The sequence below is a fragment of the Bubalus kerabau genome, chromosome 8, assembly GCF_029407905.1.
Source record: "Bubalus kerabau isolate K-KA32 ecotype Philippines breed swamp buffalo chromosome 8, PCC_UOA_SB_1v2, whole genome shotgun sequence".
In the NCBI taxonomy this organism is placed as follows: domain Eukaryota; kingdom Metazoa; phylum Chordata; class Mammalia; order Artiodactyla; family Bovidae; genus Bubalus; species Bubalus kerabau.
In genome coordinates this window covers 97335649-97912364 of record NC_073631.1, presented here as the reverse complement: position 1 = coordinate 97912364, position 576716 = coordinate 97335649, and the positions used below count along the sequence as shown (strand labels likewise).

Genomic DNA, 576716 nt, shown 5'->3' with positions numbered 1-576716 from the left:
TTAGTTCCTCTTCACTTTCTGCCATAAGGGTGGTGTCATCTGCATATCTGAGGTTATTGCTATTTCTCCCGGCAATCTTGATTCCAGCTTGTGCTTCTTCCAGCCCAGCGTTTCTCATGATGTACTCTGCATATAAGTTAAATAAGCAGGGTGACAATATACAGCCTTGACACATTCCTTTTCCTATTTGGAACCAGTCTGTTGTTTCATGTCCAGTTCTAACTGTTGCTTCCTGACCTGCATACAGATTTCTCAAGAGGCAGGTCAGGTGGTCTGGTATTCCCATCTCTTGAAGAATTTTCCACAGTTTATTGTGATCCACACAGTCAAAGGCTTTGGCATAGTCAATAAAGCAGAAATAGATGTTTTTCTTGAACTCTCTTGCTTTTTCCATGATCCAGCGGATGTTGGCAGCGGATTTGGTCTCTGGTTCCTCTGCCTTTTCTAAATCCAGCTTGAACATCTGGAAGTTCATGGTTCATGTACTGTGGAAGCCTGGCTTGGAGAATTTTGAGCATTACTTTACTAGCATGTGAGATGAGTGCAATTGTGCGGTAGTTTGAGCATTCTTTGGCATTGCCTTTCTTTGGGATTGGAATGAAAACTGACCTTTTCCATTCCTGTGGCCACTGCTGAGTTTTTCAAATTTGGTGGCATATTGAGTGCAGCACTTTCACAGCATCATCTTTCAGGATTTGAAAGAGCCCAACTGGAATTCCATCACCTCCACTAGCTTTGTTCGTAGTGATGCTTTCTAAGGCCCACTTGACTTCACATTCCAGGATGTCTGGCTCTAGGTGAGCGATCACACCATTGTGGTTATCTGGGTCATGAAGATCTTTTTTGTACAGTTCTTCTGTGTATTCTCGCCACCTCTTCTTAATATCTTCTGCTTCTGTTAGGTCCATACCATTTCTGTCCTTTACTGTGCCCATCTTTGCATGAAAATTTCCCTTGGTATCTCTAATTCTCTTGAAGAGATCTCTAGTCTTTCCCATTCTATTGTTTTCCTCTATTTCTTTGCATTGATCACTGAGGAAGGCTTTCTTATCTCTCCTTGTTATTCTTTGGGACTCTGCACTCAAATGGGTATATCTTTCCTTTTCTCCTTTGTCTTTCACTTCTCTTTTTTTCATAGCTATCTGTAAGGCCTCTTCAGACAACCATTTTGCCTTTTTCCATTTCTTTTTCTGCCTATGTAATCTGTTAAAAGTGCTGCACTCAACGTGCCAGCAAATTTGGAAAACTTAGCAGTGGCCACAGGACCAGAAAAGGTCAGTTTTCATTCTAATCCTAAAGAAGGGCAAAGCCAAAGAATGTTCGAAGTACCGCACAGTTGCACTTGTTTCACATGCTAGCAAAGTAATGCTCAAAATTCTCCAAGCCAGGCTTCAACAGTATGTGAACCAAGAACTTCTAGATGTTCAAGCTGGATTTAGAAAAGGCAGAGGAACCAGAGATCAAATTGCCAATATCCGCTGGATCATAGGAAAAGCAAGAGAGTTCCAGGAAAACATTTGCTTTGTTGACTACACTAAAATCTGACTATGTGGATCACAACAAACTGTGGAAAATTCTTCAACAGATGGGAATACTAGACCACCTTACCTGCCTCTGGCAAAACCTATACGAAGGTCAAGAAGCAACAGTTAGAACCGGACATGGAACAATGGACTGGTTCCAAATTGCGGAAGGAGTATATCAAGTCTGTATATTGTCATCCTGCTTATTTATCTTATATGCAGAGTGTATCATGTGAAATGCCAGGCTAGATTAAGCACAAGCTGGAATCAAGATTGTAGGGAGAAATATCAATAACTTCAGATTCGCAGATGACACCACCTTAATAGCAGAAAGTGAAGAGCCTCTTGATGGAGGTGAAAGAGGAGAGTGAAAAAGCTGACTTAAAACTCAACATTCAAAAAACAAAGATCTTAAAACTCAATAATCAAAAAATGAAGATAATGGCATCTTGTCCCATCACTTCATGGCAAATAGATGGGGAGACAATGGAAACAATGACAGACTATTTTATTGGGCTCCAAAATCACTGCAGATGGTCACTGCAGTCATGAAATTAAAAGATGCTTGCTCCTTGGAAGAAAAGCTATGACCAACCTAGACAGCATATTAAAAAGCAAAGACATTACTGACAAAGGTCCATCTAATCAAAGTTATGGTTTTTCCAGTAGTTATGTATGGATGTGAGAGTTGGACTATATAGAAAGCTGGGCACCAAAGAATTGATGCTTTTGAACTGTGGTGTTAGAGAAGACTCTTGAGCATCCCTTAGACTGCAAGGAGATCCAACCAGTCAATCCTAAAGCAAATCAGTCCTGAATATTCATTGGTAGGACTGATACTGAAGGTGAAGCTCCAATACTTTGGACACCTGATGTGAAGAGCTGACTCATTAGAAAAGATCTTGATAGCTTTCTAGGTGGTGCTAGTGGTAAAGAACCCGCCTGCCAATGCAGGAGACATAAGAGACGTCGGTTCAATCCCTGGGTTGGGAAGATCCCCTGGAGAAGGGCATGGTAACCAACTCCAGTATTCTTGCCTGGAGAATCCCATGGACAGAGGAGCCTAGCTTGCTACAGTCCACAGGGTTGCAAAGAGTTGAACACGACTGAGTGACTGAGCACCGATGCTGGGAAAAATTGAAAACAGGAGGCGAAGGGGATGACAGAGGACGAGATGGTTGGATGATATCACCAACTCGATGGACATGAGTTTGAGCAAGCTCCAGGAGACAGCAAAGGACAGGGAAGCCTGGAGTGCTGCAGTCCATGGGGTTGCAAAGAGTTGGACACAATGAGCGGCAGACAAACGAAAAACGCGATTCCCATTTGAAAACATTTATTCTACATTAAAGTCTTTGTTTGGGGTGACAACCTGGAAGTCCCCACCTCATACACCAGTTGGTGTTTGCATTGTTGTAGGGGAGACACCTCTGTCCAGGCCTTCAGGGTCACTCTGCTCTAGGCCTTTAAACTCTCCAGCCCAGTGAGAGGAGGCCTCCTGCAGGATACTGGCTCCCCTCCAGTCTGCCCAGCAGTAGGGCTGTGCCAGCTCTGAGCCCTTCTCCTCTGAGCAAGCACCCCTCTCTGGCACGCAGGCACAGGCTCCTTCTCACCAACCTTCTCCTGTTTCCTGATTCCAGGGATGCTTGTAGCTTGCCTGGGCCTCTCCAGGCACCTGGTGACTGAGGTCCTGATTTTGCTCATTTCACTAATATGTATTTTTTTTTTTCTTTGCTTAGTATCATCCTTTTCCCTTCTCCTCACACACTCCTTTTACTAAAGGAAGGAGGTGAAGTTCAGCTCACCCCTCCCCCACTCTCAGCTCTATATAAGCTCTATAGAAGCTATATAAGCCATGGACACCAGCCAAGATCCCAAATTAATCTAAACCATAAATTTTTTCCCTAATACTTGAACCCTTGGCAAGTTCTGGGCAGAATGCCAGATGCTTTCTATCTCAGGCTATGAAGGCCATCATTACCTAAATAAAATTGTGCCTGAAACAGAAAAATCAGCTAAGCAAGCTCTTTAACCCTTTAGTGACATTTCTTTATGCCATTAGAATGTACTGTCAAGGATAGGGCAGAGCACCCTGATAACGATGACGCTTCTGTTCTTATTTGTACTTTCTTACGTGTATGTAACCCAAATACTACTCTGCTTCAGACTTACATAGCAGGCATTTAGAAGTTTAAAGAATAAACTACTTTCTGTACACTTGACCAAGAGAGGGTCTCTCTGGGTAGATATGAGCAATGGCCCACTTTCTCTGCAAGTTAGTTTCCTCATGTGCAAAATGAGAAACACAGGGTGCCCACCCAGTGAGGCTCAGATAAGACCCGAAATACAGCTTGCACAAAGTGAGCATCCAAACATTTTTTATCATCCTCATTATTATTGTTCATATGAAAGTCCATCTGTCTCCTTGCACCTAAATTTTAACTTAGTTTGAGGACACAGGATCTTTCTGAGTTCAAAAAAGAACAGCAGGGCTTCCCTGGCAGTCCAGTGGTCAGAGCTCCAAGTTCTCATTGCCGAGGGCCCAGGTTTGATCCCTGGTTGTGGAACCAGGATTCCACAATACACACAGCCAAAAAATATATAAATTAAAAAAATCAAAATAGAATTCAATTACTCAAAAACTGCAGAAATTCAATGCTTTTTAATTTTTCTGTTTAGAATAGTTTGAGGGTTTTATTGTTTGGTTTGGTTTTATTTTGTGAAGAGGGATGCTATAAAAGGGCAACACGATAATTAAAAGTAATTTTCTGACTATTGTTTGGTAAAGGCCTCAGTTCAGTTCAGTCGCTCAGTCGTGTCCGACTCTTTGCAGTCTCATGGACTGCAGCATGCCTAGCATGAATATAAAAGTTGTTTTGGGATGCTATCTCGAGCTTCCCAGGTGGCACTAGTGGTAAAGAACCCGCCTTCCATTGTAGGAGATGTAAGAGACTGCCTGAGTCAGGAAGATGCCCTGCAGAAGGGAATGGCACCCCACTCCAGTGTTCTCGCCTGGAGAATTTCAGGGACAGAGGAGCTTTGCAGGCTACAGTCCACAGGATCACAAACAGTGGGTCATGACTGAGGCGACTCGGCACACACACGGGACATTATCCAGACAGCTTTCTGAAGTAGAGTTCTAAACACAGTGAAGAAATTGCAATCTGAAAAACAGAGTTGAATCATGAGTTTAAGGTGGAGCAGAGAGAAACAGCCACGGAAAGAGTTTTATAATGAGACGAAATTTATCACTCTTGATTCGGTTCTTGCCCTCCCTCTGTAGAATTCTCTCCTTTTCTCATAGCAGAATAATGTCAGTGGTTTGGTGCAATCAGAGAAAGCTTTCAAAGCAGGATATACAGAGGCGGGAGGAGGGAGGGATGCACTTTCTTGGCAGTGCTTTATCTAATATCCATTTTATTATCTTGCAAAATCTAGCGTAATATGTTGTCAACATTAAAAATTCCTCGAAGGATTCATGCACTTAACGAGAAATAAAAAAACAAATAAATATATAAAAAACCAAGAGTTCCCCGGACATTTAAATGTTGATTGCAATGTAAACTTTTCAATGTCTAATATATCAGATTCTCATAAATGCGTTAAAGCCCTGTAAGAACAGCTGTAGAGCAACACAATAATTATAAAATAGACACATTCGCTTACACTGTCACTGGTTATCCAAGTGTTAGTACCACGATTTGGAATTTTCTTTATCTTTTTACTCCAATAAGGAGATTCCTACTATAAAAGCTTGGAAGGTTACTCACCTGCATTCTTTTCTTCTTAGATCTAAAACCTTGGCATCCATCAAGTCTCACTTGCTGGATAAGGATTCTTAATCATTTAAGACCTTTTTGTGTTTTAAAGCTGAAATGAGGATTACTAGTTCATCTACATTTTTATTATAAGTGATGCATTTAGTTACAGAATAATTGAAGGTTTGTGCCTCCTAAGCTTTTCAGGTAGAAGCAGATTTGCCTGAATTTATAATCTAGGGAAAGGGAATCATCATTTAGAATTATCCAGGATAAGGAAATACCAATTAGCCAAGTGTAAATTGCTGGTGTGACTGTGCCAGTGTCGCACACTCAGGGCTCTTCTTTACTCTTTTTTCTTAATCTTTCTTCCCCCCAAGTCAAGCTCTACCAAGAGTATGATTCTTGACTATAAGCAAGATGAGAATATAAAGGTATAGGATGTGCTCCTTTATTTGGGGGCTTGACACGTATTTTATTATTAGACAAATTAACTATTTTTAGATGTTTATTAGGCATTTCTGTTAACTTTTTAAAATTTTTTATTGGACTATATAGTTTCTTTACAATGTCGTGTTAGTTTCTGCTGTACAGCAAAGTGGAATCAGCCATGTTAGTCGCTCAGTCATGTTGACTCTTTGTGACCCCATGGACTGTAGTCCACCAGGTTCCTCTGTCCATGGAATTCTCCACACTGGAGTGGTAGCCATTCCTTTCTCCGGGAGATCTTTCTGATCTAGGGATCGAGCCCAGGTTTCCTGCACTGCAGGCAGATTCTTTACCATCTGAGTAAGACACTAGACCTCCTACATGTACATGTATCCCCTCTTTTTTGAATTTCCTTTCCATCTAGGTCACCACAGAGCACTGAGTAGAGTTCCCTGTGCTATATGGTAGGTTCTCATTAGTTATATATTTTGTGCTTAGCATCTATAGTGTATATACATCAATCCCAAACTTCCAATTCCTCTCCCACCCCTTCCCCCTTGGTATCCATATGTTTGTTCTCTACGTCTTTGTCTCTAGAAGATGTGCTTTGGAGCAATTTCTTCCCTTCACCATAAAGACAGACGGCACACTTTGAACATGCTACAGTTCCTGTTCCCAGAAAGGACAGTCCCTCTTTGGAGATTTGGGCTTATACATACCTATCTTTAGCTTATAAAAATCATCCTGCCAGGCTCCTAATGAAATGGTTATGTGAAGCAGAGGGAACTACTACCCAGGATGCTAATGAGCCAGGTGTATTTTTCAAGAACTCCCAGAACTTAAGTGACCAGGATCACAGGGTCTGGATAGATGCTGCTGCAGGGCAACTCTCTCTGGCAGGTGGACTCACACAGAGCTTTTAACTGCCGACCATGAGTGGGTAAGGAGCCGCTCCTCACCCACTGTGCCAGCTTATGCAGAATCCAGACTGTACTTGAACATGCAGATGAGTGTATCATCTGGGGGTCATTTACAAGAGCAAAAGAAGGCCCTCCTTTGGTGAGAGGATTCCAAAGAGGTACTCAACACATCACCTTCAGTAATGAAAGAACAGTGTGCTTTAAGGGGGAAGAACCCATACAAACAGTTTTGACTATCAATGAAGATTGAAGGGCTTCCCAGGAGGCGCTAGAGATAAAGAACCCGCCTGCCAATGCAGGAGACATAAGAGATGTGGGTTCAATCCCTGGGTCGTGAAGATTCCCTGAAGGAGGGCATGACAACCCATTCCAGTTCTTGCCTGGAGAATCCCATGGACAGAGGAGCCTGGCAGGCTACAGTCCATAGGGTCGCAGAGTGGGACACGACCAAAGTGACTTAGCACAAAGATGCGAAGAGTTTTAACTTTTAGATGGGAACTACTGGCACAGAAAATTTCAGGACAAAAGGGAATACCAGGCAAGGATCACCAACTTGGAGGAAAATCTGCAACAAAGAAGAAAAAGACCAGAATTAAGAGGAAAGGAGTCCCCAGAAGAAACAATGAAGTGAACAGTCTAGAACTGGAAAAGCACATCTGGCATTTCGGAGAGAGTGGGGGGATATATTTAATAAAACACAAAGAGCACCCCATAAAAAAGAGATATCAGAGACCATGAAGGAACATTCAGTGAATAAAAGTGTGATCGTCAACAAAAAAGGAGTGGACATATGTATAACTGATTCATTTTGCTGTACACTTTAGAATTCTATATGTAGATGCAGAATTTAAAATACATATTTAACCCTAAAGTGCCTTGAAAAGACATGTGCAGGATAATGGGAAGAGAACTGAGGGCCTGTGGGGCTGAAATTCAGAGACACCTTTCCTGAATGACCCATGGCACAGGAAGCACCATGGAAAACCCATTACTTACCAACAGACCAACTGCTGGAGTACAGGCTCGAGAGCTAGATATTTCTGAAATAAAGTCTACAGCTGCTTTTACACTTTAAGAGCAGAAAACACACTCTTATAACTCCTCCACGATGTTCTCAAAAGTTGCAAGTATTAAAAGTCATCCTCCTCCTTTGACACCACATAGAAATTGTCTCTCTGACACTTCCTTGTTTATTGCTTTCTTCTTTGTGTATCGCAGGTTCCACAAAAGCTGAGGCTTTACATGCCTTGTCCATCTCTCTATCCCTACTGCCTAAAACTGGGCCTGGCACACAGTAGGTGTGATCTTAATGATGAATGAATGAATGAATGAGCAAGCCTTCCTGGAATGCAGTTTTCTCTGCGCCTCAGGAGACTGTTAGAGTCCAGCCTGTCGTAGCTGGCATTGATAATGAAGGTTCTCCTGAATGCTCACCCTGAGTCCCAATTCAAGGAGTTCTAACGAGAGCATCTTTCAAAAGATGTCTTTCCTGTTGTTGTCAACGCCAGTAGCATAGGTATAAAAAGAAAATTTGGAAAAGGCAATATCTGCTGTGACAAAATAGCATAAATGTCTATTAGTGGGGAATGCAGGAACGTTGAGATTTGAGGTGGACAAAAAATAATACTGCTCTCTCCTTCTTGAGAGAGAATGTTCTTTTGTTTGTTTTTTTAAGGAAAAGTCATACTTCAAAGTCCACACTGAGCTTCACTGGAGAGTGTGACAGAAATATGAGGCCACAGGCGGGTCTTCTCATCTCTGCTCTCCAAGAGCCCACCTAGGGCTTCAGACTCCTGCCTGCAGGAGCAGAGCCCCCTGCAAGGTTCACCTGGGAGGGAGGAGGCGGGTCACTTGCGAGGATCTCCCACGCCAGCCACCCTGACCAAAGCACAGAAAGGGTGAGGCTACCTACAGCACGGGAGGTAAATCACGCTGAGTCTCATCAGCGAGATCAGTCTCTCCTACCTGCGGCATGGAATCATTCACAGTGTTACACCCTGGGAGTGGAAATCCCCTCGTGAAGCACGAGGGAGGGGAATAAAATTTCCCACCAGGTAAATCGGTGGTAGGCCACGCAGTGTTACAGTATGCATCTGTTTATAAGAATAGAACTAGATCTGTATATACTGACACAGAAATGCTCCAAAGGCTATTGAAAGTGAAGCAAAAATTGCAGTGCTATGCACGACTTCATTTTTTCTAAAGATATATGAATCATCGTAATAGAGTTCCATATGAGTACATAAGGAGAAAAAAGAGGACTGCGTGTCAAACTTACGGATGGTTATCTCAGGAGGAGGAATTATAAGGGAGGTTTATTATTGTAATGATATCTGAGGTTTATATAATGGAAAAGCATTTATTCTGTAATTTAAAAAAAGAGTAGAAAAAGGGAATTAAATTGAGAGAGTAGAGGGGAATTCCTGGTGGTCCAGTGATTAGGGCTCCATGCTTCCACAGCAGAGGGGAATGGGTTTGATCCCTGGTCAGGGAACTAAGATCCCACATGCCATGTGGCATGGCCAATAAATAAATAAGGGAGTAGCAGACTTTTTTCCTCCCTAAAATTACCTAGAGTACATGAGTAAGAGCCAAACCAAATCGATGTCTCTTGAATAACTAAGCGTGCAATGGGCTTTGCCCATTGGTGAGCACACACGGTGAGCGTGGGGAGGCCCAGGCACCCCGTGCCCTCAAGGCCTCTCCATGCTGTGGTCCCAGGGTGGGCTTCCTGCTACCTAGTGCCCGCTTCCTCCTGACACACTGGGACAGGAAACCCCCGTGCGGGACCCGCAGCCTCTGAGGGCACAGAGAAGCAAGCAGGGCCTTTGGCAGTCGATGGGCCAAGGCCCAAATGCTAGTGTTGCCATATCTGCAGCGTTTGGATGTGGGCAACTTACATAACCACTGAGCTTGACCAAAACTCATCAAACTTCACAGTTAAAATGAGTGCCTTTTAGTGTGTAAATTCTACCTAAAATTGATTTTATGAAAAAAAGAAAAAAGTCAGATCACATCGCTCTTCTGCTCAAAACCTTGCCATGATCTGGCCTTTGCTTTGACTCTGGCCTTTCTCTGGCCTCCAGTACCCTTTACAGTTGGTACCATCTCTTCTACAGTCCAACCTCATCTCCTCTCCTCTCCAGTGCGCCCCAGACAAGCCACCACACTCCACCTCAGAGCCTTTGCACTGCTGTTCCATCTGCCTGGAATGCTCCCCCCCAGTGGCCACATAACACCTTCTTCTCCTGAGGTCTATGCTCAAGTTCCATTTTCTCAGGAAGAACCATCCTGACAATCCTACTTAAAACTGCACCATCTCTCTCCATCCTGAACATCTTCTATTCATTCTCTTCAATGTGCTGATCCTTCCCTACCTGCTGGTGGTATTATAAACTGGGATAGCCACTTGGAGGGACAATTTGGCATTGCATATTGAAATATAAGGTGGGCTTATCCTACAACTCAGTAATTACACAACTCCATTTCTATCCCAGATAAACACCTGGAGGCAAGTATTAGCATAGTCACTGCTGCTGCTGCTGCTGCTGCTGCTGCTGCGTCGCTTCAGTCGTGTCCAACTCTGTGCGACCCCAGAGACGGCAGCCCACCAGGCTCCCCCCTCCCTGGGATTCTACAGGCAAGAACATTGGAGTGGGTTGCCATTTCTTTTTCCAATAGTCACTGCAATGGAGTCTAAAATAGTGACAAAATGAAAATAACTGAGAAGTCTATCAGTAGGAGGGTGGTTAAATACTAAGGTATATTTGTATTATGAAGTTATATGCAGCATTTAAACAGAATTAGGTATATGTACTAACATAGGTAGATCTCCATGACATATTGTTGAGTGAAGGAAATTAAGATTTTTCATCAAAAAAATCAAAGAATGGGTGTGACCATAAAGAGTAGCATCAGGAATCTTCGAGGCAATGGAACAGTTCTGTATCTTGATTGTGGTGGTAATTAGAAAATCTACATGTGATACAATTACACAGAACTACAGGCAATGACACCCCACTCCAGTACTCTTGCCTGGAAAATCCCATGGACGGAGGAGCCTGGTAGGCTGCAGTCCATGGGGTTGCTAAGAGTCAGACACGACTAAACGACTTCACTTTCACTTTTCACTTTCATGCACTGGAGAAGGAAATGGCAACCCACTCTAGTGTTCTTGCCTGGAGAATCGCAGGGACGGCAGAGCCTGATGGGCTGCCGTCTATGGGGTCCCACAGAGTCGGACACGACTTAGCAGCAGCAGCAGCAGACATACACAGGACTTCCCAGGTGGCTCAGTGGTAAAGAACTTGCCTGCCAGTGCAGGAGACATGGGTTTGATCCCCAGTTGGGAAGATCACCCGGAGAAGGATATAGCAACCCACTCCAGTATTCTTGCCTGGAAAATCACAAAAGAGTTGGACACGATTTAATGAGTAAACAATATGAATAATACATACACAACTGAGTGCATGTAAATCTGGTGAACTCTGGATAAGTTCTATGGATTGCACCAATGTCAACATCCTGTTTTTGGTGTGTTTTTTAAAAAATTATCCTCCTGTTTGTGGGTCACCTACCTGGGGGTATGGGTCTTTTTTTTTTTTTTAACTGAAGTATAGCTGCTTTATAATGGTGTGTTAGTTTCTACTGTACAGCAAAGTGAATCAGCCATAAATATACATATATACCCTCTTTTTTGGATTTCCCTCTCATTTAAGTCACCACAGAGCACTGAGTAGAGTTCCCTGTGCTATGAAGCAGGTTCTCATTAGATATCTATGTTACACGTAATATTAACAATGTATACCCAATTTCCTAATTCTCCCACCCCTACCTCTTCTCCTTGGTATCCATACATTTGTTCTCTTAGTCTGTGTCTTTATTTCTACTTTGCAAATAAAATCATCTATACCAATTTTTTTTCAGATTCCACACATATACGTTAATATAGGATGTTTGTTTTTCTCACTATAGTTATGTACAATGTTACTTTTGGGGGAGGCTGGGTGAATATATATTGGGTCTCCTGTACTATATTTGCAACTTCCCAAGAATCTATAATTATTTCAGTAAAAAGTGAAAAAAGAATAAAAAATAAAGATTGATATATGAGAAGATGATTTGATGACATCAGGCCTTGATAACTGGCTAGAGTCAATGCAATCTCAAAACTTTTAAAAAATAACTTGACAAACTGGTTCCAAGATATATATGGAAATACAAAGAATCAAGAATCACAAAAACAATCTTGAAGAACAAAGGAAGATAACTGGTTCTATAAGACATGAAAATTTATGGTATAACTATGGTAATAAGGAAGTAATAATATGGTAATAAGCAAATTGATCAATGGAACAGAATAGAGAATCTGAATATGGGGATGTGGAACCATGAATGTAAGAATACTTGGTAGAGGACTAAGCTGGAACTCTAAAATAGAGGGAAAGGATATACTTTTCAATTAAAAGTGCAGGGAAATTTGGGTATTTGTATATAGGAAATAAAACTAGATCCTTAACTCACACCTAACACAAAAATCAACTGAGCCATCATATAACTGCTTCAATGAGAAGGTAATGCAAATGAAAAAAATGTATATTCAGAAAACACATAGAAAGAAGAATTCAACAGCAGTTTTATGACAGAAAAATACAATAACCTAACTTTTAGAACTCAGCAGATGGTTGTAATAGCAGAATGAAGAGGATAGAGGAAACAATCAGTGAACCTGAAACAGAATTCTGCTAGTTGTTTAAAGAAGAGTTAATACCACGTATAGAGAAGGAAATGGCAACCCACTCCAGTGTTCTTGCCTGGAGAACCCCAGGGACAGAGGAGCCTGGCGGGCTGCTGTTCCACAGGGTCGCACAGAGTCGGACACGACTGAAGTGCCTTAGCATGCATACAAGCATTGGAGAAGGAAATGGCAACCCACACCAGTGTTCTTGCCTGGAGAATCCCAGGGACAGAGGAGCCTGGCGGGCTACAGTTCATGGGATCACAGAGTCAGACACAATTGAAGCGACTTAGCATGCAAGCATGTGCCATATTAACAGCGTAAAGAATAAAATTCATATATCAATTTATAAAAAAAAATTTTTTTATAAAACTCAACACCCACCCATAGTGAAAAACTGTAAGAAAGCTTCCTCAATTTGATAAACAGCATATTTAACAGTGGAAGACTGAATGCTTTCTCACTTAGGTCGGGAACAAGGTAAGAAGTCCACTCTTACTAGTATCATTCAACATCGTACTGGAAATCCTGGCCAGTGCAATGAAGAGAGAAAAGGAAATAAAAAGTGATAGGGATTGGAAAGGAAGAAATAAAGCTGTTCCTATTTGCAGCTGACATAATGATGTATGTAGAAAATCCCAAGGAGTCTTTAAAAAAAACAAAACAAAACCCTAGAACTAGTAAATGAGTTCAGCAGACTTTAACAAAGACCGTAACAAGAGACAACGGAGGACATTACATGATGAGAAAGGCACTATTCACAACAGCTAGGACATGGAAGCAATCTAGATGTCCATCAATAGATGAACAGATAAAGTTGTGGTACATACATACATGGAGAAGGCAATGGCACCCCACTCCAGTACTCTTGCCTGGAAAATCCCATGGACGGAGGAGCCTGGTAGGCTGCAGTCCATGGGGTCGATAAACTGAGCAACTTCACTTTCACTTTTCACTTGCTTGCATTGGAGGAGGAAATGGCAACCCACTCCAGTGTTCTTGCCTGGAGAATTCCAGGGACGGCGGGAATTGATGGGCTGCCATCTTGGGGTCACACAGAGTTGGACACGACTCAAGTGACTTAGCAGCAGCAGCAGCAACATACATACAATGGAATATTACTCAGCCATAAAAAAGAATGCATTTGAGTCAGTTTTAATGAGATGGATGAACCTGCCTGCTTGGCTGCCTGCTAAGTCGCTTCAGTCATGTCCGACTCTGTGTGACCCCAGAGATGGCAGCCCACCAGGCTCCCCCGTCCCTGGGATTCTCCAGGCAAGAACACTGGAGTGGGTTGCCATTTCCTTCTCCAAAGCATGAAAGTAAAAAGTGAAAGTGAAGTCGCTCAGTCGTGTCTGACTCTAGTGACCCCACGGACTGCAGCCTACCAGGCCCCTCCGTCCATGGGATTTTCCAGGCAAGAGTACTGGAGTGGGGTGCCATCGCCTTCTCCTGGATGAACCTAGACCCTCTTATATAGAAGGAGAAAAACAAATATCATATACTAATGCATATACATGAAAGCTAAAAAGATGGTACTGTTGAACCATTGTTGCAGGGCAACAATGGAGATGCAGACATAGAAAACAGACTTGCGGACACAGTAGGGGAAGAAGAGAGTGTGATGAACTGAGAAAGTAACACATACATTATACAGTAACACATACACATACATTGAAACACATATATTACCATATGTAAAAGAGCCAGTAGGAATTTGCTGTATGTTGCAGGGAGCTCAAACCCAGTGCTCTGTGAAATCTATAGGGGTGGGAGGGAGGTTAATCTTTCTCACCTATTTCTTCCTCACCCCTGCCAATGCAGGGGACACAGGTTCAATCCCTGATCCAGGAAGATTCCACATGCCTCAGAGCAATTAAGCCCATGCCCCACAACTACTAAGCCTGTGCTCTAGAGCCCACGAGCCGCAACTGCTGAGCCCGCATGCTGCCACCACTGAAGCCCGTGTGCCTTGAGTCTGTGCACCACAGCAAGAGAAGCCACAGCGAGAGGAGCCTGTGCGCTGCAATGAAGAGTAGCCCTGCAACTAGAGAAAGCCCGCATGCAGCAATGAAGGCCTGCTGCTGCTGCTAAGTCACTTCAGTCATGTCCGACTCTGTGCGACCCCACAGACGGCAGCCCACCAGGCTCCGCTGTCCCTGGGATTCTCCAGGCAAGAACACTGGAGTGGGTTGCCATTTCCTTCTCCAATGCATGAAAACGAAAAGTGAAAGTGAAGTCGCTCAGTCGCGTCTGACTCTTAGTGACCCCATGAACAGCAGCCTACCAGGCTCCTCCGTCCATGGGATTTTCCAGGCAAGAGTACTGGAGTGGGGTGCCATTGCCTTCTCTAATGAAGGCCTAGAACAACCAAAAAAAAAAAAAATTCTTTGGTACAGTGAAGGAAACTATCAACAGAACAAAAATGCAGATGACTGAATTAGAGATGATATCTGCAGATGATATATCCAATAAAGAGTTGATATCCAAAATATATGAAGAAGTCATACAGTTCAACATCAAAAAACAACAACAACAACAACAACAAACCAAGCAGCTTGATTAAAAAATGGGCAGACCTGAATACACATTTTTATAAGGAAGATATACAGATGGTAAACAGACGCGTTAAAAGATGCTCAACATCACTGATCACCAGAGAAATGCAAAAGTCACAATAGGATATCACCTCCCACTTGTCAGAATGACTACTATCAGAAAGAGAACTGTAACAACTACAGAGAAGGATGTGGAGAAAAGGAAACCCTCACACACTGCTGGCAGAAATATAAATTGGAACCGCCACGATGGAAAATAGTATGAAGGGTCCTCAAAAAAATTAAAAAAGAACTACTATATGATCGAGCAATTCCACTTCTGGGTATTTATCTGAAAAAAACCCCACTACTTGGAAAAGATATATTCACTCACTATGTTCACTGCAGCATTATTTACAGTATAGCCAAGATACGGAAGCAACCTAAGTGTCCACTGATGGACGAATGGAAAACAAGAAGTGGTATAAAAAAGAATGAAATCTTGCCATTTGCAACAGCACGGATGGATCTAGAGGGTATTATGCTAAAGTCAGATGGAAAAAAACAAAATACTGTATGATTTCATTTATATGTGGAATGTAAAAAATCAAAAAAAATGGATGAACAAAACAGAAATAGACTCGCAGATGCAGAGAACAAACAGGTGGTTAGCAGAGAGGTGGGGGGAGGGAGATGAGTGAAGTAGGTGAGGAAGATTAAGAGGTATAAACTTCCAATTACAAAATCAATGAGTCATGGGGATAAAATGTACAGCACAGGGAATATAATCAACGACATTGTAATAACTCTGTACGGGGACAGATGGGAACTAGACTTATGGCGATCATTTTGTAAAGTATAAAAAGATCAAATTACTGTGTTGTGCACCTGGAACTAACATAGTGTTGTAAGTCTATATTTCTATTTTAAAAAAATGAATAAAGTAAATAAAACAGACAAGGGTCCCTGTATTATTGAATATAGTTATGATGTTCCTCCCAATGCAATAAGAAATATGAAAGAGGATTAGTTACTGGGAAAGTGGTGGCAAAAAATAGTCATTATTTCTGGTGCTGTGATTGTCCACATGGAAATGCACAGCAATTATCTTTAAAAAATTAAAATTCAAACATCAGTAAAATTGAAAAATATTTAAAAATCAGCTGCATTTCCATGCCTACCTCCCTAATAATTAGTTAGAAAAATAATGAGTTGAGAAAGATCCAAATGGTAATGCAATAAAAATATAATATGCCTACAAATAAACCTTCAAATTGAGATGTTAGACCCTAGTGATGAAAATTATAGCATTTAATTGAGAGAAAATAAAAGAAAATCCAAACAAATAGATTTACAATATTTTTAGATCAAATACTTCAAATTCAATACTATAAAGATATAATCTCCCCACATAAATCTCTATATTTCCCACAAGCTAAATACCAATGGGATTTTAAAAACTGAACAAAAGTGTTCTAAAGGACATCTAAAAAAATAAAAGTAGAAAAATAACCAGTACTATTTTGAAAAAGAGTAATACAATTGCATTAGTATACATAGTAAGAAAAATTTCAAAATATATTAACTTGTTTATGGCAATGGCAATTACATCTGCATTGTGGCAGATTACAAAATGTTATGAGTATAGTCTGTTAAAAAATAAATAATGCATAAAGTAGACATAGCAAAATATTGTTAGTGGTCTCTGGGTGACAGAATAATGTGCAAGTATTTTTTAGATCATTTGCATTTCCTAAGTTTTCTATAACAAACATATAGATACCATAAAGAAGAAAATGTAACGTTTACTTTAGCAAAGCTCAGATCACATCTTTACTCTTATTTAACCCCAGCTCTCCTGATCTCTGCTAGGCAGCTTCACATTGTTATTTTTATTTATAGATACAGTGTATCATGGGCTTCCCTGGTGGCTCCCCCATAAAGAATGTGTCTGCAAGGCAGGAGCCTCAGGAGACTTGGGTTCGATCTCTGGGTCAAGAAGATCCCCTGGAAAAGGGAAGGGGGATCCAGTATTCTTGCCTGGAGAATTCCCACGGACAGGGGAGCCTGGCAGGCTACAGTCCATACGGTCAGACACAACTGAAGTGACTCAGAGCACGCAAGCACACACAGTGTGTGTAAGTGTGTATCCTAATACTTTGGCTTTCTGTCCTCCACCCTTGTGAGATTTTTAGAAATGAAACTGTCCTTAGTTTGTTCATCCCTAACACAGAACCTAATATATAGCAGATCCTCATTAAGGATTTGTTGACTGAATGAGTAAATGACGGGAAAAAAAGAAATATACAGTAAAGAAAATTTGCAACTCCCTCTACCACCACTAGAGGGAACCACATCCCCGTCAAGATTATTCCTGGAGCTAATGGATTTTTTTTTTTTTCTTTAATAAACAAAGCTGTTCAAATCTGAGAAATCTTCCAGACCGCATTATCGAACCCACCCAAGGGGACTGAATTTAAACCATTCCTAACAGTGAAATGTGTCTTCTGTGATTAGACAGTCCCAAGATACCCCATCTTATTCAAATTCACTGTACTTAATATCTGCTCCATTCAATCTGACACTGATCAAAAGCAGGCTTATTTGTTATCAAATTGTATCCTGTGTCTGTGTCTTGCCTCCACAACAGGCAAGTAAGCTCATGTTTAAGCTCATTTCTCTCTAATTAGCCAGCTCAGTTCTAATCAGTAAAGGAGTGTGAAAATATTTAATTGAATGAAAAGGTTGACATTCTCCCTTGAATCATGCTATGCTAAGGAAATCTAATATGCAAAAATTCAAATATATAAAACACAAAAGTTATGTGCTTATAAGAATGTTCTCAGATTTATAGACGATTTCAACACAAACGTACAATAGAAAGCCTCTCCTGATACACTTAAGATACGATCTTGTTTGTAGAATTAAGGGCGCAGCCACTTTTACAAGGGACAGTTATGATTTAAATAGTGACAGGCTTTTGCAAATGAGACCAAAGGGGCAGACAAGCCCACTCAAGATGCACAGAGTTGCTTCCAGAGGAAGGCGTGACTGGAATGTGTTTGATGTTTAAAATAAAAAAAGGAAGGAAGAAAAAACAACAATGGTGAGAGAGCTACTTAGTTGCAGAGCTGCTATGTCATAGGGGCTGTGATACAGAAGAAAGAAAGTCAGGAATGGCACTTCTCAGCCTCCAGCGGTACCCACGAGAGGCACAGTGGCTGCTAGAACCCAAATCTCAGTTCTGCCGCTCGCGGTGTGACCTTGAATAAGTTATGCAACCTCTCAATGCCTCTACTGCTCCATGTGCAAAGTGGGGATGCTAATTAGGACCACCTGCTAATGAGACAATACATGAAAAGTGGCTGAAATAGTACCTGGCACACGGAAAAGAAACAAAACAGTCACCATTACTCATAAGCTCATTCAACAAATTACACCGAAAATTGTCAACAAATTGCGAGCACAGAGTAGATACTAGGGAAGCGTAGGCTGTTACCATATGAGAGTAGGGCCCCCGACAGCCCATTAGTGTTCTGATCCTCATGGAAAGTGTGTTCCCATTACACGTAAGTGGTCATGATCTACACTACAGCTTGAAAACACCAGCTGGGATGATTACACTGGTTCCTCTATTCTGATTCGTTTCAGTGAGTAACCTTTTGATAGTAAGTTGGCATCCTATGTAAACATTTTGCTAAGGAGAAAATGCACTGGTGAGCTGATACCAATGTAACTAACGTGCCACCCCTTATCAGTTTAGGCTGGAGAAGGAAACAGCGACCCACTCCAGTACTCTTGCCTGAAAAATCCCATGGACGGAGGAGCCTGGCAGGCTACAGTCCATGGAGGGGCAAAGAGTTGGACACGACTGAGCGACTAACACTATCAGTTTAGGATACAGAATAAGGGTATATTTCCTTTAATGTTCAATTTGGGACCCAAGTCCCTACCTGACCAAATTAACAGGAATTAAGCCCTTCCAGGGATCTTTTCCCATAAATATTTGTGATGAAACAGAGTTCTTTCAGTTCAATCAATAAGTATTTATTAAGCACCTTCTATGTGGTAGGCACCGCTGGACACGAGTTGAATACTGAAGTGAACAAAACAGCCCTTCAGAAACCCTGCATTCATGAGGCTCACATTCTGGTGGAGGAGACAAATGATAATTAGGGCATGAGTTAAATAACATCATAGCTGGATAGGGATGTACCAAGGAGGAAAAAGAAAGCAAGAGGGATCTGTGGGGGAGGGGGGGCGATGTAAATTTCGGTAGAGAAGGAAAGTCTGGACCCGAAGGAGCTGAGGGTGGCATCCGTTGGTCTAAGAGCCAGTTGACCTTACCCACTGAGAGTTTTAGGAATTCAGATGTTCCCCAGTCTGGGTCTCCACAACTGCTCACCCCAAGCCATCACTCCTGCTGAACTCACAGGCATCGGAGTACCCCATGACTGCCAGGACCACGTCCCCCATGCACAGGTACATCCTCCTCATCCCAGAGCTCCTCATGCCCTGTATCCCCCGCTGCTACTACCTGTGACAAAGATGAAGGCTGGTGGGCCTGTCTTCCATGTCCTCCACCCACACCTTTCTTCCTCCCCATCTCTCTCAGTTGGTCCCAACAACCACAGAGCATCCCTCCCTCTCCTGCTTTTGATCACAGAATCAGCCACCTCCTAAGATGACTGGCAGAAAGGCAGAAAGAGATAACCTCCAAATCAAATACTTTGACACTGATCTGATGCCTATGGTCTGGGGCAGTCCATCTCAGCCACAGGCCCCTTCTTATAAAACAATTCTGATTTGGAGGTCAGTCAACATTTTCTGTAAAGGGCCAGATAGGAGACTTCCCTGGTAGTCCAGTGGTTAAGATTTTGCCTTCCAATACAGGGGGTTCAGTCCCTGATTGGGGAGCTAAGATCCCTCCCACATGCCTTGTGGACAAAAAACAAAACATAAATCATACTATAGCAAATTCAATAAAGACTTTAAAAATCTTCCACACCAAAAAAGAAAAAAAAAACTTAGAAAAAAAAATAAAGGGCCAGGTAGTAAATTAAATATTTTAGGTCTGTGAGTCACATAGGTTTCTATCCCATATTCTTACTTTTGTTTTACAAATCCATTAAAAACAATTTAAGGGTTCTAGCTCATGGATTGTACACAGATCACAGGTCTTTGTTTTGCAATCCTTGTTCCAATCTCTTTGTTGGTTATCAACAATAACAGATTTTCCCCTTGCTTTATAAGTCAGTCTTTCGTTGATTTATTTTTGTTGGTTTAACATTAACAATGTTAATTAACATTAACAATGATCTGCTGCATCAGATAATGTATCAGGTGTAAAACCTGACACATAATAGGCATTTACTTTGTTGCAGGGTGAAAAAAAAATGTGTTATTTGAATGTCAGGTACCAAGGTTCCTCTTGAGGAGGCAATGGTCTTCTTTGAAAAGACCTTGATAGACCGATCGCCTTGGATGTGGAGGGTGATACTCCACGGGCATGGCTGGGATACAGAGTTACACTGTAGGAGACATCAGTGAGCAAATGAACACTGCGGGGGAAAGCAGATGGGCGGAGAGGGGAAGGGGAAGATGGATGTTGGACAACATGGGAGGTAACTGAAGCCCATGAAGAAACGTGGACAGAGACACAGTCCTGTGGCCGAGTGGCCAAAAGACTGTTTTATTTCAAGGCTGAATGAATAACATCTCATCTCAAGCTATTTGTATTGCTGAAATACAAACTCTTTCCAGATCCCAGACCTCCAGTTTGTGTTTTTTCTTCACCAGTAGGAATGTGGGTAGCTTCAAAACAGGATTTATGTAAAGATATAGAACAAGATCAAAGATCTGGGCTTAGAAGGCAGCTCTGCGGAGCTGGCCGGCCTGCCCCTCCTGAGATCAGCTGCAGCTGCTCCACTCGATTGGAAGGCCAGGGAGCCAGCTTCTGCCTGGCCGGCTCAACAGGACACCGACACAGCCTCATGGTATCTGCTTCCACTAGGGGAGGGGTAATTCCCCCCAAGCAGATGAGGGTACTCTGACCAGGAAGATGGGGACGCAAAACAACAGATGCCTCCTACACCCACATCTCCCGTGAGTGGTATCTGAAGAACGAGGGAAAGAAGCAGGGACCCACATTCTGGTCGTGTGCAGTGAGAAGGAAACAGCCGCCAAAGATGAGAGTTCAGAGGAGATAGGACCTCAAGAACCAGAGGTGGCCCTGAGAAATGAGTCCCTAAAATGTACATAAGTCCTAGGAGAGGTCACTGGGATTTCCCCAGGATGTTGAAGGGGCTTGGTAGCCAATTTTACGAAAATTCTAGATTGTCTATTATTTCCCCTCACCCACTAATCCCTTAATTTGTGGCTTTACTGATCCTGGCAGATTAGGGAACAGGCTTGAGCACAGTGGTAAAGAATCTGCCTGCCATGCAGGAGATGCAGGTTCGATCCCTGAGTCAGGAAGATCCCCTGGAGAAGGAAATGGCAACCCACTCCAGTACTCTTGCCTGGAAGATGGACAGAGGAGCCTGGTGGGCTACAGTCCACAGGGTCGCAAAGAGTCGGACACGACTGTGCAGCTGAGCACGAGTACACTTGATATATCCCTCAGGGTCAGGAACAGCACCTCTGAGGTCACTGCCTGAGCAGCCAACCAGCTTCTCCCGCTTAAATGTAAAAAAGGAGTCCATTATTTAATAACTCTTGTATCAGAAAGTCCTTCAATACACGAATCCTAGAATTTTGGAATTAAGAAAGGGTCTTTTCAGATCTTCCATTCACCCACTTAATTTGCCTGCCCATTGGGATTCTAAACCAGAGTTTCCGTTTAGAGTGTGATTCTCAGAGCAGCAGGAGCAGCATCAACCTGGGAACTTGTTAACAATGCCAATTCTAAGGCCCATCCCTGATCTACTGAGTCAGAAATCTGAAGGGGAAGAGAAGCAGCCTGTATTTTCACAAGCCTTCCAGACACTTCTTGTGCACGCTTAACTCTGAAAACCACCAGTCTATGGGATTTGTCCAAAGTTATGGAATTCGTGAAAGCGCCAGGAGAAGATTTTCAGCTCTTGTATCTTTTATGTCTCATTCAAATCTCTCCACTGAAATCTGGTCATTTCCTTGCTTTCTGCACAAGTAGTAATATTTTGTTTCAGTCAACCCTGTATCTGTGCCCCCAGAGTTAGCAGATTTCCACACTCCACCCCCAGAATTTTATCACCATTGCAAAGATTTGTTTTTCCTTGTTTCCACAAAGTCAACCATGACTTATTTCCTCTGAGGTTATGAGGGAGGACACAGTCAGTGTCCAGTTTCTTCCCCAAACATTTTCTTCCAAGTAACTTCAATTACCCTGTCCCAAGTGGCTAGAGTTCTAAGACACCTCTTAAATTTCAGTGCTTCAGGATCATTCAGCAAAGGACCTAGGGACATTTTCTGGCCTCACAATGCTGCCCAGAATCATGGAAGAGGCAATGTACCACCTCGAGCTTAGCCCAAAGAAGTGCACACTCACTTAGGCTTATATCAATTGAGTCATTTCTTCCATTGCAATATCTTCTCAATTTTCTCTGAGTTTATTCCCTTCCCAGCATCATAACACCCAATTCCTATGAGCAGCTGTGGAGATGTTATAGGAGGTAGAGAGAATAAGCATTCCAACAAGACCTCTGGTACTAACATAGATACTTGTCCTCAAAGGAACCCACAGTCATCTTGTTCTTGTTGTTGGATTTGGCCACCTTGTGACATACAGCACTTTCCTATGACCATTTAAATGTTTCCGCTGAAGCGGAATCTTAATCTGGCCTCTCCTAATATCTTGGCACCCCTCAGGGGATATCCCACCACATCAATAATGGAGTTAAATATCAAAGTCACACAAGTCACAGGGGAAGAGTGATGGCTCACTATGGTAGCTACCAGTTTCAGGAAAAGTGATTACAAGCTATCACCAGGCACCGCTGTTAAGGGCCTTAATTAAGAAATCCAGGCTGCTGGAAAGCTGAGAAACAAAGGGAAGAGACTATCGGCTAAAGCTGATTTAAAGACAGAGCCGTGCAACCCCAGGCAGAACACCGGCTCACATCCTTCGAATGGTCAAGCGTCCTGTTTCAGGACGGCTTCACAGCTTGTTTGCCCCTCCTCCACACCACATTTGCGAGGGACAGCCCTGACGCTGTGACGCCAGTCCTTTTCCTCCTTTTTACAAAAGTTTAAACAAATCTGAGCCCATACAGTATTTACAGAATATCTTCTTCCCTTCACAGTGTATCTATAACATATTTTGGGGTCATCGTGTATTTTTTATTATTGTCCATGTAGAGTCTCATGGTAAATAAATAGGTATCATAATGTAACCAACCTGTTCTCTATTTGGAGGCATTTACATTCTTGACTGTATCGCCTTTGCAGCGCATTCAATCATTTATCAGTATAAAATTAATTACGTTTGATGCATTTAATATTCTGGTCCTGAATCCTACTTTGTATGGTTTTAATCTTAGTACATATGGATGTGTTCCCTTTGATTGCATTTGTCTCTGACATTTCTGCCCATCCCATTACTTCTCAAGTTTCTCTGTCATCTTCACTTTCTGTTTATTCATTTATTCATATTCATTATATGATATCTAGCTGATATATTCAATTTATAAACAGCTAAGGGCCCAAACTTCTTTTTATCCCCACTTCATCTGAGCGTCTTCTGTCTCCTGATCGAGATCTTAAAGCCATTCTTATCTATCACATCGTGACAACAGTTTCACCTGATTTTTGTTCTGCCGATTTATTTTAGAATTTTATTTGTAATGCTTCCTGGTTTTTTCCCTTTTGTTTCTCACTTCAGTAAATAAGTTTACTCTTTTTTCCCCACTCATGACTCAGAAACTGCATACTTCTGTGTTTTTCATTTGAATTTAATTTAAAATGTATAGATAGAGTTGAATTATACCTTTTTCATTAATTTAAAAAACTATATAAGTAAAACATAAATATATTTGCATTTAAAAGTTCAAGTAAGACCAAAGTATGTTCATAATGGAAAGGAATATTTTTTAAAAGCATGTATATATAACTGAATCACTTTGCTGTACACACTGTAAATCAACTATGCTTCAATTAAAATAAATAAACAAAAAAGGAAAAAGACCAAAGTATGTAAAGTAAAAAGCGAGTTCCCCAGTCTCATGGCTCTTCCTACAGAGAATTTGATGCATAATTCTCCAGTTTCTCTGTGCGTGTGTGAGTGTGTTTATGTGAACAGATTTGCAGACTTTTAAAACACACAAATAGGAACAACATACATTGATTACTACTTGCTTTTTTCATTTAATACTGTATTTCTTTGTAAATAAATTTACAGTGCTATGCCAGTACTTACATATGTGTCATTTGTCATAAAAGTCCATTATACAAAATTTTTTTTTTTAACTTTCAAAGGCCATATTTTAAAAAAAATCTTTATTTGGCTGAACTAGGTCTTAGTTGCAGCTCACGGGATCTTCAATCTTTGCTGCATAGTTGGAACATGTGAACTCTTAATGGTGGTATGTGGGATCTAGTTCCCTGACTGGGGATTGAACCTAGGCTCTCTGTATTGGGAGCCTGGAATCTAAACCACTGGACCACCAGGGGAAGTCCCATTCTATGGACCACTCTCATTTATTTAACCATTTTCTACCCATAGACATTGATATTGATTCCTATTTTTCACTACTACAAACAAGGCACTAATAAAGAAATTCTTTTATATACATCTCTGTGCACCTGTGGAAGTATTACTATAGTGTTGATACCTAGAAGTGAAATTACTTAGTCAAAAAGTATACACATTGAAGTTTTTAATATGTGTGTGTGTTAGTTGCTCAGTTGTGTCCGACTCTTTGCAACCCCATGGACTGTAGCCCACCAGGCTCCTTTGTCCATGAAATTCTCCAGGCAAGAATACTGCAGTGGGTTGCCATTTCCTTCTCCAGAGGATCTTCCCGACTCAGGGATCGAACCCCGGTCTCCTGCACTGCAGGCGGATGGTTTACTGTCTGAACTACTAGAGAAGTTTTTGATAGCTATGACCAAATCATCCTTCAAACTGTACCATTATATATTCTTAAAAACTCCATGGAATTACCTGTAGCCTCACATCCTTACTAATTCTGGGTTTTAACAATCTTTAAAAGATCTGCTTATCTGATGTCTAAAAATGCTATTACAGCATTGCTTTAATTCCTAGCTCACCGAGTGACAGTGAGGTATGACTCTTTTCATGTTTACTGACCATTTGGTTCTTTCTATGAACTCTCTGTACTTTGAACTCCATGTACTTTGCCCACTTGTTACGATATTCATCTTTTTTTCATATTAATCTGTAGGTATTAAACCTTGGTCTGCTATATGTGTGGAAAATATATATTCTCAAAGTCTGTGGCTTGACTTTTAACTTTGTTTATGACGATGTTTGTCCTACAGAAGTTTAATATTTTGTAGTAATCATATCTGTGAGTCTTCTTTCAAAGCTTGCCTCCCTATTGCACAGAAGTTTAAACAGATTCATACAGCCAAGTAACCACCACCAGAAAAAATGATATGGAATGGTTCTATAAACCCTCGAATTCATTCATTCCCTTCTTCCCACACCCAGCCCCATGGCAACCATGGATGCGTTTTCAAACATTTTTCATATAAACAGAATCATAACTTCTGTAGCCTCTTACCTGACTTCATTCATTGAGCATAGTGCACATGGAATTCATCCATGTTCTGTGTATTAGCTATTTGTTCTGGGGTTTTGTTTTTTTACTGAATAGTACTCTCTTGTATGGAATCATCCCTCAGTAACAGTGGGGGATTGGTTCCAGGATGGTCCCCCATACCAAAATCCAGGGATGCTCAAGAACCTCATAAAATGCTGCACTATTTGCATATAATCTACATACACCCTCTCCAACACTTTAAATATCTCTAGATTGCACATAATACCTAATACAATGTAAATGCTGTGTATATAGTTACCAGCACATGGCAATTCAGGCTTCACTTTTTGAAATTTTCTGGAATCTTTTTCTCGAATGTTTTTGATCCTCAGTTGAATCTGCCAGTGTAGAACTCCACAGATACACAGGGCCAACTGTACTACAGTTTATTGATCCATTCACCAGCCAAAGGATATGTGAGTTGTTTCTGGGTTTGGGCCATTATGAATAAAAACATTATGAACATTATGAAAGGTTCTGAAGTCAATATAAGTTTTCATCTCTCTTGGCTAAATACCAGGAAATGGACTGCTGGATCATATGATATGTATGGGCTTTCTTGGTGCCTCAGTGATAAAAATCTGCCTGCAATGCAGGAGCCTCAGGAGATGTGGGTTCGATCTCTGGGCTGGGAAGAAGCCCTGGAGGAGAGCATGGCAACCCACTCCAGTATTCTTGCCTGGAGAATCCCATAGACAAAGGAGCCTGGTGGGCTACAGTCCATAGGGGCACAAAGAGTCGGACACAACTGAAGTGACTCAGCACACATGCACTCATGGTATGTGTAGGCTTAACTTTGTAAGTTATCAAACTGTCTTCCAAAATGACTATTTTGCACTCTCACCTGCAGTGTATGAGGAGAGTTCCAGTTGCTCTGCCCTTAGTATTGTCAGGTTTTTAAAAAAACATTCTAATAAATATATAGGGGCTTCCCTGGTGGCTCAGACAGTAAAGCGTCTGCCTGCAATGCGGGAGACCCGGGTTCGATTCCTGGGTCGGGATGATCCCCTGGAGAAGGGAAATGGCAATCCACTCCAGCACTCTTGCCTGGAAAATCCCATGGACAGAGGAGCCTGATAGGCTACAGTCCATGGGGTCGCAAAGAGTCGGACACAACTGAGCAACTTCTTTCTTTTTATTTCAATAAATATATAATGGTACCTCATTGTAGCTTAATTTGCATTTCCCTAACAATGACGCTGAGCATCTTTGTTATATTTGTCTTCTTTGGTGAAATGTCTCCTTAAATCTTTTGTCTATTTAAAATACTCAGTTGCTTATTTTTTAGTATTGAATTTCAAAAGTTCTTTATATTTTTTCAATACAGGTCCTTTGTGAGATATGTAATATGCAAATATTTCTCCCAGTCTGTGGCTTGCTTTCTCATTCTTTTCATTGTGTCTTCTGCAAAGATTTCATTTTGATGAAGTCTAATTTACAATTTTTTTCCTCATGGCTTATGCTTTTGGTTATTGATTGTATCTAAGAAATCTTTGCCTAACCCAAAGTTCACAAAGATTTTGCTTTTCCAGAAATCTTATGGTGTTGAATTTTACACTTGGGTCTATAATCCATTTTTTATTAATTTTGTATCAAGTGAAAGGTCTGGATTGAGTTTTTGTATATGGATTTTAATTGTCTGATCACCAACCATCGAAAATACTATTATTTCTCTATTGTTTTGTGTTTGCTGCTGCTGCTACTGCTAAGTCACTTCAGTCGTGTCCAACTCTATGCGACCCCATAGACGGCAGCCCACCAGACTCCCCCGTCCCTGGGATTCTCCAGGCAAGAACACTGGAGTGGGTTGCCATTTCTTTTTCCAATGCAGGAAAGTGAAAAATGAAAGTGAAGTCACTCAGTCGTGTCCAACTCTTTGCAACCCCATGGACTGCAGCCTACCAGGCTCCTCCATCCATGGGATTTTCCAGGCAAGAGTACTGGAGTGGGGTGCCATTGCACGCCTGTCAAAAACTCAATTGGCCAATTTGATCTACTTCTTGAATCTCTCTTTTGTTCCATTAATCCTGGATCTATCTTTTCATCACATTCTCCCAATCACTGTAGTTTTATAACTCTTGGAATCAGATAGTGTGAACCCTCCCACTTTGCTCTTCTTTACCAAAACCATCTTGGTTATTTTAGTTTCTTTGTCTTTCTGTAACAGTTTTAGATATAGTATCTAACAAAAATAATAATCCTACTAGGATTTTGATTAGGCTTGTATTAAATCTATTAATCAGTTTTGGAAGAATTAACATCCTCCCAATATTGAGTTCCCCAATCCATGTAGAAAGTATGTCTCTCTCTTTATGTATTTTCTGTCTTTCTATAAACTAAAAACTAAAAACTATAAACTATTTTATAGTTTTAAGTATACAGAAAATTCATATTTTTTAAATGTATACTAAATATTTCACTGGGGGATACTAAAATGGTAATTTTTGGTGGTAAATAATAATTTTTAAATTTTTTATTTTTAATTGTTGATTGTTAGTATATAAAACTATTGATTTTTGTGTCCTGCAACCTTACCAAAATTACTCATTAGTTCAAGTGACTTTTCGGTAGATTCCTTTGATTTTTCTAAATAGACAATCATGTCTGAAAATAGTTTTATTTCTTCCTTCCCAAGCTGTATGGCTTTTCCTTGCCTTATTACACTAAGTCCTCCAGTATAATGCTGAATAGAAGTAAGAGAGTAAACATCCTTGGCTTGTTTTCAATCTCAGGAAAATCATTTGGTCTTTCATCATCAAGTCCAATGTAGGGTTTTTTGTTAGGTATCCTTTATCAAATTAAGGACATTCCTTTCTATTGCCAGTTTTTAAAGAGTTTTTAATCACCAGTGGATTTTTACTTTTGTTAAGAATTTATTCTACATCTATTGAGATGTTTATCCCAGCAACTTAAATTTTATTTTTATGCTGCGATCTCTAATCCACCTAGTATTTATTTTTTATACTGTATGTGGAAGTGACTGAACTTTATTTTGCTCCAAACGACTAATTATTGAAACAATTATTGAAATTGCCTATAATTTCCCCACTCATTTGAAATGTCACTTTTATCATACATTGAACTCTCATAAATACCTCTGGACCATCTCTTTTGTTTCATCAATTTATTGGTCTATGCTTATGCCAGTCTACACTGAATTAATTACTAAATTTGATACATTTTCATATCTGCTAGAAAAATGTTATTCCTGCCATTTTATTTTACTCTTCCAATGAATCTCAATCAGTCTGCCAAATTACGTCAGAAACTTGTTGATATATTGTTTGGGATAGCATTAAATTTATAAATTTGGTGGAATAATTACCTTATAGCACTGAGATTTTCTGATAAGAAACAGATGTATTTCTCCATTTATTCAGGCCTTCATTTGTGAACTTTATTCTTTTATATACTTTCCTTCATGAAGATCTTTATATATTCACCTTACCGATATCTTACTATTTGTTGTTTCTGACATTTTTTGATTTTTCCAAGTAGATGGAAATATTTGCCCAAAGTAACAGTTTTGTATCTTCCTTTCCAATATTTATATATCTTATTTCTGGCCCCATCTCTTTTTCATTACTGCATTGAATGGGGACCTCAAGTTCAATGCTACATAGTAATGGCAGGGGCTACACTTGGATTCTTCTTCATTTTGATGGGCATGCTTCTATTATTTCATGAATGAAGCATTATGTTTGTTGTAGATTTTTAGTAGAGACACCTTTTCAAATATAGGACATTTTCCTCTATGACCTGTTTACTAAGATCTCCATTTTAAACTATATGTATTCCATTTTATCAACCACTCTTTTTTTGGGCACTTGTTGAGATAGTCATCTTCTTTTTCTCCTCATCGAATACAATGAATTCTATTAATGTAGTTTTTACTTTCTAACTATTCTTCCTCCCCGGTGGTGCTCAGTCACTCAGTCGGGTCCGACTCTTTGCAGCCCCATGGACTATAGCCTGCCTGGTTCCTCCGTTCATGGAATTTTCCAGGCAAGAATACTGGAGTGGGTTGCCATTTCCTACTCCAGGGGATCTTCCCAACCAGGATCAAACCCGAGTCTCCTGCACTGGCATACAGATTCTTTACCGCTAGTGCCACCTGGGAAGCTCTCGTTCTCTCCTGGGGTAGCTCAATTTGAACAAGATGCAATGTTGGTCACTCAGTTATGTCTGACTCTTTGTGATCCCATGGAGTGTAGCCTGCCAGGCTCCTCTGTCCATGGAATTCTCCAGGCAAGAATACTGGAGTGGGTAGCCATTCCCTTCCCCAGGGGATCTTCCTGACCCAGGGATCAAACCCAGGTCTCTCACATTGCAAGCAGATTCTTTACTATCTGAGCCACGAGGGAAGCAGTACTAGAAAAGACACAGTAGACAGTAAATCTGTCTATGTCTACCCTGCTAGATTTGAAATGCTAACAATTTATTTAGAAAAGTTATATTTATGTTCATAAGTGAGATCAACTTTTTTTAGAGCTATGTTCATCTGATTTGAGAACTGGGATAGTACCCCTCTCTTAAATAAACTGGAAAGCTTCCAATCTGTTCAATGGGCTAGAATCATATACATATAACATGGGAAATATCTGCTTTTTCGTTTTAGTGGCTCTAGACTGCAAAACTGCTTGGGTCTGGTGCTTTTTTGGTGGAGGAAGGGGTAAATTTTAAATTTACTTTTCTATTTATTTTAGGTGATAGTCCACAAATTTTCTCTTTCTTGTTGAACCAGCTTTAGTGATTTGTACTTTCATGGATCAAAAATGTCATCTTAATTTTACATTGTATTTGTTTAAAATTATACATAGCAATTAGTTTTTTCCACATTTCTTGTTCCTTACATTATTTATATCTGTCTTCACAAAGAGTAGTAATGGGCTTTAGTAGTGAAGTCCAATTATTAAAAAATTCCATTAATTTCTATTTCTATTCTTATTCTCTTTTGTTTTACTTCTTGGGGTTTATTTTTCCTGTTCTTTTTCTAGCTCTTGAGTTAAATGCTTAGTTTGTTTATTTTCACAATTTCTTTTTTCTACAAACACTTGAAGCTGTAAATCTTTCCATTTGGACCACTTTGGCAGCACTCACAGATCTCGAAATGTAATGTGCTCATTTGTTCATTTCCAAGTAGTCTGTAATTTCAATTTTAATTCCTCTTTAATCCAAGTTAATTAGAAGTGCGCTTTCTCATTTTTACGAGGATCGTGTTTTGTCTGTCATTTTTACTATTTTTGTTGTTGTTGTTAAACAATAATTTTATATATATGTTTAAGTCTGAATGCTTAACATAAAATGTTAAGCTGAATGACTTCTACTTTTTTGAATCTACTGCAATTTTCTTTGTAAATATTCCATGAAGTTTTTAAAATGTGTATATCTCCCCATTATTTCTTAAGTATAAAGCTGCTTAAAAATTGAGCCTCCCAATTCTTTTTTTTTCATACTTGAAATGTAAATTTGGTTTTCTTTGTTGCATCTATTACTCAATCTAAATTCTTGGGTCATTTTGTTTTAGGTGTTTTAGGTAGGCAGCATATAGGTCTTTATGGCTTGAGGTCTTTTCTTTCTTTTCTAATCTGAGGGACTCCGTCTTTTCACATGGTTACTAAATCCATTCACATTGTGATTATGGACTAATTTGTGCATCTTCTGTGTATTCTGTTTATAATACTTTGTTATTATTTCTCCTTTTTTCTCATTTCCCCTTCTGTTGAAAGGATGATGTTTTCCTATTTAATATTTTTTAATGGCTAGGAAGTTAGACATCCTGTTTCAACTTTTCCAGTGGTTACTCTATTTTTGAAGCATATATTAAACTTATTTTATAAAATCAATATTTTCAATTACTGGGTATAACTAGCTTCTCTGCAAACAAGTCAAGAGCCTCTTCATGCTTTTACTTCTCTTCTTTGCCCTGCTACCTCCCAAGTAAAGGTTATTAAGGATTTTAATTCCAGATTATGCACTCATTCTCTTTCCTCACTCTCCTCGATCAACAGTGATTTTAAACAAGTTTTGCCGTATTTTGTCACCAGATTTTGTGTTCACCACACCTTCCCCTTTGACTTGTTTTTCATTTTCCCAGAAATACACTCTATTTAACTATTTTTCCAGAGAGGGTGCTTGAATGGCATATTTTCTGAACCCTTCCATTCCTGAAAGTGTTTTTATTGTGCTCTCACACTTGAATGGTAGGTTTACCCGCATACAGAATTCTCAGTTGAAAACCATTTTCCCTCAGAACCTTGAAAGCTTTGCTCTACTGTCTCACTGTTGCTGGAGAGAAGCTTTGACGCGGTGGCCACATACCCACTGTCCTCCTCCTCAGGGACTGGAAAGCAGACCACAAGGGGAGTTCACCTGAGTGCTCTCCAGCCGCTTCGCCGCCACTTCTCAACCACTCACTCGTTCAGCTAGAAGCTTTTGTGCATGTCATGTCCCAGGCTCTCTACTGGGAATTTTTGAAATGGAATATTTCATGCACATAGAAAAGTACAGAGGATAAACAACACAGCAAACACAATTGTACCCACCATCCATACTGACAGATCTTACCATTTTGCCTTACTTAAGTTTCTTAAAAAGTAAATAAAACACTAAAGAATCTGTTGAAATCTCATTCCCTTTCCTCTCACACCAGAGATGATTACTGCCTAAAATGTGTTTATCATACCCATTCACGGATTTTATTTTTGATATATGGATATATATGATGGGTAATACATGAATTAAAAAATTAATAACTCATATAGTGCTTACTATCTGCCTATGGATGGTCTGATCACCTTACATATAATAACTTGTCACTACAGCCCAAGGTAGTAGGTACTATTATTATCTCCTTTTTATAAATGAGAAGTAATTTAATTAAGTCTCGTAGCTGATCAGCTAAGCAACAGCAACCAATGCCTGAGAGCCTGGCCGCAGAGTTTGTGCTATTAACAGCTGTAATCTGCTAATTTAATAATAAGTCCCATGTACTTAATCTTCACACGTGTGTCAATTGCTCAGTTGTGTCTGACTCTGTAACCCCATGGGCTGTAGCCCCCAGGCCACATACATGCTATCATATTAGACAAATTCTTCTAAAATCTTGGGGTTTTTTTTCCTGCCCTATTTACTGAGCATAAAACATTATCTGTGAGCTAGCTGGGGTTTTTTTTTGTTGTTCATCATTTATTTTTACTAGTGTATAGTATTGCCTTGCATTTTTATCAATATTTAGATTGCTTCAAAAATTTGTGGCAAATGTTTCACTGAATATATCTGTAGCCATCTTCTAGGGCTAACAATCAGAGTTTCTCTAAATATCTACCAAGGCATGATATTTCTAAGTTACAGGGTTTGTACAGTGTCATCTTTACAAATTATTGTTAAATAGCTGCACCAACTTATATTCCTCCATGTGAAAAGGGAAGGTCCCATGTCCTGTGCTGAGATTTGAATCTGACTTGTTCGACCCTACACATATTGCTGAACTGTTGGGCCATCATATTATAAAACCTTCACCTACTTTTTTCTGTCTCAATATAGACAACTCAGTCAAGCCTTTGCTCTCAGTCTCATTATGTAAAAATATTTACTGATAATTTACCATGTGCTAACTCTTCCTGTCAATGATTATTTTTGAAAGCTCGTAACAGTACAGGCACTGAAAAGTATTTGAAATTAGTCAAATAAAGGCTCACTCGATTTTCATAAGGTCATGAATACTTTGCTTAGGCTTGTAAATTAACATGAGCCTGAATGTAGCATGAGAGAAGTTCAGCTGGATCTAAAAGAAACTGACAGCTAGGAACATAGGAGTTTTATTCAGAATTGAAATTGAATCTAAAGAATTATATTTAAATTATTAGATTATATGAAATAGAAAGTATTCAATGTTTATAGATTAATATAAACTGTAATTTTAAAAATATTTAGATAATGAATTATTATCATTATACTAAAATATTAAACAAAAGAATTATATATGGCATTTGAGAAACTCTACCAAAAGTTAGAATCCCTATCCTCCAAAAACATACACATAAAAATATATGCTTGCATGCATAAGTTGCTTCAGTCGTGTCCAATTCTCAGTGACCCCATGGACTGTAGCCCAGCAGGCTCCTCTGTCCATGAAATTCTCCAGGCAAAAATACTGGAGTGGGTAGCCATTCCCTTCTCTGGGGGAATCTTCCTGACTCAGTGATTGAACCCAGGTCTCCTGCATTTCAGGAGGATTCTTTGCCATCTGAGCCACCAGGGAAGCCCATAAAAAATCTGTAGCACTTACAAAAAGACCCTTTTATCCTGTTGCCCAGTCAGGCATGCAGAACAAACTGCAAACTGCAAAAGCATCAGACTCATAGATCCAAATGCCTGCTCAGTATCCCCAGCATGTCTACAAGGCACGTCAAAGTCTCCAAATACAAACTCCCTTTCCACCTCCTACATCTTGCTTCCTCTCAAGTCTTTCTCATCTCAAAATACAAAGTATATTCTTCCCGCTGCTGGACTGAAATCTTAAGAGTCGTTTGTGAGTCCTCAGCGTCTCTCCTGCCCTATATCCAGCAGGTCAGCAAGCACACATCTTGCACTGTTCTGCAGAAGACATCTACACTCAGGCCACATCTCACCACCTTCACTGCCCCACTCTGGTGGCACGTCACCTTTGGCTTGGGTTTCCATAGTGGCTAACGAACCCATCACCTGCTTCCACTCTAGTCTGTTCTCCACATAGCAAACAGGGTAAACCTCTAAAGAGTAATTCAAATTATATCACTACTCAAAATCCTCCCTAAAACTTTCCATATCATTCTTTATATTGGTTTTCAAGGTTCTACATGATCAGCCTTCCAACTCACCCAGATCTCTGAACTCATTTAACTCTTCCAATGCTCTTACCATCTCTTCCTCTTTATTTACTCTGCAACAGCCTTGTGTTGGCAGGATAAGCGCACCCCTAACCCCCAGAACCCACGAATATGTTACACTATTACAGTAATTAGACCAAAAGATGACAGTGGTTTGGATTAGGACACTGGCAGGGAAAACAGAAAAGTGAATGGTCAAGATACATTTTGAAGACAGAATTAACTAAACATGAAGATGAATTAAATGGGGGAGAGGTGATGGAGAGGGAGGTGTCAAGAATGACATCCAGTTTCTGGCTCGAGGCACAGGATGTATGAAATGCCTATTTGCTGAGACAGGGAAAAACACAGAAAGATTAGATTTAGGGGTAAGAAGAAGTCGGCTTTTGAATATATTAAGTCTGAGACATCTATGAGACATCACAGGAGGGTTGGGGCGTTATCAAGTAGTCACATGGATATAAAACTACCTGACATCTCTGGAAAATATATCTGGTGTAAAGATTATAATTTCATAAACTGTCAGTATACAGGTGTACTTAAGTCATGGAAAATGTTAACAAGTACCTAGAGAATGTGTAGAATTAATAGAAGAGGGATTTGTATAGAATTCCGTAGAAATTTAAATTTTAAAGCTTAAGTAAAGGAAGATAAATGAATAATTAACACTGGAAAGGAACAGTTAGAAAGGCAGAAGAAAGCCCCAAAAAATGAAGTGCCACAGAAGCCGAACAAGACTGTCTCCAGGGTGACTCAACTGCTCTGAAAGATCTGTTAACCTGACGATTCATTCGATTTAGCAATGTGGAGGTCAATGTTGATCTTGTTTTCTCTTTGAGAAAAGCACTTTTTATTGTGGTAAAATAAACATAACAGGAAATGTACCATTTTTAACCACTCTTAGGTGTTCAGCTCCATGGCATGAAGTACATTCACACCATCATGCATCAGTATTGATCTTAACAAGAAGAATTTCTATGGCAAAGTAAGGGCTAAATATTGGAGTGATTTGAATAATAACACATGAGGGTGTGGAAATGGTGCAAGAGAACAGATAAGCTATCCATCTCTTGAGAAATTTGGCTTTAGAGGGGAATGTGGCTTTGTGACAGCAGCTAGAGGAGATGGAGAGTTGAGGGGGGAGTTTTTTTTAATTGGAGCTATTATAATGGCTCATTATTAAATGTTGATTGAAATTATTTGGCAGAGAAGGAGAGAGAGAATGTGATGGAGAGAGAGAAGGTACGTTGTGGATTGCAGACCTCGAGAAACAAGAAGTCATGGGGCTAGAATTAATGAGAATGGACTGGACTTTGCCAAAAGGCGGGAAGGAGACTAGCACAGATGCAAGTGGGTTTGCAATATTTCTGGGAATGTTAAATGTCTACTTGAGACTGGTAAGCATGAATGAATAGTGATAGTAATCTGTCAGTTTATATATTCCTATTCATTTGTTCCATGTATATTTAGAGGATGCCTACTATATGCCTCCTTTGAACCACTTATCACCAAAGGGGTGGGCAGGTCACTCTCTCTAGGCTTTCAGGAACATCTTTTTGATGTTGCTCTTTGAAGCTTCTGAATAAGCTTGGGAGAGAGATCATTTGTGTAACATTTATTTCAAGTCACAGTAAACACTACATTGAGAAATTACTCTTATTCTCCTTTCCATTTCAAATAATCCTCCATTATGCATCCAGAGCGAATTCTTAAGAGGCTACACAAGATGCACTGGTTACAGATTAGCTCAAGTGATAGAACACCAGTTACACCAAAACCCCAAAGTCTTCTCATCAACTTAAACAACTGATGCCCTGTCCATTATTCACAGGAACAACCAGAGTCAATCAATCCCAAGAAACAAACTCAAACAACTCAGTCCCAAGAAACAACCAGAAAACTCCCCTCTCTATCCAGAGAAACTATCTACGTATAAAGCGTCTCTTCCCTGTAATTTCCTCCAATTCTGCTTCTTTTCATACAAAGAAATCTTTTAGGAGACCCTTCCCAGCAGTTGAAGACTGTGTGTCTTCCACTGGAACTGGAAGAGCTCCTTCAGCAACCTCTAAACCAGTACTGGCGCCCCAGCCCCAAGACCCTCGTTTGCACCGCTTTTCCAAAATCCAAGAGCGCCATCTAGACAAACTGCAATATCAGCACCACATCCACAAATGAAGGAAAAACATGAGCAAATACTTACCTTCAACACAGAGGCACCTCCTTTTTGTTCCAGAAAGAGCTTCCCTTAGGTGATCACCTACACAAAAGTAAATGTTACTTTTTCTGCACTGTTGGTAGGAAAGATCCTGTCATCTACAGAAAGCACCCTTCTGAAAATTCAACAGCTAAGAAATCACAACAGAATTATGATGTAAAACTGAATGTCAATGAAAGCACTATTTTGAAACCTGTGGAGTAAAGACAAGACATAAGAAACTTCTCTTCAATGGGAATTTATAGCCATAAGTTATGTTTTTGAAAATAAGAAAGATTGGAAATTAATGTGTTAGGTATTTCAGTTGAAACACTTTTTATTTTTTTAAAAAAGATGTAATATGCTAAACTAGACAAAAAGAATGAGAGATTAATTAAAATAAATACAGCAATTAAACAAATATATATTTTAAAAGAAACAGATATGATCAGCAAAAGCTGGCTATTTTTTAAAAGACTACAGACAAACTTGTACAGGTTTGTCTTAAAGTGTAGACAAACCCTCTGCTGAGACAAAAAAGAACAGAGAATTCATAAATATATATCAGGAATGAAAAGGAGGCTATAACTACAGATACCATAGAGAATTTTTCAATAACAAGGGAATGTTATGAATCACATACCAAAATTTTAGAGGCTTGATTGTAATATCTAATTTTTAAAGAAAAGATATGAATTTCTAAAGTTGACTCAAGAAGATACAGAAAATCCAAATAAACTAATAATCATGAGAGAAACTTAACCAAATTTTCAAAATATCATGGTTTCACAGATGAGATGTACCAAACATTCAAGAAACAAATAGAATTGTTACAGATAACAGAAAAACATCTAAATGCATTTCATGAGAGTAGTATAAACATGGACAAAGGTAGCACAGGAAAAGAAAATTATAAGCCAGTATCAGTTATGAACATAGATGCTAAAATAAAAAAGCACGTGCAAACTGCATAAGTAGTATATTAAAAAATAATAGTACATCATGGCAAAGCAAGATTTATATCAATGAATGCAAGGATAAATCCATGGTAGAAAAACCTATCAAAGTTATCCACTACTTTAATATATCAGACAAAACCAATTATCATCTTAAAAGTTTTAGAAAAAGCACTTAATAACATTCAATATTCATTTCATTGTTTAAAAATATTCCTTCTTTAAACTCAACTGGGAAAGAAAAGGACTCCTTAACCTGATAAAGAGTTTCTATTCCAAACTTATAGCAACTATCATAAATAACAATGGCACACTAGAAACAGTCTCAATGAGATAGAAATAGGAAAATCCTGCCTACTATTTGATATTATATTGGAGGTCGCCGTCTATTCAATGAGATAAGAAAAGGAGAAAGTATTAAGAGTATTATTTAGAGATAATATTACCTACATAAAAATAGAAGAGAATTTGCAAATAAACTTTAATAAGAAACTTAAGCATATTTGCTGAAACAATCCAGAGATTAGGATGCCACCCTCTCACTGCCAAGGGCTGGGGTTCAATCCCTGGTTGGAGAATTAAGATCCCACCAGCCACGCAGCATGGCAAAAAAAAAAAAAAAAAGGATTATTCTAAAATCAGTAACAATTCCCAGTAGCAGCACTAACCCATTAAAAAAATTTTAAAGGATCCCACTTCTAAAAGCAACAAAATAGTAAGATACCTAGGAATAAATCTAACAAGTACAAGAGTTTTAAGTATAAAATGTTACAGAAGGATATGAGGAAATCAGAATAATATTAATATACTGAATGACTCAATTTTATAAAAATGTCATATCTCTCAAAATTTAACCTGAAAATTTAACTGACAAAAATACCAGAAAGGTTTGTCAACAGAAATTGACCAACTGATACTAAAGTTAGTATAGGAAAGCAGAGGTCCAAAAATAGCTGTTACAGCTTTTTTTAATGAACAAATAGGGAAATGTGCTTCTATAGGTGAAGATTTATTATAAAACCATAATAATTAAAAATATGTGGTACTGGCTCAGAATTGGTTTGGCCAATAGAAAAGGACCAAGTAGAAATCTATCCATGAATATACAGAAATTTAATTTATAATCACAGTGGCATTACCCATCAGGGAAGGAATGAAAGACTGTTTAGTAAATCAAGTCATGATAACAGTTCTCCATATGGAAACAGGGAGAAGAAATTAAATTCCTACTTTACACCATTCAAAAAATAAATCCCTGATGGATCCATTTTACAAGTGTGGAAAACAAAACTTAAAACATTAAGGGAAAAAACTTAGGAGGGTATCTTTGTGGCATCACATGTGGAGAGGTGTCTTTAACACGACACAAATGACACAAACTCTAAAGATCAGTGACTATGACCACATTTTAAATTTTCTATAGTTCAAAAGTTATCAAATGTTAAAAGAGTCACAGAAGGAGGCAATATAATGTTGTATATGTGAACTGCTACAAACCAAGAGGGGGGAAGATGAAAACATTCACAGCCCACTGGATAAATAGATGAGGACTGTGAAAAAACAAACCACACACTCAGAAACCTTAATAGCCAGTAAATATCTGAAAAAATACTCAGCCTCATTGGCAGTGAGGGAAATTTAAATTAACAATAAGATTCTGAGTTTTAAAAAAAATATCTAATTGTCAGAAATAAGAAAAGTCTGAATTTAAAAAGTGTTGAAGGTCATGTGAGGGAAACAGGAACTCTCATAGACTGCTGATAGTTGTGTAAATTGAAAAAATATTTGGCAGTCTCTAATAAACTGAAAATGTGTGTGTAACCTAGCAATTCCCCATTAGAAAGACACAGAAATTCTCGCATGTATGCAAGGGACACAGGAACATATGTTCATAAGAGCATTGCTGTTAATACCAAAATATTTGCAGCAGTTTCAATATTCATTAATAGGGGAATGAATAAACCCAACATATTCATATACACGGATCTATAATATAGCAACTAAAATGAATTAACAGGATTTATATTTATCAACATGGTGAGAAAGGATGAAAACATACCACGAAGGAAAAACAAAACAAGTCACAGAATATGTACACTCTAACACCACACATGTGCATTTTAAAAATCAAAGCAATACTCTGTGCTTGTATGGGTTCATATATAGTGAAAGTATAAACCTAGAGGAAAGTTACCAAATTCATGGTAGTACTTGCCTTGGAGAAAAGGGTGTAGAATGGTTTTGGGGAAGAGTACAAAGGGACTTCAATTTTATCAGAAATGATGAACAGCTCAATTAAAAACAGACCTGAAGCAGGTATGGCAAAATGCTGACATATACTAGTTATATGAGACAGGTACATGGGTGCCTGTAATAGTCTCTCTGCATTTTAAAAAAGTTTTAGATTTTTTTCTAAATAATAATATTTTTTTAAAAACAGCTAGTGAAGAATTCTATCTGATACAATCTTAATATGTGTAGAGTGAGAGTTAATTGTCTAAAATTTTAAAGCAAGCAGCTTTATAATAATTATCTGTTTTAGAACAGAATCTCCATAAAAATAATAAAGCTGACAGGATCATAAAACTACTGAAATGAATAAAGTAGATTCTGTAAGTGTCAACATGGATAGTTTTCAAAATCATATTGAGGGGGAAAAGTAAGTTGCAAAATAATATGTACATTTTGCTGTACCATTTATAAAGAAAACTTAAAACATATAAGCATAGACAAATATATTTACATGTAGATATATAGAGGTAATTAGGTAATAAAGAAGAATAACAGTACTGCAAGCATACACACTTTATGACACTGATTACCTAGGCAAGTTAAGAAGAGAGAAAGGTGAATGAAACTGGGGAGGGAAATAAGGTGACAGTCAGCTCTATCTGGAATCTTTAATCTAAATAAAAAGCCTGAAGCAAATGTGACAAATATTTCACGTTTGATTATCCTTAGGAAGTATATACATTAATGTTTGTTATTCTTGAGGTATCTGCATTTTTAATTTTCAAAAGAAAAAGAAAAGTATTAAAGAACTGCAAATAAACTGCACATAATTCAAATATATATAAGTAAAGCTTGTATACATCAAAAACCACGCTATGGCTATTTTTAGAAATTATCCTGTTTGCTTTTCTGTGTGTTTTTAATTTTTATTTAAGTCAAAGGAGGAAAAAAATGAAAGCAGCGAAGAAATGTAAACATATACACACACATATATCTGACTATATAAAAAGAAAAAGATCTACAATCACAAAACACCATATGAGCAATTCTATATAATTTGCTGCGTTTTCTTATTTTTAATTTTTGTCAAGAGAAAAATAAAAGACGCTGCCTAATTGGAAACGTGACTTTCTATTATTAAAATTGTGGGAGTCCATTTTAATGTGTTTATCTCGCTGCTAGTCTATAATTTATATTTCAGCGTGGAAATTTGTTTGTATGCCTGTGACAGGTTAATGCAGTTTAAACATGCATTTTTCTTTCGTTGGCTGAATGGTTAAATCGTTACTCAAAGGATTTTAAGTTTCAATTTCAACCATGAGAGGATTCTTTGCTTTTTTCAAGGTTAAAAATGTTTCTGGTTCGAAAATTAATTAATGGCTACGTAGCGGCTCTATTTAGGGAATTGGTACGGACCCTGGGTTGACAGCGGGACTGTTAGATGAGAAAACTTTTTTTTTTTTGGTGAAGACTCGGGGATATTTTAAATCTGATCGGAGAGCGGTAACAGAAGTGAAACGTAATCCCAGCCCGCTTTACTAACAATCGTAATTATGAATCGAAAGACATGTCAGGTATAAGCATTTTTTCCCCTTAAAAAAAAAGTTTCGCGGACTCCGCCGGACACCCAGCTGGCGGAGGACCAGCGGGCGAAGGGGGGGCGAAGCCGGCAGGCTGCCCAGAAGTTACGATCGGGGAGTTTTCTCTTTATTAAAATTACCTGGCTCGCCGGCAGAGGCAAGAATGCGAAGACAAGATAATTTCTTAGGCTGTTAGGAATGACTTAGCCCCGGTGGGTCGCGCGTTCCGAGGGGTGTCCTGCCGGCCGGGGCGGGTCCCGCCACCCCCGCGGGCTCCGGTGCGTCAGGGGCGCGTCAGGCGGGGCGGGCTCCGCGCGGGCGGCCGCGGCGGCTGCTGCTGCGGCGGCGGCGGCGGCGGCGGCGGCGGCGGCGGCGGCAGCGGCGGCTGCGGCGGGTGGCGGGCGGCGCGCACCGGGCCTCCTGCTTCTCGCTCCGAGGCAGCGGGGACGGACGCTCCCGAGAACTCTCTCGCCCGCGGCCGGCCGCGCTCGGACGGCGCGCGCCGGCGGCCCGGCGGTGTCAGCATGTCGGCTGCCGTGGCGTGCCTGGACTACTTCGCCGCCGAGTGCTTGGTGTCCATGTCCGCGGGTGCTGTGGTTCACCGCCGCCCGCCGGACCCCGAGGGCGCGGGCGGAGCGGCCAGCTCGGAGGTGGGTGCGGCGCCGCCGGAGTCCTCTCTGCCGGGTCCGGGGCCACCGGGGCCCGCGTCGGTCCCCCCGCTCCCCCAGGTCCCCGCCCCTAGCCCCGGCGCGGGCGGCGCCGCGCCCCACCTGCTGGCTGCAAGCGTCTTGGCTGACTTGCGCGGCGGCTCTGGTGGGGGCTTCGGAGAGTACTCCGGGGAAGTTCTGCGCGACTCGTCCGGCTCCTCCGACCCGACCCCGTGCTCCGGCCCGACCCTGGGTTCCCAGCCAGCCCCGGCCTCCAGCGCAGCCGAGGTCTCGGGACCCATGCACTCCTCCGGCGCGCTCGAGGTCCCTGGCGCGCCAGCCGTCCCGGGAGCGCCTGCCCACCCTGGCGCGGTGTCTGGCGTGGCCCCTGGGGCCGGCCCCGCCCCCGCCACGGGTCCAGGCCCCCGTCGGAGGCCAGTAACACCTGCTGCCAAGCGCCATCGCTGCCCCTTCCCGGGCTGCAACAAAGCCTATTACAAGTCATCACATCTGAAGTCCCACCAGCGCACCCACACGGGTGAGCGCCCGTTCTCCTGCGACTGGCTCGACTGCGACAAGAAGTTTACGCGCTCCGACGAGCTGGCCCGCCACTACAGGACGCACACGGGCGAGAAACGCTTCTCCTGCCCACTCTGCCCCAAGCAGTTCTCTCGCAGCGACCACCTGACCAAGCACGCCCGCCGCCACCCATCCTATCATCCTGATATGATCGAGTACCGGGGGCGCCGTCGCACGCCCCGCGTCGACCCGCAACCCGCCAACCTGGTGGACAGCTCCGGCTCCGTCCCCGGGCAGGTGCCCAGCTTCACCACCTGCTTGTCTGACAGTCACTGCTGTTAGTCGTTCCCTCAAGGATGATCCCCCAGGCCACTGTCCTTGCTTTTTCTCTGCCCATCCCTCTTTCCCTGAGTGATTATACCAAGGCACAGACTGGCTTCTCCGCTCTGGCGGGTGGGGGTTGGGGGGTCAAGGCAGGCATGTTGGACTCTGGGGAGGGACTGGGGGCCCGAAAATAGCAGGAATTCTTACAACACGTATATCATCCAAAAGGGGGGGATTGCCTCAAGACAGACCCCCGGAACTGATAAGAAGGGATGAACCCCCGTACTCTCCAGAGTCCTGAAGATTCTCCCTTCCATGGGAACCAGAGATGTGAAACTGGAATTCTCAGGTGCCTGAGGAGCTCTCAGTCTCAAAAGACTCTGGTGTCTTACCCACCCTCCAGGGCGGACCTTGGAGAGGGTGTCAGGGGTGGCAGTCTTGGGAATGTCCAGGACTGGGATCGTGAGAGGCCTTTGGAAACAGAAATGATTTCTATTTCTGTAAACAGTGATGTTTACTAATGTATTTTTAGTATCTTTTAAACAGGGATCCCAGGTTGATAGGAGGTCGATGTCCTCCGCACCCCAGTTGCCCCAGCTACCTCTGCTAGGAGAGGCCATGTAAGAATCCATGTGGATGGATGGCTGGGAGATGCTTCTTGGTGTTTGGGGAGTGGCACGCGTCTGTTTGCAGGTCCTGTTGCAAGGGCTGAAACCCTGCACTTGCGTCGTTGTCCTAGCTTTTCCTGTCATTTGGAGTCCTACTTGGGGAGGTAACTTCCTGGCTCACTCACAATGAGGTTGGTCTAAAAATTTGGAAACAATCATAAATGCACCAGAAATAAAAGGGTGGTCCAGGTGAGTTCCCACTTCACCAAGAGGGCAAACCCAAGTGACTGTGGTTGGGACAGGTCCAAATGAAGACCTTTCAGAGTCATTGTTAACGTTCAGGGAAATAAGGGCTTTTGGTCCCAGCTGCCACTCCCAGGTAACCTTAGGTGTGGTAGATTCTATTCTTTTCTAGCTGGCTAGTGGGTTATTTCCCTTGGGATCTGTGCATTTTTGTTTCTGCAATAGGTGAGTTGGTGATTTTAAGGAAGGGACGTGGGAGTGGCTTCTTTCAAAAAGTCAGCTGCTCTGGATTTGGGGAAGGGACAGAAAGGTGAAAGTTATTGTCATATGGAAGGACCCTTCTCCCCTGACCTTGGAGCCCCTCTGTGTTGCTCCCTTAGTGCAGGAATTGAGCTTCACCAGTATGTATTTTTCTCTGTGTTTCTGCTGCTATGATGAAATTGTCGGCCACTCTGCTTATGTATGTGTGAATGTGACCCTTTCATTAGAGATGAGGCTGAAAGGCATTTCCTGCTCTGGTAAAGTCCCCTTTGGCCCCCGCTCCTGAATATCTTGTAATAGTCCATCAATCACACCTGTGAAGGATGCCATACTATCAGAGGACCATAAAAGGCATCTAGTTAGATTGCTTTCCCCTGTTTTGCAGATGAAGATACTGAAGGCTAGATAAGCTCAAAGTCACATGCTGAGTTGCTGGCAAAAGTCATAACTAAAATTTGGTTATCTGGCCTTCTATCTGACTCTTTCCATCATGCTTAGTTACCCAATCTGGGCTCTTAGTCAAAGGGCACCACTCTTACTTACTGCCACCAGAATCCCCTTCTTCCCTATTCACTATCACTTCTATGTTCCTTCAGCTGTCCAGTTCCCGCTAAACCCTTTGCCTGTTGTATTTAACCCGAAAGCTGTTTTCTAAGCAGGTTGAGTACATTCCCTCCTTCCATACAATATGGACTTAAAGTGGGAATGCCTTTATCTTTTAATCTGGTAGATTATTTTTCAATGCTGGTTTCTCGTCCTGGGCACTCTAGCTTCCTTGAGAGAGTAAGTGATATGAACGCAGGGACTCTACTAAGTGCTCACTACACTAAGTGAAGGAAAGGTATTTAGGAAGGACCCAAAGGGTATAAAGAAGTACAATGTTTCCCTGTTGAGGACTAAGCAGGGTGAGTGGAGCTCTCCTTGAGTTACATGTGGGAAGAGGAGGCCCCCAGTTGTGAAGGCGGTTTTGGTGGTGGGAAGTTCTTCGTTTGCTTGTTTTGTCTCCTCAGCTGGGACTTGATAAGAAGGGCACTCTGGGGGCCCCTTGAGGACTATGATTTCTCCTTTGTCCCCTTCAGTAGAAGAGCTGCCATTGGGTAGGTGGACCAATGAAGTTAACGTGAAAGAAACTCCCACTGACCATTCTGGAATTGGGCTCAAGAAAGCGTGATGTTTCCTATCACCATCTGATAAATAATGTTTGATTTTCAATCTCCCCAGTAGTGTCCTTATTTGAGTTCTTGTACCTTGGGGACTTTTGTCTGGGATTGGCTTCTGACAGTCTAAATGCGGCGTGTCTTTCACTGACTTCTCCAAGGACTTGGGGTGGTGGGAAGGGAGACAGATAATGGGAGCAATATTTGTAGGCTGGTCTTTCTTGGCCTTGGGTATTGTTTTACCCTTTTCACTCCAGCAGCCAGAGAGCTCTTGAGGACTTTATTAGTGAAATGCCTTGAAAGGAAGGGCCTTCCTAGTTTTATTAGTGTTTCTTTTGCTTCTTTTTGCTAGTCAGATGGACCTTAGCAAGTGAATATGTCTGGAGTTTGGTGGAGTCAATCTGAACCTCTGGCCCTTGCCCTACTCCCACCATCCTGAGTTTTGATATAGGAATGACCTAGTAACAGAACCTATTTATCAAATATAGGTTGGGGGCTGGGTGTGAATTCCATGTCAGCCCTTGGGTATGAGGGAATGGGATCCCCTGTCCCTGCTGGAAGGGAATGAAGAGTACAGGCTTTGTCCCACCTATGGGGACAGGAATCTTTATTTGTCCTTATTTTCCTATTATCCTCCAAGTAGACAATTGTATTGGAATTCACTCTTGGCCCCTGTCCACACCTCTTACTCACTTGTCTCCAAAGGAAGATTGTATTCTCTGATCAAGACATAAAGAAGAGGGTCATCATGAACACGTACTCACTCACTCACTCTAAGCTGTCTTCTCTTTTTTGAACTTCCTGGCTTGCTATATGTACCCACACCACTCAGATTCCAGCTTTCATATGGTAAGCACACCTTCTGTGGGCCAGGCCTGCCTCCTGTACTTCTTTGCCTGCTATCTGTACCCACACCACTCAAATCCCAGCTTTCATATGGTAAGCACACCTGCTGAGGCCCAGCCCTGCCTTCCAGAGGCAAGTCTGAAGAGTACTTCTCTCTGTCTCCACTTTTGGAACAGCCATGCCCCCTTGCAATTCCCCAGGTAAGTGTTTCCTTTGTATATTCTTTGGGTGAATAATCCCAGTAGAGGAATCAGGAAGGATGTGAAAGGCAGTGGAGGGGTGGCTTTGGAAAGCCCAATTTGGCTATAGGTACAGCCTTCTCAACAAAATACTGATATTTTGATCTTCATTGGTCTGATTCTTATATCTATTACCTAGTTGGTTGAGAACTCAGAAAGGAAATGGATGCAATTGTTCTCCTTAAGCCCTAACACATGTAAATATGCATCGGCTACTAAGTCGTGAGAAATAGGTGATCTGACTGGAACTAGGGGACCAAAATAAGATGGAAATGGAACATCTGGTTTGCCAGGGCACAGACTTAGTGCTGTAGTGATTTGGGGCCTTTTAGTTCTTTGACCTTTTCAAGTTCTAGCAGCTTATGGTAGCTAGTGTCCACAGGCAAGTCATTATTTTTTTAGAGGTACTAGATGTAGGGCTTTGCAAAAGTAGGCTGTACAGGTCACTGTGTCTGATCTTGATTCACATAGATATAGTTGAGGCTTCACATAGATATTCACAAGAATAGGCTTGCTACAGAAGAGAGAGGCACTATTGAATAGAAAAATCTGTGCTGCCTTTTATTCTCTGCCAGAATTCCAGATGAGGAATTTAAGAAACTTAATGGCAGAAGTTCCATGTGTACTCCAAACAAACTTGGGAGAGTCTAGCCCTTCAGTTTTACTGGGGATTAATAGGTGGCATTAGAATAGTTTCACCCAATTTGGGCTAATCTTGATTTGCATTGCATCCTTTTATAGGGTCTATGGAGAGACTCCTGGAAGGGGTAACGTTCTTTAAGTCATATGGGTATTCAGAGCCACCTTCCATTTATGTCCCAAGTTGGTGCCTCATGTGTTGACTATATGAGCCCTGATGGGAGTTTCAAGGACTCAAGTTGTATGTTCAATCACAGAGGAATGGTGGATTTTAATCATAAATATAAAAAGAAATGCATATGTTTGTTATATGGGGATTTAGCGTAGAGAGAAGCAATGCTATTTAATTCCAAAGGCTAGGAAGAGTATTAAAAAGGGTTGTGCCTGGATTCTTCTCTCCCTAGGAAGCAGGTCTATTTAGGATATCAAGTAGGAACTATATTTGTTTCAAGTATATGTTCAGGCCTGGAAGTCAAAATGGAAGCACTGGGAGGGTGAAAAGTGAATAAAGGAAGAGAGACCAATTGATCTGGAGAAAGAAAAGGATTTCTTTAAAACAAATGTTGTGTTCTTAAAGGACACAAAAACATTGATAATACAAATTGGAAAATAAAAATGGCAAAGAGCCAAATGATCTTAAGATGAGACTATAGAAGAGGGTGGTAATTTATTCATTATCAAAGTAGAGGAGGTAATTGGAGCCCAAAGAGATATAACAGAAGAATGGAAGTAAGTTCTCAGAGAGGAAACAGAAATGTGCATTTCCACCAGGGATCTCAGATCCAGGGAAATACTGAGAGGTACCTACCTGAATCTGCAGAGGAAGCAATAGGAAATCATCCCATTAACAGTGAGATAAGTATATTAGAAGCTTACAGAAAATATAGATGTACCATCAACATTTTTAGCTTAGTCTTAGTGATATTACCATTGTAAATAGGATCACAAATGTGTACATTCTCCATTCTCTATATGGAGAATGTACAGAGTTAGGCCTTTAAGGGAAAGCATAGGGTAGATGAGACACATGAAATGTATTAAAGTAGTTAAATTAATAGAAATTAAGAAGGAAAAAGCAAAATCATCTCTGGTTCCAATGTAAATATTTGTTAAAACTCAATACCAGGATTTCCCTGGTGGTTCAGTAGTTAAGATCCTGTGCTTCCAATGTAGCGGGCATGGGTTGGATCCCTGGTTAGGAAAGATCCCACATGCCACATGGCACTGTCAAAAAAGATAAAAACAAAAAACAGACAAAAGAAACTCAACACCAATTTGTAATTTAATATAAAAACACCTTAGCATGCTATGTAGCAGTAATTAACACAATACTGTTAATAACTATACTTCAATTTAAAAAATAAAAATTTTTAAATAAAAAGTAAAAACACCTTAGCAAACTAGTAACAAAAATAATTTTTAAATTGATGAAAAGTATCTACAAAAAGTCTACAGAAAACATCAAGCTTTGAAAGATTGTAGGAATTTTAGTTGACCATATGGTAAGATAGCATGTCTCAACAAACTCCAGATAGGGAGTCACATAAAAATATGATAGAAACCTAACCCCAAATCCACATATTGGGAAATGTAAAAGCAAGCTTCTACATAACTCAGGTAAAAGTGGCAATTACAAAAATTTAGATCTGAATGGAAACAAAAAATACAAAATAGCAAAACTTCAGTAATGTAAGCAAACAGCACTGGGGGAAAAAGTACAGATTATAGCCTTAAATTTCTTATTTTAAAAAAATGGAAGTAAATGAACTAAGCTTTTAACTCCAGAAGAAAAGGAAAATAAGCCCAAAGAAAATAGAAAAAGACATTACAATGGGTAATGCATTCTCAATAGGGAAAATATTGCCACTTAGGAAGTAAAAATTAGTTCTTGAGGGCTGAAAAAATAATAGATATTGCAGTGATTATGACTTTTCACAAGACTATACTATAGAAACACATATATACTGTATGTGTGGTCTAATATTGGGAGTATGAAGAAAGTAGTGATTAAGGGGAAAAAAGGTCCCAAAAGTTCCCTAGTGGGGTAATAATGAAAAAAAGTTGAAAAAACACTGCAATAGATAAAAGCAGAAATTAGTGAAACAAGAAAAAAAAATGAGAATAAAGTTGTCCAAAACTCTGTTTTTAAGAGCCTAATAAAAACAGATTTCTTTGGCAAATATTAAGACAGAGGTGAGAAGGCATAAAAAATTATCAGGTATAACAAGGGATATAAAATCATAATACATGAGCAGATTTTTTAATTATAAGATAATACAAATAACTTTATATCAATAGAGTTGAAAAATATATGGATCATTTTACAGGAAAATATAAAATTTCAAAATAGTTGAAGAAAATGTAGAAAATCTGAAACCAAAATAGTAGTAAAAGATTTATTTCCAAAAAAGGCACTTGGTCCAGGCAGTTATATAGGCAAGTTCTCTAAACCTTCAAGAAGCAGATAACTTCCATATTTTATAAATCATTTTAAATCATAGGAAGAGAAAGTTATCCAGTTTATTTCATGTTATATAGTTAAGCTGACCTTGATGCCAAAACAAGATATATAAAAGATGAGGGAAGAAAGTACACCACTATTGATTTGTAAAGATTATGCAAAAATCCCAAATAAAATATCGTAAATTGTTTTTCAGCAGCAGTGAAAATAATAATGCAACATGATAATGTTAAATTTATCTCAGAAATGCAAGATGAATTCACTAATTGAGCTCTATTGATATCATTTATATAAACAAATTTTAGGGCTTCCCAGGTGGCTCAGTGGTAAAGAATCTGCCTGCCAATGCAGTAGACACAACAGACATGGATTCAGTCCCTGGGTCAGGAAGATGCCCTGGAGAAGGAAATGGCAACCCATTTCAGTATTCTTGCTGGGAAATCCCATGGACAGAGGATCCTGGTGGGCTACAGTTCATGGGGCTACAAAAGAGTCAGACACGACTTAGTGACTAAACAACAGTAACAACATTGATATAATTTACTACATTAATTGAATAAAAGAGAAAACCATTGACTTTTCTATATGTCAACAATCATTAATCAGAAAATACAATAAACTAATTGATTCCATATGCAGTAGCAATGAATAACATAAAAAATCTTTTGTAGACAAGACTATAAAACTTTTACTGAATGATGTAAAAGAAAATATGACTAAATAGGGATAATGTTCCTAAAATTCAATACTATAAAGATATCTGCCCTTTCCTCAAATTTATATATTTAATGCAATTTCAGTTAAAACCCCCAATAGATTTTTCATGAAGCTTTTTCAAGGAAATATTACAGAAGAACATGGGAGGTGAGAGGGAGAGTTGATTTATCAGATATCAAAATATTACAAAGCTATGGTCATTAAAACAGTGTGGTATAGTACAGGAATAGACATTAGTGGGCTGAATAAAGAACTCATTGAGACTATAGAATTTGGCATAGAGCAGATGTATTACTTCACATCAGTGTGGAAAAGACAAACTAAATAAATTTCATTGAGAAACTGGCTATTCATGAGAAAATAAAACAACAAAATAAAACATAACATTACATTCTATCCCAAATCTTTCAGAAAAATAAATCCCAGATGTTAGATGGTAAAGATCTAAACATTTTTAAGCCATAAAATTTATTTAAAAACTTGAAGATATCATCATTGTGTTAAAGACCTTCTAGTTAAGGATACAAAAATTTTAAAAACAAAAATGTAAAGAAGGAGACGACAGGTTTGACTGCATCCAAATTCTAAAATGATTTACATCTGAAAACATGTTGTTCAGTTGCCAGGTTGTGTCCAACTCTTTGCGACCCCATGGACTGCAGCAGGCCAGGCCTCCCTGTCCCTCACCATTTTCCAGAGTTTGCCCAAGTTCATGTCCATTGAGTTGCTGATGCCATCCAACCATCTCACCCTCTGTCACCCTCTTCTCCTTCCTTCATTCTTTCCAAGCATTAGGGTCTTTTCCAGTGTGTTGGCTGTTCACAACAGGTAGCCAAAGTATTGGAACTTTAGCTTCAGCATCAGTCCTTCAATGAGTATTCAGAGTTGTTTTCCTTTAGGATTCACTGGATTGATCTCCTTGCTGTCTGAGGGACTCTCGAGTCTTCTCCAGCACCATAGTTTGAAAGCATCAATTCTTTAGCACTCTGCCTTCTTCTGAAAACATAATCAAAATTAAATAGCATGCTACACTCTGAAAAAAAATTAACAGGCACAATATTAATGTCCAGAAAATATAAAGAATCCACAATTTAAGATATACAGACCAAAAAAAAAGTGGTCAAAGGATAGTAGTAGGCAGTTAAAGAAAGAACCAGGATTGAGAGACAATAATATAATGTTTTTGCTCTTTTAAAATGTGAATATCTCCATGTATTGCTTGCATGCATTTTTTAAAAATTGAAAAATATTTTAAAGGAGGGGGAAAATGCTATTGATTAAAAAACAAAAGCAGATGGTAAGGTAGGATAGGATATACCAGGCAAATGTTAATAAAAGCAAGCAGGTATGACAAGATTAATATCAGAGTCAAAATAAAATTCAAAGTATAAAACATTAGTGGGGCAAAAATAGATCATTTTATACTGGGAAAGTATAGTACTTCAAGAATCTAAAGGAATCAACATCCTTTTTGCCCATATATTAATGTTAGAGATGTCAGCTCAGAAGTGCTAATGTCTATTCTAGAATTTGAACAGGGGTTTCTTTGTTCATTCATCCTTTTCTAGAAACTCAGAGACTCATTCCCATTTTCTAAGCTCATTGCGGGAGTAGGCACGTAAGGAGGGGAGTGCCAACAAAAGTTAAATCACATAGAAACTGAGCCCAATCTAAGCTCCCTCAGGAAAATCTCTCCCCTTTTCTAGGTCTTCCTTCCTTTCTCCTTCTCTAGAATACTCGTTGTCCCTCTCATTTTATTTTTTACAAAAACTCTTGATGATTCAGAGCTTGACCCATTTCTCATTTCTCTGCTGGAGCTAATGGTCCTGCTGTAGCATTTATTTACGAGGTCTCTGTGGAATGTAACTTTCTCATCCCAGTTGGGAGACTTCTGGGTGTTGAGTTCTCTCAGCATTTTGGCACCCTCTTGCCAAGACATGAAAAATGTCACACCATATCACACCAAGGGGATAGGAAACTGGGGTACAAGGTCCATCTGTCTAGATATCTCAGCCACTGCAGAATTACTTCTTGACAGCACCATGTTCTCATTGCACCACATTGAACTTGCAGTGGAAGTGAAAGGCTAGCCCAGAAGACCAGATTCTACCTCATCTTATTTGAGTTCCTGACGTTATGTCCTCCTTCCTTTTTCTGGGCCAACACCCAGGTGATGAGAGGGTTGATGGGTTCCCTCTCAGGGATCTAAGCACCAGGTAAGTTTTGTCTCAACCCCACTGACCCTCCGCTTAGCCTAGGCTCTTTTGGCTGGAAGAACACTGCACTTCCCCCTCAGTAGGTGACAACTTCCTACTGTCGTTCTCCAAGTTTACTTTGCCTTCTGATTTATGGTAAGACTTCTTGTCCAGGCTTCATGCTTTGCTCAGTATTTAAGGATGTCTGAAATTTGGAGCTTCTTTTACTTTCCCAACAAAGCTTTAAAGATTAGTATTTAGTTATAGGCTTCAAAAGCTGAACTAGAGTCATTATTTACCTTTTCATTCCTGCTATAATTATCTTTTTTTTTTTTTTTTTTTTTGAGGCAAATAGATGCCTTTGGTTACAAAGGTAATGGTCACATGGAAGAAAAGCATATCTCCCTCCCACCAAGTTTTAGTCTGGTTAAAGATAAAGTTATTAGTTCTTGGGAATTCCCTAGCAGTTCAGTGGTTAGGACTCTGCACTTACACAGCCAAGGACCTGAGTTCAATCTCTGGTTGGGGACCAAGATCCCACAAGCCCCCAGGCACAGCCAAAAGAAGAGAAAGAAAAAAAGGATTAAGTTGCTAGTTCTGAAGGTAAAACTAAGAGCAGCCTCCCCATCCCCAACTAATGGAGTCCTTACTAAAGAACAAACATCAAATATAAATAAAACAAAAGCAAACTTTAAGTCTATCTTCTTCAGACCCCTAGAATCAGGAAAAATCCAAGGAAAAGGAAAGATTATAGTTATTACTGCTGTGAATGTATGTGTACAACACAGTAGGTGGCAGAAAAGAGTATCCGCAGCATCCTGTGACCCATGAAATTTTGGGTCCATTCCTGCAGTCAAGGGTAGGATAGCAACTTGCTCAGTGGGTTCCAGCAGGGGTCAGCAATAGACTAGAATGCATCTAGCAGCCCCAGAGACAGTGCCAGAGGCTTTCCTTCTGGGGCTGTGTGTGGCTTTTACTAAAAGAACCAGGCTTTCATGGGCTGGGACATACATGTCAACAAATATTTATTGAGCACTTAGAATGTGTCCGGTACTGTTACAGGCCCTTAGGATACAAAGTGACTAAAACAGATTCCTGCCCTTATGCTCTCATATTTTAGAGGAAGGGATATAGAACATAGGGATTTCTCTGGTGGTCCAGTGGTTAAGACTCTGTGCTTCCAATGCAGGGGGCACGTGTTCGATCCCTGGTGGAGGAACTAAGATTCCACATGCTGTGTGGTGTGGCCAAAAAGAGAAAATAAAGCAATAAGTATGTAGTATTTTAAGTAATAAAAGATAATGAGTTAATAAAAAGTACAGCAGGCTAAGTGAGATTAGGAGTGCTGGGTGGGAATACAGGTTAGACTGAGGTTATAAACAGGGTGATCTGGATAGGCTTCATTGTACATTAAAATATGAGCAAAGACTTGAAGGAGGTGAAAGAATTAGCCAGGAACTACCTGGCAAGATATTGTTCAGGCAGAGGGAACAGTTATACAAACAACCATAGAGGATTAGATCAAGAAAGAGAAAGGAGACCAGGGTGGCTGGAGAATTTTGATTAGAAGGAAGAGGAGATGCCATATCATATAGGTCTTATAGCCTACAATTTACCTTTTTCTCTGGATAAAATGTTGAGTTAATGAGGACCTTGAGCAGAAGCATGATATGATCTGCCTTATGCTTCAGTTCAGTTCAATTTAGTTCAGTTGCTCAATCGTGTCTGACTCTTTGCGACCCCATGAATCGCAGCACGCCAGGCCTCCCTGTCCATCACCAACTCCTGGAGTTCACTCAGACTCACGTCCATTGAGTTAGTGATGCCATCCAGCCATCTCATCCTCTGTCGTTCCCTTCTCCTCCTGCCCCCAATCCCTCCCAGCATCAGAGTCTTTTCCAATGAGTCAACTCTTCACATGAGGTGGCCAAAGTACTGGAGTTTCAGCTTTTGCATCATTCCTTCCAAAGAACACCCAGGACTGATCTCCTGTAGAATGTACTGATTAGATCTCCTTGCAGTCCAAGGGACTCTCAAGAGTCTTCTCCAACACCACAGTTCAAAAGCATCAATTCTTTGGCACTCAGCTTTCTTCACAGTCCAACTCTCACATCCATACATGACCACAGGAAAAACCATAGCCTTGACTAGACGGACCTTTGTTGGCAAAGTAATGTCTCTGCTTTTGAATATGCTATCTAGCTTGGTCATAACTTTCCTTCCAAGCAGTAAGCGTCTTTTAATTTCATGGCTGCAGTCACCATCTGCAGTGATTATGGAGCCCCAAAAAATAAAGTCTGCCACTGTTTCCACTGTTTCCCCATCTATTTCCCATGAAGTGATGGGACCAGATGCCATGATCTTCGTTTTCTGAATGTTGAGCTTTAAGCCAACTTTTTCACTCTCCACTTTCACTTTCATCAAGAGGCTTTTTAGTTCCTCTTCACTTTCTGCCATAAGGGTGGTGTCATCTGCATATCTGAGGTTATTGATACTTCTCCTGGCAATCTTGATTCCAGCTTGTGCTTCTTCCAGCCCAGCGTTTCTCATGATGTACTCTGCATATAAGTTAAATAAGCAGGGTGACAATATACAGCCTTGATGTACTCCTTTTCCTATTTGGAACCAGTCTGTTGTTCCATGTCCAGTTCTAACTGTTGCTTCCTGACCTGCATATAGGTTTCTTGAGAGGCAGGTCAGGTGGTCTGGTGTTCCCATCTCTTTCAGAATTGTCCACAGTTTATTGTGATACACACAGTCAAAGGCTTTGGTATAGTCAATAAAGCAGAAATAGATGTTTTTCTGGAACTCTCTTGCTTTTCCCATGATCCAGCAGATGTTGGCAATTTGATCTCTGGTTCTTCTGCCTTTTCTAAAACCAGCTTGAACATCTGGAAGTTCACAGTTCACGTATTGCTGAAGCCTGGCTTGGAGAATTTTGAGCATTACTTTACTAGCGTGTGAGATGAGTGCAGTTGTGCGGTAGTTTGAGCATTCTTTGGCATTGCCTTTCTTTGGGATTGGAATGAAAACACCTTTTCCAGTCCTGTGGCCACTGCTGAGTTTTCCCTATTTGCTGGCATATTGAGTGCAGCACTTTCACAGCATCATCTTTCAGGGTTTGAAGTAGCTCAACTGGAATTCCATCACCTCCACTAGCTTTGTTCGTAGTGGTGCTTTCTAAGGCCCACTTGACTTCACATTCCAGGATATCTGGCTCTAGGTGAGTGATCACACCATCGTGATTATCTTGGTTGTGAATATCTTTTTTGTACAGTTCTGTGTATTCTTGCCACCTCTTCTTAATATCTTCTGCTTCTGTTAGGTCCATACCATTTCTGTCCTTTATTGAGCCCATCTTTGCATGAAATGTTGCCTTGGTATCTCTAATTTTCTTGAAGAGATCTCTAGTTTATCCCATTCTGTTGCTTAGATCATTCTAGTGTGTTGTGCTGTGCTTAGTAGCTCAGTCATGTCTGACTCATTGCAACCCCGTGGACTGTAGCCCTCCAGGCTCCTCTGTTCATGGAGATTCTCCAGGCAAGAATATTAGAGTAGATTGCCATGCCCTCCTCCAGGGGATCTTCCCAACCCAGGGATCAAACTCTGGTCTTTGACACTGTAGGCAGATTCTTTACCATCTGAGCCACCAGGGAAGCCACCAGGAAGACTGTTATGTTAAAGGGACTTAAATAAGATGATATGTCAGGAGGCAGTTTCATTAATCTAGATGATGATGGCTTGGACCAGAGTGATGGTGGAGGAGGTAGTGAGAAGTGATCGGATTCTAATACATTTTAGAGGAAAAACCAATAGACTTTACTAAAGATTGGTTATAGTGAGTGAGAGAATGAGAAGAGTCAGAATGATTCAAAGTGTGTAGGCCTGAGCAGCTGGGAGGTTGGAGTCATCATCAGTTAAGTTGAGGAAGTCTAGAAGTAGGGTCTGAAAAAGGAAATAGCAACCCACTTCAGTACTCTTAATTAAAGAACCCCATAGACATTATGAAATGGCATAAAGATATGACACTGAAAGATGAATTCCCCCAGGTCAGAAAGTGTGGGGAAGAATGGAGGGCAATTACTGATAGTTCAGAAAGAATGAAGCAACTGGGCCAAAGCAGAAACTACACTCAGTTGTAGATATGCCTGGTGCTGAAAGTAAAGTCAGATGCTATAAAGAACAATGTTGCATAGGAACCTGGAATGTCAGATCCATGAATCAAGGTAAATTGGATGTGGTCAAGCAGGAGATGACAAGATTGAACATCAACATCTGAGGAGTCAGTGAACTAAAATGGATGGGAATGGGTAAATTTAACTCAGATGACCTTTATATCTACTACTGTAGGCAAGAATCCCTTAGAAGAAATGGAGTAGCCCTCATAATCAACATGAGTCTGAAGTGCAGTACTTGGGTGCAGTCTCAAAAATGACAGTGAACTTGGTTCATTTCTAAGACGAACCATTCAGTACTAGAGTAATCCAAGTCTGTGCCCCAACCACTGATGCCAAAGAAGCTGAAGTTGACCAGTTCTATGAAGACCTACAAAACCTTCTAGAACTAACACCAAAAAAAAAAAAAGATGTTCTTTTCATCATAGGGGACAGAAATACAAAAGTAGGAAGTCAAAAGATAGCCAGAATAACAGGCAAGTTTGTCCTTGGAGTACAAAATGAAGCAGAGCAAAGGCTAACAGAGTTTTGTCAAGAGAACATGCTATTCATAGAAAACACCCTTTTGCAACAACCCAAGAGACAGCTGTACACATAGATATCATCAGATCATCAATACTGAAATCAGATTGATTATGCTCTTTGCAACCAAAGATAGAGAAGCTCTATACAGTCAATAAAAGCAAGACCCGAAGCTGATTGTGGCTCAGCTCCATATTGCAAAATTCAGAAAAGTTGAAGTAGAGAAAACCGCTAGGCCATTCAGGTAGGACCTAAATCAAATCCCTTATGATTATGCAGTAGAGGTTATGAATAGATTCAAGGGATTAGATCTGGTAGACACTGCCTGAAGAACTAAGGATGGAGTTTCACAACATTGTACAAGAGGCAGTGACCAAAACCATCCCCAAGAAAAAGAAATCCAAGAAGGCAAAGTGCTAGTCTGAGGAGGCCTTACAAATAGCTGAGGAAAGAAGAGAAGCAAAAGGCAAGGGAGAAAGGGAAATATATACCCAACTGAATGCAGAGTTCCAGAGAATAGCAAGGAAAGATAAGAAAGTCTTCTTAAGCAAACAATGCAAAGAAATAGAGGAAAACAATAGAATGAGAAAGATTAGGGAGCTCTTCAAGGAAATTAGACATACCAAGGAAACATTTCATGCAAAGATGGGCACAATTAAGGACAGAAATGGTAAGGACCTAACAGAAGAAGAGATTAAGAAGAGGTGTCAAGAAATCACAGAAGAATTGTACCCCCCCCCAAAAAAAGGTCTTAATGAACCAAATAACCATGATAGTGTGGTCACTCACCCAGATCAGGATTTCCTGGAGTGTGAAGTCAAGTGGGCCTTAGGAACCAGGACTATGAACAAAGCTAGTAGAGGTGACAGAATTCCAGCTGAGCTATTTCAAATTCTAAAAGATGGTGGTGTTAAAGTGCTACACTCAACATGCCAGCAAATTTGGAAACCTCAGGAGTCACCACAGGATGGGAAAAAGTCAGTTTACATTCCAATCCCAAAGAAGGGCAATACCAAAGAATGTTCAAACTACCACACAGTTACACTCATTTCACATGCTAGCAATCTTGTGATTGCTAGCGTAAATCCTTCACAAAATCCAATGCATAAAATCCTTCAAGCTAAGCTTCAAAAGTATTTGAACAGAGAACTTCCAGATGTGCAAGGTGGATATAGAAAAGGCAGAGGAATCAGAGATCAAATTGCCAACATCTGTTGGATCGTAGAGAAAGCAAAGGAATTCCAGAAAAACATCTGCTTCATTGACTACACTAAAGCCTTTGACTGTATGGATCACAACAAAGTGGAAAATTCTTAAAGATATGGGACTACCCAAACACTTTAGTCTCCTGAGAAACCTATACGCAGGTCAAGAAGCAACAGTTAGAACTGGACATGGAACAACTGACTGGTTCAGAATTGGGAAAGGAGTTTGTCAAGGCTGTATATTATCACCATGCTTATTACATCATGCAAAATGCCGGGCTGGATGAATCACCAGCTGGAATCAAGATTGCAGGGAGAAATATCAGTAACCTCAGATATGCAGATGATGCCACTCTAATGGCAGAAAGTGAAGAGAAACTAAAGAGTCTCTTGGTTAAACTGTAAGAGGAGAGGGAAAAGCTGGCTCAAAACTCAACATTCAAAAAACTAAGATCATGGCATCCAGTCCCATCACTTTATGGCAAAAAGAAGGGGAAAAAATGGAAACATTGACAGATTTCTTGGACTCCAAAATCACTGAGGACTGTGACTGCAGCCATGATATTAAATGACGCTTGCTCCCTGGAAGGAAAGCTATGACAAACCTAGACAGTATATTAAAAAACAGAGACGTCCTTTTGCCAACAAAGGTCCATATAGTCAAAGCTGTGGTTTTTCCAGTAATCATGTACAGATGTGAGAATTGGACCATAAAGAAGTCTGAGTGCCAAAGAATTGATGCTTTTGAACTGTTGTGCTGGAGAAGACTCTTGAGAGTCCCTTGGGCAACAAGGAGATTAAACCAGTCAATCCTAAAGGAAATCAACCCTGAATATTCACTGAAAGGACTGATGCTGAAGCTCCAATAATTTGGCCACCTGATGTGAAGACCTGACTCATTGGAAAAGACTCTGAAGCTAGGAAAGATTGAGAGCAGGAAGAGAAGTGGGTAGCAGAGGATGAGGTGGTTAGATAGCATCACCAACTCAGTGGGCATGAATTGGAGCAAACTCCAGGAGACAGTGGAGGACAGAGGAGCCTGGTGTACTATATCCCATGGAGTCACAAAAAGTCAGATGCAAGTTAGCAACTGAACATAACAACAACAAGTTGAGGCATATGTGTAGGGGAAGAACAAGTGTTCAGTTTTGGACAAGTTGAGTTTGAATTGTATGTTATAAAAACAGTGGAAATTGTGCATAGGCAATTAAAGAAGTCTGGAGAAAGGACGTGGGAGAAAGGTCTTGGACTGGAGGTTAAAAACTTAGGAGTTAATAGCATATTTTAAGCTCGTAATCTGAATCAGATCAATGAGAGCGAGTGTACAGGGAGAAGAGAAGAAAGGCTAAGAGTGATTCCTGGGACCTATGTGAAGAACTGAGGGACTTGAGGAGGAACCAGAAAAGGAACTGAGAACGTGTGACCAGTGAGTAGGAAAAAAGTCAACAGCATGATGTTCTAATAAATAGCATGAAGCCTAATGAATAAAGTATCCAGAAATGGAGTGGTCCACTTTATCAGACGATTGTGCTAAGTAGAATGAAGACTGGGGAGCTGGACATTGGCTCTCACCATTCAGCAGTCATTGGTGATCTTGATAAGAGCAGTCATTATAGAGTGGTAGGAGTCAATGCCAGATTGCCATGGATTTAGGCAAGAACAGGAGGAAAGAACCTGGAGACTATGAGTACAGGGCACTACACATTTTTCTGTAACTGGGAGTGAAGAAATGGTGTGGAAGTTGGTAGGGAAAAATGAGCTCAAGAGAACTGATTTTTTTTTAAAGATGGGGGAGGGGGGGACCCAGTCATTTATATACTAATAAAAATGATCCAAGAAGGAATGAAAAATTGTTAATGCAAGACAGAGGTTGGGGAGAATTGCCGGAGTGATATCCTTGAGGAGGCAAGGGCAGCGGGATTTAGTGCACAAGTACAGGGACTGATTTTAGCTAGGAACATGAATATGTCATCTGTGAAGTAGTTGGATATTCAGATCTCTTCCCTAGTAAGGCGTGATCCACATTATAGTGACCCTTTAATTACTCAATTACTGGTACAAAATCCATGATGAGGCATTTGCTTCCCTGATGAATTGTCAGGTTGCACAGCAAAGGAAAAGGATCCACCAAGAGTTACGAGGTGTTAAATTCTTAGTTTCAAATCATACATACCTTTTCACTTAGATTGCTAATATCTCATAATTTTTTTATCTCAGCACCATTTTTAAGGCTGACGGGGGCATCCTGATCTCCTCTATAACTAGAATGACTGAGATAGATGAGGTCTTCTAGTCCATTTTTGTGACATGTTGGCCATTAGCTATTATTGGGTTAGCCAAGAAGTTCACTCAGGCTTTTCAATAAGATGGTACGGAAAAACCTGAATGAACTTTTTGGCCAACCAAATATATTAATGTTTTTGCAATAGGGAATCTTGCGTTATTGTCCAGGAGGCCCTGAACATGTATTCAATCCCATTCAGAGGACCACCGTGATTGTGCTCAGCATCTGGCCTATCCTGATGTAGTTCCTATGGGAAAGAGGTATTGTTCTGGAGTCCTAGAAAATATTAATAGACCTACATTCCCATCTTCACAGGTATTTGCATAGCTAATACAAAACACTTTTCTCAGACAACCAGCAGCTTAATGGATTTGGAGTCATAGACAATGTCACAGTGGTATTCTCCTGTTATATAAGATTTTCCCTAGCCCCTCACTGTGGTGTTTCAGGTCTAGGATTAAAGAGTCTTAGGATCCACTCTTAAAACTTAGGTAGAGATATAAGGCACTTTGTTGAGTAGGGAATGGTATGTCACCTTCCTTATATTGCCTAGAATATCAAATTCAGTTTAATAAGAACCAAAAGTTGCTTTTCTCCAGGGCTTTAATAGGAACTGGTGGTGGCAATATGTATGTCTAGAAGTTCAGAGACTCTTTTTCAAGACTCCACATTCTGCTAGAGTTCTTGGAGGCACATCATCCAACAAGGAAGCCTCAAGAAAAAGTAACAGTCACTCCAATTAGAGTAACAGAGACCTCAAGGCCAGAATGACTGTCCTCTCCTGTGTACTGATTTGAACCCCTCCTGCTTCTTGGGTTTTCCATTCAAGAGAGCCCTGGGGTAAAAGACTAATAGGTGACTCTGTACATAAATTGGAATAAGATGCAAGTCACTAGACAAGTTGACAAGACACTGAGTCTCCTTGGAAAAAGACACCTTCGGGGGAAAATATGTGACAACAGACTTTTAATGCTCAGAAGTCAGGCACTGACATTCTAGACCTTGTTGTTGTTTAGTCACTAAGTCAGTTCTGACTCTTGGCAGCCCCCATGGACCACAGCACGCCAGGCTTCCCTGTCCTTCACTATCTCCCGGAGTTTGCTCAAACTCATGTTCATTGATGCCATCAGCCATCTCATCCTCTGTCTCCCCCTTCTCTTCCTGCCCTCCATCTTTCCCAACATCAGGATCTTTTCCAATGAGTCAGCTCTTGACATCCAGTGGCTGGCCAAAGTATTGAATCTTCAACTTCAGGATCAGTCCTTCCAATGAATATTTGGACTGATTTCCTTTAGGATGACCTGGTTGCATCTCCTGGCAGTCCAAGGGACTCTCAAGAGTCTTCTCCAGCACAACAGTTCAAAAGCATCAGTTCTTTGGCACTGTGCCTTCTTTACATCCAACTCTTATATCTGTACAGAACTACTGGAAAAATCATAGCTTTGACTATATGGACCTTTGTTGGCAAAGTGACGTCTCTGCTTTTTACACACTGTCTAGGTTTGTCATAGCTTTTCTTCCAGGGAGCAAGCTTCTTTTAATTTAAAGTCACTCTCGACAATGCTTTTGGAGCCCAAGAAAATAAAATCTGCTACTGTTTCCATTTTGTCTCCTATTTGCTGTGAAGTGATGGGACCAGATGCTATGATCTTAGTTTTTTGAATGTTGAGTTTTAAGCCAGGTTTTACACTCTTCTCTTTCACCTTCATCAAGAGGCCCTTTAGTTCCTCTTCACTGAGGTTGTTATTTCTCCCAACAATCCTGATTCCAGCTTGTGAGTCATCCAGCCCAGCATTTTACATGATGTACACTACACATAAGTTAAATAAGCAGAGTGATAATATACAGCCTTGTTATACTCCTTTCCCAATTTTGAACTAGTCCATTTTTCCATGTCTGGTTCTAACTGTTGCTTCTTCACCTGCATACAGATTTCTCAGAAGGAAAAAGTAAGGTGGTCTGGTGTTCCCATCTCTTTAAGAATTTTCCAGTTTGTTGTGATCCATGCAGTCAAAGGTTTTAGCATAGTCAATGAAGAAGCTGCTGCTGCTACTAAGTCGCTTCAGTCATGTCCGACTCTGTGCGACCCTCTGGACTGCAGTCTGCCAGGCTCCTCTGTCCATGGGATTCTCTAGGCAAGAGTACTAGTGGGTTTCCATGCCCTCCTCCAGGGGATCTTCTGACCTAGGGATCGAACCCAGGTTTCCTGCATTGCAGGCAGATTCTTTATTGCTGAGGCACGAGGGAAGCCCCCAGTGAACCTGAAGTAGATGTTTTTCTGGAATTCCATTGCTTTCTCTATGATTCAACGGATGTTGGCAATTTGGTCTTTGGTTCCTTTGCCTTTTCTAAATCCAACCCGTACGTCTCAAAGTTCTCAGCTCACATACTGTTGAAGCCTAGCTTGAAGGATTTTGAACATTACCTTACTAGCATGTGAAATTAGTGCAATTCTGTGGTAGTTTGAACATCCTTTGGCATTGCCCTTCTTTGGGATTAGAATGAAAACTGACCTTTTCCAATCCTGTGACCACTGCTGAGGTTTTCCGAATTTGCTGACATGTTGATTACAGCACTTTAATAGCTGTAATCATCTTTCACGATTTGAAATAGCTCAGCTGGAATTCTGTCACCTCCACTAGCTTTGTTTGCAGTAATGCTTCCTAAGGCCCACTTGAGTTCACACTCCAAGAAATCCCACTCTGGGTGAGTGACCACACCATCATGGTTATCCAGGTCATTAAAACCTTATTTGTATAATTCTTCTGTGTATGCTTGCCACCTTCTCTTAATCTCTTCTGCTTCTGTTATGTCCATACTGTTTCTGTCCTTTATAGTGCCCATCTTTGCATGAAATATTCCCTTGGTATCTCTAATTATTTTGAAAAGATCTCTAGTCTTTCCCATTCTATTGTTTTCCTCTATTTCTTTGCATTGCTCATTTAAGAAGGCTCTCTTATCTCTCTTTGCTATTCTTTGGAACTCTGAATTCAGTTGGTTATGTCTTTCCCTTTCTCCTTTGCCTTTTGCTTCTCTTCTTTCTCAGCTGTTTCTCAGACAATCATTGTGCCTTCTTGCATTTCTTTTTCCTTAAGATGGCTTTGGAGCTTGGATATGTTCATATATCTCTAAATGGACTCTAGATAAGGACATCATTGATGAAATCCTATCAAAAAATTCATAGGGATAAGTGAACACTAAGAAAATGGTATTGCCACACCACAGAGTAAAACCAGTCAAGAGAATTAATGGAACCATAGTTAAATATGCTGAGAGTGTGTCACTGAATATCACAAGTGAAGGGAATGCTGCTGGCTGGAGTGGATAGAGATCTAAAGTAAAGCATGGTCTGTATCAATGGCAACAAATAATTGTGGTAGATGTTATATCTGAGTCAAGCTAAAGACCTATGCAACAATTCTATGACTCGTCTGTGGCCAGTCTTTTAAGAGTCTATATGAGAGAATCTGGAGAAGGCAATGGCACCCCACCCCAGTACTCTTGCCTGGAAAATCCCATGGACAGAGGAACCTGGTGTGCTGCGGTCCGTGGGGTCGCTATGAGTCCGGCACGACTGAGCGACTTCACTTTCACTTTTCACTTTCCTGCATTGGAAAAGGAAATGGCAACCCACTCCAGTGTTCTTGCCTGGAGAATCCCAGGGACGGGGGAGCCTGGTGGGCTTCCATCTATGGGGTCGCACAGAGTCGGACACGACTGAAGTGACTTAGCAGCAGCAGCTGCTGCTGCTAACATTATCGGATATGTTTCTTAAGTTTCTTAATCATACCTTGCATATATGTTTGCAAATTTTTTTAGCTCTTTTATGTTTTATTTTTAATTGAGATATGGTTGCTTTACAAGCAGTGTTAGTTTCTGCTGTACAATAAAGTGAATCAGCTATGTATATACATTTTACATTGACATAATTTTAGACAAAGAAGTTGCAGTAACAATACATAAAATTGTCATATACCCTTCACTGCTGCTGCTGCTAAGTCACTTCAGTTGTGTCCGACTCTGTGCAACCCCATAGACGGCAGCCCACTAGGCTCCTCTGTCCCTGAGATTCTCCAGGCAAGAACACTGGAGTGGGTTGCCATTTCCTTCTCCAATGCATAAAAGTGAAAAGTGAAAGGGAAGTCGCTCAGTCGTGCCCAACTCTTAGTGACCCCATGGACTGCAGCCTACCAGGCTCCTCTGTCAATGGGATTTTCCAGGCAAGAGTACTGGAGTGGGGTGCCATACCCTTCACATTGATTATTTAAATGTTAACTTTTAACCACATTTGCTTCATTCATCTCTCTTTCTGTGTGTGCATGTTATATATATATATATATATAGAGAGAGAGAGAGAGAGAGTTTATACACACATACATTTTTCCTGATTATTTGATAGTAATCAAATGTAAAATCAAACAGAGACAAGTTATGCCAATAACCTCTAAACCATCAGTATCCCCAAGTATAATGGGAAATCCTCAAAATTAAATAAAAGGATAATAATGGTAGCAGAACCCTTATCAAGGAATTTCCATCAGATCAGAATAGACTTATCCAGTAGTTGAACACCCTCAGACATTTGTAAATACTCTGGGGACAGGCTGTGAAGGGTCCTGTGTGACAGATACCCAGCCATGATCCTACTTATGGGGCTGAGACTCTAAATCAGTAAACCAAAGAAATATTAGAGGGCTCAGAGAGGGACCTGAGAAAGTCACCTTTGAGCTAGATCATGGACAGTCAGGCAAATGATGCTTCAGTTCCAACAATCTGGTTGCTGGAATTCCATCTCATTTAGGGTGAAACATATCATTGTGGAGAAGTCAGTTCCAGGTGTCCAGTTTAAACGTTTAGTATAGAAGACAGAGAAATCAGTCATTTCTGCCAGGACATAAACAACCTCCCCAACAGTGGAACCACTCAGGAAAGAAGAGAAATTACCTTCTGTTTCCGTTCAGGTGCTTATTTAAGCAGGATAATATGTTGGGACTTGGTGAAATAATTTTTTCCCAGCATAGCACATCACCTTGAGAATTGGCATAAAACAGCTCCAGATGCTAAAATGCCTTCCTGGGTTGTTTTCTAGACTTGAGTCTATTCCCCTGAGGTATACAGTTGAGGATATCAGATGGTCCAGCCTTCTAAAAACCAAACAGCAGGAAACTTAGCAACAGGGTCAAAGCCCAGAATGTCAGAACAGCACTGAACTGGACATCAGTTGACAGGAGCCAAGAGTGTCCATCTTAGGCTTATCAAGGAGCAGCACCTTCCTATCTGGTCCCAGACTTTACCTTGATTTAGAAAGAAATTGCTTTGTTTTCCTTGTAAACCAACACAAGTTTCAACTAATTTAGGAAACTGTTTCTTGACCAAAAAAGAAAAAGATGATATAAACATAGTAATTCCTTGCAGAGTGACTTTCCTGAGGATACCTGCCAGTGTCCTGTAAGGGAGGCTGGCAATTGGTAATACAGGTGAATGTCTTCTTAGCCGAAGGACTGGCAAGGGTCCAGCCCTATTTTTTGATATCAGGAGGGGAAAATGGAGGAGAGATGGCATGAAAGGGTTAACAAGGAAAAGAGAAATCCAGGACTACTCCCTCACCAAGTTCTCAATTCCTAAAAAGAACAGCACCTGAATCCCCCAAATGCCTGTGGGCCCAAGAGTTAGCTGCAGAGGGTGAATGAGATTGGCTGCTACACTTTTCAGTGGGACAAAGATTCACACGTATAAAGTGAATGTGATGGAAGGACTCCAATTGGAAGGTAGCCAAGGGGAGAGCTTGAGAACAAATCTCTCAGTGGAGCCTGTTGAAACTACAGCCTTATCCATACTGTACCCATAGACAGTCAGCCAAAGAGAGACATAAACAACTTCTTTGTGAGCAACCCACCTTTGTTACCCTTACTCCCCACTCCATCATCAGAAGGACATGTGTCAGGGAGAGAGGGGTGAGGGTCACACCTCCCTCCAATCTAAGCCATTAGAAACTAGGGTGAATAAGGGGTTTAGAGAAGACCTTAAAATCACATAGAAGGTTGAAGTTATGAAATGAACAGCAAGGAGTCATAAGAACTGGAAATGACTGTTCTAAAAATGAATAGCTGGGAATCAATAGGAAAGGAAGTTTCTGAAAAGTGATTATAGCACCTGCTAGGAGGAAAATTAATTCTATACCCTTTTCTCTAAGACAGCTCCATTAAGCATTCAGACACTACACCCTCCCTCTCCTATGACCCCTAGATTCTACCACACTCCTCATTCATATTTGCCCTCTTGTGACAGCAGTAATCTCATCAAGGATCAGAGGCACAGTAACCAACATCATAACCTTCCTTTTAATCTATTTTCCCAGTGAAATGAAGAGCCCCAGATGGTCAAGAGGTAGCCTCAGTTTCTAATTCAATGGGACCATTCTGAGACCCTTGGTATTAGGAGCTTTAAGCAAGCAAAGCCCAAAGCAGTGGAGAAGGGAAATAAAAACCTTGTAAGTGATATGAGAATCCTACTCCAACATTTGGCCTGATCCATGTGTTCTGCGCTTGGGAGAAACAGCCCCATATATAGTCCTGGCTCTGAATATATGCCCTGACAAGCATCCCAATCCTATAAGTGCACCCAGTTTTATATGTTCTCCCTGCTGACAACAAAAACGAATCTCCAAAAGCCTTTCCACCCAGTGACTCATGATGATGGTAAAACCAGGAGATCCCAGGGGCATAATCAAACTTTTGCTCTATTACTTTGATGAAAGAGTGAATTTCTTGGTCCAAAACAAAGTGATACAAAATATTGTGTTAGCAAATCAACACTAAGTCCAAAAATGATGTTAATGGGAGAGAAAGGGCAGGCATGGAAAACAGAATTCTTATCCAGAATGAGTGATTATTTCAATACAGGGAAAGAGAAAGTCCTTTCCATGACTGAAGGAATTCAGTGTAACTCATTCATCACCACTACCCTGAGTGTGAAGTTTCAGGGATCATTACTGTTCACAGGTTGATAACCTGAAAAGAAAGAAGTAATCAAGTTATTGAGTCTATGTAAAAACTTGAAATCTGCCACTATTTCACTCTTTTCATGAGCTGTAAAGAAACTGATTGATATCTACAGGAGGTCATTTTATCTATCTGATAATTCAGCCTTCTCTGCAGTAAGAGTCTTTCGTTGACTATGCCAAAGCCTTTGACTGTGTGGATCACAACAAATTGTGGAAAATTCTTAAAGAGGTGAGAATTCCAGACCACCTGACCTGCCTCCAAAGAAATCTGTATGCAAGTCAAGAAGCAACAGTTAGAACTGGACATGGAACAACAGACTGATTCCAAATCGGGAAAGGAGTACATCAAGGCTGTATATTGTCACCCTGCTTATTTAACTTATATGCAGAGTACATCATGAGAAATGCTGGACTGGATGAAGCACAAGCTGGAATCAAGATTGCTGAGAGAGATATCAATAACCTCAGATATGTAGATGATACCACACTTGTGGCAGAAAGCAAAGAAGAACTAAAGAGCCTCTTGATGAAAGTGAAAGAGAAGAGTGAAAAAGTTGGCTTAAAGCTCAACATTCAGAAACTAAGATCATGGCATCTGGTTCCTTCACTTATGGCAAATAGATGGGGAAACAATGGAAACAGTGACAGACTTTATTTTGGGGGGGCTCCAAAATCACTGCAGATGGTGACTGCAGCCATGAAATTAAAAGATGCTCCTTGGAACAAAAGTTATGAGCAACCTAGACAGCATATTCAAAAGCAGAGACATTACTTTGCCAACAAAGGTCCATCTAGTCAAAGCTATGGTTTTTTCAGTAGTCATGTATGGATGTGAAAGTTGGACTATAAAGAAAGCTGAGGGCCGAAGAATTGGTGCTTTTGAACTGTGGTGTTGGAGAAGACTCTTGAGAGTCCCTTGGACTGGCAAGGAAATCCAACCAGTCCATCCTAAAGGAAATCAGTCCTGAATATTCATTGGAAAGACTGATGCTGAAGCTGAAGCTCCAATACTTTGGCCACCTGATGCGAAAAACTGACTCATTGGAAAAGTCCCTGATGCTGGGAAAGATGAACGTAGGAGGAGAAGGGGACGACAGAGGATGAGATGGCTGGATGGCATCACTAACTCAATGGACATGTGTTTGAGCAAGCTCCAGGGGTTGATGATGGACAAAGAAGCTTGGCGTACTGCAGTCCATGGAGTTGCAGAGTCGGACATGACTGAGCGACTGAACTGAACTGAACACTCTGGGTTCATTCTGAGCTGTTCTTTCATTCATTCTCTATAACTCAGGGTCCCAGTAGGAACAAAGGGTACATGCAAATTAAGGTATTTCAAGGAGGTAACGAGGGTTGTTTACAAATGCTTAGGCAGCATGTAGCACAAAGAATAGCATAGTGCCCTAGTGCCATTACCACTGCTGCTGCTAAGTCGCTTCAGTCGTGTCCGACTCTGTGCGACCCCATAGACGGCAGCCCACCAGGCTCCGCTATCCCTGGGATTCTCCAGGCAAGAACACTGGAGTGGGTTGCCATTTCCTTAGACCCAAAAGCCAAGGGGAAAAGGAAAACCCAGAAGTCATACAGAGAGGTCTACCTGAAGGAAAGCTGGGACATTTGTTTGTGATAATCCAGTAGGCAGAGAGTCAAGGAACCATATCATTTGATTTAAATGACCTTCCCTTTCAACTCTGCTAGGGTTCCTGTTTACCGAACCTAACCAGAAGCCAGAAGTCAAAGGATGTAGACCAAACAGGTCAGCCTCCTAGGTCAGAGAATAAGAACTAGGCAGAGAGGTGGAAAAGAGTGAAGAGTGGATCTAGAAAGGCACACAGGAGATATCCAGCACACATCAGTTCAAAAATTATTTATCAAGGTCACCTACTATGTGCCAAGTGTTATTCCAGATGTTGGGAATAGAATAGTCAAAAAAGCTCTTAACCTCATGGAGCTCATAAAGTACGTACATAAATATATGTAGTATATAAAATATGCACAAGTAATAATAAGAAAATAAAGCAAAGAAAGGATATACAGAATAATGGCTAGGGAGGATTATCACAATCTTAAATAAGATGATAGAGAGGGCTTCAAGGAAAATCCGAAGGAGGTCAGGAATTCAAATCCATAGATATCTTGAAAAGCAGACCATACATAGGGAATACCAAATGGAAAGTCTCTGCGATGTGAGTAATATGCAGCGTATCTGAGGAACAGAGAGAAGTCTACTAGGTGAGGTAGACTTGAGCAAGAGGGATACACTATTAAGAGACAATATCAGAGAGCAGGATAGAGAACATACCAGGTCAGTAAGGCTTTGTAGGACATTGACAGAAACTTGGCTTTTACTCTGAGTGAGATGGGAAACCACTGGAGGGTTTTGAACAGAGGAACAGTGTGATCTGACATGGGCTTACATCATCATTCTGGCTACTATGTTGAGATAGATTGATGTGGAGAGTTGGATCCAGGCTAAAAGAACAGGAGGCCAGTTAGGATAGGAGGATATTGCAATAATGCAGTCAAGGGACAATGGTGGCTTAGATCACGATGGTAGTAGGCATAGTGGATGGCAAAGGTAACAGGATTTGCTGAAGGATTGGATATGCATGTAGGAGAAAAGGAGGAGATTGACTCCAGGGTTTTAGGTTACTGGGGGAAAAAAGCAATTGCTATTTACTGAGATAGAGGTTACAAGAAGTCCAAGTTTGGTGTATTTTGCTCTGGGTGGATTTTAGGAGCTCAGTTTTGGACATGTGAAATAGAATAGAGAACTTAGAAACAAATACTTGTCAGAATCAAGTGTATAGTAAAGAAAGCACAAAAAACTCATTGAGAAATGAAGATTGCTCACTCGCTCGCTTGCTTGATTGATTTGTAGGTGATTTTGAGGAAACTGGCTCACTCTGTGGAGCAATATAAACTGAATTCTTCCTTAACATCATCACTATGTGGAGAAATAAAAATTGGATACTTACCTAACATCAAATACAAAGGGAGATTCTAGATGGGTTAAAGACAAATGTGTGATGGGGAGCATGGGGAGAGTCCTAGAAGAAAAATTCAGCGAATACATTTATGTCCTAGGAGCAGGGACAGACTTTTAAACAAAATTTAGAAAACTCAAACCATGATGCAAAAATGTTGATTACATCCAAATAAAAGTTTTCCAAAACTATGATGAGGTACCATTTCACATCTACTAGAAAGACTGCAGTGTTAAAAAGTGGAAAATAACAAGCAAAGAGGTGAAGAAATTGAAACTCTGATACATTGCTGTTGAGGATGTAAAATGGTTCAGTCATCATGGAAAATAGTGGTTCTTCAAAAAGTTAAACACAGAATTGCCATATGCCCCCACAGTTCTACTCCTAGCTATATACTCCAAAGAATTAAAAACAAGTACTCAGACAAGTACATGGACATGAATGTTCATAGTAGCCCTCTTCTTAATGGCTAAAAGGTAGAAATAGCACAAATGTCTATCAATGGGAGAATGAATAGACACAGTGTGGTCTATCCATACAATGGAATATTATTCAGCCATTAAAAATGAAATAATAATACATGCTGTAACATTTATGACCCTCCAAAACATTATGCTAAGCAAAATAAATCAGACACAAAATCACATATTGTATGGTTCCATTTAAATTACCTATCAAGAATAGAAACATTCATAGAGATTGAACAGATTGGTGATTGCCAGGGCTGTTGGGGAGGCAGGGTTGGGGGAAACTGCTTAATGCCTCAGGGTTTTACTTTGGAGTGATGCTTCAGAACTAAACAGAAGTGGTGGTTGCACAACATTGTGAATGAACATGTCACTGAACTGTTCACTTTAAAATGGTTAATAAAAGTCTTGGTTGAAGTACTAAAAAAATAAAAGCTTTCTATCCAGGGGAAAAATTAATAGACAAATAATAGAATTAAGGGAGATTACTTGTACTCGTTAAAACTGACAATGGATTGAAATCTAGAATACATCAAAAAAATCTTCAAAATGAACAAGAAAAAGACAGAAATCCAGGGACTTCCCTGGTGGTCCAGTGGCTAAGACTGAGTTTCCAGTGTAGGGGGCCCAGGTTTGATCCCTGTTGAGGGAACTAGATCCCACATGCTGCAACAAAGATCAAAGATCCCACGTGCCACAGCTAAGACCTGGTGTAGACAAAGAAAATAAAAAACAGCAATCTCAATAAGACAATGGGCAGAAGAAACCAAAAATTGATAAAGATATGAAGAAATGTTCACACTAGTGAATAATCAGAGAAATGAAAATTCAAACAATGAGATATTAATTTACATCGATTAGGAAAAAATTAGAAAGTGGAATAGTACTAAATATATATGTGGAGAGGAGGGAGATACATCTTAGATCATGTTCTTCAAAAGCCGACCTTGAGATATGGATTTACTTGCTGGTGATTTACTAAAGAAGTCATCACAGGATAAACTGATAAGGGAATAAGGGATGCAGGACAGAAAAACAGAAGAAACTTAAAAATGATGTATATCGGACAGAGTCCTAGCCTCAACACAATCCTGTGGGGGAGTTCTGGAGAGGAAATTACACCCTCAGTCTGAGCCATTTTATGGCAAAGGAGCTGGGCTTTAATACTTAATACTACAGTTACCCATTGCCTACAGGATACCCTGGGGTGACCCAAACTGCCAGGCATTTCCTATTCTCTGGAGTAAGTGGCTCCAACAGCCCAAGGGTAATCCTCTAAAGATTTTGACTGGCTAGAAGCAAATCACAAGGGAGATAAGCCAACAGAGGTAGAAAAAGGGATCCATGAGGGGCTTCCCTAGTGGCCTAGTGGTTAACAATCTGCCTTGGAATGTAGGGGATGCAGGTTGGGTCCCTGGACTGGGAAGATCCCACATGCCTTGGAGCATTAAAGCCTGTAAGCCACAATCAGAGAGCCCATGCAATGCAACAAAAAGATTCCACATAATGCAAGGAAGATCTGATGTCTTAGCTGTAGCACTCAGATCTTCATTGCAACTAAGACCCGATGTAGCCAAATAAATATTAATAAATATCATAAAAAAGAAAAAGGGATCCATGAGTTTCTGAGCATTGCAGGAAAAAATGTCTGCAGTAAGATGTGATAATATAAGAACCTCCAGGACTACGGGTGGAAAAATAGACTGGAAGCCATTGTGGAGAGCAATCTAGCCTTTCTTAGATAAACTATATTATTAGATAGATATGTGTATCATATGACACAGTGTTTTTATTTTGGATACATATTCCAAAGAAACTATAACTTGGGTTCATAAGGAGAATAGTTACTTGGACATGTCCAAAAGGACACTGCTTTTTTTTTTTTCCCAAAGCCCTAGGAGTCACTAATGTGATCTTATTACCAACACATCACACGGGCACCTTTCATCATCCTGACCTTTTAGTATCCTGAGATCTAATGAATCGTAAGAGCCAAGTGACAGAACTGCTTGTCTGCGGCATGAGCCAGCTGAAGAAACTTTTCTTGCTCCACTCAAATTTGGCAGTTTTTCAAGAGTCATCTGTTTTGTCAATGCAACACATCCAGATGTGTTTTTTTTTTGCCTCCAAGCATTGTGCCTTTTTCTTAGTGTAAGGCAGGTTAAAAGCCCTCAAATTTCCCCACTTCCTGGCATACATGTGTGTTACCAAGGCTTTTAGAGTACTTCCTGAGCAAGCACGATTTTCTTTGAGATGATAAGAAGATCGATGTTATTACCTCAGTTAGGGTCCAGTGAAAACAGTGGAAACTATCTTCAATGTTTCAAATGAGGCGTGTTTAATAAAAGGAATTGCTTACACAGTTGTTGGAACACCAAACATGTAAAAGAGAGGTTGGGGTAACTCAGAGATTAATATCTGTAGGAAGAAGCTACAATTCCTAGAGCTGGGTAACAGAAGGGAAGATACGATGTTACCAGAACCTAGGGAAGAAGACAATTTACTACTGCAGTGTGTAGACTGCTAAGGGAGTACAGCCCAGATCACTTAATGAGACACGGCCAAATGCATAAAAGAGTATGGTGGACTTGGCTGCTACTGGTATCTTGATTGGGCATGGTAAGGTTATTACTGGAAATTCTTGAAGAAGCTGGAGGCTAGACCTGGAGGGTATGTAGACTCAAACTGGAAACTAGAAAAGACTGCTTCCTTCCTCCACTTTCCAGTTTCTGAAAGTGTCTCCAGTTGACAGTACCTCCTAGCTTGCAAGGGAATCTGGAAAATGAAATTTGTAGAATCCAGTCCCAGCATCATAGATACATGTCTGACACACTTATAGCAAGATGGTAAAAGTGTACTGCTGGCCCTGCCAGATGAAATCAAACAGTTTCCAGTTGTTTTTTTTTTTTTAATCCTAGCCAGGATCACACAATACCCGCCTAAATTCACCAGTGAAAGTCGCTCAGTCCTGTCCGACTCTTTGCGAACCCATGGACTATACAGTCCATGGAATTCTCTAGGCCAGAATACTGGAGTGGGTAGCCTTTCCCTTCTCCAGGGGATCTTCCCAACCCAGGGATCAAACCCAGGTCTCCTGCATTGCAGGCGGATTCTTTACCAGCTGAGCCACAAGGGAAGCCCAAGAATACTGGAGCGGGTAGCCTATCCCTTCTCCAGTAGATCTTTGCAACCCAGGAATTGAACCTGGGTTCTCCTGCTCTTTCTCCTGCATTGGAGGTGGATTATTTACCAACTGAGCTATTCACCAGGGCTACTGTTATTGGTCACTAAGCTGCCATTATTGGTTCTGTTCCAGGGGAGACTCTCGGACACCACCTGTGACATAGAGATATGATGGCATAGAAGACAAAGTAGATAGAGGTGGAGGAGACCTAAAAAGACAGTGAAGAATATTCTGTCCACACACTACATTCCATTGTTTACAGCCATTCTGTGTTGCTATATTTTAGATGTGTCTAGGTAAACAGTATATGACTGGATTTTTAAAATCCAATCTGAAAATGTCCATCTCACAGGTAACCTTAATCCACTTTGTTTATTGTGATTATTGATTTATTTGGACTTATTTCTACTAACCCATTTTTTTAACTTTTAATTTTATTTTGGAGTAGAGTTGAACAGTTTTGTGATAGTTTCAGGTGTATAGCAAAGTGATTTAGTTACACATGTACATGTATCTCTTCTTTTGCACATTCTCTGTCAACATTTTTTGTGTTTTTCCAATTTACCATATTTGTCTTTGCTTTTATTCCTTTTCTTTTCCTGATTTATATTGCATCGGTTTTTCTTTATTCCCTTCCACTCATCTAAAGATTATAAATTTGTTTTCAGACATCTCCTACTTAAGTGAATAATTCTTTCCTGAAAATCAGATGTTCTGTATAAAAATGTTAAGCAGGAGTGTATTTCCTATCATTTTAAGTGGAAATATTATAATGGATTATATGTCAATAAAAAATCTCCCAATCAGGTCTTAAAACATGACTAAAACAACTATCTATCATTAACAAATCATCAGTTTAAGAAGAAAAATACTTTCTTCTTAAAAGTATTGCCTTCTGATTAGAAGCAATTAATATATTTGTAAAGCAGTTGATGTGATGTAAAACTTGGTTTCTCAGTACCAGCAATATCTGAAACGCATGTTCCTTTGTCAATATGTGTGTTTTATAAGATCGCTACATAGGATTTTGACATTCTGCTAATTGTATTTGAAATGTAAATCAAATCATTAGTTGCACAATTTTTTTTTAAAGCAATGGGCTTCCCTAGTGGCTCAGAGGTTAAAGTGCTTGCCTGCAATGCGAGAGACCTGGGTTCGATCCCTGGGTTGGGAAGATCCCCTGGAGAAGGAAATGGCAACCTACTCCAGTATTCTTGCCTAGAGAATCCCATGGATGGAGGAGCCTGGTGGCCTACAGTCCATGGGGTGGCAAAGAGTCGGACATGACTGAGCGAGTTAACTTTCACTTTCACTTTCAGACATGAAAGTGGCCATGCTGTGCTCCAGTAAGATTTTTGGTAAACAGTAGGCTGGATTAGGCCTAGAAGCTATAGTTCACTCACCTTTTAAATATCTATAGCATCTCTTGTGGTTATCTGCTTTTTCATTACTGTTAAAATATTTGTATATACTGATCTTTTCAAAGAAATGGTTTTTGGTTTCATTGATTACTGTTTTTATTTTGTTGGTTGTTGCTTCCATTTAATTTATTTCCTTCTGTTCACTTAGTGTTTAGTTTGCTCTGCATATTTTAGTTTTTTAGGGTTGAAGTTTACATCATTGTTTTGGAATCTTTCTTCTTTTCTAACACAATCACCTAATAATACAAGTATTCCTGTAAGAACTGCCTTACCTGCATCTCAGAAGTCTTAATGCATACATTTTAATTTATTTCAGAACATTTAAAAATGTTTCCTTTATTTCCTTTATGACCAATGAATCCTTTAGAAGTACACTGTTACTTCCCACTGTTTGGTGACTTTGTGTCTTTCTATTGATTTCTCATTTAATGTCAAAATGGTTAGGAGACATACTCATTTTTTTAATACTTTAGAAATTGAGACTTATTTTGTGACCTAGAATGTGATCTTGATCAATGTCCTGTGGGCATTTGAGATTTTTTTTGCTGTTTTGCACATGATTCCATGATTATTATATGGGTGTTGTTGCTTGCTTGTGTCCCTCACAAGTTCTGTCATTATCTGTAAAATTATGAAGATGCTGTAATTGAGTTATTTTGTTCTCCTTATACTTCAACTAGATTTTCTATGCACGTTTAACCTTATTTTGCATATATTAGTAGGATCTTTGTAACTGACTAGTTTATGACATATTCCTCCTTATCCTTGCTAATATTTCTCCTTCTGAAATCTACTTAATCTGATAAAAAGTGATTGGTATGACTATGTTATATTTAAACTTTTCTATTTAACCAATCTGTATCTTTATAAGATAAGTATGTAGGAGATAGCACATAATTGGTTCTTGCTTTTTAATCCAGTTTAACATCTGTCTTTCAGTTGGTCTGATAGGTTATTTAAATATTTAATTTATATAGTTGTCTTTAAAACAATCTTGCTTGTTCTGTATTTTTTACCACTATTTTTTGTACATCTTTCTCTTTTCCACCTTCTTGTAGACTGTAATTTTAATTTAGTTTTGTTTTATTTTGGCCGTGTTGTGCAGCTTGTGGGATCTTAGTTCCCTGACCAGGGATTAATCCTGGGCCCTGGACTGCCAGGGAATTCCCTAGATGAAGTAATTTTAGAATTTTTTTAATATCCACTAGAACAGTGGCAAAAGGGACTGGTTTTGTGGAAGACAATTTTTCAGTGGATTGAGGGGTTAGGGGAGCCATGGTTCCAGGATGATTCAAGCACCTGACATTTCTTGTGCACTTTACTTCTGTTAGTGTAAACTAGACCACTAGACCATTCAGGGATGGCCTTAATCAAATCCCTTATGATTACACAGTGGAAGTGAGAAATAGATTTAGGGGCCTAGATCTGATAGATAGAGTGCCTGATGAAACTATGGACTGAGGTTCATGACATTGTACAGGAGACAGGGATCAAAACCATCCCCATGGAAAAGAAATGCAAAAAAAGCAAAATGGCTGTCTGCGGAGGCCTTACAAATAGCTGTGAAAAGAAGAGACGCGAAAAGCAAAGGAGAAAAGGAAAGATATAAGCATCTGAATGCAGAGTTCCAAAGAATAGCAAGAAGAAATAAGAAAGCCTTCCTCAGTGATCAATGCAAAGAAATAGAGGAAAACAACAGAATGGGAAAGACTAGAGATCTCTTCAAGAAAATTAGAGATACCAAGGCAACATTTCATGCAAAGATGGGCTCGATAAAGGACAGAAATGGTATGGACCTAACAGAAGCAGAAGATATTAAGAAGAGGTGGCAAGAATACACAGAAGAACTGTACAAAAAAGATATTCACAACCAAGATAATCACGATGGTGTGATCACTCACCTAGAGCCAGATATCCTGGAATGTGAAGTCAAGTGGGCCTTAGAAAGCATCACTATGAACAAAGCTAGTGGAGGTGATGGAATTCCAGTTGAGCTATTTCAAATCCTGAAAGATGATGCTGTGAAAGTGCTGCACTCAATATGCCAGCAAATAGGGAAAACTCAGCAGTGGCCACAGGACTGGAAAAGGTCAGTTTTCATTCCAATCCCAAAGAAAGGCAATGCCAAAGAATGCTCAAACTACCGCACAATTGCACTCATCTCACACGCTAGTAAAGTAATGCTCAAAATTCTCCAAGCCAGGCTTCAGCAATACATGAACTGTTAACTTCCTGATGTTCAAGCTGGTTTTAGAAAAGGCAGAGGAACCAGAGACCAAATTGCCAACATCCGCTGGATCATCGAAAAAGCAAGAGAGTTCCAGAAAAACATCTATTTCTCCTTTACTGACTATGCCAAAGCCTTTGACTGTGTGGATCACAATAAACTGTGGAAAATTCTGAAAGAGATGGGAATACCAGACCACCTGACCTGCCTCTTGAGAAATCTGTATGCAGGTCAGGAAGCAACAGTTAGAACTGGACATGGAAAAACAGGCTGGTTCCAAATAGGAAAAGGAGTACGTCTAGGCTGTATATTGTCACCCTGCTTATTTAACTTATATGCAGAGTACATCATGAGAAACGCTGGGCTGGAAGAAGCACAAGCTGGAATCAAGATTGCAGGGAGAAATATCAATAACCTCAAATATGCAGATGACACCACCCTTATGGCAGAAAGTGAAGAGGAACTTAAAAGCCTCTTGATGAAGGTGAAAGAGGAGAGTGAAAAAGTTGGCTTAAAACTCAACATTCAGAAAACAAAGATCATGGCATCTGGTCCCATCACTTCATGAGAAATAGATGGGGAAACAGTGGAAACAGTGTCAGACTTTATTTTGGGGGGCTCCAAAATCACTGCAGATGGTGATTGCAGCCATGAAATTAAAAGACGCTTGCTCCTTGGAAGAAAAGTTATGACCAACCTAGACAGCATATTGAAAAGCAGAGACGTTACTTTGCCAACAAAGGTCCATCTAGTCAAGGCTATGGTTTTTCCAGTGGTCATGTATGTATGTGAGAGTTGGACTGTGAAGAAAGCTGAGCGCCGAAGAATTAATGCTTTTGAACTGTGGTGTTGGAAAAGACTCTTAAGAGTCCCATGGGCTGCAAGGAGATCCAACCAGCCCATTCTGAAGGAGATCAGCCCTGGGTGTTCTTTGGAAGGAATGATGCTAAAGCTTAAACTCCAGTACTTTGGCCACCTCATGCGAAGAGTTGACTCATTGGAAAAGACCCTGATGCTGGGAGGGATTGGGGGCAGGAGGAGAAGGGGATGACAGAGGATGAGATGGCTGGATGGCATCACTGACTCAATGGATGTGAGTCTGAGTGAGCTCCAGGAGTTGGTGATGGACAGGGAGGCCTGGCGTGCTGCGATTCATGGGGTTGCAAAGAGTCGGACACGACTGAGTGACTAAACTGAACTGAAGAGCACTATTGAGCATCTTTTCATATGCTTTTTGGCTATCTGTATGTCTTCTTTGAAAAAACTATACAACTTTAATACACATATTTTTAAAGTTAACTCAAGAGGTGAAAGATCTGTACTCTGAAAACTATAAAACATTGATGAAGGAAATTGAACATAATACAAAGAAATGGGAAGGTACCCATGCTCTTGGTTTGGAAGAATTAATATTGTACAAATGGCCATACTACCCAAAGCAATCTACACATTTAATACAATCCTTATAAAAATATTTATGATATTTTCCACAGAACTAGAACAAATAATCTTAAAATTCATTTGGAACCACAAAAGACCCAAAACTACCAAAGTAATATTGAGAAAAAAGAACAAAGCTGGAGGTATCACCCTCCTAGGCTTCAGACTAAACTACAGGGCTACGGTAATCAAAAGCAGCATGGAACTGGCACAAAAGCAGACACGTAGCTCAATGGAATAGAACAGAGAGCCCAGAAATAAGCCCACACACTTACAGCTGACTAATCTACAACAAAGGAGGCAAGAATATACAATGGAGATGGGACAATATCTTCAATGAGTGATGCTGGGGAAACGGAACAGCTACATGTAAAATAATGAGATTAGAGCATTTCCTAATACCATACACAAAAAAGAAACTCAAAATGGATTAAAGACCTAGGTGTAAGACCAGAAACCATAAAACTCTTAGAAGAGAACATAGGTAGAACATTCTTTGACATAAATTGTAGCAATATTTTTGGGTAAATCTCCTAAAGCAATAGAAATAAAAACAAAAATAAAGAAATGGGACTTAATTATCAATAAAAACTTTTTGCATAGTAAAGGAAACCAGTGACAAAATGAAAAGGCAACTTATGAAATGGGAGAAAATATTTTCAAATGCCATGACTGTTAAGGGGTTAATATCCAAAATATATAAACAGCTGATAGAATTCAGCAGCAACAAACAGCCCAATCAAAAAATAGGCAGAATATCTGAATAGATATGTTTCCAAAGAAGGCACAGCGATGGCAAACAGGCACATGAAAAGATGCTCAACATCACAGAGAAATAACAAATAAAAACAACAATGAGATATCGCCTCACATCTGTTGGAATGGCTATCATCAAAAAGTCTACAAATAAGAAATGTTGGAGAGGATGTGGAGAAAAGGGAACTCTCGTACAACTGTTGGTGGGAATGTAAATTGGTACAGCCACTATGGAGGGTCATCAAAAACCTAAAATCAGATTTGCCATATGATCCAGCAATCCCACTCCTGGGTATATATCCAAAAAAAAAAGGGGAAACACTAATTCAAAAAGATACATGCATCCTAGTGTTCATAGCAGCACTATTTACAATAGTTAAGATACAGAAACAACCTGAGTGTACATCAGTAGATAAATAAAGAAGATGTGGTTTATACATACAATGAACTAATACTCAACTATGAAAAAGAATGAAATTCTTTGCAACAATGTAGATGGACTTAGAGATTATTACGCTTAGTAAAACAGAGAGAAAGATAAATATTATGATATTACTTATAAGTGGAATCTAAAATATAATACAAATGAATGTATATGCAAAATAGATTCAGAAATATAGAAAACAAATTAGTGGTTATCAAAGGGGAGGGAGAAGGGAGGGGACACATTAGGGGTAGGGCATTAAGAAATACAAACTACTACATATAAAATTGATAAACTATAAGGATATATTGTATAGCACAGGAAATTATATTCTTTATCTTGTAAGAACTTTTTTGTTTTTGGCAATGCCATGCACAGGATTTTAGTTCCCTTGCAGGATCATAGTTCCCTCACTAGGGCTTTAACATGGGCACTGGCAGTGAAAGCCCTGAGTCCTAACCACTGGACTGCCAGCAAAGTCTCAGATTTTAATGGAATATAATCTGTAAAAATACTGAATCATTAGCCTGTATAGCTGAAACTAATATGATATTGTAAATAAACTATACTTCAATTAAAAAATAAAAGAGACCATTATTAATAAATTACAACACCTTAAAAATAATAAAAAGACATTTTTAAGTTGTGTTGAGTTTTATGAAATGAATGTAAGTTTTTTCTTAGGTTGGAAAATACTTTTTCTCTCTTTTGTATTTTTAAATTATGGAAGTATTATAACACATTTACAGGAGACTTGGAAAATATGGAACAAAGTTACATACAGTTTCACTATATATTGCAATATTTTTAAGTAGCTAAATTAAGAGTTTTTTTAGTTGGAGTTTCAATACCACACTCTCAAAATTAATAGAATAAATATACAGAAAAGTAGAGGATATAGTAGATATGAAAAGCACCTTCAACCAATTCAACATAATTAAGATTTATACACTTTTCACATATCAGTAGGATACAAATTCTATTCAAATTCCCATAGACTCTAAACTAGGAGACACTGGAACATATCCAGGGACATAAAACAAGGTGCAAAAATTTTATGGTCTAAAGGTAATTACAATTGCAAGCCATAATGGAAACATGATTAACCTAACAATATAAAATAATTACATAAAATTTGAGGTGTTAGAGTGATGTGGTGAGTGGAAATGCATACATGCACATGTTTCCATCCACCCAGCCAGTCTATGTCTTTTGGTTGCTGTATTTAATCCATTTACATTTAAGATATTAATTGATATATATGATCCTACCAATATCTTAAATGTTTTGGCTTTATTTTCTGTAGGTCTTTTCCTTCTCTTGTGTTTCCTGCCTAGAGAAGTTCCTTTAGCATTTGTTGTAAAGCCAATTTGGTGATGCTAAATTCTCTTAACTTTTACTTGTCTGGAAAGATTTTGATTTCTCTGTCAAATCTGAATGAGAGTCTTGCTTGGTATTCTTAGTTGTAGATTCTTTGCTTTCATCACTTACAAATTTAAGAAATATATCCTCTTCCTGAACAGATGAAGTTAAAAAGGAAGACTGCTTACCTCTGAATTCTTCCCTACGACTTTTCCTACTAGCAACCAGTATTTTTGTTATATCTTGTTTTCTTGGTAACTATTCATTTTGATAGAATTTAAAACTTAAAAAAATTTTTTTAACTTAGAAAAAAACTAAAAAATTAGAAAAAAAATTTAAAGCTTAGAATTAAAAAAAAAATTTAAACTTAGACGAAAAAAAGTTGTTAGAATGGTATATACCCTTAACCCAGACCAAACAATTATGTACCTTTTCCCCCCTTTGCTTTATTACAGGTTTTCATAAATTTGAGCATACGGTGCCTCAGTGTCATTTTCTTTTTGTTTATTCTTTAGGTTTGCCAAGCTTCTTCAACCCACTGATTGAAATTTTTCTTCAAATTTGAAACTTTTTGGCTATCATGTCTTAAAATATTTGCCCTCCCCCACTTACCAGGCCCTCCGAGTGCACATAAGTTAGACCACTTGATACTGTGGTAGATCCCCTAAGGGTTGTCTCATTGGCCAATTCTAGCATCCCGTCTATGGGGTTGCACAGAGTTGGACACGACTAGAGTGACTTAGCAGCAGCAGCATCCCATTTAATAGCGTCTCTTCCCTGAAGGCAAAGGCTTAGGTCATGTGACTTTGTTTATTTTTCTTATGTATTTCATCTGCTCTCTATATGCTTCAGTTTGGATAGTTTCTCTTGTTAGTTATCAGATTTACTGAGATTTTCTTCTTTAGTATCTAATTTGCTGGTAAGCCCTTTATGTAATTAGATTTCATATTTTTTCCTATGGAACCTGTTAGACTAATGACATTCAGTCATGAAAAGCTATACAAGCATATTTAATATACCAAATATTCATAAAGTAGTGTTGTTAAATGTTTTAATTGTGTGAATTGAAGTACCGGACCAAATAGTTTTTGAATTGGATAATGTGTTTCTCTTCTATATGTGGATATTTTCCCCTATATTAATTGAGGTTTTGATTAGATTATGTTTTAATCTCATATTGTATGTCTATGTGTGTGGTTTTTTTTTTTTTAATAAATGGAGTTATGAAACTTCCTGGCTTCTGAGGTGGCATTAGTGGTAAAGAACCCACCTGCCAATGCAGGAGACCCAAGAGATGCAGGTTCGGTCCCTGGGTCAGGACGGTCCCCTGGAGGAGGGCATGACAACCCACTTCAATTTTCTTGCCTGGACAATCCTCATGGACAGAGGAGCCTGGCAGGCTACAGTCCACAGGACTAAGAAGAGTTGGACACGACTGAAGCAACTTAGCATGCACACATGAAACTTCCCAAGAGAATTTCCAAAAGTGCTCATAGACCAACATAGAATCTTCTAGATCCTGCAAGGGTTATCTATTGGCCAACTCTAGCATCCCATCAGTGTCTCTCCCCTGAAGGCAAAGGCTTAGGTAAAAGTTAGAGTCTGTATGCATTGAAGAGTTACCTTAGACTATGCAATAAGAAAGAAGGAAGACTATTCTTTGCTCTGACCTCCACCATATTGGTAACCACTCAAAGATTTCTGGACATATAAGAAGTAGAGAGGGCAGGTACTGGGGAAATAGATTGGCTTCCTTGCATGTCCAATTATATAAAGTTCAAACATTGCTTTAGTCACTACTCAGAGGCTATACTCACATTCCAAATTATGAATTTGAATACCTGAAATGCATGTAACAATGTAATAAATATTAATTTGATCAGCTTTCTGATTACTATTTAGCTACATTGGTTTTCTCAAATCCAAACCAATATCTTTTCCCCTTGGCTTATATTTAAACTGGCCCTAAAGCCCCAGATCCTCTGTATCTGCTTATGGATTCCTAATTATTCTTTCCCAAAAATTTCTATTCCCAGGAATCATCAAAGTTCCCCAGTTGTTCTCACTAAGGACTTCCCATTTGTTACCATCAGAGGGCGACTTTCAATAATTTCCTGGATCCAGGCTCCCTCTTGGGGTATAATTCTAAATTGCTCCCTGATGTCATTCCTTTACTCTTCCATTAAATCTCTCTAGAACACGGTCATCTCCCCAAACCTATTATCATCAAAAACTTCCCCCCCAGCCCTTTCCTAACCTAGTCCCCAAGTGTAAAAGCAGTTACAGTTATAAAATCAGAGAGACACTCTTGTTTTCTTCTGTATAAGACTAGTTTTGATATTTCAGATCTCAGGTCTTCCCCTGAGTATCAATCTCTCTTCATTCATCCATCAATATACCACTAGTTTGCCTTCTATCATATCTAAAACTAACATTTTCAAGCCATAGTTCTCTCTTCATTTAAAGCATGCAGTAGGTTGGCCCTGCCTGCTGATCTCCCACTGTTTCTGAACCGGCCTGTCTCCATAAGTAAAGGCATAGCAGATGCAGGCTCCCTATAGTGAACTCTCAGCCTATTCAATGCTGTTGTTTCATTCTTCTTGTAAGAATAGGCCTCTTCTTCTTCATCTAGTCATGGCTATGTGAAAGTTGATCAGTCGTGTCTGACTCTTTGTGACCTCACGGATTGTAGCCCGCCAGACTCCTCTGTCCTTGCAGTTTTTTAGGCAAGAATACTGGAATGGATTGCCATTCCCTTCTCTAGGGGATCCTTCTGACCCAGAGATCAAATCCAGGTCTCTCGCATTGCAGGCAGATTCTTTACTGTCTGAGACACCAGGGAAGCCCAGTCATGGCTATCCTGCTATGTATTCACAAATGTGACCAGTTCAAAACTAATAGACATATCAGAGCTAAACTAAGAGCACAGAACAGAGGTGTGTAGAGAGGTAAATGCCTCAAAGAGTCTTGGATAAGCCACATAAACCCGTGATTCTGGTTCCATGATGTTTTTCCTTATAACTACTTCTTCTTTAAGAAAAAGATAAAAAGGAAGAAAAGTTGAGGATGGCTATTTTGTACCACCAACACTGCATTGTTGTTGTTCAGTCGCTGATTGATGTCGAGCTCTTTTTGCATCCCCATGGACTGAAGCATGCCAGGCTTCCCTGTCCTTCACCATCTCCCTGAGCTTGCTCAAACTCATGTCCATTGAGTCAGTGATGCCATCCAACTATCTCCTCCTCCCTTCAATCTTTCCCAGCATTAGAGTCTTTTCCAATGTGTCAGCTCTTCACATTAGGTGGCCAAAGTACTGGAGCTTCAGCCTCAGCATCAGTCCTTCCAATGATTGTTCAGGACTGATTTCCTTTAGGATAGACTGGCTTGATCTCCTTGTAGTCCAAGGGACTCCTCTCAAGAGTATTCTCTAACACCACAGTTCAAAAGCATCAATTCTTCAGCGCTCAGCTTTCTTTACAGTTCAACTCTCACATCCATCCATGCTTTGACTATATAGACCTTTGTCAGCAGAGTAATGTCTCTGCTTTTTAATAAGCTGTCTAGGTTTGTCATAGCTTTTCTTCCAAGGAGCAAGTGTCTTTTAATTTCATGGCTACAATGAAACATGGCAACAATGCATAGCAGTTATAAATCAAGCCCCAAATCTCACATAGCCTATTTGTGATTTTTCAACTAGGCATTCAATTACTCATTTAACCTATTGATATAAATATTTGTGTCTGCTTTGTACCAAATACTACTGCTCCAGGCACTGGGGAGATAATAGTGAACTAAGCATGCATAATCCATGCCACATTACAGTGTATGTTTTCCTAAAGGAGATGGATAAAAATTTTAAAGTATATAGATTCAGGTAAATCTAAGGGCTTTGAAGAATAATAAAGCACAACAAAGAGATAGAATTTCAGTGGAAGAGGGTACCTATTTGGAAGGAAGACCTGCCTTATGAGGTGACACTTACCCAGAAAAATGAATGGAGTGAGAGTATAAGCCATTGGAAGTTTTTGGTGAAGAGTGTTCTAGAGACTAGAATTAACAAACCTTGAAAGGAAATGAACTTAGCCTGTTTAAGGAATAGCAAGAAGTCTAAGATGGCAAGAATTGCTGCTGCAGTGGAGAGACTAACAGGAGATGAAGTTAGGGAGAAGGGTGATCTTGCATAACATAGTAAAGAGTTTGGATTTTATTTTTTTCATTTATTTATTTTAAAATTATCTACCTACAATTCAGGAGACCTGGGTTCAGTTCCTGGGTTGGGAAGACCCCCTGAGATGGGAATTTATTTGGCTGCATTGGGTCTTAGTTGCAGCCCTCGGGATCTTTTTTTGTGGCACACAGACTCTCTAGATGTAGCGTGCAGGCTCAGCAGTTGGAGCACACTGGCTTAGTTGCTCCACAGCATCTGGGATCTTAGTTCCCTAACCAGGGATTGAACTCATGTCCCCTGCATTGCAAGGCAGATTCTCAACCAGACAGGATTACCACCTCTCTCAGCCTTGCCCATCAGAGGAAAGCAAACAAACAAACAAAAAAATCAGCACAAATCTCACCCTATACAAGCTTACACAAACCACTGGATCAACCTTAGGAGGGCAGAAACCAAAAGGAAGAAAGAATTCAATCTTGAAGGCTTGGAAAAGGAGACCTCAAACACAATAGATTAAAAAAAAAATAATGAAAAGGCAGAGAAACACTACACAAATGAAGGAACAAACTAGAAACACAGAAGTCCAAATAAATGAAGAGGAAATATGCAACCTACCTGAAAAAGAATTCAGAATAATAATAGTAAAGATGATAAAAAAAAAACCTTGAAAACAAAATGGGGAAAATGCTAGAATCAATTAACAATGACCTAGAAGAACTAAAGAATAAACATACAGAGACAAACAATACAATTACTGAAATTAAAAATACTCTAGGAGGAATCAATAGTGGAATATCTGAAGCAGAAGAATGAATCAGTGAGCTGGAAGATAAAATGGTGGAAATAACTTCTGAAGAGCAGAATAAAGTAAAAATACTGAAGAGAACTGAGGATAGTCTTAGAGACCCCTGGAACAATATCAGATGCACCAACATTTGAATTCAAATGTTCAAATAGGGATCCCAGAAGAAGAAGAGGAAAAGAAGGGGTTTGAGAAAATTTCTGAAGATATTATAGTTGAAAATTTCCCCAACATGGAAAAGGAAAAGTCAGTCAAGTCCAAGAGGCATAAAGAGTCCCATACAGGATAAACCAAAGGAGAAACACACCAAGACACATACTAATCAAACTAATAAAGACTAAACACAAAGAAAGAATATTAAAAGCAGCAAGGGATGAGCAACAAGTAGCATACAAGGGAAACCCCATACTCTTAACAACCAATCTTTCAGCAGAAACTCTGCAGGCCAGAAGGGAATGCAGGATATATTTAAAGTACTGAAAGGAAAAAATCTACAACCAAGATTACTGTATCCGACAAGGATCTCATTCAAAATTGAGAAATAAAAAGATTTTTAGACAAGCAAAAGTTAAGAGAATTCAGTACCACCAAACTAGCTTTACAACAAATGTTAAACTGACTTATGTAGTCAAGAAATACAACAGAAGAAAAAAGATCTACAAAATCAACCCCAAACAATTAAGAAAATGGCAATAGGAACATATATATCAATAATTACTTTAAATGTAAATGGATTAAATTCTCCAACCAAAAGACACAGACTGGCTGAATGGATACAAAAACAAGACCCATATATATGCTGTCTACAAGAAACCCACTTCAGACCTAAAGACACATATAGGCTGAAAGTGAGAGGATGGAAAAGTATATTCCATGCAAATGGGAAGCAAAAGAAAGCAGGAGTAGCAATCCTCATATCAGACCAAATAGACCTTAAAACAAAGAAGATTACAAGAGATAAGGAAGGACATTACATAATGATCGAGGGATCAATTCAAGAGGAAGACATAACAATTGTAAATATCTATGTACTCAACATAGGAGCACCTCAATACATAAGACAAACACTAACAGACATAAAAGGAGAAATTGACAGTAACACAATAACAGTAGGAGAATTTAACACCCCATTGATACCAATGGACAGATCATCAAAACAGAAAATTAATAAGGAAGCACAAGTCTTAAATGATGCATTAGATGAGATGGATCTCATTGATATCTTCAGAACATTCCATCCAGATGCAGAAGAATGCAACTCCTTCTCAAGTGCACATGGAACATTCTCCAGGATAGACCACATCTTGGGTCACAAATCAAACCTCAGTAAATTTAAGAAAATTGAAATCATATATAGCACCTTCTCTGACCACAATGCTATGAGACTAGATATCAATTACAAGAAAAAAACTGTAAGAAACACAAACACATGGAGATTGAACAACAAATTTCTAAATAACCAACAGGTTACTGAAGAATTCAAAAGGGAAATCAAAAAATTTCTAGAAACAAATGACAATGAAAATATGACAACTCAAAACCTATGGGATGCAGCGAAATCAGTCCTAAGAGGGAAGTTTATAGCAATACAATCCTACCTTAAGAAAAAAGAAAAACATTGAATAGACAGCCTAACTTTACACCTAAAATAACTGGAGAAAGAACAACAACAACAAAAGCCTAAAATTAGTAGAAGGAAAGAAATCATAAAGATCTGAGCAGAAATAAATGAAAAAGAAATGAAAGAAACAATAGTAAAGATGAATAAAACTAAAAGTTGGTTCTTTGAGAAGATAAACAAAATTGACAACCCTTTAGCCAGACTCATCAAGAAAAAAAGAGACAAGAATCAAATCAGCAAAATTAGAAATGAAAAAGGAGAGGTTACAACAGACAATGCAGAAATACAAAGGATTATAAGAGACTGTTATGAACAACTATATGGCAATAAAATAGATAACCTGGAAGAAATGGACAGATTCTTAGAAAAGTTCAATCTTCCAAGACTGAACCAGGAAGAAATAGAAATTATGAACAACCCAATTACAAGAGCTGAAATTGAAGCTGTGATCAAAAATCTCCCAAAAAACAAAATCCCAGGACCATATGGCTTCACAGGAGAATTCTATCAAGCATTTAGAGAAGAGCTAATGCCTATCCTTCTAAAACTCTTTCAAAAAACTGCAGAGGAAGGAACATTTCCAAATTCATTCTGAGAGGCCATCATCACTCTGATACCAAAACCAGACAAAGACAACAGAAAAAAGGAAAATTACGGGCCAATATCACTAATGAACATAGATGAAAAAATCCTCAACAAAATTTTTAGCAAATTTTAGAATTCAGCAACACATCCAAAAGCTCATACACCATGATCAAGTTGAGTTTATTCCAGGAATGCAAGGATTCTTCAAGATATGCAAATCAATCAATGTGATACACTATATTAACAAATTGAAAGATAAAAGCCATCTGATAATCTCAATAGATGCAGAAAAAGCCTTTGACAAAATTCAGCACCCATTTATGATTAAAACTCTTCAAAAAATGGGCATAGAAGGAACCTACCTCAACATAGTAAAGGCCATGTATGGTAAGTGTATAGCAAACATTATTCTCCTTGGTTAAAAACTGAAAGCATTATCCCTAAGATCAGGAACAAGACAAGGGTGTCCAATTTCACCACTATTATTCAACATCGTTCTGGAAGTCCTAGCTACAGCAATCAAAGAAGAAAAAGAAATAAAAGGAATATAGATTGGAAAAGAAGTAAAGCCCTCACTGTTTGCAGGTGACATGATACTGTACATAGAAAATCCTAAAGATAGTATGAGAAAATTACTAGAGAAAGTTATGACCAACCTAGATAGCATATTCAAAAGCAGAGACATTACTTTGCCAACAAAAGTCCGTCTAATCAAGGCTATGGTTTTTCCTGTGGTCATGTATGGATGTGAGAGTTGGACTGTGAAGAAGGCTGAGTGCTGAAAAATTAATGCTTTTGAACTTTGGTGTTGGAGAAGATTCTTGAGAGTTCCTTGGACTGCAAGGAGATCCAATCAGTACATTCTGAAGGAGATCAGCCCTGGGATTTCTTTGGAAGGAATGATGCTAAAGCTGAAACTCCAGTACTTTGGCCACCTCATGTGAAGAGTTGACTCATTGGAAAAGACTGATGCTGGGAGGGATTTGGGGCAGGAGGAGAAGGAGACGACAGAGGATGAGATGGCTGGATGGCATCACTGACTCAATGGACGTGAGTCTGAGTGAACTCTGGGAGTTGGTGATGGACAGGGAGGCCTGGCGTGCTGCGATTAATGGGGTCGCAAAGAGTCGGACACGACTGAGCGACTGAACTGAACTGAATCAGTGAATTTAGCAAAGTTGCAGAATACAAAATCAATACACAGAAATCACTTGCATTTCTATATATTAACAATGAAAAATCAGAAAGAGAAAAGGAATCAATCCCATTCACCATTGCAACAAAAAGAATTAAATATCTAGGAATAAACTTACCTAAGGAGACAAAAGAACTGCACATAGAAAATTATAAGACACTGATGAAAAAAATCAAAGATGACATGAACAGATGGAGAGATATTCCATGTTCCTGGGTAGAAAGAATCAGTACTGTGAAAATGACTATACTACTAAATGCAATCTACAGATTTGATGTGATCCCTATCAAATTACCAGTGGCATTTTTCACAGAACTAGAACAAAAAATTTCACAATTCATATCGAAACACAAAAGACCCTGAATAGCCAAAGCACTCTTGAGAAAAAAGAATGGAGCTGGAGGAATCAATCTTCCTGACTTCAGATTATACTACAAAGCTACAGTCATCAAGACACTATGGTACTGGCACAAAAACAGAAATATAAACTAATGGAACAATATAGAAAGCCCAGAAATAAACCCATGCACCTATGGATACCTTATTTTTGACCAAGGAGGCAAGAATATACAAAGGGGCAAAGGCAGACTTTTCAATAAATGGTGCTGGGAAAACTGAACAGCTACATGTTAAAGAATGAAATTAGAACACTTCCTAACACCATACACAAAGATAAACTCAAAATAGATTAAAGATGTAAATGTAAGACCAGAAACTATAAAACTCTTAGAGAAAAACATAGGCAGAACATTCCATGACATAAATCAAAGCAAGATCCTCTATGACCCACCTCCTAGAGTAATGGAAATAAAAACAAAAGTAAACAAGTGGGACCTGATTAAACTTAAATGCTTTTGCACAGCAAAGGAAACTATAAGCAAGGTGAAAAGACAACCCTCAGAATAGGAGAAAATAATAGCAAATGAAAAAACTGACAAAGGATTAATTTCCAAAATATACAAGCAGCTCATACAATTCAATGCCAGAAAAGCAAACAACCCAATCAAAAAGTGGGGGAAAGACCTAAAAGACATTTCTCCAAAGAAGACATACAGATGGCTAACCAACTCATGAAAGATGCTCAACATCACTCATTATTAAAGAAATGCAAGTCAAAATCACAATGAGATATCACCTCACACCAGTCAGAATGGCCATCATCAAAAAGTCTACAAACAATACATGCTGGAGAGGGTGTAAAGAAAAGGGAACACTCTTGCACTGTTGGTAGGAAGTAAATTGATACAGCCACTATGGTAGATGATATGGAGAGTCCTTAAAAAACTAGGAATAAAACCACCATATGACCCAGCAATCCCACTCCTAGGCGTATACCCTGAGGAAACCCCATTGTTCATTGCAGCACTATATAAAATAGCTGGAACATGGAAGCAATGTAGATGTCCATTGACAGATGAATGGATAAAGAAGTGTGGTACATATACACAATGGAATATTACTCAGCCATAAAAAGGAACACATTTGAGTCAGTTCTAATGAGGTGGATGAACCTAGAAGCTATTATACAGAGTGAAGTGAATCAGAAAGAGAAAGATAAATATCATATTTTAACACACATATATAGAATCTAGAAAAATGATACTGAAGAATTTATTTATAGGGCAGCAATGGAGAAACAGACATAGAGAATAGACTTATGGACATGGGAAGAGGGGAGGAGGGGGTGAGATGTATGGAAAGAGTAACATGGAAAGTTACATTACCATGTGTGAAATAGATAGCCAACGGGAATTTGCTGTATGGCTCAGGAAACTCAAACAGGGGCTCTGTATCAACCTAGAGGGGTGGGGTGGGGAGGGAGATGGGAAGGAGGTTCAAAAGGGAGAGGATATATGTATACCTATGGCTGATTCATGTTGAGGTTTGACAGAAAACAACAAAATTCTGTAAAGCAATTATCCTTCAATAAAAATATAAACTGAAAAAAAAACAAAAGACTAAGAGAGGAATGACAGGGAGGGAGGATCAAGAATTGTTTTGAACTTGTCAGTCTGAAATGCCTGTTATCATCCAAGAGCAGATGTAAACTGCTATTACATCTGGTCCCCAACCAGAATGTAAGCTCCAAGAGAATAGGGATTTCTGTCTGTTTTGTTTACTACCATATTCTTGAAACCTAGATGAGGCCCTGGCACATAGCAGGTGCTTGATAAATATTTGCTGAGTGACTGGACAAATAAATGAATAAATATGAGTCTGAGACCTTTTAGTTTGAAGTCCTGACCTATAGCCCTTGCTGAACAAAATGATGAAAAGCAAATTGTGGCAACAAATACCATATATTAATATCTAAATTGGTGAGAGAAAGCCAAGTCCAAGGGGCCTCTTCCATCTATCTGAACTCAAATTCAGATTTCGGGATTGGCCTGCCACATGGAGAAAAGGCGGGCAAGGAGAATGGAGGGCTAGAGTCCACACAGAAGAGTGAGCCAATCCATTTATGTGATCTTCTTAAAGATTATTTTATTTTATCTAATTTTGGCTGCCATGGGTCTTTGTTGCCGCAGTCTTTCCCTAGTTGCAGCGAGTGGGAGCTAGTCTCTAGTTGTGGTGTACCAGCCTCTCATTGCAGTGGCTTCTCTTGTCACAGAGCACCAGCACTGTGTGCACAAGCTTCCATAGTTTGGGCGCATGGGCTCAGTTGTCATGCTGCACGGGCTCAGCTGCCCTGCAGCATATGGATCTTCCCAGACCAGGGGTCAAACCTGTGTCCCCTGCCTTGGCAGGCGGATTCTTTACCACTGGACCACGAGGGAAATGCTATGTGATCTTCTAATGTGTAAGACCTCTCCAAAAACAAAGAAAGCCTCCACAGTGGTTTTAATTTCCTTCGTTGAGGGAAAACAATGTGGGAATATGAAAAAGAAGAGACTCCCTCCCCATTTCCAACCCCCTCACCCTAAGTCTACAATATAAAATATTGTTGTTTTTAAAGCTCTTGCCAGTATTGAAATTTGATACATGGTTTGGTGTGAAAAATGTACTATAGAGGAAGTATGTATATATACATATAGTTTGGCATGATTATGTATCATCCTATACCACTGTTGCTAGCTATTACATTATGAAAAGCCTGGTGTTATTTGAAATAACTGGAAGGATCAAGAATATAAAAAAGTAAGAGTGTGAGGGGGAAGCTTCTTAGTTTCAGCCTCCTGAGATGCCAATAAACCAGTGCTGATTACCAAGAGTCTACCTTTTGTGGGTGAACTCAATCTTGACTCAATTGTGATACTCTGTCTCCCATGTTGTGTGTGTGTGTGTGTGCATATGTGTGTGTGTGTTAGTTGCTCAATCATGTCCAACTCTTTGTGACCTCATGGTCTATAGCCTGCCAGGCTTCTCTGTTCATGGAATTCTCCAGGCAAGAATATTGGAGTGGGATACCATTTCCTTCTCCAGGGAACCTTCCTGACCCAGGGATTGAATACGTACTTCCCGCATTGCAGGGGGATTCTTTACTGTCTGAGCTACCAGGGAAGCCCTATATCTCCCATATCAGGGCAGAATTCTAGAATACTGTCAAATACTCTTCTCTCATGGAGAGAGGCATCTGAATTTATCACATCTATTTCCTGAACTGTTCTGTTTTACAGTTGGGTCTTTGATGTTTGGACTGACAAGCTAAGAATCTGCAACCTTGTTTTCTGGTGCCATTGAAATAGATCAGGAGAAAGGCTCTAAAGAGACAAGAAAATGAAGTGTGTCAGTGGGGTTGGGAAGGTGCCATGAGTGGGAAAGCATGTGTTCTGCTTCTCCAAATAGCATCCTATCAAAACATTTAGAAACTTGCCATGGCGGGCAGCTCTCATCCCAAGATTTTTCCTGAGACCACCTTCTGTCCCAAACTGTCCATCTTGTATATTAAAAAAAAATTCCCCTTTTGTTTCTCCGTTGGTGCCCATATCCCTGACATGTCGATGCTAAATTAAGTGCAAGCTCTGTGTAAGAAAAAAGCATCCACTCTGTCTTGTGAGTAGATATCCCCATATTTTAAATAGACAGACCTACAAACAAATCTTATGGCCTCTAATTTCTCAGGTTCCCAGTCTCCTGCTTGCATTCATGTGTCTCTATTTCTGGCAGTCTTTCATAGCTCTGTATTTATTTCACAATGACTATTACATTCCTCTCCTCCTCCTGCTACATTCTCCTCCTCATAGAATTCATTAACTCTGAAAGTCATTTTCCATTCATTCATCACTGAATAATGCTAGTTCTATTCAGATTTGGTATTGATCAACAGATGACATGAATGAATGTTTCAACCCTGCTCCCACTCTGCCCACGAATGGAAGGCAGGTTGCTAAGCAAGGCTTTCTTTCCAGGCTCCAGTTTCTAGCAGGCTTTCATTTTTGCTTTACTATGGGGATAATTTCTTAAAACCCCTATTTCCTTGTTCACTAGTATTTGAACTAATATAGAACGTTCAAACTCAGCCTCAGCATTCACAGAAGCCAGCATGTTGAAGTATTTAAGGTACCAAACATATCTCCGCCCCTCACGGGTTCTAAAGCAAAAGGGTAGGGGGTGGCGGGAGGGGGGCGGGGGTTAGGAGCAAGAATCAAATAAGTTCAAAGTATCTGTTTTGGCTGGACGCTAATTTTGAGTCTGTGGTTGGGACCTGAATATAAATTTGGCTTTTTAATACATCCCTCTAGTCCCCAGGTAACTTACCACCTGTTGCCAGCAGGCTGTTTGAGAAAGCAAGAGCCAAAACTGAGAAACCTATCCTTGCTCTGCACTATATGCCACTACTTTTTCTTTGCAGAAAAGGAGGGAGGGTGCTACCATACTAATACTTTTAAAAGCATAGAAGTTTCTGTTTTATAACAGTTATTTTATTATTTTATTTTTGGCCATGCTGCAAGACATGTGGGATCTTGGTTCCCCAACTAGGGACCAAACCTGTGCCCCCTGCAGTGGAAGAGCAGAATCTTAATTACTAGACTGCCAGAGAAGTCCCTTATAAGCAGTTAGAAATAGGAAGAGAGGAAGAAAGTGGTTCCACAAAGAGTTCTCCCTGCCTGGTGCCCTCACCTAAACCTCTTTGTACTGAGGTGACATCTCCCAGAATGCACTTTGCCACCCCCAAGCACCCCATCCTTACCACCCAGCATTTACCTGGACTGTGAGGTCTCTGTCTAGACATGGAAAGCTGTGGAGGCAAGAGGGCTGAGGAGGAACCATTCTTAGTTCTCATCAGAGAGCAACAGCCAAGGGGTAATCAAAGGGATGACCAACTTGAGTTTTGGTTGACACAGTCCCTGTGTTTGGAAAGAAGACAGTCAGTGGGGAGTGTGTGATGCACTCACATTATCTTCTCTCAGATGGTCTCCGTTCAAGGACATCCTGGCTTTGCTGTGAATTCCAGTTTAGTAGGTTTTTTTCGATCTGACTGATCTGCCTTGTAATTGGCCGCATGGGCTTGTTTATTAAGCTTTGATACTTTTCATGAGTTCTTAATCTTTTTCTGTACCTTCAGAAGTTGCAGTTTAGGTACTTTAAGGTAGAATCTCTTTTCTCTTTTCTCATCTCTTCCCCTGATTTCTGGTGCTCCTTTCTCCTGTTTCTCCAGCCTCTGGTTGGCAAATCACTCCTGTTCAGCCTTTTTGTTTGTTTGTTTTTTAACTCCATCCACTTTTTGTGCTCTTCCTTTGGTGTTTGCTTGGTCTGAGGTTCTGTCTTGTGCCTTAGCATCATTTCAGCCCACCATTTTCCTCTTGAGCTTATTTACTCCAGTATCTTCAACTAGCACATGTACTTGAGGCTGATCCCCAAATGTGTAATTCTTTCCCAAACCTCTCTTTTGAGCCCCAGACCCATATTTTAAGCCATTTACTAGACAGTCCCCACCTGCACCTTGTACTCAATTGACCAAAACCAAAATTCATCATTTATCCCCCAAACTGACTCCATTTCCTTTATTTTACATTTTGGTAAATTACACCTACATCACTCAGGCTAGCAATGTGACTATAATATTCATGAGAGCATGGATCCAATTGTTACCAAGTCCTATTGATATCACCTTTCTAACGTGTTTCAGATCTTCTTTTATCCTTCTTCATTGATACTACCTTTCAGTTCAATCGCTCAGTTGTATCCAACTCTGAGATCCCATGGACTGCAGCACGCCAGGCTTCCCTGTCTATCACCAACTCCCAGAGCTTTCTCAAACTCACGTTCATAGAATCGGTGATGCCATCCAACCATCTTATCCTCTATCGTCCCCTTCTCCTCCTGCCTTCAATCCTGCCTTTAGAACTTATATAAGTTCAGGGTTTTCTTGTTTGTTTCAAACAACAGAAATGAACTGATTAAGCAAAACAAGGGATTTATTTGAAAAGACATTGGGAAGGCTGACAGAGTTGAAGGGAGAACTGAATAACCCCACTTCAGGGAGCATAGATCTGGGGCATCTCCGGGGGCCTTGGCAGGTGGAGTTCAGACTTTCTGTCTGTGACACTGCGTTGGGTAACTCAGCTGCAATCATCTTTCATCTCTCTGTCTTTATCAAATGTTCAGATTCCTAGTAGAGAAAACCTGGTGGGCAATCTTTGAGTAAGTCAACCAGGGTTAGGCACAAGTGAGTGGCACAAGCTTGTGACTACTATAGACTCTTATAACTTCTCAACCCTTCCTCAGTACTGCCACAGCCCTCTTAAAGTCCTCTTCATCTTTCCAATCTATAGTTCACACCTCCATCCTTTTCATATTTTAAAAATATATCTTGTTCAAAGTATCCCTACTTAACATCCTTCTGTAGCGCTTCATTATTCAGAGAATAACCTGTAAGTTTCTTCTAGAGACTTCACTCTAGGATTTGGATCCTGGCTTTCTCTCCAGTCTCATCTCTTGCTACCTTTTCACGAAATCTCACCTTCCAGGAATACTGCGGTTACTGGCAATGCTCCTAAACGAGTTGTGCCTTGTTCTGTGTTCATGATTTGTGTGTGGTCCTCCCTCTTCTTTTCACCTGGTCAATACATTCATCTTTCCAGACTCAGTTTAGACATTAATTCCAAACCTCTTCCTGTCTCTTATCATCCAGGTTAAGTCCTCTTCCCCTCTACTCCACTAGCATCCTGAATCTATCTCTAACATACACACTGCAATATGTTGCATTCAGCCCTCTCCTTGTCTTCTTCTTGGTTAAAATGTGAGCTCCTTGAGGTTGAAGAGTACATCTAATTTATATTTGGTTTCCATCACCTAGGACAGTGCCTAACATGTCACAGATATTTGATAAGTATATTGAAATAAATAAAACTGATTTTGAATGCCTGATGTATAAAGCAGAGCTTACTGCCTAAGGGGCAAACACCCTACATATAAGAAAAGCATGCTTACTTCACTCTGTATGAGGTGGATGAAACTGGAACCTATTATACAGAGTGAAGTAAGCCAGAAAGAAAAACACCAATACAGTATACTAACGCATATATATGGAATTTAGAAAGATGGTAACAATAACCCTGTGTACGAGACAGCAAAAGAGACACTGATGTATAGATCAGTCTTATGGACTCTGTGGGAGAGGGAGAGGGTGGGGAGATTTGGGAGAATGGCATTGAAACATGTAAAATATCATGTATGAAACGAGTCGCCAGTCCAGGTTTGATGCACGATACTGGATGCTTGGGGCTGGTGCACTGGGACGACCCAGAGGGAGGGTATGGGGAGGGAGGAGGGAGGAGGGTTCAGGATGGGGAGCACAGGTATACCTCTGGCGGATTCATTTCGATGTTTGGCAAAACTAATACAATATTGTAAAGTTTAAAAATAAAATAAAATTAAAAAAAAAAAGAAAAGCATGCGCAGAACAACAATTTACTATGTAATTGCATGCACAAAAAAACCAGAACCTGCAGGCTAGAGTGTGAGATTGGATTGATATGAAAACTCTTCTCCCAAGAATAAAGGTCTGAGAAGTAACATAATGAGGAAGACTCAAATGGATTGAAGAGGTTGGGAAGAGAGTTTGGAGTTTGGAGAATGAGAGAAATAAATGCTTACTTTATAAATGTGTTTGAGGGATAGGCTAAAACCATTGGCTAGGCAGAGGCTGATTAAGATACAGTGAAAATATATCCTTACTGTATTGCACAGGGATATTGCACAGGATATTCAGTATCTTCCAAAATGGAATAGAATATGAAAAAGAATATATATGTATAACTGAATCACTTAGCTATACAGTAGAAATTAGCACAACATTATAAATCTATGATATTTCAATAAAATTTTTCTAAAGATACAGCGAAAAAATCAGTATGTGGTATGTTGGGGAGTCATAGGTTAGAAAAACAAGTCAGAGCAGATTGTAGCAGATTTTGTTAAAAATCTCTGGGTTTTCCATTCTCTGACTCCAACATAGAACACCTCAGTGTTCTAGACTGCCTTTTCATCACAAAACCCTGTGTCTCCTCTAGAATATTTTGAAAATGGACAGTTTCCAGGTCAAGGAATCCCCCCTTCCGCCCTGAACTAAGATTTCCCTATGCCCTTCAAGGTATTGTACACTAGATCTTTCTATTCTTATTTTAGATGAAGTGTTTGTGTTTGTGTGATGTTTTTCCCCACCCTGGGCTGCAGACAAGCAGCACAAGCCTTGCACCCCCACCCCACTCCCCAATTTGCTGGCTTCCTTTATTTTAGTTTCAATCTAAACATGAGCTAGATCCACAATTCCAGAAAAACTAGACGTGAGAAAAGGATGAAAATCTTACTAGTCTATTTTCCTTAAAGGGGATTTGCACAGTTTAGCTCAGTTTAGTTATCAACTCTGGACAGTATATTTAGTGTTTATGTCTAGACAAACTGCAAACAATCACCTATGGACACTACTAATACAATCTTTCCTCCAAACTCATAGGCTTTATTGGAGCTTTGGCTAATAGGCCTTACCGCAAAGAGTCAGGCACGACTGAGCAACTGAACTGAACTGAACTGAAACCTCTACTTAATTGTCAGAAGGAAGTGAAGCCACTCTGTCGTGTCTGACTCTTTGCGACCCTTTGGACTGTAGCCCATCAGGCTTCTCCATCCATGGGATTTTCCAGGCAAGAGTACTGGAGTGGGTTGCCATTTCCTTCTCCAACTTAATTGTCTGGGTCTCCTTAATTTGACCTCATTCTACCTCTCCACTTTTATATGTTATTACTTCAAACAACAATAGCAAAAAACAAACAAACAAACAAACCCAGAGCAAAAACAAAATAACCTTCCAGTCAGGCCTAATAACTGAAAAAATATCATATTGAGAGGGGAGGTATATAGTACAGAACAACTACTCCTCCAAATTTCACCCACAACTGACACATGAATTTTTTATTAGGGTCTTTATGTAGGTAAATTTCACCACTATCATGGAATTGGAATGTCGCCTTTAAATCATTTTGTTAACTCCATTTTTCACAGATGAGGAAATTGAGGCCCCAAGAAATGAGTTGATTTACCTAATATGTTAGCATGTAGTTGTCATTATTTTTTCATACGTAACAATCACTTCCTCTTCCTTCCCTGCATTTACCAACTAAAGTTAAGTTCTTGAGGGCAAGGATCATCACATCTCATGTATTTTCTGCACTCACAAGGGCACTGCTGTCTCCTCTTGTTTCCCATCCAGGATCAAGAAAGGGGCTGAGCACACAGAATGTGCTAAGAAGAGAATGTTTGCATTGAACTGAACCCCCTGCAGAACGTGGATGATTTAGAGGCACTGAGTTTGGCCTCTGGGTGACTACTTGCCTCAGCTGGCCTGCTTAGCAGTGAACAGCAATGGGCCAAAGGAGACAGACCAAGTGTGTAGTCTTGTTTGCCCAGCTAAGTCATAAATACCTTCTTATACAGACTTATTTTGTAGCCCATATCACTTTGAACAGTACTAATCACAGAGTAGATACTCAATTAACAACATTTTAGAGACCTCTTTGGTGATCCAGTGGTTAAAACTCTGTGCTTCCATTGCAGGGAGCACAAGTTTCATCCCTAATCAGGGAACTAAGATCTTGCATGCTACGTGGCACGGTCAAAAAATAGAAAAATTTACAGTTCTCAGATCTTGGGCTGGCCTTCATGCAGCAACTAGAGTAGCTTTACCAAAAAGAAAGCTCCAGGCTGTCAAAGATGGACACTGCTGGGTTGAAGGAGCATTTTTCACGTTGATCTATGCTTTAAATTGGCCTTGAACAAGAGCATCTGGGATCCTCTGCTGCCTTTTAGATACCAAAGAATCATTTTGAAAAGTGCTACAATAAAGCTGATAATATAGTGGGGTTTTTGTTTTTCTAATTTTAGTTTTAATTGGAGAATAATTGCCTTACAAAGTTGTATTGGTTTTGCTGTATAACAATGTGAATCAGCCATAAGTGTATATATATATATACACATACATACATATATGTATATATCCACTCTCTCTTAAGCCTCCTTCCCACCACACCCCAAAGCTTATAATATAGTGTTAATTATTGGTTAATTAAGTTAATAACTTCAAGCAATAGGACACATCAAAAGGGTACCAACTCTACAACGATAAGGGGATGAATTTATTTTGGTCTGTCCACAGGGTGTCACCTGCTCCCCTGGGGACTGTTTTTAAGACCTTTGGCCTGAGTTGATGATGCAGCTTCTGGCCAACAATAGATGGAAATGAGCCATCCTTGGATGGATTTGATCCTGGACTGGGGATTATTTGTACCATGCTATAGCCAGGTGACCTAGCAACAATATAGCTTGGCTTTTTCTACTTTTTTTATTTTGGTCCTTACTCTGCCACCCTCATTTTTAAAGGGGAGAGGTTTAGTTGAGGTAGTTCCAGGATCCTACTTAATTTAAGCTAGTTTAAACTCCAAACAGAAACCAGGTTATTTATTTTCATCACTAACCCAATCTTATTGATGTGCATCTTTCACTATATTTGAACAGTAAATGGACTTCCTAAGAATTAGTCAAGGAATCCAAAATACTTTGTTACTAAATATTGCAACTTTTGCACCCCCTCCCTTTTCCCCAGAGGGAACTGGTATCTGGGGGAGGGGAGGTGGGAAAGTAAGTGAAAGCATAGATTATGAGAATATTTGTAACTGATGATTATTTTTATTATCTTAATTCTAGGTAGGGAAACTTAGCTATGCTTAGGTACATGAGGGAACCAGTAATCCAAGCAGTCATTAAGAATTGGAAATTCAGTTGTGACGTTTCACTAACTATATCCCTTCTGGTGGAATTATTGGCTAATTATTGGCAAAGGCAGAATTGTTTCCATGTAGAGAAGAGTAGGCAAGTAGGTCTATAAAACAGTATTTATAATTTAAGGATATTATCATGGTCCAGTTGCACAAAAGCATTTGCTTAAACAGTCAACTAGACCAGTTCCTTGAGTGGTCTAAAATCTCTATTTTTTTATTGAGGTATAGTTAATGTACAATATCATATATGTTTCCAGTGCACAACATGGTAATTCACAATTTTTTAATGTTATAATCCATTTAAAGTTATTATAAAATATTGGCTGTATTCCCTGCATTGTACAATATATCCCTGTATTTTACTTATCTTACACATAGCAGTTTGTACCTCTTAATCTCCTTCTCCTGTCTTGCCCCTCCCCCTCCTCACTCCCCACTGGTGACCACTAGTTTGCTCACCATATCTGTATGGATGCTTCTTTTTTGTTACAGTCAGAGTTTTTTGGTTTTTTTTAGATTCCATCTATAAGTGATATCATATAATATTTGTCTTTCTCTGTCTGACTTACTTCACTTTAACATAATACCCTCCCAGTCCATTCATGCTGTTGAAAATGCACCAATTTACATCCCCATAAACAATATATGAGGGCTTCCTTTTTTCCACATCCTCTCCAGTAATTGTTATTTGTGTTCTTTTTGATTATAACCATTCTGACAGATGTGAGGTGATAGCCTATTGTGGTTTTAATTTTCATTTATTAAAACTGCTACTTTAGGAGAAATCAACTTATCAATTGTCACCATGTCTCTAAGATATCCTGCTTGCTAAACTCTTCAAAATGAAGTTTGGTTTTCCCCTAGCATGCAGGCTGAATAATGAATCCTTTTCTTTGCTACCCATACATGTGCAATTCAGTTCAGTTTGGTGACTCAGTCGTGTCTGACTCTTTGTGTCCCCCATGGACTGCAGCATACCAGGCCTCCCTATCCATCACCAACTCCCAGAGATTACACAAACTCATGTCCATTGAGTTGGTGATTCCATCCAACCATCTCATCCTCTGTCATCCCTTTCTCCTCCCACCTTCAAACATATGCAATTAATGATCACCTAAATTGGCTCCTTTAAGTCACGTCCCCAAACTTCATTGAGGGAGGTCAAGAACATGTAGAAGACCACACGTTTGAGTAAGAAAATATAACTGGGTATTCTGCCTCTTTTTTAGGTCTCAACATGCCAAACCAAGGACTTTCAGAACTAGCCCAGTTACATTTGAGAAAGAAATATTTTTTGATAGTGATGAGGTAAGAAAGAACATTAGCAATGTTCATTTATAATCTTTCTTTGGAGTCGCTTAGAGTACTTTATAAGCTGGGTCTCACAAACTTCCTGTTGAAAAGCAAAAAGTAGTTAAGATTTATATAGAAAGCAGGTTAATTTATCTAATTTAATGAAAGAGAAACAGAGACATAGAAAAGGGAAAAAAGAAAGTGAAGTCGCTCAGTCGTGTCCAACTCTTTGCGACCTTGTGGATTGTAGGCTACCAGGCTCCCCCGTCCATGGGATTTTCCAGGCAAGAATATTGGAGTGGGTTGCCATTTCGTTCTCCAGGGGATCTTCCTGACCCAGGGATTGAACCCAGGTCCCCTGCATTTTAGGCAGATGCTTTACCATCTGAGCCACCAGGGAAGTGGAAAAAGAAAAGGGAAGAGAAAGGGACATATCAACAAAGAATCACGGCTCAAAACCAAGGGACCAGAAATCTATGTTAGGGCATGAGTGAGCATTAAACCCTGACTTAAACTAGATATTGTGATCACTTCTTAAAACAAAACTCCATTGGATAGCTTGGTTACTTCCCTAGGTTTATCATATTCAGGTAAATTTTCTGGGTCAACTTTTATTTCATCAGCCAGAGATTGTGCAATTCAACATAAAACTAAAAACATACTTCAATTTAGACATTCTTACGTGTGTGTGTGTGTGTGTGTGTGTGTGTATGTGTGTGTGTGCGCTTAGTTGCTCAGTCATGACTGACCCTGTAGTCCCATGGACTGTAGCCTGCCAGTCTCCTCTGCCCATGGAATTTTCCACGCAAGAATACTGGAGTGGGGTACCATTTCCTACTCCAGGGGATCTTAGTTAACTGCTGGAGTAATTTGGAAAAATATATAATACCTCATAAAAATTCCCAGGGGCTTTCCCCCCCAAAATTAATTTTAAATATACTGTAAAAGAAGTCTTTGCATCTTCTCCCCCCCAATTTTTTCCAAGATGTTTATGATTCTAAATATTATATATCACATCTGTGAAGCAGGATTTTCAAAAGTATTTTTGTTTTGAACCCAGGGACTTCAGTTTTACAAAAAGTAGTATAAATTAAATCAGTACATCTTTGGATTTGTCCCCTATTGATTCCCACCATCCCTAAAGGAATGCATGGCATGGCTCTGCTAGTCCTTCTCCTAGTCCTCCTCCAACACCTGAAAATTGCCAACTCCTGGCATTTTCCTCCTGGAGCATAAGACCTCCCCTCACCACACAGTTTTGTTGCTCCTTACTATCTCCCTCTTTTTCATTCACCTTCTTACTCTATTCGCCTGTGCAGTTCCCTTTCTTCTGAATCTCATCTTACCCTATCACCTTCTTGAGAACAGGCGATCTTTAGAAATGCTGATCCACACACAAGACTGTGCTCTTTATCTAATTTCTCATTAGACCAAGCCCAAAGGAGGTAACTCAGAGTTTTTTTTAATCTCCTTGTGCTCACATCCCTTTGACTCATTCTTAGATTATCTAGGGCCAGACAACAACCCTGGAGTCAGCAGGAGTTGGAGCAGGCCCAGCGACTCTACCACCAGGCATGACACTCAGACAATCCACCAGCACCACCACTGGCAGATAAATGCAAAGTGGCAGACAGAAGGGTTGGGGCTTCCCTGGTGGCTCAGACGGTAAAGAATCTGCCTGCAATGCGGTACATGTTGGGTTTGGTTCCTGGGTCAGGAAGATCCCCTGGAGAAGGGAATGACTTCCCACTCCAGTATTCTCGCTTGGAGAATTTCATGGCCCGAGGAGCCTAGCAGGCTACAGTCCATGGGATTGCAAACAGTCAGACACAGCTGAACAACTAACACTTCCACACTTTTCAGACAGAAGAGTTACCAAAATTCAATTACTCTTTGCTACATTTCTAGAAGAATCATAAATCGCAAAAATATTTTTTAAAAAATGCAAAGCGCACCGCTGTTCCTCCCTTCCTGTGTGCCACCCCCCAGCCCAGCAAGCAGTTATCCCCAAGACTTCCTTCCACTCAAAACCCTTAAGTTATTGGCCTTCTGTAACTTGCTTTTCTCCTTAAAGATTGTCCTTCATTTTTTTTCTTCTTTTTATCTGATTTCCTTCCTATAGAAATGGAAAAGGCAGAGGAAAGAAGTGTAACCCCTTGGGGTGATTTGTCTAAACTTTGATGCCGTCCTTGTCTATTTCACCACTTCACCTCCTAAGGACCCCTAACATTTCACACAGCTGGTCCACGTTTCCATGTACAAGCTGCCCTGTCAGGACGCCTTAGAACTTAGCTCTACACGCTATGGCTCTCAATTCCAGCAGCCCAGGGTGCAGAACATGAAGTTCTTCTCACTTAATTTGAGTTAGAGACCAGATTTTAGCTGGATTAAGGTGAAGTAAGGAATGGAATATTGTTTAGGATAGGCGCAACTTGAAACACTAATATTTTGTTTATTGTCTCTAGATTATTGATGCAGTCGGGCAATCAAAATTTGTTCTAAAGAACCTGCACCATTACACAGTCCATCCAAATTTGGTAGGTGATAAAAAGCATTCCCCCATTATCTCCAAGAGCAAGTTTCAGCTGTGGCGCCGAGGCCCAGTGCAGAGAATAACCCAAGTGCTTCCAAGTGCCAGCAGCTACTGTGACTGTGCATCCTCCTGGGACCTGGAAGCAGAGCTGCCGTCTCAGGGCGCTGATGGGAATGGTGGAGAGGGAGGCGGGTGGGGCTGGGAACAAAGTGGGCCCTGCAGCTGACTTTTTTTTCTTACTTTGAGAAAACATGTCTAATCAGGAAGTGTCCTGTTTTCTCCCCCTCCTTTTCTCCCTCTCTAGTCCCCTGCCTTCCCCCTACTGATGGAAAAGGAAATTTCGTGGGCCTCCCCCTTCCCCCACCACATCTAAAGTGACATGCTCTTTTTGTGACTGTTTTTCCTTTTTGACATTGTGCTTATTCTGCCTTTAATGTGGTTGTGCCTGGAAAAACGTTGGTGGCTGGGAAGAGGTGGATGAGAGCTGTGTTGGCCTCCTCAGGGCTCCCTGGGCTCAGAGATTTGGTACCTTCTGGTCCACTGTGCCTCAGTGTTGTAGAGAAGGCCGTTTAGGTTTAACATAGAAACTTCTGCTGGCCCATCGTGTTGGACACAATGGTACACTTTTTCACAAGAATTAAGTCTTCTCTGTTCCTTTTTTTTTTTCTAGTCTTTTTTTTTTTTTTTTTTAAACCTCAAACACTGTATTAGTTTTGCCAAACATCAAAACGAATCCGCCACAGGTATACATGTAACTTGCCCATCTCATTTCCTCGGCCCCTTGGTGGATTTGCAGGGAAGTGTTCTGAGAGGAGAAAGGGACTGAAAGCTTCAGACATTTTCTGTAAAACAAGTTTTTGAGCAGATTTAGCCAGGCCCCGTCCAGCTTCTCTGTCCCTAACCCATAGAGGCAAAAGATTAGCTAACCAATCAGTTAATCTGCCCTTGATCTAATCCCTTTGTCTCTCTGGAAACCTTTCTGTCTGCTCAGGCCCAGTACTATGAGCCTTTGAAGCCCACTGCACTGCAGAAATTTCTGGCTCGAAACAGGAAAATTCGAAGCTTCATGTTAAAAGTAATAGAGTATGATCAGGATAAGACCTTACTGATTCTGACCAACAACCCACTTCCCTGCCCGATAGATCATCAAGGAAAGGACGTCACACCAAAATACTTTTCCAAGGAGTTACTGCTCAAGGTAAGAACACCTGGGGAAGTTTCCTGGCATCATGAGTAAGGATCCTGAGGAATTTAGCAGTTAGCTTGAAGAAGGGAGCTAACTTAACATGGAAGATGGTACTCAGGACCAACCACTTCCTTCTTATTCTTTGCCACATGCTTCACCAAATAGAATCTGAGAGCCTGGGAAATACTCAAAATTAGAGCAGTATAAACTTGGGTCATGAAACTTCATTCATTGCACAGAGAAAAGAAGGTCTTAATTAAAAAATCATTCTTCCTTGATCAAAGATATTTAATTTGTAATTAACAAAAGGTAAACTAGCCACTGGCTTTATAATTGAGTATAAAGTGCTGTGCTTAGTTGCTCAATTGTGTCTGACTCTTTGTGACCCCACGGACTGTAGCCCACCAGGCTCCTCTATCAATGGGATTCTCCACGCAAGAATACTGGAGTGGGTTGCCATGCCCTCCTCCAGGGAATTTTCCCAACCCAGGGACTGAACCCAGGTCTCCCACATTGCAGGCAGATTCTTTGAGTATAAAGTAGCAACAGATAAATCTGGAAATGACAAGTAAGGAACAGAAACGAATCTAAAGGGGAAAGAGTTATGCTCTCCACCCATAGCTCTTGAGTATCAAGAGGGAAGAGGAACAGAAAATTTACTATCACAGCAGCCAGATATTTGGGACTCTGTTATAAACTGTTGTTGTTGTTTAGTCACTAGGTCGAGTCTAACTCTTTGCAACCTCATGGACTGTAGCCCGAACGTGCCTCTGTCCATAGGATTTCCCAGGCAAGAATACTGGAATGGGTTGCCATTTCCTTCTTCAGGGAGTCTTCCTGACCCAAGTATTGAACCCACGTCTCCTGTATTGGCAGGTGGATTCTTTACTAGTGAGCCACCAAGCAAGCCCAAGACAATTGCTAGATATATACTAAGCTAAGAACTAAAATGTAAAGGTGATTACAAGACAGTCTCTATGTTGAAGGAATTTGGAGTCTAACGGAGAGACAAATCAATAAATGAGATATACAAACTAATTATTAATATAATATACTAAGATATGTGAGTAATAAAAGAATATACAAGATATACTAATATAAAGTAGGGAACAATATCTTTGTTGGAGGAAAGGAAATAATCAGGATGGTTTGGCAAAGAAGGTGAACCCTGACCAAAAATAAAAGAAGATATTCCAATCAACGGGAAAAGCAAAGGCATAGATTCATGAGAAAGTGAGGTGCATTTAGGGGAATGTAAGAGAGTAAATAGTGGTAGTGGAGAAGACTCTTGAGAGTCCCTTGGACTGCAAGGAGATCAAACCAATAAATCCTAAAGGAAATCAAGCCTGAATATTTGCTGGAAGGACTGATGATGCTAAGGCTGAAGCTCCAATACTTTGGCTACCTGATGTGAACCAAAGAGCTGACTCAGTGGAAAATACCCTAATGCTAGGAAAGATTGAAGGCAAAGGAGAAGAGGGTGGCAGAGGATGAGGTGGTTAGATAGCATTACGGACTCAATGGACATGAGTTTGAGCAAACTCTGGAAGATGGTAGAGGATAGGGAAGACTGGCATGCTGCAGTCCATGGGGTCGCAAAGAGTTAGACACGATTTACCAACTGAACAACAAGAAGAAGAGAGTAAATGGCAGGAGTTTAAAAGTATAACCAAATCTGCAGTTTAGAAAGAACTTTTTTGGAAGTTAAGCAAAAAGTATATTAGTTTCAGAGGAGATAAAAATCAGAAAGATTGACTACCACTCAACATTCAAAAACTAAGATCATGGCATCTGGTTTCATCATTTCATGGCAAGCAGATGGGGAAACAATGGAAACAGTGATAGACTTTATTTTCTTGGGCTCCAAAATCACTGCAGATGGTGACTGAAGCCATGAAATTAAAAGACACTTGCTCCTTGGAAGAAAAGCTATGACAAACCTAGACAGTATAGTAAAAAGCAGAGACATTACTTTGCCAACAAAGATCCATCCAGTCAAAGCTATGATCTTTCCTGTAGTCATGTACAGATGTGAGAGCTGGACCATAGAAAAGGCTGAGCACCGAAGAATTGAAGCTTTTGAACTGTGGTGCTAGAGAAGACTCTTGAGAGTCTGCTGGACTACAAGGAGATCAAACCAGTCAATCCTAAAGGAAATCAACTCTGAATATTCATTGGAAAGACTGATACTGAAGCTGAAGCTCCAATATTTGGCCACCTGATCGAAGAGCTGACTCATTAGAAAATACCCTGATGCTGGGAAAGATTGAAGGCAGGAGGAGAAGGGGAGGACAGAGGATGAGACGTTGGATGACATCACCGACTCAATGGACATGAGTTTGAGCAAGCTTCAGGAGATGGTGAAGGACAAAGAAGCCTGGTGGGCTGCAGTCCCTGGGACTGCAGAGTCGGACACGACTGAACAACAACTATATTGTTGCTACAATTGTCAATGTGAGACATGCTGAAGAATTTAATTGTCAGCTAAAAAAGATACACATGAGAGTTGTGAGTTAAGTTTTATTTGGGACAAAATAAGGACTTCAGCCCAGGAGACAGAACCTCAGATAGCTCCAAGAGACTGCTCCAAAGAGGTTTTGGAGGGAGGTCAATATAAAAGATTTTGGTGAAAGGGGAGTTCAGTGCAATCAAACACTTATTTTACAAAAGGTTTTCTGCTAGTCATGAGGGGCTAATGTCACCATGAAGGGATTTAGTTCTTTTCTAGATATGAGGAGAGGCAAGGCTTGGGATGTATAGTCAAAGCTTTGGTTGTTCCAGTACTCATGTATGGATTGAAGAACTGACTCATTAGAAAAGACCCTGATGCTGGGAAGATTGAAGGGAGGAGGAGAAGGGGACGACAGAGGATGAGATGGTTGGATGGCATCACCAACTCAATGGACATGAGCTTGAGCAAGCTCCAGGAGTTGGTGATGGACAGGGAAGCCTGGCATGCTACAGTCCATGGGGTCGCAAAGAGTCAGGGACATGATTGATAGACTGAACTGAACTGAACTGAAGGAATGGAATAATGAAATCGGTTCCTGAAAATATCTATCTAAAGACCTGTTCCGCCAGTTTCCCTGGAGCACACAGTGGCTCTCCACCCTGATTTCTCTTCAGAGTGTGGAAAATCGGAAGCTGCAGTAGCACAGGATTCAGTCTCTGCAGCTGCTGCTGCTGCTAAGTCACTTCAGTCGTGTCCGACTCTGTGCAACCCCATAGACGGCAGCCCACCAGTCTCCCCCGTCCCTGGGATTCTCCAGGCAAGAACACTGGAGTGGGTTGCCATTTCCTTCACCAACGCGTGAAAGTGAAAAGTGAAAGTGAAGTCGCTCAGTCATGTCTGACTCTTAGTGACCCCATGGACTGCAGCCTACCAGGCTCCTCTGTCCATGGGATTTTCCAGGCAAGAGTACTGGAGTGGGGTGCCATTGCCTTCTCCGAGTCTCTGCAGAAGCAGATGCAAATGCCCTTGTTGTTGTTCAGTCACTGGCACATGCTCTTGGCAAGTGCCAATTTGCACTTGACAGGCCAGTGCCAATTTGTAGTTGACAGAACTGAATCAATAGCAGAGAAAATGAAGAAAACCAATTTAAGATATATTTAGGAATCATGATCTAGAAAAGATCTTGAATTCCCTGGCAACCCATTGGTTAAGACTCCAGGGTTTCATTGCTGGAGGCCCTAGTTCAATCCCTAGTCAGAGAACCAAGATCCCACAAGCCTTGTGGTGTGGCCACAAATGTGTGTGTGTGTGTGTATGTCTTTCTTGTAAAAAAGATCTTGACAGCCATAAGAGTGGGCCTAATATAACTAGAAGAAATTAAATAAGTGAAAGTGTTAACAAAAAATCTAATTATAACAGAAATATGATGCCAGGAGTGGAATTTAATTTAGAGTTAATATTTCCTCCATTGCTAGATGGATGGCAGTGAAAGATTCCTTTCCAAACAGAGGATAACATGCTAACATCCAACAGTATATGCTGACAAAGGAGTTAATTGATTCATGGCCTATGATTTCTTGGGTCTCAGAATTTGTGCCATTTGAGCATAAGCTCAGTGATTGTTCTCCTGGTAGTGGGTAATATACACCGAGAGGAACAAATGCCAGGCCAAGGTTGCCTTGCTCAAGGTAGAGAAGGAAATACAAGACTATCATGTAACCTTGGGGCAAAAAGAGCTTCCAACAACTGCCACTTTGTGAGCCTTGCAGGTCACATGCAGGACCTGATCCTATTCATGAGTAAATTGCAGTACAGCCAAATTGTATTAATAGACAGTGGTAAGGCTTTGATTGTTGAAGACTGGCAGCATGGTAATTTTATGGGGTTATCTGGAACAAGTCCAAGAAGATGGAAATGTCCAATATCTAGAATGCCTCTTGAATATTCATGCTGCATCCCTCTTGTCTTACTAGACAAATGTGGCACTCTTTTATGAGCCTAAGATTATACACAAAAGAAGCATTCTTTTGCTACATCCAGACATGTGTATAAGAAGAGTGTGGGTTTTAGCAATCAAGCGGAAGAATGGACCAGACATGTCTATCACAGTGGTTGTTATACTCACAGCCCTTTCTAAGTAACATGGCCCTACCAGTTTGTGAAGAAAGGCCATATTATGAGTACTTCCCTGGTGGCGCAGAGGTTAAAGCATTTGCCTGCAATGTGGGAGACCTGGGTTCGATCCCTGGGTTGGGAAGATCCCCTGGTGAAGGAAATGGCAACCCACTCCAGTATTCTTGCCTGGAGAATCCCATGGACGGAGGAGCTTGGTGGGCTACAGTCCATGGGTCGCAAAGAGTTGGACACGACTGAGCAACTTCACTTTCACTTTCAGACTCAGTTTTCTATGCCTACCTAGAGCCAGAGGAGGACACCAGACCCAGGGAAGCCAATCTCATAGGCTGCTTAGTGACCTGTGCTGTAGATTGGTGCTGTCAAACCAAACCAACCAAACAAAAACTGAAACCAAACCAAAACCAACTGAGGCCAAAAGCTTGGCATTAGTACACCAGTACCGAAGCAAATCTCAGAGACAGAATTTTCGGTGAAATAGAAAAGAATAGATTTATTGCCCTTGACTAAATAAGATTATAACTTGAGAGTTGTGAGTTAAGTTTTACTGGGGGCAAAATGAGGACTGCAGCCTGGGAGGCAGCATCTCAGATAGCTCTGAGAGACTGCTCCAAAGAAGGAGCAGAGGAAGGTCAATATATATAAAATTTTGGTGAAGGGGGAGTTCAGTGCAATCAGGCACTTGCTTTACAAAAGGTTTTCTGCTAGTCATGAAGAGGTGATGTCACCATGAAAGGATTTAGTGCTTTTTTAGATATGAGGAGATACAAGGATTGAGATCATAAATTCTGTTCCTAAAAACACCCACAGCCTTGTCTAACTCCATGCAAATATGAGCCACGCCATGTAGGACAACCCAAGATGGACAGGTCATGGTGCAGAGTTCTGACAAAACGTGGTCCACTGGAGAAGGGAATGGCAAGCCACTTCAATATTCTTGCCTTGAGAACCTCATGAACAGTATGAAAAGGCAAAAAAGAAATGACACTGAAAGATGAACTCCCCAGGTCAGTAGGTGCCCAATATGCTACTGGAGAAGAGTAGAATAACAACTCCAGAAAGAAGGAAGAGATGAAGCCAAAGCAAAAACAATGCCCTGCTGTGGATGTGACTGGTGATGGAAGTGAAGTCCGATGTATAAAGAACAATATTGCATAGGAACCTGGAATGTTAGGTCCATGAATCAAGGTAAATTGGAAGTGGTCAAACAGGAGATGGTAAGATTGAACATTTTAGGAATCAGTGAACTAAAATGGACTGGAATGGGTGACTTTAATTCAGATGACCATTATATCTACTACTGTAGGTAAGAATCCCTTAGAAGAAATGAAGTAGCCCTCATAGTCAACAAAAGAGTCTTAAATGCAGTACTTGGATGCAATCTCACAAACAATAGAATGATTTCTGTTCATTTCCAAGGCAAACCATTCAATATCACAGTACTCCAAGTCTGTGCCCCAACTACTAATACCAAAGAAGCTGAAGTTGAACAGTTCTATGATGACCTACAAGGCCTTCTAGAACTAACACCAAAAAAAGATGTCCTTTTCATCATAGGGGACTGGAATGCAAAAGTAGGAAGTAAACAGATACCTGGAGTAACAGGCAAGTTTGACCTTGAAGTACAAAATGAAGCAGGGCAAAGGCTAACCAAGTTTTTCCAAGAGAACACACTGGTCATAGCAACATCCTCTTCCAACAACACAAGAGAAGACTCTATACATGGACATCACCAGATGGTCAATAATGAAATCACATTGATTATATTCTTTGCAGCCAAAATGGAGACGTTTTACACAGTCAGCAAAAAAAAAAAAAAAAAAAGACTGGGAGGTGACTGTGGCTCACATCATGAAATCCTTATTGCAAAATTCAGACTAAATTGAAGAAAGTAAAGAAAACCACTAGACCCTTGAGGTATGACCTAAATCACATCCATTAGGATTATACAGTGGAAGTGACAAATAGATTCAAGGGATTAGCCTCCATGCAGGCTGGAATCCCTACAAATAGAGTATGTGAAGAACTATGGACAGAGGTCCATGACACTGTAGAGTTGGTGGTGATCAAAACCATCCCCAATAAAAAAAATGCAAAAAGGCAAAATGGTTGTCTGAGGAGGCCTTACAAATAGCTGAGAAAAGAAAAGAAGTGAAAGGCAAAGGAGAAAAGGAAAGATATATCCATTTGAATGCACATTTCCAAAGAATAGCAAGGAGAGATAAGAAAGCCTTCCTCAGTGATCAGTGCAAAGAAAAAGGGGAACACAAATAGAATGACAAAGACTTGAGATGTCTTCAAGAAAACTAGAGATACCAAGGGAACATTTCATGCAAAGGTGGGCACAATAAAGAACAGAAATGGTATGGACCTAACAGAAGCAGAAGATATTAAGAAGAGGTGGCAAGAATACACAGAAGAACTATACAAAAAAAATCTTAATGACCCAGATAACCACAGTGTTGTGATCACTCACCTAGAGTCAGACATTCCGGAATGTGAAGTCAAGTGGGCCCCAGAAAGCATGACTATGAACAAAGCCAGTGGAGGTAATGGAATTCCAGTTGAGCTATTCCAAATCCTAAAAGATGATGCTGTTAAAGTGCTGAAGTCAATATGTCAGCAAATTTGGAAAACTCAGCAGTGGCCACAGGACTGGAAAAGGTCAGTTTTCATTCCAATCCCAAAGAAAGGCAATGCCAAAGAATGTTTAAACTACTATACAATTGCACTCATCTCAAACCTTAACAAAGTAATGCTCAAAATTCTCCAAGCTAGGCTTCACCAGTACGTGAACTGTGAACTTCCAAATGTTCAAGATGGATTTAATAAAGGCAGAGATCAAATTGCCAACATTGGTTGGATCATAGAGAAAGCAAAAGAATTCCAGAAAAACAACTACTTTTCCTTTATTGACCATGCCAAAGCCTTTGAGTGTGTGTATCACAACAAACTGTGGAAAATTCTTAAAGTGATGGGAATATCAGACCACCTTACCTTCCTCCTGAGAAATCTGTATGCAGGTCAAGAAGCAACAATTAGAACCAGACATGGAACAATGGACTGGTTCCAAATTGAGAAAGAAATACATCAAGGCTGTATATTGTCATCCTGCTTATTTAACATACATGCAGAGACGTACATATGTACATGATGTACATACATCATGAGAAATGCTGGGCTGGATGAATCACAAGCTGGAATCAAGATTGCCAGGAGAAATACCAATAACCTCAGATATGCAGATGACACCACCCTTATGGCAAAAAGTGAAGAGGAACTAAAGAGCCTCTTGGTTAAAATGAAAGAGAGAGTGAAAAGCTGGCTAAAACTCAACATTCAAAAAAGTAAGATCATGGCATCCAGTCCCATCACTTCTTGGCAAATAGATGGGGAAACAATGGAAACAGTGACAGAATTTATTTTGGCTCCAAAATCACCACAGATGGTGACTCTAGCCTTGAAATTAAAGGATGCTTGCTCCTTGGAAGAAAAGCTATGAGAAACCTAGACAGCATATTAAAAAGCAGAGACATTACTTTGCTGACAAAGGTCCATCTAGTCAAAGCTATGGTTTTTCCAGTAGTTGCATATGAGTGTGAGAGTTGCACCATAAAAAAGACTGTGCACCAAAGAATTGATGCTGTTGGACTGTGGTGTTGGAGAAGACTCTTGAGAGTCCCTTGGACTGTAAGGAGATCCAACCAGTCCATCCTAAAGGAAATCAGTCCTGAATATTCATTGGATGGACTGATGCTGAAGCTGAAACTCCAATACTTTGGCCACCTGATGCAAAGAACTGACTCATTAGAAAAGGCCCTGATGCTGGGAAAGATTGAAGGCAGGAGGGGAAGGGGAGGACAGAGGATGAGATGGTTGGATGGCATCACTGACTAAATGGACATGAGTTTGAGCAAGTTCTGGGAGCTGGCTATGGACAGGGAAGCCTGGCGTGCTGCAGTCCATGGGGTCACACAGAGTCGGGCATGATTGAGTGAATGAACTGACTGAAAAACACCCAACTATCCAAAGACCTGTCCCACCAGATTCCCTGGAGCACAGAGTGCTTCACTCCAAACTGAATTCCCTCAGGAAGTGTTGAAAGTCAGCAGCTGCTGTGGCACAGTGTTCAATCTCTGCAGAAGCAGATGGCAAATGCCCTTGTTGTTCAGTCACTGGCAATGCAATTGGTAAGTGACAATTTGTGGCTGACATTGCTTTGCCAGGCAAAGGGGGCATACAGTGGGCTCCTACGCTGAGAAACTATGTGTCCCAACCTAGGAGGATTTGATGAGGAGTTTTATAAGAATAGTTCATGAGTGGGGTTGCTGATAAAATTAGGCTGTGTGCAGGGCCTGAACGCTTTTAATCTTGTCTCAGGTGGTCTTGATGAACTTCTCCGGTTCCTTTAATCTTGCTTCAGGTGGTTTCTTGACTACTCTTCCTTTGATTAGCAACTGTTTGCTAATCCAGGAAGGTCATGGAGGCTGGAGTCCCTACAAATGAGAAATAGGCGACAGAAAGATTTCTGTGCCCAGGAGCTCCCAGGAGCTTAGTTTGGTAACCTACCAACAACCAAAATCCTTGGGCCAATCAGATTCTTGCTTCCAGGCCTCTGAATTGGGAAAGGAAAAGATTGAGAGTGTGTGAGGAGGAGGAGAGTGTTGAGATTGGAGGAGGGCATGGTGACCCACTCCAGGATTCTTGCCTGGAGAATCCCATGTATAGAAGAGACTGGTGGGCGACAGTCCATAGGGTCGCAGAGTCAGGTATGACTGAAGTGACTTAGCACACATGTGCATGTGGGAATAAAAACTGAAAGGACATGGAGAGGAGGGACAGAGAAAAGTCAAATCATGAGTAAGAAGGTAGTAGGTAAGTAGGGGCAGATTGAAGCAAAAGTTGTAGGTTAAAAAAAATGATATTCAGGGCAAAAGTAAGGAAGGAATGCTAGAGCGAGAAGGAAGCAGACAGGAAGAAAGTAGGAAACATGTTAATGGATAATGCTAAATGATATGAGACAAGATAGACAAGCTCATGCAGTTGGGGTCCTTAGCTCGTGCTGCTTTGGATTCCAAATAATGGTTTTATTCTTGTTTTTTTTTTTTTTTTTTTGCTCTAAAATCTAGCTCTGCTAAGGTTTCTGCTCTTTTGTGGTCAGATTATTAGCTATGACAGGTTCTAGCCATAAATGGAGGTAACTTAAATGAATACCCCTATTAATGGAGGTAATGTCAATGAATCCTGTTCCTCAAAATGAAATAGTTTCAAGAGCAGGAGAATCAAAAGGACATGGTTCAACCACAGGATTTTTATAAGAATTTATGAGATTTTTATGAGAATTAAACAATAAATGTAACAGATATAGCAAATAAATACAACAAAATAACCAATTAATGTAATAACAAATACAAAAAAAGACATGGTTAATTCAGCAGCAAGTATTTTAAAAATAGGTTTGAAAATTCTGAGCAAAAAGGTTCAGTACAGGTCAACTAATTAGTTTGGTTATTCATTTATTCTGTCATTGTTTTATTCGTTCAATAACATTTATTGAGCACTTACTATTTGCCAGGCAATGTTATGTGGTAGGGATCTATCAGTGACTAAGTCAAAGTTTAATTCCAGTGGAGCAGACAGACAATATGCAAGTCAACAATTGCACAGAAAGTACCTAATGTAATAAGTGCCCCCAAAAGTAGGATAAAGGAATGGAGAATGATGGGTGTGGTTTTAGACAGGGTAGCTAGAGAAGGTTCTCAGAAGCAGTGATGACATTTGAATAGGGACTTTAATGAGATATATCCTGCAGCTGTCTACACCTAGAAAATTGTTCCCATTTCAGATTGCCACACATTAGGAAGAATCTAGTTTGTAACTCAAATGAGTTAAAATGAGAGAAATCAGGAGAACAGGAAATAACCCAAAGCCATGTTATATGAAAAAATGTTGGCAATGTTAAGTCTGGAAGAGAGAGGGAACTCAGGGGAAATGTGACAGATTTCTTTACGTTATTTAATGTCTCTATGAAAGAGACACTAGATTTGTTCTGTTTGGAGTTGTTGCTGTTGTTCAGTCACTCAGTCATGTCTGACTCTTTGTGACCCCATGGACTGCAGCATGCCAGGCGTCCCCGTCCTTCACTATCTCCTGGAGTTTGCTCAAACTCATGTCTATTGAGTTAATGATACCAACCAACCATCTCATCCTCTGTCACCTGCTTCTCTTCCTGCCTTTCAACTTTCCAAGCATCAGGGACTTTTCCAATAAGTCAGCTCGTCGCATCAGGTGGCCAAAGTATTGGACCCTCAATTTCAGCATCAGTCCTTCCAATGAATATTTAAGGTTGATTTCCTTTAGGACTGACTGGTTTGATCTCCTTGCTGTCCTCTTGGGAAGACTCTCAAGAGTCTTCTCCAGCACCACAGTTCAAAAGCATCAATTCTTTGGTGCTCAGCCTTCTTTACAGTCCAACTCTCTCATTTGTACATGACTATTGGAAAAACCATAGTTTTGACTATACGGATCTTTGTCAGCAAAGTGTTGTCTCTGCTTTTTAATACTCTGTCTAGGTTTGTCGTAGTTTCTTTTCCAATGAGCAAGTGTCTTTCTATTTCATGGTTGCAATTTGGACTGTAGGGTAGAAGTTACAGCGTGTTAGCAATCAGCTATTAATTAAGTAGGTTAGGTTTTTAGAGATAGGAAGATTGACCACTTGATAATGATATGGAGGGGATAAGATGATTGGTTAGACTTGATGGCCTTTAAGATCCTTTGAAAGTCTTTGATTCTATGACTTTAATAATGACAAAATTATTACGTCACAAAACATCCCATTCTGTGGCCTTTTCACTGCAGAGAATAGGATGTGAATGAGACAGCCATCTCTAAGAAAGGTGGGTAGCATCTCATGGATCAACAATATTTTCCAATTTATTACCAAATGTTTGGTTTCCTAAGCAATTCACTAAGTGAATCCTCAAAACCCAGGGAATTCTTCCACTTACACAAAGGGCTCGTGTGCAAGCTTAATCGATGACTTTGGAATCTGACCAAAATTTGGACAAATCATCTGGCTGTGAAATGAATATGTGTCAGCCCACTTAGGGAATTGCTTTTCTCTTCTTTGGGTTTCTGTACCCCTACTTCCCTCTTTGGCAGGTCTTGTTGCATGAGTTTAGGGGAACTGGAGCTTAGTCCAGGAACCTAGCTCTGCCTTTAAGCCCAGGGGACTCAGCTTACTTCCTCACTTTCTATTCTTCCCATTGCTGCAGGAAAGTCATCAGCACAAGCCCACTGAGAACTTCTTTCTACCCTTGATGCCTCAGAAAAAAAACTTAAGATCTGGACTGAAACCAGTATTCCCTTTGATGCTGTTGGAGGACACCAAATCCAAGCGAGAACAATGGTTTAGGTGAAGTCCTGGGTCTTTCTTTCCTTTTCCTTATTCATGTCACTCTCTCTCTTCAATACAATTTAACAAATACTTTTTGGTTATAGGGAATGTGGAAAACTGTATAACAATAAGACAGCTTTCCTATGTGACCCCCAAGCACATTTCCACCTTAGCGACAGAGAAACAGTAATGCAAACTAAGGTTTTTCACAAGAGATGTAGTCAAAGGTCTATGATTTGAGGAACTGACAACAAAAAATCTCCCTCAGTGCATGTTAAGGATTGTGATATAGGAACAATCTGATTTGAAACTGGTTATAGGAGCAGCCTCTATCTAGTTTGGAGAGGAGAGAGGAGATTCTGGAGTTCCTTCATAGACTTGCAATGCTAGGTTCTAGAAGCATCCCTTCCACTGAACAATACTGCCACTCTGTACCAATGAACACCCTCTAATTGTGTCCTTTCTTCTTCCCTAGAATCTGAGGATGTAGTTCCTGGTTCCAGTAACCCCCTACCCCTACCTCACCCCCACACTAGGACCTACTAAGTCAACTTTCTTTGTTAAGGTTTTCCACTTGCAATGATTTCAAGAGTGAAGGGAAGTATTCAAAGGTCTACGCTCTGAGGCAACAGAAGAAAATGTACCCTCAGCTCACCTTTGCTTCAGTCTGTAAAAAATATATGAAGAATGATGGTAAGGTCCTCTCTTTCAAAGCAATGCTTTACAAGACAGCGACATGGGCAGGAGGGACAACCTATGGGGATGAGTGATGAGGGCAAATCAACATCTCTTTTGGAGGTTCCGGAGACTGTTTTTCTGTGTAGCATGGAAGCCAAGAACAGATAGAGGCCTGAGTGGTTCTAGGCTTTTGACCTTGTGTAAATCCTCAAATTTCAAGAAAGTTCCAGCATAGTGTTTCCCAAACTACATCACCCACCACGTTACTAGTTTTGGTCAATGTGTTAATTGCCCTATAATTTACTTAATGTTTTTTCTTTAAAAGTATTATTATTTTTTGGTTTCATCCTAATTATTGTCCTATGTTATTGTTCTATGTCCTATGTCCTAATAATGTCCTATGTTATTGACATCATGGGTTTGACATACTAACATATGGGGTTTTTTCTCCTCTTATACATTTAATTGAGGTTTCCCTGGTGGCTCAGATGGTAAAGAATCTGCCTGCAACGCAGGAGACTTGGGTTGGGAAGATTCCCTTGAGGACATGGCAACCCACTCCAGTATTCGTGCCACCATGGACAGAGGAGCATGGTGGGCTACAGTTCATGGGGTTGCAAAGAGTTGGAAATGACTGAAGGACAAAGCACAGCATACATTTAATCAAATTCATAATAATTAAAATTTAAAATGTTTACGTATCTCCCAAAACTACCCGGTGGTGTGCCTATCACACTTTGAGGAAAACTGTTCTAGAAGGGCCAGAGGATAAGCTGTGAGTCTCAAAGGTCCATGAGTCTCCTTGGGGCTGAGGCAGGACAGTGTGGAATAAGGGATAAGGTAGGGGTGCAAGGTAGGGGATGGCTTCTGGTGGCTCAGAGGTTAAAGTGTCTGCCTGCAATGCAGGAGACCCGGGTTCGATCTCTGGGTCGGGAAGATCCCCTGGAGAAGGAAATGGCACCCCACTCTTGCCTGGAGATTCCAAGGTAGGGGATGAGGTAGGGGTGCAAGAAGAATGCTTCTCACAAACTGTCATTGATTTAGCAACATTTATCAGGCACTTACTAAGTGTTGGATATTTATCAAGCACCAGTAATAGCACTTTCAGTACATAGGATAGATGGATGGCCAGGTCACTAAGGGCTTTGTCTATTAGTATAAATAAAGGCTTAGGTTTTATCCAGCAAGTGTTTATGACCCACTGAAGAATTTCAGAGCACTGAAGTCACCTTTGTGTATTAGTTTAATCGGTGAGTCCCCAGACTTCCCTATCCTATGGCTCCAAAATAAGGTTCATTTCTCCTCTGGGGTTTCTCTCCTTGAGCAATTTCTGAAACTCCCAAAGGTATGCTTCCCTGTTCTCCAAGGCCATTCTAGTGACAGCCAACCACCCTCAGTTCCAACAGTCACAGCTCCAGAGGTGTGAGGGCATATTTTACCATCCCTTATCTGGCTTCTTCAAGCATCTCTGCTTCTCCTGAACCTATGTGCCACCTCACCCAAGATCCACCTACTGCCTCTCTTAACTCCCTGTGCTTGAGCATTCAGTTGTGTCTGACTCTTTGTGACCCTATGGACTGTAGCCCACCAGGCTCCTCTGTCCATAGGATTTTCCAGGCCAGAGTATTGGAGTGGGTTGCCATTTCCTTCTCCAGGAGATCTTCTGACCCTGGGATTGAACCCATGTCTCTCACATCTCCTGCATTGCAGGTGGATTCTTTACCACTTAAGCCATCAGGGAAGCACCCTCTTAACTCCCCATATACAGCTAAACCCAAACTGTGGCATTAAATAACACTTCATAGAGACTTCCCTGGCAGTCCAGTGGTTAAGCCTCTGCACTTCCAATGCAGGGGGTGTGGGTTTGATCCCTGATCAGGGAACTAGATCCCACATGCTGCAGCAAACACCCAAAACAGAACAAACAAACAAAACTAAAACCCAAAACACTTCACAGATGTGGACACAAGTTCAAAGATGGCAGAGTCATTTATCTTGTTTTAAAAGGGGCCACTCTGGGACTTCCCTGGTGGTCCAGTGGCTAAGATTTCACACTCCCAATGCAGGGGGCTCAGGTTCAATCCCGGGTCAGAGAACTAGATCCTACATGCTGCAACTAAGACCCAGGGCAGCCAAACAAATAAATATTTAAAAATAAATAAATAAAAAGGGCCACTCTTAGGCTCAGCCTCAACCCTCCCCTCCATCCTCCAAGTTCCTTCACACTTACCAGCAGGCCCCCAGCATATTATCCATTCTTGGGAGTCTCTTGGTTTAAGTGCACCATCTCTGCCTAGGCTCCCAATACTTTGGCCCACGAGAAGGGCCTTAGGCCTTCCCCTAAGCCTTTTTATTTTCAGGCCCAGAATAAATAAGTAGGAACACCTATCTCCTTCAAGGGAAACTCTACATGGAAAGCAAGGTTTGAGCTTTATAATCCAGAAAAGGCAAGCATAATAGTATATTTTGTAAAATTGGAGTTAAATCTCAGTTGATACCATATGCAGGATATCAGCAGTTTAGCTTAAATCCATATTAGAAGAAAGAATTTCTCCAGGGTCTAGACTCTAATCTGGATTAGAATTTTTCTGATTTTTCAAGGCCATGATTCTGTTAAGGTAACTCAGTTTACACTTCTAAACAGAACACTTAATAGCTCAGTCTGAAGAATTTCTTAGAATTATGGTAACTTTACAATTTCCCTCAAGAAAAATGAATGGCTATTTACCTAGGTATCTAAAGGGCCATTACTGTGCTTTTCCTAAACAATCTATTGTGAAGTTGATGCAGTGTCTCTACTTCAAGCAAAAGAGAAGTTAGCAAGCCCTCCTTCCATCCATAATGTTCCATGTTTACCAGGCATCCAAACAAAAGGTTACATAGAAAACTGTTTTGATGGGGGCCATGAAGGCTGATTAGAAGGCTGTCCAAAAAACAGACAGGACCTGAATTAAGGCAATAGCAGTAGGAATAAGAAAACAGATTTAAGGGATATGGCATAATGCTTCAGAATAGAGGGGAGGGATGGGAACAGGACAAGCCCACAACAGAGGCGTCCAAGAAGGGCTGAAATTGAAAGAGAATCTGGAAAAAGTGATACTGAAGCCAAAGGTAGAAACAGCTTCTTAGTTACACTCTCAGACAGGAGAACTAAAAATCAACATACATTTAGGAAAGGGCTAAGAGGAGAGGAATATGAACGCACAAGTGAAAGTACCCTAACTTAGTAAGAGTTATGTAAGTGTCAAGCCCCTGGAGAAGAGAATGGCAACCCACTCCAGTACTCTTGCCTGGAGAATTCTGTGGACAGAGGAGCCTGGTGGGCTATTGTTCATGGGGCCGCAAAGAGTTGGACACGACTGAGCAACTAACACACACATAAACACACAAGTGTCAAAATGGTCACAGATGGAATCATTTGAAAGGGGTGGGATTAGATAGGGAAGATCCTAAACTGGTAGTGTTTTAAAGTGTGTCTTGATGAAGGGAAGAATTATAAACAGAGTTGGGAATGGTGGTCAGTCGTCCGAAACCTACCCTTCTTGCTCTGAGTAAAGACCAGCTTTCTCACCCCTCCAAATGGGTCTCTTTTCATTTCTCACATTATGTGTCCTCCCTCGGGAAGTCCATTTTCACGAAGGTGCCCTGTGCTTTGTTGCAGTCTCCAAGAAGTCAGGGAGCGACTCGCCAACTTCCCAGATGATTTGGGAACCATTAACCCTTTCATCACTCCTGGAGAAGAAGCCCACCAGAACCGCACCAGGAGAGAGCGAGTTCCGCAATGGAAGGGCCCAGCAGTGGTTTATAAAAAGCGCCACTGTCATTAAGTGAAACAAACCCTACATGGCCCCCGCTTCTTCTCCAAAGACTGAGGGGCCTGCAGAAGTCGCCACCTAGGGCGTGCCAACCAAATAAAATTTCATCCTGCCCGGTCCGGGCGTGGGCTGCCGGTGGCTTGTAGGGTGGGCCGGGGCTAGCCCACAGCTGCGACTGGTCGCTGTAGGGGGCGGAGACGCGCTCCGGTGGGACCCACCGCTGGCCCCGCCTCCGCCCGGCTTGGGAAGGAGGAGAGGGCGTGGCCACGCCCCCAAGGGGGCGGTGAGAGCGGCCAGCGCCGGGCAGGGAGGGCGGGCCTTCTTGCCGAGTGACGGGACCGCGGCCCAACCGGCGCCAGAGCACCGGGCCGGCCTTCCTGCAGCCTCTTCCGCTTGCCGGCTGCGGCGCCTGGGACGGTTGCGGTGGGTCTGGGCGCTGGGAAGTCGTCCAAGATGATTAAAAAATTCGACAAGAAGGACGAGGAGTCTGGTACGCCCGGGGCTCAGCCGCGAGGGCCCCTTCCCCTTCTCCCGCCCCGCCGCCACCTGCTCTCGGGGACTGCGGACCTGGGGGCGTTGTCGCCGGTGTGCCAGGGGGCTGGAGTTGGAGCCCGGCCCCTCCTCCGACCCCGCTTCGCTTCAGCCGGGGGCCTGCCCCTAGCCCCTCCCCCCGGGCTCCGGAGCCTCCCTTCAGGTCGGCGCGCTAGCGCGTGGCCGCCCGCGCACCGCCTCGGGCTGCTCGGCGACCCCGCCCCCAGCCCCCCTCCTCCGGCGCCGCCGCTCCTCGGAGCCGCCTTCTCCTCCGCCGGTTCGCCTGGGGTGGGCTTGCCCACCAAAGAGGCGGGCCCACGACAGGTGGCGGAGGGAGTGAGTGTGCGCTTGCGAGAGGAGGGGGTTGGATGGGGTGGGGTGGGGGCGGGGTACTGGTAGTGTACGGCCCGGAGTGGGTCTGGGGTCGACCGGACTGTGTGTGTGTGTATGAACTTTGTGGTGCTTGTACCTTACAGTCTCCCTGGGGACCTCTGCGCTGTCCGCTTCCCTGGGGGCAAGGCTGTTCCGTGGTACCTAGCTCATTTAATACTCAAGCATCCAAAAGTGAGTTGCATCCTGATACCCATCTTTGGTCCAGAGTAAATGAGGCAGATAGCTAAGTCCCCTCAGAAAAAAAAAAAAGGTCTCAGTGATTGATAGCTGCTCTCACAAAGCGTGGTCGAGGGTTGGGTTAGTAAACCTCTATGGCCCCTTCAAAGCTTGAAGCGTGTCTAATTCTCTGATAAACTCTTTTGCCTCCCAGCAAAATGTTAGAAATACATAAAATAGTGCTTTCCTGTAGGGAAATCCAAAGGGCCTTACCACAATCTAAATCTTAATTGTGTGGACATGGCAGGTATTTGTAACAATCATATAAAAAGAAGGCAGGCCAAGAAGACACTCATTTCAGGTAGAGTTTCTGTAAAAGAGAAGTACAGGATCTTACAGGATAGCAGACAGAGCTAGTGTCAGAGTCAAAAAGATTTTAATCAATTTGTATGCATATTAGTAATGATTATCACTTGTAATATCCAAGTGGACACCTCACTTAGGTGAGATTTCTCAAGCATTTAAAACCCTTCTATAGAAAGTAAATACATCTGTGTATGCCAGCTATTAAAGACATTTTTTCCCCCATAATATAGGTAGTGGCTCCAATCCTTTTCGGCATCTGGAGAAGAGTGCTGTCTTACAAGAGGTATGGCTTGGAAGTATGATGTGTTTTTTCTTTCCTGTTCCATTTTAGAATGGGGACAGAGCACTTGGAATTCTATGATCCAAAATAAGAATTAAGGAGTGTAACTGAGTTCAGAGAATATATACTGGAGGGAAAAAAAAGAGGGGTTACTTGTCATAGGAAAGTCTAGAGTTTATAGAAATGCAAACATTTGTAGACTGTCACATGTTGAGAATTTTAAGTAAAATAAGGTAGGAGGTGTTTAGTGCAAGGTTTTTGAAGGAAGTTATAGATACTAAGCTCATTGTATTCAAATGATGTAGGTAAATATTGAGATTCTTAGATAAAGTCCACAAGTTGAAGTGGGAGACCTAAGGGAGTGAGTATAGAATGGAAAATCAGGGTCACATCTAATAATTTATTATATACCATAATATATTGAAAACTATAAGCTACATTATTTGGATACTATGATTAAAATATGTAATAGTCCTAAAAACATATATAAAATAGTCTTCCATTTTATTTAAGTTGATTGTCTATAATCTGTAATAGAAAATATATATAGCAGTGTTTTTTGTTTCCACAGGCTCGTATATTCAATGAAACACCCATCAATCCAAGAAGATGTTTGCATATTCTTACAAAGATTCTTTACTTACTGAACCAGGTAAATTACTGTGATTTTCCTCAGATTTGTGTCTTAGAATAGAAATACATAATGTGCAGTGAAGTTTTTTCTAGAAAGTAATTATTAATTTTTTAATAATTCACTTAATTTTAGAATTTGCAGTGTTTCATTAATGTAGCAATATGTAAAATTTCTTGTGGACAAGGAGTATGACATATACTTCTTTCTTATTCATAAGGTACCAAGTCAACTAAGCACACAATAGAATCTCAACATTGATTTAAATTTAACAAGTATTAGTTAATATTCAAACATGTTGCTTAGGTATGTTCAGAGGTCTTTATGTCCCTCCAAAAATATTTTTAAAAAGCTTAGACAAATTCTGAAAGAAAGTGAAAGTGAAGTCACTCAGTCGTGTCCGACTCTTTGCGACCCCATGGACTGCAGCCTGCCAGGCTCCTCTGTCCATGGAATTTTCCAGGCAACAATACTGGAGTGGGCTGCCATTTCCTTCTCTAGGGGATCTTCCCAACCCAGGGATTAAACCCAGGTCTCCCACATTGTAGGCAGATGCTTTTACCATCTGAGCCACCAGGGAAGTCAAAATCTAGATAGGTATTTTATCCTTTTGTGAGGGTATATTAATGTTTTAAAGCTTTCATTTTAATATTCAAATTAAGAAATATTAGCAGGAATATCAGAGAAGGCAATGGCACCCCACTCCAGTACTCTTGCCTGGAAAATCCCATAGATGGATCCTGGAAGGCTGCAGTCCATGGGGTCACTGAGGGACGGACACGACTGAGCGACTTCACTTTCACTTTTCACTTTCATGCATTGGAGAAGGAAATGGCAACCCACTCCAGTGTTCTTGCCTGGAGAATCCCAGGGATGGGGAAGCCTGGTAGGCTGCCGTCTATGGGGTCACACAGAGTTGGACACGACTGAAGTGACTTAGCAATAGCAACAAAAAGCAGGAATATTGTTTTATTGTACTTCACGTTATTGCATTTTTTTTTTTTTTTTACAAATTGAATGTGGCAACCCTGTATTATTAAATGATGGTTAGCATTTTTTAGCAATAAAGTATTTTTAAGTTAAAGTTTGTACATTGTCTTTATTTAGACATAATGCTATTGCACAAAATAGACTACAATGTAGTGTAAACATTTATATGCAACATTTATATGTATAAATGTATAAATTTATATGTATAGATAGTGTAACATTTATATGCACTGGGAAACCAAAAAATTCCTGTGATGTGCTTTATTGTAATATTTATTTTATTGCCATGGTCTGGAACTGAACCTACAGTATCTGCAAGGTATGCCTGTATTTGTTTATTTATGATTTTCTTAGTATGGTTCTGGGCTTAACTGTTTTGTGCTTTATGTCTTTTTCTCTAAACGGGGATTATGATACAGCTGTTTTAGACAATGGTAATGATTAAATGATACAGTAAATGTGAAGCACTGAAAATAGTCCTGGACACATAGCATTCAGGAATAGTATTCATTCAGTCATTCAGCATATATATTTATTATGCACCTGCTGTGTCCTATGCACAGGGGATATAGCAGACAAAACCAACAAAAATATTTGCCCTCATGAAACATAGATCCTACTACTTCTTCTTTTTTCTTCTTTTTTTTCTTGTATGTGTGTTTTTTGTTTTTGTTTTTGCTTTTTATTGCTTCAGACTAAAAAATCTCATGAAATGTCTAGGACCTTAGAAAATGTGATTTTGTTTGTTAGATTCATATACACACACATGTGTACATGCACACATACACACACCTATATATACCTCAGGTGGTTTACATATGGTGCAAAGAACACTGTGGTTTCCAACTTGAATTCCGTGAGAATGTTTTTACTTGACTGTGTTTCATGACCGATGACTTCATCCACAGAGATAAAGTTTTGTGGTTTGCAAATGAAGGCTGAACAACAAGTCCATGCTTTTAAATAAAATATATCTATTCACAAACATATATCCTCTTGTGGTATTATTGGAAACATTTAAGGCAAAGTCAGTTTGATTTAACTTTTCATGGTACACATTGTGTTCAAGTTGGCTAACTCCAGTCAGCAAGCATAGCTTTGAGTACAGTTGGCCTGGAGTAGCATATATTTTTATGTTGACCAATACTGCTTTGATGGGCAGCCCATGTTGAAACATAACTATCTTGATGAGGAAGTTACCCACATAGTCTGACAAACACTGACAACTAGGTGAACAGATTTCGTAACCTTAAGCTTATCTTTTGCCTAATTCATGGTAGTTCTTTATGGAGAATTACTTTTAAATTTCTACCAGAGTTGACACATCCATATATTTTTGAGTTTCAAGTCAGAAAGTAGGGACTTAAGGTGTCTTTCATCCTAAACTTTCAAAGTTTTTCATCAAAATTTGGGTTTATTCTTACATCTATGACAAATAGATTGAAGACTAGTTGTATTTTTTGTGAAAGCTGAAGCCCTGAAAAATGATGGAGCCTAACATATTATATAGGATTGCTTTTAATGAAGAAATTAAATATTGAAATGGTAATGTCTCAGGTGGTCTGTGGTCTGCAGTGTTTTGACTATTAATAATATATGTTATCTAACACCTTACTACTGAAAAGTATGTGGTTCTCAGATCCAGTGGCATTCACATCACTGGGAGCTAATTTGAAATGGAAAATTTTAGGTTTCACACCAGAGCCAGTGAATCAAAATCTGTATTTTGGAAAGATCCTCAGATGATCTATTAAACGCATTAAAGTTCTGATCCAAAGAATGTTTTTAGGGGCTTGAGCCAGTATCTTGAGATGTATTGGCAGCCCTACAAGCCTTTTGTATTAGTAGCCCTCTAAGCCTTTTTGTATAATCTGATTCCTGCCCTTTTGGTTGGTCCCTTCTTACCATGTTTTCTGTGATTCCTATAGTTCATTACAGTTTAGTATTTATTATGCCCCTATGATAGGTCAGGCTTTGCACTGGACATTGGATTATAGAAAATGAAGGAGGTATGATATCTGTTCTTAGGCTGTAACAATAACATCTTGTTCTGATTAAGAACTCAACTTCATTTTCTATCTCTTGTAAATCTCAGTTGTTCAGAGAATTTAAAATAGTTCCTGCTAAAAGGTTAGAGACCACTGTTCTAGAACTTTTATAGCATAGTGTGTGATAATGAATTATTTTAAATAAGGAATGGATAATGGCCATGTGGGTTTACAAATTAAAAGTCAGAATAATAACAAAGAGGTACAGTGTTTATAAAGAGAATTTTTTTTCTGGGTTCTAAAAGATCTTTGCAGAAATAATGGGAAAAATCCTTTTTGTTTGTTTGTTTAAGAAATTGTTTTAATTTAAATTTACTTTAAATTACTTAGGGTGAACACTTTGGAACTACAGAAGCCACAGAAGCCTTCTTTGCAATGACTCGACTGTTTCAGTCTAATGATGTAAGTCTTTTTTTTTTTTTAAATAAAAGAATTCTTTTAGGCTAAAAATGCTCTTTTTATTTGTTTTCCTTGGGGGAACTTAGAGTGGTCCAAATGAGGGAAGGTTGCTTGAAATGTTTAAAACTATTTAAAAATTGTTTATCTTCCTAAAACTTATAAATGCTTATTAAAGAACACAAGAAAATGAAAGAATGAAAGTATATTGTTTAAAGCTGCTCACTCACAGATCTGCCATGCAGTCATGAAAACTGCTAATATCCAGCCTCTCTCATGACACTGCACAGATGGACTGGTATAGAAATCAGTGGACATAGCTATCTCATCTCTTAAATTCTCAGTCAAGTTTCTGGTGGGCCTGGGGTTTCTGTTGGCAGTTGGGAAGAGTTAGATGCAGAGTGGGGAAGAGGATGAGGAGTAGGGACAAGAAGAATGAGGACAGACTGAGGCCGCCAGCACTGCCGCGTCTGTCTCTCATTCCTTTCGACCCCCTAACTTTCAAGCCTAACAACTGTGCTTCATTTCCATCCTCCATTGCAGCACATATTTCCTTTTTGCCCAGCTCTGACTCAAACCCATCCAGAGAAGGGGATTATGGGATCTGTATTTCTGTTTTCTGTTAACATAGATTGGTCAACCTGTGCAGTCCTTCTGGTATGTTTTGCATATCAACACAGGCCACATTTGTGTCTAGGACTTCATGGGATTTGAGTCTGGTTATGTGTCTAGATAATGAGCAGCTTGGGGATTAGGTCCTCAGGAACATCAGCAGTCCCTTTTAAGGCAAGTGTCTCAGGGGAAGTCGCTGTACATTCTTCAGGCAAAGGAGTCTGATTTCCTCAGACAGAGTATGGAGGACTGCTTTCACTTGCCATGGAAGCCTGGAGGAATTTAGAGGTTCAGGGTGGTCAGATTCATCAGAATCCGCCCCTGTGTCCCCATTCCAGTTTTCAGGGCCCCACTCCTTCTTTCTCAATTAGGGTGCTAACTTTAACATAAAATGTCCCACAGAAGGTGAATTGAATTTGCATTGTTATTCAGTCACCTGCAGGATATGCTTTTTAGAAATCTCAGGCCTGTGCCCACATGACATGAGGCGTTCTGTTAAGGTATTATGGACGTTTTCTAGTCCCTGACATAGACCTTAGGCTATGTCTATGTTCTAGGGTGATTTTAATGTTCTGAGCTTAGCATTTTCTTTTACCAAGTTCACCAGCGTACTTAGAAGGAAGTAGCCCACTATCCAGCTCATTTTTACAGCAGTCTTCTGTGGTGGCAGCTAGTTGATGACCCAAAGCTTTGTCTTCTGTAGGTCCTTGATCATACTTGTCTGCATTGATGATTTAAGTGTTTTGCCACTGCATGCCAAGGACGCCTAGGGTCCTCTTTATCACTGGAGACAGAATCAGTAATGCCTTTAATCAAATCAGAAAGAATTTTATTTAAATTTAATCATAGAGTATATAGTCTTTTATGACTTTTCTGTCTTGTTTCTTTTACTTTTGAGATTGATCCAAGTTCTTGTGTGTATTAGTAGTTTATTCATTTTTATTGCTGAGTATAACAAGTAAATGGATATTTGGCTTATTTCTAGTTTATAAATATAAACAAAGCTGCTAAAACTACTCAAGTACAAGTCTTTGTGTGGACCTGTTAATATGTTTTCATTTTCTTTAGTTAATATCTAGAAGTGGCATTCTTGAGTTTGCATTTCCTGAATAATGAATATGTTAATCATGTATTAAGCAAAATATATGCTGATTTGCCATCTTCTGTTTACATCTTTTACCTTTTTTTTTTTTTAATCAGGTTGTTTATCTTCTGCTTATTGAGTTGTAGGTGCTCTTTGTATTTTCTGAATACAAGACCTTCATCAGATAGGTATTTTGTAAATATTTCCTCCCAACCTGTGGCTTGACTTCTCATTTACTCACTAGTGTATTTTTTAAAAATATACTTTACAAATAGTAAAATCCACCCTTTTTAGGGTATAGTTTTATGAGTTTTGAAAAATTTATACAGTAGTATTAATCAAGATTTAGAATATTTCCATCACTCCAAAAGGTTTTCTATTATATGATTTATTCCTACCATCCTCAGGCCTAGGAAACCAGTAATCTCTTTTCTTTCCTTATAGTTTTGCTTTCCAGGAAGTCATAAGAATGATATTATACTTTGAATATCATACTTCATCATACGTCTCCTTTTCAGGCACTTAGCATAACTCATTTAAGATTTGTCCATGTTTTTGTTTGTTGATTCCTTTTTATTTCATTGTGGATATTTGTTGTATAGATGTACCTCAGTTTGTTTATTTTTTCACCAGCTATAGAATATTTGGTTTGTCACCATTTTTTGATGGCTAGGAATAACATTGCTATAAACATTCATGTATAAGTTTTTAAATATAGTTTTTATTTCTTTGGGGTACATACCTAGGAGTGGAATTACTGGGTCATATGGTAGGTATAGAGGCTTCCCTGGTGGCTCAGATAGTAAAGAATCTGCCTGCAATGCAGTAGACAGGTGTTTGATCCTTGGGTGGGGAAGATCCCCTGGAGAAGGGGGTGGTTGGCTACCCACTCCAGTATTCTTGCCCAGAAAATCACATAGACAGAGGAGCCTGGCAGGCTACAGTCCATGGGATCACAAAGAGTCAGACACAACTGAGCAACTTCACTTTGACTTTCATATATCTTCTATGATGAAGGATCTGATCATATTTTTTGCTCATTTTTAATAATTTGGTTGTATATTTTCTTTCTACTGAATTTTGAAAGGTCTTTCTGTATTCTGGATACAAGTCCTTTATCAGATGTTTTCCAAATATTTTCTCCCAGCCTATATCTTATTTTTCATTTTCTTAATCTTTAAAAGAACAGAAGTTTTAAATTTTGGTGAAGTCCAATTTATCAGGTTTTTCTTCTTCCTGTTATGGATTGTGCTTTTGATGTGTATTGTAGAAATCTTTGTCTAAGTCAAAGTCACAGAGATTTTCTGCTATGCTTTTTTCTTAGGTATTATGTAGTTTTTGTGTCTTAAAATTGCTGTTTGATCATTTTAAGTTAATTTTTGCACATGATATGAAGTGAGGGTTGAATTTCTTTTCATCTCCTTCTTCTTCCTTCACCCCTTCCTCCATTTCCTCCTCCTCTCTTTTTCTCAACAAATTCTACTGGAATAATTGCTTATCAATATGAAGGGAGAAGGATGAGGAGGAATAATAATGATTGTGTTAGACTGGCACTTTCCTTTTTTTTTCTATATGTCTATTCTTATTCCAGAATCACACTGTTACTGTAGTTTTTTAGAAAAATAATTTTATTTATTTATTTATTTCTGCTGCACTGGGTCTCTTTGTGCGAACTTTCTCTAGTTGTGCCAGGCGGGGGCTGCTCTTCGTTGTGGTGCACGGGCTTCTTATTGTGGTGGCTTCCTCTTGTGGAATACAGCTCTAGGACATGCGGCTTCAGTAGTTGCGGCTCATGGACCCTAGAGTGCACGGGCTTCAGTAGTTGTGGCTTTTGGGCTCTAGAGCATGGGCTTCAGTAGTTGTGGCTCATGAGCTTAGTTGCTCCAAGGCATATGGAATCTTCCTGGACCAGGGATCAAACCTGTGTGCCCTGCTTTGGAATCTGCTTTGCAGATTCTTACCGCTGAGCCACCAGGGAAGTCCTACTGTAGCTTTATAGTTCGTCTTAAATCAGGTAGTGCATGTTTTCCTATTTTATTATTTTTTTCTTTTTCAAATTTTTTTAACTTAAATTTTTTTTTTATTTTTAATTGGAGGAAAATTGCTTTATGATGTTGTGATGGTTTCTGCCATACAACAGTGCAGATGAGCTATAATTTACATATATATCACCTCCCTCTTGAGCCTCCCTCCCCTCTTCCCATTTTACCCCTCTAGATCATCACAGAATGCCTGGCTGGATTCTGTGTGTTACAGAGCAACTTCTTACCAGCTATCTATTTTACACATGGTGATGTATATATGTCTATGCTACTTTCTCCATTTGTCCCACTTTCCCCTTCCCCCACTGTGTCCACAAGCTGCTTTTCTACATCTGTGTCTCCATTCCTTCTCTGCAAATAGGTTCATTGATACCATTTTTCTATATTCCATCTATATGCATTTAGTTCAGTCAGTTTAGTCGCTCAGTCATGTCCGACTCTTTGCAACCCCATGAACTGCAGCACGCCAGGCCTCCCTGTCCATCAACAACTCCTGGAGTCCACCCAGACCCATGTCCATTGAGTCAGTGATGTCATCCAACCATCTTATCTTCTGTTGTCCCCTTCTCCTCCTGCCCTCAATCTTTCCCAGCATCAGGGTCCTTTCCAATGAGTCAGCTCTTCGCATCAGGTGGCCAAAGTATTGGAGTTTCAGCTTCAATGTCAGTCCTTCCAGTGAACACCCAGGACTGATCTCCTTTAAGATGGACTGGTTGGATCTCTTTGCAGTCCAAGGGACTCTCAAGAGTCTTCTCCAACACCATAATTCGAAAGTATTAATTCTTTCCAGTGAACACCCAGGACCGATCTCCTTTAGGATGGACTGGTTGGATCTCCTTGCAGTCCAAGGAACTCTCAAGAATCTTCTTTAATACTACAGTTCAAAAGCATTAATGCATTTTTAGCATTATATGCATTAATATATGTTATTTGTTTTTCTGACTTACTTCACTCTGTATAAACAGGCTCTGGGTTCATTCATCTCACTGGGACTTACTCAGATCTCAAATTCATTCTTTTTTATGACTGAGTAGTATTCCATTGGGCTGTGTGTGTGTGTGTGTGTGTGTATACACCACATCTTCCTTATCCATTCATCTGTTGATGGACATCTAGGTTGCTTCCATATCCTAGCTGTTGTAATAGTGCTGCTGTGAACATTGGGATATGTGTCTTTTTCAGTTATGGTTTTCTTAGGGTATATGTCCAGTAGTGGGACTGCTGGGTCATATGGTAGCCGACTGAGCGACTGATCTGATCTGATCTGATCTGATTTTTAGTTTTTAAAGGAATCTGTATACTGTTGTCCGTAGTGGCTATATAAATTTACATTCCCACCAACAGTGCAAAAAGGTTCCCTTTGATCCACATTCTCTTCAGTATTTTGGGGCTTCCCTGGTGGCTCAGAGGGTAAAGCGTCTGCCTGCAATGCAGGAGGATCCCCTGGAGAAGGAAATGGCAATCCACTTCAGTATTCTTGCCTGGAGAATCCCATGGACAGAGGAGCCTGGTAGGCTACAGTCCATGGGGTCCCACGACTTCACTTTCGCTTTCTCCAGCATTTATTGTTTGTAGGTTTTTTTATGATGGCCATCCTGATTGATGTGAGGTGATACCTCATTGTAGTTTTGATTTGCATTTCTCTAGTAATTAATGCTGTTGAGCAACTTTTCATGTGCCTCTTGGCCATCAGTCACTTTCTTTTAAAGAATTGTTTTGGCTCTTGTAAGTTCTTTGCATTCTATATTCATTTTAAATCAGCTTTGTATATGTATGTGAAAGCCGCTCAGTCATGTCCAACTCTTTGTGACCCCATGGATGGTAGCCTGCCAGCCTCCTCTGTCCATGGGATTTTTCCAGGCAAGAATACTGGAGTGGGTAGCCATTTCCTTCTCCAAGGGTTCTTCCTGACTCAGGGGTCAAATCTGGGTCTCTTGCATTGCAGGCAGACTCCTTACCATCTGAGTCACCAGAATCAGCTTATCTACTTCTATTAAAAAAAAAAAAGGCCTGTTAGAATGTTGATGGTGATTGCATTGACTCTAAAGATCACTTTGCTAAACTATTTTAATAGAATTTTACAAAAAGATCAGTTTGAGGAGAATTCACATTATATTATTGAGTTTTCTATTCCATAGCCATGGTATATATTTCCCTTTATACAAGCCTCTAATTTCTGTCAGCAGGATTATAGCTTTCAGCACAGAAGTCTTAAACATATTTTGTGAAATTTATCCCTGAAGTAGTTAATGTTTTTATACTATTGCATTTGTATTGTTTTAGGTACTCCATAGAAATTAAATAGATTTTTGTATATTGATCTGTTTCCTGTGATTTTGTTAAATTTATTCCTTCTAGCAGTATTTTGGGAGATTCCTTAGGATTTACTCTTTTCAGTCTGAATGATTTTTATTTGTTTTTCTTACCTTAATATCTTCTTGCACTATGATACAGTGTGAAATGGAAGTGGTGGTAGAGGATATCCTTGCTTGGTTCCTGATCTTAGAGGGAAGGTATTTAATCTTTCAGCACTAAATGCGATGCTAGCTCTTAAGTTTTTCCTGTGTGTGTGTGCTTAGTTGCTCAGTCTTCTCTGATTCTTTGCGACCCCATGGACTGTAACCCACCAGGCTCCTCTGTCCATGGAGTTTTCCAGGCAAGAATACTGGAGCAGGTTTTCATTTCCTACTCCAAGAGACCTTCCCAAACCAGGGGATCAAACCCACGTCTCCTGCATCTCCTGCTTTGGCAGGCAGATTCTTTACCACTGCACCACCTGGGAGGCCCCTAAGTTTTTCATGGGTGACCTTCATCAGGTTGAAGAAGTCGTTTTCTCTTCTTAGTTTGCTAGGAGGGTTTTTTTTGTTTTTTTTGTAGATGGGTGTTGAATTTTGTCAAATGTTTTTTCTGTATCTATTGAATTATTATGGTCTTTCTTTTTTAGTTTATTAATATAGTAAGATGCATTTATTTGTTTTCCTGGAAAATATAAAATCTTTGATTTCTGTTAAAACTCAAAATTTGGAATTAATTTTGAGTATGTGGTCGTGCAATAATATTTATTTGTAATTTTTTCTTATGTTTTTGTTTGGATTTTGTATTTGGGTAATGCTGGCTTCATAAAATGAATGGATAAGTATTACTTCCTCTTCTCCTGTCTTGCAGAGTTTTGTAGAATCATTATTATTCTTTTATATATATATATTTATTTATTTTTGGTTGCGCTGGGTCTTCATTCTGTGCTCAGGCTTTCTCTAGTTGTGGTAAGCGGGGATTACTCCTCGTTGCAGTGCACAGGCTCCTCATCACAGTGGCTTCTCTTATTGCAGAGCGCAGGCTCTAGGTGAAGACGCTTCAGTAGTCGCAGCACTCGGGTTCAGTAGTTGTGGCTCACAGACTTAGTTGTCCCAAGGCATGTGGAATCCTCCCAGACCAGAGACTGAACCCGCATCCTCTGCATTGGCAGGCGGACTCCTTAACACTGGCTGGACCACCAGGGAAGTTCTGTAGAATCATTATTAATTTTTCCTGAAATGTTTGTTGGAATTCACTATTGAAAGCATCTGCACTGTGGTAAGGTTTTTGATAATAATTTTAAAAGGAAACAGATGGTATTTTTCAGATTATTTGTCTTCTTGAGTGATCTCTGGTAGTTTGTGTCTTTCAAGGAATTTCTCCATTTTGTTAACATTGTTGAACTTCACTGGCTAAAAATGTTCTTAATATTTTCTTATTCTTTTAAGGGTTTGTAGAATCTGTTGATACTTCTTTTTTCACTTTGATATTGTAATAGGTAAAGCAGAACAAACAGAAAGTATATAATAAGATGGTAGATGTAGACCCAAATATATCATTATTGCATTAAATGTAAATGAATAACACAAAGAACATTTACAGAAATTGACTGTACACTGAGCCATAAAATAAGACAAAACAAATTCCAAATGAATGAAATTATGTATCTTGTGTTCTCATTACCTTGGATTAATGTTGGAAATAAATAATAAAAGAGTAACTGGATAGGTCTTCCCTGGTGGTCCAATGGTTAAGAATCTACCTACCAGTGCAGGGGACATGGGTTTGATCCCTGGTCCAGGAAGTTCCTACATGCTGTGAGGCAACTAAGCCCACTTGGCACAACTACTTAAGCCTGCATGCCTTAGAGCCCCTGCTCCACAAGAAGAGGAACCACCAAAATGAGAAGGTGGTGCACTGCACCCGAAGAGTAGTCCCTGCTGCCCGTGCCTGGAGAAAGCCTATGTGCAGCAGCAAAGACCCAGCGCAGCCAAATACATACATAGTTTTTCAAAACAGTAACTCAATGATTCACCATATGTTTTTGATATTAATAACACTTTTCTGGGAATCCTTTGGTGGTCCAGTGGTTAGTACTCTGCGTTTTCATGCCTGAGGATGCAAGTTTAATCCCTGGTTGGGGAACTAAGATCCTGTCAGGCACATGACTTTAAAAAAAAAAAAGTACATGTCTGTTCTGTTTCTAGCCATGATGAAGGGGCTAGATTTTCCCTGCTACCAAAAATGCCTAGAAAAAAGTATATATATATGTGTGTGTGTGTATGTATGTGTATATATATATATGTGTGTGTGTGTGTGTGTGTGTGTGTGTGTGTGTGTATATCCCTCACAGTAGTTTTCCAGATATTAGATTAACAAAAATTCCAGGATTATGATATGAAGAAAAACCAATGCTTGTACTAGTTCATTTCCTTGGGGCAGATTACAGGTCTCAGATTAGGGGTTGTTAGTTGTTCAGCAGCTCAGTCATCTCCAACTCTGCAACCCCATGGACTTCAGCATGCCAGGCTTCCTGTGCTTCACTGTCTCCCAGAGTTTGTTCAAAGCCATGTCCATTGAGTTAGTGATGCCATCCAACCATATCATCCTCTGTCATCCCCTCTGCTCCTGTCCTGAATCTTACATAGCATCAGGGTCTTTTCCAGTGAGTTGGCTCTTTACATCATGTGACCTAAGTATTGGAGCTTCAGCTTCAGCATCAGTCCTTCCAATGAAATTTTAGGGTTGATTTCCTTTAGGATTGACTGATTTGATCTCCATGCTATCAAAGAGACTCTGAAGAGTCTTCTCTGGCACCATAGTTTGGAAGCATCAGTGTTTTGGTGCTCAGCCTTCTTTATGGTCCTACTCTCACATCCATACATGACGACTGGAAAAACCATAGCTTTGAATATATGAAACTTTTCGGCAGAGCGAGGTCTCTGCTTTTTTAACACACTAAGTTTGTCATAGCTTTTCTTTCAAGGAACAAGTATTTTTTAATTTTGTGGCTACAGTAACTGTCCACAGTGATTCTGGAGACCAAGAAAATAAAATCTGCCACGGTTTCCCCATCTATTTGCCATGAAGTGATAGAACCAGATGCCATATTCTTAAGTTTTCATATGTTGAGTTTTTAAGCCAGCTTTTTCACTTTCCTCTTTCACCCTTATCAAGAGGCTCTTTAGTTCCTCTTTGCTTTCCACTATGAAAATGGTATCGTTTGTATATCTGAAGTTGTTGATATTTCTCCTAGCAGTCTTGATTCCAGCTTACAATTCATCCAGCCCAACATTTCACATGATGTACTCAGCAGAATACACAGAAGAACTATACAAAATAGATCTTAATAACCCAGATAACCATGATGGTGTGATCACTCACCTAAAGCCAGACATCTTAGAGTGTGAAGTCAACTGGGCCTTAGGAAGCATCACTATGAACAAAGCTAGTGGAGATGATGGAATTCCAGCTTAGCTGTTTCAAATCCTAAAAGATGTTGCTGTTAAAGTGCTACACTCAATATGCCAACAAATAGGGAAAACTCAGCAGTGGCCACAGGACTGAAAAGATCAGTTTATATTTCAATCCCAAAGAAGGGCAATGCCAGAGAATGTTCAAACTACCACACAATTGCACTTATTTCACATGCTAGCAGGGTCTTTTCAAACGAGTCAGCTCTTCGCATCAGGTGGCCAAAGTATTGGAGTTTCAGCTTCAACATCAGTCCTTCCAATGAATATTGAGGACTGATTTCCTTTAGGATTGACTGGTTGGATCTCCTTGCAGTCCAAGGGACTCTGAAGAGTCTTCTCCAACACCACAGTTCAAAAACATCAATTCTTTGGCACTCAGCTTTCTTTAGAGTCCAACTCTCACATCCATACATGACTACTGGAGAAACCATAGCCTTGACTAGATGGACCTTTGTTGGCAGAGTAATGTCTCTGCTTTTTAATATGCTATCTAGGTTGGTCATAACTTTTCTTCCAAGAAGTAAGCATCTTTTAATTTCATGGCTGCAGTCACCATCTGCAGTGATTTTGGAACCCCCCAAAATAAAGTCTGCCACTGTTTCCACTGTTTCTCCTATTTGCTGTGAAGTGATGGGACCGGATGCCATGATCTTTTGTTTTCAGAATGTTGAACTTTAAGCCAACTTTTTCACTCTCTTCTTTCACCTTCATCAAGAGTCTCTTTAGTTCTTCTTTGCTTTCTGCCATAAGGGTGGTATCATCTGCATATCTGAGGTTATTGATATTTCTCCCGGAAATCTTGATTCCAGCTTGTGCTTCATCCAACCAAGCGTTTCTCATGATGTACTCTGAATATAAGTTAAATAAGTGGGGGACAATATACAGCCTTGATGTACTCCTTTTCCTATTTGGAACCAGTCTGTTGTTCCATGTCCATTTCTAGCTGTTGCTTCCAAACCTGCATACAGATTTCTCAGGAGGCAGGTCAGGTGCTCTGGTATTCCCATCTCTTTCAGAATTTTCCACAGTTGATTACGATCCACAGAGTAAAAGGCTTTGGCATAGTCAGTAAAGGAGAAATAGATGTTTTTCTGGAACTCTCTTGCTCTTTTGATAATCCAGCAGATGTTGGCAATTTGATCTCTGGTTCCTTTGCCTTTTCTAAAACCAGCTTGAACATCTGGAAGTTCACAGTTCACGTATTGTTGAAGCCTGGCTTGGAGAATTTAGAGCATTATTTTACTAGCTTGTGAGGTGAGTGCAATTGTGCAGTAGTTTGAGCATTCTGTGGCATTGCCTTTCTTTGGGCTTGGAATACAAACTGACCTTTTCCATTCCTGTGGCCACTGCTGAGGTTTCCAAATTTGCTGGCATATTGAGTGCAGCACTTTCACAGCAGCATCTTTTAGGATTTGAAATAGCTCAGCTGGAATTCCATCACCTCCACCAGCTTTGTTCGTAGTGATGCTTTCTAAGGCTCACTTGACTTAGCATTCCAGGATGACTGGCTCTAGGTGAGTGATTATACCATCGTGATTATCTGGATCATGAAGATCTTTTTGTACAGTTCTCCTATGTATTCTTGCCACCTCTTCTTAATATCTTGTTTCTGTTAGGTCCATACCATTTCTGCCCCTTATTGAGCCCATCTTTGCATGAAATGTTCCCTTGGTATCTCTGATTTTTTTGAAGAGGTCTTTAGTCTTTCCCATTCTGCTGTTCTCCTCTATTTCTTTGCATTGATCACTGAGGAAGGCTTTCTTGTCTCTCCTTGCTATTCTTGGAACTCTGCATTCAAATGGGTATATCTTTCCTTTTCTCCTTTGCTTTTTGCTTCTCTTCTTTTCACAGCTATTTGTAAGGCCTCCTCAGACAGCCATTTTGCTTTTTTGCTTTTTTTTTTCTTGGGGATGGTCTTGCTCCATGTCTCCTGTACAATGTCACAAACTTCGATCCATAGTTCATCAGGCACTCTGTCTTTCAGATTTAGTCTCTTAAATCTATTTCTCACTTCCACTGTATAATCGTTAGGGATTTGATTTAGGTCACACCTGAATGGTCTAGTAGTTTTTCCTGCTTTCTTCCATTTAAGTCTGAATTTAGCAATTAGGAGTTCATGATCTGAGGCACAGTCGGCTCCCAGTCTTGTTTTTGCTGACTTTATAGAGCTTCTCCATCTTTGGCTGCAAAAAATATAATCAATCTGATTTCAGTATTGACCATCTGGTGATGTCCAGGTGTAGAGTGTTCTCTCGTGTTCTTGGAAGAGAGTGTTTGCTATGACCAATGCGTTCTCTTGGGAAGACTATTAACCTTTGCCCTGCTTCATTCTATACGCCAAGGCCAAATTCGCATGTTACTCCAGGTGTTTCTTGACTCCCACTTTTGCATTCCAGTCCCCTATAATGAAAAGGACATCTTTTTTGGATGTTAGTTCTAGAAGGTATTGTAGGTCTTCTTAGAACTGTTCAGCTTCAGCTTCTTCAGCATTACTGGTTGGGACATGGACTTGAAATACCGTGATATTGAATGGTTTGCCTTGGAAACAAAGAGAGATCATTCTGTCGTTTTTGAGATTACATCCAAATACTACATTTCGGACTCTCTTGTTGACTATGATGGCTACTCCATTTCTTCTAAGGGATTCTTGCCCACAGTAGTAGATCTGAGTTAAATTCACGCATTCCAGTTCATTTTAGTTTGCTGAGTCCTAAAATGTCAACGTTCACTCTTGCCATCTCCTGTTTGACCACTTCCAATTTGCCTTGATTCATGGACCTGACATTCCAGGTTCCTATGCAATATTGCTCTTTTCAGCATTGGACCTTGCTTCCATCACCAGTCATATCCACAGCTGGGTGGTGTTTTTGCTTTGGCTCCATCTCTTCATTTTTTCTGGACTTATTTCTCCAGACCTGGGGAGTTCCTCTTTTAGTGTCCTATCTTTTTGCCTTTTCATGGGGTTCTCAAGGCAAGAATACTGAAGTAGTTTGTCATTCCCTTCTCCAGTGGACCACATTTTGTCAGAGCTCTCCACCATGACCCGTCCATCTTGGGTGACCCTACATGGCATGGCTCATAGTTTCATTGAGTTAAACAAGGCTGTGGTCCATGTGATTAGATTAGTTTTCTGTGATTGTGGTTTTCAGTCTGCCCTCTGATGGAGAAGGATAAGAGGCTTATGAAAGCTTCCTGATGGGAGAGACTGACTGAGGGGGCCGCTCAGTAAATCTTTAATCCAATTTTCTGTTGATGGGTCGAGCTGTGTTCCCTCCCTGCTGTTTACCTGGGGCCAAACTATGGTGGTGGTAATGAAGATAATGGTGACCTCCCTTGAAAGATCCCAGGCATGTAGTGCTACACTTAGTGCCCCCAACCCTGCAGCAGGCCACCATCAACCCACGCCTCCACCAGAGACTCCCAGACACCCACAGGCAAGTCTGGACAGTCTCCTGTGGGGTCATTGCTCTTTTCTCCTGGGTCCTGGTGCATAAGGTTCTGTTGTGCCCTCTAAGAGTCTATTTCCCAGTCCTGTGTAAGTTCTGGCAGCTCTGTGGTGGGGTTAATGGCGACCTCCTCCAGGAGGGCTTATGCTATACCCAAGTCTGCTGCACCCAGAGCCCCTCTCCCTGCGGCAGACCACCGATGACCCGTACCTCCACAGGAGACACTCAAACACAGTTCTGTCTCAGTCTCTGTTGTGTTCCTGGGCCCTGGTGTGCACAAGGTTTGTTTGAGACTTCTGAGCATCTCTGGAGGAAATGAGGTTTGATTCTAAATGCAGATTCACCCCTTCTACCATCTTGCTGGGCCTTCTTTGCCCTTAGATGTGGGGTTATCTCACAGCCGCTCCAGCGCCTACCATCTTACTGGGATTTTTCTGACCTTGGATGTGGAGTATCTCCACACTGCTGGTCCAGTGAAGTGCAGCTGCTGCTCCTGGCTTTGGTCCTGGGGTATCTCCTCACGGCCACCGCTTCTGACCTTGGACGTGGAGTGTCTCCTCTTGGTAGGCTGCCGCTCCTGCGCCACACAACTGCTTGGTAAAAGCTATGGTTTTTCCAGTGGTCATGTATGGATGTGAGAGTTGGACTGTGAAGAAGGCTGAGCGCCGAAGAATTGATGCTTTTGAACTGTGGTGTTGGAGAAGACTCTTGAGAGTCCCTTGGACTGCAAGGAGATCCAACCAGTCCATTCTGAAGGAGATCAGCCCTGGGATTTCTTTGGAAGGAATGATGCTAAAGCTGAAACTCCAGTACTTTGGCCACCTCATGTGAAGAGTTGACTCATTGGAAAAGACTGATGCTGGGAGGGATTGGGGGCAGGAGGAGAAGGGGACGACAGAGGATGAGATGGCTGGATGGCATCACTGACTCGATGGACGTGAGTCTGGGTGAACTCCAGGAGTTGGTGATGGACAGGGAGGCCTGGCGTGCTGCAGTTCATGGGGTCACAAAGAGTCGGACACAACTGAGCGACTGAACTGAACTGAAGCTGGAATTCTGTCACCTCTACTAGCTTAGTTCATAGTAGCACTTCTAAGGCCCACTTGACTTTACAATCCAGACTGTCTGGCTCTAGGTGAGTGACCACACCATCGTGGTTATCCAGGTCATTAAGTCCTTTTTTGTATAGTTCTTCTGTGTGTTCTTGCCACCTCTTCTTAATCTCTTTTGCTTTTGTTAGGTCCTTGCCATTTATGTCTTTTATTGAGCCCATCTTTGCATGAAATGTTCCCTTGGTATCTCCAATTTTCTTGAAGTGATCTCTAGTCTTCCCCATTCTGTTGTTTTTCTTCTATTTCTTTGTACTGTTCACTTAAGAAGGTGTCCTTGTCTCTCCTTGTTATTCTCTGAAACTCTACATTCAGTTGTGTATATCTTTCCCTTTCTCCTTTGCCTTTCACTTCTCTTTTCTTAGCTATTTATCATATAATTGGAATCATAACAGCATATAGCATTTTCATATTGTTTCTTTTACTTCATAATATGTATTTAAGTTTCCTTTTTATTTTTCATGGCTTGCTACTCATTTCCTTTTAGCCCTGAATCACTTTCTGTTGTTTGGATGTCCCATAGTTTATCCATTCACCTACTAAAGCACATCTTGATTACTTCCAATTTTGGCAATTATGAATAAAGCTGGTATAACGTCAGGTTTCTGTGTGGACATAAGTTTTCGACTCCTGTGAATAAATGTCAAAGTGAGCAGTTGCTGGATCACATGTTACGTGTATGTTTGTTTTTGTAAGAAACTGTCAAACTGTCTTCCAAAGAGGCTGTGCAGTGTTGATTCACCAGCAGTGAATGAGGGATCCTGTGACTCCCCGTCCTCCTCAGCACTTGGTGGTGTTGATGCTCCTGATTTTGACCATTCTGTCAGTGGTGTAGTCATACCTTGTCTTACTAATAATTTAACTTTCCCTGATGAATACAGCAGTCAGCATCCTTTCATATACTTATTTGCCATCTGTTTTATCTTCTTAAGTGTAGTTATCTGCTAAAATCTTCGGCCCATTTTAATATGATGTTTTCTTATTTTGATTCTAAAGAGGATTTTTTGGGTGTATTTTGGGTCTTTTCTCAGTTATGTGTTCTGTAAATATTTTTCCCAGTCTGTGTTATCTTCTCATCCTCTTGACACTGTCTTTTGCAGAGCAGAAGTGTTGAATTGTATTAAAGGCTGACCTATCGATTATTTCTTTCATGGATCTTGCCTTTGGGGTTGTATCTCACAAACCATCACCATACTAAATAAACATCATCTAGGTTTCCTTCTGTGTGTTCTACTAGGAACTTGATTGTTCTGCATTTTACATTTAGGTTTGTGATTGATTTTGAGGTAATTTTGTGAAGAGAGTGTAAGGCTTGCATCTAGATTCAACTTCTTGGCTTGTGGTATCCAGTTCTGGCACCATTTGTTGAAGAGACTGTTTTCACTCCATTGTGTTGCCTTTGCTTCTTTGTCAAATATGAGTTGGCTGTATTTATGTGAGTATGTTTCTTGGTTGTCTCTTCTGTTGCATTGATGTATTTGTCCATTCTTTTGCCAATATCACACTGTCTTGTTACTGTTTACCACTTTTTTTTTAACTCTTCACTCCTTGCTGTATTTCTGAGTTATTACCTAGAATAGTTTCCCTGTGCCTGAAAAATATACCTTTTAGAATCCCAACCATTGTAGACTGTAGATACTTTATCCTATGCAAGACCCTGAGCTTGTACTTCTGTGGCTGTGAGTTACTTATTTTTCCATCTTTGGCACCTGTGAATGTCCCTTCACTTTGCTTTTGGCTTCATATTAAAATCTTTTTGTTTCCATTTTATTCAGCATTTTTGTATTTGTTTAGGTCATATATTTTACTTGTTAAAAACACATCTTTGTCAACACTGTATTATCACTCTTTTTAAGTTTCAGCCATTTTGGTAGGTGTGAGGTGATATCTGAAATGTGGCTATAATTTGTATTTCCCCAATGACTAACAGTGGTGAGCCTCAATTTTTTGTGCTTTAGCTACTTTTTTAATATCTCTAGTTTTATTCTGCTTCATGGTAGATTTTTATTACAAGGGAGTGTAAATTTTCTTTTGCTCTGAAATTTTGATTCTCATTTTTTGCTTTCTTCTCATAGTAGCTTCAGATGGATGTGGTATGCCTCATTCATTTGCCGCATGCTGCCTTTCTCTTTCTGGGGTGATTTTTTTCTGTGTTTAATCACCGTGAAGATCCTCACTCTGTTCTGTCTGTTCCTTCACGGGCTCAGTAGTCTCCAGCAGATCCTTTGTACCACTCGGACTCAAGCTGGGTCCGAGGTATTTGAGTTTCACTAATCATAAGAAATTTGAAGTTACTTGATAAATAAGGAGGCAAGACAGGCGAGAGGAACCACTCCTTCTAGCATTGAGTATGAATGTTTATAAATAAAATTGGAGATCCAGGTGAGGAGACAGGGTGGGCAAAACTTCATTATTGTCAGTTTAACACTGATTTTGGATCCAGGTATCCATGTAGAAATCTTGATAATTGAAAATAGAAGTTAGTTATACAACTACAAATGCCTTAAGGAAAAATATGCTAAACTGAGGAAAACACAGAGTCCACATGTCTGTGTATATATTTTTAAAGAATGAAAAAATATTTTTTAGGGCACGCCTTTAGCTCTCTGAAAAACCTCTCTTTGGACTCACTGTCAGAGTCACGGTGTGGGTGTTTCTGTATAAAGACCCATATAATGAATTGAATGTTTGTATTTTCATCTAGATGTTTTCCACTCTTAGTGCATCAGTTACTTGTGTTTAGGAAATAGTAGAATTCTGAACATTTTCTCATCTGGGCATTTCTCTGTCTCTCTCTTTTGTGGCTACACCCTGTAGCATTCAGGATCTTAGTTACCTGACTAGGGATTAAACCCAGGCCCCCAGCATTGGGAATGTGGTGTTTTAACCACTGGAATGCCACAGAAGTCCCCTCATCCAGACATTTTTAAAAGGACTTTTAGGGTAGATGATAATCTTGTTAAGAATAGTTTTGTAAATATATCTATTTGGGGTCCTCATTTCAAACAGTTTAAAAAACCATTTCCTTATGAATAACCTGTTGCCTTTTATAAATAATTTTTTAGCAAACATTGAGAAGAATGTGCTACCTTACCATCAAAGAAATGGCTACCATCTCTGAGGATGTGATAATTGTTACAAGCAGGTATGTGAATAGTTAAAACCTGGGATGGGATACTTAAATATTTAGTGGAGTATTTGTTGTCCTCTTTCTATTAATTTTACATTTTGACTGTAAGAAAGCCAATAAGAATTTAAAAAAGAATATAATGTCAAAGAGCATTCTTTTCTAAAATGTGGTTGTCATCCTATGAAAACCATCCCTGTCTGATAAAGCAAAAAAGGAAGTTATGAAGGCTAATGCTAATAGATTGATTACATTTAGAATCATAGTATGTCATCAAACAAAACCAAAAAGTAAATGATGCACTGAAATAAAATATTATTTAAAAATTTAAAATTTTATATTATAGTTGCTTTATGAAATAAAATATAAGTACATCAAAAGACTAATATCTATAATATATAAAGAACTCTTCTATTTCAAAAGTTATCTCCATGTGATAATTAATAAAATAACTAATATAAAGAATCTAAATATCTTTAGTCATTCTCACTAGTAACCAAAAAATATAAATTAAAAATTCAAGAATGAGTTACAATATTTTTTATGCTTTTAAATTCAAATTATTTAAACTAAAAAAAAAAAAAAACACCCCAAAAACCCGAGCAGCTCACCTATTTCACCCCTAGTCCCTGCCTCTGGCATCCACTAACCTGTTCTCTGTATCTATGAGCTTGGTTTTATATATGTATATTTATTTACTTATTTAAATTCCACATATAAGAACTATTATATGGTATTTGTCTCTGTCTGACTTATTTCACTTAATGTAAGGCTCTCTCAGGGTCCATAAATATTGTCACAAATGGCAGGATTTCATTCTTTTTAATGACTGAATAATATTCCAGTGCATATATGTACCTCAGTTTCTTTATCCATTCATCTATTGGTGGATACTTAGCTTGTTTCCATATCTTGGCAATTGTAAGTAATGCTGCAGTGAACATGGGAATGCATATATATTTTTGAATTAGTGTTATTGTTTTCTTCAGATGAATACCCAGAAATAGAATTGCTATATGGTAGTTCTATTTTCAGCTTTTTGAGGAATCTCCATACTGTTTTCCCTAATGGCTGTACCAGTTTACATTCCCACCAGCAGTGCAGAGGGTTCGCTTTTCTTCATGTCCTCAACGCTTGCTATTTCTGTGTTTTTGTTAATAGCCATTCTAATAGGTGTGAGGTGATAATCTTTTTGTGGTTTTGATTTACATTCTCCTGATAACTAATGAAGTAGAGCATCTTTTCATGTACTTGTTGGCCATCTGTATATCTTCTTTGGAAAAATGTCTATTCACATCTGCCCATTTTAAATCTTTTTTTGTTTTTGCACTGAGTTTATGAGTTCTGTGTAAATTTTGGGAAATTACAATATTTTTGCCAATCACATTGGCAAAAAAGAAAAAAGTCAGTCAGTACTTGTAAGGGATATTGATTTTCTCGTAAACAGGAGGTAGAATAATGAATTGGTTCAGTTTTTCTAGAAAGCAGTGTGGCAGCATTTGTTGAATGTTTGAAAGGGTTTATCCCTTTAATCCAGTAATTCCACATCTATGAAATTATCCTCAGAAAACAATCAGAGATAGCATTCATTATTGATGAAATATTTTAATTTTTTGGATATATTTTTGAAACATCTTTAATGATATGGAAAAGTCCTCAGTACAGTGCTGAATGAGAGTTGGATTCAAGTCTGTATATTCCTTATAGTCTTAAAAATATTCTAAGTATATTTATAAAAATTTATGGCTGAAAATACACTGATTCATTACCAGTAAGTTACCTCTGGGTGTTTGGAATTGTGGCTATTTATATTCTTTAAACTTTTGATAATTTTCAAATTTTCTAGAATGAGAATGTGTAATTTAGAGTCCCAAGACATTTAACAAATGTTATGTAGAAAAATAGTTTTTAATAGTTATAGTTAATAGTTATTAATTATAACTCATTCAATTGAATCTGATATTTGTATAGCAAAATAAATTTTGGAGGAGGATACTTATGCTTAACCAGCAGTTGTGTTGAAGTTTCAATTAGTAAAGCTTTCAGCTGAAAAGAACAGAGCCAGATGTAAATAGTAACACGTAAAATAGGCAGAGAAACTGGTGTTGCTTCAGTGGCTCAGCAGTGTCAGGGCTGACATGTCTTAAATTCTTTGGGACATCCTCACATTATTGCAAAATAGATGCCTGAATTACTGGCAGTGCACCATTCAAGATGGGATGGGTACCGGGAAGGGGTCCAGAGAAAGCCAGCACCATCTGCCTCTTTCATCAGGTATGCAAAAGCTTTTCCCAAGGCAATTTTTAGATTTCATTTGGCACAACTGTGTTATGACTAACCTTAGGAGGCCAGGAAAGTGAGTATTTAGCTTTTATAGCCCAAGGGGCAAGCTTGAGAGAAGGGATTGAAAATGGGTACTTAAGTAAGATTAGTTAACTCACCACAAGTGGCACAAATAAAAAACAAAAAGAAAATCTTCACCAAGATTGCTGCTGCTGCTAAATCGCTTCACTTGTGTCCGACCCTGTGCGACCCCATAGACGGCAGCCCACCAGGCTCCCCCGTCCCTGGGATTCTCCAGGCAAGAACACTGGAGTGGGTTGCCATTTCCTTCTTCAATGCATGAAGAGTGAAAGTGAAGTCGCTCAGTCGTGTCCGACTCTTGGCAACCCCATGTACTGCAGCCTACCAGGCTCCTCCGTCCATGGGATTTTCCAGGCAAGAGTACTGGAGTGGGGTGCCATTGCCTTCTCTGACCGAGATTGCTAGTCTCCCTGAATAGTGGAAAAGTTAAAAATAAGAGTATCAACTGTTGATTGAGGATTTTCGTTCCTCGTGTAGCTGGTAGGTAGTACTTCCACCTGAGTCCTGTTAGGCCGCTTTACATTGTGGTTTGCTTCTTGTTTGTTTGAGGTGCTTAGTAGATGTTGTGGGCAGAATAATATACCTTCCACCCGCAAGGCCTCCCTGTCCTAATTCCTAGGACCTGTCAGTATGGTCCATGGCAAAGGGGAATTCCAGTTGCTAATCAGCAGATGGGGAGTGTATCCTGGGTTATCCACGTGGGCCCAATACAAGGCTAAGTGTCCTTACGTAGAAGAGAGAGGCTGAAGAAAAGCCTCAGTAAAGGGATGTGATGGTGGAAGCAGGGCCACAGAGTTGCACTGTTTTTGCTGGATTTGGAGATGGAGGAGGGGACCACAAACCAAGGAAATATGGGTAACCTCAGAAGTTGGAAAAGGCAGGGAAATGGATGAACCCCAACAGCCCCCAGAAAGAATGCCTTCTTGCTCATACCTTGATCCTAGCCTACTGAGGCCTGTGTTGGACCTCACCTTAAAGAACTGCAAGGTAAAGAAATGAATGTTGTCTTAAGCCTCTTAAGTTTGTGATAATTTGTTACAGCAACAATTGAAATCTACTGGATTTTGCAGTATACTAGTGTATCAGATCAGTACCTTGTACACTTTAAAGTTAGACAGTGTTATATGTCACTCACGTCTCAAAACTGGAAAAAAGAAAACTAGTAAGAGCCTTTGATACCTGAAAGTGGGGGGCTGCTGTAACAAATACCTAAGAATGTGGAAATGGCTTTGTAATTGGGTAGTGAGCAGGTGCTGGCAGAGTTTGGGGAGCATGATAGAAAAATTCTGCACTGCCTTGAACAAACTGTTGGTAGAAATATGACCATTAATGCCTCTTCTAGACTAAGAAGGAAGTGAGCAGCAGGATAGAGAAAACGTTTATCAGGTATCATTGTAAACATGGACATTAAAGGTGCTGGTGGTGAGGGCTCAGGAGAAAATGAGGAAGAAGTTTCTATTATTAATAGAAACTGGGGGACAGGGATCCTTGTTATAGTGTGGCAGGAAGCTTAGTCGCACTGTATCCTGCCCTAGGTGGAAAGAGGGGCTTGCAAACATGAATTTGGATATTTAACTGAGATTTCTAAGCAGAATGTTGAGGTGTGACTTGATTTCTCTCTTTGTCATTTAGTGAAATTTGAGAGTACAGTAAAAATTGAGGAGAGACCTGTTAAATGTGAACCAGGAGATCTTGATAAATACCGAATCGTTATGTTGTACACCTGAAACTAATATAATGTTGTCTGATCAATTACACCTCAAAAACATAACAAAAATAAAGCAGAAGTTGCTGATTTTGGAAATTCTCAGCCTACAAAAATGGCAGAGGATGCTCAAATCTAGAGATGTGTGTTTGGAAAGCATTCTTTAGAGGAAAAAAATCAGTTACTGTATAGCCTTTTGCTCAAACCTCAGATTAAAAGGTCAGAGTATTCACTCACACAAACCACTCTGAGAGATCAAGGGTGTGACTCATAGATTCCCTCAGCATCTAAGCAGAAGCTGAAAATAGAGATGGGATTATCTAGGCAAGATCTGTGGAGGAACCTCTTGACTAGTGGAGTAAGTCTGTACAAATATGGTAGTCCCACAAGGCGCTTGAGAACCTTACACCAGCAGAAACACTGCCAGCGTGGACTGAAAGGACCAGAGACGAAGTGAAAGAGAGCTGTCAGAGCCCCAAAATTCTGCAGGCAGGAGACAGGCTGGTAAGACTCCTCAGCTTTAAACACAGGCTGCCCTTTATAAAAAGGAAGGATGGCTCAGAGGGCAGAGCTGCAGGCCCATAGGGTAGAGCTGAGAACCTAGTGAATTCTGCTTAGGACTTGAACCCTCTTCCTGTTTGCCTGGATGGATTTCAGAATCGTCAGGGGCCAGTAACTCTTTTTTAGCCTTCCATTTTCTCTTTTTGAATAGAAATGTTTGTGTGTGTTCTGCGATGCCAGGTCCCATCTTTGTGTTTCAGAGCATGGAACTTTTTAAAGTTTAGCATGTCCACGGGTAGAGAGGAATTTTGCCTCAGGATAAATTATACCCTTTCTCACCCATCCCTTATGATTTTTGATAATAAGATTGGTGCTTTGAGTTGGGTGAGATTTAAGTGAGATTTTGGACTTTGAGCTAATGTTGTAATGTGTTGATTTGGGGGAATCTTGGGATGGGGTGAATGTATTTTGCCTATTAGATGGATGCAGGCCTGCTGACATGATTTTAGCCCAGTGAGACCAAGTTGGAATTCTAGCCCATAGAACTAACTATAAGATAATGTACTTTTATTATTTTAAGCCTCTTAATTGTGGTCATTTGTTGTAGCAGGAATAGAAAACGAATGTATTAGATGACCATTCTGTATCCATAGGCAATTATGTTAGCATGGATATTGAGAAGATCTGAAGGCATACACTTCACTAAAGAATATATATAAAGAGCCAATAAGCACATGGCAATGTTCTCAATATTATTAGTCATCAGGGAAATGAAAAACTTCAGTAAGGTATCTTTCACATTCACTAAAATGGTTAAACCAGCAAAGGCTGACAGTACTAAATCAACAACCCTACTCCAGTATCCAGTGTATGGAGCAGTTGAAGCTGTCATAGATTGTAGATGGGAATGTAGAATGGTACAGCAACCTCAGAAAAGGTTTGGCAGTTGCTTATGAAGTTAAACATATACCTACCCTGTGACCAGTGATTTTACTGCTATATATTTACCCAAGAAAATGAAAATCTTTGACCACAGAAAAAGACTGTACAAGAATTTGATTACAGCTTTGTGATAGCCCTAAACTAGAAACAACCCAAAGGTTCATCAACAGGAGGATGGCTAAACAAATTGTGTTTTATTAATATAGTGGATCACTACTCAGCAATAAAAAAGAACAAATTGCTGATTCAAGCAACAACACAGACACACTCCTAAAATAGTATGTTGGAACAAAAGAAGACACACAAAAAGAATGCTTGGATGACTCTTTTTATATAAATTCAAAGACCAGCCAAAACTCAGCTGTGGTGATAGAAACCAGAAGTCTGGTAGATTCGAGGAAACTGACTAGATGTGGGAATGAGGGAGCTTTCCGAGATGAAGGAAGTATACAGTATTTATTTTGGGTAGAGCTTACATGAGTGACTCCAAATGCCATCTAACCAAACACTTAAGCTGACATTTTTAAATTGTATATAAATTAAAACTCATTTAAAGAAAAAACACAGATTTAGTTAGTGGCTTAAGGATGGTCAAGTATATGGACAGTCTGGTCACACTGTTCTACCCCTGTCTGATGAGACTCACCAGTGAAAGTCTGCATCTGAAGATTGCTTAGAATTCTGGGATTGAGTCCTGAGGACTGACCCATGGCTCACATGGCAAGTACCGTGGGGGAGTGGATATCAGTATGTGATTAGTTATATCCCTAGTCTCAGGAAATTTCACAGTCTCAGTTTAGAGACTGTGGTTTAGGAAGAAATAAGGGGGCTAAGGGCTATGGGAATGACTGTCTGGGCAGGCAGTTTTGATATCAGTTGTGGGAATAATGTGAGGATGTGGGCAAGAGGAAGATAGTACTTTAGTTTCTGAAGGAAGCAAGAAGCTAAGACCATCCACAGACTTGGTAAGAAATATTCAAGCCTGAAACAGCCTTTCGATTTGAATGGTGGTGCTGTCCCTGACATTATGTCTACCAGGACTTGGTGTAGAATAAGAAAGGAAGTGAGATACTATTCTAATTTGACTTAGCCATCACTCTAGTGAAACTTCTCTCTCAAAGATTTCTAGTAATCTCTTAATTGCAGAATCCCAAAAGCTGAGTTTTCAGTCCATATTTTACTTGGCCACTCTCTTAGCTTTAATATAGTTAAACACTCCATGAAGTTCTACCATCTTTGGCTTTCAGAACCGTAGAACTGAATTTTCTTGCATATCTGATACTCCATTTTATTTTTTCCACAGAAGTGGCTGTTCTGTTCTTTATTCAGCTTACTGATTCAAATGCCAGTCTCTTCTGGAAAAAGCTCTCCTAGTCGGAGAAGGCAATGGCATCCCACTCCAGTACTCTTGCCTGGAAAATCCCATGGATGGAGGAGCCTGGTGGGCTGCAGTCCATGGGGTCGCTGAGGGTCAGACACGACTGAGCGACTTCACTTTCACTTTTCACTTTCATGCATTGGAGAAGGAAATGGCAGCCCATTCCAGTGTTCTTGCCTGGAGAATCCCAGGGACGGGGGAGTCTGGTGGGCTGCCGTCTATGGGGTTGCACAGAGTCGGACACGACTGAAGCGACTTAGCAGCAGCAGCAGCAGACACACCCAGAAGTAATATTTTACCAGTTATCTGGGCATCCCTTAACTCAGTGAAGTTGACACAGAAAATTAACTGTCTCAGTGGGTTTAATGGGTGTTGTGAAACCTTTCTATATGCTGCTTTTCTTCCCTCTCTCTTGCCCAGTTGACACGCACACTGCCCCAGTTTATTTCAATTCTTATTCTCTATTAAAATGAAATTGTGGAAGACTTTTGAGAGAAAATGATGAAAATGATGCCAAGTCATAAAATTCCCTTCTCTTCTTTAATGAACACCAGTGAGTAAAAGGGAAGGTCAGGGGACTTCTAATTCTAGCCAAGATGAAGTAAGGTCATGACAGGTCATCTATTCCAATAATTACAACAAAAACCTCTGGACAGAGGTATAGAAAGGTATACAGGTATACCTGAGGCCTTTGAATAATAACAGTGAATTAGATCATGGCATCCAGTCCCATCACTTCATTGCAAATAGATGGGGAAACAGTGGAAACAGTGAGAGACTTAATTATTTTGGGCTCCAAAATTACTACAGATGGTGACTGCAGCCATTAAACTAAAAGACACTTGCTCATTGAAAGAAAAGCTGTGACCAACCTAGACAGCAGATTAAAAAGCAGAGACATTACTTTGCCAACAAAGGTCTGTCTAGTCAAATCTATAGTTTTTCCAGTAGTCATGTATAGCTGTGAGAGTTGGGCCATAAAGAAAGCTGAGTGCCAAAGAATTGCTGCTTTTGAACTGTGGTGTTGAAAAAGACTCTTGAGAGTCCTTTGCACTGCAAGGAGATCAAACCAGTCCATCCTAAAGGAAATTAGTCCTGAATATTCATTGGAGGGACTGATGCTGAAGCTGAAACTCCAATACTTTGGCCACCTGATGCAGAGAACTGACTCACTGGAAAAGACCCTGGTGCTGGGAAGGATTGAAGGCAGGAGGAGAAGGGGACAACAGAGGATTGAGATGGTTGGATGGCATCACCAACTTGATGGACATGAGTTTGAGCAAGCTCCAGGAGTTGGTGATGGACAGGGAAGCCTGGTGTGCCGCAATCCACGGGGTCGCAAAGAGTCGGACATGATTGAGTGACTGAACTGAATGAATAACAATATGGTGAGTTTCATGGTTATTTTGGACCAAGAATGGACTAATCCAAGAACTGTATGGTGGGAGGAGTCAACAAAGACTGAAGCCTGTCTCAATCCTGAGCACAGGTTAAAGACAAGACCTCTGCAAGCTGGAGAGCATGGGGGCAGAGTCCTTGTTTGTTCTTGTTTTTCTCTTTACTTTCTGGTCTTGCTTGAGGCCAGCCCTAGTTCTGGAACATTACTGTGATGTGACAGCAGTATTTCAGACACCTGAAACCCTGAGATGTGCCATTTAAAACCACAATGAGATACCACTATACATCTTTGAATCAACTAAAAATTAAATAGACTCACTTTACCAAATATTACCAAGGATGTAGAGGAGTTGGATTTCCCATATGCTTCTGGTAGGAGTCAGTACCATAGACAAAGAGACCAGTGGAAACTATCACTATGGCTAGTAAAGCTTCACCTCGGCTGTACTGATCCACATTTTTTGGACTTCTCTGATACAAATGGAAAGTGCAGAATTAGACCCAAGTATATGTGAAAATTTAGTGTATAATGAAGGTGGCATCTCTAATCACTGGGGTAAACATGTACTTTATTTTTTTTTCTGTTTATTTATTTACTTTTATTTACAATATTGTATTGGTTTTGCCATACATTGACTTGAATCCGCCGTGGGTGTACATGTGTTCCCCATCCTGAACCCCCCTCCCACCTCCCTCCCCATCCCATCCCTCTGGGTTATCCCAGTACACCAGCCCCGAGCACCCTGTATCATGCATCAAACCTGGACTGGATTCACATATTCACATATGATAATTTACATGTTTCAGTGCCATTCTTCCATATCATCCTGCCCTCGCCCTCTCCCACAGAGTCCAAAAGACTGTTCTATACATCTGTGTCTCTTTTGCTGTCTCACATACAGGGTTATCGTTACCATCTTTCTAAATTCCATATATATGCATTAGTATACTGTATTAGTGTTTTTCTTTTTGGCTTACTTCACTCTGTATAATAGGCTCCAATTTCAAACATGTACTTTAGAAAAAGTAATTTATTTGGCTGTGCTGGGTTTTAGTTGCGGCATGCAGGATCTTTTTTTTTTTTTTTTTGTAATTTATTTTTTAATTGAAGTATAACATTGCTTTACAATGTTGTGTAAGTTTCTGCTATACAACAGTGTATATCAGCTGTAAATATACATATATCCCCTTCCTCCTGAGCCTCCTCCCCACCTCCCTTTCATTCCACCCCTGTACATCATCACAGAGCGTGGAGCTGAGCTCCCTGTGCTCTACAGCATCTTCCCACTAGCTGTTTCTTCTGTACATGGTAGTGTATATATGTCCATGCTGCTTTTTCAGTTTGTCCCACCCTTTCCTTCACCTGCTGTGGACACAAGTCTGTTCTCTACATCTGTGTCTCTATTGCTGCCCTACAAATAGGTTCGTCAGTACCATTTTTCTAGATTTCATCTATTTGTATTAATATACAATATTTTTCTCTTTCCAGCTTAACGTGTACTTTTTTATACATGATGCTGGGACAACTGAGTAGCCACTTATAAAAAGATAAAATTTGATCTGTATTTCACAACATATAAATAAGTAAACTCTGAAAAGATAAGGAATATAAATTTTAAAAGATGAAGCTATGTAAGTACTAAAGGAAAACTTTGCTGTGGGGAAAAGGTTTGTAATTACCACTAAAATCCAGAGGCAGTGAAAGAAAGGGTTGATAAATTTGACTATATAATTTTTTTTTAATTGCATGACCCAAACACCATAAAATAGAGAATAAACGAGAGGTTTGCAGTAGGTGCAAGTTGTTGTATAAACAGTTATTCTTGATTTATTGTCATGGTATCCTACATGACACTGCCACTCATTTTATGGCAAAAATGGAGTGACGTGGGTTCATGACTAGGGAGGAGGGCAGTAGTTCTGCTACATTGTGTGTCACCTAGAAGGAGACAGCCAGCTGCCATGACGACACGGCCTGTTGACTACTCAGCTGAAGTAGTAGGTTGGAGGTAGACCCTGTGAGGTTGGGAATTCTCCTCCAAGATGCCATGTATGCACTGGATCAGTTGCCAGTGTATGGTACTGTTGCCAGTAAATAGACCAGGTGGGTCCAGAAATCCATAGTTAGAAAGAGGACCAGCCCCTCTCCCTCACTCCCAGTGACCCACTTGGAGAATTTATTCTTCCACTTCTCACTCTAAGTATGGATTAGAGGTCCCAGTTCCCAGGGGACAATGTTTTCAAGGGATGAAAAAGGGGAAGCACTTAACCCATTGATCCCTGGTTCCCGTTGGTTATGGATTATCTTCAGCTCAGAGTTGTCCCACACTTCTGGATACTACATGTCTGAGTAACAGGTTGGCAAACCTAAGGCATCACACACTCCAGAGTCAGAACAGCCCTGGAGCAGCAAGTGAACCAGTTAAACATTCAAAATAATGACTATTATTGGGTCACTTTGTGTTCTTCATGCCTAGTGGACCAGCGGGCAATGGGAGGCGGTGATGTACTCATAGAGGTAATTGACCTTGATTCCTACCAGGATCTAGGGTTGTTCATATAAAGGTGACAGAGAGGACTGTATCCAGAATTCAGAGTATTCACTCAAGTATATTTTGGTGCATTCATGCATGGGAAAGTGATGATTAGAGAACAACCAATGGTCCAACCAGGGTAAAACCAACAAAAGGTGTGGATCCCTTGGGATAAAGGTTTGAGTCACCTACTAGAGGCATAACCAAGATAAGATGAAGTGCTGGCCAAGAGTGAGGGAAATACAGAATGGATGGTTATATGAAGGAGATGATGAGTATCGGTTATGGCTTTGAAATGAGCTGTAGCAGCAAGGATTCTACCATGTTCTACTCATCTTCCTGTGTCTTGTAGAAATAGTGAACGGTACCATCCTGAAGACTCAGTGATAGAGTAGATTCAATGGAAGACATGTTCCAATTTGAGGGGTACAAAGGATGAGCCATACTGGGTGCCGCTTTCAAGCCACTTCACGTTTCTTCAGCCTCATCTTTGGTTCCAGTCGTGGCTGTGGTCAGCATTTCCATGAGGGTCCAGCTTACTTGCATCGATAGTGCTTCACTTGAAGCATGTGGTGAACATTTTGCTTTCTGCCCTGAGATTTCTTGTACATACTGTGAAATCATATTTGTGAGTTAACATGTGAATGTTAAGAGAATGGGGAGTTAACTCTGGGGTTAACTCTCTACCAGGGGCAAAGAGCTTGTGGATAAATTCTTTTTCATTCCTTGAATGTGTGGTTGCTGAGATATATTTCATTAGGTTCCTCAGTAGGTTGCTCATTAAATAACCAGGTGCTTGTGGCAGTAATTCACTAGAGAAAACTTGTCTGGGTTGATTTTCCCTCCTCCTTTGTTTACTTCCTTATCTTTTACTTCTCCCTCAGAACACATTCCCAAATAAACTTAACTGTAGGTAAGCCTTTACTGTCAGGGCAGCCTAAGCTAAACAGAAGTTCAGAGCAGCTGTTGGCAAACTGTGGCCAGTGGCCAAAGCTGTTGCACCATTTTGTAAGTAAAGTTTTTTTGGAATGTAGCCATGCCTTTTTAAAAAAATAATTAATTTACTTTTCTTTACAATATTGTATTGGTTTTGCCATACATTTACTTGAGTCCACCATGGGTATACATGTGTTCCCCATCCTGAACCCCCTCCCACCTCCCTCCCCATACCATCCCTCTGGGTCATCCCAGTGCACCAGCCCGGAGCATCCTGTATCATGCATCGAACCTGGACTGGCGATTCGTTTCACATATGATATTTTACATGTTTCAATGCCATTCTCCCATATCATCCCACCCTTACCCTCTCCCACAGAGTCCAAAAGACTGTTCAGTACATCTGTGTCTCTTTTGCTGTCTCTCATACAGGGTTATTGTTACCTTCCTTCTAAATTCCATATATATGTATTAGTATACTGTACTGGTGTTTTTCTTTTTGGCTTACTTCACTCTGTATAATAGGCTCCAGTTTCATCCACCTCATTAGAACTAGTTCAAATGTATTCTTTTTAATGGCTGAGTAATATTCCATTGTGTATATGTACCACAGCTTTCTTATCCATTCATCTGCTGATGGACATCTAGGTTGCTTCCATGTCTTGGCTATTATAAACAGTGCTCGGATGAACATTGGGGTACCCGTGTCTGTTTCAGTTATGGTTTCCTCATTGTGTATGCCCAGCAGTGGGATTGCTGGGTCGTATGGCAGTTCTGTTTCCAGTTTTTTAAGGAATCTCCACACTGTTCTCCATAGTGGCTGTACTAGTTTGCATTCCCACCAACAGTGTAAGAGGGTTCCCTTTTCTCCACACCCTCTGCAGCATTTATTGCTTGTAGACTTTTTGATAGCAGCCATTCTGACTGGCATGAAATGGTACCTCATTGTGGTTTTGATTTGCATGTCTCTGATAATGAGTGATGTTGAGCATCTTTTCATGTGTTTGTTAGCCATCTGTATGTCTTCTTCGGAGAAATGTCTATTTAGTTCTTTGGCCCATTTTTTTGGTTGGGTCTTTTATTTTTCTGGAATTGAGCTGCAGGAGTTGCTTGTATATTTTTGAGATTAATTCTTTTTCCGTTGCTTCGTTTGCTATTATTTTCTCCCAGTCTTAAGGCTGTCTTTTCACCTTGCTTGTAGTTTCCTTTGTTGTGCAGAAGCTTTTAATTTTAATTAGGTCCCATTTGTTTATTTTTGCTTTTATTTCCAATATTCTGGGAGGTGGGTCATAGAGGATCCTCCTGTGGTTTATGTTGGAGAGTGTTTTGCCTATTTTCCTCTTAGAGTTTAATGGTTTCTGGTCTTACATTTAGATCTTTAATCCATTTTGAGTTTATTTTTGTGTATGGTGTTAGAAAGTGTTCTGGTTTCATTCTTTTACATGCCTTTTTGTTTATACATTATTATGACTACTTCCATGCTATCAACAGGCAAAGGAAAGAAGCCTTAGAAGAACTAATCCTGCCAAACCTCAGTTTTTATCTAATTGGAAAAATGCAAATATTTGTGAAAAAGACTGGTTGATAAATTATTTGTACCAAACAATGAAAATCTGTGCTGCCATTAACAAGATTTTAGATATACATTTATATATTTTTTAAAACATAAATATCTAAAAATTTTTTTAAAATCTGCCTGTATGGAAAGATTCTCAGATTATGTCATTAACTATATTTGAAGGTACCAGAGGAGTGGATATCTGCATTTTAATAAACCCCTGTGGTTGTAAATATGTATTTTAAGAGCTTCCTTAAGGAAACATAAGGGACTATTCATAATGACTGTTTCTGGTTCAGTGGCACTACAGGCTAGGGTGTATGAGGACAGACTTAGACTTTATATTTTATACCTTTCTGAATATATTGAGAATGGATTGTTACCAGAGTAAAATACTTTAATAATTGAAAAATGAAGGAAACTGAAGGACTGTCAATTATTCAGCCTTTCTCCTCTTGGTGCCCTGATGAAGTGAGTTGGAGGCCATTCTGGATTATGTGAGGGGAACTGAGTGAGAGAGGAGATGGAGAGTCAATTTGAGGGTACTGTAAGTGCACAGAAGACAGGAGAAGGAAAGACAAAAGAATGAATAGTCTAAAGATTAGAAACCTTTTAAAATTAGGGACAAGAAATTTTGTACCTCAGTCCACACTCCCCTGCCTGCTTTTGCAGCTCCATAGAAGGGTCTGAAATCATTGACAGTTGTCATTTTAGAAAGCCATTCCTGAGAAAGAGACATCTTGAAGTAATCATTTTAGTCAATTTCTTTCTTTTGTTTAAAGAAAAAAAATTTTATTTTATTGTGGTAAAAGTCTTTCTCCATAACTCAGCAGGAAAAGAATCTGCCTCCAGTGCAAGAGACACAGGTATAAGTGGGCTCTATCCCTGGGTCTGGAAGATTCCCTGGAGGGGAGGGCATGGCAACCCACTCCAGTATTCTTGCCTGGAGAATCCTATGCACAGAAGAGCTTGGTGGGCTACAGTCCATGGAGATGTAAAAAATTGGACATGACTGAGCAGCCAAGCATGCACACAGTCACATAATATAAAGCATACTATTTTAACCATACTTAACTGTACAGGTCAGTAGCACAGAGTACATTCACATTGTTGTGCAACTCTCATCATCCATCTCCCAAATTTTTCACCTTCCTAAACTACAACTCTGTCCCCATTAAACTCTTAACTCCCCATTTCCCCTCTCCACCCCCACCTCCAGCCCCTGGCACATACCAGTGTATTTTTGGACTCTATGAATTTGACTCAGTAAATCTTTAATCCAGTTTTCTGTTGATGGGTGGAGCTGTGTTCCCTCCCTGCTCTTTACCTGGGTCCAAAATATGGTGGAGCTAATGAAGATAATGGTGACCTCCCTCAAAAGATCCCAGGCATGTACTGCTATACTCAGTGCCCCCAACCCTGCAGCAGGCCACCACCGACCCACACCTCTGCCAGAGACTCCCAGACACCCACAGGCAAGTCCAGGACAGTCTCTTGTGGGGTCACAGCCTTGTCTAACTCAGTGAAACAACGAGCCATGCCGTGTAGGGCCACCCAAGACGGACGGGTCATGGTGGAGAGTTCTGACAAACTGTGGTCCGCTGGAGAAGGGAATGACAAACCACTTCAGTATTCTTGCCTTGAGAACCCCATGAACAGTATGAAAAGGCAAAAAGATAGGACACTGAAACACGAACTCCCCAGGTCAGTAGGTGCCCAGTATGCTACTAGAGATCAGTGGAGAAACAACTCCAGAAAGAATAAAGAGATGGAGCCAAAGCAAAAACAACACCCAGTTGTGGATGTGACTGGTGATGGAAGCAAGATCTGATGCTGTAAAGAGCAATATTGCATAGGAACTGGGAATGTTAGGTCCATGAATCAAGGCAGATTGGAAGTGATCAAACAGGAGATGGTAAGAGTGAAGAGATGGCTGTGGTCCATGTGATTGGATTGGTTAGTTTCCTGTGATTGTGGTTTTCAGTCTGTCTGCCCTCTGATGTAGAAAGATAAGAGGCTTATGGAGCTTCCCGATGGGATAGACTGACTGAGGGGGAAACTGGGTCTTGTTCTCATTCTGGGTATCTCATATAATTGGAATCAAACAATATTTGTCTGCACCTAATGTATATTGAAATGCATTCACAAAGTTACTTTAACAAATGTCCTAAAAGCAAATGTTCTACAATAAAGAAGATTGTACCTTCTTTATTTTTCCCTGTGCTATACAGTAGGTTCTCATTAGTGACCTGTTTTTACATAGGAGTGTATATATGTCAATCCCAAGCTTTCAGTTTATCCTCACAGTCTACCCGCCTTGGTGTCCATATGTATGTTCTTTATATCTGTGTCTCTGTTTCTGCTTTGCAAACAGGTTCATCTGTACTATTTTTCTAGATTCTACATATATGCATTAATATGCAATATTTGTTTTTCTCTTTCTGACTTACTTATCTCTGAATGACAGTCTCTAGGTCTATCCATGTCTCTGCAGTCTCATTCCTTTTTATGGCTGAGTAATGTTCCATTGTATATATGTATCATGTCTTCCCTGGGACTTCCCTGGTGGCTGAGATGGTAAAGCGTCTGCCTGCAATGTGGGAGACCCAGGTTCAATCCCTGGGTTGGGAAGATCCTCTGGAGGAGGAAATGGCAACCCACTCCAGTACTCTTGCCAAGGATGGAGTAGCCTGGTAGGCTACAGTCCATGGGGTTGCAAAGACTTGGACATGACTGAGCAACTTCACTTTACATCATATCTTATTTATTCATTCCTCTGTTGATGGCCATCTAGGTTGCTTCAGTGTCCTGGCTATTGTAAATAGTGCTGCAGTGAGCATTGGGGTGCATGTATCTTTTTGAGTTATGGTTTTCTCTCAGTATATGCCCAGGAGGGGATTGCTGGGTCATATAGTAGTTCTATTTTTAGTTTTTTAAGGAACCTCCTTAGGCTTCCCTGGTGGCTCAGATGCTATAGAGTCCCATGTGCAATGCAGGAGACCCAGGTTCAATTCCTGAGTTGGGAAGATCCCCTGGAAAAGGGAATGGCAACTCACTGCAGTATGCTTGCCTGGAGAATCCCATGGACAGAGGAGTCTGGCGGGCTACAGTCCGTGGGGTTGTCAAGAGGTGGACACGACTGAGCAAATAACACTTGCACTTTCACAGAATCTCTGTACTGTTCTCTATAGTGACTATATCAATTTACATTCCCACCAGCAGTGTAATAGAGTTCCTTTTTCTCCACACCCTCTACAGCATTTATCGTTCGTTGATTTTCTTGATGATATCCATTCCAACTGGTGTGAGTTTTGATTTGTAGTTCTTTAATAATTAGTAATGTTGAGCATCTTTTCGTGTGCCTTTTGGCTATCAGTCAGTTTCTTTTAAAGAGTTAGGTTTGGGGAACTTGGGATTTGAGCATGAGGCTCTCTGTCATTGTCTGTTTTTTATGCCAGTAATCAGTATACAATGGAATGTTACTTAGTCATAAAAAGGAATGAGATTGCAGAGTCATGGATAGACCTAAAATTATGTATGTACTTAGTGTATGTGACTAATGTCTGTTTTCCCTCTAGAATGTAAGCTCCATGAAGGCAAATACTTGGTTTTGCTCCCTGCTGTGTTCTTTAGATTTAAAATGGTCTTCTATCCAATAATTTTTATGTTTATCCAAAGAAGATACTCAATAAATATTTGTTAAATCAACAGTTTCATTAAGATAATTATGGGGACAAGTGGAATTAAGTATGGGTGGACTCCACAAAAGAGAAAACTTTAATCTTATGGTAATAATTTGATTTTTCTCAGTCTGACTAAGGACATGACTGGAAAGGAAGATGTGTACCGAGGCCCAGCCATCAGGGCTCTCTGCAGAATCACTGATGTAAGTTCTTTGCTTTACTGAGGCATCAAAGGGGACCTGTGTTTATCTGCAGGTGGCCATGTAAATTGACTAGGATTCCTTGTCTGACTTTGTGATTCAGCAGCAGCAGAGAAACATGACTACCAGAAAGGCTTTTGTGGCTCCAGGCTTTTTTTCTTCTAGATTTTTTTTTTCTTTTGTTTATTTAGATTAGTCTATTTCTCTCCATATTTACTCTCATGAATTTTTGTCATAGGGCACGTTGCTTGTAGGAAACAAAAGCCATTTGAATTTAGCTTTTTTATTTTTATAAAAATTTTTTGATGTCGACCATTTTCAAAGTGTCTATTATGTTTGTTACAACATTGCTTCTGTTGTTTATGTTCTGGTTTTTTTGGCCAAGAGGCATGTGGAATCTCAACCCCTTGACCAAGGAATTGACCCTCCCACCTACTGGAAGGTGAAGTCTCAACCACTGGACCACTGGGGAAGTCCCAAATTTAGCTTAAAAAAAAAACTTTATTACAAAATACAAATCTCTCAGAATTTGAGGTAAAACTTACAACCAGATATCAGAACTAGAAATAGGACAGCTGTAAGGATCTCAACAGCAAGATCTCCAGGTATTTACTATTATGATCCATTATTTATGAGGCTCAAGCCTCCTCATTTAAATATTTAGGAGAAAGTCTGACTAGCTGTCAGCTAGCCAGTGGCTTGTGTCCACCTGGATCTAAGTCAGGTGTTTAACCTTGACTTAGTCTATTGTATTAGAAGGAATGAGGTTATAGAGTATGTAAGACTGTCCCATTCTTGGAACTCTGCAGGAAGGGTTAAAATAAAGGGCAGACTGGGCATTGCCAAGCAAATTGAATACGATTTTGGCTATATTCATGATCGGGTATATTTTATGTATACATTTGCATTCAAGTTTCAAAGGTTGAGCAGGATTAAATGGTAAATCTGGATCCTAGAAGGAGTAATAGAAATAGTTTAATGTTTTTCAGTGCATTACTTTGTTGTGGTTGCTTTTGTTTTTACCATTAAATTGATAGCATAAGACTTGACCATGCCAGGGCTAGCAATAAGATTCTCTTCATCTAAGTAATTGAGCTTGGTGTGTGTACCATCCTTATTTAACACCACCTTGCCGGGGCTAAACTTTCTTCCAGGTAAGTTAAAAAGAACTTTATTTTCAGAGGATTTCATGTTGAGGATGCAATATAATTAGCATATTCCACATGTAATTTCTTATGTATTTGAAATAATCAGAGTTTACAATTCATTTATAGAACTTTCTGAGATCCATATGAAAAATATTAGGTTGGCCAAAAAGTTTGTTTGGGTTTTTCTGTAAGATGTGCAAAAGCTCAAATGACCTTTTTGACCAGCCAATATATGCGCTACACATAGAGGTATCTAAATGACTTCAAAAGCATCCCCATTTAGGAATTCCTTTTATAATACCTCTGGTAGGTTCAGCCTTTACTTGTATATTTCCAAACTGGGATTCTCCACTTTGAGACCATTTATTTCATTGTGGAGCAGTTATTCCTTTTCCTTATGTATACTCTAAAATGTTCCTTCTTGAAGCTGCCACTTGGTTGTTTGGGTCCTGTCCTCTGGGATCTGATTATTATATGATAAGCCTTTTAATACATTCTGAATATTTGCGCAGAAACAAATGTGTGACTTGTGTTTGTAGATTATTTTGAAGTGGTAATTTTGCATGAAAATGTCTTACTTCAGCCTTTTTCTTTATGAATGTTCTTAGGGAACAATGTTGCAGGCCATTGAGAGATACATGAAGCAGGCCATTGTGGATAAAGTCTCCAGTGTATCGAGTTCAGCATTGGTATCTTCCTTAGTAAGTGAACAAGTAGCTGATTCTCATGCATGGTACAGTTTCTAGTTGCAAAAACAAAATATCACTATGATTCTCTCACAAATGAAACATTAAAAAATGTGTATACATTTCTGTTACTTTATACGAATGCCTTATCTGACAAAGGAACATTGAACAATTAAAGTGGGCAGTTAAAAGCATGAAATTTTCATGTGTTTGAAAGGTTTTGGTCATCAGAAAGTTATGTTGTACATATAATACAGATGGGGGATAAGGGTGGGATGAAGGTCAGGAAAGAAACTGAGAGTCAGTCTCTTTCTTTGACTCTTCCTTTATGACCTGCCCTTGTGCCTCTTGTCTCTTCGTCCTCTGTTTTTGTTGGTGCCTTGTGTCTGCAAGTGTCCTTCAATCCAAAGTCGACTGTCCCGCTACTAAATTTTCTCCCAGGAAGTGCTCTTTGTTTTAGTAATGTCTTTTCTTTCTCTTTTTCACCAAAACAAAATTTATTCATGACAGCCTATCACATTGTATTTGATTAAAATTGGTTACTAATGTGTGAATGGATTAGATCATCTGAATCACGAGAGTTGCTGGTTCTGGAGTATAATTGGTCAAGTTTTACAGCAGGTACTCTACTTTTTTACAGCACTCTGTTTTTTCTTCCAGGTGAGTTTCCTGGAAGTAAAACCTCTGATGTTGACATTATTTAAGTACCATCTTATTAATTATCCATTCCCTTCCCGTCCTTTCCCTCTCATCACTTCCCTTTATGCACCTCTCCCAGCCCACAGACACACGCCGCCTTTGCACAGGGGTCTTGAACAAGTGTGTCAGGTTTACTCGTTGTCTCAGAGACTGAAATAGACACGTAACACTGTAAAGTTGTTTCTTTTTTTTTTTTTTTTCTGGAAATGTCTGTTAGTGATTTTCCAAGAAAACTAACTCACGTTTCTAAACTTCTAGTGACTGTGCATGATCTGTTGTCAATTTTTTCTGTATTTAGCACATGATGAAGATAAGCTATGATGTGGTTAAGCGCTGGGTCAACGAAGCCCAAGAAGCTGCTTCAAGTGATAATATTATGGTCCAGGTACTGTCACTGAATCACCTTAGCTTATATCTCTAGATCAGCTTTCTGTAACCCTACGTTTTAGGGACAATTTATTGATTCTTCAGATGAGTATTAGCTAAAGACTAATATTAAGAATTTAATATTCAGTAGCTTATTTGTGCATATTCTCAAGTAAGTATCCCCTAATTATGATTTACTCTGCTAGTGTTGAGTAGAAGCTGTCAGAATGTTTGAGAAAGATTCTTATATTCAGTGATATTTAAGATGCTTATTCCAAAGGTCATAATTCATTTTAGTCCTTTGTTTGAAAATTAATTTGTGAAGGTGGATGTTCAATTCCAAGCTTTTCAGGCCTTGATTATACTGTTTGAGTTGCGTGCTCAGTTGCTTAGTCAAGTCATACTCTTTGTGACCCTATGGACTGTAGCCTACCAGGCTCCTCTGTCCATGGAATTTTCCAGGAAAGAATACTGAAGCATGTTGCCATGCCTTCCTCCAGGGAATCTTCCTGACCCAGGGGTCGAACCCATGTCTCCTGCGTCTCCTGCATTGGCAGGTGGATTCTTTACCACTGAGCCACCCGGGAAGCCCAAAACCCATGACCCAAAACCCATGATTATATTAGACATAAAACTGTTTTGTTGGAAGGATCTACTTTTGATATTCACTAGGCTATTCTTAATTAAAAGGAACAAGATTAAATTCTTAACTGGCAATTTTTGTATAAAATACCCCATTTGTGTTTGAGAGAGTACTTATTTATTCCATTTCAGCATTTACTTCTCATCTTAGCATATTCAGTTATGAGGAAATAAAGTAGTCATTTTTACCCTTGGGAAACATTCTCACCCTCCTAACTCTGATCATTGTGTTTTTACACAAAGTGCCATGATAATTACATGCCTTAAACCTACTTTAGGAGATGAATCTATTAACCACTAACATAACCACAGATGATTTAAAGCCACTAAGCAAGACCTGTAACACTGGTTAAAGCCTTGGACCTGAGAGCCTTTGTCCTAAGGATGGATGGGGCAACGCTGAATCTGCTAGAGCCGTCTTCAGATTGTATGTCATCCCCTTAATACTTACCTAATCTGAATTAACAGGGTAAATTAAAAACTCATCCTTTCAATCATGCCTTTGTTTGATTCAGCATGGAAAAGATAATTCCCTTTGTATACATTAGAGTTGGGTATATTTTTATTAAAAACCTAGCTCTGTATGATTGCATTTTTATGTCAGTTTTATCCTCTTCCTATTCAGCCTTCTTTCTGTCTTACATTCTTTTTCTTGTTCTTTAGTACCATGCATTGGGAGTTTTGTATCACCTTAAAAAGAATGATCGCCTTGCTGTTTCTAAGATGTTGAATAAATTTACTAAATCTGGTCTCAAATCACAGTTTGCTTACTGCATGTTGATCCGAATTGCCAGTCGCTTACTAAAAGAAAATGAAGAGGGGTAAGTGTTTTCATCTAAACCTAAGTAATTTTCCATTTGCTGGTTAACATGCCTCAGAGTTTATTTCCTTTATGAATATTTTTTGGGCAGTGCTGACTTTTCAGAGGGATTTGGTGTTTTCCAAATTAAGAAAAAAAATCATGGAATTCCTAGTAACACAACTTTTATTTTTACCTTAATGTATGCTCTGGTATGGGCTTCCCTATTGGCTCAGTGGTAAATAATCTGCCTGCAATGCAGGTTCAATCCTTGAGTCAGGAAGATCTCCCAGAGGAGGATATGGCAACTCATTCTAGTACTCTTGCCTGAAAAGCCCCATGGGCAGAGGAGCCTGGTGGGCTATAGTCCATGGGGTTACAAAGAGTTGGATGTTGCTGAGCACACACATGCTCCAGTATATGCACTTAATAGGGTATGACCACTAATAATACAATAAATAACAAACTGATATTGAACAAAAAAATACTTAGCCTAGGTTATATAATAATTAAATGTGAAAGCTAGACGTGACCTTAAGAATCTTTTCTTTTTTATTTTTATAAAAGAGAATGTTGAAGTATTGCATTTAATGATTTATTTAAATAATTTATTCATTTAAAGCACATGAGGGAGACTAGTAGAATTACACATTGGACTTCCCTGGTGGCTCAGATGGTAAAGCGTCTGTCTGCAATGCAGGAGACCCGGGTTCAATCCCTGGGTTGGGAAGATCCCCTGGAGAAGGAAATGGCAGCCCACTCTAATATTCTTGCCTGGAAAATCCCATGGACGTTGGAGCCTGATAGGCTACTGTCCATGGGGTCTCAAAGACTCGGACACCACTGAGCCACTTCACTTCACTTTACTTCAAGGTTCTTATATTGTTCATGAAGTAGTGTTATACTATCTGATGGTAGATAGTGATAATATAAGGATAAGTATTGTAATCTCTTGAGTAATCACTAAAAAAACTAGGAGATGTAAATGTCAACAGAGAACATAAAATGGAATGTTAGAAAAAATATTCTGTTGAGCTTCCTGCTCTCAGTAATGGTAGAGTAGCTTGGTTATATTAGCCCTCATGCAAATAATGATTATATCATTAGGTGGCTTAATGGTAAAGAACCTGCATGTCAACCAGGAGATGCAGGTTTGATCCTTGGATTGGGAAGATCCCATGGAGAAGGAAATGGCAACCCACTCCAGTATTCTTGCCTGGGAATATGGATGGAGGAGCCTGGTGCCTGTAACTAAAGAGACGGACTCAACTTAGTGACTAAACAGGAGCAGCAGCATGCTTCCCTGAAACAAAAACCCCACACTATTTGAAACTACTGGTGAGTGGTGAAAAGCAGGTAAAAACTGAAGGGAAATGGATGCCTGAAAGACAGAAACAATACGGGGTACAATTTGCATATATCTGGCTGGTCTCTGAGGGCATGCCACAATTTTTATATGTGGGAACCCAGAAAGCCATAGTATTTACTAAGTAGACAGTGGGGTCAGAACAGCTTGAAATTAGAAGAATGATGGAAATTTAGGGTGGAAATCCTGGGGAAAAGGGGGCCATAGATACAGTGAGTCTCAAAATAAATTTTCAACTCTGTACAAATCATTGTGTATAGGAGAAATACAGGAGAACTATGTACAGTTCCTCTGATTATGCATGTACAGGAGAAGACTAGTAGACCTGGCATAAAGCAGTAGCTATCAGCTGAAAGAACTGAATGGAGAATTCAGTTGCAACACACTGTGGAGGAGATGATGTTTAGAGTTTTCTCCCAGCTAAGTTAACTGCCTGCTCCAGAAACATCTTAGATTAAAAGTCTTTGCATTTTATCATTCACAATTGTCTGTATATAGTAATAAATTTGAAAGTAAATAAAATTACTAGAAGTGCAAGGATTTTGGAAAATGTGAGTAGCTGAGAAAAAGCAATCAATAGAAATTGGGCCTGATGTGGCCCAGATATTACAATTAGCAGATAAAATTAAAGCATCAATTGTAAATTTGTTATTAAAGACTTTAGTGCAAAATAATTACAGTGAATGAATAGAGGACATGGAAACTAAAAAAGCTAAAAAAATTTTTTTAAGAACTTAAAAGTTCTATATCAGAGTTCAACCAGAGAAGCAGAACTGATAGGAGTTAAAAATATCAAGAGGTTTCTGTTTTTTTTTTCCTTTTTTTTTAAACACTTTTTTTTTTTTTTAACATGGAATAAACAGCATAAACAGTTTTAGACCTTGCTAAGCAAGTCCAAAAACCAGTAGGATAGACTGTAGAAAAGGAAGTCCATAGGCAGTCTACAGGTCATGGGTACAAGTCAAGGCTGCTGTTCACTGGTTAAATTGGTCATCTCACATTTTACTGTAAGCAAGAGGAAACCAGGTCATACCTTCACCAGTTTCCTTGGACATTTCCTCAAGTCAGTATCCAAGTTTGTTTATAAATTCTGCTTTCCACAGAACTTGCAGGACACAGTTTCACTAAGCTCTCTGTAAGTACATAACAAGGATCCATCTTACTCCAGTTTATAATAACAAGTTTCTTCTGATCCTCCAGGACCAGCTTTCTACAAGCAGTTTATGAACCTTCACTGGCTCTTCTTTGAGACCACATTTCTGTTAATAGTTTGTTCAAGGCATTTAGATTTTCTTCATTATGTTCACTAGAATTCTTGTAGCCTCTACCCATTATCTGGTTCCAGAAACAGTCCCACAATTTTAGGTATTTGTTGTTGCAGCACCTCACTTCCAGGTACCAAAATCTGTATTAGTGTTTTATTGCTGCCATAACAGATTACCACAGGTGTGATCACAACACCCATAATTTCATAGTTCTGTAGGTTAGACATCAGTCTCATGGGTTAAAGTTAAAATGTTGGCAGGGTGCTGTTGCTTACTGAAGAATCCACTTTCAATCTCATTAAGGTTGTTGGCCAGATTCATTTCTTTGCAGTCGTAGATTATAGGTCTCTCTTTCCTTGCTGGCTGTCAGCCAGGGGTTGGTCTCTGTTGTGTAAGGTAATATATTCACAGATTCCATGGAGGAAAGCATGGACATCTTTGGGAAACCGTTCTGCCCGCTACAAGTACAATAACTGAAAGGGATAATTTGCGGGGTGGCCTAACACAAAGCTAGAGATCACTGAGAAGAGTGAAAGTATTAGAGTTAGTGAACTGGAAGATACTGCTGTAAAAAGTAATTTGGAGCCTAGAAAGAAAACAGATTAAAGAAAAATAAACAGAGCTTCAGAGAACAATAGAATAGTATCAGGTGGCCTACCACTTGATACATAATTGGAATTCTAGAGGGAGATATGAGAGAATGGAGCAAAACAGATGCTTGAAGAAATAATGAACAAGTATTTGCCAGTATGCATTTCTTCTGGAAGTACAAGATTGATCTAACAGTCAATAATTGACATAATATTCCTCATCTAAAGAATAAAGGGTAAAAATCTTTACATCTTAACAGATGCTAAAAAAGCAGTTGATAAAATTCAATGGCAATTTGTAATTAAATCTCTCTTTTCAAGAATTTCCTGACAGTTCCATGGTTAGGACTTGGCACTTTCACTGCTGAGGCATGGGTTCAATACCTGATCAGGGAACTGAGATCCTGCGGAGGAGGAACTGAGGTCTGACGGCTTCCCTGATGGCTCAGACTGTAAAGAAGCCTCCTGCAATGCAGGAGACATGCGTTCTATCCCTGGGTTGGGAAGATCCCCTGGGGAAGGGCATGGCAACCCACTCCAGTATTCTTGCCTGGAGAATTCTATGGACAGGGGAGCCTGGCTGGCAGCAGTCCATAGGGTTGCAAAAAGGCGGATAGGACTGTGTGACTAAGCACAGCGCAAGGTGTGGCCAAAAAAAAATCTCTTTTCAAAGCAAATAATAGGAACATTATTATTATGATAAACATACCCTCCAAAAGTCTCCAATACACTAGTATTTATTGGTGAAATATGAAAGACTTTCCCCTTAAGATTATGAATGAGACTAGGATGCCTGCTTATCCTGTTTTTTAAGTAACATTTTACTGGAAAGTCCTACTTGGTACAATAAGTTAAGAAAAATATATAAAGATTTGAAAGGGGACATGAAATTATCTTTGTTTACAACATGATTGTGCATATAGAAAATGTGAAATAATCTATATATTATCTGTTAGAATTGATATGAGTTTACCAGAATTACTGGATAGGCTAATATCCAAAATCAGTTTTGTTTCTACATACCAGCAGCTAGTCAATATGAAACAATTTTGAAAAGATGGTAGGTATCATTTTAGTAAAAATCAGATCCTTAGGAATAAATGTACCAAAAACTTTGTGTATTTCTACACAAGATTATAAAATGTTATTTAACAAGTATGACTTGAATAAGTAGAGGGATATATCAAGTCTTAGAATATTCAATACTGTGAAGATACCACATCTTCTTTGATCCACTGATTCACTGAATCCTTGATCAGAATTTCAATTGACTTCTTTTAAATACCAAACAGAAATGCATGCATTTTTGTATCAAAAGACATCCCAAATGTGCTTTTTCATAATAGCCCCCAAATGGAAGTAAGTCAAACATTCATTAATGCTTTAATCAAAAAATAAAATTTGGTATATTTATAAAATCATCCCCAAGAAAAAGAAATGCAAAAAAGCAAAATGGTTGTCTGAGAAGTCCTTACAAATAGCTAAGAAAGGAAGAGAAGCAAAAGGCAAAGGAGAAAAAGTGATACCCAGCTGAATGCAGAGTTTCAGAGAATAGCATGGAGAGATAAGAAAGCCTTCCAAAGTGAACAATGCAGAGAAATAGAGGAAAACAATAGAACAGAAAAGACTAGAGATCTCTTCAAGAAAATTAGAGGTACCAAGGGAACATTTCATGCAAAGATGGGCACAATAAAGGACAGAAATTATATTAACCTAACAAGCAGAAGATATTAAGAAGAGATGGCAAGAATACACAAAATAACTATACAAAATAATCTTTATGACCCAGATAACCATGATGGTGTGATCACTCACCTAGAAACAGACTTCCTGGAGTGCGAAGTCAAGTAGGCCTTAGGAAGCATCACTACAAACAAAGCTAGTGGAGGTGATGGAATTCCAGTTGAGCTATTTCAAATCCTAAAAGATGATGCTATTAATGTGCTGCACTCAATATGTTAGCAAATTTGGAAACCTCAGGAGTCGCCACAGGACTGGAAAAGATCAATTTTCATTCCAATCCCAAAGAAGGGCAATGCCAAAGAATGTTCAAACTACTGCACAATTGCTCTCACTTCACATTCTAGCAAGTTCATGCTCAAAATTCTCCAAGCTAGGCTTCAGCAGTACATGAACGGAGAACCTCCGTTCATGTATCTGGAGAACCTCCAGATGTACAAGCTGGATTTAGAAAAGGCAGAGGAACCAGAGATCAAGTTGTCAGCATTGGTTGGATCATAGAGAGAGCTGGGGAAATCTAGAAAACATCTACTTCTGCTTCACTGACTATATTAAAGTCTTTGATTGTGTGGGTCACAACAAAATGTGGAAAATTATTAAAGAGATGGGAATACAAGCTTACCTGCCTCCTGAGAAACCTGTATGTAGGTCAAGAAGGAACAGTTAGAACTGGACTGGTTCCAGATTGGGAAAGGAGTACATCAAAGCTGTATATTGTCACCCTGCTTATTTAACATATATGCAGAGTACATCATGCAAAATCCTGGGCTGGATGATTCTCAAGCTGGAATCAAGATTGTCAGGAAAAATATCAATAACTTCAGATGTGCAGATGACATCACCCTTATGGCAGAAAGCGAAGAGGAACTAAAGAGCCTCTTGATGAAGGAGAAAGAGGAGAATGAAGAAGCTGGCTTAAAACTCAGCATTCAAAAAACTACGATCATGACATCTGGTTCTATCACTTCATGACAAATAGATGAGGAAACGATGGAAACAGTGAGAGACTTTATTTTCTTGGGCTCCAAAATCACTATAGATGATGACTGCCGCCGTGAAATTAAGACACTTGTTTCTTGGAGGAAAAGCTATGACCAACCTAGACAGCATATTAAAAAGCAGAGACATTACTTTGCCAACAAAGGTCCGTCTAGTCAAAGCTATGGTCTTTCCAGTAGTCATGTACAGATGTGAAAGCTGGACCATAAAAAAGGCTGAGCACTAAAGAATTGAAGCTTTGAACCGTGGTGTTGGAGAAGACTCTTGAGAGTCCATTGGACTACAAGATCAAACCAGTCAATCCTAAAGGAAATCAACCCTGAATATTCATTTGAAGGACTGATGATGAAGCTCCAGTACTTTGGCCACCTGATGTGAAGAGCTGACTCACTGGGGAAAAAACCCTGATGCTGGGAAAGTCGAAGGCAGGAGGAGAAGGGGACGACAGAAGACAAGATGGTTGGATGGCATCACCAACCAGTGGACATGAATTTGAGCAAGCTCCAGGAGATGGCAAAGCTCAGGGAAGCCTGGTGTGCTGCAGTCCGTGGGGTCGCAAAGAGTTGAACATCACTGACTGAAGAACAACAACATATAGTCAATAGTATATGTACAATAATAGAGATGAAAAAATTGTCATGGTTATTCAGTGGACATGAGTTTGAGCAAACTCTGGGAGATAGTGAAAGTCAGGGAAGCCCACCATGCTGCAGTCCATGGGGTTGCAAAGAGTCGGACATGACTGACTGAACAACAGCAACAACCATTGATAAATGTGACCACATGGATAAATCTCAAAGAAGTCACATACAAACAAATACATTCTGTAGAGTTCTATATAAGTTAATTTCAGATTTAGCTGGCACAACTAATCTATGGTATTACAAGGTAAGATAGTGTTTATCTTTAGGGCATCAGCATAGTACTGCTTGGAAGGTGGCAAGTAGGTGGCTTCTGAAGTGTTTGAAATAATGTAACAAATTAATAGATTTGTTATAATTCATTTATGACCTGCAGATAGTTTTTTAATAATTTACCTATGATTTAATTATGTGTCAGGTGTAACAGATTACTATAAAACTTAATCAGATTAAAAGGATAAGAAACAATTATTTTCCCCACACAATTTCTGTAGGCCAGGGATTTGGGAGTATTTTAGCTGAGTGGTTTCTGCTTGAGGTCTTTTGTGAGGATGCATTTAAGATATTGGCGAGAGTTGCAGTCATTTGAAGGCTTGACAGAAGCTGAAAAATCTGCTTTCAGGTATCTCACACACATGACTGGTACCTTCAAGCAGACTGTTGGCAGAACGCCTCAGTTCCTTGTTGGGTAGACATCTCCATATTGCTGCTTGAATGTCCTCATAATATTAAGGATTGCTTCCCTCAGAGCAGGTGGTACAAGAGAGTGCAAAGTGGAAGTCACAATCATTTTTATGACCTTGTCTTTGAAAACACATCCCAACATTTCTGCAGCATTTTGTTGGATAAAAAAGGTCAGCTCTATTCAATGTGAGTGGGGACAACACAAGGGATTGAACCCCAGGAAACATTCACTGGGGCATCTTCAAGGTGGATACTGTGTTGGGTTTTCTAGGGCTGCCAAACAAAATACCACAGACTAGGAGACTAACACAGCAGAAAGTTATTTTCTCACAGCCCTGGGGGCTAGGAAATCAAAGATCAGAATACCAGTACCAGTAGGGTTGATGTCCAGTGGGAGCTTTCACTTGGGTTGTAGCTGGCTACCTTCTCAGTGTGTGCTCACATGATCTTCCTTTGGTGCCTGTGGAGGGAGAGAGCGAGTGAGCGAGAGAGCAGGAGTGGGAGCTGAAGTGCTCTCTGTTGTCTCTTTAAAGATTTTAATCCTGCCAGATCAGGACCCCACACTTATGACCTCATTTAACGTTAATTATTTCTTGGAGGCCCCTTCTCCAGATAGGTCACACTGTAGGTTAGGGCTTCAATATATGAATTTGGTGGGAGGGATAGGGGAATGCAAGCATTCAGTCCACAATAGTTACTTCATGTATTTTTCTATATTTTTGTTATAATAAAATACAAAATTAACTTTTAAAAATGGGTAATAATTTCTCAGGCCTGTACAAAGAAATAGTCTTTAGAGTTAAAAAACAAAATAAAAAAAAGCACCAAATGTTGGTAGAATGACAGACAAAGATAAACACAGGCAAGTACATTCTAACTGAATTTTTTTTAGCATCAAGAATAAAGAAAAGGTTCTAAATTTTATGTAAAGATAATTTGACCCATAGTTGTACTTCAGGTTTCTCTCAGCTGGATTGCATGCAGGGCAGCAGTGGAGCAGTGTCTTAATAGTGCTGTTCATTTTAATTATATTTTATATTTCCTTGATTGAATACTTCCCAATTTATTTATATTCATTCTTCTATTAATGGGCATTTGGATTGTTTTCTGTTTTGAGCACTTATTAATAATGAAATGGCTATAAACAGCATCTCTGTACCTAATACCACACTATGGTTTCATTACCATAGTTTTATCTCTTTGTATGTAAGCATGCATTTCTATAGGGTATACATCTAGGAATAGAATTGCTAGATCATTGGGTATACATCTCTTTACTAGGTAAGTTGGGCTTTTTTCAAAGTGATTGTACCGATTTATATTCTAGCCAGCAGTGTGAGATTTCTGGAGGCTTGATACTGTCAAATTTTTTTAATTTTCCTAATATAATTTTACTAATCTATATATTTTTTTATTGACATATAACGCACATGTCATAAAATTCACCTTTTTAAAGTATATAATTCAGTGGTCTTTATAGTATGTTCACAAAGTTGTATAACCACTACCACTAACTCCAGAACACATTTACCACCTTAAAAAGAAACCCACAACCCATTAACAGTCCCATTCCCTATACTGCCCTCCGCTCAAGCCCTGGAAAACATTAATCTGCTTCCCATCTCGATGGATTTGCCTGTTCTGGACATTTCATATAAATGCAATCAAACAGTATGTGGTCTTTAGTTGTTGGTTTCTTTGGCTCAGCAGTAAAGAATACGCTTGCAATTCAGGTGATTTGGGAGATGTGGGTTCAATCCCTGGGCCCGGAAGATCCCTGGAGGAAATGGCAGCCCACTCCAGTATTCTTTCTTGCCTGGAAAATCCCATGGACAGAGGAGCCTGGAAGGCTATACAGTTCATGGGGTTGTAAAGAGTTGGATACCACTGAGTGACTGAACACACAATAATGTTTTCAGGGTTCATTTATGTTGTAGAGGTATCAGTACTTCATTCTTTTTATGACTGACTAGTATTCCACTGGGTGGCTCTACCATATTTTATTTTCATTCATCTGTTGATGGACATTTGGGTTGTTTCCACTCTTTGACTTTTATGAATAATACCACTATTAGCAGTTATTCATAATTTTTTTATGTGGACATGTTTTCAGTTCTTTGGACATTTACCTGTGAGTAGAATCCCCAGGTCTTAATGGAACTATGTTTAACTTTTTGAGGAATGCCAAACTGTTTTACAAAGTGGTTGCACCATTTGCATTCTTGACAGCAATGTGTGAAGACTCTTGACTTCACATCCTAACCAACACTTATTATCATCTGTCTTTTGAAATTATACATGCCATAGTAGGTATGAAGAGGTATATCAGTGTGGGATTTTTTTTCCCCCATTGGAAAAGTTTTATTGAAAAAAACTGTATGAAGAAATTCTTGGTTTGATGGCAAGAAAGGCTTTATTTCCCTAACAAGTTTGAGCATCTTTTCATGTGGCTTTTTGGGCATTTCTGTATCTTTTCTGGAGAAAGGTCTTTTCAAATCCTTTTCTTATTATAAGAATGGGTTATTTATCTTTTATTTGTGGTAGTTGTTAAATATATTTTGGATACTAGAACTTTATTACACACATAATTTGCAAGTGTTTCCTCCCATTCTGTGGTCTTTTCAATTTCCTGATAGTGTCCTTTGATCAAGACTAATGTGTGTGGTGTTTTGGTTGCTTGTGCTTTTGTTATTTTACCTAAACCATTGTCTAATCCAAGGTCACAAAGATTCACACTTTTGCTTCTTTCTTCTGAGAGTTTTATCTTGTACACATTTTGATCTTTGATCCATTTTGAGATATTTTTTGTGTGATGTGAAGTAGGGGCTCAGTTTCATCATTTTCATGTGGATATCCAATTGCAGTATGAGTTTGCAGTTGTCTCAGCACCATTTTGGAGAAGGAAGTGGCAGTCCATGCCAGTGTTCTTGCCTTGGAAATCCCATGGACTGAGGAGCCTGGCAGGCTGCTGTCCATGGAGTTGCAAACAGCTGGACACCACTGAGCATGAGCACACAACACCATTTGGTGAAAGACTGTTCCTTTTCCATTAAATTGTCTTGGCATCCTTGACAAATCATTGTAGTTTTAAGTTGTAATTTCCTAATTACTAATGAGTTTGAAAACCTTTTTCTGTATTAATTAGCCATTTGGATATTCTTTCTATTTAAATACCTTTTGGTATTTTGCCCCAATTTTGGGGGAAGGAATTTGGGTTATCCACTTTATCCTTATTGATTTCTCGGTCTTCTGCATTCTAGATGTGAATCCTTTGTTGGTTTTATATGTTGCAAATAGTTTTTCGCACTCAAGTTTGTCTGTTCCTTTCTTGATATCTTAATGAACAGAATGTTCTTAAATATAATGTCACTCTTTTACTTTTGGAGTGATATTTTGGGTGTCTTAATCAAGAAATGTTTTCTACCCCAAGTTCTGAACTGTATCATCTGTACTGTTTTCTATAAGCATTATAGTTTTAACTTTCATATTTTAGGTCTGTAATCTACCTGAAATTGTTTTTTGGATATGGTATGAGATTGTTGTTGTTTAGTAGGTCATGGACTGCAGCATGCCAGGCTTCCCTGTCCTTCGCCAGCTCCCGGAGCTTGCTTAAACTCATGTCCATTGAGTCAGTGATGCCATCCAACCATCTTGTCCTCTGTTATCCCCTTCTCCTCCTGCTTCAATCTGTCCCAGCATCAGGGTCTTTTCTAATGAGTTTCAGCTCTTTGCCTCAAGTAGCCAAAGTATTGGAGCTTCAGCATCAGACCTTCCAATGAATATTTAGGATTGATTTCCTTTAGGATTGACTCGTATAAGATAGCAGTCTTTTTTCCCCATATAGATACCCAGTAGTTCCAGCACCATTTGTTGAAATACCTGTCTATACTCACTGCTATGCAATATCAGCTTTGCCATGAAATAGGCATCCTTGTATGCATTGGTCTGTTTCTCAGTTCCTGTTCTCCACTGCTCTATATTTGTGTCCCTGTACCAGCAAACATTGCCTTATCATCACAGCTTTCTAATAGTGTAGGTATATGGTAGAACAAATCCCCTTTTTGTATTCATTTGCAGTAGTGTTTCCAGCTCTAGTTTTGTATCCTTATTTATATTTTCTGTGTGTGTGTGTATAATTTTATCAGGGATTGTTTAGCTTTCCCCTCAGTTGAGTTTTCCTCTTCCTGGAACACTCCCACCAAGACCATTAATAACAATCAGGTTCTAACCTGGGCAATCTTATTCCTCAGATTTTTCATTTATTGGGACTTTTCTCTAAGGAGACCAGCCATGCCAATGACTGGTCATGCTGCCAAAACGAGTCTTTGACCTCTCATCCTTTGATCCACTTCCAGAAAGCCACAGTAGATATCGGACTTGATGCCCACTTTGCTATAACAATTTTTATGCAGGTGAGTACGAATTTCCAAGCAAAACTCATACCTGACCTACTGGAGTAAAATTTATTGGGCAAAACTCATGCGCTGGAGCAGTACTAGTGCTCTGAGCTCCACGTTGCCCTTTTATTCTAGAACAATGTACAGACATCTATCAGGACCATTTTTCTCATCCCAAGAGAGGGATTATGACCCTTGAGATGTGAGATTTTCAAACGTTAGGTACCAAAGCACCTACCACTCACTGTTGTGATCAGGGGTGAGATGCAGAAAAAATAAGTGGCAGACATTACATCTCATGCCACAGAAATAAAAAAAGGTCAAAACAGACTACCCATTTGATCTTGGAGAAGGCAGTGGCACCCCACTCCAGTACTCCTGCCTGGAAAATCCCATGGATGGAGGAGCCTGGTGGGCTGCAGTCCATGGGGTCGCAAGGAGTCGGACACGACTGAGCGACTTCCCTTTCACTTTTCACTTTCCTGCATTGGAGAAGGAAATAGCAGCCCACTCCAGTGTTCTTGCCTGGAGAATCCCAGGGACGGGGGAGCCTGGTGGGCTGCCGTCTATGGGGTCGCACACAGTTGGACACGACTGAAGCAACGCAGCAGCAGCAGCAGCAGCAACCTTGCTATGGTCATTTATTAATTCCACTTGTGTATTTGTGTGTGTGTGTGTGTGTGTGTGTGTGTGATATTCCTTGGGATTTTCATGTACAGGATTGTGTCATCTGAGAACAAAGACAGTTTTCTTTCTTTCCAAACTAGATGTTTTTAATTTTTTCCTAATTATATCATCTTGAACCTTCAGTACAATGTTGAGTAGAAGTGGTGAAAGCAGGTAAGCTTGCCTTGTCCCTAATCTTAAGGAGAAAGCATTAAGCATGATGTTAACCATAGCTTTTTTGAAGATGCCTTTTATCAGCTTGTGGGCATTCTCTTCAATCTTTAGTTTTCTTCAGAGTATTTATCATGAGTGGATATTAGATTTTGTTGATTTTTTTTAAATCTATGAAGATGATCAGTGGTTTCTGTCCCTTTCATTATTAATTTGGTATGTAACATAAATTAGATTTTCTGATGTTAAATCAATTTTTGTTCTTGATTATGGTTTATAATTCTTTTAAAATATTGGTGGATTCAGTTAGCTGATATTTTATTAAAGAGCTATATGTCTGTGTCAGGAGGGATATTGGTCTGTTGTTTTCTTGTGAGAATTTGTCAGGCTTTGTTAATCAGGTAATACTGGCATCACATCATTTGTTGGGAAATATTTTACCCTCACTTATGTTCTAAAAGAGTTTGTGAAAGATTGATATTATTTCTTTAAATATTTGATAGAATTAGCCAGTGAAGCTGTTGTGACCTCTGCTCTTTTTGAGGGAAGATTTTAAATAACTAACTCATAGTTCTGTTTAGATTCTATATTTTCTTTGTAAGTCAGGTTTTGTAGTTTGGTATATTTAGGTATTTTGGCATTTCATCTAAGTTTGTTGGCATATAGTTGTTCATAATATTCTCTTACAATCATTTAAATTTCTTTAGGGTCAGTAGTATTGTTCTCTACTTCATTCCTGATTTTGGTAATTTGTATACCTTCTGTTTTATTTTGTTCTTTAGTCTAGCTAAAAGTTTGTCAATTTTTTTGAATTTTTACAAAGAACTAACTTTGTGTTTCATTGATTATTTTTTATTACTATATTTTTGCATTCTTGTCCATTGATCTCTGCTCTGATCTTTATTATTTACTTTCTTTCTCCTTACTCTGTACTTGGTTTACTCTTCTTTTTCTAATTTCTTTATTGTAGATACTTAGGTTATTGATTTGAGAGCTGCTTCTTTTCTGGTACAGATGTTTGCAGCTATAAATTTCCCTTGAAGCATTGTTTTAGCTACATCTTATACATTTTGGTTTGTTATGTTTTTGTTGTCATTCTGTTTCAGATGTTTTCTTGTTTTTCATTTGATTTATTCTTGACCCATGGGTTAGTTAGAAATGGGTTTTTTAATTCTAAATATTGAGTATTTCCTTGATTGATTTTCTGATCATGTATTATTTAATTCAGTTGTTTTGGAGGAATATATTTTGATGATTTCTGTCCTTTTAAATGTATTCAGACTTGTTTTATGACTGGCATTTAAAGTCTTTGAGAACTGTCCATATGCACTCGAAAAGAATGTATATATTACAGTCACTGGGTTGAATGTTGTGGGTTGAGTTGAGTGATTAAATTGTTCAAGTCTTTTATATCCTTAATGATTTTATTTAGGTGTTCTATCAACTATCAGGTAGGTTTAGACATCTCTGCTGGCTGCTGCTGCTAAGTCGCTTCAGTCGTGTCCGACTCTGTGTGACCCCATAGACGGCAGCCCACCAGGCTCCACCGTCCCTGGGATTCTCCAGGCAAGAACACTGGAGTGGGTTGCCATTTCCTTCTCCAATGCATGAAAGTGAAAAAATAAAGTGAAGTCGCTCAGTCGTATCTGACTCCTAGCGACCCCATGGACTGCAGCCTACCAGGCTCCTCCATCCATGGGATTTTCCAGGCAAGACTACTGGAGTGGGGTGCCATTGACTTCTCCTAGACAACTCTAGCTATTGTTAAATGATATATTTCTCCTTTTGTGTTAAGCTTTGCTTCGTATATTTTGAGGCTTTGTTGTTAAGTTTGTATATGTTTATCATTGTTTTATCAATCTACTGTAATGAGCAGTTTCTCATTATGAAATACCTCTTTTTATCTCTTGTAATATTTTTTCTTAAATTCTGCTTGTCTGATTTTAATATAGCCACCCTTGATCTTGTATGATTAGTTTGCATAGCATATCGTTTCCCATCATTTTACTTTCATCTCATTTGTGTCTTTGAACCTGATGCATGTCTCTTGTAAGCAACACATAGTTTGAGTCTGCTTTTTTTTCATCATATCTGGCAATCTTTGTCTTGTTGGAATGTTTAGACCATTCACATTTAATATAATTATTGATATGATTGTATTTAAGCTTTGCTATTTTGCTGTTTGTTCTATAGAAGTCTCCTTTTTTGTTCCTCTCTTCTTCTTTTCCTTCTTTTGTGTTAATATTTTCAGTATCCTTTAATTCCTCTGTCAGTATTTTTACTTTTTTAAAAGTTGTTTCTCTTGGAATTAAAATATGCATTTTAATTTTCCACAATCTACTTCAGATTAGGACTAATTTAATTTTAGTAAGATATAGAATCTTAGCTCCAGTGTAGTTCTGTTCTCTCCTTGCTCCTATTTGCTATTATTGTCATGTATATTACTTGTATATACATTATAAATCCAACATACAGTGTTATAATTGTTTTATACAATTTTATGTCCTTTAGTTAAGAAAAATTAAAAAAAATTTACAGAATCATTTATATTAACTCACATATTTATCATTTCTAGTGCTCTTTATATCTCCTTGATTATTCATGTCATTGTTTGGAGTCAGTCTTTCAGTTTAACAGACTTCATTTAGTATTTTTTTTATAACATCAGATATGTTAGCAATGCATTGTCTTAGGCATGATTATCTGAGAATGTCCTTTTTTAATCTTCATTTTTAGATCATAGTTCTGCTGGATAGAGAATTTTTATTTTTTTACTTCAGCACTTTGAATATGGATTTTCTATTCCATTGTTTAAGGTGAAAAGCCAGTAATTATATTGTAGCTCTTCTCTACAGTGTGATGAGTAGCTTTTATCTTGCTGCTGTCCTTATTTTGTCTTATGTCTTTGGCACTTTGACTGTTGTGTGTCTGTGTGTAGATCTTTTTGTATTTTTCCTACTTGGGATTTGTTGAGCTTCTCAAGTGTGTACATTAATATTTTAAACAAATATTGGGTGTTTTTGGTCATTATTTCTCAGGATATTCCTTTTGCTCCTTTGTCTCTCCCCTTTCCTTCTGGCATTTCTATCATGAAAATGTTGATACACGTGATCATATTCCACAGGTTTCTAAGGCTCTGTTTTTTTGTTTGTTTGTTTTTTGTTCCTTCATTCTTTATTTTCCTTAGCTGGATTATCTCAGTTTAACCTGTCTTCAAGTTTACTTTTTCTACTGTAGGTACAAATCAGCTGTTGGAGTGCAGGTTTTAATTTTTTTTAAATTGTTTCTGAACTCTTTTTTTTAATTGAGTATTGTTGATTTACAGTACTGTGTGAGTTTCAGGTGTACAGTACATTATTCACTCTTTTTTTATGGCTGAGTTATATAGTTCATTGTGTGTGTGTGTGTGTGTGTAGTCCATTGTGTGTGTGTATTAATATATATGTATGTTTATATACACATTCTTTATCCATCATCTGTTGTTGAACATTCACGTTGCTCCCATGTTTTGGTTGTTGTATTGTGCTGCTGTGAACACTGGGCTGCATGTGTCTTTTCAAGTTAGAGTTTTTGTCTTTTCTGGTTGTGTGCCCAAAAGTAAGATTGCCAAATCAATTGGTAGCTCTATTTTTAGTTCTTAAGGAGCCTCCGTACTGTTTTCCCTAGAGATTGCACCAGTTTACATTCTCACCAACAGTGTTAGAGGGTTCCCTTTTCTCCACATTCTCTCCAGCACTTACTATTTATAGACTTTTGGATGATAGCCATTCTGATTTTTTTTAATTTCAGCACTTTGAATATGGATTCTCTATTCCATTGTTTAAGATGAAAAGCCAATAATTATATTGTACCGCAACTCTGCAAGGTGTTGAGTAGCTTTTATCTTGCTTCTGTCATTCTTCTGTCTTATGCCTTTCGCACTTTGACTGTGGTGTGTCTGTGTAGATCTTTGGTGTAAGTCGATACCTCATTGTGTTTTTTTAATAAAAGTATTTATTTGGTCACATCCAGTCTTAGTTGTAGCACGTGGGATCTATGTTGTATCATGTGAGATCTTTCGTTGCGGTGGTCTAGTTGTGGTCTGCAGGCTCTCTAGTTGAGGCAAGTGGGCTGTGGAGTGCACAGGCTCAGTAGTTGCAGCACATGGGCTCTCTAGCTGTGGTGCTCAGGCTCTGGAGTGCACAGGCTCAGTAGCTGCAGTGCACAAGCTTAGTTGCCCTAAAAGGCATGTGGGATCTTAGTTCCCTAACCAGGATCAAGCCTGCGTCCTCTGCAATGCAGGGTGGATTCTTAAAACCACTGGACCACCAGGGAAGTCCCCCTCACTGTGATTTTTATTTGCATTTCTCTAATTACTGATTTTGACCATCTTTTCATATGCATGTTGTTCATCTGTATGTTTTCTTTAGAGAAATGTTTATTTAGGTCTTATGTCCATTTTTAAATTTTTCTATTTTTTTTGATATTGAGTTGTATGAGCTCTTTGTATATTTTGGAAATTAACCTGTTGTCAGTCACGTTGTTTGCAAATATTTTCTCACATTCTGTAAGTTGTCCTTTTGTTTGTTTTAATAGCTTTTTTTTTTTTTTTTTTGGGACTGTGCTGGGTCTTCATTTCAGTGCATGGGCTCTCTAGTTGTGGTCCGTGGGCTCTCTAGCTGTGGCATTGTAAGCTTAGTTGTCCTGTGGCATGTGGGTTCTAAGTTCCCTGACCAGAGTTTGAACCTGTGTCTCCTGCATTGGAAGGTATATTCTTAACCACTGGACAGCCAGGGAAGACCCCTATAGGTTGTCTTTTCATTTTGTGGGCTTCTTTGCTGTGCAGAATCTGTTAAGTTTGATTAGGTCCCATTTGTTTGTTTTTGCTTTTATTTCTTTTACCTTGGGAGACAGGTCTAAGAAAATATTGCTACGCTACATGTCAGAGAATGTTTTCTTGTCTTCTGGGAACTTTATGGTATTCTTATGTGTCTTTAAACCATTTTGAGTTTATTTTTGTATGTTGTGTGAAAGAGTGTTCTGATTTCATTGATTTACATGTAGCTGTCCAGCTTTCCCAGCACCACTTGCTGAAGAGACTGTCTTTTCTCCATTGTATATTCTTGCCTCCTTTGCTGAAGATTAATTGTATGGGTTTATTTCTATTCTCTCTATTCTGTTCTCTTGATCTGTATGTCTGTTTTTATGCAGATCCCACACTATTTTGATTACTGTAGCTTTGTAGTATTGTCTGAAGTCTGGGAAGATTATACCTCCAACTTTGTTCTTTTTTTTCAGAATTGCTTTGCCAATTCTGGACCTTTTGTGGTGCCTTATAAATTTTAGGATTATTATTCTAGTTCTGTGAAAAATGTCATGGAGAATTTGATAGAGATTGCCTTAAATCTGTAGATTGCTTTGGGTAGTATGGTCATTTTAATAATATTAATTCTTCCAATCCAACAGTATGGAATATCTTTCCAATTCTGTGAGTCATCTTCAGTTTTCTTTATCAGTGTTTTAGAGTTATCAGCACATAGTTCTTTTACCTCCTTGGTTAGGTTTATTCCCAGGTGTTTCTTTTTTTAATGTGATTTTAAACAATTTTTTTTTAACTTTCTGATATTTCATTGTTACTGTAAAGAAATGCAGCCGTTTTCTGTGTATTAATCTTGTACTCTGCTACCTTGATGAATTCATTTATTCTAATGGTTTTTGTGTGGAGTCTTTAGGGTTTTTTATATAGAATATCATGTCATCTGCATAGAATGACAGTTTTACCTCTTTCAAATTTGGTTACTTTTTCTTTTTCTTGTCTGATTGCTGTGGCTAGGATTTCCAATATTATGTTGAATAGTGGTGGTGAGAGTGGGCATCCTTATCTTGTTTTAGAATTTAGCAGGAAGACTTTCAGCTTTTCACTGTTGAGTATTATGTTGGCTGTGGGTTTGTCATAAATGATTTTTATGTTGAAATGTATCCCCTCTCTACCCACTTTAGTGAGAGTTTTTATCGTGGATTGATGCTGAATTTTATCAAATGCCTTTTTTACTTCTGTTGAGATGATCATGTGGTTTTCGTCTTTTTCTTTGTTGATGTGGTATATCACATTGATTTGCATGTGTTGAACCATCTTTGTGACTCTGGAATGAATCCAACTTGACTATGGTATATGCTCTTTTATATGTATTATTGGGTTGCTTAAATTTTATTGAGGATTTTTCCATCTTTATTTGTCAAAGATGTTGGCTTGTAATTTTCTTTTTTGTAGTGTTTTTGTTTGTTTTTGGTATCAGGGTGAATCATCATAGAATGACTTTGGGAATGTTCCCTCCTCTTAAATCTTTTGGAATAATTTGAGAAGGATAGATAAATTCCTCTTTGTATGTTTGGTAGAATTCCCCAGTGAAGCCATCCAGTTCTGGACTTTTTTTTTGCAGGGAGTTTTTTGGTTTGTTTTTTTATTACAGATTTGATTTCACTTCTAATGATTGGTCTGTTCAAATTATGTTTCTTCTTGATTCAATTTTGGCTGACTGTGTGTTTCTAAAACCTATTTCATCTTGGTTGTTCAAACTGTTGGTTTGTTCATAGTATTTTCTTATGTTTTTTTGCATATCTGTGATATTGGTTGTTATTGCTCATTTCTTATTTTGTTTATTTGGATCATCTCTTTTTCTTGGTTATCTTGGCTAGAGGCTTATTTATTTTGTTTGTCTTTTCAAAAAACCGACTCTTGGTTTAATCAATACTTCCTATATTGTTTTAATCTCTGTTTTATTTATTTCCTCTCTAATCTTTATTATTTCCTTCCTTCTGATGACTTTGGGTTTTGTTTATTCTTTTTTCCCCAAGTTCTTTTAGGTGGTAGGGTAGATTATTTGAGGTTTTACTTATTTCTTGAGAAAGGCCTGTATCATGAATTTCCCTCTTTGAACTACTCTTGCTGCATCCTGTAGATTTTTGTAAGGTTGTGTTTTTCACTGTCATTTGTCTTGAAATATTTTCTGATTTCCTCGTTGACTTATTGGTTTTTCTAGTAGGATGCTGTTTAGTCTTCATGTAATTGTTCTTTTTCCCCCTTTTTCTTTCTGTGGTTGATTTCTAGTTTCATCCTGTTGTGGGCAGAAAAGATGCTTAAAATAATTTCTGTTGTCTTAAATAAGTTGAGACTTGTTTTCTGTTCTAGTATATAGTCTATCCTAGAGAATGTTCCATGACCACTTGAAAAGAGTGTGTATTTCTTTGTTTTTTCTTTTTTTTTTTTTTTTTTTTGAAGGGGGATGAAATATCCTGTAGATATCAATTAAGTACATCCATTCTCTTGTGCCATTTAGGATCTCTCTTGCCTTATTACTTTTCTGTCTTGAAAGATCTGTTAATTGATGTCAGTGGGATGGTAAAGTCTCCTGCTCTTACTGTATTCCTGTTAATTTCTCCCTTTATGTCTGTTGTATTAATCCCTTTATCATTTTATAGTGTCCTCCTTTGTCTTCCTTTATAGAGTTTGTTTTAAAGTCCATTTTGTCTGATATGAATATTGCTACCCCTACTTTTGATGCTTTTGAACTGTGGTGTTGGAGAAGATTCTTGAGAGTCCCTTGGACTGCAAGGAGATCCAACCAGTGCATTCTGAAGGAGATCAGCCCTGGGATTTCTTTGGAAGGAATGATGCTAAAGCTGAAACTCCAGTACTTTGGCCACCTCATGTGAAGAGTTGACTCACTGGAAAAGACTCTGATGCTGGGAGGGATTGGGGGCAGGAGGAGAAGGGGACGACAGGGATGAGATGGCTGGATGGCATCACTGACTCGATGGACGTGAATCTCAGTGAACTCCGGGAGTTGGTGATAGACAGGGAGGCCTGGCATGCTGCGATTCATGGGGTCGCAAAGAGTCGGACACAACTGAGCAACTGAACTAACTAACCCCTACTTTCCTGTTGTTTCCATTTGCATGAAATCTTTTTTCATGCCTCACTTTCAGTCTGTGTGTGTCTTTCATCCTAAAGTGAATGTCTTGTAGGCATTATGTTGTAGGTTCTTATTTTTTTATCCAAGCAGATTTGAATTTTTTATTCTAGTTATACACTGTTCTAAATCCAGAGTTTCTATCTGGCACTTTTTTTTTTTTCCTTTTTTGATAATCTCCTTTGGGTGAAGCATGACTGTCATGCCTGTAATTGTTAAATTCCTTTTAATTCTTTAGATATGGTTTCCTTTGCTTCTTTGAACATATTTATATTAGTTGACTTAGGGTTTTTGCCTAGTAAATCCAACATCTGGGCTCCCTTGAGTAATTTCTACTGCTTTTTTCCTGTATATATGGGCCATATCTCACTATTTCTTTGTGTGTGTCATAACATTTTTGTCAAAAACTGGATATTTAATATACTGTGGTAACTGGCAATCTTACTTCCCCCTTCTCCGTCCTTGGGGTTTGCTTGTTGTTGTTGTTTAGTGACTTTCCAGAAGTAATTCTGTGGTCCTTACTCTCTGTCATTCTTTATCCCTACTGAAGTCTCTACTTGATTAACTGAGTGTTAGGATAATAATTTCACAGATTTTTTTTTAAATGCTTTTGACCAACATATCTCCCATCTTTTTATCAGTGGGCACTTTGTGTGTTGGAGCATGCCTTCCATGATCTGGCAGTTCATAACTCTGTCTTAGCCTTCCCTTCCTAATTGTGCAGAAACAAAGTCAAGTATGAGTGAGAGGCTCAAGCTCTGTCAGAAATTTCCTGGGTATTTGCACAGCCTTCTAGATCCTAGGAGTATGTCAGAAGCGGGTGTCTCCTTTCTTACACTTTCTTTTTGTGTTTTTTGGGCCAATTTCTTGTTTGCCCCACTAGAGTCACTGCCTGTGGCACTGCAGTGTTCAGCAATTGCTGCTGATTTTGGGGAGACAGATCTCCTGGGGATAGGACCTCCCTCACTGAATGACATCTGAGTGAGATGAGATAAAAATTAGCTTTGGGGAGTTCCTTGGCAGTCCAGTGGTTAGGACTCCATGCTACTACTACAGATGACATGGGTTCAGTCCCTGTTTGGTGAACTGAGATCCCAATGCTGTGTGGCATGTTCCCCCACTAGGGGGGGAGGGGAAGATTAGCTTCATGAATGGGGCTATTTTAGGGAGCATCAGGTCAAGTTGTGACTGTGGTCTAGGGACAGGTCTTTTGATGGTGCTCCAGATTCATCTGCCCCATTCAGTGGCTATTAGGCTGCTGGCTTTCAGAGCTAGTATGGTTCTGAGGCCCTGCTTTTCAAGGCTACCATGAAGCTGGGAAGAGTGCATGAAGTAGAGCAAGTTAAAATACCAGAATACAAGGGCCTCCCAGGTGGCGCTAGTGGTAAAGAACCATCCTGCCAATGCTAGGAGACATAAGAGATGCAGATTCAATCCCTAGTTTGGGAAGATCCCCTGGAGGAGGACATGGCAACCCACTCCAGTATTCTTGCCTGGAGAATTGCATGGACAGAGGAGCCTGGCAGGCTACGGTCCATAGGGTGGCAAAGAGTTGGGCACGACTGAAGTGACTGAGCACAGATAGCAAACAAAATACTGGAAAGCTTACTGTTCTCATGAAAATCCAGCAATTCATCTTGAATAAATATTTCTAGGATTGTTGCAAGCCTTTGGCTATTTTCTAAAGTGCTGAAAAAGTTTTGTTTGTTTGTTTTTTTTAATTTTATTTTATTTTTAAACTTTACGTAATTGTATTAGTTTTGCCAAATATCAAAATGAATCTGCCACAGGTATACATGTGTTCCCCATCCTGAACCCTCCTCCCTCCTCCCTCCCCATTCCATCCCTCTGGGTCGTCCCAGTGCACCAGCCCCAATCATCCAGTATCGTGCATCGAACCTGGACTGTTGAAATTTACACTAGTATTCTCATTGATTTTATGGAGTGGTGGATTTTCAGAGGTCCTTTGTTCATATTTCCAAAGTGCTTCTCATTCTGTCTGTGCTTTTAACCACTGTGCACATTGCCTCTGTTCTTTATGATGTCTAATTATGGCCCATGTCTATTTATTGTTAGCCATGAAAGTCCAATCTTTGATTTCATTGAGAGCTGCTTGCGAAATAAACATGAAATGGTCATTTATGAAGCTGCTTCAGCTATCATCCATCTTCCTAACTGTACTGCAAGGGAGTTGGCACCTGCTGTTTCAGGTTGGTTGTATATTTGATAACTGGCTTTAGTTTATAGTCTTATTTTTTTTAAGTTCCATAGGTCTGCAGAATAGGTATTTTTGAACCTTAGCTCTGTATATATATATAGCCTTTCCATTCTGATATGTAGATTATTTATTTTGGTACTTTAATTATAGTTGTACTTTCATATCCTTGGTTCTACATCCTATTGATTCAACCAGATTGATTCATGGTTGATTGAATCCTTAGATGTGGAACCTGCAGATACCAAGGGCTGAATGTACTACACGATTTTCTATAAGGTTCTTTAGCATCCCCAGATTTGGGTATCTGCCAGGGGTCCCAGCAGATGTGGAAGGGTGACTATACTTCTCTTTCTGAAGTTATTTCCTAATATTCAGAACATTTAAGATTTTACTTAGAAAAAAGTAAAAAAAACAAGTAAATTAAGTTTTCTTTCATGTTTAAAAAGCCCATTTTCTCTTATAACTATAAATATTCCTATTCTTTAAGTTCAGATATTAATGGGTATATTAATTTTTTAGGAAAAAGAATAAACTTTGTTTCCTATATTTAAAGTTTTTATAACTCAACAAAAAGTACTTTTTCTAGTTTTGACGGTATATTTTTATGTGAATTTTTGATGCTATGATCTAATTTCCTTATGTGTATTTTTAATATGATTCTTCATGTGCTATATTTTCAGAAATATGCTAAATGTTGAAATGAGCTATATTAACAGTGACCCTTTTTCTTTCCTAGTTCTTCAGCTTTTCTGTAGTTCTCCTAAGCCAGCTTTGAGATATGCAGCTGTGAGGACCTTGAACAAGGTAGGGGTTCCTTTTCTAACTACTGTTTTCTATCAGTGTTTCATTCAGAAACATTAAATTGAAGCATTTGGCTTTCTGTCCAAAGTGAGTAGATATGATTTATGGGCTTCACTTCGTAGCACCTCACCTGCATTTGTGGCCTTACATATATGGCCATAGGTAGTATTATTCAATTAAGGATTATAATTCATTTCTGACTTTAAGCATTTTACATTCAAGAGCCATACCATCCAATATGACAGACATTAGCCATAAGTGGCTGTTTCCATTTAAGTTAATTATAATTAAATAAAAATTTAAAAATTCAGTTCCTCAGTCATTGTAGTCGCACTTCACGTGCTCAATACCCATGTGTTGTTATTGACTATCATATTAGACACTGCATATATAAAATATTTCCATCACTGCAGAAAGTTTTCTTGGACAAGACTGGTCTATAGCAACACTATCCAGTAGAAACATTTATATGAGTCACTTGTGTAATTTTACATTTTATTGTAGCCACATTAAGTTTTTTTATGATGAGATTGATTTTAATAATACATCTTATTTACCATCATGTTTAAAAAATATAATTTTATACTGACTGTGTATTGATACATTTTTACCTTCTAGCTTTTCATACTAAGTCTTTGCCATTTAGTTTATTTTGTATTTACAGCATACCTCAATTTGGAATAGTCATATTTCAAATGCTTAGTAGTCACGTGTGGTTATTGGCTACCATATTGGACAGCGTAAATCTGGAGGATACAGTGCAAAGCACAGAATGAATTAAATAACTATAAAAATTTTAAATGAAAGTTTAATATTATAGAAGACTGATCTAATGTAGTTACATACATTATTACACTAGATTACAGTAGATTATAAATTAATTGTATGAACAATTGGAGAAGAGAGAAATTAGAGCAGCCAAGGAAGAAGCTTTTATAGAACAATATGAATTGTATTTTGAAGAGTTGATATAGGTGTACATTTCTTCATCTATAATCTTGCAGCCAAATGTATCTGAGAACTCACCAATTTTTGAATTTTAGAGAGGTAATATCATGCCCTCTCTTAAATTAATACTAACTAACCCCTTTGTGCCTGGAGCAATTAGACACAGACACGTTAATATTTCTGCTTTATATATATGACTGTCCTCAATAACTGGAATAAATTAATACTTCAGTTCAGTTCAGTTGCTCAGTCGTGTCCGACTCTTTGCGACCTCATGAACTGCAGCACGCCAGGCCTCCCTGTCCATCACCAACTCCCGGAGTTCACTCAAACTCACGTCCATCGAGTCGGTGATGCCATCCAGCCATCTCATCCCTGTCGTCCCCTTCTCCTCCTGCCCCCAATCCCTCCCAGTATCAGAGTCTTTTCCAGTGAGTCAGCTCTTCGCATGAGGTGGCCAAAGTATTGGAGTTTCAGCTTTAGCATCATTCCTTCCAAAGAACACCCAGGACTGATCTCCTTTAGAATGGACTGGTTGGATCTCCTTGTAGTCCAAGGGACTCTCAAGAGTCTTCTCCAACACCACAGTTCAAAAGCATCAGTTCTTCAGCGCTCAGCCTTCTTCACAGTCCAACTCTCACAGCCATACATGACCACTGGAAAAACCATAGCCTTGACTAGACGGACCTTTGTTGGCAAAGTAATGTCTCTGCTTTTGAATATGCTATCTAGGTTAGTCTTACATTAGTTTGGGTCATGTTTTGCTGTGAAGTGAATTTTGATGCCAGTACTTTGCTGAGTTTTCAGAATTTTAGCATTGTATGGTAAAGGATTCTATACCAGTACTGGGTTAGGCAGAGAGGTGAACATCATCAGTAAAAAGCAAAGAATCAGGTCAATGACAGACATGTTTTAGTGACCATGTCCAATCCAATTTGGCTGGAGTTTGCTTGCTTAAATACCACAAGTGTTGTAAGTGATACTAAGTTTAAATATCTTTGAGCAATGTTTATCATTCTAGTTCCTACTCTCAGAGATCCTAACATCTAGTAGAATAGATAACTATAAACACATGTACTATGAGGAGAAACAGTCCAACTGTAGTAAAAGACAGACTATGATATTGTTATAAAGGTTATAGAAACCTGTGAAGATAAAGTGCTATGCAGTACTATAACTAGCAGTTAATCATTTATCAAATAATATAGCATACTTTATTAATCTGAAGCATTCATCTTGAAATAATTATTTTTTAATTATGCTGTTTCATTTAGATTTTTAAAAGCCATTTACATTAAATAAAATTCATATTTTCCTTTTATTTTTTAAAATTCTGGTCTTTATTAGTAGCAGTTTGCTTAATTTTTTTTCTTGCCGTTCGACAAGGTGGCAATGAAGCACCCCTCTGCTGTTACTGCCTGCAATCTGGACCTAGAAAACTTGATCACAGACTCAAACAGAAGCATTGCTACCCTGGCCATTACTACGCTTCTCAAAACAGGAAGTGAGAGCAGTGTGGACAGGCTTATGAAGCAGATATCATCCTTTGTGTCTGAAATCTCAGATGAGTTCAAGGTAGGAGTTTAAATATGACCATGTTTTCTCCAAGTCTCTGGCTCACCATAACATTTCTGTTCTTTTTTTTTTTTTTTTTAATTTTATTTTATTTTTAAACTTTACATAACTGTATTAGATTTGCCAAATATCAAAATGAATCCGCCACAGGTATACATGTGTTCCCCATCCTGAACCCTCCTCCCTCCTCCCTCCCCATTCCATCCCTCTGGGTCGTCCCAGTGCACCAGCCCCAAGCATCCAGTATCGTGCATCGAACCTGGACTGGCAACTCATTTCATACATGATATTTACATGTTTCAATGCCATTCTCCCAAATCTTCCCACCCTCTCCCTCTCCCACAGAGTCCATAAGACTGTTCTATACATCAGTGTCTCTTTTGCTGTCTCGTACACAGGGTTATTGTTACCATCTTTCTAAATTCCATATATATGTGTTAGTATACTGTATTGGTGTTTTTCTTTCTGGCTTACTTCACTCTGTATAATAGGCTCCAGTTTCATCCACCTCATTAGAACTGATTCAAATGTATTCTTTTTAATGGCTGAATAATACTCCATTGTGTATATGTACCACAGCTTTCTTATCCATTCATCTGCTGATGGACATCTAGGTTGCTTCCATGTCCTGGCTATTATAAACAGTGCTGCGATGAACATTGGGGTACTCGTGTCTCTTTCCCTTCTGGTTTTCTCAGTGTGTATGCCCAGCAGTGGGATTGCTGGATCATAAGGCATGTCTATTTCCAGTTTTTTAAGGAATCTCCACACTGTTCTCCATAGTGGCTGCACTTTTCTGTTCTTAATAGTGTCTTTTGATGAACAAAAGCTTTAAGTTTCATGAAGTCTCATTTATTATTTTTTTTCTTTCCCAGTTATTGCTTTCTGTGTCCTCAAAAACGTTTGTCTAAGTCTTCAAGATACTTTGCCATTTTTTATTGTGAATGTTTTACAGTTTTAGCTTTTACATTTTGGTCTGTGATCCAACTTGAATTAATATTTGTGTGTAAGTTCAGGTTTTTTTCCATTGTGATTTCCAGTTATTCCAGCATAATTTAAAACATTTCTTTCCCCACTGGAGTGCTTGACATCTTTGTCTAAAAAGCAGATACACATATAATTGCAGGTATGTTTCTGGGATGCTTATCACATTCTGTGGAGCTATTTGTTGGTCCTATGCCAGTATCAGACTATATCAATTAATGTAGCTTCATGGTACCTCTTAAATGTGTGGTCTGCCAACTTTTTCATTTTTTGTAATATTTTATTCCTTTGCTTTCCATATAAAATTTACAATCAGATTATAATTTCTGTAAAACAAAGCCTTCCAAGATTACGATTGGAGTTGTGTTAAATCTATAATCAATTTGGGGAAAGCTAACAGCTTAATAATTATTCTTCAGTTCATGAATATGGCAAATCGCTCCCTTTATTTAGGTCTTCTTTAATTTATCTGAGCAATGTTTCATAGCATTTACTCTAGAGGTATTGCACGTCTTTTGTTAAATTAATATCTAAATATTTTATGCTTTTAAAAATCCATTTTATTAACATTTCTATTTCATTGTTTCTACTAGTATTATATTAAAAATACTTTTTTTTTTTAACTTTCCCATAACTCAATATTCTTGCTAAGTTCCCTTTTTTTTGAGTTCCCTTATTAGTTCTAGTAGTTGTTATATACATCCCTTAGGATTGTTTTATGTAAATAATCATGTTATTGTGAATAGATACTTCATTTCCAGTTCAAATACCTTTCCTTTTTTTCCTTGTCTTATTAAAATGGCTAGGACTTCCAATACAGTGTTGAGTAGAACTGGTGAGAATGTGTCAAAGAAAATCAAAGTAGCAATAAATTTTAGTTAGATGAATTAAAGTTAAAAGATTTTATTCCTTCATTTTTATTTAATTCTCAGTCAAGAGGTATAACTGACCCTATTTACTCTCTTCTAGTATTTACCTACTTTTAAAAAACCAACTTAGCCTGTGTATTCAAGTAGACATTTTGAATCTTTGGGAAACCTTGGGAGGTTATGAAGTTCATTTTGTACTGTAGTTTATTGAATGCATCTCCTATGTGTGAACGTTTGGATACTTTGCAATATTCTGTGATTACAGATAATGCTGCAGTGGACAAACTTATATCTATGTTGTCTTGAAATTTGGTGGTGTGTCCTGAGGGTAGATTTCTAGAAGTTCATATGCTAGGCTGAAGAGTAGATAAGTATGTAGTTTTAGAGAATGTTAAATTCTACCAGCCTGTTTCCCCATACCCTCACTAGTAGAGTACATATATTGTATTTTGAAGTTTTTCCAACCAGATGGACTAGAAAGGGTATCTCAGTGTAGTTTTAACTTGAATTTCTCTTATTATGAGGGAAGATAAACATCCTTTCATATTTTTAAAGATCATTTAATTTCTTTTTGAATATTGTCTGCTCGTGTCTTTTTCTAATTTTCTGTAGGGTTTTTGGTCTTTTGTTTCCTTTATTAAAGTTTTTTGTATGTTAGGGATATTAGTTCTTTAACTGTGAAATGTGTTATGATGTTTTATCCCAATTTGTCATTTGTCCTTTGATTATTCTCATGATACTTCGGTCATGCACAAGTTTTTAATTTTTATGCAAATTTGTTGATCTTTTCTTTTACTGCATTGGGCTTTTGAGTAATAACAGTTCACCCGTGGAGGGGGGGGAAGAATTCACCCATGTTTTCTTCTAGTATATGTATAATTTCATATTAAATATATGATCTATTAGGTTTTATTATTATATTTATGTAGAATGAGAAATGGATCTTACAGTTTTCCAATGACTATCCAGTTGTCCACCACCCCCCAATTTTATTTAAAGGGCTGTCTTTGCCCAGTATCTGAGATATCACTTTTACCATATACTAAAGTTCCATATGTATTAATACTTGTGTCTGTTTGGAGGCTTTCTGTTCTATTCTGTTGTTCTCTTTATCTATTCATACATCAGTACCACACACTGTTTTAAATATTTGAATTAAATATTTTAAAAATTTGTATTAAATATTTAAAAAATTTGTAAGGATGTTTTAATATCTGTTAGTCTTCTGTCATGATGAAAGTGAAAGAGGAGAGTGAAAAAGTTGGCTTAAAGCTCAACATTCAGAAAACTAAGTGGGGAAACAGTGGAAACAATGTCAGACTTTATTTTTTGGGGCTCCAAAATAACTGCAGATGGTGATTGCAGCCATGAAATTAAAAGACACTTACTCTTTGGAAGGAAAGTTATGACCAACCTAGATAGCATATTCAAAAGCAGAGACATTACTTTGCCAACAAAGGTCCGTCTAGTCAAGGCTATGGTTTTTCCAGTGGTCATGTACGGATGTGAGAGTTGGACTGTGAAGAAGGCTGAGAGTTGAAGAATTGATGCTTTTGAACTGTGGTGTTGGAGAAGACTCTTGGGAGTCCCTTAGACTGCAAGGAGATCCAACCAGTCCATTCTAAAGGAGATCAGTCCTGGGTGTTCTTTGGAAGGAATGATGCTAAAGCTGAAACTCCAATACTTTGGCCACCTCATGCGAAGAGTTGACTCATTGGAAAAGACACTGATCCTGGGAGGGATTGGGGGCAGGAGGAGAAGGGGACGACAGAGGATGAGATGGCTGGATGGCATCACCAACTCTATGGACGTGAGTTTGAGTGAATGCCTGGAGTTGGTGATGGACAGGGAGGCCTGGCGTGCTGCAGTTCATAGGGTCGCAAAGGGTCGGACACGACTGAGGGACTGAACTGAACTGAGTCTCCTCTCATAGCTCTTTATTTTCCTTAGCTGTTTTTACATGCTTATATTTCTTTTGAACTTTAGTATTAGCTCATCTAGTGGCTTCGTTTAAAAAATCTCATTGGCATTTTTATTGAGATCACATTAAATTTATAAGTTTTCTTAGGGGAGAATAAATAATAATGTTGAGATATCCTAACCAAGAACAAAGGATATTTTAAAATTTAAATCTACTTTTGTGCGTTTCATGAATATTTTATGGTATTTTTATATTAGATTTGAATGTTTTAAAAATTCCTTTCTTATGTCCTTTATTGTTGTTTCTATTATAAATCTTCTTTTATTCTTTATATCTTCTAAAGTAGTTATTATTCATGTGTATGAGTAGTATTATTTTTGCATGTTAACTTTACAACCTGCTACCTTGCTGAATTATTTTATTGAGTTAGTTTTATCATCAACTCTCTGAAGTTTTCCACATTATTTTGTTATATCATCTGTAAATAAAGATGATTTTGTCTTTTATTTTCTAATTTTTATTCCTCAATTGTTTTCTCCTGTCTACTCACATTGGCTAATTAGTGCCAGAATAATGTCAAATAATAGTCAAGATAGTAGCACTGTTTTCTTGTTTCTGATCTTAAAGCAAATGAGTCTTGGGGTTCTCTATTAAGTAATATGCTGCCAACAGGATTGAGGGAGTGTGTGTGTGTGTGTGTGTGTGTGTGTGCATAACATGAAAGTTTCCATCCATTCCTATCTTATATTTTAAAGAATTTTTAAGGGACTTTCCTGGTCCATTGGTTAAGAATCCACCTGCCAATGCAGGGGACATCCAGTTCCCTGGTCCAGGAACTAAGATCCCATGTGCCATGGAACAACTAAGCCCATGTACCAAAAATACTGATGCCCATGTATTCTAGAGCCTGTGCTTTGCAGTAAGAGAAGCCACCACCACAAGAAGCCTGCTCACTGCAACTAGCCCACACACAGCAGTGAAGAGCCCATGTGCCACAACAAAGACCCAGCACAGCCAAAAATAAAGAAAAAAAAAGAATTTTTATTAGAAATAAGTGTTGGATTTTATCAAAGGCTTTTCAGCATCTGTGGATGTAGCTATATTCTGCCATATTCTTTTTCTTCTTAGACTCATTAATATTGATGAATTATATTAATTTTCTAATGTCAAACCATTCTTGCATGCTTGGTATACATTCCATTTCATCATGGGATATTATTTTCTTACTGTAGGATTGGAGTCTGTTAGCCAATTATCACTTGGAATTTTTGTATCAATATTCACAAATGATTTCCATCTATAATTTTTTTTTTAGCATATATACTGTGTTTATTAGGTTTATATGTCATTGCTTCATAACAGTTGTAGTTATTTCCCTTCATATTCTATGCTCTGAAACAACATATATAGATTTGGGACTGTCTGGTTATTGGGAGACAATTCTCCAGTCTCCATAAATTTCTTGCATTTCTGCACACCCAGCAAATTACACACTAACTGCCTTTTGTTTCCTACTTTATCAGTTGTGTTCCCTTTGTATAGTACAGAGTTTCTTCCAATCTCAAAAGATGGAAGCATCTCCCTTAAGTAGTAAAGGGCAGATTTCCATATAGCCCTAGAAGAGACAGGCAGTCCTCCCTATAGAGCAAAAAGCAAACATGCTTATTGCCCAGTGTAATAAAGATGATGTTTCCCTTCTGAATAAATGACTGGCATGCTTACTGCCCACTGTCAAATATTCAAGTTCCATATCTCAGATTCTCCTGTAATGCTGCCTACTGTGGGCTCAAGTGTTATCTGGTCCTTTTTGCCTCATCCTGTGGGTATTGGGGCTCAGAAAACTGAGCCCCAAATGCCGATACACTCGCTACTGCTTTTGCTGTGAGTAAATAACTGTCTTTCATCTCTCATTCGGGATCCTTGTGTTCTTTTCCAGAATCCATGAAATTATGGTAGTCTATAAAGTTTGCAAGTAGAATAAAAGTCTCACATCCTTTTTACTTCTTGACACTGGTCTTTAAAATTGTGGTAAAAATTTCCTAGAAACCATTTTGTGAAGTAGTTCCTTGGTGACTTTCTCTGTTTCTTCTCTGGAAAGCAGTCTGTTTAAGTTTTTTTTATCTTTACTGTTTACTTTAAAATTTTTTTTTTTTTAATTTTTATTTTATTTTTAAACTTTACATAACTGTATTAGATTTGCCAAATATCAAAATGAATCTTTTGTGAAAATTTTAAATGTAAAATTTTAAAATATGCTCGAAGCTTATTTTGCTTTGGAGCAAAGGGAGGGATCTCTTGAATGCACCTCACTTTTACTCTTCTTTCTATTTTACTTTCCTCTTTGACCTTCTTTCACAAAGAACCATTATTGTCATTTTAGTTAATTATGGTGCCTTCTTGGCTTGTGGTAAATAAGAGGGAATGTATGCTTAAGTAGCTAAAGTTCTGAAGACGAACGCCCTTTCTGTGTTTTTCTCTAGGTGGTAGCTGTACAGCCATTATACAAGGGGCATGTCCTTTTTGTTTGTTTTTCTACAGGTCGTGGTTGTACAGGCAATTAGCGCTCTCTGTCAGAAATACCCTCGAAAGCACAGCGTCATGATGACTTTCCTCTCCAACATGCTCCGAGACGATGTAGGTGGACTGCTTTGTAATTGTGGGAAGTTGCTCGCTTCAGTTCTTATACCCTAGTGTTTAAAGCAGCTTTCCTTATCATCTCAGCCTGCCTATCAAATAATATTCTCAATTCTAGCTTCTGTCTTATTGCTAAACATAGTATTGCTTTTGACTTTCCCACTTGGAGGGAAAAGACATTTTTGTTTCTTTCAGAAGGGAAGGGAAATGAAATTTGAATGTTACATCATAAGCCTTGGAGTAAAATAATTTTTCCAAAAAGTGCCCTCAGAGTGAATGGCAGTTTTTCTTCTTTTGCCAGGGAGGCTTTGAATATAAACGGGCCATCGTGGACTGCATAATCCACATTGTAGAAGAGAACCCTGAGAGTAAAGAGGCAGGTCTAGCCCACCTCTGTGAATTCATCGAGGACTGTGAACACACTGTTCTGGCTACAAAGATCCTACACTTGTTGGGCAAAGAGGGCCCCAGAACACCTGTCCCCTCCAAGTATATCCGCTTTATTTTTAATAGGGTTGTCCTGGAGAATGAGGCTGTCAGAGCTGGTGAGTAATTGGAGCACTGATAATGAGCATAACTGGTAATATTGGGAAATACTTAACTCAAGGGGGTGGTAATGAAATTGGAAAATGACATTGCAATGTCTGTTTGGTGGTGGGATCTTGGAGCATACTTAGGCCTCAGATATACAGCTTTCTCTTTGTATTCCAATTTCCATCCTGATTTCAGCCTTGTATCAGAGACAAATAACCCTTGACCTTCAGATTGACAGAAGACTTTGATGGTGTCATCCTTTTTTTTCAGCTAAGGCCTCAAGTATGAATGTCTTTGAAATTTGTCTCCCACTGTAGCTTGTAAGTGACTTTTTGAACAGATCTTAGGAATTTTTTTACTTTCTTCTCTCTAATTGTTCCTTCTCCTTATCATGTGAACTGGTCCAAATCTCTCCTGTTAAAACTACAGGCCTTCATTTGATTCATTGTCTCTCACTAGGTACTGACCATATTTCCTGTTACAGAACCTTGAAGCAGCCATTACCAGCTGCCTCTCTGAACTTACTTTCCATTTTCTATTCAGTTCCCTATAATCTTGCTCTCTGCCTTAAAAATCTTCTGAAGCAATTTTTTTTTTTTTAATCCTTAAAAGCTAGCTGGAAAATCAAGTTAGACACTTTAATGTTCTTATCCTTATTCACCTCAGTCAATTTGATGGGCTGTTGACTAAACACTTCATGAAACTCTCTTCCCTTGGTTTCCACAAATAGCCTGCATCTTTCCACCATTCCTCAATCTTCTTTACAGAGCTTCTCTTCCATTCCTTAAAATGTTAGTTTTCTTTAGGGGGTTGTTGTCTCAGCATCCACATTCTTGTGATCATTTTCAGAGTTCTGCTGATATGCTGTGGCGTTGTAGTCATGTCTCTCTCCTGAACTTGTATGTTTAGCTGTCCCAGGCACTTCAAATTCACCTTGAAATTCAAACTATCCCAAAAGAAATCCTTATCTATACTGTCCACTCAGTTGCAAGACTAGAACCTTATTCCATTGTTTTTTAACTCTCATCTACCTTCTGGCAAAGTTCTGTCCGTTCTGTCCCCTCAATATGTATTTCTTCACTCTCTTTTATTCTCAGTTTTCCTGAGGGCTTTGCTAGGCTCCCATCCATTTCAGATGCCCGGTTAGTCCAGCTGCTTGTACGCTCACCCACATCCAGTATATTCTCCACTCTGCTACCAGAATGGACGTTGCATACAAAATCTGCTCACAAATTTAGTGTAGCACACACCCTGCTGCAGATACACAGATTCATCCTGCATTTAACTTCTGTTCATAATAATTTTGAGGTTATACTGGAACCTATTTTTGTTTTGTGTCTAATCTCTCACTTGTCTCCTCCTGCTCTCCAGTGCAGGTCCAGTGCTTCAGCCTTACTCAGCTGCATCCAGTCCCAGAATCATTCCATGCTTCATTCTCCGTCCTGAGGGCCTTGCTACTTTTTACTTCTCTTTCCCTCAAATACTCTTTTCCTGCCTTTTCCTCTGGCTAACTCTATTTGTTCTGCAAGCTTTAGTACAGGTAGTAAGTGTGAGCTCTTTGTCTGTCTTCTCCATTTTTGACTTAATGTTCCTTTCTCTGCTCATATAGTATCCAGGATATGGTTCTACTATGGATTTACTATGTTGTAACTATCTATTTACACCTGTCTTTCCCACTAAACTACAACTCCTTGAGGTCAGGGGCTACATCTTTTATCTTGATACCTTTAGCACTTAGCACAACTCCTGACAAAAGTTAAGTAAGGAATAAATCTTTGTTGATACAGTGAATTTTAATAATAGAGTTTTGGGTGTTTTTCCCCTGTGTGCGGGGCTGGTTGTTTGAGGTTTGTTTTGTTGTTCTTTAGTCACTAAGTTGTGTCCCACTCTTTTGCAACCCCATGGACTGTAATCCACCAGGCTCCTTGTAAGGAGTCAGACTGAAGAATAGCTCGTATAAAAAATACATGTGATCCTTTTTCCTCAATGCATAGAGAGTTTTCTTATTCAGAGCTCTCTTGGACCCACTTTCTATTTCTATTTATGCTTCAATGGATCAAGGAAATAAGAACAAGAAGTTCACGATTAAACAGTGAAAGTTTATTTCAACCGAACATGGGGAAACTCCTCTAATTTTTTTCTTAATAATTATTGCTTATCTCTGTGAAGTCAATATTCATGTTGTTTTATTTTATGCTCAATTATAGCTGCTGTGAGTGCTTTGGCAAAATTTGGGGCTCAGAATGAAAATCTTCTCCCAAGCATCCTAGTACTCCTACAAAGGTAACTAAAAGAAAAAAAAAAAAAAAAAAAATGCCGTGTGACTGAATAGATAATTCCTCATTGTACCATATCAAATGCCTATAGGGCCTAAGAGTAGAGCTGATGGAGTAAGTCAGGGGCAAATGGTGTTTTCCGTACTCTTGGTAATTTTGCGCGTGCTAAGTGCATAAAAAATTTGACTTCTAATTTCTCATGCATGATTTTGAGAAAGTGACTTAAATACATGTGCCTCAATTAGTATAGCAGAGGCCAACTTCAAAGAACTTCACTGTGTAGAGTTGAAAATACCAGCTTTTTCACGGTCTCCTTAACTCCCTATTTGATGAGGAAAAGACTTGCTTTAGCAAACACTCCGTGATTACATCTTGTAATTGAAGCAGAAAAATTATAAGCCAAAAGCTGGCTGGTTTAAATAAAACAAATTGCCATTTGAGTAATATCAGTGCCTGGGTTCGGAATCCTTTTTAGTATCCTTGGAAAGTCTAATATTGCCAGTTTTTAGTTTGTAGAAGTCTAAATCTTTACCAAAGTCATGTGGTTGCAGATCAAAGAACAGACTCCAAACTGCTATCTTATGCTACTGTGTTCTTCATCATTTTAATGCCTACTTATGTAGTGCTTCTGATTCATAATGACACCATTTCTTTACCAATTCAGAACAATACCCAGGATGTATGGAGATTTTAGAAGCCACTGTTGGCTGTGGTTGAGCTCTTGTATTACGGTGGTATCAGATGGCCTGGATTGTGTCTGTCAGGCATAGTGGTAAAGCTCTGGATATCTTTTAGAGTGCCATGACATGCCTATTCTGTATCCCCTGGACAGGTGTATGATGGATACTGATGATGAGGTACGGGATAGAGCTACCTTCTATCTGAATGTGCTGCAGCAGAGGCAGATGGCTCTGAATGCTACATATATCTTCAATGGTTAGTGAGAGCCAAGAATGGAGACAAATATACTTTTGTTCTACAAGTGGTGTCTTGGAAGCATATCTCATGATTTGCATATGAGCTGGCTTCACTAGGCAGAATGCTTGGTTTCTGTCTCAGAATGCACTTCCATTTCTAGAGAAACCTAAAAGTATGTAAAAGTCCAAAGAATATTGCTTGTTCCTGGTTCTCTCTGAGCTCCCTCTTGGATGGGTTTACCTTTTTCCCTTTTCTTATGCTATCTTTGTTTCCACATGGCTCTGTTGCTTTGTTTTCTGGAAGATACTTCCATTTTGTTGCAAATATGTATGCTCAGCTCCTCTGCTTCCTCAGATGGAATTATAAGTGCCTATATTCTTTAATAATTTAGCTTATAAACCTGTGGTTATAGTTTTCTTTAGAAAGCTTAAATAAATATTACAAATCTGGGCCTGTCTGGGTCCTAGGATTGGCAAGAAGTTCTAGTGCTGAGAGTGTTCTGTTTCATAGGTCTAACAGTCTCTGTAGCAGGGATGGAAAAAGCCTTACACCAGTACACGCTGGAGCCTTCAGAAAAGCCCTTTGATATGAAATCTATTCCTCTTGCTACGGCTCCTGTCTTTGAACAGAAAGCAGGTAATGAGAACACTTTGTTTTTAAACTGTTTATAGTTTCACACCAATAAAATACACTGTTGGCATATTTTTTCTAATATTTCTTTTAATGGTCACTCCTTCTAAATCTTATAGAACTAAGATGAATGATATTTTTAAAGTTAGGGTTTTAAACTTTTTTCCATGTTTTCCCATGAAAGCAAGAATATGCAGTGTGACCTAGAATGAAAGCTTCTTTTGATGCTGCGTGTCGGAGCTTCTGAAGTCAGGTGTCATTGTTTCACAGCTGTACTGGTATTGTCGCCTCCTGTGTTGTTTTGTGATCTTGATTAACTTCTTAGTTAATTTTTCTTTTGGAGGCTTAAAAAATAAATGGACAAAGCGTATAGTGGTTCGAACCAAAAATGAAAGATCTTACGCCCTCAACATTTTCAGTTTGTTGTTGTTGATACTACATAAGTAGTTTTTCCTATCTGAATAACGAGATTTGTTTTTATAAACCATTCCTTCTTTTAAGAGTAATTTTTAAAAATATTCTGGTCCATAAAAGCAAATTCTGTATTTTTAGAACTTGCTTTATTTCATGAAGTACGTTCACTAAATACACCTTGCGTGTCTCTCCAAAAAGGGTGACAAAGAACCTCCTGGTATGATTTAGCAGTAGCTCCTTGTGTACCTGCTGCAAGTTTTTGTCGTCATCTCCTGTATGCATGTTTGACTTGATGGTGGGAGGGAAAGCTCACTTAACTGCTCATCTCTGTCTCTGTAGAAATCACACTGGTGTCCACTAAGCCTGAGAAGCTGGCTCCTTCCAGGCAAGACATTTTCCAAGGTATGATGATTTGATGTGTAGAGGAAGTAGCCCAGCTCCCTAGGCATTGTAACTATAATGAAGGCCCCCACTTTTTATTCAATTTTACTAGTTCTCAGTATGGGAAATCTTTATATGACTGAATATAATTTATTGTCATCGCTTCCTGTTGTTAGGACTACTGGAATCTGTGGGACTTGGCAATTTCCAGTTGTCAGCTTACTGAGAATGTTGTTCTTACCCTGTATCTTGGTTAACGGGACTCAAATCAGATGAAATTAGGAATTGAGTTTCTTTTTTATTTTTTGCTTTTAGTAATTAACTGTGAAGTGAAGTGAGAGTCGCTCAGTTGTGTCTGACTCTTTGCGACCCCCTGGACTATACAGTCCATGTTATTTTCCAGGCCAGGATACTGGAGTGGATGGCCTTTGCCTTCTTCAGGGGATCGTCCCAACCCAGGGATTGAACCCACGTCTTCCAAATTGCAGGCAGATTCTTTAGCAGCTGAGCCACCAGGGAAGCCCAATTAACAGTATAAACTCTTAAAAGATTACTTCACTAAAGCTTGGGGACACATTATTAATTGAGTGTTCTTAAAACATTTTAGCTACCCAGAGTAATATCTTCCCTTGTCTTATTTTGCTTCCTTCTTTTCTTTCCTTTTTTCTTGATAGAGCAACTGGCTGCCATTCCTGAGTTTATGAATCTAGGACCCTTGTTCAAGTCTTCTGAGCCTGTTCAACTTACAGAAGCAGAGACAGAATATTTTGTTCGTTGTGTCAAGCACATGTTTACCAATCACATTGTGTTCCAGGTGAGAGAAGTGTCATAACTGGCTCTGGTAAGGGATTTAGTATTAATTCTCCTTTAGTTTAGAATACACAGAAGAACTGTACAAAAAAGATCTTAATGACCCAGTTAATCACGATGGTGCGATCACTCACCTAGAGCCAGTCATCCTGGAATGTGAAGTCAAGTGGGCCTTAGGAAGCATCACTACGAACAAAGCTAATGAAGGTGATGGAATTCCAGTTGAGCTATTTCAAATCCTGAAAGATGATGCTGTGAAAGTGCTGCACTCAATATACCAGCAAATTTGGAAAACTCAGCAGTGGCCACAGGACTGGAAAAGGTCAGTTTTCATTCCAGTCCCTAAGAAAGGCAATGAATGCCAAAGAATGCTCAAACTACCGCACAATTGCACCCATCTCACATGCTAGTAAAGTAATACTCAAAATTCTCCAAGCCAGGCTTCAGCAATATGTGAACCATGAATTTCCAGATGTTCAAGCTGGTTTTAGAAAAGGCAGAGGAACCAGAGATCAAATTGCCAACATCCGCTGGATCATAAAAAGCAAGAGAGTTCCAGAAAAACATCTGCTTTATTGTCTGTGCCAAAGCCTTTGACTCTGTGGATCACAATAAACTGTGGAAAATTCTTCAAGAGATGGGAATACCAGACCACCTGACCTGCCTCTTGAGAAACCTGTATGCAGGTCAGGAAGCAACAGTTAGAACTGGACATGGAACAACAGACTGGTTCCAAATAGGAAAAGGAGTACGTAAAGGCTGTATATTGTCACCCTGCTTATTTAACTTATATGCAGAGTACATCATGAGAAACACTGGGCTGGATGAAGCACAAGCTGGAATCAAGATTGCCAGGAGAAATATCAATAATCTCAGATATGCAGATGACATCAACCTTATGGCACAAAGTGAAAAAGAACTAAAGAGCCTCTTGATGAAAGTGAAAGAGGAGAGTGAAAAAGTTGGCTTGAAGCTCAACATTCAGAAAACTAAGATCATGGCATCTGGTCCCATCACTTCATGGCAAATAGATGGGGAAACAGTAGCTGACTTTATATTTTTGGCTCCAAAATCACTGCAGATGGTGAAATTAAATTTAATTTAAGTAAATAACTGCAGCCATGAAATTAAAAGATGTTTGCTCCTTGGAAGGAAAGTTATGATCAACCTAGACAGCATATTAAAAAGCAGAGACATTACTTTGCCAACAAAGGTCCATCTAGTCAAGGCTATGGTTTTTTCAGTGGTCATGTATAGATGTGAGAATTGGACTATAAAGAAAGCTGAATGCTAAAGAATTTATGCTTTTGAACTGTGGTGTTGGAGAAGACCCTTGAGAGTCCCCTGGACTGCAAGGAGATCCAGCCAGTCCATCCTGAAGGAGATCAGTCCTGAATATTCATTGGAAGGACTGATGTTAAAGCTGAAACTCCAATACTTTGGCCACCTGATATGAAGAACTGACTCATTGGAAAAGACCCTGATGCTGGGAAAGATTGAAGGCAGGAGGAGAAGGGGACGACAGAGGATGAGATGGTTGAATGGCATCACCGACTCAATGGACATGAGTTTGGGTAAACTCCAGGAGTTGGTGAAGGACAGGGAGTTCTGGCGTGCTGCGGTTCATGGGTTGCAAAGAGTGACTGAACTGAACTGACTGAATTCCTTTAGTCTTTGATTCTGGTTCCTTTTACAGAGAACCAACTTGCCAGCATTTTTCTGGTTTTCTTTCCTAACTCCATAGCTAGAGAGATGCCTTTGATGGGAAACTTTTGATGATTTAAACTTAAAAGGACATAAAAGTGAAATGTCTGAAAAAGTTGGCCAGCATAAAGTATAACCTGTGAAAAAATGATCATCACTTAATATCAGGGTAAATTAAGTGTGTTGTTCCAAAAACTTGGATTTCAATTTGATTCTCAACCAGCTGTCAGACTTCTACCATCTTGTTTGGTAGAACTCAACCTCAGGAAAGAGGAAAACACTGGTGAATAATATAAACAAGAAAGACCTCAAGAATAAGCTTATCCTTGTTGTCTCAAGAAAAATCTTAGGGGGAGACATGCATGGTGTTTAGAGAGAGAAGGTTTAATGGATTCCAGAAGTGACTCGGGGGTTATGGGGAGGAAGAAGCAATTTACTTGAAAACCGTTTTTTTTTTTTTCATAACTTTCCCATTTGATGACTTTTCAGTTTGACTGTACCAATACTCTCAACGACCAACTCCTGGAGAAAGTGACAGTGCAGGTGGAGCCGTCGGAGGCCTATGAAGTGCTGTGTTGTGTCCCAGCCCCCAGCCTGCCTTACAATCAACCGGGAGTATGCTATACTCTGGTTCGTTTACCCGAAGATGACTCAATAGCAGGTACTAATATGCAGAATATAGGAAATGTGATTAAGAGTGCATTACCACTTGAACTCTGAAGTGTCTGGGCAGATACTTGGGGTCCAAGAATTTGTTTCTTTTCTGGGATTAATAAATGTAGTGATAATGAATGGTAAATTTATAAAGTTAGTTACTGCTACAGAAATACTAATTTTATAACCAAGTTTCTGAGTAAAATATGATGGACATTTAATCTTAAAAGAGAAACTGAATGTATACAGTGGTAGCCCAAAACAGAACTGAGACTTCCTGTTGAAACAGCATCACCACTAGTGAGGGTGCACATACCTGACGTCCCCTGTGAAGGATCAGGGCCTCCCTGGTGTTTCTTTAGGGCAGCCTCAGGACTTTTTAGTTAGTAGACCCATGGCATCATAAAATATATTGTTTTTAAGGGTCCTATAACACAAGGCAAGTGTCTGAGAGTATGTCTCAGCCTAGTGACTGGTTTAACCAACATTTGTGTATCCACAGTTGAGAAAGGCTCTGTGATCCGCTTGACCTGTTGTGCACCTGGGGATTGGGTTGGGAGCGTGGTTGGGGGGAGGGGGCAGTGCGCGTTGGAAGGAGAGCCAACTGCTAGCGTTAACAGTGGTTACAGATTTGGGTTCTGAGATATTATGACCTACCTCCTGTGAATGTCAAGTATTGTACTTGATTTCTTTTCTCCGTTTTCCCACCTGAGTTCTTTTCTTCCCATATTTGCTGCAGAGTATTCACAACTGTTACCCAGTTTGTACCGAAATAAGCACACACATTGCACTTAGATTTTGAACAGTTTTTATTACTAGTACAGGAAAGAACAATTCTTACTACTAATACAGGAAAAAACATATAGCTAACAAATATTGGGAAAATTACAGAGTTACAAGAAATCGTAAAAGTACTAGTAAATAGTTATCCCTGGTCATCATTCAGTTACATTTGGGGCTTAACCTGTCTTCCTTTAGCCCCTCTCCCAACTCCCTTTTTAGATATTGGTTCCGGGAGCGCCTGCCCAATCTTAACCTGTGTTGGATGATAGACCAGGCTACTCAACTCTAGCACGAGGTAGATTCAAGTTGGCACCATTGCTGGGTCTGAACCCCAGGTTGTTCCCTCGGGCCCTGGGTGGACCTGCAGTTGCAGCCACCCTGGATCCATAACCCCCTGGGTAGGAAGGCACTTTCTATCTGGCCTCCACTATTTCTCCTTTGAACATTAGGCCATCCAACTTTAACCTTTAATTATCTCCTTTACCCCTTTTTATGAGGTTTCTCTTATTCCATTCCCTTTTAACTTCACTTTCTTTCCTGGTCTGTTTCCTTCTGGTTAGATTTGTCTAATGTCCACCAGCCCAGTAATGAAGCTGGCTGTAGTCTTATGTAGCTAGTTTCATTTAACCTTATTCTAAACCAATATCTGGGCCCAGTCTTAATGTAGCCCTGTGGCTTTTGCCATCATCCTGGGGTACTCTGTCCTTTTTCTAGTAGCCACCTCTCCATATTTCAAAATTCTAACCCCATTTTTTACTTCCCACAAACTTTCTGTTTTTTAAGGAATGCCATTACTTTGTCACTTAATTTTAGAGGGAACCAAAATGCTAAACTCATTGAAGAACCAAGCTCTTCCCAATTGAGAATACTAGCTCCTCCCATGTCCCCAGGTTCACTTGGATAACTGATAACTCAGGTGCCTCACATCCCAGGGAGTGGTTCTAACAGAATACAATAAATACAGTTTTACAATATCAAAAATACATAAAACAACAATATTGAAATTACAGAAGTTACATACAGTATAGGAGAAAACAACAACAACAGAAAACATTTCTACCAACACAGAAAGCATAAGGGAGGTTTTATTCCTCCTTACTAAGGAGTTAATTTCTTTTTAAAACATATATCTTACAAATTAGCCCAGAGGTTTCAGCTTTTGGTCTGCTGGCTATGGACTCTTTTGGTTGATGGTTGTTATTGGGGTTTTTTTTTTTGGTTGTTAGTATTTTGTTTACAAAAATTTGGCATTTGGAGAATTTTCTAAATTCAAAAGGGTTTGCTGATTGGTGTTCAAACTCAGTTATAAACTCTTGTGATTGTATCTTGGATAAAAGAAATGAAATTTAGTCTCAACATTTGGACTTTTAAAACTTTGAAAGTTTTAAAAAATAAGTAGGTTGACTTACTGATTTTACCAATGATTTTACCCATCAGTTACCTGCTTAGGAAAAAAAAAAAACAAAAAAAAAACTCCTTTCTATTCTTTAGTCTGTGTTAGAAATTATGAAATTTTGAGCCTATGGCCAATCCAAAGTCTTTGCTGTGCAGTGAATAGAAGAGAAATACCAGGGCACAGGTGATAATACAAGTCTTTTTTCCCTATTCCTTCCTTTCAGCATTTTCCTGTTGCAGATATTCTGAATCTCAGCCAATCACATAAAGATCTATCTATCACTTCTGCCTGTCTCATCTCAGAAAAGATATTTTCCACATAGTTACAGGAAAAAAAATAGAAATTCTATAGATTGTGATTTCCTTCCTTCAACCTGAAAACTACACAGAATAGGAAGGAAAATAGGTTTTGGAGACAGAATAATTAGGATTTGAATTCTGACTCTGCTACAGACTGAGTGCTTAATTGTAGGCAAATGTTTTGGTCTCTGTATACCTTTTAGAATTATTGTAAGGATAAAATGAAATTAAGTGATGAGTATGGTGCCAGACACATAGTAAATACTTAATAGATAGAAGGTATTCTGAAACTATCCACTTTCTCCCTTTACCTAACTCTTTAAAAATCAAGCCGTTCACAGTTCAAAAGATAGAGACCCACCAGTTTCCTCAGAAAGTTATTCTGTCAGTTGTTCTTATCTTTTCTTTATCTTTAAACCTTCCCATTTCTCCTTACTGTGAAAGTGTACAAAAAAATCTGTGCCATCTGAAAAAAATTTAAACTCAAAATCAGGTATTACCATAACTCCTTCCTTGAAATATTGGGAAATTATAAAAAGGGTAATCAACATCTTAAGTCTCAATTAGTCCTACTGATCTGTCCTCCAGCAACTACCCTTTACTTAAAAACTGTCAGAAAAGCCTTCAAGGCAGCATACTTTCCTAGTGTCCTTTCTCACACGGCAACTTTCTTTCCTCTTCATGTTTTTTACACCAGTAACAACACATATATGCAACATTCTATGAATTTTTTCCCTCCTTGGGACCTCTGTAATGACCATACCCTTTTGTTTGATTACTTACTCAGAATCATTCTAATCCCTATATTTCTTTTATTATTGAACTCTCAGTTCTTATAGAATCATATTTCTTAACTCAAACCATCTGAGCAAATTTAAATGGCCCTCAACAGAAAATGTCCATACCAAGGTCACATTTAACAGTACATGTCTGAATCTTTTTCTGGTTTTCACCAGGGATGCTGCCTCCCACTTAACAGCTCACAATTCTTTCACATGATGCATACCTATATTCATACTGTAGTTCTCAACTTTCTGCCCACACCTCCTTAAACCTTTATATTAACTGGAGCTACCCCAGGATTCTGATGGACTCCAAACTCTTCTCTGAAGCTGCTGTTTCCATTCCATTATTTGCTGTTCAGTATTGATCATATTAACTCCTGACATTCCGAATTAAAGCCACAATTTCAGTTAAGTAAAATTTATCTCAGTTTCTTTTTACTCTGACTCACCTCCAACCACTCACTGGGATTCATATTACTGATCCTTAATGAAACCTTGCATTCTTCCAAGCTAAGCTCATAATCTGCAATCTTTGTTCAAACACTGAAAAAAGCAGGCAGGATAAGTTGAACATTACTATTTAGCCACAATATATCCATTCCCTTTATCACCAGAATTTTATGAGTCTAGCTAGAGAGTCCATATTCCTCCAAGTTTGACCTGTTAAAGAGACTGGCCAAGGTTCAAGCCTGAGACACTCATTCACTTGTTCATTCATCTCATAACCAATTTCCCCTTCTCCAAACACTGAAGTTTTTAACGTTTCCCCTGTGCTGACTTTGAACCTTTCTTCCTGTCCTATTTCACGTTCGCCACCATCACTGACAGCTGTCGTCTTTATTGCTGCCTTTCTTGAAGGATAACCCCTCTCCAGAGTGCAGTGTGACCAAGGGACATCCACTCGTTTCTTCTTCCCTCTCTTGTAGCCTTAGAAAAAGCCTCTGCTGGTTGGTACCCCCCAGGTTTGGTTCAGTCTGGCCTTTAAATGCCTTCAGTATGTGAAAATGTGAACCTACTCTGTATTGTTCAAACACCCCCATCCTCTGGCATGCGTTACCATCTCTGACGTCCGGAGTACTGATGGCACGAGGACTGCTGCTCATGCTCTCCCTTCAGATTTTGTTTTTTGACTTTCTCTCTATATGACCATTTATTCTCTTGAATCCACCCACTCTGACATAATTACCTGATAGATTTTTTTCAGGCAGCCACCAGTTCCTTGTGACGATTTCTTTTTATGTTTTCTCCCATTTTTCCTTATTTCATTAATTGTGATCAAATTGAACAGGTAGCACTCTGCATCAAAACTGTAATAATGTTCCTTAATAATTGCAAGAATGATTTATATGTATACTGTCAACTAAGTTCCCACTTTAACCACTTCTTTCCATTTTTCCTTTGCTCACTTTCATTAGAAAAACAACAAACATAAGAACACTTTATCAAGTATGTGTAGGAGGCATATTTTCTCAGTGCTAAATACAGTTCTTTAAAAATCCAGTTGATTGCACCGTACCACTTTTGCTTTGTACTTGACCATGTTGTAGCCTCTCCCTCCATAAGCATTCTGCATTGTCTCTCTTCCCATAAAACAGTGCTTGCTCCTGGTTGTGACAGACGGCACCTCTGCTTTCTTATAGTCTCTAGTCTGCACCTACTGTCTGGCCTCCATACCACATATGGTACCCCTCCTGCCCGTGAGATCTGCTGGATTCCAGATTGGGAGCTCTTGAAGCTGTCTTCCCCTTTTCTGTGGAGCCCCCTTTAACTACCCTGACCCTTTACACAGCCATGAGGTCCTCCCTGCCCTCCATGCTGCCTGTCCCTTTCTTTTCCCATTGACTCTCCTCACCCATCTCAACACTGGCCCACCACCTTCACAGCCTCTCCAGAACCCGAAGTCTCTCTCTCTGCATGCTGAGTGCGAGTGAGCCTTGCTCAACCATCCTCTGCCTTTTCTCCGCTCTTGTGTTCCAGCCCCTCTGCTTTGTCCTCAGCACGCCATCCTGCTTCCCCAACCACCTGCCCACAGGGGCAGTGGGCTTTTCCTTGATATCTGCTCTCTCGTTGAGCCTCCCTCATGCTCCCCTGTAGCCAGCTCTTGGTCTGCAACATACTGCAGTGACTCTGTATGCTGTTCCCAGTCATCCCTAAGTACCTGTCTTGTCAGGTCCCTCAGGCTTCTTTCAGACCTTCTATCATTTCATCTAGTCACACTCTGCACTGACAGCCTTGTTTCAGACACTTTCTACAGCCCACTGCCTCTACCAGCTCATCCTCCTCTGCCTCATCCACTTCTCCCATGTTCCACCATGGCCTCAACCGTGCTGTCCTCTGACTCCTGTGCAGGCTTGCTCACTGCCTTGCCCACTCATGGGGGCAGAGCTCTTGGATGGACATCCGGCTCCATCCTTTTGCCACTTTGCTGTCACACTTCATGCACTGTGTTCCCTGACCCTCTCAACTACCCTCTCCCACACTAGATAATGGGTGCCATCGCCTCACCTTCCTCACTCTTCTTAACCATTAGACCTCCTCTCCTCTACCACCTGTTTCAGAATGCTCACCTGATCCCTCCTACCCCTGGGGCCTGATTTCATCATCTCTCCTGACTTCCTTCTCTACTGCACAAATGCAAAAGAAACTATCCAACCTTAGTCATGTGACATTCTTTAAAGAGGCTACTGTCTGACTCTTCCAGCTCATTCTTCTCTGTCCTGTGCATCCTTCTTGATCCTCACCATCTGCTCAAACCAGTTCAGTCCTCTCTGCTTCAGCACTGATACACTGCTGAATCCACACGCTGTACCTTCCAACCCACCCTCACGTACCAGGCTGAGCTCACCTCCTGGGCGCCATGACGCCATGTTGCCCCTCCCTGTAACCTTTCGTTTCCATCCACACCCTTGTCTCACAGTCTTCTGATCAGGTCTCGGGGAGCCTCGGCCTTTGATTCTCCTACTTTTCCTTTCAGCACAGCGCTCTCACCTTCTTCTCACCCTCTTGCCCCACACCTGCCAGCCCCCTTCCTGACACCTCCACACTCTGTCCAGACCTGCACAGAGCCCTGGGCCTGCTGTCCGCCCTCCTCCTCCTCCCCGCTCCTGGCAGTCACCTCTCCCAGACGCCCCGACCTCTCCCACCCCCGCCGCCCCTTCCATCGTGTGGGCGTCCCCTCTGGTGTTCTCTGCACAAGTGCACACAACCTGCTGGGCCTGCTGTCTGCCCTCCTGCCCTCCTCCCTCCTAGCAGTCATCTCTCCCCCAGACGCTCTCCTGCACTACCTCTCCCACCCCCTCTGCCCCTTCCATTGTGTGGACATCCCCTCTAGTGTTCTCTGCACAAATACATACAACGCTCCTTCCTTTCAGTCATTACTTCCATCTCCCTTGGCCCTACTAAAGAGTTTTAAACCTTAAGCTCAGGGACACCATGCTTGCAATCTACTCCCAATTCATAGACAGTAAACCACCCCCCATCCTACCCCCCACCCCCCTTCATTCAGGTGCCTTGTCGGCTACATTCATTTATTCGCTGTCTGCCTGGTCCTGGGTCCTTTTCCTCCTTGTCTGACAGTCTGGACTCTGATGCCTCCCTCTGCCCCACCCGGGGGCTCATCTGCTCACCCTTCACCTCTCTGCCCAGCTCTCCACCTGCCCTCCCCCCCAGTGATTCTCACCCGAGGATGCATGACCCCCAAGGCTGGCCTATCAGCAGCATCTCTGAGGAATGTTTTTGTGTTTTCTTTTTGGATGTTTTTGGGTTTGTTTTTGTTTGGAGCAGAGGACTGCTCACCCTCCGATGTTCTGATAGGCCTCCCTTGGGGGCCATGCCCCAGCCCCCCCGCGGGTGAAAACCACCCCCCCCACCCCGGAGAAGAATCACTGCTGTGGAGGGCCAGCCTGCCTCCCTGGGCTGCACTCTCCCCTTGCCAGCTCCTCAAAGATCCCAGCACTGCTCCCCTGACACTGGCCCAGCACTGTCCCCCTGGAACCACCTCATTCCCATCCACGTTAGCTCCCTGACACCTGACGTGCCCCAGACCCCAGTCTGCATTAGAGCACTTCTCTTGTTAAGCCACACCCCCTGCCAACACTCCTCTCCCCACCCCTCACCCTTTACGACTCTCAGGCATTGGGACAATATCTTTGGTGCAAACCTGTCCTTCTTGGCACTTGCACTGTCCATTACCCCAGCTTACCCCTCTTCATTTCAGACCTGTGACACCATCCTCCGGGGGAGTCTTGCCCTCCCCTGCAGTCTCCCTGTCTCTCTGTGTTTCCACTGAACAGACCTTCCCCTTCCTCCCTTCCTGCAGTGACTCCCCTTTGTCCTCTCTGTGGACTCACTGGTCCTCCCGGTCCTCAACCTGTAGTCATCACCCCAACACTGGGCATGCCATCAGTCCAGAAGCTCAGTTTAAAGCACATGATGTTCCTAGTATCTGAAGTTGGCTCATAAGCGCCCCCCCCCAACCTTGATCCCAAACATCCCCCCCCGTGTCCAGCTCTGTCAAACCTGACCTGAACCCCAACGCAAACCCGTTCCCTACCCACTCCTGATACCCACCTCCCACTCTGTCTCCCGACCCCATCCCCAGCAGATCGGATCCATAGTACTGAAGAGCCTGGCCGAAAGTTCTACCCCAGCCACGACATTCCAGGCTGCAGCAGCAGCCACTGCTCCCACCCACCGCTAGCCACCCCTTTCTTTTCACGCCTCCCTCCACAAGCCTCAGCCTCCACTGGCTGGCCCTGTAACTCTAAGTCCTTCTGGGTGGCCCTTCTGCCAGAATGCCTCTCTGCCACTCCCTCTTCTCCTTCCCCCTGCTGCTGTCCGGCCTGTGTCCCTTCCCCTGCCCTCTGCTCTCCATCCTCCCTGGGTGCCTCCCATCACCTGGTCTGTCTCTGCCAGGTGACCCTCCTGTCCTGCCACATCAAGACCCTGTGTGGACGTTCCTTCCTGTCACGTTTCCTCACGTGATCCACTCCTCCCCTTCCCCTCCCTGCCCCAGGGAGAGTGTCAGCCTCTCCTCTAGGCCCATCGTCTCCTCTCCGTGCTCCCTGATACCTGTCATCACTGCCCTGGGTCATCCCTTCTCCATAGGGGGTGCTCTCTCCTGGGACCTGCTCTCCCAGCTCACACTCCTTCCATCCCCTGCCCTGCCCCCTTCTCTCCAGAACCACCCACTGCCTCTCATTCAGTCCTTCCGAGGCTCGGGCCACGGTTTCCCTTTAGGCTCCCCTTCCTTAGCCTGGCGCTCTCTTCTTTTCTCACTTCCCTTTTAATCAAGCCACTGCTCACAGGATTTACACCAGGCCCCTGCCTCCCAACCTCCTCCCTCCTCCTCCTCCATTGCTCCCCCCTCTCCTCCTCAGACCCTGGAATGCACCCCTGCCCGTTGCCTTGCTCTCCTGCTCCCTGATGACATGATTCGGATCTCCCCTTTGCCCTCTCTCCCTCTCAGCTGTGCTTAAGACTCTGGTTCTCCGTCCCATTCTGCCTGCCCCTCTGTTCCCCACATCCAGCCTCCTGATCTGAGCCCCCAACCCCAGTCTCCACCATCCTGCCCTCCACTGTCTCTTCCTGTGCCTCCCTGCCTCCCCCATTTTCTTCTCTGACTAGACCTATGGTTTGAAGGTCCCTGTTTTCCCCCCTGGTTCCTTGTGTGGAATCTCTCTGCCACATTCTAGGCCTCCTCCGCCATTTAGAGGTCCCTTGTAAATAACAGAAGCACTGCTGATGCCACTCTAATTCCCAGCCACTCCTCTGCCAATTCTGTCTGCTCCCCACTCTGGACCCCATCCCCCTGAGTCCCTCCTCAAGCCCCTGAGGCTCCCTGCGCTGTTTCTGTGCAGCTCCCTTGTCTCCCTGTGCAGAGCTGCCCGTTTCCTCCATGCCACCAGTCATCATGGCCCCTGTCTCCAGCTGCTCCTGGGAGCCTTGGGTCTTCACCAAGACCAGGCCATGGCATCTCAGCTGGTCCTCTCTGCTCTGCTCCCACCATGGGCCTTAGTACCACACAGACCACTCTCTAGGAGCTGTGAGGTCAGCAGCTGCCCCCGCAGTCACGAGGCTTCCTCCCTGTCCTGTGCGTACTGTCCCTTGTCCCGTAGATTGCCTGCCCAGTCTGCTCCCTGCTCGTCACCGCCTAGGATGCCGGGCTCTTGCTCTCCAGACTGGGTGGGGATTGGACATTCCTTGCCCCATCCTCTGCCTTTTCTTCCGCTCTCTGAGAAATACTCCCCTTCATCCACAGCATCCACCCTATCCGCTACCGCCTGCCAGTCCTGTGAGGTCTTCCCTGTCTGCCCCTCCTCCTGAGGCATGCCCCTGCTCCTGACTGCCACTTCCTGGTCCACACAGTGCTCCACTGGATCCATGCTCTCTAAAAACAGCCAGAAGGAGCCTCCATTTCAGGTCTGCCATTTTGGAACAGGTGGCTGCTTCTGGGCCCTCTCTGTTTCTTCTCACCTTGCCCATCTCCACTGCACCACTGCCTCTAGCAGCCCATCCTGCGCTGGCCTCTTCCCACCTCTCCCACTTCCTCACTCGCTGTGTGCTGTGCGCTTCGTCCTGCAGGGGCTTCCTCATGCCCTTGGCCCACTTTGGGGGGCAGGTTCTCCACACCCACTCTATCCTAGCTCCCTGCCGTCCTTCTGGGCACAGTGTGTTCCCTGACCCTCTCAACAAGCCTCTCCTGCTGGCGCCATCGCCTCACCTTCCTCACTCTCTGATCTGTCAGACCCTCTCTCCTCTACCACACTTGCCCGCCAGCTGGAGACGACTCACCAAACCTCCTTCCTCCTGGGCCCCGTTTCCAGGCCTCTGCTGCTTTGCAGTTACTGCACACATAGCAAAGGAGCAGTCTTCCCTGAACACGTGACAGTCTCTCAGCTGCCACTGTGACCCCTCCAGCTGGACTCAGTCGTCTCCTCTGCTCTGCGCACCCTTCTCAGTCCCCTCTCCGCTGCTCGGCCCGGTTCAGCCGTCTCTGCCTCACTCACACTGTGACATACTGCTGCATCCACACGCTCCGCCCGCCAGCCCACGCTTAGGAGCCAGGCTGAGCTCACCTCTCGGGCCCCACGACCCCACATCGTCGCTGCCTGTCCTAACCTTCCACGTTTCCATCCAGACCCTCATCGCACCCTCTCCTGACAGCCCTCGAGGCCCTTTGGCCTCTGACTCTCCTCCTCTTCCTTTCATCACGGCCCTCTGACCTTCTTCACATGCTCCTGCCCCCACTCCTGCCAGCCCCTCTCCCAACACCTCCACACTCAGTCTGGACCTGCACAGAGCCCTGGTCCTGCCATTCGGCCCTCCTCCTCCTCCCTGCGGGCAGTCACCTCTCCCCCACACGCTCCCCTGCACTGGGCTCGCCCGTCTCTTCATGCCACACTCCACACACCCCTCCTGCTGCCCACATTTCATGACTCTCAAGACTTTGACAGTATCTTTGGTCCACTTCTCCTCTTTCTCAGTGCTTGCCATTTGTCCCTTTCAATAGTTCATCCCTCCTCATTTCAGATCTGTGAACCCCTGGCCTTACAATCTTGTCCATCTGTCTTTCCTGCCCTCCAGGTGCTTCCCTTCCACCTTGCCTGCAGCAACTCTCCTTTTGTCCTTTCTGGGTAGACTCAGCGTTCTTACCCTCCCTCTTCCTAATGTAGGCATCACCCCCAACACTGGACTTGTGATCAGCCCACAAGCTCAGTTAAAGTAGATGACATTCCTAGTGCCTGGAACTTGGCTCGTGTGTCCCAACTCCCAACCCTCCCCCCCCCCCACTGATCTCATCTCTGCTCTCCTGTCTGACCCATTCAACTTCTATCCACACCCCTTCCCCAAACCCCAAACCCCATCCCCCCAGCTCCCACTCTGTCCCAGCTGGATCCGTAATAAAGAGCCTGGCCGAAAAGTTCCACCCTTGCTACAACATTTGAGGCTCTAAGAATAGCCACTGCTCCCCGCCCACTGCTAGCCACCCCTCCCTCTCCACTCCTCTTCCACGGCTCTGCCCCCACTGGCTGGCCCCGATGCTGTGAACTTCCTTCCAGATGGCACCTCTGACATCTATCTGAATTCCTACCTGCCACCACCCTCTTCTCATTGTTCTCTTGGTGATAACCTGCCTGTCTCCTTCCTCCTCTCTCCCCTCCCCATCCGCCTCATGCACCTCCCATCACCTTCCATCATCTGTCGCTGGCAGGTGACCCTCCCTTGGTGGTACATTGAGACTGCCACGTGGACACTCCCTCCTGTGACTGTTCCTCGTGTGATCCATTCCTTCCCTTTCCCTCTCTGGCCCTTCTCTAAGGGCCATGGTCTCATCTCAATGTTCCTGATGCCCATCAAGTTGCACTGGGTCATCCCTTCTCCACAAAGGGTGCTCCCTCTTGTGACCCACTCTCCTAGCTCTTTCCTTCCCCTCTATGCCTCCTCCTCCTTCCTAAATCCTGGACTGTCACTGGCCTGATCCTCCCACTGGCCCCAGCCACCATTTCCCTTTAGGCTCTCTTTACCTCAGTCTTGCATTCTCTCTGCCTCCTCTCTCCTCCCTTTTAATCAATCCATTGCCCACAGGACTTTATACTAGGCCCCCACTTCCCCATCTTGTCCCTCCCCTGCCTCCACTGCTTCATCTCTCCTCCACTGGAACCAGGGTGCATCCCTGCCCATTGCCTTGGTCTCCCTGATGACAGGTTCAGACCCCCCTCTTTCCCTGTAGGCCACCATTCCCCCACAGCACCCATGTACAGATCTTACGACCCTCCAATTGCTTCCCCGTTCGGCCTTGCCTACTCTGCTGTTTGGCTCCAACCACCCAAAGAGGAGTCCCTCACCCCTCAAGCATCCCACCCACTGCTCTCTCCTCTTATGGCCCTTTCCTGCCCACATTAATCCCTGCTTTCCCCTGATTCTCTGTGCAGTCTCTCTGCCACTTGCTAATGTCCACTCTTCAACAGCCAAGGGATAGCAAGGACCCCGGTTCGGTGATGGGCGGCAATGTTGGTGCCACCTTAGTTCCCACCCATCCCCATGCCACTACTGAACAAGTTTACTACCCACACACTGGGTTCCACCTGGTCCTTGCCAGTGTCCCTGAGGTTGTCTGCCAGCGTCTATCTGATGACACAACCCTGCTCTGTCCTCTGTGTCAATTGTGGCCCTTTGCGCTTTGCTCCGAGGGCCTTGGGTCTTCAAAGGCCCTGGCGATGGTATCTCAGCTCTGCTCTGTTCCTGCTGTCTGGCATCAGTACCGCACAAAAGCCTCCTGCCTCATGAAATCTGTCAGAGCCCTGGACTGGGAGCCCCTCAGGCTGCCCTGCTCTTCTTGGCAGCATCCCCTTTACCTCCTTGGAGCCCCAGCAAGTTCATGACATTCTTTCCCCTCTTCAGTGCCACCTGTTCCTTTCTTTTTCCATCGATTCCCCCAACCCAGCTCATATCCTGAAGATACCTTCCACAGCTGCCCAAGACTCCAGTGTCTCTCTCTCCAGGCTGGTTGCCACTGGACTGGCTCGGCCCCTCACCCACTCTTCCTCCTGCTCTTGTCTTCAGGAGCCCCCCTGCTTCCTCTTCAACATCTCATCCTACTCCTTCTCCCAGCTGCCAGTCTTGCGACACATTCCCCAATCTTTCCCTCAACTTCTTTTTGGACCTGCCTTTATGCTCCCCGAACGCCAGCTTCTTGGTCCCCAGCATGCTGGAGTGAAACCAGGCTATCTGAATTCACAGCAACACATGCTACTTTTGGGGTTACCATTTTGGAGAAAGTCATTGCTTCCAGGTGCCCTCTGACGTTTCACCATCTCACCAGATGTTACACGGACAAGGCTGTCTCCATATTTTCAAACCACCACTACCCCTACCATCTTACCCACTGGTCTCACCCACCTCTCCTGACTTCCTCACTTGCTGGCCCTCGTGCCTCTCTTCCTCCTGCACAAGCTTCCTCATGCCCTTGGCCCACTTCCAGGAGCACAGTTCCTACATTCTTCACATCTCTCCTTCTAGCCCTTTGTCATCCATCTCTTGGTGCACTGCATTCGTGTTCCTCTCAACAAGTCTCTCCTGCCCTGGCTGCCAGGTGCCATCATGTGCAGTCCCTCACTTTCCTGGCCCGCTGGACCCCCTCTCCACTCCATGCTCTCCACCTCCCACAGACCACCCACCCATCCTCCTGGTTTCAAGGTCTCTCCTGCTTTGATTCTCTACTGCAACATAGTGAAAAAAAAACACAGACAAACCTGTCCTACCTGACATGTGAGATTCTTTCAGCTACACTCTGAGCCTTCAGACTGGATTCCATCATCTCCTCTGCTGTGTGCTCCCTTCTTCATCCTCACCCACTGCTCACCCCACGTCAACCCTCTTTGTGGCAGACACACCTGAATCCACAGGCTCTGCCCACCATCGCATTCTCAGCCATGTGGACCAACACTGTATTTCTCCTCCAGGACCTCAGAAAATCGCTCCCCATAAACTTGCATGTTCCCTCCAGGCCTCATCAAGCACTCCCCTGCCACAGCTCCTGGGGCATCACTCTCACCTTTTTCTCACCTTCTTCCCCCTGCGTCTGCCAGCCCCGCTCCTACCAATGCGCACTCTGTCCAGACCTGCACAGGGCCCTGGGCCTGCTGTCCACCCTCCTCCCCCTCCCCCCCTCAGTCAGCTCTCCCCCAGACGCTGTCCTCCACGCTGCATCCCATCCCCCGTCTGCACTTTTCTTCGTGTGGACGTCCCACCCAGAGCTCTCTGCTCAGAGACATACAACCCAGCTTCCTTTTGCTTGCCACTCCCATTCTCAGCCCTGCTCCTCAGGCTTCCTGAGCCCAGGGAACACAACCATGGTGCCCCACTCTCCACCGCAGAAGGTGAAACCTAACCCACCCCCTCTCAAGTCCTTTGTCAGCTACATCCATTTGCTCGCTGTCTGCCTGGTCCTGGCTCCTTTTCCTCCAAGTCTGACACTCTGGACTCTGATGCCTCCCTCTGCCCCACCCAGGGGCTCACCTGCTCACCCTTCACCTCTCTGCCCAGCTCTCCACCTGCCCTCCCCCCCAGTGATTCTCACCCGAGGATGCATGACCCCCAAGGCTGGCCTATCAGCAGCATCTCTGAGGAATGTTTTTGTGTTTTCTTTTTGGATGTTTTTGGGTTTGTTTTTGTTTGGAGCAGAGCACTGCTCGCCCTCCGATGTTCTGATAGGCCTCCCTTGGGGTCCATGCCCCAGCCCCCCCACGGGTGAAAACCACCCCCCCCCCACCCCGGGGAAGAATCACTGCTGTGGAGGGCCAGCCTGCCTCCCTGGGCTGCACTCTCCCCTTGCCTGACTCCGGCCTCCCATCAGCTGTCAGTTCCTCAAAGATCCAAGCATTGGCCTGGCACTGTCCTCTTAGAACCAGCTCGTTCCCTTCTATATGAACTCATTGACACCTGACTTTCCCCAGATCCCCGTCTGCATTAAACACTATTCTTTTCACACACCCTTATATAACCTTTATGCCTCTCAAGCATTGGGACAATACCTTTGGTATAAACCTGTCCTTCTTGGTGCCTGCCACTGTCCATTACCCCAGGTTGCCACTCCTCATTCTCAGACCCGTGACACCGTCCCCCTGGGGAGCCTTGCCCCTACTGTCCTCACGTCCCCCCCAGTCTCCCTGTCCCTCTGGGTTTCCACCAAGCAGACCTTCCCCTTCCTCCCTTCCTGCAGAGACTCCCCTTTGTCCTCTCTGTGTGGACTCACTGGTCTTCCTGGTCCTCAACCTGTAGTCATCACCCCAACACTGGACGTTCTATCAGTCCAGAAGCTCAGTTAAAGCACATGATGTTCCCAGTGCCTAGAGATTGGCTCAAGTTCCCCCGGCAATCTCCCACCCCAATAATCCCAACCCTGCCCTCCCCCCAACCCAGTCAAACCCCACCCTACCCCCACCCTAACCCAGTCCCTCCCACCCCATCCCCACCTCCCACCCCACCCTCCACCCTTCCCACACACCCATTGATCCCAATCCCTTCCCAAAACCCCATCCCACTCCCTACCCCCACCTCCCGCCCCATCCTATTCCCTCCCCCCCTCCCCCAGCGGATCCGTAGTAGTAAAGAGCCTGGCAAAGAAGTTCTACCCCAGTCACAACATTCAAGGCTGTAGCAGCAGCCGCTGCTCCCACCCACCGCTAGCCATCCCTTTCCACGCCTCCCTCCCCAAGCCTCTGCCCCCACTGGCTGGCCCTGTAACTCTAAGTCCTTCTGGGTGGCACCTCGAGATCTGCCTGGATTCCGACCTGCCCACCTCCCTCTTCCCTTTGCCCTCCCTGCTGCTGTCCAGCCTGTGTCCCTTCCCCTGCCCTCTGCTCTCCATCCTCCCTGGGTGCCTCCCATCACTTGGTCTGTCTCTGCCAGGTGACCCTCCTGTCCTGCCACATCAAGACCCCATGTGGACGTTCCTTCCTGTGGCCTTTCCTCACGTGATCCACTCCTCCCCTTCCCCTCCCTGCCCCAGGGAGAGTGTCAGCCTCTCCTCTAGGCCCATCATCTCCTCTCTGTGCTCCCTGATGCCTGTCATCACTGCCCTGGGTCATCCCTTCTCCATAGGGGGTGCTCCCTCCTGGGACCTGCTCTCCCAGCTCACACTCCTTCCATCCCCTGCCCTGCCCCCTTCTCTCCAGAACCACCCACTGTCTCTCATTCAGTCCTTCCGAGGCTCGGGCCACGGTTTCCCTTTAGGCTCCCTTTCCTTAGCCTGGCGCTCTCTTCTTTTCTCACTTCCCTTTTAATCAAGCCACTGCTCACAGGATTTACACCAGGCCCCTGCCTCCCAACCTCCTCCCTCCTCCTCCTCCATTGCTCCCCACTCTCCTCCTCAGACCCTGGAATGCACCCCTGCCCGTTGCCTTGCTCTCCTGCTCCCTGATGACATGATTCGGATCTCCCCTTTGCCCTCTCTCCCTCTCAGCTGTGCTTTAAGACTCTGGTTCTCCGTCCCATTCTGCCTGCCCCTCTGTTCCCCACATCCAGCCTCCTGATCTGAGCCCCCAACCCCAGTCTCCACTGTCTCTTCCTGTGCCTCCCTGCCTCCCCCATTTTCTTCTCTGACTAGACCTATGGTTTGAAGGTCCCTGTTTTTCCCCCCTGGTTCCTTGTGTGGAATCTCTCTGCCACATTCTAGGCCTCCTCCGCCATTTAGAGGTCCCTTGTAAATAACAGAAGCACTGCTGATGCCACTCTAATTCCCAGCCACTCCTCTGCCAATTCTGTCTGCTTCCCACTCTGGACCCCATCCCCTTGAGTCCCTCCTCAAGCCCCCGAGGCTCCCTGCGCTGTTTCTGTGCAGCTCCCTTGTCTCCCTGTGCAGAGCTGCCCGTTTCCTCCATGCCACCAGTCATCATGGCCCCTGTCTCCAGTTGTCCTAGGAGCTGCTCCTGGGAGCCTTGGGTCTTCACCAAGACCAGGCTATGGTCTTTAGGCTCCCTTTTCCTGTCTCAACTTCCTTCTCCTCTCTTCCCTCTTGGTCAAGCCATTGCCCACAGTTCTTTACCCCAAGCTGCCGCTTCCTCCTCCTCTTCCTTCCTTCCCTGGCCGCCACTGCTTCCATTTCTTCTCTATCAGCTCTCATGCTGCACCCCTGCCAGCTGTCCTTGACCTCACTTTCCCCCCTGAAATATTCCAGGTCCCCCTGGCCCTCTTTCCCTCTTGGCCACATTCCATTCACCCCACCTGTGTGCAGATTTCTATGACCACCACCCCCCACCACTCTCCATCCATCCCGTCTGCCTTGCTCCCTCTCTTGTCCATCAGCTCTCAGCCTCTCAAACAGGAGACCCTGACCTCCTAACCCCCATCTCCCCACCCCTTGCTCTCCCCGCTCTGTGGTCCTTTGCTTCCAACATTACCTTCGTGGACTACAACCCCCGTACTAGCCAAGGTTCCTCCTCCTCCTGGGCAGAGTCTCTGTGTACATGCTGGACCTCCACCCTCTCCAGCCCCCAGGAAGAGCAGAAGCGCAGATCAGAGACCACCGCCCAGGGTCACCTCCACCTGATGCTGCCCCTGAGTCCCTCACACGGTGGTGAGCTTCCTCCTTCCTGACCCCCATTTACTGCCACCGGTCCCTTCTCCTCCCATCCACTCCCCTGAACCAACTTGAATCCCACAGATCGCCTTGTGTGGCTGCCAGACTCCAGTGTGCGTCTCCCTCTGCACACTGGTTATGCACTAAACTGACAGCCCCTGTCCTCCTTTTCTCCCACAAGACCCTCTACTTCACTTTCAACAGCCCCTTCCACCTGCCAGTTCTGGGGCAATTCATGGGTCTTTTCCTTGATCTCTGCTCCCTCCTGCCATGATGCTCCACCTGTTGTCAGCGTCTTCCTCTTTAATACGGGGAAGGAGTCCTTCTGCTCTCCCCCACCTTTTCTGGTCTACCTTCTTGGAGAAGGTTGGTGCTTCTGTGGGCTTCTCTCTGGCCTGGCGTGTCTGCCCATGCCCTGCACGGACACAGTTGTCTCCCACGGGCTTCAGGGGGCCAGCACCTCTGGCCACCACCTCATCCTCCCCCGGCCTTCTCTCGCCACTCCTATTTCCCCCACGGGCCTCATGTATGCTTTGCTTTGCCTCCTGCACGGACTTCCTCATGCCTTCAGTCCGTTACTAGGGGCAAAAGTTCCTGGATTCTCCACGTCCACTCCCACCTACACACTCTATCCCACCCCGCACTTGGTGCAGGGCTTTCCTGACCTTTCCAACAAGCCTCTCCTGCCTTAGCCACCAGGCTCCACAGCGAGCCTGTCCTCACTCTTAGTACCTCTCTTGACCACATTCTCCCTCGCTTAGGAGACTGCTGGGTCACGTTTCCAGGTCTCTGCTGCTCTTCAGTTACTGCCTACATAGCAAAGGAGCAGCCCGCTCGAGCCGTGTGATATCCTTCAGCTGCCACTGCGAACCTTCTGGCTGGAGTCAGTTGTCTCCTTTGCCCTATGCTCCCTTCTCCACGCATTACCTTCTGTTCACCCCAATACAGCCATCTTTGTCTTTGTTCAGAAACACTGTACTGAATCCACATGCCCTGTGCACCAACCCCTGCTCACTCCCTGTGAAGCATGTGGTTTCCTTCCAGGCTCCCAACATGTCGCTGCCCATAACCTTACATATCTCTATTCAGACTCCTCTGTTGCATATTTTTTTGACACAGCTCTCAAGGAGCCTTTTCTCCTGATTCTCCTTCTTCCTCCCACAGTGGCACTTTCTGCTCTTCTCTCACTCTGCACTTGCTGATGCCAGATCCACACCACAGCTCAGTCTCGCCTGCACAGTCATGGGTGCGCCTTCCAGCCTCCTTGTCTCCTCCTCCTCCCTCCCTCCTGTGCAGTCATCTCTCCCCCAAACACTCTCCTGGACTGTGCTCTCCCGTTCCCTCTGCCCCTTCCTTCAGCGTGAATGTCCCCTCCTTTCTGGTGCTCTCTCTCTGCTCACTTACACACGACCCACCATCTGTTCAAGCTGTCCTCCCATCTCTATCAGCCCTAAGAGCCCTCAGGCATCCTCAGCTCTGGGACCACCACATTGGCAATTCTTTTCTGACGAATTAACAGTAATTCCACCCCACCCCACCCCCTTCATTCAGGTGCCTTGTCAGTTACATCCATTTGCTCCCTGTCTGCCTGATCCTGGGTCCTTTTCCTCCTTGTCTGACAGTCTGGACTCTGATGCCTCCCTCTGCCCCACCCGGGGGCTCATCTGCTCACCCTTCACCTCTCTGCCCAGCTCTCCACCTGCCCTCCCCCCCAGTGATTCTCACCCGAGGATGCATGACCCCCAAGGCTGGCCTATCAGCAGCATCTCTGAGGAATGTTTTTGTGTTTTCTTTTTGGATGTTTTTGGGTTTGTTTTTGTTTGGAGCAGAGGACTGCTCACCCTCCGATGTTCTGATAGGCCTCCCTTGGGGGCCATGCCCCAGCCCCCCCGCGGGTGAAAACCACCCCCCCCACCCCGGGGAAGAATCACTGCTGTGGAGGACCAGCCTGCCTCCCTGGGCTGCACTCTCCCCTTGCCAGCTCCTCAAAGATCCCAGCACTGCTCCCCTGACACTGGCCCAGCACTGTCCCCCTGGAACCACCTCATTCCCATCCACGTTAGCTCCCTGACACCTGACGTGCCCCAGACCCCAGTCTGCATTAGAGCACTTCTCTTGTTAAGCCACACCCCCTGCCAACACTCCTCTCCCCACCCCTCACCCTTTACGACTCTCAGGCATTGGGACAATATCTTTGGTGCAAACCTGTCCTTCTTGGCACTTGCACTGTCCATTACCCCAGCTTACCCCTCTTCATTTCAGACCTGTGACACCATCCTCCGGGGGAGTCTTGCCCTCCCCTGCAGTCTCCCTGTCTCTCTGTGTTTCCACTGAACAGACCTTCCCCTTCCTCCCTTCCTGCAGTGACTCCCCTTTGTCCTCTCTGTGGACTCACTGGTCCTCCCAGTCCTCAACCTGTAGTCATCACCCCAACACTGGGCATGCCATCAGTCCAGAAGCTCAGTTTAAAGCACATGATGTTCCTAGTATCTGAAGTTGGCTCATAAGCGCCCCCCCCCCCAACCTTGATCCCAAACATCCCCCCCCGTGTCCAGCTCTGTCAAACCTGACCTGAACCCCAACGCAAACCCGTTCCCTACCCACTCCTGATACCCACCTCCCACTCTGTCTCCCGACCCCATCCCCAGCAGATCGGATCCATAGTACTGAAGAGCCTGGCCGAAAGTTCTACCCCAGCCACGACATTCCAGGCTGCAGCAGCAGCCACTGCTCCCACCCACCGCTAGCCACCCCTTTCTTTTCACGCCTCCCTCCACAAGCCTCAGCCTCCACTGGCTGGCCCTGTAACTCTAAGTCCTTCTGGGTGGCCCTTCTGCCAGAATGCCTCTCTGCCACTCCCTCTTCTCCTTCCCCCTGCTGCTGTCCGGCCTGTGTCCCTTCCCCTGCCCTCTGCTCTCCATCCTCCCTGGGTGCCTCCCATCACCTGGTCTGTCTCTGCCAGGTGACCCTCCTGTCCTGCCACATCAAGACCCCGTGTGGACGTTCCTTCCTGTCACGTTTCCTCACGTGATCCACTCCTCCCCTTCCCTTCCCTGCCCCAGGGAGAGTGTCAGCCTCTCCTCTAGGCCCATCGTCTCCTCTCCGTGCTCCCTGATACCTGTCATCACTGCCCTGGGTCATCCCTTCTCCATAGGGGGTGCTCTCTCCTGGGACCTGCTCTCCCAGCTCACACTCCTTCCATCCCCTGCCCTGCCCCCTTCTCTCCAGAACCACCCACTGTCTCTCATTCAGTCCTTGCATGGCTCGGGCCACAGTTTCCCTTTAGGCTCCCTTTTCCTGTCTCAACTTCCTTCTCCTCTCTTCCCTCTTGGTCAAGCCATTGCCCACAGTTCTTTACCCTAAGCTGCTGCTTCCTCCTCCTCTTCCTTCCTTCCCTGGCTGCCACTGCTTCCATTTCTTCTCCATCAGCTCCCATGCTGCACCCCTGCCAGCTGTCCTTGACCTCACGTTCCCCCCTGAAATATTCCAGGTCCCCCTGGCCCTCTTTCCCTCTTGGCTTCATTCCATTCACCCCACCTGTGTGCAGATTTCTATGACCACCACCCCCTACCCCACTCTCCATCCATCCCGTCTGCCTTATTCCCTCTCTTGTCCATCAGCTCTCAGCCTCTCAAACAGGAGACCCTGACCTCCTAACCCCCATCTCCCCACCCCTTACCCTCCCCCTCTGCGCCCCTTTGCTGCCCACGTGATCTTTTCAGGCTACAGCTCTGACGCTGCACAGGTTCTGACGTTGCCTCCTCTCCCCCAGCTTCTCTGGGTGGAATCTCTCTACTATTTTAGACTCTCACCCTTTGCAGTGCCGCCCCCCCGCCCCATGAGCAGGTGCATGGATCCAGCCATGGTTGTGAGTGTCCCCTCCTTGGCTCCTGCTCCCTCATCCACCATTTCTCGGCACACCTGCTGCCCCACACTGCACTCGCCCACGTGTGCCCACACTGAAGGCCCTAAGAATGCCTGCCAGCGCTCTGTGCAGAGCCTGCCTCGCTGTGCAGCACCGGCCTGTTTCCTCAGTTCCATGCCTGTCGCTGGGCCCCTTCCGCTGTTTGCTCCTGAGGGCTGCGGGTTCCCAGCTCTGGTCCTACTGTCTCCACGCAATACCACAGATTTCCAGTCCTCTTACCCCCAAGATCTGCCAACATCCCCAGATTGGGCACTGTTCACACGGCCTTCACCTTGTCCACAGTGCCCCCTTTACTGTGTCCAAGCCCCTAGCACCCCCATGACCTGTTCTTCCCTCTGCTGCCCCTTTCTCTTCCCTTGACGCCCCAGTGAGTTTCAGGGACCGCCAGATCACAGCTGCACCCAAACTCCACTGTCCCTTTTCCCACACTGAGTGTGGATAGAGCCTTACCGGGCCCCACCTCTGCCTTTTCTTTCTCTCTTATCTTCGACTCTTCCTGCCCCTCTTACCTCCTGCCAGCATGCCACAGAGCCGATGGTCTTTCCTTGATGCCCACTCACTTCTGGACCTGCCCTCATGCTCCCTCTGGTGCCACGTAAGATGCCCTGGCCATCTGCCGTCCTGCTTTGCGCCAAAGCACTTGTCCTTTTGAGGCCACCATCCTGGAGACATACCTGCCTCTCTGGGCTCCTCTCTGGCGGTCCACCAGATGGTGGCCCTCATGCCTCTCCCGGGCACCCTGCTGGCCGCACCCACACTGCTCTTCCTCCTGCATGGGGTCTGTTGTGCTCTTGCCCAATTGTGGGAGGCAGAGTATCAGATTGTCCACACCAACTCCTTCAAACTCTTTGCAATCCCCTCTCCTGAGGTGGTGGATTCCATGACCCTATCATAATATATCATTCCTTAGCTGCAAGGGTCCAGCACCTGCCCATCCTCCCCTGGGACACCCACTCCTCCACCACGCTTTCTCAGTTGTCCAAGGCAGCTCACCTGACCTCCCACAACCCTGCCCGGTATCTAGGTCTCTCCTGGTTTCTCCAGGGCACACACAGGAACACTTCCGCTGTTCTCTGTGACCCCTCCAGCTGGCCTCAGTTGTCTCCTCTACTGTGTGCTCCCTTCTCAGTCCTCCATCCGCTGCTCAACCCAGTTCAGCCGTTGTGCCTCAAACATCCTGTGACACAGTGTCTGTCCACATGCCCCAGCCTCCAAAGCTCCTGTCCTCGCAAATGCCCCCAATGTAACCTTTCCTGTTCCATTCAGATCGTTTCAGGCTCCTGTGACACATTCATGTGAAACCCTTCCTGACTCGCTGCCTTCATCCCTTCACCACAGTGCTGCTACCTTTAGCCTCCTCCCGCGCTGCCACCCGTCACTACCCCAGCCTCCCTCTGCACTGAGCCCTGGACCTGCTGCCGCCCTCCTCCGCCCCTCTCTCCAGGAGCCACCTCTCACCACACGCTCTCCTGCACTGACCTCTTCCACCCGCTCTGGCCTTTTCCATCAGTGTGGACGTCCGCTCTGGTGCTCTCTGCCCGCGTACTTACAACCGCTGTTCCTTTCAGTCTGCACTTGCACCTCTGGCCTTCGTATATCAAGCATCCGCAGCTCTGTGACCACCAAGTTTGCAATTCACTCTTGAACCATTAACAGCAATTCCAACACAACTTCATCATTCAGGTACCTTGTCGCCTACATCCGTTTGCTCGCAGTATGCCTGGTCCTGGGTCCTTTTCCTCCATGTCTGACAGCCTGGAGGCTGATGAACCCTCAGACCCGGGGTTTATGTGCTTACCCTTTTCCACTGCACCACTGCCTGTAGCAGCCCATCATGCCCTGGCCTCTTCCCACCTCTCCCACTTCCTCACTCGCCTGACCTGCGCTGTGCTCATCCTCCTGCAGGGGCTTCCTCATCGCCTGACATACGCTGTGCTCTTCCTCCTGCAGGGGCTTCCTCATGCCCTAGGCCCACTTTGGGGGGCAGGTTCTCCACACCCACTCTCTCCTAGCTTCCTGCCGTCCCTCTGGGCACAGTGTGTTCCCGGATCCTCTCAACAAGTTTCCCTTCCCGTCCTGGCTGCCAGGCGCCGTCTCCTGCGGTTCCTCACTCTCCGGCCTGTCGGACAGAGGTGAACATCTCCTCCACGACCCTCTCTCAGCTGTCCGAGGTAGCTCACCTGAACTCCCACATCGTGGGCCCGGTCTGTAGGTCTCTCCGGTTTCTAGGGCACAAACACCAAAAGTTCCACTACTCTGTGTGACCCCTCCAACTGGTCTCAGTTGTCTACTGTGCTGTGTGCTTCCTTCTCAGTCCCCCATCCGCTGCTCAACCCAGTTCAGCCGTCTCTACCTCAGACATCCTGTGACACAGTGTGTGTCCACATGCCCCAGCCTCCAAAGCTCCTGTCCTCCAAAATGCCCCCAGTGTAACCTTTCCTGTTCCATTCAGATCGTTTCACGCTCCTCTGACGCATTCATGGGAAACCCTTCCTGACTCTCTGCCTTTCTCCCTTCACCACAGTACTGCTACCTTTAGCCTCCTGTCGCGCTGCCACCCGTCACTACCCCAGCCTCCCTCTGCACAGAGCCCTAGGCCTGCTGCCACCCTCCTCCTCCCCTCCCTCCTAGCAGCCACCTCTCCCAAGACGCTCTCCTGCACTGACCTCTGCCAACCGCTCTGGCCTTTCCATCAGTGTGGATGTCCCCTCTGGTACTCTCTGCCCGCGTACATACAACCCCTCTTCCTTTTAGTCTGCACTTGCATCTCTGGGCTTCGTATCTCAAGCATCCTCAGCTCTGGGACCACCAAGTTGGCAATTCACTCTTGAACCGTTAAGAGCAAATCCAGCACAACGCCATCATTCAGGTGCCTTGACGCCTACATCCATTTTCTCGCTGTCTGCGTGGTCCTGGGTCCTTTTCCTCCCTGTCTGACAGCCTGGAGGCTGATGAACCCTGAGACCCGGGGTTCATGTGCTCACCCTTCTCCACTTCACCACTGCCTGTAGCAGCCCATCCTGCGCTGGCCTCTTCCCACCTCTCCCACTTCCTCACTCGCCTGACCTGTGCTGTGCTCTTCTTCCTGCAGGGGCTTCCTCTTGCCCTCGGCCCACTTTGGGGGGCAGGTTCTCCACACCCACTCTCTCCTAGCTCCCTGCTGTCCCTCTGGCCACAGTATGTTCCTGGATCCTCTCAACAAGCCTCCCCTCGTGTCCTAGCTGCCAGGCGCCATCTCCTGCGGTTCCTCACTCTCTGGCCTGTCGGACAGAGGTGGACCTCTCCTCCACCACCCTCTCTCAGTTGTCCGAGGTGGCACACCTGACCTCCCACATCCTGGGCCCAGCTTTTAGGTCTCTCCTGCTTTCTCTAGGGCGCACACAGCAACAGTTCCACTACTCTCTGTGACCCCTCCAGCTGGTCTCACTTGTCTCCTCTGCTGTGTGCTTCCTTCCCGGTGCCCATCCGCTGCTCAACCTGGTTCAGCCGTCTCTGCCACATCATCCTGTGACACAGTGTCTGTCCACCTGCCCCAGCCTCCACAGCTCGTGTCCTCCAAAATGCCCCCAGTGTAACCTTTCCTGTTCCATTCAGATCGTTTCACGCTCCTCTGATGAAATCGCTGGAAACCCTTCCTTACTCTCTGCCTTTCTCCCTTCACCACAGTACTGCTACCTTTAGCCTCTTCCCGCCCTGCCACCCGTCACTACCCCAGCCTCCCTCTGCACAGAGCCTTAGGCCTGCTGCCGCTCTCCTCTCCCCTCTCTCCTAGCAGGCACCTCTCCCAAGACGCTCTCCTGCACTGACCTCTCCCACCCGCTCTGGCCTTTCCATCAGTGTGGACGTCCCTTCTGGTGCTCTCTGCCCGCGTACATACAACCCCTCTTCTTTTCAGTCTGCAGTTGCATCTCTGGGCTTGGTATCTCAGGCATCCACAGCTCTGGGACCACCAAGTTGCAAATTTACTCTTAAACCATTAAGAGCAATTCCAGCACAACCCCATCATTCTGGTGCCTTGACGCCTACATCCATTTCTTCGCTGTCTGCGTGGTCCTGGGTTCTTTTCCTCCATGTCTGAAGTTTGGAGGCTGATGAACCCTGAGACCTGGGGTTCATGTGCTCACCCTTCTCCACTGCACCACTGCCTGTAGCAGCCCATCCTGCGCTGGCCTCTTCCCACCTCTCCCACTTCCGCACTCGCCTGACCTGTGCTGTGCTCTTCTTCCTGCAGGGGCTTCCTCTTGCCCTCGGCCCACTTTGCGGGGCAGGTTCTCCACACGCACCCTCTCCTAGCTCCCTTCAGTCCCTCTGGCCACAGTATGTTCCCGGATCCTCTCAACAAGCCTCCCCTCGTGTCCTGGCTGCCAGGTTCCTCACTCTCTGGCCTGTCACACAGAGGTGGACCTCTCCTCCACCACCGTCTCTCAGTTCTCCGAGGTAGCTCACCTGACCTCCCACATCCGGGCCCAGCTTTTAGGTCTCCTGGTTTCTCTAGGGCGCAAACAGCAACAGTTCCACTACTCTCTGTGACCCCTCCAGCTGGCCTCAGTTGTCTGCTCTGCTGTGTGCTTCCTTCTCAGTGCCCCATCCGCTTCTCAACTCAGTTCAGCCGTCTCTGCCTAAAACATCCTGTGACACAGTGTCTGTCCACATGCCCCAGCCTCCAAAGCTCCTGTCGTCTCAAATGCCCCCAATGTAACCTTTCCTGTTCCATTCAGATCATTTCACGCTCCTGTGACACATCGTGGGAAACCCTTCCTGACTCTGTGCCTTCTTCCCTTCACCACAGTACTGCTACCTTTAGCCTTCTCACGCGCTGCCACACTTCCCTACGCCAGCCTCCCTCTGCACATAGCCCTGGGCCTGCATCCGTCCTCCTCCTCCCCTCCCTCCAGCAGCCACCTCTCCCCAGACGCTCTCCTGCAATGACCTCTCCCACCCGCTCTGGCCTTTCCATCAGTGTGGATGTCCCCTCTGGTGCTCTCTGCCCACGTACATACAAGCCCTCTTCCTTTCAGTCTGCACTTGCATCTCTGGGCTTCATATCTCAAGCATCCTCAGTTCTGGGCCCGCCAAGTTGGCAATTCAGTCTTGAACCATTAAGAGCAATTCCAGCTCAACGCCATCATTCAGGTGCCTTGATGCCTACATCCATTTGCTCGCTGTCTGCATGGTCCTGGGTCCTTTTGCTCCATGTCTGACAGTCTGGACTCTGATGAACCCTCAGACCCGGTGGCTCATCTGCTCACCGTTATCCACTGCGCCACTGCCTATAGCAGCCCATCCTGCGCTGGCCTCTTCCCACCTCTCCCACTTCCTCACTCGCCTGACCTGTGCTGTGCTCATCCTCCTGCAGGGGCTTCCTGATTCACTAGGCTCACTTTGGGGGGCAGATTCTCCACACCCACTCTCTCCTACCTCCTTGCTGTCGCTCTGGCCACTGTACATTCCCGGATCCTGTCAACAAGCCTCCCCTAATGTCCTGGCTACTAGGCGCCGTCTCCTGCAGTTCCTCACTCTCTGGCCGTTGGACAGAGGTGGACCTCTCCTCCACCACCCTCTCTCAGTTGTCCGAGGTGGCACACCTGACCTCCCACATCCTGGGCCCAGCTTTTAGGTCTCTCCTGCTTTCTCTAGGGCGCACACAGCAACAGTTCCACTACTCTCTGTGACCCCTCCAGCTGGTCTCACTTGTCTCCTCTGCTGTGTGCTTCCTTCCCGGTGCCCATCCGCTGCTCAACCTGGTTCAGCCGTCTCTGCCACATCATCCTGTGACACAGTGTCTGTCCACCTGCCCCAGCCTCCACAGCTCGTGTCCTCCCAAATGCCCCCAATGTAATCTTTCCTGTTCCATTCAGATCGTTTCACGCTCCTCTGATGAAATCGCTGGAAACCCTTCCTGACTCTCTGCCTTCATCCCTTCACCACAGTACTGCTACCTTTAGCCTCTTCCCGCCCTGCACCCGTCACTATCCCAGCCTCCCTCTGCACAGAGCCCTAGGTCTGCTGCCGCCCTCCTCCTCCCCTCCCTCCTTACAGCCACCTCTCCCAAGACGCTCTCCTGCACTGACCTCTCCCACCCGCTCTGGCCTTTCCATCAGTGTGGACGTCCCCTCTGGTGCTCTCTGCCCACGTACATACAAGCCCTCTTCCTTTCACTCTGCACTTGCATCTCTGGGTTCGTATCTCAAGCATCCTCATCTCTGGGACCACCAAGTTGCAAATTTACTCTTGAAACATTAAGAACAATTCCAGCACAACCCCATCATTCAGGTGTCTTGACGCCTACATCCATTTTCTCGCTGTCTGCGTGGTCCTGGGTTCTTTTCCTCCATGTCTGACAGCCTGGAGGCTGATGAACCCTGAGACCTGGGGTTCACGTGCTCATCCTTCTCCACTGCACCACTGCCTGTAGCAGCCCATACTGCGCTGGCCTCTTCCCACCTCTCCCACTTCCTCACTCGCCTGACCTGTGCTGTGCTCTTCTTCCTGCAGGGACTTCCTCTTGCCCTCGGCCCACTTTGGGGGGCAGGTTCTCCACACCCACTCTCTCCTAGCTCCCTGCTGTCCCTCTGGCCACAGTATGTTCCCGGATCCTCTCAACAAGCCTCCCTTCGTGTCCTGGCTTCAAGGTTCCCAACTCTCTGGCCTGTCAGACAGAGGTGGACCTCTCCTCCACCACCCTCTCTCAGTTGTCCGAGGTGGCTCACCTGACCTCCCACATCTGGGCCCAGATTTTAGGTCTCCTGGTTTCTCTAGGGCGCACACAGCAACAGTTCCACTACTCTCTGTGACCCCTCCAGCTTGCCTCAGTTGTCTGCTCTGCTGTGTGCTTCCTTCTCAGTGCCCCATCAGCTTCTCAACTCAGTTCACCCGTCTCTGCCTAAAACATCCTGTGACACAGTGTCTGTCCTACATGCCCCAGCCTCCAAAGCTCCTGTCGTCTCAAATGCCCCCAATGTAACCTTTCCTGTTCCATTCAGATCATTTCACGCTCCTGTGACACATTCGTGGGAAACCCTTCCAGACTCTGTGCCTTCTTTCCTTCACCACAGTACTGCTACCTTTAGCCTTCTCACGCGCTGCCACACTTCCCTATGCCAGCCTCCCTCTGCACATAGCCCTGGGCGTGCACCCGTCCTCCTCCTCCCCTCCCTCCAGCAGCCACCTCTCTCCAGACGCTCTCCTGCAATGACCTCTCCCACCCGCTCTGGCCTTTTCCATCAGTGTGGACGTCCCCTCTGGTGCTCTCTGCCCACGTACATACAAGCCCTCTTCCTTTCAGTCGGCACTTGCATCTCTGGGCTTCGTATCTCAAGCATCCTCAGCTCTGGGCCCACCAAGTTGGCAATTCAGTCTTGAACCATTAAGAGCAATTCCAGCTCAATGCCATCATTCAGGTGCCTTGATGCCTACATCCATTTGCTCGCAGTATGCCTGGTCCTGGGTCCTTTTGCTCCATGTCTGACAGTCTGGACTCTGATGAACCCTCAGACCCGGTGGCTCATCTGCTCACCGTTCTCCACTGCGTCACTGCCTGTAGCAGCCCATCCTGCGCTGGCCTCTTCCCACCTCTCCCACTTCCTCACTCGCCTGACCTGTGCTGTGCTCTTCTTCCTGCAGGGGCTTCCTCTTGCCCTCGGCCCACTTTGGGGGGCAGGTTCTCCACACCCACTCTCTCCTAGCTCCCTGCTGTCCCTCTGGCCACAGTATGTTCCTGGATCCTCTCAACAAGCCTCCCCTCGTGTCCTAGCTGCCAGGCGCCATCTCCTGCGGTTCCTCACTCTCTGGCCTGTCGGACAGAGGTGGACCTCTCCTCCACCACCCTCTCTCAGTTGTCCGAGGTGGCACACCTGACCTCCCACATCCTGGGCCCAGCTTTTAGGTCTCTCCTGCTTTCTCTAGGGCGCACACAGCAACAGTTCCACTACTCTCTGTGACCCCTCCAGCTGGTCTCACTTGTCTCCTCTGCTGTGTGCTTCCTTCCCGGTGCCCATCCGCTGCTCAACCTGGTTCAGCCGTCTCTGCCACATCATCCTGTGACACAGTGTCTGTCCACCTGCCCCAGCCTCCACAGCTCGTGTCCTCCAAAATGCCCCCAGTGTAACCTTTCCTGTTCCATTCAGATCGTTTCACGCTCCTCTGATGAAATCGCTGGAAACCCTTCCTTACTCTCTGCCTTTCTCCCTTCACCACAGTACTGCTACCTTTAGCCTCTTCCCGCCTGCCACCCGTCACTACCCCAGCCTCCCTCTGCACAGAGCCTTAGGCCTGCTGCCGCTCTCCTCTCCCCTCTCTCCTAGCAGGCACCTCTCCCAAGACGCTCTCCTGCACTGACCTCTCCCACCCGCTCTGGCCTTTCCATCAGTGTGGACGTCCCTTCTGGTGCTCTCTGCCCGCGTACATACAACCCCTCTTCTTTTCAGTCTGCAATTGCATCTCTGGGCTTGGTATCTCAGGCATCCACAGCTCTGGGACCACCAAGTTGCAAATTTACTCTTAAACCATTAAGAGCAATTCCAGCACAACCCCATCATTCTGGTGCCTTGACGCCTACATCCATTTCTTCGCTGTCTGCGTGGTCCTGGGTTCTTTTCCTCCATGTCTGACAGTCTGGACTCTGATGAACCCTCAGACCCGGTGGCTCATCTGCTCACCCTTCTCCACTGCACCACTGCCTGTAGCAGCCCATCCTGCGCTGGCCTCTTCCCACCTCTCCCACTTCCGCACTCGCCTGACCTGTGCTGTGCTCTTCTTCCTGCAGGGGCTTCCTCTTGCCCTCGGCCCACTTTGCGGGGCAGGTTCTCCACACCCACCCTCTCCTAGCTCCCTTCAGTCCCTCTGGCCACAGTATGTTCCCGGATCCTCTCAACAAGCCTCCCCTCGTGTCCTGGCTGCCAGGTTCCTCACTCTCTGGCCTGTCACACAGAGGTGGACCTCTCCTCCACCACCGTCTCTCAGTTCTCCGAGGTTGCTCACCTGACCTCCCACATCCGGGCCCAGCTTTTAGGTCTCCTGGTTTCTCTAGGGCGCAAACAGCAACAGTTCCACTACTCTCTGTGACCCCTCCAGCTGGCCTCAGTTGTCTGCTCTGCTGTGTGCTTCCTTCTCAGTGCCCCATCCGCTTCTCAACTCAGTTCAGCCGTCTCTGCCTAAAACATCCTGTGACACAGTGTCTGTCCACATGCCCCAGCCTCCAAAGCTCCTGTCGTCTCAAATGCCCCCAATGTAACCTTTCCTGTTCCATTCAGATCATTTCACGCTCCTGTGACACATTCGTGGGAAACCCTTCCTGACTCTGTGCCTTCTTCCCTTCACCACAGTACTGCTACCTTTAGCCTTCTCACGCGCTGCCACACTTCCCTACGCCAGCCTCCCTCTGCACATAGCCCTGGGCCTGCATCCGTCCTCCTCCTCCCCTCCCTCCAGCAGCCACCTCTCCCCAGACGCTCTCCTGCAATGACCTCTCCCACCCGCTCTGGCCTTTCCATCAGTGTGGATGTCCCCTCTGGTGCTCTCTGCCCACGTACATACAAGCCCTCTTCCTTTCAGTCTCCACTTGCATCTCTGGGCTTCATATCTCAAGCATCCTCAGTTCTGGGCCCGCCAAGTTGGCAATTCAGTCTTGAACCATTAAGAGCAATTCCAGCTCAACGCCATCATTCAGGTGCCTTGATGCCTACATCCATTTGCTCGCTGTCTGCATGGTCCTGGGTCCTTTTGCTCCATGTCTGACAGTCTGGACTCTGATGAACCCTCAGACCCGGTGGCTCATCTGCTCACCGTTATCCACTGCGCCACTGCCTATAGCAGCCCATCCTGCGCTGGCCTCTTCCCACCTCTCCCACTTCCTCACTCGCCTGACCTGTGCTGTGCTCATCCTCCTGCAGGGGCTTCCTGATTCACTAGGCCCACTTTGGGGGGCAGATTCTCCACACCCACTCTCTCCTACCTCCTTGCTGTCGCTCTGGCCACTGTACATTCCCGGATCCTGTCAACAAGCCTCCCCTAATGTCCTGGCTACTAGGCGCCGTCTCCTGCAGTTCCTCACTCTCTGGCCGTTGGACAGAAGTGGACTTCTCCTCCACCAGCCTCTCTCAGTTGTCCGAGGTGCCTCACCTGACTTCCCACATCCTGGGCCCAGCTTTTAGGTCTCTACTGGTTTCTCCAGGGCGCACACAGCAACATTTCCACTACTCTCTGTGACCCCTCCAGCTGGCCTCAGTTGACTGCTCTGCCGTGTGCTTCCTTCTCAGTGCCGCATCCGCTGCTCAACCCGGTTGAGCCATCTCTGCCTCAGACATCCTGTGACACAGTGTCTGTCCACATGCCCCAGCCTCCAAAGCTCCTGTCCTCCCAACTGCCCCCAGTGTAACCTTTCCTGTTCCATTCAGATCGTTTCACGCTCCTCTGATGCATTCTTGGGAAACCCTACTTGTTTCTCTGCCTTTCTCCCTTCACCACAGTACTGCTACCTTTAGCCTCCTGCCACGCTTCCACCCGTCACTACCCCAGCCTCCCTCTGCACAGAGCCCTGGGCCTGCTGCCGCCCTCCTCCTCCCCTCCCTCCTGAAGCCACCTCTCCTCAGATGCTCTCCTGCACAGACCTCTCACACCCGCTCTGGCATTTTCCATCAGTGTGGATATCCCCTCTGGTGCTCTCTGCTCGCCTACATACAACCCCTCTTCCTTTTAGTCTGCACTTGAATCTCTGGGCTTCGTATCTCAAGCATCGTCAGCTCTGGGACCCCCAAGTTGGCAATTCACTCTTGAACCATTAAGAGCAATTCAAGGACAACGCCATCATTCAGGGGTCTTGACGCCTACATCCATTTGCTCGTTGTCTGCGTGGTCCTGGGTCCTTTTCCTCCATGTCAGACAGCCTGGAGGCTGAGGAAAGCTCAGACCCAGGGTACATGTGCTCACCCTTCTCCACTACACTACAGCCTATAGCAGCCCATCCTGCGCTGGCCTCCTCCCACCTCTCCCACTTCCTCACTCGCCTGACCTGTGCTGTGCTCTTCCTCCTGCAGGGGCTTCCTCTTGCCCTCGGCCCACTTTGAGGGGCAGGTTCTCCACACCCACTCTCTCCTCGCTCCCTGCTGTCCCTCTGGCCACAGTATGTTCCCGGATCCTCTCAACAAGACTCCCCTCGTGTACTGGCTGCCAGGGGCCATCTCCTGCGATTCCTCACTCTCTGGCCTGTCGAACAGAGTTGGACCTCTCCTCCACCACCCTCTCTCAGCTGTCCAAGGTAGTTCACCTGAACTCCCACATCGTGGGCCCGGTCTGTAGGTCTCTCCGGTTTCTAGGGCACAAACAGCAAAAGTTCCACTACTCTGTGTGACCCCTCCAGCTGGTCTCAGTTGTCTGCTCTGCCGTGTGCTTCCTTCTCAGTGTCCCATCCGCTGCTCAACCCAATTCAGCCGTCTCTACCTCATATATCCTGTGACACAGTGTCTGTCCACATGCCCCAGTCTTCAAAGCTCCTGTCCTCCCAAATGCCCCCAATGTAATCTTTCCTGTTCCATTCAGATCGTTTCACGCTCCTCTGATGAAATCGCTGGAAACCCTTCCTGACTCTCTGCCTTCATCCCTTCACCACAGTACTGCTACCTTTAGCCTCTTCCCGCCCTGCACCCGTCACTATCCCAGCCTCCCTCTGCACAGAGCCCTAGGTCTGCTGCCGCCCTCCTCCTCCCCTCCCTCCTTACAGCCACCTCTCCCAAGACGCTCTCCTGCACTGACCTCTCCCACCCGCTCTGGCCTTTCCATCAGTGTGGACGTCCCCTCTGGTGCTCTCTGCCCACGTACATACAAGCCCTCTTCCTTTCACTCTGCACTTGCATCTCTGGGTTCGTATCTCAAGCATCCTCATCTCTGGGACCACCAAGTTGCAAATTTACTCTTGAAACATTAAGAACAATTCCAGCACAACCCCATCATTCAGGTGTCTTGACGCCTACATCCATTTTCTCGCTGTCTGCGTGGTCCTGGGTTCTTTTCCTCCATGTCTGACAGCCTGGAGGCTGATGAACCCTGAGACCTGGGGTTCACGTGCTCATCCTTCTCCACTGCACCACTGCCTGTAGCAGCCCATACTGCGCTGGCCTCTTCCCACCTCTCCCACTTCCTCACTCGCCTGACCTGTGCTGTGCTCTTCTTCCTGCAGGGACTTCCTCTTGCCCTCGGCCCACTTTGGGGGGCAGGTTCTCCACACCCACTCTCTCCTAGCTCCCTGCTGTCCCTCTGGCCACAGTATGTTCCCGGATCCTCTCAACAAGCCTCCCTTCGTGTCCTGGCTTCAAGGTTCCCAACTCTCTGGCCTGTCAGACAGAGGTGGACCTCTCCTCCACCACCCTCTCTCAGTTGTCCGAGGTGGCTCACCTAACCTCCCACATCTGGGCCCAGATTTTAGGTCTCCTGGTTTCTCTAGGGCGCACACAGCAACAGTTCCACTACTCTCTGTGACCCTTCCAGCTTGCCTCAGTTGTCTGCTCTGCTGTGTGCTTCCTTCTCAGTGCCCCATCAGCTTCTCAACTCAGTTCACCCGTCTCTGCCTAAAACATCCTGTGACACAGTGTCTGTCCACATGCCCCAGCCTCCAAAGCTCCTGTCGTCTCAAATGCCCCCAATGTAACCTTTCCTGTTCCATTCAGATCATTTCACGCTCCTGTGACACATTCGTGGGAAACCCTTCCTGACTCTGTGCCTTCTTTCCTTCACCACAGTACTGCTACCTTTAGCCTTCTCACGCGCTGCCACACTTCCCTATGCCAGCCTCCCTCTGCACATAGCCCTGGGCGTGCACCCGTCCTCCTCCTCCCCTCCCTCCAGCAGCCACCTCTCTCCAGACGCTCTCCTGCAATGACCTCTCCCACCCGCTCTGGCCTTTTCCATCAGTGTGGACATCCCCTCTGGTGCTCTCTGCCCACGTACATACAAGCCCTCTTCCTTTCAGTCGGCACTTGCATCTCTGGGCTTCGTATCTCAAGCATCCTCAGCTCTGGGCCCACCAAGTTGGCAATTCAGTCTTGAACCATTAAGAGCAATTCCAGCTCAATGCCATCATTCAGGTGCCTTGATGCCTACATCCATTTGCTCGCAGTATGCCTGGTCCTGGGTCCTTTTGCTCCATGTCTGACAGTCTGGACTCTGATGAACCCTCAGACCCGGTGGCTCATCTGCTCACCGTTCTCCACTGCGTCACTGCCTGTAGCAGCCCATCCTGCGCTGGCCTCTTCCCACCTCTCCCACTTCCTCACTCGCCTGACCTGCGCTGTGCTCATCCTCCTGCAAGGGCATCCTGATGCACTAGGCCCACTTTGGGGGGGCAGATTCTCCAGACCCACTCTCTCCTACCTCCTTGCTGTCGCTCTGGCCACTGTACATTCCCGGATCCTCTCAACAAGCCTTCCCTCGTGTCCTGGCTACTAGGCCCCGTCTCCTGCAGTTCCTCACTCTCTGGCCATTGGACAGAAGTGGACTTCTCCTCCACCACCCTCTCTCAGTTGTCCGAGGTGGCTCACCTGACCTCCCACATCCTGGGCCCAGCTTTTAGGTCTCTCCTGCTTTCTATAGGGCGCACACAGCAACAGTTCCACTACTCTCTGTGACCCCTCCAGCTGGCCTCAGTTGTCTGCTCTGCTGTGTGCTTCCTTCTCAAAGCCCCATCCGCGGCTCAACCCACTTCAGCCGTCTCTGCCTCAGACATCCTGTGACACAGGGTCTGTCCACATGCCCCAGCCTCCAAAGCTCCTGTCCTCCCAAATGCCCCCAATGTAACGTTTCCTGTTCCATTCAGATCGTTTCACTCTCCTCTGACGCATTCGTGGGAAACCCTTCCTGACTCTCTGCCTTTCTCCCTTCACCACAGTACTGCTACCTTTAGTCTTCTGCCGCGCTGCCACCCGTCACTACCCCAGCCTCCCTCTGCACAGAGCCCTGGGCCTGCTGCCGCCCTCCTCCTCCCCTCCTTCCTAGCAGCCACCTCTCCGCAGAGGCTGTCCTACACTGACCTCTGCCATCTGCTCTGGCCTTTCCATCAGTGTGGACGTCCCCTCTGGTGCTCTCTGCCCGCGTACATACAAGCCCTCTTCCTTTCACTCTGCACTTGCATCTCTGGGCTTCGTATCTCAAGCATCCTCAGCTCTGGGACCCCCAAGTTGGCCATTCACTCTTGAACCATTAAGAGCAATTCCAGCACAACGCCATCATTCAGGTGCCTTGATTCCTACATCCATATTCTCGCTCTCTGCGTGGTCCTGGGTCCTTTTCCTCCATGTCTGACAGCCTGGAGGCTGATGAACCCACAGACCCGGGGTTCATGTGCTCACCCTTGTCCACTGCACCACTGCCTGTAGCAGCCCATCCTGCGCTGGCCTCTTCCCACCTCTCCCACTTCCTCACTCGCCTGACCTGTGCTGTGCTCTTCCTCCTGCAGAGGCTTCCTCATGCGCTAGGCCCACTTTGGGGGGCAGGTTCTCCACACCTACTCTCTCCAACTCCCTGCTCTCCCTCTGGCCACAGTACATTCCCGGATCCTCTCAACAAGCCTCCCCTCTTGTCCTGGCTGCCAGGCGCCGTCTCTTGCGGTTCCTCACTCTCTGACCTGTCGGAAAGAGGTGGAGCTCTCCTCCACCACCCTCTCTCAGTTGTCCGAGGTGGCTCACCAGACCTCCCACATCCTGGGCCCAGCTTTTAGGTCTCGCCTGGTTTCTCTAGGGCGCACACAGCAACAGTTCCACTACTCTCTGTGACCCCTCCAGCTGGTCTCAGGTGTCTCCTCTGCTGTGTGATTCCTTCTCGGTGCCACATCCGCTGCTCAACCCAGTTCAGCCGTCTCTGCCTCAGACATACTGTGACACAGTGTCTGTCCACATGGCCCAGCCTCCAAAGCTCCTGTCCTTCCAAATGCCCCCAGTGTAACCTTTCCTGTTCCATTCAGATCATTTCGTGCTCCTCTGACGCATTCGTTGGAAACCCTTCCTGACTCTCTGCCTTTCTCCCTTCACCACAGTACTGCTACCTTTAGTCTTCTGCCGCGCTGCCACCCGTCACTACCCCAGCCTCCCTCTGCACAGAGCCCTGGGCCTGCTGCCGCCCTCCTCGTCCCCTCCCTCCTAGCAGCCACCTCTCCCCAGAGGCTGTCCTGCACTGACCTCTCCCACCTGCTCTGGCCTTTCCATCAGTGTGGACGTCCCCTCTGGTGCTCTCTGCCCGCGTACATACAAGCCCTCTTCCTTTCACTCTGCACTTGCATCTCTGGGCTTCGTATCTCAAGCATCCTCAGCTCTGGGACCACCAACTTGGCAATTCACTCTTGAACCATTATGAGCAATTCTAGCACAATGCCATCATTCAGGTGCCTTGATGCCTACATCCATATTCTCACTGTCTGCTAGGTCCTGGGTCCTTTTCCTCCAAGTCTTACAGCCTTGAGGCCGATGAACCCTCAGACCCGGGGTTCATGTGCTCACCCTTCTCCACTGCACCACTGCCTGTAGCAGCCCATCCTGCGCTGGCCTCTTCCCACCTCTCCCACTTCCTCACTCGCCTGACGTGTGCTGTGCTCTTCCTCCTGCAGGGGCTTCCTCATGCGCTAGGCCCACTTTGGGGGGCAGGTTCTCCACACCTACTCTCTCCAACTCCCTGCTCTCCCTCTGACCACAGTACATTCCCGGATCCTCTCAACAAGCCTCCCCTCGTGTCCTGGCTACCAGGCGCCGTCTCCTGCGGTTCCTCAGTCTCTGGCCTGTCAGACAGAGGTGGACCTCTCCTCCACCACCCTCTCTCAGTTGTCCGACGTGGCTCACCTGACCTCCCACATCCTGGGCCCAGCTTTTAGGTCTCTCCTGGTTTCTCTAAGGCGCACACAGCAACAGTTCCACTACTCTCTGTGAGCCCTCTAGCTGGTCTCAGGTGTCTCCTCTACTGTATGCTTCCTTCTCGGTGCCTATCCGCTGCTCAACCCCGTTCAGCCGTCTCTGCCTCAGACATCCTGTGACACAGTGTCTGTACACATGCCCCAGCCTCCAAAGCTCCTGTCCTCCCAAATGCCCCCAGTGTACCTTTCCTGTTCCATTCAGATCGTTTCACGCTCCTCTGACGCATTTGTGGGAAACCCTTCCTGAATCTCTGCCTTCATCGCTTCACCACAGTACTGCTACCTTTAGCCTCCTGCCGCGCTGCCACCCGTCACTACCCCAGCCTCCCTCTGCACAGAGCCCTGGGCCTGCTGCCGCCCTCCTCCTCCCCTCCCTCCTAGCAGCCACCTCTCCCCAGACGCTCTCCTGCACTGACCTCTGCCACCCGCTCTAGCCTTTCCATCAGTGTGGACGTCCGCTCTGGTGCTCTCTGCCCGCGTACATACAAGTCCTCTTCCCTTCACTCTGCACTTGCATCTCTGGGCTTCGTATCTCAAGGATCCTCAGCTCTGGGACCCCCAAGTTGGCAATTCACTCTTGAACCATTAAGAGCAATTCCAGCACAACGCCATCATTCAGGTGCCTTGACGCCTCCATCCATTTGCTCGCTGTCTGCGTGGTCCTGGGTCCTTTTCCTCCATGTCTGACATCCTGGAGGCTGATGAACCCTCAGACCCAGGGTTCATGTGCTCACCCTTCTCCACTGCACCACTGCCTGTAGCAGCCCATCCTGCGCTGGCCTCTTACCACCTCTCCCACCTCCTCACTCGCCTGACCTGTGCTGTGCTCTTCCTCCTGCAAGGGCTTCCTCTTGCCCTCGGCCCACTTTGGGGGGCAGGTTCTCCACACCCACTCTTTCCTAGCTCCCTGGCGTCCCTCTGGCCACAGTATGTTCCCGGATCCTCTCAACAAGCCTCCCCTCCTGTCCTGGCTGCCGGGCCCCGTCTCCTGCGATTCCTCACTCTCTGGCCTGTCGGACAGAGGTAGACCTCTCTCCACCACCCTCTCTCAGTTGTCCGAGGCGGCTCACCTGACCTCCCACATCCTGGGCCAAGCTTTTAGGTCTCTCCTGGTTTCTCTAAGGCGCACACAGCAACAGTTCCACTACTCTCTGTGAGCCCTTCAGCTGGTCTCAGGTGTCTCCTCTGCTGTGTGCTTCCTTCTCGGTGTCCATCCGCTGCTCAACCCCGTTCAGCCGTCTCTGCCTCAGACATCCTGTGACACAGTGTCTGTCCACATGCCCCAGCCTCCAAAGCTCCTGTCCTCCCAAATGCCCCCAGTGTACCTTTCCTGTTCCATTCAGATCGTTTCACGCTCCTGTGACGCATTCGTGGGAAACCCTTCCTGACTCTCTGCCTTCATCCCTTCACCGCAGTACTGCTACCTTTAGCCTCCTGCCGCGCTGCCACCCGTCACTACCCCAGCCTCCCTCTGCACAGATCCCTGGGCCTGCTGCCGCCCTCCTCCTCCCCTCGCTCCTAGCAGCCACTTCTCCCAGACGCTCTCCTCACTCACCTATGCGACCCGCTCTGCCCTTTCCATCAGTGTGGACGTCCCCTCTGGTGCTGTCTGCCCGCTTGTACATACAAGCCCTCTTCCTTTCACTCTGCACTTGCATCTCTGGGCTTCGTATCTCAAGCATCCTCAGCTCTGGGACCACCAAGTTGGCAATTCACTCTTGAACCATTAAGAGCAATTCCAGCACAACGCCATCATTCAGGTGCCTTGACGCCTACATCCATTTGCTCGCTCTCTGCGTGGTCCTGGGTCCTTTTCTTCCATGTCTGACAGCCTGGAGGCTGATGAACCCTCAGACCCGGGGTTCATGTGCTCACCCTTCTCCACTGCACCACTGCCTGTAGCAGCCCATCCTGCGCTGGCCTCTTCCCACCTCTCCCACTTCCTCACTCTCCTGACCTGTGCTGTGCTCTTCCTCCTGCAGGGTCTTCCTCTTGCCCTCGGCCCACTTTGGGGCGCAGGTTCTCCACACCCACTCTCTCCTAGCTCCCTGCTGTCCCACTGGCCACAGTATGTTCCCGGATCCTCTCAACAAGCCTCCCCTCCTGTCCTGGCTGCCGGGCCCCGTCTCCTGCTGTTCCTCACTCTCTGGCCTGTCAGACAGAGGTGGACCTCTCCTCCACCACCCTCTCTCAGTTGTCCGAGGCGGCTCACCTGAGCTCCCACATCCTGGGCCCGCTTTCTAGGTCTCTCCTCGTTTCTCCTCAGCGCACACAGCAACACTTCAGCTACTCTCTGTGACCCCTCCAGCTTGCCTCAGTTGTCTCCTCTGCTGTGTGCTGCCTTCTCAGTGCCCCATCCGCTGCTCAACCCAGTTGAACCATCTCTGCCTCAGACATCCTGTGACACAGTGTCTGTCCACATGCCCCAGCCTCCAAAGCTCCTGTCCTCCCAAATGCCCCCAGTGTACCTTTCCTGTTCCATTCAGATCCTTTCACTCTCCTCTGACCCATTCGTGGGAAAGCCTTCCTGACTCTCTGCCTTTCTCCCTTCACCACAGTACTGCTACCTTTAGCCTCATCCCGCGCTGCGACCCGTCACTAGCCCAGCCTCCCTCTGCACAGAGCCCTGGGCCTGCTGCCGCCCTCCTCGTCCCCTCCCTCCTAGCAGCCACCTCTCCCCAGATGATCTCCTGCACTGACCTCTCCCACCTGCTCTGGCCTTTCCATCAGTGTGGACGTCCCCTCTGGTGCTCTCTGCCCACGTACATACAAGCCCTCTTCCTTTCAGTCTGCACTTGCATCTCTGGGCTTCGTATCTCAAGCATCCTCAGCTCTGGGACCACCAACTTGGCAATTCACTCTTGAACCATTAAGAGCAATTCCAGCACAACGCCGTCATTCAGGTGCCTTGATGCCCACATCCATATTCTCGCTTTCTGCGTGGTCCTGGGTCCTTTTCCTCCATGTCTGACAGCCTGGAGGCTGATGAACCCTCAGACCCGGGGTTCATGTGCTCACCCTTGTCCACTGCACCACTGCCTGTAGCAGCCCATCCTGCGCTGGCCTCTTCCCACCTCTCTCACTTCCTCCCTCGCCTGACCTGTGCTGTGCTCTTCCTCCTTCAGGGGCTTCCTCATGCCCTAGGCCCACTTTGCAGGGCAGGTTCTCCACACCCACTCTGTCCTAGCTCCCTGCTGTCTCTCTGGCCACAGTACGTTCCCGCAACCTCTCAACAAGCCTCCCCTCGTGTCCTGGCTGCCAGGTGCCGTCTCTTGCGCTTCCTCACTCTCTGGCCTGTCGGACAGAGGTGGACCTCTCCTCAACCACCTCTCTCAGTTGTGCGAGGCGGCTCACCTGACCTCCCACATCCTGGGCCGGGTTTCTAGTTCTCTCCTCGTTTCTCCACGGCGCACACAGCAACACTTCAGCTACTCTCTGTGACCCCTGCAGCTTGCCTCAGTTGTCTGCTCTGCTGTGTGCTTCCATCTCAGCGCCCCATCCGCTGCTCAACCCAGTTCAGCCGTCTCTGCCTCAGACATACTGTGACACAGTGTCTGTCCACATGCCCCAGCCTCCAAAGCTCCTGTCCCCCAAATGCCCCCAATGTAACCTTTCCTGTTCCATTCAGATCGTTTCACACTCCTCTGACACATTCGTGGGGAACCCTTCCTTACTCTCTGCCTTTCTCCCTTCACCACACTACTGCTACCTTTAGCCTCCTGCCGCGCTGCCACCCGTCACTACCCCAGCCTCCCTCTGCACAGAGCCCTGGGCCTGCTGCCGCCCTCCTGCTCCCCTCCCTCCTAGCAGCCACCTCTCCCCAGGCGCTCTCCTGCACTAACCTCTGCCACCCGCCTGGCCTTTCAATCAGTGTGTACGTCCCCTCTGGTGTTCTCTGCCGGCGTACATACAAGCCCTCTTCCTTTCAGTCTGCACTTGCATCTCTGGTCTTCAAATCTCAACTAACCTCAGCTCTGGGACCACCAAGTTGGCAATTCACTCTTGAACCAGTAACATCAATTCCAACTCAACCCCATCATTCAGTTGCCTTGTCGCCTACATCCATTTGCTCGCTGTCTGCCTGTTCATGGGTCCTTTTCCTCCATGTCTGACAGTCTGGACGCTGATGCTCCCTCAGATCCACGGTCTCATCTGCTAACCCTTCTCCACTGCACCACTTCCTGTAGCAGCCCATCCTGCGCTGGCCTCTTCCCACCTCTCCCACTTCCTCCCTCGCCTGACCTGCGCTGTGCTCATCCTCCTGCAGGGGCTTCCTCTTGCCCTCAGCCCCCTTTGGGGGGCAGGTTCTCCACACCCACTCTCTCCTAGCTCCCTGCTCTCCCTCTGGCCACAGTACGTTCCCGGATCCTCTCAACAAGCCTCCCCTCCTGTCCTGGCTGCCGGGCCCCGTCTCCTGCGGTTCCTCACTCTCCGGCCTTTGGACAGAGGTGAACCTCTCCTCCACCACCCTCTCGCAGTTGTCCGAGGTAGCTCACCTGACCTCCCACATCCTGGTCCCGGTTTCTAGGTCTCTCATTGTTACTCCAGGGCACACACAGCCACACTTCAGCTACTCTCTGTGACCCATCCAGCTTGCCTCAGTTGTCTGCTCTGCTGTGTGCTTCCTTCTCAGTCCTCCATCTGCTCTCTACCCAGTTCAGTCGTCTCTGCCTCAGACACACTCTGCTGAACCCACAGGCTCCACCCTCCAGCACATGCTACAGAGCCCAGCTAAGCTCACCTCCCAGGCCCCACAGCCCGTGTAACCCTTCATGTTTCCATGCAGTCCCTCGTCTCACACTCTGACACAGCTCTCAGGGATCCTCGGTCTCTGATTCTGCTCCCCCTTCCTTTTGCCACAGCACTCTCATTTCTTCTCACCTTCTTGCCCCCACACCTGCTGGCCAGTCCCCGCCCCCGACACCTCCACCCTCCGTCCAGACGTGCACAGAGCCCTGGGCCTGCTGTCCCCCCTCCTCCTCCTCCCCCTCCCCCCTCCTAGCAGTCACCTCTCTCGCCAGATGCTCTGACCTCTCCCACCCGCTCTGCCCCTTCCATCGTGTGGACGTCCCTTCCCGTGCTCTATGCGCAAATACACTCAACGCTCCTTCCTTTCAGTCACCACTTCCATCTCCCTTAGCCCTACTCAGAAGTCTTAAGCTCACGGACACCATGCTTGCAATCCACTCCCAACCAACTGATAGTAACCACCTCCCCAATCCCACCCCCAGCCCCCACCGTTCCAGGTGCCCGTCGGCTACATCCATTTGCTCGCTGTCTGCCTGGTCCTGGGTCCTTTTCCTCCAAGTCTGACACTCTGGACTCTGATGCCTCTCTCTGCCCCACCCAGGGGCGCATCTGCTCACCCTTCACCTCTCTTCCCAGCTCTCCACCTGCCCTCCCCCCCAGTGATTCTCACCCGAGGATGCATGACCCCCAAGGCTGGCCTATCAGCAGCATCTCTGAGGAATGTTTTTGTGTTTTCTTTTTGGATGTTTTTGGGTTTGTTTTTGTTTGGAGCAGAGGACTGCTCACCCTCCGATGTTCTGATAGGCCTCCCTTGGGGGCCATGCCCCAGCCCCCCCGCGGGTGAAAACCACCCCCCCCACCCCGGGGAAGAATCACTGCTGTGGAGGGCCAGCCTGCCTCCCTGGGCTGCACTCTCCCCTTGCCAGCTCCTCAAAGATCCCAACACTGCTCCCGTGACACTGGTCTGGCCCTGTCCCCCTGGAACCACCTCATTCCCTTCCACATTTTCTCCCTGACACCTGACGTGCGCCCGACCCCAGTCTTCATTAAACACTCTTCTTTCCACACGCACCTATGTACCCCTCCTACCCTTCACCCCTTATGACTTTCAGGCTTTGCAACAGCATCTTTGGTGCAAACCTGTTCTTCTTGGCACTTGCCACTGTGCATTACCCTACGTTACTCCTCTTCATTTCAGACCTGTGACACCGTCCTCCTGGGGACACTGCCCCCCAGTATTCCTGTCCCTCTGTGTTTCTACTTCTCCTTCCTCCCTTCTTGCAGCGACTCCCCTTTGTCCTCCCTGGATGGACTCACTGATCTTCCCAGTCCTCAACCTGTAGTCATCACCCCAACACTGGATGTGCCATCAGTCCAGAAACTCAGTTAAAAGTAGATGTTTCCAGTGCCTAAAGATTGGCTCAAGTCCTCCCACCCCAATCCCCTACCCCATTAATTCTAACCCTGCCCTCCCCTAAACCCAGTCAAACCCAACCCTACCCCTACCCAGACCCTCCCACCCCATCCCCAGCAGATCGGATCCGTAGTAGTAAAGAGCCTGGCCAAAAAGTTCTACCCTAGCCATAACACTCCAGGCTGCAGCAGCAGCCATTGCTCCCACCCACCGCTAGCCACCCCTTTCTTTTCACACCTCCCTCCACAGACCTCTGCCCCAGCTGGCTGGCCCTGTAACTCTTAAGCCGTTCCGCATGCCAGAATGCCTCTCTGCCACCTCCCTCTTCTCCTTCTTCCCCCTGCTGGTGTCCAGTCTGTGTCCCTTCCCCTGTCCTCTGCTCCCCGGGTGCCTCCTATCTTCTGGTGTGTTGCTGGTAGATGACTCTCCCTTGGTGCTGCAATTGAGGCCCCATGTGAACACTGCTTCCTGAGACCTTTCCTCATGTGATCCATTTCGTCCCTCTCCCTTCCTGACCCTGCTCTAGGGACTCAGCTCCTAGGGAACCCCTCCATACTCGCCTCCCTTCATCCCTTCAGCACAGCACTGTTGCCTTCTGGCTTCCCTCTTGCTCCCACACCCAGCAACTGCAGTCTCACCCTGCTCAGAGCCCTGGTGCTGCTGTCCAGCCTCCTGAGCTTCTCCTCCTCCCTCAGAGCACTCATCTGCCCCAGACGCTCTCCCGCACTGTCCTCTCCTGTTCGCTCTGCCCCTTCCTTCTCTAGGAAGAGTCTGCCTCTAGGGGCCCACGATCTCCAAGCTCGGTCATGTCTGTCACTGCGTAGCTTCGGGGCATCCCTTCTCTGTAGGGGTGCTCCCCCTGTGACCTGCTTTTGTGTCATACTCTCTTCTTCCCCTACCCTGCTATGTTCACTCTGAAACCATCTGCTGTGTCTTGTCAGGTCCTTCCACTGGGTCTAGTGTGCCTGTCTTTTTAGGCTTCCTAATCCTTATACCCGCCTCATCTCACCTTCCTTACTCTTCTCTGTTCCCTTTTAATCAACCACTGACCACAGTTCTTTCCACCAGGCCCCCACTACCCCTCTCTTCCTTCCCTCTCCACTGCTTCTCTCTCTCCCATCGGCCCTGGGCTCCACGCCTTGCCCCCCACTCCCCAGTGACATGGTCTGGATCTACTCCTTGCCCTCTTTCCCTCTGGGCCATGATCCACTCCTGTGTAGATTTTAAGATCTTCCTCTTTCCATCCCATTCTGCATTGCCCCCTTTGTTGTTTCCTGGATTAAGTCTCTCAAGCAAGAGTCCTTCACCACCAAGCCCCTCCGTATCCCACCCACTGCCCACTCCCTCTGCTCCTTTGCTGCCCACATGATCTTCTCAGACTAGACCTCTGACACCCCACTGCTTTTGAAGGTCCCTCTCCTTCCATGTGTATAGTCTCTCCACCACAAGCTGCACCTGCACCCCGCTTTCCAGTGCCTGCCCTCCCGAAGAGCAAAAGCTCAGAATTGGTGATGGCTGGGAAATGTCAGCACAGCCCTGCTTCTCCCTCACTACCTGCCAGTTTTGCCACCCACCCTCTGAACTCCAACCATCTAAGTCCATCCAAAATCTCTGAGGTTACGCACTGGTGGTTCTCTGTAGGATCCTTCTTAATGTGCAGTGATGCCCAGTCACTGCAGCTCCAGGACCCCATCTGCTCCTGAGGACCTGAGGTTTTCAAATGCCTGGACAGTTAGGTCTCATCGCTGTGCTGTACCTACGTCCTGCCCCTTTAACCCTGAAATCTGCTGAAGTCTCCAGATTGAGCGCTGTGTAGGCTGCTTTCCCCTTCCCTGCTGAGCCCCTCACCCATCCCTAAGGCTTTCTCCCTCCCCCTTCTATTGTGATGACCGTCCCCTTTTCTCTTCCCATCCATCCTCTGAGCAACTCCCTACCACTCACTCATGAGAAGAATGCAGTGTTCTTCTCCTTGACCAACGCTTATGCTCCCAGGATGGCCAATTTCTTCGTCCCTGGTACACCGTACTAAATCCATCTACTCTGTGGATTCCACCCTAAGCCCCATGCCTTTCTGTGCCCACCGCACTGGGGAAAGTCACAGCTTCTTTGTGCCCTTTCTTCTCATCTTCCCCATCTCCTGCATCTCCACCGCACCACTGCCTCTAGCAGCCCATCCTGCGCTGGCCTCTTCCCACCTCTCCCACCTCCTCACTCGCCAGACCTGCGCTGTGCTCATCCTCCTGCAGGGGCTTCCTCATGCCCTTGGCCCACTCTGGGGGGCAGGTTCTCCACACCCACTCTATCCTAGCTCCCTGCCATACCTCTGGGCACAGTGTGTTCCCGGATCCTCTCAACAAGCCTCCCCTCCTCTCCTGGCTGCCGGGAACAGAATCCTGCGGTACCTCACTCTCTGACCTGTTGGACAGAGGTGGACCTCTCCTCCACCACCCTCTCTCAGTTGTCCGAGGCGGCTCACCTGACCTCCCACATCCTGGGCCCGGTTTCTAGGTCTCTCCTCGTTTCTCCAGGGCGCACACAGCAACACTTCAGCTACTCTCTGTGACCCCTCCAGCTTGCCTCAGTTGTCTCCTCTGCTCTGTGCTTCCGTCTCAGTGCCCCATCCGCTGCTCAACCCGGTTCATCGTCTCTTCCTCAGACATCCTGTGACACAGTGTCTGTCCACATGCACCAGCCTCCAAAGCTCCTGTCCTCCCAAATGCCCCCAGTGTAACCTTTCCTGTTCCATTCAGATCATTTCACGCTCCTCTGACGCATTTGTGTGAAACCCTTCCTGACTCTCTGCCTTCATCGCTTCACCACACGACTGCTACCTTTAGCCTTGTGCCGCGCTGCCAGCCCTCCCTACGCCAGACTCCCTCTGCACAGAGCCCTGGGCGTGCTGCCGCCCGCCTCCTCCCCTCCCTCCTAGCAGCAACCTCTCCCCAGACGCTCTCCTACACTGACCTCTGCCACCCGCTCTGGCCTTTCCATCAGTGTGGACGTCCCCTCTGGTGCTCTCTGCCGCGTACATACAAGCCCTCTTCCTTTCACTCTGCATTTGCATCTCTGGGCTTCGTATCTCAAGCATCCTCAGCTCTGGGACCACCAAGTTGGCAATTCACTCTTGAACCATTAAGAGCAATTCCAGCATAACGCCATCATTCAGGTGCCTTGACACCTACATCCATTTGCTCCGTGTCTGCATGGTCCTGGGTCCTTTTCCTCCATGTCTGACAGCCTGGAGGCTGAGGAACCCTCAGACCCGGGGTTCATGTGCTCACCCTTCTCCACTGCACCACTGCCTGTAGCAGCCCATCCTGCGCTGTCCTCTTCCCACCTCTCCCACTTCCTCACTCTCCTGACCTGTGCTGTGCTCTTCCTCCTGCAGGGGCTTCCTCTTGGCCTCGGCCCACTTTGGGGGGCAGGTTTTCCGCACCCACTCTCTCCTAGCTCCCTGATGTCCCTCTGGCCACAGTATGTTCCCGGATCATCTCACCAAGCCTCCTCTCGTGTCCTGTCTGCCAGGGGCCGTCTCCTGCAGTTCCTCACTCTCTGCCCTGTCGGACAGAGGTGGACCTCTCCTCCACCACCCACTCTCAGTTGTCCGAGGTGGCTCACATGACCTCCCAAATCCTGGGCCCAGCTTTTAGGTCTCTCCTGGTTTCTCTAGGGCGCACACAGCAACAGTTCCACTACTCTCTGTGACCCCTCCAGCTGGTCTCAGGTGTCTTCTCTGCTGTGTGCTTCCTTCTCGGTGCCCTATCCGCTGCTCAAACCAGTTCAGCCGTCTCTACCTCAGACATCCTGTGACACAGTGTCTGTCCACATGCCCCAGCCTCCAAAGCTCCTTTCCTCCCAAATGCCCCCAATCTAATCTTTCCTGTTCCATTCAGATCGTTTCATGCTCCTCTGACGCATTCGTGGGAAACTCTTCCTGACTCTCTGCCTTTCTCCCTTCACCACAGTACTGCTACCTTTAGCCTCCTGCCGCGCTGCCACCCGTCACCTCCCCAGCCTCCCTCTGCACAGAGCCCTGGGCCTGCTGCCGCCCTCCTACTCCACTCCCTCCTAGCAGCCACCTCTCCCCAGACCCTCTCCTGCACTGACCTCTCCCACCTGCTCCGGCCTTTCCATCAGTGTGCACGTCCCTTCTGGTGCTCTCTGGCCGCGTACATACAAGCCCTCTTCCTTTCAGTCTGCACTTGCATCTCTGGGCTTCGTATCTCAAGCATCCTCAGCTCTGGACCACCAAGTTGGCAATTCACTCTTGAACCATTAAGAGCAATTCCAGCACAACGCCATCATTCAGGTGCCTTGATGCCTACATGCATATTCACGCTGTCTGCGTGGTCCTGGGTCCTTTTCCTCCATGTCTGACAGCCTGGAGGCTGATGAACCCTCAGACCCGGGGTTCATGTGCTCACCCTTCTCCACTGCACCACTGCCTGTAGCAGCCCATCCTGCGCTGGCCTCTTCCCACCTCTCCCACCTCCTCACTCGCCTGACCTGTGCTGTGCTCTTCCTCCTTCAGGGGCTTCCTCTTGCCCTCGGGCCACTTTGCGGGGCAGGTTCTCCACACCCACTCTCTCCTAGCTCCCTGCCGTCCCTCTGGCCACAGTATGTTCCCGGATCCTCTCAACAAGCCTCCCCTCCTGTCCTGGCTGCCGGGCCCCGTCTCCTGCGGTTCCTCACTCTCTGGCCTGTCGCACAGAGGTGGACCTCTCCTCAACCACCCTCTCTCAGTTGTCTGAGGCGGCTCACCTGACCTCCCACATCCTGGGCCCGGTTTCTAGGTCTCACCTCGTTTCTCCAGGGCGCACACAGCAACACTTCAGCTACTCTCTGTGACCCCTCCAGCTTGCCTCAGTTGACTGCTCTGCCGTGTGCTTCCTTCTCAGTGCCCCATCCGCTGCTCAACCCAGTTCAGCCATCTCTGCGTAAGACATCCTGTGACACAGTGTCTGTCCACATGCCCCAGCCTACAAAGCTCCTGTCCTCCTAAATGCCCCCAGTGTAACCTTTCCTGTTCCATTTGGATCATTTCACGCTCCTCTGATGCATTCGTGGGAAACCCTTCCTGACTCTCTGCCTTTCTCCCTTCACCACAGTACTGCTACCTTTAGTCTTCTGCCGCGCTGCCACCCGTCACTACCCCAGCCTCCCTCTGCACAGAGCCCTGGGCCTGCTGCCGCCCTCCTCCTCCCCTCGCTCCTAGCAGCCACCTCTCCCCAGACGCTCTCCTGCACTGACCTCTGCCACCCGCTCTGGCCTTTCCATCAGTGTGGACGTCCCCTCTGGTGCTCTCTGCCCGCGTACATACAAGCCCTCTTTCTTTCAGTCTGCACTTGCATCTCTGGGCTTCGTATCTAAAGCATCCTCAGCTCTGGGACCACCATGTTGGCAATTCACTCTTGAACCATTAAGAGCAATTCCAGCACAACGCCATCATTCAGGTGCCATGACGCCTACATCCATTTGCTCGCTGTCTGCGTGGTCCTGGGTCCTTTTCCTCCACGTCTTACAGCCTGGAGGCTGCTGAACCCTCAGACCCGGGTTCATGTGCTCACCCTTCTCTACTGCACCACTGCCTGTAGCAGCCCATCCTGTGCTTGCCAATTCCCTCCTCTCCCACTTCCACCCTCGCCTGACCTGTGCTGTGCTCTTCTTCCTGCAGGGGCTTCCTCATATCCTAGGCCCACTTTGGGGGGCACGTTCTCCACCCCCACTCTCTCCTAGCTCCCTGCTCTCCCTCTGGCCACAGTACGTTCCTGGATCCTCTCAACAAGCCTCCCCTCGTGTCCTGGCTGCCAGGCGCCGTCTCTTGCGGTTCCTCACTCTCTGGCCTGTCGCACAGAGGTGGACCTCTCCTCCACCACTCTCTCTCAGTTGTCCTAGGTGGCTCACCTGACCTCCCACATCCTGGGCCCAGCTTTTAGGTCTCTCCTGGTTTCTCTAGGGCGCACACAGCAACAGTTCCACTACTCTCTGTGACCCCTCCAGCTGGTCTCAGTTGTCCACTCGGCAGTGTGCTTCCTTCTCGGTGCCCCATCCGCTGCTCAACCCAGTTCAGCCGTCTCTGCCTCAGACATCCTGTGACACAGTGTCTGTCCACATGCCCCAGCCTCCAAAGGTCCTCTCCTCCCATATGCCTACAGTGTAACCTTTCCTGTTCCATTTAGATCGTTTCACGCTCCTCTGACGCATTCGTGGGAAACCCTTCCTGACTCTCTGCCTTCATCCCTTCACCACAGTCCTGCTACCTTTAGCCTCCTGCCGCGCTACCACCCGTCACTACCCCGGCCTCCCTCTGCACAGAGCCCTGGGCCTGCTGCCCCCCTCCTCCTCCCCTCCCTACTAGCAGCCACCTCTCCCCAGACGCTCTCCTGCACTCACCTCTGCCACCCGCTCTGGCCTTTCCATCAGTGTGGACGTCCCCTCTGGTGCTCTCTGCCCGCGTACATACAAGCCCTCCTCCTTTCACTCTGCACTTGCATCTCTGGGCTTCGTATCTCAAGCATCCTCAACTCTGGGACCACCAAGTTGGCAATTCACTCTTGAACCATTAAGAGCAATTCCAGCACAATGCCATCATTCTGGCGCCTTGACGCCTACATCCATTTGCTCGCTGTCTGCGTGGTCCTGGGTCCTGTTCGTCCATGTCTGACAGCGTGGAGGCTGATGAACCCTCAGACCCGGGGTTCATGTGCTCACCCTTCTCCACTGCACCACTGCCTGTAGCAGCCCATCCTGCGCTGGCCTCTTCCCACCTCTCCCACTTCCTCACTCGCCTGACCTGTGCTGTGCTCTTCTTCCTGCAGGGGCTTCCTCTTGCCCTCGGCCCACTTTGGGGGGCAGGTTCTCCACACCCACTCTATTCTAGCTCCCTGCCGTCCCTCTGGACACAGTATGTTCCCGGATCCTCTCAACAAGCCTCCCTTCCTGTCCTGGCTGCCGGGCCCCGTCTCCTGCGGTTCCTCACTCTCTGGCCTGTCGGACAGAGGTGGACCTCTCCTCCACCAACCTCTCTCAGTTGTCCGAGGCGGTTCACCTGACCTCCCACATCCTGGGCCCGGTTTCTAGGTCTCTCCTCGTTTCTCCATGGCGCACACAGCAACACTTCAGCTACTCTCTGTGACCCCTCCAGCTTGCCTCACTTGTCTCCTCTGCTGTGTGCTGCCTTCTCAGTGCCCCATCCGCTGCTCAACCGAGTTCAGCCATCTCTGCCTCAGACATCCTGTGACACAGTGTCTGTCCACATGCCCCAGCCTCCAAAGCTCCTGTCCTCCCAAATGCCCCCAGTGTAACCTTTCCTGTTCCATTAAGATCGTTTCACGCTCCTCTGACGCATTCGTGGGAAACCCTTCCTGACTCTCTGCCTTTCTCCCTTCACCACAGTCCTGCTACCTTTAGTCTTCTGCCGCGCTGCCACCCGTCACTACCCCAGCCTCCCTCTGCACAGAGCCCTGGGCCTGCTGCCACCCTCCTCCTCCCCTCCCTCCTAGCAGCCACCTCTCCCCACACGCTCTCCTGCACTGACCTCTCCCACCTGCTCTGGCCTTTCCATCAGTGTGGTCATCCCCTCTGGTGCTCTCTGCCCGCATACGTACAGGCCCTCTTCCTTTCACTCTGCACTTGCATCTCTGGGCTTCGTATCTCACGCATCCTCAGCTCTGGGACCACCAAGTTGGCAGTTCACTCTTGAACCATTAAGAGCAATTCCAGTACAACGCCATCATTCAGGTGCCTTGATGCCTACATCCATATTCACGCTGTCTGCGTGGTCCTGGGTCCTTTTCCTCCATGTCTGACAGCCTGGAGGCTGATGAACCCTCAGACCTGGGGTTCATGTGCTCACCCTTCTCCACTGCACCACTGCCTGTAGCAGCCCATTCTGCGCTGGCCTCTTCCCACCTCTCACACTTCCTCACTCACCTGACCTGTGCTGTGCCCTTCCTCCTGCAGGGGCTTCCTCTTGCCCTCGGCCCACTTTCGGGGGCAGGTTCTCCACACCCACTCTCTCCTAGCTCCCTGCTGTCCCTCTGGCCACAGTACTTTCCTGGATCCCCTCAACAAGCCTCCCTTCGTGTCCTGGCTGCCAGGCTCTGTCTCTTGCGGTTCCTCATTTTCTGGCCTGTCGGACATAGATGACCCCTCTCCTCCACCACCCTCTCTCAGTTGTCCGAGGTGGCTCACCTTACCTCGCACATCCTGGGCCCAGCTTTTAGGTCTCTCCTGGTTTCTCTAGGGCACACACAGCCACAGTTCCACTACTCTCTGTGACCCCTCCAGCTGGTCTCAGGTGTCTGCTCTACTGTGTGCTTCCTTCTCGGTGCCCCATCCGCTGCGCAACCCAGTTCAGCCGTCTCTGCCACAGACTTCCTGTGACACAGTGTCTGTCCACATGTCCCAGCCTCCAAAGCTCCTGTCCTCTCAAATGCCCCCAATGTAACCTTTCCTGTTCCATTCAGATTGTTTCACGCTCCTCTGACGCATTCGTGGGAAACCCTTCCTGACTCTCTGCCTTCATCCCTTCACCACAGTACTGCTACCCTTAGCCTCCTGCCGCGCTGCCACCCGTCATTACCCCAGCCTCCCTCTGCACAGAGCCATGGGCCTGCTGCCCCACTCCTCCTCCCCTCCCTCCTAGCAGCCACCACTCCCCAGACGCTCTCCTCACTGACCTCTCCCACCTGCTCTGGCCTTTCCATCAGTGTGGACGTCCCCTCTGGTGCTCTCTGCCCGCGTACGTACAAGCCCTCTTCCTTTCAGTCTGCACTTATATCTCTGGGCTTCGTATCTCAAGCATCCTCAGCTCTGGGTCCACCAAGTTGGCAATTCACTCTTGAACCATTAAGAGCAATTCCAGCACAACGCCATCATTCAGGTGCATTGATGCCTACATCCATTTGCTCGCTGTCTGCGTGGTCCTGGGTCCTCTTCGTCCATGTCTGACAGCCTGGAGGCTGATGAACCCTCAGACCTGGGGTTCATGTGCTCACCCTTCTACACTGCACCACTGCCTGTAGCAGCCCATCCTGTGCTGGCCTCTTCCCACCTCTCCCACTTCCTCACTCACCTGACCTGTGCTGTGCCCTTCCTCCTGCAGGGGCTTCCTCTTGCCCTCGGCCCACTTTCGGGGGCAGGTTCTCCACACCCACTCTCTCCTAGCTCCCTGCCGTCCCTCTGGCCACAGTATGTTCCCGGATCCTCTCAGCAAGCCTCCCCTCTTGTCCTGGCTGCCAGGTGCCGTCTCTTGCGGTTCCTCACTCTCTGGCCTGTCGGGCAGAGGTGGACCTCTCCTCCACCACCCTCTCTCAGTTGTCCGAGGTGGCTCACCTGACCTCCCACATCCTGGGCCCAGCTTTTAGGTCTCTCCTGGTTTGTCTAGGGCGCACACAGCAACAGTTCCACTACTCTCTGTGACCCCTTCAGCTGGTCTCAGGTCTCTCCACTGCTGTGTGCTTCCTTCGGTGCCCCATCCGCTGCTCAACCCAGTTCAGCCGTCTCTGCCTCAGACATCCTGTGACACAGTGTCTGTCCACATGCCCCAGCCTCCAAAGCTCCTGTCCTCCCAAATGCCCCCAATGTAACCTTTCCTGTTCCATTCAGATCGTTTCACGCTCCTCTGACGCATTCGTGGGAAACCCTTCCTGACTCTCTGCCTTCATCCCTTCACCAAAGTACTGCTACCTTTAGCGTCCTGCCGCGCTGCCACCCGTCACTACCCCAGCCTCCCTCTGCACAGAGCCCTGGGCCTGCTGCCGCCCTCCTCCACCTCTCCCCAGACGCTCTCCTGCACTGACCTCTGCCACCCGCTCTGGCTTTTCCATCAGTGTGCACGTCCCCTCTGGTGCTCTCTGCCCGCGTACATACAAGCCCTCTTCCTTTAACTCTGCACTTGCATCTCTGGGCTTCGTATCTCAAGCATCCTCAGCTCTGGGACCACCAAGTTGGCAATTCACTCTTGAACCATTAAGACCAATTCCAGCACAACCCCATCATTCAGGTGCCTTGATGCCTACATCCATTTGCTCGCTGTCTGCGTGGTCCTGGGTCCTTTTCATCCATGTCTGACAGCCTGGAGGCTGATGAACCCTCAGACCCGGGGTTCATGTGCTCACCCTTCTCCACTGCACCACTGCCTGTAGCAGCCCATCCTGCGCTGGCCTCTTCCCACCTCTCTCACTTCCTCACTCGCCTGACCTGTTCTGTGCTCTTCCTCCTGCAGGGGCTTCCTCTTGCCCTCGGCCCACTTTGGGGGGCAGGTTCTCCACACGCACTCTCTCCTAGCTCCCTGCCGTCCCTCTGGTCACAGTATGTTCCCGGATCCTCTCAACAAGCCTCCCCTCCTGTCCTGGCTGCCGGGCCCCGTCTCCTGCAGTTCCTCACTCTCTGGCCTGTCGGACAGAGGTGGACCTCTCCTCAACCACTCTCTCTCAGTTGTCCGAGGCGGCTCACCTGACCTCCCACATCCTGGGCCCGGTTTCTACGTCTCTCCTCGTTTCTCCACGGTGCACACAGCAACACTTCAGCTACTCTCTGTGACCCCTCCAGCTTGCCTCAGTTGTCTCCTCTGCTGTGTGCTGCCTTCTCAGTGCCCCATCCGCTGCTCAACCCAGTTCAGCCATCTCTGCCTCAGACATCCTGTGACACAGTGTCTGTCCACATGCCCCAGCCTCCAAACCTCCTGTCCTCCCAAATGCCCCCAATGTAACCTTTCCTGTTCCATTCAGATCGTTTCACGCTCCTCTGACGCATTCGTGGGAAACCCTTCCTGACTCTCTGCCTTCATCCCTTCACCACAGTCCTGCTACCTTTAGTCTTCTGCCGCGCTGCCACCCGTCACTACCCCAGCCTCCTTCTGCACAGAGCCCTGGGGCTGCTGCCGCCCTCCTCCTCCCCACCCTCCTAGCAGCCGCCTCTCGCCAGACGCTCTCCTGCACTGACCTCTGCCACCCGCTCTGGCCTTTCCATCAAGTTGACATCCCCTCTGCTGTTCTCTGCCCGCGTACATACAAGCCCTCTTCCTTTCAGTCTGCACTTGCATCTCTGGGCTTCGTATCTCAAGCATCCTCAGCTCTGGGTACACCAAGTTGGCAATTCACTCTTGAACCATTAAGAGCAATTCCAGCACAACGCCATCATTCAGGTGCCTTGATGCCTACATCCATTTGCTCGCTCTCTGCGTGGTCCTGGGTCCTTTTCTTCCATGTCTGACAGCCTGGAGGCTGATGAACCCTCAGACCCGGGGTTCATGTGCTCACCCTTCTCCACTGCACCACTGCCTGTAGCAGCCCATCCTGCGCTGGCCTCTTCCCACCTCTCCCACTTCCTCACTCGCCTGACCTGTGCTGTGCTCTTCCTCCTTCAGGGGCTTCCTCATGCGCTAGGCCCACTCTGGGGGGCAGGTTCTCCACACCCACTCTCTCCTAGCTCCCTGCTCTCCCTCTGGCCACAGTATGTTCCCGGATCCTCTCAACAAGCCTCCCCTCTTGTCCTGGCTGCCAGGCGCCGTCTCTTGGGGTTCCTCACTCTCTGGCCTGTCGCACAGAGGTGGACCTCTCCTCCACCACCCTCTCTCAGTTGTCCGAGGTGGCTCACCTGACCTCCCACATCCTGGGCTCGGTTTCTAGGTCTCTCCTCGTTTTTCCACGGTGCACACAGCAACACTTCAGCTACTCTCTGTGACCCCTCCAGCTTGCCTCAGTTGTCTCCTCTGCTGTGTGCTGCCTTCTCAGTGCCCCATCCGCTGCTCAACCCAGTTCAGCCATCTCTGCCTCAGACATCCTGTAACACAGTGTCTGTCCACATGCCCCAGCCTCCAAAGCTCCTGTCCTCCCAAATGCCCCCAGTGTAACCTTTCCTGTTCCATTCAGATCGTTTCACGCTCCTCTAATGCATTCGTGGGAAACCCTTCCTGACTCTCTGCCTTTCTCCCTTCACCACAGTACTGCTACCTTTAGTCTTCTGCCGCGCTGCGACCCGTCACTAGCCCAGCCTCCCTCTGCACAGAGCCCTGGGCCTGCTGCCACCCTCCTCCTCCCCTCCCTCCTAGCAGCCACCTCTCCCCAGACGCTCTCCTGCACTGACCTCTCCCACCCGCTCTGGCCTTTCAATCAGTGTGGACGTCCCCTCTGGTTTTCTCTGCCCGCGTACATACAAGCCCTCTTCCTTTCAGTCTGCACTTGCATCTCTGGGCTTCGTATCTCAAGCATCCTCAGCTCTGGGTCCACCAAGTTGGCAACTCACTCTTGAACCATTAAGAGCGATCCAGCACAACGCCGTCATTCAGGTGCCTTGATGCCCACATCCACATTCTCGCTCTCTGCGTGGTCCTGGGTCCTTTTCCTCCATGTCTGACAGCCTGGAGGCTGATGAACCCTCAGACCCGGGGTTCATGTGCTCACCCTTCTCCACTGCACCACTGCCTGTAGCAGCCCATCCTGCGCTGGCCTCTTCCCACCTCTCCCACTTCCTCACTCGCCTGACCTGTACTGTGCTCTTCCTCCTGCAGGGGCTTCCTCATGCCCTAGGCCCACTTTGCGGGGCAGGTTCTCCACACCCACTCTCTCCTAGCTCCCTGCTCTCCCTCTGGCCACAGTACGTTCCCAGATCCTCTCAACAAGCCTCCCCTCGTATCCTGGCTGCCAGGCGCTGTCTCTTGCGGTTCCTCACTCTCTGGCCTGTCGGACAGAGGTGGACCTCTCTTCCAGCTCCCACTCTCAGTTGTCCGAGGTGGTTCACCTGACCTCCCACATCCTGGGCCCAGCTTTTAGGTCTCTCCTGGTTTCTCTAGGGCGCACACAGCAACAGTTCCACTACTCTCTGTGTCGCCTCCAGCTTGCCTCAGTTGTCTCCTCTGTTGTGTGCTGCCTTCTCAGTGCCCCATCCGCTGCTCAACCCAGTTCAGCCATCTCTGCCTCAGACATACTGTTACACAGTGGCTGTCCACATGCCCCAGCCTCCAAAGCTCCTGTCCTCCCAAATGCCCCCAGTGTAACCTTTCCTGTTCCATTCAGATCGTTTCACGCTCCTCTGACGCATTCGTGGGATACCCTTCCTGACTCTGCCTTTCTCCCTTCACCACAGTACTGCTACCCTTAGTCTTCTGCCGCGCTGCCACCCGTCAGTACCCCAGCCTCCCTCTGCACAGAGCCATGGGCCTGCTGCCCCACTCCTCTACCCCTCCCTCCTAGCAGCCACCACTCCCCAGACGCTCTCCTCACTGACCTCTCCCACCTGCTCTGGCCTTTCCATCGGTGTGGACGTCCTCTCTGTTGCTCCCTGCCCGCGTACGTACAAGCCCTCTTCCTTTCAGTCTGCACTTATATCTCTGGGCTTCGTATCTCAAGCATCCTCAGCTCTGGGACCACCAAGTTGGCAATTCACTCTTGAACCATTAAGGGCAATTCCAGCACAACGCCATCATTCAGGTGCATTGATGCCTACATCCATTTGCTCGCTGTCTGCGTGGTCCTGGGTCCTCTTCGTCCATGTCTGACAGCCTGGAGGCTGATGAACCCTCAGACCTGGGGTTCATGTGCTCACCCTTCTCCACTGCACCACTGCCTGTAGCAGCCCATCCTGCGCTGGCCTCTTCCCACCTCTCCCACTTCCTCACTCGCCTGACCTGTGCTGTGCTCTTCCTCCTTCAGGGGCTTCCTCATGCGCTAGGCCCGCTCTGGGGGGCAGGTTCTCCACACCCACTCTCTCCTAGCTCCCTGCTCTCCCTCTGGCCACAGTATGTTCCCGGATCCTCTCAACAAGCCTCCCCTCTTGTCCTGGCTGCCAGGCGCCGTCTCTTGGGGTTCCTCACTCTCTGGCCTGTCGCACAGAGGTGGACCTCTCCTCCACCACCCTCTCTCAGTTGTCCGAGGTGGCTCACCTGACCTCCCACATCCTGGGCCCGGTTTCTAGGTCTCTCCTCGTTTCTCCACGGTGCACACAGCAACACTTCAGCTACTCTCTGTGACCCCTCCAGCTTGCCTCAGTTGTCTCCTCTGCTGTGTGCTGCCTTCTCAGTGCCCCTTCCGCTGCTCAACCCAGTTCAGCCATCTCTGCCTCAGACATCCTGTAACACAGTGTCTGTCCACATGCCCCAGCCTCCAAAGCTCCTGTCCTCCCAAATGCCCCCAGTGTAACCTTTCCCGTTCCATTCAGATCGTTTCACGCTCCTCTAATGCATTCGTGGGAAACCCTTCCTGACTCTCTGCCTTTCTCCCTTCACCACAGTACTGCTACCTTTAGTCTTCTGCCGCGCTGCGACCCGTCACTAGCCCAGCCTCCCTCTGCACAGAGCCCTGGGCCTGCTGCCGCCCTCCTCCTCCCCTCCCTCCTAGCAGCCACCTCTCCCCAGACGCTCTCCTGCACTGACCTCTCCCACCCGCTCTGGCCTTTCCATCAGTGTGGACGTCCCCTGTGGTTTTCTCTGCCCGCGTACATACAAGCCCTCTTCCTTTCAGTCTGCACTTGCATCTCTGGGCTTCGTATCTCAAGCATCCTCAGCTCTGGGTCCACCAAGTTGGCAACTCACTCTTGAACCATTAAGAGCGATCCAGCACAACGCCGTCATTCAGGTGCCTTGATGCCCACATCCACATTCTCGCTCTCTGCGTGGTCCTGGGTCCTTTTCCTCCATTTCTGACAGCCTGGAGGCTGATGAACCCTCAGACCCGGGGTTCATGTGCTCACCCTTCTCCACTGCACCACTGCCTGTAGCAGCCCATCCTGCGCTGGCCTCTTCCCACCTCTCCCACTTCCTCACTCGCCTGACCTGTGCTGTGCTCTTCCTCCTTCAGGGGCTTCCTCATGCGCTAGGCCCGCTCTGGGGGGCAGGTTCTCCACACCCACTCTCTCCTAGCTCCCTGCTCTCCCTCGGGCCACAGTATGTTCCCAGATCCTCTCAACAAGCCTCCCCTCGTATCCTGGCTGCCAGGCGCTGTCTCTTGCGGTTCCTCACTCTCTGGCCTGTCGGACAGAGGTGGACCTCTCTTCCAGCTCCCACTCTCAGTTGTCCGAGGTGGTTCACCTGACCTCCCACATCCTGGGCCCAGCTTTTAGGGCTCTCCTGGTTTCTCTAGGGCGCACACAGCAACAGTTCCACTACTCTCTGTGTCGCCTCCAGCTTGCCTCAGTTGTCTCCTCTGCTGTGTGCTGCCTTCTCAGTGCCCCATCCGCTGCTCAACCCAGTTCAGCCATCTCTGCCTCAGACATACTGTTACACAGTGGCTGTCCACATGCCCCAGCCTCCAAAGCTCCTGTCCTCCCAAATGCCCCCAGTGTAACCTTTCCTGTTCCATTCAGATCGTTTCACGCTCCTCTGACGCATTCGTGGGATACCCTTCCTGACTCTCTGCCTTTCTCCCTTCACCACAGTACTGCTACCCTTAGTCTCCTGCCGCGCTGCCACCCGTCAGTACCCCAGCCTCCCTCTGCACAGAGCCATAGGCCTGCTGCCCCACTCCTCTACCCCTCCCTCCTAGCAGCCACCACTCCCCAGACGCTCTCCTCACTGACCTCTCCCACCTGCTCTGGCCTTTCCATCGGTGTGGACGTCCCCTCTGGTGCTCCTTCCCGCGTACGTACAAGCCCTCTTCCTTTCAGTCTGCACTTATATCTCTGGGCTTCGTATCTCAAGCATCCTCAGCTCTGGGACCACCAAGTTGGCAATTCACTCTTGAACCATTAAGGGCAATTCCAGCACAACGCCATCATTCAGGTGCATTGATGCCTACATCCATTTGCTCGCTGTCTGTGTGGTCCTGGGTCCTCTTCGTCCATGTCTGACAGCCTGGAGGCTGATGAACCCTCAGACCTGGGGTTCATGTGCTCACCCTTCTACACTGCACCACTGCCTGTAGCAGCCCATCCTGTGCTGGCCTCTTCCCACCTCTCCCACTTCCTCACTCACCTGACCTGTACTGTGCCCTTCCTCCTGCAGGGGCTTCCTCTTGCCCTCAGCCCACTTTGGGGGGCAGGTTCTCCACACCCACTCTCTCCTAGCTCCCTGCCGTCCCTCTGGCCACAGTATGTTCCCGGATCCTCTCAGCAAGCCTCCCCTCCTGTCCTGGCTGCCGGGCCCCGTCTCCTGCGGTTCCTCACTCCCTGGCCTGTCGCACAGAGGTGGACCTCTCCTCCACCACCCTCTCTCAGTTGTCTGAGGCGGCTCACCGGACCTCCCACATCCTGGGCCCGGTTTCTGGGTCTCTCCTGGTTTCTCTAGGGCGCGCACAGCAACAGTTCCACTACTCTCTGTGACCCCTCCAGCTGGTGTCAGGTGTCTCCTCTGCTCTGTGTTTCCCTCTCGGTGCCCTATCCGCTGCTCAACCCAGTTCAGCTGTCTCTGCCTCAGACATCCTGTGACACAGTGTCTGTCCACATGCCCCAGCCTCCAAACCTCCTGCCCTCCCAAATGCCCCCAATGTAACCTTTCCTGTTCCATTCAGATCGTTTCACGCTCCTCTGACGCATTCGTGGGAAACCCTTCCTGACTCTCTGCCTTCATCCCTTCACCACAGTACTGCTACCTTTAGCCTCCTGCCGCGCTGCCACCCGTCACTACCCCAGCCTCCTTCTGCACAGAGCCCTGGGCCTGCTGCCGCCCTCCTCCTCCCCACCCTCCTAGCAGCCACCTCTCCCCAGACGCTCTCCTGCACTGACCTCTGCCACCCGCTCTGGCCTTTCCATCAAGTTGACATCCCCTCTGCTGTTCTCTGCCCGCGTACATACAAGCCCTCTTCCTTTTAGTCTGCACTTGCATCTCTGGGCTTCGTATCTCAAGCATCCTCAGCTCTGGGTCCACCAAGTTGGCAATTCACTCTTGAACCATTAAGAGCAATTCCAGCACAACGCCATGATTCAGGTGCCTTGATGCCCACATCCACATTCTCGCTCTCTGCGTGGTCCTGGGTCCTTTTCCTCCATGTCTGACAGCCTGGAGGCTGATGAACCCTCAGACCCGGGGTTCATGTGCTCACCCTTCTCCACTGCACCACTGCCTGTAGCAGCCCATCCTGCGCTGGCCTCTTCCCACCTCTCCCACTTCCTCACTCGCCTGACCTGTGCTGTGCTCTTCCTCCTTCAGGGGCTTCCTCATGCGCTAGGCCCGCTCTGGGGGGCAGGTTCTCCACACCCACTCTCTCCTAGCTCCCTGCTCTCCCTCTGGCCACAGTATGTTCCCGGATCCTCTCAACAAGCCTCCCCTCTTGTCCTGGCTGCCAGGCGCCGTCTCTTGGGGTTCCTCACTCTCTGGCCTGTCGCACAGAGGTGGACCTCTCCTCCACCACCCTCTCTCAGTTGTCCGAGGTGGCTCACCTGACCTCCCACATCCTGGGCCCAGCTTTTAGGTCTCTCCTGGTTTCTCTAGGGCGCACCCAGTAACAGTTCCACTACTCTCTGTGACCCCTCCAGCTGGTCTCAGGTGTCTAAACTGCTGTGTGCTTCCTTCGGTGCCCCATCCGCTGCTCAACCCAGTTCAGCCATCTCTGCCTCAGACATCCTGTGACACAGTGTCTGTCCACATGGCCCAGCCTCCAAAGCTCCTGTCCTCCCAAATGCCCCCAGTGTAACCTTTCCTGTTCCATTCAGATCATTTCGTGCTCCTCTGACGCATTCGTGGGAAACCCTTCCTGACTCTCTGCCTTCATCCCTTCACCACAGTACTGCTACCTTTAGCCTCCTGCCGCGCTGCCACCCGTCACTACCCCAGCCTCCCTCTGCACAGAGCCCTGGGCCAGCTGCCGCCCTCTGCCACCTCTCCCCAGACGCTCTCCTGCACTGACCTCTGCCACCCGCTCTGGCTTTTCCATCAGTGTGGACGTCCCTTCTGGTGCTCTCTGCCCGCGTACATACAAGCCCTCTTCCTTTCACTCTGCACTTGCATCTCTGGGCTTCGTATCTCAAGCATCTTCAGCTCTGGGACCACCAATTGGCAATTCACTCTTGAACCATTAAGACCAATTCCAGCACAACGCCATCATTCAGGTGCCTTGATGCCTACATCCATTTGCTCGCTGTCTGCGTGGTCCTGGGTCCTTTTCATCCATGTCTGACAGCCTGGAGGCTGATGAACCCTCAGACCCGGGGTTCATGTGCTCACCCTTCTCCACTGCACCACTGCCTGTAGCAGCCCATCCTGCGCTGGCCTCTTCCCACCTCTCCCACTTCCTCACTCGCCCGACCTATGCTGTGCTCTTCCTCCTGCAGGGGCTTCCTCTTGCCCTCGGCCCACTTTGAGGGGCAGGTTCTCCACACCCACTCTCTCCTAGCTCCCTGCCATCCCTCTGGCCACAGTATGTTCCCGGATCCTCTCAACAAGCCTCCCCTCCTGTCCTGGCTGCCGGGCCCCGTCTCCTGCGGTTCCTCACTCTCTGGCCTGTCAGACAGAGGTGGACCTCTCCTCCACCACCCTCTCTCAGTTGTCCGAGGCGGCTCACCTGACCTCCCACATCCTGGGCCCGGTTTCTAGGTCTCTCCTCGTTTCTCCACGGCGCACACAGCAACACTTCAGCTACTCTCTGTGACCCCTCCAGCTTGCCTCAGTTGTCTCCTCTGCTGTGTGCTGCCTTCTCAGTGCCCCATCCGCTGCTCAACCCAGTTCAGCCATCTCTGCCTCAGACATCCTGTGACACAGTGTCTGTCCACATGCCCCAGCCTCCAAAGCTCCTGTCCTCCCAAATGCCCCCAGTGTAACCTTTCCTGTTCCATTCAGATCGTTTCACGCTCCTCTGACGCATTCGTGGGAAACCCTTCCTGACTCTCTGCCTTTCTCCCTTCACCACAGTCCTGCTACCTTTAGTCTTCTGCCGCGCTGCCACCCGTCACTACCCCAGCCTCCCTCTGCACAGAGCCCTGGGCCTGCTGCCACCCTCCTCCTCCCCTCCCTCCTAGCAGCCACCTCTCCCCACACGCTCTCCTGCACTGACCTCTCCCACCCGCTCTGGCCTTTCCATCAGTGTGGACGTCCCCTCTGGTTTTCTCTGCCCGCGTACATACAAGCCCTCTTCCTTTCAGTCTGCACTTGCATCTCTGGGCTTCGTATCTCAAGCATCCTCAGCTCTGGGTCCACCAAGTTGGCAACTCACTCTTGAACCATTAAGAGCGATCCAGCACAACGCCGTCATTCAGGTGCCTTGATGCCCACATCCACATTCTCGCTCTCTGCGTGGTCCTGGGTCCTTTTCTTCCATGTCTGACAGCCTGGAGGCTGATGAACCCTCCGACCCGGGGTTCATGTGCTCACCCTTCTCCACTGCACCACTGCCTGTAGCAGCCCATCCTGCGCTGGCCTCTTCCCACCTCTCCCACTTCCTCACTCGCCTGACCTGTGCTGTGCTCTTCCTCCTTCAGGGGCTTCCTCATGCGCTAGGCCCGCTCTGGGGGGCAGGTTCTCCACACCCACTCTCTCCTAGCTCCCTGCTCTCCCTCGGGCCACAGTATGTTCCCAGATCCTCTCAACAAGCCTCCCCTCGTATCCTGGCTGCCAGGCGCTGTCTCTTGCGGTTCCTCACTCTCTGGCCTGTCGGACAGAGGTGGACCTCTCTTCCAGCTCCCACTCTCAGTTGTCCGAGGTGGTTCACCTGACCTCCCACATCCTGGGCCCAGCTTTTAGGGCTCTCCTGGTTTCTCTAGGGCGCACACAGCAACAGTTCCACTACTCTCTGTGTCGCCTCCAGCTTGCCTCAGTTGTCTCCTCTGCTGTGTGCTGCCTTCTCAGTGCCCCATCCGCTGCTCAACCCAGTTCAGCCATCTCTGCCTCAGACATACTGTTACACAGTGGCTGTCCACATGCCCCAGCCTCCAAAGCTCCTGTCCTCCCAAATGCCCCCAGTGTAACCTTTCCTGTTCCATTCAGATCGTTTCACGCTCCTCTGACGCATTCGTGGGATACCCTTCCTGACTCTCTGCCTTTCTCCCTTCACCACAGTACTGCTACCCTTAGTCTCCTGCCGCGCTGCCACCCGTCAGTACCCCAGCCTCCCTCTGCACAGAGCCATAGGCCTGCTGCCCCACTCCTCTACCCCTCCCTCCTAGCAGCCACCACTCCCCAGACGCTCTCCTCACTGACCTCTCCCACCTGCTCTGGCCTTTCCATCGGTGTGGACGTCCCCTCTGGTGCTCCTTCCCGCGTACGTACAAGCCCTCTTCCTTTCAGTCTGCACTTATATCTCTGGGCTTCGTATCTCAAGCATCCTCAGCTCTGGGACCACCAAGTTGGCAATTCACTCTTGAACCATTAAGGGCAATTCCAGCACAACGCCATCATTCAGGTGCATTGATGCCTACATCCATTTGCTCGCTGTCTGTGTGGTCCTGGGTCCTCTTCGTCCATGTCTGACAGCCTGGAGGCTGATGAACCCTCAGACCTGGGGTTCATGTGCTCACCCTTCTACACTGCACCACTGCCTGTAGCAGCCCATCCTGTGCTGGCCTCTTCCCACCTCTCCCACTTCCTCACTCACCTGACCTGTACTGTGCCCTTCCTCCTGCAGGGGCTTCCTCTTGCCCTCAGCCCACTTTGGGGGGCAGGTTCTCCACACCCACTCTCTCCTAGCTCCCTGCCGTCCCTCTGGCCACAGTATGTTCCCGGATCCTCTCAGCAAGCCTCCCCTCCTGTCCTGGCTGCCGGGCCCCGTCTCCTGCGGTTCCTCACTCCCTGGCCTGTCGCACAGAGGTGGACCTCTCCTCCACCACCCTCTCTCAGTTGTCTGAGGCGGCTCACCGGACCTCCCACATCCTGGGCCCGGTTTCTGGGTCTCTCCTGGTTTCTCTAGGGCGCGCACAGCAACAGTTCCACTACTCTCTGTGACCCCTCCAGCTGGTGTCAGGTGTCTCCTCTGCTCTGTGTTTCCCTCTCGGTGCCCTATCCGCTGCTCAACCCAGTTCAGCTGTCTCTGCCTCAGACATCCTGTGACACAGTGTCTGTCCACATGCCCCAGCCTCCAAACCTCCTGCCCTCCCAAATGCCCCCAATGTAACCTTTCCTGTTCCATTCAGATCGTTTCACGCTCCTCTGACGCATTCGTGGGAAACCCTTCCTGACTCTCTGCCTTCATCCCTTCACCACAGTACTGCTACCTTTAGCCTCCTGCCGCGCTGCCACCCGTCACTACCCCAGCCTCCTTCTGCACAGAGCCCTGGGCCTGCTGCCGCCCTCCTCCTCCCCACCCTCCTAGCAGCCACCTCTCCCCAGACGCTCTCCTGCACTGACCTCTGCCACCCGCTCTGGCCTTTCCATCAAGTTGACATCCCCTCTGCTGTTCTCTGCCCGCGTACATACAAGCCCTCTTCCTTTTAGTCTGCACTTGCATCTCTGGGCTTCGTATCTCAAGCATCCTCAGCTCTGGGTCCACCAAGTTGGCAATTCACTCTTGAACCATTAAGAGCAATTCCAGCACAACGCCATGATTCAGGTGCCTTGATGCCCACATCCACATTCTCGCTCTCTGCGTGGTCCTGGGTCCTTTTCCTCCATGTCTGACAGCCTGGAGGCTGATGAACCCTCAGACCCGGGGTTCATGTGCTCACCCTTCTCCACTGCACCACTGCCTGTAGCAGCCCATCCTGCGCTGGCCTCTTCCCACCTCTCCCACTTCCTCACTCGCCTGACCTGTGCTGTGCTCTTCCTCCTTCAGGGGCTTCCTCATGCGCTAGGCCCGCTCTGGGGGGCAGGTTCTCCACACCCACTCTCTCCTAGCTCCCTGCTCTCCCTCTGGCCACAGTATGTTCCCGGATCCTCTCAACAAGCCTCCCCTCTTGTCCTGGCTGCCAGGCGCCGTCTCTTGGGGTTCCTCACTCTCTGGCCTGTCGCACAGAGGTGGACCTCTCCTCCACCACCCTCTCTCAGTTGTCCGAGGTGGCTCACCTGACCTCCCACATCCTGGGCCCAGCTTTTAGGTCTCTCCTGGTTTCTCTAGGGCGCACCCAGTAACAGTTCCACTACTCTCTGTGACCCCTCCAGCTGGTCTCAGGTGTCTAAACTGCTGTGTGCTTCCTTCGGTGCCCCATCCGCTGCTCAACCCAGTTCAGCCATCTCTGCCTCAGACATCCTGTGACACAGTGTCTGTCCACATGGCCCAGCCTCCAAAGCTCCTGTCCTCCCAAATGCCCCCAGTGTAACCTTTCCTGTTCCATTCAGATCATTTCGTGCTCCTCTGACGCATTCGTGGGAAACCCTTCCTGACTCTCTGCCTTCATCCCTTCACCACAGTACTGCTACCTTTAGCCTCCTGCCGCGCTGCCACCCGTCACTACCCCAGCCTCCCTCTGCACAGAGCCCTGGGCCAGCTGCCGCCCTCTGCCACCTCTCCCCAGACGCTCTCCTGCACTGACCTCTGCCACCCGCTCTGGCTTTTCCATCAGTGTGGACGTCCCTTCTGGTGCTCTCTGCCCGCGTACATACAAGCCCTCTTCCTTTCACTCTGCACTTGCATCTCTGGGCTTCGTATCTCAAGCATCTTCAGCTCTGGGACCACCAATTGGCAATTCACTCTTGAACCATTAAGACCAATTCCAGCACAACGCCATCATTCAGGTGCCTTGATGCCTACATCCATTTGCTCGCTGTCTGCGTGGTCCTGGGTCCTTTTCATCCATGTCTGACAGCCTGGAGGCTGATGAACCCTCAGACCCGGGGTTCATGTGCTCACCCTTCTCCACTGCACCACTGCCTGTAGCAGCCCATCCTGCGCTGGCCTCTTCCCACCTCTCCCACTTCCTCACTCGCCCGACCTATGCTGTGCTCTTCCTCCTGCAGGGGCTTCCTCTTGCCCTCGGCCCACTTTGAGGGGCAGGTTCTCCACACCCACTCTCTCCTAGCTCCCTGCCATCCCTCTGGCCACAGTATGTTCCCGGATCCTCTCAACAAGCCTCCCCTCCTGTCCTGGCTGCCGGGCCCCGTCTCCTGCGGTTCCTCACTCTCTGGCCTGTCAGACAGAGGTGGACCTCTCCTCCACCACCCTCTCTCAGTTGTCCGAGGCGGCTCACCTGACCTCCCACATCCTGGGCCCGGTTTCTAGGTCTCTCCTCGTTTCTCCACGGCGCACACAGCAACACTTCAGCTACTCTCTGTGACCCCTCCAGCTTGCCTCAGTTGTCTCCTCTGCTGTGTGCTGCCTTCTCAGTGCCCCATCCGCTGCTCAACCCAGTTCAGCCATCTCTGCCTCAGACATCCTGTGACACAGTGTCTGTCCACATGCCCCAGCCTCCAAAGCTCCTGTCCTCCCAAATGCCCCCAGTGTAACCTTTCCTGTTCCATTCAGATCGTTTCACGCTCCTCTGACGCATTCGTGGGAAACCCTTCCTGACTCTCTGCCTTTCTCCCTTCACCACAGTCCTGCTACCTTTAGTCTTCTGCCGCGCTGCCACCCGTCACTACCCCAGCCTCCCTCTGCACAGAGCCCTGGGCCTGCTGCCACCCTCCTCCTCCCCTCCCTCCTAGCAGCCACCTCTCCCCACACGCTCTCCTGCACTGACCTCTCCCACCCGCTCTGGCCTTTCCATCAGTGTGGACGTCCCCTCTGGTTTTCTCTGCCCGCGTACATACAAGCCCTCTTCCTTTCAGTCTGCACTTGCATCTCTGGGCTTCGTATCTCAAGCATCCTCAGCTCTGGGTCCACCAAGTTGGCAACTCACTCTTGAACCATTAAGAGCGATCCAGCACAACGCCGTCATTCAGGTGCCTTGATGCCCACATCCACATTCTCGCTCTCTGCGTGGTCCTGGGTCCTTTTCTTCCATGTCTGACAGCCTGGAGGCTGATGAACCCTCCGACCCGGGGTTCATGTGCTCACCCTTCTCCACTGCACCACTGCCTGTAGCAGCCCATCCTGCGCTGGCCTCTTCCCACCTCTCCCACTTCCTCACTCGCCTGACCTGTGCTGTGCTCTTCCTCCTTCAGGGGCTTCCTCATGCGCTAGGCCCGCTCTGGGGGGCAGGTTCTCCACACCCACTCTCTCCTAGCTCCCTGCTCTCCCTCGGGCCACAGTATGTTCCCAGATCCTCTCAACAAGCCTCCCCTCGTATCCTGGCTGCCAGGCGCTGTCTCTTGCGGTTCCTCACTCTCTGGCCTGTCGGACAGAGGTGGACCTCTCTTCCAGCTCCCACTCTCAGTTGTCCGAGGTGGTTCACCTGACCTCCCACATCCTGGGCCCAGCTTTTAGGGCTCTCCTGGTTTCTCTAGGGCGCACACAGCAACAGTTCCACTACTCTCTGTGTCGCCTCCAGCTTGCCTCAGTTGTCTCCTCTGCTGTGTGCTGCCTTCTCAGTGCCCCATCCGCTGCTCAACCCAGTTCAGCCATCTCTGCCTCAGACATACTGTTACACAGTGGCTGTCCACATGCCCCAGCCTCCAAAGCTCCTGTCCTCCCAAATGCCCCCAGTGTAACCTTTCCTGTTCCATTCAGATCGTTTCACGCTCCTCTGACGCATTCGTGGGATACCCTTCCTGACTCTCTGCCTTTCTCCCTTCACCACAGTACTGCTACCCTTAGTCTCCTGCCGCGCTGCCACCCGTCAGTACCCCAGCCTCCCTCTGCACAGAGCCATAGGCCTGCTGCCCCACTCCTCTACCCCTCCCTCCTAGCAGCCACCACTCCCCAGACGCTCTCCTCACTGACCTCTCCCACCTGCTCTGGCCTTTCCATCGGTGTGGACGTCCCCTCTGGTGCTCCTTCCCGCGTACGTACAAGCCCTCTTCCTTTCAGTCTGCACTTGCATCTCTGGGCTTCGTATCTCAAGCATCCTCAGCTCTGGGTCCACCAAGTTGGCAACTCACTCTTGAACCATTAAGAGCGATCCAGCACAACGCCGTCATTCAGGTGCCTTGATACCCACATCCACATTCTCGCTGTCTGCGTGGTCCCGGGTCCTTTTCCTCCATGTCTGACAGCCTGGAGGCTGATGAACCCTCAGACCTTGGGTTCATGTGCTCACCCTTCTACACTGCACCACTGCCTGTAGCAGCCCATCCTGTGCTGGCCTCTTCCCACCTCTCCCACTTCCTCACTCACCTGACCTGTACTGTGCCCTTCCTCCTGCAGGGGCTTCCTCTTGCCCTCAGCCCACTTTGGGGGGCAGGTTCTCCACACCCACTCTCTCCTAGCTCCCTGCCGTCCCTCTGGCCACAGTATGTTCCCGGATCCTCTCAGCAAGCCTCCCCTCCTGTCCTGGCTGCCGGGCCCCGTCTCCTGCGGTTCCTCACTCCCTGGCCTGTCGCACAGAGGTGGACCTCTCCTCCACCACCCTCTCTCAGTTGTCTGAGGCGGCTCACCGGACCTCCCACATCCTGGGCCCGGTTTCTGGGTCTCTCCTGGTTTCTCTAGGGCGCGCACAGCAACAGTTCCACTACTCTCTGTGACCCCTCCAGCTGGTGTCAGGTGTCTCCTCTGCTCTGTGTTTCCCTCTCGGTGCCCTATCCGCTGCTCAACCCAGTTCAGCTGTCTCTGCCTCAGACATCCTGTGACACAGTGTCTGTCCACATGCCCCAGCCTCCAAACCTCCTGTCCTCCCAAATGCCCCCAATGTAACCTTCCTGTTCCATTCAGATCGTTTCACGCTCCTCTGACGCATTCGTGGGAAACCCTTCCTGACTCTCTGCCTTCATCCCTTCACCACAGTACTGCTACCTTTAGCCTCCTGCCGCGCTGCCACCCGTCACTACCCCAGCCTCCGTCTGCACAGAGCCCTGGGCCTGCTGCCGCCCTCCTCCTCCCCACCCTCCTAGCAGCCACCTCTCCCCAGACGCTCTCCTGCACTGACCTCTGCCACCCGCTCTGGCCTTTCCATCAAGTTGACGTCCCCTCTGCTGTTCTCTGCCCGCGTACATACAAGCCCTCTTCCTTTTAGTCTGCACTTGCATCTCTGGGCTTCGTATCTCAAGCATCCTCAGCTCTGGGTCCACCAAGTTGGCAATTCACTCTTGAACCATTAAGAGCAATTCCAGCACAACGCCATGATTCAGGTGCCTTGATGCCCACATCCACATTCTCGCTCTCTGCGTGGTCCTGGGTCCTTTTCCTCCATGTCTGACAGCCTGGAGGCTGATGAACCCTCAGACCCGGGGTTCATGTGCTCACCCTTCTCCACTGCACCACTGCCTGTAGCAGCCCATCCTGCGCTGGCCTCTTCCCACCTCTCCCACTTCCTCACTCGCCTGACCTGTGCTGTGCTCTTCCTCCTTCAGGGGCTTCCTCATGCGCTAGGCCCGCTCTGGGGGGCAGGTTCTCCACACCCACTCTCTCCTAGCTCCCTGCTCTCCCTCTGGCCACAGTATGTTCCCGGATCCTCTCAACAAGCCTCCCCTCTTGTCCTGGCTGCCAGGCGCCGTCTCTTGGGGTTCCTCACTCTCTGGCCTATCGCACAGAGGTGGACCTCTCCTCCACCACCCTCTCTGTTGTCCGAGGTGGCTCACCTGACCTCCCACATCCTGGGCCCAGCTTTTAGGTCTCTCCTGGTTTCTCTAGGGCGCACCCAGTAACAGTTCCACTACTCTCTGTGACCCCTCCAGCTGGTCTCAGGTGTCTAAACTGCTGTGTGCTTCCTTCGGTGCCCCATCCGCTGCTCAACCCAGTTCAGCCGTCTCTGCCTCAGACATCCTGTGACACAGTGTCTGTCCACATGGCCCAGCCTCCAAAGCTCCTGTCCTCCCAAATGCCCCCAGTGTAACCTTTCCTGTTCCATTCAGATCATTTCGTGCTCCTCTGACGCATTCGTGGGAAACCCTTCCTGACTCTCTGCCTTCATCCCTTCACCACAGTACTGCTACCTTTAGCCTCCTGCCGCGCTGCCACCCGTCACTACCCCAGCCTCCCTCTGCACAGAGCCCTGGGCCAGCTGCCGCCCTCTGCCACCTCTCCCCAGACGCTCTCCTGCACTGACCTCTGCCACCCGCTCTGGCTTTTCCATCAGTGTGGACGTCCCTTCTGGTGCTCTCTGCCCGCGTACATACAAGCCCTCTTCCTTTCACTCTGCACTTGCATCTCTGGGCTTCGTATCTCAAGCATCTTCAGCTCTGGGACCACCAATTGGCAATTCACTCTTGAACCATTAAGACCAATTCCAGCACAACGCCATCATTCAGGTGCCTTGATGCCTACATCCATTTGCTCGCTGTCTGCGTGGTCCTGGGTCCTTTTCATCCATGTCTGACAGCCTGGAGGCCGATGAACCCTCAGACCCGGGGTTCATGTGCTCACCCTTCTCCACTGCACCACTGCCTGTAGCAGCCCATCCTGCGCTGGCCTCTTCTCACCTCTCCCACTTCCTCACTCGCCTGACCTATGCTGTGCTCTTCCTCCTGCAGGGGCTTCCTCTTGCCCTCGGCCCACTTTGAGGGGCAGGTTCTCCACACCCACTCTCTCCTAGCTCCCTGCCATCCCTCTGGCCACAGTATGTTCCCGGATCCTCTCAACAAGCCTCCCCTCCTGTCCTGGCTGCCGGGCCCCGTCTCCTGCGGTTCCTCACTCTCTGGCCTGTCAGACAGAGGTGGACCTCTCCTCCACCACCCTCTGTCAGTTGTCCGAGGCGGCTCACCTGACCTCCCACATCCTGGGCCCGGTTTCTAGGTCTCTCCTCGTTTCTCCACGGCGCACACAGCAACACTTCAGCTACTCTCTGTGACCCCTCCAGCTTGCCTCAGTTGTCTCCTCTGCTGTGTGCTGCCTTCTCAGTGCCCCATCCGCTGCTCAACCCAGTTCAGCCATCTCTGCCTCAGACATCCTGTGACACAGTGTCTGTCCACATGCCCCAGCCTCCAAAGCTCCTGTCCTCCCAAATGCCCCCAGTGTAACCTTTCCTGTTCCATTCAGATCGTTTCACGCTCCTCTGACGCATTCGTGGGAAACCCTTCCTGACTCTCTGCCTTTCTCCCTTCACCACAGTCCTGCTACCTTTAGTCTTCTGCCGCGCTGCCACCCGTCACTACCCCAGCCTCCCTCTGCACAGAGCCCTGGGCCTGCTGCCACCCTCCTCCTCCCCTCCCTCCTAGCAGCCACCTCTCCCCACACGCTCTCCTGCACTGACCTCTCCCACCCGCTCTGGCCTTTCCATCAGTGTGGACGTCCCCTCTGGTTTTCTCTGCCCGCGTACATACAAGCCCTCTTCCTTTCAGTCTGCACTTGCATCTCTGGGCTTCGTATCTCAAGCATCCTCAGCTCTGATTCCACCAAGTTGGCAACTCACTCTTGAACCATTAAGAGCAATCCAGCACAACGCCGTCATTCAGGTGCCTTGATGCCCACATCCACATTCTCGCTGTCTGCGTGGTCCCGGGTCCTTTTCCTCCATGTCTGACAGCCTTGAGGCTGATGAACCCTCAGACCCGGGGTTCATGTGCTGACCCTTCTCCACTGCACCACTGCCTGTAGCAGCCCATCCTGCGCTGGCCTCTTCCCACCTCTCCCACTTCCTCACTTGCCTGACCTGTGCTGTGCTCTTCCTCCTTCAGGGGCTTCCTCATGCGCTAGGCCCACTTTGGGGGCAGGTTCTCCACACCCACTCTCTCCTAGCTCCCTGCTCTCCCTCTGGCCACAGTACGTTCCCGGATCCTCTCAACAAGCCTCCCCTCTTGTCCTGGCTGCCAGGCGCCGTCTCTTGGGGTTCCTCACTCTCTGGCCTGTCGCACAGAGGTGGACCTCTCCTTCACCACCCTCTCTCAGTTGTCCGAGGTGGCTCACCTGACCTCCCACATCCTGGGCCCAGCTTTTAGGTCTCTCCTGGTTTCTCTAGGGCGCACCCAGCAACAGTTCCACTACTCTCTGTGACCCCTCCAGCTGGTCTCAGGTGTCTCCACTGCTGTGTGCTTCCTTCGGTGCCCGATCCGCTGCTCAACCCAGTTCAGCCGTCTCTGCCTCAGACATCCTGTGACACAGTGTCTGTCCACATGCCCCAGCCTCCAAAGCTCCTGTCCTCCCAAATGCCCCCAATGTAACCTTTCCTGTTCCATTCAGATCGTTTCACGCTCCTCTGACGCATTCGTGGGAAACCCTTCCTGACTCTCTGCCTTCATCCCTTCACCACAGTACTGCTACCTTTAGCCTCCTGCCGCGCTGCCACGCGTCACTACCCCAGCCTCCCTGTGCACAGAGCCCTGGGCCTGCTGCCGCCCTCCGCCACCTCTCCCCAGACGCTCTCCTGCACTGACCTCTGCCACCCGCTCTGGCCTTTCCATCAGTGTGGACCTCCCCTCTGGTGCTCTCTGCCCGCGTACATACAAGCCCTCCTCCTTTCACTCTGCACTTGCATCTCTGGGCTTTGTATCTCAAGCATCCTCAGCTCTGGTTCCACCAAGTTGGCAATTCACTCTTGAACCATTAAGAGCAATTCCAGTACAACGCCATCATTCAGGTGCCTTGATGCCTACATCCATTTGCTCGCTGTCTGCGTGGTCCTGGGTCCATTTCATCCACTTCTGACAGCCTGGAGGCTGAGGAACCCTCAGACCCGGGTTTCATGTGCTCACCCTTCTCCACTGCACCACTGCCTGTAGCAGCCCATCCTGCGCTGGCCTCTTCCCACCTCTCTCACTTCCTCACTCGCCTGACCTGTGCTGTGCTCTTCCTCCTGCAGGGGCTTCCTCTTGCCCTCGGCCCACTTTGCAGGGCAGGTTCTCCACACGCACTCTCTCCTAGCTCCCTGCCGTCCCTCTGGCCACAGTATGTTCCCGGATCCTCTCAACAAGCCTCCCCTCCTGTCCTTGCTGCCGGGCCCCGTCTCCTGCGGTTCCTCACTCTCTGGCCTGTCGGACAGAGGTGGACCTCTCCTCAACCACCCTCTCTCAGTTGTCCGAGGCGGCTCACCTGACCTCCCACATCCTGGGCTCGGTTTCTAGGTCTCTCCTCGTTTCTCCACGGCGCACACAGCAACACTTCAGCTACTCTCTGTGACCCCTCCAGATTGCCTCAGTTGTCTCCTCTGCTGTGTGCTGCCTTCTCAGTGCCCCATCCACTGCTCAACCCAGTTCAGCCACCTCTGCCTCAGACATCCTGTGACACAGTGTCTGTCCACAGGCCCCAGCCTCCAAAGCTCCTGTCCTCCCAAATGCCCCCAGTGTAACCTTTCCTGTTCCATTCAGATCATTTCACGCTCCTCTGACGCATTCGTGGGAAACCCTTCCTGACACTCTGCCTTTCTCCCTTCACCACAGTCCTGCTACCTTTAGTCTTCTGCCGCGCTGCCACCCGTCACTACCCCAGCCTCCCTCTGCACAGAGCCCTGGGCCTGCTGCCGCCCTCCTCCTCCCCTCCCTCCTAGCAGCCACCTCTCCCCAGACGCTCTCCTGCACTGACCTCTCCCACCCGCTCTGGCCTTTCCATCAGTGTGGACGTCCCCTCTGGTGCTCTCTGCCCGCATACATAGAAGCCCTCTTCCTTTCAGTCTGCACTTGCATCTCTGGGCTTCGTATCTCAAGCATTCTCAGCTCTGGGTCCACCAAGTTGGCAACTCACTCTTGAACCATTAAGAGCAATTCCAGCACAACGCCATGATTCAGGTGCCTTGATGCCCACATCCACATTCTCGCTCTCTGCGTGGTCCTGGGTCCTTTTCCTCCATGTCTGACAGCCTGGAGGCTGATGAACCCTCAGACCCGGGGTTCATGTGCTCACCCTTCTCCACTGCACCACTGCCTGTAGCAGCTCATCCTGCGCTGGCCTCTTCCCACCTCTCCCACTTCCTCACTCGCCTGACCTGTGCTGTGCTCTTCCTCCTTCAGGGGCTTCCTCATGCGCTAGGCCCGCTCTGGGGGGCAGGTTCTCCACACCCACTCTCTCCTAGCTCCCTACTCTCCCTCTGGCCACAGTATGTTCCCGGATCCTCTCAACAAGCCTCCCCTCTTGTCCTGGCTGCCAGGCGCCGTCTCTTGGGGTTCCTCACTCTCTGGCCTGTCGCACAGAGGTGGACCTCTCCTCCACCACCCTCTGTCAGTTGTCCGAGGTGGCTCACCTGACCTCCAAAATCCTGGGCCCAGCTTTTAGGTCTCTCCTGGTTTCTCTAGGGCGCACACAGCAACAGTTCCACTACTCTCTGTGTCGCCTCCAGCTTGCCTCAGTTGTCTCCTCTGCTGTGTGCTGCCTTCTCAGTGCCCCATCCGCTGCTCAACCCAGTTCAGCCATCTCTGCCTCAGACATACTGTTACACAGTGGCTGTCCACATGCCCCAGCCTCCAAAGCTCCTGTCCTCCCAAATGCCCCCAGTGTAACCTTTCCTGTTCCATTCAGATCGTTTCACGCTCCTCTGACGCATTCGTGGGATACCCTTCCTGACTCTCTGCCTTTCTCCCTTCACCACAGTACTGCTACCCTTAGTCTCCTGCCGCGCTGCCACCCGTCAGTACCCCAGCCTCCCTCTGCACAGAACCATAGGCCTGCTGCCCCACTCCTCTACCCCTCCCTCCTAGCAGCCACCACTCCCCAGACGCTCTCCTCACTGACCTCTCCCACCTGCTGTGGCCTTTCCATCGGTGTGGACGTCCCCTCTGGTGCTCCCTGCCCGCGTACGTACAAGCCCTCTTCCTTTAAGTCTGCACTTATATCTCTGGGCTTCGTATCTCAAGCATCCTCAGCTCTGGGACCACCAAGTTGGCAATTCACTCTTGAACCATTAAGGGCAATTCCAGCACAACGCCATCATTCAGGTGCATTGATGCCTACATCCATTTGCTCGCTGTCTGTGTGGTCCTGGGTCCTCTTCGTCCATGTCTGACAGCCTGGAGGCTGATGAACCCTCAGACCTGGGGTTCATGTGCTCACCCTTCTACACTGCACCACTGCCTGTAGCAGCCCATCCTGTGCTGGCCTCTTCCCACCTCTCCCACTTCCTCACTCACCTGACCTGTACTGTGCCCTTCCTCCTGCAGGGGCTTCCTCTTGCCCTCAGCCCACTTTGGGGGGCAGGTTCTCCACACCCACTCTCTCCTAGCTCCCTGCCGTCCCTCTGGCCACAGTATGTTCCCGGATCCTCTCAGCAAGCCTCCCCTCCTGTCCTGGCTGCCGGGCCCCGTCTCCTGCGGTTCCTCACTCCCTGGCCTGTCGCACAGAGGTGGACCTCTCCTCCACCACCCTCTCTCAGTTGTCTGAGGCGGCTCACCGGACCTCCCACATCCTGGGCCCGGTTTCTGGGTCTCTCCTGATTTCTCTAGCGCGCGCACAGCAACAGTTCCACTACTCTCTGTGACCCCTCCAGCTGGTGTCAGGTGTCTCCTCTGCTCTGTGTTTCCCTCTCGGTGCCCTATCCGCTGCTCAACCCAGTTCAGCTGTCTCTGCCTCAGACATCCTGCGACACAGTGTCTGTCCACATGCCCCAGCCTCCAAACCTCCTGTCCTCCCAAATGCCCCCAATGTAACCTTTCCTGTTCCATTCAGATCGTTTCACGCTCCTCTGACGCATTCGTGGGAAACCCTTCCTGACTCTCTGCCTTCATCCCTTCACCACAGTACTGCTACCTTTAGCCTCCTGCCGCGCTGCCACCCGTCACTACCCCAGCCTCCTTCTGCACAGAGCCCTGGGCCTGCTGCCGCCCTCCTCCTCCCCACCCTCCTAGCAGCCACCTCTCCCCAGACGCTCTCCTGCACTGACCTCTGCCACCCGCTCTAGCCTTTCCATCAAGTTGACATCCCCTCTGCTGTTCTCTGCCCGCGTACATACAAGCCCTCTTCCTTTTAGTCTGCACTTGCATCTCTGGGCTTCGTATCTCAAGCATCCTCAGCTCTGGGTCCACCAAGTTGGCAATTCACTCTTGAACCATTAAGAGCAATTCCAGCACAACGCCATGATTCAGGTGCCTTGAAGCCCACATCCACATTCTCGCTCTCTGCGTGGTCCTGGGTCCTTTTCCTCCATGTCTGACAGCCTGGAGGCTGATGAACCCTCAGACCCGGGGTTCATGTGCTCACCCTTCTCCACTGCACCACTGCCTGTAGCAGCCCATCCTGCGCTGGCCTCTTCCCACCTCTCCCACTTCCTCACTCGCCTGACCTGTGCTGTGCTCTTCCTCCTTCAGGGGCTTCCTCATGCGCTAGGCCCGCTCTGGGGGGTAGGTTCTCCACACCCACTCTCTCCTAGCTCCCTGCTCTCCCTCTGGCCACAGTATGTTCCCGGATCCTCTCAACAAGCCTCCCCTCTTGTCCTGGCTGCCAGGCGCCGTCTCTTGGGGTTCCTCACTCTCTGGCCTGTCGCACAGAGGTGGACCTCTCCTCCACCACCCTCTCTCAGTTGTCCGAGGTGGCTCACCTGACCTCCCACATCCTGGGCCCAGCTTTTAGGTCTCTCCTGGTTTCTCTAGGGCGCACCCAGTAACAGTTCCACTACTCTCTGTGACCCCTCCAGCTGGTCTCAGGTGTCTAAACTGCTGTGTGCTTCCTTCGGTGCCCCATCCGCTGCTCAACCCAGTTCAGCCGTCTCTGCCTCAGACATCCTGTGACACAGTGTCTGTCCACATGGCCCAGCCTCCAAAGCTCCTGTCCTCCCAAATGCCCCCAGTGTAACCTTTCCTGTTCCATTCAGATCATTTCGTGCTCCTCTGACGCATTCGTGGGAAACCCTTCCTGACTCTCTGCCTTCATCCCTTCACCACAATACTGCTACCTTTAGCCTCCTGCCGCGCTGCCACCCGTCACTACCCCAGCCTCCCTCTGCACAGAGCCCTGGGCCAGCTGCCGCCCTCTGCCACCTCTCCCCAGACGCTCTCCTGCACTGACCTCTGCCACCCGCTCTGGCTTTTCCATCAGTGTGGACGTGCCTTCTGGTGCTCTCTGCCCGCGTACATACAAGCCCTCTTCCTTTCACTCTGCACTTGCATCTCTGGGCTTCGTATCTCAAGCATCCTCAGCTCTGGGTCCACCAAGTTGGCAATTCACTCTTGAACCATTAAGAGCAATTCCAGCACAACGCCATGATTCAGGTGCCTTGATGCCCACATCCACATTCTCGCTCTCTGCGTGGTCCTGGGTCCTTTTCCTCCATGTCTGACAGCCTGGAGGCTGATGAACCCTCAGACCCGGGGTTCATGTGCTCACCCTTCTCCACTGCACCACTGCCTTTAGCAGCCCATCCTGCGCTGGCCTCTTCCCACCTCTCCCACTTCCTCACTCGCCTGACCTGTGCTGTGCTCTTCCTCCTTCAGGGGCTTCCTCATGCGCTAGGCCCGCTCTGGGGGGCAGGTTCTCCACACCCACTCTCTCCTAGCTCCCTGCTCTCCCTCTGGCCACAGTATGTTCCCGGATCCTCTCAACAAGCCTCCCCTCTTGTCCTGGCTGCCAGGCGCCGTCTCTTGGGGTTCCTCACTCTCTGGCCTGTCGCACAGAGGTGGACCTCTCCTCCACCACCCTCTCTCAGTTGTCCGAGGTGGCTCACCTGACCTCCCACATCCTGGGCCCAGCTTTTAGGTCTCTCCTGGTTTCTCTAGGGCGCACCCAGTAACAGTTCCACTACTCTCTGTGACCCCTCCAGCTGGTCTCAGGTGTCTAAACTGCTGTGTGCTTCCTTCGGTGCCCCATCCGCTGCTCAACCCAGTTCAGCCGTCTCTGCCTCAGACATCCTGTGACACAGTGTCTGTCCACATGGCCCAGCCTCCAAAGCTCCTGTCTTCCCAAATGCCCCCAGTGTAACCTTTCCTGTTCCATTCAGATCATTTCGTGCTCCTCTGACGCATTCGTGGGAAACCCTTCCTGACTCTCTGCCTTCATCCCTTCACCACAGTACTGCTACCTTTAGCCTCCTGCCGCGCTGCCACCCGTCACTACCCCAGCCTCCCTCTGCACAGAGCCCTGGGCCTGCTGCCGCCCTCTGCCACCTCTCCCCAGACGCTCTCCTGCACTGACCTCTGCCACCCGCTCTGGCTTTTCCATCAGTGTGGACGTCCCTTCTGGTGCTCTCTGCCCGCGTACATACAAGCCCTCTTCCTTTCACTCTGCACTTGCATCTCTGGGCTTCGTATCTCAAGCATCTTCAGCTCTGGGACCACCAATTGGCAATTCACTCTAGAACCATTAAGACCAATTCCAGCACAACGCCATCATTCAGGTGCCTTGATGCCTACATCCATTTGCTCGCTGTCTGCGTGGTCCTGGGTCCTTTTCATCCATGTCTGACAGCCTGGAGGCTGATGAACCCTCAGACCCGGGGTTCATGTGCTCACCCTTCTCCACTGCACCACTGCCTGTAGCAGCCCATCCTGCGCTGGCCTCTTCCCACCTCTCCCACTTCCTCACTCGCCTGACCTGTGCTGTGCTCTTCCTCCTGCAGGGGCTTCCTCTTGCCCTCGGCCCACTTTGAGGGGCAGGTTCTCCACACCCACTCTCTCCTAGCTCCCTGCCATCCCTCTGGCCACAGTATGTTCCCGGATCCTCTCAACAAGCCTCCCCTCCTGTCCTGGCTGCCGGGCCCCGTCTCCTGCGGTTCCTCACTCTCTGGCCTGTCAGACAGAGGTGGACCTCTCCTCCACCACCCTCTCTCAGTTGTCCGAGGCGGCTCACCTGACCTCCCACATCCTGGGCCCGGTTTCTAGGTCTCTCCTCGTTTCTCCACGGCGCACACAGCAACACTTCAGCTACTCTCTGTGACCCCTCCAGCTTGCCTCAGTTGTCTCCTCTGCTGTGTGCTGCCTTCTCAGTGCCCCATCCGCTGCTCAACCCAGTTCAGCCATCTCTGCCTCAGACATCCTGTGACACAGTGTCTGTCCACATGCCCCAGCCTCCAAAGCTCCTGTCCTCCCAAATGCCCCCAGTGTAACCTTTCCTGTTCCATTCAGATCGTTTCACGCTCCTCTGACGCATTCGTGGGAAACCCTTCCTGACTCTCTGCCTTTCTCCCTTCACCACAGTCCTGCTACCTTTAGTCTTCTGCCGCGCTGCCACCCGTCACTACCCCAGCCTCCCTCTGCACAGAGCCCTGGGCCTGCTGCCACCCTCCTCCTCCCCTCCCTCCTAGCAGCCACCTCTCCCCACACGCTCTCCTGCACTGACCTCTCCCACCCGCTCTGGCCTTTCCATCAGTGTGGACGTCCCCTCTGGTTTTCTCTGCCCGCGTACATACAAGCCCTCTTCCTTTCAGTCTGCACTTGCATCTCTGGGCTTCGTATCTCAAGCATCCTCAGCTCTGATTCCACCAAGTTGGCAACTCACTCTTGAACCATTAAGAGCAATCCAGCACAACGCCGTCATTCAGGTGCCTTGATGCCCACATCCACATTCTCGCTGTCTGCGTGGTCCCGGGTCCTTTTCCTCCATGTCTGACAGCCTTGAGGCTGATGAACCCTCAGACCCGGGGTTCATGTGCTGACCCTTCTCCACTGCACCACTGCCTGTAGCAGCCCATCCTGCGCTGGCCTTTTCCCACCTCTCCCACTTCCTCACTTGCCTGACCTGTGCTGTGCTCTTCCTCCTTCAGGGGCTTCCTCATGCGCTAGGCCCACTTTGGGGGCAGGTTCTCCACACCCACCCTCTCCTAGCTCCCTGCTCTCCCTCTGGCCACAGTACGTTCCCGGATCCTCTCAACAAGCCTCCCCTCTTGTCCTGGCTGCCAGGCGCCGTCTCTTGGGGTTCCTCACTCTCTGGCCTGTCGCACAGAGGTGGACCTCTCCTTCACCACCCTCTCTCAGTTGTCCGAGGTGGCTCACCTGACCTCCCACATCCTGGGCCCAGCTTTTAGGTCTCTCCTGGTTTCTCTAGGGCGCGCCCAGCAACAGTTCCACTACTCTCTGTGACCCCTCCAGCTGGTCTCAGGTGTCTCCACTGCTGTGTGCTTCCTTCGGTGCCCCATCCGCTGCTCAACCCAGTTCAGCCGTCTCTGCCTCAGACATCCTGTGACACAGTGTCTGTCCACATGCCCCAGCCTCCAAAGCTCCTGTCCTCCCAAATGCCCCCAATGTAACCTTTCCTGTTCCATTCAGATCGTTTCACGCTCCTCTGACGCGTTCGTGGGAAACCCTTCCTGACTCTCTGCCTTCATCCCTTCACCACAGTACTGCTACCTTTAGCCTCCTGCCGCGCTGCCACCCGTCACTACCCCAGCCTCCCTCTGCACAGAGCCCTGGGCCTGCTGCCGCCCTCCGCCACCTCTCCCCAGACGCTCTCCTGCACTGACCTCTGCCACCCGCTCTGGCCTTTCCATCAGTGTGGACGTCCCCTCTGGTGCTCTCTGCCCGCGTACATACAAGCCCTCCTCCTTTCACTCTGCACTTGCATCTCTGGGCTTCGTATCTCAAGCATCCTCAGCTCTGGTTCCACCAAGTTGGCAATTCACTCTTGAACCATTAAGAGCAATTCCAGTACAACGCCATCATTCAGGTGCCTTGATGCCTACATCCATTTGCTCGCTGTCTGCGTGGTCCTGGGTCCTTTTCATCCACGTCTGACAGCCTGGAGGCTGATGAACCCTCAGACCCGGGGTTCATGTGCTCACCCTTCTCCACTGCACCACTGCCTGTAGCAGCCCATCCTGCGCTGGCCTCTTCCCACCTCTCCCACTTCCTCACTCGCCTGACCTGTGCTGTGCTCTTCCTCCTTCAGGGGCTTCCTCATGCGCTAGGCCCGCTCTGGGGGGCAGGTTCTCCACACCCACTCTCTCCTAGCTCCCTGCTCTCCCTCTGGCCACAGTATGTTCCCGGATCCTCTCAACAAGCCTCCCCTCTTGTCCTGGCTGCCAGGCGCCGTCTCTTGGGGTTCCTCACTCTCTGGCCTGTCGCACAGCGGTGGACCTCTCCTCCACCACCCTCTCTCAGTTGTCCGAGGCGGCTCACCTGACCTCCCACATCCTGGGCCCGGTTTCTAGGTCTCTCCTCGTTTCTCCACGGCGCACACAGCAACACTTCAGCTACTCTCTGTGACCCCTCCAGCTTGCCTCAGTTGTCTCCTCTGCTGTGTGCTGCCTTCTCAGTGCCCCATCCGCTGCTCAACCCAGTTCAGCCATCTCTGCCTCAGACATCCTGTGACACAGTGTCTGTCCACATGCCCCAGCCTCCAAAGCTCCTGTCCTCCCAAATGCCCCCAGTGTAACCTTTCCTGTTCCATTCAGATCGTTTCACGCTCCTCTGACGCATTCGTGGGAAACCCTTCCTGACTCTCTGCCTTTCTCCCTTCACCACAGTCCTGCTACCTTTAGTCTTCTGCCGCGCTGCCACCCGTCACTACCCCAGCCTCCCTCTGCACAGAGCCCTGGGCCTGCTGCCGCCCTCCTCCTCCCCTCCCTCCTAGCAGCCACCTCTCCCCAGACGCTCTCCTGCACTGACCTCTCCCACCCGCTCTGGCCTTTCCATCAGTGTGGACGTCCCCTCTGGTTTTCTCTGCCCGCGTACATACAAGCCCTCTTCCTTTCAGTCTGCACTTGCATCTCTGGGCTTCGTATCTCAAGCATCCTCAGCTCTGATTCCACCAAGTTGGCAACTCACTCTTGAACCATTAAGAGCAATTCCAGCACAACGCCATCATTCAGGTGCCTTGATGCCTACATCCATTTGCTTGCTGTCTGCGTGGTCCTGGGTCCTTTTCATCCACATCTGACAGCCTGGAGGCTGAGGAACCCTCAGACCCGGGTTTCATGTGCTCACCCTTCTCCACTGCACCACTGCCTGTAGCAGCCCATCCTGCGCTGGCCTCTTCCCACCTCTCCCACTTCCTCACTCGCCTGACCTGTGCTGTGCTCTTCCTCCTGCAGGGGCTTCCTCTTGCCCTCGGCCCACTTTGCAGGGCAGGTTCTCCACACCCACTCTCTCCTAGCTCCCTGCTCTCCCTCTGGCCACAGTATGTTCCCGGATCCTCTCAACAAGCCTCCCCTCTTGTCCTGGCTGCCAGGCACCGTCTCTTGGGGTTCCTCACTCTCTGGCCTGTCGCACAGCGGTGGACCTCTCCTCCACCACCCTCTCTCAGTTGTCCGAGGCGGCTCACCTGACCTCCCACATCCTGGGCTCGGTTTCTAGGTCTCTCCTCGTTTCTCCACGGGGCACACAGCAACACTTCAGCTACTCTCTGTGACCCCTCCAGATTGCCTCAGTTGTCTCCTCTGCTGTGTGCTGCCTTCTCAGTGCCCCATCCACTGCTCAACCCAGTTCAGCCACCTCTGCCTCAGACATCCTGTGACACAGTGTCTGTCCACAGGCCCCAGCCTCCAAAGCTCCTGTCCTCCCAAATGCCCCCAGTGTAACCTTTCCTGTTCCATTCAGATCATTTCACGCTCCTCTGACGCATTCGTGGGAAACCCTTCCTGACTCTCTGCCTTTCTCCCTTCACCACAGTCCTGCTACCTTTAGTCTTCTGCCGCGCTGCCACCCGTCACTACCCCAGCCTCCCTCTGCACAGAGCCCTGGGCCTGCTGCCGCCCTCCTCCTCCCCTCCCTCCTAGCAGCCACCTCTCCCCAGACGCTCTCCTGCACTGACCTCTCCCACCCGCTCTGGCCTTTCCATCAGTGTGGACGTCCCCTCTGGTGCTCTCTGCCCGCATACATAGAAGCCCTCTTCCTTTCAGTCTGCACTTGCATCTCTGGGCTTCGTATCTCAAGCATTCTCAGCTCTGGGTCCACCAAGTTGGCAACTCACTCTTGAACCATTAAGAGCAATTCCAGCACAACGCCATGATTCAGGTGCCTTGATGCCCACATCCACATTCTCGCTCTCTGCGTGGTCCTGGGTCCTTTTCCTCCATGTCTGACAGCCTGGAGGCTGATGAACCCTCAGACCCGGGGTTCATGTGCTCACCCTTCTCCACTGCACCACTGCCTGTAGCAGCCCATCCTGCGCTGGCCTCTTCCCACCTCTCCCACTTCCTCACTCGCCTGACCTGTGCTGTGCTCTTCCTCCTTCAGGGGCTTCCTCATGCGCTAGGCCCGCTCTGAGGGGCAGGTTCTCCACACCCACTCTCTCCTAGCTCCCTGCTCTCCCTCTGGCCACAGTATGTTCCCGGATCCTCTCAACAAGCCTCCCCTCTTGTCCTGGCTGCCAGGCGCCGTCTCTTGGGGTTCCTCACTCTCTGGCCTGTCGCACAGAGGTGGACCTCTCCTCCACCACCCTCTCTCAGTTGTCCGAGGTGGCTCACCTGACCTCCCACATCCTGGGCCCGGTTTCTAGGTCTCTCCTCGTTTCTCCACGGTGCACACAGCAACACTTCAGCTACTCTGTGACCCCTCCAGCTTGCCTCAGTTGTCTCCTCTGCTGTGTGCTGCCTTCTCAGTGCCCCATCCGCTGCTCAACCCAGTTCAGCCATCTCTGCCTCAGACATCCTGTAACACAGTGTCTGTCCACATGCCCCAGCCTCCAAAGCTCCTGTCCTCCCAAATGCCCCCAGTGTAACCTTTCCTGTTCCATTCAGATCGTTTCACGCTCCTCTAATGCATTCGTGGGAAACCCTTCCTGACTCTCTGCCTTTCTCCCTTCACCACAGTACTGCTACCTTTAGTCTTCTGCCGCGCTGCGACCCGTCACTAGCCCAGCCTCCCTCTGCACAGAGCCCTGGGCCTGCTGCCACCCTCCTCCTCCCCTCCCTCCTAGCAGCCACCTCTCCCCAGACGCTCTCCTGCACTGACCTCTCCCACCCGCTCTGGCCTTTCCATCAGTGTGGACGTCCCCTCTGGTTTTCTCTGCCCGCGTACATACAAGCCCTCTTCCTTTCAGTCTGCACTTGCATCTCTGGGCTTCGTATCTCAAGCATCCTCATCTCTGGGTCCACCAAGTTGGCAACTCACTCTTGAACCATTAAGAGCGATCCAGCACAACGCCGTCATTCAGGTGCCTTGATGCCCACATCCACATTCTCGCTCTCTGCGTGGTCCTGGGTCCTTTTCCTCCATGTCTGACAGCCTGGAGGCTGATGAACCCTCAGACCCGGGGTTCATGTGCTCACCCTTCTCCACTGCACCACTGCCTGTAGCAGCCCATCCTGCGCTGGCCTCTTCCCACCTCTCCCACTTCCTCACTCGCCTAACCTGTGCTGTGCTCTTCCTCCTGCAGGGGCTTCCTCATGCGCTAGGCCCGCTCTGGGGGGCAGGTTCTCCACACCCATTCTCTCCTAGCTCCCTGCTCTCCCTCTGGCCACAGTATGTTCCCGGATCCTCTCAACAAGCCTCCCCTCTTGTCCTGGCTGCCAGGCGCCGTCTCTTGGGGTTCCTCACTCTCTGGCCTGTCGCACAGCAGTGGACCTCTCCTCCACCACCCTCTCTCAGTTGTCCGAGGCGGCTCACCTGACCTCCCACATCCTGGGCCCGGTTTCTAGGTCTCTCCTCGTTTCTCCACGGCGCACACAGCAACACTTCAGCTACTCTCTGTGACCCCTCCAGCTTGCCTCAGTTGTCTCCTCTGCTGTGTGCTGCCTTCTCATTGCCCCATCCGCTGCTCAACCCAGTTCAGCCATCTCTGCCTCAGACATCCTGTGACACAGTGTCTGTCCACATGCCCCAGCCTCCAAAGCTCCTGTCCTCCCAAATGCCCCCAGTGTAACCTTTCCTGTTCCATTCAGATCGTTTCACGCTCCTCTGACGCATTCGTGGGAAACCCTTCCTGACTCTCTGCCTTTCTCCCTTCACCACAGTCCTGCTACCTTTAGTCTTCTGCCGCGCTGCCACCCGTCACTACCCCAGCCTCCCTCTGCACAGAGCCCTGGGCCTGCTGCCACCCTCCTCCTCCCCTCCCTCCTAGCAGCCACCTCTCCCCAGACGCTCTCCTGCACTGACCTCTCCCACCCGCTCTGGCCTTTCCATCAGTGTGGACGTCCCCTTTGGTTTTCTCTGCCCGCGTACATACAAGCCCTCTTCCTTTCAGTCTGCACTTGCATCTCTGGGCTTCGTATCTCAAGCATCCTCAGCTCTGATTCCACCAAGTTGGCAACTCACTCTTGAACCATTAAGAGCAATTCCAGCACAACGCCATCATTCAGGTGCCTTGATGCCTACATCCATTTGCTTGCTGTCTGCGTGGTCCTGGGTCCTTTTCATCCACGTCTGACAGCCTGGAGGCTGAGGAACCCTCAGACCCGGGTTTCATGTGCTCACCCTTCTCCACTGCACCACTGCCTGTAGCAGCCCATCCTGCGCTGGCCTCTTCCCACCTCTCGCACTTCCTCACTCGCCTGACCTGTGCTGTGCTCTTCCTCCTGCAGGGGCTTCCTCTTGCCCTCAGCCCACTTTGCAGGGCAGGTTCTCCACACGCACTCTCTCCTAGCTCCCTGCCGTCCCTCTGGCCACAGTATGTTCCCGGATCCTCTCAACAAGCCTCCCCTCCTGTCCTGGCTGCCGGGCCCCGTCTCCTGCGGTTCCTCACTCTCTGGCCTGTCGGACAGAGGTGGACCTCTCCTCAACCACCCTCTCTCAGTTGTCCGAGGCGGCTCACCTGACCTCCCACATCCTGGGCTCGGTTTCTAGGTCTCTCCTCGTTTCTCCACGGGGCACACAGCAACACTTCAGCTACTCTCTGTGACCCCTCCAGATTGCCTCAGTTGTCTCCTCTGCTGTGTGCTGCCTTCTCAGTGCCCCATCCACTGCTCAACCCAGTTCAGCCACCTCTGCCTCAGACATCCTGTGACACAGTGTCTGTCCACAGGCCCCAGCCTCCAAAGCTCCTGTCCTCCCAAATGCCCCCAGTGTAACCTTTCCTGTTCCATTCAGATCATTTCACGCTCCTCTGACGCATTCGTGGGAAACCCTTCCTGACTCTCTGCCTTTCTCCCTTCACCACAGTCCTGGTACCTTTAGTCTTCTGCCGCGCTGCCACCCGTCACTACCCCAGCCTCCCTCTGCACAGAGCCCTGGGCCTGCTGCCGCCCTCCTCCTCCCCTCCCTCCTAGCAGCCACCTCTCCCCAGACGCTCTCCTGCACTGACCTCTCCCACCCGCTCTGGCCTTTCCATCAGTGTGGACGTCCCCTCTGGTGCTCTCTGCCCGCATACATAGAAGCCCTCTTCCTTTCAGTCTGCACTTGCATCTCTGGGCTTCGTATCTCAAGCATTCTCAGCTCTGGGTGCACCAAGTTGGCAACTCACTCTTGAACCATTAAGAGCAATTCCAGCACAACGCCATGATTCAGGTGCCTTGATGCCCACATCCACATTCTCGCTCTCTGCGTGGTCCTGGGTCCTTTTCCTCCATGTCTGACAGCCTGGAGGCTGATGAACCCTCAGACCCGGGGTTCATGTGCTCACCCTTCTCCACTGCACCACTGCCTGTAGCAGCCCATCCTGCGCTGGCCTCTTCCCACCTCTCCCACTTCCTCACTCGCCTGACCTGTGCTGTGCTCTTCCTCCTTCAGGGGCTTCCTCATGCGCTAGGCCCGCTCTGGGGGGCAGGTTCTCCACACCCACTCTCTCCTAGCTCCCTGCTCTCCCTCTGGCCACAGTATGTTCCCGGATCCTCTCAACAAGCCTCCCCTCTTGTCCTGGCTGCCAGGCGCCGTCTCTTGGGGTTCCTCACTCTCTGGCCTGTCGCACAGAGGTGGACCTCTCCTCCACCACCCTCTCTCAGTTGTCCGAGGCGGCTCACCTGACCTCCCACATCCTGGGCCCGGTTTCTAGGTCTCTCCTCGTTTCTCCACGGTGCACACAGCAACACTTCAGCTACTCTCTGTGACCCCTCCAGATTGCCTCAGTTGTCTCCTCTGCTGTGTGCTGCCTTCTCAGTGCCCCATCCACTGCTCAACCCAGTTCAGCCACCTCTGCCTCAGACATCCTGTGACACAGTGTCTGTCCACAGGCCCCAGCCTCCAAAGCTCCTGTCCTCCCAAATGCCCCCAGTGTAACCTTTCCTGTTCCATTCAGATCATTTCACGCTCCTCTGACGCATTCGTGGGAAACCCTTCCTGACTCTCTGCCTTTCTGCCTTCACCACAGTCCTGCTACCTTTAGTCTTCTGCCGCGCTGCCACCCGTCACTACCCCAGCCTCCCTCTGCACAGAGCCCTGGGCCTGCTGCCGCCCTCCTCCTCCCCTCCCTCCTAGCAGCCACCTCTCCCCAGACGCTCTCCTGCACTGACCTCTCCCACCCGCTCTGGCCTTTCCATCAGTGTGGACGTCCCCTCTGGTGCTCTCTGCCCGCATACATAGAAGCCCTCTTCCTTTCAGTCTGCACTTGCATCTCTGGGCTTCGTATCTCAAGCATTCTCAGCTCTGGGTCCACCAAGTTGGCAACTCACTCTTGAACCATTAAGAGCAATTCCAGCACAACGCCATGATTCAGGTGCCTTGATGCCCACATCCACATTCTCGCTCTCTGCGTGGTCCTGGGTCCTTTTCCTCCATGTCTGACAGCCTGGAGGCTGATGAACCCTCAGACCCGGGGTTCATGTGCTCACCCTTCTCCACTGCACCACTGCCTGTAGCAGCCCATCCTGCGCTGGCCTCTTCCCACCTCTCCCACTTCCTCACTCGCCTGACCTGTGCTGTGCTCTTCCTCCTTCAGGGGCTTCCTCATGCGCTAGGCTCGCTCTGGGGGGCAGGTTCTCCACACCCACTCTCTCCTAGCTCCCTGCTCTCCCTCTGGCCACAGTATGTTCCCGGATCCTCTCAACAAGCCTCCCCTCTTGTCCTGGCTGCCAGGCGCCGTCTCTTGGGGTTCCTCACTCTCTGGCCTGTCGCACAGAGGTGGACCTCTCCTCCACCACCCTCTCTCAGTTGTCCGAGGTGGCTCACCTGACCTCCCACATCCTGGGCCCGGTTTCTAGGTCTCTCCTCGTTTCTCCACGGTGCACACAGCAACACTTCAGCTACTCTGTGACCCCTCCAGCTTGCCTCAGTTGTCTCCTCTGCTGTGTGCTGCCTTCTCAGTGCCCCATCCGCTGCTCAACCCAGTTCAGCCATCTCTGCCTCAGACATCCTGTAACACAGTGTCTGTCCACATGCCCCAGCCTCCAAAGCTCCTGTCCTCCCAAATGCCCCCAGTGTAACCTTTCCTGTTCCATTCAGATCGTTTCACGCTCCTCTAATGCATTCGTGGGAAACCCTTCCTGACTCTCTGCCTTTCTCCCTTCACCACAGTACTGCTACCTTTAGTCTTCTGCCGCGCTGCGACCCGTTACTAGCCCAGCCTCCCTCTGCACAGAGCCCTGGGCCTGCTGCCGCCCTCCTCCTCCCCTCCCTCCTAGCAGCCACCTCTCCCCAGACGCTCTCCTGCACTGACCTCTCCCACCCGCTCTGGCCTTTCCATCAGTGTGGACGTCCCCTCTGGTTTTCTCTGCCCGCGTACATACAAGCCCTCTTCCTTTCAGTCTGCACTTGCATCTCTGGGCTTCGTATCTCAAGCATTCTCAGCTCTGGGTCCACCAAGTTGGCAACTCACTCTTGAACCATTAAGAGCGATCCAGCACAATGCCGTCATTCAGGTGCCTTGATGCCCACATCCACATTCTCGCTCTCTGCGTGGTCCTGGGTCCTTTTCCTCCATGTCTGACAGCCTGGAGGCTGATGAACCCTCAGACCCGGGGTTCATGTGCTCACCCTTCTCCACTGCACCACTGCCTGTAGCAGCCCATCCTGCGCTGGCCTCTTCCCACCTCTCCCACTTCCTCACTCGCCTGACCTGTGCTGTGCTCTTCCTCCTTCAGGGGCTTCCTCATGCGCTAGGCCCGCTCTGGGGGGCAGGTTCTCCACACCCACTCTCTCCTAGCTCCCTGCTCTCCCTCTGGCCACAGTATGTTCCCGGATCCTCTCAACAAGCCTCCCCTCTTGTCCTGGCTGCCAGGCGCCGTCTCTTGGGGTTCCTCACTCTCTGGCCTGTCGCACAGCGGTGGACCTCTCCTCCACCACCCTCTCTCAGTTGTCCGAGGCGGCTCACCTGACCTCCCACATCCTGGGCCCGGTTTCTAGGTCTCTCCTCGTTTCTCCACGGCGCACACAGCAACACTTCAGCTACTCTCTGTGACCCCTCCAGCTTGCCTCAGTTGTCTCCTCTGCTGTGTGCTGCCTTCTCAGTGCCCCATCCGCTGCTCAACCCAGTTCAGCCATCTCTGCCTCAGACATCCTGTGACACAGTGTCTGTCCACATGCCCCAGCCTCCAAAGCTCCTGTCCTCCCAAATGCCCCCAGTGTAACCTTTCCTGTTCCATTCAGATCGTTTCACGCTCCTCTGACGCATTCGTGGGAAACCCTTCCTGACTCTCTGCCTTTCTCCCTTCACCACAGTCCTGCTACCTTTAGTCTTCTGCCGCGCTGCCACCCGTCACTACCCCAGCCTCCCTCTGCACAGAGCCCTGGGCCTGCTGCCACCCTCCTCCTCCCCTCCCTCCTAGCAGCCACCTCTCCCCAGACGCTCTCCTGCACTGACCTCTCCCACCCGCTCTGGCCTTTCCATCAGTGTGGACGTCCCCTCTGGTTTTCTCTGCCCGCGTACATACAAGCCCTCTTCCTTTCAGTCTGCACTTGCATCTCTGGGCTTCGTATCTCAAGCATTCTCAGCTCTGGGTCCACCAAGTTGGCAACTCACTCTTGAACCATTAAGAGCAATTCCAGCACAACGCCATCATTCAGGTGCCTTGATGCCCACATCCACATTCTCGCTCTCTGCGTGGTCCTGGGTCCTTTTCCTCCATATCTGACAGCCTGGAGGCTGATGAACCCTCAGACCCGGGGTTCATGTGCTCACCCTTCTCCACTGCACCACTGCCTGTAGCAGCCCATCCTGCGCTGGCCTTTTCCCACCTCTCCCACTTCGTCACTTGCCTGACCTGTGCTGTGCTCTTCCTCCTTCAGGGGCTTCCTCATGCGCTAGGCCCACTTTGGGGGCAGGTTCTCCACACCCACTCTCTCCTAGCTCCCTGCTCTCCCTCTGGCCACAATACGTTCCCGGATCCTCTCAACAAGCCACCCCTCTTGTCCTGGCTGCCAGGCGCCGTCTCTTGGGGTTCCTCACTCTCTGGCCTGTCGCACAGAGGTGGACCTCTCCTCCACCACCCTCTCTCAGTTGTCCGAGGTGGCTCACCTGACCTCCCACATCCTGGGCCCAGCTTTTAGGTCTCTCCTGGTTTCTCTAGGGCACACACAGCAACAGTTCCAGTACTCTCTGTGACCCCTCCAGCTAGTCTCAGGTGTCTCCACTGCTGTGTGCTTCCTTCTTGGTGCCCCATCCGCTGCTCAACCCAGTTCAGCCGTCTCTGCCTCAGACATCCTGTGACACAGTGTCTGTCCACATGTCCCAGCCTCCAAAGCTCCTGTCCTCCCAAATGCCCCCAATGTAACCTTTCCTGTTCCATTCAGATGGTTTCATGCTCCTCTGACGCGTTCGTGGGAAACCCTTCCTGACTCTCTGCCTTCATCCCTTCACCACAGTACTGCTACCTTTAGCCTCCTGCCGCGCTGCCACCCGTCACTACCCCAGCCTCCCTCTGCACAGAGCCCTGGGCCTGCTGCCGCCCTCCGCCACCTCTCCCCAGACGCTCTCCTGCACTGACCTCTGCCACCCGCTCTGGCCTTTCCATCAGTGTGGACGTCCCCTCTGGTGCTCTCTGCCCGCGTACATACAAGCCCTCCTCCTTTCACTCTGCACATGCATCTCTGGGCTTCGTATCTCAAGCATCCTCAGCTCTGGGACCACGAAGTTGGCAATTCACTCTTGAACCATTAAGAGCAATTCCAGCACAACGCGATCATTCAGGTGCCTGGATGCCTACATCCATTTGCTCGCTGTCTGAGTGGTCCTGGGTCCTTTTCATCCATGTCTGACAGCCTGGAGGCTGAGGAACCCTCAGACCCGGGGTTCATGTGCTCACCCTTCTCCACTGCACCACTGCCTGTAGCAGCCCATCCTGCGCTGGCCTCTTCCCACCTCTCTCACTTCCTCACTCGCCTGACCTGTGCTGTGCTCTTCCTCCTGCAGGGGCTTCCTCTTGCCCTCGGCCCACTTTGGAGGGCAGGTTCTCCACACGCACTCTCTCCTAGTCCCCTGCCGTCCCTCTGGCCACAGTATGTTCCCGGATCCTCTCAACAAGCCTCCCCTCCTGTCCTGGCTGCCGGGCCCCGTCTCCTGCGGTTCCTCACTCTCTGGCCTGTCGGACTGAAGTGGACCTCTCCTCAACCACCCTCTCTCAGTTGTCCGAGGCAGCTCACCTGACCTCCCACATCCTGGGCCCAGTTTCTAGGTCTCTCCTCGTTTCTCCACGGTGCACACAGCAACACTTCAGCTACCCTCTGTGACCCCTCCAGCTTGCCTCAGTTGTCTCCTCTGCTGTGTGCTGCCTTCTCAGTGCCCCATCCACTGCTCAACCCAGTTCAGCCATCTCTGCCTCAGACATCCTGTGACACAGTGTCTGTCCACATGCCCCAGCCTCCAAAGCTCCTGTCCTCCCAAATGCCCCCAGTGTAACCTTTCCTGTTCCATTCAGATCATTTCACGCTCCTCTGACGCATTCGTGGGAAACCCTTCCTGACTCTCTGCCTTTCTCCCTTCACCACAGTACTGCTACCTTTAGTCTTCTGCCGCGCTGCCACCCGTCACTACCCCAGCCTCCCTCTGCACAGAGCCCTGGGCCTGCTGCCGCCCTCCTCCTCCCCTCCCTCCTAGCAGCCACCTCTCCCCAGACGCTCTCCTGCACTGACCTCTCCCACCCGCTCTGGCCTTTCCATCAGTGTGGACGTCCCCTCTGGTACTCTCTGCCCGCATACATACAAGCCCTCTTCCTTTTAGTCTGCACTTGCATCTCTGGGCTTCGTATCTCAAGCATTCTCAGCTCTGGGTCCACCAAGTTGGCAACTCACTCTTGAACCATTAAGAGCAATTCCAGCACAACGCCATCATTCAGGTGCCTTGATGCCTACATCCATTGGCTCGCTGTCTGCGTCGTCCTGGTTCCTTTTCATCCATTTCTGACAGCCTGGAGGCTGATGAACCCTCAGACCCGGGGTTCATGTGCTCACTCTTCTCCACTGCACCACTGCCTGTAGCAGCCCATCCTGCGCTGGCCTCTTCCCACCTCTCCCACTTCCTCACTCGCCTGACCTGTGCTGTGCTCTTCCTCCTGCAGGGGCTTCCTCATGCCCTAGGCCCACTTTGGGGGGCAGGTTCTCCACACCCACTCTCTCCTAGCTCCCTGCTCTCCCTCTGGCCACAGTATGTTCCCGGATCCTCTCAACAAGCCTCCCCTCTTGTCCTGGCTGCCAGGCGCCGTCTCTTGCGGTTCCTCACTCTCTGGCCTGTCGGACAGAGGTGGACCTCTCCTCCACCACCCTCTCTCAGTGGTCCGAGGCGGCTCACCTGACCTCCCACATCCTGGGCCCGGTTTCTAGGTCTCTCCTCGTTTCTCCACGGTGCACACAGCAACACTTCAGCTACCCTCTGTGACCCCTCCAGCTTGCCTCAGTTGTCTCCTCTGCTGTGTGCTGCCTTCTCAGTGCCCCAACCGCTGCTCAACCCAGTTCAGCCATCTCTGCCTCAGACATCCTGTGACACAGTGTCTGTCCACATGCCCCAGCCTCCAAAGCTCCTGTCCTCCCAAATGCCCCCAGTGTAACCTTTCCTGTTCCATTCAGATCGTTTCACGCTCCTCTGACGCATTCGTGGGAAACCCTTCCTGACTCTCTGCCTTTCTCCCTTCACCACAGTCCTGCTACCTTTAGCCTCTTGCCGCGCTGCCACCCGTCTCTACCGCAGCCTCCCTCTGCACAGAGCCCTGGGCCTGCTGCCGCCCTCCTCCTCCCCTCCCTCCTAGCAGCCACCTCTCCCCAGACGCTCTCCTTCACTGACCTCTCCCAGCCGCTCCGGCCTTTCCATCAGTGTGGACGTCCCCTCTGGTGCTCTCTGCCCGCGTACATACAAGCCCTCTTCCTTTTAGTCTGCACTTGCATCTCTGGGCTTCGTATCTCAAGCATTCTCAGCTCTGGGTCCACCAAGTTGGCAACTCACTCTTGAACCATTAAGAGCGATCCAGCACAATGCCGTCATTCAGGTGCCTTGATGCCCACATCCACATTCTCGCTCTCTGCGTGGTCCTGGGTCCTTTTCCTCCATGTCTGACAGCCTGGAGGCTGATGAACCCTCAGACCCGGGGTTCATGTGCTCACCCTTCTCCACTGCACCACTGCCTGTAGCAGCCCATCCTGCGCTGGCCTCTTCCCACCTCTCCCACTTCCTCACTCGCCTGACCTGTGCTGTGCTCTTCCTCCTTCAGGGGCTTCCTCATGCGCTAGGCCCGCTCTGGGGGGCAGGTTCTCCACACCCACTCTCTCCTAGCTCCCTGCTCTCCCTCTGGCCACAGTATGTTCCCGGATCCTCTCAACAAGCCTCCCCTCTTGTCCTGGCTGCCAGGCGCCGTCTCTTGGGGTTCCTCACTCTCTGGCCTGTCGCACAGCGGTGGACCTCTCCTCCACCACCCTCTCTCAGTTGTCCGAGGCGGCTCACCTGACCTCCCACATCCTGGGCCCGGTTTCTAGGTCTCTCCTCGTTTCTCCACGGCGCACACAGCAACACTTCAGCTACTCTCTGTGACCCCTCCAGCTTGCCTCAGTTGTCTCCTCTGCTGTGTGCTGCCTTCTCAGTGCCCCATCCGCTGCTCAACCCAGTTCAGCCATCTCTGCCTCAGACATCCTGTGACACAGTGTCTGTCCACATGCCCCAGCCTCCAAAGCTCCTGTCCTCCCAAATGCCCCCAGTGTAACCTTTCCTGTTCCATTCAGATCGTTTCACGCTCCTCTGACGCATTCGTGGGAAACCCTTCCTGACTCTCTGCCTTTCTCCCTTCACCACAGTCCTGCTACCTTTAGTCTTCTGCCGCGCTGCCACCCGTCACTACCCCAGCCTCCCTCTGCACAGAGCCCTGGGCCTGCTGCCACCCTCCTCCTCCCCTCCCTCCTAGCAGCCACCTCTCCCCAGACGCTCTCCTGCACTGACCTCTCCCACCCGCTCTGGCCTTTCCATCAGTGTGGACGTCCCCTCTGGTTTTCTCTGCCCGCGTACATACAAGCCCTCTTCCTTTCAGTCTGCACTTGCATCTCTGGGCTTCGTATCTCAAGCATTCTCAGCTCTGGGTCCACCAAGTTGGCAACTCACTCTTGAACCATTAAGAGCAATTCCAGCACAACGCCATCATTCAGGTGCCTTGATGCCCACATCCACATTCTCGCTCTCTGCGTGGTCCTGGGTCCTTTTCCTCCATATCTGACAGCCTGGAGGCTGATGAACCCTCAGACCCGGGGTTCATGTGCTCACCCTTCTCCACTGCACCACTGCCTGTAGCAGCCCATCCTGCGCTGGCCTTTTCCCACCTCTCCCACTTCGTCACTTGCCTGACCTGTGCTGTGCTCTTCCTCCTTCAGGGGCTTCCTCATGCGCTAGGCCCACTTTGGGGGCAGGTTCTCCACACCCACTCTCTCCTAGCTCCCTGCTCTCCCTCTGGCCACAATACGTTCCCGGATCCTCTCAACAAGCCACCCCTCTTGTCCTGGCTGCCAGGCGCCGTCTCTTGGGGTTCCTCACTCTCTGGCCTGTCGCACAGAGGTGGACCTCTCCTCCACCACCCTCTCTCAGTTGTCCGAGGTGGCTCACCTGACCTCCCACATCCTGGGCCCAGCTTTTAGGTCTCTCCTGGTTTCTCTAGGGCACACACAGCAACAGTTCCAGTACTCTCTGTGACCCCTCCAGCTAGTCTCAGGTGTCTCCACTGCTGTGTGCTTCCTTCTTGGTGCCCCATCCGCTGCTCAACCCAGTTCAGCCGTCTCTGCCTCAGACATCCTGTGACACAGTGTCTGTCCACATGTCCCAGCCTCCAAAGCTCCTGTCCTCCCAAATGCCCCCAATGTAACCTTTCCTGTTCCATTCAGATGGTTTCATGCTCCTCTGACGCGTTCGTGGGAAACCCTTCCTGACTCTCTGCCTTCATCCCTTCACCACAGTACTGCTACCTTTAGCCTCCTGCCGCGCTGCCACCCGTCACTACCCCAGCCTCCCTCTGCACAGAGCCCTGGGCCTGCTGCCGCCCTCCGCCACCTCTCCCCAGACGCTCTCCTGCACTGACCTCTGCCACCCGCTCTGGCCTTTCCATCAGTGTGGACGTCCCCTCTGGTGCTCTCTGCCCGCGTACATACAAGCCCTCCTCCTTTCACTCTGCACATGCATCTCTGGGCTTCGTATCTCAAGCATCCTCAGCTCTGGGACCACGAAGTTGGCAATTCACTCTTGAACCATTAAGAGCAATTCCAGCACAACGCGATCATTCAGGTGCCTGGATGCCTACATCCATTTGCTCGCTGTCTGAGTGGTCCTGGGTCCTTTTCATCCATGTCTGACAGCCTGGAGGCTGAGGAACCCTCAGACCCGGGGTTCATGTGCTCACCCTTCTCCACTGCACCACTGCCTGTAGCAGCCCATCCTGCGCTGGCCTCTTCCCACCTCTCTCACTTCCTCACTCGCCTGACCTGTGCTGTGCTCTTCCTCCTGCAGGGGCTTCCTCTTGCCCTCGGCCCACTTTGGAGGGCAGGTTCTCCACACGCACTCTCTCCTAGTCCCCTGCCGTCCCTCTGGCCACAGTATGTTCCCGGATCCTCTCAACAAGCCTCCCCTCCTGTCCTGGCTGCCGGGCCCCGTCTCCTGCGGTTCCTCACTCTCTGGCCTGTCGGACTGAAGTGGACCTCTCCTCAACCACCCTCTCTCAGTTGTCCGAGGCAGCTCACCTGACCTCCCACATCCTGGGCCCAGTTTCTAGGTCTCTCCTCGTTTCTCCACGGTGCACACAGCAACACTTCAGCTACCCTCTGTGACCCCTCCAGCTTGCCTCAGTTGTCTCCTCTGCTGTGTGCTGCCTTCTCAGTGCCCCATCCACTGCTCAACCCAGTTCAGCCATCTCTGCCTCAGACATCCTGTGACACAGTGTCTGTCCACATGCCCCAGCCTCCAAAGCTCCTGTCCTCCCAAATGCCCCCAGTGTAACCTTTCCTGTTCCATTCAGATCATTTCACGCTCCTCTGACGCATTCGTGGGAAACCCTTCCTGACTCTCTGCCTTTCTCCCTTCACCACAGTACTGCTACCTTTAGTCTTCTGCCGCGCTGCCACCCGTCACTACCCCAGCCTCCCTCTGCACAGAGCCCTGGGCCTGCTGCCGCCCTCCTCCTCCCCTCCCTCCTAGCAGCCACCTCTCCCCAGACGCTCTCCTGCACTGACCTCTCCCACCCGCTCTGGCCTTTCCATCAGTGTGGACGTCCCCTCTGGTACTCTCTGCCCGCATACATACAAGCCCTCTTCCTTTTAGTCTGCACTTGCATCTCTGGGCTTCGTATCTCAAGCATTCTCAGCTCTGGGTCCACCAAGTTGGCAACTCACTCTTGAACCATTAAGAGCAATTCCAGCACAACGCCATCATTCAGGTGCCTTGATGCCTACATCCATTGGCTCGCTGTCTGCGTCGTCCTGGGTCCTTTTCATCCATTTCTGACAGCCTGGAGGCTGATGAACCCTCAGACCCGGGGTTCATGTGCTCACTCTTCTCCACTGCACCACTGCCTGTAGCAGCCCATCCTGCGCTGGCCTCTTCCCACCTCTCCCACTTCCTCACTCGCCTGACCTGTGCTGTGCTCTTCCTCCTGCAGGGGCTTCCTCATGCCCTAGGCCCACTTTGGGGGGCAGGTTCTCCACACCCACTCTCTCCTAGCTCCCTGCTCTCCCTCTGGCCACAGTATGTTCCCGGATCCTCTCAACAAGCCTCCCCTCTTGTCCTGGCTGCCAGGCGCCGTCTCTTGCGGTTCCTCACTCTCTGGCCTGTCGGACAGAGGTGGACCTCTCCTCCACCACCCTCTCTCAGTGGTCCGAGGCGGCTCACCTGACCTCCCACATCCTGGGCCCGGTTTCTAGGTCTCTCCTCGTTTCTCCACGGTGCACACAGCAACACTTCAGCTACCCTCTGTGACCCCTCCAGCTTGCCTCAGTTGTCTCCTCTGCTGTGTGCTGCCTTCTCAGTGCCCCAACCGCTGCTCAACCCAGTTCAGCCATCTCTGCCTCAGACATCCTGTGACACAGTGTCTGTCCACATGCCCCAGCCTCCAAAGCTCCTGTCCTCCCAAATGCCCCCAGTGTAACCTTTCCTGTTCCATTCAGATCGTTTCACGCTCCTCTGACGCATTCGTGGGAAACCCTTCCTGACTCTCTGCCTTTCTCCCTTCACCACAGTCCTGCTACCTTTAGCCTCTTGCCGCGCTGCCACCCGTCACTACCGCAGCCTCCCTCTGCACAGAGCCCTGGGCCTGCTGCCGCCCTCCTCCTCCCCTCCCTCCTAGCAGCCACCTCTCCCCAGACGCTCTCCTTCACTGACCTCTCCCAGCCGCTCCGGCCTTTCCATCAGTGTGGACGTCCCCTCTGGTGCTCTCTGCCCGCGTACATACAAGCCCTCTTCCTTTTAGTCTGCACTTGCATCTCTGGGCTTCGTATCTCAAGCATTCTCAGCTCTGGGTCCACCAAGTTGGCAACTCACTCTTGAACCATTAAGAGCAATTCCAGCACAACGCCATCATTCAGGTGCCTTGATGCCCACATCCACATTCTCGCTGTCTGCGTGGTCCTGGGTCCTTTTCATCCATGTCTGACAGCCTGGAGGCTGATGAACCCTCAGACCCGGGGTTCATGTGCTCACCCTTCTCCACTGCACCACTGCCTGTAGCAGCCCATCCTGCGCTGGACTTTTCCCACGTCTCCCACTTCCTCACTTGCCTGACCTGTGCTGTGCTCTTCCTCCTTCAGGGGCTTCCTCATGCGCTAGGCCCACTTTGGGGGCAGGTTCTCCACACCCACTCTCTCCTAGCTCCCTGCTCTCCCTCTGGCCACAGTACGTTCCCAGATCCTCTCAACAAGCCTCCCCTCTTGTCCTGGCTGCCAGGCGCCGTCTCTTGGGGTTGCTCACTCTCTGGCCTGTCGGACAGAGGTGGACCTCTCCTCCACCACCCTCTCTCAGTTGTCCGAGGTGGCTCACCTGACCTCCCACATCCTGGGCCCAGCTTTTAGGTCTCTCCTGGTTTCTCTAGGGCACACACAGCAACAGTTCCAGTACTCTCTGTGACCCCTCCAGCTGGTCTCAGGTGTCTCCACTGCTGTGTGCTTCCTTCTTGGTGCCCCATCCGCTGCTCAACCCAGTTCAACCGTCTCTGCCTCAGACATCCTGTGACACAGTGTCTGTCCACATGCCCCAGCCTCGAAAGCTCCTGTCCTCCCAAATGCCCCCAATGTAACCTTTCCTGTTCCATTCAGATCGTTTCATGCTCCTCTGACGCATTCGTGGGAAACCCTTCCTGACTCTCTGCCTTCATCCCTTCACCACAGTCCTGCTACCTTTAGCCTCCTGCCGCGCTGTCACTCGTCACTACCCCAGCCTCCCTCTGCACAGAGCCCTGGGCCTGCTGCCGGCCTCCGCCACCTCTCCCCAGACGCTCTCCTGCACTGACCTGTGCCACCAGCTCTGGCCTTTCCATCAGTGTGGACGTCCCCTCTGGTGCTCTCTGCCCGCGTACATACAAGCCCTCCTCCTTTCACTCTGCACTTGCATCTCTGGGCTTCGTATCTCAAGCATCCTCAGCTCTGGGACCACGAAGTTGGCAATTCACTCTTGAACCATTAAGAGCAATTCCAGCACAACGCGATCATTCAGGTGCCTTGATGCCTACATCCATTTGCTCGCTGTCTGCGTGGTCCTGGGTCCTTTTCATCCATGTCTGACAGCCTGGAGGCTGATGAACCCTCAGACCCGGGGTTCATGTGCTCACCCTTCTCCACTGCACCACTGCCTGTAGCAGCCCATCCTGCGCTGGCCTCTTCCCACCTCTCTCACTTCCTCACTCGCCTGACCTGTGCTGTGCTCTTCCTCCTGCAGGGGCTTCCTCTTGCCCTCGGCCCACTTTGGAGGGCAGGTTCTCCACACGCACTCGCTCCTAGCCCCCTGCCGTCCCTCTGGCCACAGTATGTTCCCAGATCCTCTCAATAAGCCTCCCCTCCTGTCCTGGCTGCCGGGCCCCGTCTCCTGCGGTTCCTCACTCTCTGGCCTGTCGGACTGAGGTGGACCTCTCCTCCACCACCCTCTCTCAGTTGTCCGAGGCGGCTCACCTGACCTCCCACATCCTGGGCCCGGTTTCTAGGTCTCTCCTCGTTTCTCCACGGTGCACACAGCAACACTTCAGCTACCCTCTGTGACCCCTCCAGCTTGCCTCAGTTGTCTCCTCTGCTGTGTGCTGCCTTCTCAGTGCCCCATCCACTGCTCAACCCAGTTCAGCCATCTCTGCCTCAGACATCCTGTGACACAGTGTCTGTCCACAGGCCCCAGCCTCCAAAGCTCCTGTCCTCCCAAATGCCCCCAATGTAACCTTTCCTGTTCCATTCAGATCGTTTCACGCTCCTCTGACGCATTCGTGGGAAACCCTTCCTGACTCTCTGCCTTCATCCCTTCACCACAGTACTGCTACCTTTAGCCTCCTGCCGCGCTGCCACTCGTCACTACCCCATCCTCCCTCTGCACAGAGCCCTGGGCCTGCTGCCGCCTTCCGCCACCTCTCCCCAGACGCTCTCCTGCACTGACCTCTGCCACCCGCTCTGGCCTTTCCATCAGTGTGGACGTCCCCTCTGGTGCTCTCTGCCCGCGTACATACAAGCCCTCCTCCTTTCACTCTGCACTTGCATCTCTGGGCTTCGTATCTCAAGCATCCTCAGCTCTGGGACCACCAAGTTGGCAATTCACTCTTGAACCATTAAGAGCAATTCCAGCACAACGCGATCATTCAGGTGCCTTGATGCCTACATCCATTTGCTCGCTGTCTGCGTGATCCTGGGTCCTTTTCATCCATGTCTGACAGCCTGGAGGCTGATGAACCCTCACCCGGGGTTAATGTGCTCATCCTTCTCCACTGCACCACTGCCTGTAGCAGCCCATCCTGCGCTGGCCTCTTCCCACCTCTCCCACTTCCTCACTCGCCTGACCTGTGCTGTGCTCTTCCTCCTGCAGGGGCTTCCTCTTGCCCTCGGCCCACTTTGCGGGGCAGGTTATCCACACGCACTCTCTCCTAGCTCCCTGCCGTCCCTCTGGCCACAGTATGTTCCCGGATCCTCTCAACAAGCCTCCCCTCCTGTCCTGGCTGCCGGGCCCCGTCTCCTGCGGTTCCTCACTCTCCGGCCTGTTGGACAGAGGTGAACCTCTCCTCCACCACCCTCTCGCAGTTGTCCGAAGTAGCTCACCTGACCTCCCACATCCTGGGCCCGTTTTCTAGGTCTCTCATTGTTTCTCCAGGGCAAACACAGGAACACTTCTGCTACTCTCTGTGACCCATCCAGCTTGCCTCAGTTGTCTGCTCTGCTGTGTGCTTCCTTCTCAGTCCTCCATCTGCTCTCTACCCAGTTCAGTCGTCTCTGCCTCAGACACACTCTGCTGAACCCACAGTCTCCACCCTCCAGCACATGCTACAGAGCCCAGCTAAGCTCACCTCCCAGGCCCCACAGCCCGTGTAACCCTTCATGTTTCCATGCAGACCCTCGTCTCACACTCTGACACAGCTCTCAGGTATCCTCGGTCTCTGATTCTGCTCCCCCTTCCTTTTGCCACAGGGCTCTCATTTCTTCTCACCTTCTTGCCCCCACACCTGCTGGCCAGTCCCCGCCCCCGACACCTCCACCCTCCGTCCAGACGTGCACAGAGCCCTGGGCCTGCTGTCTCCCCTCCTCCTCCTCCCCCTCCCCCCTCCTAGCAGTCACCTCTCTCGCCAGATGCTCTGACCTCTCCCACCCGCTCTGCCCCTTCCATCGTGTGGACGTCCCTTCCCGTGCTCTATGCGCAAATACACTCAACGCTCCTTCCTTTCAGTCACCACTTCCATCTCCCTTAGCCCTACTCAGAAGTCTTAAGCTCACGGACACCATGCTTGCAATCCACTCCCAACCAACTGATAGTAACCACCTCCCCAATCCCACCCCCAGCCCCCACCGTTCCAGGTGCCCGTCGGCTACATCCATTTGCTCGCTGTCTGCCTGGTCCTGGGTCCTTTTCCTCCAAGTCTGACACTCTGGACTCTGATGCCTCTCTCTGCCCCACCCAGGGGCGCATCTGCTCACCCTTCACCTCTCTTCCCAGCTCTCCACCTGCCCTCCCCCCCAGTGATTCTCACCCGAGGATGCATGACCCCCAAGGCTGGCCTATCAGCAGCATCTCTGAGGAATGTTTTTGTGTTTTCTTTTTGGATGTTTTTGGGTTTGTTTTTATTTGGAGCAGAGGACTGCTCACCCTCCGATGTTCTGATAGGCCTCCCTTGGGGGCCATGCCCCAGCCCCCCCGCGGGTGAAAACCACCCCCCCCCACCCCGGGGAAGAATCACTGCTGTGGAGGGCCAGCCTGCCTCCCTGGGCTGCACTCTCCCCTTGCCAGCTCCTCAAAGATCCCAGCACTTCTCCCCTGATACTGGTCTGGCACTGTCCCCCTGGAACCACCTCCTTCCCATCCATCTTACATGCCCCAAACTCCAACCTGTTTTTCCCAGTTAAACTTTTCATTTTCTTAAGTCTGTCCTCCCTCTTGGTCAGGAATAATTGTTGAATGGGATTTTACTTCTTTCTTCATAAACTTCCTAAACCATCCCTCATTCATTCCAGTATTACTTGTTTTCAAAGTTTTTCTTGTTCCCTGTGTTATAGACCCTGGAAATCTACTCATTGCAGCTCTCATTCTTTTGTGTATTTAATATTTTGCAGGAAACGCTCTAACCTTTCCTCTCATCCTTTGTTCCTCTACTATACTCTCATTGCCCGACTCTTAATTTCTCTACCTTCTAGATCTCGTTGAAAACTTGAATCTTCCTGAACTCAGCTATTAAAAGGTATATGTGGGTTTAACCCCTGTTCTTAACCTGATTTCACTCACATTCTCATTTAATATTTTCTTCTTTCATTAATACTTCAAATGTTTTAAGTTTATATACTGTAACGAGCTTGGCAGGATTCTGTGTTCTCCTACCTTATTTTACCCAGTGTTTGCTATTATCCTCATCATGCATCGGGTTTTACTAGACTCTAGTTTTGTCATTGTCTCTATGTAATCCATGCAGTTTTCCTTTCCTTTGTTCTTCCTCTATTTCCATTATTACTGAATAAGGACATTTTCGTCTCATTCTTGTTTCTTCTCATGGACTCCTTTATTTCTAGGTGTAACTCTAGTTTTGCTTATCTATTTTGTTCCCCTTTCTCTTCTCTGCCATATTTAAAGCCTGTGTACCTCAAGCCAACCCCATTTCATAATTTGCCCAGTACCATCTTACGAAGTTATAAATCCTTTCTAGATGCAGATGTGCAGTTTTTAATTCATTCCATGGCATCCTTTCCCCCATGTCAGCTGAATCCCTCTTTATTTATGTCTTCTTTTTTCACTTTGCCGTTTTGTAATATTCCACTCTAATGCATGCAGTTGCCTTCTGACTTGTTTCCATCTGCCTTCACTTATTTAATACTTTTGACCTGTCTTTAATCCTGTGTCCATTTCTGCCCTCAGCAAGGATCTCCTTGTTGTGAAACTGTTTTACCCTATGTTTAATTTTGTTGCTCAGAAATGTTTTTATCCATACAGTGCTCTTTTTCCTTGATTTCTATCACCTATATTCTTCCTTGTTCCATTAGATACAATTATAGTACCAAACCTTGTTTTTCAGTATATCATTGCTCACATGATCTTTCCCATCTAAGGTTAAATTTTGCTTTTCCACCCATTTTCTTCTGTTTCTTCTTTCTCTATTCTACCTTTTATTAACCGTTTATATACTGAGTATGTTCCACTCTCACACACTCACTAATACCTCCCTCTTTGGTTCTTTTTGTTCTACATTCATTGCTCAATCCAGTTCCATGTTTGTCCTTTCTTACATATTTTGCTGAATTGCTTTAGTTTTCTATTTATTCCTTGGTTGGAGCCCTGCAATTTGTCTTGTTATAGGGCCACTTCACTGAGTTTCTCTTTGACCTTTCTGCCAACTACACTGTCTTATGCAGACATGCTTTCCCAGATCCTGTCCTTACGTCTCATTTTCAGTTATCACTTTATCTCCCCCCCTCTTTCTTTTTTAATAAATGCCTCACCACCTAGTTCTCTTCCTGACTCAACTGCTTTATAAGGACAAGCAATTTTCATTATCTTTTCTTTAAAATATGCTGAATAACAGTTTTTCTTAGTAAATGCTTATATTGCAATATCTTAAATTCAAAAGGCCTGTAACCATCTTCATTAAAAAAAAATCCAACATATCTTCTCAACCATCACACAAATGCTATTATAAAAAAACTCTAAGTATTTCTTATAAACCACTTTAAAGAACAACTACATAATTATTTAGCATAAAATTCATTCACTAGTGTACATGTTTGTATGTAGTACAAAATGACCCCATACTATAAGACTGTAATTGCATTCTCCATTTTACACTGCATGGATAATGAAAGGTTCTCAAGAGAAATACCAAATGCAGATACATTTTTTAAATGCAATGTGTAAGAAACTTTTGGGAAACATTTACTTACCAACTGGTGAATTGCTGGAGTTGATCCACACATATTGTAGGGAAGACGACAGGAATAATGCACAACGCATTTAAAACCCTTGAGCATAGGAAGTGAGCTTATAGATGGAGAAACTATATCTGCAGCAAACATATACTATCCCAAACAGTACAGACTCAGTTTTTGCTAGCTTAAGAGTGCTGAATGACTGTACCAGGTTGCTGGAGCACATGATGATATGCAGATTAAAAACTTTTCATGTTAACAAGTATTCTGATAATGTAGTAAACAGCTGGAGATACCCACATTCTTCATTCTGGTCCCAGGATATTTGCCATTTTTCACCTTGCATGCTACATACCCAACCTACTTCATGCATCCCTCTCTAACCAGCATCTTCTCTTCCTTCCCCTTTCCTCTTTCTTTAATACAAGCGTTTGCAGTTGCTTCTTTCACTGTCAGCCAGCTCTCATGTGGCACCTTAACTTCTCGGCAAACTAACCTCATATTTACAGGCAAGTCTTCCATAACTCCTTTTGAACATCTGCCCTACCACATCTTAAACATTCTCCTTATCTTTCCCTGCAGATTCTGTAATATATCGATGAGTTTAGTACTATGAGGTTTGCTTCCTCATGATCTCTGACCACTCCTTAGTCAACAGCACTCATTTGTTCTACCAGAAAAAAGTATCCAATCCACACCTCCTAAAAGGTCAATCAGTGGTGATATCTTTAAGTTTCCACCAATGCCTTCTTGTCAAGTTTTATCTTAATCCACATCTTTCTAACCTTTCTTCACAAGTAGTCACTTCAGTCATAAATTTCCCACGAACGCTTCAAGAGCCAGTCTACCCGAGTCCTGTTCTTCTTTAGGCCCCAGATCCTCTTTCATTCTAAACACAGTTGAGGGACCTGATGATTCTGTTTCTTTCATTCACACGTGATCTATGTTGTTGCCATTCTGTCTACTCAGAACTCCTATATAATTCATACTGTGCCCCTTTACTTACTTGACATCCTCTTATTTTTTTCTTATTCTGTCATAACCTCCGGCCTTAGTATGGAGTAATAGCCATTTCATTCATCACTATGACTGTTCAAATAATGTCTTTCCATCTGCAAGTAACTTGAACATTGCTCTTCTATTCCTTTTCTGCCTCCTCCTTTTGCTGAAAACTCCCTGTGTTTCCTCCAACATGCCTTCTTCTTCCAGCTATATCATTCCAATGAATCTAATCATCTTCTCTGGATATGTATACTTCTAATATTCAGCACCCACAATTCCACCTTCATCCATCTTCCTTATTTCCTGCATTCCGTACTGAAATCTAATCAGGATTCCTGCTTTGGCCCATTTTAAGTCCAGCTGCATTTAATCACTCTCTAACTTCTCATTCTATTGACTACACTGATTACCAAAAATCTTTTTCCAACAAAACTTTCTGGGCAGCAACACATCATACTCTTGCTCTTATTTAGCAATACTCTCACTTCTTTGCTCAGCTGGTTGATGTCTGGCTTACCATACAGTTCTTCACTGAACGTCCAGTTCTGATGGCCCTATACTCCTCATTCTGGCCCTCTTTAGTGCCCTTGTTTGTTTAACATTTTGCGAAACTGCATGCTCTGCACCACAGCCTATATCTACTCCCTTCTCCTTACTTAAACCTCAGCTTCTGTTTTTCCCTACTTTTTCTTTCTCTCTCTTTAAAAATACGTATCTCAGCAGTTTCTCTCAGCCAGTCCTAACAGACTAATTTCTGAGCAGTTTAACATCATACTTCAACAAGTTCTTCCTGAGTTCCATTGATTATTTGCTCTGTCATATATGAACATCTATAATATTTTTGGCTGCCATCTCTAATCATAGTGAGGGACACCTCAAGTCTTCTCTTGAGGTGTACTCTTGAGGCATACTTACATTTACTTCTTAGCAAATACAGTTCATCCTTTCACCAGATAAACCACTCACCTGCACTTTCTAGTCAAACCAGTATCTTTCAGGTTGCTATCAATGACTTATCATCCTAACTTTGCCTTCTAACCGTTTTTATCAACCCAGCCCTTTAAAATGTTTTATTCCCCCCAAATTCATACACCTACTACCTCACTTCTTTATATCTTGATTTTATACTATATTTGATTGATATTTTTTAAAGGAACAGAACAATGCACATATAATTGAGACGTATGTACCACCTAACCTCTTTCCTAAGAATCACTAAATAATTTGATAAACTTTGTTATACTTTTAATAAATATTTATATACCCATAAATAATATGTAATGCTATCTTTGAGGGTTTTTTATATATATATAAATTGTCCCATTTTTTTTTCCATGAAGACTGTACGTGCTAGTCTACTTTCTAACTCCTACTCATTCATATGCAGGCCTTTACTTCTCTCTCATTATACACACAACTCCCTGTCCTCTCTAACAGCAAACATTTTTAACCAATCAGACCCCTTCTGAGATGTGACAGACTTCTCCATTCCAGGTCTCTTCAGTTCCATATCTCATTTGCCTTTTTGCTACTGAGAACCCCATTCTAATTCATGCAGTGCTCCCATTACTTAAGATTAAAACCCCCTCTTCTTTCCTATTCTTTTATGCTCTACCATATCTTAACTATTTCAGCTACTGCCCTATATCACAGCAAAGGGCACAGTATTTTTCTGCTGAGTTTTACCTCCCTAGTGATTCCCAACCATTCCTCAAGAAATACAAATCATCTTCTCTACAGAAGAACCACTGGCCCATGCTCCCTAATTGGTCAATCCTGATGTGTTTTAAGGTTACTAACAATGTCTTTTTATGAGAATTCATCTTAATAAAACCCCTTTAAACTCTCCTATTGAACAAGCTTTTAATTAAAAAATTTTACTCACAGCATTCTAATTTACTGTGAGTAATTTACTCACAGCATTCTAGTCTACTCTCTAATTCCCATTTTTATCTAGGCCCTTGAAACTCTCTTAACAGATACACCACTCATTACCATTGGGCCTTCCCATCCAGTGTGAACATTTAAACTTATATCAAGATCTCCATTCTGCATCTCATTATTACATCCCTGATCTGTATTGCTGCCACTCCATTATTCTTAAGTCTTCTCTAGTTCATACAATAGTCCTTTATTCACTTCACAAACTCTCTTTTCCTTCTTAGTCCATCATAAACTTAGTCCAAATACTGTACCATGACCCACCAGTCAATAAACACCATTCTTAAATCAACCCTCCACATCTGCAGGAAGCTTCACTGCTCTTTCATTCCTTTCCCTCTGTTCCTGTGTTGCCCTAGAGAAGCAAGCTTCCTGGTCTTCTGTGTCCCTCCTTTCAGCTTCCACCTACATTTACGCATGCTTACAGATCCAGTTGTTGCTTCGGGACAGATATCCCCTCATGTTGGCACTCACTGCTCAGCCCCTGCCATCTTCCCTAAGGGTCCCACACTCTTTCCCACAGCATTTGTTTGTACCATTGATTCAATAGAAACTTCCAGAGGGTTCCTGTCACTGGCCTACCTTTTGTGTCCATCCCACTTGCCTTGTTTCTGACCTTTCACTCTTATTGACCACACCTGTTACTGCTAGTATTTTTCCAAAAAGCATCCTGAACCGCAAAACTTCATAATCCAGCTCTTGTTTGGCTACCTTTTAACCTCACTTTCTCTCCTTATTCATACACACCTCTGACACATCTCCAGTTCCCATTCGCTAATGTTCCCATTTAGCGCTCTTCATGCCCTTCCATGTTTATTCCTCAACACTGCATGTTCTTCACCCTAATTCACACACACTTTCTCCTTATTTAGCTTCTAACCTCTTTTGCTCTTTCCTTCTTTGCTATATTTTCATTCAAGTCTCCCCAGGTGCTTCTCTTACCTTCTGTAAATTCTAATATATTTCTTTAACTTCTGAGTATATCTCATATAGTCAATTTTCCTTTGGAGAATTCCCCCATATATCTTCAACTTTCATAGCAATGAATGCATATTCTTTTTGAGGTTTCCTCCTCTCCTCACTCCCACTCTCTCCCTCACTCAAACCCAATTTTCTACTCTTTAGACAAGCCTTTCCCCTAGATAGCTGCTAAGCTGTCTTCTTCCTTTTCATCATGGTCTCTGGCTCAGGTGTGGTGCCATATGCCTCCATGTGGTATCAGTGACAGATTCTTCGTCAATATTAAGTGATACCGTCTCATCTGGCAGCAATTTTAACTTTACTATTGTACTCCTTTTTGGCTTATTAAAAATGGTACCTTATATTCAGCACCCCTCTTTGATTCAGAAACTGGGTACATACATATTCCCATATCTAGATAAAGGAACATGTCATATTCAGCAGTCACAGTTCAGACCCTGGACTGGATTATATAGTTCCAGCCCCTGTAGCCTGTCTTCTACAAAGTCTCCTGAACAGTTCCCCCCACATCACCTCAGTTCTTATGTAGCCACATTCCCTGCTTCCTCTCTTTGAGTGGTTGTGATCTAGATTAACAAAAATCACTCTCTTCAGGTTCCTCCTCTCCCATGTCCCAGGATTTCTCACTCTAGCACTCTTTCAATGCCCCTACTCGTTGGCCATGTTACTTCCTGCAAGCTTCCCACCCAAGTCTTAAGTCACACAGCCCCTTCCCTTTTTATAGCCACCATTCTCCCTTTATCTACTGTCTTTTCTTACAAGTCTCCTCAGTTGCTTCTCTTATTTTCAACTAATCCTAGTATGACTGCTTGCTAGCAAAGATTTTTTAATCAGAATTACTCCTTATCTGCCTTTATCTAAAGCAGTGGCTCTCAAACTTCAGTTTGTTAAAATACAAATGACTGAGTCCCACCCGAAATTGCTGATTCAGTGGGTCTAGTGGGGCCGAAGAATTTTCTAACAAAAACCAACCCCTTTAATTTAAAATTTCCAATGAAGGCATCAGGAGCGAGTCTACTCCTGACTATCACTCCTTTTCAAGCCTCTGTTTCTCTCCCATTGTACAGACTAGTCGTTGCAGTCTGGCTGACACCCAGCACACTGAGCACTTCGGCCCATCCTCACACCTGTACGCTTGCCCACTCTGGGAATCCTGAGGGTCCTGTGGTTTGCTTGTTGCCCTCCATTCAGAGTCGCCCTCTTGTCTGTGCAGCACTCCTCTTGGCTTTAACTCCCCCCGCCCCGTGCCCTCTTCTGTGTCTTTTGGCCCACATATGGGACCTTCTCGCTCCAGTCAATAGCTGTCATTCTTCAAATGGTATTCTTTTAATCTGGGGGCATCTGTAACATCACTCTCCAATTCGTTTTCTTGTTACCTGTCTTGCCCTGAAGAACTGTGGTACCTTATCTTTAGCTTCTCTTCTTGTTTTAGCTACCATTCTATTTCACTCAGGTGGATCCCGTCTCCTTGGAAACAGCACTCCCTAGCCAGGTTCTCTCCCCTATAGCTGTCTCTTCACTTTCTGAAAACCTTCACATGGCAGAGTAAATTCTAAGGATAACTTGAACGTGGTATCTGCATGATATTCGTTTGTATCTCCCTTTGGTTTTTGCCCTCCCACATCTTAATTACATATAGCATAATTTCCTCTACTATCTGTACATGAAAATAACAAATGAAGTTTTACTTTTCAGTTGGGTTTACAACATATCCCTGGCCGCTTACCTCATGATCCATGCTACAGAACCAAGTGCTCAGAGATTTATCTTGCTGTCGTTGAGGTTGCTAGCCTGTTTTTAATCCTCCTAACTAAAACATCCCATTACTTTTAGGCCCTGTTCTTCTCCCATTGTATATACTGCTTTTCAGAGTCTGGCATTAAGAACCATCATTTGACCAATTAGACCTATTATAAGATCTTACAGGAGTTCCCATTCTGGGAAACTATTCCTCATCTTATCTGCCCATGCCACTCCATCTGTTCTCAATTACTCTTCACGTAGTTCTTCCCTTGGGTAGTTTCCCATCTCTCTTCTTTCTTGTTTAATCATGATCTCTGGTACAAGTACAGTGCCAGCTCCCTCCTGCAGTACCTGCCAGTCTTCACATGACCCCATCTCTTCTGCAGGCTCCTCTGCTCTTTTCTTTGATTGACCCTAGAGAAACACTATGTTACCTACATCTCTTGTTTTTTCAGCAACTACCTTTGTAGCACTCGCCATGGACTGAGTAGTGAGTGTTTTTCTTTCATCTTGTTTCCTGCACACTATTATGAGTACATTTGCACTCCTCAGTTCAGTGCAGACCTTCACAGGATTCTGCCACTGGCCATGCCTCAGATCCATCACCTTTAGACTCTTGTTTTATCACTTAATTGGTCATATTTGTTGCTTCAAACATCACTGGAGCAAAGATTCCCAGATTCTTTTAGGCACTTGCTCATTAACACCAGCTCTCATATGCCACTTCCTCTTCACATCCTCTCTCCTCTTTGGTTGTAATCTAGCTTAGCTCCCATCTCTCTACTTAATACGCATCTCTGTCCTCTTCCAGTGTTCCTCCTTCTGGCCCTCTTTACTGCCCTTCCCTACTCTCACACACCTTACATTCAGCACCCCAACTTAAACCCTCTGACTTATGTTTTATGCTTCTAGCCTCCATCTTCTCACCTTTCTCTTCCTCCAGAATTTTTTTCCACACAAATCTCCCTAGGAAATGTCTGTCACTTTTAGCCATAATAGGGTAACTTCTAAGAGTAACCAATTTTAATGGTACCCTGCAGTAATCTACCATATCTCAGCTGTCCATCACCCTTTCATTTACCATCTCTCTACAGATGAAATGGATGCAAATACTTCTCTTCAGGTATATTTCCTTCAGAATCTTCACTCATCTCCCCATCTACTACAATAACCTATCCTCTGGCCAAACTACCTATTCACATCCTCTAATAAGTCAAACCTGATCTCTAAAGATGCCAGCAGTGGGTTTTTATCTGCATTCATTGTAACCGGCTTCCTTATATACTTTCCTGTCACCCAAGTCCTTTGACAGTTTCCCTCCAAATTGGTGCTTCAAGAGCTGATCTGCTCCTCCCTCCCACTCCAGTCTTTGGCCTCACACTTTGTGTACTTCTCATCCCCACACGGTCCTTACGTTCAAAATGTGTCCCATTAGACCCTGCTGAGCTCTGGCAGGGTTTTTGATTCAAAATCTTTGTTCCACACCTCTCTGCCTTCTCTGCTTTCCACTCTACAGTATTTCCATTTCTTTGCCTCCAGTCTCTCCTTTCCTATTCCATCCTGACTTGTGGCCCAGGAGTGCTGACTTACCCTTCCTGTTGACCCCTGTCATTCCTCAGTGGCTCCTCTCTGCCTGGGAGCAGTCTAATCTTTCGGTTCTGTACCTTTCTTCCTTGCCCCCCATATTTGTCCTAGAACAGCCTTATCTTCAGCACCCCTCCTGCCACGTGTGTAGCATTTCCCTGGAGAGCACATACTCCTCATTTTTGGCACTCACTGCCCCACTCGCTTTCTTTGACTTGCCTTGACTCCCCTCATTCTCTATACACCGCTTTCTTCTCAGTTAGGTCCAGACCTGTGGGGAATGCTGCGGGTAGCTTGTGTTTCTGGCCCATCCCTCCTATCCTCTTATCTTCTGCCCCACTGACCACATCCTTCTCAGTATCTATCATTCCAGTGAAGCTTTCTGGAATCGCCGTATAATCCCCCTTACCTAGTCGCAGTCTTCCTTCCCTCCAGTGGCTGAGGCCTGGCCGCTCCCAACCTGCCATTTGTCACAGCGCATGTCCTGCTCCCCAGCCTGAATCACACAGCTCTTGCCTTTCTTGTCTTCCAGCATCCAGCTTTTCTTTAATTCTGTGTTTTGGGGTTTTTTCCATACAGGTTTGCTCAACAGTTATCTCCCATTTTCAGTCAGTCCTCACAAGACAAGCCTCCTTTCTGGGAACAGTTTTAATGCAGATCTTCAGGGCATTCCTCCCCTGTGCCCTTGTTATCTGCCTTGTGTGGTTCATGAAGCACTTATCTTTTTTATGGCAATATGCTCAGTCTTGTCCTCCTGCCATGGAAAGGCTCTCTCACCCACTCTCCTCATCGCTCATGTTAGTAGTCATCCTTTCTCACAACAATAAGTGATTGCTACCAATGGGTTTTACTGGAGTTCACCTTAGAGTCCATGTAACTCTTCACTGTATCAACCAAACCATTTAATTGAAAATTTGCCACAAAAGTTTCAGGAACACTATCTGTATTAATACCACTCCCATTTACTTTTTTAATCCATTTTTCCTTATCCTTGCTTATACATAGTGTCTTGTGTCTTTACTTATAATAAAATTTAACCAGGTAGCCCAGTCTCCGATCTACCATTGTTCCCATCTCTCTTTACTGCTCTTTCTCATTTTCCCGTGGCCTCGGTGAACCAGCATGGGATTCGCCATACCTCATAATCTTCTATGACTCAGCATCTGCCCTGCCTCTCCATTTTTATTTGACCTTTGTCCATACCATAGTCCCATCTTCTCCTTTTTTTTTTAAATAACTGACCCATTCTAAATTTGTTAATTTCTACTTCTTCTTCCCCCTTCCTCCTGCAGAAAACCCTACCTCAGTTTAACCAAGATCATTCATCAATGAACCCCCTACTGCACTGAAACAGATTCTGTAATTGATAGGTACACCCTTTCCTATGTGGGGCAATCCACTCCCACCATCTATTTTCAGTATACTTGAGTAAATTCACTTGCTTTCTGAATTCAGGCCTATTATTCATAGGATTCCTAGCAGTGGCTTCAGTTATCTCTAACATTTTAATCTCTTGACTGCTTAAGCTCACTAGAGCCTGTTGGAAAATATCTATTCTCCTCCTCCTTCCTTGGAAGTATAAAGTATTTCATATTTGTTCCTAAACAGATTCTCTTCTCAGCACCTATGTACTACCATCTCTCATACTGCTTCCATTTATACCATGCCTTTCTGGCCTCTTTCCTTTGGCTTGTGTACCTTCCTCTGCTTGCTGAAGCTCTTTTGCATCTTTTGAGAATCCAATTAAACTGTACATCCATTCAAATTTGTTGTAATTTCCCCAGGCTGTTAATCCTGAACTCCCACATAGCACTCTGTTAAAGCTTACATTAAAGAGTCTATAGCATTGAATTGTAATGCCAACAGGTATATAGAGGTAGACCTCTCACACATTCTTATTCAACTCCTAGACAATCAGCTGTGGGGAGAGAGATCATGTCTTAGTCATCTTTTTACCTAAGGGCCTGGCACATTTATTTGCACCTTTACATTATAAATGTATTGACATTTTCTATATTTTTGAATGGAGGGAGTTTACTAAAGTTAAGACTGAGCAAATGAAAGTCCCACTCTCCAACCTGTCACACATGGTCTTTACATCTGAGGCTGTTCTTTCCTTTCCTAGCCTGTCCCCCAGCTTTCTAACAGTTTCTCTCTCTCTCTCTCTCTCTCTCTCATACACACACACACACACACACACACACACTCTGAGTCTGTTCTTTCCTGTCCTTGCCCAGCTTTCTAACAGTTTCTCTCTCTCTCTCTCTCTCATACACACACACACACACACACAATCCGAGTCTGTTCTTTCCTGTCCTTGCCTATCCCCCAGCTTTCTAACTCCCCAGTTTCACACACACACACTGTCCCCCAGCCTTCTAACTCCATAGTTTCTCTCTCTCTCTCTCTCTTTCTCTCTCTCACACACACACTGTCCCCCAGCTTTCTAACTCCACAGTTTCATACACACACACGAAACTGTTTAAACTGTTAATCCTTTTCCAGTCCATGGACTAGACCCTATGTGCCTTTTCTTCATCCATGATTAATAAATACCCTCCTTCAAACAATTTAGAAAATCCTATCTTCTTATTGAAGACTTCACTGTCCTTCTTTTCTTATTGTTTCCGCTGATTATCTCAAAACATATCATTGCCCACTTGCTCTTCCATTGTACGACACTGACTTTGCCAATATTAGAACTTCATTGCTGACCTACTCACTACAGGTTGAAAGTTGACATACTGCAAGTTCATTCTGGTGATCTGTAAATCCACTGTTGGTCCACAATCTCTAGATATGATTATTTGTAAAAGATACTGAGACTTTGATATACTTTGTCAGGGTTAATGATCTGTGTGCTTGTAACTATCCATACTTGATGCTTTGTCAGCTCGTAAACCAGTGGCTTTTAATGTTTTGCCTGGTGTGGTGGAAAGTTCCTTGGAAAGTGTCTCCCCTGCTGCTTTCCTGATCCATAGTCAGATGCTTTACCACTGAGCTTGACCCCCTGCTTTCCTTATCTGAATATAAAAACAGAATTTTGCTCAAGTCTTGTTTCTGTACTATTCTGACTTGCAGCAGGAAACAGATTTCAAAGTCCAGCCCACAGGCGTCTTGTGAGAACTATGACCCTAGAGAACAGCCTACATATGTTTCACTTGATAATTCAGAACACAGAGCCAAGGGCAGACCGTGCCTCCCAGGTTACTGCTGGAGCCCGTGTGCCTGTGCGGCCCTGACACAGGCTTGCCTGCTCTGTCTCCTCAGCTGCAGGCACCTTTAGCTGCACCATGAAGTTCACCGTCCGGGACTGCGACCCTGACACGGGGGCTCCCACCGAGGAGGGGTATGACGACGAGTACGTGGTGAGTCTCCCCTGCACAGAGGGACTCATTCTGACCCCTTGCTCCATTGAGTGACTTCTGTCCAGAGAGAACATTTTTCTAGGAACATCTGACATGAACTTATGGGACTGTATTCTTCTCAAACATGCTACAGCTGAGGAGGACCTGGGTTAATCTGTCATGGGATTTACCCCATGACTGGTTAATGCAAAACTTACCCTTTCTAATGTCTTTGTTAATAGGGATAATTCAGAGATGAAAATAATTACATGATCTTCATTGAGATCAGTTTTATTTAAAGTATTGAGAATTGGGATTTTTTTTGTTTTGTTTGGCAACTTTTAATTTACTTGTAGCCACATCATGGATGGCAAAGGCTTCAAAGAATTCAGGGAAAGTTTTATTATGGAAAAATCTACCCATTAGAGAATGCAGAGTTCAGAAGGCCGCATACAGCCTGAACTCTGTGGTGATATGTGGGAACGTGACTGCTCTGTACCTACCCCAGTGCTACAGATGCTGATCTGAATACAGGTCTTGCCAAACAACCTGGTTTTTTGCTTTCCTTTGTCAGGGCCTATGCTGTTTGACTTATCCAGACTACAGAACTTCAAACTAGTCTGAAGTTTTAGTTGAGTTTAGTAGCTTTTCCTAGGTTCCTGCAAAGGATATAATGCAGGATGATAAAACCAAATGAACTAGTTTCTACTGTGTTGGTTCTGAACTGAGAGGGTGTTCATTTTCTGACCCCTGCTTGTTAACCTACTAGCTAGAAGATCTTGAAGTGACTGTGTCTGACCACATTCAGAAGGTAATGAAGCCTAACTTTGCTGCTGCCTGGGAGGAGGTTGGCAGCACCTTTGAGAAAGAGGAGACCTTTGCCCTCAGTTCTACCAAAACTCTTGAAGGTAAGAACTATTTTCCTTAATAGTGTATTGCCTGATAACAGTCTAACACCTAATAGGCACATTTGTTATTCCAGAAGGACTCCCTTTTCTTAAATACTTCACCAACTGTTTCACTTAAGAGGCCAGAACCCTGTCTTCATCATCTGAGTCAGCCCACTTCCAGTCCAGTCACCTCCCTGCACACACCACCACCAGTCCCCACCTCTATCGCCCACCCCCCCACCCCAAACTAGTGCAGAGCCAAACCCCTATGCTGACCTTTTCTGATATTGCTGCATCCATCTTCTCAACACAGAAGCTGTCAACAACATCATCACATTTCTGGGCATGCAGCCATGTGAGAGGTCAGACAAAGTGCCTGAGAACAAGAATTCCCATTCCCTCTATCTGGCAGGTAAGAACCTTTATCAGATTTCTTCTTTATTTTGTTGCAGAATTTGATAGGAAGGGATGTGCATGGGCATCTCATGCCCTGCTACTGTCCCATTGTTAGCAGAGTTACAGCTTGAAGCCCCATCAAACTGAATAATGTTTTAGCTGTTTAATTTGTGTGCTGTTCTTAAGTTGTTCTCTTAAGATGCATATTTGGCCCAAAGCACTTAAATCTCTCCTATAGCTACCAGTGCCCCCACCTTAAGTACTCCATATCAGTATTACTGAATACCTTCTATGTACCTGGTATTATGGGAATATAAAAGAGTATTTAGAATCTGTATGTAGGATTCAATTCCCACCATAGGCACAAATCTCTAGAAAAGCTAAACTAATAGAAAGGAAATGCAGGCAGAGCATGAGAAGTTTCATTATTGAGAGCTTGTTTTGAGTTCTTAACATGGTTTCCTCACTTCTTTTCCTCTCAGGTGTATACAGAGGTGGCTATGATTTATTGGTGAGGTCCAGGCTGGCCTTAGCAGATGGGGTGACCATGCAGGTGACTGTCAGAAGCAAAGAGGGAACACCTGTAGATGTTATCTTGGCTTCTGTTGGATAAGGTTTTACTGGGCGAGTTGAAATTGATGTACCCTTCACTGTCGGTGGGCTTTCAGGCTATTGGCATGAATTTCCCAGAATCATACTTTTAAAAATTAATGACTTCAAAAACAAATTAAATATTTGGCCCTGAGCCAGCAGATCAAGCAAACATCTGTCTTTGTGCATGTCTTTCTGTTGTTGTTCCTTTTTAATACACTTGGTCAGCTTTGGTATGATAGTACAGCTTTTGGTGAGCTTGAAAATCAAATACTATCCTATACCCCAGCTGCTTAACTTCATTTAATTCTTTAATGTGTATCTGAAAGCTCCTGGCAATGTTGGAAAGCTTTTATCCCAGAGGGGTGGTGGGGGAGGGGGAGCCAGAGTCCACTTTTGTCAAAATTCATTTTTATTAATAGAAAATAAACACTTATTCCAGTTGTTATACTTGAAGTTGCTAATAAAAAAAATATATAAATCACCACTTAATGATCCTGCTTTAACTACTAAGACAATGAAACTGCGGCTTAAAAAAAAGTATTCAGCACCATTTGCTCATAGGCCTTTCAGACTTTGTTCTTTAAGTTTCTGGAACTTTCCTGTCTGTAAAGTACAGGAACTGCTGAGCTACATGAGAAACCCTCTCTGGGACAACCAACGAGAAGTTAAGCAGTCAGTATACATTCAGCCTGGTGACTTGGACTGTACAACGTTCCCCTCCTCTCCACTAGCTCAGGAGGGACAATGCTTCTATGCACTGAGGTATGAAGAGTCTGACTGTTATTAGCTGGAAGGATCAGTTCTAACAGCAAAATAACAGTAAATCTCTGGCACAAAGGCTACTGTCTTTAATGTCCTGTGATTTTAGGAAATTCTGTAAATAGCTTGGATTTAGTTCAGTTTACTCAAATGAAATGTTTAAGGTCTGCTAGAGTATCTGCTGGTTTAGTATCTTTATATATATAATAAGTGTAGGGAAATCATAGTCTTGAAGTATACTTAGAATACTGCATTATTTAAACCAAAGTCTAACAAAACGTCTACAACTAGAAGCAGCTAATGAAACTAAATCCAAAGTTATGACAAGGGAAACTCACTCTCACTTGAAGCTGTACCACTTAGAGAACTCAAAGCCATTCGAGGCAAGGGGAAGGCAGCACCTTTAGATAATTCCAAACCAGGCCAGAAATCAGCATTTCCAAATACTTCAGAAAAGTCCATAGAAGTGTTTCAAAGACTTTTATGCAAAAGAATATCTATCTTTCTGCATCAGTGAGTGGTAGTGCCCATCATAATTTCCTGTGTAACACAAAGACAAAGGCAAGTCCATACACTTGATCAGATGTCAAAGGAATGGGAGGTGGACCATCCGGTCACCTTACAGCTTCTGCTGGCTTTTTACTATGTGCTGTTCACCAGTGTGAGTCAGGTGGACTTTAGTGAGAGAATAGTGTCTGGTGGCCAGGACCTCTTTTGGGCATTTCTTCCTAAGTGGATTACACGACAGATAAGGGAACAGGGGAGGGAATACAGGGGAGCTACTCTTTCCAGCTCAGAAGGAGTTGATGAAGCCCATATATGCATTCAAGAAGCCCATGGGATCCTCTAGCTGTGGATAGTGGCTAATGTGGTCATCCAGAATCGACACTGTGGACCGCGGCAGCGTTTTCCTAGTGGAAGAGAACAGCATGGAGGTGAACTTGAGGCTGGAGGGAGGGAGAGGGGTGTAAGCCAGTGGGCAGCCCTAGTAAATGCCCCTGCGGACATACCACACTGGAAAGAACCAACAAAGAGCTTATTCACCTTCTACTTTGGAATTGTATCTTTAGGCAGATAAACACGCCAATTCCATTTATAATGTATACAGACTAGTTTTTAAATATTCCAACAGACCACAATGTGAAAATACAACACATGTGCAACATGGGTCAGAGCAGGATGACTCCCAGCTCCTTAGGTAAGTGGCCACTCAGCAACTCACTGTGAGTGAAGACAAAAGACCTTGCTTACCCTGAGGAGATGAGAGGGTAGTCTGTTTAAAATTAAATGCAAGCTATTTACTACTGGGTTGTTTCTACTAGGCCATGTGAAGGTATGGAACATTTTTATGTGACATTGTCAATCAAGCACTCATATTCCGACACCTTCCGACTAAGTACCTAGAGAGAAGAACAACCTGAGAAGGCACTTTTCCACAGCTCTTTCTTCCCGCAGAGTCTCCGCAGCTGAGGCCAATGAGTTGGCTTTACAATCAAACTTAAAGCAAACATTTAAAATATATCCACTTCCATTCCTTGGTTCACACAATAGCTTTTTCTTACCTGTACACCTTGGAACATGTAGAGTGACACATGTAGACTGATAACCATGATAGTGAAAACAGGCTGTATAAACCAGGAGAATGTATAACTGAATTTCTTGATCTTTACACTATGTGAGAGTTAAGATTTCCCCAGTTCATCCTCTATTAAGTGTTTCCTAGATGAATAATATAGCCAGTGAGGTCAGAGACAACAGAGTGCAACAGCCCTCAACGGGCAATCCTGTTCACCACTGTCAGGAAAACAAAGACCCCTGAGGGAGACTCACCTGTACAGCTCCAAAAACTCGGGATAGGGGTTCACCGGATCCAATGGCCCATAGATAAAATGAACTAGGAGAAGGGAGAGAAATGAATTATTAACAGCTCTCACACCATAAAATTACCCCTCAAAAATTTTTTCTTTAAATAATTTTTTAATAATAGAAAACGTAGCTTCTTTCAATAAGTAGTTTACAAGGAACATATGAGAATAAGCCTAAAAATTAGTCCATTTGAGACCTTTTCACCTATAAATACCCATTCATTCTCTTCCTCTCTTCTTTGCCCTGGACCAAAAGGTATAAGCCCCACTTCCAACATTTCCATTTTATAAATCCAGGAGACTGTCATTCTTTTAAGTCTCTCTTCACTTGTAATTGACCCTTGACATTTGAAATCAACCAATGATATCCTGAACACTAATTATTCTATGTGAGACCATGCACTGTTTTTAAATCCATAGGAATGAAAAGACAAATGAGCAGAAACCACCTATAAGCCTCTCGATTAGTAATCTAAACACTGTCGTCCCAGCAGTTCAGCACTGAACGTGGCAACTACCGACAGTGCAACGCACAGAAAGTGGTCTAATCGCACTGACAGACACCAACGCCTTCTGCGACAGGAACTCAGTATTTTATATACTTCTCTACAACACATGTCCCTGGTTTCCAGATTAAATACGGGTGGCCAGTTATATCTGAACTTCAAATAATGAATTTTTTTTAGTATGTCTCAAATACTGCACAGCATATACTTATCCTAAATACATATCTGTTGTTTATCTGAAATTTATTTTCAAATTTAGCCGGGTATCTTGTATCTTGATTTGCTAGGTCTGGCAATTATTTAAGCCCATGGTCCCTCAGTTTTCCTGCCAGGAAGTAACACAGAAATACTCACTGGGAATAGATACAGAGGCAAGGGCTCCCACCCAGCGTCTTCTAAACTTCTTCCTCTGATTGATGTACTGCAAGAGACTGCAGGACAGACAAGTCAGCAAGAGTAAAACAGGAAACTTCTATTGTTCTGTGGATGCAAAGGCCTGACAGGAACCACAAGGAACACAATCTATGTTTTCTTAATCCAGAAGCACCTTGCTATTCCTGGGAATGGCCCACTTAACTTACTCATTTCTCTTAACCTCTGGAGTTCACTACTACGTAGCTATGGCAGTGATCATGCCTACTATCAATGTCAGAATTAATGGTTCTCTGTGTTTATGAAGCAGGGACTGAGATCTAGGAAGGCTGGAAATTACTTTGGATTAAAAGTGACTAAAGTCTGAGTCTAAAGTTCTGATTTTGGCTCCACCACTAACTAGTTCTGTGACTCAAAAGTTGTTAGTAACCTTTCACCTCAGTTTTCTCATCTTTAAGAGGACTCAACTACAAGATCTGTAAATTGACATCTGCTTCTAAAATTCTCAGGGTAGAAGAAGTTCATGAGCACAAAGCTTCATCTCCTGCATTATCCACAGATAAAATGGAGGAGGAGCCCTTTTCCCACAGTGTAAGATGTCAGAACTCAAACTCATGTGCTCTAATAACTGTGCCTGGCAACTGTTTTTGTGAACTTAAAACATCACCTTGTAGAACTTTCTTGAAAATACAAGGGAATTTTAAAAGAGGCCTCTGTTTTCCAATTTTTTTTAATATTAAAATGAATCTTCAAGGATCCCAGGTGAGTTTGAGGTGAGGAAGAGGAATGACTCCTTCGACCTCACAATTCCCAGCAGAGCCACCAGTTAAAACACTGGAAGCTACACTGACCCAGCTGGCGAAGAGGCCATATCCCAAGCAGTTCCGGATATCCTATCTCAAGGTCCCTCTGTGAAAGCAGCTACATTCTCATTTGAACCAAAGGATGGGAATTCTTTGCACAAGACAGAGAATCCTCCCTTCTCAGTCCCTGTTGCTATAGAAAGGATGCAAAAAAGAAATCTGTACTTTGAGAGAGGAATTAGGCACCTTTCAGAATTATACATTTTGAAGCACTTACTATTGACAAAAGGTCCAAAGACAGTTTACCAGTCAATCAGCCAGTTACAAACTGAATTAGCACTGGAATTTGCAGTTGTTTATCCAGACTTTTTGTACCAAATGGCTTAGGCTCAGTGGTTACTATTCTCAATTTCTTTCCTTGAAAGTACAGAGCAGGACTTCTTGGTTTGCCTCATACGTCATAAGCACTCTTCTTGGAAGTGATGAAAGCAAAGCACAGAACACAATCCCACATCTTTTCCCTACTTCCCCAAATAAGTGTCTCTGGAAACCAAAACAAAGGTTATTTCTTACCTGTCAATAACCAAGTTCCCATCATTGTTGCGTATCCCTGCCCACATGTCCCACAGCTCACTCTCAGAAGGTCGGGTGTATGGCCCAAAGACGGGGGTGAGACTGAATAAGTCCAAAAAAGCAGAAAGGTTAAGTGTGAGAAGAGCTCAGTACATCAAGTATGATTGGCACTTCAGGTCACCTATGTCCAACCCTTGACTGGTTTTTATGAATTCCTCCTACTACTTGCCTGGCAAGTGGTCAACACCTTTAAAGTATCAAGCCCTAAGATCTGGCCCAGAGCTTTAATGCAGCAACTTTTCACTACACTGTTCCTGGGCTGAAGTAAGTCCATCTTTAACAATAACTTACCCTCGAGAGAATACGAAGAAGTTCATCAACCGTGTGAGGATGGGTGACAGCATGCCTCCATCTTTGAGAAGCTACAGGTATAAAAGTAAAAGTCAGGATTCCAAGGAAAGAAGACAACTAGCCAGGATATAAAGTTTGACATAGGAACTAAAAAAGGACTTTAACTAAATCCACTGGATTTCAGTTTCTTGATTTGCTTACCCACATTCTTTTCTCATAGATGACAAACCTACTTCTAATTTCCTTTAAGATTACATTCTACACTGATATATTTGATTTTAGGATCCCATTTTGTTGAAACATCATGCTAATATCCTAAGTCTTTAGATAGCTGTATTTCTCCAAAAATAGTTATTGATCTCATTTTCAGAAATAAAGCTTTGTTTAGGGTTATTTCTACTGCTTTGCTTTTCCTTTATTAAGGAAAAAATTAACTTTATTAACATGTAAGTTCAGGAAGAAATAGATTTTTTAACTACAGCCTGTGGCAGCAGGTATGGGCCCTTGTAAAGGTTCCAGCATTACATAGATCAGTATAAATTTGAAAAACTATTAAAGAGCTGGTCGATGGAGTAACCAACCTTTTGTAGAAGGAGAGGACGGTGAGTCTCAGGAAATATACCTGTAGGAGAAGAGACTTAAGTTAGTCATTTACCAACAATTTTAGGCCAAACAGAGACTCATCATCAAAGGCTAGTCACCCTATTAATCACCTTAGTGGCTGTTACTGCCAAAAACAGAATTACAAATAAAAACTTAGTACTGTCATTTATTAATTCTCCAGGGAATTGTGTTTACCAGGTCAGATTCTATCCCACTGGAATTACTTTCCCCACTGCAGAGAAAAGGGAAAAATATGTCTCAGTCATCCACACTGGCAATGACTAGACTTGCTCCCCTTAGTGATTCCACCCATTCCTTGGAATGCATAGTGTTGTTACTGTTTGGGGCTGCAAAGGAAACCAGAGATTTTTCAGGAAGTGTAGGTCCTTAAACCTAGTTTTTCCATTTCCTTTTTTTTTTTTTTTCCCCTAGAGTCTGTGGGAGAAATCTATGAGCATGACTGATAAAAAGATTCCTCTCCCCATCTGCCCTTAAGGTAGTCTAAGGTATTTGAGGGACACCTGGATATATTCATGGATTTACAAGCCAGGCTCAATGGCAGGCAAAGAACAGGAAACATCCGCAAAAGGTCTAATTAAGGGTTCTCTAACTTGCAACTGAAACTTGGCACTGCTGTGAATTGAGAGTTTCCGACACAAACCACGACAGTGTTAGAAGCACGTGTGGCTTCATCTTCAGTCTGCAGAACCCACCGCAGTTGTCGCAGAGATGGTGAAGCATCATCTGCACTCCCCACTGCTTCTAATTACAGCTGTTACCAGACCCACCCTGAGATCTTGCTGGAATATGCATTAAACACATTTAAAAATCTTACTATACCCTATCTTACGGTAACACATCTTTTTATTAACTTATATCAAGATAATCAGTTTCCTTTGTAATCTTATTTTCTATATTAAAAAATATTATTCTGAGAAAGGGTCAGTAAATCTCTTCAGACTACAAAAGTGGTCATGGCACAGGAGAGGTAAAGATCCACTCCTTTCTGTGGGTCTGTTTGCAGTACCATCAGACGACCATTTAGACGTCACTGCCGTTTCTAAACGTGGCCCTTCTAGGCTACACCTCGCTTCCCACCCTCTTCCATGCAATTACCTCCGTTTGACAGACACAGACTCTTGATTGTAAGCCGACCAGATCGATTCTGCTTGAATCTAGAGAGGGGAGGGAAACACAGCTAACTGAGCCAGTGAAGACGAACTCCCAAGAGGGAAAAGGGCCAGAAAGAATGCACTTCTACCATCTTAGACGAGTACGACCTGTAGGAAAGTCACAGCCTTACTGACCTGTAGAGCAGCTCCTGAGCCACGGTGTCCCCGTAGTCGTGAGACAACAGGTTGATCCTGCGGCTCTGGAGCCCCAAATGTCGCAGAAGTGCCTCCACGATGCTGGCCTGCTCAAATATGGAATAGTGATGCGGCCTCTAGAGAAAGGAGAGCCCAGACACACAGGATGAAGTCGAGGCTGCAGGTCTGTCTGCCAGGCCGATCCCTTCATCCTCACCTACCCCTACCCCTCAACGCTGTACCATCTAGATGCCGCTTACCGGTTTGTCACTGAAGCCAAAGCCTAGGAAATCAAGGGCAATCACTCGATGAAACCTGAGGGTCAGACCTTCCCAAATCTACAAGAGAGAAAGGGATGGTTTGGTCCTTCTAATCCTGCTCCTCCTCATCTCCAACCTACAGGAACAAAGGAGTTTCATCCCTATCTCAGCTTAACAAACAGCCTTTGATAAAGGGAAAGTCTCATGAAACCACCACAGGCCCACAAATGATCCTCTCGGAAAGTGCTTTATTCCTAATAATTAATCTCCATTGATGGAGGAACTCGAGCACTTTTTAACTTGGCAATGATCCCTCCCAGATTGCCAAAGACTTTTTTTTTTTACTCCCTTACAGTAAATGAGAAACTGTTCTACATTTAATCCTATTTTATTAAGCAACTCAGATACGTAAAAGCCTTCTGTTGTTGCAAGAAAATCCTTGATTTTGGATTTTAAAGGCATAGTAGGACCCAGAAGTCTGATTTTATTACCTTGTACCAATCATAGCTGGATGTTGGAAAGCCGTGTAAAAGCACGACTATCTCCGGACTTCCAACCACACCCACAGAGTCTGGGAAGGAGAGAGAACAGTTAGGCCAACTCTGTAAGAAAATAACTTTGAAGATGTAAAAAAAATCTAAGTAATCTGGTATAAAGGTCAAGAAACACTCACCAAATTAATGACGTTAAAATAATACATTTCTTTTTAAAATGCAAGCTTATTGCTTTAGGTAAGAACAGGCATTTGATAACTATTTTCTTTTATCCAGTATACTTAAAAATTGTAAATACAGCTAATATTTTATAAAAACTTTAAGTGGAGCATAGTCTATAAAAATACTGAATCACTAATGTTCTACACTGAAACTAATTGTAAATCAACTATACTTCAATTTTTTTTAATGTAAATAGCTCACTTTATATGAAAATACTTGATGGCAGACTGCTTACTTTCACCTAGGTTTTTAAAATATTTCCCTATTTCTCCCTTTATTCTGTATTATTGTTATGTAAATTGCTTTTCCACAGTAAAGTTTCAGTTATTAAAAGTACACTCACAATTTACAAACTACAAGTTCTGTGTACCTATTAGTAATGAACAGCCTCACAAAAATTCCCTAAAATATAGTAACTCTTTTCCACTCAGTGAGCTCAGTTTATGCTGTTTGCCCAACACTATCATTTCCCGCATTGGAGACTCAGTCGAATATTAAAAGCGTAATGCTCGACTACTGCAAAATTCTAACAACTATAAAAAAGGTTAATCAACATAATCATGAACATTTTTAAATGTATAAACATCTTTTATATTAGCCAAGCATTTAAAGAGTAAGGAGCCTTGCTAATAGTATTAGATTAAAACTGATAGATTCATATACCACCACTGGCATGAGAATTTGATAATGAGGTTTATAAAAATAATTTGTTAGAAGCAATTAAAAATTTTATATACTTTAGCCTAGACGTCTTAGTCTTGAGACTCCACACAAATAAATCATTTCATTTACAAGTAGTACTGTTTGAAAAAAAATAAGGAAAAAATTAACACATACATGAAGATTTACCCTCAACATTAACTATTTAAAGCACTGAAAAACTGGAAACAATCTAAGTGACCAACATAGAGAAAATTATGTACTTACTTTTTATTGAATACAGCAAATGAGAGGAGGTCAGGAGCAATAATGAAAAACGGTTTATGACAAACATTTTTCGTTATTGCTCTTGACCCCCGCCCAAAAGTAATCTTTTCCGATCTCATTTCTCATTTTCTCTACCTATAAAATGAGAAGAACAGCACCTACCTCCAAGTACTGTTGTAAAGATTAAATGAAATAATGAGGGTTGAAAACATAATTCAATGTCTACCATAAGGTAATTAGCAGTCGATAAGTAGCAGTCATGACAATAATTATTAGCAAGTTAATTTATACAAAGGTATAATATTTAAATCACATTCAGTTATGCATATAAGAAATAATCTTTATAGAAAAATAAAACTCCAGGGTGGGGGAGGAACAGAACCACTGGTAGCTGTGTCTATGAATGCTGTTTATATTACCTGACACTAGGGGCGCTCACAAGAGAAAGCCAGTACTGTCTATCAATACAAACCAGACCGCAAAGTAAATGAACAAGTCAGTCTGCAGACAGGAATCTCAATTCCACCACCCTCTCTCCCTCCCAGCAGTTTTCTGTGAGCTTCCCTGCTGTCAAGGTAATGAGAGAAATTAGTCCATTCCTCCAAATGAACACTGCACAGGAAAAAAAAAGGGTTTTTGCCTCCATCACGGAGGGGCGACAGAGACCAATGGACCCAAAATAACTACCTCGGTGGGACCCGTGGGACCTTTTACATGCAGTCTTCCAAAGAGCCCTGTTCTTACCTTGGTAGAAGATGCGCAGTCCCTTGTAGGTGAAAAATTTGCCTGACGACTTCCATGAGTGAAGAGCAGGGGAAAGCTGCGGGGGCGGGATGTGCAGATAGGCCGCAAGCAGGGGCACCGCCAACAGCCCCACCTGTACCCACCACTCCCGCATCCTGTAGGAAAATCAGAAACCTGGTGTGAGCAGTCAGGTGACAATGCGCACGATCTGCAAGCCCCAAACCGGTCAAGTAGTGGGTGGATTTCTGCGCTGTGTGGTGACTGCCTTGTCCTGCATGTCAACCATGGCAGAAAATGTACTCTGCCTCCTACGGCCATTGCCGTATTTGGTCGTCGTTCTAATTTTAAGGGAAAATAGATTATTTTCATACGTAACTTTCCCCCTCAACTTCTCCCCACTTTAACTCTGCAGCCCCTCCCCTTGTGCTGTAGAGGTTTTTATATAAAGTAAAAGGAAGACAAGTTACTTAAGTAACTACATTGGCTTTTATCACGGCATTCCTGGGGGGATGGGGGTATTTCCCTCATATTTACTCTAAAAGCTCTACCACCTACCCACTGGCCCCCCCCCCCAGTAAAATGTTTTAAATATATATTTTTTAACTCATTAAAAAAAATACGTAGTGACATCACATGTCCTTAAGCAGAGAGCTGCTCTTGATTTTCTAGTATTTATCAGCCCTCTGACTCCAGTGAAGCCCAGTTTGATACTACTATATAGATTTGGGCTGAGAAACTGCTAGGGGTAAAGAGTGTGAAAGTAAGAAGATAGGTGCTTTGTACATTCCAACATAAGCAGCTTTGTCATGACCCTGAATATCTAATCTCTTAAGGCAGTGGAGCAGCAGATTTTATTTCTGCTTTTTTTAGCACTCTTAAGGAAGCACCCCTATTTATTTATTAGCATGCTCCTTACTCCCCATCTGCCCCCACACCCAAAAGGAGGCAGAGAATCTGAGAACTGATTTTGTTTTGGGGAGGAGGGCAGTGATTTACACACCCAACTTTTTCATGCCCATGACTTTGAAGGTCCAGGTCAGTTTATCCACAATGACAAGTGCTAAACAGGAATTAAAAACAGTCCCCTCAGTTTCTAGTTTATAACTCCTGAGGGTCACCAAAGAAAGAATTATCAGTAGAATGGATGTTCTCTTAAAAGTAGCCAGAATGGAAGGAAATACCTCCTAAAACTAAGAATTACGAATAACACAGAACTATAAACAAGCGGAATTCATTGTGAAAGCCCTGGTGGAAATGGCTTTGTCTGGACACACACCCTTCCACCATATTACCTATAATCTGGTCACAATCCCTAACATACTAATATTTATTTATTTTAGAGCTGTTCTTTTTTTAATAACTTGTGGTTTTATGTCCACAGAGAATCTCAGCTCCTTTGCCTATTTTAAGGCATACCAAGGCAGTCTTCCCCCCCTCTCCCGAAGTATATGTCCATAAAATAGTCAGTGACTTGGTTCTTTTAAGGTAGAAAGATTAACAAATGATTAGAAGAAGTACCCTGAACATGATCATTATATCACAATATTCACCCTGTAACAGTAATAGGCTGCATCCCATTGTCTCCTTAAAAGGTGAGGTGTCAAAAGGTATTATTAGGTTTAGGTTATCATTTCTCCATGCTACCTGTCCTGGACATACATTTTCACCTGCGCATTTCATCCTTCCTGATCTCCCCATACTTCTCATTCATTTACAGGTTCCAGCAGCTGTGTATCTGCAGTGACTCAGCAGAGAGTCAGGGAGGGGATACTAGAGGAGAGGAGCAGGCGGCGGCTCCCCCCTCCATTCCTGGGGTTGAAGGGGCGGGGGGTGGGGGGGGTGGGCAGTGGTAGCCCCAGGAATGAACAGACGCTGTTTCTGGACCACCATCCACCATCTCTTCCTTCTCCTTTACTCTAAGAATGCAAAGAGGCAACCCCTCACGAAGCCATAAATTTAATTACTTCAGTAAAAATGCCCCTAATAATATTTTAGGATTGTTAGTATGAAAGCAATCAGGCAGTCAGTAGGTAAAATGGATTAAACATTTTTTGACTAAAATCTCCATTATTTGATGAGCCAAGAATTAAGAATATAAATTCAGCAAATGCCAGTAACAAACGTCCCAGAAATTAATGAACATTTACGAGCCTTTATCTTGTAAATAGGAAAAATGCACACATTTAATACCACCAAACCTGCCCACTTTACAGCATCGAGATGAGACTATGAGCTACTTTGTGCATGTGTGTGTGTGTGCTAAGTTGCTCAATCGTGTCCGACTCTTTGTGACCCCATAGACTGTAGCCCACCAGTCTCCTCTGTTCATGGAATTTTTCAAGCAAGAACACTGGAGTGGGGATCTTTCCTTCTCCAGGGGATCTTCCCAACCCAAGGATGGAACCTGCGTCTCTTGCGTCTCCTGCATCAAATGGAGGATTCTTTACCACTGCGCCATTTGGGAAGCCCAATACTTTGTAAACCAGTGCAAATAATTCATGTGTAATATTATGACAGTTTGGTCACATCATTCTCACTTGGCTTCCTGTTACTTAAATCTAAAAAATACTTACGCCTTGGTGATAACACACTGCCAGTTCTAGTCACACCTATGCGGTAACTCACGCCACAGCGACCGCAGGGTCTTCAAACCCTAAATCACGCCAAAGCAAAACCCAGGTCTAGAAACCCTAAATCGCGCCAAGGTGATGCCAGGGTCTAAACATCTTACGTCGCGTCAAGTGAAACCCAGGTCTAGAAACACTCAATTACACCAAGAGGGTACTGGGGTCTAAAAATCGTCAATTGTGCAGGGGTGACGAGAGGATCTAAAAATCTTCAATTGCACCATGGCGATGCCGGGGTCTAAAAATTCTCAATCATGTCAGGGTGATACTCAGGTCTAAACATTGTAAATTACATCAGAGTAGTACCAGGGTCTAAAAATCTTAACCCTAGGGCATACCAGGGTCTAGAAACCCTAAATCGCACAGGGCGACGCCCAGGGTCTAGAAATTCTAAATTGCATCAGAGCGATACCGGGGTCTAGAAATCCTAATTTAGGACACTCCAGCATTCTTCTGAACGTTCTACGGCATTCGGGCGAGACATCTCCTCCCAAGCAGGTAGAGCGGGCTCAGAGGACAAGAACACATGCCTCCCGACCTCCCGAGATTTTCCCCTCCAGTGCACGAGTGGCGGTCCAGTAGCCCCAGCTCCGACCGGCAACGTCTTACCTGCTAGCCCGCACCCATTTGGGGACAGAGGCTCCAAGCCAGGCACACATTGCCACCGCCACCCCACCCCTGGCGCCCGCCACGCACCCACCTGCGGAGACGATCTCGGCGCACCATGGTGGTGTCTTAGCCCATGCCGCCTGCACGCCGGCCCAGAGCAAAGGGCGCGCCGCAGCGCCCGCAGCCGTGCAGGGCTGGCCGGCGGCAGGGCGCAGCCCACGGCCCAGGAGGGCGGCGCGGCCGCGGCAGGCGGCCACCGGGGTGGGCGCTGCGGCAATGCGCGAAGGCGCGGTTGCCGCAGAGGAGGCGCCACCCGCCGGGATGCACCGGGAGGTGCTCGTGGCCGCGGCAGCGCTGAGCGAGTGGGCACCGACTTTTAGAGCCCACCCGCGCCCCGCCCCTGGCCCGCCCACCGCGCCGCAGTGCCCCTCCCGCTGAAGCCACCTCCCCTCCTCGCAGCCCTGCTGCTTGGCGCCCCTCCTAGTGCAGCTCTGGAGGGGGGGCACTTTCAGGGGTGTTGACCCCACCAGCACCCCACTGCTCCTTCACGGCCCCCTACCCTGAACCACAGGTTCTACAAACAAAAACCCTCCTCCGGCGAATTAACAATGCAGGTAGAGACCACAAATTCCTGAGACCCCCCCCCCAACACCACTCCCAGACCACCCATAAGCCCCCCCCCTCCAAGCCCCAAAGGTGGCCGCTCCACCTCAAATGCACTAAGACCCAGGGTTGTGGGCTGCTGCTTTTGCCTGGCGATCCTCGCGGAAGCAGGGGGGCACGGCACAAGCGCCCGCGGCAAAGCAGCGGTCCGTAAGCTCCCAGCACCTCCTAGGTCCCTAATTGCGGGGATTTAAGCCGAGCTGGGCCTACCTCTGAGCTATTCGGCGGATTCATGGGACGGCCGCTCAGAAGCAAAAGAAAAAGGGGTGGGTGGGATGGCAAAACTTGCGGAAAACCAAGGCTCTTTTTCGCGCGCGGCCACGGCCGCGGGCTTGTCCTCTGCGGCAGCGCGACGTGGTCCGCACGCCCGAGCCCTGCCGCAGCCCTCCCGCGGTACCCACTCCCAGCACCGACCCGACCCGAGCCAGGAGGGGTGATAGGCACAGGAGATGAGACTAAAGCGCCCTTTATTTGTGTAAGACTGAATCACAATGCGAGGGTCCCAATGGTACCGAAAAGAGGGAAGGATTTTTCCCCCTTCATCCACAATCCTTTAAAAGGCATTTATCAAGTACCTTTGAAGAGAAAAGTGTAGAGAATCAGAGTGTGTGTTCCGTTTTTTGGCTGCAAATGGAAATCCTGACAAACGTGCGGGCTGCGGTGCCGGCTCCCTCCAGAGGGGGCGCTGCAGGCCTCCCTTCCACTCGCGCCCACCGCGGTCGCTCAGCTGCCCAGAGCGCGGGCGAGCCAGAGTCCCGACATCCCGGGCTTGAAAGGCTCGGCCAGCCGAGGCCACCGGGCACCTCACAGGGTGCCAGGGAGCTGAGGGGCACCAGTTGGACACAGGAGAAACCACTGTCTGTGAACGCTGTCACCAAAAACGTGCGGCGCGGCCCAGGGTACACCTCTACTGATGTCGCCTCAGAGGTTCCTGAAACTGCTAACTGAGCACCTCCAGAACGCTAAGAGCTAACGGTGCAAAGGCCAAGGAGAAATGGCCCCGGGAACCGCTCCCCCCGACCCCAAAGCGAGATGTTGACCATCTGGTAGGGATGACACCCAAGAACTGACAACGGCTTAAAATTTCCCTTTAATTTCCTGGCAACGTTTTGTGACAGGTTGGTCCCCTCCCCTCAACACACAAGCCCCTCAAAGGCCGAGCCCAAGTATTATTCACCTTTTGTATCCCCAAGAGCCCGCCAAGGCACTGGCCACAAAGCAGGCCCCTAATAAATACTGCATGAATAAGTGCAAGAATTTGAGGGCGCACAGGGGAGGAAGTAATTAAGGAGAAGGGGGAAAGGGTTGTTTCGAATGATGAATAGACATTTACCGGAGACAAAGGGCATTCTAACCAGAGGGGACGGCATTCGAGAAGCACCGGAGGTGCAGGACCGCATGACCTTTGGGGAAAATTGCAAACCCTTTGGGCTACGGAGCTGAGAGGCAAAAACTTAGGCTAGAAGGAGTATTTCATCTTAAGGCGTTTACAATTTGTCTTAAAGAATATGAGGAGCCACCGCTGGATTTAAACCCTTTACGGCCTTAATTGGTTACTTAATGAAATTTCAATTACTCCCCTTAACAAGCAGAGGATTACCTGTTTTAACGAACCGCCACCTTTTAAGGACGGAATTAATTACTGAGCAAAATTTAAATCAGTCCTTTCAACAAAATAAAGACTTTCCTATTTTAACTAAGAGAACAATATAAAACAAACTTGGCATTATAGTTTCTCATAGTCATTGTCAATGGAACCTATGAGTCCTACAAGCAATTCCCTACTTTTATTCTCACCACACCAGAAGCACCAGCATCCAAGATGAAGGAAATTTTGTATTTAATGGACTGCGTGCTCACAAAGGATCTTATTCTGAAAGCCAAGGAACATGTCCACCCACATGGAACAAGTGGGCAGACAGGAGGGGAGACCGCTGGGGTGGGGGAGGGGTGGGGACAAGGGAAGTGCTTAAAGACAAGTGAAATTCTAATGCTCTCCACAAACCCTCCCGGACGCAGGGCTAGGAAAACCTTCCTTGGAGAAGTAGGTTGCAAAGGACTTCAAATCTCTAACTCGTTTAGCTGAAGGAAGCATTCCTGTTTGGAAGAACCTCCCAGCGCACAGGCAAGGAGTCTGAAAAATGCAGAGGATACCAGGAGAGATCAGCTTGGCTAAAGCCAGGAGAAAATGCTAGAGAATGCCCCAGGAGCCAAACAGTTAATGAGTTTTCTAACTGTGCTCGACTTACAGAGAGAAGCTTCCTCCACCAGGGGAGAATCTGGCCCAAAGTATAAAACATTTTAAGTGCCTGAGAAAACATGTAACCGTACATAAATCCAAAGCCTGCCTCTGGCTGGCTCTCAGTGCACTCTTTCAGCTCTTAGACACAAATACCACACTTGACCGAGATCACAGATAGCAGCATTCCCTCAACCCATAGCTTATCATACATTCTTGTCACATTCCAATTTTCAGACAGTCTCACATAGTAAGACCTCAGATTTGTGCAAGGATGAGGGTAGAAAGTTTGACATTTATTAGCCTGCTGATGTGCAACAGCGGTGCAAGATCAGCAGGGCTGGCACTGTGGGTTCAATAATCATATTTTTTGAACCCCAGTTTGAGACCCCAGTTTGTCATTACAGTGACAAACACAAGGATATTTATGGAGACAACAGGACAGAACTGGGACTGCCACTTTCAAGAGCCAAAATTATCAATTCAAATAAAGAAGTTCAAGATGGGGGAAACCTGGTTGAACAGCAGCACATAAAGAGACTCATGATTTTAGTTGACAGTGAGTCTGTGATATGTCTCCAAAAAACCCATAGCAGACTGTAGACTGTAATTAGAGAAGCACCCAGAATAAGCTAATCCTGCTCTATTTGCTAGTTAGACCTCACGGAAAGTGTTTTATTTTGTTCTACAGACCAGATATTATTAAGAGACACATAAACAGGAATTTGTTCAGAGAAGACTAAAATGCATTGCAAATTATGTCACTGAAGGTGTAAAAGCTGTCATATTTTAAACTCCTACTATAGCATGAATCCTTACTCAATTTATCCCTAATTCTCATAATAAATCGCTAGATGAGTATTTTCATCTACATTTTTCAGAGAAAGATACAGTAGCTCAGAGCACTGTTGGTATGTAAAGGACTGTGAACTGAACACAGATGTGTTCTGGCTCCAAAGCTGGCGTTCTTTCCACTACCCCACACTGCCTCCCTGTTTAAAATAACCGGGCATATTTAGTTGGAAGAAAAGAAGCCTTGTGGAGTGAGTGGAAGAAGGAAATGTGTTAGCAGTGCTCAAATATTTGTGGAAGCAGCATTAGATGTTTAGACGTTTTATTCTGTATGGCTCCAATGAGTGCAAATTGTAGAGAAACAGATGTTGATTCAACATAAAGAATTTTCCAATAGTCAGGGTTGTCTAGAGAGACTGGGTATCTCAGCCATGTGGAGACGTGACAAGTTTGCCGTCTCTAGGGGCTGGGCAGTCCTGTGGCAGGTATGCAAGTTCTGGATGAATGCATGAATGACCTTTAAGGTCTTGTCCCATCTGATAGAAACTAAGGCTCAGAGAGGTGCTGGAACTTGGCCAGGGTGACCCGGTCCCTGAAGGGTCAGATCCACAACAAGATCTTTCCTGGGTGTTCCTCAGCCCAGAGCACTTTGTACAACATGATGCTTCAAGCTGGGGGCAAGACAAATTGAAGAAATTATCCATACAGTCATGTCAACCTCCCTCCTAATTCAATTTAACCCATATATCCAAAAAGCCACTGGTGTCTTCCTTTCCTCTTCAGGCTCATTTTTGGGGAGAAGAAAGGGAGCTGAATAACCCATTAACCAGATAAGATAAACCTAAGAGACAGATTACAGTAATACTGAGCACCCCTGAAGTATCTTTACACACTCTGTGCATTACTGGACACATCCCATAATCCCACATTCGGTCCTGTTTTGCTGTTCCACACCTGGAATACATCTTGCACACACAGATAAATGAGTTTAAGAATTCGATATGAATCCTATCTTGCATTTTTATAGTTCTTTACACTTTCATGTATATTATCTCATCTGATGCTCATCACAGTCCTCTAAGGAAAACAGTTGTTGTTTTTTTTTTTCCAGTCAGACAAGCAATTTTCTAGCTGCCTGGGGAAGAAAGGGCTACAGCACAGAACTCGCTGTTGTTTTTTTTTTAAACTACATTCCACATTAGATTATTCCTCCAGCCTGGATGAGTCAAACCAGAAGCAGGTGTTTTGCTTTTCCTCGATTGCTATCAACACCTCACACCTTCAGCTGTCCTCCTCCACCAGTCCCTCCAGTGCCCCCACCCCCGCTACTACCGCGGCGCTTTGTCACGAACCTGCGCACCCTGCTCTCGGCTGCTCCAACTCCCAGCGAGAGCCACCCACCCGGCGCCGCGCGGGTGCGCCCCCCGTATCCCCCCACCCCCGACATTCGTCCAGGCCCGTGTGGCTGGACCTTCCCAACCACCCAGGATGTCCCACAGCGGGAAGACGCAGCTTCCCGGCAACTCGAGACCCGATTTCCTGAAGGGGTGGTTAAGCAGGCTGAGCTTCGGACGAGAGTTAGGGGACTTTTGTGTTCTCGTCTGACCCTGAGGTTCTAGGATACGATGACTGAGGAGGACCTCGCCCACGTGGCCCTCGAGTGGCGCTCACACCTCGTGCGGCCACCCACCAACCCCAGCGTAGTCCGGCATGCCTCAGCCGGCCTCACGGCCTCCCGGGCCACTATCACTCACAGCTTGGCCCCAGGGTAGGTGTGGTCCACGCACACTAGTCACTTACCCCGAGTGTGCTCATTCCCGCTCATCGGGTGGGCTGGGAGGGTAAAGGTGGAGGGACATTTCTTCCCTGCCCGTCTCCTAGCTGATTTAGTTAAGACTTGGGCTACAAGATTCCATGTTTGGGGGACCAGGTTGCGCATGCGCCTCCCGTGGTCAGCGCTCCTCTGTCTGACCCCGGTCCCAAGAAAGACCCAGCCAAGCCACCGAATACCCGGCTCAGGGATAGAGCGTCGCCACCTCCGAGCTCATGCCCATCGCCCCCGAGCCAACCTGTGCTGCTGCCTGTCGGGCGTCAGCGCCACCTATTGAGAAGGGTATGAAATGGCAGGCTGTGCCTCGAACAAGAAGAGGCTGAATACAGTTATGTAAAGTTTAAAAATAAAATAAAATTAAAAAAAAAAAAAAAAAAAAAAAAAAAAGTTTATTGCCAGAAAAATAAATATGATAAAAAAACCCAAAAAAAAAAAACAAAAAAAAAAAAAAAAAAAAAAAAAAAAAAAAAAAAAGAAGAGGCTGAATAAACGAATAAACTTTTACAGGGCCCAATTTGCGTACTTTTATGTGATAAAACTGAAGGCCAAGAAGTGATACTTTGATTAGTTATTAACCGAGATCTTTGGTGAGCCTTCCATATCTCAACTATTTCCCTATCTTCATAGTTATCCTGCTGCTGCTGCTAAGTCGCTTCAGTCGTGTCCGACTCTGTGCGACCCCACAGACGGCAGCCCACCAGGCTCCCCCGTCCCTGGGATTCTCCAGGCAAGAACACTGGAGTGGGTTGCCATTTCCTTCTCCAATGCAGGAAAGTGAAAAATGAAAGTGAAGTCGCTCAGTCGTGTCCGACTCTTAGCGACCCCATGGACTGCAGCCTACCAGGCTCCTCCGTCCATGGGATTTTCCAGGCAAGAGTACTGCAGTGGGGTGCCATTAGACTCCCAAATCTACGTCTCCAGCCCTTCCCTCTATCCCAAACTCTAGATCCATATATTTGACTGCCTTCTGTTCCTCTTCACATAAATGAAGAGGCCCACTTACGTCTTATAATCCACAAGGGCTAAGTGAAATTCCTTACCCTTTATGTATCTTCTCCTTCCCACACTACAAACTGATTCCTTCCCCTTCCCCAGAACCTGTGTTACCTTCTGTATTCTCTATCACTGTTAATGGCATCCTTAGCCACTCCAATCTCCTCCAATACCTGTCACCTGATGGAATGGGACTAAAAGGCAAGCAGCCTTGGGTACAAATCCGAGCAAGTTCCCTCCTTCCTGCTTCTTCCTTCCCCCTTCTCTTCAACTTACCTCCAAAGTATCTTGAATTCATCTTGCTTCCCTCTATTTGCAACAAACAGTTCCCTTGTTCAGGCTTCATTATCTCTCACCTGGACTGCTGCCTCCTAATTGGTTTTCCAGGTCTCCACAATCACACCTTTCTAATCCAGTATTCACACACCTGCCAAAAGTGACCTTTCTAAAACGCAAATCAGATCACATCTCCTTTCATCTTGAAACTCTTTACTAACTCCTATTTCCAATGCTAAATTCAAGCTCTGTCACTGGTCATGGAAAACACTTCAAAAATCTGGTCTTTCCTTTACTCTAGTATCCTCTCTCTTACACCCCTACCTCACCTACCTCCCAAAATTTCATAATCTGACCAGATGTTGCTAATTGTAGTTCTTCCCTGTGTGGGAACCACACAAAACAGTGTGGTTTCTATTCTGCATGCCTTTACATATGTTCTGTCCCCAAATACATTATTCCCCACTTTGTCTATCTAAAAAGTTCATTCCTGAAAATTCAACTTTGGTGTCACAACCTCTTGCAAGCCTTCCCCACCAGCTTCCTATAGATAATATTACTCCCTCTGTGCTGTCTCCCTTGTACAAACATTTGTTGATCGCTATGTGCCAAATTCTTATCCTAAACTCTTTATGTACATTATATTATTTAATTCTGATGATAATGCTGTCAAGGGACTATTATTATCCTAATTTTATGAATGAGAAAATTGAGGCTTTGAAAGATGAAGGTGCTTGCCCAAGGTTGCAAAGCTAGTAAGTTGTGGAGCCAGGATTTGAACCCAGATATGTCTGCTCCTGTTTATTCATCAAAAAGTTTTGTAGAATTAAAATGATATTTGAAAAATCACAGGTCACCTTTTAAAACTATTAATGCTTACAGAATTTATTTTTTAAAGGAAAAACACACAGCTGTCCTAGTCTAGTAGATGGAAATAAGAGTGTTCTAATTTAAACTGATGCTATAGAAGGCCAAATAAATAGCCTTGATGTCTGGAGAAGGAAATGGCAACCCACTCCAGTGTTCTTGCCTTGAGAATCCCAGGGATGGGGGAGCCTGGTGGGTTGCCGTCTGTGGGGTTGCACAGAGTCGGACACGACTGAAGCAACTTAGCAGCTGTTGGAGAAGGAAGTGGCAACCCACTCTAGTATTCTTGCCCGGAGAATCCTGTGGACAGAGGAGCCTGGTGGGCTGCTGTCCATGGGGTCACAGAGAGTACGGATACAACTGAAGTGACTTAGCAAGCATGCATGCATTGGAGAAGGAAATGGCAACCCACTCCAGTATTCTTGCCTGGAGAATCCCAGGAACAGAGGAGCCTGGTTGGCTGCCTTCTATGGGGTCACACAGAGTCGGACACGACTGAAGCGACTTAGCAGCACCAACAGACTAAATAAGGAAACAATTCTGCTATTGTTCTGTATAATTTATTCTTATTATATGAATGTTGTGGGGTTTTTTTGTTTTGTTTTGTTTTTTGGCTAAGGGACTGTTGATTGTAAATCATTAATAAGTAGACTTTTTTTTTTCAAAACTCCTTCTGGATAAGAGTAGAGAGAAAAAGCTAAATTGAACAAGTCATCATACAATGTTCAAAAACTTACCAGCGATGGGGATACCAACATAACGTGCGGGATGTATGATGTCTCAATAAGTTAATATGTTTGAAGAGAAGAGTTTCTAGCACAGAGGACATGCTATTGTTAAGAACTTCAATAGTTCCCAATTCAGTGGTAAAGACAAATACATAAGCTGATGAGTGACTAATATAGGTGTGAACAAAGCTCTGTTGGAGTTCCCAGAGGAGGAGGGGCCTGAGGATCGGCCAGGAACTAGGAAGTGGGGGCAGGGAACAAGATGGCACCCAGCAGGGAGCTAGTTGCTAGAACCAGAGCAACACCACCTAACTTCTGCAGAATCATTTTATCTGTTGGTAGATCTTTTACTACTGAAACCTCTGTTTCTTAGAACCTCTAAAGTTTAACGTTTCCTTACTCTGGGGTCTTGGCCACCCGGCAAAAGAGCAAGACTTTCACCCAGATGACATGAGAGTATGGCGGAGGGGAGAAGATGAGACTGAAGCATGCGATGGGGTGACCCAGTACTCCAGAGAAGTCCCAGCCCCACCCACAAATCCAGTTGGGATAATCAGAACTCCAGGAGGTCCTGGGAAGAGGAAAACACACTTCCCAGGAAAGGCAAGCACATTCCCATCCCCAGGCTCCAGCCCTTCCTTACCAGAGGAGAAACAGTTGGGCACAGACTTAGTGCTGTGTGCAGTGAGCAGGAAGGAAGGACTGAGGCCATCATCCAGCTTGGCAGGCCCTGCCCAAGAAGGTCCACCTTTTTCCGCCAAACCCATGCCAAGTGTTTAGTACACTAACTCAGTGTTTCCCAAGCCAAATGACATGGAAGGCTGCTTAAAAGTCTACATTCTTTACCACAGACCATTAACTTTATATGTAGGCAAAACATATTTATGTTCCTCCCGTTCTTCAATAAACAGAGTAAAGAAACTTTCTGTGGGTAGTTCACTCTGGACCAGTGAAATGAGAGCAGCTATTCTGATGGGAATAACTAATGAGATACATACAGGAAAAAAAGAAGTTAAACACGAAACAGAGGAACACTGTTGGTAGAATTGAATAGATACAACTTTTTTGGAGGGCATTTTGGCAATAGCTATTAAAATCGATTGGGCAATTCCACTTTGCCAAATTTATTCTATGTGTATACTCCCTGACATGTGTCCAAGGATGAACAATGCTGCATTATTTAGAAAAATAATCTTTTTAACTGAAAACAATCTAAGTAGCCATTTATAAGGTGCTGACTATGAGGCTGAAAAACGTAAAGTTTTTCAGTTTGCATGAAAAAGCAAGGTTCAAGGTTCAAAACAGTGTATGTATTATAATCCTACTTGCATAAAAACACATGTGTACAATATAACTAAATATTTTTAAATTTACAATATCAATATATTTATATACATATTAGAAATCCCTGGAAAGATCCAGATTTGGCAAAGTGGCAGCTTAGGGACAAATTTGGTCTACAGGGAGATTTATTTATTGTTTTTTATTTTGTTTTGTTTTAAATTTGAATGTGAATGCCTGTGGGAAAGGGCTCCCATAAAGTCCTCTTTACTCTCTAGTCTTACACCCTTCAGTTCCCTCAGTTGTTACTTGACCTGGCCCCTAAATGCAAGTGAGGATAGATGCAAGCCCTTTGGGGGTAGCTGGAGGCATGCTTTTAGTATTTACTTTCCACTTCTGTTCTATAAGCAAACATGACATTTATGACTTAAGGGAGGGTGGAGTGGAGACTGACATGTTTCCATGTCAGAGAAAAGAAGGACTAGAGGAAAATAAGGATCCTGAAAGATGAGACACTGATATGGAAGCTATTGCTACAGTCAAGATAAGAAACAAGCAGAGTCTGAACCAGGCAGTAACAGCAAGGATGAATTGTGAAACCCAGATTTGAAACTCCTTTTAAAATCCCTTATCAGCCAGTGCAGTTAAAGGAATGTACAGGCTTTGTTTCCTCCTTCTTTCCTGTCATGAAAAATTGCAGCCTGTGGTTTATCACATGGGCCTCTGGGCATGGCCCTGTTGTGCTCTGCAGGAATCCAGCTCTGTTCTTAGTGCTCCTGGAGAGCCTCATGCTCCTGTACCTGTGAGTTAATTTCTTTCCCTCCACCATGTTGGCACCAATGGGACAGAAAGTGGGAGTCTTTAGCACCAAAGATACAGCAGAAATGAACCTTGGATGTGCCTGTACAGAGTCTACCAGAATGTACTGTCCTGGCCTCTATCTACCTTGTGGGCTCGTGGCTTCCACAGTTAACCTAATATTAGAAACCCTAATAGTCTGAAAATAAGAGTAAAGCTTTACCTTAAAATAAGAACAAGGAAAACTTCCAAATGAAACGTTCCCTTGTTTTTGGCAGCTGCTAATAGCAGCTAGTATGAGAGTCCTGGACACCATACTTTGCTCTTTGATCTGCTGGAAATTCTTCATTTGAATGAAATTACTTATTTGAAAAGGTTTCGTTGAATTTAGGCTGGTATTTCACGGACTTTCTCTTCTGTAGTCTGAACAGTGGGGAATGCAGCATGGTGCTAAATTGGGGAGATTGGGTCACAAATAAAGTCCAATTCATGAATTACTCTTTTTTTTTTCTTGCCTGGCTCGTTGAAAGAGAGAGAGAGGAACCAGAGGTTTTACAACCATAAGAGGGGTTACATTCCATCTATGATTCACGCTACCCCCATTCCCACTGTCTCTGTCCCACAGCATTATGCCTGTCATAGACATTCAGGTACTTCAATGCAAATCCACTGAGTTCACACAAGTATCCCAAATGATCATCAACTGAAGCATGGATATATAAAATGTGGCACATGCATATAATAGAATATTATTTGTCAACAAAAGGGACTGAAGTACTCATATATGGTATACCATCGATGAACCTTGAAAACATGCTAACTAAAAGAAGTCAGACACGAAAGACCACATATTATATGGTTCTATTTCTACAAAATGTCAAGACTAGGCAAATCTATAGAGACCTAAAGTAGATTAGTGGCTGCCTAGGGCTGGGATAGGAAGCGGGGAAGGGAGTCATTGCTAATAGTTACAGGGACTTTGGGGATGGAAGTGGTGAGTATCAAATTAGTAGTAATAATAGTTATACAATTATATAATAAAACCACTTATATTTTAAATAAGTGAATATGTTATATAAAGTATATCTCAATAAAGTCATTATTGAAAAATAAAAGGAAGAAAAGATGAGTATAAAATAAAACATTAGTTTAAAAAGCTGAAGTGGCTTATAATATTAAAAAAAGATAAAAAGATTTTGTAACAAGGAACGTTCCCATGGATAAAGAAGGATTTCACAGTGAAATGGGGATTAATTTACCCTCCCCCAAAATCCTATATGTGTATACATATGGTAATAGAGCTTCAAAATAAGCAAAAACTGATTATAATTTTATAATTATAGTTATAGTTCTCTGAATTAGAGAAGAAATAGACAAATCCACAATTATAACTAGGGATTTTTATACTCCTCTCAAAAATTTATAGAGGAAATAGAAAATCAAAATACAAAACACTTGAACAACACTATCAACCAACTAGAACTAATTGCTGTTTAAAGAAAACATACAATAAAAGTAAAACACACAGTATTTTCAACTGAACATGAACTATTCACCAAGATAGATCATACTCAAGATAGATCATATTCTGGACCATATTTGATAGATCTCAATAAATTTAAAAGGGCTGAATTCAAATGAACATGTTCTCTAACCACAGTAGAATTAAATGATAAATCAGCAACAGAAAAATATATGGAACTCCTCAAGTATTTGGAAATTAAACAGTAGACTTCTAAATAATAATCCGTGGGTCTAATACAAATCACAAGCAAAACTATTAAACATTTTAACTGAATGGAAATAAAAACACAATATATCAAAATTTGTGGGATACAGCTAAAGCTTTGCTAAGAAGAAAATTTACAGCAAGGAATACAATAGCCCCTTGGTATCTGAGGGGAGGGGTTGGTTCCAGGACCACCACCACACCAAAATACAAGAATGCCAAGTCCTTCTTTAACATGACTGCAGTACAGTTGGCCCTCCTTATCCCTGGTTCCTCATCCTCCCATTCAACCAGCTGGCCATCCTGCAGATAAGGAGGGTCAATTGTTTTTAATAAGAACTGTTTCAGATCAAAAACTTAATCTTCTGCCTTAAGAAGCTGTAAAAAGAAGAGCAAAATAAACCCAAGTAAATAGAAGGAAGAAATGATAAAGAGCAGAATCAGTGAAACTGAAAATAGAAAAACAGTCGAGAAAACTAAAAAAAAATAAATAAAAGCTAATTCTTTGAAAAGATCAAATTAATAAAAACCAGATGAATCAGGGAAAAGAAAAAAAATAAGACTTAATGGTGTCAGAAATAAATGAGAAGAGAATAAAGATCTTCACATATTAAAAAGATGAAAACAGAATATTATGGACAACTTTAGGCCAATAAACTTAACAATTTCAATGAAAGACAAATTCCTTGAAAAATGCAAACTATGAAGATCATTCAAGAAAAAAGAAACAAACACAATATCTCTATATTTACCAATTACATTGGACTCATGGTTAAAAACCTCCCTAAAAAGAAAACTCCAAGCATAGGTGACTTCACTGGTGAATACCACAAAATATTTCAGGAAGGAATAATCCCAATTTTACACAATATTCTAGAAATGGAAGAGGAGAGGGCACTTCCTAACTCATTTTATAAGGCCAGCATTATTCTGTTCCAAACCAGACAAAGGGATTACAAGAAGAGAAAACTACAAAACCAATATCCTCATGAACATAGATGCAGAAATCCTTAAGAAGTGTTTGGCAAATTAAATCCAACAACATATAATGGGGTTTATCCAAGGAATGTAAAATTGTTTTAATATTCAAAAATCAATCAGTGTAACTCACCACATTAACAGACTAAAAAAGAAAAACCATCTCAATAGACGCAGAAAGCATTTGACAAAATTCAAATCTAATTTCTAATGAATGCTCAGAAAACTAGGACTAGAAGGACACTTCCTCAACCTAATTAAGGGCATCTGTTTTCATTCCAATCCCAAAGAAAGGCCAAAGAATGCTCAAACTACCACACAATTGCACTCATCTCACACGCTAGTAAAGTAATGCTCAAAATTCTCCAAGCCAGGCTTCAGCAATATGTGAACCGTGAACTTCCTAATGTTCAAGCTGGTTTTAGAAAAGGCAGAGGAACCAGAGATCAAATTGCCAACATCCGCTAGATCATGGAAAAAGCAAGAGAGTTCCAGAAAAACATCTATTTCTGCTTTATTGACTATGCCAAAGCCTTCGACTGTGTGGATCACAATAAACTATGGAAAATTCTGAAAGAGATGGGAATACCAGACCACCTGATCTGCCTCTTGAGAAATTTGTATGCAGGTCAGGAAGCAACAGTTAGAACTGGACATGGAACAACAGACTGGTTCCAAATAGGAAAAGGAGTACGTCAAGGCTGTATATTGTCACCCTGTTTATTTAACTTATATGCAGAGTACATCATGAGAAACGCTGGACTGGAAGAAACACAAGCTGGAATCAAGATTGCTGGGAGAAATATCAAAAACCTTACATATGCAGATGACACCACCCTTATGGCAGAAAGTGAAGAGGAACTCAAAAGCCTCTTGATGAAAGTGAAAGTGGAGAGTGAAAAAGTTGGCTTAAAGCTCAACATTCAGAAAACGAAGATCATGGCATCTGGTCCCATCACTTCATGGGAAATAGATGGGGAAACAGTGGAAACAATGTCAGACTTTATTTTTCTGGGCTCCAAAATCACTGCAGATGGTTGACTGCAGCCATGAAATTAAAAGACGCTTACTCCTTGGAAGGAAAGTTATGACCAACCTAGATAGCATATTCAAAAGCAGAGACATTACTTTGCCAACAAAGGTTCGTCTAGTCAAGGCTATGGTTTTTCCTGTGGTCATGTATGGATGTGAGAGTTGGACTGTGAAGAAGGCTGAGCGCCGAAGAATTGATGCTTTTGAACTGTGGTGTTGGAGAAGACTCTTGAGAGTCCCTTGGACTGCAAGGAGATCCACCCAGTCCATTCTGAAGGAGATCAGCCCTGGGATTTCTTTGGAAGGAATGATGCTGAAGCTGAAACTCCAGTACTTTGGCCACCTCCTGCGAAGAGTTGACTCACTGGAAAAGACTCTGATGCTGGGAGGGATTGGGGGCAGGAGGAGAAGGGGACGACAGAGGATGAGATGGCTGGATGGCATCACTGACTCGATGGACGTGAGTCTCAGTGAACTCCGGGAGTTGGTGATGGACAGGGAGGCCTGGCGTGCTGTGATTCATGGGGTCGCAAAGAGTCGGACACGACTGAGCGACTGATCTGATCTGATGAAAAATCTACGGCTAACATCATCCTTACTGCCTTCCCTCCTCATATAGGGAACAATGCAAGGATTTCTACTCACCATATTTCTGTTCAGCATTGTCCTGGAGGCCCTAGACGATGAAATAATGCAAGAGAAAGAAATAAAATGATACACATTGAAAAAGAATAAGTAAAACTACATGTATTTATATACAACATGATTGTATGTGTTGAAAATCCTAAAGAATCTACAAAAAGCTATTAGAACCAAGAAGTGAGTTTAGTAAGATTTTAGAATACAAAGTTAATATTTAATATCAATTGTATGTCTATTTACTAGCAATGAAAATTTAAAAGCTGAATTTTAAAATAATACCATTCATAGTAACATCTAAAAATATGAACTACTTGGGGATAGATTAAATAAAACATGACAAGATCTGTACACTGAAAACATTACTAAGAAAAATTAGGGAATATCTAAATAAGTGAAGAGTTGTATCATGTTCACAGATTAAAAGGCTCAGTATTATTAAAATAGCAATTCTCCCCAAATTGAGCTACAGATTTGAAACAACCACAATAAAAAGCCAAGCAGGCTATTTTTTGTTAGAAAGTAACAAGCTGATTGTAAAGTTTATGTGGAAATGCATAAAGTCTAGAATAGCCAAAACCATTTTCAAAAGAGAGAACAAAGCTAGGAGATTTATATTACCTTATTTAAAGACTTACTATAAAACTATAATAATCAAGACAAGGTGATATGGGTGTAAATATGGACATGTAGTGCAGCATGACAAAAGAGTCCAGAAATAGACCCACATATGTATGGTAATTTGATTTTCAACAAAGTTGCCAAAGCAATTCAGTAGTGAAAAGATATTTTCAGAAAATAATACTGGAACAAGTGGATATCCATATGCAAAACACACATACACACAAGTTAGGAGGTATGAACCTGTTACAAAATTTTACCCCACCCTATTTACAAAATTAAATTCAAAATGAATTATAGCTTACATCAAAAATGTATTCAAAGTGGATTACATATCTAAACATTATGAGGACTATAACCATAATAGTTCTAAAGGAAAAACATGAGAGAAAAGTCTTAGTGGGCTTTGGTAGACAACTAGTTCTTAACTAGAATATAAAAATATAAGACATAACAGGAAAAATGATAAATTGGACTTCATCAAAATTAAAATCGTTTTATTCTCAATAGACTTTATGATAAAAATGAAAAGGAAAGTGACACACAAAGTATTCACAATACATATAACTTACAAAGAACTTGTATCCAACATATATAAGAATCCTGCAACTCAGTAAAAAGAAAACAACAATTTTTAAATGAGGAAGATTCCAACAGAAACGTCACCAAAGAAGACATATGAATGGCAAATAAATACATGAAAAGATGCTTAACATCATTCATCATTAGGGAAATGCAAACTAAAATCACAGTAAAACAGTACTTCAGACCCAGTAAAGTGACTAAAATGAAAAATACTAACAATCCAAGTGTTGACAAGGATGTGGAACAATTGAAACTGTCATATATTGTTGATGAGAATGCAAAATTATATAACCTCTTTGGGAAATGGGCTGTTTCTCATGAAGCTAACAATATACCTACTATAAGGATTCAATTACTCTGATCCTGAGTATATACTGAGAGAAATGAAAATGTATATTCACATAAAGACTTGTTGAATGTTCAGAGCAATTTTATTTATAAGTCAAATCTAGAAAGAACCCAGGTGTCCTTCAACTTATAAATGGAGACATTATACACCATTAACTCAATTGAATAAAAGGGAATAAATTATTGATACATGCAACAATGTGGGTGTTTCTTAAAAGCATTCTAAGTGAAAGAAGCCAGATGCAAAAGGTTATAAAACTATGTGATTCTATTTACATAAAACTCCTAAATTTTTGTGGACAGCAGAGATGTTCCATATAACATGATTATGAATGTGGTGAAATGTCTATATATAGTATAAAGTTGGCTCTTAAACAGCATGGGAGTTAAAGGCATCAACTCACCATGCAGTCAAAAGTCCAGGTATAATTCACAGCCAGCTTTCCACACCCTCAGATTTATCCAACCACATATAATGTAGTACCATTATATGTACTGGTATAGATCACCAGTACAGATCTGGTGGAAAAAAACCTGCGTATAAGTGGATCCATGCAATTCAAACCTATGTTGTTCAAGAGTCAACTATACACTTAAACTTATTAAAATTTATGTATATAAATTATACTTCAATAAAGTTAACTTTTAAGATGATGTAAAATATTTAGTATAAGTTTAACTAAAGTCTGGAAGAATGTATATTAAATTATTAACAATGGAGATGAGATTATAAAAGACTTTCACTTTGCTATTTCACTTTGTTATGTACTCTATAATGTTTCATCTTTTTCCAAAGAGACTTCTATATTAGTCAGGATTCTTATGATTGCTAGTGACAGAAACCCAACTCAAACTAACTTAAGAAAAGGCAGAATTTATTGATTCACATGCCTGTATTGGTTGAGGGGTAGATTCAGATATAGCTAGATCTAGGTGCTCCATTGAAGTTTTTGAGAATGAGGCTTTCCTCACCTATTGGTTCTTCCTTCCCCTGCATTGGATTCATTCTCAGACTGTCTTTCTTCCTGTGATGATGACAAAGCAGCCTAGTACCTTAGCAACCCTGGAGCAAAAGACACACCAGGAAAAGTCCTGAGCCAACTCTTAGTGCAGGGCAGGACCCCATGCCTGGGACACATGGCCTTTCCTGATCACTGGCACCTTGATGGCCAGACATGGGTCACAGGACCATGCATGGGGCTGAGCAAGGGCAGGGTGGTCTCAGCCCCACACTGAAGAGTTGTTCTCAAAAGGAGAAAAAAGAAAAGAGGGTCTGAAATCAGAATAAAGGCAGCTTATCAGACAAAAAATAGCATATGACTACTATAATGTATGGGTTTCCCTGGTGGTTCAACTGGTAAAGAATCTGCCTGCAATGCAGGAGACCCCAGTTCGACTTCTGGGTTGGGAAGATCCCCTAGAGAAGGGATCGGCTACCACTCCAGTATTCTTGGGCTTCTCTGGTGGTTCAGATGGTAAAAAGTCCACCTGCAATTCAGGAGACCTAGGTTTGATCCCTATCTTGGGACGATCCCCTGAAGAGGGAATGGCAACCCAGTACAGTATTTTTGTCTGGAGAACCCCATGGACAGAGGAGCCTGGTACTTCATGGGGTTGCAAAGAGTTGGACACGACTGAGCAACTAAGCACATACTATAATGTGCTGCTTTTGGAATTAGGATAAAGTTATTTGGTTTTATCTTTAGAAGAACACAGCCCAAGGCGATATCCTCTGGTGCTTTTCTAAGAGAGCATAGCATAAAGCCCACTGTTACTAAGTGAATGTGTGTGTCCCCTCAAAATTCATATGTTGAAACTCTAATCCCCCATGGGATGATATTAGGAGGTTGGGCCTTTGAGAGGTAGTTGGGTTCAGATGAAGTCATGAGGGTGGAGCCTCCGTGATGGGCTTAGTATCCTTCTAAGAAGAGGAAGAGACTAGAAGTCTCTCTCTCCACCATGTGAGGATACAGTGAGGAGATGGCCATCCTTAAGCCAAGAAGCAGATGCTCACAAGACACTGAATCTTCCAGCATCTTCATCTTGAACTTTCTTACAGCCTCCAGAACTGGAAAAAAACAATCCCTGTTGTATAAGTCATTCAGTCTTTGGTAATTTTTGCAGTGACCCAAGCCGACTACATGCCCCGCATAGCAGCATTCTGTGATGAATTAGAGAGAAGTTAAGGAGGATGCCATCCAAGGGGAACCTGTTCTTGCCCAAATAGAGGGGAAATGGCAGAAAGGAGTAGAGATAAGATTGGGCTTGGAGGGGAATGGCAAAGGTGGCTGACTAAAGATGAAAGAGGGACTTCTAAGTTGAGCTGAAGGTGGCCACATGATACACAATGTGGCCATTCTGGGATGTGGGCTGGCTGAAACGATTGTGGGGTTACTTCCACGTGCTACCTGGACTCAAGCTCCAGGATAAGGATATTGAACTTCTGAAGTGTCATGCCCATTTAGCTTGATGGTAAATAATTTTAAGTACTTTTATATTTGACTTAAAACTCAACATTCAGAAAACTAAGATTATAGCATCTGGTCCCATCACTTCATGACAAATAGATGGGGAAACAGTGGAAAGAATGACAGACTTTACTTTTGGGGGTTCCAAAATCACTGCAGATGGTGACTGCAGCCATGAAATTAAAAGATGCTTGCTCCTTGGAAGAAAAGTTATGACCAACCTAGACAGCATATTAAAAAACAGAGACATTACTTTGCCAACAAAGTTCCATCTAGTCAAGGCTATGGTTTTTCTAGTAGTCATGTATGGATTTGAGAGTTGGACTATAAAGAAAGCCGAGCACCAAACAATTGATGCTTTTGAACTGTGGTGTTGGAGAAGACTCTTGAGAGTCCCTTGGACTGCAAGGAGATCCAACCAGTCCATCCTAAAGGAGAACAGTCCTGAATATTCATTGGAAGGACTGATGTTGAAGCTGAAACTCCAATACTTTGGCCACCTGATGTGAAGAACTGACTCACTGGAAAAGACCCTGATGCTGGGAAAGATTGAAGGCGGAAGGAGAAGGGGACGACAGAGGATGAGATGGTTGGATGGCATCACCGACTCAATGGACATGAGTTTGAGTAAACTCCGAGTTGGCGATGGACAGAGAAGCTTGGCATGCTGCAGTCCATGGGGTTGCAAAGAGCCGGACATGACTAAGTGACTGAACTGAACTGAACTGATATTAATACAAATAAGAATGTATTATGAAGTAGAATGTAAGAAACACATGTGATTTTAAGATAAAATACAGATTTCTTGCTTGCAATAAGCCCTTCAGGCTGCCTCTCATTCTCGCCTTAATGTGAATTCAGTTTCCTCTGCTATGCTTTGGTGGAAAATTTTGAGAGCTGTTTCTTTAAGGCATAAGGGATGTGCCTGGGGTTTTCACAGTGTCCAGACACTTTGCTAGAAGAAGAAATCAGGCAAGGGTTCAGAAAGATTTGGGATTTTGAGGGCAGGGCTAACATCTGGAGAGGTTGGCAGAACCGATGTTAGTATATGCATGAGGGACTGAGGTTCAGGGCCAGTCACGTAAATCCTAAGAGCAGCTGCATTCCTGGGTAACATCTCATGTGGAAAATATGGGATCCTGCCCTGGCTTGGGGTCTGGATTAGCATCTCTTTGAGGAGTAGGAATCTAGTGTTCTTGGAGAGGCAGATTCATTTCTAGGGTCAGGCGGAGTTCATCTCTAAACAAGCTCTAGGCAGCAGCTTTTTGCCTCAGAATTGGTGGTGAGGAGAGATGGAGCCCAGAAGGTTTAGCGTTCACAGATTTAATACGATATGATAGATCTACAAAGGGTCATAAAAATAAAAGGAGGTTCTAACACCACAGAAGTAAGGACAAAATGGAAATGACTGTCCTTCCCCAGAAAAGGACCATTAGCTGGCACCTGGTCTTTTTTTTCCCCCTTTCATCAAAAGGAAAAGAAAAACTTTATCATAGATCACATCATTCTGAGGGACTGAGAACACCGCAGTGAAGGACAGGATGGGTCCTTTCTTTTATTCATCCTGGGATGGCATGAAAATTGCCCCCCGGGAGGACCTTATTAAAAGACAGAGGGATGAGCTAACACTACTGAAGTCATCATTTTGCAATATTTAAATGTATCAAACCTACACTTTATACATCTTAAACACTGTGTAATATTATATGTCAATTATATCTCAGTTAGAAAAAACAGGGAAAAAGACAAGCTCATGGCAATTAGTACATCTACAACCTGACCAAAGGATAGCAAAGGGCACTGCTGCTTCAGTCTCTCCTGGGTGAGGACCCTCTGGGAACCTTAATCAATAAGTCTTGGCCAGGATGGCAAATTTTAGAGAACAAGGAACAAGAGGAGGTGGAGAGGAATGAGAGAATTAAACTGGAAATATAGATTCTTAGACTGAGGTGGATGAAGAAATTAAATAATTATAAACCAAAAGGCCAAACAAAAGAAAAAAATAATCAGCCTGTACCCAGAGCATTAGGTTCAGGAAATTCAATTTGCACATAGAGAGTGGAGGGGCCTTTGCTGAGGGCTGGCAGGGGGGCAGGAGCTGAGGCCTCACTGGTGAGCAGAGGACCGTTGCCCTGGAGACAGTCTTAGCTTAGAAATGGCAAACAGGAAAATAACAGGGGCTTAAGGGAGAAAGAAGAAAAAAAGGCACTGCTTAGGATGGTTGATGTCTTAGCAACCAGACTATACTGCATGAAATAAATGTTCTTAAAAGGATAAATACAGATTTAACTGCTTTGAGAAATGAAGATAGGAAGAAGGAAACTATTTTAGTTGTTTCTGGGTTAGGATGGGTGGTCAGACAGTCAAGACATTTAATAGAAAGAAAAAAAAAAAAAAAAAAAGAATGTGTTAGGAGCAGAACCTGAGATACACTTACCTATCTCCTAGCCTCTGTTCCAGAATGTACTATTGAAATACTTTCAGAAAGCTATTGATAGAGAAATAATATTAAAAATAAATCCAGGGAGCTTTCCTCTTAGTGCCCATGATAATAACTTGAGATGTCAAATTTAACAGAAGGAAGTCCAGAGATATTTAGCATAAAATCCACAGGTATTAATTAGCAAGTTTCAAGGCAAGGCAGTGATTCTGGGGAGATGGCTTAGGCAGCCATGGCTAGGAGAATTGTGGGTTAAGATTTGGTCAAAGTGGTTCTGGACACCCCTCTTCAAGGTGGCTAAGGGTTTTGGTACTGAAATATTAACAGGAACTCTCTTGCCAAGAGGCTGGAGCTAGAGAAGGGGCTTCCTGGAGCACAAAGAACCAGCAAGATGGGTCAAATGGCTTGGAGTAAGGAACAGCTGAAAGAATCATGGATGTGCATGAAAGACAGATGGGAAGATAAACCAGTAGCCAATAACCAAGGAAAGAGGAATAGGGACAGGAGGATAATATATTGCCCTGGGCAATCGCTGGGAACGGACACAGCAGTGGTTCTCAATATGCAGTTCCCTGACCAGCAACATCAGCATCAACTAGAATTTGGTAAAATGCAAATACTTATTCCCCCTGCATCAGCAGCCCTGAGGATGGGCTCAGCAATTCGTGTTTTAGCAAACCCTTGAAGTGAAAGTGATGGACGCTCCAGTTTGAGAACAACACTACTGAAGCATCCCTGGCCTCTGAGGCGAAGAATACAGGGAGTGGGACTCACTTAGACCTCCGGGTTGGCCTAATGTATGAGTAGCTGATGAGACTCACTGGAGGGGAGCCACAAGAAGCCAGGTGTGGGTTTGACACTGGGATAGGACTGATTTGGGGAGAAGTTTAAAGCAAAACTAGCCGGCTCATAGGAAAGAGGTAGACAGGACTAACCTAAGTAATAGAACTTTGGGAAGAATCAGAATTCACTGATAATTTTTCCTATCAGAGAACTAGCTCTGGAAAACTACAGGCCTGTAATAGAATTAGTGAACCCAATAACAGAAAACAAACAAACAAAGGTGACCCTATGATCTGAATATTCATGACTGCCAGATTAGAAGGCCCCCACAGGAAATGGAAAAAGTACATTTTCAGCTTGGGGAGCTCAGGTAGTAAAGCAACAAGAAGCTTTAGACATCAGGAACCAAAAACATGCAGACATAACTGGATGGGGTCAGGGCACTAATGGAGAAGACTGTAAATGACTGTAATTTTCAGAGCTGTGAAGCCATAAATTGCACCGAGAGAGCTGCCTGCTATTAGTGCAGCACTCTCTGCTCTCAAGATGAAGCAGCTGGAGGCTATGAAATTGGTTAAAATGATTCCCGGAAACAGAAAGAAAATAGAATATGAAGGAAAAGAGGTCTTCTGCCACCCTCTCAAAAGAGATAGGGCCCAAAGCCCTGGATGTAGCGGCCTGGACCATCTTCAGAGGTGAAACTGTCTTCAGTTACTGCATTCAAAGGATGGAATTAGGTTAAGGCTAAACGCTCAAGAGCACTGGAAAGTAAACAGATGGCAACACTTGCCACATTTAAACTTTTGGTTTTATAGAGAGGCAACAGAAGGGCCTCAGCCTATAGGGCCAGGGACCATACAGAGGATGTATAGAGGGAACAAAAATTGTTGCTTTGGAAATGGTCTTAGCTTTGAAAATGACAAGAGAGGAAAGTAGGGATATAAGAGGGGCTTAAGAGAAAGAGTGAGAAGAACCAGTTCTCTTAGAGTTCTAACCCTATAAACTTCTGATGCAGCAAAAGGAAATAAAAGCTAAGATACAGGGTCAAAATAAGGGAGAACCAAGGTGTTAGGAAACCCAAGACTGAGCACTAGGCAGAGCCAGGGATGGCTAACCACCAGAGACCAGATCCACTTAAAAGGTTTCCTCAGCCCTCTCTCTTTTTTTAGGGAGTTTTTAACAGTTTTATTGAGATATAACTGATGTACAACAAATCACATATATTTAAAACAAAATTCACGAATTTTGATACATCTTTATATCCCCAAAGTCATCACCATAATCCAGTTAGTGATTATGAATATATCTGTCACCCCCAAAATTTCCTCCTGCTCCGTGTGGTGCACTTATTTTCTTCTCCTCAATTCCTATCCACCAACCCCATCCCCAGGCAATCAGTGATTCAGTATCTGTCACAATGGGTTAGTTAGGCTTCTCTAGAATTTTACATAAATAAAATTCTTTGTATGTTCTCCTTTTTGGATGACTTCTTTCCCTCAACATAATGATTTTGAGATCTATCCATGTTGTTGTGCATATCATAACTTTGTTCCTTCTCATTGTTAAATAGTATTCCACAGCTACCTGGAATCAACTATCCATTTATCTAGTCATCTGTAGATGAATATTTTGGTTGTTTCTGTTTTGAGATATTACAAGTTTAGCTGCTATGAACATTCATATACAAAGTTTTGTGTGGACATATTCCTCTTAAGTAAATGTGAATGATGTATTATTTGATTTGGATTTGATTTCCTAAACATTTATGAAAAATTTTGACTAGGTTCATGAAAGATCCCTGGAGAAGGAAATGACAATCCACTCCAGTATTCTTGCCTGGAGAATTTCATGGACAGAGGAGCCTGGCAGGTTTCGGTCCATGGGGTTGCAAAAGAGTCAGACACGACTGTGTGATTAACACTCGTGAAAGATAGTGATATACAGTTTTCTTATAATCTCTTCGCCAACTCTGTTATCAAGGTAACTCTGACTGAATAAGACAAATTGGAAAATGTTTCTTCTTCTCTTTTCTGATAAATTTTGTATAGAATTGGTATTTTTCTCCCTTAATTATTGGTAGAATTCATCAGGGAAGCTATCTAGACCTAGACGGATTTTTGTTGCTCAGTTTGTTTTTTGGGGAAGGGAGATTTTTAAATCTACAAATTCTATTTCTTTAATAGATATGAGACTATTCAGGTTACCAATTTCTCCTTGAGAAAGCTTTGGTAGTTTGAATCATTGTCAGATTTATTGGCATACATTTTTTTTCATATATTTATTGGCATTTCTTTTTTCTTATGTTGATTGATTGATATTTTGATTGCTCTGGGCCTCTGTTGCAGGGCACAGGCTCTTCATTGGTGGTGCACGGGCTTGCTAGTTGTGGTGTGTGGGCTTAGTTGCCCCAGGTATGTGCAATCTTAATTCCCTGACCACAGATCAAATCCCTGCATTGGGAGCAGATTCTTACCACTGGATCACCAGGGAAGCCCCTGTTCTTATCTAATGTCTGTTGGAGTTGTAGTGATATCCCTTCCTTTATTCCTGATAGTGGTAATTTTGTTCTTTTCTTTCTGATCGGTATGCCTAAATATTTACTTACTGTAAACATGCTCCCAAAGAACCAGCTTTTAACAATCTCAAAGAATGAGCTTTAAAGCAGGTTTCTAGAACCTTGAACCATTAACTTATCCCTTATCAGAAGAGCATTCTAGACCGATGTCTAAAGGCACCCATTTAACTCAGATTGTCAAGGAATTATGCTAGAACATAAATTCACCATTCATCCCAATACAGAGATCCCCAGCATGATCAATAGCACCAGCCTTCCTAATACCAAGAAATCACATTTTTCACTGAGAATGAAAAATCTACAGGTGTTCTTAGACCAGTGATTTTCACTGCATACTGATTTTCTAGGCATGTTGTTGCTCCCTGAATGTCCCCTACTTCCCAGTAAGAATCAAATATTAGCACAAATAACCAAAAGAAAAAGAGAGAGAGAAGATTAAAATTACCAATATTAGGAATAAAAGAAGAGAAACCCCACCAATATTCAAAAGATAAGGCAATGTTAAAAACAACTCTAGGGCATACACACCAAGGAAACCAGAATTGTAAGAGACATGTGTATCCCAATGTTCATCACAGCACTGTCTACAATAGCCAGGACATGGAAGCAACCTAGATGCCCGTCGGCAAACAAATGGATAAGAAAGCTGTGGTACATATACACAATGGAATATTACTCAGCCATTAAAAAGAATGCATTTGAATCAGTTCTAATGAGGTGGATGAAACTGGAGCCTATTATACAGAGTGAAGTAAGACAGAAAGAAAAACACCAATACAGTACAGTAATGCATATATACAGAATTTAGAAAGATGGTAACGATGACCCTAAACGCGAGACAGCAAAAGAGACACAGATGTAAAGAGCAGTCTTTTGGACTCTGTGGGAGAAGGCGAGGATGGGATGATTTGAGCGCGTAGTGTTGAAACGTGTGTATTATCACATGTGAAGTGAATCGCCAGTCCAGGTTCGACGCATGAGACAGGGTGCTCAGGGATGGTGCACTGGGATGACCCTGGGGGATGGAACGGGGAGGGAGGTGGGAGGGGGGTCCTGGATGGGGAACACATGTGTGTCTGTGGCTGATTCATGTCGATGTATGGCAAAAACCACTACAATATTGTAAAGTAATTAGATGCCAATTAAAATAAATTAAATAAATAAATAAATAAAAACAACTCTATGTCTCAAAATTCAAAATCTTTGATAAAATGAACCAATTCCTTGAAAGACACACATTGCCAAAACTTGCCACAGAAGAAATAGACAAGGATAGTTCTGATAACCCTCTTATCTATTAGAGAAAAAAATAAATTTGTAGTTTAAACACCCCCCACAAATAAACCCTATAAAAGACAGTTTCAATGTGAATTCTATTAAATATTTAAGGGAGAAATAACACTGACTAGGCATACTCTCTTACAGAAAATACAAAAGAAAGAAACACTTCCCAACTTATTTTATGAGACTAGAATTATCCTAAATACAAAAATCAAATAAAGACTGATTTCAAGAAAACTATAGACTAATATTTCTCATGAATTAGACACAAAATGCTAGTAAATTGAACCCACCAATGTATAAGAAGGAAAATACATATTACTAAGTGAAGTTCATATTAGGAATGCAAGACTGAATCAACACTTAGAAATTATCAATATAAAAGTATCTATAATTATTAATACTGCATTATATACTTAAATTTGGTCTTAAATGTTATCACCACATACACAATTATAATTATGTGACTGGATAGAGATATTAACCAACCTTATTGTGGTATTAATTTTGTAATATGTAGCTAATCATCAGTGTACATCTTAAATTTACAAATGTTATTTGTAAATAACATCACAATAAAGCTGAGAAGAAAATAAATTAATACAATTCACATTAACAGACTAAATGATAAAATAATATGACCATATCATGTGGGCATTGTGTACCTCCTGATGAGATGTGATGAAGAAAGCACTTCACCTCTGTGATCTTCCTTCCAAAACCCACAACCCATAACTGTCAGAGAGGAAAAAAAATCTCCAAATCATAGAACATTAAAAAAAAGACCTGAGTAGTACTCTTCAAACCTCTCAAGGTCATAAAACACAAGGAAAGACTGAGAAACTATCACAGACCCAAAGAACCTAAGGATACGTGAGTACTAAGTGTGACATCGCTCCCTAGATAAGATGTTGGAATGGAAAGAGGATATTCCTGGGAAAAGTTCTAGAATTTAATTAATAAAGACATACCATGTTGGTTTCTTAGCTTTGACAAATGTATAATATTAAAAATAGAAGAAATCAGGAGGGACTTATGAGAATTCTCTGTTATCTTTGCAACTATTCTATAAATCTAAATTTATTCCAAAATATAAAGATTATTTTTAATGAAGGTGACATAGAGCCATTCTCAGACAAACACAAAGCTGAAATAATGTGTCTTCAGTACTACATACTACAAGAAATGTTAATGAAGTTTTTCAATCTGAAGGAAAATGATTACTTCTTGAAGGAAGAAACCTCAGATCTACACACACACACACACACAGAGGCATCATAAGTGGCAAGTATGTGGGTTAAAATAAATAAATTTTCTTGTTTGTGTAATTTCTTTAAAGTATATTTGACTGTTTAAACTAGAATACGATTGATGTATTGTGGGATTTATATATGTAGAAGTAAAATATGACAATTAAAACCAAATATGGGGGCTGTATGTAGAAATATGGGCTTTCCAGGTGGTGCCAGTGGTAAAGAATCTGCCTCCCAATGCAGGAGACATAAGAGACACAAGTTCGATCCCTGAGTCATGAAGATCCCCTGAAGGAAGAAATGGCAACTGGCTCTAGTATTCTTGCCTGGAAAATCTCATGGGTAGAGGAGCCTGGCAGGCTACAGTTCATAGGGTCACAAAGAGTTGGACATGACTGAGCAGCTGAGCACATGTAGAAGTATATAGTTGCATGCTTCATATTAAATATGATACTATATGAATGTGCAGAGTAACACATTAAAGGTGAATATTATAAGACATAGGACAGTCACAAAAATGAAAAAACAAAGAGTCGTAACCACTAATGCATTAGAGGAAATAAAATGAAACACTAAAAAATATGCAGTTAGGGCAAAAGAAGGCAGAAAAAAAGAAAAAGAAAACAAAAATCAGATGAGATAAATAGAAAAGTAGTAGCAAGATGGTAGACATAAGCCAGACAATATATGTCAGTTCAGTTCAGCTCAGTCGCTCAGTCGTGTCCAACTCTTTGCGACCCCTTGAATTGCAGCACGCCAGGCCTCCCTGTCCATCACCAATTCCCGGAGTTCACTCAAACTCACATCCATCAAGTCGGTGATGCCATCCAGCCATCTCATCCTTTCTCGAACCCTCTTCCTCCTGCCCCCAATCCCTCCCAGCATCAGAGCCTTTTCCAATGAGTCAACTCTTCGCATGAGGTGGCCAAAGTACTGGAGTTTCAGCTTTAGCATCATTCCTTCCAAAGAACACCCAGGACTGATCTCCTTTAGGATGGGCTGGTTGGATCTCCTTGCAGTCCATGGGACCCTCAAGAGTCTTCCCCAACACCACATTTCAAAAGCATCAATTCTTTGGCACTCAGCTTTCTTCACAGTCCAACTCTCACATCCATATGTAATTAAAAGAAAATAATTATAAGGCAGAGCTTGTCTGAGTAAATAACGAAGCAAGGCCCAACTATATGATGACTATAAGAATCAGACTTGATATACAAAGAAATAGACTAAAATAAAAAGATGGAGAGATATAACATGCAAACACTAGTTATAAGAAATCTGGATCATCTATAGAAATATCAGAGAAAGTAGACATTAGAATAAAGTCTACTTTCTTAGACTTAGAATGTTGCTAAGAGTTAAGGAAGAACCACACTGGTTTCCTGTTGCTGCATAATAAGTTACCACAAGCCTGGTAGCCTAAAACAATACCCATGTATTCGTTCACATTCTGTGCATTAGAAGACTGGCATAGCCTGACAGGTTTCTCTAGTTAAGACGTGCCAAGGCTCAAATTAGTCAGGTTGAGTTTTCATCTGGAAACTCTGGGGGTAAAAAGCTGTTTTCAAGTTCGCTACTGTAGTAGGAAGGATTCAATTCCTTGTGGTTGTATAACTGAGTTCCCCATTTCTTTGTTGTCAGCTAGGGATCTCACTCAGCTCCTAGGGGTTACCCTCATTCCTTGTCGTGTGGTTCCCTCCATCTTCAAGCCAGCAAAGAGCACTGAATCCTTCTCAAGCTGCAAATTCCTGACGCCTCTTTTGTGACCAGCTGGAGAAATCTTTCTGCTTTCATGTGATTAGGTCAGGCCTACCCAGATAATCTCCCCAGTCTCAGGTCAATAGGGCCAATACAATAGAACCTAATCCAGGTAGTAAAATGTGGAGCTTAGTCAAGTTACATATACCAGAGAGAGAATGAAATTTTGTGAGTCATTTTAAACTTCTTCCTGTCTTAGAACATTTCAATAATGATAAAATAATCAAATCATCTAAGTATTGTATCTTATGGATTTACAAGACAATTTTAAAAACCTAAAATATAATGGAATAATCATAAGCCTATATAGCCCATGGACTTTGGTGAGGTTGCTATTTCCCGAGTTAATCTGACCAGGTAGTACAGAATTTATTTGCTTTGCTTTATTTCTTTGTTTGATTTTTATAGTATTAAGGATAATGCTGTATATGACATTATGTCCTCTCTTGCTTTATATTTTGCTAAATATCAACAGAGTATATATAGAAAAGCATGAAAAGATTTCCCAATAGATGAATAAAAACTTACCTACAAGAAAAAAAATAAGTAAAATAATCAAGTCATTTAGACATAGTAAGACTAAATACATTTGCATCTAATAACAGAGCTTTAAGATACATGAGAGAAAAATTAGTGTAACTAAAAATATTATACAAATTCACAGTTGTGGTTGTGGATTTCAGCTTTCCTTTCTCAGTGATTAATAGAACAAAAGGACAGAAAATTAGTTAATATATAGAAGACTTGAACAACCCTATTAATCAAGTTGACCTAATTGACGTTTGTAGAGCACTACTTCTAATGATTTAAGAAAGGCTATTCTTTTCAAGTTCATATGATACAGTCAGCACGAGAAACTATATGTTGGGCCATAAAATAAATTTCATCAAATGTAAAAGGATGGAAATTATACAGAGTGTATTCTCTGACTGCAAAGGCATTAAGTTAGAATGCAAAAAAAAAAACAATCCTATTACAGCAACTCCACCATAACATGGAGATGCTCCAACTTTATGTTTGGATGTCAATATGACAGTGATCCTTTGGGATGATCAAAGAAATATTAATTGCTCACACAGTGTGGAAGTTTCAAAGTGAGTGAGGAGAGAGCAATTTCTCAGAGAAGTCCAGAACACAGAAAGAGAGTGGATAGTGAACATGCAACATTTTATAAAGAGAAATACCTGACAGAGTAAAATTTGAAAGAGGTTCCACCCAGCATGAAGAGAGGGAAAGAAGCAGCAAGAAGTCACGTGTACTTGTGGGGCTTGGATGCAGGTGAGATTAGGATGCTACAGGAGGCAACAAACACAGGCATGCAATAAGGCTTAAAGATGTCTAACAATAAATCAAATGTCAATGGGAGTTTAAGTTTCTTTCATATGTTCCTCATAACGCCCAATAGAAGGAAAATAAACAAACACAAATGATTCATGGGTTAAAGATGCAATCACAAGGAAAATGAGGAAATATTTTTAACTGAATGACAATGAAAATACAACACATTAAAATTTCTAGGATGCAGCTAAGGCAGTGCTTATAGGAAAACTTTTTTTTTTTAACTTTACATAACTGTATTAGTTTTGCCAAATATCAAAATGAATCCGCCACAGGTATACATGTGTTCCCCATCCTGAACCCTCCTCCCTTCTCCCTCCCCATTCCATCCCTCTGGGTCGTCCCAGTGCACCAGCCCCAAGCATCCAGTATCGTGCATCGAACCTGGACTGGCAACTCATTTCATACATGATATTTTACATGTTTCAATGCCATTCTCCCAAATCTTCCCACCCTCTCCCTCTCCCACAGAGTCCATAAGACTGTTCTATACATCAGTGTCTCTTTTGCTGTCTCGTACACAGGGTTATTGTTACCACCTTTCTAAATTCCATATATATGCGTTAGTATACTGTATTGGTGTTTTTCTTTCTGGCTTACTTCACTCTGTATAATAGGCTCCAGTTTCATCCACCTCATTAGAACTGATTCAAATGTATTCTTTTTAATGGCTGAATAATACTCCATTGTGTATATGTACCACAGCTTTCTTATCCATTCATCTGCTGATGGACATCTAGGTTGCTTCCATGTCCTGGCTATTATAAACAGTGCTGCGATGAACATTGGGGTACTCGTGTCTCTTTCCCTTCTGGTTTCCTCAGTGTGTATGCCCAGCAGCGGGATTGCTGGATCATAAGGCAGGTCTATTTCCAGTTTTTTAAGGAATCTCCACACTGTTCTCCATAGTGGCTGTACTAGTTTGCATTCCCACCAACAGTGTAAGAGGGTTCCCTTTTCTCCATACCCTCTCCAGCATTTATTGCTTGTAGACTTTTGGATCACAGCCATTCTGACTGGTGTGAAATGGTACCTCATAGTGGTTTTGATTTGCATTTCTCTGATAATGAGTGATGTTGAGCATCTTTTCATGTGTTTGTTAGCCATCTGTATGTCTTCTTTGGAGAAATGTCTATGTAGTTCTTTGGCCCATTTTTTGATTGGGTCATTTATTTTTCTGGAGTTGAGCTGTAGGAGTTGCTTGTATATTCTCGAGATTAGTTGTTTGTCAGTTGCTTCATTTGCTATTATCTTCTCCCATTCTGAAGGCTGTCTTTTCACCTTGCTAATAGTTTCCTTTGATGTGCAGAAGCTTTTAAGGTTAATTAGGTCCCATTTGTTTATTTTTGCTTTTATTTCCAATATTCTGGGAGGTGGGTCATAGAGGATCCTGCTGTGATGTATGTCAGAGAGTGTTTATCTTATTAAAAAAAGGAAGATCTGAAATCAATGACCTAAGCTTCCTTTAAGAACTGAATGAGAAGAGCAAAGCAAGCCCATGACCATAAAAGCAAAGAAATAATAAAGATAAAAGCAGAAATTAACAAGTGAGAAAAGAGATAGATAATGGAAAAATTATCAAAGTGAAAAAGTGCTTCTTGGAAAGGACCAACAAAACTGAGAAACCTTAGCTAGACTGATCCAGGAACAAAGAACACAAGTCACCAATATCAGGAATGAAAAGATGCTAACACCACCGACCCTAAAGACATTAAAAGGGTAATAAAATAACATTTTAAATAATTCTGACCACCAAGATGAAATGAGGAAAGTTCTCAAAAAATACAATTTGTAGTATTAACTGATGCCCCAAAAGGCAAGTATCCACAACACATATATCAGACAAAGGGTTTGTATCCAGAATATATCTATAGATCCACCACAGCTTATTAACAAGAAGACAAACTACCAATTTTAAAATGAGACAAGATTTGAAGAGATCTTTACAAAATAAGACACATAGGCAATAAGTACATGAAAAGATAAATTTATATCAGTCATCAGGGAAATGAAAACTAAAAGTATAATAATTTACAACTACACACTCACCAGAATGATCACAGTTTTTAAAAGCTACCTTTCTAAGTGTTGGAGAAATTGTGGAGAAATTGGAACTCATATTGTGAGAAGGTAGAATGGTATAACCATTTTGGAAAACAGTTTGGCAATTCCTTATAAAATTAAACATACACTTACCATATAAACCAGCAATTCCATTCCTGTTTACTGAAGAGAAGACCTGTACATGAATATTGATAGCAGTTTCATTCATAATAAAGTCTACAACTCTAAAGTCTTACAACTCAAATGTCAATTAACAGGTGAATGGATACACAAATTTTAGTATATCCACTCAGCAAAAAAGAAGAAACCAAGTGTTAATACATATAGCAACATGGATAAATCTCAAAAATACGTGATAATGAACAACAAGAACCATGCTACATGGTTCCATTTAAATGAAATTCTAGAAAATGCAAATCTAACCTATAATGGTTGTCTGAGGAGGCCTTACAAATAGCTGAGAAAAGAAGAGAAGGGAAAGGCAAAGGAGAAAGAGAAAGACATATCCAACTGAACGCAGAGTTTCAGACAATAACAAGGAGAGATAAGCCCTCTTAAGTGAACAATGCAAAGAAATAGAGGAAAACATAGAATGGGAAAGACTTGAGATCTCTTTAAGAAAATTGGATATAACAAGGGAACATTTCATGAAAAGATAGGCATAATAAAGGACAAAAATGGCAAGGACCTAACCTAAGCAGAAAAGATTAAGAAAAGGTGGCATGTATACACAGAACTGTACAAAACAGCTCTTAATGATCCGGATAACAATGATGGTGTGGTCACTCACCTAGAGCCAGACATCCTGGAGTGTGAAGTCAAGCGAGCCTTAGGAAGCATTATTATGAACAAAGCTAGTGGAGGTGATGGAATTCCAGCTTAGTTATTCCAAATCCTAAAAGATGATGCTGTGAAAGTGCTGCACTCAATATGCCAGCAAATTTGGAAAACTCAGCAATGACCACAGGGCTGGAAAAGGTCAATTTTCATTCCAATCCCAAAGAAAAGTAATGCAGAAGAATGCTCAAATTACCATACAATTGTACTCATTTCACATGCCAGCAAGTTATGCTCAAAATTTTCAGCTAGGCTTCAGCAGTACATGAACCCAGAACAAGCTAGATTTAGAGAAAGCAGAAGAAATTGCCAACATACACTGGATCATAGAAAAACTAAGGGAATGCCGAAAAAAAAAATCTGCTTCACTGACTATGCTAAAGCCTTTGACTGTGTGGATCACAACAAACTGGAATATTCTTAATGAGATGGGAATACCAGACCACATTACCTGTCTCCTGAGAAACCTGTATGCAGGACAAGAAGCAACAGTTAGACCTGGACATGGAACAACAGACTGGTTCAAAACTGGGAAAGGAGTACATCAAGGCTGTATTTTGTCACCCTGCTTATTTAACTTATATGCAGAGTACATCATGTGAAATGTGAGGCTAGATGAATCAGAAGCTGGAATCAAGATTGCCAGGAGAAATATCAACAACCTCAGATATGCTGATGATACCACTTTAATGGCAGAAAGTGAAGAAGAACTAAAGAGCCTCTTGATGAAGGTGAAAGAGGATAGTGAAAAAGCTGGCTTAAAACTCAACATTCAAAAAACGAAGATCATGGCATCTGGTCACATCACTTCATGGCAAGTAGATGGGGAAAATGTGGAAAGAGAGTGTCAGATTTCATTTTCTTCGGCTCCAAAATCAATGTGGATGGTGACTGGAGCCACGAAATTAAAAGACGCTTGCTCCTTGGAAGAACAGCTATGACAAACCTAAATACTGTATTAAAAAGCAGAGACATCACTTTGCCAACAAAGGTCCGTATAGTCAAAGCTATGATTTTTCCAGTAGTCACATCTCCAGATGCAAGAGTTGGACCGTAAAGACAGCTGAGCACCAAAGAAATGTTGCTTTTGAACTGTGCTGGAGAACACTCTTGAGAGTCTTCTCATGGACAGCAAGGTGATCCAACCACTCAATCCTAAAGGAAATCAACCCTGAATATTCATTGGAAGGGCTGGTGCTGAGGCTGAAGCTCCAATACTTTGGCCACCTGTGGCAAAGAACTGGCTCACTGGAAAAGACCCTGATGCTGGGAAAGACAGGGCAAGAGGAGAAGGGGGCGACAGAGGATGAGATGGTTGGATGGCATCACTGACTCTATGGACAAGAGTTTGAACAAAATTAAGGAGATAGTGAAGGACAGGGAAGCCTGGTGTGCTGCAGTTCATGGGGTTGCAAAGAGTCAGACACAACTGAACAGCAACCTATAGGGATAGAAAGTAGCTCAGTGGTAGCCTAGGATAAAGGGAAAGTATACTGTCTACACAGGGCATCGTGGAACTTTTAGAGAGATAAGGAATTACTTGCAGATGTAGTTATCTGAATCGATACACTTGTTAAAATTCACTGGATTGAGCCTAAAATTAGTGCATGTAAATTGTAACTCAGAGTTGAGTATAAAAAATCCTTCCACAAGGAAAACCCCAAGCCTAGATAGTTTCACTGGTTTTTATTAAATATTTAGGAAGAAATCATACCAATCTTACACAAGTGCTTTCAGGAAATAGGGGAGGCAACACTTCTCAGCCATTTTATGGGACCAACAGTACCATGATACTGAAACCAAACCCATTACAAAAAAACCCTCCAGGTCAATATTCTCCATGAAGAGATAAAATATTAATAAACTGGATGCAATATGTAAAAATGATAATTCATCATGACCAACAGGGGAGTTTATCCCCCAAACAGAAGATAGGCTTAATATTTGAAAATCAGTGGATAGAGTCCAGTTTGTTAACTAAAGAAAAGAGGAAAAAAAAATGTGGCAGACAATTTTGTAGGCACTCAAGAATACCTTTTAAAAGATTCTCTCTCCAGCTGAATCTTGTCTAATATGAGTTAATATTGACTCAACCCCACCTGCCAATTTACCCCACACCTAATCACCAGCTGTTTTTTAAAAGAACTTTGCATTATCAGTACCCCAGGCCCATGCCTGCACTGCACGTGAGGGTCAGAACAGGTTTTCAGATGAAGACCTTTGATGAAGGTCTTCAGAAGATGAAGTCAGAAATCACCTTTGCTTTCTGACTACTTTGTTAGAAGATTTCGTGTGTAGAAAGGGTTTGCATTGCTGTGGCAATCACACTGGATTCTGGAATTTGTTGCATTTTATTTTTTTGATGAGAAACATCCAGATACTTGCCCCAGACAAGGAGAATTTCTGTCTGATACTCCTCTCCTCCCAAAATCTTAGATGCTAATGAAACATGAAGCACACCAGAGGCATCCAAAAATCACCAAAGCCAGACTTTGCATTTAACAGCCACCCTGAAATCAGGAACCTGTTCTCAGTAAACTCCAGGCAACACAACTCAGCTTCTGTTCTTCCAAACCTGATTACTTACCTAAGTTCCTGAAGCCAATGTGAGTCTCTCTCTCTGCACTTTTGAAGAAGCTTCAGCAAAGCTCCTGACACCAAGACGACCATTATAGCAGAATTTCTTTCACCAGATAACTCAGTACCACAAATTCCAACTTGAGGAGCCCAGAGAGGGCCTACCATGCGGCTTCTCTCACCAGTGATAAATGGGAAATGCCTGCAAGAGCCTGGAGATGGGTCTAAACTACCTGGCTAGCCAAGGCAGGTGGGAGAAGCATCTAGTGACTGCCTTGTAGCAACTCAGAAGGAATCAACCTTCATCAAGAACTCATCCAAGATGGCGAACCAAGAGATGCTTGAGAAACCTCTGTGCATTTGTTGGAGAGTCAGAACTCAGGACTTTGAATTGTTCATCCCCAGGGCCAGTCTTTGTACTAGACTGGCTTCCTGTGTGTTCTTGCAGCAGTCCCTGAGTAATCTCCTGGCTTCCTCACCGCCTGCTGCTGTCAATAACTAGAGTGGCCATAAAATTTATCATCCAAACTGGGACACTTGTGAATGTAAAGTGGGTGCTATGAAGTATTACAGTATGACACCAGGTATAAGCTGGGACTACCCCAGGAAAACCAGGACATATGGTCACTCTAATGACGACTTCTCTGGCCAAGGAGTTCTCTTTCTTAAAACTAACTGAAGAATCATGGTCATCACACCATTTTTTTTGCTGCCCCCACAAAAATGCAGGTAGGCTTTTCATTTTAAGGGCTTCATTTCTAATCATTAGAAGTAAAATGACAATGATAAGTTAAAAAAAATCAGAGAAAATTAAAAGAATATTAATTTTCTAATTTATGGTCCATGAATAGCCAAATACCCTGAGATGGCAACTAAAATTTCATAGACTTTAGTTCTAGATTTTATTTCTTTTTCTTTATGTAAATGACAACTTATTCTTGCAGACACATCACATGTGTATTGTGAAAAATAAGAAAATGTTGACAAACCAAAACTACAAAAGAAAACACATTTACCTAGAAATTACTGCTACTGAGTGATGTCAGCAAAAACAGTGGGCTAAGAACCTCAAAATTCTCTCTTCTGCAAAAACAATGGAAAATTAGCAAAAATAATCAGAATCAATTTTTTTCAGAACTCTGGAAATTAAAGAGTTACAGTAATCCAAAAAGTATTTATTTTTAAAAAAGCTAAATCTCAGTAAGAACTGAGGTTTGTATAATAATTTAATTTGCCCTATTCCAATGCATGTCTTTCCAGCTCCACGGTTGTCTTGGAAACCAACAGTTCACAATTACAGTGAAAACCCACCGCCTGGCAGCTACTAGAGGGGCAGAATGGAGCTGGAGCTCCTTCAAAGCTCACTCATAAAGAATTGTCATAATCTGATCTACCTGGTGGATCCTGGGAGATCTCACTTGCGAGGTTGGTTTTATTTGATTGACTCAGGGTTCATCTAATGCCAAAAACCTTTTCCCCAAGACAATTATCAAAAACAATTAGAGGTACTTGTTAAACTTTACAACTGCCTCATTCATTGGATAATGGATGGGGCAAATAACAGACTAACCAAAACACTTAACAGGAAAATTTGACAGTGAAACAATATGTAAAAATATGCCTGGATATCTAGAAGGCCACGTGTATATATCGGGTTGTGCTCATACCCAGGGCTGTGCATATATTTAGCAAAGACCTTAAGAACTAATTTTTACTGACCTTGAGTGTCTGCAAGCAGGAAGTGAAGTGAAAGTTGCTCAGTTGTGTTTAAGTCTTTGCAACCCATGGACCGTAGTCCATGGAATTCTCTAGGCCAGAATACTAGAGTGGGTAGCCTTTCTCTTCACCAGTGGATCTTCCTAATCCAGGGACTGAACCCAGGTCTCCTGCATTGCAGGCGGATTCTTTACCAGCTGAGCCACAAGGGAAGTCCAAGAATACTGAAGTGGGTAGCTTCTCCCTTCTCCAGCAGATCTTCCTGACCAGGGAATTGAACTGAGGTCTCCCCCATTGCAGGCAGATTCTTTACCAACTGAGCTATCAGGGAAGCCCGAGCAAGCAGGAAGTGAAGGCAAAGGAAGAATTTTCAACTGCCTAGCTGAGTGTTGAAGAAGTGCCCCAACATACACACTGAACTCTTCTGCAAAGACTGGAAGGCTTATTGATTTCTAGAAATGTCTGCCTATTATTAGCTGACCACTAAGCTAAGAAAGCAGACATTTCAACAGTCATACACAGCAAAGAATATAGACTTTACAGAATTTGTTCAGAAAAGTCATTAAACAATCAATAACAAACAGAAACAGCAATGACAAACCCTGGGGAGGGGAGAGAATCTGATTTAAAGATTATATTCCAGATTGCCAATCTGAATTCCAGTTTGCCATATTATATTAAATGTCCAATTTTCAGAAAAAATTGAGAGAAGAAAATAAATATGAACATAGGGTCAATTCAGTTCAGTTCAGTCCAGTCGCTCAGTCGTGTCTGACTCTTTGCGACCCCATGAATCCCAGCACGCCAGGCCTCCCTGTCCATCACCAACTCCCGGAGTTCACCCAGACTCATGTCCATTGAGTCAGTGATGCCATCCAGCCATCTCATCCTCTGTCGTCCCCTTCTCCTCCTGCCCCCAATCCCTCCCAGCATCAGAGTCTTTTCCAATAAGTCAACTCTTCTCATGAGGTGGCCAAAGTACTGGAGTTTCAGCTTCAGCATCATTCCTTCCAAAGAAATCCCAGGGCTGATCTCCTTCAGAATGGACTGGTTGGATCTCCTTGCAGTCCAAGGGACTCTCAAGAGTCTTCTCCAACACCACAGTTCAAAAGCATCAATTCTTCGGCACTCAGCCTTCTTCTTCACAGTCCAACTCTCACATCCATACATGACCACAGGAAAAACCATAGCCTTGACTAGACGGACCTTTGTTGGCAAAGTAATGTCTCTGCTTTAAAATATGTTATCTAGGTTGTTCATAACTTTCCTCCCAAGGAGTAAGCATCTTTTAATTTCATGGCTGCAGTCACCATCTGCAGTGATTTTGGAGCCCAGAAAAATAAAGTCTGACACTGTTTCCACTGTTTCCCCATCTATTCCCCGTGAAGTGATGGGACCAGATGCCATGATCTTCATTTTCTGAATGTTGAGCTTTAAGCCAACTTTTTCACTCTCCACTTTCACTTTCATCTGTTAAGGGGTTAGCTGCACTTTGATATAAATGAAAATGAAAACGCAGCATATCAAACCTCTTGGGATGCAATGAAAGCAGTCCTCATATGCAAGTGTAGAGTTTAAATTGTTATATTTAAAAGAATAAAGTTTTCTTGACAACAACCTAACCTCCCATATTGAAAAACTAGTAAAAGAGAGCAATCTAAACCCAAAGCAAACATTAAGATAGAAACAATAAAGCTTGAAAGTGAAGTCACTCAGTTGTGTCCCGACTCTTTGCAACCCCATGGCCTGCCATTGGAATTCTCCAGGCCAGAATACTGGAGTGGGCAGCCATTCCCTTCTCCAGCAGATCTTCCCAGCCCAGGGATTGAGCCCAGGTCTCCTGGACTGCATGTGGATTCTTTACCATCTGCGCCACCTGGGAAGCCCAAGAATACTAGAGTGGGTAGTCTATCTCTTTCGAACCAGGGTCTCCTAAATTGTAGGTGGATTCTTTACAAGTTGAGCTACCAGGGAAGCCCCTGGTAAATAATGAAGCTTAGACCTGAAATAAATGAAATAGACAATAGAAAAATAATAGAGATAATCAATTAAACAAAAAGTTGGTTCTTTGAAAAGATCAACAAAATTGACAAAATATTAGCTAGACTGACCAAGAAAATATGAGGACACTCAAATTACTAAAATGAAGAATGAAAGACAGACAATACTAGTGTCTCACAGAAATAAAAAATGATTATAAAAAGTGTTCTATGAATAATTGTATGCCAAAAAATTAGGCAGCCTAGATAAGATGCACACATTCCTAGAGAGACACAAACCATCAAACTGACTGAAGAAGGAATAGAAATTTTGAATAAACCTATAACAAGTAAAGAGATTGAATTAATAATCAAAAACTTCCTACAAAGAAAAGCCCAGAACCATATGGTTTTAGCAGTGAATTCTACCAAATATGTAAAGAAGAATTAACATCAGTCCTTTACAAACGGTTGCAAAAAATACAAGACGAAGGCATACTTTCCAACTCATTCTATGAGGCCATTATTAACCTAATACCAAAGCCAGACAAAGATATTTAAGAAAACTAAAGATCACTATCCCTTAAGATCTTAGACACAAAAGTTCTCAATAAATACCAGAAAATTGAATCTTGCCACATGGAAGAAGGCTTATACACTATGACAGAATATGTTTTGGTTCAATGTATGAAAACCAATGTAACACATTATATTAATAGAATGAAGCACAGTACCATATGATCATATGATCATCTCAATAGATACCAGAACAAGCATCTCACAAATGTCAACACCCTTTCATAATAAAAAACACTAAAAAAACTATAAATAGAAGAGAACTTCCTCAGTCTGATAAAAGGGCATCTACAAAACCCCCTCAGAAGACATTCTTAATGGTGAAAGACTGAAAGCTTTTCTCCCTAAGATCAGGAACAAGACAAGGGTGTCTGCTGTCAACAGTTCTAATCCACATAGTACTGGAGGTTCTAGCCAGCACAATTAAAAAAAAAAAAAAAAAAAAGTCACACAGATTGGGAAGGAAAAGGTAAAAATCTATGTCTATTTCTAGATGATATTTTTTTGTATATAGTAAATCCTACAACATAGACAAAATGTTAGCACTAATAAAATTTTAACAAGATTACAGGATACAAGATTTAAAAATCAGTTGCATTTCCACGCACTAGTAATGGACAACTCAAAAATAAAATTAAGGAAACAATTCCATTTACGGTAGCATCAAAAAATACTTAGGACTGAATTTTACAAAAGAAGTGTGAGACTTCCTTATACAACAAAACTCAAAATGGATTAAAAACCTAAATGTAAGGCAGGATGCTATAAAACTCTTGGAGGAACACTTAGGCAGAACACTCTTTGACATAAATTGCAGCAAGGTCTTTTTTGATACACCTCTTATCAGATCAGATCAGTCTCTCAGTCGTGTCCGACTCTTTGCGACCCTATGAATCGCAGCACCCCAGGCCTCCCTGTCCATCACCAACTCCCAGAGTTCACTCAGACTCACGTCCATCGAGTCAGTGATGCCATCCAGCCATCTCATCCTCTGTTGTCCCCTTCTCCTCCTGCCCCCAATCCCTCCCAGCATCAGAGTCTTTTCCAATGAGTCAACTCTTCACAGGAGGTGGCCAAATACTGGAGTTTCAGCTTCAGCATCATTCCTTCCAAAGAAATCCCAGGGCTGATCTCCTTCAGAATGGACTGGTTGGATCTCCTTGCAGTCCAAGGGACTCTCAAGAGTCTTCTCCAACACCACAGTTCAAAAGCATCAATTCTTCAGCGCTCAGCCTTCTTCACAGTCCAACTCTCACATCCATACATGACCACAGGAAAAACCATAGCCTTGACTAGACGGACCTTTGTTGGCAAAGTAATGTCTCTGCTTTTCAATATGCTGTCTAGGTTGGTCATAACTTTCCTTCCAAGGAGTAAGCATCTTTTAATTTCATGGCTGCAGTCACCATCTGCAGTGATTTTGGAGCCCAGAAAAATAAAGTCTGATACTGTTTCCACTGTTTCCCCATCTATTCCTCATGAAGTGATGGGACCGGATGCCATGATCTTTGTTTTCTGAATGTTGAGCTTTAAGCCAACTTTTTCACTCTCCACTTTCACTTTCATCAAGAGGCTTTTTAGTTCCTTTTCACTTTCTGCCATAAGGGTGGTGTCATCTGCATATCTGAGGTTATTGATATTTCTCCCGGCAGTCTTGACTCCAGCTTGTGTTTCTTCCAGTCCAGTGTTTCTCATGATGTACTCTGCATACAAGTTAAATAAGCAGGGTTACAATATACAGCCTTGACGTACTCCTTTTCCTATTTGGAACCAGTCTGTTGTTCTATGTCCAGTTCTAACTGTTGCTTCCTGACCTGCATACAGATTTCTCAAGAGACAGATCAGGTGGTCTGGTATTCCCATCTCTTTCAGAATTTTCCAGTTTATTGTGATCCACACAGTCAAAGGCTTTGGCATAGTCAATAAAGCAGAAATAGATGTTTTTCTGGAACTCTCTTGCTTTTTCCATGATCCAGCGGATGTTGGCAATTTGATCTCTGGTTCCTCTGTCTTTTCTAAAACCAGTTTGAACATCAGGAAGTTCATGGTTCGCATATTGCTGAAGCCTAGCTTGGAGAATTTTGAGCATTACTTTGCTAGCATGTGAGATGAGTGCAATTGTGTGGTAGTTTGAGCATTCTCTGGCATTGCCTTTCTTTGGGATTGGAATGAAAACTGACCTTTTCCAGTCCTGTGGCCACTGCAGGCACAGAGGAGCTACCCCACGTCCAAGGTCAGGGGCAGCGGCCATGAGGAGATACCCCATATCCAAGGTAAGGAGCAGCAGCTGCACTTTGCTGGAGCAGCCAGGAAGAGATACTCCGATCTAAGGTAAGAGAAACCCCAGTATGACGGTAGGTGCTGAGAGAGGGCATCCGAGGGCAGACAGACTGAAAACCACAATCGCAGACAACTAGCCAATCTGATCACATGGACCACAGCCTTGTCTAACTCAATGAAACTAAGCCATGCCGTGTGGAGCCACTCAAGACAGAGGGGTCATGGTGGAGAGGTCGGACAAAATGTGGTCCACTGGAGAAGGGAATGGCAAACCACTTCAGTATTCTTGCCTTGAGAACTCTATGAACAGTATGAAAAGGCAAAAAGATAGGATACTGAAAGATGAACTCCCCAGGTCAGTAGGTGCCCAATATGCTACTGGAGATCAGTGGAGAAATAACTCCAGAAAGAATGAAGTGATGGAGCCAAAGCAAAAACAACACCCAGTTATGTATGTGATTGGTGATAGAAGCAAGGTCCGATGCTGTAAAAGCAATATTGCATAGGAACCTGGAATGTTAGGTCCATGAATCAAGGCAAATTGGAAGTGGTCAAATAGGAGATGGCAAGAATGAATGTAGACATTCTAGGAATCAGTGAACTAAAAAGGACTAGAATGGGTGAATTTAACTCAGATGACCATTATATCTACTACTGCGGGCAGGAAGCCCTTAGAAGAAATGCAGTAGCCATCATGGTCAACAAGAGAGTCCGAAATGCAGTACTTGGATGCAATCTCAAAAATGACAGAATGATCTCTGTTCATTGCCAAGGCAAACCATTCAATATCATAGTAATCCAAGTCTATGTCCCAACCAGTGATGCTGAAGAAGCTGAAGTTGAATGGTTCTATGAAGACCTACAAGACCTTCTAGAACTAACGCCCAAAAAAGATGTCATTTTCATTATAGGGGACTAGAATGCAAAAGTAGGAAGTCAAGAAACACCTGGAGTAACAGGCAAATTTGGCCTTGGAGTACAGAATAAAGCAGGACAAAGGCTAATAGAGTTTTGCCAAGAGAATGCACTGGTCATAGCAAACACCCTCTTCCAGCAATGCAAGAGATGACTCTACACATAGACATCACCAGATGGTCAATACCGAAATCAGATTGAATATATTCTTTGCAGCCAAAGATGGAGAAACTCTATACAGTCAGCAAAAACAAGACTGGGAGCTGACTGTGCCTCATATCATGAACTCCTTATTGCCAGATTCAGACTTAAATTGAAGAAAGTATGGAAGATCACTAGACCATTCAGGTATGACCTAAATCAAATCCCTTACGATTATACACTGGAAGTGACAAATAGATTCAAGGGATTAGATCTGATAGACAGAGTGCCTGAAGAACTACAGATGGAGGTTCGTGACATTGTACAGGAAACAGGGATCAAGACCATCCCCAAGAAAAAGAAATGCAAAAAGGCTAAATAGCTCTTTGAGGAGGACTTACAAATAGCTGAGAAAAGAAGAGAAATGAAAGGCAAAGGAGAAAAGGAAAGATATACCCATTTGAATGCAGAGTTCCAAAGAATAGCAAAGAGAGATAAGAACGCCTTTCTCAGTGCAAAGAAATGGGGGAAAATAATAGAATGGGAAAGACTAGAGATCTCTTTAAGAAAATTAGAGATACCAAAGGAACATTTCATGCAAAGATGGGCTCGATAAAGGACAGAAATGGTATGGACCTAACAGAAGCAGAAGATATTAAGAAGAGGTGGCAAGAATACACAGAAGAACTATACAAAAAAGATCTTCATGACCCAGATAACCACGATGGTGTGATCACTCATCTAGAGCCAGATATCCTGGAATGTGAAGTCAAGTGCACCTTAGAAAGAATCGCTACAAACAAAGCCAGCTTTGGAGGTGATGGAATTCCAGTTGAGCTATTTCAAATCCTGAAAGATGATGCTGTGAAAGTGCTGCACTCAAGATGCCAGCAAATTTGGAAAACTCAGCAGTGGCCACAGGACTGGCAAAGGTCAGTTTTCATTCCAATCCCAGAGAAAGGCAATGCCAAAGAATGCCCAAACTGCCGCACAATTGCACTCATCTCACACGCTAGTAAAGGAATGCTCAAAATTCTCCAAGCCAGGCTTCAGCAATATGAGAATCGTGAACTTCCAGATGTTCAAGCTGGTTTTAGAAAAGGCAGAGGATCCAGAGATCAAATTGCCAACATCCGCTGGATCATAAAAAAAGCGAGAGAGTTCCAAAAATCTACTTCGGCTTTATTGACTATGCCAAAGCCTTTGACTATGTGGATCACAACAAGCTGTGGAAAATTCTGAAAGAGATGAGAATACCAGACCACCTGACCTGACTCCTGAGAAATCTGTATGCAGGTCAGGAAGCAACAGTTAGAACTGGACATGGAACAACAGACTGGTTCCAAATAGGGAAAGGATTATGTCAAGGCTGTATATTGTCACCCTGCTTATTTAACTTCTATGCAGAGTAAATCATGAGTAATGCTGGCCTGGATGAAGCACAAGCTGGAGTCAAGATAGCTGGGAGAAACATCAATATCCCCAGATACGCAGATGACAACACTCTTATAGTGAAAGTGAAGAACTACATAGCCTCTTGATGAAAGTGAAAGAGGAGAGTGAAAAAGTTGGCTTAAAGCTCAACATTTAGAAAACTAAGATCATGGCATCTGGTCCCATCACTTCATGACAAATAGGGAAACAGTGACAGACTTTATTTTGGGGGAGCTCCAAAATCACTGCAGATGGTGACTGCAGCCATGAAATTAAAAGACGCTTACTCCTTGGAAGGAAAGTTATGACCAACCTAGACAGCATATTAAAAAGCAGAGATATTACTTTGCCAACAAAGGTTCGTCTAGTCAAGACTATGGTTTTTCCTGTGGTCATGTATGGATGTGAGAGTTGGACTATAAAGAAAGCTAAGCACCAAAGAATTGATGCTTTTGAACTGTGTTGTTGGAGAAGACTCTTGAGAGTCCCTTGAACTGCAAAGGAAATCCAACCAGTCCATCCTATAGGAAATCAGTCCTGGGTGTTCATTGGAAGGACTGATGCTGAAGCTGGAAGTCCAATACTTTGGCCATCTGATTCGAAGAGCTGACTCATTTGAAAAGACCCTGATGCTGGGAAAGATTGAGGGCAGGAGGAGAAGGGGACAACAAAAGATGAGATGGTTGGATGGCATCACCAGTTCAATGGAGTCGAGTTTGAGTAAGCTCCTGGAGTTGGTGATGGACAAGGAGGCCTGGCATGCTGCAGTCCATGGAGTTGCAAAGAGTCATACATGACTAAGCGACTGAACTGAACTGAACTGAAGGTTTTAACCAAAATGAAATATTACTAGATACACTTTTTTGAAGCCTTTTTTTTCCCAGTCATCTTGATCTTTCTGTATGTTTCATTTAATCTAGTACCCAATACAAATTCCAATTTCCCCATTTGTTTAAAAAATGTTCTTTACAATTGGTTCATCCAAATCAGTATCCAATCCAGGACCCTAGAGTACCTCTTGTTTTTATGTCTCTTAAGTCTCTTTGAACATAGCACAGTCCCTTTTTCCATGACACTGACTATTGAAGAGGCCAGATCAGTTGTCTTGTAGAACATCCTACCATCAGGATTTGTTTGGTTACTCCCTCATGGTATTGTTTGACTTGTGCCTCCATCTCCTGTTTTTCATACAAAATAAAACTTATATCTAAAGTATTTATTCAAATGAGGTATATTTGGATAGAATGTATCATAGGTTGTACTGTGTACTCAATATTAAGTCATATCATAGGACACATAACACGTGGATGACCATCTCTTAGAAACACTAGGACTGAGGCCAGGATGAGAGTGATGACAGTCTAACACCTTTGCTGTACCCGTTTTTCACCTTACCACTGGAAATCTCTTTGTGGTGTGTTGCTTTGGTGCTATACAGGTATCAGCTCTTCAACATGATTCACCGGTCTTTTAAAATCAATTGACACACCTTGCCTGAAATAATATTTTCATTAGAATTTCCCAACTATTGCTTTCCTTATTGTGTAATTCCTTCTGCATTTATTTGCTGGCATTCTTCTGTTATCACTTTGCCTCATTGGCTAGGGCTATTTGCTTATCCTGAAACACTGTTCCTGCTGAAAAGGAAGGATAAATGCTTGAAAGTGAAAGTGTTAGTTGCTCAGTTATGTCTGACTCTTTGTGACCCCGTGGACTGTAGCCCACCAGGCTCCTCTGTCCGTGGAATTCCCCAGGCAAGAATACTGGAGTGGGTTGTCATTTCCTTCTCTAGGGGATCTTCCCAACCCAGGGATCGAACCTAAGTCTTCTGCATTGCATGTGGATTCTTTACCATTTGAGCCACCAGGGAAGCCCTTAGTTACAAATTTTCCCTTAGAGTTCACCAACCCCATCTTCCTTTCCTCTACTTTCTATACAGCTTCCTTTCAGCCTGAATATGTATTCAAGGTCTCTCTCCAGCCTAGTGTAGATCCATTTGGCATTTCCTCTCAGCAGCTCCATTAATTTAGCCCCTAACTTTTTCTAGAACTCAAAACGCCCCATGGAACACCCATTAGTTGTGGCCTTAGGCCTATAGAAATTGTCCAAGCATCCATTTCAACAAGAATAATAACCAAGTAGAGGCTGGAATCCATTTGTATCTTCCATGCTAACTGTGCCTGAGCTTTACAGGGTAAGTCCTCGCCAGACTCATATCAATTCTAACCCTGTTCTCTTGAAATTATTTTGCCTAATCTCAGGCCTTTGGAAATGATTATTAAGATAAATAAACACACTGGCAAGGAATCATGGTATGGAAAGATGAGAACTGTATCATCAGCAGAGGCCAAATGTTTGAAGAGGAGAGAAAGTCCTGATGAAAGACCCTGAGCAGCAGCTTAAGTTGTGGATCCAAAAGCCCTTTTCTTCTACAGGGAAGATGTAAGTCTGAACAAGAAGGGCTCAAACCTGGAGAAGCAGTGGCTGACTTGTGATACTTTGTCCTCAGCTCATGCCAAGGCAGGATGCAAGCAAAGGGGAACAGGACCTCGCAGGCAGTCTCACAAGAGCTTGGAGAATGAGCACCTCCGCAGCCCCCAGGGTGTATGAACTGACTGATGTATAAACCAGAACACCAATGCAATGCGTTCATATACAAAGAGGACGCTCCTTGCCAAAGAGACCAGATGTTCATGCTGACTGGTCAGCGTATTCTCTCCTGTTGGAAAATCTACATGGAAAGCCAAATTATAATCAAGAGGTTGTTTGTGAGCATGAAATCAGAACAAAGGGAGGGAATTGGACGAGCTCTGTGGCATCCATAGGGATATAGAGTGGACTGCATATTTGTGTCAAATGGTCAAAAAACAACTCTTTCCCTTGACAGGGCTGGAGACATCATGACAAATGTTTGTTCCTTGGCTCCACTTTTCAGCACTCCCTACAGACCCCCCTTCTGCTCACATATTCCTTTTTCAGCTGTTAAGGCCATTGATTAGGTTACAGCTTTGCTCCACATTCCATCATGCCTTGATTAAATTTCCAGGAGCTGCTGCATCCTGTTTCTTAGGATGACATTTGCAGACATTTATTCACATTCATTTTGTGTGGATTTCACTAGTTCAACAATCAAATGCTAATATTATTTACCATTTTGGACGATACTTTACAACTGTGCCCTATGTATGGATATATTAGACAGCAGAAAAAAAGGTTAAAAATGACCAGTGTGATAAAGGGGAAGTTTTCCTATGGTTTGATCTCCCATGTGCCTTCATGAGCACTGTCACAGAACTTCATTCCTTTGACAAATATTTATTGTGTGCCTACTATATGCCAGGCAACGTATCAGGCACTGGAAATACAAAGAACTATATTCCTGCCTTCAAGGAGCGGATAAGGTAGTGAAGGAGGCAGGCACGGAATCATCCATCACAGCTCAGCATGGTAGACACGGTGTGCCTACCATGGAAGAGTTCCATGGAAGCATTTTGAAAAACCACTTCTCAGGGACTTCCTGGTGGTCTAGTGGTTAAGACTCCACGCCTCCAAAGCAGGGTGCCCGGGTTCAATCCCAGGTCAGGGAACTAGATGCTACATGCTGCAACTAAGAGTTCCCATGTTACAACTAAAAAAAAGAAAAATGATCCCACATGCTGCCACAAAGATCCTGCATGTCACAACTAAGACCTGGAGCCCAAACAAATAAATAAAAAAAGCACTTCCCAACGTCTGAGATGAGGGTAGAAGTTAGTCAGGGAAGGCTGCCAGGAAGAGATGAACTTTATCCTAAAGGGAGAGTGAAGGGTGAAAATAGGATTTTCCGAGCAGAAAGAATAGCCAGCACAAAGACTCAGGGGCAAGAGACAACATGGCCCACTTGAAGCCATTCTATATGGTAAGAGATTGGGCTGAAATGGTAGGCAGAGAACAGAATTTCAAAGGTCTTATGTATCATCTAAAGAATAAGATCTGGTCATAAGACTCTGGAAAATCACTGAAGGGTTCTAAAGTCTACTTGGTGTAAAATTAATATAGCCAGTCCAACCTGTTATTTTGTTTTCATGGTGATAAAGTATATATAACAGAAAGCTTACCATTTAAAAATTTTAAAGTATATATTACATATATATATACATATATAGCATATTTTGTTTATTCATCAGTTGATAGAGACTTGGTTTGTTTCTACCTTTTGGCTAATGTGAATAATGCAAATATGAACATTAGTATACAAGTATATGTTTTCCCATTTTCAACTCTTTCAGATATATGCCTAGGAGTGGAATTGCTGAGTCATATGGTAATTCTATGTCTATGTTTTTGAAGAACCATCAACTATTTTTTCATGGACTTCCCCAGTGGCTTGGTGGTAAAGAATCTATCTGCAATGCAGGAGACTCAGGAGACATGGGTTTGATCTCTGGGGTTGGGAAGATTCCCCTGGAGGAGGAAATGGCATCCCATTCCATTATTCTTGCCAGGGAAAATTCCATGGACAGAGGATTCTGGAGTGTTACAATTCTATAGGGTTGCAAAGAGTTGGACACGACTGAACTACTGAATACACACACACAAGTATTTTTACATAGGAGATGCATCATTTTACCTTCCCACTAGCAATGCATAAGCATTCCAATCCACATCCTCACCAACACCTGTTTTCCATTTTTTAAATAATCCTAGCCATCCTACTGGTTATCAAGCGGTACCTTATTTTAGTTTTAATTTGCTTGTCTCTAATGACTAATGATGTTGAATATCTTTTCATGTTCTTACTGGTCACTTGAGTATTTTCTTTGCAGAAATGTCTATTTCAGTCTTTGCCCTTTCTAAATTTTGGTTGTTTTTATTTCTTTTGTTGTTCCTGGTGTTGATTTTTAAGAGTTCTTCATACATTCCAGATATTAATCTCTTCTCAGATTCATGATTCTGATTATGCAGTAATTTTTTTCCTGCAAATATTTTCTTCCTTTCTGTAGGTTATCTTTTCATTTTGTCTACAGTGTCCTTTAAAGTATAAATGTTTTAATCTTGATGAAGATCAATTAAATATATTTTCTTTTGTTGCCTGAGCTCTTGGCTCAGAAATCATTGCCAAGTCCAATGTTACAAAGATTTCTCCTTATGTTTTCTTCTAACAGTTTTATAGTTTTAGCTCTTGTATTTAAGTCTTTGATACATTTTGAGATAATTTTTGTATATGGTATAAGGTTTAACTTTGTTATTTTACATGCGAATATCCAGTTTTCCCAACACCATTTAAAAATATTATTTTAGAATATAGTTGATTTACAATGTTGGGTTAATTTTAGGTGTGCAGCAAAGCGATGCAGTTATAAATATACACATATCTATTCTTTCAGATTCTTTTCCCATACAGGTTATTACAGAGTATTGAGTAGAGTTCCCCGTACTACAAAGTAGATCCTTATTGATCACATATATCTACTTTATATATATATATAATATATATATATTATATATATATCTACTTTATATATAGTAATGTGTATGTTAACCCCAACCTCCTAATTTATTCCTCCCCACTAAGGCACCATTTGTTAAACAGACTTTCCTTTCCCTCGTCCAACTTTCCTTTGATTAGTGTTTACATGGTATAGTTTTTTCTATCCATCTACATTTAACCAATGAGTAGTTTTATATTTAAAGTATATTTCTTGTAGATAACAAATAGATGGTTTTCTTTAGCCAATATAATAGTCTTTACCATTTATTGATAATTGGGGTGTTTATAGCAGGGGTTTGTTTGAAAATGTTTTCTGCAAAGGGCCAGATAGTAAGTATTTTAGGTTGAAAGTCATCCAGTCTCTGTTGCAAATGCTTGACTCTGCCATTATAGTGAGAAGGAAGCCATAGGTAATGGATAAATTCATGGGCATGACTGTGTTCCAATGAAACTTATTTTACAAAAACAGGCAGCAGGCTAGGCTTGAGCTGAGGGCTATAGTGTACTGACTTCTGGTGTAGAATTATTTATATTTGTTTTAACTATTGGTATGCTGGGATTGGGCTTCCTGGGTGGCTCAGTGGTAAAATAATACATCTGCAATGCAGGAGTCGCAGGAGACACAGGTTCGATCCCTGATCGGGAGGATCCCCTGGATAAGGAAATGCCAACACACTCCAGTATTCTTGCCTAGAGAAGCCCATGGACAGAGGAGCATGGTGGGCTACAGTCCATAGGGTCACGGAGAGTTGGACATGACTGAAGCAACTTAACATGCATGCACACACACATGCTTGGATTGAAACCTAGTGTCTTGCTCTTTGTATCCTATTTGTTCCATTTATTATTTATTCTTTTTTTTTCTGCCTTCTTTGGAGTGGCAGTATTTTTATTAATCCATTTAATCTCCATTATTGGCTTGTTATTCATGACTTTTTAAGTGCTTACAATATCCACCCTAAACTTATTACAGTCTACCTTGAAATAACATTCCACTCCACGTTTAGTTTAAGACTGTCACAACAGTACAATCTCAATTTCCTCTCCTGACCTTTGTGCCACTGTTATATATTTTAATTCTGTATGTTATAATTCCCATAGTACCTTGTTACTATTTGTACTTAGTAAATTTTCTTTCAAATAGAATAAATATTTAAAAACGTCTTTTATATGTATCCTCATTTTGTCATTTCCATTACTCTTCACTTACGTATGTCCAAATTTCCACTAGGATCATACTCTTTCTGCCAAAGAACTTTCTTTCACTTTTTGTGTAATACAGGCTTATTAGCAATGGGTTCGTTCAATTTTTGGTGTCTGGAAAAAGTCTATATCATCTTCATTTTCAGCAGATATTTACACTGAGCATAGAATTCTAGGTTGACTTTTTCCTTTCTGTGCTTAAAAATGTCTTCTGTTCTGTATAGTTACTGACAAGGCGTTTGCTGTACTCTTATCTTTCTTCTTCTGTGTATAATTTTGGCCCCTTGGTTGCCTTTGAGATTTTATTCCAAAAAAGAGAAATCTTTAGTTTTTAGCAAATTGACTGTGAGCATATAGGCATTTTTCAGAGATATCGTGGTTTCGATTCCAGACCGCCACAATAAAGTGAACATTGCAATACAACTAGTCACATGCATTTTTTGGTTTCCCAGTGCATATAAAAGTTATGCTTACACTATACTGCAGACTACTAACTGTACAATAGCATTATGTCTAAAAGCTATATATATATATATATGTACCTTAATTTAAAAATCCTGTATTGCTAAAAAAGGCTAACCATCATCTGAGCTTTTCACGAGTTGTAGTAGTAATATCTAAGATCAATGGTCACGGATCATCATAACAAATATAATTTGTTTGAAACAAGTTTGAAATATTGTGAGAATTACCAAAATGTGACACAGAAACATGAAGTAAACAAATGCTGTTGGAAAAATTGAAAATACACTTGTTCAATGTAAGGCTGCCACAAAACTTTAGTTTGTAAAAATTGCAGAATTAGTAAAGCACATACAAAATGACATATGATTGTATTGGTAGATGCGACTTTGTTTTGGTTTGGTTGTGTTTATGCTGCTTGAGATTCTCTGTGCCTCTTGGATCTGTAGTTTGTTGTATTTCATTAATTTTGGAAAATTCTTGGCCATTATATCTTTAAATATTTCAATTGCCCCATTCTCTACCTTCTCCTTGATATTGCCCCACAGTTCCGTTCAGTTCAGTTCATTTCAGTCGCTCAGTCGTGTCCGACTCTTTGCGACCCCGTGAATCACAGCACGCCAGGCCTCCCTGTCCATCACCAACTCCCGGAGTTCACTCAGACTCACATCCATCGAGTCAGTGATGCCATCCAGCCATCTCATCCTCTGTCGTCCCCTTCTCCTCCTGCCCCCAATCCCTCCCAGCATCAGATTCTTTTCCAATGAGTCAACTCTTCTCATGAGGTGGCCAAAGTACTGGAGTTTCAGCTTCAGCATCATTCCTTCCAAAGAAATCCCAGGGCTGATCTCCTTCAGAATGGACTGGTTGGATCTCCTTGCAGTCCAAGGGACTCTCAAGAGTCTTCTCCAACACCACAGTTCAAAAGCATCAATTCTTCAGCGCTCAGCCTTCTTCACAGTCCAACTCTCACATCCGTACATGACCACAGGAAAAACCATAGCCTTGACTAGACGGACCTTTGTTGGCAAAGAAATGTCTCTGCTTTTGAATATGCTATCTAGGGTGGTCATAACTTTCCTTCCAAGGAGTAAGCATCTTTTAATTTCATGGCTGCAGTCACCATCTGCAGTGACTTTGGAGCCCAGAAAAATAAAGTCTGATACTGTTTCCACTGTTTCCCCATCTATTTGCCATGAAGTGATGGGACCGGATGCCATGATCTTCGTTTTCTGAATGTTGAGCTTTAAGCCAACTTTTTCACTCTCCACTTTCACTTTCATCAAGAGGCTTTTGAGTTCCTCTCACTTTCTGCCAGTTTCACAGTTTTTTCATTTTTTGGGGGGGGGGGGCCATTTTGGCCATTTTTTTGTGAGATTAGTTTCCTGACCAGGGACTGAACCCAGGCACTGGCAGTGAAAGCATCAAGTCCTAATCACTGGACTGCCAGGGAATTTCCTGTCCTACAGTTTTAAAATTCTCACTTTTGTACCCTCTTCCCCACTTTTTTCTCCCTGTGTTTCATTTTGGATAATTTCTAATGTACTGTCTTCTAGTTATCTAGTCTGCTGATGATTCTATTACAAGAATTCTTGATCTTTGCTATTGTATTTTTTATCTCTCACATTTACTTTTTAGAGTTTCCATCTAGCTACAAAATTTCCCATATGTTCATTCATGTTTTCTGCCTTTTCCACTAGATCTTTAATGTATTTGTCATAGACATTTAGAAGTTTCTATCTGATAGGCCCTTATTGCTGAGATCTGGTTCTGTTGATAGCTTTCTCTCTTGATGATAAGGCTTCCCCTCTTTCTTGCTCTCATTTTTCCCTTTTTGTATTGTCATAATTTGTTATCAAATGCTGGACATTATGTGCAGAAGCCAATAGAGATGGAGGCAAATAGTGTTTATGCCTGGAAAGAGTCATGTTTCTTCTGTTAGGCAATTATTATGGGGCTTGAGTTGAGCTGGGAAAGATTGAGGGCGGGAGGAGAAGGGGACGACAGAGGATAAGATGGTTGGATGGCATCACCAACTCAATGGACATGGGTTTGGGTGGAGTCCGGGAATTGGTGATGGACAGGGAGGCCTGACGTGCTGCGGTTCACGGGGTCGCAAAGAGTCGGACACGACTGAGCGACTGAACTGAACTGAGTTGATGTAGGCAATAGTTGCTGCTGCTGCTGCTAAGTCATATCAGTCGTGTCCGACTCGTAGCGACCCCATGGACTGCAGTCTACCAGGCTCTTCTGTCCATGGGACTTTCCAGGCAAGAGTACTGGAGTGTGTCGCCAGTGCCTCCTCCGAGGCAGTAGTTGAGCTGGTTTGATTTAGTTGTCACTATCATTACCCTTGGTGTAGCAGCAAGTGCCATTACCTCGTGCTTAGTGTGGAGTAAGGATTGCTGGAGGATTTGTTCTCAGTCTTGTCTCCACCTCAGCAATAGGCTGCTTGTTACATGACCATGTTGGAAGCAGGTGGTGGTCCCTGATTCTCCTGGTCCAGTCTCAGATAAGGCCTATGCATCTGTGCCTGGGAAGTGGAACGTTCTTAATGTTCCTACCCTCCTTCCCCATATCTCCCATGATAGCCAAGCTCTGCCTTGTGTCTTTGGTGGGGTTTGAGCAGGAGAGAAGCATGTGTTTCTCTCCCAGTGGTTGTCTACCTCTGTTTTATGTTGGTGTAGTTTCTCGGACCCGAGGTTTCCATGATTTCTCCCACCCTCCCTGCACTGCCCCAGGAACAAACAGCTTCTGCTTCTATACTTCCTCCTGAAACAATAGATGTCCACTCAGCTCCTGTGAGTGAGAAATGATTTCCTGCCATCCCCCATCTGCAGATGGTCTTTGCTTCAACCCCTCTCCTGGTGACCCTGAGGACAGGAGGGTCTACTGCCTCTCCTCCTGTGGCTTAAAGCTTTTTTGCTTTAATAAAGAAGGGTCAGATGACATGGACCCTGGTGGTGGTTTCTGCTTATTCCCAGCAGCAGCCAGTTACCTCTACAAACCTATATCTCCAAGGGGGCTCCCTCTGATCTCCTGTCCTGCCCCCAGTCTTCTTCAGGAGCACCTATTAACCACCCATGGAGAAGATTTTGCAAGTGAACAGAAACTCTCCTTGTGTCTGGGACTCTGTGCTAGTCAGGGTTCTCCAGAGAAACAAAGTCAGTATAAATACATATAGATACAAATGTATATTTATATAGTTAAATATAAATAAGATTTATTTTCTCTCTCTCAGATATACATGGAGGCTGTCACAATTACGGAGGCTGGCAAGTCCAAAATGTAGGGTAGGCTGGCAGGCAAAAGCCCCAGAGGAAAGCTGATTCTACATCTCAGATCTAAAGGCTGTCTGCTGACAGAATTCCCATTTCCTCCAGGGACCTCAGTCTTTTAAGATCTTCAACTGATTGGATATGGCCCATCCACATATCAAGGGCAATCTGCTTTATTCAAAGCCTATTGATTTAAATGCTATGTAAATTAAAAAACAAAACAAAACCTCTTCAGGAACATCCAGAATAGTGTTTGGCCAAGTATCTGGGTATCACGCCTAGTCAAACGGATGCATAAAATTAACAAACACAGGCTCCCGGTTATTCTAAACTGATCTGCTAGGCTAAACTCAGCCTTTAGGAATTAGTGAAGATTGTAGCTGATTTTTTCTTGCCCGCTTCTAAGGCCATCACCTTTTCTCCAGTGGTCTGCCAAACATAAAGCACTCTGTGTGTTCCTCCTCTCCACAGTAGAACTTGTCACTTCTTGAAATTTGGTTATTTGGCTACCTTGTGATCTCAGCGTTCTGAAGGATTTAAGAAAACATGATTTTGTAGAGTATTCATTTTTTCCTTATTGTTAAGATGTGAGTGATGTCCTTTGCTGCTTCCTCCATCCTAAATAGAAGCAGGGCTTCCACCAATGTTTGTTTGTTTTTACCTTGGGTATGATCTTGATTATTTAAAAACCAAGAAGCACAGGAATTATATTTACAGAGGCTAGCACAGGGGTTGTGAATTAGTGGCCTGTAGATTTCACATGAGAATCCAGGTTTCTAGATTATTTTGAGAAATGGGACCATATGACACACTTGAGCCACTTTTACTGGATTTTTATGGGGCACAAGCTCTCCAGCTGACCATTGTGCCCAGAGTGACACAGTTAACTCCGAACACTGACTTCTCCTCTATCACCTTGGGGCAGACCATTCTGAGACCCATGTTGGCTGCTCAGAGTCCACTTGGAACTGGTTCCATGGCAAAGCATTGTTCTATGCAAATCCCAGGAGCAAAACATGACATATGACAACTAAATGTGCTAGGCTCACAAGTGGTAAAGAAGGTCTTGGATCTCCCTGGGAGGAAATGCTAGTATATAGTATGTAGTATATAGTGTAAGAGACTCGTGGCTCTCAGAAGTGGCTGCAAAACTGTACATGTGGGAATGCCAATCCCATCAGGTAAGGAACCAGCATGCCAATTTTTTTGTTTCGCCAGTGAGCAATGTAGCCAAAGAAATTCTGGGAGGTAGGAATTACTCCCCTGGAAGGGGCTGCATGGATGCTGGAGGTCTTTGGGCCCAGATAAAGCAATTCAACTGTGTCCTAAGCTGGAGAAGGGCAAGGGTCAGCTCTTCAATCAATGGTTAATGTGCTCCTTAATCGGTACATTCCACCACCAGGTAGAACGACATCAAACTGTTACCAGAACTGTAGAGACCTCATCCCGGGGGTGGGGGGTGGGGGGGGCGGCAGATGGGGGGGGCGGCCTATGGATCTGTGGTTCACTGCCTCAGGGATAGTTTCATTTCTGGGGGCTCAGGGAAGTAACCCAGGACTGGACTGGATTGGACAGAATTAGTTCCTTAACATCTGGAAGTGCACATCATTTAGGGAATGAAGGTAAATGAAGCCAAGGAAGGGAGCCAAGGCCCAGATCCCAGAAACATTGTCATGAGACAGGTCTGAGGGGAGGATGCTGGGCTCTGAGCAGGAAACTGGGCTGAGAGCTGGAGATGGAGAGCTAATGGCACGAGACTGAAGGAGAGGATGGATTTGGCATAAAGGGGTCCAGAAGGTTTTAGCTCAGAGAGGGCCAGTCTGCTTGATACGCAAATACCCATCTAGTTGTTGGGGAGAGGAGGCTGGGTGGAGGGGACTGACCAAGCACAGGAGTGCCTAAGACATTAAGTAGCCCTAAACCAGCAACACTTACCTACCTGGGGCTCACATCGACTCTGTAGAGACCAAAAGCTTTTTGGAACATATACAGGGTTAAAAAGAAGACATCCAACAAATGGAAGTTCACAAGAGCACTTCTAACTTCATGAAAAATAAGTTAATCAGTGAAAGTAGGAACTTTTAAAGAAAAGAATCAGAACTTCTTCTCTTACAAACAAAGCTTGAACCTCTTAGCAATCATGACTCTGATTGCAAGGATCTTACTCAAGTGCCTAGAGAGTCTTTTACTGCCAAGAACCGGAGAGCTGTAGCTCTTCAGAGAGCAGAATTGCGTAGAATTCAGTTCAGCTCTAAATTGGCCCAGACAAAGACCAGAGACAATTTTCAGGCCGAAGTCAGAATTAAGTTTTTTGTTTCTTATGGAGAGAATGGTTTTTATTAAGATATAAAATTAATTCACAGTCCCTGAAGCAGATTTGCAAAATGCACAAAGTGTAAAGAATAAAATAAATAACTGTATTCCATAATCTAGAGATGGTTTACATTTTAAATATTTTTTGCTCAGATTTTTTTGTGTATGTGAATACCTATGTTTTTCTCCACACAAATCAGGGGTCTATTAACTAAAAAATTGTTTCCAGCTCTTTCCATTTCCTCTATCAGGAACAGTTAGTTCTCCATCGCCTTCATTATTCCCTGAAACATATTTTTTAATGGTTCCATAATATTACTCATTATGGATATGCCATTATTTATTTTAATCATTTTTAAACTAATGATCAGTTAGGTTGTTTCAGTTTTTTATCATTTAAAATAAGATTCCAGTAAACATTTGTGGGTGTAAAGTTTGTGCAACTCTCTGATTATTTCCTCAGGAAGAATTCTCAGCATATTAAAATTAGAGGGCTTTTTTGATACCCACTCTTGAATTACTTTTCACTTCTTTGTATTCACACTCACAATGTACGAGCACGCTTGTCTCACAAATCATTAGCCAACGCTTAGCATTTATCATTAAAAAAAGAGAAAACAAAACTTTTTCTATTTGTTAGTCAAAAAATGAGATCTAATTGTTTTATTTTTTATTTCTTTCCCTACTAGTTGGATATTTCTTCACAGTTTATCAAATGCTTTTCTTCTATGAATTACTATGTTGTGTGATTTACCTACTTTTCATATTGCAGATTGCACCTTGCTTTAATTTTGAAGCAGTTTTGCTATAGCAGGACCCAAAAGAAATCCTAAAGAGAAACTCATGATGATAAAAACTTTTGATTTATAGCTTTCAGCTTTCCAAAAATTCCACTGAGGCAAAATGGAAGGAAATATTAATAGGAGGCTCTTCTAGTCTCTCAAGGTGTGGCCCTTGGACCCTGTGCATCAGACTCAGGGGTGGGAGTGGGGGAAGACGCATTTAAATTACAGATTCCTACATTTCTACCCCAGACACAAAGAGTCAGCATCTCTGACAACTGGACCTGAGAAGCCACATTTCTGTAATATCTCTGATTGCTTTATATGCAGCCCGAATTTGACAACCACAATGACTGCTGAGGCAAAGAAACCTGATATCCCCATTCCCTCTGCAACACAGGGGAGCCAACCATACAGAGAAGTGAGTCCAAACACTGATAAATGGAAGTTGAGCTTCCAGCTTGGATGAGCTACTGGGTCTTGTACTTTCTGTTCTTTTGATTTCTTGACATCCGTTGTACTTTAACTTGATTAATGCATTATCACTATTATCTATTCAGTCTCCAAGGTATAAAAATGATAACCATCCTTGATTCCTTCCTATCTCTCGCACTCCTTACCTCTTCTCATGTCTTTAAATCTCTTTTCCTCTTTCTCACAACCCCTTAGTTTAGTCCCTTATTATTTCCCTCTCTGCTTTCCTTTCTCCTGTTTATTCTACCCATAATGTCTATCACCACACCACCCCCACTGCACCAGGTAAACATCTAAGTTGTAATGTGTCCAGAAGCCTCTGCTTGCTATGCAAAAGCTTCTAAATATCCTCCCACCTCCAATGGAGTCTCGAAACTCTTCCTTATTTTAGTGGAGGGGAGAAAAACTGGTAATTGCAAAGAGTGGAAGGATTTGACATAATAAGGAAGTTAAAACTCAGGAGGCATGAACGTGCAAGAAGACAGCTGTGGCCAGTTTAAGATCCTGGAGATCAAGCAGCTCTGAGTGACAATACGACTCAAGATTTGACTGGAAGGGCGGGTTGCTAAGGAGTCTGAAAGGATAAGGGCATGTCACACCATGTTGTTGAATGGGTCATCTGCCCAGACCCTGAAACAGCTCAGATGTATGCTATTATTCCCAAGCAGAGACCTAGCCAGTATGAACAGTTCAGGGTAACCTTTCTCCATTCCTGGAAAAACAACTTAAAGCAAAGGACAAAGGGTTACTGTGTTTGCTCCCCCCGTGTAAAAGGAAATAATAATTTTGATGGATTTGGTGGGACATTTTGGAGCCAAGTCAAACTGTGTGTGTGATTGTTTTGTAAAGGTGCTAGGACTTAATTTTCAGATCTGGAATAAGAACAGGTGGTGGCTGATGGCAGGAGTCACAATGGTTTCCATGACAACGGGACTGGGTCTTAGTCATCCTCCCATCCTCCACAAAACCTTCTGCAGCTTTTCTCATAAGGTACTTATTAAATATTTGTTAAATGAATGAAGAATCACAGAATGATGTGTGTGCTTTGCAATTAAGGCTGCCGTTCTGTTGCTAGTTAAAAGCTTTCAAAGCAACAATAATGCCTGTATTTCCACATGATATTTTGCACAATTTGCATATTAACTTAACCTGAAAATAAACTACAGATTCTCATCCCTGCTGAACAACCATGTCCCATAACTATCCTTAATTGTGGAAGAAGTATCCAGATGTTTGGCTAAAAGAGCCCTAAAGGGGGGCGGCCCTGCGCGGTGTTTGTGCTTCCACCTTAGCTAGACACACTTGCTTTTTCCACGCTTTCGAGCCCCTCCCCCCCTCGAGCTCTCCGCAGCCGCCCACGCGCTGTCTGCAGCTTCCCCTCCCCCCGCGTCCCTCATCCCGCGCGGAGGCTGGAGTCTGCAGGCCCAGGCGAGAGCACAAAGAGCCTCGCCAACCGGCGTCCCGCGTTGCCCTTGGCAACCATTGAGCAGCGTCTCACTCTCCCTTGACCCTGCAGTGAGAGAGTAAACAGGGCATCCATTGGCTGGCAGGGGAAAGCAGGCCAATCGGAGAAGAGGTTGTAGGGAGGCGGCTGAGCGGGGGTTGTGGGGGTAGGAAGCTAGGGTTAGAGGCTACCGGTGAGGCTAGAACCCCGAGCGTGGTCGGTTGGAGCAAATATGTCTGTCCGGAGGCACATTGGGAATCCTGAGGTGAGGGCCAGGTCCGGATCGGAGAATCGGAGGGGGCGGGCGCACCGGAAAAGGCTCCACGTGGGCGGGGAAGAGTAGCCAGCGACTTCCGCCGTCCGGAAGGCGGGAAGCGGCGGTGTGAGGAGGGGTCTGGAGGGGGAGGGAGGCGGGGCGGGTCTGGGGGGGATGAAGTGCCTGACCCTTATCCTGCGGCCCACAGGCCACCATCCCGCACAGGCTCATTGTGTTTGTCGCCAAAAGAAGCGAAGTGCATGAAGACACAATCCTTTCCCTCAGAGGGCTTACAGTCTAAGAATGGCAGCTAAAAAATAAGTAACATCAGGACGAAGCCCAAAACACTAAAGGAACCAAATCAAAGGAACCATCATTTCTGATTATGGGGATACAGAAAGAGCAGGAATAAGTAGACTAAGCTAATTGGAAAGGACGCAAAATATGACATAAATTTTACCCCGTCCTCGATTAAGACCTTTTACTTACTTGGCAGTTTCACACTCAGTTGCCCTCTGCATATGGGGTCATTTCATGGCAACAAATTTTTACTGGATTCCTACTGTGCAGGGGGTGCTAGAAATACAAAGAGAATCAGACAAGGCCTGTTTATTAAGTCTAGAAGGAAGAGTTATAAACAATTTGAGTTCAATGTGTTCGGAGAATAGATGTTAGGAGAGCAGAGAAGAAAGCTAGGGCTCACCTGAGGGAATGAGAGAAGCGGCCTGGAGATGATCCGAAGTCTCGAATTACTAGGCAGATGAAGAAACATCCCAGGCAGAGAGGACAGCCGGAGCCAAGTTAAGGAGATGTGAAACACGCAGGTAGACAGCGCCTCGTAGAGAGGCAGGGGCTCTGTGCCTTGCCAGTGTAATAAACAAGTTGCAGTTTGTTTTATCTCATGATGGATGTCTATGAGTTTTGTTGAGAAAGTTGTACCTTTGTTGAGAAAGGTTGAATTTAGGCTCTGCAGGGGAGTGCCATGATCCATTGTAATGTCTACCATGGATGTAGGGGAGGTTGGTGTGAAGAGTAACACTTTGACCAAGGCCTACTGACTGCTGGTCAGAATTTGAGAAGCTTTGGGGTTTTTAGCAGCCCAGTGCCATGATCAGTTGCATGTTTTAGGTGGTGGTTGTAATCACATTGCAGACAATGGATTTGAGGGGTCTAGGACTGGGGCTAGGGAGATTGGGGTTAGGTGGTTATTATGATACAGACCTCAAGTAAGGCTGTGGAACTAGGGTCAGAGAGAAATACTTAGGGGATAAAATAATCTTGACTTAATGATTAACTCTGAGAAATGAGAGTGTGATGGATGACTTTGAGCTTGGGCTACTCATTGGTGCTGATGCCATTAATGAGATCAGAAATATGGGAGAAAAAAGATGAATAGTCTTAGGAGTGTAGGGGCAGAGGAGCAGGGATGCCCTCTATGGTTGCATATTTGTGTCCTGGATAAAGATGTTCAGCTTACTCTCTTGTTTTCATGGAGCACAACTGCCAGTTGTTTTCTTAAGAAAGATTGCATAAGAAATAAATATTTTAAATTCATGTCTACAACATTAGGCATATCTAAAAATTTTATTTTACCTTCATATTTATTTGCCTGAGAGCTTAGTTAGGTATGGAATTCTTGGTTAGAAATCATCAGTCTCTTGGAAACATTGCATTGTGGTCTAATAGCATTCACTTTTTGTTGTGGAGACGTTCAAAACCATTCTGTTCCTTTGTATGCCACTTGAGTGTTCCTTTCTGGAAGCTCACAGAATCTTCTCTTTGTGACCAGCGTTATGATGTTTCACAAAGATATTTCTTGATAGATGTTTGTTCTCATTTTTTGGGGGGAGAGGCACCAGAAACTCACGTCTTTCTATTCTGTAAACATTTTTAAAAATTGTTGTTGACTCGCGTCCTCCATTTTCTCCATCCTCTCTTGAATTCATTATTCTGATGTTGCTTCTATATGACTGGTTCCCTAATTTTCTTAAATTTTATCTCCTATTTTCTACAGCTTTGTTTTCTTGTTCTCTTTGGAAGATGTAACTTTATCCTCCAGTCTTTCTATTGAGTTTTTAATTTCTGCCATCATGTTGTTAATTCTTAAGAACTCTGATTTGGGCTCTAATGTCCTTTTAAAAAAACCTTTATTTTTAAATAAATTCACAGGAAGTTTCCAATATAGGACAAAGTGACCCCATGTACCCTTTACCCAGTTTCCCTCAATGATTATATTTTATGTAAATATAGTACAATATGAAAAGCAAAAATTTGACATTTGTACAACATGTATGTAGTTTGGAGCTATTTTATCACATGTGTAGATTTAATATAATCAAGATTTGCATGAGTGTTGATTTACAATCAAGGTAGAGAACTATTCCATCGCCACAAATCTCCCTCAAGCTACTCATTGCTAGTCACAGCCACTTTCCTCCTCACCATCCTAACCCCTGGCAACCATTAATGTGGCCTCTTATTTCTGTAATTTTGAAAATGTTACAAAAATGAAAATCGTACAGTTTGTGACCTTTTAAGACTCGCTTTTTTCACTCAAAATAGTATTATTAAGACTCATTCATGTTGTTGCCTGTAGCAATAGTTCATTCGTTTTTATTGCTGATTAGTATTCTGTGGATGTATACCAGTTTGTTTAACCATTAAACTATTGTAGGATGTTTTGGTTGTTTTCTGTTTGGGCAACAAACAGAACAGAGATATGAACTTTGGGGTAAAGTTCTTTGTGTGGATGTTACTTTTCACTTCTCTGAGATAGATGCTCAAGAGTGCAATTGCTGGGTGGTATGGTAAGCTTATATTTAGGTGTGTTTCTTTTTAAAATATTTATATGGCTGTGCAAGGTCTTCGTTGAGGCATGTGGAATGCAGGATCTTTTAGTTTCAGCATTCAAACTCCTAGTTGCAGTATGTGGAATCTAGTTCCCTGACCAAGGATCAAACCCTGCATTGGGAGCACAGAGTCTTAGCCACTGAAGCACTGGGACGTCCCATCTATTAAGTTTTTTAAGAAACTGCCAAACCAGTTTTCCAGAGCGGGTGTAGCATTTTGCATTCCCAGCCCTAGTGTTTGAGAAATCCAGTGTTTTTACATTCTTGGCAACATTGAGTATTACAAGCATTTTTTATTTTAGTTGTTTTAATAGGTGTGTAGTGATGACTTCCCTGGTGGCTTAGACAGTAAGGCGTCTGCCTACAATGCAGGAGAGCCGGGTTCAATCTCTGGGTCGGGAAGATCTCCTGGAGAAGGAAATGGCAACCCACTCGAGTATTCTTGCCTGGAAAATACCTTGGACGGAGGAACCTGGTAGGCTACAGTCCATGGGGTCGCAAAGAGTCGGACAGGTCTTAATTTGCATTTTCCTAACTGATACTGGGGCTTCCCAGATGGCTGAGTGGTAAAGAAGTCACCTGCCAATGCAGGAGATGCAGGTTTAATCCCTGGGTAGGGAAGATACCCTGAAGTAGGAATTGGCAACCCTCTCCAGTTTTCTTGCCTGGGAAATCCCATGGACAGAGGAGCCTGGCGGGCTACAGTCCATAGGGTCGGAAAAAGTTGGACACAACTTAGCAACTAAACAACAACAGTATCCTCACAGAGTTGTGCAGTCATCATAGAAACCAATTTCAGAGCATTTTCATCACCCCCAAAATAAATTTTGTAACCTCTAGCTGCTGCTGCTGCTGCTGCTGCTGCTAAGTTGCTTCAGTGCGACCCCATTGACAGCAGCCCACCAGGCTCCCCCATCCCTTGGATTCTCCAGGCAAGAACACTGGAGTGGGTTGCCATTTCCTTCTCCAATACATGAAAGTGAAAAGTGAAAGTGAAGTCTCTCAGTCGTGTCCGGCTGTTAGCGACCCCATGGACTGCAGCCCACCAAGCTCCTCCATCCATGGGATTTTCCAGGCAAGAGTACTGGAGTGGGGTGCCATTGCCTTCTCCGTACCTCTAGCTATCACTCCTTAATCCTCTCCTGTCTGTTTCTGTCTCTGTGGATTTGCCTGTTCTTTACATTTCATGTAAATTGAATTATGCAAAATGTCTTATGTGACTAGCATCTTTCATAATGTTTTAAAAGCTCATGCATATTGTATTATGCTTTGATATTTAATTTCTTTTTATTACTAAGTAATATTCCTTTGCATGGATATGCCACATTTTTTTTCATGCATCTTTTATTGATGGACACTTTCGTTTTTTCCATTTTCGGACTATTATGAATGATGCTACTATATGTATTCATACAGGCATATTTTGTTTTATTGCATTTAGCAGATACTGCATTTTCAGAAATTGAAGGTTTGTGCAATTCTGTGTCAAGCAAGTCTTTTGGCATCATTTTCCCAACAGCATTTGCTCACTTCATGTCTCCGTGTCACATTTTGGTAATTATCACAATCATTTCAAACTGTTTATTAATGTTTGTTATGATGTTCTGTGATCTTTGAGTTACTACTACAACTTGCTTAAAGCTCAGATGATGGTTAGCATATTTTAGCAAAAAAGTATTTTTTAATTAACATATATACATTTTTTAAGACATAATTCTTTTGTACACTTAATGTTGTTGTTCAGCTGTGTCTGACTCTTTGCAACCCCATGGACTGTAGCCCTCCAGGCTCCTCTGTCCATGGAATTCTACAGGCAAGAATACTGGAGTGGGTAGCCATTCTCTTTTCCAGGAGATCTTCCCAACCCAGGGATTGAACCTGGTTTTCCTCTATTGCAGACAGATTCTTTACCATCTGAGCTACCAGGGAAGCCTGAGAATAGAAGCCTAGTTGAGTTGCCGGAGAAATTAAAGTTAGGGGCTAAATTTCAACATGAGTATGCACCAGTCACTTAATATCCCTATTTTCAGTAATGATAGCCTTTCCCTGTGTCTGGAAACCATCCCGCCCCAAGTCCAGAAACCCTTTTCAAGAAATAACTCTTTTTTTTATGGATAGCTGCTGTGGTGAGGGAAGGGCAGTCACCCAGGGGCACAGAAGGAGAAGGTTTTGTAGATCCACTAGCTTCTTATTCAGATTTCAACCAATTTTGCTTAATTCAGCCCTTTTACTTCTGGAGGTGCCTGGAGCTATCAATTCCTGGGCCTTTTAAGAACTTTTCTTGGCTTTCCTTTCAATTTTCTTGAGTATATCAAGTAATTTTCACTTGTTGATGGGCTTCCTAGAGTTCTAAAAACACATGTTATCATTTCTCCTACACTCGCTCTCTTTGGGGGGCCTTATGTCCTTAAAATAATATCCTTTTAATGAGGTTTTTACTGAGGTTTTGGAAGGAAGTGCATTTGTTTAATATGCTATCTTTACCCAGTAGGTCATGATCTGTAATTATTTTATTTGCTTGTCTATTTCTGGCACATCTACAAGAAATGATAGGGATCTTGTCTGTACTGTGCCACTGCCTGGCACACAATTGTTCTTTAAATATTTGTTAAATGAGTAAATGAATATATTTCAGCTGGGAGAAGTCAAGGCTGTTGCTGCTGCTGCTGCTGCTGCTAAGTCACTTCAGTTGTGTCCGACTCTGTGCGACCCCATAGATGGCAACCCACTAGGCTCCTCTGTCCCTGGGATTACTCCAGCCAAGAATACTGGAGTGGGTTGCCATTTCCTTCTCCAGTGCATGAATGTGAAAAGTGAAAGTGAAGTCGCTCAGTCGTATCTGACTCTTAGCGACCCCATGGACTGCAGCCTACCAGGCTCCTCTGTCCATGGGATTTTCCAGGCAAGAGTACTGGAGTGAGGTGCCATTGCCTTCTCCAAGAAGTCAAGGCTAGAGTTCACTATTTGGAAATTAGAAGCATGTAAATAGAATTAAGGCTAAATGGCCCACAGAGAACTTATAGATTAAGAAGATGGAATCCTAGGGAAGACAGTGTTTAAATGGCTAAGAGAAGGATCCATGAGTCATTGGAGAATCAGGAGAGAGAGCCATTATTGAAGTCAAGTGAAAACTGAAGAAGATGGGACTATATAACACTGTGCAGAAAGGTCATGTGAGTTAGAGGCTGAAAAGTAGCTTATATTTAGCAGTAGGGGATCTCTGACATTGGCTAGCTCCTCCAGGAACCATAGTAGAATGATTCGGACAGTGGCCACGTTGCAACGGATGGAAGAGTAAGATGCAGTTACTTAGTGTAGGGGTCCCCGCCCCCAACAAGGAGCATACTAGAGGGACTTCCCTGGCAGGCCAGTGGTTAAGATTCTGCACTTCAACTGCAAGGTTCATTCCTGCATTCTGCACAGGTTCAATCCCTGGTCAGGGAATTAAGATCCCACATGCTGCGTGGCACAGCCAAAAAATATAAATAAAACAAGGAGGTTAGCTAGAAAGTAAAAAGGGTGAGATGGCGTTCCAGTTATCTGTTGGTTTGTCATGAGTTTTCTCAATATTTAGTGGCTTAGAACAACAACAAACTGAAGAAGGTAGGATCGTGACCTACTGGGTGAAGACAGCATATTGAACAAATGCACTCCCTTCCAAAACCTCAGTAGAAACCTCATTAAAAGGATACTATTGTAAGGACATAAAGCCCCCAGAAGAGAGAGAGTGTGTAGGAGGTGTGATAACTTGACATTATTATTGGTCAAGTTCTAGAGGCTGACTAGGCTCAACTTGGCAATTACTTGGGCTCTCTCATGTGGTTTTGCAGACAGACAGAAACTGGGTCTAAAGTTATCCTGAAGGCTTTTTTCACATCAGATTGCTGATATAGTCTGTTGCTGGGACTTCAGCTGGTGCTGTCAGCCATGCCACCTACAAATGACCTTTTCCATGTGACTTGGCCTTCCCTGTAGTGTGAGCTGGGTCCCAAGAACAAGTGTCTCAAAAGAACCAGGTGGAAGCTGTATTGTCTTTTATGATCCAGCCTCAGAAGTCCTGTGGCATCACCTCTATCAGTCACATGCCCACCCAAATTCAAGGGGAAAGAACATAGGCCCCCACCCCTCATGGGGAGGAGTGTCAACATCACAGCGTAAGTGGGCTGGGAAATCCTGTTGTGGCCATCTTGAAAAATACAGTCTGCCACAGGTGGTAGCTGCTGGCAGAGTAAGGGCTGCTGCACATGCAACGTGGGTCAAGGCTGGTGTTTAAGATCAGCAGAATTGGACCAGATTAAAACTCCCATTAAAAAAAAATCTCTTTTAAAATTGATACCTAGTGCCTTCATTTTATTGACTTTCTGTTTATGCAAATGAGATAAGTAGAGAAATTCTGAACAAAATAAGTAATGGAATTTTTTTTAGTCCTTAATTGTAAATCATACATTGTCATTTTAATGTGAACAACCTTGTGAATTTCATTTGAAAAGAGGTGGGAAGTCAGAAAAGCATATTCGTTTTTGAATGACCTGTGATTCAGACAATCTCCCTCATTTTTTTTAGTGATTTTCCTGCAGAAAAACCCCACTGATGACATCTCATTCTTCTCCCTTCTTCCCCAACATCCATGTATTCACAAATACATGATCTTACCTTCCATGTAATAGTGATCTGCCAAAATACTCCTTTGATTGTGTGGCTCATATTTCAGTGTTTCTGGTGTCTTCCTTCATCTTCAGGGCTAGTCCAGACCCTCAGACCTTTCTATTATAAATTCAGGGGTTTCCACATGGTGCTTCTGTATCCATGTCCAACCTTACAGCATAGGGTTCTATATACCTGTGATTCTTAACCATTTGGTGATAGACCCCTTTGAAAATTTGGTGAAAATCAAGGACCCTTCCCCTAGAAAAATGTACACACACTCGAAGTTTTTACATACAGATTCATGGGACTCATGGACCTCCTCAGTTCCATCCATGGACCCCATATTCAGAACCGCTGCCTGAATGAGGCTGTGCAGTAGAGTAAGAGTTCAAGTTCTAGAGCCAGACTGTCCAGTTTAATTCCAGGTTCTATCACTCTTACCAGCTAACCTCAGAAAGTCACTCCACCTCTTTATTCCCATTTCCTAACATGTAGAATGAGGCTAACACTAGTGTCTGCTTTATTGGTGGTTGTGAGGATTAAAGGAGATAATGGAGAGAAATGCTTAGCTGAGTGCCTGACAACACAGTTAAGCGCTCAGTAAATGTTAGCAGCGATTACCTTTATTATTGTTGGGGCTTCTCCAGCAAATAGAACAGTTTGCTGTTCTTTCAACATGCTTTTGGGGCTTCCCAGGTGGTGCTAATGGTAAAAAACCCACCTGCCAATGCAGGAGACATAAGAGACTCGGGTTCGATCCCTATGTCGGGAAGATCCCCTGGAGGAGGGCATTGCAACCCACTCCAGTATTCTTGCCTGGAGAATCCCATGGACAGAGGAGCCTGGCGTGCTGCAGTCCATGGGGTTGCAAAGAATCGGACACGACTGAAGTGACTTAGCTCTCATGCAAACATGCTTTTAAAAGTGTCCTTGCTATTATAATTTCTTCCACTTAGAATACTTTTTCCATCCCTTTTCCCCATCTTGTTATCCACAGAAGTTCAACCCTTGAAACACAGCTCCAGTGCCATTTCTTCCATTCAGTCTCCCGTATCACCCCCAGTGTGAGAGCTCTCTCTGTTCCAGGTTCCTCCAGCCCTTGATGTTAGTGCTGCCCACAGGGCACTAGCACCCACACTGCGTGTGGCTCAGGTCTCAGGACCACCTCCATGCATCTGGCAGTACTTATTACTCTCACGCTGGCGCAAGGCCCTGTACCAGGTACAGAGGTAGAGCCTCTGTCCCACTGCAGGCAGTGAGGGGTGTAAACCGTACTAAGTGCTGCGACAGTCTAGGCAGGGAAGAGATTCTATCTGGCTGCACTCCCCAGAGGAGGAGTCTTCCTGGAAGATGTGCTTGTGCTGGTCTTGAAAGCTGAAGTTAAAGAGCACAGATAGGTAGATGGGGAGGGTATTTTCTTTAGACCCTCCCTAGAGATGTAAGCCCTCAAAGGGCTTCTGACACTTTTGGTTGCTTTCAAAGAGCCTGTACTAATACCACAAACATGAACTTTCTCAACTTTCTCCCTCCTCCCTCCCGTTGAACCTTCCTCATGACCACCTATCTTATTTCATTATTTATTGGCTGCACCACAGGGCCTGTGGGATCCTTTTTCCCCCAACCAGGGATCAAACCCACCCCCCTGCATTGAAAGCATGCAGTCTCAACCACTGGACCACCAGGCAAGTCCCCTTATTTCGTTATCTTAAATATATTTCCAAAGCTGCACGTTCAGCCTGGGCTCTAGGCCTCATCTTCTCCTACTCCCTCGTTTTCATAACTTCTCGCCTCATTTTCAGCCTTTTATTCAGCCCATTTGTTTATAAACATCCTGGAACCTCTCCTTTCTTCAGACAACAAAAACTACTCCTTAGCGACTCTGAAGGGAAAAAAAAAGACCCAACTGGCTACTATGCTCCCTTCTCATACACTTAACTTGCTTTTTCGCTTTTCTTGGTGTCAGTTTACCGTAACGGTATCCAGCAGGGTCATCAACCACTGTTGGTTCGTTCAGTCTAAATGCACTTTTCTGTTTTCTCTTCCTTGACCTGCATTCTTGTTCACTTGTTCATATATCTCCTGTTCTCTGACTTGACAGCATCAATCGCTGTTGACCATTCCCTTCTTCCTGAAACTCCTCTTTAATTCTCATGACCCACTTTCTTGTGGCCTCTTGCAAGTTTCACCCACAGTGCTTTTCTCCACCTGACCATAAACGTTGGAGATTTTTTCCCTCAGCCTGTACATTCTCCAGTGGTGATTCTGTCATTCCCATGGCTTCCCCTGCTGCCTGCATGCCGACAACCCCCAAATCTTGTTTTTTTCTAGTTCATAAATCTCTCTTGATCTGCAGACCCCCTAGATATCTAGCTTGCCACTTCCGTTTTGGATAACCCACAGATACCTCATTTTCAAAATGCCCCAAACAGAATACATGATGTTTTCCAATATATGCTTCCTCCTTAAGTCCTTTTTTGGGGGAATGGTATCACTGTCCTTTGGGCTTGCCAGATGGCACAGTGGAAAAGAATCTGCCTGCCATTGCAGGAGACACAAGAGACACAGGTTCAATCCCTAAGTTGGGAAGCTCCTTTCAGTTCAGTTCAGTCGCTCAGTCGTGTCCAACTCTTTGCAACCCCATGAACTGCAGCACGCCAGGCCTCCCTGTCCATCACCAACTCCCGGAGTCTACGCAAACCATGTCCATCGAGTCGGTGATGCCATCCAACCATCTCATCCTCTGTCGTGCCCTTCTCCTCCTGTCCCCAATCCCTCCCAGCATCAGGGTCTTTTCAAATGAGGCAGCTCTTCACATCAGGTGGCCAAAGTATTGGAGTTTCAGCTTCAACATCAGTCCTTCCAATGAACACCCAGGACTGATCTCCTTTAGGGTGGACTGGTTGGATCACTTTGCAGTCCAAGACAACCCATTCCAGTATTCTTGCCTGGAAAATTCCATGGACAAAGGAGCCTGGTGGGCTACCATCCATGGGTCACGAGGAGTCAGACATGACTGAGCAACTGAACGACAATGACAATCACTGCCCTTCCCCTGTTATACTGGTCAGTTTTAAAGATTTTATATCTTAAAGACTTTTTAAAACGGCCTCTCACCTTTACTGCCACTTTCTTAGGACCACAGATTCTCTGAGCACAACCTCTTACCTGATCTTTGTACCTCCACTCCTGACTATGATCCTATTAGTTCTCCAGGGTGCTGCCAGAGTGATCTTCCTAAAATGGAAATAGGATCCCATCCCTTCTCCCTAAACCTTCCTCAGTTACTCCCATCAACACCAGGGTTCCTCAATTTAAGCACGATTGACATTTGGAGCCAGCTAATTCTTTCTGGGGGTTGGGGGGTTCCTCCTGTCATTGTAGGATATTTAACAGCATCCCTGGCCTCTACTTACTAGATGCTGGTAACTTACCCACCACCCAGTCCAGACATTGACAAATATCCCTGTGAGTTGGAGGAGCAAAATGGCCCCTTTTGATCTACAGGATCCACAGTGATCTACAGAATAAACTCTAGGTTTCTCAGCATGAGTACGAGGCCCTTTGTGCTCTCTCCTGCCCGCTCCTCTAGCCCCACTTGGCCCCATACTGCCCATAGTCCCGCAGGTCTGACGGTTACCAGAAGCCCTGCAGCTCCCACTACTAGTTCAGCTTGACTAACTTCCTCAGCCCTCAGGTTTCAGCTCAGAAGTCACTCCTCAGGAAGTAGTTCCAATCTTAACACACACCCCCTGCTTCCCTCTGCTTGTTCATCGTGCAGTGTGACATCTGCTCACTTGTCTCACGTCCTAGCATCAGTGAGAGCTGGATGGCAAGGATTGTGTTTTGTTACCTCTGTGTCCTCAGCATGGTAGTTTACTCCTAGTAGGCACCCAGTAGATGTCGACTGAATGAATAGTTGGTGCTCAATAAGCCTTTGTCGAATGAATGAATAGTCCTCCTTGAAACAGCTGCTTTTCTCAGCTCTTTCACTTTCCACCATTCCATCCTGTTTATGTAATTGAAAAAAAGAAGCTAGTTGGTCAGTAGGTCAAGAAACAGTCACCCTGAAAGCAAGGATTTTAAGGAAAAAAAGTCTGGCACTTCCATAAACTGTGTTCTGCATACGCTAGAACACAAGAATTTTACGTTATGGTTGGTACCAGAAAGTCAGGAACAAGGATTTGGACCAAAATGGGAAAATGGGCAAGAAACACTACATTTTTGTCCTGTAACATATGGATTTCTCATTAGTCTATGTAAGGGAAAACCGGGGGCGGGAAGGGCTCAGCCATTGCAGCTGTCCACACTCTCTCCCCCCATCATTCTGCTGCCACCACACCTGGTCCCCAGAGACACCCTCACTTCTTAGCTATGTTGGCTGAGGTATGGACAAATCCCCCTGGTTCAGCAGAAACTAGCCTGGAATCTTTCAAAAGAAGCTTTGCTAGGAAACTAGTGGGAAAAACAAGAGTAAAAACAGGAAACAGTGTATAGAAACTATAAAAATACAGCGTGTGAAGGAAAGAAAGAAAGGGAAAGACAGAAAAAAGAAAATCCCTTAGCCTGCGATAACTAAATTCGAGTTTTAGCTTTCTTGACTTAATTTAACAGGCACATATTTTCCCTGGGTTTTTGTTGTTGTTTGTTTTATTTTGTTTTGCCACAGTATCGTCTTCCTCTGGGGAACTCATCCTATAGTCCCTTTTTCAGTCTTTGAATATTTTCCGTCTCTCACTTAAGAATCTTCTCTATCTTCATCTTAGATGTTAGAGTCACTTTTTCTTACCGACAGCAGGGTTGCTGATCAGATGGAGCTTTCCAACCTGTCTCTCAGGATAAAGAAGCTCGGGGATTCCACCTCTGAGTAGCCATGCCAAGTGTCCATGACAAAGGTTTTATTTGCCTGAGGTGAAATGAAAAACACAGACAATATCAATGAGTGTTTTAATAACACTATAGAGCTGATCTTTTTATTCTAGGATTTTTTCTTTCTTTTTAATATTAAAATAGCAGATGGAAATTGTGAGGTTTTACTTTGTTTTTGTTTATGTCCTTGTCAAAATTAAATGTTGATTATTTTCTGTAGGTATCCCAATTTTAAAAAATTCTCCCTGGTTTACAAAATCAAAAACTCTGACTAATAGATATTCTGTAAGACATATATATATATACACCCTATTTTTTATGCTTTGTGAGTCATTTGAAAAAGTATTTTAACATGTGGATTTGTTTTTCAGTCCTCCCAACAGGGCATGCTGTAATTTAACTATGTTTTCAAGGGCAAATGATATAGGTTTTAAAATCTAATGTTCTCTTCTAAGAAACTAAATAGTTGCTGTAATATAATCCTCACAATAAAGGACAAAAACTGTATGGACCTAACAGAAGCAGAAGATATTAAGAAAAGGTGGCAGGAATACACAAGAGAACTATACAAAAAAGATCTTAATGATCCAGATGATCACGATGGTGTGATCACCCACCTGGAGCCAGTCATCTTGGAGTGCAAAGTCAAGTGGGCCTTAGGAAGCATCACGACAAACAAAGCTAGTGGAGGTGATGGAATTCCACCTGAGCTAAAAGATGATGCTGTGACTGATGCAGTCAATATGCCAGCAAATTTGGAAAACTCAGCAGTGGCCACAGGACTGGAAAAGGTCAGTTTTCATTCCAATCCCAAAGAAGGGCAATGCCAAAGAATGTTCAAACTATCGCACAGTTGCACTCATCTCACATGCTAGCAAAGCAGTGCTCAAAATTCTCCAAGCTAGGCTTTAATAGTACATGAACCATGAACTTCCAGATGTTCAAGCTAGATTTAGAAAAGGCAGAGGAACCATAGATCAAGTTGCCAACATCCACTGGATCATTGAAAAAGCAAGAGAATACCAGAAAAACATCTGTTTCATTGACTGTGCTAGAGCCACTGACTATGTGGATCACAACAAACTGTGGAAAATTCTTAAAGAGATGGGAATACCAGACCACCTGACCTGCCTCCTGTGAAACCTGTATGCAGGTCAAGAAGCAACAGTTTAGAACTGGATATGGAACAACAGACTGGTTCCAGATTGGGAAAAAGAGTACATTAAGGCTATATATTGTCACCCTGCTTATTTAATTTATATGCAGAGTACATCATGAGAAACGTCAGGCTGGATGAAGCACAAGCTGGAATCAAGATTGCTGGGAGAAATATCAACAACCTCAGATATGGAGATGACACCACCCTTATGGCGGAAGGTGAAGAGGAACTAAAGAGCCTCTTGATGAAAGTAAAAGAGGAGAGAGAAAAAGCTGGCTTAACAGTCAGCATTCAAAAAATGAAGACCATGGTGTCTGGTCTCATCACTTCATGGCAAATAGATGGGGAAACAATGGAAACAGTGGCAGACTTTATTTTGCAGGGGGCTCCAAAATCAGTGCAGATGGTGATTGCAGCCATGAAATTAAAAGACACTTGCTCCTTGGAAGAAAAGCTATGACTAACCTAGACAGTGTATTAAAAAGCAGAGACATTATTTTGCCAACAAAGGTTCATCCAGTCAAAGCTGTGTTTTTCCCAGTAGTCATGTATGGATTTGAAAGTTGGACCATAAAGAAGGCCAAGCACTGAAGAATTGATGCTTTTGAACTGTGGTGTTGGAGAAGACTCTTGAGAGTCCCTTGGACTGCAAGGAGATCAACCAAACCTAAAGGAAATCAATCCTGAATATTCACTGAAAGACGGATGCTGGAGCTGAAGCACCAATACTTTGGCCACCTGATTCAAAGAGCCGACTCATTAGAAAAGACCCTGATGCTGGGAAAGATTGAGGGCAGGAGGAGAAAGGGATGATAAGAGGACGAGATGGTTGAATGGCATCACCAACTCGATGGACACGAGTTTGAGCAAGCTCCAGGAGATGGTGAAGGATAGGGAAGCCTGGCGGGCTGCAGTCCATGGGGTCAGAAAGAATCGGACACAACTGAGTGACTGAACAGCAAACAACAAAATCCTCATTCTAGATATTTATTTATTGGTTGAATATCAGTAAATGTGCCCTCCATGTGCTAGGTCCTGGGTGAAAATAAATTTGAATAAGTTATCATTCCTACCCTCAAGGAAATCCTAGACTAGAAAAGAAGGTCAAGGTATAAACAATAGTGCAGGGTTCAGTCCTCTAGGAGCCAGAGAGAAAGTAGCTAATTTCACCCTGGACACCTTTATAGAGGAAGTGAAGTTTTACACATGGACAGTTGACAATTTGCTAAGACTGGAAACCTGAGTGAACCTGGTACATTTGGAGAACATTTGGGCAACTTCAACCCAGGAACATGTGGGAGAGAACAGAAAATGAAGCTGGAGAGATATTACCCAGTTCTAATCTCAAATTCCACTGCTACCTGTCACTGAACATCTGCTTTTCATACTTGTAGGCCAGAAAAAAAAGCCTGAGCAAGAAAATTGTATTTTGTAATGTCTTTATTCATTAGCCTTCCCTCTCTTAATGGCTTTTGAAAATGCCACTGAAATTTAATATGGGTAAATGCCTTGTACTTGGATTCAGATTTACTACCAAAGCACAGGACAGGGGAGACCTGACAGCTTTTTACTGACCATAAACTTTCCCTGAGCCCTTGATACACCCCAGCTGCCGTGAGAGCAGATGCCATCACGATGACATCTGTGAAGCTTCAACTCAAGGGGAGTTGCAGGAAAGACCTGCCAAACCGGGTCCTGACCTGGCAACATCTGGGCAGCGTGCTCAGGTCTGCGTGCCATTTTTTAGGGGTTGCATAGATAAAATCTAGAGGGCATCCAGAGAAGACAGCCTTCAAATCATCATCTAAAGGGGAAAATTAAAAAGGAGAAAAGAGCTGCCTTTAGTTATTTTAATGGCTTGCTTGAGGCAGGGTGGAATGGTTCATTCTAGGTTGTACCAGTGGACTGGGTGGAAATTAGATCAATTTTGGCTCAATATCGGAAATCATTTTCAAGAGCTTTTTTCCTAATTGCATAGTGCTATGAGATTATTTTGACAAAATATGGAAATGTTTTGACAGAACATGATAACCATCTTCACCTGTGGAGAAGCTGTAGTGAGGAGCCCTGTTGGACCTCTAGAGCTCCTTCCATCTTTAAATTCAATTAAATTTTAGAATTTGTTCTAATTGTTAAAGTATATTGTCCCTCTCCCAACAGTAACCCAATTATTTGTGAATTTTCTTATTTTTTAGTATCTGACCAGAAGGATACCACAAAACCCAAGGTATCAGCATGTCAAGTCAAGACTAGACACTGGTGAGTAAAGATTAACAAATTAAAACTTAAAATCATAATAGCTGATTATGGACAAAAAGCAGTATGTCATACCTGATAACAAATCATAGCTAAAAGTTTCTCACTGTCTTGTCTGATGTCTTTTTGAGTTCAGGTCTTATGAAAGCTATTTTTCAGATTATCTTTAAAAACTCCATTCACATAATTGAGCTTACTATAAATTGCAAAACTGATTTTAAAAAAAAGCATTGTTTAATAAGTTTCAGGACTGAGGCTAATAAAAATATCAGGACGTCACCTCTATCTTGGAACACCTTTAAGTATATTAAGCAATTTAAGTATATTGCTTAAAACTGGGAGTAATCGATTATACTTTGTGCATGTTCAATTCCCTATTTGCAGAGTGCAGCCACATGCAAAGTTCTGGGCTATGGGACATGTAAAGATGAGTGTGAACTGTTGATTATGCAATCAAAGAGCTTAGATTCAAGTGGAGGCAGACAGACTTGAATGAGTAACTAAAATACCAGACAAAATTAAATTAGTGCTGCAATTCAGGTAAAATGAAATTTAAGAGTGCATTACTGCTTATTTCCATGCTGTTGACATTTTTCAGTGTCAGGATGAAAACTGCTCCCCAAACCCCTGGTGGATTTGCAGTCTTGTGAGATTTTGGTTGTTTGTTTAGTTTTTTTCAACCTCTTAAAGTCTGCTGTGGAAAATCCATCCTATTAAGATGGCTTTGCTAGTAGATTGGAGTACCACATGCCTTTAGCAATACTGAATTTTCTAACAATAACCTCAAGACAACTAAGAAAATAAATTGAGATGTTGACTGTTTAAATCTCATTCATTTTCTTTCTCTTTCTCCTAGTCTTCTTCAAAATTATTTTCTTCTGTTATACATTTTTCCCCATATAAAATGGACTTAAATGTTTTAAATGAGCCTGTTTTGCCGATACTTTCTTGGGACCTTTCTTTCAAACATTTTTGTGCTGTTCAGATATCTGTCCTTGCAAATATCCTGTTTTATGGGAGGAGGTAAAAAATGTTATCTCTGTCTTTGAGGAAGAGGAAATCTTAGTCCAGAGATTACGTGATTTACTTGAAGTTCAATAAAGGAGACAGAACTAGGATTTGTGTGCAAGATAAAGAAGTCAACTTTGGAGACCTGGCCTGAGGTCCTGTGTCCTTTGTCTTTGGCCGCGCTGTCCCAGTTATTTCCTCCAGCCTCATTTCTTCTACCACCAGTGCCCTCAGCTCCTGCGTCTCTACCTCTCTCCCCATAATTGCAACTGTGACCCACCCTTCCGGAAAAAGTTATTCTGAGAGGGAAGTATTTTTATTAGAAATACCATATATTCTCTGAGAAGTACAGATAATGTTTTAAAGACTGCTTAATGCTTTCTTGTGGAGCCTTCTTAAAATCAAAATTTGTAGGAGCTGAGATGTTTTTCAGCTATATAGATTTGTTTATAACATTTTTTTTTTCCTCCTGGAAATTGAATTGTTTTATGAATGAAAACCCATTTCTTTCTCTTCAGTTCCTCAACTCATAACCAAAGTTTGACTCAATTATGATATCTGAAAATAATTCAGTTTTTTGGAAATTGAGATATTTGTATCTTCTTTTTACAATACAAAGTAATTGCCCATATCCTTTTATATTCTGAGATTTTTTAATCTAGTGTTTTTGTTAATTAAACTTGTTAGTGTCTATAGATAGTGTTAGTCACTAAGTTGTGTCCAACTCGTTGTGACCCCATGGACAGTAGCCCACCAGGCTCCTCTGTCCATTCTTGCCTGGAATTCTCCAGCAAGACTACTAGAGTGGGTTGCCCTTCCGATCTCCAGGGGATCTTCCCAACCCAGGGGTCAAACCCAGGTCTCCTGCATTGCAGGCAGATTCTTTACCATCTGGGCTTTTGAGGTCACTGTAGATTCACATGGAATGGTAAGAAATAAAACAGAGATTCCATGTACTTTACCTAGTTTCCTATAGTAACATCTTGCAAAACTATACTGCACTACCCCAGCCATGATACTGGCAGTGATAGATAGAGTCTGGATACAGAACTTTTTTCCCGTGACCACAAGGATGCTTCATATCCACTTGCCACCCTCACCTGCTCCTTAACCCCTGGCTCCCACCAATCTGTTCTTCACTTCTATAATTTTGTCATTTCACAACTTCTATATGGATGGAATCATACAGTATATAACTTTGCCTGGATTTTTTCCTCAGTAAGTTCTCTGGAGATTTAACCAGGTTGTTGCATGTATTAGTAGTTCATCCCTTTTTATTCCTGAGTGGTGGCTCAGATGGTAAAGAGTCTCCCTGCAGTGCAGGAGACCCAGGTTCTATCCCTGGGTTGGGAAGATCCCCTGGAGAAGGAAATGGCAACCCACTCCAGTATTCTTGCCTGGAAAATCCCATGGATGGAGGAACCTGGTAGGTTACAGTCCGTGGGGTCGCAAAGAGTTGGACACGACTAAGCGACTTCACTTCTTAGGAATATTCCATAGTATGGATGCACCATGGGCTTCACAGGTGGCAGAGTGGTACAGAATCCGCCTGCCAATGCAGGAGATGCAAGAGACTCAGGTTCGATCTCCTGGAGTAGGAAATGGCAACCCTCTCCAGTATTCTTGCCTGGGGAGTTCCATGGACAGAGGAGCCTGGTGGGCTACTATCCATGGGATTGCAGAGTCGCAAGTTTAATCATTTTCCTATTGAAGGACATTTAAATTGTTTCCCCTTTTTAATTGTTACAAGTAAATGTGCTATAAACATTTGAATACAGATTTTTGTGTGAAAATAAGCCTTCATTTCTCCGGGATTAGTGCCCAGAAGCGCAGTTACTAGGTTGTTTGGCAGTTGCATTTGTAGTGTTTTAAGAAACTGCCAAACTGTTTTCCAGAGTGACTGGACCATTTTACACTCCCATCAGCAGTGTGATCCAGTTTCTCCATATCCTTAGCATTTGGTGGCGTTGCCATTTTTAATTTTAGCCATTCTGATAGATGTGTAGTAGCCTATCATTGCCCTTGTGTTTTGCATTTCTCTAATGACTTATGATGTTGAAGATCTCTTTGTGTGCTTTTTTGCCATCTATATATCTGTATTTCGTCTTCACTGGAATGTTTGTCTTTTTTGCCTGTGTTGTAATTGGATTGCTTGCTTTTTAGTTGTTGAGTTTTGAGTGTTCTTTATATATCCTAGCTACTAGTCCTTTGTTGGATACATGGTTTGCAAATGGTTTCTGCCAGTCTGTAGCCTGTCTTTTTATCCTCCTACAGGGTCTTTCAAAGAGCAAAAGTTTTTAATCTGGGTAAAGTCCAGGATATCAGTATTTTCTTTTATGGATCCTGCTTTTGTTGTCAGGCCTAAGAACGCTTTGCCTAACCTAGATCCCAAAGATTTTCTACCATAATTTTTTTTTAAGTTATGTATTTTAGGTTTATATGTAAGGTTTATATGTTTTTATTTGTTTATATTGATAAACAAATAAACATATTTGTTTATATGTAACAAAATGTTTCCATGATACATTTTGAGGTAATTTCTGTATAAGATGTACAACTTAGATTGAGATTAACTTTTGCTTGAGGATGTCCAATTTCTCTAGCACCATTTGTTTAAAAGGTTACATTTCTTCCATTGAATTGTATGTTCACCTTTGTTGAAAACCAGTGGGCATATTTATGTGGATCTATTTCTAGTTTCTATATTCTGTTCCATTGATTTTTTTAAAAAATTAATTAATTCATTTATTTTACTTTACAATATTGTATTGGTTTTGCCATACAATGACTTGAATCCGCCATGGGTATACATGTGTTCCCCATCCTGAACCCCGCTCTCACCTCCCTCCCCATCCCATCCCTCTGGGTCATCCCAGTGCACCAGCCCCGAGCACCTGTATTATGCATCGAACCTGGACTGGTGATTCATTTCACATGTGATAATTTACATGTTTCAATGCCATTCTTCCATATCATACCGCCCTCGCCCTCTCCCACAGAGTCCAAAAGACTGTTCAGTATATCTGTGTCTCTTTTGCTGTCTCACATACAGGGTTATCATTACCATCTTTCTAAATTCCATATATATGCATTAGTATACTGTATTGGTATTTTTCTTTCTGGCTTACTTCACTGTGTATAATAGGCTCCAGTTTCATCACCTCATTAGAACTGATTCAAATGTATTCTTTTTAATGGCTGAGTAATATTCCATTGTGTATATGTACCACCGCTTTCTTATCCATTTATCTGCTGATGGACATCTAGGTTGCTTCCATGTTCCATTGATTTATGTGTCTATCCCTCTGCCAATACCACAGTCTTGATTACTGTAGCTGTATATAGTAAATTGGATATTGGTTAGATGGATTATTCCCACTTTATTTTTCTTTACAAAATTACTTTAGCTACTCTAATTCCTTTGGCTTTCCATGTAAACTGTAGAATAATCTTATTTACACTTTAAAAATACTGATATACATTTGATAGGAATTTCATTCAACCTGTCTTATCAATTTGGGGAAAATTGACACGTTCCTATGTTGAGTCTTACATTCCATTAATATGCTATTTCTCTCCATATACTTGACTTTTTGTTTCTTTCATCAGCATTGTACAGTTTTCAGCATATAAATCCTATACATGTTTTGTTGGATTTACAGATAAGTATTTCTCTTTTTCTGAGCAATTTTAAATGGTATTGTATTTTTAAACTTCAGTGTCCATGTTTTCATTGCTAGCATATAGAAATACAGCTTAATTTTGTGTATTTAACTGGTATCCAGAGATGTTGCTAAAAGTACTTATTAGGTAAGGGAGGAGTTTTTGGTAGATTCCTTGGGCTTTTCTATGTAGACAATCATGCGTCTAAAAAAAGAAAGTTTTATTTCTTCCTTTCCAGTCTACATGTGTTTATTTCCTTTTATTGCCTTATTTCACTGGTCAGAACTGGCAGAACTATGTTAAATGAGTGATTGGAGCAAACATCCTTATCTTTACCCCAGACTTACAAGGAAATCATTGTCTTTCATTGTTAGCTGTATCAGGTTGAGGGAGTTTCCTCCTGTTCCTATTTTTCTGAGAGTTTTAATCCCGAATGACAATTGAATTTTATTGAATACTTTTTTACTACCTCAACTGATATAATCATACATATTTTTTCTTTATCTTGATAATACAATGGATTACTTTTATTGATTTTTAAATATTGTACTAGTTTTGCATTCATTGAGTAAACCTCACTCAATCATGGTATAATAATTCTTACTATATATTACTGAATTCTATTTATTATTTCATTAAAGATTTTTGTGTCTATATTCATGAGGGACATTGGTTTGTAGTTTTGGTTTGTTTTTTGGATTGTCTTTGTCTGGTTTTAGTATTGTTGTAATACTGGTCTCATAAAATGAGTTGGGAAGTATTCCCTCCTGTTCTGTTTTTCTGGAAGAGATTGTATATTATTAGTGTCAATACTTTCTTAAATATTTGGTAGAATTCTCCAATAAAACTGTTGTGCCTGGAGACTTCTTTTTTGAGAGTTTTAAAATTTTTAATGTAATGTTTTAATAGTTAAGGGGATATTCAAATTGTTTGTTTCATATTAGATGAGTTGTGGGTTTGTGTTTTTTGAGGAATTAGTACATTTCATCCAAGTTTTCAAATTTATGTGCATAAAGTTGTTTGTAGCGTTTCCTTGTTATCCTTCTGATATCTGTAATGTCTGAAGTGAAGCCTCTCTTTCATTACTGACATTGGTAGTTTGTGTCTTTTTTTTCATCACTACAGATTTATCCATTTTATTGATCTTTTCAAAGAACCAGCTTTTGGTTTCATGAATTTTCTCTGTGTTTTCTGTTTTAAATTTTATTGGTTTTTCTCTTTATTATTTCCTTTCTTCTGCTTGCTTTGGGTTTATTTTGCTCTTGTTTCTAGATTCTTGAGATAGGCATTTAGATTATTGATTAAATATTTTTCCTCTTTTTAATGCATATAGTTAGTAATACAAATTTCTCTCAGCACTAATTAATAGCTATATCTCAAAAATTTTTATATGTTGAATTTTCATTTTCATTCACTTCAGTGTATCTTTTTACCTCTCTTAAGACTTCTTTGATCCATGGATTATTTAGAAGTATGTTATTTAGTTACAAGTATTTGGAGATTTTCCTGTTATCTTTCTGTTAATGACTTCCAGTTTGATACCACTGTGGTTAGAGAATGTACTCTGTATATATTATTTTTTTTAATGTATTGATGTTTATTTTATTGTCTAGGATATGGTCTATCTTGGTATATGTTCCATGGGTACTTGAAAAGAGGCATAGTTTTGCTTAGTGAATTCTTTTTTTCATGATATTCTGAGATACCTTCTTTTATCTTTTCCTTTCTAATTAGAGAGCTTCCTTTAACCATTCTTTAGGATAGGTCTAAAAAGCAAGAGAGTTCCAGAAAAACATCTATTTCTGCTTTATTGACTATGCCAAAGCCTTTGACTGTGTGGACAATAAACTGGAAAATTCTGAAAGAGATGGGAATACCAGACCACCTGATCTGCCTCTTGAGAAATCTGTATGCAGGTCAGGAAGCAACAGTTAGAACTGGACATAGAACAACAGACTGGTTCCAAATAGGAAAAGGAGTATGTCAAGGCTGTATATTGTCACCCTGTTTATTTAACTTACATGCAGAGTAAGTACATCATGAGAAACGCTGGACTAGAAGAAACACAAGCTGGAATCAAGATTGCTGGGAGAAATATCAATAACCTCAGATATGCAGATGCACTACCCTTATGGCAGAAAGTGAAGAGGAACTCAAAAGCCTCTTGATGAAAGTGAAAGTGGAGAGTGAAAAAGTTGGCTTAAAGCTCAACATTCAGAAAACGAAGATCATGGCATCCGGTCCCATCACTTCATGGGAAATAGATGGGGAAACAGTGGAAACAGTGTCAGACTTCATTTTTTTGGGCTCCAAAATCAGTGCAGATGGTGACTGCAGCCATGAAATTAAAAGACGCTTACTCCTTGGAAGGAAAGTTATGACCACCCTAGATAGCATATTCAAAAGCAGAGACATTATTTTGCCAACAAAGTTTCATCTAGTCAAGGCTATGGTTTTTCCTGTGGTCATGTATGGATGTGAGAGTTGGACTGTGAAGAAGGCTGAGCGCTGAAGAATTGATGCTTTTGAACTGTGGTGTTGGAGAAGACTCTTGAGAGTCCCTTGGACTGCAAGGAGATCCAACCAGTCCATTCTGAAGGAGATCAGCCCTGGGATTTCTTTGGAAGGAATGATGCTGAAGCTGAAACTCCAGTACTTTGGCCACCTCATGCGAAGAGTTGACTCATTGGAAAAGAATCTGATGCTGGGAGGGATTGGGGGCAGGAGGAGAAGGGGACGACAGAGGATGAGATGGCTGGATGGCATCACTGACTGGACGGACATGAGTCCGGGAGTTGGTGATGGACAGGGAGGCCTGGCGTGCTGCAATTCATGGGGTCGCAAAGAGTCGGACACGACTGAGCAACTGAACTGAACTGAACTGGTAACAAAGTCTCTTAGTTTTTCTTAATGAGAATGTCTTGATTTCTTTTCTTTCCTAAAGGGTGTCTTCTCTTCGTATAGGATTCCAGTTGACAGTTCTTTTCTTCCAGCACTTGAAAAATATTGTGCCACTTTCTTCTGGACACCTGATTTTTTATGAGAAATCTCCTGTTATTCAAACTGCTTTTCCCATATAGGACAGGTGTCATTTTTCTGTTGCTGCTTTTGAGATTTCTTTCTTTAGTTTTCACAAGTTTGACTATGATAACATCTTGCTGTGGATTTCTTTGGAGTAAACGCCAAACAGTATTTCCTTCTATTATAAATCTGACGTTTATATTACTTGCCAAATTTGATAGTGTTGAAAGTGTTAGTCTCTCAGTCGTGTCTGACTCTGCAACCCCATGGACTGTAGCCTCTGTCCATGGAATTCTCTAGGCAAGAATACTGCAGTAGATTGCCATTCCCTTCTCCAGATCTTCCCAACCCAGGCATCAAACCTTGGTCTCCCAAATTGCAGGCAGATTCTTTACTGTCTGAGCCACCAGGGACTGATAACAAATTTGAAAAGGTTTCAGCAATTATATCTTTGAGTGCATTTTCAGCCCCAGCCTCTTTCTCCTCCTTTTTGGTACTCTGATAGCATCTCATCACAGCCCAACAAAGATGAAAATCAAGATTCCCCATCTGGCCTTTATGGGCAGGTAAGGGTAAGACATAGCTTTTCTGTGGAATGCAACTGGAATAAGGTAGTTATTATCTGATAGTTTTCTGTCTTGCTGTCCTTTGGCTGGAGATAGCAGATTTTTGTTAGGAATTTTTTCATCTGTTGGTATTTTTGGATTTCTGGCTTCTTCAGCTCCATGTTGAGGGTAATGAGACAAAAAACAACCATACACACCCCCAGGTAGCTCAACCATTATGTCATTGCTCAGGTCCCAAAGTCCCTAGCCAATCTGCCTTCCTTGCTCCACCTATCAGAGTCTTCTTATGTTTGTTTTATATATAATGTCCAGTATTTTTTTAAATTTTAGGTATCAGATCAGATAAGTTGCTCAGTCGTGTCCGACTCTTTGCAACCCCATTAACTGCAGCTCGCCAGGCCTCCCTGTCCTTCACCAACTCCCGGAGTTCACTCAAACTCACATCTATCGAGTCGGTGATGCCATCCAGCCATCTCATCCTCTGTCGTCCCCTTCTCCTCCTGCCCCCAATCCTTCCCAGCATCAGAGTCTTTTCCAATGAGTCAACTCTTCACATGAGGTAGCCTAAGTACTGGAGTTTCAGCTTTAGCATCATTCCTTCCAAAGAACACCCAGGGCTGATCTCCTTCAGAATGGACTGGTTGGATCTCCTTGCAGTCCAAGGGACTCTCAAGAGTCTTCTCCAACACCACAGTTCAAAAGCATCAGTTCTTCGGCGAGTTGATTTATAATGTCATGTTAGTTTCTAGTGTATAGCAATGACTCAGTTTTATACATATATGTATATACACATAAAATGTATTTTCTTTTTCAGATTCTTTTCCGTTATAGGTTAGTATAAGCTATTGAATATAGTTGCCTGTGCTCTACAGTAGGACCTTGTTTATCTGTTTTATATATAGTAATATGTAGCTTCTAATCCCAAACTCTTAATTTACCCCATCCAGGATTTTCTTTTTCCATTCAATCTTTTTTTCTAACTGGGTATGTTTTCTTAAATTAAGATATAATTTACAACCATAAAATTCAACCTTTAAAAATGTACAGTCCAGACATTTTTAGAACATTCACAAGGTTGTCAGACCATCAATACTATCTAACTGTAGAATATTTCTGTGTGTGTGTGTGTGCATGCATGCTCTGTCGTGTCCGACTCTTTACAGCCCCATGTAGCCTGCAGCTGTAGCCTGCCAGGCTCCTCTGTTCATGAGATTTTCCAGGCAAGGATACTGGAGTGGGTTTCTGTTTCCTTCTCCAGGAGAATCTTCCCAACTCAGGGATCAAACCCATATCTGTTGCATCTCCTGCATTTGCAGGTGGGTTCTTTACCACTAGCGCCACCCGAATATTTCCCATTAAGAAACCCCATACCCAAAGCAGTAATTTCCTATGCCTTACTTTTACCAGTTCCTGGTAATCACTAATCTATGTTTTGTATCTGTGACTTTGCCTCTTCTGAATATTTCATAAAAATGGAATCATACAACATGTGACCTTTGTGTCTGACTTCTTTCACTTAGCATAATGTTTTCAAGGTTCATCATTGTTCTAGCATGTGTCAACACTTTATTTTAATGCTAAACAATATTCTTTTATATAGCTATTCCTGATGTCTCAAATGGTAAAGAATCCGCCTGCTGTGCGGGAGACCTGGGTTTAACTCCTGAGTTGGGAAGATTCCCTGGAGGAGGGCATGGCAGCCCACTCTAGTATTTTTGCCTGGGGACTCCCCATGGACGGAGGCGCCTGGTGGGCCACAGTCCACGGGATCACAAGGAGCTGGACGCAGCTGAGCGACGAAGCACAGCACCACAGCTGGTGTGTCTTCTCATCATTTGATAGATGTTTGGTTTATTTACACTTTTTGACTATAATGCTGCTAAAACATTAGTATACATGTTTTTTAACCTGTTTTCAGTTCTCTTGGTTATATACCTAGAAGTTGAATTCTTGGTCAGATGTTAACCCTGTGTTTAATTTTTTGAGAAACTGCCAAACTGTGTTCCAAAGCAGCTGCACTTTGCATTCCCACCAGCAGTGTAGGAGGGCTCTTTTCTCCTCCATATCCTCAACAATACTTGTTGTTGTCCATCGTTTTGATTATAGTCATCTTTGTGGGTGTGAAGTGGTATTTTCATTGTGGTTTTGATTTGCATTTTCCTAATGAGTAATGATGTTGAGCACCTTTTAATGTGCTTATTGGCAATTATACATCTCCTGTGGAGAGATGGCTATTCATATCCTTGGCCTGTTTTCTTTTTTTAGTTGGGTTATTTTTCTTTTTATTGTTGAGTTACAAGAGTTCTGTTATATACCCTGGATAGTAGACCCTTATCTGAAGGATAATTTGCAGATATTTCCTCCTATTTTGTGGGTCATCTGGGGATTTTGTTGTACTTAGCTGAAGGAGTAGAGAAAAGTACATCCTTCATCTTCCTGGAAGCAGAAGTCTAGTTTTATAATACCTTTGGAAGGGCCAAAGTATGCTTCATTGCCGGAAACCCAGTGTATTTTAAAGTCAGTATGGAAGAAATGTAATTCTAGTGTTTGATTTTTTGTTTTGGATTTAAAAAATTACGTTAAAGTCAAATTAAGGGAAAGATTTTCATTTTTTTCTATTCATTTTGTGTGTGTGTGACTTACCTCTGTATATTCAGTACAGCAGCCTATGGGTTATGAGCCAGGATACGGATCTCTTTAGCCCTCTGGCTAGCCATCAGGGCCTGAGACAGCCCAAACCTCAGTGTTGTGTCCAAATGTTATCACTTATGTGTGTCTGCCATAAGGGGAAAAGTGTGAGGAATCGTGGCTGTGAAAACACCAGACTGACTTTAAAGGTCAAGTAAAAGTAAGGAATTCCTGTCTGAGGTATGATTTTAAGCTCTGCAGTCAGAGCAGTAGAAATAGGCACAGGAACAAATGAGCATTTCTCATTTCTAGGCTAAATAGATGGGTCTTTAATCTTTTCTTACCAAACAGTGAGCAACTCAGAGTTAATCCCAAGAAATCAAGAATTTTGTGGCATCTCCAATCTTCACCCAAATCGCCTTCTACTGATTTCTTCAAAGCCAGATATCTTCTTCCTGGGTAAAGATAATATTTTATTTCTGTCCTTCTGACGCTACTTCTCTTATAAATTCAAACACCATTGTATAGCCATGGCTAGAAATATCGGAATTATTTTGAACTTCAAATATTTCTTTTGTTCCATAGGTTCCTGAGTGTATCTTCCCAGCTCCCCAGCACTGCCAGACTGTGCCCGGAATGGATTATGCTTCTGATGAAATCCCTGCTGGCATTTTGTTCAGCCACCACCGCAGGGCCCTTGTGTATTCTCAAGCACCCTCTCTGGGTTTCTGCTCTGTAGCCCTGCAGGCTGATTAAAGGACAATTTCCAAACCACAGGGCTCTCCCTTTGTTAGTCTCCTAAACGCTTTCATTCCTGGCATTATTCTCTCATTTCAATCTATATTCAATCTAATTTCAAATTTCTTTAGCTCTCTAAAATTCCATAGACTATCTCCACTCAGTCTTTTCTAGCCATTTTTTATTTTTTTAAAATTCATCTTACTTTTCTTATCTCCATACAAACTAGTCATTTTCTTTTTTTCTTCTTAGTCTTTACTTTTCCTGAATATCTGCTAATAGCCTTGATCCTAAGCACTGAAACTCATTACAGACTAGGTACTCTTCATCTTTGCTTGGTATTTAATTCTGTTTCTTATGCCAAAAGAAGAAATGTATGTGAAAGCCTTTTACAAACCAGAAAGCACCATGCACTCGTGTAACTTATTGAGATTAACAAAGGACCTCTGTGCCTCTTTTCACGCTTTCTGCTCCTTCCGAGCCAAAAGAACTTCTCCATAGAGGAGGGAAATATTGAAGAAAAATAAAGCAGTGGAATTGTCTCTTAGCAACTGAGTTCCTGCCTTATAAATCTTAACCACTTTAGATTACTGCTGCTCAAAATCACTTGCTTTTCTTACTGGCTCAGTACAAATAAGGTTATTACATTATAGGAAAACAAAGGAAAAACTCTAATGAATGAGCCCCTCAGTTCGTTGATTGTGCTGTATCTTTGCTTAGCAATATCAATATAGTTGAGTTGTCTCTTTCTCTTGATTCCATTTGTAAAACCTTTTTATATATCTTTTTTTGGAAACTTAAATTATAAACTAAGTAGAGGCTAAATACCACCTTATATATTTCTATTACCTGAGTCCTGAAACAATATAGGTCATTTAAGTAGTACGTAACATATATGTACTATATATAAATCAAGTTGTGTATAGCTTAGAGAAAATCAGGCATCCAAAAACTCAAAGCAATTTGGGGTATGATTATTTACATTATAATATGATCCATTATAAGGATTCTTCAGCTAGTACATCTTCATAGTATTTCTCATTTAGCAAATATTTTTGAGTGCCTCCAACACTAGACAGTGGAAAGGATAAAGATATTCTGTGTGTGTGTTTGTGTGTCTATGTGCGTGTAAATAGTTATTTGGGGCTTTCAGTATAATAAGATAGATAAGACTTACACACAAATAAGGCAGTACAATGATAAATGCCTTGTGAGCGGTAAGCTGAGTGCTGTAGAAGTTCAGAGGAGGGAAAGGTCACTTCCAGCTGGGTGAGCTATTATGAGTACGTGGGCAAGGTGACACGTTGGAGAGCCAAAGACTCACAGAGAGTTTGTCAAGTTTAGTAATTAAGGCAAGATTGAAGAGGTAGGTAAGATGTTGGCGCCTTCAGCAGTAGAGCAAGGAGTTTAAACTTCAGTCAGTAAGCAGTGGGGAGCCACTGACTTTCTTTTTTAATCAAAGTCTTGTCTAGGAAAATTTATCTGGCGGTAATGTGTAATTTCAATTAAAAAAAATTATTCTGTTGATAGTCTTTTAGCCTCCTTACCTTTGTATAAAATAAAAATATGTTTATAAATAAGTCAATTATAGAATTGATTCATTTGTATTCTTTTTAAAAGGTAGTCAAAAAGCTGTTTTCCGATGAAATTAGATCCAGTAAGATGAGCTGCTTAGTTAAGATACAAGCAGTACATGAAGTGGGGTAAAAATACTACTTTTCGTACTTTCTAAAATCATTTTTAGGGATTTCTTTTGTGTTGATTAGTCATTTCTCCAATTGAAGCAATGCAGAAATCTTCCATTTTCTTTTATTTCCCCCCTACAGGACAGAATGAATAGCCATAATGAAAAAAGCTTCTTATCAATAGCACTCTTAGATTTATTCCTAATTTTGCCAAGTATTTGTACACCTCTGCAAAAGACTTTGTATCTGCCTTCTCCTTTAGTGGAAAAAATAATCAGTAGGAATGAAAACATACCTCACAGAGCCATTGTGAGGCTCTGCTGGTACAAGATGAAGTGCTGTGTAAATATTCTGAACATGTTGTTAACTGACTGAGAAATGGATTTTAGACACATTGTTAGTGGAAACTGCTATAGACTGGAAATGCAGTGTTTTAATAATAAAGACTATCTGATAAGGTTGGCTATTGTTTCCCATGCATAGCATGCCTCAGGGAATTTGAGAGCATGAAATGGTTCCCACCTACTACTATGAAGAAAGTAACACTTCCTACGTATTTACCTCACAGTGAAATCATGTTTTTAAAACAGCACAGCTAGAGAAGCAGTGTGTTTCTGTGAGCCATGTTAGAAACCAGGAGGTTGGGAATACTAATCTTGACTTAGTTACTAACTTGCTGTCTCCGGACAAGTCAGTGGACCTTTTTATACCTCAGTTTTTCGGCAATTTTGGAAGGAGACCTGAAGCTTGCTTCTCCAGCAAAAAGAAACTAACTGCCACGTCAACAGCCTGGCACTGTAAGGGGCCCAGGAACGTGCAACCAGAAGCTCCTATAAAGTCGTTTAAGAGTAAGCCTGTGGGACAGTGAAGAGCATGCCATTTGCCCTGTCTTCTACCCCAAGTGCTGACCAGTTAAGTTCCCGCCCAAGTGCAGACTTGCACAGGAGAGGCTGTGAGTCTGGGAAGGATTCATGGTTTCCACTGTGGAGATCTGGTCAACATCTCAGGTTCATTCCAGCCTGAAGAACCTAGAAAAGATCATATTTGATTCCAGCCTCGGGCTTTGGTCCTTTTCGGATCTCTTAGGTGTTCTCAGTGTCTGTCTTGAGAAGCCTCAGGCCTTCTGAGCAGCCCTACTTCTGTCACGTCTCTGAGCTTCTGGAAGGATACGGTCTGGGTCCAGGACTGCACTGAACCAGTCCTGCTCTTTGGTTCTGATCTGAGGACTGTGTTGTCAGATGAAAAAAGAATGTTCTAACTCAGTGAAATTTTATTCCATGATGGTATAGATTTAATAATAACAAGTGATATAAGTTGTTTTTTGAAAATGTGTTTTGGGTTTCAGAGAAATAATTTTCTTTCTCTGCTTGTCACCTACACATGAAGAAAAGTTCAGAACAGTGCTTAAAACCATAAGTTCATACCATTAATCGGAAGCACTTCTTTTACCCAAAGTTTGTGACTGAAACTGACTAGTTGCTCTCAAGGCTTAAAAGTTAGGAGCACAGTTTTAGAAATGAAAAAGTATTTTTAATGTTTTCCTTTTTTTTGCTATACATGTTAGGTGCCAGATAGAGCTTGCTGTGCTGAATTGAATCAAATCGAAGCATGCTCGGTAAAAAATAATAGCCCCTGGCTTGAGAACCAGACTTTAGTTCATTCGGAAACCATAAGGATCCTGGCCCAGTTTTAATGCATGAAAACTCTCCAAACCACCTTGGCTAGAACCTAGTGTTATAGAACCAGGCCATAAAACATTAGGGTGGGGGACTCCCCACAGTGCTGAGGATCTGCTGTGATTTCTCAGCAAATCAAATCCATGGTGAATACTGGTGTACAGACTGTGTGGTCTAATTCAGGCTGCAGGATCAGCATGAATAGTGGAAGACCAAGTTCAGGGAAGAGAAGGAAACCACAAAGATTCAGCGAAGAGGAAAGGGTTACTTGGCCGGGCACGGCAGCTCATTTTAGACATTCAGAGGTTGTTGCTTCTTTCTCTTCCTCTGCACACCTTCCCCACAAAAAAAGCTTATGGGGCAAATAAATGGAGGATGAAAGGCTTAACTCGGAAAGAAAAGAAATTACATAAAGCGATCATTTGTAGTGCCTGGGGGGACTTATTAATGTTTATTGGGTGTGCACCTCAGCTTAGCACATTTGACCAAAACATTTCCCGGGATTCCTTATCTTTTAACAATGCCATATAAAGACTGTTTACTATGTCTGATCCATTTGTCTGCTGCAGTTCTGTAAAAACAGGATGGGAAGGCTCAGACGTCATTTTCTTCCATTAAAAGCATATTTAAAATCCTTCTCTTTTTAGGTAACAGTATGACTAAATACATTGAGAAGCTAGAAGAGATCAAAAAAAGTGAGTAACACTATTTATGGTTTGGGGTAATGGAACCCTACAGTGGCTCTGGAAGTTGGTTATTAACAACCCTAACCATACTCTACAGGTGACTCACATACAAAGCAATGGGAGTCAGGTGAGCATGGCAGATGCCTTGAAGGATGTGGGAAACACTGTACCATCGGGTCAGCTGCTGAGGCTGTGGTCTTTTGGTCTGAGTTTTGCCCACCTTAAATCCCATGGGAGATATTAATGTTGGACTACGAAATAATCTCTAGCTAAGCAGTGAGAACCCCAACTTCTAGTTTCATTGCACTGCAGTCTTTATGATCTGTATTCAAGGTACTTAATCTTTCCTATTTTCTTATTTTCTCTGTACCTGAGATAGGAGTAATAATATCTTATTTCATAGCATTCTTTTCAGTATAAATTCGACAGTATTCATGAAAGACTTAAAGGTGTGAGAAAGAGCTTATTCTTAAAGTAGTGTTATGCATTATAAATTCATTGCAGTCAGCTTTCTTTTAATTAAAAATCATATTTCATGCACATCCTTTTAAAAAACTAATCTTTGGCAAAGATATGCTTCTAGTTACTGAGTGCATTGCGCTTGCACAAAATCATAATTTTTCAATCTGTGTCCAAAACAGATGTAAAATGTACACATCATGGCCAGAATCAGAGAAGCAGGGACATCGGTTTTCTAAGATGGATTTGCTCATAGCTTCAGTAGGAGAACCCAGTGCTAGGGCAGTATTGAGCTAATGGCAGCAGAGAGGTGCTCTGATTGGTAGCAGTTCAGGACCTGGCTCTGGTAGAATATACCTTCTGAGAAGAAAATATTACAAATCCAGAATTCACCAGAACTTTTGTTTTTACATACATAGCAGGACTTTTAATTTAAATGATAATGTTCCTGTTCCTTTTGAATTGCTGCAGTATTGAGAAACCCCAGACAATAGACATGGACTCAGGAGCAGCTCCTGGAGAAGGCAATGGCACCCCACTCCAGTACTCCTGCCTGGAAAATCCATGGACAGAGGAGCCTGGTAGGCTGCAGTCCATGGGGTCTCGAAGAGTCTGACACGGCTGAGCGACTTCACTTTTATTTTTCACTTTCATGCATTGGAGAAGGAAATGGCAACCCACTCGAGTGTTCTTGCCTGGAGAATCCCAGGGACGGGGGAGCCTGGTGGGCTGCCGTCTATGGGGTCGCACAGAGTCGGACATGACTGAAGCGACTTAGCAGCAGCAGCAGCAGGAGCAGCTCTGTGCTCAATCTGTTATTTGCTACATTCAGCTATAAGGACTGATGCTATAGACATTTGTTTTTTAATATGTAATGTCACAGTATCCTTTTTTTCTTATATATTTTATACTTTATACATTTATGCTATATATTTAAAATGTTATGTATCTGCAAAATATTCCATTGTACATACATACATATGTGTATATAAAATTTTTAAACTATGAAAAAAATCTTGTTTACTCACCTAAACTTTATTGTTGTCATCCTTAATTCATCCACTGTGAGCAAAATTCAACTGGCCTGCTTCTGTTCTGGTTTGTAGGCTTTTTCACCTCCTAAGCATAGGTAGCCGAGTGTAAACTCACCCATCCACACCAAAATTTGTCCCATATAAAAATTGTCCCATGCCACCCAGCTTGCTGAAACCCTGTTTAAAATATTCCTCATAAAAGCACAATGTGGTTTCTGTGATATATCAACTTTAAATGGAGCTTATCTCCCAAAAGAAATACCTGTGGGTTAGAGTCCTTGAAAATGCGTACTTCACGTTCCCTCTTCAGAAATTGTGGGCTTCCTTTTAGTAAGACAGGAGGTTCCACTCACCTTGTTTCACACACTTTGTGCTGATTCTCCAGCTAGAATTACTTCAGATTCTGGTTTGGGATCTACATCTTGGAAAATATTTCCTTCTCTTTTCCCATCTTCTGTTGTAGGTGTTCTTTTGGGTCAGGAGGAGGAGAATGTTGCCTTGTTTTGTGACACCCTAAACCCATCTCTTTTCTCAGATTACCTTAGATGCCATGTCTTTCTGTGAAATCACAAACCTTGTCCTGTTACTTCCTTTGATTTGTCTTCCACTGTGAGCCCAACTTCCCTTTGCTAATAACGCGTTTTAACAGAACCCTGAAAACGCAGAATTCCTTTGTGATCTGAATATTCTTTCAACTCTGCCTGGGGAAAATAGACACCCTGTGTCTATTGACCATTCACAAAGCCCATTCTTGGCTTCTGGTGGTTAGATGACACTGGTTGGGCCCAGCGTGAAGCATCCTAGATAGTTAGGTCTCTGTCCTTCCAGTAACTCGAGAGAGACACACTTAGACTCCAGACTTACCGGAGAAGCAGCACTTGATAACATATCTGAAACTAGGATTGTTTGTCTCCATTATAGAGTCCGGGAGAAGCTACAGTAGCAGAAGCTCCATTCTTAAAGCTCTGTTCGCCCTTGCAAGGACAGACTGACAGAGCTTTCCAAGTTATCCTCTTTATAAAATTTAAGACTTACTGTAAAACGTCTAGCTTAATCTTTTATCTGAGTAATAATGTCAGAAAGTCCTCATGATGGCTGTCCTTCTAAACCAGAACCAGGTATGTAGAGTTCAGGTTCAAACGTGCAGTGCAATTTCTAGTGCTTATGAGAGGATGCTGGAAATGCCAATCATTAGAAAACAGCAGTGCCTGTTTTCTAATTTAAGGTGATTTCTACTTAAAGAGGATTTTAATGTGTGTATTTTGTACATAGAATGTGAAGAACTAGAGTAGTACTTCCAACTATGTTAACTATACCAAAAGAATAGCAATGGATAAATGCCACAGTGCAAACTCCTTTGAAAGCTATTGACTATTTTCATTGGCTGACTTATTGCCGTTTTGATTTACATAAATGACTTTGGGTGGGCAAGCTGGTGGCAACTGAGAGAAATACTGTAGTTGAGTTGCACTTTCTAAAGCTTCTGCTAGCTTATTCGGGTCTGCATCCTGATGTGTTTTAGAAGCTACTTTGCGTCTGGGTTTGTTATCTTGTTGTATCTAGAAGAAACTGTTTTAAGAATTTCCTGGAAGAAAGATCAATTTTTAGCCAAATTGCTATCTTTAGGACATTTTAGAAGACAGAAGCTTTAGTTCCTCATCAGAAGGAGTCTTGAGGTACTTAGAGAAGGCATGTTTTTAAGATAGTATCATTTCCCGACTCTGAGCCTCAAGGTGTTTGGTAAACCATGCTCACATTATCCTCCAAAGTAGCTATCTGGTGTGTGCTGGTGTTTTGGAAAGTTCGTGGGAATGATTAGTATAACCAAGTAAATAATATTAAGTACCTTAATCCTTTCCTTTGCTAGGATTCTTTGTTTATGAGACTTGAGTAATTATCCAGCTAACCTTCAGTAATTCTGAAATAATGAGGTAGTATTTAAGGAGTCAAGGATGTCGATATATAAACTAGAAGAAGAGTGAAGAGTAGGGGTGGGCAGGAGTTCAATGCTGGAAACTCTTCAGAATTGGCAAGTCTTCTTCAGAGAAGTTTAGGGAGGCCAGCTTTTAACATGCCTCTATGGGACAAATAATAAAGTGAGTTTGGCTGTATTTCTTAACTGTTTAATATGTGAAGAATTATTAACACAAACAAATGCAAAAGTTTGAGTTATGTCTCAGAATTGTAAAGATAGCATTGAATAAATATTGATGTTTTCAGTTGATTTTTCTTTTTTTTCTAATTTTGGTTTTTAAAAAAACCCACAATACAAGATTTACCATTATAAATCTTTGATTATAAATTTTTCAGTGTACAGTTCAGTACTGTTAAGTATATTTACTTTGTCGTACAATAGATCCCCAGAACTTTTTCCTATTGCAAAACTGCAATAAGTTGATTTTTATTGAAGTAAAGTTGAAGGAAAATTGATGTAAGAGATTATCAGGACCAATCATAAGTTTGTGCCCAGTATTGTACTCCAGGAAAGAAAAGTCTTCCTCTGTTTCTAGCATAGTTTGTAACCTCAGGAATAATTATTCTCTTTCTAGGACAGAGAGAGAATACTGGGGTATAAATGTCTTACCAGCTTTTGACCTAGGGCACCTCAGCTTCTCTGGGTCTCTGTCCTCATTTGTAAAATTCAGATATTTATCCCCTGCTTGTTCTGAAAAGGATTTAAAGGACTTACAAAAATGTATGCAATACAATGAGGTCAAAGTAGAGACAGCATAGTAAGGATAATTGTAGACCAATAAAAATAAAGGGAAGAGGTAAAATTGCTGGACCCAAAAAAAGGTAGCTTAGAATTTCAGCTGGAGGCTTCTCCTGGCCAGAGCAAAAATGATATAACACCTGCCACATTTAATTCTGAGGGTATCAGGAGGATCAAGTGAGGTAATGCAAGGAAATACATGTAGATAACTGGAAAAATATACCATTTTTTGGTACATTTCTTGATGAAATTTCTTGATGACTAGAAAGAATTAGTACCTCCAAGAAAGCAAAATAAACCTGGAAAAATATTTGTCCCGTTCTGCTTTGCAGATTATAGATACAAAAAAGATGAACTTTTCAAGAGACTAAAAGTAACAACTTTTGCCCAGCTGGTAAGTTTAATGATCTTCCATTGGAGTAAAGACTATCTAATTTGTGCTACTTTCTGTATTTCTAAATTCAACTCTGAGTAATGCTTGCAGAGGGTTTTCTTCTGCTTCTTTATATTTCACCTATGAGAGGGCTAATTGGGATGAAACTTTTTTCTTTGAAAAGAACTTTATACAGTAAAATATAAATTTCTACTTTTTAATCATCAAATTTGTAGTTTAAGTTTTACTTTTCCTTGTCAATTTATCTTAATAATGAGAATCTAGAATTCTGGGTTCTTTATTGCTTGGACATATTTCTCTGTGGAAAGCAGGTAATATCCCATCTATGACTGTACTCTTTTTTCCAAGTCTTTCTGCCATGGGCTATTTTGTTACTTTAGGAAAGTCACTTTCTTCTTTCATTTTAAAATTATGGACAAAATGTCTCTCTGGCCCCCAAACAAAGGTTCCAGTGATATGCAACTCAAGGTGGATGTTAGTCTAATGAGCTAAGTTGTGAAAAGTGATTTATTTATTTTTTAATTTGAATTTTACGTACCATTTTTTGAATGTTTATTGGAGTATAGTTGATTTATAATGTTGTGTTAGTTTCAGGTGTACAGCACAGTGAATCAGTTATTATATGTATATATATTCTTTTTCAGATCCTTTTCTCATATAAGTTGTTATGGAATATTGAGTTCCCTGTGCTATACAGTAGGTCCTTGTTAATTATCTATTTTATATATAGTAGTATGTGTATATTAATCACAATCTCCTAATTTATCACTTCCTACAACAGAAAAGTACTTTAAAAACTATGTATTGGGTGTACAACATTGTAATCAATATATCCATAATTACATTTATTTCTTCATTGAATAATTTCTAATACAATGCTGTTATGCATTTTTTAAGAAATAGCATGTTATATTGAAACTAGAATATACATGAAGGCAGTTTTAAACCCTTATTTATGTTTCTTGTCCAAAATTATCCTTTTGGTCTTTTAAGTTTATTGTGTAATGTTTTAAACAAGTTTTTTCTTCTGGAATGAAGAAAATGTAATGTAATTACTGCCGTCAAAGTAAGAAGACCTGAGATTTAGTCTTCAACTGGGAACACTGACAGTTTCTTAAAACAGGAGATCTTTGATTGATATTTCCTCGTCTCCTGTTAAAAACAGAATTGCCTCTGTTTAAAGACAAACATACACACATCTACACATTTCATTCTGTTTTCTATCAGGTCATCCAGGTTGCGTCCCTATCTGATCAAACACTGGAAGTGACAGCTGAGGAGATTCAAAGGCTAGAAGGTAATGAGAATTGAGGATTTGGGGAAAATAACAAGTTGACCATTTGACTGTGGGATCCTGCGCTATTGTGTTCACAGGGACTTTGATGTATCTGTCTGTAATTAGATTGTGACTCTCTGAGAAATGCTATCTGCTGCTTTGCTAATTCTTATTTCTTTAAAAAAAAAAGCTGTCTGGTTCACTGGTTGTAACATTTTTAGTCTTAAATGTTTTAAATGTGTTTAATATACTAATTAATTTTTTAAACAAATATTTTTACTGCTCTCTGTATATGTACAGGCCACAGAGTTAGGTGCTATGAGACTACAGCTGAAGATGAAAAAGACACAGCTCTGCTTACATGGAGTCATATGAATTTCTGTCATATGAGTAACCTTGTCTTTCTGTTATTATTTTCCTCCTCAATACATGTGTGCACATGCACGCCGTGGCCTCCAGGGCGTGGAATCTCAACAGGTGCCAAGTTAAGGGTGAGACTGTCTCAGGCTGAGGAGCAGCCTGAGCAAAGGCACGGAGAGGTCCAAGCGTGTTTGGGGAATCACATAACCCAGTCTGGCTGGGGTCTGAGTGAGGGTTATGAGATAAGGCTAGCAAGACAGATAGGCACCAGATCTCCTTTCTTAAATACCAAGTTGAAAAGAAAGCCTCTTAGGTGTACTGTCATGAAAAGAATCCACAGAGCAAAGGTCTTTATTCATCCTGAAGTCCTCAGCTGTCAATGTGCGGCTGCTTGTTGAAGGGGGATGTGTTTTGTTAAGGTTGATGTAGGCCAGGAATTTGACTTCTGATTTCAAGACAAGTTTCTCAGGAAGTCTGAATACCGGGTTTGTACAACTCAACTGTCATTTCCCTGGGCTTGTTTTTGTTAGGGAGGATAAAGAGAATCTGAAAAAGGCAGGAATTTATCTTTTGACGGATGCCTCTCACACTGCAGAGAAATAAGGGCTCTTTGTAATAGAGATAATTGAGTCTCCTCATACGAGTACTCCCAGTTTTAACCTGGTTATTATAAAGTACCTGGATTTTGTCCTTTAATTCATTGTCGAGATTGCAACACCAGGACATATGGGCACATGCAATTTTCTCTTCTGAGATAAATTTGCAGAGCAAAATAGGCTCTTGTAAAGTAGGACACCATAATGTGTGAGTAATATTAGTGTTTTTAGTGCTCTATACAGAATAATAACTCACTCAGGAATGCCTGTAGAGCAGATTGTATCTGTATACACATTGGCTGTTTTTGAAGGAATAAAAAAACTACTTTTATAATATTTATTTTTTCCCTGCTTTAAAATATATTTCTAGAAAATCAGAAACCTGTTAAAAAAATATAAAGAAGAAAATTAAAATAACTAATAAACCCTATTAACATTTCGGTCTATTTTCCCCACCCAAATCCATACTCTTCGTATATAGTTTTGTATTATACTGTTATCATTGAACATTTTATCATGAAAACTTTGCTATTAAATAGATTTCAAAAGCTCAGTTGTAAAGGCTGTGTTGTCATATAATGTCTAGCCTTTAGATATGCCATGATTTATTTAATTATTCTCCTATTGTTGGCCATTAATGTTTTTCTGATTTTTCATTTTTATGAGAGAATGTTGTAATGTAAATACATAAATTTTTGTACGGTTCTGACTTATTTCCTGAAGATAAACTGCTGCAGATGGTCAAAGGGTGGAACCGTTTTAAGATGCTCAGCGCTGATTCCACATTATCTCCAAAAGGTTCTACTTGTTTGTATTCCCACCGAACAAATAAGAAGACCCATTTCTCCCCATCCCAGCCAGTGCTGAATAGTTCTCACTTTTGTAAATGTTTCCCAGTTTGATGGATGAAAAATGGTATATAATAGTTTTAGTTTTAATTTATCTGAAAATGAGATTGAGCCTTGGCATACATGTCTGTGTTTGTTGGTCATAGGTATTTCTTCTTTTGAGGACATGTCCTTTCTTGCTTTTTTCTAATGGAATGTTCATCTTTTTTTTGTAAAATCTTTAAATGATTATGATCTCTTTATTCATTAGAAACCAATATAGCCTTGAAAATAAATGAGAAAAATCTTTACTTGATGTTATTAAGTTAAAAAAAAAAGTAAACAACAAACCATAGTGTAGAGCAGTATGAATAGCGTCTTTCTGGATATGTAAGAAGGGGAGAAATAAATATATGTAAAATATGTAGTTGTTTCATTTTTGGAAGGAGACAAATATTTGAAGGTAGTTCCCTTGGGGGAAGGGGCCTGATGGCCTGCAATTCTGGAGTACAAAGAAGGCTTCCTTTCCATGTTAACAGTTTTATCTTGATTGCATTTTTATTTTGTGCATACAGTCTTTTTTCTACTAAAGAGCTAGTTTTAAAATATTAATGAACTAAGTATATTAACCTTTTCTCACTTACATATGTCATGGATTTTTTCCCTAATTTGTGATTTTTAATTTTCTTTGTGTTAACTTTTGACATATTTGAGGTTTGCATTTTTTCATGATTAAATCTATTAGTCTGTTGTATTTTCATTTTAGTGCTTTAGAGTCATAAAATCCAAAATAAGAAGAGGTTATCTAAGTTTGCTTTTTTTAAAATAGTTGACAGATTGTCCCAGCACTATTTATTTAATAGTTCTTACCTACTGGTTTTTGTACCTTTAACATACATTAGATTTATATATATATATATATATATATATATATATATATATATATATATATCTCTCTCCTAGGATTTGTTTCTGTGTTCTTTGTAATTTTCCATTGTTCTACTGCACTGTTTTGATCCTTTACCTTTTCAATATATGTGACTACTTGAAAAGGCAGATTCTCTGAATTACATATACATATATCTTTATTCTTCTCATCTTTAAAATCCTTTTAAGCTTTTTTTTTTTTTTTTAGAGTCCATTGGGATTTGTTTTAAGGCTGAAAATTAAATTAGGAAAGGATTAACATCACTTTACTTTAATCACTAAGTCAGGAACATGCACAATATGTCACTCTCTCTTCATCCAGGTCTTCTTTAATGTCCCGAAGTAAAATTTTTATAAGACCTATAAAGCACTTATCAGTTTTTATAGGGCCTTCACATTCTTTAATAGGTTAATTTTCTAGGAGAGTATATTTTGTAACTAGCTGTTATCGTAAATGAGATGTTCTTCATGTTATTTTCTTATTGGTATATAGAAAAAATATTTTGATTGTCAGTATTTATTTATTTTATAAATAGCTTATTTTTTAAATTAACCTTACAATCTAGATTAATTTTAAAATCTAACATATTTATGAATATTCTCCTTATTTTCATAGGATTCTCTTAAAGTTTCTAGGTATATTATATGCAAATTAAAATTTTATATTCTCTTTAATAACTACACTTCCTATTTCTATTTATTCTCTCATTATACTGGTTAGAACAGCACATTCTCAAGCCTTTTGGTACTAGTCTTCCTCTACACTTTATTTTTGACGACCTCAAAGAGTTTTGGTTTTTGTGAATTATATCTATTAATACTTGTGATATTAAAATTTTAAATAGAATTTTAAGAATATTTATTTGCTATTTACCTTAAAAATAATAATATTAACCCCATTGCAAACATAAATAACATTTTTATGCAAAATAGCTGTGTTTCCAAAACAAAAATATATATGAAGCATAACATTGTTTCACACTTTTTGTAAGTCATGTTAATGTCTGTTTTAACAGAAGACAGCTAATATCTCATACCTTCTGCATTCAGTCTGTTGCAATATACTCTTTGGGCTGAAGTAACCTGAAGAAAATCTGGCCTCACCCAGATCTTAATTGAAAAAAGGAAGAACATGTTAATAGCCCTTTCATATAATATGAATATTTTTCTTTGACACTACATCAAAACTTGATAGCTGGTACCTTCTTAAAGGTTGGTTGTAGTGTGGAATCTGAAACCATATCAATGAACTTTTCATACCCTGTTACATTGAGCCCATTGGTCTGTTTTGAACTCTGAATGTATTTTTTACTCATACATAATTTTATAACATCATTCATTGGTCATTTGGAAAGTACTGATGAGGGCTTCCCTGGTAGCTCAGTTGGTAAAGAATCCGCCTGCAATGCAGGAGACCCCAGTTTGATTCTTGGGTCAGGAAGATCCCCTGGAGAAGGGATAGGCTACCCACTCCAGTATTCTTGGGTTTCCCTTGTGGCTCAGCTGGTAAAGAATCCACCTGCAATGCAGGAGACCTGGGTTCAATCCCTGGTTTGAGAAGATCCCCTGGAGAAGGGAAAGTCTACCTACTCTAGTATTCTAGCTTGGAGAATTCCATGGACTGTATAGTCCATGAGGTCGCAAAGAGTTGGACACGACTGAGCGACTTTAATTTTCACTACTTTCACTAAGTTAAGAGTTATCTTCCAAATGTTGACAGATTTCACTACACAATATCAAAAAGTCACATTTATTAACCTCAACACCCATCTTATCAGGAAAGTCATTAAGATGGTAAAGAAGTCAAGCTCTTTGTGGCAAATAGTTTCCAAAATTCTATTTCTGTTTAAAATTTAATCATTGCAACAAATACCATTGGTTGTTTTCCTTGAAATGAGAAATTCACTTAGATCATCTTTTAGAAAATATATGCCAAATGCACAAACCTAAATAACTATAGTTTTCATGTCAATTTTTCTACCACATAAAAGTGGAGTTCAAGGCAAAAGCAGCACGAATCCCACACATACTTTCCCTTGAAACACCAATGGGATGTTGGTATGTAGCAAATTTGTTGTGTGTGGATTCCCCCATTTCATCACACAGAATATTTTAAAGATGTGTTATTTAAGGAGGACATTTAATAAAAATTATGATTACTACTTTATCAGGGACTTTTTAAAAAATGTAACTGCCATGTTTACCCTCAGTGCAAACTGCAGCATGATAAAAAAGACAAATAACATCGTAGTATTATGAAAATAGTTTTCACCTTTCAGATCCCCTGAAAAAGGGTCTTTAGGACTCCTGGGGTCCACAGACTACAGTTTGAGAATCTGTATGTTAGAACTTAGAGAACAGTTTAATAATGATGATATGAGTTCCTTTATCCACCTACTTTCAGTGGAACTACCTAACAGGTAAATACAAATTCTGAGGTTAAATTTATTTATTTATTCATTTTAGACAATGATTCTGCAACTTCAGAGCCTGATGCTGAAATCACTGCCAAGACCAACGGGAATGGGAGCCCTGGGGAGCAGTCGCCAAGCCCTGTGCAGTTCATAAACAGTGAGGGAGCCGGGGACTTTAGCCGCTCGACTCTTCAGAGGTGCTCTTATCAGATTCATGTTTTCACTGCATTTTACCTTCATTAATCTAAGTACCATGTCAATGATTTAATTACCTTAGAAACAGGTTGGCGTCGTGAAATCCTACATTTTCATCCCAGCCATTTGATTTTCTCTCTATATAAATGCCACCTCCTGAATCTTTTCACAGCATTCTTAGTTAATGCAAGCATATATTGATAGGAGAGCTTTAATTTTCCCTCCTCAACCCCTTTCTTCTGGGCTTTCACATATGCAAGTTTGCTATTAGGACTCAGTTTTACAACCACTGTCTTTTGACTCAGAGAGTATGATTTCCCCCCCTCTCCTTTTCTGTCTGCTGCAGCTTATAATTACCCTGTCTAGAATCAGAAGAAAAATAGAGTGCCACACATAGTGCTCTGATATTAAATAGGTGCAAAGGAGAGTGAAAGCAGCCTTGATGTCAGCTCTGCAATGCACAAAGCGGTTTCACGATGCAGCACTTCCTCACCTATATTCACTGTTGATTACAAGATGGTACTAATGTTCTGCACATATCCATCCCTTCTACTGGTAAAACAGATCTACCAGACAAGCTAGTTCTACCGCGGACAGCACTGCTCTTGTCAATCGCACTGCTATTATTTTCATGACTACTTCTGTGCAGGGACTCTAAAATTGCATTCAAAACAAGATAGACGAACAAGGCTTCCATGAGGATGTAGTTTCATATGACATAGTTTTTTCTTCTTTGGTTCAACAAAATATGCACCATATGGCATATAGTTGTAGCTTTTCATTGGATTTAAAGGCAGACTTTGACTTGCTGTGATGGGAGAGGAACTATTGCTACAGACGAACCAACCTGTGGCTTGGCATGTGTGTCTTCATATTACCAGAAAAGTGATCATCTTCTTATCCCAGTGCAGATATTTCACTGCTTGGCATTTTGCTCATAACACATGTTTTCTCCGACTCATGTTTTTGCCACATTTTGCCTATATTAACCTGGCAAGCAATTTTGGTAATTCTATGACTTCAGAAATGGGTCAGAAACAAACCTTCCTCATTTTAATCATAGTTTTTCCACCGTCTTATCATATGCCACAAAATCTAAAAGCCTTTTCAACCTCAACGTCATAACCCATAAAAATTTAAGTGACTGCAGATAACTATTAAAGGCATTGAGGATAAGACATACTGGATAAGTCACAGTATATGAAATATATTAAAACACCATTGTTACTTTATGTTACATATAATATACATAGAAATGTCTTCAGTTCTCCTGTCTGGTCAACTTTATTCTTTCCTTTTGCTCTGCTTTCTTACACTCATCAAAATTCCATTGGATTAACTGTTCGCCTCTTTCTTTCTCTGAATGCTGCCCTTGTTGCTGGAGGCAGCATGTGCCCTACAGTTTCTGCCCCTTTGCCATGCTAATGACCTAACATGCACTCTCTGAAGGTGAGTATGGACAGTGGATCCCTTCCTTGGTGTCCAGGGTGATAGAATAAGAATCCATCCATAGTACCTTGCATTCAGAGACAGAACTGAGACACCATATCCATTTTCCTTTTCCTTTGAAGTGTTTTTTGAAAAGACATTGAGCACTCTTGTCGCCATTCTGAAGAAACACATTTGACCTTTAAGCCACCCAGCCCTGACTAGTGTCTGCCGACCTACTTTTGCACTTGCAGCGTCATCAGTGGTGTTGGGGAACTGGATCTAGACAAAGGGCTTGTGGAGAAAACAGAGCCCAATACCAAAGACAAACCTTATCCCGACTGCCCTTTCCTGCTGCTAGATGTACGAGATAGAGACTCTTACCAGCGGTGCCACGTTGTTGGAGGTAAGAGAGAAAGGCTTTTCAGTGTCTCACTCCCAAGAACAGAGCCCGGTCCTGAGCCCGGCAGGCTCGACCCACACCCTGTGGTCAGCATAGTGCTAGCCAGAGGGGTTCCGGGAACCTGTGAGTTGGCTCCGCCGCACGCTCTGAGAGAGGCTGGGGAAATCCTCAGAGGGATCAGGGGCCCAGGGCTAAATGTCAGAATGCTTCCTGTCCTTCACTGTGTCCTGTTCTCTTCTCTCTCACAGAAGCATTTAGGTTTATCACTAGTGAGTTTGAAAATATGTTTAACTCTTAGATGTTAAACCAGCTAGGGATTGGAGCCAAGTTGTACTGAGAACTACAAACTTCCTAAGCTTTTTCTTCTCTTTGCAGCTTACAGTTACCCAATTGCAACTCTGTCTAGAACAATGAACCCTTACTCAAATGATATTCTTGAGTATGTATCCTTTGTTGCACTTTAAAGAGTTGGGTGGTATAAGGATTGTAAGAATCAAATTTTTTACCGATATTAATTAGCTAACTTAGCATATTTTAGAATTTGGATCCTTAGCTGTTGCTGAGGCTGCTTTCTAGTCCATCCTGCAGTTGGACAAGAAAACATTAGATTAACAGTTAGGATCTATTGACAGTTAGTCCTAAGACATTTTTTTCCCCAGAAAGCTTTTTTTTTTTTTTTTTTCATTTTCCCCAAGTAAAATATAAGGAGTGAATTTTTTCCTTCTATTTTAATTTTTTTCTTCTTAAAATTTTAATTTGCTTTGCTCATAAAAATTGTACAAATAGAAAATTTAAATACTGAAAAATAGAAAAAAGAAAATTGAAATCCCCGATAACCACACAACTGAATAACAAAAAGATTTCTTACGGAATCTTTTGTGTATTTTATTCCAGGCGGTCTTCTATGTAGTCTTTTCAACAAAGTGGAAGTCAGACTTAAATATATAATTTAGTGTGTTGCTTCCCCCACTTCCTATTACATGAATTTCCCCACACTAACACAAGTTCTGTATAAACTCTGTTTTTGGTGCAGTAAAATATCTGATCTTTAGATTTACTGTAGTTTACTAAATCATTCCTCTCTGGAGGACTGGACTTTTAGGCGGTTCCCACTTTTTTACCGTTCTAAGTAAGGCTGCAGTGGGCACGCTGGGCACTCAAGTTTTTATGTTTCCTCATCTGTAAATGGAGTTTATAATAATTGCTCTCCAGGATTGTACAGATGAAAGGGCCAAAAAGTATACAGTATGTAACTAGTGCCATCTTGGAGAGAGAGAGAGATATATATAGTTACATATACACACACACAAGAAAAGGATACCAGCTTGTGCTGGTTTTCAGCACAGGAAAAAAAATCCAGGATGCCCTGAAGAGGGGTCATCCCATGCTCCCTGAACTCAAGATAGGCAAACCTTGACTGCTTTCCTTCCTTCGGCATTTCTGTATAGTCTAGGAGCATTAGCTCAGTGTGGTCAAACCTTAACTCATGTGACTGTTAGAAAAATGCCCACGGCAAGATCATCATCCTGTATGACGACGACGAGAGGCTGGCCAGCCAGGCGGCCACCACCATGTGTGAGCGGGGATTTGAGAACCTCTTCATGCTTTCTGGAGGTGAGGGGCTATGTTCTGCTTAGGACTTAAAAGGCAAATACTTGGACTCACACTCCTTCAGCTTCACTCCTAGAGTTTCCCCCCTCCCCTCCCCTGCAGAGCTCAGAATTCAGTATTCTGGAAATAGAAAAAAACATGCTGGCGGAAGGGAGTCAGGATATGTGAAACTTCCCTTACCTCAATCAGCACATGTTTCTAATTCCTGAAAGAATGATGTTGCTTTATGGTTCTGTAAGAAAGCCTTAATGCTGAAGACTTGAGCAAAGCAATTTCTGGTGGAATTCTCAGAATCCCACATAACAACGGACATTTTCTGGTGTAATTTACTTAATGGTGAAGCAATTAAGAAAGATTTCCCGTCCTTGTGTTGAGGAGACACGTGGGCTCCTTTCCAGGTTTGCCTTGGCCTCACCATGCTAACAGTGCTTTTTCTGATGATCTTCCATACCCAGGTCTAAAAGTCTTAGCTCAGAAATTCCCAGAAGGACTGATTACAGGTTCCCTGCCAGCATCTTGCCAGCAGGCCCTTCCTCCTGGTTCTGCCCGAAAACGATCCAGTCCCAAAGTGCCGCCCCTACCAGCTGAGAATAAATGGAGATTTACCCCGGAAGACCTAAAGAAGATAGAATATTACCTGGAAGAGGACCAGGGTCCTGCAGACAATCCTAGTAAGATATTTTGACCTTTGGAAATAATGTTTCTGTAGAACTTGAGATTTACAGCTTTGAACATCAACCTATCATATGAGAAGCTTGATCTCTTATATTCAGATTCTTAAAATATTTGCAGGAGGGAGGGAAATATGCAGGTGCTATGTGAGGAGAAGGGAAATGAGTGAGCGGAGGTGCTCCCAGATGATGGCAAGAATTAGGCATTGCACACAGACAACTGAAAGAGAAGAGAAGTTTTCAGTCAAATAAAGTGGGTATCTTAGGAGGAGTTGAGAGGCTAAGCTAAAGCATTCAGATTCCTTCTTGGAATACAAAGCATTCCATCTTTCCCCTCATCATTACCATTGTTTTTGTTGTTTAGTCGCTAAGTCGTGTCTGACTCTTATGCCATCCCAAGGACTGTAGCCTGCCAGGCTCGTCTGTCCATGGGATTCTCCAAGCAAGGATACTGGAGTGGGTTGCCATTCCCTTCTCCAAGAAGGTCTTCCGAACCCAGGGATTGAACCCATGTCTCCTGCATTGGCCAGTGGATTCTTTACCAGTGAGCCACCGGGGAAGCCCTTGATTCCTTCTTGGAAAACTTTGCTTCCTTCTGCTGCTGCTTCTTACACTTCCAGCCTTTCCTTTGACACAGTGCTTTCTCTTTCTCCTCTAGTCGTTCCTGTTCCCTTCTCTAGTGAGAAGGAATGATGAATAGGCGAGGTTGGTTGGGACAATGGAGAGGAAGGAAAGAACAATAATCTGGGTTTCCTTTCATCCCTACCCTCTTCCCCACCTTCTAATTGATCTCAAGGCTCAAGAGTAAGTTTTAACCTAAAGAAGATGCTGAATAGAATTTCATTAGCTTAAAAGTGGTTTGTAGCATAAGACTTCATTAGTTTAAAAGTATACTTGGCAGATTGTCTCTGCAATCATTTTTGCAGCTCTGCTCCCTGCTTTCTTGCTTCCTCCAGGCCGGCTGAGCCAAGCTAACGCTTCTGGAAGAGAGGCCAAGGTTCCAGGCACCCGCAGCCCTGCCAGCCACCAGAATCCCCGCTCACTGGGCAGTGGCCACCTGCAAGGCAAACCCTGGAAGTAAAGGACCTTGTCTGCCTTAGTCAAATAAATGTTTTCTCTCCTTTTGGAACCCCGAGCAGTTCCCAAGTTGGTCATTTCAGAAACTGCTGCAAAGACCTCAGCATGTGTGCCAGGCCCTCTTCCTATCTCCAACTCCTTTCCCACATCCAGCTTGGGAAGGATTTTTACAAAAACCAGAGGCATGACAGGCTCTAGTGTCCTCCCTGTTGTTTACAGAATATTTAAGTCTCTGAAACTGAGTAGGAAAAAACAGTCTTAATTTTTTTAGGCTTTCATTTTTTAAAAAATAAGGTCGAGTTTGTTTTGGTCTGTATCCTGCATTGTTTTGTAACTACTTCAGGCACATCTGTGTGTCCTTCCCAGCCAGTTCTTTTTCACTCAGTGTTCTTGGTTTCACAAAGGTTCTCTAGGTAGGCTTTGCAGCCTGAGAAGCTGCCCCTGGGGGTGCGGATAATTCATAGCCGCCGCCAGGGTCCCCATCAGGTGTGGACCCACTGGCTGAGGAGCTTTTTGCCCAGCACCCACTCGATGCACGTTCTGTCTTGAGTTTGGAAGCCAATACCTGTAAGCATTACTCAGTTAAGATTTAGTAGCCGCTCTCACGTGTGTGCGAAGCTCCCGCTCACGAGATGTTCTGGGGCCAGCACAGGTGATGATGTGTGCTCAGCCACCCTCATGGGAAAGCCCTATCCACTGTACAGGGCTGGGTTGAGAGCCATTCATTGAAGCCCCCTGGAGTCGCCCTCATTTGTGGTTGGTTTATTAGTTGTAAATTTCCATTATCCGGCTCAGGCATATTCATATTAGATGGGTAGAAATCACGGCCCCTTGAAAACACTGGCTTTGGTTGGGTCACTACCAGCACACAAGGTGAGGACGACTCCACAGCCCTTTGTCAGAGCTGACAACCCCTTAAATCCTTGCTTAGAAATACAGTATTAGTCTAATTGAGTAATTAGTGCAATTTCCTGCTTACTTTTCATTCTCATGACTGAGCTGTGATTAGGAGGTTGTGATTATAGATTCTTGTTTGGCCAGAATTTTGAATCGGCATTAATTGAATTGCTAGATGACTGACATTCATTCCATTTAATTGGGGGAACAAAAGACCTCAGGTAAGGATGAGGAACTCTGAAATCATCAGGAAAAGGAAAAAGAGGCTTGTTAATTTTTATGGTCTGTGATCTGTAGTTGTGATAAGGGACTGAGGAATAAATTGTGCTCTTTGTCATGGCAACCAGCCTCTGAAAAGCCAGCTGAAAATTGCCTATCCTTAGGTGGTTATTGCTGCTGGGTAAGATTTGTCTTAACAGGACTATTTTTCTCACCACCAAAAAAAAGGTATCACAGTATTTCCAGCATGGGAAGCTGTATTTGTAGGAGAAATAAAGGTAATAAATATCTTATAGAGACATATGGAAAAATAACTTTCAGATTCAGCCCAGTTCTATTTTAGTGTGTTTATTCTTCTCTACTTGATTTCCAAAGTGCAACATTTTCCGATGCTTTAGAAATCAAACAAACCAGGGACATTGTTCAGATGTCAAGCCGTGCCCAATTTTCCATAAGATTCAAGAATCTTGTATAAAATTCAGCCAACGTACACAAAGCTTTAATGAGGAGCCTGTCATGTTTCCCCATAAATTTATTGCCTGAGAACTAAGTTCAGCCTTTTGCTAATGCCAAAATGCTCTGGCTTTTTATTTTCTTTACAGCATAGATTTTTTTAAATGCAAATTTTTCCACATTCAACTTTCCCCTAGCATGGGCAAAATTTTCAGCCATTTTGGACACATATACATTTTTAAGAAAAAAATTTTTTTTCTCTGTGACAGAGTTCTGTTTATTCCATTTTCAAGTCAACTAGTCAGGAGTCTAGATTTCCCCCACTGGATTCAGTTTTACAAGTAAGTGGTAGCCCCTTTTGTTCCTCTTCTGCATTCCCATCACCACACAACACTAGAGTGTTTGAAATGGCTGTGTGTGCACACAGTCGGTGTAGCCGAGCCTATTAGAATTGCTGTGCATTTACTGGAGAGGTCTGGCAGGTTGACTGTACTGATGTGCGTCTCTCCGTAGTGCTTTGCCTGTTGGTAGGGGTTTTATATAACTGCTCCTCAAAGACCTGTTCTCATTCTGTACTTTGTGTGTTAAGTGTCACTCGCAGACAGTTTTTACTGCTCACGGTATTGCTCTGAATGTTCTGCCTTACTAGTTTCTTCATTAGATTAACTGACATGTATTATTTAAGTGATCTGTGATACTCTGTGCAATTATGAATGTTGACAATTAAAGTACATAGTTGTTAATTTGTTGTTTGCTATTAATATGCTGAAGTCTGCCAACTTCTCTCTCCCTCTCTGTTGAGATGATCTGTGGGGAGTCACATGAGCCTGGGGTGATTGGAAAGTGTACTTCTTTTTGCTGTATCTCCCAGGAACGCGTATTTTCTTTGTATAAATGAATCAGGAAATCATTCCAGTTAGGGCAGGAGACCTTAGCTCTCCAGTTAGAAGGTCTGGGTTTCTCTCCATGCCCAGCAGGGACCGATGGCCACCTTAAACACAACACCATGGGACTCTCGTCAGCGTTGCAGAGGCTGGCGAGCTGCTCTTGCCTGGGAACTTAGGACCCCCTGGATGGAAAATGCTTCCTCGAAGTACAGCTACTCCTCTCTCTGAGCGACAGTGATGGTCAAAGTCTAACTAATACATTCAGTACTCTAAAGAAAGAAAGGAGGGAAGCGTGAAAGCAAGAAGTGAAGAGGGAGGAGAAGGCAACATTACTCATTCGAGTACAAAAAGAACATCTCGGGCTGTAATGTCAGGTTTAGTCTACTGAAAGACATAGAATGATTTAAATGGCCTAAAAGTAATTTTATTTTTCACCTTTAGTAGAAAGTCAGAACTAGCACAATCATATTGGACTAGGGTGTAAGTCAGAATTAAAAGAGAACAAATAGTGTTCATTAGTTGCTGAGGGATTTTTCCCGTGGTGCTATTGAGATTATACAAAAATTCATAAGACTTTAGGCTACTCACCAAGAACACAGAACAAAACAAAACCTTCTTTTCTCTAATTCCCTTGTGGAATATAAGTGAAATCAGAGTCCTGGGCTAGAAAGAAATATGTAGGCAATTTTTCTTGTGTTGGTTTTGGTTTCTGTCATGTTATATATTCGTTGTAGATTCTGTCTTTTATGTTCTCTGACTTTTTTAGTGGGGATAATTAATTTCTGTCCACCTGGATTTAAATCCATGACTCCCTTCCTGTTCTATCCTGAAGATAATCATTAAGAACCTTTCTTTCTCCAGTTCTAAAATACTCCCAGTATCTATAATGTGCTTTTATTTTTTCACAGTTCTTTCAAAGTTGTAACTCCCATGATACTCTCCTTTTTCTTTTTTCAAGAAACATCAGAAATGTGTATTTTACATCAGTTTATGTGAGCATGATGATATGCTTATCTTCTATTCAATTATTTTTTTGATGAAAATTAATATGTTTTTCCTATGAAAACAACAAATAGGACACACTGTGCTTCCCAAGTGTTCAAAATACATTTGGGTAGTAGTACTTTCCTAAAATTGCAGTAATTATTGAAATTGCTATTGCCATGTCCTTAAATCGGCATGCAGGTCAGTTATGGCATAAAATGTGTAATGGTGGCAATTTGTCAGCACTGAATCCTGGCAGAACGGGATTCAGTGCATGATTTTATGTGTTTACAGAACTCTACTGCCTCCTTCCCCCGCCACCCCGTCCCCTTACGGTCTCACTCTCTGATGCTGATCCTCTTTGTTCCGAAGGCAGACTCAGATTCTCTTCACATGCATAACATCCTGAGGCACCTGGTGAAATGTTTGGCAACAGAGATCACTTACTAGACACTACGGACTGATTGACTACATTTTTAAAAATTATTTTGACTATAAGCTCCTAGAAGGTAAAAATCACCAACTACGTGACAGTGACCCTTAATAAGCGTATGTGAATAAATGAACTAAAGAAATCCATCAGGACTGAAGTCTGGGATATCAGGCCCACCGTGGCGGTCACCCAGCCCTGGCCTGCCATTCTGGAGACCCGGAAAGTTTGTTATCCCTTGTCCCCTTGGACGTCCTTTCATAGGCGAGGCATTTGTAACTCTGAGAATTGTAGATTACCCCCTGCAGGAGGTGCCCGGGAAGCTGTGAGGACCTTTACTGTTACCCTGGCTGTCTACAGTCTGCCTGTTTCCACGGTCCCCTCAGGCTCAGCATAGCCTTCAGAATTCATCAGCTACGGGTTATACACCATCTCCCCATCTGAGAGCAGGTTTTACTTTCTCTTTTGTTTCAAATCTTAAAGATTTCCAGGTATTAATGCTTGTAAACATTTATGGGGCGTCTACTATGTGTTAGGTAGTATTCTTAGAGTCTTCATTTTATGTTTTGACTCATTTGACCATCCCAACATCCCCACAAGGTAGGCGCCCCCATTTTTAGGTGAAGAGACTAAGGGTCCAGTGGAAATTAAGCAACTCGCCCTTGAGTCACTGAGCTGGAAGGTTGAGAAAACCACTCTGCTCTGGGCTTCCCCCTCTGGGTGGGCCCAGCACGCTCTCCCTGGCCATACCTCCAGTTCACCAACAAAAATGTAACTTTCCCTTGGCTGTCAGCCTCCCTCCCTTCCCCGTTACCTGAGATTCCACTGAAAGCCTTCCTCCTCTACCTACACGAAGGGCAATGGGAGTCCAGGGGCAGAAGCATCTGCTTCTGGGACCATGAATTTCCCCATTCCACCGTTGTCTGTGTCTGGTGACCTGTCTTGAAGACAGGTGCCCCAGGGTTTCTGAGATTTGTTTTGGTTCTCAGCATGTCCCTAATGAGATATCACTTAGAGAAGGGGAGTTACCGGCTTTTCAACAGATTGTAGGGGGAAAGTAGGCTGTTTTCCTGATGGTTGAACTCTCCAATAAAACCACATTGATATGATTTGTGTCCGATCTTCTCTTTCCTTTGTGGCTATGTTTCTGATGTAGGCTGAAACATAAGTTGTGTGAATTGGCTCATGGTCACAGGCCTGGGCTTCATGGGAGGAAGCAGCAGCAGACCTCTGTGCCTCCATCCGTGTGTAAGCAGAGCTCTCATTCCACTGCACTCCTCTAAAAATGTGGCTGAGCACACCACTGGTTACACAGAAGACTTTTAACTTTCTTCTTTTAGTTTGGCAGTGAACATTTGGCCGTCTTTGTCTCTGGGGTTGGTAGATGATGCTCACAGTTTGAGTTGCCAAATGGATCCTGAAAGCTTTGGGGAGAATTCATTACCCTTTGACAGTTTTTTTCAGATTTGACGGGTGTTCTGTGCTTCTTTCTCAGAGCTCTTCCTTCATCTGGCCAGTTTGAATGTTTTGGTTGGTCATATCAGTTTCCTGTAAGGAGCACCTGGGTCTCAGTGTGTTCACAGAATGATGTTTCTGACCTTAGAGTCCTTAGAGGAAGAATCCATCTGCATCTTCAAATCCACCTAGTCCCACATGTCCTTGCAAAACAATCATTGAGATGATGAACAGCCCTGCACTGGATGAGGGACTGGTGAGGTCATATCTGGATTGTATTCAGTGACATTTCAATTTTAACTTCAGGCCAAAGCTAGACATACATATCTTGGTGTTAATTCAAAAGACCACCCAAAGGATTCTTATGGACCACCAATGGCTCCAAGGCCACACTGAGAACCATAGATAAGGATCTAAGAATGGAGTAAATGAGTTCATTTTACAATAAAGATTTTTGAAAACTCCTGGAGAATAGGCATTGGCCTAATGAATTCCCCAGATTGCTGCAGGAACTGAATGTGAGCAGCAAGGGCTCCTGGGATTTGCCACCTGCACTGCCTCTGGCCCCAACAAGGAGATGTTGGTTCCCTGCCCTTGGTAGGGCGCTTACCTCCAGCTCTATCTGGAATATAAACTTCTCCAAAAGTAAGACAATTACCTTGTTCAGGGCGACAGCAGAAGCAACGAGTTTAGACAAATTATGAAAAAGAATCTAGGCACAAATTAAGATGATCATTTAGATGTTTGATTTTGATAATAAGTTGATACTAGATAACATTACCCACAGGTGATCTGGTGTGTTTGAGTAGCTTCTTTCATTCCAAGAAACTCAGAAAAGTGTAAAGAGGAAAAACCATCACCTAGGGTAACCACGATTATTATTATTGGAGAATATCTACTTCCAGGCATAGCGGGTATATGTTTTTCAAACAAAAATGAGATTCATACTCCATATACTATATTATAGCCTGCTTTTTAAAAAACTTTGTGGAAATACAAATCATATGCCATAAAATTCACCCATTTGAAGGATACAGTTCAGTGGAGTTTAGTAAATTTACAGGGTTGAGCAAGCATTACCACAATCCTATTTTAGAATATTTCCATCATGTGACCAGCTTGTCTCACTCAGTATATTGTGACCATTTTTCCATATCAATCACAGACTACAACGGCTTCCCAATATTCCATTGTGTAAACATGTAATATCCATATTAATACTGGTATCTATCTAGGTTCTTTTCTATTTTATTTAAATTTTTATTATTGCAATGTTGTACATGTGTTTATTTGAACTTCTCAGAGAATTTTTATAAAATAAATTCCTCCAAGTGGACTTACTGAGTAAAAGCAGCAATATGTTGAAATGTTTTATTTAGATCACCAAATTCCCCCTGGGAAGGTGGTATAAATTTATCCTCCCACCAGCAGTATATGACAGGTCTTATTTCTTCATACTCTTGATAATACTGAATTGTCAGTCTTTTTATTCTTTATCTGATAGGGAAAAAAATAATATATTTTTCTTTAATGTACAAAAAAAAATTGCCCAGAGAAACAATATCTTTCACTTATCAACTTTTTGTATTTCTTCTTCGGGGAAGAAATCTTCTATTTTTCTTTTGAAATGTTAAGTCTTTTTTTTTTTTTTTAACCCGTTTTACTTATAAAGGCTCTTTTCCTCTCAGGGTTATTAATAATTTTTCATATATGCTGTATGAGTTTCTAAAATTATCATTTCTCTTTTAGCATTGTTTTATTTGGAAAATAAAAACTTCTAATCCATAGATTTATAAAAATATGTATCTGCAAAGTATAAAGTTAAAAAAATTTTTTTAATTAATTTCCATGTCTCCATTTGAGAAGCATTTATTAAGTGCATGATATGTGTCATGTACTTGGCCAGTCATTAGAAATCGAGTGTTGAGCAAAACAGCACAGTTCCTGCCCTCGGGGCATTTTCATTCTGGTGCTATGCTTCTTGTCTTTTCAGCTTTCTTAATACTTTTACTTGTTCAGAGCATTACTTTCTAAATTGCAGCTCAGGAAAATTCAAAATAACTTGCAAGCCTACAAAATACAGACTATAAAAATGAAAAGTTTTCTAGTAAATGTGGAGAACATTTGTTCAACAAATATTTATTGGGTATCTGTATGTCAAGTACTTCTGAGGGTTTTGCAGACTGAATACCAAACCAAGTGGCCTCTGCTATCAGGGAATACAGTTTACTTTAGATTAAGCAATTCTACCCTTGATCCCTAAGTAATCCAGTTTTAATAAGAGGATACACTATCTTGCTAACTTAATATTTTTTCATTTATCAGTCTGTATTAAACAGTGAGATCAGTTTTTTTTCCCTTGTCCATTTTTTTTTTTTTTTTTTTGCTGAGCCATCACAGTGGATTTCAGCTTATCTACATAAATTGAAGGGAAATGCTTCCCAAAAGATAACCTGAAGGAAGGGTTATAAAATCTTTAGATCATCTTTCTGTAAAGACTGAAACACCGTTTCACCTTGCCTCATAAACTTATATATGTGTAAGTTTATGTGTACTATATGTATAGTCAGCCTCATCCTTTTTATTTTTCAGAATGTTTGGTAGAAAAACATGTTAAAATAAAAAATGAATGGTGTGTAATATATAAAAAATTTTAATCCCTATTTTGTATACCTGAAACTAATATATACATATTGTAAATCAACTATACCTCAATTTTAGAATATCAAAGATTATTTTAAAAACTCCAAGATGAAAATTCCTTAATGGGCCCTTAAAAAAAAGCATTTGAACTTCAGGCTACTGTCTGTGAAAAAGACACAAATTTTTAAGTCACTGGAGTTCGAAGCATTGTGGTACTTTGTCTGGCTGATACAGGGAAAGGCTGCCATCCTTACCCCAGCTCCCCTGTTTGGGGAGCTACCAAGCCATCCCCCTACCTCAACTTCCCAGTAACTTCTTAGGACTGACTCCCTACTCCACAGTCACATCTTAAGAGATCTGGAAGAAACGAATATAGATTCTTGCTTTGAAAAAAAGTTGAGATATATGCTACGTGTTTGTGGTGCTAGCCACTAGGGTGATATCACAGACACTAGAATCACCAAGCCAAAGGAGGGAAGCCAAGTTCTAGGCGCTGAGGAGGTGATGTATCAAGAGGAGAGTCTTACGTTTGAGAAATTCTGCAAATGATCAGGAGCGGCGGTAGGTGGGAGAGGAGAGGGGGTGCAGACAGTGTACTAGGAGATGCTAGAAAGCGTGTGGCAGTGAGAAGTAAACTACTTCTGTCTCTAAAGGCAGTCTTTGCAATAAACTTCAATTAATAAAAATGCCCTGGGATTGGTGTTTGTTTTTTATCTTTAAATGATTCCATTTAATGCAATTGTTTTCTTCCAATTTAGTTCAGGAGTGGGAGACCATATTTTGCTGATAGAAAGCTTTGCCTGACTGTGACATCCATCTGGGAAAGCAGTGACCACCAGGATTATTCTATTTCATACTCAGGGTTATTGCTTTTGTAGATGAACGGATCCAACTAGCTAGACTATTGTACAAGCTGAATTCCTTACCACGGCGGGGTGCTGGGCATTTGGTTAGCAGCTGTGGCTGCTGCTTGCTCCTAAGGTATGAACAAATCACCCCACTGATGAGCTGAGCTCAGGGTGGTCTCATTAAAACAGATGCCACTTGGATACAACTTCACAGGACCTTGGAATGCAGGGAAGTTTAAGGGTCATCTAGTCCAACCACCCACACATTTCCACTGAGATCTGCAGGAACTAAATTACTTCTGCCCCAGCTTGAAAAGACAGACATGCCACATGCATCCCCACACGAGAGTCCATTCTGTTCCATGTACTCTCAGACTTTATTTGGTTGCCTGGGTGGGGCTGAAGAGGAGGAGGAAAAGAGTGCTGGAGGGCTGGGTCAGTAAAGGTTATTCAACGTGTGCTTCATGATGGTCAGAACCCCCAGCCACGTCTCCTGGGCCGTGGGGATGATCTGGGAGGCTGGCAGCAGGAAGCCATAGCGCCCCGTGTCCCGGAGTTCAAAGGTGAAGGAGTACTTGATGCCTTGGTTGTAGGACCAGTCAATGCTGCCTCCACTGGCTTGGTCTGCGGCAGGAGCAGAACCGGCAGAACAAGGTCAGTCACTTGAAAATATTTGCATGGGCCAAGCTAACAGTCCCAAGCCGAGAGCCTCATGCAGTGTCGACTGGAGTCAGCCTCTGCTACCTTCCTGCTCTTGACCAAGCAGCCTGGCTTCCTCCCAAGAAGCTCCCCTGAAAGACTGCAGTCCAAGAGGCCCAGAGAGGCAGACCAGCAATGGTTCTCCTCTCACTAGGGTGTGCAAGGAAGCTCCCATGATTTTGAAAGCCGCCTCCATCTAATAGCGGCTTGGGTCAAGCCCCCACATATTCCAGAGTTGCCCACATGGGTAACCAGGATTGTCCCCCAGGGTCCTGCTCTGCAGGGGGAAAGTGCAAAGGGCCAGAGTCATAGCAGAAGCCCTCAGCTGTCTTTGGCAGACAGCTCTGCAGTAGATAAACAAAGCTCCTGAGGAACTGGGCTGGGGAGGAGGAGGTGGCTCCAGATCAGAATTGAACCCCACAACACTCTGAACAAAGCAAAAACCTTTTCATTCAGGGTTGAAACAGTCTCCAAACAAACTCTAAACAGTCCCAAAACAAGGCCAGCCAGAGGTGAGATTGTGACCCCACTTGCCCCCCAAAACTGGGCAGTTGGGGCAGGAAGTCAGACGTGTGTCCCTGTGCACTGCTTCTTCAGGACTCTTCCCTGAAGAGAACCCCAAAATTGCTGTATCCCCTCAAGGCCCTACAGAACCTCCTCCACCCCCCACCTGTCTCTGCTGCAGCCAGTGAGTCTCTGCGCTTCCTGCTGTTCCCAAAGCACACCAACCCAGAGCACGTGGTAGGGACTTTGTTCTAGAAGATTTCTCTGCCCAGAATCGCTTCCTCAAATAGCCTCTTGGCTCCATCCCTCATTTCCTTCAACACTTGCCCAAATTTTGCTCTCATTGAGGCTCCTGCTTCAGTCCCACTTCTACCCCCATTACTTGAGTCCCCTCACCCTGTCCTGGGAGTTCTTTTTCTCCTTAGCATTGATTACTTAACACACCATGTCATTTCCTTATTCATGTTTATTGTCTAGAATAAATTGTCTGTCCCTGACTAGAATAGAAGTCTGCTTATTTTATTCCCAACTGTATCTCAAGCACACAAAACAAGCCCTAGTGTATCATAGGTATCCAATAAACATTTGTTGACTTAATTCTATTTGATACATTGCATGGATTAGTAAGCTGAGCAAAGATAAAATATATTCTATAATAGATGGGCATTGGAGGAGAAGTATTTTTTAAGTTGAATTTCTTGGGGGATCTACAAGGCCATCAGAACTCTCTACCTGCTCCATGTATGAAGCTGGATTTAACCCCAAGATAAGGGGACAAGAGTTCTCAGAGGAACTGAAGTGTTCGTCTGAAGGTATCAAGGAAAGCAGAATTCACGTCAGGAAAGGGCCCGCTGCCCACCAAGCCAACAGTCAGCCGGGGCCATTCTCCTTGTCCATGCTCCCCACATTGGGGCACCCCTGGCTACTTCCTCTGGGAGAGACACTCCCGTAGGCAGGAAAAGTCAACTGGGCTTCCTCCCAGGACCACCCAACGAGACCGTGCACACTTACAAATTGTTGTGATGATGCTGCCATACTTGTAGCTGGTCCCATACAGAGACTTCAGGGCCTCAACAGCGGACTTAGCCACCTTATCCTGGAGAAAATGCCAAGCAAGATGACTTGTCACGGCCAGCAACCCCAGATCCCCCATAACCACAGGGCCAGGGTATCCTGGGGGCTGGCAGGGTGACCCAGGAGCACACGCCCTGCAGAAGCCCACCCCCAGCAGACAGCATGGAGCCCACTGGGCCTTGCAGGGTCAGTCTCAGGAACTCAGAAGCCCTATGATTCTGAGCTTATGGGCTGTCTGGCTGGTACTTCACGGCCCTTTGGTCATTCTGCAGCTCCAAGTGTGAACTTGTGGTACTAGCTCAAAGTCCAGCCCTGCCCTTTGCTCTGTCATGTGACAAGAATGACTGAAGCACTCTGTGCCTCAGCTTCCCAGGCGGAGAGTCTAATCAGCCTTGCTGGTCTTCCCAAGCCATCAGGGGTCCATGGGAGAAAGGGGTGCTAGGCACAGTGTAGGCCCTCGTGCCTTAAGCAGGTTTGATGGGCCCACCCAAAGCTGCCTTTGGGATGCGAGGGCAAGCAGACCTCAGGTACATACCAGCTCAGTCTTGTCAGGGATTGATTGTGTTGTGTAGCCATAGGGATAGAGGAGGAGCTGGGAGTAGCTGTGGATGGAGAGGAAGGCCTTGAAGTTCCCATGGTCTTTCACAAAGTCCACGATGGACTTGACCTCCACTTCAGAATTGGCATACTTGCCATGATAAGTCTCCGAGCAGGGGCTGCTGCTGGCTCCTGCCTCTGTGGGAGGGGAGAGAGGAGAGCTGGCATTCTTTATACCTGAGTAGTTGGTTTCCAGGGGCTTCCAGTCTTTGCATGAGGTGAGATGTACGAGGCCTCACCCCCACCCTGGATAAGGAAAGGACAGAGGCCTTTTATAACCTGGGGGTCCTGGGCCTCCCTCCCCAGCCAAACTTGGACAGAGCTGATGAACACACCCAGAGAGGTAAGAAGGTCCTCATGTGAGACTGCTCCCTGCAGCGCAGTGCCCACGGACGGAAGGGGCTGAAGTTAGACTAGAAAACCCCTGGATGGGTTTCAGACCTCAGATCCATTGGAGGACTTTCCTTTTACTGGCAAGTAGGTCTCAGAGGCCACCTTTCTCACTGAGTACCTTGGAGGAGGGGCCGGCATTCCCCACGTGCCCCCACGTCAGGGGCAGGAGCGGAGTGGGGCAACAGGACAAAGGATGGTAAAAAAACCATTCTGGGGGTCCCGTCCCTGCTCCCCAAACCACACTGGGCCTTACTCCCAAAGCCGGCATCCCAGTTCCGGTTGGCGTCCACCCCAACACAGAGGGAGCTCGACATGACGGATCGAGTCTTGCGCCACAATCGATTCTGAGAGAGGAAAATGGTTAGCCACCCCATAGGGGCCACAATCAACACAGAGCCTGGGTGTGGACACAATGGGGGATCAGAAACCATTTACAACTGGTTTTCAGGGAGGAAGATCTGCAAAGGAGGCTCTTGGCTGAAGGAAAATGGAGGAGATGATAGATGGCACTTGGCAGAGGGTTCTACTGGTGGAAAGTGAAGAAGGCATGTGGCATTCCCCCAACCCCATACATAGCTGATTGGTCGCAAGTTGTCCCATAGAAATAAAATAGAAGCAGGAAATAATTTCTGGGGAGTATGTCTCCACTGGGAACAGTTCTGTCCCCCACAAGCTGGAGATGTTTTCAGTTGTCTCATCTGGGGGCTTGAGGAGGTCAGAATGCTGTTTATGCAGGACAGCTCCTGACACACCAAGAATTATCTGCCCAAACTGTCAAGAATGCCAAGGTCAAGAACCCCTAGTCAAGGAGAAAAGGTCTGTTTGTCCTTCCCTCAACTTCTAGGGGCTGAAATTAGGGGAGAGTAGCTTGTGGGGCTCAGAGGACAGAGGCTTGCCCCGCTTCCCCCAAGAACAGGAGAAGGGCTATACCTGGCTGTGGGTGAAGGCAAAACCATCAGGGTTGGTGACAATTTCCAAGAATATGTCCATGCTGTCAAGAATGGCGGTGAAAGTCGGGTCCTGGCCATAGTCTTCTGTGAACTGGGGTCAGGGGGAGGGCGGTGTTAGGGAGCAGAGGGGCAGAGCAGGCCAGGCCATGCATCTGCTGTGCTGGACCAATGGATGCCTGCCCTCAGCCTCCCTCTGTGGTCACTGCTTCCAGATGGGAGGCAGGGGCCAGGGGTCCTGTGGGCCGTGGATACCAATGCACCACCAGGTGAGAGGACCCTCACCTCCCCAGGCTCACCTTCTTTGCAAACCAGACCCCAGTGGCCTGGGTGATCCACTCCCTGGAATGGATGCCTAAGTCGATCCAGATGGCTGGACGGTTGCTTCCCCCAGTGCTGAACTGGATGAGAAGAACAGGAAATAGTTCAGCTGGGGCCCCATCTCACCCCCTGGAAAGGGAGTGCACCCTAGGCTGTCTGGTCTCTGTACCCCAGGTTGAAGCTCCGTCTGAGGGGCCGTTACTCAGGTGGGAGGCGGAGGTGGGTCTGGACAGGGATCCTGCAGAGCCTAGCTTCCTGCCGTCAGCTCAAGTGAAAGTGAAAGTCGCTCAGTTGTGTCCAACTCTTTGCGACCCTATGGACTGTAGCTTGCCAGGCTCCTTGGTCCATGGAATTCTCCAGGCCAGTATACTGGAGTGGATAACCATTTCCTTTTCCAGAGGATCTTCCCGACCCAGGGATCAAACCCAGGTCTCCCGCATTGCAGGGGGATTCTTTACCGTCTGAGCCACCAAGGAAGCCCAAGAATACTGGAGTGGGTAGCGTGGGGCACACATGACTTGGCCAGACTTCCAGGCCCCACCGTGTTCCCAGGCCCACACATGGTTCTGTCAAAGGTCACGAGCAAAACATTTTATTTGGACTACCCAACTCTGGGATACTTTGCACAATGTGACACTTGACTGGGAACAGGGGAGTCACCTGAAAGTTTAAATTGTGTGTACAGGTATGTGTACACCTGTGCTACACACGGAGTCCGTATAACAGTGTGTTTTCTGTCACCCTGGGCTTATGCACAGATGTGGGTATCCATTCTTGCGGAAGTGCCCACATACATGCACTGGCATGCACCCATTACCTTCAGCACATAGATGGGACGGCCTTCATAGCTGCTGCCAATCTGGAGTTTGCTGACAAGCTGTGGGTGCTCAGCCACCAGCAGGTCCATGAAGTCATAGATCTGAAGGGGCAGAGGAGGGAAGGCTGCCTTCTGGCTTCCGAAAGGAGCCTGGATGCCTCGCTTAAGCAGCTCCCTGAGCGAGCCTGCTGTGAGCCCTGAATGTGGAGGAGCTGCAACCCAGAGCTTCCAGGCAGCGTGGAGATGGGGCAGAGGCCACACACATCCAGGCTGGCCCTGACACGATCTGCCAGTCTGACCAAGAGCTTGGTGCTTGTGGGGAGCAGTGCCCTCCCGGGGTCCCTTACCTCGTCCAGGGTGTGGTAGGTGGCATAGTTAAATGAGTTGGTGCTGCGGGCCCGGCTCTGGGAGGCGAACATCTGCTCCTGCTCCTCGTCTAGCAGGGACTGCACGTCCTCGATCATGATCCTGTATCTGATGCCATGGGCTTCCAGGAAGACTTTAACAGCCTGGAGGCTGGGGAAGGGCACTCGGACGTCGATGGGGGAGCCTGGCTGGCCAGGGCCCCTCCAGAAGTCCAACTGGGGAAGACAAAAGCCACTGTCACTGCGGGCTGGGGAAGGGCACCCATGGGAGGGGGTGCTGGCGCCAGAATTTCCCATATAACTGAGGATAGGGCATGAATATGAGGGGAAGAGGATGAAGGGAACCCCTGGGCATGGCACAAAGTCGTCTGGTCAGGTGAATGGCCTAGGAAGCAGAGTGGAGGGGCTTGGAGGCAACAAGGGAGAGACAAGAACCAGAAGTTGGGATGGGGGAGGGTGGGGGAGGCCCTTTTGCTCAGATGCACAAAGGCAGCAAGATTCCAGAATTGGGAGGTTTAAATCACATCCTAACAGGGATCATCAGTCCCATGGCTCATTCCTGGGTGGCTGGGGAGAAAGAGCCCAGGTCCCAGGTGGCCCCAGGTGGGTGGAGGTCTGGGGCAAGCCCGTCTGCCCTCAGAGGTACCCTGGGGCCTCAGGGCTGCTCCCACGTCCTCTGACCTGCAGGTGCTCCAGGTCCTCCAGCTCCTTCACCGTCTGCACCTCGGCCTCATCGGCGGCAGTGATTCGGAGCACCTGGTGCCTGGGCAGAGCGGGAGGGGAGGCTGAGGGCCTGAGCAGCTCCTACTGGCCATGCACACTCCCCAGGCGGGAGCAGGGGGGCTGGGCCAAGTAGGGGAAGCACAGGGGATCCCAGCAATGGGAGGCCTAGGCTCCCTGGAACCTTCTAGACACTGCTGCTGTCACCGCCCCAGCATAGACTCTTTCTCTCTCCAAAGACCGCCAGGCCTCCTCCTGCCTCCTCTTTTGAAAATTCCTCTTCAGGGCTCAGATTCTCCAGGGCTCACGAGGCTGTCCTGAGAGACTGGACCCTTTCTCAGTCCTGGTCCCCCGTCAGCCTGCCTTCTGGGATGTGCTAATTTGCTACCCTCTGGCCATCTTCCCATGTATCTCCCCCAGGTGCTGGCTGGCGGATGAGTGCTCCCCCGTCTCTCCTCTGAGCACCCCCTCCTCTCCATGCTCCTACCCCACAAAGTCCTCTTTGCCGAAGGCAGCCCCCAGCAGCACACTCAAAATCAGCAGCCCCTGCATGCTGCAGTCAGTTGGGAAGGTCAGCTGATGCGGAGAAGGTCCTGGGGCCTTTTAAACTCTCCCAGGACAGAGGTCTCCCAGCTGAGCCCAAGCGTAGTCCTTCTGCTCACACCTGGGCCCTCTCCCACGGGCAGTGGGGAGGGGAGTTCCGGGCTCTGACACCGGCCCACCCTCCATGATAAAGTGTCAGGGAACAGGGCAGCTGGAGAGATAAGCCAGGCCTCAACCTCTGGCCATGAGGGCCCAGCCTGGGCCTGAGGGTCAGCTAGGGCTTGATGCCTCCCAGCTGGAAGCCTGCTTGCCCACAGACCCTCCAGTCCTATTACTGACCCGGCAAGGGAGAAGAAGCCGGGACCCTGTAGCCTGGCCGCACCAGCTGGGGCCTTGTGTGGGGTGTCCCCTTCTCCCACGTTCCTGAACGCCAGCTCTTTTGTTCCCACGAGAGAGCAAGCTGGGAGCCAGACTTGCTGGCTCCTCAACCACCCTGGTTTTGTCTAGGGTCACCTGACCTGTAAGGGCACAGCCCTGGGAAGGAAACTTCCCAGCCCCACTCCCACCAGTCTCGGCGGCCTTGTGGGAATCAGGCCACAGCACAGGAGCAGAAGTTCCCCTCCCTCCCTGCTGCTCTAGGGCTTTGGGAATCAAGGGTTGCCCTCGGTGGGAGCTGTAATCGGATGTCCTCTGAGCAGAAAGTGTGATGGTGGGAACCAGGGCCAGACCCCTGTGGGGACTGCACAGTGTACAGGATGTTGACCTCACTGAAGAGACATCTAACACAAATCCACCCTAATCCACAGGGGTCAAGCGGTTCCCTCGCGGCATCTGGGGGCCCTGGTCTGCGTCAGGGCCTCAGGCTCGGGCACTGATGAAACAGCCAAGGCGGCCCTTTCTGGTTTCCATCTGTTCCTTCTGCCTCTCCAGCCCACCCCCTACCTGGCCAAATTTCCTAGGCCAAGGCAGAGGGACCCACTGTGTTTACCGACAACTCTCCCAAACGTAGCTCCGGGAAGGTGATAAAACGCTGAATTCATCCTCAACAGATGTTAAGCCTCCATGAAGACTGTTCCTTTCTATACTCTGGCAGCCTTGTCTGCCCTCCACACCCCAGGGAAATCTTACCTCCTTCCTGAAGCTTCCTCTGGCTTCTCTCCCACCTCTCTGTCCCGTCTCTGAATGAATGCTCATCTCTTTGCTCATTCATCCTTCTGGGCCTGGTCCTCCGCTCCACCCTGACATGATGCCCAAGATAGATGGGCCCCTGATCTCATGGAACTTGGTCTGATGGGGCACACGGAAGTAACTAACTTGCTTGTATTCTCTCAAGTTTTCCAAGACGCTGTCGGTCACCGAGACAGAATTAAACATGCATGACATTCATGGGGAGACATACCCATGAGAGATAAAGGGGAGGGGGAGAAGAGCCTTCACTCGCTGCAGAACTGACACCTGGGAGGGGAGCAGGAGAAGGCAGATTGGGCAGGAGGAATTCAGGCAGCAGCACAGCTCTGAGGACATTTCAGCCAGGCCGATGCGGAACCTTGGAGCCAACACGGCAGCTCAGGGAATCCTGTCTCCGACAGGAACGCTGGTACTAGAGCTGTGCTGTGCTCAGTCACCAGCTGAGAGCAGCCCAGGGGACACGTGGCCTCGTCACACCACAGTGATGGGACCATCGGGCCACTAGGCTCCCCAATGACTTGTTAGGATGCTGACAGAGTTCTAGTGGGAAAGACAGAAATAACCAGCCAACGTGTTGGTTCTCCAAGAAGTTGTCATCAAGATAGGATGAAACATGCAAGACACTCCTTGGGCCGCTCCCCTTGCTATAGGAGACCTGAGCATCGCATTTTCCATAATGTGGTGTGAAAGGCACCAGGAAGGCTGTGGACTCAGAACTGTGGACCCAGCCAAGAGTGTCCAGCAAAGACTTTACCAAGAAAGTGAAATCTGACCTGGGTCTTAATGACTGGATTTTGCCAGGTAGGACAGGGAAGTGATGTTTATCACACTGTTTGGTGCTTGAACACAAACACACATTTATTTCTCCTTAATCATTCCTAAAGTGTTATTTCTGTCTCCCCAGTGAGACTATACACTTCCTGAGACCAGGAACCATGTCTCACCCATCCCTCATAGTCCCCCTCATCTCTTAAGTGTCCTACAGGGCTCTCAAGATGTTCTAATCGGTCCCCCATCCCCCCGCCCCAGGAAAGGTTTTGTAGAGCCTTTCTTTAGTTTGCATTATGAAAACAATATTTCTCTTTTTAAGTCAAAAGCTGCCCTATAGTTTTTAATGTTTCATGCACACTACCCATGTTGAAGGGGGTACTGGCTAATTCTTGGTCTTTTGTGAATTCCTTTCAGAAAAGACAAGCCCGTTGGAAAGGGGGGAGCCGTAAGGGAGGGTGCCACAAGCCGAAATTAGGGTCAGCACTGAGCAGCAAGCTGAGAGCACAGTGGCAGAGGAATGTGGGTCTCAGGTAGAGGTTAAGCCTAATTTCTGGGGTCCCTCCAAATGCTGAACATTGCCTTTTGGTAAAGACCAATTTGCTGGACTGGAACCCGGGGCAGAGAGCCACAGCTCTGCCTTTCTACCCATGGGCATGTTTCACATCAGTCCAGAGTGAGGGCAAAGATGAGGGCCATTGGGCTGAAAGCTGGGGGAACAGGCAGAGCACCAAGACCTGGTCGCATGAGAACGAAAACAGGCTGGCATCTAGACTTAAGGACAAGCCACTGGGCAAGTGCCCGAGTGCAAACAGACGGCCCTGTCACCACATCGACCGGCATTCAGTGCATTCAGTGTCCCTCCCTCCTTCCTGCTGCTGAGCTGGCTGAGCAAACCCAGAGTGTATGCGGGTGCCACCCCTCAGCAAATCACCCCATTCCCAGCTTAGGAATAAAGTCTAAGATTGAAAGTGAAATGAAAGTCACTCAGTCGTGTCTAACTCTTTGCAAATTCTCCAGGCCAGAATACTGGAGTGGGCAGCCTTTGCCTTCTCCAGGGAATCATCTCAACCCAGGAATCGAACCCAGGTCTCCCACATTGCAGGCAGATTCTTTACCAGCTGAGCCACAAAGGAAGCCCAAATTCTAAGATTGGTCTAAGACAGTCTTCAAAGAATCTCATTCTATTTTGCAAGCGATTGGTTAGAGGTAGGCATGTGACCCAGTTTCATCAATGAGATATGAGGGGAAACCAGCAAGGAAACTTCTAGAAAACATTTCCCCATTCTTGAGAAGGAGATACCTTTCTCTGGACATTGTCCAGTCTGTTGCCCCACCCTTGGACTGTATAATATGAACGAATATACATTTTGTTTTTATTAATTGGGATTTCTGTTGTTCCTGTAAAAAGCATTCTAACTGATACACTGACTAAGGTAAGCATACAGGTATTTTTAAAGCACCTGTATTGTCAGAAGCCAATAAATTTTAGCCCAGGAGAGCCTTTACGGGAAATGGAGAAAGACACCCCTCCCGCTCTGGACAGACATCATTCCTTGTCCTACGCAGAATACCTTTCTGCAGTGCACAAGCTGGACAAACATCCATGGCGGCCCTGTTGCCAGAAAACACCCAAGCATGGTCAATAGGAGCTCTAAGACAATGCTTAGACATCCCCACAGCAAAACCCAGAAAATGGGTTGCTAAAGCAGCATAAGGAGACACAGTCCTCCATGTCCACATTAGAGATCCAAGGGGGCCAGTGACAAGGGAGATCTTGGAAGAGAAGACAAATGGGTGCAGTCAGAGTGGCTAGGTGCAGTAAATGAATGAGACATCAGCTGTCCCCCTTTGGCAGGTGTGTTTAAGGCTGTACGTGCTACATACAGTATGCATGGGAAGAGACATCTATGGGAATATGGGGCAGCCAAGTGGTGGACTGTAAAGGACATCTCTTATTTGCCCACCCAGTATCCTCCTCCTTCTGATAACAGCACCTTCATTTTCCCTTAAGGTCCACCCTTCCCAACTGTGAGGTCATGTGACTCAGGTGGACGGAGCCACCCTGCCCCCACCCCAGCTTTAGGGATGAGCCAACAAATTCTACTTCTTTCCCACAAGCTTTTTCAGGTTGGTTTTCTGTCACACATGATTGAAAAATGTATCCAGCTATAAAAATAGATAACTAATAAAAACCCACTGTATAGCACAGGGAACTTTACCCAATACTCTGCAATGGTCTGTATTGGAAAAGAGTCTAACAAGAGTGGAGATATATATATATATATATATATATATATATATATATATATATACTGATTCACTTTTCTGTGTACCTGAAACTAACACAACATTGAAATCAACTATACTCCAATAAATTTTGGTTTTAAAAAAGAACCCACCTAACACAGACACGGTCTAACTTCAGAAGAGAGAAAAATGGGACAGCAATGCCTTGTACAGTGATTGCCACAAACCAGCATATGATTTAGGGCAGGTGCCTGCACATCCCTGGACCTCAGTTTCTTCATCTATGAAATGAGGGAGTTGGTCAAAATGATCTCCACAGTCCCTTACAGCTGTGACCCTTTATGATTCTAGGACACTTATATTTTTACCCTGGGCAGAGTGGAGAGAGGTCTGCCAGGTTTGTGGGAAGGTCAGAATAGAGACAGAGGGGCCCTGGAGTTCTCAGTGGGTAAGTGCTCCCAGGGCAGTGTAGGTTGAGAGGGACCACGTCCTGCTAAGGTTGTATTAGGGAGGGCGGTCTTGGTGGGAGGCACGGAAGACAAGGAGAAGAAGGTCCATCAGCAGCCCTCCTTGAGTTCTGCTTTCATAACTGAGTGCCCAGTAGAGACTATTTGTTTGCTTTCACGTTATGGAGCTCTCACTTTAACATAGTTAGCAGTGTTCATCCTCAGAATGGAGGCAGAAATTTTCTTTGGAAGAAGAGTCACCTGCAGAAAGAAGCACTCCAGTGGGTCTTTAGGAAAATTCAGAAAAAAAAAAAAAAGTCAAAATCAGAGCCCAAATCTCAGAACAGAGATGCAGAAGAGAGAGACATTGAGCAGGGGTGCCCCATATGCACAAGGAAAAATGTTCATGACCCAGCCTGAGAGAGGAGCTGGGGAGCACTTGGGGGTGCATTCCTATCCTTAGGGGGCAGGATGGGCTGCCCCAGCAAAATAGGAACAGGCAGAGGAAACCACCTCTGAATTCCAGTGGCAGCAATCTCCAGCATCCAATTTAGGTGTTTTATTTTCTACATTGCATTTCCCTTCTGTGTTCCCAAGGAAAATTTCGTGAGATGTTACCCCTCGTTTTGACTCTGTTTGGGGGAATTGAGGGAGGTGGGCTGATGGGTAAGGAGGTGAGGTGCAGATGGAGAATCACAGAACTTGGTGAAGCTAGTTAGTTAGGACAGAGCAAGAGGCCAAGTGCAGACCCCGGGGAGAGGTTAGCAATGGACAAACCAAATGAATAGATTTGCAACCGTGTCATCATTCCCAAGGATGGCCCTGCATCCTGGAGGATGGACCCTCCAAAGGCAAACAGGCTGGAGTTGTTATTCAGGACGCACACCCCACCAGCAAGAGGAACACGGCCTCGTTTGTCAAGCGCTGACAGGTCCCACGCCAGCTGGGTTCTCCCTCAGTTTGTACTGTGTGGCTGCCTGGGCCTTCTTATTTTTCTAAGGAAGCTTTTAAAATTTTTACTTTATCTTTCAGTAAAGTCATTTTCTCTCTGACCCTGTTGGGGCCATGCAGAGGTGAGAGGGAGGAGGAGGGGGAAGTGGACAGCACCTCGCTGGACTCCCAGGACCCCAGCCATTAGCCCATCACCCTCGGCCCCTGCCGCCCGCCCTGCCCTCACACAGGACTCTTTCACATTCCAAACTGCCTGCCTAGTTTGTTTTTCTAAGAAAGCAATAACCACAGCACATTCACTGTGGTTCTTTATAGCTTTCCATATGTATAATCGCTCTTTCTCCCTTCAGTTTTTCCAATGTTTTTTTTTCTTTCAAATAAATGCTCATAAATTTTTCTGGTGAAAAGGATGAAAAACATACCAAAAAAGGACAGTCTGTTGGGAGAAAAAAAACAAGCAGAATGCAGGGGGAAAAAAGTCTTGTTTAGTATTATATACCCAAGAAATGGGGCGGCGGAGGGTGGGGGGCTGTTCAAGCTTTATGAAAAAGAGATTATTCTGTAATAGCTCCCAAACTTGCATGTCTAAGTCTTGAGCTTTTACTTGATAAACCTAAACCGCACCCCACCCCCCACCGCCATCACACCCCTGGACTTGCTAGAAGAGACCCCTCAGTCCCAGGGGGACGGTCCCTGGCTTCTCTCAGCCATTAGGTTTATGTGGAGCCTTGCATAAGTCGGATGATCCAAAGGCCTCCAATCTTTATAACTGCAAAGTGTTGGATTAGAAACTTTCAAAGGACTCCTTAAGCTGGAAAGTTCTATGGCTTTATGATTCAGTCAGTCATTTGATGAGCTAGAGCAAAGAAATGGATTCAGAGGCCCCTGAAAATCCTCTGCCCTCTCAGAGAAGCTGCAGCAGAGTCTGCCGGCTGCCTTTCCAATATCCATACTCCCCTTCCTCCTTGCCAGCAGAGCTCCAAGTCTGGGGGGAGGGTCAGCAATGTGACCAGCTAGGAAGCAACTTTCCAGCCTCTCTTGCAGGTTGGCCTGGCCACCTGACTGTCCCAGCCAATAAGACGTACATTTAAGTTCATGGACAGTCACCTCAGCCCCTTACCCTTCCTGGCGACAGACTAGCGGTCAAGAGGGTCACAGAGCAGCCAAACAGAACAGGCCAGAGAGGTCAGGGTCCCCAACGCATCACGGACACACTGAACTAGCCCTGGACTGCCCACCTCAGATGACTTGTTAAGAGAAACAAAACCTTCATCTGGTTAAGCCACAGTAAGATAGGTTTGGAGAAGGAAATGGCAACCCACTCCAGTACTCTTGCCTAGAGAATTTCGTGGACAGAAGAGCTTGGTGGGCTGCTGTCCATGGGGTCGAATAGAGTCAGACACGACTGAAGCGACTTAGCATGCATGCATGCATTAGAGAAGGAAATGGCAACCCACTCCAGTATTCTTGCCTGGAGAATCCCAGGGACAGGGGAGCCTGGTGGGCTGCCGTCTATGGGGTCGCACAGAGTGAACACAACTGAAGCAACGCAGCAGCAGCAGCAGCAGCAAGATGGGTTTCTGTCACCTATGCTAAACCTACACTAGGCAGAGGAGAAGAAACACCCCTTCAATACTGAGTACCTACTGTGTGCCTGACAGGAGCTGAGCAAGAGGGAATAACCCAGACATGGTCAGTACCCTCATAGGCTCTCAAATAGCAGTAGACAGAACCACAGATAAAGAAGTCAATTAGTATCACTGCTGTCAAAGAAATTAATCAGTTCAGTTTAGTCACTCAGTCGTGTCTGACTCTTTGCAACCCCATGGACTGCAGCACGCCAGGCCTCCCTGTCCATCACCAACTCCCGGAGTTTACCCAAAGAAATAAATAAGGTTTGAGAAAAGGAAATGATAGATCTACTTCCAGTGGGTGGTCTGAGAAGGACTAGTGAGGAAATTATACTGAAGGGGAAATCTTAAGGAGTGGGACACATGAAGGAAGATGAAGAGGACACAATATTGCAGACGAGGAGGAGCAACACGTGCAAGGCCTCTAGTTGGGAAGGAGCTGAAGGAACAGAGAGAAAACTGGCGAGGCTGGGGCTGATGAATAAGGCATTAGAACAAAGGTGAGACATGGCTGGCCACCTCGCAGGGCCAGCCAAGCAATACCTTGGGTGGGTTTTAAGTCACTGAAGGATTTTTAAGGGGAAAGTTACCTTTTAAGAAGACCACCCTCTGGAAAGCCGTTTCAGCTTCAACTTCGGAGGGCCTGTTGGCTGCACAGAGATCTTGCCAACGTGGCTGTGAGAATGAGTTCCTGGCCCTGGTCCTGAAGAGCTTCAAGCATGACTAGGGTGACCTGCAGGCCTGTCCCAGGCCTGCCACTCAGTAGCTGTGTGCCTTTTAAAAGCCAACGTCCAGTCTGAGTCTGAGCTTCCTCTTCTGGAAAATGAAAGACAGTACTAGCCTACCTCTTGGAGCTGTGAGGAGGCAATGGGTTGAATCCCTGGAAACATGCCTGGTGTGTAGTGTGTGCCAGAAGAGAGTTGATTATTTTCACGGTTACTGGGAAGCCCATCAGAGTCCATATCTGCGGCCTCTAGGACAGTGCTTCTCTGACTAGGCTTTAGCATCACCTGGGTCCCCTCCTCAGAGATCCTGATTCAGGAGGGCTGGGGTGGCCGGAGAACCTGCCGTTCCAACAAGCTCCCAGGTGATGCTGATCCTTGTGGTCTGCAGACTACGCTGTACTAGGCTAGGGTCAAGGCAGCCCCTGGGAAATATTCCGGAGAAGGGTGACTGGCTCCCCAGTGTTGTAGCCACCTTCGGCTCTAATAGCAGCAGAGAGTAGGAGGCCCAAAGCCCCAGGAGTCCCTGGGAGACTTGAACATGTTCCTTCAAGTCAGGGGAGTCATGGGAGCAGGGATCAGAGGTCTTCAGCCTTTAAGAAACCTCAGATCTTCTGGGCAAGATGGTAAAAAGGTGAATTTGGGGGCCCACCCCAAAGAGTCTGTTTCAGTCTGAGGGTGGAATCTAGCCACCTTTATGTTAAATGACTCCCTACAGATTCTGCCCCGGGCCACCCTAAGACAAATGGTGACATGGTGGGTTTGGAGTTAGACAAACCCAAGTTCAGATCTCCAACTTTCCATCTGTGTGGCCTTTTATGACCTTTAAAACCTCTCCAAATCACGCTCTCCTTATCTGAGCTTATTAATGAGTCTATACACCAGGAATATCCTCCCCTCAAGGCTGAAATAAAAATATTTGTGCAAAGGGCATAAAAGTTATAATCACAGACTCCAGTGTGCAAAAGTATGACTTGCTTTATTTATCTATAGCTTATATTAACTTAGCCCACAGCCTCGGGTTTCTGTTAATAGCAGAAAAATTCAGCTTGGAAATTCTAGGCCGCTTCCAGCTTTGAAAAAAAAAAAAAAAACAAACACAAAAACTCAAGTCTCTTTAGGGGAACTCTAGCCCGAGTCAGGACTCTTCCCTCCTCGGTCGCTGGCCTTTTTCCTGGAGATGATCTAGGTACAGCTGGCCCTGGACACAGGCATGCCCACCATGCCATCATGGCCACTGGCTGCATGGCCCATCAGCTCAGCCTTCTTGCCTCTACCTTAGGCCTTCTCACATGCTAACCTTCTCATTTCTTTGCTCAGAGCTCTCAACAGCTGCATTACTGATGTGTACCCAGCCATATGGCTGCCTCTAACCACCTGTCCAGACCCCCTATCAGCCACTGTTAATCTTTGGCTCAGGCGCCATATTGGACATGGCCCGTACCTAGAGCTTTGATCACCACTGATGCTCTCTTTCCACTAACTGGTCCAGCTTCTGTCTTCTTCTACAGGTTGGGTGGGAAGCAGAACTTGCTCTTATTCCTACCATTCCCCCTTTTCTTCCCTGTCTGCAAAACCCTGCATTCTTTGTGTCCTGCAGGGGCTGACTCATGGGCACCCACAATTCTGGGTTTTTTCACTTTTCATTTTATATTGGAGTTGTGAAAGTTTCAGAGGCACAGCAGAGTGACTCAGCCGTACACATACATGTCTCCATTCTCTGGTACCCACAGTCCTTTAGCAACAACAATAACAAAAGTCTGGCCCTTGTAAATGAAGGTCTTGCTTTCTGCCTCAGACTTACACAACCCCACTCAGCTCTCTAGTTGACCTCCTCTTCTTGGGGGTACCTGCTTGCCCCTGAAGGAGGGCAAACAGACCCACTATCCCTGCTCCCTAGTGATGGGGTAACGCAAAAGGGACAAAGCAGCCTGAGGATGGTAGAAGGCAGCTCATCTGTGTCTTAGAATCTCTCCTTGAGATAAAATGCTTTCTTAGTAAATGGCCTTGCCTGGACTAACTTCTCAGTGCATGACTGTGGTGAGGAACAAGAGGACCTCTCTCTCTGGATGTACAGTGCTTTGCTATACTGGCTCTGACTGGCTGAAACTCTGCTCCCAAGACCAAGGGAGCATCTGAGGGTGCCCAGGAAGAGTAGGTCACAAACCAGTGACTTGTTCAGTTTTGTTATCTGGGTGACGAAATGGGGGACTCTGAACAGGTCACTCCAAAATGGGCAACTCCTCCCTACCCAGGATGGGAAATGTGGCAGGAAGAGGAGGTCGCCTGTCTGTACCCACCTCTCACTCAGGGTGCCAGAAACGCCGCCCCTGGAGATCCACTCCTTCAGATCAAACACTGCCCCTTCCAGGGTCCTCTTAACATTTAAGTGCCAAAGGGATGATGTGGATATTAGTAGCTCCAGTGTGTTATCTGTTTGGGGCCCCGAGACCATTATAAGAGGAGAAAAGGGAACGCCTGCTAGTCTTGCCTTTCTCCTGGGTACCTAGAAGGCCGAGGCATTTTCAAGGCCCCTGTACCTTCCTGAACCCAAAGGGGTGGCAGCCAGCACCAGAAGCTACCAAGCCTCTTCAAATTTGTTTTTATTTCCTAAGGAGTCAGGGCAGAGATGGGGAAGGGATCCATTACTTGGGTTTCAGGAGGAGCCCAGGCCTCGGAAAAGAAAACCACTCCTCTGGCTCTCCCCTCAGCAGTTCTGTCAGTAGGGATGATGCAGTGTGTGCTCCATGATGGTCCGAATGGCCATCCACGTCTCCTGGGCCGTGGGGATGATCTGCGCGGCTGGCAGCAGGAAGCCATAGCGCCCCGTGTCCCGGAGCTCGAAGCTGAAGGAGTACTTGATGCCGCTGTCATAGGCCCAGTCGACTGTGATCCCGCTGGCCACATCTGGGGACAAAAGGAAGAACGGGGTGTGGTCACAAGGTACAGAGGCTTCCTGCAAAGACAGCGTGCCTTGGAGACCAAACCCCACCCATCCCAGACCACACCAAGCTTCCTGGCCCGGGCTTCAACCTGAGCCACACCCTGCTCACCCAGTGCATGCTTTGCTCTAGCAAAATGAAAGCTCCTGGAGGCCACCAGACTTGGGATATTTACGCCTACGGGGCATCGCAGTGAGCCAGCCGTCAGGAACTGTGCACTAATTAACGCTTCAGAGAAGTAGGTGCTGGGTCTAGGTACCACCATTCACCCTCGTACTCAGATGTGGAAATCAGCTCTGGCCCAGCCCTGCTGGATCTGTGGCACAGCCCTGTGGCCAACCAGGCCTGCCAGCCAGCAGAGCCTGCACCTGCCTGAGCCCAGGTGGATGTGGCGCCTGCAGGAGCAGCAGCCAGGGGACGGCTCACTCACACAGGGTGGTACTGATGCTGCCATAAATGTACTCGATCCCATGAACCTCATACAGGGCCTGCACTGCATCCTTGGCAAGATGGTACTGCAAGATTCAATCCAGAGAGTGAGAGGCAGTGGGGCCCCACTCCCCCACACCCTCACCAGCTGCTGTGAACCAGGGACTTAGGAGTCTTGGAAGCCGAATGTGTAGATGGCTCTTGCGGGAAGGCAGCACAGCATCTCCAGCTGCGAACTTGATCACATGTGAGAACAAGCCCCTCACCCCCACCCTGCTCCCTACCAAGGGGCCAGTTGAGAATCTGCTGGATGCCTCCCCCAAGCCCTAAGCAGCCAATCTCACCAACTCCTCCTGGTTTGAAACAGGCTCCAGAGAGTGGCCATAGGGGTACATGAGCATCTGAGAGTAGCTGTGGATGGAGATCAGAGCCTTGACGTTCCCATGGGACATGATAAAGTCCACGACGGCAGCCACTTCTGGCTCTGACTGAGGGGAGGGCCCATGGTAAGTCTCTGAGCAGGGGTTGTTGTTAGAACCGTTTCCTGGAAGTAGAATAAAGGCACCCACAGGGTTCAAATTCCCAGGCGTGGGAAAGACTCTCACAAAATATTCTGTATTCCTCTCTAATCCTAGCCTTCTTTGCAGTTTGGTTGAGGTCATGTGGCTACTTTTGACCAAGGAGAAAGTAAGCAGTAATGATATGCTACCTCTAGTTTGAGCCTAAGAGCAAGTATGACTTCTTGATACTCTCTTCTGTGTGGTTAAACCAACAACAACAAAAAAACCTCTCTAAACGGAGAAGTGTCCTGGATCTCTCTGTCACCAATGGAAGACAGCTATCAAGGAGGGTTACCTACCCACAGTGGACTTTACGTACGTGAAAAATAAATTTTTTACTGTGTTAGGCCGCTGAGACTTGGAGGGATGCTTGTTACTGCTGCATACCCTGGTCTAATACATCAGAGGAGTGTTGCCACACCACAACTCAGCAACTCTGTGGCCCTGCAGAGTGCTCCCTTAGCTTGTCTTTTGGTTAAGTCCTGACTGTGGTTCCATTAGAAAGTCAGGCCTGCCTCAGCAGTTGCCACTAGGTCTCCAGTCTGGCTTCCCCTATGAGCAGTGACCCCTGTGAACTGACCCTTCTCTCCCGACCCTCCACTTCCATGGGGAAGCCTTGGGTCAGTTGAGTGCTCAGATACAGTGTCTGCACAAGCTGTGCCAACCCAAGGGCAGCATGGACTTGGAGTTGGGAAAAGAGAGAACAGATCACCATAGTTGCCTAAGACTGCTCTGGGAAGCACAGATGCAAAAATCCCTTGAAAATTCTTCTGAATGGGGACCTAAGCTGGAAGGAGGGCAAAGAGTAACTGTTCTCTACTTTGCTCACAAACTTAATTTGTTCCCATCTCCTACTAGATTCTTTGCTCCCCATCTCTTTTCTTCCTCTCTTTCCCAGTGGCCAGTTGGTGGAGGGCTAGGCTGGGCTGGTCAAGATTTGAGGGTTAGGAACACATGAAAGGAGCATCCCAGGCCCTGCTCTCACTTCTCCTCCCTGAAATGACTGCACAGAAGCCCGGTCAGAAGCCAGGGGCTGCCCAACTTCTGAAGCCTCCTGAGGATGCCAGAGCACACCCCTGACCCCCAGGGCAGTGAGTTGGCTGCAGACCTAGGTGGCTGGCCCATGGACTGGTTCAGATGCTGTTCTAGGACTGCAGCAAACAGGTCCTCCCCAAGGGTGCAGGTGAGGGCGGTATAGGTGGGAAGGATGATCTACAGATTACTCATTATGCAGAAATCAAATTAAGGCAATAATAAAGTCATAAACAAAATCTTCCTGCCTGAGTCACTAACCAGATACTCGCTATTTCTGGCCATAGGCAGGCCCAGAGGCAATTCTGTCTCCTGGAAGCGCATCCCCTCTTGGTCTGCACAACCTCGCCGGGGGTGAGAACTGACCCTGGTTGGAAGGGGGTGTGCCTGCAGGGAGCGAAGGGGTAGGAGCAGCCTGGTGGGCTGGAGCTGGCCCAGCTAACAGCGGCCCTGTTTGTTGTGTCTGCTGGGAGCTCCTGCACCTGCTGCACTTGATGAATGACAAGTAGCAACAGATGAGCGGAGCGGGGGCGGCTGCAAGCTTTGTCTGCGTTTGCAGCCCACGCACGGAGAGCGGTTCCCCTGCCAACGACCAGGTGGCTTTGCCCAAATATGGAGAAACACTTCAGGCCATTAGTTCTGGTTTGAGCTAAGCAGAATAAACTAATCTTCCCCTGACCAAATGGGAATTAGCTGCCTGCCTCTCTCTGACGTTCACAAAGTCCTCCGAGCCTGCCTGTTTCACAAGTACCTGCTAATGGGTTCATTAGCTATTTATTTTTCCTTCTCAAAAATGTAATTTGTAGGAAGGGAAACTCGCTGGAAGGACATGGTAAATTATTAAAAGCAGTAATCTTTGGGCAGTGGGATTATGGGAGCTTTTTGTCCCCTCTGGGCTTTTTTTTTTTCCACTTTTTTTTCCACATTGTGTATATACTGATTTTTTTCCCCCCTGTGGTGAAACCCACAAAAGATATTTTCTTTAAGAGGTAATTTGTCTTTCTTCTAGCCAGTCTGTCTCAGGGTAGATAGGCACTCACTTCAGCCAGTTCTAAGGGGCCCACGTGGATGCTTTCTTGGGACAAATGTCTGGTTATTTGGAGATGGAAATGCCTAATTTTACACAGCTGTGTTTCCTTACACACGCAGTTACAAGCACAACCCAGATTCTCAGGCGACCCCTGCACTGTGGGCTGACTGGCTTTGCTCTGTAGACTTCAGAGCTATCCTTATTTTCACAGAATGGATTCAAAGAAGCCAGATTTTTGAAATAATGGGCATCTGGATCTAGAATGTTCTGCCTTGTTGGGTTAGCCAACAAACAGGTCTGCAGATCTGTTTTTCAATAGCACTGTCTCCTGTGGAGCTAAACTCTGACTCCTGGTATAGTGTGGCAGCCACATCTGGAGGCCAAGGGCTATGCCTATTCAACCCTCTGCTTTGGAGACTGTCCTGGTTAGACCCAGCATCCCACCCATCAAGCTGCTGCGTTCGCAGGGTTCACATACTGGTCTCTGTTTCAGTTTCCCCATGTGGTCCTTATGCCCCTGGCATGGCAAGAGAGATAATAAGGAAGAACACCAAAGGAACTCAGGAGGAAGCGGCCCACTCCTCCCTAGGATCACAGGGCCCTGTGGATACACAACAGCCCAGGGTCATAAAGTAATTGGACGGAAAATAAAAGCCAGGCTTAAGTCAGTGTTGATGATAAGAAACTAGCTTATTCTATATTTAAACCTTTGTCCCGGCCTCCCCAGAGGGCAAAATTCGGGTCACAGTTCTCAGGGAATGAGTTTTGAGACCTTTTCTTGTGGCATGCTCCCTTCAAGGAAGAGCTAGAGATATTCAGGGGGCACCATAAATCCTGGGTTTTGAACAACAAGCAAGACTACTTTGAACCTCCTTAAGCCTTTCTCTGCCATATTTAGGATCTGATCCTTGCAGTTAGTCCCCATTCAAGGAGCTGTTTCCCACGAAGGCTTAGCATATGTATACATTTAACAGACATATGCAACCTCTCCCCATATATCACAGCCAATCCTAGGCATGTGCCTGCCTGTCCCTGCCATGACTCACTCGCATTAGCTAAGTGCTCTGCCTCCCCGGTTATGCGTCAACATAATCTGTGTGGGAGACGTGCCAAGGACCAAGTTCTCTCCAGCCCTGCCCCTGGGGTGCAGCAGACTGAGGTACCTCCAAAGCCTGACTTCCAGTTCCTGTTAAGATCCACACCAATGCAGAAGATTCCCGGTCTGGTGGACTTGTTCTTCCGCCACAAGCGGTTCTGAAAAAGTGCAAGGCAGGTGACTCATTCACTGAGCCCTTTCTGGGTGGGAGCCTCTGACATCCTAGGAAGCGGGTCTGGTGGGACAGGGAGGGATGAAAGGAAGGAATCTCTAGGGCAGGATGGGGCTGGCATACTGAGCCATGGCTGCAGATTAAATGCTTTGTGGTTAAAGCTGAGGTACGGCGAGAGGTTTGAGCACAGCCAAATAACAGTGGACTTCCCTGGGCAGTTGGAGGGCAACAGTTGCAGCCACAGCACCTGAGCAGCCCACCTGCCTCACGGAGACTCTGCAAGGAGCCCCCAAAGGGCCTGTCCCCAGGGAACCTCAGCAGAGCATCCCAAAGCCACTGTGACCTTTCTTTCCTCCATTCCCCCCAGAGCTGACCCTGATCCGTAAGCCCCTCCCTCTCAGGTGCTCTCACCATACTGTGGGTATAAGCAAACCCATCAGGATTAGAGACAATTTCCAGGAAGATGTCCATGGCGTTCAGTACATCTGTTACGATGCGGTCTTTGCCATATTCACTGACAATCTGCAAGAAAGGGCTGAGTGGGTACAGACTGAGGGACAGGAGGCCCTGGCGGGCTCCCCTCCAGAGCAGAGCAGGATATCCATACAGCCACTGGCTACAGGCAGGGATGGCATCAGGTCATCAGGTTCATCCTTGTGCAGAACCGAAGGCTTGGATTTTCAACAACTAGAAGGTGGGGGCTCTGCGCTGCAAATGGCCAAAGCACGTGGCAGCTGTTCCACAGGGCAGGTGTGCAGAAAGCACCCCAAGTCAGATGAACCAAGTAAGTTTTCAACTGGAGGTGCCCTTAAATAGTTGAGCAGCCTCAACCCTCCACCCCATCCCAGCCCCCATGGTCCATGCTGACCTTCTTGGCAATCCAGACGCTGGTGGCATGGGTGATCCACTCCCGGGAATGGATTCCAGAATCAATCCAGATGGCCGGGCGCCGAGAACCTCCAGTGCTGAACTGGGGAAAGCACCAGGCCCAACACAAGTTTGAACCACAACAGCTACAGGGCTGTCCCCAGACTGCCTAGAAGGAGGCCCCAGATGTATCTTCAGTGCCTGGGGTGGCTCCCTGTTCCTGAGAGGGGGGTCATATGTGCGGGTACATGTGTAGGAGCCCATGGAAAGTGCACACATGTGGGGACCTTGGCAACACAGCGATGCTCTTGCAGGGCAAAGTGATCTAGTCAGAAGCACAGAATTGCCCAGGTCTGCAAGTGTTTTAGACTAGTGCTTCTCAAACTTTCAAGGGCACGTGAATCCTCCAGGGATGTTACTAAAATTCAGATTCTGATGCAGTAGATCTGGAAGGTGAGGTTGGTAATTTCTAACAAACTCTCAGAAATGCTGCTTCTGTGGGTCCAGGGACCACCCTGAGTAGCAAGAGCTTAGACAACATTAAAGAGAGAACACAGGCAGCCCTTATGAGAAATCAAAGCAGGCACAGGTGAAGTCAAGTCCCACGTTAGCCGAGGCCAAACGACCCTTCAGAAGAGTCCCCCAGGGCACTTCTGAGGACCGCAGAGTCTGTCTTCTCTGAGAGCTGCGTGTCAAATGACCTGCATGGTCCACACTCTCGAGTGCCCTTCAGGGCACATACAAAGAATTGTTTTCCAGTATGCCTCACACTTCCACCTCTCCTGCCGCCTTCATGGCCAAGGGCACTGCTGCTGCCAAGTTTACTGGAACCCTGTTTCCAGTGGGCTCTGTGAAGGGCTAGAAGGTCTCCTCATGGACTCAGGCCTATCCATGAGGCTGCCTAAGCCAGAGGGCCTCAGTCATTTGTAAATGAGGCCTCTGTGTATCTCTCTTCCCATTGATCAGATGAAGCAGCTGAGTTAACAGGAAGACTGCTGATTCATTCACACTCACATCCCCAGTTCAAGGTGATGAACTGCCATTCTGCAGTTCCATTTCCTTAACAAACCTCCCACCAGATTCCTGACCCAGGATGTGCCCGGTTCACTTCACTGCCAACTGTCCACACCTACAAGGGGTGGGTCCCTGAACACCACCATCCCAAAGCTTGTGCATCATCTCAGGACAGGAGTGTACACATCTCTCTCCCCAAACAGACTGGCTGACTCCCACCCAGCCACAACCCCACACGAGCTCAGTCTTATGCCTGAGGCACTCACTGTACAGTCTGGTAGTCAACACTCCCAGCTTTTACCTTCAGAACAAGGATGGACCGATTTTCAAAGCTGTGGCCAATCTGAAGTTTTGAGACAATATCTGAATGCTCAGTTACAAAGTTGTCAATCCAGGTATAGATCTGAAAGGAATGAAGTTTCTCAGATGGGCAGTTAAGCAGGGAGGGAGCAAACCCCAGGGTCTCTCTGAATATTCTCCTTCCCTGATCCTACCACCCTCTTTAATGCTTTCCCACCTCCCTTGAGGATCTAAAAGAACTGCAAAAATCAAAGACTACCTCCGGGTCTAAGGCAGGAGCTGTGGTCAGCCTGGATTCCCAGACTTTTCACCTCCGTGCAGTGCTATGCCTTTGCCTGGAAGAGCAGCATGTGCTGAGCCTACTCAGTCCCCTAGGGTTAGCCTGCAAGGCTCTCTCTGGTGGAAGTTTCTCTTACTTCCATTTTATTGACCCCTTCAATCCACTTACAGATCTCATAGTCCTTGCAGTGTTGTTTTTAGTCATCCTGCCCCTTTTAGATTCTAAGGTTCTTGAAGGCAGGATTATTTATCTCAGACATCAATAACTTTCCCCCAGTGTCTGCTCTACACTTTCTAGGCAACAGCTCACAGTCTCCTATAGCCCCAGAGCCCTGAGTCTGGACAACCTGAGGGTCCAAGAGGACAGCAGGGTCTAGAGCCTGATGGGGCAGACCCACCTCCTCCAGGGTGTGGTAAGAGGAGTAACTGAAGCTACTGGTACTTCGCTCCAACCGGCGGGATTTCGCCATGGCTTCTCTCTCCTCGTCCAGCAGCACCTGGGAGGCAGAAGCACATATTGGAAGGGAAGGCGAGGCTGGGCCAGGCATGTCACTTCCGGGTCCTGCCTCAGCTGGCTGCACAAAGACAGCATCAACACAGCAGAATGAGCCACCATGAGTGTGAGTTGTGCAACAGGAGATGCCAGGTTGCGGGGTGATTCTTCTGCTTGGCAAGCTGGCATTCATCCTGCCTTTTCCCAAATGAGCATGGATGGGTCAAGGAGTCTGGAGAATGTGGTCCTAAGTCTGCCACTGCCACTAACTTGCTGTGGAACCTTAACCTTGGTTTCCTCAGCTTAAAAATCGGGACTTGCCTTGCCCATTTCAATAGGATAAAATGTAATAACAAATACCAAAGTGCTTTGGAAAAGATGCTCATGGGTGGCTGCCAACATTGCTTTTGCCCTCTGTGAACACTCTGTTGAGCGAAAGCCCAAGCTGAACTATGGACACTGACCCCTGGGAGAGCAGAGGGCTCACCTGGCCCACATCATGCACTCTACTCCAGGAAGTAGCCCTGACAGTTGACATCCAAGCCATTTGAAAAGCCTGTCCAAACCACTTTACCTAATGTGCCAATAGTCTTTCACTCACCACTTTAACTGCCTCTTAAACACAAGTACAGATGAGCCAAAGCAGCATCCTTACTTGAGTGGCAATTGGGAGCTGGCTCTCAGCCCTTCTGTGGTACTTCCCTCAAAGAGGGCAGTACAGTGCCTGAGTTGAATTGACCTCCCACATCATCCCGGGGCATTTTCCCCACTTTTGAAGTCAGTGAAATGGGCAGGTGCCCTTTACCCTAAACTCATACCCTTACATTGTCACCCAGGGACGAAGACACCCCAGGACTCAGCGATGACTACAGCGTGGGAGGGGTCTGGGCCTCTTTGCAACAAAAGGGAAAGCAAAGGCCCTCAACCCAAAGGCACCCTGGTTTGCCCGTCTGTGGTTGTTGTATAGTCACTCAGTCATGTCTGACTCTTTGCGACCCCATGGACTGAAGCCCACCATGCTTCTGGGTCCACGGGATTTCCCAGGCAAGAACAGTGGAGTGGGTTGCCATTTTCTTCTCCAGGGGAACTTCTACACCCAGGGATTGAACCTGTGTCTCCTGCAATGGCAGGCAGATTCTTTACCACTGAGTCACTGGGAAAGTCCGTGCACCTCTGGATCACAAGTAAATCCTGATGATGCCTTGCTTCAGGCCAGGGCCTTTTAGTTTACCAAGCATCTTAATACTCATCATCTCAGTTGATCTTATGACCTGATGACAGGGCAAGAATTAACTATTCATGTTTTAGAGATAAATCAAATTAGAGAGATAAACAGACTTAACAGCAAAGCTAACAAGGGACAGAGATGAGATAAAAATCCAGATATCCTAGTTTCTAGCACTATGTCCCTTAAGGCCAGCTGGCTAGCAAAATTAAAGGCAAATAAGAATCACACACACACACACATACATCTATGTATGTGTGTGTGTGTGTGTGTGTGTGTGTGTGTGTGTGTGTGTATACATAGAGGGAGAAAGAGAAAGCACATGTATAAAATGCTAACAACAGGTGAGAAGTCCATCATACTATTCTTATAATTTAAAAGTGCTTTAAAATAATGAAAAGGCAAATCCCTAAGCATAGGAAAACAAGACAGTAAAATGCCAAAAAAAATTTACCCAAATGCTAACATTATTGTTAGGATAGAAAGCTTGTGATTTTAAGCAATTTTTCCTTTTCTCTATTTTTACATTTTTCACAGCATGCTCATATTACTTCAATAAGTAAAATCTTCTAAATGAATAAATACTAAAACAAAGGCAAAAATGCCCCAATGTCTAAAAATGAAGGAGCAGCCATTCATGGAGTCTCCAGTCCCAGGGCTAGAAGACAGCCCCTCTCCATCCCCACCTGCTGAGGCCGAGGTCACTGCCGGGTGACACTCTCACCCCACTCCCCCTGTCAACTTACTCACAATCCTCAAAGCACAAATTTAAAAATGGGAGTGGAAATCAAAGCTTGGGGGCTTATTTCTTTCTGAGCACCAACTACACATGTGGCATTTATAATTGTGATGTTTTCTAGCTAAACTGGCTGGGCTGGGGACGTTCCCACTTGGTCAAAGCAGGGATTGCTGGTTTACAGAGAGATGGCTGGAGGAGCCCCGATCTTCACTGGCACAAGGTTGTGTGGTTCACAAGCACCATCCTGGGAAGTCCTAACAAAGGAAATTTGTCTTCTTCCCAGAAAATCGACGGAAATCTCAGCAGCCCCCATGACCGATGTGTGCCCGGCACCATGGGCTAGGCACAACCAGCTGCAGTGAGCAGCAGAAAGAGTAGGTCAGGCCAACATACCCGGAGTCAAGGCCGGTTCTGTCCCATGCTGGTCCCACCGCCATGAAGTTAGACTAACATCCTAGGGGTGGAGGTGGTGGGTGAAGATGGAGGAGAGAGAAGACAGGACTGGAGGACCCACTTCTTTCTACACAGCCCAGGGACACCCACAGGAAGAGAGTTCACACAAGGTTGTCCTTTGTTCTACACAACAGCTTGGAGGCAAATGGGAAGTCGGCACCCAACTGCAAATAACTTTCCAAACACCCTCACAGCCTTGTGAATGGATGTGACACCCGCTTACAAATTGGAAATGCTCAGCCCTCACAGCTGGGCCCTGGATTCCAGGAACATGAATCTGTCCTGGCCTGAAAAATACACAGATGTTTGCTCCCTTCACAGGGCTGAGGGAAGGGAAGGAAGGGGACGGGAGATCTAAGAATGCAGTCTCGTCTCACCACAGCCCTGTCAGGCTTCTTGGAGAAAAAAACAGACTCAGAAGTAAGCCATTTGCCTCCTGGAAGCCATAATCTGACAGAAAAAGTAGTACCTTAGTGTAAATTAATTTATGACAGTTGTAAGGAAGGATGGGGACATTAAGAAGTGCACCTCCAAAATGGGGGGGGGGTCCAGACTGAGGGCCCCAAAGGTGAAGATGACACCTGAAAAGAATCTGCATTCACAGCTCTCTCCAACCGCAGACGTGAAATGGAAGCAGCCCCTGGAAGCGGTGGGTGGGGGACAGGAGACAGCTCTAACACGGCTCTGTGAAGACGGCAGTCACTTCTCCTTACCCACCACTGACCTCCTCTGCAGGCCTAACATCTGCAGTGGTAGCTGCATGGCTGGTAGCAACCACAGTCCATGCCTATGCTGGGATGTGGGGCTGGGAGGGTACAGATCTGGGGTTGTTAGAATGAACCCTTCAGAAGTCAAGACTGAACTGGGGCTTCACTATCCTAAAGGCAAAGTTAAAACACCATATGAACAACAGTGACACCCACTAAGGAGGCAGACGGCATAAGAGTAAAGAGTCCAGGGCCTGGAGTCAGGCTATCTCAGGTTAAATCCTTTGTTGTCACTGACAGGCAAATGACTAAGTTCTCTGTGCCTTGGTCTCCAAATTACAAATTTTTCTGAGCTTTCATAAAATGGAGGTCATATTATCATGTACTTTCACACATACTTGAAGTGTTCTTGTGAGGATTAGAAGGGTGAATACATGTAAACTGCTTAGAACATTGCCTAGCACACAGTAAATGCCAGCTATGATGACGAGGGACAAGAACAGGATAACAGTAACTCTTGAGGTGACTCCAGGACTCTGTGGTGGAATAGTCACTACAGGGCATGACCAGGAAACCTGGGTTCCTCCAGAAACCTGGTGTCTGCCGGACTTGGACAGTAAGTGGACCATCAGTGGTCACTTGGGTGACTCAGACAATTCCTGCCCCTGCCCTCCGCAGGACCAACAGAGGGGCTGGCCCTTCTGTCCCTGTCTCCCCACCCCCGGGACCCTCCTCAACCCTCACCCCCAGGCAGCCAGCCTCTGCCTCTCCTTCAGGGGCTTGCCCATGATTCCTTCCTTTCCTTACCTTTCCTGTCCTCCTCTCCTCTTTAGAGCTGCCACCCACCCAGACCCCAGCCCACACAATTCCCACGTTTTAATCTCTTCTGTTCAGCAGACTGGGCTTCCCAGGTGGTACTAGTGGTAAAGAATCCAGCTGCCAGTGCAGGAGAGATAAGAGACTCGGGTTTGATCCCTGGGTTGGGAAGATCCCCTGGAGGAGGGCATGGCAACCCACTCCAGTACTCTTGCCTGGAGAATCCCATGGACAGAGGTGGGCTACAGTCCATGAGGTCACCAAGAGTCAGACATGACTGAAGCGACTTAGCATGCACACACATTTGGCAGAGTAATGTCTGTGATGCACACACTGGGCACTAAAGACACAGCAGTCAACAAAACGAAACTGCCTGCCCTCATGGAGCCCTACAATCTGGTAGGGGAGACAGATGATAAACAAGACAAAGAAGTGAACCACAGAGGATATTAGAAGGCCATAGGTGCCAAGAAGAAAAGTGAGGGAGGGAACTGGGGGAGTGTGGGAGAAGGGCACAACCTAACATAAGGTGAAAAGTTGACATGTGAGTCAAGTTTTGAAAGCAGTGAGCCACATGCTGATATGTGCAAAATCAGCATTCCAGCAATATAGGGCCAGCAAGTGCAAAGGCCCTGAGTATGATCCTAGCCAAAGGCATTGAGGCAAGGGTAGCTCAGGCAAGCTGGAGGAATGTCAAGAAGGTGATGGTGCCTGGAGCAGAGTAAGCAAGAGTCAGCAGTGCAGGGCAGCACATGGATCATGTAGAGCCTTATAGCCGTTTTAAGGACTTTGGCTTTTACTGTGAATGAGGTGGGGAGACACAGAGGGTTTTAAGCAGAGGACTGATATAACAGGACTTGCATACTGACTGCTGTGTTGAGACTAGGCAATAAGGAGGCAAGGGAGAACAGTTAGGAAACTACTAGAATAATCCAGGTGAGGGCTGATGGGGTATTGACCCATGGTGCTAGCATAGAATTTGCAAGATACATCTCTCTACATCTCACTATCAGAAGGGAGAACTGATAGGATTTGCTAATGGACTGTCTGTGGGACAGACCACCTGACCTGCCTCTTGAGAAACCTGTATGCAGGTCAGGAAGCAACAGTAGAACTGGACATGGAACAACAGACTGGTTCCAAATAGGGAAAGGATTATGTCAAAGCTGTATATTGTCACCCTGCTTATTTAACTTCTATGCAGAGTACATCATGAGAAATGCTGGGCTGGATGAAGCACAAGCTGGAATCAAGATTGCTGGGAGAAATATCAAAAACCTCAGATATGCAGATGATACCACCCTTATGGCAGAAAGTGAAGAAGAACTAAAGAGCTTCTTGATGAAAGTGAAAGAGAATGAAAAAGTTGGCTTAAAGCTCAGCATTCAGAAAACAAAGATCATGGCATCAGGTCCCATCACTTCATTGCAAATAGATGAAGAAACAGTGGAAACATTGACAGACTGTATTTTTTTGGGCTCCAAAATCACTGCAGATGGTGATTGCAGCCATGAAATTAAAAGACGCTTACTCCTTGGAAGGAAAGTTATGACCAACCTAGACAGCATATTAAAAAGTAGAGACATTACCTTGCCAACAGAGGTCCATCTAGTCAAGGCTATGGTTTTTCCAGTGGTCATGTATGGATGTGAGAGTTGGACTATAAAGAAAGCTGAGCGCTGAAGAACTGATGCTTTTGAACTGTGGTGTTGGAGAAGACCCTTGAGAGTCCCTTGGACTGCAAGTAGATCCAACCAGTCCATTCTAAAGATCAGTCCTGAATGTTCATTGGAAGGACTGATGTTGAAGCTGAAACTCCAATACTTTGGCCACCCGATGTGAAGAGCTGACTCATTGGAAAAGACCCTGATGCTGGGAAAGATTGAAGGCAAGAGGAGAAGGGGACAACAGAGGATGAGATGGTTGGATGGCATCACCATGGACTCAATGGACATGAGTTTGAGTAAACTCTGGGAGTTGGTGATGTACAGGGAGGCCTGGTGTGCTGCAGTCCATGGGGTCACCAAGAGTCGGACACGACCAAGTGACTGAACTGAACTGAAGAACTGTCTGGGGGATGTGAGAAAAAGAGTCAAGGATGACTCCAGGTTTCTTGTCTGAGGGACGAGAGGACGGCATTGCCATTTGCTGCACTGGGGGAGGCTGTGGAGGAGCAGGCCAGGGGAGCTGGGTTTGTACCTGTGAAGTCTGAGATGCCCATTAGACACCCAGGTAGAAATGCCAAGTAGATGGTCAGAGATGTGAGCCTTCAGTTCAATTCGGATATGAGAGGCTGGCTGGAGCTACCAACATGGGAGTGCTCAGGAGGTGGAAGGTATTCAATTCCATGATCCTGGATGAGGGGACAGAGAAGAGGTCGAAGGACAGAGCTGGGAAACAGGAGAACAACATGCAGAGAAGCAGCCAGGAAGATGGGACCACCCAGGAGAGTGCGATGTCCTGGAAGTCCAGAGAGGAGAGGGTGATGGGTCAGGCTAAAAGCTGGAAGCACGATGCACACTCAGAGCTGACTGCTGAGGGAACTTGGGAGCTGTGTGTGACGCTGTGTGTGACAACTGGGGTGAAGGTAGCGGTGGACAGTTTACCCAAAGAGAGGGATGAAGATGGCATGTAGAGTCAACATTTCCTGGAGTTCTGGTCTTGGAATAAGAGGAGAAGTGGGGTGATAGCTGGAGGTTGGGGGAAGGGATCAAGAGAGGACCTTTTTAAGATGAGAGAAATAACTCTATATTTGTATGCTAATGGGAATGATCCAGGAGAGAGGGGAAAATTGGCCAAGCAGTATTTACACTAAATTGTATTTTACTCTAGAGCGTGCTCGGAGCATGGGCGATTTTTGTTTTCTCCTTTGTGCTTTCCCTTATTTTCCCAATTATCTACCATGAATATTTATTAATTTTGTAATCAGAAAAAAAGCCATTAAAATCCACAGAGCTGATTGCTCAAGTGAAGCCTTTCCATGGTGATTCATCCCAGGGAAAAAAAAAAAAGGAAAAAAACCAAAGGGCCAAAAAGAATGAGGAGGTGAAGAAAAATTAAATGCAAATAGAGCTCACTCAAAATCAGATAATTTCTTTCCTGGCCCACTGCAATTTCCTCACCACCCTCCTGCCTGTCAGTCTCTCCCTGCTCCTGTCCCCAGCTCAACACTGTCAACATTGTCACTGTCAGAAGGATTTTTCTTAAATGCAAATCTGATCGTGTCAGAGCCCTCCGAAGGCTCCCCCACGGTTTTCGGGATTTTCTCTCAACCTTTTCACCTGGTGGAGGGTGCCCTTTGTGCTCTGGTCTGGCCTCATTGCCAATCATGGGCCCCTTCCCCTCCCCGGCCCTCCCTTCTCCTGCTCTTCAGCCACACCGTAATTGCCGCCTTCTCAGAGCCTCAGAGCGACCATGCAGTGCCTCTTGTACTCGCTCCCATAGCAACCTGCTCCACTCCATCAGCGCATCATCCACTCCATTGTAATCACTGATTTACTCCCCTCTGCTTCCCCACCCCCACAGCACTCCAGCTCCCCTGGATACAGGGACTGGATTTCTTTATCTTTGTTTTTCCAGTACCTTGCCTAATACCCAGCACACAGTTGGCACCTCTCTGTCTGTGGGCGGAATGAATGAGTCCACCTAGTCTATCTCAAGCATCTTTCTGATCACAAGACAGGAGGGAGTAGGGGCACTTCCCTTCCTCAAAAATCTCCAATATCTCTGGCCAAGGTGAAAGCTGGGATCAGGGTTTTTCACACTTTCTCTCAGCCTGATACTAACCAGCAAACACACCCTCTTTCCTTTCCTTCTCACAACCATTAAGTGAAGCAACATTTACTAGTGCTGTGCTGTGCTTAGTCACTCAGTCATATCCAACTCTTTGCAACTCCATGGACTGTAGCCCACCAGGCTCCTCTATCTATGGGACTGTCCAGGTAAGAATACTGGAGTGGGTTGCCAGGCACTCCTCCAGGGGATCTTCCCAACCCAGGGATTGAACCCAGGTCTCCCGCATTGCAGGCAGATTCTTTACTGTCTGAGCCACCAGAGAAGCCCAAGAAAACTGGAGTGGGTAGCCTATCCCTTCTTCAAGGGATCTTCCCGACCCAGGAATCGAACCAGGGTCTCCTGCATTGCAAGAGGATTCTTTTCAGCTGAGCTACCAGGGAAGCCATTTACTAAGTCCTACCTAAATGGCAGGCCCTATGGTAGACGCTGGTGTATAAAGACAGATAAGGCAAATGATTCTATACCTTGAGGGGCTTGGGGAGGGGACTCTTGAGACAAAGACCAATATATTAATCAGGTCTCTCTGAGCAATTCATTCAGCACACAGTTACTGAGGGTCCCGTGAGGGAGACGCTATGCCAAACACTGGGGTGAGAAGATCCAGAAGACAGAAAGCTATCAGTCCTGTGCATCAATAACTAAAACATGAGACTGCAGGCCAGCAACCTGAGTGGTGCAAAGCCCTTCCCTTCTGTTAACGCCTCTGAGTCTCCCTCCTCATGGACACCTTCTCCCATCATCACCACAGATCAACTCAACACAGCAGTCTCCCCCCAGCCCCAGCTTCCTGGAAGCCAAAATGTGATCTCAAGTACGACAATCAGAGCTTGATGCATTGCAGACAGAGCAAGTTGCTGGTGAAAATCCTGCCTGACTAGGTTAGCGCCCAGAGTCCAGGGCATTCTACTGAGAGGCAGTAAAAAGCTCCCCTTTCCCTATCCTTAAAGGGAATCCAGGGCTGGGGGTGACAGGAGAGGACAGCCCCAGAGGAGCCAGTGATTCAGGGAGACTCCCAGGTGCCTCTGGGGCCACTCCTGATACACGAATCAACAGAAAAAGTTTAGAGACCTCTTCATATCTGTTTGCCAAATACTGCAGAGTCTCCAGGGCAGGGCAGACATATGGAAATGAAAACTTTTAAATGCAGGCACAGGCGAAAAATGAGAATTAAGCACTGAATTTTTTGATGTGGTAGCCTCTATTGTCTATGCGAGTTTCCCCATTTTTGTTTGTGGGGGATTTAATTGGACAAAGAGCCTACTCCCAGATGTTAAGCAGGAAACAGATGTGCCTGAGGAGGAGGAAAGGTCTTTGAATGGACCACAGTGCCCCAGCCCTGTCCTTGCATGAAAAGGAATGCACCTAATGCGTTTATCGCCTGGCAGGCGGTGAGTGTGTGCACTCCGGGGACTGTGTGTTCCCACACTCAGAGCCCGTAGAGGAGACTAGCAGCAGCGTGACATGGCTTGGCAGGAACCTGTGTGTATACAAATCTACAGGTACATGGCAGCATCTGCAGAGGGCTGCAGCCAGAGAGGTCTAACCCAGTGGTGCCCCAAAAGAATCATTTTAGGAAAGAGGCTCCTTGAGGGTATTCTGGAAGACAGATGAATTAAAACAGAATTTCATGATGTTCAGAAAAGATGCCATTAAGATGCAGCAACGAGTGAGGGTGGGGAGAGAATGGGGTGCCTGGAATGAAGTCTCCCTTCGCCCTAACCAAGGGCAGGTCTGTAGTCACTTCTCCCAGAGCTGTTTTTCTGGGAGAGTCCTGCCCAGGAGAGACGCCTGGTACTGAGAGCCGGCATTGGAGGCGACAGGAAGGAAACCACAGCAGGGTTCACAGGAGCGGCTTCACTCACCTCTTCCTGCTTCTCTGGAGTGAAGGAATTCCCTGCTATCGAACGGGTGAGACACACAGGGACAGGAAGGAGCAGTCAGAAAAGCAAAGGGAGCCGTCCAGAAGAGCCCTCCCTGCCCTCAGTGCCCAGGAGAGAGCTGAGCTGCCCCCTCCTGTCTCCCTTCTTCCTGTCTTCTCCTTTGCCACGAACTACAGATTCCTCCATAAGAGAACTCTTAAAAACACAACAAACTAGTGAATATAACAAAAGAGAAGCAGACTCACGGATCTAGAGAACAAACTGGTGGTTAGCTGGTGCGGTGCAAAGGGGCAAGACAGAGGCAGAAGAGTGGGGAGTATAGACTGTGAGTGTAAGATAGGCCCTGTGATGTAGGGTACAAGGAATACAGCCAATAAGTTTTGTAATAACTGTAAATGGAAAGCAACCTTTAAAACCATATAAAGTTAAAAAAAATTTTTTTCTTTGAAGAGGACTCCACAAGCTACCCTGACCTGTGAATTATGAACTCTTTCTTGGATTTTTCTTACATTTAAATTTTTTAGAAAGATCTTTCTTAGATTTAAATTTTCTTTGACTAGTGTGAGGTTTCATTCCTTTCCTGGAAGGTTCACAAAAATGCAGATGAAACTCCAGAAAGAAAACATCCACTTTAGCCTTGGGTATTTTTTCTCCAGGTTGGGCCCAAACCTGCAAGGGATATGAAGGTGAGACCCCCCAACCTCAGTGTTGGGGCAGGACCTCACCTGGATGTCCTTTATCATGATGTTGTAAGCAAGGCCGTGAGACTCCAGGTAAGCTTTGATGTCTTTCAATTCAGAGAAAGGAACCCTCATGTCCACAGGGAGGCTGGGCCTGGCTGGGCCGCGCCAGAAGTCCACCTTGGTCACAAAGGAGAAAAAAACAATAGGCAAGTGTATCAAACATCCTGCAGGCACCTACAGAACCGATGATCTTCTCTTATACAGTTGAAAGGGCCCCGGTTCCAAAATGAAACCCTTAAGGCAGAGCAGAAAGACGGAGACAAACAAAATCCCCAGGTCATGGAGTTTCCTTCCCTAATACTAAGCACCTTTGTCTCCCAGCCTCACTCATTCCATGTAACTTCACCCAGATCCAAAGAGCCCACAATAGTTTCCTAAAGGTGAGACAGCGTATCATCTGGGACATTCATATGGTCAAGAACACTGGGGAGAAGAGGGAGACATCACTGCCCCCGAGCCCCAAAGGGGTAGGAGAGGCCTGATCCGGAGCCCTGTGCTGTCCAATTTTCATTTTGTAAAATGGAGAGAATTATTGTAAAGTGTTCTGAGTCCTGGTTGATAGGGGCACTCACACAAATAGGATGGTGGGCTTTGGGGCACATCCAGAAATATCTGGTTGTTTCAACAGCCCTCAGACCAAACCCTTCTATATTGAAGAAAACGTCTTGCCCAGTGGAATACTTGTGGAGGACACACGTTCTCAGAAACCAGGGCTCAGGCTGAGGGACAAGCCCAAATAAAACAGGTTTGCCAAGCTAAGCCATTTCAGTCGGGAAGCAGATGTGTCCAGTGCGTGCGGCATGGCTTCCCACCCAGAGACTCATGCACCTCTCGCGTGGCTTTAGGACCTTCCAGCTGTTTTCAGAGCAGCCCTCCATTACAGGGCAGAGAGGAAAGCCAAACAGGGCTGCCCCACCTTCTGGGCCAGTGTTCCCAGCCTCTCCTGAAGAGAAGCCGCGCTTGATTCTCCCCCGGTGCTGTCATCTCCAGCAGGCACACCCAGAGGGCCAGGTTTGGGGTGGAGGGAACGGGACAGGGAGCCGAGGGTGCAGGCCGCTGTGAGGGAGGAGAGGACATGGCCCCAAGCCCAGCAGATTCCTCACCTTCTGGGGCTTCAGGCCCTCCAGATCCCTGAGAAGTGAAAGCTGCTTCTCATTTTTAGCCAGGATTCGAAGAACCTGGTCACTGGAAAGACACAGAGGAGACTGAGGGAGCTTCTCAGAGGGGTTCCTGAAAGGCTGTGCAGCCTGGAGGACGCAGAGTGGAAAAGAGAACCTGGCGGGATAGCTGGGAGGCGAGAGGACCCCTGGGCAGAAGGACCTGCAGCTCTGGGAAGCTCCAAACTCCTTTAGTCTGAGGCCAAGGGGTCTCTCCAGACCCAAAGATACACCACCGGGGGACTCCATAAAGCCTGTCAGTGCTGCTGACGAACCCACTGCCCAGACAGGGGAAACAGGACGGGTAAGGAACATGGTGGTGGAGAAGGGAGGAAGAAAAAAGAGGAATGAAGGAGAGAAGGGATAGATACAGGGAGTCGAGGTACCGATAGTGGCCCCATGCACTCTTTATACAAGGATCCAGGCCATGTCTGCCCCAACCCCACTGCCTTCTCTCAAGAGCTGGAGGACATGGAAGAGATGAATCTCACCCTACCTCACAGGGGGAAGCTGAGCCCCTCCCCATCCCCCTGGAGAGGTGGGAGCCGGGGCAACTGAGCAGCCTGCAGTGTAGCCTCTGGGGTCTGAGCCGGGATGGCCATGGCTCCCTCCCTGGCCGGCTCTGATACCCTGGATGATGAACCCCCCTCTCTAAGCTTGCGTCTCCTCTTCTCCACTATGGAAATACTATGGAGTGCTCACTTTGCGGAGCCTTTGGAAGGCTGAGAAATCATGTCTGTAGAGGGCCCGGTATGTAATACTCATACTTAATTTTACTCAAAGGAGGACAATACCACACCCACACATTAGGAACACAGTCTTTGGGGGGTTATGACTTTTTTAAGAATCAGAGGAAAGTTATGAACACTGGAGAAAAGTAGATACACACAAAATTTTACACATGGTTTCAGGGGATTCTTGGATTCTTGGGATTCATGCAGACTAAGAACTCTAGATTTGGGGAGGAATAATAAGACACCTGCGCGTCCTGCCCTCACATGCGAAATTGGGAGGTGAAGGAGTAAGAAGTAGGTTCAGGATGGGAAATGAAATCCTGAATCCCTCTGCCCTGATCAGGTCCCACTGGGCCACCAAGTCACCCAACTCTTGGCAATCCTCTCTCCCACTAAGGAGCAGCCACTCACCCTGTGAAATTCATCTGGCCCAAAGCTGCTGCCAGGATAAAGCTGCAGACGAGGAGTGTCCGCCTGCCCATAGGGGACAACCTGCGAATCACGCCTCCTCCAGGGGAACTCTGCATGCTTCTTCCTCCAGGCAAACTTCAGGGGTTTTCCTCACACACAGGCATGGCCAGGCCTCAGGACAGCAGAGCACCTAAAAGCCGGCAGGCCCGGCAGAGGACGTGCGTTAGGCTCTCTCTGGGACTCCCACGTCAGGCCTTCCAGAGGTGGGGCGTCCCTCCCCACTTCTAGGCGAGTCCTCTCCTGGGAAGGTGCAGGGGCCGGGGGTAGGGAAAGAGGAAGTCAAGGCCTTTAGCTGTTTTCCTTCCCAGAGGTTTACTGGGCCAGCCTCTCGTGAATATGGAATCCTCCATCTCCAGAGAAAGGCTGAGAGAAGCCATAGGCCCAAGGAAATCGCTCCTTTCCAGTCTCCTGCTAATCTCGTCTTTGTGCTTCTTCTCCTTCCCCATCCACTCACACATATGATCCTTGAACATAAGGGTGTGGACGCCATTGAAACAACACCAGGTTTAGACACAGAGCTGGGTACTCACTTCTTGTCTAAAAGATCTGGGGCAACTGACCTAGTCTCTCTAAGTCTCAATTTACTCATCAGTCAAATAGGGTTAATAATATCTCCCCTCCCTACCTCACAGGGTTTTCTGGAGGATATTAGATGAGACAACTTGGGTGAATTGGCTTGGCAAAGCCTGCAAAATAGAATGTCTCATTATCTCAAAGCATTAGCTCCTAGTCACAGCTGCATCTTAGGTCAGGACTCTAGCTGCAGTGGAGAGAAGGGGAGAGAAGAAAATGGAGCGAGGAACAAAGGAAATGTCTATTCTATGAGAAGGAATGCAGTGAAGGGCCCCTCTTCGCTGTGTTCAGGTGGTCACCATTATGCCAGGATGGGTAGTGCATTTTCTACTTAGACATGAAGGTCACTGCAGTCATTATTATAGTTCTCAACAGAGAGCAGAGTCAATTTCTCAGTCTGCTGAAGCCCCACACAGCCCCCTTTATGGTCTGGGAACAGTATGAATAAAGCAGAGTCCAGCATACAAAGCAGTCATATTAGAAGGAGAAAGTGAAAGATGATGCCTGAATGGTAAATGATGAATCTAACAGAAAATCCGCAGGAGGTGGAGGAAAGGCAGAGACTAAATCCAACAAAGTTGTTCAGCAGAGGACGTCAACAAAAGGCCACTTAACTGTCACCGGCAATTCTCAGAAGCCCCCCTCCCCATCCATGCTTTCCCAGAATGGCCAATTAACCGGCCATGTGTGCAGAGAGGAGAGCTCTTTTATTGAGAGAATGCCCTGCTCCCACACCCCACCGGACCTACTCCATTATCTCGCAGTTCAGCTGTTCAGACATGCCAAACTCTCCTAGAACCCTGGTTTTGAGAACTCTCAGACTGAAACATTAGCAAAGAGTTTAAGGACCTAGAAAAGAAAGCAATTAGGCTTTCTACTCAAGTAACATTCAGCGTCAGTAGAAATTTGGAATAAAAGAATATACTAGTAAACAATAGCTCAGGAATTTAAAAGAAAAGCAGTGGGATGGTACTAGTCACCCAAAGTACCCAGCATCTTCTTGTTCAAAAGCATCATTATAAGTCACTAATAATAAGACAACCCCTGCACTTGCTTTAGGGGTGGGGAAAGAGACAGAGATAGATCGAGAGCAAGAGCAAAAGAGAGACAGAAGCACAGTTAAGAATTCTTGAGAATTCTATGGCAGCACATGCAATAGAACTTTCTGTGATAATGGAAATGTTCTACATCTGCAGTATCCAATAGGATAACCACCAGTGGCTAGCATGACTGAGGAATTTCAGTTTTTAATTAGCTTTAGTTGATTTAAATAATTTAAATGGCCACATGTGGCTAATGAGTGCCGTATTATAAGACAGCACAGTTCTGTGGGAATTCACCAGCCCTAAGTACTGACTCCATGGCTGGATCTGAAGCAGACACACACAGCTGTGTTTAATACCTAACACCGGCTTCTCACTCAAAATTAATTACTCATTAATTAATTTTTATTTGTAGACATTAGTTAGACATTAGATAATGTCTAATTAAGTAGACACTATTTACTCAGTAGATGCTTACTGAATACCTACTATGGGCCAAGCACTTGCTAAGGTGTGGAAATAAAATAGAGTGATACAGATCTGGCCCTTAGGTTACTATTGGGGTAAGTAGACAACTGAAAGAGCATACAAATAAATGTGAAAATATAGCTGATGTATGTGTTACAAGGGGAAGGTACAATGTGCCAGAAGGACAGGTAACATAGATTCCATATAGACTGAAGACGCAGGGAGACTTACTCTAAAGAAGTTGCTAGAAGGACTTTCACCTCCTGCCATATACCTGACCAATCCTGCCCAAATTAAATTAGTAAAACGCTAGATAAAATATTTTTAATACAACTTTTCTTAATGCCTTACTGGGTTGGCATGAAAGTAAGAATCCACAGATCCCAAAAGAAGTAAAAGCAAGACCCATGAGAGGTAAGCAAACTTTTCCCATGATGAGTAGAGGTCTTTCAACTCTGTTCTTGATCTTCCTTCTTAGAAGAATATACCTTGTATCTAGGGTCATTTTCCTCCTACTTGAAGTATATATTTAAATGTTTCCTTCAGTGAAAAAAAAAAAAGAAAAAGCTCTTTGTTTTTATTTGTTTGAAAATTCTTTATTTGCTTTAATTCTTGAAAGAGTCTCACTGAGTATAAATTCTAGGTTGACTTTTGTTTTTCTCTCAACACATTGAAAACATTATCCCCCAGCCTTCTAGCTTCCACTTTCACAGTTAAAAGGTAATCAATTAGTCTATTTACTGTTCTTTAGTATGTGATCTTACCTTTGGTTGCTTTGAAGACCTCTTTGTCTTTGATGTTCTGCAGTTTTATCTTCATGTATTCTTCAGATACACAATAATGTGTCTAGGTACAAATTTCTTTTGGTTTATCCCGCTTGAGATTGGATTCCTATACCTGGGGATAGCTATCTTTCCACTATTCTCATAAATTTTCAGTCATTATACTTTTTAACATTGGCTTTTACCCAATCTATTACCTTCTGGAATTTTATTAGGTATATGTTTTGTGCTCTCATTCTATCCCTTAAGATGTAGTCTTTCTATCATATTTCTATTTCATTGTCTCTCTGGGCTCCAATCTGGATATTTTACTTACGTTGAATATTGTTTCTTTAGTCCAGTTAACTGATTCTCTCATCAGCTGAGCTTAATCTGTAATTTAATCAATCTGCTAGATTTTTAACTTTCAATTTATATAGTTCATCAATTCTGAAACAACTTTTCTCTCAGATTTAAACACCCCTGCAATCCAGGAGCATCTTATAATCAGTGGCATCTTGAATGACAACTGGCAGTGTTTTTGATGGCCCATAAAATTATGCTGCATCTTACAATCTTATTTTATAGTCAACACAATATGGTATTCCTTTTTCATTTTTTGGAAGTTCTATTTGATTCTTTTTGAGCCCAAAAGACTTGCAATTATTATCTATTTTAGAACCTCTTGTTTGTTTTTTTAAACTTATAAAACTTAGTAATTTTGGAACCTGTCAGATAACTGCAGTATCTGAAGACGGCAAGTCTATGTCTACTGCATATTATTTCTGCTGGTTCTTATTCAAAGTGCATTGTTTTCTTGTGCCATTTATCTGTGAGTCAGTCATTTCCTTTGGACCTTTATCTGTGGAATTCCTTTGAGGCCTAGATTGAAGTTGAGTTCCTCCAGAGAGGATTTGTATTTACTTTTATGAGTTGCTGGTGGTGGTGGGGGGTGGGGTGGGCACTACCAACCTGAGATCACTCTAAATTATTTGCCTGAGTTACTTTGGACCACATAGTTAGTATAAATTTAGACCACAGACTCACGTAGAGGCTTACTTATTGTTATGAATTCTTGCAAAATACTTTTCTCTGGATTGCTTAACATCAATATTTTAAATTCTGCACAATAAAGCAAGTTACTTGCAAGTAGATAATCAGAGTTAGTGTTTAAGTGTTTTAACATAGAACTGTTGGAAGAAAGGGTAGATAGTGATAATTTTCTAGACTTAGATTAAGTATGTATGTTCAATTTGCTAAAGCAGTAACTTCCAAACAGGTGGAAAGGGTAAAGATGAAATAAAATACTGGGGGGAAAATAAATCAAAAGATGAGAAAGGAAAGTTAAAAAGGCAGGGTGTAAAAGTAGGGCAAAGAGAGCATAAAAAGAAGAAACTTATCTAAATATATATTTCAGTTTAAATGTAAATTATTTTAACTCTCTAGTACAAGACAAAAATTATCAGAATAGATTTTTTTAACCTAGCTATGTGTTCACATGAGCTATGCTTAAAGCATAAGAACTAAAGAAACTAAAAGTCAAAAGTGGGGGGAAGAAGATACGTCAGGTAAATGTTAACCAAAAGAAAATATCTGTAGCTTTATTAATATAAGATAAAAATAAACATCAAGGCAAAAGGCATTATCAGAAACAAGAGGGTCATTGCTGCTGCTGCTAAGTCGCTTCAGTCGTGTCCGACTCTGTGCAACCCCATAGATAGCAGCCCACCAGGTTCTGCCATCCCTGGGATTCTCCAGGCAAGCATGCTGGAGTGGGTTGCCATTTCCTTCTCCAGCGCGTGAAAGTGAAAAGTGAAAGTGAAATCACTCAGTTGTGTCCAACGCTTGGCAACCCCATGGACTGCAGCCTACCAGGCTCCTCCATCCATGGGATTTTCCAGGCAAGACTGGAGTGGGGTGCCATTGCCTTCTCCGAAGAGGGTCACTACTACTTTCAATTTCCCAAGAATTTTTAACATATAAAAATATTTAGGAATTATTCTAACAAATAATGTGCAATCCTTCCTGAAGATAATTATAAAGCTTTACTGAAAAATGCTAAAATTCGAAATAAATCTGAGGATATACTTTATCATAGGATAAGAAATTTCAATGTCATAAAATCACATTCTTCCCAAATAGATTTAGAGATTCAATATAATTCCAATCAAAAACCCAACAGCCCACACAACTTCATAGGCTGATGTAAATGTATATGAAAAAATAAAGGCCATAAGAAGAGTCAGACCAATCCTGGAGAACTAATTAGGAGAACTTTCTATATCAGACACTAGTACATACTATAAAACTATATGAGCCTGTGCTCTAGAGCCTGAGAACTGCAACTACTGAAGCCCATGTGCCCAAGAGCCTGTGCTCTGCAACGAGAAGCCAGAGAACTGCAGCTAGAGAGTAGCCGCCGCTTGCCACAGCTAGAGAAAGGCCCACACAGCAATGGAGCCCCAGCACAGCCAAAAATAAATAAATAAGTAAAAATTTAAAAATAACACAAAACTATAGTAATTGAGATGGCATAGTATTGGCACAGATAAACAGAACATAATAGAAACAAACCCAAGCGTATTTGGAAATTTTGTTTTTTTGCAGACTTGGCACTCCACATCATTGTGGAACAGAAAGAGTATTTAGTAAATGTTGCTGAGACAAACATAGATCTATATGAGGAAAATGGCATTAAATCTCAATCCTACCACATACAAAAATCAGTTCCAGGTAGATTAAAATACTTAAATGTAAAAGACAAACTGTAACACTCTCAGAAGACAACATACACAATATTTTATGACATTGGAATAGGTAATAATTTTTCTAAATAAGATGTGAAAGGCAAAAAATAAAAAACATAACTATAAAGTTTCCCATAAATGGAAAAAATGAGTAAAATCAACTATATTATAATTAAGAAATTTGCAACAGAGAATAGAAAATAAGCCTCAACCTGAGAGGATTTTTTGGTAATAATAAAACTGGAAAACAATATCCATGATATAAAAAGAACATCTGTGAATCATTTTTTAATGGGCAAAGAACACAAAAATCCATTTCTCAAAAGAAGACTCACAAATGATCTATAAACATATGAAAATTATACTTAGTAATCAGGGAAAAGAAAATTAAAACCACAGTGAAATTACCATATCATACCACCAAATTGTCAAGAGTTAAACGTCAGTCAATACCAAGAGTTGAGGGCAAGAGCACCTCTCATCACTCCTGGTGGAGCTTTAAAGTGGTGAAATCACTTCAGAACACAGTTGTTACCTAGCAAAGCCACATATCCTACACCTGAACAATTCCACACCCAGCTATACGCCCTGAAGAAATTCTTATGCCTGTGCAGCAAGATTTATGTCCAAGATTGTATTTCTAAAATGGAGATGTAGCTGTAATACAACAGAGGAGAGAAAATGAACCAATTACAGCTACATGCATCCAGCAGACAAACCTCAAAACAGCGATGTTGAGTGAAAGACGCCAAATTGGAACACATGCTGTGTGTTTCCATTATATATGTTCAGACAGGTAAGACAGAACAATATATTGTCCAGGAACATGTGCACAGCTGATATTACAAGGACAAGGAAGGAAATTATTATCATGGATTTGTTTCATCTGGGGAAGGGAAGGGAGTGCAAAGAGGCTTCTCAGGTGTGTTTGTTCTTGTTAATGCTGAATGGTGGGTAAAAGAGTTAATTTTAACAGGCAATGAAAGTTTTACACAGGCTCTTGTACAAATACTTCATAGTAAAACCTATTTTAAAGGTAATATGGGAAAGCTAAATTCTTATTTTTCATAGTGAGGAATCAATAGAAAATGCCTAAAACTTAAAAAAGCAAGAAGTAGCAATATAAACACCACATTGAGGTTCATGGATGTGAATGTCAAGGCTAAAAGAATTCAATTGGGCTGTTGCTGGAGAGCAAGACATGGGAAGAAGGAACAGGGAGCGGGACTTAGCTGCTTTTTACAAGTTTTGTAGAACTACTTGACTCTTTAAACCATGTGCTGTAAAATTGATTTAAGTAAAAATGAAGTTTTAAAAGTGGCATTTGATACCTAGAACAGTCAAATGCATAGTGACAGTAGAATGGTGGTTACTGAGGGCTGTGGGGGTAAAGGATCACAGGGGTTAGTGGTTAATGGGTTCAGAGTTTCAGTTGGGGAAGATGACAAGTTCTGGAAATGGATGGTGCTGATGGTTGTACAACATGTGAATGTACTAAATGCAAATAAACCATACACTTAAAAATGATTCAAGTGGTAAATTTTATGTTATGTATATTTTACCACACACACAAAAATTTAAGCTCAAAACAAAAAAAGAGAGAGACTGGAATTTGAGCTACGTTAGGCAGAGTATGAAGGAGTTAACCATCCAAGGCAGGGTGAAGAGGTTGTAGGAAATCTGATTCTTGCCCCGGATCTTTTCTTCATTAAAAGTATTAATTCCCACTTCTGGTTAGAGACCTCCCTAAGGATCTCCAGAGATCACATGAGGTGCTCCAACATTTCCAAATAAAACTCCCAAACTAAATTATGTTTAATTTCCAAAATTCCTCCTTGGGTGCTTAATGGAAATAAATACATCAAATGTAATCTTAAAAAACAGAAAAACTCGAGTATCATTATTCACAGTACAAAAGGATTCTTTCACTAACAAGAGGATTTACTACAGTCGCTTAATATAACTCCCCCAGGACACTCAAAATGTGATTTAATTAACACAAAACAGGCTTATCCCACCTTTCAGAAATATGCCAAACAGGTGCTTTCAAAGGAAATTGAGAACTGAAAATCCAAGAAAACAATGACCCACCATAAAGTGGGTTAAGGCTGCTCTAGCCTAGAGTTTCTAAATCAACTTTATTATTATTGAAAAATCCCACACTGGGATCATCCCCACAAGGGAAGCTGTAGCTGACCAACCATATCTCCAATCATACCTCATGCCTCCCTCTATCATCACACACCATATAAATTCTAATTCTTCACAAGAATCCGTCTAATACGAGACAAACTCATCGTGGGCTGGGGCTGTGTCTTCCATCTGTCTGACCCCAGGACATCTGCATACAGCCCAGACACTGCCCAGGACCTACTTATTGATTGATTATGTTGATCCACTTGTTGTACCAACTGCCCAAAGCCTAGGAAAACAAACCCTTCTTTCTCGGCCTTTGTTCTTGCCTGCATCTACCAGCTCTGTATCCACAAGCTCAGAACCTAAATCTTTGCTCTGTTCTGCTCCCCACTTTTAGTTACTGGACTCCTTTCTTATCACGCACAGAGACCTCACATGGTATCATACTTGAGTATAATCCTTGGATATCAGGGTCTTGCCTTCCCCTCCCCCAGAACTAGTGTCCATCCCCAAACCTAGGTCCAGCAGTTAATGATAGGCTCTTGGGTCATCCTCTGCTGCATGGCTGCCTCCACTTAGGCACCCAGCTGGCCTCCTCTCTATTGCAGTACACCCTCCCTCTGCCTTACCAGTTCAGCCACCTAATGGGGAGACCCCAGCTCTATTCCACCTCCACTCAGTCCCTGAAGGGGAGAGGGTTTGCCCAGTGACATTCCCTGGCCCTCAGTCCACAGGTCTCATCGCACTGTGGCTGAGGGTCTGGCCACACCAGGACCACCCAGCAAATGATGATGAGGTGTCCCAGATCACAGGACAAAGAGCTTGCTCCCCAGTGAGGCAGAGGGTTGGCAGCCACCACCCAAGAACCCACTTCCTACTCTTTGGAGGAAAAGCATCTGCAGCCAGGGACCACCCCTACAGCCGGGGAGCCCACTATATAGCCCTGGGAGGAGTGGGTGAAGACCCTACTGTGTGGAAGAAAGGCAAGGTGACCAGACACCTTCCCTATCTGCGGGCCAGCAGGACCAAATAGTAAATATTTCAGTCTTTGGCAGGGCGGGGAGGGGTGGGGGAGGGCATGAGGCAAGACAGAGTAAGTATTCTCACCGAATAGTCTTTCTTATCTTTAAAACTATAAAAAAGTTTTGGGGCTGTACAAAACTAAGTGGAACTAGATTTGGCCTGCAGGCGGTAGTTTGCCCACCCCCTGGTGTGGCTGAAGAGGCAAGAATTCATTTACAAGACTATTAGAAGCTATTAGAAAGCTCAAGGGAAATCAGAGATGTGCGTCAGAACCCTTCTTCAATCAAAGCCAATGATTTCCAAAGCTATAGAAACCTTCTTCAATCAAAGCCAATGATTTCCAAAGCTATAGAAGCCTTCTTCAATCAAAGCCAATGATTTCCAAAGCTATAGAAGCCTTCTTCAATCAAAGCCAATGATTTCCAAAGCTAGGCATTCACTCCTACTGGGGAGAAAGGAAGAAATTAATGACTTCTAGTGTGTAATCCCAGGGACGGTGGAGCCTGGTGGGCTGCTGTCTATGGGGTCGCACAGAGTTGGACATGACTGAAGCGACTTAGCAGCAGCAGCAGTGTATATTTTTATCTCATACTTTTTATTTCAATTTTTGTTTGTATTTTATAAAATACATGATAATACAATGGTATGTATACAGAATTTATAGATATGTAATTACATATATTGGGTGTGATGTACTAAAAACTTTTTAATTGTAGGAGTGCAGGGTAAAAAAAAAATCTGAAGAATGCTGGCCTAATGATCTGGCACTAATTGATTTTGAAAAATCTCACACTGTCATGCCTTTATTTCTATGAGTACCTCTTTTCTAACATAGTGTTGAGGTTTTTTTTTAATTAAAATTTATTTAAATCACTGTTGACAGATACTAGAGGATTTCCCTGTTTTTGAAATCAACATATTATGAGCGGGAGGGGGGGGGGGGAGCTATTTGCGCACTGCCATGAGCAAGGTTTGGGCTTCCCAGGTGGCACTAGTGGTAAAGAACTCGCCTCCAAAGCTGGACACGAGTTTGATCCCTGAGTTGGGAAGATTCCTTGGGGAAGGGCATGGCAACCCACTCCAATATTCTTGCCTGGAAAATTCCATGGACGGAGGAACGTGGCAGACTACAGTCTATGGGGTCACAAAGAGTTAAACATGACTGAAGCGACTTAGCATAGCACAGCATACATCAACAAGGTTCTGCCTTTGGAATCCAATGTGTGGTCAAGATATTGAATCTTCACTGCTCCTTTTTGTCGTGTAGCATTAGAACCATCTTCCCCTATGGCAGGCCTTGGGATCAAGACTTTTAAGACTACTTCTGGGTCCATGTTTACTTCATGAACCTTGAAGGACTGTGGTCAAGGATCATGCTCTCCTTGACTTACACCAGCATAGTAACACTTCCTGTATGTGCTGAATTCAGCCTCTTTTGCAACAGAAGGAATTGCTGGGGGGGTGGGGAGGGGTGCCTGCAATTTATCTCCTCACCTTACCTGATTTCATCCAAATGGCAATATTTGTACATTTTGCCCACATTTTGTAAAAATGGAAAATAACAAACTGAAAATTGTAGTGCCAATGATTAAACAGTGGAGATAAACTTGATGCAACTGAGTTAAACATGAATGGAAATAAACATTCTGGAAACAAATAGCCTCACTTGGACACTTATTGCATAACCCAGGTAGCTAGGTATTGATTTGGACAGGAAAAGATTAAAACTATAAAAGATGTTGTCAAGGACACTGAAAGGCCAAATTTTTACCCCAACTTCAAATTAAGTTGGCTTGCCACTGTTTCATGGGCGCCAGCAAAAGACACAAAACCCTGGGTCACAAAGGATTTTATTACTCAGGGTAATATCAGCACTAGTGCCAATTCCCTCAGCCCTGTTTTATACAAAGAGAGTCAAGTGACATCTGCCCAGGTAATACGTCAAATTATAGGAGAGGAATCCTGAGTGTAGGGAACCTGAAATCTATAATTTCTAGTTTTTTTTTAATTTTTTAAGTTTTTTTAAAATTTTCTGGCCATACCATGGTTTGCAGGATCTTAGTTCCCTGATCCAGGATTGAACCTCTGTCCTTGGCAGTGAGAACATGGAGTCCTAACCACAGGACCACCAGGTAATTCACGAGATTTTTGTGTGTATATGACCCAGAATGTGGCTTATCTTAGTCAAAGTTCATGAGCGCATGGGAAGAATGTGTATCCCATTGCTGTTGAATGAAGTGTTCCATAAATGTCAATTAGACCAAGTCAATTGATGGTGCTGTTTAGGTCAACCATATTCTTTTTGATTCTCTGCCTGATTAACCTAAAAATTACTGAAAGAAGAGTTTTTAAATTCCCAACCAGATAGCAGATTTGTCTGTTTCTCCTTGCAGTTTTATAGTTTTTGTCTCATTCATTATAACACTGTTAAGAGCAAACATGCTAAGAACTATTATATAGTCTTGGAAAGTTAAATTATTTATTGTTATAAAATGCCCCTCTTTAATCCTGATAAGTTTGCTTTTTCTGAAGTCCACTTTGTCTGTAATTAAGACAGCTACTACAACTTTCTTTTAACTAGTGTTAACATGGAACAGCTTTCTCCATCACTACACTTTTAACATATCTGAACCTTTATATTTAAAGAGGGTTTCTTGCAGGTAACTTAAAAGTTGAATCTTCTTTATCCAGTTGATAATTTTGGTCTTTCAATTGATGTATTAGATTATTCACATTTAAATTTATTACTGATATAGTTGGAGTCACTATTACTCAAACTATCATTGGAGTGAACTATTACTGATAGAGCTGGATGAATCACAAGCTGGAATCAAGATTGCCAGCATAAATATCAATAAACTCAGATATGCAGATGACAACCACCCTTATGGCAGAAAGTGAAGAGGACTAAAGAGCCTCCTGATGAAGGTGAAAAAGGGGAGTGAAAAAGCTGGCTTAAAATTCAACATTAAAAAAAACTAAGATCATGGCATCCGGTCCCATCACTTCATGGCAAAGACATGGGGAAACAACGGAAACAGTGACAGACTTTGTTTTCTTGGGCTCCAAAGTCACTGCAGTGACTGCAGCCATGAAATTAAAAGACAGTCACTCCTTGGAAGAAAAGCTATCACAAATCCAGACAACATATTAAAAAGCAAACACATCACTTTTCCAACAAAGGTCCATATAGTCAAAGCTATGATTTTTCCTGTAGTCATGTACCGATGTGAGAGTTGGACCATAATGAAGGCTGACTGCCGAAGAATTGATGCTTTGAACTGCGATGTTGGAAAAGGCTCCTGAGAGTCCCTTGGACAGCAAGGAGATCAAACCATGCAATCCTAAAGGAAATCAACCCTGAATATTCCTCGGAAGGACTGATGCTGAAGCTGAAGCTCCAATACTTTGGCCACATGATGGGAAGAGCTGACTAAATCGAAAAGACCCTGATGCTGGGAAAGATTGAGGGCAGGAAGAGAAAGGGGTGACAGAGGATGGGTGAGATGGTTGGATAGCATCATCAACTCAATGGACGTGAGTTTGAGCAAACTCCGGGAGACAGTGAAGGACAAGGAAGCCTGGCTTGCTGCAGTCCATGGGGTCACAAAGAGTAGGACACGACTGAGCAACTGAACAACAACAACATAGTTGCAGTGATATCTACCATGATTGTAACCGTTTTCTATTTGTTATACTTGTTTTTGTTTCTTTTGCTCCCCTCTTTACCTGCCTTCTCTGTTTTTTAAAAAAATATATTTATTTATTTATTTAGCTGTGCTGGGTCTTAGTTGCATCCTGCAAGATCTTTAGTTGTGGCATGTAAACTCTTCGTTGTGGCACATGGGATCTAACTCCCTGACCAGGGATCATACAGAACCTCCTGTATTGGGATCACCCACCACTGGACCACCAGAGAAGTCTCACCTTCTCTTGTTTTAATTGAGCCTTTCAAAGAACTACCCTGGTGGCTCAGATGATAAAGTGTCTGCCTACAACGCAGGAGTTCAGTTTAGTTCAGTCGCTCAGTCGTGTCCAACTCTTTGCGACCCCATGAACAACAGCACACCAGGCCTCCCTGTCTATCACCAACTCCCAGAGTCCACCCAAATCCATGTCCATTGAGTCAGTGATGCCATCCAACCATCTCATCCACTGTCGTCCCCTTCTCCTCCTGCCCTCAATCTTTCCCAGCATCAGGGTCTTTTCAAATGAGTCAGCTCTTCGCATCAGGTAGCCAAAGTATTGGAGTTTCAGCTTCAACATCAGTCCTTCCAATGAACACCCAGGACTAATCTCCTTTAGGATGGACTGGTTGGATCTCCTTGCAGTCCAAGGGACTCTCTAGAGTCTTCTCCAACACCACAGTTCAAAAGCATCAATTCTTCGGTACTCAGCTTTCTTTATAGTCCAACTCTCGCCTGGGTTCAAACCCTGGTTTGGGAAGATCTTCAGGAGAAGGAAATGGCAACCCATTCCAGTATTCTTGCCTGGAAAATCCCATGGATGGAGGAGCCAGGTCCATGGGGTCACAAAGAGTCAAACACGACTGAGCGACTTTCTTTCTTCAAAGAATTCCACTTTATCCTCTCCCTTGGCATATCAAGAATGCTGCTTTTAAAAATTATTTTAGTAATTGCCCTAGAATTTGCAATGTACACTTTTAACTATTCTATGTCTGCCTTCAAACAACATGACTTCACATGTGGTGTGGGTACTTTAGAATATTTTCAGTTTCTTCCTCTTGCCCCTTATAACATTGTTGAAATACAGTTTGTTTCACATATCCATAAACTGTAATCTAATTGTTACTATTTTTAAAGTTATCTTTTAGATCACTTAAGAGTAAGAAAAATAAAATATTTTATTTTACCTTTTATTCCTGCCACTTTCTTTATATAGATACAAAGTTTTGACCTATGTCATTTTCCTACTCCCTGAAAAACTTTAAAAAATATTCCTTGCAGAGCCGGCCTGCTGCAATGAATTGCCTCAAATTTTGTTTGTCTGAAAAAGTATTTCTTCTTCACTCTTTTTTTTTAAAGAAACTTTCATCTTTATCTATTTATTTGATGTCTTAGGCCAGGCTGTGCACGGCATGCGGGATCTTAGTTCTCCAACCAGGGACTGAACCAGTGCCCCCTGCACTCTAGGAGCCCAGAGTCTTAAGCACTGGACCTAAAGGGAAGTCCCCTTCCTCTTTTTTTTTTTTTTTTTTTTTTGCCTCTCTGCTTGCCACCCCCTCACTCTTTTTTTTTAACATTTATATTTAATTATTATCCTGAAGAAGGAAATGGCAACCCACTCCAGTATTCTTGCCTGGAGAATCCCATGGACAAAGGAGCCTAGCAGGCTACAGTCCATAGGTAGGCAAGAGTCGGACATGACTTAGTGACTAAACCATTTAATTATTATATAAGTTTCAGGTGTACAGCATTATAATTCAATGTCTGTATATACCATAAAATAAGTATCACAAATCTAGTTACCATTCATCACCATACAGTTGACCCCATTCCCTCTATTTCACCCACCTCTCAACTTCCTTCCCCTCTGGCAGCCCCTAATCTGATCTCTGTTTCTATGAGTTTATTTTTGTTTTATTTGTTCATTTGTTTTATTTTTCAGATACAATATATGAGTGAAATCATATGGTATCTATCTTTCTCTGGCTTAGTTCATGTATTTCATAATACCTTTAATATCTATCTATGTTGTTGCAAATGGAAAGATTTCTCTTTTTTATGTCTGAGTGTATTCCATTTTGTATGCACACATCTTCTTTATACATGCATCCATCAATGGACACTTAGGTTGTTTCCTTATCTCGGCTATTGTAAATAATGCTGTAATGAATATAGAGGTGCATGTATCTTTTTGAGTTAATGTTTTCATGTTCTCTGAATAAATACACAGAAGTGAAATAGCTGGGTCAAATGGTAATTCCAGTCTTAATTTTTTTGAGAAACCTCCATATTGCTTTTCATGGTGGCTGTACCAATTTATAGTCTCACCAACAGTGTATGAGGATTCCCTTTTCTCCACACCTTCTGCAACATCTGGTATTTCCTGTCTTTTCAATCATAGCCATTCTAATAGATGGGAGATGATCTCTCATTGTGGTTTTGATTTGCATTTCCCTAATAATTAGTGATGTTGAACATCTACTCACGCATGTTGCCCATCTGTGTGCCTTCTTCAAAAAAATGTCTATTCAGGTCCTGTGCCAATTTTTTAATCAAAGTTGCTTGTTTTTTGTTGAATTATATGAGTACTTTATATATATATATATATATTGGGTTGGCCTAAAAGTTCATTCAGGTTTTCCTTTAAGATGGTACAGAAAACGTGAATGAACTTTTTGGCCAGCCCAATATTTTGGGTATTAGCCCCTTATCAGATATATGATTTGCATATACCTTCTCCAGTCAATATGTTGCCTTTTCAATGTAAGACAGTTTCCTTCACTATACAGAAGCTTTTTAGTTTGATGCGGTTCCATTTGTCTATTTTTGCTTTTGTTTCCCTTGCCTTTGGAGTCAGATCCGTAAAACGTTACTGAGATATCACTACATGTCTTTGAGGTTGAGTGTTAAGTGTTACTCGCTCAGTCGTTTCAAACTCTCTGTGACCCCATGAACTGTAGCCAGTCAGGCTCCTCTGTCCATGGGATTCTACCAGCAGGAATACTGGAGTGGGTTGCCATTCCCTTCTCCAGGGGAACTTCCGGACTCAGGAATCGAAATCGGGTCTCTGGCATTGCAGGCAGATTCTTTACCATCTGAGCCACCAGGGACTACCTATGTTTTCTTCTAGCAATTTTGTGGTTTTAGGTCTTACATTCAAGTCTTTAATCCATTTTGAGTCAACTTTTGTGTACAGCATAAGACAGTGAGACCACTGTTTCATTCTTTCATTCTTTTTCATGTGACTATTTTTCCCAACACTACTTATTGAAGAGACTATCCTTTTTCCATTGTATGTTCTTTGTTCCTTTGTCATAAATTGTCCTTACACATATAGGTTTATTTCTGAGCTCTCACTTCTGTTCCGTTGGTCTGTGTGTCTGTGTTTGCCAGTACCATATTGTTTTATTATTAGATCTTTGTAGTATAGTTTGACATCAGGGAGCAGGATATCTCCAGCTGTGTTCTTTTCTCAAGACTGTATAGCCTTTTTGAGTCTCTTTCAGTCCTGAAGGATAATCTCACTGGGTAGGAATCCTAAGTTTGTCTTATTTTCTTTAAAATTTTAAATATTTCACTCCACACTCTTCTTGCTTTCATAGTTTCTGACAATTTCACTGTAATTCTTATGCTTGTTGCTCTGTAAGTAGTAAGGTAATTTTCCACATTCTTGCTTTCAAGATTTTTCCTTTGTCTTTATTTTTATGCAGTTTGAATATGATGATTATTCTACTATACTAAACAGTAAACAACTGTTTCCTTCACTCCAGAGGGAACATTATCTCCATCCTCCAAAGCTATTTACTGTTCTAACATCCTTGAAACGATCATCTGGATGTGCAGAAAGATAAGAGATCCATGGAGAATTTATCCACAGATAAAACATTGTGAAAATTGCACTGGAAATTGTGTTCAAAACAGTGTCCTCAGGGAGAATTCTCTGGTGGCCCAATGGTGAGGACTCGGTGCTTTCATTACTGTGGTTCGGGGTTCGATCTCTGGTCAGGGAACTAAGATTCCTGCAAGTTGCATGGTGCAGCTAAAATTTTAAAGTGCTCTCAGCCTTGGTTGTCCATTAGTATCAGCTGAGACCTTTATAAGCCAATGCTCACAGATTCTGTTTCAATTGGTCTGGGGTGGAGCCCAAGCCATCAGTAGTTTGCCAAACCCCTGGGTGATTCTAATGTACAACCAGGGTGGAGAACACCTGTCTAAAAGATGCTGAGGTGAGGTATAATTAGTAAATATATTTTTAGCCCAGTGCTTCTCAAAGTTTACTGGGCACGTGAATTACTTGAGAATCATGTTTAATGCAGACTCTAATTCAGTAGGTCTGGAGTGGAGCCAGGGATTCTGCTTCTGACAAGCTCCTGGATATAGCCTAATGCTGTCATTTGAGTAGAAAAGTTACTGGGATTCCCTGGTGGCTCAGACAGTAAATCATCTGCCCGCAATGCAGGAGACCCGGGTTCAATCCCTGGGTCGGAAAGGTTATCGCTATAATATGTGTCTACTGTAAACTTTTGTATATATACATGTTCAGAAATTTACCATATATGAAAGGAGAAGGCAGCTTGACTCTGGAAGATGGTTTTGCAGTAAGAGTGAGACCTTTTGGTTCCCAAGATCACAGAAACACCTTGGGTGTTGAGATCTTGAAAAATTTGACAGACAGTTCAGGGTGTTAACAAAAACACAGAGATTTAGAATACATGGCCATTAAATCCTAAACAACAACTTTACTCTGAATCTCACATTGCTCAAATATCAGATCAGATCAGATCAGTCGCTCAGTCGTGTCCGACTCTTTGCGACCCCATGAATTGCAGCACGCCAGGCCTCCCTGTCCAACACCAACTCCCGGAGTTCACCCAGACTCACGTCCATCAAGTCAGTGATGCCATCCAGCCATCTCATCCTCTGTCATCCCCTTCTCCTCCTGCCCCCAATCCCTCCCAGCATCAGAGTCTTTTCCAATGAGTCAACTCTTTGCATGAGGTGGCCAAAGTACTGGAGTTTCAGCTTTAGCATCATTTCTTCCAAAGAAATCCCAGGGCTGATCTCCTTTAGAATGGGCTGGTTGGATCCCCTTGCAGTCCAAGGGACTCTCAAGAGTCTTCTCCAACACCACAGTTCAAAGGCATCAATTCTTCAGCGCTCAGCCTTCTTCACAGTCCAACTCTCACATCCATACATGAACACAGGAAAAACCATAGCCTTGACTAGACGGACCTTTGTTGGCAAAGTAATGTCTCTGCTTTTGAATATGCTATCTAGGTTGGTCATAACTTTCCTTCCAAGGAGTAAGCGTCTTTTAATTTCATGGCTGCAGTCACCATCTGCACTGATTTTGGAGCCCGAAAAAATGAAGTCTGACACTGTTTCCACTGTTTCCCCATCTATTTCCCATGAAGTGATGGGACTGGATGCCATGATCTTCATTTTCTGAATGTTGAGCTTTAAGCCAACTTTTTCACTCTCCACCTTCACTTTCATCAAGAGGCTTTTGAGTTCCTCTTCACTTTCTGCCATAAGGGTGGTGTCATCCGCATATCTGAGGTTATTGATATTTCTCCCGGCAATCTTGATTCCAGCTTGTGTTTCTTCCAGTCCAGCGTTTCTCATGATGTACTTTGCATATAAGTTAAATAAACAGGGTGACAATATACAGCCTTGATGTACTCCTTTTCCTATTTGGAACCAGTCTGTTGTTCCATGTCCAGTTGGTAATAGCTGAGGAATGGTCCACAAATTTGGATTCAGGTGCCAGAGAAATTCTGATACTACTAGAGCAAACAATCCATCAGGTTTGAGCAACCCAGGGAAACACTGATCAATGTGTTATTATTTCTCCTTCTATGGGAGTATGAAAAATTATCTCTGGACTGCCTCCTCTCAAACTTTCAGTTTAATTTCCAAAGGTTATGATACCATTGACCTCTGAGCCCGCAGAGCTGGCACTTATCTCTCTCCCCCACGCTGCGGCCCTGGCAAAGAGTAGGGGGGGAACCCCTCTTCCAGGGCCAGTGCTATTAGCAGGCCTTCCCCAGCCTCAGCAGTAAACAATCGGCCCACAATGCAGGAGTCTCAGGAGACATGGGTTCGATCCCTGGGTCAGGAAGATCCCCTGGAGAATGGAATGGCAACCCACTCCAGTTTTATTGCCTGGGGAAACCCATGGACAGAGGATCCTGGTAGGTTACAGTCCATGGGGTCACAAATAATTGAACACGACTGAAGCGACTTAGCATGCATGCATCCCAGCCTAGCAAGTTGTCCACTTTCAGCCTGAACAAATATCTTTCTGCCTACAGGAGTCCCTTATTTGTATTCCTGAGTAGACAGAAGGCTCCTAGACTTCCTGCCAGGCATCAAGGAGCCTGGAGGACATAAAGAAACATGCCTGTAAGATATTTATCCTATTGATAGCCCTGGGGCAAGAGGGAGAGAGGAGATCCGGGGCCTTCTTTGACATGCCTCCTAGCAAGTTAATACCTGTTTACCACCAACTGCAGCTAGAAGTATCTAGAAATACCACTTTAGGGACTTCCCTAGTGGTCCAGTGGTTAGGAATCAGCCTGCCAACGCAGGGGATGAGGGTACGATCCCTCACCTAGGGAATGAAGATCTTGTATGCTGCAGGTCAACTAAACCCATGCACCACAACTCCACAACCCACGTGCTTCAACTAAGACCTGACACAGCCAAAAACAAATAATAAAATACTAAAATACATATGTATTTTTTTTAATTTTAAATAAGGAAATAATACCACTTCACAACCATGAGATAGGTCATCCTTCGTTTCCCACTGAGCCTGACTTCTCTGAGTTTTCTCATACAGATTTGCTGAAACGAGAGCAGGAGGTCTTCGCTTTCCCTGACCTCTGGGCTTCTTCCATCCATCAGAAAAGAAAAATACCATGGCCAGGTACTCAGAGCCAAGGAAGGGAGACTGCCTCAGCCCATTAGCCGAGTGGATCAGATGTGAAAATGACACTGCTGTAGGGGTCACCAATTTTTGCTCACGTACTATGGACCCAAAATAAATAAAACCTTGGCTCTGACCTTGAGAGTCCAAAATCTGAGTTAATGGCTTTCTAAGGTTAGGTCAAGTTGTTTAAATATTCAGAATATATCTGTCTGTTTGTTGAGAGCAGTAGGCATTTTGTCATCCAAGGTTTCAAGAGGCTAATAGTTAAAGATGGGAGTAGGTGGTTCCATAGGCTGCCTAATCTCTGTGAAAGTGCACGAAGTCCCTAATGTATGGAAATAGTGTCTTTGGTCCATTCCAGATGTTTTATAATAATTAAAATATTGTCCCTTGATGACAATGTTAGGTGCAGGCACAGGGGGCAGACCCATGGGAACCACACAATGCCCCTCAACTGTGGGTGTCATCAGCCAGCAATGGTAGCCAGAGAGGGAGAATGTGGCTCCTGTTTCTTCCCTAAACTCCCTCTTATCACTGCAAACCTAGAAACTCAAAGCTATCAGAGGTCAGGAAGGTAGTACAGGGTTGTGAGACCAAAAGAGCTGGAGGAACTCTGTGCATTTTAAAAGCATGCAAATTACTTTCTCCGCAACAATTTCTAGAGCTGGCCTAGAGAATCTGCTTCACCATTTCCATCTGTTTTTGTTTGGACATGTTTCTTCACCTCTTTAATTCTTTGACTCCTCATCAGTAAATAGGGACAGGAATACCCAGCCTGCATGTATCCCCAGGTGGTTGTGATAATTTAATTATCCAGTATAAATAAAAGCATTTTTAAAATATAAATCATTACAAAAATGCAAGCAACTTAATATGAAGCCTTCCTTATCTCTGAAGGTTTAATTTATGTTCTGTTTCTCTTAGAACTGAGGGATATACATTCCTGTTTTCCAGAATTCCACTGATAATATTTGTTGGAAAAAGTACTCTTTTTCTGCTGCCCAAACTTGTTGAGAGTACGGCTTATGCAATTGTTAACTTGCTGCCCTACAGCAAATCAAATCAACAAATATTTACTAGCTGCTGAGCTCAGCTTTGTAAGAAATACAAAAACTACGAGATTCACTTTCTGCGTTAAAGGAGCAAATTGGCCAGCTGCACATGGTACCCATATATTCTAAGAAGGAAAAAACCGCCTATGCTCTCTGGATGCCACCAGTACACCTGGAGCTTTACTTCAAATACAAGAAACAGCTGGTGCTCATGATTTAAGGTTCAATACAAACAGTAGAGAGAATTTATTTTACAAGCTGTCTGGCTTGGCAAAATTCCAGAATTCATCAACTAGAAAGATAAGGATGATGATGATAACGATAAAAATGATTCTTCATAGTTGGTCTAAAGATAGTGACATAAAAAAAGTACAATCTACATAAGACATTCCAAAACTGGAACATATCCTCAACTTCACCCAAAATAGACATAGCAGGCAGCACCTGTAAAAACCAATGGTAACCCTACACACTTGACACGGCTGTGCATGGAAGCTGGACCTATGGAAGTTTCAGGCTATGTTCCCTTGATTAATCCTTTTACTGAAAAGGGCATCAATATCTGTTTAACATAGAAAAGCTCCCAGAGAAAGAACCCTACAATTTCAAAACCCAAATAATACTCAAATGGAAACATCCAACCAGTGCTTTTCTGTGAATTATTGAGATCTTTAAGTCTTAAGATAAGTCTAAAAATATATATATGGCTTCTATGGGACTTTCCTGGCAGTCCAGTGGCTAAGACTCTGTGCTTCCACTGCAGGGCACACTGGTTTAATCCCTGGTTAGGGAACTAAGATCTCACATGCCACGAGGTGTGGCCAATAAATAAATAAGGGTTCTAATAAGGGGAAATGCCAATGCTTCATTCATAAATGAATTTTTAACATTTGGTGAGAATAATAATTCAAGCAACACATATGGAGTACTTCCACCCGTAGGTAAAGTGCTGAAGACTTTTACGAATTAGCTTACTGAATCCTCTTCCTAAGTTACTATAAATACAGTCACTATCCTCATCTTAAAGAAAAGGAAACTGGGGCTCCCAGAGGTTATAGCACGGCCCAAGGTCACATGACTGAGTGAAGGAGTTGGGCTATTTGGCTGCCCCTTGCCATGTGTAACACAGACAAGTGGATATGGTCTGCCTTGAAGTCCCCAGATGGCCACAGTTCAATAAGCAGCTGGTTTCAAGTAGCTAATCCCATCCACATCCATGGACCATACCCCTACCCCGTTCTATTATTTACTTCACAGAAGGTCTTCTTTTGGTCCCCAACAGGACTGGGTATAAGACTTGAAAATGGCTCAGCAAGCCCCTTCCCAGTACTACAAAAAAGAGAATTTAAAATACTTTTTTTCCATTATCAATGGATTATCCCTTTTCTATCCTCTTCAATGTCCTTAATGGTGAAAAATTCCATGGAGACTGGATTGATGAGGTATGAGAACCTTTTGAACTTGAAATATGATTCAGAAATTCAAGTTGTGTCCATGAATGCTTATGATTTAGATCTTCTCTTTTTCAGTAGGGTCTTCACTTAGGGCACAGAAGATACTGTTTGTTTTGGGCAAGAATCTTATTGCTCTTCAGATTTTCCACCTGTAAAATGTGGATAACATTAGCCTGCATTTTTCACATGGTTTGGGGGAGTATAAAAGAATACAAGGAAGAGAGGTAAGAATAATTTTATAATATTATACAAGCCAGATGCCATCTTCTCTAACATTTCCAATCTAGAGGCCCCACCATCACCCATCACTCTCCTGACAGCAGCTGGTTTTCTTTATAGCATCTCTCATTACCCAAATTAAAATTTATTTTATTTGGCTGTGACAGGTCTTAGTCTCAGCACATGGGATCTAGTTCACCAGCCCAGGCCCCTGCATTGGAAGCAAGAAGCCTTAGCCACTGAACCATCAGGGAAGTTTCCCAAATTAAAATTTTAATTTACAGTTCTCTTGAGAACTTCCTGTCTCTCCAACTACAGTGAAATTCCATGCAAGAAGGGATTTTTGTCTTTTTGTTTAACATTGCATTGCCAGCATCTAAAATTGTCCCTGGCATACATTAGATTCTCAATAAATGCATGTTGCATGTATGTTGCATAGTAAAACCTTTAAAAAAAAAACTGTATCTTTGTAAACATTTTTAAAAATTGGATTTCAGGTCCATGCGAGCATGCTCAGTTGTGTCTGACCCTTTGCAATCCTATAGACTGTAACCTACCAGGCTCCTCTGTCCATGGGATTCTCCAAGCAAGAATACTGGAGTGGGTTGCCATTCCGTCCTCCAGGGGATCTTCCCAACCCAGGGATCAAACCCAAGTCTCCTGTGTCTCCTGCATCTCAGGCAAATTCTTTACCCACTGAGCCACCTGGGAAGTCCTAGAAATAGATTAATTGTCAGTTCAGTCGCTCGGTCGTGTCTGACTCTTTGCGACCCCGTGGACTGCAGCACGCCAGGCCTCCCTGTGCATCATCAACTCCCAAAGCTTACTAAAACTCATGTCCATTGAGTCAGTGATGCCATCCAACCATCTCATCCTCTGTTGTCCCCTTCTCCTCCTGCCTTCAATCTTTCCCAGCATCAGGGTCTTTTCTAGTGAGTCAGTTCTTCAATCAGGTGGCCAAAGTAATTAATTGTAATTAATCCAAATTGATTGCAATTGTAATTACAAATTAATTGTAATTAAGGATTAATTGTAATCCTTGGTTAATGGCTGCCTTCTTTTGTTATTTAGCTGTTGAATTAGGTTTTTTACCTGAAAAAAAAAAAGGTAACCTAAAACAAAAGCTCAGGTCCTTCACCTCACCAAAGGGCTTTGACCCTTATCTCATGTCCCAACCTCTCCCGATCTAAGGTAATCATCATTCAGAATCCCAGGTTCTCCATTTCCCTACAAGTAGAGCCTGAGATGGGATTCTTGTTTAGATGATTTACTGAGGGAGTTCTCAGGAGAAGGGGAGTTTGGGAAGCAGGGATGGAGAGGGGAAAATAGCTAAGCAAGGATGTGGAATTTGCTGGAGCCTGGATTCAGAGCTCTCAGGCATACAGTGAACCACAACATTGACTCTACCTTGAAGCAAAGACTACCTGTTTGTCCCCCGAGTCAATCAGTGATGGACTGACATTTGGGGAAGTGATAAACAGAAAGCAGGTGCATGGTTTCCTGGGTAAGGCAACCCCCATTTGGCTAATGGCAGTACTCCAGAGAGGGATGGGGCCTGGTATGTTGACAGCCAACATTCACAGTAGCTAGGGATAAGTGCACTTGACCAGGAAAAGGGGCCTGGGTGTGTCTACTGTATCTTGCTTCCCTCCTATCCTTTTTATTGAGTTATAGCTGATTTACAATATTGTATGTTTTAGGTGTACAACAAAGTGATTCATAATTTTTAAAGATTATATTCCATTTATATTTATTATAAAATATTTGCTATATTCCCTGTGCTGGACAATATATAGCCTTGTAGCTCATTTATTTTATACATAGTAGTTTGTACCTCTTAATCCCCTACCCCTATCTTGCCCCCTCCCTCTTCCCTCTCCCCACTATTATACACTAGTTTGTTCTCTGTATCTGTGAGTCTGTTCCTTTTTGTTATATTCACTCATTTGTTTTATTTTTCAGATTCTACATATAACTGATAACATATAGTATCTGTCTTTCTCTGTCTGACTTATTTTACTATTGCTTACTTTTTTACATAGCTTTACCAAATTTTGTATGTATTCCTTATAAGTGTGTGTATATATAAATTTTATATATGTTTACCTCCCAATTATTTGGAACTTTCTAGAAAGTAAATCACACTAAGTTTTGTTATGACTGTAGTATAATATTTCAGTATGTGAAAATACCATATTTATTCACCCACTGTCCCACTGGTGGACTTTTAAGTTGTTTTTGGGTTTTTGCTGTTATGAACAGTGTTGCTGTGAAGATTCTCATATATGTCTCCTGTTACATACTGCAAGAATTTCTTGGGTTTATAACTCTGGGAGACAGTGAAGGGCAGGGTAGCCTGGCATAGTGCAGTCCATGAGGTCGCAAAGAGTCGGATACAACGTAGTGACTGAACAACAATGCTTTGGATGGAAGAGATGGAAGGGATGGATGGAAGTGTGAAATTTAGAAGATAATGCCAAACTATTCTCCAAAGTGAATTTGCTAATTCACACACCCACCAACAAGGTATAAGAGATCCTGTTATCTACCTCCTCTCCAACTTTTCTCTTTTTTTTTTTGGCTGCACTGGGTCTTCATTGCTGCTTGTGGGCTTTCTCTAAGAGTCTCGGCTAACGGGGGCTGCTCTTCGTTGCCGTGTGCAGGCTTCTCATTACTGTGGCTTCGTTGCAGAGCACAGGCTGGAGGCACATCGACTTCAGTAGCTGCACCACACTGGCTCAGTAGTTGGAGTGCGAAGGTTCTAGAGACAAGCTCAGTAATGTGGTGCGCAGGCTTGGTGGCTCCACGCCATAAGGAATCTTCCCAGACCAGGGACCGAATCAGTATCCTCTGCTTTGGCAGGCAGATTCCTATCCACTGTCCACCAGGGAAGTCCTCCAACTTTCTGACTTATATAAACTGAATGAGTATAAAATGGCTTTTCATTTTGGTTTTGATTTATATGTCTTCCATCAGTAATCACCTCTTCCTGAAAGTGTCAGTCACTCAGCTGTGACCAACTCTTTGTGATCCCAGGACTGTAGCCCACTAGGCTCCTCTGTCCATGGGATTCTCCAGGCAAGAATACTGGAGTGGGCAGCCATTTCCTTCTCCAGGAGATCTTCCTGACCCAGGGATTGAAACCATGTCTCCTGCACTGCAGGCAGATTCTTTACCACTGAGCCACCAGGGAAGTCCACCCTCTGGACTGTAGCCTGCCAAGTTCCTCTGTCCATGGGAATCTCCAGGACAGAATACTGGACTGGGTTGCCATGGCCTCCTCCAGGGGATTTTCCTCACCCAGGGATCGAACCTGCTTCTCCTGCAGCTCCTGCATTGCAGGCAGTTTCTTTACCACTGAGCCATGGGGGAAGCCCCAATCATCTCTTCCTATGTTATCAGAATACCTGTTACCGCTTCTTAAGTGAAGTGCTTGCTCATATGTTTTATCCGCTTTTCTATTGGATTATTTGTCCTTTTCTTACTAATCTGTAGGAGTACTTTGTATGTCCTTTGTCTTTTGAGTGTATTATGAATATTATGGCTATCTTCTAATTTCCAACTTGTTTTCTCATTTTATAGTGTCTTTTAATGATATCTCTTAATGTTATTATAGTCATAGGTATTCTTTTATGCCTTGTTTAATAAATCTTTCTCTTAAGGAGTCTAAAGGACCATTTCAATCTTGGGGGTGGGCAAGGGGTTCCACAAACAGAGGTTACAGGCAAGTCACAGAGGCAAGCATGTTATATCTACTGAGGCATTATCTGGTCTGCAGCAGGCCTGACTAGCCAGCACAAGCGACCAGCTGGCTGGCAGGTGTGCTCTGGTTATAGAATTGGATGTATCATGCTATTAGAGCTGGATACCATTAAAAATTCTAATCATAGACTGTAATTAACTTTCCTTGCTCTGACGCCCCGCTCACTAAACAACCTTCTGATTATAATTTGGCTTCCCATGTATCTTTGCCTACAGGGAGGGAATGTACTGTTCAGGCCGACGTGAGGATCCAATCCACTAAACAGTTACATGCCATGATGTAAATTAATAAATTTGTATTCTGATTTTATCATGTGCCTCATCTGAGCTCTGTAGGCGTGAGTCGGCATCCCCAAGTCTAATCAATACAGACACAAAAAATATCAAGCCTCTGAGCTGAAAAACTAAGAACTAGACCCAGGACCAGGGCGCAGTCACCAAGGTAACATTACCCTGGAGGCCCCTCAGCCTGATGGAGAAGGATATGTCATGTGATATGGACAGGGATTAAAATTGACTTTTGACATTATAAAGAGCTGCATATTCAAAACCATGGCTTGGTTCCATTCAGGTGAAGGCAAAGAATAGAAGATGATCAGGAGACTCATATTGAATATTTATTGGCTTATGAGCACATACCAGATGCTGCACAAATCCTAGGCAGAAGGGTAAGATTTACAGACATGTTTGAAAAGAGCAAATTAAAAAAGAGAGAGAGAGAAAATAAAAGAGGCAGATGGTACATGCTAAGGAAGAATGTAACAAGAGGAGCCTGACTGATGAATCTTTGCTCCACCTTGCTGCTCAAGGTTCAAGATGCAAAATAGAAAAAGCAACTTTAAAGATCAAAACCAAAAAATGAAAACCAGGAGAAGGAAACACAAAGTACACCAGAGAACAAATAGGGATGTGCAAGGGTAGTAAGATTACCCAAGCCAGAGGAGTGATTTAGGACCAACAGCGTGAGAGAAAGATCTCTTAAGTAAGTTCAAAAGGCAAAGTAGAGGTGAGCCCATCAGGACAGATGGGGATAATTTAGCTATCCTGCTATTATATTGGATCAGCACTTAATCCAGGCTTTCTGAGTGAGCAGTACCTGAGGACACGGATCACCTTCTGGATCCCAGTTACACTGAATAACAAAGGGGAGAATGTGATCAGAATTGTAATATCTGGGAATTTTTGACCCAGTGATGAGACGTGAGTCTATATTTTATATATATAGATATCAGATTATTTATTTATATTTATATATATTTATATCAGACTAAGAGCGAACAAAAACAAAACAAGGGGATGACCTGTACTGATAACCCTATGGGATTTATTTTTCGAAGAAAAATATGTTCAAGAAGGAGTGAGATCAGTTAAAGGAAGTTCTGTGACATCTGTGAGACCAGTCTAAAAGACAAGCATTACCTCCCACAGCACTTCCCTTGGGGCCCCCACCAGAGCAAGGCCATGGGTGTGGCTAGATCGGATGAAACTAGAGAACCATTTCACACGCCTTTTGATCTAAACATGAGGAAGAGACATGCCACCCATTAAGGGTTGATCCTAAGTGTGGCTTGCCCACCCAGCTACGTGGAAGGAAAGGCATACAGAGGGCTCAGTGAAACAGCAGAACCAAAACACAGCAGGCTGGCAGAAGTGCTTCTCTCAGCGCACGGCCAGAATGCACGAACTACAAGGAAGGGGGCTGGCCGGTGGCTGACCTGTGTTCTCTACAAAGCCAGAAGACTCCGACTCATGTGTGAAGGAACAAGCTCTCTTTAATAATGGCCTCTGTGTGTGTGTGGACAAGGGAATATAAAATGTAGACAGAGCAAGGCTCTCCTCTAGATGTTGTTCCACACATGCTCCATGATGGTCTTGAGCCCCAGCCAGGTCTCCTGTGCAGTGGGGATGATCTGGTCGGCTGGCAGAATGAAGGCATAGAAACCAGTATCTCTCAACTCAAAAGAGAATGCATACTTGATGCCATTATCATATGCCCAGTCAATAGCGTTCCCACTAGCTGTATCTGTTAAGTCAAAAAGAGAAAACACTTTGAAGCTCAGTTCCTTTCAGGGTTAGATGGGATGGGGCTCGGAGCACTGCCAACCTGTGGTTCCTCAGTGATCTATAGTTCTTTCTGAAAGTCATCAACCTACAACACACAAATGTTGGCCTGATCCCTATGTCTCAGGCTGTCCTGCACCATGAAGGTCTTCACTAGTCTCAATCCAAGAGATTTTAAATCCTCATTTCCATTATGTCACCAATTCACTGTCTGGACTCCTTCAGGCCACTGGAAGCCAATCTCTGCAGAGTGTGGGAGGCAGCCTCCAACACAGCCACAATGATCCGTATCTCCTAGTATTCACATCCTTGTGTAATGCCCTCCTACACTGGACAGGGCCAACATGATCTGTTTGACTGCAGAAATGAGAGTGTGCGCCCTTCAAAGCTAGGTCATAAATATCATGGCTTCTGCCCTTGCTCTCTCTTGGGTTACTGGCTCTGATAGAGCCAGCTGTTATGTTGTAAGAACACTCAAGCAGACCTTTATAAAGAGGTCTATGTGGTGAAGAACTCACTGCCAACAATTAGCAATCACTTGGCAGGCACCAGAGTGAGTCTGAGAAGCAGATCCCTCAGCCCCATTAAGCCTCTAGATGACTGTAACCCTGGAAGACATCCTGACTGCAACCTCCCGAGAGTGCCTGAGCCAGAGCCACCCAGCTAGGCAGCTCTTGAGTTCCTGACACACAGAAACTGTATAAGAAAATTCATGTTTATTGTTTTAAGCTGCTAAATTTTAGGATAACTTTTTGCATCTCAAGAGGTAACTAACAACACAGAGGGAAGGAAGCACTTGGGACTTCCCTTTGTCAAAAGGCTAAGGAGGCAAAAGGCCTGTTTTCCTGCTTCTTCCAGTCAAACTCTAGCAGAAACTGGATAAAGGTGTAGTGTAGATGATACTGAATAATAAAATAACAATGTCAACAGCAGCTATCATTTGTTGAACATCTACCATGAGCCCGTCATCATACTGGTAAGTTTACATTTAATCTTTAATAAACCAGTGAGATGGGTATTACTGTCCTTGTTTTTCAGATAAGAAAAAAATCCAGGCTCAGAATAGAATACTTTGTCTAAGAAAACATAGATGGAAAATGGCAGGGCTGGAATTCAAATCCATCTGATGACAAAGCCCATGCTTTCTTCAACCTCCTTGGGGTTCAGTTAGAATGTTTTATATATATGTATATAAAACATATGGTCGTGGTGGTTTAGTTGCTCAGTTGTGTGCAATTCTTGTGGCCCCATGGACTGTAGCCCACCAGGCTCCTCTGTCCATGGGATTTCTCAGATAAGAATACTGGAGTGGGCTGCCATTTCCTTCTCCAAGGGACCTTCCTGACCCAGGGATTGAACCTGTGTCTCTTGTGTTGTGGCAGTCTCCTGCATTGCAGGCAAATTCTTTACCAACTAAGCTACCAGGGAAGCCCATAATATACACATGTCTGTTAAAATATGGGTCCCTTTATTTTTCCATTGTTCCTGAACGTTGTTTCTTATGATACCATTTGTGATTTTCTAGAGATGCTGCTTCTCGGAGAAGGCAATGGCACCCCACTCCAGTACTCTTGCCTGGAAAATCCCATGGACAGAGGAGCCTGGTAGGCTGCAGTCCATGGGGTCACTAGGAGTCAGACAGGACTGAGCGACTTCACTTTCACTTTTCTCTTTCATGCATCGGAGAAGGAAATGGCAACCCACTCCAGTGTTCTTGCCTGGAGAATCCCAGGGACGGGGGAGCCTGGTGGGCTGCCGTCTATGGGGTCGCACAGAGTCAGACACGACTGAAGCGACTTAGCAGCAGCAGCAGCAGAGATGCTGCTTCAGCTGCAATTACATGTTCCCTGAGGTTATGGAATAGGCTCTCCTAATCTCTCTGAAATTCCTGTACAATTCCTACAGATTTTCTCTACCTGGAGAAAAATGCTGAATAAGAAACAGACTATGGCACCAGCAAGTTACATAGCAAGCTCAAGTATTTCAGAACAGGTTTTAAATTCAGGAAGAGGGCAGGAGGACCTCTGCTGAACAAACTGATCAGATTCAAGAACTTCACTTTACTTGGGTCCTTGCTAAGTCTACCTACCTACTCTTTTTTAAACATAACTGGGAACATACTAATAACACTGGTGTGCACACTCTATTTTTCAATTAACAATTGAAGATTATTTCCTATTAGCACATACAGATCCACCTCATTCACTTAAGGGCTGCATAATGTTTCACTGTAAATGAGGTGAAGCTGCTTAATCATATCCGACTCTTTCTGACCCCATAGATTGTAGCCTGCCAGGCTCCTCTGTCCATGGGATTTTCCAAGCAAGAATACTGGAGTGGACTGCCATTTCCTTTTCCGTTTCACTGTAGGAATGCACCAAATGCATTTTTATCCAGTATTCTACTGATAAACATTTAGGTGCTTCCCAGTCTTCTATAACTAAACAATGCTGTCATGAACATCCTTAAAACTCACAATCTACCCATGAGCCAAACAAGCTCAAAGACTTTGTTCCTAAGCCCTTAGTAGATCAGAATCTGTGAAGAGGAGGGGAAAGGGTTGCTAGAGGAAGGTAGCCTAAGGAAGGAGACATGAAAATTCTAGAAAGCAGACACAAGAATTAAAGAAGCAAAACAAGCTGGGCTATTTAGCAAAAGGATTGAACAGTCCAATATAGCACAGAAGGCTTTCAAGATACAACAACTGACATTCAGAAGGCCACTCAGTCATGAAGAAAGGAACTTAAATCTCTTCTACATGCTCAAAGAAGGCAGGAGAGTGTGAAAATCCATTTTAGAATTATTTGTATTTATACAAATACAAATAATTTGTATAATTGAATAACATATACAAATTTTATAATTCATCTAAAAGGATTAATCTAAGGAAAGGGTCAGCACTTGAAGGAACAAATGTCAAGTACTTACATCCTACACACCCTAACCCAGAGAGTGACAGTACTTTTATACAAAAATTGATTTCATTTTGGGGAAGAAAGGAGGGCAGGCAAAGCCTATAAAAAATACAGAAGATGGGCTCTTGAAAGAGGTAGAAAATATTATGTCTCTTGATAACACTCAGGAGAGCCTTTCTCCTATTCTGTTGGAGCAATCTGATGAGCAATCTGATGGAGCAATCTTACTTTGGGGACAGCTTATGCTGGGAAGAAGAATGTTTTTTGATATGGGAGGAAAAGGCTATTCTTTAAACTGGCATTTAGACCCAAAATCCAGGACTCTGGTGACCTGCAGAGATCTTTAGAGAGGACCTGCTCAGAAGGCTCCTGCCAAGTTCCTTTAGCTCTCTTTGGCATAGGGCTCAGTTCTGACTAATTAAATAGAAGGTAGTGAACCTCTCCTGATGTGTTTGTTCTCAGAGGTGCTCCCATTCAACAACACTAGTAATGATAAACCATGAGTAATTACTAGCTTGTTGATGCAATTAGCAACACAAACATCAACATCTTGCTAAGTGCTTTATGCAGCTTGGTGGCATGTGAAATACAGACAAGAGTGCTGAGGTCAGAGTATACATGAGGACCTAGGAGATGGGATGGAGAATCTTTGCAGAAGAGGAAGACTGAGGAGAACAGCAGTTGAGGGCAAAGTAAGTAGGATGGGAGAGCGAGTTACAGTATGGAAAAGGAAAGCAATATCAGCAAGTTTTCAGGGGCTTTGAGGGCAGACCAACTGTTGGAAAACTATTTACAGAGGAGGCACCAGAGGGGGAAAAGAAGGGCACTTGTTTGAAAGGAGCTTAGCTCCCCATGTTTTGTGTTTCTATTTCCCATTTATAGCTGGGCTTTGGAAAATAATCATATCCTTCAATCTGATCTAAAAATTTAAAGATCAGATCACAGAATAACGGAACTAGAAGGATCTCAGCAGGAATAGAGTGAAATGCTCAGATGAAACACTTCAGCGAGAAACCAAAACAAAAGTATTTCCTCAAACTGAGGTTGAGTTGTAGGTGATGGGTCTCAAGACCCTCGTCAGGTCTGCAGTCTTCATAGAGTTTTTTTGTTTTTTCAGCTCAATGCTAATGACTGTCCGGAGGACCTCCTAAACCAAGCCTGCCATGCACGTGTTCATTTCAGACAGGATGGTGAGGGGGTCCCCTCCACGCCCTGGTACCACTACCCCAGTTTGATGATGGTTGCCTGCAACAACTACCACCACACGGACTTGACATAAATTCAGCCTATCACTAGCAACAAAAACAGGTTACAACATAAAAAAAGGCTGTCTTGTGGCTCTTCTCCAGCTTCAGGTATCCTCTCCAAGTGTTCCCTAGTAACCAGTAAACTCAGGGAGTACTTACAGATAATGGAGCTGATAGAACCCACTCGGTACTGAGTGCCCGACAAGGAAGCCATAGCTTTGGATGCATTCCGCGCCACCATATCCTAGGAGCGGGAGATCATTAGAGTGAGAAAGAATGGACTCTGAAGCCAGACATTCCTCAGCTGTTCTGTACTGCAGTGGATTGGAAGATTCCCGAACCCCCACCCCCCAACCCCTCCCCACCACCCAAAGTTCCCTTCTGGTCTCCTTCTTTCCCATCTGACCAGAGCCAAGGCCTAACTATAAAGTGAGAGAAATGGAATGGTTCATCCAACTCCTTCTATCACATCCTCAGTTCTTTACTTCCAGTTTGGGGCCAGGGTAAGGAGAGAGGTGGAAGAAGGCCAGATAAGTGCTCTGAAAACAGGTGTATTGTAAACTCAAGTTGGGGTGCTGTATTGCAGCTCTTTGCAGATCTAGAGAGCTGTTCATCAGCCCATTAGAAATCTAGTAAAGGCATCACCATGTTCACCTAACCTGAGGGAAGGGAATGTCATGTTCATGAAGACAAGGGAAGGGCAAGTATGTTCAAGCGAAAACCTTTTAAGAGTTTGGGTGTTCTCAGAGTGGAGGTGGAGAAAGGGCCACCATATATGCATGTGCCCTACACAGAGGACCTGCTTGAGACCAAAGTCTAGACCACACCTAGTCATAAGCCCTGTAGCTGTGACCCCCGGCAGAGGGGCACACTCAAGCAAACCAGCAGAGAGAGAGAGGCCTGCAGTCACTCTGCAGGTGTCAGGCCCACTCCAATGAGTTCACCCTAAGTGTCTGCTCACATCCTGGGGTGAATCACTGCATGCGGCACAGAGCACCCCTGGGCTGTGGCCTGCACCCTACTTAAATTCTACCACACCCCGAGTGAGGAGCACCTCCCTCTTGGCCACCACAATGCCGTCCACAGTTCTTGACAAGCAGTGGATCTGCAATACATTTTGGTCAGAAAGACAAGTGAGAAGGAAAAACAGCATCCAGTGTGGATCTTGGAACTCACAGCAAACTCTGAAATAAGGAGGATCATCTTCTTCCTGTTCCCAGTAGGCCTGATGGCACATTGCAGAGAACAGAGAGAGAACGCTGGGCCCTTCTGGAAACAAGCCCAGCTTCTGGACTTTCTCTACAAAGCTCGAGAACCACCACTGTAGAGCACCCAGAGGAAACACATATACCACTTACCAGTTCATCAGCATCCCGGGCTCTGCTAGTCGTGTAGCCATATGGATACATCACCAGCTGCGAGTAGCTGTGCAGGTTGATGAGGCATTTGAAGTCCCCATGATTTGTAATGAAATCTGCCACCGATTTCACCTCCACTTCTGAATGGGCATGGAGTCCATGATATATATCAGAGCAAGGGTCGTTACTGGTTCCCACTCCTGTGGGGAGTGACCCAAGCAGAAACGTTAACCCATGGGCTAAGGAAATAGAAATGCAGGATTCTCCACCCAGAGGAGAGGCAGAAAGTGTGCATAGGCCACTGCTGGCTGCCCTGAGAATCTAGTCCACAATGTGTATATATTGTGGGGAGGGTGTGGAAGTGGGGTGCTGAATCTGCCAGTGTTGAGCAGGAAAATTGATAACTCCTCTAATGGATAGACTTGACCTTGTACTGTATCACCAACAATTAATGTCATATTTTACAATAAGTAATTAATATGTATTCTTGATAATTAATATGAATACTAATTAATAATGAAAATGACTCCATTTATTCTCCAACTAATTCTCTTGGTTCAGATCTTAATGGCCAAGTGCTGCCAAAAATAATCCATTGTTGTGGCTAAAATCTCTTGATTATTTGACAGATATTTAAAATTATTGCCTTCTGTATTACCTCACAATATAGCCCCCTAAGGTATCTGACATGTATGTGAAAGCATCCCTGTTGTGACTTAGCTTTGATGCCCTCAATTGCCACATTTTTATCAGCTCCTTTCCCACAGTCACATTATTTTTCCCCCAATGGTTTGTGTGGTATTTCTACGCAAGTAAGAAAATTAAAACCATTACATTAAAACATCACATCAAAAGCAAAACATCAGTACAGCTGTGGAACAGTGAAAGAGAACCACCAGAATTTGGAATTGAAAAGTGAGTTTAGATCCTAAATCTTTTTTTTTTAATTTTATTTTATTTTTAAACTTTACATAATTGTATTAGTTTTGCCAAATATCAAAATGAATCCGCCATAGGTATACATGTGTTCCCCATCCTGAACCCTCCTCCCTCCTCCCTCCCCATACCATCCCTCTGGGTCGTCCCAGTGCACCAGCCCCAAGCAACCAGTATCATGCATCGAACCTGGACTGGCAACTCGTTAGATCCTAAATCTTATCAACCGTATGCTCTTGAGATTGTCGCTGAGCTTCCATTGTCCCATTTCCAATAAGAAAACTCACTCTCTAGGTCAGAAGAATAAATAAGATAATATATGGGAAGCTATATAGCATATAGTTGGCACTACTGTGGGGGTGATTTTTAAATAGCTGGAACTCAGAATCCACGTCTCCTAATTCTCATTTTCTTTCCGTAACATCAAAGGGCAGAGGTTCATATTTATACATCTAAGGGTAAACTGCTATAGTTTAATCTTCACAACGTCACCCTGCCTGTTGGGGTAATAGTGTTAATTGCTCTCTTCTGTTACCACCAAGAGCCCTTCCACCATTCAGTAACTTTCCCAGGAACCAGGACGGCCAGGTAGAAGGTCAGCCCATGGATTTGTATAAGATAGAATAGTTTTAAAGATAATAGTGTTCTCTCAGGAGGACAGAAACTGCTCAGTCATTCCCTTTCAAAATTACAGTGAACAATAATATAGAGTGATACACAGAATAAGGGATTTGCCCAGTTTCTCAGTGAACCAGCAATGGAGATAGCCTACAAACCAGTTCCCTCACTGCCAGCTCAGAGACCTAAGGACCAGGCTACCCAGAGGTATCAGGATTTAATAACTGTCTCCCCCACCTACCTCCAAAATGAGAATTCCAATTTCTATTCGGATCAGCACCAATGCAGGTGCTTCTAGGATTTACAGACCGTGTCTTCCTCCATAATCGGTTCTGAAAAATTCACCAAGGAAGAAACAGCATTCAGAGATGGGTCAGGGCACAGAAGAGGTAAAGCTTTTCTTTGGGGGGCCTATGATAGAGATGGCACCATGGATGGGGCAAGCTGCCTGAAGTCCTGGAGGCAACTTCAGAGATTTGGAGGGTCATCGGGGTTTCAGCCTTCTCTAACTGCAGAGTGTCCTCTCCTTCCCCAGAAGGGAGAATTAGCCTTCTGATCGGGAGAAAAGGACTTCCCCAAAATGACCTGATGCCACCTGAATCCACTGAATAATTTAGGGCTTCAGTCAAAGTGGAACAAATGGACATTATCGGCCTCAATGATAACTGATGTGGTAGCAAGTGCACAGCAACTATTTAACCCTTGCCTAAAACACTGACCTGACTCCAATCCAGCATCTAGACCTGACCGCAAGTGAACAGGAAACACAGGGGATGAGGGAATAAATTAAATGGCACAGAACAAAGAATTCATCAGGCAAATTCAGAATGTGACACATTCTACATGACAATTTACTTGGGTTTCTCCAACAAATGAATGACATTCTAAAAGACATGTAGGGGTAGGGTAGGGGTGGGGAAGACGTTGTATAATTTAAAAGCCTGCATAGTTGTAACAACCAAATACAGGTACAGACCTTATTTGGATCCTAATTTCAACAAATTGACTCAAAAGACATTTTAAAGATAATTAGGGATATTAGATGATATTGAAAACCTTCCATCCAATTTTTTTACTGTTGATAGTAGTGGTGTTTTAATTATCATCAACTAGAGATGAAGACGGCAGCCCGCTCCAGTGTTCTTGCCTGGAGAATCCCAGGGGCAGGGGAGCCTGATGGGCTTCCATCTATGGGGTCCCCAGAGTTGGACACGACTGAAGCAACTTAGCAGCAGCAGCAGCAGAGATGAAGACTAAAGAAGTTTTGAATGAAGTAACCTGATGTCTGGGATTTGCTTTAAAATACGTCAGAAAAAAAAAAATATGTGGGAGGGAAAGAAATGAAAAGAAGATTGGTAAAGTGTTGATAATTGTTCAAGATCCATAATAGGAAGTTCATTAGACGATTCTTTATAAGGAAAAAAACATACCCTGGTAACCCTCAGCCCAGAGAATGACTGGAAAATGAGACCCCCCCAAGGAAACTCGTAAAGTGCACATTTTATGGAATTTTTATCTAAGGTCATAGATAAAGGTCTATGCAGTCACAAAGCAAGGAAATCAACAAACAGGTCTTAACTCCAAGCCCAGCCCATCTGTCAGTATTACTCACGTGAGTATGAGTGTACACATATCCATCAGGATTGGCTACCGGCAACAAGAATATATCCATTTTCTTCAAGATGGAGGTGATGACTAGATCTCTCCCATAATCACATGCAATCTAAGCAAAGACAACATGCTTGTCAGCTATGTCTTTGCAGGCTGGGTTGCTAGATCTAAGTCAGAGTATCTTCCCCAGATGCCCAGCTCCTAGAACAGCATCTACCCTCTGGCAGTCTCCCTGCCACCCTTGTAGGTGCAGCTCTCTGCAAAGCCCATGGAGCACTTCAAAATCTGAGGGAACATGGCTACCTGATGACATCAACTTCAATGAGTCCTGGGCTGCCTGGTTTATTCTTCCTTCCAGGGGGTAGGAGCAGGGGAAGGGAGAACCACACATCATAATAGTTATTAGGAATATGAGCCCCTGTGCTAGGGTTGGGAAAGATGGGTCCTCCACTCACACCACCCCTCCTCCCTGGAACTGGCTTCAACTAGACTTTCCAGAGGGACAGAGCATGGAGATAGCATGAGGTCTCTGAGGGCCAGGAGAGCCTGAAAGGGACTGAAGGTAAAAATTATCTGAGCCTTGCTGCTGAGCAGGACTGACTATGTGTCAGTGTTTCGGGGCCACCTCTACAGCTCATTAGTACGCTCACTGCTATGAGCGGACATTGCCATTTAGCTAAACTATGAGGCTGACTGTGGGGCTCTGATCTTTTGTTTCTCCAATTTGAAAAGACTCCCCCAGCCTATTGTTCCTGTGAAAGTACCCTCCTAACCTACCACACCACCCCCCCAGGTACAGCTGCATAGTACAGTACAGGGCACCCCTGGCCCTGCAGAATTCTGGGCTAATACTAGGCGACATGACCTTTCTCGCAGTCCAGATTGCTGTGGCTGATGAGATCCACTCCCGGGCATGGATGCCTGCATTCAGCCAAATGGCTGGGCGCTGCCTGCCTTTTCCAGTGCTGAACTGGAAGGAAAAAGAGGCCAGAAAATAACCCTTCTGTCTGGCTGTGTGTCTACTCACCTCTCCTCTCCTCTTCCCAGCTCGCCCCTATTCATTTAAACCATTTAAGATCATTCAGAGGTCAAATGTTCCTGAGGGCACCATCCATTTATCAGGCTTCTCCAGGTCGAGGAGCTTAATTGACTGGCAGGGCCGAATTGCAGCACCACAGCTCCAGGCAGCTTGAACCACTCCAAGGTTGGAAGCAAATGGGAAGGGGAAACACTTGCTATTGTGAATTATAATGTCAGTGTGATTAGAGGTAATATTATGTCTCTTAAATGGACTTCCCTGGTGGCTCAGATGGTAAAGCGTTTGCCTACAATGCAGGAGACCGGGGTTCAATCCCTGGGTCAGGAAGATCTCCTGGAGAAGGAAATGGCAACCCACTCCAGTATTCTTGCCTGGAAAATCCCATGGATGGAGGAACCTGGTAGGCTACAGTCCATGGGGTCACAAAGAGTCTGACATGACTGAGTGACTTCACTTTCACTTTATGTCTCTTGAATGACCTCAAATGGTATCTCAACAGAGAGAGACACAAAAGTGCATGAACCAGCCTGTTCTAGCTGATGCCATAAATGAAATCAGTTTTAAAATGAGGAAGGGGTGTTCACTATTGCTCACTGCATGAAATGAATTCTGACTGCTCCCTTTTAGTGTTGGGTCCCCTTGGGTCAGAGCTTGGTGCTAATGAAGCAAAGGTCTCCATCAGTTGGCAAATAATCTAAATTTATGTAGATTATTTGACAGCAACCAGCTCAAAGGCAGGGCTTCTCCCACTGGTAATTTCGCCATTGCTGTAAGCCTGGATCCCTCAAGACCTGTATGGATCTAAGGGTTTGACAAATTCTAAGCACCATCACTTGTTCCATGGTTTATATCTCCAAATTCCTTTTTATTCATTTGGCTGGATTATTTATGTAATTTATGTCACTGCCATAAATTCTTTGCCTCTTTTGCCAATAGAGACCTAAAATCTGTTAAAAATATCTGGAAATTAGTCTTGATGTAGCCAAGGATCATAGACTGGGCTTAAAATTACACCAGCCCCAAAATTACCGTCCTAGATTGCTTTTCCAATAAGTACCCCTAAAAAGCAGAATGGAATTTTTAGACCCATCCCAATTTGTCTTCATATTTACAGAAGATGGGAATGGAGGCAAAAGACTGTGGCCAATCTGAAAGCTTTCTGAAACACTAACCACCTCCCACTTCTTTCATTTTTTAAGTTTTATTAGTTTTCTTGGCTGCCCGGGGTCTTTGTTGCTGTGCGTGGGCTTTCTCTAGTTGTGGTGACTTCTCTTGCTGCAGAGCAAGGCTCTAGGGCCCACGGCGTCAGCAGGCGCAGGCTCAGTAGCTGTGGTACACAGGCTCTCGAGTGTCGGCTCAGTAGTTGTGGTGCACGGGCTTAGTTGCCCCTTAGCTTGTGGAATCTTCTTGGACCAGGGATTGAACCCAGGTCCCCTGCATTGGCAGGTGGATTCTTAACCACTGGACCACCAGGGAAGTCCACTCACCTCTTCTTGATCCTGCCTTTCAGCCAAAACTTGGAAAGGGATGTGCTCCTTCTAACTCCATTCACAAGAAGCAGAAGCAGGGGACCCTGTGTCAGAACAACTTCTAACCCGAGCAGAGGTGTCCCCACCTCACCCTCCTCCCTGAAGTCAAGGAGGTCCTTACAATCTGCCTCTTTCAAAAGTGTGAGGGCTGAGTCCTAGACACAAGGAGCCAGGAGCCTGAGTCCAGTCAGGCCCTTCAAGGTGCATGGAGCCTCACCTTCAGGACATACATCAACCGGTTCTCAAATGAATGCCCAATCTTCACTGCGCTTACCAAGTGAGGATAAGATTTGACAATGCTGTCCATCTCTTTGTGAATCTGAAGTGTGAAAAAGTAAACACAGGGGCATTTAAAAAATTTGTTCAGCTCTAGATGGGTATCTGTGAACTTTATTTTGTTGATCTTAATGATTTTTTTATAGTCCCCTAACCTTGGGGTTGACAATATGAAATGCTTATTATTAAGCAACTGCCTAAGAATCCATGTCTATGATTTTCTAGAGAAAAACACATTTTATTTGTCCACAAAATTATAGTCCATTAAATGAGAGTAAAAACATGTATACAAATACTGCTCCAAAAGTGTGGCCCTTTGCACTACACTAGTCTAGGCCATATATTATCACCCTGCTTATTTAAGTTATATGCAGAGTACATCGTGCGAAATGCTGGGCTGGATGAAGCACAAGCTGGAATCAAGATTGCTGGGAGAAATATCAATAACCTCAAATATGCAGATGACACCACCCTTATGGCAGAAAGCAAAGAGGAACTGAAGAGCCTCTTAATGAAAGTGAAGGAGGAGACTGAAAAGGCTGGCTTAAAACTCAACATTCAAAAAAACTAAGATCAAGACACCCAGTCCCAACACTTCATGGCAAACAGATAGGGAAAATATGAAAACAGCAACAGACTTTATTTTCTTGGGCTCCAAAATCATTGCAGATGGTGACTGCAGCCATGAAATTAAAAGATGTTTGCTCCTTGGAAGAAAAGCTATGACCGACCTGCTGCTGCTGCTAAGTCGCTTCAGTCGTGTTCGACTCTGTGCAACCCCATAGACGGCAGCCCACCAGGCTCCCCCATCCCAGGGATTCTCCAGGCAAGAATACTGGAGTGGGTTGCCATTTCCTTCTCCAATGCACGAAAGTGAAAAGTGAAAGTGAAGTCGCTCAGTCATGTCTGACTCTTTGCGACCCCATGGACTGCAGCCCGCCAGACTCCTCCATCCATGGGATTCTCCAGGCAAGAGTACTGGAGTAGGGTGCCATTGCCTTCGCCGATGACCGACCTAGACAGCATATTAAAACCCAAAGACATTACTTTGCCAACAAAGGTCCATCTTGTCAAAGCTATGGTTTTTCCAGTAGTCATGTATGGATTGAGAGTTGGACCACAAAGAAAGCTGAGTGCCAAAGAATTAATGCTTTTGAACTATGGTATTGCAGAAGACTCTTGAGAGTCCCTTGGACTGCAAGGAGATCAAACCAGTCAATCCTAAAGGAAATCAGTCCTGAATATCCATCGGAAGGACTGATGCTAAAGCTGAAGCCCTAATACTTTGGCCACATGATGAGAAGAACTGACTCATTTGAAAAGACCCTGATGCTGGGAAAGATTGAAGGCAGGAGGAGAAGGGGACAACAGAGGACCAGATGGTTGGATGGCATCAAGGACTCAATGGACATGAATTTGAGCAAGCTCCGGAAGTTGGTGAAGGACAGGGAAGCCTGGCATGCTACAGTCCATGGGGTCGCAAAGAGTCAGACAGGATTTAGCAACTGAACTGAAGTGAGTCTAGATAACCACCTAGGGCCCCATTTAGCCAAGATTCTTGAAAGAACTCCCCTCCTTTTTTTTCATCACTTTTCCCATCAGTTAGGAAGAAAATTCAGCATGTACTATAAATATATATAATACCACACAAGTATATTATGTACATTATAAAACAAAAAATAGAAACAAAAGTTGTTACATTAATAATAAATTCAAATATATGTAGAAATAGAAATAGAAATTGCAACAGTTTATTTCTCCATTCCAGTGGACTATCTTGCTTACACCCCACTGTACAAGCACTCCACTTTGGAAGTGATTCTTCTAAAGACTTTGATCTCTCAATTGAAGAGCTGTAACAAAACAAGGTTATGAATGCTTTTATTTGCTTTCAGGAAAAAAAAAAGGGGGGGGTTTGCTTTAAATGGAATTCATCCACCTTAGTTGTTCAAACTTTTTGAGGGCTGAAATAAAGAAATAAATGAATTTATATTTAGACCTTAAATTTGAAAGAAGGAGCTTTACAGAGAAGGAAAGTGTGCAATCAATACCAGAATAAAATCAAGCTTAAAGGGTTTATCAGACTTGCAGTCATTATGGCAGACTGAGCAAGAAACTCGCTCTCAAATATATAGGCAAGCCAGATAAAATACTATGAAAATGAGTCCCAGCCAAATTTAAAAGCCAAAAAAAAAAAAAAAAGGAAAAATTGTGCCAGAAATGAAGAGAGAGCAAGCTAACAGAGTACAGGACAAAAGGTGAAGCCCCAGGGCTAGATATCCGTCTTAGGTTCTGAGGGTTTACAGCAACCAGGAAGAGGAGTAGAGGGCAAAGGACCCTGCCTGGAGCAAGGAGCAAGTTCCAACTTGAGAGCTGGAAAGTGGTAATTATGGCCATGAAAAGGGCCTGGAAACTCTACCCACTGACCGTAGAAAGTGGAGCAAAAGCCAGATGCCTGCCTGAAGTCATGAGAGGAGAGTTACTCAGGAAAAGTTAAAACAACAAGCTGTGTCCAGACATGGGGTTGCAAATTCACAATGCCAACACAAGGGGAAAGCTTACCCACAACAATAACAAAAGTAACTGCCACCACAACAATACGCACACAGGGTCTTAAATTAGAAACCCTGGCAGAGACAAACAGGAAATTCCCTTTAGAGACCTAAGAAGGTTCAAGTGATTGTGGGATATGTGCTTGTAAAAGCTGTTTTTACAAAGAACTGAATACGAGTAGCCTTCTGCTGCAAGCCAGATGACAATGATACCTCAAGTCAGAGAACAAAATTGAGTGGATAGGAACGTGAGGATCCTGCAGCAGTCAGGTGAGGGGATGGTGTTTCCAGAATCTTGGGTGACATTTGCAACCTGTTAGCTCAGCTCGGGAGTGCCCCATGTTAATGAGGCCATCGTCACAGGTTGGATCCCTGTGTGGGCCTCAGCTCCATTTTCGTCCATGGCCCTGGACTGAACTCCTGACTTTATCCAGCTGTTTTGCAGATGTATGTCACTGGTCACAAGAGGGATCAAGGGGCAGTGTGGCCAAGTGTACACAATAAACAAAGCTACTGACAATCCTGGGAAAGAAGTGGAAAAAAAGCTTGGGAAAAAAACCTCATCTGAAAGAAAAATAATTCAAAGTATATGCCTCATGAAAAGCATGCCAGGAACTCTATCTTTGGATATATATTCAGCCATAGGAAACAAAATACCAGTTTAGATTTGGGGTTTGTTCCTGAGTTAGTAGAGAATTTCCAGACTAAGGAAAAAAACATTAGGGGCCTAAGAAAATCATAGGCTACGTGATTCAGTTCCATTCCAGTCCTTCTTGGTTCTTCAAATTCCAATATTACATTAAATTATTCTGCTCCAAATTTCTTATTTGAAGAGTTGGCTTACCTTGAAAGTCATTTATATAAGTGATTTCTAACTAAACACAGCACCAACATGTATTATGGAACAAATATACATTATAAGTAGTCATGATAAATGAGTGGAAATATTTGGTTAACCTTGGAAATAATCACTTGTCTATTTGCCTGGGATAAGTAACACTTTAATCTGGGTGAATAAAGTACAGGGATTCTGGTGGAATATAACAAGGTTGAATTACGAGGACTGAAAATGGTTGCAATTACTTCATGGTTTTCTTTGAGGGGTTGCTTAAGAAAAGAAGGATGCATGTGGGAGTAAATGTTCAGTTTGCATTTCACTCTGCTCTTAGGAGATAAACAACCCAAGAATTAGAAAGAAATTGAAGTGTACACATTTTAACCCCTCATTGTAGGCGTACTGTACTAGGGACTAACACCTCCTGGAAGTAAGGAGAGGGGTTACAAAACCCAAAAGGCCAATGATCTGATCTTCACCTGCTTTGAAATACTTACATCTTCCAGGGTGTGATAGGCCCCATAGTTAAAGCAATTATTGCTCAGTTCTTGACGTACATTGCGTTGTAGCTGTTGGTGTTCACTATCTAAAATGGTCTGAAACAGACATGGCAACATTACAAAGTGATTCTCTGGGGGCAGAGGTTCATGTTGTTTCCACTCTCCCTTGGGATATGGGCTGGCCAAGAGGGCAGCACCCTCAGCACACATATCAAGCAGCACAAACGTCAAGGTATAAAAGGGGGTCAGATTTCTTCCCCGTATCTATAAAATCTTACTTCTTGGAGCCCAACGTACATCACCTCATTCAAAACTCACTTTCTCCCTGGAAGCAACATATGTGCCATTTGGTTATTCTATACTACGAATTCTCTAGACGTCAGCCTGCATCTGGTATCCAGTGCCTCTGAAATACCCAGCTTGGGAAACCATTCAGAAACAAAGAAATTCTTACAACCACTCCTACTTTGAAGGCTCCTGGCAGATGTCTGTGACATGTGAGGATGATTAATAAGCTCACAGCTGCTCACACCATCAGGAAACTCCCAGGCCAAATCACCAATTAGCCCACAACCCACCTCGGTGAAGGAGAGAACGTGAGCCAGACACTGTCCTGCTGTTCAAATACAGCTCGTGAGGCTGGTGTCTGACTTGGGCAGTGACGCTGACTCTGCTAGGGGCTGCTGGTAACATTCTCCCTTTCGCCAACCATGCTTATTTATTATTTATTTATTTTTGCCCATGCCACATGGCATGAGGGATTTTAGTTCCCTGACCAGGGATTGAACTTCTTCCCCTTGCAATGAAAGTGTGAAGCCACTGGACCAGCAAATAATTCTCAAAGGGTATTTTTTATGACTGGCCTTCAGCACCTCCCCACCAGCACACATTCTATTCTTCCCTCTTGACTTCAAATAAAAAAAAAGAGACTTAATACTTGTGAGATAGCTATGACATACCATGCACTGTAAGACATTTTATGTACATTTAAGCACTTAATCTCAATTAATCGTATGAAGTAGATATAACTATTACCATTTTACTGATGAAGGAACAGAGTCTCAAGAGGGTAACAGTTTGTCCAAAATTACACAGCTAGTAGTTAGCAAAATCAGGATCTGGATCCAGATCTGACTGGTTTGCCACGTAAGCCCTTTCTAGCACAACATGTTCCTCTAACAAGTCACTGCACTTTACTTCCATATACCTCAATGTCTTCATCTGTTCAATGGAGAAGAATGAGGCCAGAACTTGAAAATGTTCCAAGTCCACTCTGGCTGTTTGGTCCTATGCAAGACCAGTGGAGGGACCTTGGCCTACCCACCTGCAGGTCTTCAATAGCCACTGAGTACTCTAAGCCATGGTCCTCCAGGAAGGATTTGACTTCCCGCAGACTGAAAGAAGGGACCAGGACATCTGCAGGATGACCAAGGGTAGAGGGAGATTTCCACAAGTCGAGCTGAGGAGAAAAGAAGTAAAACCAGGTTGAAGGATAGTTCAGGTAAAAAGCACAATGAACTCATTCTTCTAGAATAACTGCCAAAAGCCTGGGTGGTCCCTGAGAAGCTGAGTTCTGCACAAGGGCAAACTTCTGCCGTTTCAGTTTTATCTGGTCAGGCCTGCCCAGCAGGCAACACATGGCAAAGCTCAAGGAGTGACAAGTCAATGGCAGAAAGATGAAGCCCTCTGCTAAGGACCCCATCTCCCTGGAGAGCACTTCCCCACCAACTCTCTCCATTGTATAAAGACATGTTGATTAATATAGGATTATACACAGAAACCCTTCAGGAATAACAATGCCAGTGCTGCAAGAGTCTTCTCCCACCACGGTTAATTGATACTCAAGAGAAAGAGAACTAGGTACCTTAAGGTTGTCTGAATTCACTAGCCGATTGAGTTTGCTGATCTCATCTTCATTTCTGACGTTAATTCTGAAAACTTGGTGCCTGGAGAAAGCCGGGGGGGGTGGGGGGAAAGCAAAAGATAATGGTAAAGCTTTCAGCTGGCAAATAAACCCCAGGCCTACTATCCCAGACATAATGAAAGGAAATGGTCTAGTCTTTGGTTATAATATATAGCCACTAAAAATAAGGCTACGTGGCAAATATGAAAAAGTGCTTATGGTATATAACTTTCAGGGAAATATTAAGTGAAAGAGCAGGACACAAAATTGTATGTATGCCATGACTGTAAGTATGGAAAAAGCAGATGCATTGGAAGAAAAACAGACAACGGAAATATAGCAAATGCTGACAGTGCTTATGTTCGGGTCATGGGATTATGGATGACTTACTTTTTTCCCCTCGTATCTGTTTTCTGTAATGTGGTCATATTACTTTATAATGAAAAACATATATATTTTGCAGAAAGGAATGTTCCTGAACTACACGCAAAGCTAACTCAAGACATAAAGAGGCACTTCTTCACTGTCAAGGTCTAGGACTGAAACTGGCTGAATGTCCACGCTGGAAAGAGCAAGGAAAGAGAACAGACCTTCCATCCTGGGAGGGTTAGTTATTTTTCCTCTTACCAAAGAGGGGAGAGGCTGGGTGCTCTCCAGGCCCTTCCAGCTCCGGAATCCTACACAAATGCATGGTGCTGGGACTGAATTTGGGATTCATCCTCCCAATGGGGCTCTGACAGGGCCCAGAAGGAAGCTGGCCAGTCCCAAGTCCCCCTTTGTTGTTCGTCCTGCACTTGTTTCCTATACATCATTTAGCTCCCGCGGCAGCAGCAGGGGTAGAGGCCCCCAAAGTCCTGTGTGTGGGTGGGAGAAGGCCAAGCCTGAAAAGCTGCCTTTGTGCTCTCAGCCGGCTCAGAGAGCCAGGGGAGCCATTAGGCCGTTGCTAGGTGACGGCCCGAATGAATCGGCACTCAACACTGTCACATGCGTCATCCCTTTGACACAAATGAATGCGGGAAGAGCTGCTGGAGACGGCTGTGGGCTGAAGGACCTGTTGACAGAGAAAATGGTTCTGTCACAGGGAGCTAAACGTGCAGCCTCACGTGGCAGATCAGCATCTCCTCATCAGAAAACCGGTCTAATCCGGATGAACTCTCAGAGCTTAACTTTGTTCTGGGAGCTTCTGGGGGGTCTCCAAGGGGTCTGGTCTAGCCTCTAGGGAGGTAAGGTCCGCCGCAGAGTTGCTTCCGTTGCAGGCAGCAGATTTGAAGGGAACGCCATTGCTGAAGCCTCACTTTCCCCCTGCTCATCTGGTCTCCACAGGGTCCTGGGAGGTGGGCAGCCAAATGCATCCCATGGGAGTCTCTGAGCCCACGGTGGAGAAGCCACTGGCTGGCAGGTATCAGCCTGAACCTGACAGACTTGCTATATGTTGGACTGCAGCCCTGGGAAGATGGGGAATCAAACCACCATTTCCCTGATACAGGCAAGCAGCCTTGCAAAAGTAACAGGTTTAAAACAAAAGGGAAACCCTTCCTCCTAGCTGAGTACCAGGACCTATCTGTAGAACTCATGCTCTGTCACAACCTGTCCTCAATACTCCAGAAAAAGGGACATCTTAAAAATGGGTGTTCTGCCTATTTGCAGGGCAGCAATGGAGACACAGACATAGAACAGACTTGTGGACACAGTGGGAGAAGGGGAGGGTAGGATGAATGGAGAGAGTAGCATGGAAACATACATTACCAAACGGAAAACAGCCAGCCAGTGGGAATTTGTTGTTTGACACAGGGAGTTCAACCAGGACTGTGTGATAACCTAGAGGGGTGGGATGGGGAGGAGGCGGGGTGGAATGGGAGGGAGGTTCAGAGGGAGGGGACATATTATATCTATGGCTGATTCATGTTGATGTATGGCAGAAACCAATACAATATTGTAAAGCAGTTATCCTCCGATCAAAAATAAATAAAATTTTTTAAATGGGTGTTCTGAAAAGTGCCTGTGCACTGGCATCTCTGTTAGCAAAATGAGGCATTGGTAAAATACAGCATTGACTAGAGTATCACAAAGAGAACAAGGAAGGAGAAGGAATAGGATGAGAAAAAAAGAGGAACATAAGAATAATGGGCTCTTAAGAATATTAAAACCATGTTACACATTCATCCACAACATGTGCTTTAATTCTCCCAAAGTGGTAACTTCACAGCAGAACTTTCATACTCCTGGGCACAGTCCACAAGGGAGTACAGGGAATCTAATTGGCCCTGATGATGATTAAACTCACAGCTCATTTCATTACATCCTAATTAGCCCAGCTCCAAAGGATAAAGACACATCTGTAACATGCAGACAGGCTGGGTGGAAGAGCTGGTACAGAATAGAGTCTTTCCCCACATGTCTCTCCTCCGTCTCTCCCTCCTACACATTCTTGGCTCCAGCTTCACTCAAATCCCAAATTCACCATACGTTTTGCCCTCCTATGCCTTTGCACATGCTGTTTCCTCTGCCTGGATATCCAGCCCTTTTCTTTATCTGCCTAGCCAATCTCTCACCCAGGCTTTAGGACCAACCTTCATCACCCATAAGGTTTTCCTCAACCAGAAAAGACAATGTTAAGGACAATCTTCAGATGGCACTAAAAACTGGCAGGAGGCAGGGAGGATCTAACATTATTCTCATGAACATAAGTTCATCCATACCTAGAAGCAGAAAAAACGTTAAGTGGGTGCCAGGTGAAGGGCAGCCTTTCTCTTGCCCTCACTCTCTTTGTCTCTATTTGGAAAATGCACCCTGAGAGTGTGGGTGGTGGAACATAACCTATCTCCACCATCTGGAAATCTTTTCAAAGATTTAAGCTCTTTCTGAAGATGGAAAATTGGCCTGGGGAGGGGGACATGCTGGGGTTTGCAGGTTGCCATGTTTACCCTTCCTACTCCACACAGGTAGGTGTTCCTACAACTCTTCTTAACTCTGGTGCTCTCCAATACCCGGACTGGCAGCTGCTGCCAACACAATGGTCAGTGATCCGCTCTCAGCACTCTCACACTCATTCCATGTGCTGGACAGTCAGTAGTCACCTTGGTTCTGAGCTTCTATCCCTCCCCCTTTCACCATGTGGGTGGCCAAGCAGCATGTTCTTTGCGCCTCTCTTACTTGCATCCCCAGCCAGTCTTAGAAGCCACCACATCTGTGATGATTTCATGGAACTCTTAAATGCCTACCAGTTACTGCCAATGCTACAAGTTCTGCAACTATTTCCTGTTCTCTGCCTGCTGTACACCTTTAGGCATCCTGGCCACCATCCTATCCTTAAGATGAGTGGAGCCCAGAAGAGAAGACACCAGCAGAATGAGAGAGACTGGGGAGGTGGGTGAGTTAGGTGGAAGGAGCAGAGACTGGGGCTGGGGGGGAGGGGGGGATGAAACCATCACCTCCATCTCCATTAGCACTGTTGCCCCTACAACCCAACCTGCTTCCTGGCTATCCAACCACTCGAATGCTCAGAAATCAACTTCCCCTGGCTCTAAATGTTCACCAAGTTGGGTGTCTAGGCTATGTCTATGGACCTCAGGAAGAATTCCTCCACCTTTGCTGGTTTCCCTACTATAAGGCGAGAAAGATTTGAGAAACCTATATGCAGGTCAGGAGGCGACAGTTAGAACTGGACATGGAACAACAGACTGGTTCCAAATAGGAAAAGGAGTATGTTAAGGCTGTATACTGTTACCCTGCTTGTTTAACTTATATGCAGAGTAGTACATCATGAGAAACGCTGGGCTGGAAGAAGCACAATCTGAAATCAAGATTGCTGGGAGAAAATCAATAACCTCAGATATGCAGATGACACCACCCTTATGGCAGAAAGTGAAGAGGAACTCAAAAGCCTCTTGATGAAAGTGAAAGAGGAGAGGGAAAAGGTGGCTTAAAGCTCAACATTCAGAAAACAAAGATCATGGCATCTGGTCCCATCACTTCCTGGGAAATAGATGGGGAAACAGTGGAAACAGTGTCAGACTTTATTTTTGGGGGCTCCAAAATCAGTGCAGATGGTGACTGCAGCCATGAAATGAAAAGACGCTTACTCCTTGGAAGGAAAGTTATTACCAACCTAGATAGCATATTCAAAAACAGAGACATTACTTTGTCAACAAAGGTCCATCTAGTCAAGGCTATGGTTTTTCCAGTGGTCATGTATGGATGTGAGAGTTGGACTGTGAAGAAAGCTGAGCAACGAAGAATTGATGCTTTTAAACTGTAGTGTTGGAGAAGACTCTTGAGAGTCCCTTGGACTGCAAGGAGATCCACCCAGTCCATTCTGAAGGAGATCAGCCCTGGGATTTCTTTGGAAGGACTGATGCTAAAGCTGAAACTCCAGTACTTTGGCCACCTCATGCAAAGTGTTGACTCACTGGAAAAGACTCTGATGCTGGAAGGAATTAGGGGCAGGAGGAAAAGGGGATGACAGAGGATGAGATGGCTAGATGGCATCACCGACTCGATGGATGTGAGTTTGAGTGAACTCTGGGAGTTGGTGATGGACAGGGAGGCCTGGCGTGCTGGGGTTCATGGGGTCGCAAAGAGTCGGACATGACTGAGCGACTGAACTGAACTGAACTGATGACACTATTGATTAAAACTGTCTGCAATTTGCTCAGGCACACAGCGCTTTCTGTGTAAGCTCCTATGGTGAGCACTCCAGAGCCCAGCCAAGCAGTATCAACCCAGGTGTCCACTGCATTATATGAGAAATCTGTATCTTGAGAAATAAAAGTTTTTTTTTCAGCCACGTGAATAGGTGCAGCAGGAGCCTGAGAGCTTTATGCGTCAGCCCACATAGCAGCAAATTTAGTTATTACACACTTACTGCTGAGCTGCCTGTGGAAAAATCTCCTTCCCTTACCACCTGTTATGCCTAAGCGCTCTGAGCTATTTGGCAGTAGAGACCAGGTGTGAACGGAAGTCATCACCATAAAAATTACTCAATCACATATAAGTAATTACTTCAATAAACAATCTCAAAGTCCCTTTAGCCAGATAGTATAATGGAGAGTTAACTAACAGATATAGACAAATCAGTTAGATATAGGATTCTTTCTGGAGATTGTTGTTCAGTTGCTCAGTCATGTCCGACTTTTTGTGACCCCATGGACTGCATTTGGGTTTTGCATTCAGAGTTCCAACTCCCCTGCTTACCAGCTAAGTAGCCTTGGGCAGGTTTCTTAATCTTTCTAAGGCTGAATTTTTTTCATGTTTAAATTGAGGAAAATAACACCCCTGCCTGCCAGAATTGTGTGATCCAAAAGATAATGTACGTGACAGCTCTTTGCAAATGGCAAAGCATTATGCAGTAATGAGTTATTAGAATTCAATCTTCCAGTAGGGTACCACAGCATCCTTTCATCTCTCCTACCTCCCAAATGCCCTCTCCTTTGTAAACCAAAAGGCATTCCATGTGGAGCACATGTGCCTGTGCACGTGCACACACCGAGTGAACAGGTGCACTGTTGCCTTTCATAGCTAGGGCTAAGCAAGACCCATCGAATCTCCGTATGCTAGATGCTACCAAGAGGGGTCTGCCAAACTTAACCATTAACAGGAAGGTGAAGCCAAGAAGCCTGTGACCCAGATTTTCCTCTAAGTATGGCAGAAACTGGGCTTCCCTGGTGGTTCAGCGGTAAAGAATCCACCTGCCAATGTAGGGGCCACGTGTTCAATCCCTAGGTCAGAAAGATCCCTGGAGAAGGAAAGAGCAACCCACTCCAGTATTCTTGCCTGGGAAATCCCACAGACAGAGGAGCCTGGCAAGCTACAGTCCATAGGGTCGTAAAAGTTAGACACAACTCAGCGAATAAACAACAACAAAACATAGCAGAAATTAGAAACAATTGGTAAGTCCTAGTAGTTCACACAGGAGTAAGAAAGTAGGAGATGCCTAAAACTGACCTTAGGAATAAGAACCCGGAAGAAAGAACTGGCAGGAATTATGGGGCTGGGGAGGGACCGAAGACCACCTAGTTTTGACACGACAGCTAAAACTGAGCCTGAGAAAGAAGTAATTGGTCCAAGATGATACAGGGGCAGAGCTGGGACAGGAATCCAGGTCTTCCCTCTCAGCACCATACCACCTGAGGTACAATCAGCCATTCATGTCCAAATCTATTTGGTTCCTGTATCTCTGAACTAAGTAATAAGTCCAAAAGGAACTTACCCAGAAAATGTTTCTCGGTCACAGATGCCAGACCTGATAAGGGCCCCAAAGAACAGTATCCACTTCATGTTCCAAGGATGCCAGTCATACAGTGGTTGAGTCAAGCTATATTTATAAGGAGTCTGAGGCAGACTCATGTCCTCAAAAATGCTAATATGATTCCTAAGCACCCTTGCAACTCTTGACAGTATATCAGGTGGGTCTTTGATGCCTCTTGCATTCCTTTTGAGTGATAAAGGCCAAGCCTCTTGACCTACAAAGTCAGAAATCTGCTCCTCAGGCTGGAAAAGTCTGTGACAAGGGTTCTGTATTGCTTAACACTTGGTTTTAAGGATTGTTTTTTGAGTAAATAGGGAAGTCCCACAGGGCTGGATAGAACTTACACTGACAGAAGAGGCCAGATTATAAACCTGAGATTGTGTTAGCTCTAGAATAAAAATAAAGACTATCAAAGAAACCCCAAGTCAACTCCAAGATCACACACTTCACACACTTGACAAGCCCTTCTCTGGTGAGAGTAGATCATGATGGAAAGTTTGTGGCTTCTGTTTTGAATCTAACACCTAATTTTTCTGACTCCGACTCCACTAAAAAGGCAAAAATATATGAGGCACACGGTATAGGAGAAATGTGTTAGTCTTAACAAATTATCAGTTTTCCTTGGAATCTAAAAAGATAAGGCTTAATAGCATTATTAATAAGACTTTCTTACATTTACTAGGTTCCGAGTCTGGTGTCCTTTCTACCAAATCACAGAATAATAACTGGAAGACACTCATGATCTCCACCACTTCTTAAGGACTCTGGAGCCTTTCAGTCCATCCAAGGTGCCCCAGATCGCACAAGCCTCCCCCATTCTACTGTGCCCCATCCACATTCTTTCTGTACTTTCTCAAGGGGAGTGGATTCAACCAAGGGTCACGGTTGGGAGTGTTAAAGAAATGTTACTCTGACATTTGTTACAACTGTAAGGGAGACTTTATTCAAGATTATTGCAACAAGACTTCCCTGGTGGTCCAGTGGTTAAGACTCCATGCTTCCAATGCAAGGCACGCAGGTTAGAGCCCTGGTTGGGGAACTAAGATCCCACGTGTTGTGCAGTGTGGCTAAAAAAGGAAAAAAAAAAATGGTTATTGCAATAGAGGTCATGCAACAGGAGAGATTGTGTTCAACTTCAAATCTATTAAATACACCAGAGCAAGGAGGTCAGTGGATGGAAAATTGCTAAGAGGAGACACAAAGTATAGGGAGAATTTTTGCTTAACTGACCTAACAGGATTTGTGCAAAAGGCAGGCTACAGATTTAGACATCAATGGTGGAGAATATGGAACCTAATCAGATATCAAGGACTGAAGGATGATTTATCAGTATTCTTTGCTAAGACTGACTTAGAGTCCAAGGATAAAGCTAGTAGAAAAGAGAGCTCAGGGAAGCCTGTCTAAGGTCTGGTCAAGAAGAGCTGGTCAGGAGTTGTGGAGCTGGGGAGCCTCTATCCAGGCTCTTTTGTCCTTCCAACACTGAAAATGAACACCTAGGCCCACCTTGATCTGTCAAAAAAGCTGGGCTCTACTTCACCAAGATAGAGTTCAGCCTGAGAAGCTGAGACCTAAATCTGTAAGAAATCTGAACTAAGTAATCAAGCACTCAGAATTCCAGGCAAGCTGAAATTCACTTCCCACCTATATCTCCCAAGGAAAGCCATTAACATGAAAAAATCCAAATCTCTAAAGGAAGTCAATGTCTAAAGAGAAATGATATGGAATCTGAGACTCAGATTGATGGAGCAGCCTGGAGGGAGGAATGTCATTGGTTTGCCATCACTAGCTTTTATCATGCAGTGTATCAGAAACAGAAACGCAAAAGTCAACAACGGATCCAGAGTATGCAGCACCTAGCATGATACTTGGCACAGTCTAGTTGCTTAACTAGTATTTATTGAATTAATAAACTCAGAAGTCCCTTTCTAGCTCTAAAATGTTACTCTATTAAGATGAAGGAGCTGACATATACCACAACATGGGTGAATCTCAAAAACATTATGCTAAGTGAAATAAGCCAGTCATGAGAGGACAAGTACCATATGATTCCATTTATACGTGGAACCTAGAATAGGTAAATTCATAGAGACAGAAATAGAATAGAATTACCACAGGCTGGAGAAAGAAAAAATAGGAAGTGGTTGCTTAATGGGTACAGAGTTTCAGTTTGGGATGATGGAAAATTTCTGGAGATCGATGATGGTGATGATTGTGCAACACTGTGAATGCACTAATGCCACTGAACTGCACACTCAAAATGGTTAAAATCATTTTATGATATGTATATTTCACCACAAATTCTTTTAGTTTTTAAAGGATGTTGGTAGCATTTGCTTTAAATGGGATTTTAAAAGATAAAGGTTTTTAAAATAGCAGTTTGCTGTGTTTCAGGGCAACATAAATCAAAGATATAATGTTCCTATATCAGGATTAAAAAAAGGAATAATCATAACCCAATTTTGCTTCCAATAAAAGAGCTTTTAATGGTATTTAGTCCCCAGAGTCCTAATGAGGGCGGTCTCACACAGGCTCCATGACTGTCTTCAAGCCAAGCCAGGTCTCTTTTGCTTGTGGCTAAGATCTGATTGGGCTTCCCAGGTGGAACTAGTGGTAAAGAACCTGCCTGCCATTGCAGGAGATAATAGAAGATCCCCTGGAGAACAGCATGGCAATCCACTCCAGTATTCTTGCCTAGAGAATCCCATGGACAGAGGAGCCATACTTTGACAATCTGATGTGAAGAACTGACTCACTGGAAAAGACCCTGAAGCTGGGAAAGACTGACGGCAGGAGGAGAAGGGGATGACAAAGGATGATATGGTTGGAGGGCATCACTGACATGAACATGAGTTTGAGCAAGCTCCAGGAGTTTGTGATGGACAGGGAAGCCTGGAATGCTGCAGTCCATGGGTTGCAAAGATTTGGACAAGACTGAGTGACTGAATTGACTAACTGAACTAAAGATCTGATTGGCTGGCAAGAGGAAGCCCTATCAACCTGCCTGTCTTTCAGTTCAAAGGCAAATAAGTATTTGATGCCAGAGTCATAGGACCAGTCAGTACTTTCTCCACTGGCTTGGTCTGAAGAGTAAATGAGAATAAATTCTGGTTATACTATTCCCACTGGCCTCTCACAGCTATGCAACCTCTATATGAAATTCCTTCATTATCAAAAATAAGTCCAGCCCCTATGTGCATGAACCTTGAGAACAGGGATAACTTAGTAGAGGGCCATGCTTATGAAAAAAAAACAAGATTAATTTGAAAAGAAAAAAAGGTGTTATTCAAATAGAGACTATACTTAGCCTTCCTTTGGTGTTCTTAGGAGCTCCTGGCTTCACCCACCCATTTGAAATCCTGCCTGCTCTCCTCATTGGCATCTTCTATATCTTAGGGAGGCTACGCCACTTCCTTCTTTAGTTGGGTTCTAGGTACAAATATTTTTTCCTCCGGTGGGAGAGGAGGAATCACAAACAAAGAGAGGGAATTCCCTGGCAGTTCAGTGGTCAGGACTATGTTTTCACTGCCTAGAGTGCAGATTCAATCCCTGGTCAGGAAACTAAAATTCCATAAGCTGCATGGTATTACCAAAAACAAAATAAAACATAAAAAAAAAATAGAGGAAGACATTTGGCCCCTACCTTTAGGGGACTTTCAGTATAAGGACTGAACAGGCTTTGTTCTGATATAAAATAACATGCCCAGCACCTATATGCGTGGGTAAAATCAAGAATGTGCACCTGTGTAATATGTGGACACTGATATGTGACATATGATAAAGGAAGGAAGCATTAGCCTACAAATACTCCTGGCAATCGTGACTCAGAAGGGCTGAGCAATGGGCCAACGCTGAGGCCCCCTCCATGGAGGGCTGGTAGAGGTCAAACAGGAGATGGCTGGGGAAGAGATGGAGGAAATCACCTAGTCCCTAAGAATGAGGCTGGGCAAAGGTGAAGACCAGACAGGTTATACCAGGGGAAAGTAGAATTAGTGGTTAATACTGGGAATTAACACTACAAACTCTTGTTTCTTGAGTCTTTGCCTTCACCCACAGAAGGTGTAGTAGCACCTGGTTATTAACAATTACCAAATAGTTGCTTATTTGACCTATCTTCCTGGGTACCAAAATTACTTACTTACCCCTTTCATGTGGCCACATGACCAGATAATCCCACTAAAAGCTCCACAGTGCACCAAACCCTGGCTTCAGATTCAATCCTGATTCTGCATCATCAGCTGATCATCATAAGTGATCTAAGGCAATCACTTAATCTGAATTCCAAATGCTTCTTCTGTCAAAAAAGTATAGTAATACAACTTATTTCGCAGGGCAGTGAGAATTAAATAGAATAATATAATGGTTATGAGTCTACCACTTGTTGAGTGCTTATTAAATGTGTTAAACATTATGCTAAATTGGTTTGTTTAATCCTTACCATGTCACGAGGTAGACATTAGTATTATCCCCATTTTACAGATGAGGAAAACTGATTTCCTCTGAGGAAATCTCAGAAAGATTAAGTAAAGGAGCTGAGATCATGTACATAGAATAGGCATTCAATAAATGTCAGTTGTGATTATAATCATCAACAAATGACTAAGATTCCACCAAGGGACCATATTACGGATCAGAAGTATCTGGATTAGCTCCATCAGGAAGCTAATTCACTTCAATTCACTCAGTCATGTCTGACTCTTTGCAACCCCATGGAATGTAGCACACCAGGCTTCCCTGTCCATCACCAACTTCCAGAGCTTGCTCAAACTCATGTCCATCGAGTTGGTGATGCCATCCAACCATTTCATCCTCTGCTGTCCCCTTCTCCTCCTGCCCTCAACCTTTCCCAGCATCAGGGTCTTTTCCAATGAGTCAGTTCTTCACATCAGGTGGCCAAAGTTTTGGAGTTTCAGGTTCAGCATCAGTCCTTCCAATGAATATTCAGGATTGATTTCCTTTAGGATTGATTGGTTTGATCTCCTTGCAATCCAAGGGACTCTCAAGAGTCTTCTCCGACACCACGGTTCAAAAGCATCAATTCTATCCCACTGCTGGGCATACACACCAAGGAAACCAGAACTGAAAGAGACACGTGTACCCCAATGTTCATCGCAGCACTGTTTACAATAGCCAGGACATGGAAGCAACCTAGATGTCCATCAGCAGATGAATGGATAAGAAAGCTGTGGTACATATACACAATGGAGTATTACTCAGCCATTAAAAAGAATACATTTGAATCAGTTCTAATGAGGTGGATGAAACTGGAGCCTATTATACAGAGTGAAGCCAGAAAGAAAAACACCAATATACTAATACATATATATGGAATTTAGAAAGATGGTAACAGTAACCCTGTATGCGAGACAGCAAAAGAGACAAAGATGTATAGAACAGTCTTTTGGACTCTGTGGGGGAGGGAGAGGGTGGGATGATTTGGGAGAATGGCATTGAAACATGTATAATATCATATATGAAATGAATCACCAGTCCAGGTTCAATGCATGATACTGGATGCTTGGGGCTGGTGCACTGGGACAACCCAGAGGCATGGTATGGGGAGGGTGGCGAGAGGGGGCGTTCAGGATGGGGAACACGTGCAAACCTGTGGCAGATTCATGTTGATGTATGGCAAAACCAATACAATATTGTAAAGTAATTAACCTCCAATTAAAATAAATAAATTTATATTTTTAAAAAAAGCATCAATTCTTTGGTGCTCAGCTTTCTTTATGGTCCAACTCTCACATCCATACATGACTACGGGAAAAACCATAGCTTAGACTAGATGAACCTTCATTGGCAAAGTAGTGTCTCTGCTTTTTAATATGCTTTCTAGGTTGGTCATAGCTTTTCTTCTAAGGAAAGTGAAAGTGAAGTCTCTCAGTCGTGTTTGACTCTTTGTGACCCCGTGGACTGTAGCCTACCAGGCTCCTCTGTCCATGTGATTTTCCAGGCAATAGTACTGGAGTGGATTGCCATTTCCTTCTCCAGGGGATCTTCCCAACCCAGGGATTGAACCCAGGTCTCTGGCATTGTAGACAGACGCTTTACCATCTGAGCCACCAGGGAACTCCTTTCTTCTAAGGAGCAAACAACTTTTAATTTCATGGCTGCAGTCGCCATCTGCAGTGATTTTGGGGCCCAGGAAAATAAAGTCTGTCATTATTTCCCTATCTATTTGACATGAAGTGATGGGACCTGATGGTGACTGCAGCCATGAAATTAAAAGATGCTTACTCCTTGGAAGAAAAGTTATGACCAACCTAGATAGCATATTGAAAAGCAGAGATATTACTTTGCCAACAGAGGTCCGTCTAGTCAAGGCTATGGTTTTTCCAGTGGTCATGTATGGATGTGAGAGTTGGACTGTGCAGAAAGCTGAGCGACGAAGAATTGATGCTTTTGAACTGTGGTGTTGGAGAAGACTCCTGAGAGTCCCTTGGACTGCAAGGAGATCCAATCAGTCCATTCTGAAGATCAGCCCTGGGTTTTCTTTGGAGGGAATGATGCTAAAGCTGAAACTCCAGTACTTTGGCCACCTCATGTGAAGAGTTGACTCATTGGAAAAGACTGATGCTGAGAGGGATTGGGGGCAGGAGGAAAAGGGGATGACAGAGGATGAGATGGCTGGATGGCATCACTGACTCGATGGATGTGAGTTTGAGTGAACTCCGGGAGTTGGTGTTGGACAGGGAGGCCTGGTGTGCTGCGATTCATGGGGTTGCAAAGAGTCGGACATGACTGAGCAACTGAACTGAACTGAACTGAACTGATGGGACCGGATGCCATGATCTTAGTTTTTTGAATGTTGAGTTTTACGCCAGCTTTTTCAGTTCTGGACTGGGTTGCCATTTCCTTCTCCAGGGGATCTTCCCAACCCAGGGATCAAACCCAGGTCTCCTGCATCGCAGGCAGATTCCTTACCTACCGAGCTATCAGGGAAGCCCCCTGTTGCCCTCCTTCATTGCAAACCCCTTCTGCTGCCTAACATCTCCCTCCCATCCTCCGCCCAGGGCTTTTCCTACTTCAAATGGTCTCCTTGTTTTCCTGTTCCAACTACCCTATCTATGTCAACTACCTCTAAGTCTCTCTGCAGAATCCCACAGCCACATAGCCCAACATTTATAGGACATCACCACCTGAAAAACACCACCATTATCTCAATCTCAATAATCCATCCCTCCTTCACCTTCCTGGATATCTCCCTCAGTTAATGGCACCATTCAGTTACCATCAGTGGGAAACTCTCCACTTCTAATAAATGACAAAAGCCTTTTGATTTTACCCTCTAATGTTTCCCTTCCGTCCTCACTGGCCTCAGAAAGTCTAACAGCAAGCTCCCAAGCTCTATTCCTGCCACTGCTATTATTCCTGACTTGTCCTCCTCTGTTTCCCCTAACTCTTCATGGACAAATGGCTGCAACAGAGTCTTTCCACTGAAACCTCTGTGTGCTCTTAAAGAGCTGCATCCATTCCGTCCCTACATAGTCCATGGGTTTATTTAGGGTGTGAGCCTCTTTTAGCCAAGACATGTGTAATTAATAAAGAGTAATCATTTAGGACCAAGTCTTGATAAATGCCCATTTTCAGGCAAGAAGATCCCACATAATGAGAGTGAGCCATAAGAATCATGACAAACAGAGCAGGAAACACAGAACTTTTCTCTAAATACAGAGTAACTAGCAGGAAACCCAGAACTTGGCTCTAAATTCAGGTAACTAGCAGGAAACCCAGAACTTTGCTCTAAATACAGGGTCAGTTCAGTTTAGTTTAGTCGCTCAGTCATGTCTGACACTTTGTGACCCCATGAACTGCAGCATGCCAGGCCTCCCCGTCCATCACCAACTCCCGGAGTCCACCCAAACCCATGCCCATTGAGTCGGTGATGCCATCCAACCATCTCATCCTCTCATCCCTTCTCCTCCTGCCCTCAATCTTTCCCAGCATCAGGGTCTTTTCAAATGAGTCTGCTCTTTGCATCAGGTGGCCAAAGTATTGGAGTTTCAGCTTCAACATCAGTCCTTTCGATTTAACACCCAGGACTAATCTCCTTTAGGATGGACTGGTTGGATCTCCTTGCAGTCCAAGGGACTCTCAAGAGTCTTCTCCAACACCACAGTTCAAAAGCATCAATTCTTCTGTGCTCAGCTTTCTTTATAGTCCAAATCTCACATCCACACATGACCACTGGAAAAAACCATAGTCTTAACTAGACGGACTTCTGTTGGCAAATTAATGTCTCTGCTTTTCAATATGCTGTCTAAGTTGGTCATAACTTTCCTTCCAAGGAGTAAGCGCTTTTAATTTCATGGCTTCAATCACCATCTACAGTGATTATGGAGCCCAGAAAAATAAAGTCAGCCACTGTTTCCCCATCTATTTGCCATGAAGTGATGGGACCAGATTCCATGATCTTAGTTTTCTGAATGTTGAGCTTTAAACCAACTTTTTCACTCTCCTCTTTCACTTTCATCATGAGGCTCCTTAGTTCTTCACTTTCTGCCATAAGGGTGGTGTCATCTGCATATCTGAGGTTATTGATCTTTCTCCTGGCAATCTTGATTCCAGCTTGTGCTTCTTCCAGCCCAGAGTTTCTCATGATGTACTCTGCATGTAAGTTAAATAAGTAGGGTGACAATATACAGCCTTGACAAACTCCTTTTCCTATTTGGAACCAGTCTGTTGTTCCATGTCCAGTTCTAACTGTTGCTTCCTGACCTGCATACAGGTTTCTCAAGAGGCAGGTCAGGTGGTCTGGTATTCCCATCTCTTGAAGAATTTTCCACAGTTTATTGTGATCCACACAGTCAAAGGCTTTGGCATAGTCAATAAAGCAGAAATAGATGTTTTTCTGGAACTCTCTTGCTTTTTCGATGATCCAGCAGATGTTGGCAATTTGATCTCTGGTTCCTCTGCCTTTTCTAAAACCAGCTTGAACATCTGGAAGTTCACGGTTCACGTATTGCTGAAGCCTGGCTTGGAGAATTTTGAGCATTACTTTACTAGCGTGTGAGATGAGTGCAATTGTGCGGCAGTTTGAGCATTCTTTGGCATTGCCTTTCTTTGGGATTGGAATGAAAACTGACCTTTTCCAGTCCTGTGGCCACTGCTGACTTTTCCAAATTTGCTGGCATATTGAATGCAGCACTTTCACAGCATCATCTTTTAGGATTTGAAATAGCTCAACTGGAATTCCACGATCTCCACTAGCTTTGTTCATAGTGATGTTTCCTAAGGCCCACTTGACTTCACATTCTAGGATGTCTGGCTCTAGGTGAGTGATCACACCATCGTGATTATCTTGGTCATGAAGATCTTTTTTGTACAGTTCTTCTGTGTATTCTTGCCACTTCTTCTTAATATCTTCTGCTTCTGTTAGGTCCATACCATTTCTGTCCTTTATTGAGCCCATCTTTGTATAAAATGTTCCCTTGGTATCTCTAATTTTCTTGAAGAGATCTCTAGTCTTTCTCATTCTATTGTTTTCCTCTATTTCTTTGCATTGATCAGGGTAACCAGCAGGAAACACAGAACTTTGCTCTAAATACAGAGTAACTAGCAGGAAACACATAACTTTGCTCTAAATACAGAGTAACTATCTCCTGGAAGAGATCTAGCCTCACTGAAGAATACTGGGTAAGGCTGGGTTTCATGTACTTTTAAGGTCTCTTCTATTTCATATCAGTGCATTTAAAGGCTTTTATCCTAAATTACATGGTGCCTGCTGGCTTAGTAGGGAAAGACACATTAGATATCTACATTTGACTGAGGACATAGGTCCCACTTTGTATTTGGAGCTGTGCAGGCTTGCCAGAGTTTGCCCTGCCTTTGGGGCACATCATTCTATTGGGGCACATCATTCTAGAGTGAGGGAACCAGGGGAAAGGTGGATGAATAGTGCTTGTTTCTTGGAAAAACAGAAGCCCAATAGCAGAATGTAAAAGGGACAGTCTGATGAACTGGACTCTGGTTAATTAAGCATAACATTGTTTTTGTTGCAATCATTTTCACTGGGAAGTGAGCACAAGTTCACTTCTTTTGGCTCTGAAAATGCAATAGACCTCATTGTTTATTTGATCATCCAGGTGTTTGCAATAAATACACCAGGGTCATTATTTTGCCACCAGCTTTCCTCATTCAGGAGTATGGGAGGAAACAGAGTGGGAGTAAGGGACTAAAGAGAATGTGTACTGACCCAAGGACGTACCCTGGAAGTTGGAGTTTTTTTTCTTTTTAACTCAATCCCTGGTGTTGGTGTTCAGTTGCCAAGTCTTGTCTGACTCTCTGCAACCCCATGAACTGCAGCATGCTAGGCTTCCCTGTCCCTCACCATCTCAGAGTTTGCCCAAGTTTATGTCCATTAAATTAGTGATCCTTACATTGGCTTATTTCCCTATGATTGTCTCTTTTTCCAAGAAGTAAAGCTCAACAAAGTATTTTCCATTATTTGAGGGTTCCAATTTTGGCCGATGGAGGCTTTACTGTCCCTTCTAGGGATAATTCAAGGTCTTGAACTTGGATTCAGGAAAACAACTGTACAATTACCAGATGGGGGAAACCTGGCTGGGCGGAATCCTCAGAGAGCCTGGGGGTTTCAGCTGTCAGTGAGCCCAGCATGAGTCAATGGTATGACACTACTGCCAGAAAATGAATATGACCCTCAACTGCATAAGCTGGGTGAGGGCACTTATGGTCATGCTCTGCTCTGTGCTTGTTAACATACACAAGTTCTACGTCCACTTCTGGGAGCTGCCCTTGAAGAATACAGACAAAGCAAAGCACATTCGCGAGACAGCAACCAGAAGAGTGAGGGGAGTTAGAACCATATTCTGAGAGCTTGAAGGGACCGGGGTACTTAGTTAGGATAAGGAAAAACCTAGCAGAAGCAGTTTATTAATCTTTAAGTAATTAATGAATTTGTCTCTCAGAGGGAAATAAGCTTGCTCTCTGGAGCAAGACGGTAAACCAAAGCTGGTACATGAAAAACATAAGCAGAGGGTTTGAGCTCACTATGAGACAGAATTCAAACAATCTAATCTTCCCAACATGGAATAGGCTGCCTTAGAGACAGGGAGTGATCCAATTATGGGCTGGAGGACTATTTTGTAGAGATGAAAACACTAGATTTGGATAATTTAAGGTTATCTAGAGTTACTAAGGAGAAGGCAATGGCAGCCCACTCCAGTACTCTTGCCTGGCAAATCCCATGGACCAAGGAGCCTGGTAGGCTGCAGTCCACTGGGTCGCTAAAAGTCAGACACGACTGAGCGACTTCACTTTTACTTTTCACTTTCATGCACTGGAGAAGGAAATGGCAACCCACTCCAGTGTTCTTGCCTGGAGAATCCCAGGGACAGTGGAGCCTGGTGGGCTGCCGTCTATTGGGTTGCACAGAGTCGGACACTACTGAAGCGACTTAGCAGAGTTACTAAAGGGCTTCCCACGTGACTCTAGTTGTAAAGAATCCACCTGCCAAGGCAGGAGACATAAAAAAACTCAGGTTCTATCCCTGAGTTGAGTCAGGAAGATCCCTTGAAGGAGGGCATGGCAACCCACTCCAGTATTCTTGCCTGGAGAATCCCATGGACAGAGGAGCCTGCTCGTTACAGTCCATAGGGTCACAAAGAGATGGACATGACTGAAGTGACTTAGCACAAGCACAGAGCTACTAAAAGTACCTTTGACTTTCAACCCTGACATTCTTTTTGCCCTAATTCAATGTTAAGTGGTAACATTCACCATCAAACCCTGAAAATTGCATAACAGAACTGAAATACAACTATGAGATAAAAGATACACCTGAATTGGAATAATCTATTCCATTTCTCGAAGAAGGCAATGGCAACCCACTCCAGTATTCTTGCCTGGAAAATCCCATGAACTGAGGAGCCTTGGGGGCTGCAGTCCATGGCGTCACTAAGAGTCGGACACAACTAATTGACTTCACTTTCACTTTTCACTTTCATGCATTGGAGAAGGAAATGGCAACCCACTCCAGTGTTCTTGCCTGGAGAATCTCAGGGATGGGGGAGCCTGGTGGGCTGTTGTCTATGGGGTCGCACAGAGTCGGACACGACTGAAGCGACTTAGCAGCAGCAGCAGCAGCATTCCATTTCTGCTAGCTGCTGACAACAATCTACCTGAGACAGACCAAAAGGTCCCATCTCAGGGCTTCTCTCTAATATATGGGCTTCAAAAACCAATCTTAAAAGCCAAATAGGAAATATTTGCACATTCTCTTCTGCTAGGGATAGCACTTTCTCAATTATAAACAGCTCCCTGAAACGTCACTTAAGGCTGCCACCAGTTTGCTCATTTCTGAAATGGGAAAGATGTTGGAGGGTATCAAGTGATACCTTAGAGAAGTGTTTTATGCCCAACATACACCAGTGCAGCATGATGATGGGTGACAGAGCCTAATACACTAGCAAGGTATGAGGCAAAGTTGGGAGCATAGGGAAACTGACTATAGATCCAAGACTCTCAGGTCCAAACCCAAGTGGTTATTTACTAAGCAACAGAAAATGCATCCTGGGAATTTATAGTCAAATCAGGTTTCTGCTCATCTACATTAAGGCAATAATAATTTCATGAATCCTGTTTCTCAAGGAAACTTAATTCAGGAAGTCCATAACCAGTGTTTTAAATCTTTGCCTGAGTCACAGTCTTCTCCAAGGTTGGACATATTATGTCTCATTCATCTTTGTAACCTGTCACTAGTCCACCCAGATCTCAATACCTATCTTTATGACTGAAACTTAACCTGTCCCCACCATGGATGTTTGTTTCCAAGCTGAAATGAAGTTTCAGAAACTTAACAGCTCATCGAAGTTATGTGACTTGGCACATGTATATTCAAAGGGGAACATCAGCAGCTGTGAATAGCTGTGGAAGATAATGAAGCCCTTGACTTTCCCATGACTCTTGATGAAGTCCACTATGGATTTCACTTCAACTTCAGAGTTGGCACTGGGTCCATGGTATGAGTCGGAGCCAAGAATTGTTGCTGGCTCCAGGTTCTCATAGGATGTGGAAGAAGCCAAGTGAGAACAGTGAGCTTTAAGAGGACAGTGTATGGAGGCAGTTACCATGCATCACTCAGCTCCTCCTCTGGAAATCAGAGCAAGATTGTCATGGTATTAAATTGAGATACTACCTAAAGGCACAGTCAGAAAACCTAACTTAGGAGAGTCTGGACACATCTCTCCTCTTTAAAAACATGGTTCCTCTATATGGCAGAAAGAGCAAGTTAAATCATCTCCCCTCTGTGGGAGTTGTTGGAAGAAAAGCTAGATTTAACATTATAGATGGAATTCCTGCATCGGGTGGGGGTTGAGCAAGCTCATTTTCTGGGATTTCTTCCAATTCTTAGAGCCCAAGAGTAGAAGATTCTATGCATCTGTACTTCTAAGTCACAAACCCACACATGCAAAGAACCTCTGAAACCCTTTCTGTGGTAAGGAAATCACAGCCACCATCGACAACAAGGCTACCTTCGGCCTCATTTTCTCAGCTACGGGAGTTACTTATGACCACTGAAGTGGGCCCACTGTGGCCTGGCCAGGGCTAGAGAAACTCTGAGGGGACAGGTAGAGGCTGGGACTCCCCAGGGTCTCTAAACAATATGGACAAAGTATATATGCAAACTATCATCTCATTTTGAGAATATTTAATAAGAACAACATCCCAGGAAAAAGTCTGACTTTGAATTGCTGGACATTGTTCAACATTTTGGATCTGATGCTTTGATATTTTTCTTTCCGACACTAAAAAAAAAGAAAAGAAAAGAAAAAATTGGTAAAAGTAATGAATGAAGTTGCCGCTCGTCCATATCCTGTCACAGATCCTTAGGGTATCCTGTCTTGGTTCAATGATTCTCATTAATTCAATGCGTCTTATAAGTATTTATTGATTGCTTTCTATGTGCCAGACACTGTGTCAGGTGTTAGGAACACTATTTCTAACTGCACTATTACATCTAATGAGGAAAAAACAAGCTCAGCTTAACTGTGATTAGAGAAACATAAGGGGTTTTAACTGGTGCCTGAAAGCAAAAAGAAGCTCCCCGTCAACCAGCCTTTCGGCATTAAACTCTCAAAAATCAGAGCTACAAGTCAACAAAGGCAGAGCAGGAAGTGAGTGTTTTCTCTTTGAATCTATTTTGATTTGTACTTCATTTTAGTTTTCCTTCTCGAAGCATCCATAGATGATGTAGTGCGTCTCCTCTTTTAGATCCCAACCCCCTCTAGTGGTTGGTTCAGGGCTGCCTGAGCCTTCCTGCCAGCATACAAAGTCTTTGCTCTGGAAGCTCAGAAGCTGAGCTGGGATACAGCTTATGTGAAAACCAAGATGTGAGACAAAACTATATTAAATGCTCCTCAAACTCAGTGACAGCACTGTGAGCCTGTGAACGGAACTTAGTGAAGTGGGTTTTTTTGGGTTTTTTTCAGATAGATTTTTAAATAGCTTCAATCCTGAATGGGCTAAGCAAGCTGACAGCAATGCAGAGCCATGCAAATAGCTAGCTGGCCAGACAACATCTGACCATCCCCGGGGGCAAGCTCCTGTGCTCTGCTCAACCTCCAAACCGGAGTCTCAGTTCTAGTTTGAATCAGCACCAACACTGAGGTTTCCAGATACCTTCGACCGGGTCTTCCCCTACGTACAATTCTTTAAAATCCAATGGAGAGACAATATAGAAAAAAAAAAAAAAAAGATGACTGTTCAGTCTGATGAGAAAGTTCCTTTAGAATTCTGTTCATTGCTCTCGTTTCCTCCCTGGAAGGCCCCTTTGGAACTGCACTCATGTCCTCCCTTGCCCACAGAGAGACCAGTAGTCTTTACACAGGGTTCTGCTTGGAGCTTCTCAGCCATGGCTGTCTCACTGATGCAAGAAGTAAATAATCTCTCCATCTCCTCAAATGAATACCTGCCTCTAATATAGTCCGGCCAAATGTTAACAATACAGTAACAAAAAACAAGAGCAACAGAAAACAAAAATTTAAAAAAAAAAAAAGTGGGGAGAGAACAAGGGTTTTGTGGTAGAACATTTTGGGAAAATATAGGGTTAAATTGGCTAATTTACTTCAGAACTCCTAAAGGTGTTTTTTTTTTTTTAATGCTTTAAAGTTTTTAATGAAGTGCCAAAAGAGGGATACCGGGGACTGTACTTCTCAAACTTGATTGTAGAACCCTTTATTCTCATGAGATGAGTACTAGTATTTGTACAAGTTCCTTTTGAACACGCATTGAAAAACACTATGGTAGTTGGCTCTCTCCAAAAATAAACCTGAAGCTCTGATTCATTTTTAATATACGTGGGTCACAGTTGCCATAATGGTGTTCTGTAATGAGATTTTAAAAGAAAAACTACAAAACTCCTTTTTGTGATATTACAGAGGATTTCTACAGGTTTTAAGTAAAATGCCAGATGCATTGTACTGCCTACGTAAATCCTTACAGCAATCTAATTGTCAGCAGGTAACATCCGCCTCCTCTTTTCTATCAATCCTACCACAAAAAAGCAGAGACAATTGGAACAAATCTCCTAGGTGACTCACAGTGAACACTGAACTCTAATAGCCCAGCCTAACAGCTGAAATGGGCTCTGATTCAGGCAATACGGAAAGATACCATGTGCTGGGAAAAGAAATGATTATAAATATCACTATATGCCTCAATTCTGGCCACAACTAAGAGATAAGGCATTCTGTTTAGGGTAAATCGGAAACAGAAAGATCACTTTTATTTTGTTTTGAAGTTCCTACACATCTCCTTAGATTCTTGTTGAAGAGAAAAAGTCAAGCTTACTTTGAGAGAACACATAGCCATTGGGGTTGGTGACCCGAAACAGGAAGATATCCATCATATCCAATCAAAGTGATGAATGGATCATTTCCCTAATCAGAGGCAATCTGAGCAGAGACAACAACATATATGTCAATCTCATACTCCCCTTTCACCAGGGAACAGAGAAGAGACCATTAAGGCAATGTGTTTTTTCCAAACATGAACTATCACTAAAGGTCAATGAGAGTCTTCCAGGACTACAGCCCATCTCCAGTTAACATACTTAATGTGCCGAAGTCGATACTTCTCCTTCCAGTCAGAATAATTTACTTATATTAAATAAAAATCAGGTATCACTTATCCATTCTCTCTTAAAAGCAGAATTCTTCCAATTAATTTTGGTGAGACATTTTGCAATGCTGGGGAATGGTGTATGCAGCTTATAGGGATCTGTGAACCAAAGAAATTTTTTCAGTTTCCTAGTTTCCTTAATCACCACACAGACTATAGCTTCCCCAAAGTACTCACAACCAACATCAGATTACTAAAATATGCAGACTTTTCTAAAGATCCAGAGAACCGGTTAAATTCCATTTGGGGAATTACATTTCTACTTGTGATCAACTGCAGTAGAGTTGAAGTTTCTGCTGGATTAAAATTTATTCATTTCCTGTGCTCAGCCATCCTAAGGCATTATTATTCAACTGTTAAATATCCATTTCATAATACCCTAAAGGTAACCGAATTTTAATTGAAGGGGAAAATGTATCAGCCAGTATGCACGTGGTTGCACATGCTTGAATGATCTGATGTGGATTGATTTCCTTTTGCTCATGAATTAACATTCTGATTTATAGCATGTCATTTTTGAATTACTTAAGAAATACCAGAGTAGGTCACACCCAGCACGGTGTCCTGACTCCAATGTCAATGAACATATGGAAGAGAGGTATCACTACACCCTAACTTTAAATCAGATTTGGAAAATTTTCAGAACAACCCGAAAACCCTTAACAAGTTCCACTTCAGATCTGCAGGTCAAAGTAAACTCTTCTAGCTCCTATTTACATTTTCTATCTGAGCTCCTTTTGTGATTATATACATTTCTAGTACACTGTGCCATAGCCCTCTGAACTCCAGGCAGCAAAGCAATTTTCTCTAGTCTGTTCTTAGGCTGAAATCTGACCCACCCCCTTAATCTCTTCTTCACAGAGCACACGGTGGCCAGCAGGCCAGAGGAAGACTGGGGTGCATGCTAGGGTGCTGGGTGGGGCAATATCAAATTAGGTGTGAATAGGTCTATTTCCTGCCTTATGACAAGAGAAGAGGTTGGGATGACAGTGTTAGCTGTTAGGACCACAGATATTGCTTTGAGATTAGGCGGGGCCTGACCCCAGAAAGACATAATAATCGGGGGATAGGGGGCAAAATTACCTTATTTGCAGTCCACAGCACAGTAGCTTGTGTAACTCACTGGCGGGCTTGGATCCAGGCTTGGATCCTGTGTATGTCCTCCCTCCCGTGCTGAGCTGCAAAAGGAGCGTGGAAATGGGAATGGCTTCACAGCCGCAGAACCCTTGTCTGTTCCTCTTCCTGTACTTGATGTGGTTGAGAAGAAGGAGGTGTAGATAGTGGTGCTGTCGATTAACTTTTCATTTAACGTGGGTTTTTTTTTTTTTGGTCCCCTTCCTTTAATGTAAACTTAAATTCTGGCTAACAAGAGGAACTTCCTTTGATGTTTGTAAAAAACCATTGTGGGAAACGTGATGACATGAAAATATGTTCATCGTATGTTTTAAATTTTTAAAAATAGATTATCAAATAGTAAGTGCCATTTGCAAAAGGCTAGCTCATGTGTTATGTATATATACAACATACAAATTCAGGAGGAAAAGGGGGTCTGGAAAAGAGAGGAAGAAATAGATATACAACAAAATGTTAATGGTTAACAATCCCGTAATTGTAGAATTAGTAAAATAGGGATGTTTTTCATTTTTTCTCTATTCTACATTTTTTGCAATGATTGTATTATTTTTGTAATAAAAATGCTTTCGAGTCCTTCATAAAACCAGGATGGTAAGCTCCAGAGGTGCTTTCCAGAGTTTAAATTTTATGATCTAAGTGCCTCAGTTTTATTTGGAATAGTGGCTTTGCCAATTGGATCAGTAAATGGGGAGGAAAAGATTATTTTTGCACCATCAACTTCTGTCTTCGTGCAGCGTTCTAAACATCACAGATAAGGTAAATGAGAAATGCAAATCCTTGCTAAAAATAACTTTTCACCCGCTTTGGGAGTTTTAGTTTAAAATGTTTTGCGCTTTTTCCTCTAAAGGGCTCAAATGCAAAAAAAAATGGGAAACTTCGGGAAACAAATAATATTTTCAAGCATGAACCAAGGAACCATCCGGGAGAAGGAAAGGCCAGGAAAGTTCAAGAGGGCAAGAGAATCTGCGGTTTCCTGATCCCGTTGTAGGAGAAACCGGGAAAAGGAAATAGAAAAGAAGGTAGTAAATATGAGCAAACGTGTCACGGTGTCATAGAGTAGGCAAAGCACTGCTCCGAGGCCTGCTTTCTGAGAACCACTCTGGAGATATCCATCTGTCCCAGTGAGTCCGTTGGTTCTCAGCCATAACGTTTCCAAATTTAGCAGGGAGTTGTGACATTATCTTTTTTTTTCCCCCCTTAACGAACTCTTTCTAGGAAATAATTTTCACTTTTTAAAGGCAAGGTGAAAAAGCTTAAAATTATCAGCACTGAGACTTGCCAGCGCTTACAGGTTGGAGTAAAACCTTAACCTTTTCCGGCTCGCTCCTAAAAAATGCCTCCGTTTTGGGGCAGTTGCCTTTGCCGTTTAGTTGCCCGTCGTCCCGCTTCACGGGAAGAACTCTTTTGGTTTTAAATGCGGCTCGGGCAAGTACTTGGAGCTTTTCTTTCTTCTTTCTTAAACTCCTGGTTGAAAGGGGAAAAAAAGGAACCAAAACACACACACACACACAACACCCCAAGGTACAGAACTGCTACCTTGATTAATTACAGAATTCCTCCCCCCATCCTCCCTAACCCTGGGGCTCCGCACTACCTCATGCATCCCCCGCTCACACGGAGGCCCACACCACCTTCCCAGCTCTCCTCACCCTGGGGCCCACGCCACCTCCCCCTTTCTCTGTTCCTATTGGCGCATACGCCCCTGTTTCCCTGAGAGCAAATCTATCAAGAGGAGAGCATTAATTCACTCCGGCAGACCTGCGTCAGCTTGCGCAGTTAAGAGAAAGAAAAGCGAGGGGGGCGGGGGTTGTAAGGAGGTGAATACTCAAAACCAGCAAGGACCGGTTGGGGTTGGGGGTTGGGGGTTGGGGGTTGGGGGTTGGGGGTTGGGGGTTGGGGGTGGCAGCGGGGGGAAAAACAGCTCTGCTGGCGAAGCTGGGACTGACAGCTCGCCTGGGAGGAACAGGATTCTAGAAGAATCGGGAGGAAAAAAATCAGCGCTGCACCTGTGTACCTTGAAGCATGTTCATGGGCCGGTTTTTTTAAAGAATAGCCAGTGTTAAATTTGCTCCCTAGACTAGGGTGCTCAGCAACCGAGGTTATCCACTTCTTGGGAAATCCGAAATGTTTTAAGATGCAGAAATAGATATTTGCAAATGAATAATCATTAAGTGACTTTTCCCTCTCCTCCATTTCCAGTCCCCGCCTGCGGGAATGGAGAGGGCAGCACGGCAGATGCTGTGGGGCTGGGGACGCTGGAATCGAAGCTAAGCGACGATGAGTCACCGGGCATCCGCAGTGGATGGGAAAGGGGAAGCCATTTTGCCGCAGCAGAGCCGGCTATTTCCAGTTTCGTGCTTCAAGCAAGATGGTACTGTTCGGCCTATGGTTTGCCTCAGCCCAGCTCGAGGTGAACTTAGCCAGCCAGAAAGCCTTTTGCCCTCACTAGCAGAAGAGCACATAGTGGGAATGGTACACACACATTCTCCTCCCACCCCCCGGCTCCACACACACCACCAGAAAAAAAAAAGAGTGGATTTACAGGTATGCGCTGGCAACCCACCGCAGTATTCTTGCCTGGAGAATTCCATGGACAGAGGAGCCCGGCGGGCTACAGTCCAAGGGGTCCCAAGAGTCCCACACGACTTAGCGACTAAACCAAACCACGGCTACAAAACGCAGCAAGGCTGGGTCAAGCCAGGGCAGCGGGGTGCCTGCCTCAGAGGCACGTCTGCCACCAGCTACTTCAGCTCCTGTTTGCAGGGCTGATTGCAAGTCTGTGCAGCAGGGGCACCCAAGCTGTGTGCATTGCTGGGACTGAGACATGTCTGGGCCTGTCTGAATAGGGATCAGCATGAAGCGGCCGCTGCAGCTGTTGCCAACATTTGCTCTCCACAGGACACAGACATCAGTTTGTGAGGACGGGCCGAGAAGAGAGCACATCGTGTTTCCATCACTCCTTTCTTTTTCTCTCCCAGTCTCTGTACTGGTCCACAGTTACTACTCTGAAAACCCTTAGGTTTCAAATTAACAATTTGAGGACGGGGGTGCAGTTTTAGAAAAGTAGGAAGGTGTATTTAACACATGTGGCAGTGCTTCATACTCAAACACGTTAATATTTCTGGCAGTGAAACAAATGAGTGGTAAGTCAGTTCAGGTCAGGTTTTTGCCCCTAAATGAGTTTAGGTCAGGTCAGGGTGTGCCACCAAATAAATTTGGGGGGAAAAAAGTGTTTTCAGAATTCTTTGTATTTTAGAATTGCAGATTTGGGGAATCATTTCCTTCCACATATCTCCTCCCTGGCTCTTTCCTGCTCCCCCAGCACTCCCCTTAAGCCTCAACCCCCTCATCTCCTCATCCCCTCCCCTAACCTACCACGCAAATCAGTGCAGATCCTGGGCCGCCCCCTCCCCCCAAGAAAAGTTCTCTGTCACAGAGGCAAGTGCAGCACTGTCCAGGTGATCCAGATGAAGGGGGCTTTCTTCATACCAACAAAACACGAGAGATGGCACAAGACTTGGCTGCTATCAGGTCTAGGAGCATTTGGCATGTTGGGAGACTCCATGGTGGCTGTAAGGCAGAGTATCAAGGTGTCCCTGGATTCTATCATCAATGGCAGCCATCAAGCACAGCTCTTGGATGGGTTGTGGGTAGCAAGGTCAGAGTTCAGCAAGGGAACCTTGAGGGGAGAGGATAAGCACAAGGCTGTTTTGTGCTAACTTAAGCTGCTCCTGGATGCTTCTAAATAAGGCAGTGGCTGCTGGGATGGGCAGGTGGGCTTCAGGGCCTGACTTAAGGCTGTAACACTGATACTGGCTGTAAAATCTTAGGGAAGCTTGGAGAAGGCAGAAAATAATATGAGTGCAATTTCCAGTAAATCATGAAGTGGAAGCACAGGCCTTGTTATCACAGTAGAGCATGGCCCATTTCTCTGATGTTCATGTTGAAACACCTGCCTTTTCCAATGTATGATAAGTTTCAAAGTTGAAGTTACCATTCCATTCTTTTCTCTAAGTAACATTTCTTCATTCTGCATGTCAAATAGAACCTAAGATAAGATCACAGTCACACATATGAGTGGTTTATAGCAACGCATTTGAATCTACAATTGTGAAGGAAATGGTGACACCCAGTCCCAAGCATTCTTTCTGTCCTATAGGTGTTGGGGTCACGTCTTTCCCATATTCTGGCAGCACCCTAAAATGGGCTGGGACATTAATGGGTCTTGTGGCCAGAGAGATGCTGTAAATATAGGATGACAGTCAGTCCTGTGATTGTCTTTTGGCTTTTTCTCCCTTTCCAGGAACCCAGAGTCTGAGATAATCTCAAAAACTAAATGCGGGGGCTTCCCTGGTGGCTCAGCGGTAAAGAATCCATCTGCCAATGCAAGAGATGCAGGTGCCAATCCTGAGCTGGGAAGATTTCATATCCTGTGGAGCAGCTAAGCCCAGTGTGCCACAACTGTTGAGCCTGTGCTCTAGAGCCCAGGAGATATAATTGCTGAGCCCACCTGCCACAACTACTGAAGCCCCAATGCCCTAGAGCTCCTGCTCTACAACAAGAGAAGCCACAGCAATGAGAAGCCCGAATGCTACACTAGAAAATAACCCCTCTCCCCGGCTCATAACTAGAGAAAGCCCGTGTGCACCAACGAAGACCCAGCACAGCCAAAAATAAATTAATGAAATTATTTTAAAAAAAACTAAATGAGGACCTCCCTGATGGTCCACTGGTTAAGAATCTGCTTGCCAGTGCAGAGGACAATGTTTGATCCCTGTGTGCCGCAATTACTGAAACCCACTCGCCATAGAGCTGCTGCTGCTAAGTCACTTCAGTCGTGTCCAACTCTGTGCAACCCCATAGACAGCAGCCCACCAGGCTCCCCCGTCCCTGGGATTCTCCAGGCAAGAACAATGGAGTGGGTTGCCATTCCCTTCTCCAATGCATGAAAGTGAAAAGTAAAAGTGAAGTCGCTCAGTCGTGTCTGACTCTTTGCAACCCCATGGACTACAGCCTATCAGGCTCCTCCGTCCATGGGATTTTCGAGGCAAGAGTGCTGGGCCATAGAGCTAGCACTCTGCAACTAGAGAAGCCACTGCAATGAGAAGCCTGCACATCACAACTAGAGAGTAGCCCCCACTTGCTGCAACTAGAGAAAGCCCATATGCAGCAAAAAAGACCCAGCACAGCCACAATTAAATGAAACTAAATGAGTAACATCTTACTTTTACCTACTTTGAGTCACACTCTTCAGATTGCACTTTGTTTTTCATGTCAGGCTCTTTTTTGCCCTTTTCATTACACTTTTTATTATCATATCCCACTTGCACAGCATGCTTAGGTGCTCAGTCGCGTCTGACTCTGCGACCACGTGGACTATAGCCCACCAGGCTCCTCTGTCCATGTGGATTCTCCAGGCAGGAATACTGGAGTGGGTTGCCATGTCCCCCTCCAGGGGATCTTCCCAACCCAGGGATCGAACCCAGGTCTCTGGCACTGCAGGTGGATTCTTCACCACTTGTATCAAATGTGAAAAAGAGAGGGACAGAAACTTCCTACCACTTTGCAGGGGTGGCTCAGAGCTCAGAAGGCCCTAGTGGCACCCACACATCCCTTCCATGGAAGAAGATACCCAGAGATTAAAGAGGATGGACCTTCAGTTCATACGGATCAGCAAGCCTCTGGAAGAGTGGGCTGTGGGATAATTACCTGAACATCTTCAGTCATGATGGAATAAGCAGTTCCCTGGGACTCTAAAATAACTTTGACTGCCTGGATGCTGACAAAGGGAATTTGGACATAAGTTGAAGCAGAAGATATTATGAAGAGGTGGCAAGAATACACAGAAGAACTGTACAAAAAAGATCTTCATGACCAAGATAATCATGATGGTATGATCACTCACCTAGAGCCAGACATCCTAGAATGTGAAGTCAAGTGGGCCTTAGAAAGCATCACTACAAACAAAGCTAGTGGAGGTGATGGAATTCCAGTTGAGCTATTTCAAATCCTGAAAGATGATGCTGTGAAAGTGCTGCACTCAAGATGCCAGCAAATTTGGAAAACTCAGCAGTGGCCATGGGACTGGAAAAGGTCAGTTTTCATTCCAATCCCAAAGAAAGGCAATGCCAAAGAATGCTCAAACTGCCGCACAGTTGCACTCATCTCACACGCTAGTAAAGTAATGCTCAAAATTCTCCAAGCCAGGCTTCAGCAATACGTGAACCGTGAACTTCCAGATGTTCAAGCTGGTTTTAGAAAAGGCAGAGGAACCAGAGACCAAATTGCCAACATCCGCTGGGATCATCGAAAAAGCAAGAGAGTTCCAGAAAAACATCTATTTCTGCTTTATTGACTATGCCAAAGCCTTTGACTGTGTGGATCACAATAAACTGGAAAATTCTTCAAGAGATGGGAATACCAGACCACCTGACCTGCCTCTTGAGAAATTTGTATGCAGGTCAGGAAGCAACAGTTAGAACTGGACATGGAACAACAGACTGGTTCCAAATAGGAAAAGGAGTTTGTCAAGGCTGTATATTGTCACCTTGCTTATTTAACTTGTATGCAGAGTACATTATGAGAAACTCTGGGCTGGAAGAAGCACAAGCTGGAATCAAGATTGCCGGGAGAAATATCAATAACCTCAGATATGCAGATGACACCACCCTTATGGCAGAAAGTGAAGAGGAACTCAAAAGCCTCTTGATGAAAGTGAAAGTGGAGAGTGAAAAAGTTGGCTTAAAGCTCAACATTCAGAAAACAAAGATCATGGCATCCGGTCCCATCACTTCATGGGAAATAGATGGGGAAACAGTGGAAACGGTGTCAGACTTTATTTTTGGGGGCTCCAAAATCACTGCAGATGGTGACTGCAGCCATGAAATTAAAAGACACTTACTCCTTGGAAGAAAAGTTATGACCAACCTAGATAGCATATTGAAAAGCAGAGACATTACTTTGCCAACAAAGGTCTGTCTAGTCAAGGCTATGGTTTTTCCAGTGATCATGTATGGATGTGAGAATTGGACTGTGAAGAAAGCTGAGTGCCGAAGAATTGATGCTTTTGAACTGTGGTGTTGGAGAAGACTCTTGAGAGTCCCTTGGACTTCAAGGAGATCCAGCCAGTCCATTCTAAAGGAGATCAGTCCTGGGTGTTCTTTGGAAGGAATGATGCTAAAGCTGAAACTCCAGTACTTTGGCCACCTCATGCGAAGAGTTGACTCATTGGAAAAGACTCTGATGCTGGGAGGGACTGGGGGCAGGAGGAAAAGGGGACGACAGAGGATGAGATGGCTGGATGGCATCACCGACTCGATGGACGTGGGTTTGAACTCCAGGAGATGGTGATGGACAGGGAGGCCTGGCGTGCTGCAATTCATGGGGTTGCAAAGAGTCGGACACGACTGAGCGACTGAACTGAATTGTCTTTCCTAAGATGGTGGGTGATTTCCAGAAAACAAGCTGAAATGGCTAAAAGGTCAAGGCAATGACTGGGTCATTCCAGGGAAATGGACATTTCAGCATGGATAGATTTCAGGAAATTAGTTCATATCTATCTTAACTCAAGCCTTTAAGACCAGAATCATTGTGAAATCACTGTGAGGTTGCAATAAGGGTTTTTAAATATCCAAGCATCAGCATATATATTATATTCTCCCCCCCATATGGCTAGATATTAAAACTGGCAGAAGGGAGAGATTATTTTAAACTATGGCAGTTTTTTTTCACAGTTGACATTCAAGTGATCCAATTAATTTCATAACAGAATATTAACACTATAAATTATTTAGGGAAGAAATAATGCATTGAAGGTGGCAATAATTTTTCAAAATAACTTTCAGATTTGATCTCTCTTTTCATTCTTATAAAACACCTGTGAGATACAAGAATGGTGTATTTATCCTCATTATATCAAATGGGATCTGTAACACAGGGTCTGTAGCTCAGTTGGTAAAGAATCTGCCTGCAGTGCAGGAGACCCAGGTTCAATCCCAAGGTCAGGAAGATCCCCGGGAGAAGGAAATGACAACCCAGTCCAGTATTCTGGCCTGGAAAATCCTAGGGACAGAGAAGCCTGGGGGGCTACAGTCCATGGGGTCACAAGAGTTGGACACGACTTGACAACTAAACCACCACTACATACTGAATGGGAAAATGCAGAGAAGGTAGATGACTCAGTGTCATATAGTTGGGACAAGAGCCCAGCTGTTCTGGGTCCCAGCTTCATGGGTTAGCACTCCCCAATTCTCATTAGAGAAAACAATGTACAAATTCAAAATAAGAGATCTCTATCATCACATCTAATTGTGAACTATTCACTCTGGAAAGCAGAAGTCCCCTCAGGACAGAGACCTGAAAATGTTCTTCATTCGCCAGTTCCACCAGATTTTTTATTTTCTCTTCATTCTTTTTATGATCTCAAGAACTTGGTCTCTAAAAAATATTAACCACAGACACGACCTTAAAAACAAAACCTGGACACTGTTTTCTGTTACTTTCTGCGCCTATAAGTCTCTACATATAAAAGGTTAATGCAGTAGTCAATAATCTCTTTGACAATCAAGAAACTAATAAATAGTATATTGACCCACAACCTCAGAATGAGGAGTTGATAGAATGGCTTTTACTTCCCCTAAGGAAATATTATTTAAATGATAATTAAGAGCTATACCCATGCCTAGCAGGAAGTTTGCCAATAAAATTATGCTTTCTTTAGCTAATGATTATTTACCAAATAACACCTGCTGCTCATAAAGCATTGGTTTGTACATCTCGTCTGTTCCTGTTTTTCAGAAATTAGCTTCCAAAAGGTAGAATGATTAATTTGGTGCTTATAAGTGCTCAAAAAAGGAATCAAATGTACATTTGAGTAGACGTAAGGTGTTTTTGTTGTTAACTGAAATGTATCAGTATTCCATCTCCAAACCCCATTCATGCAGCCCAAACTTGGGGTATTGCTAGGGACAGTTGAGACCTGGATAAAATATGGTTTGTGTGTCTCTTTCTCTCTCTTTCTACACACACACACAATGAGGAATGAAGGATATCAAGGACATCCTGGCAGGAAAGAGAAGTTGCAAAACAAGCAAATACATACCCTCTAAAAAAAAGTTCAGCAGTAGAGCTAGATTCTTATAGCCCTTCCTTGGTGACAGATGTTTCCTTTCTCTGAGTAGGCTGACTTCCCTACTCTTTCTGTAGTTACTGCCCTGCCCATTTGTGCAGAGGGGAAGGGATAGGTACAAAGAGCCATAATAAGGTACTAGAACCTAGACTCTCTAAAACCAAATACCACCCAATTTCCAATGAACTCCAGAGGAATACTTAAGTCATAGAATGTGAGCTCTTCAAAGCTCTCCTGCCTCCTGGCCACAAATGGTCTGAAAATTCTTCCATTTGAGTCTCATTCCTTCTAGCTAATCTGTAGACTCCTGGGTGTCCTTTAAAATGAAAAGGCACTGGGAAAATAATATGCTGGGCCAGTATTTCCTGGTGCATGTCCTAAGGAATAATAGCCCTTTGAGTTGTTCAACATAAAAAAATAACAATAAAGGTGGGGAAAAGTTTGATGATCAAAGAGAAATGGATAGCTGCAGCAACCTAGATCCCCTCTTATAGATTTACAATGCACACTAATTTAGTTAAAGTTCCTAGAAATTCTGTAATTTGTTTAAGCCTCTGATTCCCAAATTTACTTGACCACCTGTGTTTTGGGGCCAAATTTATTTGGCTATTTCGTTAATTCTCTGAAACACTCTTCAAGAAATGCTGCCTAAAGCTCTTCATTGAATCTTGAAAGTGACGTAATTTGGAGCAAAAATGGATACAAAGCCATGAGAGTTGGATTTGGACTGAAGTTTGAAGCCCTGGTCCTCCCACTTCATGAGCTCCCACTGCCTAGAAACTAAATCTGAAGATGAGGCAGACTTGAGCTGACTTGAAAGATAAAATTCAGAGAGGTAGAAAGGAGGACAAGAGTAACCCAATCACTTACTGAGATGACACTCAGATAAATGACCAAACAGCTTTTTTCACTGATGTCTGTCATCACCACATTACAATCATCAGAGGGGAAAATAAGAACAAAGAGAAATAGGGTACCTGTGTTCTGTTTTCACTTTTTTTTTTCCTTTAAATTCATTTATCTCTTTCTTTTTAATCATTCATTCTTATTATTTCCATTACTCCCTCTCCAAATCTAAAAGAACTCTAAAAATGCCGAACACTTACATTCATTATTCTACAACAGTTTAATGTGATACTCTGTCAATCAGGTAAACAAAATTCAAATAGGCACCAGAAAGCATAACTTACCCTACAGATGTTTCTCGACAGTAGATATGCCCTAAAAGGGCACCATAAAACAGGATTGATCTCATAGTCAAAGATCTTCCAAGAATCCAGAATTAAGTGTTACTCCTGAACTTTATTTATAGAAACCACAGCTAAGGCTGATCTGTTGGCAGTCTAAGAACTCAAGTAAAGTTCCCAAATGGTAAAATTCCTACCTGCAGATCAGATTCTCAAGGTTGCAGTCACCCACCTGTGTGATATCACCAATCCATACATTTTACATTCCTACAATGAGATAATAAACTTTGAGGTAAAGAAAACAAAATTACTAGAGCATATCAAGGACAAATTACACGTTCATGATTTAGAACATAAAGTGCCACTAACTATGACCAGTAATAGAAGCCAGATTAATAGACCTAGAGGCTCAAGTCCTTTCTGGGTCTCTGACAAAAAAAAAAGGGGGCACAGCATTTATAGTAATTATTCAGGCATCCCTTCTATCACATTCCATTAATTGGCTCATTTGTTTATTTTTATAATGTTTACCCTGAAACACTGCAATCACTTAGTCCACATCTGCTGAATCTCCCTGTAGATATGGCCCATTCCAGTCCTCACTCTATATTAAAACAAAACAGAAGGCCATTTAATATTCAATTCTGAACCGTTTCTAAAGTGATCCATCTGCATTTGTACCAAATTGATGTCCCTGTTTCTGTGCTTTTTCCTAAAATGAAAATGTCTTTCTAATTATGACAATGAAATTGCTTGTTATAAAAAGTTTGGATTAAAAGAAAGTGTTTTATTTAATCACCAGTAATTCCTCCACCCTTGACTTCCTACTTTGCTGAATCTGAAGCTCCAATACTTTGGCCACCTGACTCAGCCGACTCGTTGGAAAAAACCCTGATGCTGGGAAAGATTGAGGGCAAGAGAAGAAAGGAACGACAGAGGATAAGATGGTTGGATGGCATCACTGACTCAATGGACATGAGTTTGAGTAAACTCTGGGAGTTGGCGGAGAAGGCAATGGCACCCCACTCCAGTACTCTTGCCTGGAAAATCCCATGGGCAGAGAAGCCTGGTAGGCTGCAGTCCATGGGGTCACAAAGACTTAGGGGTCAGAGACTTAGCGACTGAACAACAAAAATTCCTCCACCAAAAGAAAACCATTTAGGGTGTATCTCTCCAAACTTCTTTCCATGTTTTAGAGCTTTTTCTAACAAAGAGTAGACCATCACATGTATTCTGATTTTTTTTTTCTTTTTGACTGTGTTGAGTCTTAGTTGCATTGTGGCATGCAGGATCTTCCTTGCATCGTGCAGGATCTTTCACTGCAGGGCAAGGACTTTCTAGTTGTGGTGGGAGTGTGCTTAGTTGTTCCAGGGCATGTAAGATCTTAGTTCCCCAACCAGGGATTGAACCCATGTCCCCTGCATTGCAAGGCAGATTCTTAATCACTGGACCACCAGGAAGTCCCATATATTCTGATTTTTAAACAAAGGCTTTTTTAAACAAAGGTTATCTTTCCTTGTCTATAAACATACATCTACATTAATCTGACTTTGTTCTTCATTGCAAACAGAGAAAATACACCTTTCTATTTTTAGGAATCATATTTTATTATATTTTAGCCATTCATATGCATTATATTAGCCTAGCAAGTGTCAACCGACACAAGGAAATTTTCATCTGTCCTCCATGTGACAAATTCTTTATCTGCACACATTCTAAATCCCTAGGTTTGTCAAGGCTATGGTTTTTCCAGTGGTCATGTATGGATGTGAGAGTTGGACTGTGAAGAAAGCTGAGTACCGAAGAATTGATGCTTTTGAACTGTGGTGTTGGAGAATACTCTTGAGAGTCCCCTGGACTGCAAGGAGAGCCAACCAGTCCATCCTAAAGGAGATCAGTCCTGGGTGTTCATTGGAAGGACTGATGTTGAAGCTGAAACTCCAATACTCTGGCCACCTGATGTGAAGAACTGACTCATTGGAAAGGACCTTGATGCTGGGAAAGACTGAGGGCAGGAGGAGAAGGGGATGACAGAGGATGAGATGGTTGGATGGCATCATCGACTTGATGGACATGGGTTTGGGTGGACTCTGGGAGTTGGTGATGGACAGGGAGGCCTGGCGTGCTGTGGTTCATGGGGTCACAAAGAGTCGAACAGAACTGAACGACTGAAGTGAACTGAACTTGAATTTTCAAGTACCAACTTTAAGGGGAAAGGTATTATATGTCAGGGGACATTCAGCTTTAAGGAATCCAATATGTTGCACTTTTCTTCCTTTGTGTGTCATTTCTCAAGGATTCTCTGTTCCTTATTAGTTCCTATTCCGGGAACAAGTACAGCTGCACACAGTTCTCAGGACTGAGATCATGGGAAAGGGTACCTGCTTGGATTCCTTTCAGTAACTCCCTTCAGTGACTCTTCAGCATCAGCAACCTTATAAGTATTAGACTATCCATTTTGTTGCAATTGGTGGAATTTCATTCTTTGTAATAGCTGAATAATCATTTTACTAAATATATATAAACCTGCATTTCTGCTAATAAAATACCCTTGCTCCACTAGAGACCTGGGTCCCCCGCATCCTGCTTTCTGTCTTCATTCTCGTTGGAGTGTGGAAACCTACAGAGCTCACTTTCTCGCCCAGGCTTTCAAGACCTCCTTGAGAGGACGCCCTGTGCCTTCGTGAGTGGTACAAGTCCTGTGTATGGGCTTTATTGGTTTTCCATGTAACCCAAGAGATACTGCTCTCTCTCTCTTTTTCTCTCTCTTTTCGTCAACTCTGGTCCACCAGGTCCCAGTCTGTAAAGAAGACCAACAGGTATATATACAGTGTTTCTGTTTTTTTCATTCTGTTGGGTACTGGGGAGAAGAAAGAAACCAAGTGGTAGAAGCCATAATTCATCCTCATGTCCCCAGAACCTATCAAGTAAACAGTAGTCATATGAATTGAAATTAATGTACTTGCAGAATCGTAAAATCTTCTTGGAAAAGATGTAACCCTAGCTGAATCTTAGGGCAGGTAGATTTCTGGTGGTTGGGAAACATGTAAAAGGTAGAGAACTGGGAGAAAATGGCATACAACAGAATTGGGAGGAAATTTGACCCACTCAGGCAGATTTGACCCTGGGCATGGTGGTGAAGGTAGAATATGAGAAGACAAGGACTAGGTGGTACAGGGTCTCACCGTGCAAACAGAAGAGTTTATACTTGATGAAAGGAGCAGATGGAGAGCCTTGGAAGATTTTTGAGCTGACTGCAGTCTTGAGAATGATGAACCCTGCAGCATGGTTGCAGGGCAGAGAAGTTTTAAGCAGGGAGTCAAGCAAAGAGCTTCCTGGAGAAATCTAGATTTTTAAATGATGCATATGGACTGGGTGGTGCCAGAGGGAATGCAGAAAATGGGCTCAAAGAGGTATTTCGGTGGAAAGATCATGAGTCCCTGGTGAGTGACTGGTGCCTGACTGAGCACAGAAGAAGTCAAGAAAAGAATACTTAGCAGTGGGTAGGAAAGGAGGGGCAGAGCCCACCTCCACAACAGCCTCTGAGCATTTCCTTACCCAGCTGTCACCGTATGAAGTTCCACTGTAAGAATATATTTGTCTCCCTTACAGTGTACTTTCAAAGAGGAATTTTTGCTGAGAGGTACTACCCAATGAGTTGAGTTCACTATAAGAGTTAGGGACATGATAGCTCTCTTCTTTTCCTGAAAAAGATGGTGGGGATGAGCCTAGAGACACAGTAAAGTCCAACTGAAGCTTGGACCCCCTCGCTCCTAAACCTCAGGCATTCCAAAAAAGAGCAGGGACTGAAGGATGATGCCTGAGATGAAGAAAATGAACATTCCCTGGAATAGATGAAAATAGTAATTAAAAAAAATAGAAGCTGGGGGAGGAGAAAGCACAAGCCATAGTAGGAAGCTATAGGGAAAACTCCAGAAATCACTGTTGTTTCTCTCTCTCACTAACATTATAAACAGATGCTTATCAGAATAGAGTATTATCCTTTCTATTGCCTCATCATTCTAAAAGTTGGATAAAAATTTTTTTAGATAGCTGTATTGACATATATGTGACATACACTAAACTGCATATATTTTAAAATACACCATTTGAAAAGCTTTGACATATGAAACCTTCACCACAACCCACATCATGAACCTATCTATCAGTTGCAATAAATCTGTTTTCGAGAATCACTGAGAAAATCTCCAGATGGAAAAAGATCACTGAAGTCCCATTGCTTTGCAGATGAGGAAATTAGGCCCAAGTGGGGAAATGACTTACACAAAGACCCAGGAGTGACCAGGGTGGAGCAGGCATCCTTGGACCCCGAGTCACTGCTCCAACACTCTGGGCTATCCAGTCATCCAAGGTATTTCCACTCAGTTCTAGGAAAACACCACTTTAGACCAAACACCTCTTTATCAACCCATCCCTGGGGAAGCTGTAATTGAGAAAGAGTAAGATGATAGCTGTCTTTAGAAAAGTGCCCTCATGGCATGTTACGTCTTATTAAGAATGATGTTAGGCACACTTTTCACTTCTGCCCTTTAACCCTAGAAAGTAAGTAGCCTGATAGTAGGGAGAGTAAGACACTAAATGAAACCATAGGAGACAGGACTGCAAAGTAAATCCTTCAGTAGAGTTACCAGACACCAAAGCACTTCAAAATCAAAACTTTGAGTGCCTTTGCACATAGAAACATTATAATTCATAGTTAAAAAAAAAAAAGTTCTACAGCTCTATTAGTAAACTATTAATGATATGTTTCAGTACATTATAGATTACATAGACTTGCATGGAAAATGCACAAATGTCTGAAAAAAAGTGTGCTTCAATTTTTAATCAACCAAACTTTAACCTTTGTTTTGACCAATATTCTATGGTTATATACAGTAGCTCACCCTTATCTGCAGTTTTGCTTCCCAAGGTTTCAGTTACCCAAGGTCAACTGAGGTCCAAAAATATTAAATGGAAATTTACAGAAATGAACAATTTATAATTTTAAATTGTGTGCTGTTCTAAACAGTCAGATGAAACCTCTTGCCATTTTGCTCCATCCTGCCCAAGCCATGAATCGTTCCTCTGTCCAGTGTGTCAGGACCACTAGTCGCCTAATAGCTACTTCAGCTATCAGATCCACTGTTGAAGTATCACAGTGCTTGTGCTCAAGGAACCCTTATATTACTAATAATGGCCCCCAAAGCACAAGAGTAGTGATGCTGGCAATTTGAATATGCCAAGGGTAAGCCACAGAGTCTTCCTTTGGGTGAAAAAGTG

The 576716-nt window shown here is 44.0% G+C and overlaps 8 protein-coding genes and 3 long non-coding RNA genes across 26 annotated transcripts; 5 read left to right on the top strand and 6 right to left on the bottom strand.

Moving 5' to 3' along the window:
- The first annotated feature begins 42023 nt into the window (after window positions 1-42023).
- On the top strand, window positions 42024-43007 carry KLF14 (KLF transcription factor 14). Its single transcript, XM_055589387.1, has one exon. The coding sequence runs from the start codon at window positions 42024-42026 to the stop codon at window positions 43005-43007; it is 984 nt and encodes a 327-aa protein (XP_055445362.1).
- A 56980-nt stretch (window positions 43008-99987) lies between these two features.
- On the top strand, window positions 99988-122943 carry TSGA13 (testis specific 13). Its single transcript, XM_055589528.1, has 7 exons — window positions 99988-100010; window positions 102629-102707; window positions 105158-105229; window positions 106217-106423; window positions 118271-118410; window positions 118958-119085; window positions 122732-122943. The coding sequence occupies exons 1-7, from the start codon at window positions 99988-99990 to the stop codon at window positions 122899-122901; spliced, it is 819 nt and encodes a 272-aa protein (XP_055445503.1). The 3' UTR covers window positions 122902-122943.
- A 301-nt stretch (window positions 122944-123244) lies between these two features.
- On the top strand, window positions 123245-324463 carry COPG2 (COPI coat complex subunit gamma 2). Of its 6 annotated transcripts, XM_055590924.1 has the most exons (24): window positions 123245-123375; window positions 124562-124614; window positions 125183-125263; window positions 128611-128682; window positions 145806-145885; window positions 162994-163069; window positions 164823-164915; window positions 165898-165984; window positions 167271-167428; window positions 189951-190084; window positions 190829-190896; window positions 193228-193416; window positions 199729-199824; window positions 200126-200369; window positions 202566-202641; window positions 203467-203570; window positions 204063-204188; window positions 204936-204998; window positions 205652-205791; window positions 207981-208152; window positions 322369-322466; window positions 323215-323353; window positions 323649-323747; window positions 324214-324463. In XM_055590924.1, the coding sequence occupies exons 1-24, from the start codon at window positions 123339-123341 to the stop codon at window positions 324342-324344; spliced, it is 2616 nt and encodes an 871-aa protein (XP_055446899.1). In that variant the 5' UTR covers window positions 123245-123338; the 3' UTR covers window positions 324345-324463. The 6 variants fall into 6 exon arrangements, with proteins under 6 accessions (XP_055446899.1, XP_055446900.1, XP_055446901.1 ...); XM_055590925.1 differs by lacking the exons at window positions 123245-123375; window positions 124562-124614; window positions 125183-125263; window positions 128611-128682; window positions 145806-145885 and adding an exon at window positions 147696-148141; XM_055590926.1 differs by lacking the exons at window positions 123245-123375; window positions 124562-124614; window positions 125183-125263; window positions 128611-128682; window positions 145806-145885 and adding an exon at window positions 148302-148585.
- A 253-nt stretch (window positions 324464-324716) lies between these two features.
- MEST (mesoderm specific transcript) lies at window positions 324717-373343 on the bottom strand. Of its 7 annotated transcripts, none has more exons than XM_055590931.1 (12): window positions 373132-373343; window positions 334112-334266; window positions 332216-332295; window positions 331725-331802; window positions 331465-331601; window positions 331274-331332; window positions 330136-330176; window positions 329555-329625; window positions 329204-329305; window positions 327810-327886; window positions 326915-326978; window positions 324717-325995 (listed from the first exon to the last, which is right to left on the bottom strand). In XM_055590931.1, exons 1-12 carry the CDS (start codon window positions 373287-373289, stop codon window positions 325878-325880), a joined length of 1140 nt encoding a protein of 379 aa, XP_055446906.1. In that variant the 5' UTR covers window positions 373290-373343; the 3' UTR covers window positions 324717-325877. The 7 variants fall into 7 exon arrangements, with proteins under 7 accessions (XP_055446906.1, XP_055446912.1, XP_055446911.1 ...); XM_055590937.1 differs by lacking the exon at window positions 373132-373343 and adding an exon at window positions 344142-344164; XM_055590936.1 differs by lacking the exon at window positions 373132-373343 and adding an exon at window positions 344039-344124.
- A 142-nt stretch (window positions 373344-373485) lies between these two features.
- On the top strand, window positions 373486-374480 carry LOC129659503 (uncharacterized). Its single transcript, XR_008718094.1, has 2 exons — window positions 373486-373850; window positions 374382-374480. It is a non-coding gene; the product is annotated as an uncharacterized LOC129659503 (long non-coding RNA).
- A 23238-nt stretch (window positions 374481-397718) lies between these two features.
- Window positions 397719-447475, top strand: CEP41 (centrosomal protein 41). 2 transcript variants are annotated; one of them, XM_055590922.1, is made up of 11 exons: window positions 397719-397853; window positions 413561-413624; window positions 429254-429301; window positions 433831-433892; window positions 435120-435189; window positions 440345-440489; window positions 442170-442321; window positions 442694-442761; window positions 443818-443932; window positions 444385-444600; window positions 445557-447475. In XM_055590922.1, the coding sequence occupies exons 1-11, from the start codon at window positions 397821-397823 to the stop codon at window positions 445679-445681; spliced, it is 1098 nt and encodes a 365-aa protein (XP_055446897.1). In that variant the 5' UTR covers window positions 397719-397820; the 3' UTR covers window positions 445682-447475. The 2 variants fall into 2 exon arrangements, with proteins under 2 accessions (XP_055446897.1, XP_055446898.1); XM_055590923.1 differs by lacking the exon at window positions 397719-397853 and adding an exon at window positions 402160-402247.
- Window positions 447476-454824: 7349 nt separating this feature from the next.
- On the bottom strand, window positions 454825-461572 carry CPA1 (carboxypeptidase A1). Its single transcript, XM_055589527.1, has 10 exons — window positions 461418-461572; window positions 460892-460973; window positions 460193-460426; window positions 459846-459947; window positions 459007-459108; window positions 458691-458801; window positions 458014-458104; window positions 457306-457505; window positions 456708-456792; window positions 454825-455117 (listed from the first exon to the last, which is right to left on the bottom strand). The coding sequence occupies exons 1-10, from the start codon at window positions 461480-461482 to the stop codon at window positions 454930-454932; spliced, it is 1260 nt and encodes a 419-aa protein (XP_055445502.1). The 5' UTR covers window positions 461483-461572; the 3' UTR covers window positions 454825-454929.
- Window positions 461573-472014: 10442 nt separating this feature from the next.
- Window positions 472015-494173, bottom strand: CPA5 (carboxypeptidase A5). 3 transcript variants are annotated; one of them, XM_055590921.1, is made up of 12 exons: window positions 492989-494173; window positions 492304-492493; window positions 491105-491186; window positions 489984-490118; window positions 479549-479647; window positions 478873-478974; window positions 477559-477660; window positions 477102-477212; window positions 476586-476676; window positions 473145-473344; window positions 472802-472886; window positions 472015-472336 (listed from the first exon to the last, which is right to left on the bottom strand). In XM_055590921.1, the coding sequence occupies exons 2-12, from the start codon at window positions 492417-492419 to the stop codon at window positions 472149-472151; spliced, it is 1311 nt and encodes a 436-aa protein (XP_055446896.1). In that variant the 5' UTR covers window positions 492420-492493; window positions 492989-494173; the 3' UTR covers window positions 472015-472148. The 3 variants fall into 3 exon arrangements, with proteins under 3 accessions (XP_055446896.1, XP_055446895.1, XP_055446894.1); XM_055590920.1 differs by lacking the exon at window positions 472802-472886 and having other exon boundaries at window positions 492989-493049; window positions 493686-494173; XM_055590919.1 differs by lacking the exon at window positions 472802-472886 and having other exon boundaries at window positions 493552-494173.
- An 18146-nt stretch (window positions 494174-512319) lies between these two features.
- Window positions 512320-515389, bottom strand: LOC129658641 (uncharacterized). The gene is made up of 3 exons (XR_008717476.1): window positions 515287-515389; window positions 515017-515174; window positions 512320-514389 (listed from the first exon to the last, which is right to left on the bottom strand). It is a non-coding gene; the product is annotated as an uncharacterized LOC129658641 (long non-coding RNA).
- Window positions 515390-519486: 4097 nt separating this feature from the next.
- On the bottom strand, window positions 519487-540177 carry LOC129658369 (carboxypeptidase A4-like). Its single transcript, XM_055589386.1, has 12 exons — window positions 540172-540177; window positions 538229-538278; window positions 537563-537644; window positions 537023-537157; window positions 535696-535794; window positions 531753-531854; window positions 529833-529937; window positions 528969-529079; window positions 527598-527688; window positions 525803-526002; window positions 524604-524688; window positions 519487-520244 (listed from the first exon to the last, which is right to left on the bottom strand). Exons 1-12 carry the CDS (start codon window positions 540175-540177, stop codon window positions 520060-520062), a joined length of 1251 nt encoding a protein of 416 aa, XP_055445361.1. The 3' UTR covers window positions 519487-520059.
- Window positions 540178-544774: 4597 nt separating this feature from the next.
- On the bottom strand, window positions 544775-563864 carry LOC129658640 (uncharacterized). Of its 2 annotated transcripts, none has more exons than XR_008717475.1 (4): window positions 563665-563864; window positions 561072-561166; window positions 547988-548139; window positions 544775-544915 (listed from the first exon to the last, which is right to left on the bottom strand). It is a non-coding gene; the product is annotated as an uncharacterized LOC129658640 (long non-coding RNA). The 2 variants fall into 2 exon arrangements; XR_008717474.1 differs by having other exon boundaries at window positions 563686-563864.
- Between the last annotated feature and the right edge of the window lie 12852 nt (window positions 563865-576716).

Coding starts and splice junctions, on each gene's coding strand:
- CPA1 (XM_055589527.1), bottom strand. CDS start 461,482: ATGCAGGGGCTGCTGATTTTGAGTGTGCTGCTGGGGGCTGCCTTCGGC. Junction 459,109..459,845: donor GTCCCATCTATGTGCTGAAG/GTAATGGGTGCA, acceptor CTTCTCATCCAG/TTCAGCACTGGGGGAAGCAA. Junction 455,118..456,707: donor CAGCATCATCACAACAATTT/GTAAGTGTGCAC, acceptor CTCCTGCCGCAG/ACCAAGCCAGTGGAGGCAGC.
- KLF14 (XM_055589387.1), top strand. CDS start 42,024: ATGTCGGCTGCCGTGGCGTGCCTGGACTACTTCGCCGCCGAGTGCTTG.
- MEST (XM_055590931.1), bottom strand. CDS start 373,289: ATGGTAGGCCCTCTCTGGGCTCCTCAAGTTGGAATTTGTGGTACTGAG. Junction 332,296..334,111: donor ACTGCGCATCTTCTACCAAG/GTAAGAACAGGG, acceptor TCTCCTTCCCAG/ACTCTGTGGGTGTGGTTGGA. Junction 325,996..326,914: donor GAGTTTTTGGAGCTGTACAG/GTGAGTCTCCCT, acceptor CTCTTCCACTAG/GAAAACGCTGCCGCGGTCCA.
- COPG2 (XM_055590924.1), top strand. CDS start 123,339: ATGATTAAAAAATTCGACAAGAAGGACGAGGAGTCTG. Junction 125,264..128,610: donor TTCTTTACTTACTGAACCAG/GTAAATTACTGT, acceptor TAAATTACTTAG/GGTGAACACTTTGGAACTAC. Junction 204,999..205,651: donor CAGGCAAGACATTTTCCAAG/GTATGATGATTT, acceptor TTTTCTTGATAG/AGCAACTGGCTGCCATTCCT.
- LOC129658369 (XM_055589386.1), bottom strand. Junction 531,855..535,695: donor CCTATCACACCCTGGAAGAT/GTAAGTATTTCA, acceptor TTCACACTTCAG/ATTCACAAAGAGATGGACAG. Junction 527,689..528,968: donor ATGTGTACACTCATACTCAC/GTGAGTAATACT, acceptor TGAATTTTTCAG/AACCGATTATGGAGGAAGAC.
- CPA5 (XM_055590919.1), bottom strand. CDS start 492,419: ATGCAGAGTTCCCCTGGAGGAGGCGTGATTCGCAGGTTGTCCCCTATG. Junction 478,975..479,548: donor CTTACCACACCCTGGAGGAG/GTGGGTCTGCCC, acceptor CATTCCTTTCAG/ATCTATACCTGGATTGACAA. Junction 472,337..473,144: donor TTTCAAACCAGGAGGAGTTG/GTGAGATTGGCT, acceptor TTTTGTCCCCAG/ATGTGGCCAGCGGGATCACA.
- CEP41 (XM_055590922.1), top strand. CDS start 397,821: ATGTCTGTCCGGAGGCACATTGGGAATCCTGAG. Junction 413,625..429,253: donor CAAGTCAAGACTAGACACTG/GTGAGTAAAGAT, acceptor TTCTCTTTTTAG/GTAACAGTATGACTAAATAC. Junction 429,302..433,830: donor GCTAGAAGAGATCAAAAAAA/GTGAGTAACACT, acceptor TCTGCTTTGCAG/ATTATAGATACAAAAAAGAT.
- TSGA13 (XM_055589528.1), top strand. CDS start 99,988: ATGGGCCAAAGGAGACAGACCAA. Junction 102,708..105,157: donor TATTTTTTGATAGTGATGAG/GTAAGAAAGAAC, acceptor TATTGTCTCTAG/ATTATTGATGCAGTCGGGCA. Junction 118,411..118,957: donor AAGCGAGAACAATGGTTTAG/GTGAAGTCCTGG, acceptor TTCTTTGTTAAG/GTTTTCCACTTGCAATGATT.